The sequence below is a fragment of the Chlorocebus sabaeus genome, chromosome 23 (assembly GCF_047675955.1).
Source record: "Chlorocebus sabaeus isolate Y175 chromosome 23, mChlSab1.0.hap1, whole genome shotgun sequence".
Lineage (NCBI taxonomy): Eukaryota > Metazoa > Chordata > Mammalia > Primates > Cercopithecidae > Chlorocebus > Chlorocebus sabaeus.
This window is the reverse complement of record NC_132926.1, coordinates 20,619,608-21,196,323: the sequence shown is the minus strand read 5'-3', so window position 1 is coordinate 21,196,323 and position 576,716 is coordinate 20,619,608. Positions and strand designations below refer to the sequence as shown.

The 576,716-nt window shown below is 36.2% G+C and overlaps 2 protein-coding genes across 4 annotated transcripts; one reads left to right on the top strand and one right to left on the bottom strand.

The window, feature by feature from the left end:
* Nucleotides 1-91,655: 91,655 nt before the first annotated feature.
* GABRB2 (gamma-aminobutyric acid type A receptor subunit beta2) lies at nucleotides 91,656-352,719 on the bottom strand. 3 transcript variants are annotated; one of them, XM_008015212.3, is made up of 11 exons: nucleotides 352,223-352,719; nucleotides 350,891-351,119; nucleotides 350,648-350,739; nucleotides 349,545-349,612; nucleotides 263,132-263,352; nucleotides 213,383-213,465; nucleotides 137,678-137,815; nucleotides 135,802-135,954; nucleotides 132,250-132,494; nucleotides 127,695-127,808; nucleotides 91,656-95,365 (listed from the first exon to the last, which is right to left on the bottom strand). In XM_008015212.3, exons 2-11 carry the CDS (start codon nucleotides 350,965-350,967, stop codon nucleotides 95,018-95,020), a joined length of 1,539 nt encoding a protein of 512 aa, XP_008013403.1. In that variant the 5' UTR covers nucleotides 350,968-351,119; nucleotides 352,223-352,719; the 3' UTR covers nucleotides 91,656-95,017. The 3 variants fall into 3 exon arrangements, with proteins under 3 accessions (XP_008013403.1, XP_008013400.1, XP_072866644.1); XM_008015209.3 differs by lacking the exon at nucleotides 127,695-127,808; XM_073010543.1 differs by lacking the exons at nucleotides 127,695-127,808; nucleotides 352,223-352,719 and having other exon boundaries at nucleotides 350,891-351,317.
* A 126,918-nt stretch (nucleotides 352,720-479,637) lies between these two features.
* On the top strand, nucleotides 479,638-497,652 carry GABRA6 (gamma-aminobutyric acid type A receptor subunit alpha6). Its single transcript, XM_008015219.3, has 9 exons — nucleotides 479,638-479,666; nucleotides 481,160-481,278; nucleotides 481,864-481,931; nucleotides 483,877-484,097; nucleotides 484,182-484,264; nucleotides 484,564-484,707; nucleotides 485,124-485,276; nucleotides 486,852-487,111; nucleotides 496,489-497,652. Exons 1-9 carry the CDS (start codon nucleotides 479,638-479,640, stop codon nucleotides 496,762-496,764), a joined length of 1,353 nt encoding a protein of 450 aa, XP_008013410.3. The 3' UTR covers nucleotides 496,765-497,652.
* The last annotated feature ends 79,064 nt before the right edge of the window (nucleotides 497,653-576,716 follow it).

Below are 576,716 nucleotides of genomic sequence, written 5' to 3'. Positions count from 1 at the left end.
CCCAGTGACCACTTTACTAGATATAAAATTTTCCTCTAAAGTAAGTCCCCTTCATTTCAGGTATTTTTAACTCACACTATCCTTGCTTTGTTCCAGGACAATCTCATTCAGGCAAAATGCCACCTTTGACTGCACTTGGGGTGAATGAGAGGAAATCTTTAAATGAAAATACTCCTCACTACCACATACTCTCTAATATGCCTGAATTCAGAACACCACAATACAGGCCTACATAGTCCATTCATAAGGCCTTGTCTTGCTGTTAAGGTATCCCAGGGAGGCACTTACCACCATTTGAACAACATTAGTTTGGAGGAATGAGTTTTAGAGCCTATGAAACCCACTGCTGTCTCATCCTTCCCAGCTAGCCCAGGGCAGGAGTGGCAGCCCACTCTGTGTCAGTTCCCACTAAACCGTGATGACCAGTCAGTTTGCTCTGGTGAGGAAAGCACAGCAGGTGCCTTAGCTAAGTCAAAGAAAGCCTGAGACCCAAGGGATGCAATTGTGACTCCTAAGGCTAGAAAGCAGAGGCGAATGAGAACCTTTATTTGGTTCTTATAGTTTCTATTTCTCTGCTAGGCTTTCACATTATTTCTCATTATAAGCATATTTCCCCTTAAGTCCTTGAATGTATTTAGGATAAGCCTCAAAATCCAAATTCTGTCTTCCTTGTGTTGGGCAGCACAGCAATTATTCAACTCTCAATCTTCCATCTATTGCTTTACACTGAGAATTTCAGAGCCTCCCTGATTCAGGAGCAGCTCAGGAATTGCCAAATAACTTAGGCAGAATTTATTTGTAGACCTTGATAGGCGGAGGTTCCTTCATTTCCACAATTGCCACCTTAATTTTCCAGGCTCTTTGCCTGCACTGAATTTCATTGCCTGATTCTCTAAACTAGTGAGAGTGAGGCCATGCCCGAAGTGTTCAATTATATGAAGTAATAAATCTCAAGCTAGTTTGATTTTTTTAAATCTGTTGCAACTGAAGAATGCCTGACTAATATAAAGTCTGTTGCTAATTAGCAAGCCCTCTGGCAAAAAAATGATTCTTGTTTAGTGGGGAGTCATGGATTCCAATCCTCTTGTTTGTGTTAAATTTGACTGAGGTGGAAACTGTGCTTCACCTGTGCCTTCCCTGGTAACGTCACAGCTGTAATTGGTTATTTGTTTAATTTCTATATTTCTTGCTAGAATGCGAGATCCTACCAGAGACATCATCTTCTTTGCTACTGTATTTCCAGTGCCTAGCAGGGAATGATCAACAAATATTTGTTTAGAGAGTAAAATATGGCATTTGAATTTATTGGATTACAAGTTACTATTTATTCAAGCAGTTATCAAGTCGGGGATTTACTGTCAATCTATTCTCTATGTGATAGCCAAAGTAATCTATTAAAGAATCAAAATGAGTCATGTCACAAATGACTAAAATTATCTAATAGTTTCCAATGCATTCAAGATAAAACGTAATCTCATTTCCTAAGTATAGAAAGTGCTCTACGTTCTGGTACTTTTCTCTCTCTCTAATCTCATGTCTTACCACTTCCCCTCTTTTTCATTATGCTCCGCTCCTTGGTCTTCTTTCTGCTTCAAGAACTTACTCTCACCAAGCTTATTTCTGACCTAGAGCCTTTTCATTGCAGTTCATTCTATTTACAGTGTTCTGCCCACAGCTTTCCACATGGCTGGTTCCTTATTCAGATGTCAGAAGCTCACTTCTTCAGAGCGCTTTCCCCTTATCTCCCTACCTCTTATAGCATATATGCATGAGTACTTTCTTACCACAAATATACTCTCGTCAATGCATTACTTTATTCGTGCTACTTATAGAATTATTACTTTAAGAAGCCATCATGATTATTTGTTTCCTTCTTTATGGTTTATCTCACGTCATAAAAGATAATCTGCATGGGAACAGACACTTCATCTGCCTTGTTCATCTCTATATCATGCATGGAGTGCCCCCAACAGTGATTGCTGGATGCATAAAAAAGAATATAAAGTATATGATGAATAAGCCAGGTGTGGTGGCTCATGCCTGTAATCCCAGCACTTTAGGAGGCTGAGGTGGGTGGATCACCTGAGGTCAGGAGTTCAACACCAGCCTGGCCAACATAGTGAAACACCATCTCTACTAAAAATACAAAAAAAAAAAAAAAAAAAAAAATAGCTGAGCATAGTAGCACACACCTGTAGTCCCAGGTACTAGGGAGGCTGAGGCAGGAGAATCGCTTCAACCCTGGAGGCGGTGGTTGCAGTGAGCTGAGATCGCACCATTGCACTCAAGCCTGGGCAACAAGAGCAACACTCCATCAGAAAACAAAATAAAAAATAATAGGAAAAAAAGAATAAATAAATTTAATCTTAACAATAAAACCAAGGGTGATTGCAAATAATCCAGTTGTTAAAATGGTCAATTCACTCCAAACATAAGTGAAACCAGTTATTTGGAATAATGAGGTGAAACTGTCACTCCTCTGCTACTGTACGGTGAGGAATTAGGTTGGACCACAGAAGCACAGCATCCTTACAAGGAAAAGAATAAAGGACTAGCCCACGTTGTTTTATTGTTCTGCTCTTTTTGAAGTAGAATTTATACATACAAATGAGAACCATTAAAGTTAATACTCTCATACAGCCGGACCACATCGATTTTTCTCCACAATTGATCTTATTCATTCTGAGCATTTACTATGTACTCGCTATTCATTTAGGGGCAGGCATTGACCTCTATATTCATATGATCGTTTTTGTTATTCATTCTTTTATATTTGTTGCTCTAATCACATCCATATGAGTATATCTGGTAATTTTTACTGTAAGAGCTGCCATTGATTTAAATGTAGATCTCTTCTCAGCACATTTCTTTATAAACAGAATAGCCATGTACAGCACTACTTCACTGTTTATGCTATTTGTCCTGCAATTGTTTCTGGAGGTGGCATGGAGAAAATGACTTCACCATCAAGTCTTCAGTAGTGTTAAGCAGGAATAAAGACAAGTATAGTTTTCTGGCTCTTTCTTTTACATGTTTTTCAGGCTTGCCAGTCTCTGGAGAGTTCTATTCCTTCCTGAAGATCCCCATAAACCATGGAAGTGACTTGAGAATAAGTCTTGTCAGTAATCACAAACAGAGCACTGTTTTCTTCCCTTTTTCTGGCTCTCTTTTAGGGAATGTCATATCTCTGCACATTCAGATTTGGGCACCACAACTATTTCTTTCTATGTGATTCACTACTTACTTTCCCTGGGTACCACCGTGTGCTATTACTGCCTCCATTGGTATGGGACTCTGGTGCTCTGGTGTCTGGAAGAACTTAACTACCAATAGTTGGTATGTGGGGGCCCTGAGTGCCAAAGCCATGCTATTTTAGGAAGAACAGAGGTTTGATTTTCCATTTTTTGTTGCGTACTTCTCCAGATGGCCTTCAACAAAGAGGCAATGCTTCCTGGTGGGTTAGCTGCTTCTGATTCAGGGTTCTTTATCATCACCTCTATTAAGACTTTTGCACAAATCCATAGTAGGGATATAGGCAAGAAACAAATCTGCAATAATTGCACACCCACTCTGATGACTTAAGTCCTTGTTACTGAACCATGCGTGTCTGCCTGGATCATCAAAACTACTAATATTTATAGAGCCTTAGTCACGTGCTTGGCACTATACTAAGTGCATTATGTCTTTAAAGCTCAATAAATCCTATAATTTAGTATATTAGTCAGAGTTCTCCCTAGAAACAGAACCAATAATATGTGTGTGAGTGTGTGTGTGTGTGTGTGTGTGTGTGTGTGTGTGTGTGCGTTTCCAGTCTGAAGGCCAGCAGGCTTGAAACCTAGGAAGAGCTGAAGTTTCAGGTTGATTCTGAGAGCAGAAAACAATTACAACCACAACATTTGTTCCACCTTGAAGGCGGTCAGGCATGAGGAGTTCCCTCTTATTTGAGGAAGGGTCAGCATTTTTGTTCCAGTCTAGAGGTCAGCAGCCTTGAGAACCAGGAAGAGCTGATGTTTCAGTACAAGGATCATACCAGCAAAATCTTAACCACCCTGGTGAAAAGTTAGTTTTCTCTTCTGAGTGAACTTACTCATGGCATAACCAAGGCTATTGTTAAGCTATTCAATAAATGGCAGCCGTTTATATTAATCATCTCAAATTGTGCAGACTGTATTAGTTTTTTTGTCAATTGCATGCTATTTTGAATATTTTTTTTGTGCACATGTCCTGTCTTCAGCTAGATCTCAAGAACTTTGAGGACAGAGTCCATGTTCTTTTTTGTTTTACTATACACAATGGGGAGGCTATTGTTAGATACTAACCATTTGCTAGTGACTGGAATTGATTGGCAGAAATGGTGATTACAATTGTGTAGGCTCTTGGCAAAGAATACTGCTCTTTGGCATCACTGTGCTTTCTTTAAGCTCTACTGTGTTGAACCTCACAGTCAACATAATTCAGAACCAGAGTGTAAAATTCCCAACTAGAGAGTGTTGCATGGTAATGGTTGTATTCACTTGAGATTTTAATTTTTGATGGAAAGTTCAGTTGCTCAATTGTTGGAAGGCATTCTAAAGTACCTAAGCAGTTCATAAGTGATTGTGGTTACACTTTCTGGAGTAGAGAAAGTATGTAGTCAGAGCATTTATCCAGGGAAATTGATACTATTTTCTATCCCTGATGAGGATTTGGCCTTGCTCAGCCGATCATGGCTCAAAAATCAGAAGAGTCTAGAATGTGTCAAATATTACCTTAAATGAAATTACAGTACACAGAGAGTTAATTTAAGTTCTTCCTGAATGGTGATATGTCACCACAAATTGGATTTTTCTCAAGTCCAACATCACCTTACTCTGCAAGAAGTGCCACTAGCACCTAAGCCTTCCACTAGGGACCCGAATGTCGAGTAAAACCTAAGATGAAATATGCTGCATCTTCATGTGCTACAAAGTTTCTATGCCCTTGATTGGACTAAACATAAATTATAGTATTTATGGGTTTCTGTAAACCTTTCCAATCAATCATGATCATGTCTGAAGTGCTCAGAGGTGTCACCTATCTGTCTAACACTGAAAAGGAAGGATTATCTGTTAACTCTTTGCAATTGTGTGCTTCATTTAAATAAGTCTATTCTCTCTCCAATATTTTCAATATGAGTATAGAGTTATTTGGCCCTGGTATTTCTGGGTAATTATGCTTTCTCTCTCAAGTGTTTTCTTGTTTGACCATAGTCAAAAATGAGAAAAAGATATCCTTCCAAATGTCTACAAGGTATGACTTTAACTAGGACTTTGTATCTGTGAAGACATTTTGAAGCTGTAACTCTTGACTGCTAACACAAACCTTAATCTCAAATTGCATCACCTCAAAACATCTTTAAAATCTGTCATTTCATCAATGACAGTTTTGAAATGATAGACTTAGAGGAAGATGAAATCATGTTATCCCAAGCAGATCACTTTGGACAGGACCCAGAAGAAGAAACAAAGATTAGAAAAGGCACCTCTTCAGGTCTCAGCAGAAGGACACCGGATACTCAGATTTCTAGGCATACAATCCATGGCTACTTTGTTGAATACAATGCATGGAGCTTACAACCTGTCTTAAACCTCATGCATTTGCTGAAATGTACTATAACTTCCAAGTATCTTTTATATGTGCTCTATATTTATTTATTTATTTATTTATTTATTTATTTTATTTATTTTTTGAGATGGAGTCTCGCTCTGTCGCCCAGGCTAGAGTGCAGTGGCGCGATCTTGGTTCACTGCAAGCTCCGCCTCCTGGGTTCCCGCCATTCTCCTGGCTCAGCCTCCCGAGTAGCTGGGACTACAGGCGCCCACAACTGCGCCCAGCTAATTTTTTGTATTTTTAGTAGAGACGGGGTTTCACCGTGGTCTCCATCTCCTGACCTTGTGATCCGCCCGCCTCGGCCTCCCAAAGTGCTGGGATTACAGGCGTGAGCCACCGCGCCCAGCTTATTTATTTTTATTTACTTATTTTGAAACAGAGTCTCACTTTGTTGCCCAAGCTGGAGTGTAGTGGTGCAATCTTGGCTCACTGCAACCTCTGCCTCCAGGGTTCAAGCGATTCTCCAGCCTCAGCCTCTCAAGTAGCTAGGACCACAGGCATGCACTACCATGCTCAACCACTTTTTCTTTGTATTTTTTGTAGAGATGGGGTTTTGCCGTGTTGCCCAGGCTGGTCTTGAACTCCTGAGCTCAAAGTGATCCACTCACCTAGGCCACCCAAAGTGCTAGAATCCCACCACTCGCCTTGGCCACCCGAAGTGCTGGATTACTGGTGTGAGCCAATATGCCTGGCCTATATATGCTATTTAATTTGATCTTCTCAACTAACTTATAAAACTGGCAGGACTACATCTGTATCAAAATATGGAAATTGAAACATGGAAAGCCGATGATGACATTGAGAACCTTGTTTGAGTTTTGGCTCTACCAGAAACCCTTCGTAGCTATTAAGTCAAGTCAAGTAATATAATCTCATTGATCTATAGCTTCTTTACTAAATTAGGACAAATAATACCTATCCAACTTCTATGAGGAGTACATGAGGCAAAGTGTGTAAGATGCTTACATAGCACAATGTCTGGCACATAGTTTGTGATTTGTTATTGGCTTTTTCAAGGTTACTAAGTTAATAAATCACTGAGCCAGGCTCAATACATCAATTTTTATTAAGAAGTAAATAGTCTAAATATTGAAACTCAGTATACTATTATCTGTCCATTTACCCTCGACAACTTTTGAAATTTGTGTCAGTGATGTCAAATACTAGGACAATGTTATAGCTGGCACCTTGCATTTCCATTACATTTGGTATTTTCATAAAGGCTCCCAAAGGAGATTCTTTTTCCTCCTCACAATAATCCTATGTAATCAAAGTAGATCATATACCTACTTTACGGACAGATCAGGAAATTAAAATGTAGGCCCATCTGGTTCTCTGTCCATTGCACTCATTGCTCAGTAATGAAATTGGATGATATCCCAAGATGGCAAGGCTTTTCCTCAATGCCTCTTCAAATTGGAAATTGTGGTTGACTGGATTCACTTATCCATATCTTTCCCCTTCCTTGTGAATAAATATTTTGGATTGTACTTTAAAAAGAATTTCAAATCCATCCACTTTTCTTCACCTAGGTCAGAACCCTGGACCAAGCCACTGTTCTCTTGGAGTCCTACCGTACCCATCTAAATGGACTTTGTTTTCACTCTTGTTCCCCTCTAATCCATACCCCATGCTTCAGTCACAGAGACCACCTTAAAGCTTGGTCACATCATGTCTCCATCCTCCAATGACTTCCCATGCTTATAGGACAGAGTTACAAATTCTCATTGTGACCTTGAAGGCCCAGTGTGACCTGGCCTTTATCTCAGGCCACTGTCCCTCTTGATCATCTAGTATGAGACACATTGGCTGACTTTTGCTTTCTTTCTGTTTTGTTTTGTTTGTTTTTGAGACAGAATTTCACTCTTGTTGCCCAGGCTGGAGTGCAATGGGGAGATCTCAGCTCATTGCAACCTTTGCCTCCCAAGTTCAAGCAATTCTCCTGCCTCAACCTCCCAAGTAGCTGAGATTACAGGCATGCACTACTATACCCAGCTAATTTTGTATTTTTAGTAGAGACGGGTTTCACCATGTTGGTCAGGCTGGTCTCAAACTCCTGACTTCCAGTGATCCACCTGCCTCGGCCTCCCAAAGTACCAGGATTACAGGCCTATGCCACTGCACCCACCCATGACTTTTACTTTCTTGAACTCAGGAAGCTCTTTTCCATCTCACTGTCTTTGCAAATGCTGTTCCTTCTCTTGAAATTCATGTTATCCCAACACCACCCACACATCCAACAAGGATATGGCTGGTTCTTCCCAAACTTTCTACCTTCGCATAAATGTCCCCTTCACACAGCTACTATCTTTGGCCTCCTTGACTAAAGTCACCTCGCATGGTTATTCTTCACACTCCTTCCCTAATATTTATCATAATTTGTAGTATTTTATCTGTGTGTATTATTCATTATTGTGCCTCCTCTTTTAGACTGAAAATTTCTTGACAGCAAAGACTAGGCTTGTTTTGTTTATTGTCGTATCTTCAGCACCTAGAATAAAACGTTTCACTGTAGATCACCAAAGCATATTTATTGAGCGAATGAATCAATCAACCCATTTGTTGTTTACTGGGCCATTCTCTGAGCCCAAAGCGGGCTCAGGGACCACCTAGTGGTTTTTGAACTGCTCTTAGGAGTTTTTAGTTCTATGTTTGTGTCTTAAAGAAGAGCTGATTTCCAACTAGCATGCCACAGATTGGCCTAGGTGTGCCCAATTCATCACTCCCTCAGCTCTGAAGTGACCTTAGACCCCCTCAAGTCTAAGCTAAACCCCTAAGTCATTCACTTGCACCCAGTCCTGCCATCAGTCCATCCATCTGCCTAGGTGAGCTACACAAACATTATCAGTCCCTGTGTGTGTCCGAAGTGAAAAGTGCCTTAACCTTGGCTCAGTTTGAAGTGGGAGAGTGCAGGTGAATAGAATGTTTTGGGACTGAAGTCATCCTCCTTTCTTTCCACTTGCTGCCCTATCCCCCCTGCAACTTGAGGATCAGAGCAGCTATAAACTTATCAGCTTTAACAGGTGAAGGTTCTGGTTAAATTTTACTTCTTAATTTTTTTTTTTTTCCTGCAAAGGACTCTGTTCATGAAAAGATAATTGCAAAATATTATTTAAAAGGCCTCATTTTACTAAATAAAGAAATTGAGGCAAATGATCCTCTGTGATGCTCTGTTCTTTACTTCCTCTCAAAAAGACATTATAAGGCAGTGGTTCTCAACTTCTAAAGCTACAAGATAGAATCTGCTAGACACTTAAAAATTTTTCTAATACCCAGTCTATACCTCAGACCAGGTAAATCGAAATCTCTGGAAATGGTTCCCAGCCTTGAGGATATGATTAAAAATAACAAACACTTGTCAAGATTCATTATAATGAAAAATAAACTAAATCTGTGACCCTTCATCTCCCTAGTGACTTGTGGCTTCAGATGTCTCTGAAAAATGGCAATAAAACTAAGAAATAATATTAACTTAGCTTTAAATTAACTGGCTTAAAGGCATTTATTCAGTAAAAGTTTTTTTTAAATTGGAAAAGTGATCATTTTCTTTAAACAGTGAAAGAGCTCTGTAATGAAGAATTGATTTCTGCAAAAAGACAGGTACTTGCTAAATTTAGCAATTTGTTACCTAATTGGAGATAGCTATTAACCTCTTTTTTTGAAGGCAACATAAATTATTTTTCATATTTATAGTAGAGTATTGGCATACTATACAAGCTAGAGTACCTAATGCCAGTTTCAGATTTATGGGGAATAGCACTTAATCCTATAGACGACCAACGATATGTGGCCGTTTTTAGCCTGGGGACTGCGATTCTCAGTGATGCTCCACCGAGGGCACGTCTGTTACATAAAGAGTGGTGATTAGGCATACTGCAGTTTCCTCCTGGAACTGTCCACCTCTACTCTGGGGAAAAGAGTGGTCACTTGCGGGTTTTCTGTGAGATTCAAACGTGAAAAATTTATATCAAGCAGTTAGCATGATGCTTGGCAAGTGACATATGCTCACTAAATGTTGTAGGCCATTGTCATTCTTATGATTGTGTTATTTTGATGATTCTTTTGTTACTACAAATAATTTCAAAACCAAGAGGGTTGAAAATACCCTTTCAGCACACTCCATATTCTTTTAGCTCTTTCTCAGCACCCAGCATTGTGTTTGGTGTACTCTTTTCTTACATATAAACTGTTAATGTACACTTAGATATTTAATAAGTGAATGACTTCAAGGAAGAAAACCAAATCCAGAAGTTCTCCTAACTTGTAAATTAGTTGAGATCTTGACTGGTTCATCAATTTTTCAGGTTCTTATGAAGAAAAGATTAATATTAGAAATTGTATACACATTATTCCTCTTTCTGTCAGCACTGAAAAATTCTCATTGATTCCCCTTTATGAAGCCAGATTCCATGGAATTCAAAGAATAAGAATGAGGAATGCTTTCCTCTTAGTAGAGATAATATAAAGAAGGACAATACAAGCCCATTGTAAAATTACAGATCATAAGGCACTGCTATTACCCTGCAGGTCTTGGTGTTAGATGGAAAACACAAGAAGGGGAGGGAACATTGGTTAAGTTGTTTAACAACATTTAACTATCCTCACTTCCTGGAAGCATATATAGAAAGGCATACATTTAAGTGTCTACATAATAAGAGAAAGTATATCGCACCAACACATCAACACCAGAGCAACAATTACATTATGTCACTCCACAGTGGTGAGTCATTAGGAAGCCACACTCAGAATCAGTGAAAGAATGTTTCCTTGAAATTGGATTGTTTAGGTTACAGGATGTGCATTTGGATACTAAATTCACCATGCTGGGTTTTAAATAAGAAACTTGAGTTACAAGTCATGTGGAGACCTGACTTCCATCCCCTTGCTTCTAAGCAAGAACAGGTCTCCCTCACACACTTGCTCTCTTGCACCCTAATCTTTTGCTCTTTTCTCCTTTCCAAAGGATCACCAGGTTGTGGGCAGGAAAATACCATCAACAGCTTTTTAAGCAACAGTTGGGTTCTCTGCCAGCTACAAAGATTTTCTTAACTGCTCCTTCATTTAAGCAGGCTTCCCTGATAGTCATGTAACACTCCTGGATTGGAAGTGGACATATCCTTTTGAGGAGCCCATAGTCTTGTTCAGTCTTGTTCATAGGAACTTGGGATGAAGTGAAGGGAAGAGGAGAGAAGGAAAGGTGGGGGAAGAGAAACAAAAAGCACAGTGGCTCCTTCTTATCTTTGAGTTGCTACTCAAATGTCTTTCCTTAGTCTCCACTCAAATGCCACCTTCCTTGTAAAAGCCTTTCCTAACCACCCACGCCAAACAGTGCTCTTCAGTCACCACCCCCCTGTTTTACCTGTTTTACCTCCTTTGTGCCATGTATTCCGTGGAATACTATTGTTCTTGTTTGTTTATCCCATTTCCTATCTCTATTCTCAGATGATGACTGTGCAGTCAGTGACCTTGTTTTCCTTGGTCACTATGGCTTTGAAGTCTAGAACAGTGGCTGGCACACACAGACATTCAATTTGTGAATGAGCTTTTGAAAAAAATCAGAAGCATATATTTTTTTCAGAGACTCAGAAGCTATAGCTCAATATTTCTTTGTCCATACAGGGTACGTTTTTCTGATGTCTTAGTGATAATTCATTTAAAAGTATCAAAAGCTAAATTCTTCCAAAGGCCTTCTTCCCTCAAATCATGCTTCCCTTTTATATTTACTTTCTCAGTGAAGGATACTCGTCAAGATGAATGAAGCACCTTCTAGAATTATTTAACTCAAATCTATATGACTGTAAGCATTTCTCCTTCATTTTCCTTCCCAAATCTCATAGCGAAGAGGAAAGTTGGTTTGATTCCCCAGTTCGGGGAAAAAAAAAAAAAAAAAGCCTAAAGAAGAAAAGAAAATCACTAACCTCATTTGAAATTTTCAAATGCTTGACTTACCTTACTAAGTGACTCTGAGCTTAAAATAGTTAAATGCTCTCCTGTACAATAGGAACTATCCACAGGGCAGAGGATTCATTCGCTCATCATTTAAGTTAACTTTATTTGAGACCTATCATGGGCAGGGAATAGGCTATACAAAACAAACACATGACTTTCCTCCAAGAGTTGATAATCTAATCGAACATTCTTAATGAGCACAAAACATAGTAAAAAATAAAAAATAAAAACTAGGGTTAAGTGAATAACTACACAGCACATAAAGGGAAAAATTCATAGGTACAAGAGCTCATTTTTAGAGGTAGGGTAGCATTAATATTTGGCCAACTATTATTTGTTTACGAGCGATGATTAGGCATTAGGCCCTGGGTGGGTAGGAAAGAATTGGTCTCTTTATTTACAAGAGGAGAATGAGAATTAAAGAGATAAATAAGTACGAATTATGATAAGTGCTATTACAGGAAAGATCAGGGTAGTATGAGAAAATTATCTTAGGAGACCTGCGTTAGGTGGTAGGCAGGAGAAAAGTAGTCTTGAAACCTTTCTGAGAAGATAGAAGTTGGACTTAGACCTACAGCAATGGAATGGCATAGTCAAGAAGGAGGAGGATGCAGGCAGAGGAGGCACATGTTTGAAGGACCTAAGGAAGGAATTGCTCAGGGATGTTAAAGGAAATGAAAGAAAGTCACATGGCTGGAATAAGGAGAGCAGAATGGCCGGAGATGAGCTTGGAGAAGTGGGCTCATCACGCCAAGCCTTCCAGGACATTGTAAAAGTGTTTGGTTGGGGAAGATTGAAAATTAACCAGGTATGTCATAGCTCCTCATTTATCTGGATATCAGTCAATTAATAATTACTGACTGAGCATAGTGCTAGGCACTGCTTCATGGCAGGTTGAAATAAACAGATCTCAGCTGAATATTGCTGAAATGGATTGTTGATATCTATTGATAAAGGTGCTTGTGTAAGAATATGATGCTTTCCCTCTCAAGTCCAATGCTCACCTTCAGTCTCATTAAAAGCATTCAGAGATATAAATAGCCTCATCTATTCTCTGCTCATTATTAGTAAGAGGAAATTACAAAAGGGGAAAATGCCTTCATCAGAAGAAACTTCTTTAATCTAATTATAACTAGGTAACGTTTTACCTCTGCTTCTGTGGCATCCCAAAGGGAGGCCTTTTATTATTAGCATCACCAATGTTGTGCTAAGTCTGCTGTATGCCAAGTGCCTTGGAAAAAATCCCACTGACAGCCATGGCTGTTGTGATGCTCGAAAATTATAAGTGGTGATATGATGTCAGGAGTCCCACCTGCTCCAACGAGTTGGAAGAGGCTAAAATAGTACTTTGAAGGTAATAAGTGTGAAGAAGAATGTGACACTTTTTCTTGTTTCTGGGAGAGTGGACAGAGAAAATTCCAAACATTTCTATAGCCAGTTATTTCCTCATTGATCTGGAATATTTTAATAGTTTGGGAGAGCAAAATGGGATTCAGACCAACCTGCAGAATCTTTGCACAGCTTTTCCAACTTTAACATGCTGGTGATTCATCTGGAAAGCTTGTTAAGATACAGATTCTGCCTCAGGAGTTACGATGAGGCTTGACATTATGTATTTCCAATAAACTTTTAGAGATGCAGGAGGTGCTGGTCCACAAGCCACAATTTAAAAGAAGCTAAACAAATTACTTTAGAAGTAGAGAGATGCAGAGCTGTTGAGGGATATTAAAAAGATACTTTTGTCCCTGAATATTTTCCTACTTAGAATTCTTTGTATCTGGAATGTTCCCAATAAGTTGTTTCCTCCCATGTTTTCCTGTCTTAATTTCTAGTTCAAAATGCAAATACTTTATGGCTGAAAAACATCAAAGCTCACCAAATTCTGTTGTGTTTACTTCCTAATGTCTCCTCCACAGCCTCTTAATTTTTCATGCCATTTTTTCATGCCTTTATCATTTTTCCCCTAAACTGCTCCAGCAGCATGTTAACTAAACATCCTCCCTTTTGCATCCTCATTTTTCATACAGAAGGCAGAGCTATTTTTCTAAAATGCAAATCCTACATCATTCCCCATCCTAAGATCCTTCCATGGTGTCTTACTGCCATGAGGATAAAATTTAACTGTATCATGAGAGGGATTTTTCCTGTTATTCTGAAATTAAGTTAAGGCCCAAAGTTGAAGGTAAAAGGCCCTAAGTTTTTTTGTTTGTTTGGTTGGTTTTTTTTAAATACAAATTCAGCAATTGCTGAGAGAGATTAGCGAGAGATAGAGAGAGAGAGATAGAGATAGAATGATAGATAGATAGATAAAAAGTTTTGAACAAGGAATTGGCCTGCAACATTTGTGAAAGCCGGAGAAGCCATCTCTGTGAGCTGTTTTCTTTGTGCCTTGTGGGTAGAGAAGATGGATATAAAATGGGGAGAACTGGAGTAAGCTGGAGTCCCATAAGACTGGCTGAAACCCTGCCAGGTTTTCTTGTCTCTGACTTTGGTGACAAAGCTGCCCTGTAGAAGCCAGTGTCCTTCAGCTAGAAACTAAACACATAGACTTTGCCCAGAAGTCAAAGAAGCTAAAAAATGATCCAGAATAAAGTACAGCAGTTTCAGATCTGGCTTCTGCTTTACGAAAACAGTGTCATCAGATCCGCAAATATGTGTGTGAGCCAAATAATGGCTACTGCTTCCCTTTCTTTCTCCAAATTTTCCAAGAATCTTCCCTTAGCACACCCTAACTGGAGAGACACACAAAACAAATACTGGAAAATGTAGTCAACCAAATCAAGATGACACATTATAAAGTCATCACAGTTGAGTTCATTTTTAAAAATAGGCTCCTAGGACTGTGCTTTATTTTTTTTCTCCAGGATAATTATCTTAGAACTTGGGAATATATTTTTCTTTAATTAGGCAAGGAACTCTATCAAAGCAGGAAATTTACTTGGTTTTGCCCCCAGATTATATTCAAAATGACTAGCAAAGGCTTCACAATAATAGACGCTCATATACTTGTTAAATAATACATGGATGACTGCACAAATATATAAAAGCCAAGAAAACTGTAGGAATAAAATATGTTAGTTTGTATCAAGTTTCTGATATATGGAGACCCTAAGCCCATGGGACATTTGAAGTAATTAAAGTTAATAGGACACAGTACTGGAGAGGAGAGAACTCAGAGAAATAGCCACAGAGGGTCTTCATAAAGTATACAATAGAGTACTGCATGAGTAGTACATGAATGTTAGAAAATTACCTAAAATGAGAGACAGAACCATCCAAAAGGATTAAAGACTTAAGTGCTTGGCATTCACACAGGCTAGAAACAGTGACACAGAACTGACATAGATATTAGAATTAGCAGATGAATATTTTAAAGTGGTAATTATAGCCAGGCATGGTGCCTCACATCTGTAATCCCAGCACTTTGGGAGGCTGAGGCGGGCGGATCACCTGAGATCAGGAGTTTGAGACTAGCCTGGCCAACATGGTGAAACCCGTCTCTACTAAAAATACAAAAATTAGCCAGATATGGTGGCAGGTGCCTGAAATCCTAGCTACTTAGGAGCCTGAGGCAGGAGAATTGCTTGAAACTGGGAGGCAGAGGTTGCGGTGAGCCAAGGTCATGCCATTGCACTCCAGCCTAGGCTACAGAGTGAGACTATCTCAAAATAATAATAAAGTGGTAATTATACATTCAAAAATTAAGTAAAGACATGAAAGATGTAATAAACCAATCAGTTTGAACTTCTAGTCATGAAAACAATGATATCTAAGGAGAAAAATACGCTGGATCTACTTAATGACAGATTAGGCATTAATTATATATTTCAGCATAGATTAGGGAATTTGAAGATATATCAATAGAACATATTCAAAAGAAAACACAGTAAAAATCAATGAAAAGAACATCAGTGTGCCCAGGGACGACTTCCAACAGCCTAGTATATGTGAGAGTAGCATCTACCAAAGAGAGAAGTCCAGATCCAGAAAAAATTTATCAAGAAACATTGGCCAAAAACTTCTGAGATTTGATGGAAACTATAAACCTACAGATGCAAGAAGCAAAAAAAAAAAATTTAATCTTAAGAATTATAATTTTAAAAGCTATGCAAAACACATCATAATCAAATAGCTCAAAACCAGTAATAAAGAATATTATGCATGAATTAGCAAATTTAAGAATAACAGTAAACTTTTCACCAGAAACAATGCAGTCATGTGTGAGAAGACATCGTTAAAGTACTGAAAGTAAAATATGTCAGCTGAGAAATCTATACCCAGCAAAACTATCTTTTGAATAAGTGAAATAAAAAGGATTAAAAGGGAATACTGTGAATGACTATATGTCGACCAATTATATAACTTAGAGAAAGACAAATATTTAGAAAGATGCAAACTACTGAAATAAACTGAAGAAGAAAATGAAAATCTGAATAGATCTGCAGCAGAATATATTGAATTAGTAATCAAGAAATTTTTCCCAAAGAAAAGCCCATGACCAAATGGCTTTACTGATACATTCTAAAAAAAACTGAAGGAACTAACATCAGTTTTTCAAAAACTTCCAGAAACATAGAATATGGAGAATACTTCCTACCTTATTCTATGAGGACAATACTACCCTCACACAAAAAGTAGACAAAGACATCATAAGAAGAGAAAACTACAGATCAGAGTCCATTTTTCATGGAGACTCAAAGCTCTTCAACAAATAGTAGAAAACGTAATTTATTGACATGAAGAAATGATCATAGCACCACCAATTGTGATGTATCCCAGACATGTAAGATTGGTTCAACATATGAAAATCAGTAAATGTCATTACACCATGTTAGTAGAAATAGAGACAAAATCCCTGTGATCATCTCATTTGATGCACAAAAAGCATTAGAAAAAAAATCAGCCCCCTTTCATCTTAAAAACACTAAACCAACTAGGAATACAAGTGAACTCACTTAACCTGATAAAGAGCGTCTATTAAAAAAACCCATAGCTAATGTCATGCTTAATGATCTAAGACTGAATGCTTTCCCCCTGAGATCAGAAACAAGATAAACATGCTCACCCTTGCCTCTTCTACTTGGCATTGTACTGGAGGTTCTAGTCAGGGTAATTAAGCAAGAAAAAGAAAGAAAAAGCTTTCAGATTGGAAACAAAGAAGTAGAACTATCTCCATTTGCACATGATTTTATACATATAAAATTTTAAGGAATACACATAAAAATCTATTGGAGCCAATAAACAAGTTCAGCAAGTTTACAGAATAGAAAATCAATATATAATAATCAATTGTATAATACAAACAATAAAAAGATCTGAAAATAAAAATAGTAAAATCAATTTATAATTGAATTAGAAAGAATAAAATATTGAGAAATAGGTTTACCTAAAAATGTTCAAGGCTTGTACACTGAAAACTGCAAAACATTATTAAAAGGAATTAAAGAAATCCTAAACAAATGGAAAGACAACACATGGTCATGGATTGATCCCTGCTCATGCCAGCCTTCACAAATAAGGGCTATGTTATTCTTCTACAGAGTTTTTGTGCATAGCTAGGATTAGGACTCTCTTTTCTACTCAACTTGAGCATCTTGGATTGGTCCAGAACATGCTGAAGACTTGTGGGAATCTCCTTTTATAAGAGCTGAGGGACTGGGCAACTCAATCAGCTCTGCTTCTAGTCAGCACTGTTCTTTTGCATTGAAACCTAGACTAAGCATTGACTCTTTCATTTTCTTTAGCACACATCTCTTGGTTTTCTCCTTGTTTCTCCACTCGTTTCCCACAAATGAGGTGAGAGTATGGTGCTGAAGAGATTATTGTGGCCTGGTTGTTTTCTCATATTTGTTCTCATCACTTGAATATGGGCAACTGTTGGTCACCCAAACAAAATTGTCCACCTTACATGCGAATATTTTGTTGCCAATATTAGAACACTGAAAATATTTCAAATCAATGACCTCAATGTCTATCCTATGAAACTAGAAAAAAAGGGGCAATTAAATCAAATGTAAGAAGAAAGAACAGAATCAAAATTAAGACCAAAATAAATCAAATAGAAAGCAGAAAATCAACTGAGAAAATTAAAGAAATCAAAGGGTCTTTTTGAGATCAATAAAATTATTAACCTTTAGCCACACTAATAAAAAATTGAATATACAAATTGCCAATATTAGCGATAAAAAGCTATATTATTACAGATGCTATAGATATTAGTAACATAATGAGAAAATATTATAAATGACTTTTTTCTGTAAACTTCCTAAAATACACAAACTATGAGCAAAGAGATATTAGCCTTGTATCTACTAAAGAAGTTGAAATTATAGTCAAATTTTTTTCCATAAAGAAAACAACAACCCAAGATGACTTTACTGGTTAATTCTACCAAGTATTTAAGGGGAAATATCAACTCTACACAAAATTATCTAGAAAACTGAAGAAAAGGGAATACTTTTGAACTCATTCTATGAGACTAGCTACCAAAACCAAAGACCTTACAACTAAATAAATCTACAGACAATTAACACTCATAAACATACATGCAAACATTCTAAACAACATTTTAGCAAATTGAATCCAATACTGGGAAAGTACAATACATCATGACTAACTGGGGTTTATTTCAGGAATGCAAGTTTTGTTAAACATACAAAAATTAATTACTATTTTCACTATATTACCTATTTAAAAAGAATAATCATCTCAATAGACAGAGAAAAAGCATTTAACAGCATCCAGTATTTATTCCTGATAGAAGCTCTCAGCAAAAGTAGAAGCCCAATGGAACAGAATAGAGACCAGAAATAAAGTTGCACACCTACAACCATCTGGTCTTCAACAAAGTCCACAAGAATGACCAATGGGGAAAAGACTCCCTATTCAATACATAGTGATAGGATAACTGGCTAACCATATGCAAAAGATTGAAACTGGACCCACTTCTTAAATACCAAAATCAACTCAAGATGGATTAAAGACTTAAATGTAAAACCTACAACTATAAAAACCCTGGAAGATAACCTGGGAAATACCATTCTAGACATAGTCTCAGAAAAAGATTTCATGACAACGTTGCCAAAAGCAATTGCAATAAAACAAAAAAATTGACAAATGGGACCAATTAAACTAAAGCATTTCTGCACAGTAAAAGAAACTGTCCATAAAGCAAACAGATAGCCTACAGAATGAGAGAAAACATTTGCAAACTATGCATATGACAAGGGTCTAATATTCAGTATCTACAAGGAACTTAAAGAAATTAACAAGCAGAAAACAGACAACCTTATTAAAAAGTGGGTAAAGGACATGAACAGATGCTTCTCAAAAGAAGACATCCATGCAAGCAACAAACACATGAAAAGAAGTTCAACGTCACTAGTCACCAGAGAAATGCAAATGAAAATCACAATGAGATATCATCTCACGGCAGTCATAGTGGCTATTATTAAAAAGAAAAGAAATTACAAATGCTGGCAAGGTCGAGGAGAGAAGGGAATGCTTTTATATGTTTTCCACAATGGTTAGTTCAGCCATTGTGGAAAGCAGTTTGGAAGTTTATCAAAAAAATCAAAACGGCACTACCATTCGACCCAGCAATCCAATTACTGGATATATTCCCAAAGGAATACAAAGTGTTCTACGACAAAGACACATGCAGTACCTTTCACAATAGCAAAGACAGAGAATCAATCTAAATGTCCATCAATGTCAACTGGATAAAGAAAATGTGGTACATACACACCATGGAATACTATGCACCCATAAAAAAGAATGAGACCGCATCCTTTGCAGCAACATGGATGGAGCTGGAGGCTATTATCCCAAGTGTACTCTCTTTTTCTTTCCATGACTACACTGGATAGAATCTTCAGTACAATGTCTAATACATGTAGCAACCACGTGCAATGGCTAATGCTTATAATCCAAGCACTTTGGGAAGACTGAAGTGGGAGTGTCACTTGCAGCCAGAAGGTGAGACAAGCCTAGGAAACAAAGTGAGACGCTCATCTCTCCTAAAAATAAATAAACAAAAGTTAGTCAGGCACAGTGGTACACACCTGTGATTCTAGCTACTTAGGAGAATATGGGGACAGAAAACCAAATACCACATGTTCTCATTTATAAGTGGGAGTAAAATATTGAGCACACATTGACACAAAGAAGGGAACCACATATACCGGGGACTACTTGAGGGTGGAGGGTGGGAGAAAGGTGAGGATCAAAAAACTATAAATTGGGTACTAGCTACTATGCCTATTACCTGGGTGATGAAAGAATCTGTGTATCAAACCCCTGTGACATGTAATTTATCAATATAACAAACTTGCACATGTACCCTTGAACCTAAAATAAAAGTTTTTCTACAAAAAAAGTAGGAATAGAAAAAGAATTTGCTCCTACTAATTGTTTGTTCATTTTTGAGACAATCTCACTGTGTCACCCAGGCTGGAGTGCAGTGGCATGATCATGGCTCACTGCAGCCTGGAACTCTTGGGTTCAAGCTATCCTCCTTCATCAGCCTCCCAAGTAGCTAGAACCACAGATATGCCCCACCATGCCTGGATAATTTTTATTTATTTACTTTTAGTAAAATAGGGATCTTACTTTGTCTCTTAGGTTTGTCTCAAGCTCCTGGCTGCAAATGATCCTTCCAGTCCAGTCTTCCCAAAGTGCTTGGATTATAAGCGTTAGCCACTGTGCCTGGCCACCACACATACTAGACATGGTGCTGAAGATTCTATCTAGTGCAGTCAGGGAAAGAAAAAGAGAGAGAAGGAGTGAGGAAGCAAGGGAGAAATGAAGTAAAGAAGGGAGGAAAAGAAGGAAGGAAATAAGAGAGGGAGGATGGAAAAAAAGGAGGTAGGAAGGGAAGAAAGGAGAGAGAGAAGAAGGAGAAGGGAGGAAGGGAGGGAGTGAGGAGAGAAGGAAAAAGAAAGGAAGAAAAAAATAAAGAGACATTCAGATTGGAAAGGAGAAATAAAACTATGTTGGAAATGAGAGTCAGCTGATGCTATTAGATGAAATTTACAAAAATCTACTAGAACTAATAAAGGAGTTTAGCAAGTGTGTAATATAAAAGTTTGACACAAAAAGATCAATTGCATTTCTGTATATAATCAATGAACAATCAGAAATTGAAATTAAGAAAGCATAACTATTTATAATATCATAAGAATTTTAAATACTCAGAGATGCATTTTACTAATGATGTGAAAGCCCTATGATACTGAAAAGTATAACACATTTATGGGAAAAATGAAAGCCTTGAAAAAACAGGGAGTTATCAAAAGACTCAATACTGTTCAGGTGTCAGATTGATCTATAGATTCAGCACAATCCCAATAGCATCAAAGGTTTTCCCAGAAATCAAAAAACTGATTTTAAAATCATTATGGAAATAAAATGGACCTAGACTAGACAAAGCTACTTTAAAAATTTAAAAAAAGCTAAATATTGGAGAATTGATACTATCTGATTTTAAGACTTCGTATAAAGCTACAGTAATTAAGAGGATGTGATTTTGGCACAAATATAGACAAACAGATCAACATAACAAAATAAAGACTCCAAAAGTAAACCTACACAGTAAGGAACAACTAAATTTTGACAGTGGTGCAAAAGAAATTCAGGAGAAAAATAAGAGTTTTTGACAAATTGTACTTGAACCATTGAATATTCATATGCAAAACATCAACTTTGTTTTATATCATATGAAGAAATTTAACTAAAAATGAAACACGGAACTAAATGTAAAACCTAGCATGCTAAAAGTTTAGAAGACTATATGGGAGAAAACTTTTGTAACCTTGAATTATGCAAAGAGTTTTTAGACATAACATCACAAGCACAATCCGTAAGAGACCAAATTTTAAAATGTAAGCATCAAAATTAAAATCTTTTGCTCTTCAAAGAAGCTTGTTAAAAGAATGACAACAAAAGCCACTGAGATAAAATATTTGTTTATATCTCTATTATCTATCTATCTATCTATCTATCTATCTATCTATCTATCTATCATAAAGACTTGTATCCCGAATATATGTAGACTGCTTAATAATTCAAGAAGAAAACAAACAATCCATTTTTTAAATGGTCAGAAAATCTTAATCAACAAACACATGTAAAGATTCTCATGTCAGTAGTCATTAGGGAAATGCAAATTAAAATCACAATGGGTAACAACTACACACCTGTTAGAATGGCTAAGATTTAAAAGATCAACCCTACCAATGTTGGTAAGGATGTGAAAATCTGGAACTCATATGTACTGCTGAGATTGTAAAATGATACAATCACTTTGGAAAACAGTTTGTAATTTCTTACAAAGTTAAACATACTACTAATATGTGATGTAGCCATTCCACTTGTAAGTACATACCCTACCAAAAGGAAAACAAATGTCCTACAAAGTTGTACAATAATGCTCATAGCAGCTTATTTGTCATAACCAAAAATTGGGAACTCCCAAACATTCATTAATAGATAAATTGATAGACAAATTGAGGAATATCCATATAATGAATTCTACTAAGCAAAAAAGGGAATGAAACATTAATACATGCAACCACATGAATGAATCTCAAAATAGTTGTATTTAATAAGACAGGCAAAAAAGAACATGCATTGCATTTTTCTATTTATGTAAACATTTTGAATATGCAAACCAATGTATAGTGACAGGAAACACATTAGTGATTGCCTGAGGGAGCAGTACAGGAATGGTGGGAATAAATGGTTGCAGGAGACCAGGATGTAACTTCTGTGGGTGATGGACGTGTTCATTATTTTGATTTCAATGATGGTTTCATGGGTGTATAGATACGTCAAAATTTATCAAATTGTACACTTAAAATTTGTGTAGTGTATTGTATGACAATTATACCTCTGTAAAACTGTTCCTTTTCTAAAAGATCAATTTTAACCTTCCAGGTATCACAAAGTTGGAATGATTGCAACTCTGTTATTTGATTGTCATAAAACGTTTACATCAGCGTTAGGACAGATACTAAAGGGCACAGAAGAGCTCAGAATGTTTGTGACGTCTTGTTATCTGCTGCCTACAGAATCCAATAAAGCAGCAGCTCCCTACAAGTACAGTCATATCCTCTTAGAATTTTTTCTTATTTAGTTGAATGACTTTTCTTTTTTTTTTTACTGAAATGAGGAGTAAAACTCGGCAGGGATTTAAATGTTGTCAAATGTATTTCTAAAACTCCATTTTCAGTCTTCATGTCTATTCAAAGTTCTTTCCCAATTTAAATTCAAATCCCAAATTTTCAACGTTAAATTTTGCACAATGCCTATTAATTTCTAATTTGCTATTATTTAAATGATTGGTGCATGACAAATGTCATTAAAATAATGGAAAAAGTTATTGCAGTGTCACTGCATGATATTTGTATTTATATGTATTTCAAACTTGGGTTTCTCATATTTCCATGCCAGTGTTAAACTGTTGTGATTTAAAAAGCAATCATAATAAGATAACAACAATAATAAAAATAAGCCAGAATGATTCCGTTTTCTACTATGGCACTCATTCAGCAAAAAGATGAACTGGTCTCTCCCCATAGAAATAGCCATGATATTGCCATTAGTCAATGTGCTAGACTTTTAGTTGATCTATGTTTATTACCTCCATACCTGGTCAAAATGATTTATTATATAACTCTCACTTTTTATTATCTTGTCTCATACATTTTTCAATAAGGGGATGACAATAATTCTTTACAGTTGTACTAACAATAAAAGAAGGCTATTAGGATAGTTTTCTCTGGAGACCATTTAAAGTCCATAATACCTGGGATAACTTAAGTGATTTGTGGACTGCAAGTTACAGATGACACCCTGCAGAAAAGTTCCCTGCTGGAAATTTCAGTTTGCAGTGAGGTTGGTTGTTATTGTACTATACCATCAGCCAATTCACTGACATATTGAAGCAGAGATTGAAAATACTTTTGAAACATAGCAAGAAGAGTCCATTTTGGAGTGGGACCTGGGTTTTTTCTACTGTTTTATCTACTGGGCTTTATCTACTGTATATAACTTCATATGATTTAAATTTTTAAAGGTCAGTAATTCCTTTGCTGGTATAATTTTATAGCATATATTCATTAATTCATTTAGCAAAGATTTACCAAGAGCCTACATTATCGTAAGTGTTAGAGATGCAGCAATGGACATATCAGATACAGTCCCTGTCAAGAGGTGACCAGTATACTGGAGAGTAAGACTGCTTAGATAATTTTACCTTTGGAAACAACTTTGGAGAGTGTTACAGAATAGTATTATTTTTAATAACTATCTATGTATCCATCTATCTATTCATCTATCTATTCATCAAGACAAATAGGGATCTCTCTTCAGCTTACATTCCCAATTAGATGCTACGCTGTCTCCAATAAATAGCAGAATTTAACCTTTTCTATGAGCATCACAACACAGTTACCAGTTCAAATCTGCAGGACAAAGCTGCAAGGTCACCAAGGAAAGTCATTCCTGGTTAAGGAGAAATTAACACTCAGAGACACTGGAGAATAGAAGGATGGAGAAAAACAAATAAAGAACCTTTCCTTCCTATATATGTGACAGAGACTGTTACCTAAAGTAATTTTGAGTAATGTCATGAACGCATGAGGTTGGAGTAACATAGAATTGGATTGCAGTACTGGTTATGGATCACCCACCCCATCCCATCCCACCCATTGCTTTCATCCCACTACCCGCTGCAGGACAATGGACAATTACTTAATATTTTAGAGATTCGATTTCCTTCCTCTAATTTTATATTAGGTTAGTGCAAAAGTGATCCCACTTTCAGACCATGAATTTTAAATCATTATAAGTAGGCTCAAACACATCTTTATTAATCAAAACAGGAACCATTAGAATCAACACATTTTTTGCCAATGAGAAATAAGTTTGTTCATTCCTGTGGTGTAAAAATCCCTGCTTTGGGATTTAGTGAACTCTTGAAAAGCATTTTCTACACCCTGCTGGTTGTGGAAGCATTTTCCCTGCAAAAAGTTGTCGTGATGCTTGAAGAAGGGGTAGCTGGTTGGCGAGAGGTCAGGTGAATATGGTGGATGAGGCAAAACATTGTAGCCTGATTTGTTCAACTTTTGAAGTGTTGGTTGTGGAATGTGCAGTAGGGCATTGTCATGGAGAAGAATTGGGCGCTTTCTGTGGACCAATGCCGCCTGCAGGCATTGCAGTTTTCAGTGCATCTCATAGATTTGCTGAGCATATTTCTCAGATGCAAAGGTTTTGCCTGAGTCAAAAAGCTGTAATGTGTCAGATAAGCAGCAGACCACTAAACTGTGACCATGACCTTTTTTTTTTTGGTGCAAGTTTGGCTTTGGGAAGTGCTTCAGAGCTTCTTCTCTGCCTAACCACTGAGCTAGTCATTGTTGTATAAAATCCACTTTTTGTCACACGTCACAATCCTGTCGAGAAGTGGTTTGTTGTTGCATAGAAGAGAAGATGACACTTCAAACTGATGATTTTTTTGATTTTTGCTTAGCTCAGGAGGCACTCACTTATCGAGGCTTTTCTCCATTCCAATTTGCTTCAAATGCCAAATGACCTAGAATGGTCGACCTTGAGTTCTTCAGCAACTTCTTGTGTAGTTGTAAGAGATCAGCTTTGATGACTGGTCTCAACTGCTCGTTGACAGCTTCCGATGTCCTGCCACTAAGCTCCTTATCTTCAAGGCTCTGTCTTCTTTGCAAAACGTCTTGAACCACCACTGCAATGTACGTTCACTAGCAGCTCCTGGGCCAAATGCATTGTTGATGTTGCAAGTTATCTCCCCTGCGTTACGACCCATTTCAAACTCAAATAAGAAAATAGTTCAAATTTACTTTTTGTCTAACATCTTTTCCATAGTCTAAAATAAACATAATATAAGCAGAAAGTAATGTCATTAGCAAAAAAAAATAAAGCAAGAAATGCCCATTAAAATGATGTATAAAATAACCACATTTATTTAAGAATGTATTCCAGTATCAGATGGCAAGCTCCAGCAATGCAAAAATCACAATTACATTTGCACCAACCTAATAGAATTGTTGTGTGTATTGAATCAGATGATCCATGGAATAGTGTAATACTAACTAATACTTATCAAGATTCAATAAGTATTTATTTGAATAAATAGTCAGAATTTGGTTGGACAGTCATACAAAACTGAGTAATAATATATAAGATTTGAACATCACCACAATTGATTTATTCTTTCTTTCTACATAAATATAGATACAGAGTTAAGTAGACCTCATATATCTTATATGTATGTAAATATCTATATCTATATTAAAACAATGCATCTAATATGCAAGATATACATTCTTTTCAAGCACTCATGGGACATTTACAAAAATTAACCCTGTAGTTTTAAGGATAATATGTTACATTTTAAAAAGTTAAAATCATTGTGATGAATGCAATAAATTATGCTGGATAACTATAGAACATTGCTCGAAAGAATATATATATATATATATATATATATTTGGAATTCAAGAAACACATATCTAAAACAACCTATGTATCAAATACAAAATTTTAATATAATTATAATAATTATATATACTTTATAATTATAATAGTTACATAGATGTTTACATATGTATAAGATATATGAGGTCTACTTAACTTTATATCTATATTTATGTAGAAAGAATAAATCAATTGTGTTATGTTCAAATCTTATATATTATTACTCAGTTTTGTATGATTGTTCATATATACTATATATAATAGATATATATAACATATCCCACACATTTGGATATACATTACATATATATTATATATCCAAATATATAAATATATATTATATGTTCAATATATATAATATATATCCAAATGTGTGGGATATGTTTTATATATATCTATTATATACATTATATATTGTAATCATTCATGTATACTTATATATATTCATTTATATATATAATATATCAAATGATATATATTCATTTTATATAATACATGGCAAAACATGTGGGATACAGCTAACACTGTCCTTAAAAGGAAATTTGAAGTTTTAAATTCCTATAGATCAAAAGAAGAGAGGATTACAATTAATAAGCTAAGTATTCATTTTAGGAATTTAGAAAAGTAACACCTAAAGGACATGGTAAGAAAAATAGTCTAAAGATATGAGAAGAAATTAAAGGGAAAAGAAACCATGCAACAGAAGAACCAGCAAAGTCAAAAGTTTCCTTGAAAAGATTATGAAATTGGTAAGCCGTTAGGTGGGACCCATTCTCTCACACACACACACACACATACACATACACACACACACAAAACACACACACATACACACACACATATACACACACACTCACATACACACACGTGCACACACACATACACACACTCACATGCATACACACATACACACACTCACATACACACACACGCGCACACACACACACACGTGTGCACACACACGCACACACATATACACATGTGCACACACACGCACACACATACACACATGCACACACATACACACGCACATATACACACACACGCACACATACACACATACACACATATACACATACACATACACACACACACACACACTGAAAAGAGGGTCCTCACGACAGATTTTACAGACATTGAAAACAAAGAAACAAAAATCTAAACTAAATATCATAAAGAAGGCATGAGATTCTTTATATCTTATTAGTCCAATGGGCAAGTGCTTTTTTTTTTGAGACAGAGTCTCACACTGTTGCTCAGGCTGGAAGTGATACTATCTAAGCTGGCTGCAACCTCCACCTCCTGAGCTCAAGCAATTCTCCCACCTCAGCCTCCCAAGTAAATGGAACTAAAAGTGGGCATCACCATGCCCAGCTACTTTTTCTATTTTTTGTAGAGACAGGGTTTCACCATGTTGCCCAGGCTGATCTCGAACGCCTAGTCTCAAGCGATCTGCCTGCCTTGGCCTCCCAAAGTGCTGGAATTACAGGCGTGATCCAGCACGCCAAGCCAGAGAGTGCTTTTAAAAGACTGAAGATAATTGATGTGTATGTCACAAAGGCAATTTATAATGGCCCTATTTGTGGGACAAACTTAAAAATAAATGGTGCTGCACAAGCCCTCTGTTCCTCAGGTAGGAGATTCATAAACACAAAGGTCAAACGACTGAGAAGATGCTTTGGACCATATATTATGCACCATGTGGCAATAAATAACATAACGTCTTTCTTCAGTAGCAATTTCGTGTTTCTGTCTTGTAATTCAATGTTTATGAGAACTGAGGCTCAGAAAGTCCAGGAGCCTTGCCCAAGGTCACCAACCTGTATCAGATGACTTCACCTCAAATAGGTTTGTCTGCTGGTAAATCTAATATTCTTCTTTGTTGTAGTTTAAAATCCATTCACCTCATTAATATGTAATTATCTTTTTATGTTGGTTTTAGACTAAGGAATTGAATGGAAATTAACTTGAATTTTTGAAATTAATTTGTTTTAATATTTTGCTTTAAGTTTCACATTTTCAATAATAGGTGGGCTTATGTATGAGACCTGTTCAAGGCTAATTTTGCTCAGTTCTGCTTCAGCTTTCAGACTTTTTCAGTTCTTCAATAGGGCCCCCCCAGAAAATCATCTCTAGGTAAGAAAGTTGGAAGGGGTACCAGTCTTACTCTCATTCTTTCTTGCTAGTACAAGAATGAAAACAAGTTAATAGGTATAACTGTTTTTCTCTTACTGCTAGGTCGAATGGCCCAAGGGTATTTTCTTTCTCTTTTTTTTTTTTTTTTTTTTTTTTTAAAGAGAAGTCGATCTACTTATATCTAAATATGGTTCTTAAAAGCAATTTTTAAAATACAAGGCATCGTGTTTACTGAAATTCAAAGTGATTTATGGGGAAGGCCAGAAATCCCAGCACAGGGTCAAGGAGCACAAGAAAGAATAACTGAATTCAAACATAACATGATAAGAAATAGAATGAGTGAGTGCCCGTATGGAACAGTAAAAGACTAAAAATGACCAATAGGGCTGAACCCTTCTAGTCACAGAAAAGACGGTGATTTCTCAAAAAGACAAGAGGGAACAACTCAGCTAGGAGTTCAGCAGTGGGCTTACATGAGCTCAAATTAACTTATTTTACTCAGTACGTATTCACTGACCAGTAACTATGTGTTCAGCACTGATTTAATTACTGGAAAATCAGTAGTAACCAAATCAGAACAGGACATGATTTTGAAACTTGTATTTTTAGCATTTTAAGTGGGACAATCGAACAATAATTACATACACACACATACATACACACACACATATACACATATATATACACACACAGATACACATACTAGGTCAAATATAAGGGCAATGAAGAAGCATAAATCACGGTGGTGAGGAGAACTGAATGAGTGTGGAATAATGCTAATTTACACGGGATCGGTGATAAACCCACTACAGCTATGATATTTGCATAGAGTCATCAAGTCAGGTAAGGGAACCAAATATATGAATATCAGGGGGAATATTATTGAAGGCAGAGGAAGGAGAAAGTACAAAGGCCCTGAGGCAGAAGTCTGCTTGACATATTCAAGGAACATTGAGAAAGCCAGTGTGGCTGAAATGGGGCAAACTAGGTGGAAAGTTACAGGAACCGGAGTAGGAGAGGCACCAGGGAGAGGAGGCAAGCTGACTTCAGGGGTCTGAGCTTGTTACGACTACAAGGATTTGAATGCAAGACTGCCAAATGATATTTAAATAAGGTGATATATTTAATAAATAATAGAAAATGCATAATGCTAATAAAAAGAATCGAAGTGAAATTATTCCAGTTCACATAGAAATTTTAAGTTATTTGCATTTTTGCATGAGCATAAAACAGTGCTGCCATGAACCTAACCCTGTAGATATATTTTTTCCTATTTTACAATTTAATATTCCATTTTATTCGTTTGGAAGGGTTTGCATTTTAGCCTCATGTAGTATTTTTCAATGAGGACAAAGTGAATGGGGTGATTTTCAGAGAAGTCAGACTTTTACATGTTGCAAATGGGAGAAAACTATAGTTATCAACAGCATGCTATCTTTGAGGTTAGGAGATATGATATCACATGATTCCATTTATCACCCCACCAAATATTTAATAAAAGCCTATTAAAATTGGAGATTTGGGAGGAACACAAACTTAACTGAAACACAACATAGCCTTTGATTTTTCAATATCATGTAGTGTGGTTACTGTTATTGAAGTAGTCTCTGTACTCGAAATTGGAGTACAATTATTTGAGAATTTTGCAAGTGTAATAAAATTCTAATCACATTTAGAGTCAAAAGATCGGGGTTTAACCTCAGTCTTTAATATCGACTAGCTGCAACCTTGAGCAATGTAGTTATTTTCTGTTTTCTAATTTGCAAAAGAAGGCTGATGAAATATTATTATAGTAATAGGATAACCTAAGGTAAGATGATTAGAAATAATACAGTTTGTTAAAGGAAGTTCAATAATAACATCAATGATACTACTAATAAGGCAAACAGTTCAATGTGGAGATTAAGTGTGCTTGAGTTTAAATCTCAGCTTTTGTGCTGGGATTAATTTTGGTAAAATTCCTTAACTTTTTCAAGCCTCTGTTTTTCAAAAGTAAAATAAGGATAATTATGAAAATTGCTTGTCAGAATTGTGAAGAGACCATTTTTTGCTAAAGACGTTTTTGTATGTCCATCAAGTGTTAAACAGAGTGTCTAGCACACCTTCAATGTTCAGTAAATTTTAGCTATTAAGGGTGATGAAGATGATAATTATGATGATGATTATACTACTCATGAGCCATAACTGTAATCAAAAGAAAACACTTCTGGCTGATTTAAGGTGAGAGGAGTAGAAGCAATGTTGGCAGCTCATAAAGTACAGGGTGAAAGACTAGAAAATCGGGTCCTGAAAACAGGCAAGAGCAACTAGAACCTAGGTTACCCACATCACAGGCAAAGTCATTACAGAACCAGGTGGTGAGTACAGCAATGAACATGTGACGTCATGCTTTGTGCTGCAGTCACTAGAGGCACAAAGCAGCGATAGTGCCGGTTTTGCCACCAACACCACTGGAAATCTGTTTGCTACTCCTCACTTGTCTCTCTTTCTTTGAGTCACTAGTTTCCATCTGAAAGTTCCTGGTTATTGCTTTTGGTAAGCAAAACCTAGTTCATAAGTTTGTGTCTAACCTCTTAGAGGCATAAGAAAATCCTCATTTAGACCTTGCTTCTCCCTTAAGAGCTCAGAAGATAAGAAAAATGTTATTCAACACAGGAAAAAACTTCTAATTCTGGGAAGCCAGAAAAAAAATCCACTAAAATTTTGAGGATTATAAATAGTGAAGATGACATACCCTCATAACATTTAGAGATAACCCTGAATGGCAACAGAAATGAGCCACTTGCCTGAACTTTGCTTATTCTTGCTTTTGTCACTACATAGCTGATGCTTTTTGCTCTCTGCTTTTCTCGGGACCATGTTGTAAATATTAGCAAGCATCTTTTGGATGCCCTGTGAACCCTACAATTTCCTTCTGGTAGCAGATGGCATAGACAGGCCTTCTTTGTATAAATCACCATTTTTATAAGAGCATTATCCTTTGACAGGATGCAGGAATGATAGACCAAGTAGCACACCTTTGTTTTATAGCTAATATTGATAATAAATCATTTTAAATCCATTATTTACAAAGTTAAGTAATCAGTATTTACCTGATACTGCTGTAGTATAATCTAGAATAATAATTTAAAGTTTTGGGTAAATTCCACAGAATTCTTCTCTGGATTCCAACATGTAAGCACTCCTTTTTGGTTGCCACGCCTTCAGTTTTCAACTCCCACGAGAGCAATATGCACTGCGTTCCTCATCATTACCCTTCTGGAGTGACTCTGGAGACCTCCTAGTTTCTGAATGAGTAGCATCCACTGTAGTACATCACTCAGTTTTAAAAATCCTGATATTCTACAATATATCACTTGTCTGAAAAGAAAAAGATTTTTCCTAAAAATATATCCTGTAAACAAATACTCCGCAAATCCTGCATGTCTATGGTTTAAGTGATTTTAAAAATGATAAAGTTATTTCAATCAGGTTGCACTCTTCGCTGCTCCCATGTTTCCCTTGTTAATCAGTCCAGTGTTTGGGGTCATTATTTTCTGGATTTTCTTGTTTGTGTTATGTTGTTTTGTTTTGTTTGCTTTCCTGATTCCAGAGGTACCACTGAGAGGCTGAGAAATCCTTTTGACAGTCTAATGGGATAGGAGAAAAGGATTTGGAGTCCAAAGACTCCCAATTGTGGGTAAGTCTGGTGTAACCCCTCTCTTTGAGTAGTGTTCCCAGATGAATGCAGAATTGTACAGCCTTTATAGATATTTCAGCTCAGAATAGAATACTCCCAATCCCTGAAATTAGATTGAGGTGATCACAGAGTGCCAATGCTTCAAGGCATTCTATAGTATTAGTCCTCATCGGCCAAATGTAAGTCTTTCTTAAAAAAAGATAAATCTTCCTAGAGTTCAAATCATTTGTAAAATATTTTTCAGACAAAATGTCTAGCACACATCATAAAATAACAAGGTACATAGCAGACCTTGCAACATGGATGACATTGGACAATATAAACAGACACGGAGTCTTCAGTCATGAGTGTCTTAAAATACATACATTTAAATAACATTTATATTTAAAGAAACTTATGCAAAAAAGATTTAAAATGGACAGTTTTGACTGAGAACTAGAAACTGTAAAAAAAATTCAAGAACCAGAAAATAAATAATGTGAAATAAAAGACTGAAAGGATAAAAGCATAAGTAAAAAACAGAAAAAAAATCAATATAACAGAAGGCAGGTAAAAATAAATAAAATAGCCAGAATAAAACACAGAAAGACAAAAATTAGTAAAATTTAAAAGAATAAGTGGTGGCCAATGGTCAGGTACATGTGTAATAAATATTCCAGGAGAGGAGAAAGATAAGAACAATATCTGCAAAGACACTGGCTGAAAATGTTCAAAACTTACAGACATTAAGTCACAGGGCAGGATATACAGTTTTAAGCACTTCGAGCAAGATAAACATTGAGAAACCTATCTCTACACACATTATAGTAAAAATCTTCCAAACCAAGAAAACAGATAATTATAGATGTAGCCAGAAAAAAACCTTTAAAGTAGAAACCAAAGAACTGACAGCTGACATTTCAACAAATATAGTGTAAGGTCAAAGTCAATAGAAGGAAATTATCTTTTAAAATTGTGTACCCACAATTCGATATTCAGCAAAAAATAGTACTCAAGAATAAAATCAGAATTAAGACACTTTCAGACATAAAAACATCAAAGGAATTGGTCACTATCAGGTCTGTACTAACATAAACACAAAAAGATCTTCTTTGGGCAGAAGGAAATGGATCTCATAAGAATGGTCAAAGATGAAAAAAATAAAGAGCAGTGAAGAGGTAAAAATTGTGGGCAATTATAAATAAACATTGATAGTGCAACATAATGTTAATAACATTTTGTTGAGATTAAAATACATGTAGAATTGAAATGTTAAAATTATATAAATTTAGAACAAGGTACACCAAATAAAAACATTCTAAGATCCTTAAGAAGATAAATAGTTATTAGTGTTAGACTTTAATAAGTTAAAATACATGCAAATCTTTAGAGACAACACTATATATACACAGTGAAAGACTACTTATCCTTCAAGATAAGAGAGGAAGTAAAATCTTAAACAGATCAATAATGAATAACAAAATTGAATCTATAATTAAAAATAAAAAACTACCAATCCAAAAAAAGTCCTAGACCAGATGAATTTACAGCTGAATTCTATCAAACATATAATGAAGAGCTGGTACCAATCATACTGAAACTCTTCCAAAAAATAAGGAAGGAGTTACCTCTTCCTAGCTCATTCTAGTAAACCGCTATCATTCTGATACCAAAGTCTTGCAAAAATACAACAAAAAAAGAAAACTACAGGCCAATATCCCTGATGAACATAAAAACAAAAGTCTTCAACAAAATACCAGTAAACCAAATCCAGCAGCACATCAATTCACCACAATCAAGTGGGGTTTACTCCTGGGATGGAAGGATAGTTCAACATATGCAAATCAATAAATGTGATTCACCACATGAGCAGAATTAAAAACAAAACCATAGAATCATCTCAATAGATGCAGTAAAACATTCAATATATCAACTTCCTTTATGATAAAAATCCTCAATGAAATAGGCAACAAAGGAAAATACCTCAAAATAACAAGAGTCATCTATGATGTCCACTCTCACCATTCCTATTCAATATAGTACTGGAAGTCCTGGGCAGAGCAATCAGGCAAGAGAAAGAAATAAGCATCCAAACAGAAAAAGAGAAAATCAAATTACCTCTCTTCATTTAGGATATGATTCTATACCTAGAAATCTCTAACGATTTTGGCCAAAGACTTTTAGACCTGATAAACGACTTTAGCAAAGTCTCAACATACAAAGTCGATGTATGAAAATCAGTAACATCTCTATAAAACAATAATGCTACAGCTAAGAGCCAAATCGACAATACAATCCCATTTACAATAGCCACAAAAAAATAAAATACCTAGGAATACAACACAAGAAGGTGAAAGATGTCTACAAGGAGAGCTACAAAACACTGCTGAAAAAAATCACAGATGACACAAACAGATGGAAAGGCATTCCATGCTCATGTATTGGAAGAACTGATGTTCATACTGCTCAAAGCAATCTACAGATTCAACGTTATTCCTATCAAACTACGGATATCATTTTTCACAGTATTAGAAAAAAAACTATTCTAAAGCTCACATTGAACAACAAAAAAAGAAACCCAAATAGCAAAGGAAATCCTAAGGAAAAAAAAAAAAACCTGAAAACATCCCATTAGCTGAATTCAAACTATGATACAGGGATATGGGAACCAAAACAGCATGGTACTAATAAAGAAATAGACACGTAGACTAATGGAACAGAACGGAGAACACAGAAATAGAGCCATACACCTACAACCAACTCATTTTCAACAATTGACAAAAATAAACAATGGGGAAAAGATATTCTGTTCAGTAAATGGTGCCAGAAAAATTGACTAACCATACGCAGAAGAATGAACCTGGACTCCTACCTCTCATTATATACAAAAATTACCTCAAGATGACTTAAAGACTTTAATGTAATACCTCAAACTATAAAAATTCTGGAAAAAAAATCTAGGAAATACTCTTCTAGACACTGGCCTAGGCAAATAATTTGTAATGAAGACCTGAAAAGCAAATGCAACAATATAAAAAAATAGACGAATGGGACTTAATTAAACTAAAGAGTGTCTGCATAGCAAAAGAAACTCTCAACAGAATAAACAGACAATCTGCAGAATGAGAGAAAATATTCTCGAATTTTGCATCCGACAAAAGATTAATATACAGAATCTATAAGGAACTTAAACAAATTAATAAGAAAAAATTAAACAACCTCATTAAAAACTGGGCAAAGGACTTGAACAGACACTTCTCAAAAGAAGACATAAAAGCAACCAACAAACAGGACAAAATATTTAACATCACTAACCATCAGAGAAATGCTAATCAACACCACACTGAGATACTATCTCACAGCAGTCAGAATGGTTATTATTAAAAAGTCACAAAATAACTGATTTTGGCAGGGTTGTGGAAGAAAATGGAACACATACTTATACAATATTCGTGGAAATGCAAATTAGTTCAGCCCCTATGGAAAGCAGTTAGGAGACTTCTGAAAGAACTAAAAATAGACCTACCATTTGACCCAGCAATCCCATTATTATATATATATATAAAATATTTATTTTCCTATAAATAGTTGTACCAAAAAGACACATGCTATTCAAACAACAGCAAAGACATGGAATCAACATAGGTGCCCATCAACAGTGTACTGGATTTGTTTTTTTTTTTTTTTTTTTAGGTGGAATCTGTCTCTGTCTCCCAGGCTGGAGGAGTGAAGTGGGGTGATCTTGGCTCACTGCAACCTCCGCCTCCCAGGTTCAAGAGATTCTCCTGCCTCAGCCTCTTGAGCAGCTGGGATTATAGGTGTACACTACCACACTCAGCTAACTTTTGTATTTTTAGTAGAGATGGGATTTTGCCATGTTGTCCAGGCTGGTCATGGACTCCTGACCTCTGGTGATCTGCCCGCCTCATGAATTTTTTTTTTTTTTAATGTGATACATACACACCACAAAATACTACACAGCCATAAAAAAGAACCGGAGTGATGGGAGTCAGAATCTTTGTCCTATTCCATTTCTCAAGGGGAATGCTTCCAGTTTTAGCCATTCAGTATGCTACAATTGGGTGCAAATCCATCTATTATGGGCTTTTTTGGTTGGTAACCTGAGGTGACAAAGACAAGGTCCTCTATATTTTTAGTGACAGTTTCATCACTTGAACTGTCTTGGATTGATGGGTATGTTCAAGTAAACTATTATCAGTTTGTTTTTCCTATTTCTTTTCTTAAATTTGTTTTAAGTTCTGGGGTACATGTGCAGGGTGTGCAGGTTTGTTACGTAGGTAAACGTGCACCATGGTGGTTTGCTTCACCTGTCAGCCCAACACCTAGGTATTAAGCCCAGCAGGCATTAGCTCTTTTCCTTAATGCTCTCCCCCAAAACCTACCCTTCCCTGACAGGCCCCAGTGTGTGTTTCTCCCCATCCTGTGTCCATGTTTTTCCTATTTCTATTAGCATTACCTGTGGTTTCTTCTCACTGAAACTTGCAGCTGTAGTATTTTGGTGCATAGTTACTAATAATTGATATATCTTCTTTGTGGACTGTGGTTTTCATTTCTGTAAAATATCCTTGTCTGCTTGATTTTATTTTTGGCCTGATGTTTTTCTTGTTTGATAGCACGACAATGACCCTTGATTTTTTTGTGTATCGATTTTTCTAGTATATCTTTTCTGTCCTTTTTTTATTCATCTTGAGATTCCCTTTGTTAAAGTTATGCATTTTATACCCAATATCAAATTGTATTTTGCTTTGCTAGTAAATTTGAAAATATTTTTATTTAGAAAAGGGAACTCTATTAACTGTATTGGCATGACATAATGTCTGTTCTTGTTTCTGATTTTTTTAATGATTTACTTAAAGTCTTTTACTGATCTATTTTCCTTTTGTGAAAACAATTTTAATAGAATAATTTGCATTTTTATTCTCTTCGTTCCTTTGTTTTCTATTTAATTTTAATACTTTCTATAATTTTCTACAATGAGGCATAATGAATTAATTAATAACCATTTCTTTTCGTCTACTGGCTAAAAATGGGATAACTTGAGCATTAAAAAGAATGATGATGAAAATTCTTTTCTGTAACTATTTAACAGTTATCAAGTCAGCAGGCCCCAAGCTATGGGAAAATATACAAGACTTAAAAGTTAGTTTATGCAATAGAAAATAGTGAAAAAAGAAAAAAGATGGAGGTACCCAAAAATTAAAAGATAATTAGGAGACATAACCATTTAAAGTGCATACCTCTATTTGGATCCCAATTCAAACAAAATGTAAATGCACATACACACATTTATAAGAATTTGTGAAATAGAAAACTGACTTGTTATCTGATGATTTTGAAAAATTATTTTTAACATTGATTAGTTGCCATAATGTTAATGTAGACGTGATTTTATTTTTAGATGGGTCTCTTTTTTGTAAACCATACATATAAATACTACAGAAAGATAGAAAACATGAGTTTGCTTATAAATCATATGGTTTGGGGGATGTAGAATGTGGACCTATAGGAAAAATGTATTGGCTATAAATTATAAATTGCTTAAGCTGGAAGATAAACACATGGATTTATGATTTACTGTTCTCTCAATAATTGTATACATTTGCAGTTTTCAATATTAACAGTTACAAAAAAGAAAAAAAGAGTAATTACTGCAATTTGGTAGAAGCCATTAGTTATACTTTAAAAGCTACAGGTTCATAAGACATATCTCCTACTCACCAAAATAAGGAGATACAGGGACAAAATATATGTCATTGGGAACCACAGAAGATTGCTAGGATTTCAGCCATTAGATATAACGCTGGTAATTAAAGGGAAATAAATAAGTATTTATCATGCTTTTGTCTTTGACCTTGACCCCCAGGGGATTAAATAGCCCCAGTGAATCAAGGCCATTTCTTTTTATAAAGAATTCCAGTCTCAAACTTCTGGGCTCTAGCAATCCTCCTGCCTTGGCCTCTCAAAGGGCTGGGATTACAGGCATGAGCCATGGTGCCTAGCTAATAAAAAAAGAAAAGAAAAGAAAAAAGAAAAGAATATGTAAAACCTATGTAATGCCTTTGCAAGATCAACGTTACTTTTCACTGAAGTCATGAGAAATCTGAGTAATCACTTGACAAGATCTTTTTATTTCTTTTTATTTTTTTGAGTAGTCAAAGCTTTTATTTTTCTATTATCCAAATCAAATCTTATGAGACAAAGTATAAAGTGGAGAGAGACCTTAGACTATGGAGTCAGAAATCAAGAGTTTGATAAGCCTTTTTGCCTCTTATTAGCTGGGTAAGCCTTGCATGCTAAATCCATATGATGAGTATAATAACAATCGCTTCATTCATTAGTGAGGATTAAATAATAAGCATAGAATAAATTAAGTGCAGTACCTGACACTTTGGAAGTCTTTCAATGACAGGGAGTGCTTAAACAGGGATAGCTGTTTATGATGTCTGTAGCAGACATTGTTTTGATTTTGCTTGCCTGGAATGAATTTTTCCTTTCTCAGGCTGTGACATTTTTATTTTCCTTTGGAAACATTTCTTCTGTACTTCTCATCCTTGGTTACTCTTCTCTCATTCCAGGTATAGGCATGAGTTCCAGGTATGACCAACCGCATTTTTCCCATACATTGGCTATAGCAAGTTTTCCCAACGTTGGCACTATTGAATTTGGTGCTGGATAATTCTTTGTTGTGAGGGGCTGACCTGTGCACTGTAGAATGTTGAGCAGAAACCCTATCTTCTAACCTACTAGATACTGGTAACACTCCCAAGTTCTGAAAACCAAAACTGTCTCCAGGCATTGCTACATGTGTGAAATTGCTCCCAGTTGAGATCCCTCCACAACAGTGCTTGACTCTGGGATGCAGGATGTAACTCAAGTCGATCCAACTAGAGTCAATTATTACAATTACTGTATAGGAGATGCACTGCTTCTGCTAGGTTTGCTCAGCCAAGGGATTGTAAAATTGGAACTACAATGGATTTCTTTTCACTGTGTGGCAAGACCTTTCCTAAAACTAAAAGAGTATAGTCCAGAGATGGAGAAAGAGGAAAAAAAAATAGTTTTGGTGACCTTGTTTAAAAGCTTGTGTGGCCGGGCGCGGTGGCTCAAGCCTGTAATCCCAGCACTTTGGGAGGCCGAGACGGGCGGATCACGAGGTCAGGAGATCAAGACCATCCTGGCTAACACGGTGAAACCCCCTCTCTACTAAAAAAATACAAAAAACTAGCTGGGCGAGGTGGCAGGCGCCTGTAGTCCCAGCTACTCGGGAGGCTGAGGCAGGAGAATGGCGTGAACCCGGGAGGCGGAGCTTGCAGTGAGCGGAGATCCGGTCACTGCACTCCAGCCTGGGTGACACAGCGAGACTCCGTCTCAAAAAAAAAAAAAAAAAAAAAAGCTTGTGTGTAGCCATTTCTGAAACAAGATATTGCTGGACTTCTTCTAATAACAAGAATTAACACATCCCATTTAATTCCTAAGTCAGTTTGAACTGGGTTTGAGGCACTTGCAAACTAGAGACTAGCTGTATTGCAGCTGCAGGTCTGGAATGCGAACTCAGATTCAGTATTCCGTGAGGCAAGCTAAGATTAGCAGTTTTTAACATTTTCATGACAGGGAACCTTATTAAAATATGAAAAAATGTTGAAGTCTTTCTCTTACAACATGTGGATAAAACATAATTTTATATCAATTTCAGGAGACTCAGGGACAGTTCCCCAAAGCCCTTAATATAGTGAATTTCAGGTGTGAGTTTGAGAGCTACAAGTTCTGAAACATGTTCTGATGCCAGGACGTAGACTAATAGATTCAGACACGTTGAATTATTCAATTGGTGCAAAAGTAATTGCAGTTTTTGATAGTTACGTTTAATGGCAAAAACCGCAATAACTGTTGTACCAACCTAGTATGTTTCTATTACAATTTTTTTTTCTTAAAGACACAGACTGAGAATACAAAGACATGTTTCATTGTCCCCAGAGCCTCCATTCTCAGTGTCAAAGCCAGAAGACGATCAGGATGAACAAGAGACTGTTCGTTTCCCTTGTATTAAGAAAAAGAGAGAGATAGTCTTATGCCTTACAATGCTAATTACTGCCTGCCACACTAAAAAAAAACTTCAACAATCAGTAGGAACTTCATTGAGCATTCTCTGGGTTACTGACAGTAAGACTGCACCGCGTGACCCCGTGCAGTTGGGAACAGCACAGGAGAGTAAATACAGCTGCCTGTGAGTCGTCCTATTTCAACTCACCTTGAGCAATGACGAAGCCGGGAGATACTTTTTTCTTTCACCTAGGAATTGGAGCATCAAATAGGAGGCCTTCTCAGCTTTCCACTTTGGGAAGAGCCTGGGGATTTACCAAGCAGCTTGAAGTAACCTTCTGCTTTACTGTTGAAACAGGTCTTTTTCCCCATGGCCTGCTAGCTCCAGCAGACACTCCTACCCTTTGGTTTTGGTGAGGGGGTGGGGGGAAAGGTGTCGGTAGTTTCAGGCACAAATCGTATGGTGGACGTTTCAGAAACAGGTCCGAGGGCTGGGCTTCTGAAATCCTTACTGCCACTATACACATTTCTGCTATGTAGCTCATGTGACTTCTTTGTGATGTAAGGTTCAAACAAATAGCCTTGTTTAATCTCTACCTTACTCATAATAGCCTCAATTGTTTCTACACCTCAGTTTTTCCATCTTTACAAGGGGAAATGATTTGATTAGAAAACCTCCCTATGTTCTTAATATCACAGTCATCAGGGCAGAGTGGGGGCTTGGTCATTGAGTTCTAACTCTGTGTAAGTAACTCCATAAGTGTTCCTTATGTATTATCTCATTTAACCTTTACCACAACCCTTTGGTAGGTAATCCTGTTATCCCATTTGAGAGGAAAGTGAAGCACAACGATGGTAGATTATTTTCTTGCAGCTACGTAAGTATATAATGGAAAAACAAGCTTCTAACCAGGTCTTAGACTACTTTCTCACCCTCTTGTCAATGTCACCTGCTTGACTTTAGATCCTGTCCTTCCAGATGTTCCTGACAACTACTTTTAAGGTTTGACGTGAAAATCAATGTTCTATTATGTAGCATCTTTAACTAAGCACCGCAAAGGGATGTTGTTGGCACTGTGTACCAATAATCCTAGTGTTAGGCACCTGGAGGAGCAAGGCCTTTCAGCCTGCTGAAATTATCTTGATCCTTGGCTTTTGACATAGAGCTGGAGTCCCAAGTATTGTATGGTGAAAAATTCAGTGTCTTCCTCACTATCTTTTTGGTTTCTTGTGAGGGTCATGTTTCTCCTGGTTATCTTATTTGGAATCTCTGCTTCCATTAATCTGTATCTTTCTCATGTCTCTTCTTGTGGCTATTTCCTTTTCTATGCTCTTCATTAAACAACATAGAACATTAAAGAAAAGGGCTATTTAATTTAATTTTTTAAATTTCTCCCTGTACCACTTAAATACTTTATGTAATAGATTTTATTGTTTGAGATTCAGGAAAAATGGAGGGGAAGTTGTATTATCTTAAAAATTTTTCAGTCCTTTAGTTTTAAGTGGCAATGATTTGGCAGGAAATGGCACAATTTTCAAATTCCCATCCATGAAGACTGACATCAGTAACCTGCTATACTGGTACCTTGTTCTTTACTGCTTTGTCAAACACCAAAACAAATTAATGCAATAATGACAAATCTAGATAAATTCATACCTGTCCAGTGGAAAAGGAGAAAAACAAACTTTTTCTACTTACCTAAACCATGATTATTCTCTTCAATCTTATAGCTAAGAGATTTGGGAGTATTATTTGGTTATAAAATGCGACTAAATGAAATCTACAAAGGCTACTGATTTTCTCTGTGATAACAATGAACTTGGGAGTATGACTGCTTTCTAGAAATCCAGCTGGTAGAAATCCAAGGCAACAATCTATATATAGAATTTATTATTTATTTCTTGAACTTTCAAACCTGCTAAAAGTATAATACCCCTTTTATCCGTTGCTTTGTCAAATTCGAATCTTATCAGTGCAACCAGTACTACTTTCATTTATTTATGTAAACTGTAAGACGTGAATGTGGCATCCTATGGGTTGTTGTGGGGTAGGAGGTAGCTATTAGATGGTATTTTAGTCAAGAGATCCTGGAATAAAATATTCCTGACCCAAGTTACGTCCTTCCTTCCTCTCTGTGAGTTTTCCAGTAAAACTACAAGCTGGAACAAAACAAAAACAAACAAACAAACAAAAATAATTCAAGCATCCCTTTAAGATGGGCTTAAACTCTAAGCCCATCTTAAATGGAACTTTCCATTTAAGCATAACTTTGCCTTACAGTAAAGGCACAAGGGGGCACTCCTTTTTCCTAATCCCAAACCTTCATCTTCAGCCTCTAGTTTTCTGCCTCCTATTGTCATAGCAGAAGAGATCAGAGAGAGGAAAGGAGAAGAAGGTAACTGATCTACGTACTGCTCTTCTGATATAGTGACCCTATGTTCTAGGGAACCCTGTGCCACAAACATTCCAAAATCTGACAAAATTCTCTACTCTTCTTGGTTTATAAAGGATAGGTATAAGAAAGAGGAGAGGAAGGTAACTGTTCTATGTGCTGCTCTTCTGATATAGTGATCCTGTATCCTAGGAAACTATATGCAATGAATATTCCAGAATCTGACCAATCCTCTTCTCTTCTTGGTTTATAAAGGATAGGTGTGAGAAAGGCTTCCCTTGAAGAGAAAAAAAGCTTCTTCCTGTTCCACTACCCACCTGTGCTATTGCCTTCACTGTAGTCCCTCAAAAATGAGGAATATGAAACACTTACGTGACCTAAGATAAATGCACCTTAATTTATTTTCATTATCTTTTCAGTCACTTCTTTTTCCAGTGAAAAGGGAATTAGGTTGATATGAACACAGCTAGTGCAAAACACGTCAGTCAGTAAGATACCAATTTTGAAATATGTTACATAGGTGAACATGGAGGAATAATTTCTCATGCTGTATTTTAATAATTAGTGTACTTTGGGAAGCTGTGAAAAAGCCATTCTCTGGGAGGCATGGTTATTTTGAGGCTCCATTGCTAATATTCGATGTGATTAATAAGCACAGTGAAATTTAATTCAAAGTATTTTGCATATTCAAAACAAGACCTACACATATACCATGAAAATGGGATTTAAAGGAGACAGTTACCACCAGATACATTTGTAAATGAATTATTCCTACCAATTTGAAGCTTTTTAAAAGCTTTTATAGTTAGATTCTTTGGCTCTAAGAAGTATATTAGGGATTTGAAAATATGTTTATGGAACATAGCCATGACCAAAAGATGCTATTGAATTTTCCTTCTGCTTTATGCATACATTCATCTAGATAAAATTTGATTACCAAACTGGCTCATGGCAGAGTAAAGTGGGAGAAAATTAATTTTGAGAGAGCGCTCCACTTCTTCTTTCTGAACTTTTTGCTCTTTTTGTGACAGTGAACTATCGCCCTTCTTCTTGCTGATCACAATCTGCTCTAGAGAAAATCTAGAATACAGATCATTTTCAAGTAGCTTAAATTTTAGTTCCTGTATTTCCCACCCAAATGGGATTTTTATGTCTTGAGATTTTGACGTTATAGCTTATTGAAAAGCTTCAAACACCAAAAAGCAGATGGAGAAGATTTTCTTAGATAGAAGGATCTTCTTTCTTCCCACTGTATTTAAACAAAAGTTAGAGACTATTTACCTAGCTTTAGTTCAGTTGAAATAATCAAAGAATTTTCACACTGCAGTTTAAAACAGCACATTACCTTAGAGTGACAAGATATTCTCTTCTCATTTAATACATAGCTTAAACCCTAACAAAATGGCTCTATCAATGGCCTTGTAAATACAGCTTTTATTCCTGAACCCCTTGGCAGATTACTTTACTCGGAGTTCAGGGGGATTGAGTGGTTGAAAGGCACTAACTGTGATATCAGAATACATCAGTTCCACCAACCACAACTCATTTTTGTGATGCTGACAAGATGGATTTCCACAAAGTCTTTCAGACCAAAGTGTTAGAAAAAATGAGTTTGATCATTTCATCTTGATGATAATTTTTATCATCTTCAATAATCATGAATGCATCCAGAGATAGAAATTTATTTCCCCTTTATTTTGTCGAATTCCAACACATATTTCATTTCCTAAGTTCCATAGCGCTAGATGATAAATAATTGCTTGTGTTCAGTCAGCGATGTGCAAATAATTTGTATTTTTAGGGGGCAGTTATTAAAAATGATCTTAATGAAATCACTAAATCAGCAAGCACATTTTCATAAACAAGCAGGCAGCCATTAGGTAATTATCATTACTCCATTTTGTAATGCATTAAGCATGTGATATAACAGAATACCAAAGACTGGATGATTGATAAAGACAAGAGGTTAATTAAGCACACGGTTCTGTAGGCTGGGGAGTTCAAGATTGGGCAATTGCATCCGGTGGCTTCTGGTGAGGATCTCATGCTGTGTCATAATATGGCAGGCAAGCAGAAGCAGAAGTAGGCATGTGAAAGGGACAAAACAGAAGGCACAATGTTTCTAACAAAATTCTAACAAAAAGTAACTTAGTCTAGCAGGAACTAATCTAGTCTCACAAGAAAGACATTAATCCATCTTATCAACCTAATCACATCTTAAAGACTCTGCCTCTCAACAGCATTACTCTGGCAATTAAATTTCAACCTGAGTTTTGTTGGGGACAAACCACATTCAAATGATAGCACCTAGAGAGAGAGAGAATTAAAAAATAAATAAATAAATAAAACCTTCTGGATGGAACTAGCATTGAGCCTGAGGCTTGGGAAATATTTTGCAAATGCTTCAAGGAATCAGTTTCCAGCATAATGTCTATTTATAACAACCCCAGAAGCAGCACATTGGAGGTATTATATCATCTGATAGCTGAGAAGTGGCTAAGAGTATATGCTTTGGGAAGGCATACCTTAATTCAAATTCTGTCTCTTCTAGTTACTAGTTCTATGTATTAGTTAGGATGACCCTAGCTGCTGTGATAAATAAACCCCTAAATCTCAGTGGTTTCTAAAATAGATATCTCTGTGTTTTTATGAAAAGACCTGAATAAAAGTACTCTGATTGGTTAGTGGCACTTCAGGAACTCAGGCTCCGTCTGCCTTGTGGTTTTGCCATTCTCAAACATAGCTTTCAAAGTTTATGGTAGACAGAGGAAGAAGCATAGAGAATTGTCCATTGGGACATTATTATGAGTTAAGCCTGGAAGTGGGACTCCTCAATCCTCAAGAGTGACTTTTGGTTGGAACTCAGTAACATGGCCACAATCAACTGAAAAGGAAAGCTGGGAAATCTCCTCTGAGTGTTTTTCCAGAAAGAAGACAGAATAGATTGGGTTATGAGGTAACCAAGTTCTGACATTCTGTGTGACCTGAGAAATACTTAATCTCTCTACACAATTTCCTCATTCATAAGTGGAGTTAAAATGACTCTGCCAACTGGATTGTTGTGAGGAATTTATCACAGTGTTCTCCAAATAGCAGCATGGCTATTGTAACTAATAATAACATTTCACTGAACATTTTCTCTATGTTGATAAAGGCTTTATTAATCCCTATTTTTTGGCTATTCAATGTTAAACATTTATGCACAATTCAAAATGTATTGTTACAATAAATGACTCTTCCACCCTTACCCTAGCTGTGTTTAAGAAAAGCAAGAAACATGAAAATGGTAAAGTGACAAATGACATATAATTTATGCATATTCAAATCAAATGCAGCAGAGGGGAAGACTTTTAAGACTTACTGAAGTAGTATACCCTTTCTATAATTGTAAGAATGGAGAAGGCTTGAATAATATTGCTGAAATTTTCCATCACCTACTTACAATGGGAATTATAAAAATGCCATTCAGAGAAAATCATAATGCTTTTATCAGACCTTCTTTCTTTTCTTCTAACTTGCTTCCCATCCTTTGGATAAAATATAAAGAATTTACCTTCCTAATTGCTGATTTCAAGAAAACGAAAATGATAGTTAGACCTAGCCTAATTAATTGAGCCCTTCAGGTAATATCTTCATACACAAAATTTTATAAGAATTTTGATTGGTCTAAAACCATCTTATGATATCATATTTTTAATGCAAAAGAAAGTTTTCAAATGCTACCAGTCGAAATTGGTTTATAAATCATAAGGAGGTATAACTGTTCTTCTCTACTAGGGCGGGATTTTATACCCTGATGGTTACTGAATCTGTTGCATTTTCTTTATGGTACCTTTTGTTTTAGCTTATATCAGAAAAGTGTCCATTCTTGGCTTGTTTTTAATGAATGATTTCCACCAGCCATTGGGAAAAATCTTTAGTGACATTGATACATTCATGAACTAGTGATATTTTACCACCCTAAAATGACTATGACACAACCAAGGAAGACTTGATTACCCCAATGGATCAAGAATGGACAACACTGGAAATAAAACCACTTTGGCAAGCTTGAAACAGTTGGGTGCCAACTATAGGATACAGAGGTGCTAAGTCAAACACGTGGCAAGGTGAATTTGATAGCATGGCTCTAGGCAAGATATGAGAATGGCTTTGTAAAATATATCTGCCACCTAAAGACATAGCTAAAATTACCCAGAAAGGGACTAAGGGGCAGAGACTCGAGAGTACAGAATAAAGTAGGTGAGCCTAATCTTAAATATCTTCATAGGGCACATGAAGTGCTTTATGATATGGTTGTTACTCATCTCTTCTGCCTTGGCTCTGTGCTCTCACTTTATTAAACTCAGCTCTTGCTAGATGGAAGTACTTGTAGCTTCACATTTTTCTCTGATTTTTATTGCATTTTATATTGTTTTAAGCACAAAGTCATGCCTCCCTTCTTGTTCTGGCAACTCCTACTCACCCCTTAGGTCTTGGCTTAACTGATGCTCTTTACAAGTGGCCATTCCTGACGTTCTAAGACTGAATGGCATGTTCTTTTTTATGTGATTCTACTTTGATCCAGTGATTAACTATTATGGCAATTATGAATTGCCTGTATCTTTTATTAGCTTTTATATTCCTTGAGTTTAGAAAATAGGTAAGTTGTTATTGTGTTCTTCTAGTGTCTTATAAAGTGCTACACACGTATTAGGTCTTCAATAATTTTACTGAGTGAACAAATGACTGAAGAATGTTATCTGTCCTACCATTTCCCTTAGAAGGGTTATACCAGTTTTTATATATTGGTGAGGCTATGCTATTAGATGTATGCTAAAGATCTATTGCCTTTGTTAAAGTCTAGCTTAATTCAAATAACTTGAACTCTGTTGAGATCTCCTTAGAGGTGGCAGATAAATAATCAATAACACCAACTGGCAAGGCACAGTGGCTCAAATCTGTAATCCCGGTGCTTTAGGATGCAAAGGCAAGAGGTTCATTTAAACCCAGGAGTTTGAGACCAACCTGGGCAATGTAGTGAAACCTCCATCTCTACAAATTTTTTTGTTGTTTAATTAGCCGGACATGGTGCCGTGAGCTATGATCGCACCCCTGCACTCCAGCATGGGCAAAGGAGTGAGACCCTGTCTCTGAAAACAAAACAAATAAAAGCAAAACAAAAAACCACCAAGACCTATCTAATAGTTTGGTGGTTATTTGATCTGAGAAAAATCGTAACTCCTTCCCCTGTTCCTTCCTTGGAAGAGTACTTACATCTTTTTACATTTAAAAAGACATATTTCACATTTCTCAAAAGCTATTTCTTCTTGTCCAAGTCATTCAGAGCAAAATAAATTATGTTTATAAAAACCATTGTAATCTAGAGAAGAGCACGGCTATGTAAAGAGAAGATGCTGCATTGTTATCTCCAGTCACCTTTGGAAGTTTTGCATCTGAAAAGCATCAGTTTCAAAATTAAATTATGCTCCATTTCATATTTCTAATTCATGATTAAAACAGTGTTTGGACCAACAGGTTTTCTACTAACACATACTTGTATACAAGATGCTGCTCTGCCTTGCTGTCTAAATAATTCTTTGCAGAGATGAAAGGTTAATTACCAGCTGTTCTAATGATTTGTTGTTATTGATTTAAATGCTCCATTTATTTCAATCACATTAGTACAATTTTATATTACATAAGTTTCCATTAACCCTCTAAAGAAAGTGCAGTTTCCCTATCAAATAATGCTTTCTGAAGGTCTAAGGCAAGGGTGGCAAGTTGAGTGTGGGGAGGTGGCACAGGGAAAAAACACTTTGGAAATCCTCTCAATAGAAATTTCCAGTGGTTTGTGAATGATCCTCACTCCATGTGGGGAAAAAATATCAAGATTAAGTATATAATATCAGTACTTCGCATTTTGATTCTTAAAACAAGACTATGCACATTCAAATTTCAAGTTTGCAACTGAGAGAAATGGGGAAATAGAAGTAATGTGATTGTTCAGGTATACCTACTAAATTAAAGCCAAATGCAAGTGTATTAGTCGGTTTTCACACTGCTGTAAAGATACTATCCAAGACTGGGCAATTTACAAACAACGGAGGTTTAATTGATTTACAGTTCCTCATGGCTGGGGAGGCCTCAGGAAATATGCAATCATGGCGGAAGGGAAATCAGACACCTTCTTCACAAGGCAGCAGGAGAGAGAGAGCATGTGAAGGAGAAACTGTTAAACACTTATAAAACCGTCAGATCTTGTGAGAACTCACTATCAGGAGAACAGCATGGGGCAAACTGCTGTCATGATCCAATCACCTCCCGCCTTTGGCACATGGGATTACACATCCCTCCCTTGACACCTGGGGATTATAATTTGAGATGAGATTTGGGTGCGGACACAGGGCTAAACCATATCAGCAAGACTATAATTTAGGTATCTTTTTCCATCTAGAACCCCATCCCCACACACACACTAGTGGACACCCTTGTAAATATTGAGAGAGATAAACATTATAAGTACCTTATATATGAATGCTATGTTTTTGCTTATTACCAAAGTCAATAAAGTTATGACTCTGAGGAACTCCTTCAATAGCAAAATTTCTCTTCCTTTTTTATCTATTTGGAATAAAAATAAAATCAGCTTTGAAAAACTCCACAAAATACTCAATATTAGACCTTTTCAAAAAGGAGACTGAAACTCTAGGAGACCCTGAAAAGTCACTAGTTTTATTACCTGGAAGTGAAGTTTTATGCTTTGAAATCTCCATTTTTTTCTGACAATTCCTGCAAGATTTGCCATCAGGGTAGCTAACCAAAACTTGTTTAAATGGATCGAGTGCTATCATAATTTCTCGTCTTGTATCCATTTTACATAATGTAGTAGTTTGTTAAGAATGAAGGCTAGTGGAGATCCACATAATAAATGCTCACTTCTCTTAACTATACACTGTTTTTTTTAACCTTATGTTTCTAAAACCTTCAAAGGTTGTTGAAAGGTTTGAGTGAGCTAACTATGAAGCCCTTTGCACATAACCCAGCACACAGTATACTCTCCACTAACAGCAGTCACTATTGGTGCCATTACCAGCGTTAACTACTTACAAGTGGGGCTAACAGAACATCATAAGGAAATGTCTGCATTACAAGGTTAACTATGAAGTATTGCAAGTATATTATATCTTCATTAAATTTACTGCATGGATACATTTTAAGTATAACTCTTTTTAAAAAATAGTTACCCTAGTTTAACGCTTATGCCAATTATGTTGTTATTCACTCAAAATGTTAGAACACAGTACTGAGACCAGAACATAGAACCAGTTACTATACCAAGTGAAGCACACAGATTTACCACTTTACAATTACGCCTTTTGTATCCACATGACATTAGGGTTTATTTCTGAGAGTACAAGTATCTTCACACCTCATTTACTGCAAACCTTTGTGTCCTTAATCGACTTTAGAGCCTAAAACAAAAATCCCTTGTGAATGAAAAATAGTGAAGATTAGCCAGGAAAACGAAGTATTTGGGCCTGAAAGACAAGTACTTCTCTTAGTAATTTAACCAATAAATAAAGAATAAATAATTTGATTTTTCTACACAATTTGAAGCACTGCTTTCAAGTCACCTGCTGACATCTCTGTGACAATTTGGAGAAACAAATAGCAAGTCAGGCAGTCTGTGCACTTTACTCTTTAATTTTTTAGGAGAGATGAAGGTCTCACTATGTTGCACAGGCTAGACTGAAACTCTGGGCTCAAGCAATCTTTTCACCTCAGTGTCCCCCAGAGTAGCTAGGACTACAGGTGCAAGCCACTGTGCCTGGCTAGCTTGTGCATATCAGTTGTCTTTCTAGGCTAGAGAAGAATAGTAGGTTCCCATGTCAGTTTTGCTGAACAAAAGATCACCTCCTGTCAACCCAATGTATCCTGTCCTTTACATTCCTATAGATGTCTGTTCTATTTTTTTCTTTGACATCTTTTAAAGTCACTTTTCAATGCCTTGAGACTCAGCATTACTACAGAATCCTTGCCTAGGTAAGTACTTTTGATTTCAAGTAAGGAAAATCTGCTCAAACTATATTAAGTCAAGAAAGCACCTTAGAAGAAAGCAGGAATCTATCGCAGAAGCATGAGCAGTCTAGTCTTAAACAGGGTGGAAATAAGTAAACAGATAACGTGTTTCGAGGCAGCCAGGGCCCTTTCTCTTCTGTGGACCTGTCACTGCCTCTCTGCAACTATATCATCTTTCATCACTGCTGCTGTCTTTTATCTCACTCTTTCCCTTGGCTGACTGGCTTTTCCTTCTTTCCCCGCCCATGATGTCAAATGGTTGCCCTGTAACCCCCTCAACTTATATCTCCTCAACTCAAACAAAATAAAAAAACGACCAGCATTTTGAAATGAAAATTCCAAACTCCTGGGAGAGACATTAGCATTAATCCACTGGGGTCGGTCTAGCAGCTTCTTTCTGGGAGAGAGGATTTATATAACACAAATGCCACATCAGCACCAGCCTCCACTTGCCCACCCCCCGCCTCCATTCCCAGGATAGAACACACAATCTTCAGAGAATGTGGTATGGACTGAGAACACGTTTTCATTTTGAAAACATCATTTCTGATCACATTCTTCCTTAAAAAGGTTTTTCTGTTTTTATTACTTCAGGAGAATGTGAAAAGGATGCCTCCTGCCAAGCACTTCCAAAGCTATTCACATATTCAAAAGCAAATGAAGACACCACAGCTAATCTCTGGGAGACATCCTGCACAGCTAGGTGATGCCCAATAAATGGATCAATTTGGTTGAAACAGAACCACACAGACTATCTTCTTCCTGTAAACATGCTGAGCAACCTCTTCCCTGCTTTTGCTTTGTAGTAGACATTGGTGCTGATCCCATGGAAAATGTCCAGTACACGTTCCAGTCAATACGAGCTTTCTTCTGACACAAATATAAACATACTTACTGCCACATGCACAGATGCATTTTTTAAGAAGTAAAACTTACTTTTTTTTTTTTTTTTTTGAGATGGAGTCTTGCTCTGTCGCCCAGGCTGGAGTGCAGTGGCGTGATCTCTGCTCACTGCAACCTCCGCCTCCCGGGTTCACGCAATTCTCCTACCTCAGCCTCCTGAATAGCTGAGATTACAGCCACCTACCACCACACCTGGCTAATTTTTGTATTTTTAGTGGAAACGGGGTTTCACCATGTTGATCAGGCTGGTCTCGAACTCCTGACCTTGGGTGATCCGCCCACCTCGACCTCCCCAAGTGCTGGGATTATGGGTGTGAGCCACCGTGCCCAGCCTTAGGCACTTTTTAAAAACAACTGGCATCCCAGTTCATAATCACCAGACAGCACTGTACTCTATAGCTCAATCATTTGTGTCTAAATAATTTTTGAGGCTTTGCTAGTGCCAGATGAACTCAACTCAGTCTGATGATACAGCAGTGCACAAACCATGATCCATACCTTTAGAGGGATTTCAGTTTAGTAGGAGGGAGGGTTGAGCATACAGGTTATTAAGATGCAGAACATGAGTTTTAAGATGGGTGAAGGACAGAATGCTTTGGAAGAATACTTTCTGAGATAAGACCTGAAGGGAGTTTGAGGGAAGAAGGAGACACACGCAAGAGGCCAGTGTGGGTGGAGGAGGGAACTCCAGGAAACATGGTGCGAGATGAAATGGAAATGAAGGTAAAACCCAATTGTGCAGAGTCCTATGAATCAAAGGTTAAAGACCTTGGCTCAAACTTAAGCCTAATAAGTTTCTACTGAGGGTTAGACAGAGAAGTGATGTGATTGCATTTCATTTTAAAAGATTACACTGACTGCTGTGGAGAACAGATCAGTGGTCAGGAGTGGGGAAGGCAAGAGTATGAAGTATGGGAACTAGAAATAATTCAGGCTGATTGAAAATTCAAGAATAATGTGGATGGAGGGTGATAAGATATGAGGTTATAGAGGAGAATTGCGGGTGGGGCATCATAGAGTATATTGTAATGATATGGAGAGATGCGTAGCCTGTGATCCAACAATGTACACAGGACATTCATTTCTTCTACATCCTCCAAGTATTTTTTGTTTATAAGACCAGCCATTTGACTACATTTAATGCCTCCTTTCCAGCAAATCAATTTGTTCAAACAACCACTTTTTTAAAAGGTAGAGTCTAAAAAGAATATGTTTGATAAATGTCATGATATATCTAATGCCAAGTGAGTTAGTTAGATCCTATCAAAATAGAAAGAAAGAAAAAGAAAGAAAGGAAGGAAGGAAGGAAGGAAGGAAGGAAGGAAGGAAGGAACAAAGAAAGAAAGAAAGAAAGAAAGAAAGAAAGAAAGAAAGAAAGAAAGAAAGAAAGAAAGACTTTTTATCCTTTTCTTTTAATGTCAAGCCTTGCCATTGCAATTATGATTCATTTCATAAGATAAACGTTTCCAGAAACTAATATCACATTTGCACTTGCATTAATTTTTCTGATTATATGTCATGTTGAAAATATTCCACGAAAATTTTTGAGTCTTTTCTCCCCTTTATTTCAGCTTGTCAGGAGCCCAGAGACAGTGCCAAATGAATAGCATTTCTCAAATAAAAAAAAAATTAGCCATTATATTCTCTATGATTTACAGAGTTGAGCTCAATGCAAGAAGTTTCCAAACATGATGAGTTCCTCATTTCTGAACACATTTAAGCAGAGACTGGAAGATTACTTGAGGGCAAGAAGGTGAAGTAGATGCATGAGAAAAAAATGACCTTAAAAAATCCTCCCAGCTATTCCCTCCAATAATTTATTGTTGGACCACTCCACATAAAGATCGAACTGCATTTTAGCTCTTAAGCTTCATAACTCTCAAGAAACTAAATTTTTTTTTATACTTACACTTATTTATCTCAAATTGCAGAATCTTACCAAGGCTATTGGGCTTATCTTATTCATCCTGTTTATTGCATAGGAGTTTAATTCACTGAGAATTAAATGAGGTTACTTTTGAGTTATTATGATGTGTGCTTTGCCAAAGCAGATGTTAGAAGATGTTAAGTTTCTGTTTGATCAAAATCATGCTTCCAAATGTGACTAAAATCTCTTTATTGTATAGAGGAGGAAACTGAGTAATTTGAGTTTTGAATATAGGCGTTAGCTGATGTAAATATTCTCAGCTTTCTATATCCTTCCATAGCCATACCCCAGCATAGCATGTAAAAAGTGCATAGATTTTAAAGATAGATAGACATGACTTTATCTCTCAGCTCCAATATTTACTGTTTACCCTTGGATAATTTACTTAACCTCTCTGATGTAGTATTTAACTTGCTATAAGTATTAGAACAACTTATGAACAATACTTGGCACATGGTAGACACTGGAAATGGAAGCTACTATTATTATTAATAATGACCTCCCACTCCCAAGATACCAATCTCTGTCACATTTTGATTTTTTTATCCTCTCCTTTGTCTTGTGTAGTCTGGAGTCAACTTTTTTCCACTTTATCTCTGCTTGCTACCTCATTCCCACCTATTCAAAGCCAGATCTGCAGGGCCAGAACTGGAAGTGGTAATAGGAGAGAGAAAGGTCTTCTGTTGGTTTACCCATGGAGCTGTGACGGTTCCAGCCACCTCTTACTTTTTCGGCTCTTTTTCTGGAAATCTGAGCCTCAGCCCAGGAATCCTGAGAACCATATCTTCCAGTGGACATGGATGAGTCCACTTTCATCCTTTTCATTCTTTGTGTATAAACACTCTCTATTAAGTGGTGACTCCTCCAGGAACTAAAAACAAAAAAAGCAAAATAAAATTATTACAAAGACAGTGCCTGCAGGAAAGGCAACATATAAGCCTCCTGGCCACCTTTCCACTGCCAACTGTCTGATCCACCCCCTCCCCAGCTATACATACACTCTCTTTGCACCAGAAGCGAAACTGTGGCCATTCAACATAGCATAGTGAAGAGCTGGCTGGACTAGAACCATGTTTTATAAAATCTTAGTCTGTGGCTCTTTTTACCAAGCCCTCACTCTCTAAATGATATTCTCATGTAGAATTTGAATCAACTCTTCTTTCTAACTTAAACACAGTCAACACCCAATTTCCTGCACCGATGAAGAAAATAATTTATGGTTGATGCTAGAATACATTGTATAATGAGTGTTAGTTTTCTAGAGATATACTTTTCTAATTACATTCAGCTGAAGGCAGCAGAGTGGAAAGGAATGGGTAAGAGCTTAGGTGTCAGAGTGTCTGAGTTATTATTTATTTTGTAGACACTGTCTATATCATCTGTCATTTGACCGTAGGATGACAATTCATCTCTCTAGGATCCTTGGCATTTTTTTCCTTTGGGAATATTCATGAATATTTAGGGAGATAGGCCATACCAGAATTATCCATTTTAATAAAAGGTCGCATTGTGCAAATTAATCTGTGTCCGCGGCATGTACTGCAGAGCCTAGCACATAGTAAGTGTTCAGGTAATGCTTGTACAAAGAAATGTCTGCTTTGTTTTGACCTCTGCAGTGCACTAGTTGTATAATTTGAGGCAAGACCTCCCTTCTGGTTCTCAGTTTCTTCCTCTACCAAATGAGGATTAAAAACCTTCCCTAATAAGTTATGATGATAATAATAATCATATCTAAAGCTTATTTAGATACGATAATTTGCATTGGATACATCTGTGCACTTTTCCTGCTTCGTTTCTTTTGTTCCATATGACAGCTTTATGCAGTAGGCATTATACCAGTTCCATTTAGCAGATGAGAAAATAGAGATCAAAAGTGCTTAAATAAATTGACTTATCTAGAGAACGATTGTTTGAGAAAGAATTCAAACAATGACTTTCGCTTTTCAAATTTAAGATCTACTAAAGTGGATTTTCATACCCTGAGCACATCAGACTGGTTAAAGATGGAAGAGGATCAGAAGGTGGCTGAGTGTCACCCAGAAGCCCTGCAGAGAGAAAGTTGCAGCAGGATAGAGTACATTCAGATGTAGATAATAAGGAGTACTGTCCTCTGCCTCAGTCACTTGGGGTAGGCTAGGATATTTAAAAACTGGAGACTTCTGAGATGAGTAAGGCTCATGCTACGAGAGAGTAAGACGGGCAGCAAAGGGAGAGAAAAATCACAGGTAGGAAAAGAAACCATGAGAGGAGATGGTGAGAAAGCATGAGAGGTGAAGTTATGGCTGTCAGTAGTGTAGCCTGTGTACAAATCTCTGTTCTTTACCATATGATTTGTGACCTTGAACAAGTTTCTGAACCTCTTTGTATCTCAGTTTGCTCATTTAAAATGCGGATAATAATAGCACCAACTTCCCTTGGTGGTCGTCGGTGGAGGATGAGATGATGTAGGTAAGTCCCCAAGACTGGGCACTTAGTAAATGCTCAGTAAATATTAGCTAACTGTTAGAGATGGAACAATCTAGACCATTTCCTGTATGTAAATTGGTGAGTATGCTTAGATGTGTAAAGAGGAGGCATACTTCCTTGTGCCCATTTGTGACTGTCCTACTTTGCCTGACAGTGCCTATTTTTTGGGAGTGACATTTTAAATCAGTCCCCTCTGGTTTCTGGATAATGATGCTGCCTAATACAAAGGTTATCTCTCAGGATCACATCACTGTCCTGTGGCAGTTTGGTGGCAATGGGTTAGACTAGATGTCAGCAATCGCTTAACTCCAGAAGATACTAAGCAAATCAGTGCTGCATAGCTTAGCCTAAGCAGTAGTTCAACCTACCACACTTTCCTCCAACTCCCCGTGGTCTTCTCTCTCTGTCTTTAGTTTTCTTTATTTTCTCCCTCCCCTCCGCCTTCCCCTTTTCTCCTTTGAATTTGTCCCTGAGGGATTTGACTGTATTTTAATCCAAACATGCATTAGAGAAACACAGAAACAGATAAAATTCTGCTTGGAGTTGAGACTGTGAGAGAGTAAAGCAGATATTCAAAGTTATCAGAAGAGTAATGTATCTCCAAATATCAAATCTCTAAGAGTAAAGATCGGAGAAAGGAACCCACTGCCTTACAAACAAAAGATTTTGTGTGTACAATTTGAATGCCCTCACTTCTCCAACACTGTGTCATTTTTTTAAGTCGAGGAACACAATCTGAGTTCCCATCCTCCACGACTGCAGGAAATCTGTCAGTTTCTCTCCTTGACCCCTGCAAGTCATTGTGCAAATCCTCTGGGAATGGCAACATATTGTGAAGATTCATTCTAATTGCTTCTTGCTTTCTCTTACTCTGTTTACTCTTCCTCTGATGATCTTTTCCTCCTATGGACACCCTTCCAGACTACTTCACCCCCACTCTGGAAAAAACATACGTCATCCCCCCACCACCATGGCTGACACCAGTGATGGTACTTAACCAAGCTGAACTAAAGGCTTACGTGTAACATATAGAAATTTAAATGCAGAAATAGTACACTTCCACCTCTACAACTGGCTCTCAAATACCACTGTCCCCGGGGACCATGACTTCAGCTATTCTTGGGGGATCACGAGGACTCTCTTCCCTTCTTTCTCCTCTGCCCTGACCTACCACACTTTTGCAGATATGTAGGTACTGCCCTCTTCTGACCCTTGCCCCTGCCAATGCTTCCCTGTGGACACAGGAAGCAAAATTAAAAGTCAAAGTAATCCGTGTGGAGTCACACTCTGCCACTGATGAAGATAAAACTTTCAGCTCCCCATATCTGTACCCCTTCATTCCAGTATAGGCACTCAGCTCGACTTTGCAAGGCTGAGATGTTTTCAGTGGTATATTTTTTCCCAAAACAAGAGAAATGTGACTCTTAATACCAAGTTTAAGACTCTATGAAATCACAGAAGTACTTAATAACACTTGGCATTTAATTTCTCTACTTAAGGCTTCATTCTGAGATCCATTTCTTAGGTTGGGCTCAAGGTCAATGTCACTGGCATTCCTTCCCGGTCCAGACTCAGCCTGTGGGAAGCTTTTTCCAAATCTATGGCAGTGGTGGTGGGCAGCATTCAGACCAGGACTGAAGAGATCTTTCTATCCCTTTCAGAACAAAACTTGGGAGTCTCAGATTTATTTTCCTGAAAAATAGTATAATACCACATCTTTGTCCCTTTCTTTTTGAGAGAGAATAATGCATCCATAATAAGAAATTATTAATATATTTTAGACAAGAACCTCAATTATACTTTCTTGCCATTCATTAGTTTCTTCATAAGGATTTGAGGAAAAAACAGGGAGATCTGAAGAAGCTGGCACTTCAACTTTCCCACATATGTTCCATGAGCTAAATGTCACTGTACCATTCATGTAGACGCCATTCAACTTATTTTTATCTGGTGTCTCTTACACAAAGGGTTTCAAATGTTTTGCAATGAGAAAGATAAGAAGTAAGATGAAGGTGTTTGACAAATTGGAAGGAGTTATTGCTGGGGAAACAGAATAAAAATGGCAAAGCAATTTATAGAGAGGGAGAGAAAACTGAACTGTGAGTAATGAGCAAGTTTGGAATGCTTTCCTAATATGAACTTTGTTTATATAATATTTAGGAGACAGAAAGAGGAAAATGTCCAGAAATGTAATACAAAATACTTACAATAACTGTTTGTTTTGGGTAGGCTTGAAGGTGATCAGAATATAACACTGCAAAATAAAACAAAGAGTAGAAGGTGCTCTGAGAAAGGTAATAGGAGGCTGAGGAGTAAAGATTCCTTGAGCCTAAGAGTTTGAGATCAGCCTGGTCAATATAGTGAGACCTTGTCTCAACTAAAAATCAGAAAAGACAATTATCTGGGTGTGGTGGCATGCACCTGCAGTCCCCCTGCTTAGAAGGTTGAGGTGGGAAGATTGCTTGAGTCCTGGAGGTCAAGGTTGCAGTGAGCAGTGATTGCACCACGGCTCTCCAGCCTGGGCAGCAGAGTGATAATCGGTCTCAAAACAAACAAACAAACAAATAAATGTAATAATTTATTCGAAATAAAAATATGTTTGTAAAAGTGACTTTATTAGAGAATAGAGTTGGTGAAAAGGTAGTGAAGGGTTTGTGTGGGGGAGGAGTGGAGTCCCCACTTTGTCCTTTTGGATGGAAATGTATCTGGGACACAAAAAATGACACCAAAGTCAGGCCGTGTGTAACAAGCAAATGCAAAACCAAGAATTTCTGTTGTTTACCAAGCCAAGGCTCAATAATGGAGGAGCTGTGAGCAGAAACATAGAAGATAAAATCCTAAAGGTAAGACAATTCTGGAGACTGGAGGTATAAAACCCACAAAGCCCACTCACTAGGCAGAGAGGCTGCCCTTTCTGAAGGCCTTAACCGCTGTACTGCTCTGCTGGTCAATCTGTAACCTGTGAAATTTGAGGGAAGCAGAGCAGGAGGAGGATACTATTGAATCGATCTCTCTGTGGCTTTGTTTGCCTAGAAAGTGCAGTATTATATTGTAATGGGAGTGTATCGGGTACAACTTTGCTGGATGCCAGGCACTGTGCTGGGTTCTTTTCATTCATCATCTTTCATATCTACCTCCACACTGCATGCATTTTACAAATGAAGACTGAGATACAGATTCATATATGGTAGTGACTGGTGAAGCTGGGAACAATTAGGGCATTGTTGGAGGACTTGGCTCACAATTCTGATTAATAATATACCAGGAACTTCTTTTATCAAACTGGGATTGGGTCCCAGGGCTTATCTTCTGCACCTTAACAGAATATGCTGTGGAAGGTGCAGGAGTGTGGAAGTCTGAAGACTCCAGTATATTTCTGTTTCTGTCACATATGATTTATGCGGCTATTTAACCTTTCCATGCCTCCTTATTCTTATCTATAAAATGAGTTTTGCTTATATAGAATGGTATGGCAGTTAAATTTTGCAGTGACTGTGAAAGCCCTTTGGCAATGATTGCCAGTTCTGTGAGTAGTTATTTTGAATGACAGTGCCCTGATTTGGCCATGAGTATATTTTTGTTCTTCTTCTGTTCTAATGAATCTTCAGTTACTATCCATTTGTCTTATTCAAGGTGAAGAAATAGGAAATTCTCAAGCTAATAATAGCAAGAAATAGAAACTGACTCATGGTTACTTACTAAAGCGAGGTGTATTCTAAGAGTTCTGGATATTTTGTAAAACTTGATAAGTAGAGCCCCATACTTCACGAGGACAACTGCCAAGAACTCAAGCAATTTCTCTCCACTTCCTTTTTTTCTTTTGACATTGGTATCTTGTAGACATTGGCTTAATCTTTTTCTTTTTAATGTCAGCTTCCTTGCCCATTTATCTACATGCATATGGCCATTTCTTGGGACAATGGAAACCCCCGTAGTCTACATGATCCTTCATTCTGGCAGCCTTGCATCAGTTTCTGTGTTTCAATTCTAAATTCCCAAAGCAGAGCATGTGAAAGACTCAGGTCAGGTCAGGTATATACCTCTGTCTTCAAACAGAGAGAGAGGTTCTGGGGCTGAGATTAAGTTCATCTTTTCTAGGCTACAATAGGACATTTGTTACAAGAGAGAAGCTGGGCTGAGGAAGAGGGCATTGGACGAGGGTATTCTCTCTTCTCTAGGTGGTCCCATTATATGTCTTATGACAAACTCAAAATGTTTTACATGTAGTACCTTTCTACATTAAAAAGATCCTTTGATATACCAGAAATAAAAAGTAAGGAAAGATAAGTCACTTTTCCCAATATTAGTCAGGCATACTTGGATCGAATTATGTCACTGAGAAGAGATCAAATGTCACTACAGGCCATGATAAGACATTTAGGATAATACACACTATCCTTTTACTGTACAGCATATGCACCCTCTGTGCTTTACAAATATACCCTACCAGGTAACTTTCATAGCTATAACCTTCTCTGATGCTGAAAATGTTCCTCTAGGGTTACTGGAACCCCATAGACAGTGAATTCAAAAGGCAGAAATGTGGTTTTACTATTTCTTCAGACACCTGTAGAGAAATCATTGTCCTGTGTTTGATTTAATCAGCCAAGAGCATTAAACGCTAAATATTTAAAATAGATAATTGAACGATGCTTTAAGGATCATAAAGTTTCTTTGTATCCATTGGCAAATCCATTATTTAAAACAGAACAATCACTCCAGTGTTTAAAAGTTGAGTTCCGCTCCAGGACATGGGCTTCTTGCCAGGAATGAGCAAAGTGCAATAACTTAGAAAAGGCTAATAACTGTGAAACGTTATTACATTATTTGGACACTGCTCTGAGACAGACTCATAGCAGTGACTTTAATGTGTGAACTGCTGGGCTACAGAAGCAAACAGAACTGGTTTTCTGTCCATCGACAACTCCAAGGGATAGCAGATCTCATTCAGTTGCCCTGTGTGTGAGCCTCATCAGAACCTGCAGGCTCTTGGATTGCCCCAAAAAACTGCCACAGGCTCTTTCCCATCTCACCACTTTTCTTGGCTGAAGTACTGATTCTTTTTCTGCTTGAAAAAAAATGAGACTGATGGAATTCGTTTTTGAATTGCTTAGGGAAGAAAAGTGTGGCAACTTTTTGAAAAAGAAAGGTAAGGTGAGAAACAGTCACAGTGTGTCATAATAGCCACTTTTGGGGCAAAAATTCAACCCCATTCTCTCTGTCAGTTACTGGAAGTGGCTCTCTGGACAACTTTATCTGGACCAGGAGAGAAAGCTGAGCAATCTGGACTCATTGCATTCTCTTCTGAGACTTTGGAATTCAGTTTCAAAGAACTTAAAAGGTTATTTTAGTATTTGAACTTAAAGGGTATTTAAACTTGGGAGCTGTGGGTATGGTCTTTTAAAATTACGTTCAAAGAGCAGCACAAAATGAGTGAAAGAGAAAAGAATGAGGCAGAAGAATAGTACAAAAAGTAAAGAAGTGAGTTTACAAGTTTCCATAGAAAGAGAGAGTAAGAGTAGTCACCCTGCTGGCTGATGGCTTTCCCTCTGCTGAGTCATTGTGAAGCATCTCCTGCCTTTGGTTTCTGGGAGATAATTCTGAAATCTTAACGAAAACAATAAATACTAAAGTATTCATATGTGAGGTAGTAGGAACAGGTTTCTGTTGCCTGTAACCAAAGGAGCTTTGAGATAATTGACAGCAAGTTGATAAGTCAATGAGAATGGAGAAAGGATGAGATAATAAGGAGATGAGTTGAAGAGCCCTTTTACAAAGTTTCAAGATTTTGGTACTTATATTTATTTTGTTTGGGGTTTTAAAGTTGTTTTTGAAGGATAAGTCTTACAAATTCCTCTTTTAGAAAATAGAAAATTGAGCAAAATAATTCTTTGTATTTTATTTTACTTATATAAAAATAGTCAAGATATTAATTTGGGGGAACAAAAAATGAAGCCAGCTTACAAATTTCTCAAATGAAATATTTGATTAAAGCAGATCTCTTCCTTGACAATCAAACTCAAAATGTGAGAACTTTCTCAAAACAGAGCCCACAATCTTAACCAAAGAAACCATGGCTCAAAGAAATTATTTATTTACCATAGTGTGGCCACTTTTAATAGATTATGGGTGTAACTGGTCATTTTTCTTTAACAAGTATGAAGAGATAACAATGACAAATCCACTATGTGGTAGAGAAAAGACTGAATCAAGAGTACACTTTGAAACAGAGGTATTGAAGATGGAGCCATTGCTCCTAAGACAAAAAATAGAAGGAGCATTGATGGCTGCTGTCATTTCTCATGCACAATCAGACAATTCTCAGGGGGGCTGATAAAGAGCCAACAGCTTCTCAGTACCAAAATTGAGGAGAGAAGTGATTGGGCAATACTGTCATTTCTAGGGGGAGCAGCTAACAAGAATGTAAAAGATGAAAAAAACACATTTATTTGATATAGAATTGAACTACGTTATTAATGGAGAAAAATCAATGTTTGTCTTCATGACAGGTGACTAGCAAAGGGAACCAGCCTGACTAAGGTGGAGTGTTGAAAAATCTGATCCGTAATACTGGAATGTACATTCACCCTTGTTAATAGAAACTTCCCACCATACTGAAGAAACAGATAAGACCATCAAGAACATCCTGCTTATGCCCGAAGCACTTGTTATACTTTGGAAGACAGAATAAATAACCAAGAGGAAAACCTCCTAAGGAGAGAAGTTGGATTGCCAGCTGCATGAGGCAGTAAAAGTGGGGTGATGAACTGCAAAAGACAACTACAGTGAAGAAAGTTACAGTAATAGCATTCTGAGATTTTCTTATCCCATAAGATGTGTAGCTATGTTGTAGTCTAAGTGAAATAAAGTGACAGGGAAATGCATGGTTCAATAAATACTATTTCCTTTAAATTAGTAATTCTTGAATTTTAATGGGCCCATAAATTACCTCGAAATCTAGGCAAAATGCAGATTATGATTCAACAGATCTGGGAAACGGCCCCAAATTCTGTTGCCAGGTGATTACAGTACTGCAGGTTTGGGAACCACACTTTGAAAAGCAAATCTTTCCACTCTATGGAGAAGTGACTGGCAGGATGTCACTGTCAACAGGGAGGTTTTGAGGCAGAATCATCTTTGTTTACCCTCAGTGCCAAGACTTCCTTCCTTCCTTCCTTCCTTCCTTCCTTCCTTCCTTCCTTCCCTCCCTCCCTCCCCCTCCCCTCCCCTCCCCTCCCCTCCCCTCCCCTTCCCTTCCCTTCCCTTCCCTTCCCTTCCCTTCTTCCCTTCCCTTCCCTTCCCTTCCCTTCCCTTCTTTCCCTTTCCCTTTCCCTTTCCCTTTCCCTTTCCCTTTCCCTTTCCCTTTCCCTTTCCCTTTCCCTTTCCCTTTCCCTTTCCCTTCCTTTCCTTTCCTTTCCTTTCCTTTCCTTTCCTTTCCTTCTTGGAGTCTGGCTCCGACCATCCTGGCTTACACGGTGAAACCTCGGTTCTACCAGAAAAAATTACAAAACACTAGCCGGGCATGGTGGCAGGCGCCTGTAGTCCCAGCTACTCGGGAGGCTGAGGCAGGAGAAGGGCATAAACCCGGGAGGTGGAGCTTGCAGTGAGCTGAGATCCGGCCACTGCGCTCCACCTTGGGCGACAGAGTGAGACTCCGTCTCAAAAAAAAAAAAAAAAAAAAGTGAAAAGATCGACTTAGTAATCAAAATCTTCCTATAAGGAAAGCCCAGGATCAATGGCTTCACTGGTATATTCTACCAAATATTTAAAGAATAATTAATATCAGTCCTCACAAAGTCTTCCAAAAAACAGAAGAGGAAGAAATACTTTCTACTTCCTCATTCTATGGGAATAGTGCTACCTTAGTACCAAGGCAGACAAAGATTTCACAAGAAAACTACAACCAACATTACTAATGTACATAGATGCAAAAATTCTCAAGAAAACACTAACAAATCAACTATGTCCACTCACATGTAAATAGGATTATACACTATGACCAAACGGGCCCTAACCCAGGAATGCGATATTGGTTTAACACAGAAAAATCAGTGTAATATACCATTTATTACTAGAATAAAGGAAAAAGAAAATAACACGATTATATTAGTAGATACCAAGAAAAGCATTTGATAAAATCCAACAAATTTTCAAAAAACATTCAATAATTTAGGCATAGAAGAGAACCTATTAACCTCATAAACAGCATTACAGAAAACTTACCTATAGCTAACAATATCAGACTTAATGGTGAAAGACTGAGTGTTTTTCTATGAGATCAATAATAAGACAAAGATATCTGTGCTTGCTATGTATATTTAACATTGTATGGGAGTTCCTAGCCAGGGCAACTTGTCGAGAAAAATAAATAAAAGACATCTAGTTTCTAAAGGAAGAGGTAAAACTATCTTTATTCACAAATGGCATATTTTGTGTATAGAGAATTCTAGGAAATCTAGAAAAAGTCCTTAGAACTAATAAACACATTCAACAAGGTTTAGTATGCAATATTAAAAATAAATCTACAAAATTAATTTCCATGTACTTACAGTGAACAATCTGAAATGGAAATTATGAAAAAATGTATTTGTAATAGCATCAAAAAGAATGAAATACTTTAGAATAAATTTAGCAAAAGAAGTGCAAGATTTGCACACTGACAACTACTAAATATCATTGAAAGACATTCAAAATAAATAAATGGAATAACATTTCATGTTTATTAAATGGAACACTTTATATTGTTAAGGTGGCAATAATCCCCAAACTGATAGCACAGATTCAATACAATCTGTATCAAAATCCTACCTGGCTCTTTTGAAAAATATTGACAAGCTTATCCTAAAATTTATATTGGAATGCACGGGACACAGAATAATCAAAACAATCCTGTAAAAGAACAAAGTTGGGTAAATCACCTTTTTCATTTCAAAACTTACTAAAAAGCCACAGTACTTTGTGGTACTAAACTAAAGCTAGTCATAAATCAATGGAGTAGAATTGAGCATCTAGAAATAAACTTTATATGTATGGTCAATTGATTTTTAACAAGAGTTTCAAAACAATTCAATAGATAAAGACAAATTTTTTCAACAAGTGGTGACAGGGAACAACTGAATATCTGCATGCAAATGAATGAAGTTAGATCTGTATCTAACACCATATACAAAAACTAAGTAAAACTAGATTGGAGATCAAAACATTTTAAGAGTTAAACTTTAAACTCTTACAAGAAAATGTGGGAATGAAACTTCATGATTTTGGTTTAGGCCACAGTTCTTAGATATAGCCCCAGAAGCACACATGACAAAATGAAAATGGGTAAATCGAACTTCACCAAAATGAAAAACTTTCATGATTCGAAGGACACCATCAGGAATGAAGAAAACACTTTCAAATTATATCTAATAAGATACTTACAATCAGAATATATAAAAATTGTTACAACTCAACAATAAAAAGGCAAATAACCCAATTAGAAAATGGGTAAAGAATTTGACTAAACTTTTTTTCAAAAAAGATACAAATAGCCAATAAGCACCAGACAAGATATTCAATGTCATTAGTCGTTAGGCAAATGAAGACCAAAACTACAACAAAGTACCATTTCGAGGGAAATCATTTGGCCATTACTAAATATATTAAACATAGGTACATACTAAACAGAACTACAACCTATGCTTATATAAAAGCATGTACATGAATATTCATACCACTATTATTTATAAAAGCCAAAACATGGAAACAATCAAAATATCCATTAACTGTTAAGTGAATAAATGAAATGTGACATATCAATACAATGGAATAGTACTCAATAAAAGACAGATGAACCAAAAAAGAGCCAAAGTAGCCAAAGCTATCCTAAGCAAAAAGAACAAGTCTGGAGGCATCATATCACCTGACTTCAAATTATACTATAAGAATATAGTAACCAAAACAGCACGGTGCTGGTATAAAAGTAGACACATAGAACAATACAACAATAGAGAACCCATAAATAAAGCCAAATACCTACAACCACTTAATCTTTAACAAAGCAGACAAAAACATACACAAGCGAAAGGACACTCTATTCAATAAATGATCCTGGGAAAATTGGATAGCCACATGTAGAATAATTAAATTTGATCCTTCTTTCTCATCAGATGAAAAAACGAACTCAAGATAGGTTAACGACTTAAATATTAGACCTGAAACCATAAACATTCTAGAAGAAAACCTAGGAAAAACTCTTCCGGATATTAACCTAGGTGAAGAATTTATGACTAAGACCCCAACACTAAATGCAACAATAAAAGGAAAATAAATGAATGGGACTTAATTAAACTAAAAAGCTTTTGCACAGTAAAAGAAATAATCAACAGAGTAAATATATAACATATAGAGTGAAAGAAAATATTTGCCAACTACAGATCTAATATACAGAATCTACAAGGAACTCAAAGAAATCAGCAAGAAAAAAACCCATTAAAAAGTGGGCAAATGATGTGAACATTTTTCAAAAGAAGACATACAAGCAGCCAACAAACATATGAAAACATGCTTGACATCACTAATCAGAGAAATGCAAATTAAAGCAACAATGAGAGATCAGATTACCCCAGTGAGAATAACCATTATTAAAAAATCGAAAAACAATAGTTATTGGCACAGATAAGTGAAAAGGAAATGCTTATACCTTGCTGGCAGGAATGTAAATTAGTTCAACGTCTATGGAAAACAGTATGGAGATTTCTGAAAGAGCTAAAAGTACATCTACCATTTGATCCAGCAATCCCACTACTCAGTATTTACCCAAAGGAAAACAAGTCATTATATCAAAAAGACATCTGCACTCATGTGCTTATCACAGCACAATTCACAATATGGAATCAACTGAAGTGCCCATTACTTGGTGAGTGGATCAAGAAAATTTATGGAATTTTCTGTGGAATTCTACTGTGGAATACTACTCAGCCACAAAAAAAGAATGAAATAATGACTTTTGCAGCAACTTGGATGGAATTGGAGACCATTATACCAAGTGAAGTAACTCAGAAACAGAAAGTCAAATACTGCATGTTTTCACCTACAAGTGAGAACTAAGCATTGAGTATGCAGGGGCATACCGTGTAGTATAGTGGACATCGGAGACACAGAAGTGAGGAGGATGGGAGAGGGGTAAGGGATTAAATATTGTCTATTGAGTACAATGTACTCAATTATTTGGGTGACAGGTACACACTAAAAGCCTAGACTTCACCACTGTACAATTCATCCTTGTAACAAAAACCCTTGTAATCCTAAATCTATTGAAATAAAAAAAAAAATCTGAAAAAATTTGTTTAAAAACCCAATTTAGAGTTTGTGAGGACATAGAGTCCTTTCTGTAATTTCAGTAATTCCTCAAGCCTTATTTGTTCATATTCCTTGCTTGCTAGGGCTTCTCCATCTCACAGATGTTCTGTTCACTTTGTCCTGCATCCATGTGGAAGAGAAACAGGCCCCTCTTTAGTTTCCTCTAAATTCTTTTACACTGACTATTTTGTAAATATAGGAATTAAGCTTTTAGTATACTTTCCAAAACCTGTGAAAGTTTCTTGAGAAACTTTTCCATTCCAAGTCCAGAGTAATACTTTTTATGTGTTTATTTATTTTCCTTGAATTGACAAATAAAAATTGTATATATTTGTGGCGGACCACCTGATGTCTTGATATAGGTATACATTGTAGAATGACTCAATCAAGCTAACTAACACATCCATTATCTCACATACCTATTTTTTGTGTGTGATGAAAACATTTAAAATATACTCTCTTAGCAATTTTCACAGATATAGTATGTTATTTCACGGTAATCACCATGTCGTATAATAGATCTCCTAAACTTATTTCTCCTGTAATTGGAATTTTACTTTTCATTTACAAATAATAATTGTACATATTTGGGGGTATATAGTGAAGTTGTGATACATATAAGGCATAGTGATCAGACCAGGGTAATTAGCATATCTATCATCTGAAACATATATCATTTTTTGTGTGTTGAGGACATTCAATATCCTCCTTCTAGCTATTTGAAACTATATATTAATTATTGTTAACTATAGTCATCCTATAGTGCTATAGAATGCTAGAGTGCATTTGTTCTACCGAGATGTAATTTCATATCCTTTGACACATTTCTTCCTATTGCCCCCTTCCCCCTACCCTCTCCAGCCTCTAGTATCCTCTGTTCTACTCTTCACTTCTATGAGATTAACTTTTTTTTTTTTTAAGCACCCACACATTAGTGAGAACATGTGGTTTTTAACTTTCGATTCCTGTTTTATTTCACTTAACATAATGTCCTCCAATTCCATCCATGTTGCAAATGACAGGATTTCATTCTTGTTGATGGCTGAATAGTATTCCATTGTGTATATATACACACCACATTGTCTTCATCCATTCATTTCTCACCTGTAAGTGAAATTTTGTTTTCTCTGACAAACATCTTCCCAATTCCCCATTTAACCCCTACCGCCACTCCCAGCTCCTAGTAACCACTGTCCTACTGTGTGCTTCTATGAGTTTAACTTTTTAGATCTACATATAAGTGATATCATGTGGTATTTGTCCTTCTGTACTTGACTTGTTTCTCTTAGTTTAATGTCCTCCAGCTGCATCCCTGTTGTTGCAAATGATAGGATTTACTTCTCTCTGAAGGTTGAGAAGTATTAATATTTTATTGTGCATGTATACCATGTTCTCCTTATCCATTCATCCACTAGTGAACACCTGGATCTACCTTACATCTTGGTTGTTGTGAATAGTGTTGAAATAAACTTGGAAGTGCAAATATCTTGTCAATGTACTGATTTCATTGATATCCACAACTAATACTTTTGAAAGCTGCTTGTTCTTCATCTCATTTTTGCATTTTGTATGCCACGTACACCATAGCTGCCCCGACAAGCTCTCTCCTCCCACACAAATCTTCCCCAAACAGCCACCCCCATCTCAATCTAGGAAGGGCCTGTTTTCTCTTTTGTTTTTAATTCCTGAGTCAGTTATGTATTATACTAGATTCCTTCATTTCATTTTTCTCTCACCTGTTTCCTGGAATTGGTGTAAAGAAGGAGGATCGTGAGGTTGAGTTTTGAAGGCAAGATTCGTTCTTCTTTGGACCTAGAGATGGAGAAGGTAAGAATATTCTGCAGATGGTTAAGGTGCTAGGAAACAGAAGGCATAGTCTTAAATTGAAATATTAAAAATACAAACATAACCTTTTTTTTTTTTTTTTTTTTTTTTTGAGATGGAGTCTCGCTCTGTCGCCAGGCTGGAGTGCAGTGGCTCAATCTCGGCTTACTGCAACCTCTGCCTCCCGGGTTCAAGCAATTCTTCTGCCTCAGCCTCCCAAGTAGCTGGGACTACAGGCATGCACCACCACACCCAGCTAATTTTTGTATTTTTAGTAGAGATGGGGTTTCACCATGTTGGCCAGGATGATCTCTATCTCTTGACCTCATGATCCACACGCCTTGGCCTCCCAAAGTGCTGGGATTACAGGCATGAGCCATCACGTTCAGCCAAAAATACACATGTAACTTTCTATTATTATTTTAAGGCAATAATTACTGTACTTCATAGATGGGATGACTGAGCTTTTCGAAGGGTGATATCTTTCCCATGATGCACAGTCAGAAAAGTCTTTGGTTTATACTAAGAGGCTGACTGAGATCGAACTCTCTCACTCTGGAAAGACCCTCACTGTCTTGTTGCTCATCAGTACTGTAGAAGCATACAGGCCCATGAAAAGATTTAAATATTCCCCAGAGCTCATAATAATATAATAACCAGAAAAAATAGCTACTATGTGCTGGGATCTTTACTGAAAGGTGTTTAGTATATCTCTTGGTTACAGAAAATAAAACAGAGCCTCAAAGATCTTCAGTGATTTATTCAAGTTTTCCCACCTAATATGTGGAAGATATTGAATCTGTGATACTACATTCAAAAGTCTATGCTCATTTTACCTTATCTCTCACAAACTGGTGATTATAATTGAAAATGAAATGCTAATGTTGAACCCTGCCTACAGAGGCCATTTTCAATGGCAAATTTAGCATCCCAGAGAGGGTAAATAGCTTGTCAATGGTCGTATGAAAAGTCAATAGCAGACCTGGAAGAATTATCATCTAATTTCCATCCAAATATTTTATAGTGGGGTATGAGGAGATGTCTTTATTTTGTTCTAGAAATTATTTTCTTGTGTGAGTCTTATTTCCTCAACAAGACTTCAAGATCTTTGAAGGAAGTATTAATTCTTAGACTTTGCTAGCTGCTCACTTTGTGTGTTCCCTCTTCTCTGTGTTTGATTGCACACATCCAAGCCTACTTGGAATAACAATGCATTTCCATAGTGTTTTTCAGTAGAGGTTATCAACTTTTGATACTTTTGACATTTTGGTCATCATGATTCTTTAGTATGCATGAAGAGAGGGGGCCAGGCTGTCCTCTGCATTGTAGGACGTTTCACAGTATCCATGACCTTTAACCATTAGATGCAAGTAGTAGCACTCTCCCCCATCAGATGTGACAACCAAAAGCCTCTTTAGGTACTGCTAAATGTCCCTGAATGGTGGTGGGGTGAATGGGAGGAATTATCTCCAGTTGAGAACCATGGCTTTCAATTTGCAAAGGGTACTTAAAATGTTTCTGTTTATATATTTTCAACTAACTCCTAATTCTTAGACAGTCATTGTGAGGAGGTGGACTGTTACCATTTTACAGAACAGACTTCAGGAGACTAAGAACAGATGAGGTCAATCGGCCCATAGGTTCATCGTTTTTCTCCTACTTACCTCCTACTACCACAAAGTTAAACGCATAGAGGTTTCTGGGTAATACATGCTAACTTTAACAATCTTTTTGAAAAATGTGCTATTTTCATTCTCAAATCCTTTGTCTTTTATGTTCCAAGTTCTCTCATACCTGACGCCTTCTTCAGTTAGGCAAGGTAGGCGTTATATCCCTTATTTTACACATGAGGACTCTGAGACTAAGACAGATGAAATTTGCTGGCCCAAGCAAGAAACTGTTGAAGGTGTTCAATGATTGAATGTCCTTCTGTTTTTAAATGGAGCAGAGTTTATTTCTACATCCTAGTATCTAGTACATTGTCTGGCACATTATAGGTGTTTCATGAATGATGAAGGAAAGAACAGAGAAAGGAAGAAGGAAAATCAAGATGTAAACCTGAGTCTGTCTGGTTTGTCTCCTTTGCTATCCTGCCTTATGATCCCCTCGAGGACTGTTGACTAAGTCCCAGTGACCTAGGAGGTCACTTCTTACAGGAAAAATTTTAAGAATGGAGTGGGTGGAGGCAGGAGGAAAGTCATAACCTGAAAGTCCTCCACTTAGCCTGGCATCCAAGGAGGTTGCACAGCCTGTTCAATGGAGGAGGTCCAAATAAGAGTGAGTCATCATTTGAGTTTGAAATGAGATGAATTCCACTCAAATTGGAGATGGGCTTTACAGCAGATCAAACTGCATTCCCATGTCTAGATGAGCTGGGGGTCCTTTCATTAGGATTCCATCAAAAAGGCAAGTAGGGATATATGCAAAGGTTTTGCCTTCAGGACTCCCTTGATCCCAGACTGTTGCTTGAAAATCTATTTCTCCATCTTCTTTACTGGTAGATTCTCACTACTGCTGAGGCCAGCTGCTCACACAATATGCTTGTAGCAGCATTCCTGGCAGGGTCTTTCTCAGAAAGCTAGTCTGCTTTATGGCCTTTCCAGCTAACTGCATGCTCTAACACTCACCTAGGCTTCAGAATCAGGAGAGCACAAATGCTTGTAGGTATGGATGTCTAGGGTCAGGTCAAAATTAGTGGGATAGAAATCATAGTTATGATACTTATAGCTTCATATTAATGCACCAACAATAACAATGGCAGTAGCAACATCCGGGAACACTTTTGTAAAATGCTCAAGAATAGCCAATCATTGCTGAAGACCACTGAGTCACTTGACAGAATCAAGGGATGTGGGAGAACAAACTTGGTTCCGGTTCTTTCTAACCTAGTATCTCAGACCAATGAAATTAAACTCTTAATGGATCAAATCTACTTAACTCAAGAATAAAAAAGGATTTTATTTACTCATGTAACTAAAGATTCCTGGGCTTTTGTGATATTTGGATAAAGGAACTAAATAATTCCATCAGGCATCTCTCTCTGTCCTCTGCCCAAGAAAGGAAAGATCTTTCTCCCAAATTCCATTATCGGTCTCCCCAGAAGAACTCCAGGTGGTCTGTGGGTGACATGTCCACTCCATAGCAAACTACTGAGGTGAGAGGTATTGGTTGATTGCCTCACAAATCACTCTGGAGGTGGAGAATGTGGGGGACCTTGATTGACAGTCCCACTTGCACACATGGGATAGGGCCCCTGATAGGCTCTACTCCATTGCTTACTCTGAGTGTGGAAAGTCAAGGAGTTGAGTTGGGCCTCATACTTTCATGTGAATTGGATGTGCACTGCAGCACATCCATACAGAACTAATCCTTTCACAATCTTTTCGTATACTTTTGTCATCAAAGGCAGGGGTTTTCCCTGGTCATTCTCCACCATTTTTACATCGGAGGTAGAGGCTTATTTCTTATTCATTTTTCTGCTCCTATAGCCTACTCATTAGGAATAGTGACTTTCTTTTTATTGGATCAACCGGTTTGTCTTTGCCAGGGAAAGAAAATTTCAGTAACAACAACCAAAAAAATTAAACAATTTTGAAGCTAGGAACTTGCTTCTAGCAATTCAATATATTCATCTCAGATTATATGATAACTCACTTATTATATAATAATTGATAACTCATAACTCAATTATATAGTTGATAACTTGTAACTCAATTATTATATAATCTGAGAATTATGATATAATCTGAGATGAGAGGAAAAAACCTTGATGCCTGTTCTTGTTTCTCATCTTCGGAGTCAGCAAAATAGACCCATCAGATACTCCTATATTAAATATGTAAAATCTACCAATTATAAGATCCTGCAACTTGATGTCATATATTCTTTGACCTTGGACATAGTACATATTTTGATGAACCACTTCCTATCTTGGGCTTTACTAAGTATCTGTCAAAGACTAGGAAATTTACAAATATTTATAAACTTACAAAGAAGAATAAGTTTCAGCCACATTTTACAGATAATGAAGTAGATCGGAAAGGCCACTGAGCTAATGAGAGAATCTGGGATTCATATCCAGATCTGTCCTGGCTCTAAGCCTATCCAGCTTGATTCTCAGGACACAACATTTTTTACACATGAAACACTGTTCTTTGTCATTTGTGCAAAGATGTTTTTCAGTTGACTAGGTCTTATTAAAATAGCTAAGTGAAGGCACTATTAAATAAGAAACGCTGTGGGTTTTTTGTTTTGTTTTATTTTTTGGCAAGACTGGGGAATATTGTTCATCCAAGTCTTCTGGATCATTAATAGTTAATTTTTTTCTGCAAATTGAGTCTCTCACATCATTGTTTTCCCCTTTTTCTCACTCTACTTGAGTTAATGAGGAAATTAACATGATCAGTGCATAAATACCACAGCAAAATCTATGAGAGGCTGACATCACAGTTGAGTCACTCAAATGCTTGCCTGCATCCCCAAAGAAAAAGGGGTAATAATTAAATATCTTAGAGGACAATATGTAACAAAATAACCCCTGACTTGTTTAAAAAATGAAGCTTCTTTAAGTTTTAATTCCAGAAACCATGATTTGATATATAAGAAATGGGAAAGCCCAGGTGATTGAGATGCAAGTGACTCACCAGCACATAAATTTTGAAAAAGTCTTGTCTAGGGATTCAGGTGTTAACTTGATTCTCATTAGTGTGGTCTCCATGACTGAATAGAAGATTGGTAATTATAGTCTATAATTGCTAGCTTATATTAGAAAGGAAGTAGTGGGGTGATAGCAGACTGGATTAAATACCAAGTATCAACAGAATTCTTTTATGACTGTGGAATTTCTTCTAAAATATTTTTGACAAGAATCTGAATCTATTTCTCCAGCCTCTTCATTATTCCAAGACCTAAGATGGAAATTTCAGTGTCTCCAGATACATACCCATAACATGTACCTAAAAATCACTGGGAAAATAACAATAAAATACACTGGACAAAGATAGGCATGTTGCTGTTTTTGATCACTCATTAGTAAGAGAAGAAAAGCAAAGGACTTTGCCAGAAGTAATCAAAAATAAAACTTTTTAAAAAAATATCCTTCAAGAAAGATCATTTGGAGATATTGGTTCAATTATAAGCTGGTTGTCATTTTGCTGAGCTCAACTCTGTTTAAACTGGTAGCCCAGAAGTGTATCTATTTTCAAATTTGCACCTTCTGAGCAGCTCACAAAAGAAGAAATAAAAATGGGCAATAAAAAAAAATTTAATCTCACTAACAAATAAATGCAAAAGAAAATGGTTGTTTTTCCATGAATAACAAATTGGAAAATGCTTTAAGATGAGCAAAGTTGTAACAGTGTTTGAGATAATTAGGTAAGCAGGTACTATCATTTACAGAACAGAAGAGAAAAAGCATGGTGCAGTGAAATGTGTGAAATTTTCAAAAACATTCATATAGTTTGTCTTAGCAATTCCCTTTAGTAAAGTACTGCAAATAAGAGTAAACATTAACTTGTCCCAGACTGATCTTCCAAAGCTAAAGTGCCACTCACTTAAGGAGTTTGTCACGATGGAAAGCTCTATGGAAAGCCTCCACCTCCAGGAAAAGCCACTCAGGTCCAGTGATTAATCAGTCCTGAGTGAATATAAGGCCTGGGCTCTTGTCCTGATCATGTCAGAAGAGAGGTGTCGTTTCCCCATTCACAAACACTAATGTGATAAACTATGTCAAATTAGTTGCTACATCACACAGTTGCAAAACATGAAATTCTAAGATGCAAATTTTAGAGGAGGGCCTTTAATAGGAATATCACCAGTTAAGGATCTTACTCTAGAACATAAGCTCCTCAAGAGCTGGGGAAAGATCTGAGGCTATTCTCCTTTCAATTTACGGTCCCTACCAGGTTACTGGCAAATAATGCTGGTGATGATAATAATGCTGGCACAAATCAATGTTGATTGATTGTTTACCAATATCAGAAATTTCACATTCACTATCAGGAGTAAATTCTGAGCCTTTTTTTAAGGGAGAAGATGGACTGCAGCTGCTCTTGTCTAACTGAACTCTTTCTTACTTTTACTTAAATGTATTGTCATTTAGTTTGGCCTCTCAGGCAATCGATTAACATTCTCAGAACAATAAATTATATTCTATACAACGGATGTATTTTTTTCTACTCTAGGACCCATTCATTAGGAATAGTGGCATCCTTTTTATTGGATCAATTGGTTTGTCTTTGGCAGTAAAATAAAATTTTGATAATAGGGTGTATCCTATCCCTTCATAACACACGGAATCTGACATATCACTCTTGTAAGAAATACGCATCCCACTGTATATGGAGTGACCCTGTATACAGCGCGGCTGTGCAGTCACTTTAGGATACCAGCAAACAAGGCCTTTTATGATTTCACAATCTGGGCAATTAGTTTAGCACTTCTGTCTCTCTTGAGCAAATGGAAGGTGAGTTAAAAACAGGGTAGACAGAGAAAAGGGACCAAAGCAATTTCTCCCCGTTACCTATATAAGCAAATGAATTTCTATTTTGGCTTAAGTAAATTTGAGTTGAGTTTCTGTGACTTGAACCTTAAAGATCCCTAAATCATAGAAAGATTATAGAAAGCTCTAAGATGAATGACTGAGAAAACAAACTCTGAGATGAATGATTAAGAAAGCATTCAGTGTCATAAAGAATGTGCTAGCTAGGAGAATGAAAAAGGAATGAAATCTGCTTTAGCAGGCTAGGGCTGCTGTAGCAAAATATCATGGACTAGATTGCTTGAAAAAGAGAAATCTGTATTCTCACAGTTCTGGAGACTGGAATTTCCAAGATCAAGATGCCAGCTGATTCAGTTCCTGGTGAGAGCTTTCTTGCAAGCTTATAGATGGCTGCCTTCTCAACAATGTCCTCATACAGCTTTTTATCCATCTGTGCATGGGGAGAGAGAGAAGTAGAACTCTCTTTTCCCTTTTATAAAGCCACCTATGCAACCATGAAAGCCCCACCTTCATGACCTAAACTAACTCTGATTACCTCCCAAAGACTCAATATCCAAATAGCATCACACTGAGGGGTATTCAATGCCTGAATTTCAGGGAGATACAAGTATTCAGTGATAACATGATCTGAACTATAATAAAACAGTAAGTAACAACAGCAATAATACTGGCTAGCATTTATTTAGTGAGCACTTTGTGTGCTGAATATTCAATGTTAATTAAATCATATAATCCTCAGAAAGAAATTTATGAAATTGGTATTGATATTTATCATCACCTGTTTACAGATGAGGAGCAGAAATTAAGGACTGGTTCTGTACTTTGCCCAGGGACTCATATCATAAGGAGTAAGACTTCAGTTCTAGAGACTGTGATGCTAAAGCCCTTGCTGTTAACCATGACCCTTTACTTCTGTTGTAAATATTTTATATCCCCTACCTCCCTTGGCCACTGAAGTTGTGGAAATTCTATAAAGTGCATACACTGCCATTTGAACAACCAAACTCCTCTTCAATGTTTAAAATCTATTTTTCAAAACGGACACCTTGGATATGTTAATGTATTTTCTGCCTTAAAATAAAAGCAACCATGGTCATTCAATCACTCATATACTTATCTGCTTGATACCGGTTGAGTTCCTGCCTGCACAAGCCATACTGCTGGGCACAATGATGCACAGACAACCAGAGCCTTTTTCATTGTTACTATAGTTACTTCTGCCAAAGTTCTAACTTCAGGAGAAATGCTTTAAATGAACAAAAATAATAAACTGTACGGGGCTTTATCTCAGAAATCATGTTGCCATACAGCTTCAGGAAAATTTTTTTCCATTCTAGTGTGTGGAAGTGAGGGGTTTTGAACTATTTAAATATCTACGATAGGATGTTGAATCACCAGGTATGGAAAAAAAGTTGACTATCAAATAAAACTGCTGCTTCAGAAAAGTCAGAGAAACCTGAAAGTAGATAATTGCAGTGAGAAAAGAAGATAAAAGCCAAGGGAAAAGTACCTAGGTCAACGTAATAGCTTGTTTTTTTAAATGAAATAATGTGATATAGCAAACAATTCCCATCTTTGTAGCTTAAACCAGCTAGTATTTGTTCTTGGCTCATGGATCTGCTGGTCAGCTGAGAAAACTCTGCTACAGGCAGAATGCAGAATTTAGATCTACTCTCTTTGCCCCTCTTTTTGGAATCAGTAGCTTCCAGGGACATCCCTTTCCCATGGTGGGTGGTAGGGCCAGACGCTGTAGGATTTTGGGGGAGGATGTTTCTGTGTTGCTTCCTAGCTTCTAGTGTTTGCCAGCAATCTTTGGGATTCTTAGTTTGTGGTAGCACAACTCCAATCTCTGTCTTCATCTTAACAGAGCCATCTTCCTTTTGTGTCTGTGTCCAAATTTCCTCTTCTTATGAGAACAACAATCCTTGGATTAGGGCGCACCCTATCCCAGTACGATCTCATCTTAACTTGGTTACATTTGCAGATTTAATATCTCTTCTTCCATCTCCCAGACTTTATAGTCACTTAGGCAATTTCTCTTGCATGATATGTGCTGCCCTTTCTCTGCTTGTCTACTGATTCCTTAAGGCCTAATTCATCCATTTGTATCCTCCATTACATTCTAAATTGATTGTGGGCAGGTTTGGGAGACTTACTCACTTCTCAACTTCTATACTACTTAGCATTTGGTAAGGAGTCAAAAACAGTTTGTTGAATTTATTTTAATCAAGAAAAAATTCAGTGGTAAGGATTTTACCCTCTGCCATCACATGCAGGAAACTGTCCTTCCCAAGGAAAATAGACTAAAGCGAAATGGCATTGAAATAAAGGGCTTCTATTTGGAATTCTGATAACTGATACTATTAGTCATGATTTTTTAAAGATATCTCTAATTGGAGCCATGCCTCATTCAGGAGTGATTAAAGGTGTCACTTAGGTGAAAAATCAAACCTCTCTTTTTGATTACATCTGTAATTATAATGCATTAACAGAATGAATGTAAATACAGAAGACTCATGTGCTTTTGACATCAAAATGTAGTTGTAATGGCAAAAAATGAGATGCTGTGGCAGCCAGTCATGTTAATTACCTCAGGATTTCCATATAGTCAATCCAGTGTCATAATGCATTATAGAAATTATGGTTTGCGTGTTTAATTGATATGTTTTGGCAGGTGATTCACGGTCCGTCTTCTATTTTCAAAGCTAGAACAGTTTCCAGAATTTCCCTCATGTACCAAGTTATGCCTGAGATAGGCTTGGAAACTTTTGGAGTTTGAAGAAAAGTTTGAATCATCCTTCAATCAGCTATTCTACTTTTCCCTCCCTCTCTCACTCTGTAGGTGGTGAAACTGTGGCTCAGAAGTGAGATGAACTAGAACTCAGGATTATTTCATTGGGCCACATGGCACACTTTACTTCTGACATGAACTAACCTTTCACCAGCATGCCTCCCAATTAAACCAAACTCCTTTTAACAAAGACTTTTGTCTCAGTTATATTCAGAGTGCAAGTGGTAAACATACGAAAATAAAACTAGTTTTGAACTTTCATATTCTCAAAAGTACAGGCACAGGTGTCTCCATGTGATCCAATGAAACCATCTGGACACGGTCTTACTCTTTCCATTTCTTGTCTCTGCTCTCATTTGTGTTGGCTCAGTCCCCAGGCAGACACTCTCCTTGTGCTGGCAGATAGCTGCCAGGAGTGTCGCTCTTATGTGCTGCCACATCCTCAAATCCAGCTGCAATAAAGACATGTCTCACCCACACACAGAAGTCCCAGGATTACAGGCCATGGATGGGACTGACTTGGTCTCTTATCTTTCTACAAATCCCTGTGGCCAGGTGAGATAGATTAGATTAATTGGTCAGACCTGAATCATGTGGCAGCTCTGAAGCCCTAGTCATCACAAGGGTTATGAGTGGAGAAAGGTGGTTCCCCAAGGTGTGGGTGGGATAATGAAGAAGTATGACTCAGTGGGGGAAGTGGTATTTTACCTCTGAAATTGTTGACCATTGAGGGATTATGATGATAAGGCTAACTTTCAGTCAATTTTATTATTGTTTTGCAATTATTTTCAGACAAAACATCTCCTTATTGTCTATATCAGGGAGAACTCCTGTCATGTCTAATGGTAAGCCATTATCCTCAGTACAGTATAGACAGGACAATGTAAGAAATGTGCATTACATAATAAGAACACTTGGACACAGGGCGGGGAACATTACACACCAGGGCCTGTCATGGGGTGGGGATGGGGGAAGGGATAACATTAGGAGATATACCTAATGTAAATGTTGAGTTAACGGGTGCAGCACACCAACATGGCACATGTATACATATGTAACAAACCTGCACATTATGCACATGTACCCTAGAACTTGAAATATAATAAAAACGTAAAAATAAAAAAAGTTCATTATAAATGTAGATCAGAAAATGAAGATGACTACTTAATTATGTTGATATTAGCAGCATATACAGCATATACATTTGGCATTTATAGCAGCATATATACTGTACACATATAACCATATATATAGCATATACACTTTGCAGAATTTTTTCACATAAGTACCAAAAGATTATTCCTTCTACTTTATATATGAGAAAGCTGAACTTCAGAGGGTTGAAATGAAGTTCCTGAGCTCATATAGCAAGTTAAGGCCTGTAGCTAGTTTTGTGACTAAGTTGTGGACTTTTCTATTTATACCCTAGATAAAATATCTAGGTCTTATTTTCATTGTCATTCTCCTTTTCTCTAATAGGTGTCAGGGTCAAGAGAAAAGAAAATCATGAGTTGCAAATAAATAAGATACATGGAAACATGAAGCAGAAGGTCAATAGTACCTGGATAAAAGTTCCCATAATAGAAGAGTCTCCATTTTTGGAGAGAAATTAGGAACATCTCTAATCTTGAAACTGCATATTAATTTTAAAAAATATTTTCCATTAAGCTCTGTACATTCCCAAGTGTATTAGTTGTTTTCATGCGGCTGATAAACGCATGCCGGGACTGGGAAGAAAAAGAGATTTAATGGACTTACAGTTTCATGTGGCTGGGGAGGCCTCACAATCATGGCAAAAGGCAAGGGGAAGCAAGTCATGTCTTACATGGATGGTGGCAGGCAAAGAGAGAAAACTTGTGCAGGGGAACTCCTCTTTAGAAAACCATCAGATCTCATGAGACTTATTCACTATCAAGAGAACAGCACAGGAAAGACTTGCCCTATGATTCAATTACCTCCCACCGAGTCCCTCTCACAACATGTGGGAGTTCATAATGAGATTTGGGAGGGGACACAACCAAACCATATCATTCTGCCCCTGACCCCTCCCAAATCTCGTGTTCTCACTTTCAAAACCAATCATGCCTTTCCAACCATCCCCCAAAGTTTTAACTTATTTCAGCATTAACTCAAAGGCCCACAGTCCAAAGTCTCATCTGAGATAAGGCAAGTCCCTTCTGCCTATGAGCCTGTAAAATCAAAATCAAGTTGGTTACTTCTTAGATACAATGGGGCTACAAGCATTGGGTAAACATAGCCATTCCAAATGAGATAAACTGGCCAAAACAAAGGGGAGCTACAGGCCCCATGCAAGTCCAAAATCCAGTGAGGCAATCAAATCTTAAAGCTCCAAAATGATCTCCTTTGACTTCATGTCTCAAATCCAGGTCACACTGATGCAAGAGGTGGGTTTCTATGGTTTTGGGAAGCTCCACTCCTATGGCTTTGCAGAGTACAGCCTCCGTCCCAGCTGCTTTCACAGGCTGGCATTAAGTGTCTGCGACTTTTCCAGGTTCATGGCACAGTGCAAGCTGTCAGTGGATCTACCATTCTGGGATCTGGAGGATGATGGCCATCTTCACATAGCTCCACTAGGCAGTACCCCAGTAGGGACTCTTTGTGGGGGCTCTGACCCCACATTTCCCTTCCACACTGCCCTAGCAGAGGTTCTTCATGAGGGCCCTGACCCTGTGGTAAACTTCGGCCTGGGCATCCAGATGTTTCCTTACATCTTCCAAAATCTAGGCTGAGGTCCTCAAACCCCAGTTCTTAACTTCTGTGCACTTGTAGGCTCAACACTAAATGGAAGCTGCCAAGGCTTGGGGCTTGCACTCTCTGAAGCCATGGCCCAAGCTCTACATTGGCCTCTTTCAGCCACAGCTGGAGTGGCTGGAACAGCTGGGATGCAGGGCACCAAGTTGCTAGGCTGCACACAGCTCAAGGACTCTGGGCTCAGCTCAGGAAGTCACTTTTTTCTCCTAAGCCTCTGGGCCTGTGATGGGAGGGGCTGCCACGAACAGCCCCTCCCATCACAGGCCCAGAGGCTTAGGAGAAAAAATGTCTGACGTGCCCTGTAGACATTTTCCCCATTGTCTGGGAGATTAGCATTTGGTTCCTCATTACTTATGCAAATTTCTGCAGCTGGCTTAAATGTCTCCTCAGAAAATGGAATTTTCTTTTCTATTGCATTGTCAGGCTGCAAATTTTCCATACTTTTATGCTCCACTTCCCTTATAAAACTGAATGCCCTTAACACCACCCAAGTCACCTCTTAAATATTTGCTGCTTAGAAATTCATTTTGCCAGATTCCCTAAGTCATCTCTCTCAAGTTGGAAGTTCCACAAATCTCCAGGGCAGAGGCAAAATGCCACCAATCTCTTTGCTAAAACATAACAAGAATCACCTTTGATCTAGTTCCCAAGAAATTTCTCATCTCCTTCTGAGACCACCTCGGCCTTGATTTCATTGTCCATATCATTATCAGCATTTTGATCAAAGGCATTCAACAAGTCTCTATGGAGTTCCAAACTTTCCCACATTTTCCTTTTTTCTTCTGAGCCCTCCAAACTGTTCCAACCTCTGCCTGTTACCCATTTCCAAAGTTGCTTTGACATTTTCAGGTATCTTTTCAGTAGCACCCACTCCTGGTATGAATTTACTGTATTCATCTGTTTTCACACTGCTAACAAAAACATACCTGATACTGGAAAGAAAGAGGTGTAATGGACTTACAGTTCCACGTGGTTAGGGAGGCCTCGCGATCATGGCGGAAGGCAAGGGGGAGTAAGTCACATCTTACATGGATTGCAGCAGGCAAAGAAAGAGAACTTGTGCAGCGGAACTCCTCTTTATAAAACCATCAGATCTCTTGAGACTTGTTCACTATCATGAGAACAGCATAGGAAAGTCTTGCCCCATAATTCAATTACCTCCCCCCAGGTCCCTCCCACAATATGTGGGAATTCAAGATGAGATTTTGGAGGGGACACAGCAAAACTATATCATCAAGCCCAACTTTTATTATCATTTAAGAAAAAAATGGGTCAGCAAACTTTTTTTTTCTCTGTTCAGGACACTCTCTGGGTCATCTGCTGATTTATAGATAGAATAAAATCTTTAACCGGAGCCCTGCTGTGGCAACTCAGGAAGCTTAAGAGGCACTTACATTGTCAGGGTAAATCAGGTCCTTGAGGGATCTTCAGCAGTGTTCTCAAACTTTATGACAATGTCTAGATTGCTTGTAAAAAATACAGGCCAGTGAGTCCACCCCCAAACTTACTAAATTAGAAACTTTGGTTGTTGCCAAGGCAATATTCATTTAGTAAGTGACCCAATTTATGCCTTGGATAGGTATTTGGGTGTTACAATTGTTTATTTATTCATTCATTCATTCAATAAAAATTTATAAAATATCTACTGTATATATTTTTCTACATTAGAATAAATCAGTGAAAAATGCAAATAGGACACATACCCTTAAGGATCTATATTCCAGCAGGGGAGACAGGTGACAAAGAGCATAATGAATAAGTTGACTATGCAATAGCCTAGGTAAAGAAAATATCAAGTAGAGCAGAGAAGGAGGCAAATACTGAGAGTGGTGTAGTTAGGGAGTAGAGGGTTGGTAACAAAACCAAATAAGGTGGTAAGGATGGGGCTCTTTGAAAGTTTTGAAGAGGGTGAGGGAACTAAGCAGATTCTGGGGAGATGGGTCCAAACAGAGGGAGCAGAGTGAAAGCCCTGGTAGGAGCATGTCTGGCTTGTTGAGCTAAACAATGAGGCCAGGGTGACTGGAGCTCAGAGTCGGGGGAGTCAGCATCAGGGGGCCAGTGAGGGGAACCAGGCCGCCTATGGACTTTCAGAACGTTGTAAGAAAGTTGTCTTTTACTCTGATTGAAATGAGGAGCCATTACAGTGTTTTGAGCAGAGCCATTATGTGATCTGACTTGCTTTTCAAAGGGATTACTCTGCTGTTATGTTGAAAACATTCCGTAGGGAGGCAAGAACAGAAGCGGGGAGACTAACTAGGAGGCTATTGAAATAATCTGGGGAAAGATAGTGGTGACTCAAACAGGGAGGCAATAGAGAAGGGAGTGAGAAGTGGTCAGATTTTGGTTATATTTTGAAGGAATGGCCACTAAGATTTTCTGATTAGATGCAAGTTGAGAGGAAAAGAGGAATAAAATAGGACTACAAGGTTCTTGGCAGGAGAAATAAAGTTGCCATCAAGTTTGGAAGAAAGATCAGGTTTAAATATTTTGTGTCTGGGATGTCCACTATATGGTTAAAGTAGAATCTCAAGAAGGTGCTTTGAGTTTAGGAGGGAGATGTGGAATGAAAATGTAAATTTGAGGCATTCTAACATGAAGAGGTTGAGGAGCAGATGAGGAACCAGTCAAGGACCCTGAAAAGGGGCAACCAATGAAGTAGGAGCAAGACTCGGAAATTGCTAACAAGATTGATTCTATGAGCAAAAGCACCCATTATTAAATAGCATATTATTTTGTTTTTGTTTTTGTTTTTTTTTAGTATTACATAGATATGTGGCAAAATATTATTTTGAATGTCTCTGTAAGGGTGTTTTTTTGGGTGAGTTTACATTTAAATTGGTGGACTTTGAGCAAGGTAGATTGCCGTCCATAATGTAAGTGGGCCACATCCAATCAGTTGAAGGCCTGAATAGAATAAGAGATTGCCTTAGAGCAAGAAGAAACTCTGCCAGCAGATGGCTTTCAAACTGGGATGATGACTTTTTCCTGAGTCCCTAGCCTGCTGGTCTACCCTGAAGATTTTGGACTTGCCATCTTCCATAATCACGTAAGTAAATTCTTTATAATAAGTGTATCTCTAAATATACACACATCCTGCTGGTTCTATTTCTCTGGAGAACCCTGACTAATACATCCTGGAAAGAGACATTGAAAGCCAGAGAGCCCACATGTGCTCTGCATGTGCTGTATGGGCTTGGAAAACTCCTCTAGAATTTGCTTTTCCCTCTCCACTGCAAACCAGGAATTTCAAAGTGACTGTCCCAGTGCTCCAAGACTGCTCCTGGAACAAGAACTGTACCCAGGAGCCAACGTCCCTAGTATCTGCCAAAGTCGGAATGCAAAAAGCTCCCTTCAAATTGGCAAGATCCCCCATATAATTTAATTTTAGATGAAGCTTCTTAAACATTTAAAAGTTTTTTTTTTTTTATTTACTAATCATTTTGTACTTTGTATGCATGGATAGTTTTGTTTTATATATAGTGAGAGATTCTCTAAATGTTCAAATGAATTCCTGGCAAGTGGAATGAGAAATTAAAATGAATAAATAAATATTTGGCAAGCCACTTCAGAAAGGTCGCCAACCTTGAATGGAGCTTTGATCCCTCCGAGGGTGTTCTTAAGCTTGTAAAGAGAATGAGGCATGGGGAGAACCCTTCCTTTTTTTTTTTTTTTTTTCAGTCCGGTTTGGTTTACTCAGAGAACGGGAACTGTGACCTCTACCCTGGGCCTCTCCTGTGTCAGTGTACCCAGAACTGTGACATGTCCCTGACAGAGATCTCACACAACTTTTGGGAGGGATTTATTAACCTGCAAGTTCGCAAAAGCACTTGCTTCCTTGGGAAACTTCAGCTTCCTCATGTCTAGTTGTCCAGATGATGGGAGAAGCATGCTTTCTCTCTCTGTGTTGTCTTAAGTATATTCAAGGCTTAGTTTGGGGGTGTAGAAATAAAACATAATCTTCCACATTGAGAAGTATTGCATTTATAAATTCAAAATTGATTTAAATGAGGACATAGCAATAGTCATATGCAAAAAGAGATAAAGCAAGCATTAAAGTTGGCTTTCAAAAATTTGTAGAAGATATATTTCAGTTAATCACTTGGTTTATTTCAACGACCCTCTCCTGTCACCCAAATAAATTAAGGGAAGCACCAACATATCTAGACTTTGGCAGTTCTCAGCTTTTCAGAATAACTTAAAAAATCTAAAACCGTAAACATAAAATAGCAGTTTGGAAATAAACACTTCTCTCTTTTTTTTCTCTCTTAAAGATTTAGCCTTATTTCTAATTTTACTCTCACAGGTGCCGTATCCCCAGAAGCTAAACAGAAGTGAGTAATCTGTTGGGTAGCAGTCAAGTAAAGGGGTGAAGTGCCTGAGACTTAGAGCTAGCCCTCTGGGGCATGCAATGCCTGTGGTTGGCATTTTGTGTCCTCTGCAGTAGAGATATGGCAATAATTCACACCTTGCTCTAGCGTGTGAATTAAATTCACAGCTCACGCTGGGGGGTGGTCAGGCGCTGAAAATGTTTGCAAATTTCATCTTTTCCTCTTCCTTTTCTTTCTTTCTTCCCTACTTCGCTTTCTTTCTCCTTCTTTCCCTGGTCTTCTCCAGGGACACCAGTGGGGGAGATCAGGTTCCTCAGCCAGTCACCGCAGACTAGCAATTTTCAAACTGTTTTCTTTATCAGCTGTACACATATATTATCATAATTAGAGTCAATTTCTTCTTCATATTTGTACATGCCTTCCTTCCCTCACTGCTGATGTATCCCAAAATTTCTGGATGACCTTCTATTAGTTCTGCACTTCAGGTTCATGACTAAACTCCAATCTACACTGAGTCTCAGGGTGGTGGAAATGCGTTAGCAGCTTCTATTGCTCATTTCATTTTTGTCCCATTCTCCATCACCGGAGTTGTTGATGTAGTGAAGACAGGGCTCCCCGAGTCTCCTCTGAGTTCTGAATCCCTGCCCACCCCTTATCTCTCTCCAAGGCTCTTCCAACCATTCCTTACCCCTTTGTAACCCTTAGCTTCTCACTAAAATCCCTCTTCTGAGGGCTTTGTCTGTTAGTCTCAGTCAGGCCCACCTCAATGCAGGGTGAGTCCAGGAAACGTTGGGAGGGTAAGGGGCTGCCGATGCAGAGGACAGAGACACTCTGTTGATGCAGAGTGAGTCTTCTAAAAGCCAAACATACTTTTTTAACAGTTCACAGTGCTAAAATGTATGCTTGCAATTTTCTGTACCCATTTATACTAACATGTTTCTATCACTTTCTTGTATTTCAAGAACACACAAAAAAGCCCTGTTTTACTTTTTTACATTTGCAAGATGTCAACCACCAGGAAAGGGACATTGCTCCAGTTAAAATTGTATAAAAGTTTGTTCAGTCGACATAAACTCTCAGGGAGTTCCTAACATACTCCCTCCTCAACTTCAGCTTGAGGCTGACAGCTATAGAAACATCCACGTAGAACTCTGGGCATGGGAAAACTTGATTTGCCAGCATCTCTCTGACCATTCTGTACCTGTCTGGAAAGTGTTTTCAATGTTTTGGGGTTTTTTTTTTTTTTTTTTTTTTTTTGTATTTGAAGATGAATCTGACAACACTGAGCTTGCAATTCCTCAAGGCAACAATCAGCTAGGGCTCAACAGTGGCTGGGTCTTTAGAGCATGTCATGCCAGTTCTCTATGGTTCCCCCCACGCCCTATTGTATGACATCAGACCTTTATTACTTGATTACAATTCCTACTAAGCCCCCTGTATGCATTTGGGGTTGCAAGACATAGGATAATGGGCTATGTTAATCCTCTACTCAAATTTTGGGTCTCATTAGCCTTCTATCTTTCAGAACTGGAGCCATTACCTCTACACTCTTGGATATCTATTTCTAGGAATAGCATATTAAATTCTGATATCGAATTCATCTTGTTGTTTCTCATATCACTTCCTGGGGTGGAAAGACCAGGGACCCACAAGGTCCCAGATGGAAGTGTAGTGATGAGCCTCGCTTCAGCTGTGTAGGAAATGCCAGATTTCCTTTCTGCTGAGGTGTCCCAGCCTGTTTGATTCTTGCCCTGTATTCCCAGGACTCTGCTGCTTTAGCAGTATGCCTGGGGCAGTGCCCAGGGCCTGGCGTACTAAATGTCACTGTGCCATCTGCTCTGAGGCCTGCCATTCCCCAGGTCTCTACCATTGAAGAGATTGCATGTCACTACTGCTATGGAGCCCTGCTGTCCTTCTTCCCCGTCCCAGTCTCTGAGAAACTGCTCCCCTTCTCCTTTCACTCTTACCCTTATCCTTTCACTTTCCTGAGTACTAAGCTTCATCTGCCTGTCTCAGCAGCTTCTCTTTTCTTTCCCATTAAAATTTCTGAAGTGCAAAAACAAATACATAATCAATACTAATGACCTAGCTAGCTTATTTGAAACAAAAGAGAAAAGACCAGAACACACACAAATCAATACATTGATAAAAGGATCAATTGTTTTGGGACTTGTTATCCCAAGATTATTCTTGGTTCTAATCCACGTAGTGGGATGGCGGTGCTATGGTGTAGAGGATGAGAGAGGATTTGAACATTGGCTATTGCTCTGCCACAGAGATTTTAGGGAACATTCATGAATTTATGAAAATTTTCTCCATTAAACTGGTATTATTCTGGGAGGTGAGTTTCATGGCTCCAAGAAATATTCTGCATGACAAATGGCATGTAACATTTCAGAATTAGAACAAGTTTCAGAACAGAGCAAGGGTATCTAAAGGGTCCACCTTAAGAAAGTATAGCTTTTGGATATGGAGGGGGAAATTATCCCAACACCAACTGGCCAGTTTTTTGGGGAGACAGTATCTGGAGACTTTCCCTTTCTGAGGTAAATTGTAAACTGTGAACCCCATCACTGGTAACATTTCCTACTGGCCCTCCCACCTTCCCCTGCCTACATGGGCTCATAGGCACGCTCACATGCAAACACACTAACACCCCAACACACCACCACCAGTTACGTGAGCACATGCATGTATGTGAGCTTACATGTATTCTCTCTGCTGAAAGGAAATACTGAAACTTACCATGTGGGATGTCAAGCACAGATGTAGGAATTTAATATTCCTAGGTTTTACCATTTACAACATAACCTGAGAACTGAGTCTTACCCATTTTAGAGGTGGGTCTTTTATGTAGCTTATACTACTCCTCGACCATAACGCTTCTTAGTCTGTGACTTTATTGAACAATTGTGTTCTGATAGGGCTCTCTCTCAAGTTACAGAGACTACCAACGTGCTGTTTGGGCATTCCAAAGTCACTAGGAGTGAAAAACACTAGGTTTGTCTCCAAATGATTCACTGGAGTCAGGAGAGTTTCCCTGCCTTTGAGAGGTACCACATAATTCAAGAGAGCAGGGACTTTTGTGTTCGCCCCCGGTTTTCCAGTATTAGCGCACACTCTGGCAGATGGCAGCCTCTTGGCACATATCTTTTGGGAAATGTTTCTCCTAAAAGAATGAGAATTGGATAAACCTGTTCCCCAGTTTTAATGATGAGGTAGAAAGAACTTTCAAGGATGTGGGGGTGAGTCCAGCCTAGGTAGAAATTCAGGCTCCTTCTCTCTTGTGGGAAAGGGACTTATTCTTCCCGAGCTCATGTTTCTTGTATTTTCAGGAATATGGTAAGAATTAAATGACAATTTTTAAGAAGTCATTACCTAATGTCTTCAGCAAATATATGTTGAATGTTAAATAAATGAACACCTCATGTTTATCCTTTGCTTTCATGATTAAAACCAAATTTTTAACGAGTTATCCTTAACGTAAAATATCTAAACTTAGGGAATATTTACTAAGTTTGGTGAAGTTTTAGATCTGGTAATAGCATTTGTGAGATATATGCAGAATATTCTGGAATGATGATAATAAAATACAATAGCATCTACTCTTTGTAGACCACTCACCACATAGCTAGTACTGTGCTAAGGTCTTCTTTGGGGTTATTTCATTTCATCTTCACAACTACCCTGTGAAAAAGATAAAATCATGTCTTTGCTTTATGGATAAGAAAACTGAGAGGCAGGTTGTCACTACACAGTTATGCCTTGGAACTGGCAAATCAATGCTCAAATTCAAGTTTGCCTGACAGTAGGTCCCAAGTTCCCAGGCTTCTTATTGCATTTCACAAAAGCCATCATTCTACAATATAACTCATACTAACAGTTCAAACAAGAAATATTCTGAACACAATGAAACCACACACATACTCTTTTTATTTTTATTTATATTTCTTAGTTCAAGAATTACACACTAGCCAACATTATTATATATTTACATGCTGAAACTGGCTGCAATAAGTTTAAATTCAAGAAAATAATTCTTATGTGCTATTCATTTATAATCCTCATTTTTTAACTATCTCATGTATCCCAGAGATTTTAGTAGTCTTGTTTTTAGAAAGACATGAAAATAGATGCAATGATATCCACTGTGTTTTGCATTTTTCTAGCCATTGGAAAATGTGCATTATGTGCATATTAAGAAAGGCTACAAGGTAATTAGTAAGGCTGATAATCACTACATTGTGAAGAAACTAGAATACCACTTTTTTTTTTTTTTTTATAAAAGGACAATTTAGAACTGTGCAGGGACAATACTCATAACAGAACTATTTAAACACCCATGCAAAATAAATGAAAAATGTTGTGAGATTTAAATTAAACTATAGGCAACTTTGTTTAATTATGTTTAAAATGACCATGGTTGAACTTAAATTACACAACCAAAAAAAAAAAAAGGAAAAAAACAAACTGATGGAACTGTCAACTTGCTTCAAATGGCGCAAGGACACACACGGGCATCAGATTAGAGGATGTGACAGGGCAGTGACATTTGGTTTGGGAACTCAAAGGACATACAGTTTTGTTTTTCATCATTTGAATCAATTGATCTTCATCACAAATAAAACTTATTTAAGCAAATTAAAATTTGATATCAGAATTTTGAATATATCTACAGAAATATTGTACTTAAACTTCGAAAAACTTAATAGCTTAAGAGTCCTGCTCTTTCTTTCTTTCTTTCTTTCTCTTTCTTTCTTTCTTTTCTTTCTCTTTCTTTCTTTCTTTCTTTCTTTCTTTCTTTCTTTCTTTCTTTCTTTTCTTTCTTTCTTTCTTTTTCTTTCTCTTTCTTTCTTTTTCTTTCTTTCCTTCCTTCCTTCCTTCCTTCCTTCCTTCCTTCCTTCCTTCCTTCCTTCCTTCCTTCCTTCCTTTCTTTCTTTTTTGAATGGATTTCTTTAGGGCAGGATCTTCATTAGCATTCTGTTCACTCCTTTCTGTTTTTTACAATGTTCCTAGTGCATTTGGAAAATACATTTTTTAAACCTTTGGTGTGAAGCAGTGTCCTTTTTTCCCCCATTATCTCATATTTTTTCTTTCTTTTTTTTGTTTTTCAATAATTCTGGAGTCTTTGGTTGAAACGAACAACACTACCTAAGGACAAAATACTATTATTAAAAAAAAAGTCTTCTAGTATGTATTGTCTGTAACACATTTCTGGAGCTGGTGTGAATAAACTTTTTTACTTTCTGTAGTGCCATCTATACAAACTTCTACTCTTTGAAAACTGAGATTTAAGTTGCAAACTTTGGTTTCTTGAACTCTGACATATAAAAACTCTATTAAGTAATCAATGATCATTTTTGCTTTTCCCAATTGCCATTTCAAAGGCTATCTCTTGTTTGTTACATTGACTACATAAACAGTAGAGTGTTTCCCATAGACGGGGAGAGAGACAGAGTGCATAAGGAAAAGATTATGTGTGTTTGAGTGTGTGTGTGTGACTGTGTGTGACTGTGTGTGTGATAGTAAATTGAAACCCTTCTGTCTGGGATTCCCAAACCATTATGCAAAAAGGTGTTTAAATTACTCTGCTGGGGGCACTGCAGTAACCGTACTTAGTAAAAAATAAATAAAAATTAAGAAAAAAACTAAACAATTGTTTGTATCTATTGACTATTCATTTACAGCATGTTTAATTATTTACATATTATAACACATCAACTTAAGCCATAAACAGAATTAGCACATTGCCTTACCATAAAATACAAATTAGAAGTTAAAAATATTTAAGAAATCTGTTTTAATATTTACATATGCTCAGTGAAAGTTATGGTTGCTCACATTACATGTACTCTGTACATTTAGCCAAATGGCATGATTGCTACAGTTGTGAATACTTAGTATTTTGCCCTAACCAACATGGTGGGGTTTAGTTTTTTTTTCTTCCTCTTTGGAGGAATTTTTATCATTTTTCACTTTCTTAAGACATGTTTGTTTTTGAATCACCAATGGACAATGTTATTTGTTTCCTTGAAAAAGAGAGCAATTGGATAAGCAATGTGACAACTACTTAACTTCTGATGTTCTGGGGTACAGTACTATCGTGGAGTTAAACTGTGCAATGGTTCATAAAAACTGTAGGCATTGATTTGCTGATAGAGAAATGCTTAGTACCCTGTGTTACTTATTTCAATATTTCGATTTTTGTTTGCCAAATTAAAAATACTCATATACTGGTTTAATGAAGGAAATAAAACATATTAGCTTATTCCTTGTGTTTTCCAACATATGAATGCATATATATGTATGTATGTTTATATGGATCTATATATACACATATATACACGTAGATATGTTGTAAGACCTGTTTTGTTGATGTTGCTTTGCCATTTTTCTTGTTGAGTATGAAGGTAATCATTAAACTGGAACACAGTTACCTATAGAAGATGGAAATTATCTTAGTTGCCAATTTAATGCAGGTCTTGCTTTAAATAAACATGATTCATTTCCCCATTACGCATTCCACTGCTCGCTCTTTATGTGTTGTGCTTTTGTAAGCTGACGGATTTTTTGTGTGTGTTCCTAATGCTAGAATGTAAAGTCTTTTGGTTCATAAACCATTTTTATTATTATTATTTTACTTAGCACTGCTTTTGAAGAAATGAGAAGAGGAAAGGTCTAGATGGCACTGCTTGAATCTTTTCCCCTGTTAATAAATTGCAGTAGAAAGAATTTTAACATTCCTTATGCAAACACATGATTATGTTGCATGAGTTTTCAATTCTGAAATGCATTTCATACCTACTAGCAGTCATGTACAATATATATATATACAGATTGTGATCAAAGATTTCATGTAGACTGTGCATTTTAGAGTCAGAATTTGTCCATGAATTTCACAAAGATGAAAAAACACCTTAATTGCTGGCTATCTGGCTGTTTATAATTAAAAGAAAATCTATACATATGTATAAACTGATAGTAATCCCGTATCAGAACTACTAAACACACCTTTGTGGTCCTTTAGCTTAACAAGTGGCTATCAAGCTGACTGGTCTTCCTAGATTTATCAGGTCTAGCACCCCTCCTCGCATTTGATGACTGCATTTCAATTCAACGAAACATATATTGAAGAATAAATTCTACATCTACTGTTATTTCTGGAGAGGATGAGTCAGTTGTTTCTATCTCTGTGGTTACTGAGTGCCAATGTACGTTTTTTACTCTAGGGCATTGCTTCTAAGGTCCCATCTTTTTTCCTTTGCCTCATTTCTTGTATCACTGAGAGCAGAAATGAATTCCTGTTTTTATGCTTTTGAGGCTCAAGCTGCAAAGATGCACTTTGATCTGGATTGTTCTGTTGACTTCCTTGGACATCTAAAATTTTGTTGTAATCATAAATGGCAATATCAAAGATTTTTATGGCTTGTATAGTGATTGCACACAAGAGCCCACTTGTACACTTGGGCTCTGAGTTGACTCTAGAAGAGCCTTTTCAGAATGGCATTTTGGAGTTGTGCCCCTGAGTTATCAATATGTTCCTTCCTGATGTTTTTTAGTCAAACTTTACCCCCTGTTGACAAGGGGTAGGCACTTTACTTAGTATGATGCCCCAAAATGATTGCCTAGGAGAAAGTGTGTCCCTGGAGAAACACGAGGAATCGCTACTCTGAGCCTATACGAAGAATATTGGTCAGATTCTGCCCAGAGATGATATTCAGAGGTGTTCAAGATTCTGTAATCAAAACATAAGGGCCAAGGTTTCCTACATGGGTGGAAAAAAATACCCTCTCATTTTGGGGCAAATTCAGAAATCTGAAGGATAAAGGTTTGTTGTTGTTCTTGGACAGCTGGAATGCAAGGGCAATAGTACTCCATCATATTCCAAGTTGCTGAATCATGAAGGAAACAAGAAACCAAGAAAACATACATTATCTACAGGAGGATACTGGCTGCTATGCACAATTAGGGATGTTACTCTAAAAAGAAGAGGTTTCTTTGTTTTAAAAATAGAAATAGCAAAGTCATCCTCCAATAAAAAGTTCAATCAAATTAAACTTTAAGGAAAATTTAGCAATTCACTATTTTCTATATGAAAAGCAAAACATGAGCCTCATATTGACAGAAGGAAGACATGTTAGCTTATTCCCTTTCTTGTCTAACATATGAATGCATATGTCCAATTACTGTAGAAAGAAGCACAATGGCATAATTTAAAAATAGAAAAAAAAATACATCATGCCTGCCTGATTAACAGTTATATATTTTTCTGCAATATCACCTGAGGCTCATATCATTTATCATGTTTGTGTGGCTTTGTTGTTATTTTCCACTAGTTTTCATATTTTCCTTGATCAAGCAGATTGCAACACATACAATGAAAGCACTCTTAAGAAAATCAAGCCCAAAACAAATGAACCCACAAATTAACTCTCTGTGTGTTCATACTCTTTGAAATATTATTTGCGCTGAAAAATACAATGGTGAATTTCATTGCACATAAGAAAATATAGTTCACTCAATCTCTCTAAAGCCTTACTTTGCCAGTCTCCTAAGAATATAATCAGAATTTTGGAAGCAAAAAAAAAAAAAAAAAAAAAAAGAAAGAAAGCTGGAGAGGATCATGAATCCTTTAAAGCAATGAACAAATCCTTCTCTTGAAATACCCTATTAAATTCAGAAATAAAATTTCAGGGACAAAAATTGCAGGGACAGCCAACTTCGTCTGAGAATAACAATCTGTTTGCTAGTTTGTGCTCTGTTTTTGTGTATTTGAATGACTCTGAATCTAACCTGAGTATCTAAGACTATTCTCATTTCTCTAACTTTTGTATTTCATGGTTATCTTTGATTAAACTATGAAAACCTCTTTAGGTATGCTGTCAAAAGCTTGTGATGTTGGAAAAACAATCTCTCTTACTCACCCTTTGCCACTAGACACAGTACGTATAGACCAGATGCTGTGTGGAACTGATAAGGGTCATGCTTGCTTGCTTGCTTGATTTTTGTTACAACCGTCATTTCTGATTTTCTACTCTGCTCGTGTTAACTCTTACTTTAACCACCTAGGAAATAGCTGTTTAGCAAAAATTTCGTTGGCCACCATGCACAATAATGTTCAGAAGTCTCCTCATCTCTAAATGCCAAAATGAAAGACATCATAGTTGATCCTCTGTGCTCAAGCTAAGAGACTGGCCAAATCAGTTTCCTGAGTCTCTGTCTTGATTCCGCTAGCCTGCTCCAATCACAAGAGAATCTTTTAGAAACCAGTGGGAATAACCTTCCCATGACACCATTATCATCTTAGTAAGAAAAGCATAGATCATCTTCAAGTAATGTGTTTGCATGGCATTACAGATAATGTTTCATAAGCACAATGCCATCTCAACAGCATGCCAACCTTAAAAAGGAAGATGAGGAGTATCTGGTTATGACCAATGACTGACAATGCTATTGAGTCTTCTAAGAATATCTTCCAAATTATTCCCCTCTGAGTAGGCTGCATACTAAACAGACAACATGGAGCACTCAGGCTGTCTTGCCACCATGTGTACAAATCACTTGCGTTTTAACTGGAAAACCACAAGGACCTTAGTGTTTTCGTTACTTAGCAGAAGCAACCCAAATGGTATGAAATGGACCACAGGATAGGCCAGCAACTAAGGTATTTTAGCATCACTTTTGTCCTGGATTGATGTGTTTTCCAAGTCCTACATCAGGCTGTACAACTGGTTTGAGGAGGAATCTAGTCCTTGCTTCCAGTGGGAGGCCATGTTTTAGTTCACATAATAAAGCCAATAGACGATGTTGAAGAAGGAAAAAACCACTGGGAAGAATATGCGGGACCACCGATCTATGGCATTGACATCAGTCAAGTCAGGGATGGTGATTTTCAGTTGGGAGGCGCGTCTCCTCAGGCGACTTTTCTTTTGTGCCACATGTCGTTCCAGAGCATTTCGGCCAAAACTATGTCTGGGCAACCCGGCTTTCCGGTACTGAATGCTGGAGGCATCATAGGCTAGCATTGTGCTTCTGGGGTCTCCAAGTCCCATCACAGCCTCAGATGTGGCCATTTCATTTTTTATCTCGAGAGTGCTCAGTAAGATGTTCTCATGGGGGTCCATCTGCAAGGGAGAAGAATCAAAAAGACAATCAGAACAAAGAAGCTTTACAGGTGCTTACTAGGCAAGGCACTATGATCGGCACTTAAGGGATTTATAATAGTGGCAAAGAGAGCTTCCTTTGCGATTACATTACCAGAGTCTGAATTGAGACTCTACCACTAAAGCTATTTGAGGTTCAGTTTCTCCATTTATTAAATGATATAATAATCCAACCCTAGAGGATTGCTGTAATGATGTAATTATATAACAGACTGTTGCTAGTATCATTTTCATTAGCTCTTCTTAGGGTGTGCAGAGAAATCGAAGACATGGCACCTTTTGAAGAATTTATAGTCTTGATATGAACACATACAAATTAAACTGTGCTAGGCATGCAACAGTGTTAGGAAACTAATTACTGAATTGTGCTCACAAAAGTAGCCTAATTATAGATGAATTAATAATAAAACTAGAACTAAAAATAGTGGGTAACTATCAAGTACTTGCCATTTATGTCAGGCATTTTTTTGGGTACAATTTCATCTAATTGATGTTTCTTAAAACTCCCCGTTATGAGATGTCACCTTAAATTTGTGATGTCCGTATAAACAGGGTAAAGAAATAGTGTTGAAGAATACAAATGCAGGACCTATGTGACTCATCAAAGTAACCACAGTATTCAAAATAAGAAGGAATTCAAAAATAGGAGCATAACAGCCAGATCCACTGTTGGTGGGGAGGACTGAGAAGAGGAAAGGGAAGAGGATAGGATTAGAGAGGAAGCAACAAGCCTGCAGCTGACTGTGCTCAATTAAATTCTGGGCCTCAGGAGTACAATTAGTTGGCTATGCAGATAGTGAACTCATCTCTCTTGGATAATTTCTTCTTGCAAAGCTAGAAGCAAAGGATAAATAGATATCATGATTTCCAAACACTAAATTATTACATAACGTTCTTTCTTGTGTTAAGAAGGGAAGATTTGTATGCCTTATTTTTAAGAGGCCTCAAATGCTACAGATAATAAAACCTAGACGGAACAAGTTTTTATTAACAAGAGAGTATATTTATTTTGGTGGATAATCAAGATATACCAATTACAAGTAAAGTTTCTGAAATTATAAGGAAAAAAATGGCCAGTGGTAGGCTCTGATGATACATGGAAACAAGGCATATAACCAAACACTTAATTGGAAGATACAATGCTCTAAGCTTCATGAATTATGCAGAAGGTAAAAAAGAATGTTGCTAAGATTATATATTAACAATTAACTTTCAACTGTGGTTTAACGGCCATGTATTATAAATTCAACTCTAAAATCTTTTGAGAAATAAAAGCTATAAAATATGCTGGAACATAATAATTGACCAATTAATCTCTGCCTACTGATCAGACATTCTGCATGTTTACTTTATGGTATCATTTTGCTTAGAGGAAATACTAAACAAATATATTATTAAAATGCATTGTAAAAGTTTATATGATTTGGAAACAAAGCTGAATACATGTTATAAAAGATCTGCCAAGGAAGGGTCAGGTAATGGCTTTAATGAGGACTTCCTTGACCTACAGAAGGAAGCAACATTTAAAGGTTCCTGTTAAGTACCAGCACTTTGCAGCAACTGATTCACTGAATGCTCACAACATACCTTGGAAACGGCATTTTTTCCCAGAGGTTATAGGTGATAGCCTTCACCAAATTTCTCAAAGCCACCTAGTTACTAAATGGTGGAGCTGGAAGTGAATTGTTGACCGTTACCGTCGAAATGCTAGGAGTGGGGAGTCCTTTCCAACACTTAAGGAAAGTAAACCTGATGAAAACGGGACACCCATCCTTCACTGTTATTTCAACAGTATGCTTGTTTTCTCTTCTTCTCTGGGTTGTTAACTGTTCCTTTAGTGACTTGGAAAATAACTTAATTTGCACAATTTCTTTGGCCACTATGCATGATGTTGTTCAGAAATTTCCCTTCTTTAACCACTGGGATATTTGCTTCTCTATTGAGCAATTATAATAAGGAGAGTTATGAGTTGACACCAGACCTGGCTGAGTTCAAACTATAAAATAGCAATAACGATCATAATAAAAACTATTGGCAGCTATGGATTACTATTAAGGGAAACTTGCTTAAAGCTTAAAACAAATTATTTTTGAGTTATTGATTTAATCTTAGTGGGTTTCTGCTTCACTATCCAAATTTAAGAGTTGAATTAGGTAATCCATAAAGTTCTATTAGTTATGTATTTTTTTTATTCACGAATTTAAAAAAATTGATTGAACATCCAATATGTGTTTGGTCCTATGCCAAGTATCACAGATACAGTGGTGAGAAAGACGGAATTGCTGCTGCATCCTAGTGTGAATAACAGTCTCCAAAAAGAATACTGGGGTTGGAGTCAGAGTCAAAAGACTGTAGTTGTGACTCTTCCATTTGTCATTTTTGACCTGGAAAAAAATTACCTAATCCTTTGAATCTAGTTTCTTCCATGGACTAAGAATAGGATTCGGGAAGACTAACTGAAATAATATATGTGAAGAAAAACTTGGAAAAACTAAAGCACCAGGCAAAGTTGATTATTATGACATGCCATAGATGAAGTTTATTTACTTACTAGTTCCACTGACATGACAAAAAAACCACAAATAATTATACCTAAAAGAAAATTAAGTATGTTTGCTCTTGTGGTGTATATGTATGAGTGATGAACTTTCTGTAGGTAAAAATCATCTCAGACTTACTGGAGATCTTAACAGACTGAAGTGGGAGGGTGGTGGGGTAGGGAAGGTGGAGTGTATTAAACACCTGTATCAATTTATGAAGTGCAGCTACTCCTTAGTGTCTTTCATATCATTAGAATACTTCAACTTAAAATAGACTGCTTATTTTAATTTTTATTATTATACATTAAGTTCTGGGATACATGTGCCGAATGTGCAGGTTTGTTACATGGGTATACATGTGCCATAGTGGTTTGCTGTACTCATCAACCCGTCATCTACATTAGGTATTTCCCCTAATGCTGTCCCTTCCCTACTCCTCAACCCCCTGACAGGCCTTGGTGTGTGATGTTCCCTTCCCTGTGTTCTCATTGTTCAACTCCCACTTACGAGTGAGAACATGCAGTGTTTGGTTTTCTATTCCTATGTTAGTTTGCTGAGAATAATGGTTTCCAGCTTCATCCATATCCTTGCAAGGGACATGATGAACTCATCCTTTTTTACGGCTGTATAGTATTCCATGGTATATATGTGTCACATTTTCTTTATCAAGTCTATCATTGATTGGCATTTGGGTTGGTTCCAATTCTTTACTATTGTGAATAGTGCAGCAATAAACATACGTGTGCATGTGTCTTTACAGTAGAATGATTTATATTTTTTGGGTATATACCAGGTAATGGGATTGTTGGGTCAAATGGTATTTCTGGCTCTAGATCCTTGAGGAATCATCACACTGTCTTCCACAGTGGTTGAACTAATTTACACTCCCACCAACAGTGTAAAAGTGTTCCTATTTCTCTGCATCCTCTCCAGCATCTGTTGTTCCCTGACTTTTTAATGATTGCCATTCTAACTGGCATGAGATGGTGTCTCATTGTGGTTTTGATTCGCATTTCTCTAATGACCAGTGATGATGAGCTTTTTTTCATGTTTGTTGGCTGTATAAATGTCTTCTTTTGAGAATTGTCTGTTCATACCCTTTATCCACCTTTTGATGGAGTTGTTTTTTTCCTTTAAATTTGTTTAAGTTCCTTATAGATTCTGGATATTAGCCATTTGTCAGATGAATAGATTACAAACATTTTCTCCCATTCTGTAGGTTGCCTCTTCACTCTGATGAAAGTTTCTTTTGCTGTGTAGAAGCTCTTTCGTTTAATTAGATCCCATTTGTCGATTTTGGTTTTTGTTGCCATTGCTTTTGGTGTTTTAGTGATGAAGTCTCTGCCCGTGCCTATATCATTTACTTTATTTCTGTCTTCCCCACCATACTATACTTCTTGATGAAGAGAGACACCAAATCTGCCTCACTTATTATTGTATCCCCAAACATCTGGCATGGCACCTGGCACATAGCAGATGCCCAATAAGTAAATACTGATTAATGGAATTAATTTTGTGAACTCTCAGTAACTCACTTCACCTCTTTGTGAGTCATCAATAAGATGGGTTTAACTTTGCAACACCAGCCTAAAGACTGGAACTTCTGGGACCACCTCTTGAGTTTCTTCCCTGCTCTAAGGCTTCTGCCTTTATTTATACAGGTCTCTTGCTACAGCAGCATGCTCAGGTACCTGAGATCTGTAAACTGTATTTCCCACAGTGCTACTTCCATGTCGTATGCTCTTTTCTAACCCTAGAGAAGGGAACTTGGTGAGTACAACTAGAAGCCATAACTAACCATTTTACATATTGACCTCTTTCAGTTATCCCAGTATCTCTGTGGGGCAGGCACTGATCTCGTGTGTGGAACATAAGACACAGAGAGGTTAAGAAACTTAGTACAAGTTTGCGTACTGAATAGGTGGCAGAGCAAGAAGGAGAATTGGCTATTTGTACACTTTTTCATGCTGAGGCATAGCAGGGGCCCAGATAATCCCTGTAGCATTCCATAGCTCATAAAATAAGGCATTCTCAGTGCATGGTAGGGACAGTCAACTGGAGGGGCATGGCATGCTTACAAAAATTTCCTTAATGAGGGATGGATAAGAGTGTCTAGAGTTAAATATGTCACTAAATTTCAGAGTCCTGCTAACTGCAGCACTTGCAAGTAAAGAGAATAGACATCTGTGCTTTGCCTGTTCATCAAGCACCAGGCACTCCCCTTTCCGTCTGGGAAACCACCACTTCCCCTTTCTCAGTTTCTGGGTGTCTGCTGTGGGTGTAGGCCAATCAGAGCCATTCTGACACCATAATTGGCTCAGTGGTGGGCACATGACCTTTTCTGAGCCAATGGCATGCCGTGAGCCTTCAGATGGGAATAGCAGAGTAAAAGCTCTCAAATATTCCCCCTGGATCTGCACCTAGAAGTGAGTGGCCTCAAATCAACAGAATCTGCTGAGAGATGGTTCAACTGTAAGAGCAGATCCTAATTTGGAAAGAAGCCAACACTAAAATAAAGAGCCCATGACCTATTGGTGCTTTGTGTCTATATCTGGATACCTGACTTGCTGATACTAAGCAAGAGAGTATATTATCTTCCTTCCTTTCCCTGTCCCTTCCTCTTTTTCTCTCTCCCTCCCTCCCTCTTCCTCCTCTTCCTCTTCATTCTTATTTATCATTCTCACCTGCTCCCTTCTCTCTTTCTTTCTTAAGCCAGTATTACTTAGTTTTTCTGTTATTTGCATTCCAAAGAATCCTAACAGATATAATTCATCTCATTTAAATATCTCAACAACTCTATAACACAGTATAGGTAGGGCAGGACAGAAATTAGAGGCATTTAATATAATAAAAAATTTGTAAAATTCAAATTATCTTTTAACTAGGAAAATCTATTACAATAATACCATCTTCAGTATGCAGAACAGTGTTGGGTTTCAGTGTTTTAGGCTAGGACCTAAAGAACCTAGCTGCCGCTGAATTTTAGTGACTGACTGCTAAACTGGCTTCATGTCCCTTTCTTTCCCTTGTCTTGTTTATTGTTCTTCTTTTCACTTCAAAAGGTGTGAGCTGTGTTGGGTGCAAAATTACAAGGTCAAGAGCAAAGGTACAGGAGATTGACAGGATTTTTGACATTTTTGACATGTGTTTTAAAGGGTAAAAGTGGAGAAAGCCTGCAGGGAAACTACCCATAAGTTTATTGAATTATAATCTCTTTTACTGTTTATATAAAAGAAAAAAAATGACTTTACAAATCTGGATGTGAAATTCAATAGCAATGATCATTCCTTTTTCCCCTTTGAAATATCTGTTTTCATAAGGTACTTTCTATTTTCAATTTTTACTTTTTTGGAGGCCTACGATACACAGCAGAACAGCAGCAGAACAGCATAGAGTCCCATTTGACAGGGCAGGAAACTGAAGTTCAGAAAAATCAACTGAATTACCTAAAATCTTATGACAAATAAGTCGTAGAACATTGTAACAATTCTGGGTCGTTGATGCTTACCTTAATACAATAATATTCCATGCTGCCTCCAGCGTATCTTAAAATCAATCAGGGAAGCCTGACTCAGGTACTGGTTTGGTGAGGGATGGTCTATTTCAGTGCTTCCCACACTTGAATACATATCAGACTACTCTGGAGGCCTTGTTAAAACAGGTCTGGTCTCGACTCCCAGGACTCCTGAGTGAGTAAATCTGGAATGAATCTCAGTAATCTGCATTTCTAACAAGTTCCCAGGTGATGCTGGGATGCTTGCTTGGTGTCCATGCTTGGAAAACTGCTAGTCTATTGGACAGAATGACTTCAAATAAAGGAGGAGCAGAAGCCAGAAAAGTAATACACAAGCTGGAGACTGACCACAGTCCACACCACCAAGCTGAAAAGCAGCTTTCATAGACAGAGAACAAATTATGCAGCTTCCATTAATTGAGTATTTACTGGAGGCAGGCATTGTATTAAAGGTTCTAAACAACTATCCTATTTAATGCTGATCTTGAAAATCCTATAAACAGGATTATTAATACTCCAATTCTAAAAATGAGAAGGTTGAGAATTAGGGATAGTTAGCAATTTGCCCGGAGTTACACAGTAAGTAATGGAGTTGGCATTTAACCTGTTTGTTCCAAGGTTTCTGTTCCCAATTACCAAACTATACAACTGCATTCTCGAGACTTTCCTCAATTATGAGTTCTGTCTTGGTGTGCCTTCTCTGTACCAGGCTATATTTAGGGGATTCAATTTTAGCAAATGGAAGGCATAGTAATGGTCACATGAATTTAGCTAATCCTTAAAATCGAGTTTTCACACCAGCCTTTTTAGACTTGCCCAAATGGATTTCCTAATTATTTTTCTCTTCACTTGAGCAGTGGAGACACAAGAGAAATCAGTAAACTTTCCTCTTTCTTCTTCTTCTTTTTTTTTTTTTTCCCCATTAGGACATTAACGAAAGACAATTTCCCTTTAACCAATCAGAAGGACTATGTAGCAATCTCTGTTGCCCTGGAAAATGTAGAAAAATATTTATCAAATTATTCTGTCTGGGCATTTTTGCCTATTCAAGGGGCTATGGGAATTTTGTTGTTAGTAGTTGAAACAAGAGAGAGGAGGAAGCAAAAGTAAATGAAAGGCGGGAGAGGGAAGAGGTAGACTGGTGAATAAGCTGCCATTCTCTGCAGATAAATTGCCTTTACAAGGAGCTATGCTGCAGGCCTTGCTTCAGTAGGAGGCTCCCTACCATCTGCTTTCTAGTCTAGCTTTAACTCCCAAGTCCATTCCTGACAAAGTTTTTTGAAGAGGCTCTGTTAAGCAGGCCAATGCCAACAATGCTTCCAATTCAACTGTCTACTCTGGAAATCATGCTTTATCTGGAGTTATTGTGCTTATCAATCAAGAAACAAGTGCTGACATTTTGAGATGGATTTATTTGCACTAACATCCCAGAGCCTTCTCCAGATGATTCTGTGAATGAGGGCAGTTTGTACACCAACTGAATCAGCTGTTCTGTTGGTTGAAAAATGGACTTCCCTGCTGTCTTGAATTATTTTCTAGACTGACCCATGTGATGATGGTTCTAACAACCATCGTGTTAAATATTTTAGATTAAGAAGTTTGCTTTCCCCTCTTCCTATGTCTATCCTAACATTTTTCATGACAAGGAAAGAAACGTGCTTCGTTAACAGAGTTCCATTTTGCTTAAAATATATTGTGTTAAACCCTGAAGAGGGGGCCTTATTTTTATATAATAATCAGTTAATTCCAAGTTTGGTTTAGGCTTGCTGCTTCCCTTCCTGCAACCTTCTTCACAGTAGGAATATACTCTGGAGAGATGACCTTGTGATAGTCTATAGTCATATACAGAAAAACAACTCAAAGCCCTCAATAACTTAACAATATCACATGCTTACCTTGCGAAGGTGAAATGGGACTATCAGAAATCCATGTTCACCAGTCATATCATCAAGAGAAGAGCGAGAAATTGTAAAACTCCAAGAAATCCTAACTGAAATTTCCGGTTACTGTGACTTGTGTGTGGGTAGAGGAGACAGTGTTTTATCTTCCGTGATATGGCACCGTGACCCAAGTGACTTGAAATGCTTAAGCAATGGACTGTTAATCCCCTGGGAATATCCAAAGCAGTCTTTCCAAAAATAACACTCTGAGACTACCTACCATGCACTTAGTGTTTTAAGAGGTCAAAGAAAGTTCACTCAATCAGAATATGAAATGCAAATTCTATGAGAGCAAGGGAAGGCCAACATCTTTGACTCTTCAAATCTCTGTGCCAATGAAAATGGAGAAATATCAACAAAAATTGGGAGTTTGGAACTGGAAAGTAAACAGGAAATACTGCTAAAATACCCAGGTAGTTTCATTACAGTAATTTTTAATAAAAAATGGTGGAAATGAGTGAGGATTCTTTCTACTCTGCCTTTTTAACTTCTATTATGCAATGATAAAGTTAAATTTTACAACCAGACTATGAGAATGGAGTTAGTACTACCAGCATTTTATAACAGCCCTTCCCATCAAAACACAGAAATTTACGGCTTGTTCAAAGCTAGTTAAGTTGTCAAACAATAATTTAAACTTATGTTTATGGATTCAAACCTATGCTTTTTCCACTGTTTTCAATATATGATGAAAAGATACTTATGAAGTGGACACTGTTGGCTCTGAGATATGATGCTATCTAGTTGTTGTTGTTTTGATTCTTAAATTTTAAATTCTAATGAGTAAGCCACCTGAATGCCTATCTTCAAGTTTCCTTAGTAAACAAAACCTTTGTTAAAGAATCATGTTAATGAATTCAGTCTTTATGGATCGGGGACCTATGTCATCTTCTACTTCCAACACAAAATAATTAATCTGATCAAGTGAGTAAATCAAGTGAACATGTGTAGCTTTACACTGCTGTTTCAAGTGATGATGGTTTTAGAGGAAGTAAGAGGCAGACATGTGGAGCATAAAGAGAAGAATAAGATTTTACTCTTCAAAAAGATCCCAGAAGATACAGATAATTAATTAATCTGCATTAATTGTAAGGTGAGAAGACCTTCGAAAGCATGAGCTGCCAAGAGAACTGATACCCTTTTGCTTTTTGGTCTTTCTCAAAGGGGTTCCTGCCCCTGTCAAAGTCCACAATGGAGTGAAAATAACACTAACCTCAGAGATGAGTGCAGGTTCTAATCCCATGTTACTGTCTCTGGGTCTCAGTGTTCTTTACCTAAGTGGGCTTGGGGAATCCTTTGCTAACTCCCTCCCCCAGTTTCAATCCTCTAAGTTCAACAAATACGTGTTTCCTTTATGATGGGAAACACGTGGGCAGGGACTGTGTCTTGTTGTTTAAGTATCCCTAAAGCTGACCAGTACAGTTGGTACAAAGTAAGTGTTCAAAACAAAACTTGCTAAATTGAATTACTGAGAGGGTTAGAATAAGTCTGGGATCACACATTCAAATAAGGCTAGGGAGGTCATACAAGAATGTGAAGCAGGTGTAGTGGAGATTTGGGAAAAGTTCACCCTGCAGTGAACTGGACTAAAGAAACAAAAGCCCTTCTGAAGGACAATTAAATTCCAAACTTTAAATATTATCGTGGCCAAAATCACATCTTGGTCTAAGGGTTTAGCCCACAGGCTGCTGCATCAAATTCCTTTTCAATTAATTTATTAAAAATTTGCCTTCCACTTCCATTTAATATACAATTACCAACTGCCTTTAAAACATGTATGGCATAATAGAAGAATGAAGGTTAAGAAAAATTTGCCTGGCAAAAATCTTGTAGTCTTGTAGCTTCCTTGCTGTGATCTTGATCCAGTGCTAGTATTTCTTTTCCCCACTGTGTAGGCCTTGCTGTGGCAACTTCTGTAGTAACCCTTTGAATTAGAAATTCTTGAGGAGCCTGCCTAATTTTTTACAGCTTGGTATCTTCCATTTCTTTTACTCTCACAGCATCAAATTCATTTCTTTTGGAAAATGGTTCCTTTCTACGTATCTGTTAATTTATGTGGAATGCATTAAAAATGGAAAATAAACTATAGATTACTGATTTTTTTTTTAAAGAATAATATTCAGGTTGAGATAGGAGGATGAATGTTAAATTTTGGGGCGAGAAGAGTACATTCAAATTATTACATTTAATATTATTAAAGCACACTTAATAAAATGAATGATGAATTGAGTAATTTCTTTTAGAAGGCTAGAATTATTTCTGGGTGCCTCTTATTATAAAGTATAGGCTACTAGTTTCAATTAAGGTTCAAAGTAGGGATTCATCTTCATTGTATGGGGAAAAAGATTGGGATCAGATTGAAAACATCTGAAGAAGGAAAAAGGGAAGAAAACTATATTTATGATATATCAATTTTCATAGACATTTCTTTCATTCAAAGAAGGCATTGGCTTCAAATTATTATGAATCCTCAGAAAGTGCAGAATGAAGTTAAGTTTTGCAATGAGCTTACATAAGCTCCAAATCTTATTTTTGACAAGTTTCAGGGAGGTAGGAATGAGAATCTGCCTACCCAATCCTGATAACTCAAAGAAGTTTTACACCTGTGAGCTTACATCCTGACAGGTGAAGGCTTGCTCTAGTTTAATTTTCATCTAGCTTATTGACTCAACTCCCAACCTGGAGAGAGACAATTGATCTAATCTTTTCATTAGCTGGTTCACACAACTCAAAAGCATTATGGATGATGACTTGCTAAAGATTTTTGTACACACCATCTACCTAGTAATACATAGTATCCCAATCCATTTTTAAATAACACCATAGAGAACATTTGTTTTGGTTTCTTTCCACAAGACTGGAGACAGTCCAGTCCGTCAACCATTTCTAATACACAGGAATAAAGGCAGTGGGGAGAACAGTCAAACATGAGGAGAAAAGGAGCTATGTTTTTTTTTCCCTGGGATTATACATATTGTCAATGATGATGACAGTGCACATCACTAAGAGGTAAAAGGGGTGGCTGACAGCCATACTCCTTTCCCCTTTATATCTTCCAAAATCTCTGACAGTGAGTAGTAAAAGTGAAAGTGGATCATGTTAAATTTCAAGATTTACTGACAGGTCATGACTGACTTAAAGGTTGTCATCCAAATCTTCCCAGGTCGTTGGAGGACTCATGGTTCTCTCTCGTTCATGAGTTTTGAAACTGACGTCAATCTTGTCTCAAAAAGTAATGAGGATGGGCTTGGACATACAAAACCAGTCACTGCCTCAGTTCTGGGCATGAGGGAAATCATAACCTGCCTCTAGTTTTCTGTTGGAAGTAGAGAAGCCAAGGTTTGATTTCTATCCCCCTGAGGCAAGGCACTAATGTTTGAATCCTTTTAAAAATCTGACAACTCTTTCTCCCTGGAAGATATTGACCAAAAAAGAGAATTTCTAAGCTCAGAGACTTCACAAACCCCATCTAGACTATAAGAAGCTCTACTCAGATGTATCAGAGACATTTTTTCCATATATTCCTACTCCTACCTCCTCTTGTTTTTTGTTTATTTAGCCAAGAAGCCAGAAAGCTGACCTAATGCAAACCTTATGGCAGGACTCCCAGTGAACACAGAACAAAAGGTTAACAGAGAAGCAGCAGCCTTCTTTTTCATAGGTGTGTGGGGAACACAGCCAGTGGACTTTGCTTCTACAGATTCCGAGTTACATTTGGTTCTTGAATAGCAGGGGGCACAAGTGTAGTGCCAAAATAGATCTTGAACAGAGATGAGTTGGATGGGGAGGATACATGGAATCTCATGGATTACTGAATCCTGTGAGAAAAAGTTTTGATACACGTTTAATGCTCAACTAGCATTGGATCTAGTAGCTGTGCTTAAAAAAATCAGAAGCACTGAGGGGAACTGACTCAGCACTAATTAATAAAACATGATGTCATCAAAATAACTCAGTGTATGCTGGTAAGCCTGTGCTCACTGTGTACAGCAAAAGCCACATAACTAATGCTAAGGTGAGTGTGATTATGGAACAAATGTCTTTATAACAAATATGTATGGCAAATAACCAATTGAAAAAGCATTTATAAGCTACAGTCAAATTCTTACTAGCGTATGGTTGATGCTAAATAATATGAATCTGTTTGAATAGAACCAAGGGATTTCTAATATTTGCTGCATCATATAATTGAGAGGAGGATGATCCTTCCTCTTCCTTCTTCACCACTACACAGCTCCCATCTTTCAGACTTCAGTTCAAATTCTTTTTTTTCATGAGGGAGTCTTTCCTGATCTTCCCTTATCTGATCAGATGCCCCATTATAGCAATGTAGGTACTTCCTTCACTGCTCTTATTTCCATTTATAATTATATATTACTTCTAAAGGAATTTGTCTAAGCTGTGTCTTCACATTAGAATGTGGTCACTGCGAGAGCAAGGCACATATTTGGTAAGGACTCAATAAATATCTGCTGAAATAAAAGGTAATAATACCATTAGCCAGTATTTAGTGGCCATGTACACACTATATTCCAGGCACCTGTTAATAGCACTCTACATGTACCTATATTCCTCATCACAATCCTATGCAGTAGGTACACGAACTAACTCTCATAGCATAGATGAACAAACAGATTCTGAAAGATTAAATCACTTGCTAAAAGTAGCACAAGGAGTAGAGATCTAACATTTGTACCTAGACAGTAATTTTGAGAACTCATCCTTGAGACTGATGCTACGCTGCCTCCGTGGACTTTTTATATGTCCTCTTAAAACAATGAAACTTCCTATTATTTTGATGTGAAGACATTTAGGAAATAGGAACATCCACTATGTAGCTGTAGGAACAGTGACAAGCACAGAGGACAGGAGCAGTGGACAAAACAGACAGAGATTATGGCCTGAGCACAGAAAGGTGGAGGCTAAAGGTGGCCTTGGGCCTTCATAAGGGTAGGGTCAGAGGGAACACAGAGCGGTCGGGCCTATGGATAGTAAGGGGTAGTTAGAGGAAGCCCCTATGTCTGCATCCGCACAACAACTCAAGGCATCTTATCTTTTCCCTCTGGACACATTCTGTTAACTTTACAATTTTCTGATTACACATTTTAGGAAGAGCTACTGAAACAAGAGGGTCCCATGTTAGAATAATCTTACCTCTGGACTGCACAAACTCTTAAGATGACCCTGTAAAAATTCACATTTTTGAGGGGGCAGTAAAGCAGTCATATCATATTTAAGAATATGAGCACTGAAGCTGGGCTATCAGGCTAAAAGCTGACTGGGTGAAAGTCAACATCACAGAACTGTGATCTATGTGAGATCCTTAACCTTTCTAAGCCTCAGTTTCTTCAGGCAAAGTACTATCGTTTTATTACACTATTGTGAGAATTAAATGAGATAACTCACATAAAGTGATGAATCTGATAAACTGAAGGAACAGTAACTTTTATTATTATAGAAGGAAGGCAGGGAGGAATTGTGCTTGTGTTATGCAATAATCAGGAGAGGTTTGGAATGGTAAACCAGTTCTTCACTCAAACAGCTATGTTGTGACAGAGGGCAACAGAGCAGCTGCTCAACTTCTCTTTACAAAGCAAATGAATGTGTCAATACAGATGTGCTTCTCTTTGTTACAGCCCTCTGGCAGGGAGCTTCCTTTAGGTCTGTGGTTGTATAATCATCTAGTTTCGGTGTCAAGAAATTATCTAAAGTTGAGACCTTATATTCACAAGCCTAAGGAAAGAGATTGAATAATGATGTTTCTTTCTGATGCTTAATTTGGAGACCTTGTTTGATTTTGTATCCTTATAGTGGGCAGAGGCAAGAGATAACTGAAAACACGTCATTTTGTTATCTTCCACCAGGGTCAGTCAGAGTTTGGGAAGGGAGTGCTTGTAGTCATCAGCAGAACTAAGCTTTCAGGTTTATTTCAGGCTTCACTTACTGCTGAGAAGTAAGTCTCTTTTCCTCCCAATTAAAAGCATCTATAAAGAGAGTTTCATTAAGACGATAATGTTAATATAAAATCACATTTTGTAGATGGTCTTTTGAAAGTAGCATCCTGAATTCCCGTGTAGATAAGACGATTTATACAGTTTCTAAAGTCTCGAAGACATGAGGTTTGGAATCGACTTTGAATGCTAGCTCCTCTGCTGATTAGCTATGTGACCTTGGGCATGTTCCATTGCTTAGTTGAGCCTTTGTCTCTTCATCTTTCAAATGAAGTTCTATGACCTAATCTTAAAATGAGCAAATGTTATTTGTAGGGATGTTTTAAGACTGAGAAAAAAATCACATTCTTTTTGGTGAGATAAGATAGTTAAGGAGCCTACTCTCATGTCTGACACACATGGGGGTAGGTGTTAGAAGTTTTTTTTAGATGTGTAACAAAAGGTACCCATTGCTATTGATACTTGCAACTTTAAACTTCTCTACCTGAGAGAGAATTTATAAATTCATTGATTTATATAAACAGGTAAGACTAATTCTTTATATTTTCTCTCTAGCTTCTCACAGTGTATGTTGTAGTTGAATCAATCCCATTCGTGGCAACAATAGTTGAGACTGACCCCGTGTTTAGGTGCAGGCCTGATTGTTTTAAGTCAGTCTTGGTACCTCCCCTCCCTTGCCAAAGATTGGTTCAGGAATGGGAAGGACTATATCAACTAAGCCAATGAAATGAAAAGAGAAAAACATTCCATGCTAATGGATAGGAAGAATCAATATCATTAAAATAGCCAATACTGCCCATAAGCAACTTATAGATTCAATGGTATGCATATTTAAGTACCATGGATATTCTTCATAGAACTAGAAAAAACTATTCATATAGAACCAGATTCCTAAAGTACCGAAAAAGAGCCCAAATAGCCAAGGCAATCCTAAGCAAAAAGAACAAAGCTGGAGGTATCACTCTACCCAACTTCAAATTATGCTAAAAGGCTACAGTAACCAAAACAGCATGGTACTGGTACAAGAACGGACACATATACCAATGGAATAGAGGACCCAGAAATAAGAACACACACCTACAACTATCTGATCTTCTACAAACCTGACAAAAACAAGAAATGGGGAAAGGAATCCTATTCAATAAATGTTGCTAGGATAACTGGCTAGCCATATGCAGATGATTGAAACTGAACACCTTCCTTACACTACATACAAAAATTAACTCAAGATGGATTAAAGACTTAAATGTAAAACCTAAAACGATAAAAACCTGGAAAACAACCTAGGCAATACAATTCAGGACATAGGCACAGGCAAAGACTTCATGACGAAGACACCAAAAGCAGTAACAACAGCAGCAAAGATTGACAAATGAGGTGTGATTAAACTAAAGAGCTCCTGCACGACAAACAAAACTATCAACAGAGTAAACAACCTATAGAATGAGAGAACATTTTTTTAAACAATGTATCTGGCAAGGGTTTAATATCCAGCATCTATAAGAAATTTAGGAAAATTTACAAGACAAAAATAAGCAACTCTATCAAAAAGTGGGCAAAGTACATGAACAGACACTTTTCAAAAGAAGACACACATATGGCCAAAGATCATATGGAAAAAAGCTTAACATCACTGATCATTGGAGAAATGCAAATCAAAACCATGATGAGATACCATCTCACACCAGTCAGAATGATTATTATTAAAAAGTCAAAAAAACAACAAATGCTGATGAAGTTGTGGAGAAAAAGGAATGCTTATACGCTATTGAAGGGAGTATAAATTAGTTCAACCATTGTGGAAGACAGTGTGGCAATTTCCCAAAGACCTCAAGACAGAAATATCACTTGACCCAGCAATCCTATTACTAGGTATATACCCACATTAATAAAATTTTTTCTATTATAAAGACATATGTACATGCATATTCATTGCAGCACTATTCACAACAGCAAAGACATAAAATCAACCTAAATGCTCATCAGTGATAGACTAAATTTTTTTTTAAAAGTGGTACATATATGCTCTAGAATATTATGCAGCCATAAAAAAGAAAAAGATTATATCCTTTGCAGGGACATGAATGGAGCTGGAGGCCATTATCCTTAGCAAACTAATGCAGGAACAGAAAATCAAATGCTATATGTTCTCATTTATAAGTGGGAGCTAAATAATGAGAACACATGGACACATTGAGGGGAACAACACACACTAGGGCCTTCTAGAGGATGGAGGGTGGGAGAAGAGAGAGGATCAGGAAAAATAACTAATGGGTACTAGGCTTAATACCTAGGTGATCAAATAATCTGTAGGACAAACCCCCATGACACAAGCTTACCTATGTAACAAACGTGCACATGTACCCCAGAACTTAAAATAAAAGCTAAGTAATAGAGAAATGAAAGGAAAGGTTTCTTGAAGGCTTCGTATAAAAATAAATCTCCATCTCTCTTAGATATGAATGGAGAAACATGAAGCCTTATTGCTACTGGAAGCCACCTTATCTCAGAACAAGAAATCATTAACAAGATTTCTGGCTAGCTTGTTTGTTTCTCTCTCTCTCTTTCTTCACATGCCTATGCATGATTTTTCATAGGCCAGATACAATAAAGGTGAGTGGAAAATCAGAAGAGCCTCATTATCACAAATTCAAAATTGCAATCATTTTAGTTAAAATTCAACCTAGGACAATGGCGCGCGCACACACACACACACACACATTTTTAATATCTTTTTCAAAAAATAACCTTCAAAGAAAGTTTAAAGTTATTCTACAGCATTTTTAACAAAAATGCCCTCATGTAAGTCCCTTATGTTTTGTCTAACTGCTTTCATACCTTTGATCTCCTTGCCATCTACACCATTAGAATATATTTGATATACCAGACATGGAGTTCCTCATCTCATGGATAATAAAACTAAAGATCCAGATAAAATTTTTTTTTTTCCACAAAGGTGCAGAGCTTTTCAGAGACTTAGCTAGGCTGAGTAACCCTGGCTTCTTGAATTCAAATTGGATTCTATGGCTGCCAATAATAGAACTGAAGAAAGATATTTTAAAACAGCTTCACACGCAATCTGTGATTCAAATGTGCAACTCAGAAAGAGAAATCTAGATTTATATTCCAGCTTTATTTAGTCCTAGTTCTACCACTAACTTGCTTATGTGACCCTGAGCAAGTCACTGAAATTTCTGGGTTTCAGTTTCTGTACGTGAAAGTGAAAGAGCATCTTCAGGTAGGTTTCCTGCTCTTAAACCGGTGGTAGGCACTGCTAATTGACCAGTTGGTCTCAGATTCAACTACTGAATCCTCAGTGTAGTTCTCAAGGCAGCAACCAAGAGTCATTCTGAGTTGGTACTTCAGGTGTAACTCATTTACATTTCCTAGGATGGATCTTTGCTATTTAATTTAGTCCACAGATCAGTCGCTTTGGCATCTCTGGGAAGTTTGTTAAAAATGCAGAATCTCAAGCCTTACCCTAGACCTACTGAGTAAGAATCTGTATTACCATAAGACCCCTAGGTCGTTTTTATGCATGTTAAAGATGAAAAAGCACTGGACTAGATAATATCTTAGATCCTTTAAAGTTATAAAAGTCAATGACTATAGGATTTATAAAACAGGTGTTACGGGGAGGAATTTTCCAAGAACTTTGAAGTGTTACGGGGAGGAATTTTCCAAGAACTTTGAATAGCTCTCCAAGTCTGCTAAATGGTCTTCATCTATTTGGTGTAGCGTAGAAGAGTTAATCTGTAATATGTGTGTGTGTGTGTGTGCTCCCCTTTCAGAATGCTAAATCAATCTCAACCAAGGTACTGACTATACCCTCAGGGGAGTCTAAGATGCAGAGGGAACTATGAGTTCACCTCAGCCAGGGATGCCTCATACAGCTGCAGTCTGACGGTTTCTGTGAGTTTGGCCAATTACATGGTGAATTACCCCAGTGAGTATTTGTCAAATGCACCATCCGCTCTCACTCCCCAACTCTCTTGTTAGAATTGCTGTTAATTTGACACAGCCCTGTCAAATATCTCTCTCTCTCATTCTAATACCAAATTACTCTTGGCTCTGAAATCTGAAGATGATGGCAGACAGTGAAAGTTGCTAACTTTATAAAACATAAGCTGCAAGTTGAGTTGGGAAATTACAAAAATTTTAAATTTAGAAAGATAAGAAGGAAGATCAACCCCAGCTGACAATCCGATGCTTTGCCAAAGACTAAAATCTCAGCTAGACTCTGGGTCAAACATTGAAAACTATCAAAACAAAACAAAACAAAACAAAACAAAACAAAAACCTGGGTTCAAATCCCAGGTTTGCCACTAACTAGCAGTGTGAATGAATACGTTACTTTTCCCTGGGCCTCAGCTTCGTCACGTCAGTTAAATTAGAGCACATCAGTAACATTGAGAGTATATCACCTAGTGAACCGACAAGATTTAAAGTTTTGTGAGCATCGAGTTATTTTGGAAATTTGCCGAAATTTGTATTATTAGGCAATCAGAAATTCTGATTCAGCAAATCCAGGGATGAGGGACTTTACATTCATAGATTGTTGATTCTGATGTTACAGTCTGAGAGTGACCCTCTCTATAAAGTGCTGTTATGGGGCAGTGGACAGTAAGAGATAACCAGAGCACCTGGCCAGCTCCTGGCTTTATGTAAGCTCTTGGTAAACGCTAGCTTCTGGAAGACATCATTAGCAGTCCAGATAGTGGAAGTGGCTTGCTCAATTTTACACTGTGGGTAGGAGAAGGGATAGAACCTTTTCTACTGCACCAGAATGGTTTCCTGTGTGCTAGTATTTTTCAGATCAGCTTTGTTGGAACAATGCCAGGGACTGAGGAACGATACAGGTCAAGCTGTTATGTCCTGTCAAGTCAAGGAATGAGAAGCAGTGCTGCAGAATGAGCAGGCTGTACTGGAGGCCTGGAATAGAGTCTAGTGTTTGTTACATAACTGCTCTGTGACCTTAGATTAGTAACTCCCTCCTCTGGGTATCAGTCTTTTCATTTACAAAATGATAGAACCCTTTAAACGTCTTTCCAGGGTTAAATTACTGTAATTCCGCGGAAGACACATACATCCTGGTTGGACTGAGCAGCTCTTTGCGCCCCTCCCCACTACGTTTTTCTTGACATGGAATGTACCTTTTACTGTGTGAATCTTTCCCTCAACATGCGTCTGAAGAAAACACCTCCGTCCTCTGAAACTCAGCAGCACGTATTATCTGTACCATAGATTATTCATTCTGATTACTGATTCAAAAAACACCACCGAGACAGTGGACTGACTGTGCCGTTAGACTGAGAGCCAATGCTACTGAATTTAGAAACAGATGTTAGGAAATGGGAGAAGTCAGAGTTCTGCCCTTGTGAACACTTTCCTGGTAGGTATCAACTTCAAAGTTTCCACCTCCCAAATGGCAGCTGCTGTTCCAAGCACTTCCCCTGTGCTTCTTCATGTGATCCTTAAGAAATCTTTCCGGGGTGGAACTGTAAGCCCCCTTTTACAAATGAGGGAACTGGGGCTCTGAGAGCTTCCCTATCCTCACATAGTGATTAATGGGCATTCTTGGGGCTTAGATTCTGGGCTGTCTCCAATCCATAATCAAATAGGTTTGATTATGTTTAAGATTGCCTGTACTCTTAACTGTTGGCTTGGTCTCCAGGAGCCTTTGTTTAATAAATATTTGCTGATCAACACATTTGTGATATGCCTCCCAAATTTTTCTTTGTGAGAAATGCTTTGTGTTATACTGCAGCTGGCTATGTCAGGGGAGCAACGTGCAGTTGAAAGGCTCTCACGGGAATGCAGCCCACGTCTGTGGCTTCAGAGACCAACATTCTCCACTAAACAACTGAAGTCAACAATCCCGGATCCCGGGCTAAGGAAATCTGAAATCCTCTGTCACATGTGAGGACTCAGTATTACAGTGTGTTTTCAAGGTGACAGCTGGGGTTAGCAGGCTTGCCCTCTCATGACTCATCGATGCTTAATCTGAACCCTCTTTAGGGAGCCACAGTAGGTACCCTCAGACTCAAGGTAGGATGCCTGCTTCAGTGCCCTTGAAACCAGTCCAACTTCCAGACATTCTCTGCAGTAGAAGCTACCAGAAGTGTTGAGAGGCAAACAGACAGCTTGTTTATTGCTCAGGGAGATTTCAGGATTATGTCAGGTCCATTTTTGTTATGTCTTTCTAGGTGTCCTTTGCCAAAACTAAATAAGCATCAAGTAATCTTGCAAACTTCCTCTCAGCAGAGGGCATACGAAGTTCCTAATTTCTATAGGAGAACAACACTTGCTGGAGGTATTGTACTTGTTTTGACAAAATGATTGAATATTAATAATAAAATGTTAATCGAGAATTAATGCCAGCCCTTGATTCCCAAAGCTGTCCATGGAAAAGTTTCTCTCTCCCCCGTTTTCTTGCCTTCTTGCTTCCTTCCTCCCTTTGTTCTTTACCTCCCTCCTTCCTTCCTCTTCTTTCAATAAGTAGTCCATAATCTTTGCAGAATTTTCTCAGTGAGAACTACTTTCATGATACCAGAATTTCCTAGGATTTGCTATCAATATATTGACAGATAAAAAAGGAAAGAAGGAAATAAATTAAATGTTAATAATATATGTAAGCCTCATCCTAACTTTGGGGGCTTTAAAAAGGTAATCTTTGTCTTAAGATGGAGAACTACTGCACATTTTTCCTTAAAGGCTATGTTAATAATCTACTAGAGGTGGGTTTGGCTTCTGGAAGTGATCTAGTAATATGGTAGAAGTATGTTAGTGTTATTGTGTTTCAAATTCTAGAATAAAAATTGGGCATAATGATAGGCAAAATATTACTGCATGCTTTGAAAAAAAACACACAGCATTACATATAAACTTTTGTGATTTATTATATTTGGTTTAGTGCTGAGCTAGGTATTATGACAGTATAAATATATTTACAAAATTTAACTCATTGATTGTGATTCTCATGCTTGGAAGAAACCCAGTTGAAAGAAAATTAGTCATAGTTAAGTCTTTCACTCTTTGCAGGGCAGGAGATGTCCAGGTTCACTGAATCAGGTGGGATTTAGAGAGAAACTGACTGCATTAATAAAATACATGGCAGGAAGATTCAAGGCCTTTGGTCCTGGGAGCCTGTTTCATCAATGACTTCCTAGGTGTTTGTTTTCATTTTCTCATCTATAAAATGGGGATTATATCTACCTTCTGTGTATCTAGTGATAATTGAGATAAATGAAAACTGTATCAGGACACATTATTATTATAATCGAATGTTCCTGAGTGCTTGGTTATTTATTACTTTACAACTTACGAAATATATAATTTTCATTCTAATTTATCCAGGGTAAGAAGCATCCTTTTATGGATTTTTAAATTATCATTTGTTTTAGATACATAGTAATTATACATATTTATGGTGTACATGTGATATCTTGATACTTACAATGTGTAATTATCAAATCATAGAAATTAGTGTATCAACCACCTCAAACATGTATCGTTTCTTTGTGTCGAGAACATTTTAGGTCTTCTTGCTATTTCGAAATATACAATAAATCTTTATAGCTGAGTCATTTTTAGGGCAGAAATCACGTCCAAAGTACTTTAAATTGTAGCTAACACAAGGGATTATTTTATAATATTGTTTTCTATAGACATTTTTCATATTTCCAAAAGGAAACTTGTTAAAGAAAATAGGTTTCAAGTAACAGTAAGATGTATACTCTGTGTAAGTGTATATAAATTGCACATTAATTAACACTCATTTGTAGTAGAAATAAATGAAAGTAGGTTTAATTGAAAGGAGGTAATGAGACTGATGAAATTCAGGCAAGGAAACAATGAGTATTTTAGAGCTACGTAATTTTGAGGTTACTCGATGAGATCTTGGTGATCACATCCTTATTTTTTGACAGAGGTTGATGTTTCCAATATCACATATACAGCTCCTCAGAGTTGAGACCTGAAGCCTGAGACTCCTGAACCTCAGTCTGCTGCACTGAGGTAGATGATTAATTTGTCTTCATGAGGACCCATGTCTGCAGAGCCATGAGCAACGTTGCTACAGGTACATCCAAGATTGGAAACAAAATATTAGAGGTGCCTTTGGCTAAACATGTCACTGGAATCTTGACTCTCTGGTGACAGCATTTCAAGAAAGGCAGTCAGCACGGGTTTGCCTACACCAGGGTAGGGCAGTTACTGTTCAGGCTTAACTATTCTTTCTTTTTGTTTATTTTTACTTTCCTTCCTCCTTTACTTCTTTCCTCTTTTTCTATTCCTTGCCTTTTTTCCTTTCTTTCTTTGTTTCTCTCTCTCATTTATTTATTCATTCATTCTTTCTTTTTTGACATAGAGTCTCACTCTGTCACCCAGGCTGGAGTGCAGTGGTGCAATCTTGGCTCACTGCAAACAACCTCCACCTCCCGGGTTCAAGCAATTCTCCTGCCTCAGCCTCCTGAGAAGCTAGGATTACAGGTGCCTGCCACCACACCTGGCTAATTTTTGTATTTTTAGCAGAGATGGGATTTCACCATGTTGTCCAGGCTGGTCTTGAATTCCTAACTTCAGTTGATCCACCTGCCTCGGCCTCCCAAAGTGCTGGGATTACAAGTGTGACCCCTTTCATTCTTACTTGACAGCAATAATCATTAGAAATCACTAGAAACATTTAATGTGCTATTTATACGGTGTTGCAATTATCTTGTGTTATTCCAGTTAAAGGCTATACAAATTGGAAAAAGTAGGAATTTTGTTTTTACGTGGTTTGTATGTGTGTGGCAGGTGAGTGTGCGTGTGTGCATGAGATAGAAAAAAACAACAACGTAATGAAAAGATCATACTGGCAAGTCAGGCGAGAATATGCACACAGACACACGCTCACACACTTTTGTATTTTAAAAGTGATATATACTAGTTGTAACAATTACTTAATGAGTACAGTGTATGTTATTTGGGTGATGGATAACTCCAAAGCCCTGGCTTGACCATTATTAAAATTATGCATGTAGCAAAATTGCATCTGTGCTCCACAAATTTATACAAATGAAACAAAAACAAACACTTTAGAAAGATATAAAGAGAAAAACAGAAGTGCCCCTCCCATCCCAACCTACGTTCCAAATGTAACCACTGGGGAAAAGATTCTAAAATAAGTAAATGATGCTTGTGTTACTTGTTTTACTTCTGGAAAAATATAAAGTTGATCATTCTTGTGCTAACAGTAACTCATCATTCAAGATGCATTAAATGCAAAACATGAAACAATAAATTAGCTATTTTAAAAGTCTCAGAAAAATTTAGAAGACCATATGCTTAACCTAGCATTCCAAGAGGAATTTAGCTATTCCAGAAAACTTACAGATTATAATAGAATAAGTACATGGACAATTTAAAAATTAAAAACTTTTCATAGCATGAATGAGAGCTTGGGGAAAAATATCTGAAATACATATATTAATAAATGTTAATATTTTATTATACCTAAAACTCTTGAAACTGAAAACAAAAAAGCCCTTAACAAAAATGGGTAAGAATAAGAATAGGCAATTTACAGGGAAGCCAATTCAAACTGCATATGAATGTATGAAAAAATGCTCAATATTTTAAGAAATATGATAAATACAAGTTAAAATAACAAGATTATGCCCATTATAAACTGCAAAGAGCAATCAATAATCAGTGCTGCTGAAGGGAAAGTGAGAAAGAAGGGTCTTAGAGATGTGTAAATCATTTTAATATATATGTGAAAAACTGTTGCAAAGTACTGCTGGTGTTTTTTCTCAGGAAGATTGGGATTCAGAGAGTTTTACTTTCTTACATTTTTAACTATTATGTAAATGAAAACAACCATGTGCTTTAAAAAATGTAAGTGGAAAGAAAAAAATATGATCACTGTAAAAGGAAAAGATTTATCTGATAAGATTGGTAAGAGAGAGAGAAAATATATATAGAGAGAAATTAATTATTTTTGCAAGGTTAAGAATACTATCATTCTTTATTTATGGAGTCTGAATTTTCTGCCATGTTTTATCTAATCCATGTTTATTAAAACATTTATACATGATTTTTTACCTTTTATGTATTTTTTCCTATTTTTAGAAAAAACATTTCAATCTTTGACTTATCTAAAATTTAATTTGGAGAAAGGGGTAGGTTAGATATATGGTATTGCATTTAAATACTCCCAAATCGTCACTCACTGTTTATTGCATAATTCAAAGATTTCCAATGATGTGAAATTATATTTTTATTAAGAACTTAAATTTGTTATGCTTCTAAGTTAATTTATGTTTCCTTCACATAGAGAACATTGGGCCAGTGCTATATTGCATTCACTGCTGTGATTTTATCAGTCATTGAAACTTCTAGTGCAAAAATTCTTCTCTAAAATTTTTCACTTTCTGGATTCCTCACATACATACTTTTCTTTCAAATAAACTTTAGAATTCTTGGGTCAAATTTCTAAAATAAACCACCAAGGAAATAACATCAAAATGACATTCACAAAGTTCATAGAATACTTTAGAAAAAACTGATCTCTTATAAATTTTACCTTTAAAAATACTTTAAGAAACACAAAGTTTTCTTGTATTAAAATTTTATTACTGGGAAAATGGCTCTTTTCTTCCCTTCCAATGACATTACACAAAGTTCATAGGATACTTTAGAAAAAACTGATCTCTTATAAATTTTACCTTTTAAAAATACTTAAAACACCAAGTTTTCTTTTATTAAAACCTTATTACTGGGAAAAGGGCTCTTTTCTTCCCTTCCATTATATTTTTATTATTGTTTATATATTCTCCATATAGGAAAAAGCTGTGGGAACTTCCCAACTTCTCATGTTGTTTCTAAGTCTTTCCCAGTTAATTCCCTTAAATTTTGTTTGAATAAATTGTTGTTCTTGTTTGAGAGTAAAATTATTTCTTATCCTTTTCCAATATTCCTTACTTTCCCTAAGGTAATTTTATTAGCTAGTTTTTTTTTTTTTTTTTTTTTTAATTAAACAATAGTGGTGATGGCAGGCATCCGTTTCTCATTCTGGCCTGAACTGTTCCATCCTAAGCCAAGAGGCAAGAGTCAGAGTTTTTCATAAGACAGGTAGATAAAGAGAAATAAAGAGAGAGACCCAGGCAAGGAAGCATTCTTCACTTTCTAATTTCCTAAGAGATTTTAAATTTATAACCAAGAAAGAATACTAAATTTTTGTCAATTTTTGTTAATGTCCTTTTCGGTATCTATGGAAATGGTTTAATATAAAAATAGATTAAATATATTTTATATACATATATATAAAGTTTTTCACCCTTTCAACTCATCTATATGGAAAATATTACCCTTATCATCTGAAATAGCACTCTGTGGTTATGATGTAGTTTGCTTTCTGTGTTTTGTGGATTTTAGTTGAAAAATTAATTTCAAAAAATTTTCCCCACTAATGTTCACCAGTGAAGTGGATCCATTGTTTCCTTCACATACTTTTGTTTTTGAAATATAGTTTTGGTACCTTATTTATAGTGTGTGACCATCTAAATCATTTGGAAGTTTTTCTTTCTCTTTGCTATTATTTACGAGATTTTAAATACCACTAGAGGTATTTGCATTTTCATGTTTGATAGAATTCATTGTTGAAATCTTCTGACCTAGATGCTCTTTTTGAGCGGGAGTTATATTTTTCTGTCAATTTTGTTAAGTTCATCTTTGGTTAATTGGTCTGTTTTTCTTTTCTATTTCACCTAGGCTAATTTTATTCTAATTCATATTTTCTAAGGGTATCATGAATTATATATTCACATTTTCTAAGATCTTTGCATAGTTTTCTTTTAATTTCCCCTCAATGTTTAATTATTATGCTTTTAAAAATTACTGCTTTGGTATATTCATATTGTCTTCCTCTTTGCTTCCTTAATAACCTTTTCCTTTATCGATTATGTCTTTATTTTACTTGTGGGTTATTTTATTTTGATTTTCTACTTTGCTAATTTATAATTGATCTTGATTTTTCCTTCTGCTTTATTTAGGTATTTTGTTGCTCGACTTTTTCTAACTTCTTAAATTGTATGTGTAATTCAGTTTTGAAAACTACTTGCTAGAGAGATGTTTTAAGCTATGGCCATCTCATTGTTAACTAATTTAACCACACAACTGAGGATTAATTATGTAGTATTTAAAATTAATATTATTTTCTAAATGTTCTTCAATTTAATTTTTATTTTTATTGTATCTTTGACACGTGACTTGTACATAAAAGAGTTTATACAAATAGTAAACTTTATAATTATACCACTTAACATTTATGTCATTTCCTCCTTTGATTTCCTATCACTTCAATTTATTTGGATGTATTTTTATTTGAATTATATGATTTATAATGATCATATCTTTATTTGGGATGGTAATTATGATTATAAAACTATCTCTTGGTTGTGATACTTTTACCTTAAATTCATCTTTATGTAGTAATAATGATCAATTCTCAGCTTTCTTCAGATTTGTAATTGCCTCATTTGTTTTTTCCCATGACTTTATTTAGAACAGTTTCTAATACCTTTACTTTAGAAATATCTCTATTAAAAAGCATTTTGTTGGGTTGGTTGCTAGATTCAATCTGAGAATGTATTCTTTCCATAGATGAGTTGATATATGCTCTACACAAAGAATTTGGCCTTAATTTTGTCATCTGAATTTGTGCTCTAAATTAGCATTGCAGTCATCCTTATTTCTATTTCTGACATCAAGATTTAGCTACATCATCTGCATCTTTCTTCATTTCCTTCAGGTTATGAAGGGTTTCTGTAAGATTTATTATCAGTTATTACATCTTCTACTATAATGGTCCTCAGGCTGTCATGCTGTAGTGTATACCACTGAAACCTGGGGCATAGAGAAATGTAGATTACTAAGCTTTCCCCACTAAAGATTTTGATCTATACTGTCTCAGCTAGAATCTACTTTTAGGCAGATGTCCCAAGTGACTGTCATGTTGGCAATCTGCGACAGATCCCTTGAGAAACACTGTCATAATGGGAATCTATGTTATCTATGCTAATTTTATTATTAATCTTTAACTTCTGGATTCATAAGCTCTAAAAATAAAAGAGTAAATACTAAGTTCTTGTCATAAATTAGCAAACAAACATCTCCTCTCTCCTCAAAAATACCACTGCATAATTTTAATTTATATTATAAGATTATTTTCCTGTTTCACTGTTTTTACACATATTTAGTATCTAGTTTTTAAAATATTTCAATTCGCTTTTATTTGGAAACCTTAACTCCTGGACGTGTATAGCTTTAGTTCTACACATTATCTTTTTATTATTATTATTATTATTATTATTATTATACTTTAAGTTCTAGGGTACATGTGCATAACGTGCAGGTTCTACACATTATCTTTAGTTCTAAATGCTAGCATACCGGTCTTTCCTGTTCCAAAGTTCCTAATTTTGACTACCTTTTACTTGAGTCTAGATTGTTATATTACAATATTATTTCCCACAAATAAGGACTCATAGATGCTATTCCTTAATGCCTTGCAAATTGAGGATAAAGTATCTTTCATTTGTCATTATGAATCAATAGTAATAACTTAGGTTATACTTTCTCCCCTTCAGAAACTTATAAGAAATTTTCCATTGTCTAACAATATTTAATATTACTGTGGAGTATATTAAAAGCTAACTTTCTTTTCTCCTTGTAGGGCATCCACTTTTTCTTACTGGAAGTTCAGTAATTTCAGAGGAATATAATAAGTAGTTAAATACGTTGTATAATTTTTAATCTTGGAACCCATTACATCCTTTTAAACTTGTTATACATACCTGTAAATAAATTAATTAATGCAATTATTAATTAATTTCAAATGGTGCTAATAGGTACAGCAAAATTTTTCCAGGGAACAACCTGGTAATTAGGGGGATTAATTACTTTCATGACATATATGTACAAATACAGAATGTACAGCATAGTAGTTAAGTATGTAGGTTCTGTAGTCATATTTTCTGTTCAACTACTGCTTAGCTACTTAATACTAAGAAAGTTAATCATGTTCTGCGGGTCTCAGCTCACTACTCATAAGAATATAATGATAACAATATGGCGTAATGATAAAGACTGACGTAATATATGTAAATTGTCTAAGCACGTAGTAGGTATTCAAGAAAAGTTTATTATTGTTATTATTATTAATATTTTGAGATAGAGTCTCCCTCTTTCACCCAGGCTGGAGAGCAATGGTGCAGTCTTGGCTCACTGCAACCTCCACCTTCGAGACTCAAACAATTCTCCTGCCTCTGCCTCCCTTGTAGCTGGGACTACAGGCATGTGCCACCATACCCAGATAATTTCTGTATTTTTTCTAGACAAGATTTTACCATGTTGCCCAGGCTGGTCTTGAACTCCTAGGATCAAGTGATCTGCCTGCCTCAGTCTCCCAAAGTGCTGGGAACTCAAGGTATGAATCACTGTGCCTGGTGAAGAACTGTTTATTATTATCACCATTTTTATAATTAGATTCTGACATTAGACTTAAATATTTTTTTCTATTCCATGTTTTCCATTCTTTGCTAACACTAAGGTTCTGCATGGTTGATCCACAGTACCTGTTCTGTATATTTATTATGCTTCTTCTAAGAGATTTTTATCTATAAAACTTTTTCCTCTGCATTTGGCATGATTTACTACAACCTGAACTTTGTGTTACTGCCTTGATTTTTTGGCCCAACTGATTATCTTTCTTACTGTTTTAGATTGATTTGTTAGTTTCTATAAGGATTGCTTTGCTTTCGTTTTCCCTCTTTTAATCTCTTCTTGTTTATTATTTTATTTTTGATTTTTGTTTCACATATTCTTTCAATTTTGGTGAGAGAATATTTTGTTACAGGAAGTTTTAATTTATCTTGAAATACACTTTTTAAATATACTTTTGAGATACTTTTAAACACACTTTTAGTATCTTGAAATACACTCTTTTTTTTTTTTTTTTTTTTTTTTTTTTGAGATGTTATCTTGCTCTGTTGTCCAGGTTGGAGTGCAGTGGCGTGATCTCAGCTCACTGCAACCTCCAGCCCCCGGGTTCAAGCATTCTTCTGCCTCAGCCTCCCTAGTAGCTGGGATTACAAGTGCCCACCATCACACCCAGCTAATTTTTTGTATCATAAGCAGAGATGTATTTTCACCATGTTGGCCAGCCTGGTCTAGAACTCCTGACCTCAAGTGATCTGCCCTCCTCAGCCTCCCAAAGTGATGGGATTACAGGCATGAGCCCACTGCACCCGGCCACAATATACTTTTTAAAAATATAAAGGTCATTATCTGTCTTTTGCATACTGAGGTCTTCTCCTTGCCTTCCCCATGTGGTAGTTTTCTCGCATAGTTGTCACACTTTTTCTTTGTTTAGATGCTTCATCTTGATGGAGACATTGCTTCTGGGTTTTCTCATATGTTCAATTATAATTTAGGTAGATTTCTTTTGATTCTGCTTGCACTAATTACTGGACCTGCTTATGCATCTCTGCATCTTTGCACAGCCTCAGTTTGAGCTGGGTGTTGATAGTTCTTATTTTCTTTTTCTATTGCCATTTTATTATTTGTGGCTTTTGGAAAGAGAGGATAGCGACTACACACGGGATTTTGGATTCTTCTCTCTCTCCTCTTTTCCAGCATTTATCACAATTGGACCGAGTTAAACATGTTTTCTGTTTCTTCCTCATTTGTGGGAGTGCGAGGTAATTGAGTGTATATACACTGTGTGTATGTGTTTGTGTGTGTGTGTGTGTACTACCACACTCTCAGATGGCTATTAGGTATGTAAACTACTATAGAACCTTCCTAGGGAACAACCAGACAATATATATCACCACTTTAGAGTCATATAACTTTGAACGTAGCAAATCAATTTTAAGAAATATATCCGGAACAATGGTGTATAAACCTGTCAGCAATGTGATTTTGATTTTATAGTTGTTTATAATGGAAAACCACTTAGAAACAATGCAAACATCAAACAATAGGTGCTCACTGAATATATGTTAAATAAATTATGGCACACACATTCAATTACATATCTTATAGCTATTAGAAATGGTGTATACTTATACTTAAATATATGAAAAGGTAATTAGGAAATAACTGTATATAGAGGAGTAGAATATGATTTTTATATAAAAATATGTCATTAAATGTGAATAAAAGGCAATGCTGATAATGATTATATCTGTGTGGGAGTGTGCAGGTGATTTTCATTATCTTTTGTGTAAATTTAAGAACTACCATGAATTTGTTTTGTAATCAGAAAATTAGCTATAGAACTAAATAAAATCTAAGAAAGATACACAATCCCTGCCACCATCTCCAGAATAATTACAATTATTATTTGAATGTCCTTTGCCTGGTACTACATAAGCCCGTTAGTATAATTATTTCACTTAGTCTTCTCAGCAGCTCTATAAGACAGAAATTAGATTTTTAGTTTTCAATTGAGGAATGAAAGCTTGGAAAGGTTAAACATGTCTAATGTCACACAGCTTATCAATGATAATGCCTGAATATGAACCCAGTTCATATAACTATAAAATCCACTATTCTTCCCAGTACCTTTTGCAATTGTGACATATATCTTGATGCTCTTACAGGTTACAAGTTTACTAGAAAGCTCGTTATTTGCACTTTCAAATACTAGACCTTATTTTATAGTGTGAACTTAAAAGAGGACTCAAAGGACAGCGGAAAGACATACCCAACATAGAAAAGTATAAAAACAAAAGACATTAGAATTCATATTTCAATGTATAAAATTCATTTTCATTGAACATTTTTGTTAATATGACACTTTATGAGATAATGGAAGAGGTCTTAACAAATTAGTGTTCAAATCATAGGATAAGAGAGTATTAACTCTTTCAAGCCATCAACTGAACAATTTAATGCGCCAATGAGCAAATTTTCAAAATATCCTCATCATCTGAGGATATCCTGAATTTTCATGTGGTTTTATGCAGTCTTTACAACAATCATGTAGTGTGTTTGATTTTGGTTTTCAGAAATACAGCCTTCTTCAATCATTTTCATCATAAATCCAACTTTCATACATATTTTCTTCTACATAATTAACAATCGACCCAGAATAATGCCCAATCAAATCAGTCTACTTTAATTTCAACAAGAGTAACTAAAGTTAAAAACTAAGGACAGCAGCAACAACATAATGAGATAGTCTGAGAGCACAGACATAGTAGGTGATGGAATGTTTAGGGGATTGGAACAAAAAATAGTGATTAACAAAATTTCAAACATCTCTTCTGTAATGTAATTATTACTATTTACTAGACTTTGCTACTATATAACACAAGTAATGAAATCAAAAAGTGACAAAATCCAGAACAAAGAAGCAATTCAGTAGCTTATCCATTCTGTCCCTTACCCCAAAGGCAACAACAATGATGTATTAAAGATTCTGGAGTCACAGCCACAAAATTAAGGGAGAGCCTTATACTTAGAATATATAATAATGGAAGCACTTCTGGCATCAAGTCCTCATAGAACAGATTCACGAATATCCAATATCATTTGCTAAACACTGGAGTTGAACAAGTAGTAGATGATAGGGTGGAATGGTGACAATTATCTTTTTCCTCCTTCAATTTGGAAAGCAATATGAATGACAACTTGCCAATTAAGATCACCAACACATGAGGATTCAGAAACTAAATGATGAGTCAAAAACAGGCTTTCTTTAGAGTTCATTTAAGTCAAGAGTTTTGGTAAGCAACAATGTCAATTATTGGCTTTTATCTGTCATTATAGTAATGAGGAGCCTGCCAGTACAATACCTATTTGTAAAATAAATAACAAGAAATCAACAAGGACTTGATGCAAGCGTAACATTCTTAGACACAAGTTAGCAATGTAGACAAATTTCTGAATTCTGAGCTAACCAACAAAAGAAATTATTAATTCTCCACCTACTCAATCCAAAGCATCTGAAAAAACCAAGCACAACAACAAAACTAAGAAATAATGATACTCTTGTCCTCTCAGGACAAATGAAAAGAATTCTCAAAATACGATCCATTTAATTTCTTTCCCTAACACAACAATAATTCCTGAGCGAAACACCAAAGCTTAGGTTCACCAAAGCTATACTGAAAAACTAAACCTAGGAAAGCCCCACAAAGGTCTCCTGAAAAAATTTTAACTTATCCCCAAGACTCTGTGGATACACGTTCATAGGTTATCCGCAAAGACCCCACACATTTTTTTAAGGGAACAGCTAAACAAATTGGCCCCAACAGAAATACAAATAAATGGATTAAAAACTGGCTATCTAACCGTATACAGAGAGAAATCGTAATTGGTAGTCCGTCTAGTTGGGGAGAGGTTTCCAGTAGGGTCCCACAAGGATCGATATTGGGTCCCATTTTGTTTAATATCTTTATAAAAAATCTGGAAGACAAAGTAGAGAATGTGCTAATTAAGTCGATTGATGCTACTAGATTAGGCCTGATGGTTAAAGTAAATTGGATATAGATAAATGCTACTGGTCTTTAGAAATCCTTTAGATTAAGGCTAACAGAGAATGGGAATCTGAATAAGTTTTTAAAAAATGTTTTGTTTTTTAAAAAAACATCAAATTCCAAGCAGTAGAAGTAAATTGATTGAAAGTATCTTAGTGGCTTTGCATTAGAAAAGATTACACACAATGGATAAAGACAACACAAAGAGTCACAGCACCCACGAATGCAGAATAAAGAACACCCTTAAATGGAGATCTCTGTGGCGCAGCTTTAGTTAGAAAACTGTTGGCTGCAGGTGCATTTGATATGTGCAAGTACCATGGTGGTAAAAAGGTAAGAATAACTTGATTCTCAAATATACATGTTTTTAGTATTTGGCAGAAAAATAAACAAGGAAACAATATAAAGCTTAAAAGAAAAGTAAGGGGAGTTGAAACCTGAAGCTATGGGCAGGAACAGTGGGTGAAATCAATCAAAAGCAAATTCCACTAGGACACACACACACACACACACACGTACACACACACCACTAGAAGAATGCAAGAGAACATAGGAAAGACTCTCCTAGCATTAGAATAAAGATCATGTTTAAACTACTTCAAAGGACACTTTGGAAAAAATATTCAGTAGACCTCATGTTGGTTTAAATTTTATTTTTAAAATCTTAGGACTGTACTACTTGTCGAATGAAGACAACTGTGAAAGTGACACTTGCTTATAAACTTTCATGTGCAGGTAGCTGCGATTTTTCAAGTGAAATCAACCGAGCTGGAATACATAAACTAACATGGAATTAACTTTTCAGTTTTTGTTTGTTTGCTTTTTATTTATTTATTTTTTATTTGCCAGCACACTTGTACGTACACTGGAGAAGGATAGAAAAATCCAGATCAGAACTTTTTTTTTTTTTTTTTTTTTGAGATGGAGTCTCACTCCAGATCAGAACTTTTAAATGCTTGCTATGCGACCTTGGCTATTTCACCTTCTTTAGGCACATAGGCTTTTACGTCGATGAAATGACAGAATGGAAATTATTTTAAGAGCTGCAAATTCACTTATTAAAACAAAAACTTAAGGGAAGCTAATACAGAAAAGAGGCTGAAAAAAATGCGGCAGTATCTGCTGAATCAACACCGGGCTCCCACTTAGGCAGGCTTCCCGTTTTCAACCCTGTCTGACCTCAGGACAAAGCATGTGTTCAAAAATCACTTTCAAAAATCTGACATACTCCTTCCATCTTTAGGAAATCACCAGAGGAAGGTGAAAAATTTAATCCCACTCCTGATTTTCCCAGAGCAGCCAACAACACTTAGCTGATTATAAGTGCTTGATCTTGGAAAAAAAATAACTATAGAATTACAGTTGAAAAGAAGGGACATTCTTGATAAGAAATGGGGTGCTGACACAAAAGACAGCACCACATAATCAGGAGCAACGTGGACCTCCTCTAACATTGCATGCTGGGTGAACAAAGAAACAGTGAGAGTCTGGAAAGCTTGATGGTCAGCGTTTTGTTTTAATCTAATCAAAATGGGTTGTAGGTTTTCTGCTCTGAGAAATAATTAATAAAGTTTGATGCAGTTGATTTGCTATAGATTTTACAGCTAATACCCTTTGAAAAATGATTTTCTTGATTTGACTTTGAAACTTCTAACACAAAACTTTCGCCTCTAAACAATACTCTGTTTTAGGGAGGTTACTGCATTCCACACGGTAGAGCATGTAGAACACATACACAAGCATCACCAATAAGTACGGGGACTGCACATTTTATTTTAAAAAGTAATAATGCTTACCACTTACTATATTTTAATATTTTATTAATATTTATCACTTACTGAGTGCCTACCATGTACTGAGGACTATATTATCCTCTTTCCACATTATCACAATTATGTTCATAAATAACTTTATGAGAGGAATTAACCCCATTTTACAGATGAGAAAACTAAAGGGCCAGAGAGGCCAAATTTTTTGTCTACTGTCACACAGTCGTTAAATGGGAAGGTAAATATTGAACTTGAAAGACTCTAAAATATTTGTTCAGAACTATTGCTCTAAATCATGACTCCTGATGTCTTGATTCTCACACATGCTGCTCAAAGAAAATGGAGAAACAACTTTGCTAAAGAATATTTAGATGACAAGGATATTATTTTTTTCAGTACCTCAGTTTCTTATGTCTGAAAACAAGAAGTTATGGGGAAGCTATCCCGTGTACTGCAAAATGTATAGCAGCAACCTGGGCCTCTACACACTAGATACCAGTAGTAAACCTCATCCCCTAGTTTTTACAACTAAAGATGTCTCCAGACAATGCCTAATATCCTGTGGGAGAAAAAAATGCCCCTGTTTTGAGAACCATTGAAAAATACTGAATAATCTCTGGTATCTTTTTCGCTCTCTCCTATTCCATCACTTGAATTGTAGGGTCCACCTTCAGCCAAGAGGATAGGCTTTTCACCACTATGGGGTAACTGCCTGGTGAACTTTTCTCTATTTCCATTTTAGAACTATCTGAAGCTCTGCAGGTTCAGTTCGTATCAAACCTTCTCTCTCTAGGTCTTAACTTTATCGTTTAAATGCAAATTGGTATAAAAAATACGGTAGATGAAAGTGAAGAGATCAGATGTTATCTTATTAAGTTAGACTTGCATTATGCAATTGATTTAGACTCATTTCAAACTGAAGTTCTATGAGATAGTGTTATTTATTTATTTATTTATTCTCTTTTCTTCTCTAAGACAACCGTGTCAGGAAAATCAGAAAATAGGTTTAGAAAATACTCTTTCATTTGACAACCAGAGAGAACCACAATGGTAAGTTGGAATCTATTGGCAGATTCCAGTAAGTCAAACCTTGGGTATGGGAAAGAATTTGACAATTTCCTAGACCCTTATGGTGTTTTTGTTTCCAAGGGCCATACTTAAAATTTGCAATGTTGCAAATATCATCTTCTAAGCAAGAAATGCCTTGGATTAGACAATAGTCTAAAACCAAATATTGGACCTATGGATATGTGAAAAACATTACTGAGTTAGAAGCTTCCATATGGTTTGCTCCAAATACAACTTAATGGTAGAGATTATTTATGCCTTGCTATCCTTGGAATTAAATTGAAGTTAGAAATATCAAAACATCAAAGAAATAATCAGTTTTTGTTATAATTACTAATTCCAGATATTTTAAAAGGATTAATGTTTTCCTAGTCCCATCATGATGAACAATTTATTGGTCCAATATTACACACTACTTTATAAACAGTATTTAGGACAGATATGAAAATCAGACTTTTCTTTGGCTTTTGCTAAAGGTCTAAATGTGGTTTCTGGGAAAAGACATATAAAAGTATTCTGTTAGGGCAGAAAGTGCTATAACAGGAAGCCAGGTGAAGTTTAATATAGAGAGTAAAGAGAGCTGGCTCTACTGGGACTCCCATCAAAAACCTTAAAGTGGTGATTTTCAAATTTGGATGCAGATTAGAATAACCTAGGGGACTTTTAAAAATTATGATGCCCATGGTTTCTCCAAGAAAATCAAAACAGAATTTCTGGGGAAGGGACCAAGGCTTCAGGATTTTTTTTTCAATCTGTGCAGGTCATTCCACTGGCACCCATGATTGAAAACTACGGACTTAACAAATAAACAGAGTTTACAGTTTTGTGGGAATTATTTAACCATGTCTGACTTAAGCAAAATGGTGGCCTCAAATAGTCAAATGCTGGAATGATAAGTATGTGCAAGGCATTACTATTTAAGGAGAAAATTATTTGTCTTTTCCTCCCTACTCTTCTTATATTCTTCTGATTACTTCAAAGAAAGAGTCTCGGTTTGTTGCTTGGTTGGTCTGTAACACATCTCTATACTTGTTTATCTTTCCTTAAGTCAAAGAGAATGCAGATTTCAGGACCAGAGACTTCATCTAGTATAAACTAGAACTTAATGATATAGTTTTTTAAATTTGTTACATATATATGTATATATATGTAACAATATATATATAAAGCTATTGTCTAGTAAGTAATACTGACTGAAGTGACATTAAGTTTCCTTTTTAAATAAATTAGGTGAATAAATTTGAAAAAAGCATAAATAATTACAGGTACTATACTCATATGTGGGAAAAAATCATAAAGGTCTTCTCATCTTTGAGCCCTCCTCCTGTTAATGAAAAGGGCATCCCAATCTTGTGTCATGAGTTTGGTCTGTAATTGTGCTTCCATCATTCATTGTTCGTGTGATTTGGGGAAAATTACCCATTCTCTTCCCTGGGCTTGGTTTCCTTATTTGCTCAACATGGTCATCAACCTGTATTGCTAGCATTCTTCCATGAGTTTAAGAAGCAAGGAGGGCTTGCCCTTTGAATTTACCTTGTTGACGTCCAGGCGCATCTTCTCATTGTTGGCACTGGCAGCCTTCTCAGCTGCTTTCTTTTGGCGTTGGGGCCCCCTCCCAAAGAAGATGTAGTTGACTAAAGCATATTCCAGAAGGGCCATGAAAACGAAAACAAAGCACCCCATCAGGTACATGTCAATGGCCTTCACATAGGGGATTTTAGGGAGAGTTTCCCGGAGGTGGGTGTTGATTGTGGTCATTGTGAGGACAGTTGTGATTCCTGAAAAAAAATGGGAGAGTTAGAGTAATAATGTTCCTATCTCCTTTCTTCTTTCATAATAGCTGGAAAGGTGATCTATATTCATTTTCTCATTCATATATGCCACAGCCTATTTATTAGGCCCTTATTATTTTATGCCAGCCCTATGATAGGGTATAGAGATAGGAACAAATTAACTTACAGTGCTCACTGAGCATTTTGATCACTTCTTTTAATTAAATTGTTGTATTCATAGTTATATATCTAGTGGGGGTTTAAAATGTGAATTAAATGCTATGATGGGCACATGTGTGAGGTGAGAGTTGAGAATATGGAGAGGACTCTAGGTCAACTTTCTGATGTGGCAGGGACGAGGTTAGGAAATAGAGACTTTTAAGTTGATTTCTGAAGAATGAGTGAAAGTCACTCAGGCAACCCAGAACTGGGGGTCAAAAGTCATGTTTGACTTACGGGGACTGCTGGTAGAGAGAGCTTTTATATCAAGGTTGGATTTCGGGGAGAGTACACAGCCCATTACCATGATCTCAGGAAAATCACTGTGGGTACATTGCAGGACAGGATGGGAAGAATCGTGAGAACAGTGGAGGTTATGAGCCATACAGAGAGCCTAATGGGGGAGTTTGAACTTACAATTAAAGGCAATGTGGAGCAGGGGCCAGCTTCAAGCAAGGGGGCAATTTGCTTTTAGAACAATCACTGTGGTGGCAGTGTGGAGGATGGGGAGAAGCAGGCACGGCAGGAGTAAAGAATGCCAGTTAAGAGGTTTTCAGAGTAATCCAACTGAATGATGAAAGTGAAGTCAATTAAAATAACAAGGGTATTGAAATTAAAGAATACATTATACAGGCAATATAAATAAATGATTATAAACATTCGGGAATTAGAAGTGGAGGGTAACAGAGAAGCAGGAATCATAGTCCTCAGGTATATGGACTGAACAATTAGGTATATAATGCCCAGATAAATAACACAGATGCATTCTAGGACTCCTTATGGAAAATGTGACACTGGGTCAGACTGTAATTGTTCGTCCTGTTGAGTTGGTATCTCTGACAGTGGGAAGTAGTTTCCCTCTAAGCTGTAACTGGAAGGTAAATGCACTGAAAGTCCAAGGTCCTGAGTATGATAAAGTCCAGCTTTGTAGCAAAATAGTGACGTGAAAATAGACAAAGATCAGAGGTCAAGCTCACACAGATGGAAAGTCGTAGAGCTGCCATTGGAATGAGAATCTTTCTGACTCAGGAATCCAGGCCCTTAAACACTATCCAATAACACGTGCGAAAGTTAAATTTCATTCCTATGATTTTTAGGGGACATAGTTTTCTGATTTAATTTTATCTCACTAGTAATAATGTCATAATTTCCATTTTGTTTTTATACTCCACCAAGAAACAGCTACAGAAAAAATAAATCTGAGCATTTGATTCAGAGCACACCCATAAAACCTTGGTCTTGCTTTAGATACAGGTATCTTACATTTCTCATGTCTTCTGTATAGCCATCATTTTGAGACATTTTCCAGTTTCAATTTTCTCTTCATCATTTCAACTATGGATGATCGTGTATCATACGTATATAATAAAACTGACATTGCTGATTTTACTATTTATCTAAATCTCATTTTTAAAGTATTTCTGAACCTAGTAAAAAATTGCTCACATAAAGACATTTTAAAAATGTCTTCTGAAAACTTAATAAATTATTTATTCTTCCTGTAATAGATACAAAAAAGACATGTTTCAACTTTGGAAAAATGGGATATTTGCAAATGTTATTCATTCTTTCATTCCGCAACTGTTTACTGAGCACCATTCCCCATGCAAGACACTGCAGATATAAAGCTAGATATGGACCTTTCTTCCATGGATCTTTCATTGCTGAAGGGGAAAAGGACGTCACACAACTAAGTAAACATAAGTTATAACTGTGGTTAGTCTCAACACGGGGAAGGTCTATGGTACTGCAAGTGTATATATCACAGATGCTTGACTCAGCCTGAGAGGTCATTCTTTCTCCTTCCTTCCATCGTTGAGTCACATAATTTAATTTTAAGCCCGTAGCTGAAGTGATCCCTTTAAAACAGAAATCAAATCATGCCACTTTTATGCTCATTCAATGGCTATTTCATTCAAAATAAAAGCAAAACTTTGCCGTGGCCTACCATCCCTATGTGACAGCCCTTTTGTGATCTTTTAGGCCCCTTTCACTAACATTGTCTTTGCTACTTCCCCTGAACTCACCTGGCCTCATTAGCCTCCTGCTGACACTCTTGGATTGCTCCCACCCAGGGCCTTTGCAGTCATCTGGAATATCATCACCCAGATATCCACATTGCTCTTAATCTTCAAGTCTTAGTTCCAATGACAACTTCTGAGTGAAGTCGGCCCTAATTATTCTAAACTGAACTCCTAGCAAACCCATGCCCCCTTGCTTTATATCCTTCCATAGATTTACCATATTGTATAATTTATGTGGTTATTAAATTTATTGTATATCTTTTACTGCTAGATATAACTTTCAGAAGACTGCTCTATCTCCAGTGCTTAGTACAATTAGTATATGTTAGGTATTTAACAATTATTTGTTGAATAATAAATGAGTGGCTCTTCTAAGAAAGTAATGATTGAATTGAGGTCTCATGGTAAAAGTGAACAATTCAACATTTTAAAGGGAATAGTCAGAATCCACAATAAACAAGATTGTGTAAAAGGCCATTAATTTACTTTATCTGAAGTTAATAACAAAAATGTTTATGAAATGTAATTTATTCTCCTCTTGTATTTGTTGGAAAAAAAAAATCAAGCATAAGATGAGAGATGCCACAGATTACTTCTCAATATTCTTACTTTGTTGTCTCCTGCCTTAGCCATGCTACTCTGAAATGTTAATAAGACTTTAGAATTCTTTCTGTTTATCCATTTGCTACACACCACATTGTCTCGTCTTTCATGCAGGAAAAAAAGGTAGAAGGGAACTCTTCTTAGGTAAAGAAGCACAGACACAAATTGAACAATTATGCAAGCAACGTTACATGAAATATGTTTCAATAAAAATATCAAACTGATGGGACTAATCTCATTATCAACAGCTATACGGTTAACTAATAATGACCTGAAAGAGCTTTACTTCATGTTTAATTGATTTAATGCTGAATCAGATCACCCAAAGTCTCATAGCTAAACTCTTGCAGTGTGAGAGGTTCAGTTCATCATGCATCACAAATTTCAGGATAAGGAAAACGCGTGCATGCGAACGCAGACATGTACACACAGAGTCAAAGTCCACAAACAGTAATAAAATGACCTACCTAATGCCACCCTTGCAGCTGAAGCATCGTAGTTAATCCAGAAGGAGACCCAGGAGAGGATGGTAATCAGGATGGAAGGCATGTATGTTTGCAGGATAAAGTAGCCAATGTTTCTCTTAAGCTTAAAGCTGAGGGATAACCTGGGATAGGAACCTAGAAAGGCAATTTTAGAACATCATCATTATCAATCAATATTTATAGGATACTTTTCTTTAACGGTCCATAAACAGTACATCATCTCTCAATTCAGATTTAGCTCTTGGTGAAGGACACTTTCTTCTGCAAAAGTAGTCTGAGAGCCCTGAGTTTCTAATTACCAGGAGTTACTCAGTGTGGAAAGCATCCTGTACTCATCAGTAATTAAAAGAATTCCAGCTCTTCCCTACTCAGCCTCATAGAGTGAATCAAACATGGTCTTCCTCTGTAATTGTTAGGACAATTTGAGACAGTCCTTTTTTTCACTCTTTCAATTGTTCCTTAGTAAGTTCATCCTTTAAGTTAGTCTTACATGAGAGTGAGGCTGCATGTTCTGGTCATAGTAAAAGAAAACTCTTCTCAAGCCACAGATTGCTGTTTAAGTCTGTGATCAGTGGTGATGTTTCAGGGAATGTGGGTTTTTGTAGGTTTTCACGTATATGCATTCTTTTCTAATAGTTTCATTGCTTCCATTGGAGCTCTAAAAGTACACCTGACCCACCAAAAGGTGGAGAATCATTGCTTTTGAACAATATTTATGGGAGATACAACTAAAGAATCAGCTTCCTAAATCTGGGTCCTTTGATGGTGATGACCTGGGGAATTACCCTTTAATAAAACAAGATAACTAACAGAGCACAGTCTTAGACTATAGGAAGTTCACATGATAAGTAGCCAGGCAGAGGATATTCTCCTTGTTTGGAATAAAGCCTTGTTTAGTTTTTGGAGGGCTAGGCTAAGTGTCTGAATATGATAGTAAGAATATTCTAAGTAGGAACTCATTTTCATAGATTTTTAGGAATTCAGCAGACCTCAAACTTAGGAAAAGTTTCTGTTTGTTGTCATTGTTTTAAAGTTAAAGGCAACTTTGTATTTTTATTAAGTCACACAGCTTTTGCCTGAAGTGGTTTGCAGGCACAAAAAGTATCTGACTTCTTAGCAGAAGAGCAATTACAGTATTAGTTATTTCTGTGCCTGTGGGGTTTATTTCAGTAAGAAAAATATAAAGAAGCATACCTCTGTGGGTTTAATATTTTTGCCTAAAGGAGTGTCTACCAAATGATTACTTTCCTCAGCTTTATTGCTACAAAAATGCAAAAATTTTGCTGATGAAATCAAGTATGACCATCTAAAATCTCCATACTGGAAGGATAAAGATGGCAAAGGCCTCGGGACAATCTTAACACCTGAAACAGCTTTCCATTCACAAAGGAGGTAAAACTGTGTAAAGAAATTCTTATCCTTTGAAGAAAATATGAATTCCTCCCATTGTCTTTGGAGAATTTCACGTGATCAGACTTGAATGAACCGCAACTTGGCTCTCCCAGTGATTCAAGGGATTATGATCAATTCTGTGGGAAGCATAATGTTATAATGTTGGGGAAGAGCTCTAAGTCAGGTCTTCCTCTTTCTCTTCCTGTACTCTTTCTAAAAATTAGTTGCTTCTCTAGCAAATGAGATACACTGAGATGATCCTCTCAGCTCTGCTGGGTTGGCTTCTGGAAAGTAATAGTATGGGTCCCTAATGGAGCAATACGCTTCATGGGAAACTGAGGGTTTTCAGTGGATTTGTCTTCTAAAGTCGTTGTGCTTCCCTGGGACATAACTCTAATATAAGTGAACACGTTTAACAAAACATGGTGAAGATTATTTTCCCTTAACACTTTTCCATGATACAAACCTGTGGAAAAAACAACCTTCTTGGTGATAAGTTTGTAATCTACAATAGAGAACTGTGGAAGTTCAATTTTCGTTACTCCTGTTACTGCATTATCATCGCCACGCCAGTAAAATTCAATGTCATCAGTTGTGTATCCATCTGTGAAAGGAAACATACACACACACACACAAATACAGAAAACAAAACGAAACAAAAAAACAGACAAAACAGAAAAAAGAAACCTGTTTAGAAGATGAACTATATAAATAATATAAAGATATAGCTAAAGGCTGTTATGCGGTATCATACAAAACATTTCAAGTCTATTACTGTATTTTATCCTCATGACGATCTCATTAGGATAGTATAATGAGGCCTACATTAGACTTACAAAAGCTTAGAGAAATTAACAGTATAGACTCTCTTGCAACTAGGAAGTGGTATAGTTGGGACTTAAACCCAGGTTTATCTGATTATGAATCCCATTCTATCAAACATTACCACATTATCATATAACATCATCACATAACCCTAGTTTTACTTTATGAGAAGATAAAATAAGAGAATAATTTAAACTATTAGTATAATGCTGAATATTAACAAATTCTCCCCAATATAAAGCATATGAATTACAATACATTTGAATTTCAAGCCAGAAGTGATTACGAAGAATCATCTGTTCAATATTCATGTAGTTGATTTTCAAATTTGACTTTGTAACATATTTAGTTTCAAAGAAAATCTTCCACAGAAAAGTTCAAAACAACATTAACTTCAATCGCTTTGAGGAGTAGATATAAATGCATAGTGTACATTGGATATGCACAGTGCATTTTGGAGGCATGCTTCTATTCATTCCACAACTATTTATTAAACACCTACTATGCATATGAGGGCACAGTTGCTGGAGATGAGATTCTGTATAACAAAGACATATTCTCTGTTATTAATGATACTCTCAATTCACAGGGTGGAGTACAATCTTAAGAAATGAGCATACATATAATCCTAGCTAGTAAGCAAACATGTAAGAGCAATGAATAAGCACATATTAGATTGTAAACAGTGCTATACAGGGATGTATGCCACAAAATCCAGTGAATATTAATAATATCTTATAAATTCACCCACCCTCCAAAAAAACCCCAAATAAAAAGCATATACCACATTTCATGTGAAGAGATATCACATTCATCTTTTCAAAGAACTTTTGCATCTGGATAGTTGATTTTTACAAGTCTGGGAGACAGGCAAGATGGATATTACTCTGCCATTTCCAAAAACAACCCAACAAATTTAAAAGACTGTTTAAATTCTTTGCCTTTTGACATGTGACTAGTCAGTGTGACAGGGACGACAAGAATACGAATCCTTGACTCTTAGCCCTAGATGATTTTCAACAAAGCACCTCTCTTTCCTTCAAAGAGTGGGAGTTCAATCTTTAAAATAAGGTAGAAAAAAATGTTTTTTTTTTCCAAAGAACTAGGATACCTTCAATTGGAGAATCTACATCAAACAGCACAGCTCAAGCTGTATGGTTTAGCTCTTCTAGAAATCTACAGTTCCCTTTTTTTCATAAGAGTAGTCACTTTATCTGATGCAGAACTACAGTTTTTTGGAAGAGGTATGGAGCATTTGAAATTCTAATACCACAACCGAAGGCCTCTGGATATAGTTAACGATTTTCAAAAGGCTTCTTTACTTGCAAACACCACAAACTATATTGAAATCAAAATTGTAGAGTTTTAATTGATTATACACCAGCAATATTTTATTAGTATGATCTAATGAAGAGCCATTTGCTTTGGTAGAAAGTCTTTTTTATGTAATTTTCATTTAAAAGTAAATTTCAGGGCAAGGCACAGTGGCTCATGCCTGTAATCCCAGCACTTTGGGAGGCCAGCGTAGTAGGATCACTTGAGACCAGGAGTTCAAACCATCCTGGGCAACATAGTGAGACCCTGTTTCTATGAAAAAATGATAAAAAATTGGCCAGGCATAGTAGTACATGTCTATAGTCCTACCTACTTGGGAGACTGAGGTGGGAGGATTAAGTTCAGGCATTTGAGGTTGCAGTGAGCTATGATGGCACCACTGCACTCCGGCCTGGGTGACAGAGTGAGACTCTGTCTCTAAAAATATATATAAATAAATACATAAAAGTAAATTTCAGACTTATGATTTCAACATACATTCCAGTTATTAAGTGAATTGAATAGTAGGCAAATTCTCAAAAAAGAGCTCCTCACTTCCCTCTAAAATTCTCTACCCAATCCTGAGAAGTGAGATGCCTATCCCATAGGATAACTGTACTTTTCCTATGATTTCAAGTTTCCTAATGTGGTGACAAAATACTCAGTCTGAGGCTCCATGTCAAATGTAATCCAAATTTCTTATCAGTTCTTTATCCACACCTCTCAGTTATGAAATAGTTCAGAGACAATGACAATCCTACCTTTGATAAACCAGTTTAAAATAACAAAAGGACTACAGCTCCTAAAATCAAACCAAGTCTCAGAAATGCACTGTAAATTTTTTTATTATATAAACATGGAAAAAGGTATTTATGAAAAAAGATGGTAATCATGTCCCATGAAGTTACGCCTAACCAAGATTCTCCTTGGTTTTCCAAGATAGTAACTGGCAGCATGTTGCAAAATAGCAACTGCCATTTATCGCGTTAGTTGGTGGTATATGCTAGGCACTTTGTTAACTAAACACCATCCCTTTCTACAGAGAGCTAAAGCCTCTACTTCAAGGACACTGGGTTTAAGATGCCCAAGAAACCAGCAGAGATTCTTATTTAGCTAATCAGGAATTGGCTTGGGTATCTGATCTTCTTTTTGATAAGCATTCCAGATAATTCTATTGTAGATGACACATAAAAACACTGAGAACCACTTTTCTAGCAAATGAAAAAGATAATGTTAGCAATGAAAATAAATGCAGTTATTTATTGAGTGTTGTTATTCATTTTACTAGGAAGTCTATTAAGCACTTCACTTTCATTATCTCATTTAATCTTCACAACAATCATTTTATAGGTGAACAGTATTTATATACATTATTTGAAATAATGAGCCCTGATCCTGCAAGTTAGTTACTTTTGTCATTAACTCATCATTGAGAAAACTGAGCTTCAGAGAGATTAAGGACCTTGCTAAAAATCACACATCTGGCAAGTGATAGAGTAAAGACTTGATGTCATATCTATGTGACCTCAAGGAAAGCATTTTTTCCACTGCATTCCTTGCCCCACCAATAGGCCATAAAAAATACATGCTATGTTCAAGGAATGTCCATTTTTGTACAAACAAATGCAGCCATCTTCCAAAGAAGAGAAAAGAAAAATGAAACACTCAGTATTTCTTACATAAAGAACTAGGTCTAAACCAATAGAGTATATGTGGTCCTCCAGGTTTCTTTCCTCCTAATCTTCCTCAGTATTTACCTTCTTTTATCCATTGCTATAAATATTATAACAGAAGCTTATCCGTAGGCAGAGGAATGCGAATGTCTATAGCATTTCAACCAGGTTATATAAGAGACGCTGATTAGTTTTCCAACAGCAGAAACATTATTAAGAACTGCAAACTTTTGGCAAAATGACAGTGTTTGCTAGGCAATACCTTGTGTGGAGTAGGCACTCAGTAAACATTATTAAATTAATAAAGCAATTATTTAATGCACACGTGAATTTGAATTTCTGTTGCTTTATGTAAATGCTTTCTCTAGATGTTTATATATTGTAGAGGATGATGCATTGCATTTTTATTTCTGCCTCTTGCTCTTAGCATAGTGTCGGCACACAGTTGGCACTAAATAAACATTTTCTGAGTGAGTAAAGAAACACCTAATAAAGAGAACTCTTAAGAATAATTCAAGGTTCTTCATTATATATTTCTCCCTATGTATTAGTTCTTCCTAAGTTACTGCACATCTCTTTGTCTTCTGTTTCCTAACCTGTAAATTGTGACACCTAATATAATAATAATAGTCACTTCACAGAGCTGTCAGGAAGAAAAAAAAAGAAAAAGATGTAAAATGCTTAGAACAGCACCAGCAGATAATAACGAATATTTCAGTTGATAGTTATTCAAATTAGAATTATTAAAAATGAATGCAAAACATATTTTGTGTCCCATTTTGTGGTTATTAAATGAATACACACAATTTGCACAATGGAAAACATAGCTGTTCAACCTCACTTATAGAACCCTCCAATGTTTTGGAAATTGCTAATAAGAAGTTTCAAAGTTATTTTGATGTTTTGGGTTTTGGAATCTGACACAATAAGCAGCCCACTGTATTTACTTCTGGCTATTGCTAGTCTTAGAAAATCCAATCCTCTTGACTTCATTTTAGGCTAACCGAGAATAGAAGATTGCAAATGGAAAGCAAATGTTGCTATTGCATCATTGGCTTCTGAAGATGAAAGAGCAATGAGCTCCATGACAGTTCCAAGATGGTCAAGTTAAAAGACAACTCGATATACTACATAGGATTCGTTTAAAGCAGACCTCGTTTTCTTCTTTTCTTTGGATATTCTCTGGAGGAATATTTAGCAGTCTCTCAAAGTGATTAAAAACTAAAAGAAAACATATGCAAATATATCTGACCTGACTTTTACAGGTTTCATTATAATGATGGGTAAAAAAAAAAAAAAAAATTAGATTTCTTTAAAAAGATATCAGAAGGAAATGCACTGAAGTACTTCATTACTGTACTGCAAATTAAACTCATCATTTATATTTTATTAATGGGATTCCAGAAACTGAGCCATTAAATAAGTTTGTATTATCGTCAAAAACATAAGACACATAATAATTCAGAGGGCTTATAAATAAACTAAAATACAAATTCACTGGCATTCACCTGAAGAAATTCAAGTTATATGAAATGTTACAAGCCTCTGATCAGGAAGGACAAATATAAAAATCTATAAAATATATATACATATGATACGAATGATAGATATGTTCTCTTTCAAACATTGATGAAAAATATGTATTATATAGGATCTAAGAAATAGAAATACCATTTTAAAGCATTTACATAATAACTAAATATGATCTCACAATTGTGACATTACCTGATCATATAACAGAGCATTTTAAAAAGATTTTTCTCTGTTTACTGTCAATCTACATAACTATTTTGTTATCTACTAAGTCAATATTTCATTTTAGAATTGTTTTACTGTGCAAAAAATATGAACCTGTGCCAAGATATTAAACAGCAGGAACTAATGAGAACATTTAGAAGAGGTGAATTAATGCCACTATTTATTTTTTCTAGTGGGAAATTAAGGTGACTTATTGTTCTCTCATTACTTATTTAAACTTTGTTTCTCATTTGGATTGGTAAATATTCTAGGATTGTATCCAGTATAGCAATTGTCACATAGCAGTTGCTTTAATCTGGTAATTTTGTCATCATAACCAATTGGCAATCAATGAGAACTATGGGTCAATGTTATTGCGATAGTTCACACTAATCATGGTGGTTTCAATCTTTTAAGAACCATCTTAAAAGGTGCATAAATTTAATGTGTACATCACAGCATTTTATGTGTACATCACAGCACTTTTTGAATAAAATACTTCATCATAAAATAATTTAGCCTATACCTTCCATTTGTATCTAAAATTTTGTATAGTTACTATTATTATTCTGTAAATAACTGTTAGTATAACTTTATTTCTGTTCTCAGAAACACTAACCTGTAATGTGCTTCATGGAAAAGGGTTACACAATCAATATATTTGGGAGTAACTACCCATTTTGGCTCCCTATTATAAAGTCATAAAACATTTAAAACAGTAGTTCAGGAAAACCTGCAATAAGTAATCTGCTTAATTTTACTTACTCCTGGAATATCCCAAATTTATTTAATCATATACATTTTTTAGCATATGAAAATACCCTCCCTGGTATAATCATTCCATAAAATACTGGACTGCAATTATTCACACATTTTAGGGAAGTCATACACAGTGCTCTTTATTTGTGTCCCCTCGAAAGCCAGGTAAGCACTGGAGAAGACCCACAGTCCCTCAGAGACAGATTCTGATTTTTAGTGGGTTAACCATTTTTCCCTCCAAAAATGTTTCCAGGAGAGAAAAAAGTGGCCATAACATAGAGATAGAATTATCTTTTTATGAAGCAAGAGAGACAAATATTTCAGGGAAGCAGGATGATCGAATGTTCAGCCAGAAGGCAAGCATTCTTCTCATGACTAGCTTGAGTGACCATAATTAGAAGTCTGTCAGTCCACCATTAGAATGAAATCCACTCCATGCAAAGGCCTGTGTGCTCTGCAGAGGTACAGGACTGAGCGCAGTCAATGCCAATTAGAGTCACTGGGATATTTCGAGAGGCAGAGACCGACACACACTTGTCAGCCAGAACTCTTTCAACTCAACATCTAAAGTGTTCCGAAGACACTCTGAGTGATTGCTCTGACTCCTTAATTGCATCTTATTCTTCACTCTGCTCTTTAGATGAACTGCTAGACACACATTTTTTGCTGTCAAATCATTTCTAGACCTCAAGTAGCTCAAAATTATCAGCATAGGGTAGGTCAGGCTTGATTATTTAGTGGCATCTTAGTAAGGACACCATCAAGTAAGTCATGGCCCAGCATTCAACCTTCATCAAAGATGACCTATTGTTTTTTTGTGTAAGTACAATTTTTTAAATTCAAGTCTTATGATATAGGAGAATGGGAAATCGTTAATAAACAAGTAAAATGTCAGATTGTGGACTTTAAAGACCATATCTTCATTCAGATTCCAATGCAAAACTGTGTATTTGCTGTCTTTGTATGGGAGCAGGGTGATGGGAGCTGTTTCTACAAATTTGGCTCCATAATGTATTTCTTACATTTTCTTACTTATGTTTAGAGAGACTAAGCCATTAATCTACTGACCCAGGTAAGAGAAACCAGTTGATAATAATAAACAAAACAACCACAACAGTGATAATATATAGCAGCTACCAACTATAGAGCCCTATGTACCTGGCACTGCCTTAAGCTCTTTATAAGGTTCCATCTCTACAGAGAACTGAAGCGTTATCGCTCTCAGGATTCTTCCCCTTCATCTAACCTTGATTTATCCATATGCATGAACTCTAAGTCCTGAAGTAACACTGACAAGCCAGAAAACCTTTGGCATGAAGAGTAGGCCAATGCTTCTTAAGCTGATGTGCACAGAAATCACTTGAAAATCCTGTGAAAATGCAGATTCTGATGTAATAAGTGAAACCCCAGATAGTGAAATTCTAATAAACTCCCAGGTGATGCTGATGCTATTTGTCCATGGACCATCCTTAGCGTAGCAGGAGATTTGGAGATTTTTACCGAGTGTAAGTCATTTGCCATGTGGTAAGTGTCAGGCAAGAAAAATCTTGGATCTAGCCATATCCAAAGAAGAACAAGGATTTTTTCTGAACAAAAGTTTTCATAAACTCCAACATTAAAATATTTTTTTCTAGTTCGATCTCCTTTACAAGGAATAGAAGGAAATGTTGCTGATGCTGTCTCTATTCAGGGGCATGGTTTCCTTAGTCTATGACCCACACTCATCAATAGCAGAAAATACAGAGATGGGGCTAGGTCCAAAATTTTTCTGCAAATTTGTATTCACGCCAGTTTTATTTAAATATTTTGCCTCATTAGGCTAAGAATACTACATTCTGGCATTGGATTTCTGCATCTTTTATTCATATTCTTCAATAGACTTGTCAGCAACCTTTTAGGGTTTCTGCCTTCCTCCAATATTTATACTACATATGCTGCTACTATTTTTTTTTTTTAAGTTGATGGGAAATAACAGATGCTGGTGAGGCTGTAGAGAAACAGGAATGCTTTTACACTGTTGGTGGGAGTGTAAATTGGATCAACCATTGTGGGAGAGTGTGACTATTCTTCAAGGATCTAGAAACAGAAATACCATTTCCAGCAATCCCATTACTGGGTATATACCCAAAAGATTATCAATCATTCTACTATAAAGACACATGCACACATATGCTTACTGCAGCACTGTGCACAATAGCAAAGACTTGGAACCAATCCAAATGTCCATCAATGGATAGACTGGATAAGGAAAATGCGGCACATATACACCATGGAATACTATGCAGCCATAAAAGATGAGTTCATGTTCTTTGCAGGGACATGCATGAAGCTGGAAACCATCATTCTCAGCAAACTAACACAGGAACAGAAAACCAAACACCACATGTTCTCATTCATAAGTGGGAGTTGAACTATGAGAACACATGGACTCAGGGAAGGGAACATCACACATGGGGGCCTGTCGGGGGATTGGGGGCTAAGAGAGGGATAGCATTATGAGAAATACCTAACGTAGATGATAGGTTGGTGGGTGCAGCAAACCACCATGGCATGTGTATACCTATGTAACAAACCTGCATGTTCTGCACATGTATCACAGAACGTAAAATATAATTTTAAAAAAAGAAAAAAAAGTTGATCAGTATACTTAATATTTGTGCACTTTGTATCTTACAGCTCAATAAAAATTTTAAAAGATGAAAAAAATGTTTATGATAAATTTCTGTAGTTTAAAAACTAAAACAGAATTTAAAAAAAAAAAAAAAACAAAAACAAAAACATAGAAAACTCCTTGTTGGATATCCCAGTTGGGGAAGTGAGAATTTCCCACTTCAATTCAACTTCTTCAGGCATTCAAAACTCCATCACTGTAGCTTCTACCTGCAGCCTCATTTTCTATTATTCTTATTCTTTTTCCAAATCTCTCATCTTTTGCTCATACTCTTCAGCAATCCTCAGAAATCCTTTGACCTCAAGTTACTGGTTCAAGTTATTTCAGTTACTTAAAACATTTTCCCCTTTCACATCAACTGTCTGCACCCTTTAAAGACACATTTCAACTTCCAACTTTCCCAAGACACTATCTTTTTGTTTTTTTTTTTTTTGTTTTTTTTTTGAGATGGAGTCTCGCTCTGACGCCCAGGCTGGAGTGCAGTGGCCACATCTCAGCTCACTGCAAGCTCCACCTCCCGGGTTTACGCCATTCTCCTGCCTCAGCCTCCCGAGTAGCTGGGACTACAGGCGCCCGCCACTTCGCCCGGCTAGTTTTTTGGGTTTTTTTTGTATTTTTTAGTAGAGACGGGGTTTCACCAGATTAGCCAGGATGGTCTCGATCTCCTGACCTTGTGATCCGCCCGTCTTGGCCTCCCAAAGTGCTGGGATTACAGGCTTGAGCCACCGCGCCCGGCCCCAAGACACTATCTTGTTTTCCTTAAGTTGCAAGTGTTCTATCTTTACTCCTCTGATATTTCCACAGCACTCTAGTGGAATTTCTATGAGTGTGGTTCTCACAGGCAGTTTTGCATTAGAGGATTTGTGGATGTTTGTTGGATAGTCTTCCCCCTCTAGACTATCTTTCAAGAAGGTGAAGAACCATGTCCAGTCCTTCTCTGTAGCTCTTTTCCTTCTTAATACAGGTCTTAATTCAGAGTGGCACTCACCCAAGTTTGCTGAACTGAACTGTCAACATGCTAATCCATTTACTTGTGGCTCCTCAGATCCCCCTCTGAGAATGCAGTGATGAGCAGATGTCATTCGCTGAATTGCAAGGTAGTCGGATTGCAATCCTAAGCATCATTAGTGGCTTGGGATATGGAATTCCCATGTATTTGTCTTAGAGTATCAGAGTCATTAAAAGAAAGGCAATGCTGCCAGTACCCGTTTATAAAAAGTAGCTACCAAGTTGGAATAAAGGCCTCTGTGTTGAGGGAAACTTCTTGATGTTGCTGACTTTTAATTCGTATTTTCATTCCTAAGTTGAACAAAAGCTTCGTTTGAATGGCCATGACCCTCTGATAATGATTTTCTCTGGCCTGATAGATTTTGGAAACCACTCTGCCACAATTGTCTCCAGAGGGAGCTGATACCTACAGCTCAAATGGAATAATGTTCCCTGGTGAAAATAGTCACACAGAAGAGTTGGTTAACTCAAAAGTGATAATGGAAGATGATTAAATTAACCAGGCCAATTGAATGGTCCAGGTGATATGCACAAATGTGCAATAAAGTGTCATCAACTGTTACACCAACATATCTGCTTTCTAATAAGAGGTAACAGAGAAAGTAAAGTCCTATCTGAATGATGTAGGAACTGGTCTGCGTCTCTCCATCTTAACCCATTCTTTTGCACATCTTCACTGGGATAGGGGTCAGCTGAAGACTTGCTTATCTAAGGAATTGCAGGCAGAATGCTCCTGAAGATAAATTTTGGGTCTAAAAGAGTTATTAGTCTGTAATATGGACTGTTAGCATGTATCCTGAATAATAAGACAAATTTTCATACTGTCCCTAAACTCTAGATGTGAACCCTTATCTGTGCTATCCTCTATTAGCACTCAGTACATTTAATTGAAATTATCTGGTAAGGATTTTATCTTTTTTACTCAACTATGAGTTCTTATTTAAACAAGGAGCATATATTCTTAAAATTTGTAACCATGGCTTGGAGCAGAAAGGAGACAAATATCACATATTCAGTACATATTTACTGAGATAGACTGAACTTGTGTTAGGAGAAAGGGCTTATGTAAATAGCAGGAGAGAGTCCTTGGAGGTGGACAGCTGCTCAAGCAGACATATATGCACAGTTAAACATGGCATTGCTATTTTGTCTAGGAGAGTCAGTTCAATGAATTGATCTAAAGCATGAGCTTTTTAAATGGCCACTAGCTAATATTTCTAAAGCATTTCTTGTGTGAAGCAAAGTACTTTACATGCATTGCCTCATCTAATCGTTAATAGAATCCTTTAACGGATAAACTATTTTTCTTATTGTACAGATGAAGAATGTGCAAGTTAAAAAGGTTAAGTGACTTGTCCAAATGCCAGAAATGAGGATTGAACTCAATCTGCTTTAACACTGAAATCCAGTCCCATAGTTGCTACATTTAACACTTGACACTATTATTCGAAGTCATACTTTTGAATTATTTTGTAAAATTACAAAAAATTCTGTAATTATGTGCACTCTACTTTGTAATGCGACTTTGCAGCTCCCCGCATGCAGAGGTAGAGTATTTCCCCATGCCTTGAATGTGAGCTGCCCTTGCTACTTGCTTTAATCAAAAATAGTATCCTTGGGCCAGGTTTAAGCTTATACTGCAAACAGGCCTTGGATAGCCTGCTGTATGATTAGGGCCATGTGACGCAGTTACCTTCATCATGGCAGCCAGCCAGACAGTCTTCAGCCCACCTCTGTGAGGACCACAGATGCATATGTGAGCCCAGCTAAAATCAGCTGGGCCTGGCTTGGATTGGCAGAACCTCCCAGTCGACCTGACTTCTGAGTGACAATACATGTTTTTTGTTTTAATCTACTAGGTTTTGGGTTAGATTAAAAAGTAGCAAAATCTAATAGAGAATGCTAGGTTCTGTAGAAAACAGAAAACAACCCATTTTTTCCCCATTCATTGGGTGATTTATACATCTTTACCTCCAGGATGACATTCATAATCACAGCTGGACATTGCTAAAGGGAATCTCCAACTGGTTTTATGAATACTATAGGTTAAGCCATATGACACAACACAAATCAGAAGACCTACCTAGGTTCCTGTCCCCACCCTGCTATACATGAGCTGTAGAATTTTGAGCAAATCATACAGTCTTTATAGAGTTCAGTTTCTATATCTGAAAAAAATTGTTAATCTAAAACAGCAATTCTCAACTTTTTGGTCTTAGAACCCCTTTATACTGCAACATTATTAAGGATTACAAAATAATTTTGTTTATGTGGGGTTATATTTACCATGTTAGGAATTAAAACACAAATTTAAAAATATTTATCATTAATTAATTGAAACCAACAAAAATGATCCTATTATCTGATGAATATAAATAATATTTTATGAAGAATAACTATATTTTCCAAAACAGAAGAAAATTAAGAAGACTGTATTGTTATAAATTTCTGTAAATCTCCTTAATGTTAATGATTAACAGAAGATAGATGGATTCTCAGATTCTCATATTAGTGTCTACATTTACTTTTGAAATAGCTTATTTCATTTAGGCCCTGGGAAAAAAACATGACTGTACATAGTGAAAAAATGAAAGTGAATAAGGCAAGTAAAGTCTTGGTTTTGTTACAAAAAAGTGTTGACCTCAAGGACATATCAAAAGGGTCTCAGAAACCCCCAAGTGTCTCTGGACCACACTTTGAGAATCACAGTTCCAAAGGATCTGTAATCTAAAATCCTGTGATTTAATTAAAATTATAAATAATTCATTAAAATTTTAATTATTAAAAATTACCAAAAACTACCCAACTTGTCTTCCTCTGTAGTAGAAGCAAACATAATACACTTTTGAATAGCTAGGGATTTAAAGATCATTTTTACATTTTAGACTAAATTTATATATATATATATTTGAAAACTTTTAAATTTAATTTAACTCATTTGGTTATCCTTTGATGAAGTGGAGCTTGCAAATTTTGAAAAGGAAACTAATGCGTTTATATATAATTGAAGGTATTATTCATTCGTATCAGACTATCAACTCACTGAAAGGCGTACATATGTGAATAAGTGAATTGCCAACTCTCTTCATATGCCCCTTAAATACCTATGCAGATTAATTCACACAAACAAGACTCTGAAAGTGACTTCATTAGCGCAGGCCAAGGAGTTACCATTTGGGGCTTCTTGCATAGAATAAAAAATTTTCATCTCAAAAAACAGTTATGCAGAAAATAGCTCAAGTAATACAAAAAGCCTTGACCAATATTTATGCAAATCTGTTCTTTTCTAAACTACTAATTACATTCTTGGCTTCAGGAAAAAAAATTCCTTAAATAAACTTAAAAAAAAAAACAAAACAAAATACAGGACGTATGAGAGATATTAAATGATTATTAAGATATTAAAAATTAAATAATTGCTATTTATTAAAGAATCATCAAGACCCAAACTCAGCCAAGATAAATGCAACATCCTTAGATATTTATAGTTCTTATATTCAAGTTGAATATGGAATTAGTATGCTGTGGTGATTTGAAAGATATGTACACAAATTCTTTGATAGTCCACAAATGGTGGAACTTAATTCCCCTCTCCTGGAGTGTAGGCTGTATTTATTGATGCACTTCTGAAAAAAAGAATACAAGAGAGGTGGTGAGATGTTCCTTCTGAAATTAGTTTATAAAAAGATGGAAGGTTCTGTCCAGGATTTCCTTGCAGCCTTTTTCTGTCATTCTGATTTCTTGCTCTTTTATGTTTTGCCCCATGGAGAGACTCCCGTGGTGGGAAACTGAGGGAGCTCTCCAGATAACAGTCAGAAGAACTGATGCCCTTTTACAACAGCCTGCAGGAAACTTAAGCTTGCCACAACTGCTTAAGTGGGCTTGAAAGAAGAGCCTTTCCTGTTTGGGCTTTCGAATGAGACCATAGCCCCAGAAAACAGCTTGATGGCAACTTCATGAGAGACCTTGAGCTGGAATCCCCTAGCTAAGCCAATCCTTATTTTTGATCCTCAAAAGTTATAAAATAAGAAAGTTCTGTTTTAAGCTATTAAGCTTTAGGGCAATTTGATAATCACAAGTAAATAAATAACAAACCTTTTCATAATAAAAAACTCTTAGCAAATTAGGTATAGAAGGAATGTAGTCAGAACGATAACGGCTGTCAATGACAAACCCACAGCTAACATTCTACTTAATGGAGAAAAGTTTAAAGCTTTTATGCTAGATAGGGAATAAGACAAGGATGTCTGATAGGGAATAAGACAAGGATGTCCACTCTTGCCCCTTCTATTCAACTGGAAGTCATAGAGCAATTAGGCAAGAGAACATAAAAGGCATCCACACTGGAAAGGAAGAAGTTAAATTGTCCCAGTTGGCAGATGACATGATATATACAGAAAATCCAAAAGGTGCCACCAAAAATTTTTTAGAGCTAATAAACAAATTCAATAAAGACTCAGGAGATAAAATCAGCATAAAAATCAATAAAGTTTCTGTACACTAACAACAAAGTAACCAAAAAAGAAATCGATAAAACAATCCAATTTACAACAGCTAAAAAATAAAATTAAGAATAAATTAAACCAAAGAGGTTAAAGACCTGTACACAGAAAGCTATAAAACACTTATAAATACATTGAAGATGATACAAAGAAATGAAAAGATAGCACATTTTTATGGTTGAGTGTCAACCTGACTGGATTGAAGGATGTTCCTGAATGTGTCTGTGAGGGTGTTGCCAATGGAGATTAACATTTGAGTCAGTAGACTGGGAGAAGCAGACCCACCCTCAATCTGGGTGGGCAACATCTAATTAGCTGCCAGTGCGGTCAGGATAAAAGCAGGCAAAGGAACACGGGTAAGGACTAGACTGACTAAGTCTTCTGGTCTCCATCTTTCTCCCATGCTCCATGCTTCCCGTCCTCAAACATCAGACTCCAAATTCTTCAGCTCCTGGACTCTTGGACTTACACCAGTGAATTTCCAGGGGGTCTCAGGCCTTTGGCCACAGGTTGCACTATTGGCTTCCCTACTTTTGAAATTTGGGGACTGGCTTCCTGGCTTCTCAGCTTGCAGATGGCCTATTGTGGGACTTCCCCTTGTGATCATGTGAGTCAATTCTCCTAATAAAGTCCCCTTCATATATTCATCTATCCTATTAATTCTGTCCCTTTAGAGAATACACACATGTTCATGAGTTGGAAGAATTCAAATTATTAAAATGTTCATACTACACATTAAATGCATTCCTTATCAAAATTCCAATGATTTTTTCCAGAAATAGAAGTAACAATCCTAAAGTTCATAGGAAATTGCAAAAGACATTGAATAAACAAATCAATTTTGAAGAAAAAAGAGCAAAGCTGGAGGCATTATACTATCTGACTTCAAAATATATTACAAAGCTATAGTAATGAAAATAGCATGGTACTGGCATAAAAACAAACACATAGACAAGTGGAACAGAATAAGGAGCCCAGAAATAAATCCATATATTTATAGCCAATTTATTTTTAACAATGATGCCAAGAACACATAATGGGGAAGGACAATCTCTTCAATAAATAGCATTGGAACAACCAGCCATGCATATGCAGAAGAATGAAATTAAAACCCTTGTTTCATGCCAGATACAAAAATCAACTCAAAATGGACTAAAGACTTAAAGTAAGACCTAAAAATGTAAAACTACTAGAAGAAAACATAGGGTTTTCAGAAAAGCTCCATGACATTGGTCTGGGCAATAATTTTTGGAGCTATTACCCAGACAAGCAAAAACATACAAATGGGAATATATCAAAGTAAAAGGCTTCTGCATAGCAAAAGAAACAATCAACAGATTGAAGAGATAACCTACAGAATAAGAGAATGTATTTGCACACCATACTTCTAATAAGGGGTTAATGTCCAAAATACAAAAGGAACTCAAACAACTCAATAGCAAGAAAACAAATAATCTGATTAAAAAATGGGCAAGTAACCTAAATAGACATTTCTTAAAAGAAAACATACAAACGACAAACAGGTATATAAAAATATGCTCAATCTCAGTAATCATCAGAGAAATGCAAATTAAAACCACAGTGAGATATCACTTCATGCTTGTTAAGATGGCTATTATCAATAAGACAAAAGATAAGTATTGGTGAGGATGTGGAGAAAACAGGACACTTGTATACCACTGGTGAGAACATAAATTTATTACAGCCTATGGCAAACAGTATAGAAGTTCCTCAAAAACTTAAAAATAGAACTACCATATATATAATCCAGCAATTGCACTACTGGGTATATATCCAAAGGAACTGAAATTAGTATGACAATGAAATACCTGTACTCCCATGTTCACTGAAATACTATTTATAGTAGCCAAGATATAAAATGAACCTGTGTCCATCAATGGATAAGTGGATAAAGAAAATGTGGTATATATACCCAATGAAATACTATTCATGATTAAAAAGACAAAAAAAAAAAAAAAATCCTGTCATTTGCGACAATATGAATGAACCTAGAGGACATTATGTTAAGTGAAATAAGCCAGGAACAGAAAGACAAATATTGCATAATTTCACTTATATGTGGAATCTAAAAAGTTGAATTCATTTAAGTAGAGAGTAGAATAGTGGTTACCATAGGTTGGCAGGAGTGGGACTGGGGAGATGGTAGTCAAAGATTACAAAATTTCAGTTAGATAGGAGGGATAAATTCAAAAGATCTATTGTCCCACATTGTGGCTATATTTAATAACAACATATTTTATTCTTGAAAATTGCTGAGAATTGTGACTATAGTTAATAACAACGTATTCTATTCTTGAAAATTGCTGAGAATAGATTTTATGTGTTCTCATTACAAAAAATAAGTATGTGGGGTAATGTGTATGTTAATTAGCTTGAGTTTGTTTATTCTACTATGTGTACATATTTCAAAACTTCATGCTGTACATAATAATTTTACATATATACCATTTTGTCAATTAAAAATTAATAAATAAAAAACTAATAAACCTGTTATCTTGGAAATGGCCACATGGCCTTAGTACAAACGCTAAGAACAAATGCAATTTTCAGAAAATCAGGTAGATTTCCATTCAAATTCTGCCTACTTTCTAGTAAGTCACTAAAGCCTAACTATTGTAAAAAAGCCAATGATACTGCTTATATTTTCCATGTTGTTCTGAGAACTATAGAAAATACCTGCAAAGCAGTTAGAACACTGTCTTAATGATTACTGGCTATTATTATTCTGATTACTTATATTTATAGCTAAGGCAAAATATTTATTTTTAATTTTAGATAGTTTAACAATTAAGCTTCCAATACAACTTTTGGCTTCAGTTCAAATTAGAAAATAGTTGTTTATTTCTTATGCACAAGCTACTAAGTGCTCACTCAGGGATTTGGAATTGGGCAAATCACTTAATCTGCATTGTCAGTGAATACTAAGCACATTAACAATATCTGATAGAGTAATATACCTCCTCTTGCAGGGCTGGACAGAATAGTAAAGGAAGGAGTACCTTGACCACTACCTTGCCAAACTCGGTAAACCAGTTAAGAATGGGGAAGCCCCTTCCTTCCACATTGGTTATTGACAGCTACAGGAACTTTGCTCATATCCTAACCGAAAAGTAATTAGGTCAGTGATTTCAAACTGATAAATATCAGAAGCAAGCTCAAAATTTCAAGATGACGAGGTGTTTAGGTGAGGTGTGGAAGCTGTTACTGGCCTCCTGAATCGCAGCTCTAGTCCTTACAACTTGAATCTGTAATCCAGTTTGTCTAAGACAAGTTGCCTAAATGTCTAAAAATAATCAAGGCAGTATATTTGATTTGGTAGCAGATAAGTCCAATGTACATGGTGTCTTTGTGCTGACCCTACCAATCTAAATCAACTGTTTTTATTAGTCGTTTTCTATATAAAACTTGGATATTCTTTAGGATCCAACATTAAAGCAAACTAGCGACAACGATTTAATAAAGCAAAACAAAAAACCTAAAGTACTAAGAGGTATTTCTTTAGTCCCCAAGGATTGTGCGATTGCAGATAATAGTGTAATTTTTTGACAGGAGCAAAACTCCGTTGATTTTTCAGATCCAAGGGGCAGTTTTCTCCAAACTACATTATCTTTATAGAGCTACAGTTTAACACACAAATGGTTTCTACGATGAGAGAGAAAAGTAAAAGACTAATATTACCAACACAGCAAATCGGTATTTCAGACAGTAGCACTAAGGCTTAGAGGATGATCTGCCTCTACAGTCTCCTAAGATTTTGTTGGGCCACCAAGTCACCTATAGAACCTACAGAACCTGCTAAATATGGCTAGTCCTGGGTCAAACTGTGTAGACCTGAGGTTGAGCCTAGGAGGCTACATATTTAATGAACATATCACATCTCTATACATAGAGTGAAACTCTGCTCTAAAGTTTGAAACATTTCCTAAAATATATCAAGAATGTCCTATTTATATATACATGCATATATTTATATATTCTTAGATATGGGGTATCCTGGGACTATGCGACTCTCTAATATTTAAATCTGTATCTAAGAGAATGAATAACAGATATATCTGCAAATGTGACACAACCGCATCCCAAAAGGAAAGTCTAGCAACTTCTATAGGCTCTACCTCCAAAATATATTCACCAAATTCTCCTTGTCTCCCCCAGCTGATATCATAGACCATGACTACATCATCTCATGCTGCAGAAACTGATATAGATGCCTAACTGGTTTGCCTGCTTTCACTTTTATCCCCTTACAATCTGTAGTGCGAAATGAGCTTAAAAAACAGCAATGAGCAAACAAAACACTAACTATGGCACCTAGCTCAAAAGCTTCGAAAAGCTTCTCATTTTACCATATAAATAAAACAAACCTTTTTACATGATCTGACTTCGTTCCTGCCCACCTCTTTGAAGTCATCTATTAAGACTAATTGAAAAAAATTATTACTTTTGTAATTTAAAGTAATTAATTACTTTTTGCAATTGCTTTTAGTTGCAAAAACTGCAATTACTTTTGTACCATCCTAATATTACTACTTTTTCCCCTGCTCTTTAAGTCAAACTATACTGGTCCTCTTTTCTCTTTAAGCACAAAGAGCTCATTCTTGTCTCTTAGCACTTGCCTGGTATTCCCTTTGTGAAGATCTCTACATGGATGCTTCTTATTCCTCATTCAGGCTTTAGTTTCAATGAACTCCTCATAAAGCCTGACTTCTCTGTCTTATACTAAGATGTCACCCAGGTCCCCTATAATAATTGCTTTTTATAATATTTCCTTGGTTGATTTTCTTTATAGTTGATCATTCAGAAATAATATTCTCTACTAATTAATTCCATTATCTGCCTCCCTGAACTAGAATATAAATTCCTAGAGGGCAAAAATGTGTCTATTCTGTTCACTGTGACATATATATAATATATGGAAAATATATAAAATATGTTATATAAAAATACATTAAATATATAACATATGGTATATATGATATAATATATACATATAACAATATATAACAATGTCATAATTGTCACAGTTGTGTATACATAACATATATACATACACATGTATATAACACACACATATATAACACCTATACACATACATATATGTATGCACATTGTATATACATATCAAATGGCATAGTCATTGCGCATATATATACACATATATATATAAATAACATCTGTGACATTGTTTGGAGCACAGTAGGTGCCACATAACTGTTTTTGAATAAATAAGTTCTACTGATTAACATTTACACAATAGAAAAAATTGATTTCTTTATCTGCTATGTGTTCAAAGTAAACCATAAACATCTTCAGTAGGTATGTAGTAAAAATCTATCAGATTTGTAACTGATTAAAAAAAAGGATCTGACTCAAACCATGTCAAACATATATACACAGATAGAAAGTTATTCTGATGGTTCCTTATTTAGATGGAAGCTTTGCCATTTTGCAATATGTATAGGAGTGTTTGAAGGTTTATTTAGTATCCAACCTACAGAAGAATAGGTCTTCTCAGTTTATTCTTCATGCAAAAGGTATTTATTTATACCAGAAAAAATATCTTACTCAAGAACTGACTTTAGTTATTAATTTGCTGACATACCAACTTCAGTTCTCATTCCTTATTCTGCTCTCAACCTCAAGTTTCTCCAACATTAGAGGGCACATGGCTGGATATGTGGTTTTAGGAAATAAAAAGAGCAAGGATGAGGCAATTTAAATTTGAACACAGAATTTACAGCCAATGACATACACACGAATAGGATCAGGTGAAGGCAACAGCAGACTAATATTTTGTGACTTTTTCAGATGTGCAAACTTACCCAAATTTAAGCAAATAGTAACTTGAATAGGCTAACGAGACAATGTGTTTCAAGATGTAGTAAGAAATCACCAGAATAATTCTATGTATTTTTTAAGTAGCAACATTACCTACAAGGCCCTATGTGATTTGAATCTGCCTTCTGTCTTTGTAATTTATTCTAGAAATACAGCACATTAAAAAGGATGACTATAGTGGATAAATTCAGGTTTCTCTGCCCATCCAGAGCCAACCTTATTGGGCACTGCTCCTCTCCATAGCCCCTGATGAACCAAGGACTATGTACTCATATTTAGCATGGCTAATTGTCCTTGGGTGGACATCTGCTTTAGGCTGTATCAATCATATTCTTTTCTTAAAAATGTGGACTCACAAAGAGTGAGTCAGTTCATTCATCAGCGGAATATGAAAAGGTCATGGTTTGGAAAGGGCAAAGAGGATAGCAACAGAGAGACCATAACTGCCTATGAGAAACTGGAGGAAGTCAATACACAGTGGCAGAACAATGAATCGCAGGTGTCATGGAAAACGTGCACAGGGATCCTGAGCAAACCAGAGACGCAGAGAGAGAAACACAGAGAGGCACTCTTTGTTCCCGAAGCTTGCTTTGAGTCCTAGTGCTCAAAGAACCTTGGATATTTTTGGAATACTGGATTTTCGCAAAGAATCTTGGGCATCCTATTCTGGGATGTGTCTGAGATCGCCTGTTGTGTTCTTATTCAATAAATATTTATTTAGTGCATCCTATGTGCCAGGCAGTGCTCTTGGCACTTATGCACATTGGTCAAAACAAAAACAAAAACCACAGATTAAAAATATCGGCCCTCACTGAAAATACATTTTAGCAGGGGGAGACGGGCTATGGATAACAGGAGTAACAAATAGGTGAATTACGTACTATGTTTGAAAGTAATATGAGTCACAGGTGCCTTGGACAAATGAAAAAGTAGAGCAAGCTACCTGTCATCTTGGGAGGACACTGAGGTTGCAATTTTAAGCAGGACAGTCAGTGAGGGCCTCATTGGAAAACTGACATATATGAACAAAGACATAAAATGGATGAAGGCCTCAGTCATAATCCTATACATGGAAGAGCATCCCAGGTAGAGAGGGCAGTCAGTGTAAAGGACCAAAGCCAGGAACATGTGTGGTATATTGGAGAGGCAATGAGAAATCCAGTATGGCTGGAACAGAATGTGCAAGGGGAATGAGTAGAAAATGAGGTCAGAGAAGTGCAAGGGTGGGGGTCATATAATACTTAATCTTATGGGCTACCGTTCGGAATTTGAGTGAAGATTTTCACTATTCTGAGTGAGAGTTTTGAGCAAAAAAAGACACGATCTGGCATGTGCGTTAACATAATTATTCTAAGTTTCTTTGTTGGGAATTTTCTACATTGGGTTGGTAAAAACCGAAGAAGGGAAACCAGTTAGAAGGCTCTTGTAGTAACCCAAGTAAGAGATAATGGTAGCTTAGTGCAAGGTGGAAACTAAAGAAATGATGAGAAGTGATGGAGTTTTACAAATATTTTGAAGATCCAGCTAACAGGATCTTCAAAATATTACATGTGGGATATACAAAAGAGAGAGTGGACAATTATGACCTCAAGGTTCCTGATCTAAGCTAATGAAAGGTTGGAGTTGGCATCAAGAAAGATAGGGAAGACTACATGCATGACAGGTTTCAGAGAGGACATAAGAGTGAAGTTTTGTACATACAAATTTGAATACACAAAGCTTGGCATTTAAGAGAGAAGCCTGATTGGAGACAAATATTTCAGTGCAATCAGCATACTGATGATATTTAAAGCCATGCAACTTATGAGAAATTCCAAAGAAATGAATGCAGATTAAGAAGACCAAGAATAAAGTCCTGATGTCTTGTATTAAGAATTCAGGTTGATGAGAAGGAAACCACAAAGACACCACTGAGAAAAAATTATAAGTAAGGTAAGAAGCAAACCTAGTAAGAGTATGGTCAATAAAATCAAAAGAGGAAAATGTATTAAGGAGTAGAGGCTAAGGAACAGTGTCAAATGCTTCTGCTAAAACAGATCTTGCAAGATAGACCTGGAAGTGTCCATTTGAGTTAGCAATGTGGAGGTCACTGGCAACCATGACGAACATAATTTGGTATCATGGTGGAAGGGAAAGGCATACTGGAAGAGTTTTATGTTAAAATAGAGAGTAGGTGACTGAAGTAATTTTGCTTAAAAAAAGGGAACCATAAGTGGCATGATAGCTAGCAGGGTTCATTGGGGAAAATTAATCTTTTTGAAGTTAGAAGAAATAACAGCATGTTTCTAATATTGTCAGTAGAGAAGTAAAAAAATGGTGTGGAAAAGAGAGGGTGAATGGCTGGCGCCATCCCCCTGAGTGGGCAAGATGGAGGGATTATATTTAGATGGAAGCATGAGAACAGCAGGGACAAGGCAGAGCATGTGGATGTGGATTCTGGTAGGTGGGTAGAAGTAGTGGTGGGAGTATTCAATGCTCTTATATGATGATTCAGTTTTCTTAGTGAGGTGGGAAGCAAGGTCATTAGCTGAGAGTGAGAATGCAGAAGGAGGTGTTGAGAAAGAGAGAGGGGAGAAGGTATGAAGTAGTTGTTAAGGACAGAGGGAGAATGAATGGGCGAGGCAGGTAAAATGTTAATTTCCAGCAGTGTCAAAGGCCTAGGTGGTGTGTGGTCATGAATTTAAAGTGTGAGCAGTCACTGTCCTTTACATTAGTGAGTTTAAGTGGGCTTTTTCTTCGTATCCAAAAAGTCTTGACCAGAATATAAAATTGCATGGAAACAGCTTTGCCTCCTTGAAAATCTGTGGGTGGCAACTTTTTATTTTGATGTCTTAGTGATGAAAATCTAGGGCACCATTATGTGTGACTGTCTTTTTTTTTGCATTGGCAGAGAGGGGGAAAAAATTAAAAAAAAAAACAAAAAACCCTACCTCATCCAAGTACATCTAAGCACACTTAGTCCAAACCGATAAGGTTTCATGGGTAAGATGTACTAGAAAAAAAACATGTATTCAAAACTCAAAAAATGATTATTTGCTATTTTTTCTCACCTATATCATTTTCTTGTCCTTCACTATTATGTAGAGTTGACATAGTTTTAAGACTTCCATAAAACAACACTGATAAACTTCTATAAACCTAAACATTTTTTCCATTGTTTAAATAGCATTTTTAGCTAAGTTTGAAATGTAATACCTTTCAAGAGCACAAGGTTGCATCCTACACACACACACACACACACACACACACACACACACACACAGAGCTCATGAAGGCATAGGATTTCTTTCCCTCAGGGTATAAGGATGGCAGCAGGATAGCTACACTTTTACTGCAATATTGGTGATAATAATACCTGATAATAAGAAGACTATTTTAAAAACTTTACCATTTGCCAAACACTATAAAATGTTCTAACTTATATCTTAATACAATGAAACTACAAATGAATTATTTTTATCTCCTCTCTGGTTTACAAACTGTTGATAACTGGGATTTTTATTATGCTGGAAAAGCACTACAGATGAAAGATCAATGAGTAAGTAACTAACTCATGTTATATTTTGTCTTTAAAAAATGGAGGACTGGCGCAGTGGCTCATGCCTGTAATCCCAGTACTTTGGGAGGCTGAGGCAGGTGGATCACGAGGTCAAGAGATCAAGACCATCCTGGCCAACATGGTGAAACCTCATCTCTACTAAAAGTACAAAAGTTAGCCGGCATGGTGGCGGGCACCTGTAGTCCCAGTTACTCGGGAAGCTGAGGCAGAAGAATCACTTGAACCCCGGAGGCGGTGGTTGTGCAGTGAGCCAAGATTGTGCCACTGCACTACAGTCTGGTGACACAGTGAGACTCTGTCTCAAAAAAAACCAAAACCTAAAAAGATTATGTATTTCATAGAGCAGGCTACTGAAAAGACCTTACAAATGACCAATCCTGTAGCAATGGACACTCCTGTTACCTAGGTTGTAATCTGTAACTTATTTTCACTAAAAGCAACAATGGCTCTTTAGAGAAAAATGGCTGATTCCCAGTCTGGGATAGGAAGAGTATAGGATGAGCTTAGGCTATTTTATCACATTAGAAAGCAAGGAAGAAAACAAAGAATACTTTGTTTGTCTAAGAAGGTTCAGATGTTGATGTAAAGAGGTTCTCAAGAGGCAAAAATTAGGGGATAATTTGGATGTCAACAAAAATGGCATCTGCATGGATCAAAATACTTGTAATATGTTTAAACCTACAAGTTGTTCTCTTTTTCTCTCTCTTCAATGATCAACACTAGATGATACCAGAGAACCAATTCATTATTTTAAAAACTGGCAAATAGTGAGCATAAAGCCTTGTCCAAAATGTTTGAAATAAGGGAAATTGTTTTTATGTAGAAATATTCCAGCTGATAAATTAAGAAAGAACAATAGAATGAGAATATGACCATTCTCTGAGGTGTAATGAATAAACAAATTGAGGCTGTTAACACCACAAAAAGAGAGGCAACCAAATGTTATATATTTCCTGATGCAAATACCTTTCTCATTTTGAATTATTTTGGTCAAAAAATACAGTAACCTGAGTATAAATTTTTAAAACCTAAAACAAACCAGAAACAAAACACTATGGGAAACAGAAGAAAAAAAGAACATAGACAACATGTTAAAAGATATCGCGGCCTGGCGTGGTGGCTCAAGCCTGTAATCCCAGCACTTCGGGAGGCCGAGACGGGCGGATCACGAGGTCAGGAGATCGAGACCATCCTGGCTAACACGGTGAAACCCCGTCTCTACTAAAAAATACAAAAAAACTAGCCGGGCGAGGTGGCAGGCGCCTGTAGTCCCAGCTACTCGAGAGGCTGAGGCAGGAGAATGGCATGAACCCGGGAGGCAGAGCTTGCAGTGAGCTGAGATCCGGCCACTCCCTCCAGCCTGGGCCACAGAGCGAGACTCCATCTCAAAAAAAAAAAAAAAAAAATATTGCACCCTCACTTGAGCCCAAGAGTTAGAGGCTGCAGGGAACTGTGACTGCAGCAATGCACTCCAGCCTGGGCAGCAGAGTGAGACCCTGTCTCTAATAAAAAAAAGAAAAAGGAAAAGAAGATACTGAACTACAATAATACCATCAGCATTCTTTCAGACCGTGAGAAACTAAAAAAAAACCTCATTTTTTCTAACATAAAAACTGTAAAAGAAAAATAGAAAGAGAAGGAGGCCAGAAATGAGAGACAATTACAATTGTATGGGCTTCATTTTGATCCTAATTTGAACAATCAAATTGTTAAAAAAATAATATATCTAAATATACAGGAACACTGAATTTTCAAAGATGCTAAGAAATTATTTTATTATGTTTTTATTTTTTAAACTTTTATTTTAGGGAAGGAATTATTTTAAATTGTTAAGTGTAACAACGGTATTTATCTATGCTTTAGAAATAATCCTTATCTTTTGGTGTTACAAGAGAAATACTTATGAATATAATTGCATGATATCTATTATTTGATCCAGACATACCTGGATCACATTGGGGTATAATAAGAGTATAGACTAAATGGGACTGTTGAAGCTGGATTGTGAGTTCATGAGAGTTAAATATACTATATTTTCTATTTCTGCATATGGTTGAAATTTTTGATTATAAAAAATAAAAAAGAAATAAGGAAAAAAGACAAGAGAATTTGAGTTTTTTTGCCTGTGGACATAGCACTGGTAGAAAACAGAGGTGAAATTTAAATTCAGGTCCATGGTTTGTGTTTTTACTTTTTCATTTTTTAAGCTACATCTTTCTGTTTCTGCAGCATATGAAACATCAGATTTGGGAGGCTGCAGCTGAAGGAACACTTGAAGCCAGGAACTCAAGTTCATCCTGGGCAACACAGAAAGACCTTGCCTTTATAAAAAATTTAAAAATTCTTTGCCCATACCTACATCCTGAATGGTATTGCCTAGGTTTTCTAGTAGGGTTTAATGGTTTTAGGTTTTACATTTAAGTCTTTAATCCATCTTAAGTTAATTTTTGTATAAGGTGTAAGGAAGGTGTCCAGTTTCAGTTTTCTGCATATGGCTAGCCAGTTTTCCCAGCACCATTTATTAAATAGGGAATCCTTTTCCTGTTGCTTGTTTTTGTCAGGTTTGTCAAAGATCAGATGGTTGTAGATGAGTGGTTTTATTTCTGAGGGCTCTGTTCTCTTCCATTGATCTATATATCTGTTTTGGTACCAGTACCATGCTGTTTTGGTTGCTGTAGCCATGTAGTATAGTTTGAAGTCAGGTAGCGTGATGCCTCCAGCTTTGTTCTTTTTGCTTAGGATTGTCTTGGCTATATGGGCTTTTTTTTGGTTCCATAAAATTTAAAGTAGTTTTTTCTAATTCTGTGAAGAAAGCCAATGGTAGCTTGATGGGAATCTACAAATTACTTTGGGCAGTATGGTAATTTATTCCTATCCATGAGCATGGAATGGTTTTCCTTTTTTTTTTTTTTTTGGTTTCCTCTCTTAATTCCTTGAGCAGTAGGCATGGGTAAAGACTTCATGACTAAAACACCAAAAGCAATGGCAACAAAAGCCAAAATTGGCAAATGGGATCAAATTAAACTAAAAAGCTTCTGCACAGCAAAATAAACTACCATCAGAGTGAACAGGCAACCTACAGAATGGGAGAAAATTTTTGCAATCTATCCATCTGACAAAGCGCTAATATCCAGAATCTACAAGGAACTTAAACAAATTTACCAGAAAAAAACAAAGAACCCCATCAAAAAGTAGGCAAAGGATATGAACAGACACTTCTCAAAAGAAGACACTTATGCAGCCAACAAACATATGAAAAAAAGTTCACAATCACTGGTCATTAGAGGAATGTAACTCAAAACTACAATGAGATACCATCTCATGACAACCAGAATGGCCACCATTAATAAGTCAGGAAACAAGAGATGCTGGAGAGGATGGTGGAGGAATAGGAACGCTTTTACACTGTTCATGGGAGTGTAAATTAGTTCAAACATTGTGGAAGACAGTGTGGCGATTCCCCAAGGATCTGAAACCAGAAATATCATTTGATCCAGCAATCCCATTGCTGGATATATACCCAAAGGATTATAAATCATTCTACTATAAAGACACATGAACACATATGTTAGTTGCGGCACTGTTCACAATAGCAAAGACTTGGAACCAACCCAAATGCCCATCAGTGATAGAATGGGTAAAGAAAATGTGGCACATATACACCATTTAATACTATGCAGTCATAAAAAATGATGAGTTCATGTCCTTTGGAGGGACATGGATGAAGCTGGAAACCATCATTTTCAGCAAATTAACACAAGAACAGAAAACCAAACAACACATGTTCTCACTCATAAATGGGAGGTGAACAATGAGGACACATGGAAATAGGGAGGGGAACATCACACACCGGTGCCTGTTCAGGGCTGGAGGGCTGGGGGAGGGTTAGCATTAGGAGAAATACCTAATGTAGATGACGGGTTGATGGGTGCAGCAAACCACCATGGCATGTGTATACCTATGTAACAAACCTGCACATTCTGCACATGTATCCCAGAACTTAAAGTATAATATATTTTTTTAATTAGCTGGGCATGGTGGCCCATGCCTGTAGTCCCAGCTACTAAGGAGGCTGAGGCAGGAGGATCGCTTGAGCCCAGAAGTTCTAGGCTTCAGTGAGCTATGATGGTGCCACTGCACTCCAGCCTGTGCCACAGAGCACTGCCCTGTCTCAAACAAATAAAAAGAAACATTAGAGTTAGAAAGCAATCTTTCTTTAGCTGCAGAAACACCAACTATATTTACAAATAAGGCTGGATAGAACATTAGGAACAGTTAGTTTCTTGGAAACATAAATAGCTGGTGTTTTCTGAATAACCAGAGAGGCTAGAATCACTGTAGTTGTAATTATAAAGAAGATTCTAAAAGAAGTAGATTTTAAATATTCAATGTTTTGTTTATAATTTTAACAAGTTACAGGGGAAAAATGTTATATGTTTTAGTAAGATTCATTTTCCTGTTTCACATTTTATCCAGGGTGCTCAAGTGATAACAATCACATAGTGTTTTCAAAATATAATACATTAAACTTTCATTATGTAAATGTGTAATCCAGGGGTAACACGTGCAAGCTATACTATTTATTCTATATTCCACACTATGTCACTTCTAATGTGTATATACTGAATGGGAAATACACAAAAATAGTATTATTTATGATTACATACACACACATATAAATCTATATAGGACAATATATTTATTTCTATAACAATAATTATATTATTTCGTAGTCACTTCATCTTTTATTCTTTGAAAGATTTTTCCTCAAGTCTCCTGTTTTAAACTCATCTAGACACTGTGATAGCTAGGAAGAGTATATGATATGGCTTTGGGTTTTTTCCGTTTTGTTCACAGTATTATTTCCATTCCCTGGAACTGTGCCTAGCATATAGAAGTTCTTGATAAAGGCAGAATGAATGAATACTGAATTCTCGATGCTGAATTTCAAAATGGTAACATTCCAAAACATTCACATGTAGGATGATCACTTAAATATAAAATGTTGGAAATGTTGTATTTAAAGGGATCTTAAAATGTGTCTACTCCAACTACCCATTTCATATTTGGTTGTACTTCCCACTGTATACATAGGTGTACACCCACAGCATACCTTAAAGGGAGAAATAAAAAGTAACTTTTGATACTTCTTTGACTCAAATATTTACATTAGATCCTTCTGGCTGACTGATAATAAGGCACTTAAACTAAAGAAGTACCATTCTAGTCACTATAATTATTGCATACCATAAGCCAGGTTTCTTACAAATTCATTTTAAATTATTGAATAATTTTTATATTACTTTAAAAGCTCTTCAACTATATAATAAAGAGACTTGTCCAGAAGAGCCATTCTGTAAGTATTTTTTAAAATGCTTTAATTAAGCAAATCTTTCTGGCTTTTGTTATAAAATACTTCCCCCACCAAATCTCACTCCCATGAATTTTCCTGTGGTCCTTAATCATGATCACACATGCATGCTTCTTCAGATGAAAAACGTTTTTCATCTTAACGTTTTTCATGTTAAGACAAATTAGCAGTACTAAGAAAGGCTCAAGCTACATCGAAGGAGAAACTGTGTTTTGCGCAGAATTAATAGGAAGTACAGACCAATGCTCTTCATCATAGACTTACCATTCTTTAGCCTAGGTTTATGATCCTAGCTTTGTGGGGCTCTAACATACATTCCATTTGTGCAGAAAAGAAAACAAGTTGTCAGTGTCAATAAATGTCTTTCAAGCAGGAGGCCCAGGAAGAACTTATATCTTTAGTCTATATTAAGTTCTCTCTATCTTGAATAACTTTAAAGCAAAATTTGTCATGCCTATAAAGTATTTCAATTTATTAGTTAATTACACCTGCCTCTTTGCCTTATTTTGTAATATACATTTCAATGTAATATTGTTATGTTTTTATATTGACACATAATTGCACATATTTTTGGGGTACATAGTGATATTTTAATATAGATAATGTATGGTGATTAGAGTAATTATCACGTCTGACTTCTTAAACACTTATCAATTTTTTGTGTTGGGAACATTCAATTTTTTAATGCACATTAAGTAACCCTATAAGAAAAATATAATTCTTATGCGGGTTTGCAGATGAAGAATTAGAAACATGGAGAGGTTAAGGTATCTGCTCCAATCAACTAGTAAGCAGCAGAGCCATGATTCTTTCCTTTGCCTGTTTATCTCCAAAGCAGGTTTAAATTAATTGTGCTTTGGAACTTCTCTCGCTGACTGCCTCATTCAAGTAAGATGCACAGGGGCCTCTTAGATAGCAGTGTAATGAAGACATTGCTAGTTACTAATGTTGCTATTTTATTTTTATTCTTCTATTCACTAGGATTTGGGAATGGCTATTTCTTTCTCTGAAATCTGACTATATCACACAACTTGTGACATTCCATGTGGCGGGGGTTATATTTAGGTGAGCCTTTCACCTGCACCTGGCAGGTACTATTTACTTCATCGTTCAATGAATTCCCATGAAAAGTTCCCAAGTTATCTAGTATGAATTCTGTAAAGCCAGCTAAGTTGGCACTTTTATGTCAGGGAGCATTTTGTTCTGGCCAATTCCACAGAGATTCGATGTTATAAAAAGTAACCTAGATTCTAGAGAATACAATAAACCATTGCGAAAGAAAATGACAGTCATAGAATGGAAACCTCTTTCAAAACTGCATCTAAAATGAAAAGTATGACTGGCACGACTAGCTGCAAGGCAGAATGCTGCTGATGAAGCAATGACCAAAGAATACCTATTATCTTTCCATCATCTAAGGGTTTCTATGTTTCCATTGCTCTTAGCCATGAAATAGACAAGAGATTGTTCTCCACATTTGGATACTTGAATCTCATTCAAGTAAATGTGCACAAAGGACTATAAATTTAGAACCAATCATTTGACATTATCTGAACAAAATCAGCAGAGATCTAATTTAACCAAAATTTTTTTTCTATCAAAATGCCAGTCAATCTGGATACCTGGGAGCAAAAATAACACTCACCATTGTACTTCTAGCACATGGTAAGTGCTCAATTAACTCTTAACTGAGAGAATCCGTGAAAGAATGCATGAATGGTACTCTATTTTTAATAGAAAAGGAACAACAAGGCCAGGTGCAGTGGCTCACGCCTGTAATCCCAGCACTTTGGCAGGCCGAGGCGGGTGTATCTCCTGAGGTCAGGAGTTTGAGACCAGCCTGGTCAACATGACAAAACCCCGTCTCTACCAAAAAATACAAAAATTAACCAGGTGTGGTGGCAGGTGCCTGTTAATCACAGCTACTCAGGAAGCTGAGGCTGGAGAATTGCTTGAACCTGGGAGGCAGAGGTTGCAGTGATCTGAGATCGCACCAAAGCACTCCAGCCTGGGTGACACAGAGAGACTCCGTCTCCAAAAAAAAAAAAAAAAAAGAAAAGAAAAGAAAGAAAGAAAAAGAAAAAAAAAAGTAAAGACAAATCAGTCAGTATCTACTCTATTGTTGATAAAGATCACTAAAATATTGTTTAAAGAAAAATCAATGTTTTTAGAAATTCATATACTGCTCTAAGAACATATTCCATGGATAAGGAAAAAAAATCTGTGAGAGACAATAACATATTTTCTAAGTTATTAATCTTTCATGGTCTTGTTTAGGAATCTCTTGATACCTGTGATCCATAAAAGTTCCAAATTCCATTCTTTGAATTTCTTCAAATTACCATTTTGCATTTTTAAAACTATTTCAAATTGTAGTCATGAAGGAAATGTTCTGCATATGATTTAAAAATCATTAAAATACTACAACTTAATTCAAACATATGGTGCTGTTGTGAAGATAAATGAGATAATCCACATGTAAATGCTTAGCATGAGACCTGGCATATACTCTGAACTTAATCAATGTTCGTTATTATTATTGTTATTATTGTAGAAAATTTAAATAAAAATTGAAAAACAAACAACCATATATTTTTCATTAGTTTAACTATTCTGAGTTAACATATTTTTTATCTCTAAAAGCTAAGACTAACAATTAGCATCTATTTCCAGTCTTTTCCAATTTGCACTTTAGAATTTCTACTTTGTTTTATTTAACTCCATTTCCCCTCCAAATTTTCTAACCACACAATTCACATGCACATACACATTTATTGTATGTTGCATCTTCCTCAGTTGCATTAGATAAAGCCTGATTGTTTGTGTGTCTCTAAAACATGGCAAAAAAGTGTCACTTTGAGTGTCAAAAAATGTTACCACATGTTCCAAAGTCAGTGGGAATCATATACACATTCAAAGACTACGTTTAGCTTCAAAACACTAACACCAGGAAATAGTCAACAGAATTTCACAACATTAAATGTCTCTTCCAAAGATAAATAGGCGTTCTAATGGGAGATTTTCAAGATGCACCTGGAATAAAAAAATAAAACTTCCGAAGTTCATCTGCAGTCAGGCAACTTATCAGAGATTCAATTCACTGTGCATGGCATATCTGACGTAGGTAGAAATCTTAACACTATTGCCCAATGTGCACAGGTTGGTCTACATGCCCCCCAAAATTGGGATCTTGTTTTACAAGAATATCCTATTTATTTTATAATCCAATTCTCTCTCTTTGTGTTGGGAAATTTATGGTATGCCACTGTACATGGCCTACCTGATAGGAAGAAATCTTAACACTGTTGTCCAATGTGCACAGGTTGGTCTATGGCCCCCTAAAATTGGAATCTTGTTTTACAAGAATATCCTATTTAATTTATAATCCAATTCTCTCTCTTTGTGTTGGATATTTATTTATTATCTATTTAATTTATAACCCAATTCTCTCTCTCTGACACACACACACACACACACACACACACACACACACATAATCTTCCATCTCCCAAAATATTTTGAAAAACTAAGTATGGAGAAAAAAATATATTAGGAAAGGTGGAAAAATTGGAGCTCTGTCAGCCGAAGACAAAAATACACACAAGGAAGCAATATTTTTTCAGAAATTAACTGCTGAAAAGTCTATTCAATTAACAGCGAATGATCAATTATAGGCTAGAGATTTGATGAGAGACCTCTGTGTCACTTTGTTAGATTATTACAGCTTAGGGGATAGAATAACACATTCAGCAAGGGTCTATGATGCCCAAAGGTGTATGATGCCCTTATCTTCAAAGAATTGTTTCTCAAATCCTAGTCTAGCAGAAATGTCACTTTGCCAATTCTGTAAAAAAATTCTACTAGATTAGGATTTGGGGGATTTCTAACTTCTCTTGGAAAAAAAATTAGACCTGACAGAAATAATTCCCTGGAGTTGAGTAGAGGCTGACTGCTCGAGATGTCGCATACTCTGCCCACCTGGACAAACTGATGTATACAACCTACCTGACACTTGAGGGCATTTCGTTTTTCAGTGCCAGTCTAAGAAATGATAGTCGTCCAAACAAGACATGATAAAGACTTAGACTGCAGAAGTGTTTGTGGGGTTAGACAAGGGAAGAAGCTGAGACATTTTGAAGCAGGATTTGTAGAGCATGTTGGAGATTAGATGGAAAGTGAGGTGCAATTTTAGTTAATTGTCTTCCAAGTTTCTGGATTGACAGACTGCTGGTTACTCAATCTTTACTTGAGGTAAAGGCTTCACATTTAGCTAAATGTTTGATGGTATAATGTAGGGCCCTGCATAGCAAATTGTGTTTATGACAGAATCAGTTTTATTAGATCTTATTTTTAAAAAAGAGAAGGCAGAAATCGATCCAATTATACACGTTGACAACTAAGTAATGCCTATGGGCCCCATCGGATTTACATTTGGCAACTTCTAACCCTGGAGCTTCTCATCTTTGAATTCTTTAGATCTTATTATTAGCACAACTTGCTTTAGAAATTCTGATAAAGTTCCCGGTTTCTCTCATGTGGCTGTGAACAGATTAGTATGCCCAAATCTATGCTGTGAAATAGATTTCCTGCAGGGAAACTGGCAGTTCCTGCTGTGAGATCATTGAATTGTTCTCAATCAAGGAGTTTTAAGAGCAATACACTTTTTCTAAAAATAATATTTTAAATGACAGTTCTATTTTTGACTCTGTAGATAAGAATTATGCATTAAGATAGGCATAGAGTGCAGATTTCTCATACATATGAGTGAATAGCCTCTTTTCTTTTACAAAGACGAAATTTGTATGAGATGGATTTAAACTTGTCCTTTAATTTAGAAAGAACGAATGCTTTCTCAGAGAAAGAGAGAGAGAGACAGAGAGAGAGGAGGAGGAGGAGGAGAGAGAGAGATAGAGAGAGAGAGAGAGAGAGAGAGACTGCCTCCCCCTATCAGAAATTAGAATTTATTTGCACATTGTTATGTTGTTTAAATGATCAAACTTAATTGAGAAAGAGAGAGAGAGATGCTTAGGAAGAATGTTTCTTTTTACCCTTGGGAATAGATGGGCCAAACTTCATACGGAATTTTCATAATAGGTTTGCTATACTTACATAAACACAGTAATTAGAACTTAACCATGTTAATATTGATCCGAAACCTTTCACACAATACTCTTTAGTATATTTGCCTGTCCTCTTATTTGTCTTTCTTAAGTGTTTAATATGAAATGATGAAGTTCTTATTGTGCATCTTACTTGTGAAGGCAATTTTAATAATATTAAGGAAGTTTCCCTGACTGATCTCTTCAGAACTTTTATTTCAAAATAAATTAAATTGTTTCTGCTTGCCAGGCTCCTCCTTTCAGCCTGCTGAAGACCAATTCTGACCAGAATCTTTGGGTAAGATCTGAGTTATCATCTCAGTGATGGCTAAAGTTCAGTATGACGAAGTCTTCAGCATGGCTAAAAATCTTAACACCAAATTATGAAGAAGAAAAAAAGCAAGGTAAGACTTAGTTCAGTGTTGCATGGCATTGGGATATGACCTTGTCAAGAAGATATTTCCTTTCAAAAATGAAATGGCAAAAAAGTCTAGATTGCTTGCAGGAAGACAAAGGATGGACTTGCTACAAAGGAGGATTATAGTGAGTTAAAGCAAGTGTTATTTGGTGTCCTGTGCTTTTGTTAAGCAGTAGGTAAGCTTAGCTCAGTCTACCCATCACAGTGCTGATAAATCTGAATTTAGCTCCTGTTTTGAAAGGCTGAATTCTGCAGAAGTGGAGATGGAAATAATTTTAGGAGAGCTACGTGACTTGGGATGGCCTACATGGGAAGAGAAAAGTGAACAGATCTACCACCTCTATTTGTTAAAATGTGCCAGCGGCTTTGTGGTCAAACTCTGTAGATCTGTCATTTCACCTAGAGAAAACTGCTCTATGACTTCCTATGAGCTCTGGATCATCCAAAAAATCTTCTCTCCTTTCGTCTCTCCCAGCATTCAATTAGACTTTTTGGCAAGACTGGGTACTCAGTGTCTTCCAGCAGGAGAATGAAGTCTTGTGCAGCTTGTAAATAAAGTTAACAATTTAGTAGTCTAGACACTTCAGAAATCCTCCTGCCATGTAGGTGGCAATAAAACCTGAAGTTAACAGGTAGAGGCCACCTTTATTACTCATTGGAAAATTTAACCTGGACGAGTAGCCAAGTGGCCATTAAAAAATGTCCTCTTAATTAGTAGGTTGGTGGAAAGAGCCATCCATGTGAACAAGTAACCCCAGACTTTAGCTTTTGGAAAAGTCAGCACCTACTTTGCTATAAATTTCCCGGAGAGCAAGAAATTACGTTCTTAGCCTGTTTTTCAAAAAATCATGTAGCAGTATGTTGGTATTATTTAAGAGTTCTAAGGTTAGAATAATTCCTACACTTTTTCTCACTTCTTCCTCCTCTTAGCTCTGACAGCTGGTCAGACTGGGCAGTAAGAGAGTGTTACGACATATTCTTGCCTCCAAACCCCCTCTCTGACAAGAATCAATCTCCAGAATATAGCAGGGTGGATTACAAGACTGTTATTACAAGACAATTCTTTGTCTCTGATCCATGATTGGGACAAAAACTCTCTTGAAAATATACTTTTAGAAAGACCTCAAAGTTAGAAGACAGGAAAAATAATGACTAATTGTTTAAATATATATTTAAACCATAAAGGACTGTCCTATAAAAATAATCTACATGTATGTATATCTCTATGTATGTATCCATTTTAGGCCATTTCTAAAATATGTATCTAAGGAGAAGATAAGATACAGTTCAATCTCTTTTAATAGCCTTCAATGCATCTTTGCACCAGAAATAAAAAAGCTTATTGGTTTGAATTTCTATGAAAAGAAAGTGCTGATGGGATGATATAGCATAGCACCCCAATCAGCCTATGCAACAGAGCCTTATTCTAGAGCTGGTTGTCAGAGACAAGGGTAAGATCAGGTAACAAATTTTTATGAGATATTGAAGGAGATAAATTTTAATTTTAATGCTAAAAGTCTGAGGATAAAGAGGAGCAAAGTCCTGATAATAGAACCAAGGGAGAACCAAATATATGGTTCATAAAAATGTTGGGGTTTTTTGTTTGTTTTTGAGACAGGGTCTCTCTCTGTAGCCCAGGCTGGAGTGTACTGGTGCAATCACAGCTCACTGCAGCCACGACCTCCCAAGCTGTAACGATCCTCCCTCCTCAACCTCCTGAGTAGCTAGAATCACAGGCGTGCACCACTATGCATGGCTAATTATTTTTATTTTTGTAGAGACAGGGTCTCCTTATGTTGCCCAGTCTGGTCTTGAACTCCTAGATTCAAGTAATCCTCCCCTCTCAACCTCCCAAAGTGTTGGGATTACAGACATGTATCACTGAACCTGTCCATAAAAATGTTTTATAATGAGATAAATTCAGTGACTAGCTAGTCGATTAAGTCCTTTTTCATTTGTTTTACCTGGAATCGGCAAACAGGTCAAATCAGATCTGCAGATGTGTTGCTCTGGACCATCTACAGTATTTTATTTTTTAAAAAAATTGCTTGTAAAATTTTCAGGTCCTCATTTTACACAATTGAACTTGCAACTTCTCTTTGAAAAATTAGGAAGTGTGGGCCCACTGGGACTGCATCCCTCAACAGGATGCTCCTGCATGGCCACGGGCATCTGCAGCTGATGGTGCCTGCCCTCTTTAGGAGGAGGAACGGACGTTATGTCTTTTAGTTATGCCTAGTCCCCATCACCCCCTTTTGTTGTATACGTGGTCAGGCTTACTTTTTTTCTTAACTCCCTAGTTGCAATAGGTGTTTGACATGATAGCTCCTATTTTGGGCTGTTTCTAAAATATGGCTTTAAGTCTGGAAAACTTACTCATTTACATCTTCCCTAAAACCCAGAATAACTTAGCATCCACTGAGGTATGGCTCCCCCTTTTCTTATGCCGTTCTCCCCTCAAAGGGAAGCATTCATGTCCCTGTCTTCCTCTATCAACATTATTTAGATAATATTAACAATCATAAAAGCAGTTAGTATTTACTCAGTGCTTACTCTGTTCCAGTACTGTTCTAAGCATGCTACAGAATTCATTCACTCATTTAAAATTCACATCAATTCTAGCTGGGTATTGAAATTCCCGTTTTTACGGATAAAGCAATGAAAGGACCAGTTATGAAAGCAGAGGCAGAGTCAGGCTGTGTACCCAGCAGTGTGACTTTACAGCCTGCATTCCCCCCTGCTGTGCTGCATGCACTAAGCTCTCCTGCCTTAAAATCACGGGAACAGTGTTTCTCCATTCAGGGAATAAGTAGCTCCCAGCATGTTTAGGTAGAAAGCACTAACATAGGACATTTATTTATAGAAAAATTCAACACAGTGAAGTGCTAAGAGTATCAAGTATTCCAAATCAACACACTTGCTGTTATGTATATTGATGCTTTTTTTTTCTTCTTCTTAGAAATTCCTAAACGTATGCAAATGTGTGTTACATAAAGACATCCCTTGTGCATCCAAATGCAATCAATATGGGTAAATAGTCATTAAAAGAAAACCAAAAGACCCAAGTAAAAGTCCCTTCACATCTCATACACAAGATGAATTAGTCACAGACATGCGAGTTTTCTGCCTTTCTGGTCTAAATGTCCCCACACATTCCCACTGATTCTGTGACTTACAGAAGCATTTCAAACAGACAACGTATTTCAAGGGAATCCAATTCAGTACACTCATAACATTAAGAAAAAAACTAAACAATATATAATATGCCCAACAGCACTGGTATTATCAATTCCAGAACCATGCTCTTTTGGGGCTCACATCTGAAAAGAACCTCACCTAAAAAAAAAAAAAACCCACCTCCCACCTAATGTTCCACTGATTGAACCCATTTTATTAACCATGGTGAACTAACCCTTTCTACTTTCATTCTGCAACATTTTTCTCACTGTCTCTTGATAATAGACCTTTTTTTGGAATAGATTCCTAAGTGTCAGAAGTATTGCAGACTGTTCTAAACAAAGAAGATGGGAAACTAAAGTATTTTGATTATTTCTCAGTTATTATATATTCCCAGCTCTAGCCTCTATGCATGCCAGGGATTTGCTGCCTCTGAGTTTATTCTACAGCTTTTCCTCCTCTATGGTCCAACTCATCAGTAAGCAACTTCCAGCCTTTTCAGATCATAGCAAAGTCTGTATTGTCTAAACCACAGTACTTCAAGTCTGTCTTTAAACCACAGTACTTCAAGCCACTTCAAGTCTACGCCACTTGAGTTTCTTCTTTACCATCTCCTTCACATTATTGTCTTCAGTTCAGTCTTCTTGCTTTTTTTTTTTTTTTTTTTTTTTTTGAGACCGAGTTTCACTCATGTTGCCCAGGCTGTAGTGCAGTGGCGCGATCTCGGCTCACCACAACCTCCGCCTCCCAGGTTAAAGCGATTGTCCTGCCTCAGCTTTCCTGAGTAGCTAGGATTACAGGCATGCACCACCATGCCTGTCTAATTTTGTATTTCTAGTAGAGACAGAGTTTCTTCATGTTGGTCAGGCTGGTCTCGAACTCCCCACCTCAGATAATCCGCCCGCCTCGGCATCCCAAAGTGCTGGGATTACAGGCATGAGCCACCATGCCCAGCCCCAGTCTTCCCTTTTGAGCTCTATGCTATTGAATCCAAGTGCCTTCTTGATATTTCATCTAGTATCACCTCATACTTAACATGCTCAAAATGGAAATCTTGATTCCTAGGACAGACTATTAATAGTTCCTCACATAATGGTCCCCACTTGTAAATGAAACATCCTTTCAATTATTCATCCATAACTCCTCATTTCTCTCAAGCTGTTCATTGAACCCATCAGCATACTACATTGGCACTGTCTTCTAAATATACCTAAGATCCAATCATTTCTTACAAACTCCACCCTGTCAAAGCTATCAGATCTCTAGGCAATTAGCAAAAGCCTTCAAACTGGTTACTGTTGAGCCTTTGCATTTAATTTAGTTTCTCCCTAGGCATGCTCTTTACTCACTAAACACATGACTCAATACCTAACTTCCTTCTAGTCTCTGTTCAAATCCTACCCTATTGGAATGACCTTCCATGACCACTACATATTGCTTACAGTTTTTTCTTCATTACTCTAAGTTTCCCTACATGGCCTTACTGATCTTCATAGCTACACATAACTACACTCCATATTATACATTTATTAGTTTGTTATCTGCTTCCTCTCCTCCAGTATTATCTCCTTAAGCCCAATAATTTTTCAATTGCTTATATTCAGCTTATTGTTGAGGACACAGCTCATGCTACATAGTAGACATCCAATAAAGATTTGCTGAATAGATAAATAAATATTCCCCCTAGACAAAAAGTCATTTTTTGCAAGTTTTACTAGTGCTAACGATGTGTAGTTCAGTGTGAGACACAAAAGGATATTTAGAAACTGATTATTTGTTTTTTACATGCTTCATTATTCAGGAAGCTATTTGTGTGCATAAGCTGAGTCCTAGTCATCTTCCAGGGCTCAGACACTAACATACATCACAGCTCACAGTAAACATTCAATTACTATTTACCACATGAATGACTTGAAAGCACCAAGGGGAAAGATAGCAAGTTTAAACCTTCATGATACGGGTTACAAAGAATTGGCCAGGGGACTAAATCTTATAACAGTGAGTGTTGCTTAAATATAATTTCACATAAAAATTTAGGTATCTAGTTTCCCTTGAAAAATCAGAAGATCTAGCAACAGCGGGTTGGTGTTCCCTTCAAGGAGTTATCAGGGGAGTGGAAGAATGGCTCATTGTTTCAGAAATGGTATGTGACTGTGATACTGTCCCTGCATTTCCTACTTATCTCCGGGATGTAGGTCCCCGAAGCCTTATAGTGGTTTGTCTTTGTGATTCTTCCTTCGCACAAATAACAATCCCCATCATCCCATAATTAAATAGCTTCTGAATAAACAGTATTATAGCAAGAGTAAGAACGAGGTTTTTGGAGTCAAACAGGCTTTGTTTTCAGTATCAGCACTATCCTTCTAGCTGTGGGTTTACAATAACTACTACTTCAGTTCTGTCAACCTCAGTTTTCTCATACTTAAGACAGGGGTAACACAATGACATCATACGGTTTAAATGAGATGCTTTTAAACAGCCCAGCATTTAAAAGTACTCAATGGGTATTAGCTATGATGTCAATAATGATAAGAAGATTATTATTATAATGACTAGGATGATGATTCTTGACCAACCAGGAAAGAAAGTACTACTATCTTTGGCTAATCATTAGGAAATGTAATCATTGTTTTAGGTTCTGTCATTAACCTTAACCTTCTGTTGCTTATTCTATTTAATCCATAGTCAAGATGAAACATTTCCTTGGATAAAAGTCTGCATCTTGATCCTTTTAAAAATTATTTATCCCATAATACCCTCAGGATTTAGCCACATACACTAAAATCTATTAAGTAAAAAAATTTAAATGGTTCTGCATTCATCATTGAAATAATCAAATCTAAAACCTGAAATCATGCATTGGGGATCACAAAGGCACAGCTTCATTCATCTTTTAAGCAGAAATAGAAAATAAAAGGGGGGGAAAGGAGAATTCCTCTCTTAAAGACATGTGATGAGTTGATGGACAGATAATTAATTAAACTTAGTTTATGCTAGCAATGGAGCAAGCATTCCATACATGAAAATGGTTGAATTAGAATCAACCATGGTGTCAAGAGAATTCTAGGATATAGAGAATTTAAACTTTATAAGACCTGATCAAATGCATAGGTAACAAGGTCCATCAGAGGTAAAGTGGGAAATGAAACCCATATGTGAAAAGATGAGAAAAAAATGCCTTTTTCCTAAGTTGAGGAAAGAGAATAAAAAAAGATATTCAAGAGATCTTGTGGAGTGAGGTTGCAGAAACCCTAAAACTTTTGGTTTCATGTGCTGTTTATGTAAGGATATTAATGTGCTGCTGGATTTTGTAGGAAATTAGCTAATAGGTTAATCGAATATAAATTTATAACTAAAGATATCTTATCTGCAGTAAAACATAATAATCCCAGCCCAACATTAACCAATACACTGAATGTTCATAAAAAAACAATATAAACTGCCATATACCCTACTTCCTGCAATGCATTTTAATTACTGCTGTAATCATGGTAAATTCCGCTGCAGGTGCAAGGCAAATGGGCCATGTGATAGAAGTAGGGAGAAAATAAATATGTACCCTGCATTTTAAAATGTTTAAAAAGGTAGCTTGGGTATATATAACAAAAAGAATTTACATAGAAACATCAAAAATGAGCAGGGAGGAAAAGAAGGAAAAGACAAAGGAGGAATAAAAAGTAGGAATGCACCCTAGGGCAGTTTGGACAGGTTATTAAATATAACCATGTAGTAATATTCAAAGCTTTATCTAAATTAAGAAAAACGACTTTAACTATTTCTGCTCTGTATATGAAACATAACGTTTAAAAAAATTTAAGTCATAATTTTTAGCAAGCTTTAAAAAAACTTCTGTAAATGATCTTTTTAAAATATATATGGGCATACACATCACTTAATGAGTTTTGAGTGTCTGTGGAATCACTGTGTTTGCAGGCTGACACTCGTGTGGAATCAGCTTCTGTAGCCCACTAGTATTTTGTGAAACCCTAATGGAGGAACAGGCCCTCTGTATCGTGGATCTGCCTCCCTCGAGGTAATAACCGTCCCTTATCTTCAGGAATTAGTCATAAGTCTTTGAAGTAAGCTTTTCATTTTTATAGAGAATGTTTACTGATGGAGAAATACAACACATGATGCTGTTACTGAGAGATTAAACCCATATCACTGAGAAAAGAGCATCCTCAGCAATAAATGTAATTAAAAACTATTCTACCTGACAAGATTTTTTTCTCTATTTAGTGACTTGAAGTTTTTATAAAAAGAAAACAAAACAAAGTTGCTAATGCCTGCTGATCAGAAATGAATAAGAATTGTTTTAGATTGCAACTTCTTTGATGGAAGGGGTTACTTTAAACTGGAAAGCAATTTACAAAATATTCCACAGTAAGTGTTCAATATATTATTAAATTACTTATTTTCACTAACTTATATGTGGCATAGGATCCTAGAGATTTCAACATTAATTTTTCCCCTTACAAATAGCCCTTTGTTAAATTTATAAACCAGTAACTTGTTATGTAAATCTTACTTTCCTATAGAAAACATAGTGTCTACATTTGCAGATCAACTTATAAATATTTTATACATATTTTGTGTAAAATATGTATGTAACACATATTTGTATTTTTATTACATACGAATACATACTTTGTCTAAACATATTATTTAAATTACTACAAATATTTAACCAACATGCATAATGCCATTTAGATTGAAAATCTAGTCAGAGTTTCTTACTTGGAATTCTAGTTTTCATTTTTATTACCTATTTAGTTGAGGCTGTGAACTCTGGGAACTCTCAAACTAAACATTTGAGACAATAGGCTTACTACCTTTGTGTCTTAACACAATTTATTTACCTTTTGGAAAATCTGTTTCATTATCTGTAAATTGGAAGGATAATCACAGCTAATGGGTGATTGTAGTGAGACGTAAGAAGGCTAAATTATGTAACTGGCTAGTACATAGTAAATGTTCAACAAGAGTTGCTCCTAATCATGAGAAGAAAAATATTCAGTCTTAAGTTTACTGAAATATGAACTTCTAGATGAATTAAGCCATTGTTTCTATGTCAATTTTATTTTCCTACAATACCTGTAAATAAAAGTATTCCCAATACACTTATTCTAGCTCTTAAAATGAGCTAATTGTCACACAGGTTTGACTTGAGGTTATGTGTTTTTTTGTTTCTTACTTGTTTACTGTGGTTCTAGGGGCAACACATGTTTTCATCAACTGGTCATTTCTGGGTTCAAGGTGATAATGGCCTTGGTGATGTATTTACCATGATGCTCAAATGAAAGTGCAGTTATAGGAATTTCTAAGATTAGATAAAGGGCATTCCCCTAACCTATTCCTATTATGCTAACAATAACATTTAATATATGTAGATTTCAATTACTCTGGTTTGAAAGTTATAGCTACTAGTAGTGAAATGTCACAAAATGTCTCAATAACACAATAAAGAGTGTATTTGAAAAGTTGCATCTTAAAAATGTTGAAGCAAAAGTGACAGCTATTAAAATGGAATCAGTTCCAGTGGAATTCCAGCTGGAGTGCCTCATGGAAGCCTGAACATATGTTGCAAAGGAGCACCTGCACACAAGGCCCAGGAGAGCTAGGTAAGCCATCTCATTTTAAGGCAATCCAGAGAAGTGGCTGTCTAAAGTGATTCAACTAGATTAGAAATTGGATCTCCTCATATTCACCGCTCTTCACTAAACTGCCTTCTCTTACTTTTTGGTTTAAAGTACCTTAGAAATGATGTTAGTTATCATTTTAAATGAAACATCTAAAATATACTTTCAGTCTTTCAGTGAATCTGGCCCCTTAAAAACAAGAGATCTTCAGGAGCTGGTGCTCAGTGAAAGACAGAACTGTTTAAAACATAAACTCACTGTAGTTATCTAAGCAATGTGAGACATATATGTTAAATGCCAACAAAAGTAAAAGCAGAAACAAATTGTGGACATTGATACTCATTTCCATGATGTGGAGTTTATAATAAGATGCAAACACACCTTCTTAATATTCCAAGAATTACTACTGCAGGATGTGTGCAAGTGTATGTGTGCTCACACATGTTTGTGTGTGTATGCGAATTTCCTGAGTTTTAAGAATTTACCCCTTTCCTGAGAGGTATGCTTAGATTTATAAACATTTTAAATATTTAAGCAAAATTTTAAAAAACAATTCCACAGCAATCACAGAACAAGACACTTACTAGATTATCTGTATTAAGATATTTCAAATAACACATTCTCAAATTTCATTCCATTTTGATAATGTTGATTCTCCCCTTCCAGGTGCTGCAATATTCTGGATGATGGAGTCCACACCCTCTGGCTATAAAGCAGACTTTCATATATTAATTCTAGCTTCCATTAAAAGAAGCCTTCACTGCCTGCCATTTCCAATTACCCCCTTTCTGAGTCAACTCAAGTTGTACTACTAGAGCTTCATTCCTTGGTTGAAATGAAGCTTAGGGTTTAACACATGTTAAAATGTAAACGCAGCTTCCAGAAAGGGGAACATTTGAAGCCACTATCATTTACCGGTGCCACAGTGTGAAAGGGCTGACTGAACTCTTTCTGGATAGAAAATGTGGGAAAATATGGAGGAAAATCCTGAAGAAGAAAAAGGACAAGGTGCAAAAAGAGAGGCAAAGAACACAATTAACTACAGCAATAAACTGAGCATCCTGCCAACTTTACAGAGTTTATCTCATTCAATTCCCTTATAAAAAACTTATCTATGTGTCCCTCATTTTTCTTTTTTATTGCTTGGTCCCCTACTTCTATAGAATCTAACTCATTAAGCTTGAAATACGGCCCAGAAGTCTACATCTTAAGCAAATATCTCGGCTATTGATATAAGAGGTATAAAGACTACACATTAACAGACAAATAGATTTTGAAATAGAACCTACTGTTTTGGAATCAGGTATGCCTTACCCCACAACTCTATAATAATACAATTTCTTTCTATAAAATTTTACCTCTTTAGGAATTTAATTTACTACTGAGGGTGTGAATTGTTACCTAGGCCCTGGAAAGCAACCTTATTATTTTATGAAAAGTCAGGTAGGTCACTTTCACTGCAGCCTACAAAAATGATGGACTTTACAATTTTCTTTCTCTTTCTTAATGAAATGCCCAAATCTCTATTTAAAACCCAATTGTAGTAACTTTGCACCCAATTGCATTTGCAGGTAACAACTACTGCCTTGAGGCATTGAGAGTTGAGCTGCATTGTAACAGCTGAGGGGCACGAGCTTCCTGGGCAGAGTTTCAGGATAAATACTAAGTTGCTAACTTTTCTGTTTGGAACATGCAATGATCTTGTAGGGGGTAAAAAAATCTGACTTTTTAAAATCAAAGAGCCAAGAGTTTCCAGAGCTGAGTTCAATCAAGTTTTAAGTAATGCAGAAACTTTTGAAAAATATAAATGCTGCAAAGACCAGGGTGAAAACACACTTACACGGAGCCAGAATGAGAGACTGTACAGTGAGGTGGAAATAAAATGGTTGCGTATTGGTACAATACAATCTTGAGGTAAATTTTTCTCAAGATTTTACAATGGTAAAAAGAAATGGCCTTTACTGAATGTGGGGTGAGTAGGAGAGGTTTAAAGGAAAGGCATAAAAATGTCATGGGCTCTAAAATAAACAGATTTTTTTTTTTTTTCTTTTTTTTTTTCTTTTTTTTTTTTTGAGACGGAGTCTCGCTCTGTCGCCCAAACTGGAGTGCAGTGGCCGGATCTCTGCTCACTGCAAGCTCCGCCTCCCGGGTTCATGCCATTCTCCTGCCTCAGCCTCCCGAGTAGCTGGGACTACAGGCGCCCGCCACCTCGCCTGGCTAGTTTTTGTGTGTGTGTGTGTTTTTCAGTAGAGACGGGGTTTCACCTTGTTAGCCAGGATGGTCTCGATCTCCTGACCTCGTGATCCACCCGTCTCCGCCTCCCAAAGAGCTGGGATTACAGGCTTGAGCCACCGTGCCCGGCCAATAAACAGATCTTTCTGTGATTTCATAGACCCTATCATGAAGCTTCAGAACAGAAAAGATGCAGAGACACAGAGGCTTGTCCACAAATGACAGAATTAAGAGACCTCTCAATCTTCCCCGTACATATACTTATTTCTCTTTTAATCTTTTTCGGTAGAGAAAATATGAGCTTTGGAATCACACAGTACTGGGTTAAAGTTCTAGCATTTGCATTTACCAGCTTGAGTGACCATGGATAAGTCACTTCAACTTTTTGAGCCTGAGTTTCTACATCTGTAAAATGAAGATCATAATATCTACTGTTGGGACTACTGGCAATGTGTAACACACTGAGTATAGCTCCTTAGATATACTAGATATTCAGTGAATGGAATCCATCACTCTCAGCAGCACTACCATCACATCCTTATAATGATAGTGGTATTATAAGGATTTATTTAGAATGACGAAAAGTGTATGAAATCAACTTGTGCCCTCCTTGTCACATAAGGCAAGAGAGGGACTCAGGTGAAGGGAAATCCTGCAGGTGGTTTGCATAGATAATTCATCTATTCCATGTAGAGATGTACTCTGACATGGTTGATGCACTGGGACAACATCCTAGAAAAGGAGATGGGCTTTATTCTGAAGGGGGTGAGTGGATATTCAGGGTACACTTTACAAAAGGAAAAATGTCTCTGCCACTTGGAGGCAGGTCAGGAGCCAAGCAGGGTGACACCATCCATGGATCTCCATGCTGAAGATGAAATAATAAGGTATACTGAAAAGGTTACGAGCATGAGCTTTGGAGTGGGCAAACTCAGATTCAAATCCAGTCTCTGCTATCTTTTAGCTCTGCAGTTTACACCAAAAGATAAACTTTTCTGAGCCATTTTCTCATCTATTAAATAATGATATATATTTCATAAGTCTGGTGTGCAGATCAGGTAAAATGATATTTATATACACAGTATAGTAAGGGATATGCAGTATAATTCCAACACATATAACCCATTAATATTATGAACCAGTTATATTATCTAGCTGCATGTTCAGCATCCTGTTCATTTCCATTTTGGTATAATTACACCTTTAGTGAAGTGCTCTTGAAATAGTCAATCTAATCTCAGCCTTGCTGTGCAAATGAAGAAAATATTTGGTTTTTGTCCATACTTGGTCCAATACGTTGAAGGCAAAGAAGGAAAGAAGGGGGAAGAACAGGGAGAGGAACCTCTAAGTGGCAGAGGAAAGCAAATATCAGGGCTATGTGGTTCCCTCCAGTCCCAGGAAGAGCGCAATCCTCTACAGTCAACCAGAAAGTCTGGAGAGCATGTCGTTATGGACCAAGAAAGTACTTAATCAGAAACTTTCCCAAAGTTACTGAGATACTCATCAGACTGAGGGGGTACAGAATTGAAGCTCCTCCCTGTTTCCTAGTGTAGCACAAATCCATTCATCCTCAGATGCTTTCACAGATCATAGCTTGAACTTCTGCAGTCCTTTATCTGGATCAGCCTTTAATCACATAAGCGAATGACACCATATCAATAACATTTCTGTTAAGAAAAAAAAGCCTGTTTATTCCAAGCCCTTTTCTTTGCTCACTGGGTAAATAACATTGGGATATCTCCCTGATTCCCTGTGTCATGCTTTATATTTTACCCTGGGCCTTCCTCCTTCCCAACCATACTCATTGTCCCACGACTTGGCTCCTAAGGACCTAAAATCTACTCACTGGTTTAGAATCTTCTGGCTTATGTGACATGTTATGTGTCTATCCTTTATATGTTATCGGAATGGCAGCATATGCCTCAATTCTAAAGCACCGTTCATGCTCACACTGCAATCTAGTCTTACAGGCCTATTCTTCACTTTGACAGATCAAGCTTCCATTTTCCTCTCCAGCAACTCTGTGGCTACTCAGAGCTGTCATGAGTTCCCCTGAGCCAGTCTCTTGGCAACCTCCTCTGAGGAAAGGCTGCCAAAAATCCAAAGAGCCTCTGCTCATCCTGCAAAGGGAGCCTTGGATAGACATCAAAAGAATAGGGCTTTAGGCCGGGCGTGGTGGCTCATGCCTATAATCCCAGCACTTTGGGAGGCCGAAGCAGGCGGATCACAAAGTCAGGAGATCGAGACCATCCTGGCTAACATGGTGAAATCCTGTCTCTACTGAAAATACAAAAAATTAGCCGGGCGCGGTGGCGGGTGCCTGAAATCCCAGCTACTCGGGAGGCTGAGGCAGGAGAATGGCATGAACCCGGGAGGTGGACCTTGTAGTAAGCAGAGATAGCACCACTGCACTCCAGCCTGGGTGACAGAGCGAGACTCCGTCTCCAAAAAAAAAACAAAAAAAACAAAAAACTTAGGCTTCATTTTTTTTTCTCCTCTACTTTTGTCTACTCAATGTTTTGGTTTCCTTTTTTTCTTACTTTTAAAATATGTAATTGACAAATAAAGATTGCATATATTCAAGTTTTACAACATCATGAGTTGATATACGAATACAATGGTTAATAATTATCATAATCAAATGAATTAACACATTTATCACTAACCATGCTGTACATTAGATCCCCAAAACTTTTCCATCTCATATCTGAACGTTTGTACCCTTTGATCAACATGTCTCCATTTCCTTCTCTCTCTAGGCCTGGGAATCGCCATTCTACTCTGCGTTTCTATGAATTCAACTTTTTATGATTCTACATATTAATAAAATCATGTGGCATTTGACTTTTTTTTTCAATTTTTCTAAATTTTTGTTACGGACTATTCCAAACATATAATCAAGAAAATAACTTAAGTCCTGTTCTCATTACCCAGCTTGAAGTATTATCACCTCATGTCAATTACATTTATCTGTTTCTGTGCTGTTGGCACAGTAGCCCTTCACCACTTGTTAATTAAAATTAATTGATTAAAATTAAATGCTATCAAAAATTCAGTTCCTTGACTGCACCAGCCATATTTCAAGTGCTCAATAGCCACAGGTGGTGAGTGACTACCATTTTGAATAGTGAAGCTCTACAAAACAGTTGAACATTTCCATCACTGCAGAACAATTCATTAGATAGTGCTAATCTACATCCAACCCTCTTCCCCCACTTAGATTATTTTGTACCAAATCCTAAGCAATATCACGTCATCTAAACTTAACACTAAGAAATTAACAATACTTGTTGAATGACACAGAACAAGTAGTTGACAAGGTTACAAGCAAAAATTTCTTAAAGTGTGTGTGTATAGACAGATGTATGCATAAAATGTATACATGTGTGTGTATATACACACATATACACGTACATTGGAGTGCAGTGGTGCGATCCCAGCTCATTGCAACCTCCACTTCCTGAGTTCAAGTGATTCTCCCACCTTGGCCTTCCAAAGTGCTGGGATTACAGGCATGAGCCACTACACCTGGGCTATACAGACTATTTCTAAGGTCCAATGTGTATATACACACACATATATGCATTTTATGGGAAGATGATTTATGTTGGTTCTCAATTTCTGATAAAGGTCATCTCCAAATTCAAGAGTTACTCCCTTAAAAGTACATGTGGTCAATTAATTATTAAAAAGATGAGACACTTTAATTGCAAAGGCCATTGTAAAATTACCTTACTAAATATGGAATAAGGAATTTATTCACAGAGATAAATGTCTTGTACATATCTTATCTCTTTAACTTGTTAGAATGTAGATGAGTGCCTGGATTTTTCATTGGTTATATGGTGGTGTATAACTGAGGAGAGGGTGGAGTGAGGTGAGACATGCTAATCAGTTTGTCTTTGTATGGATTAGGTTAAGACAGAAAAGTGGAGATTGCCTCAGGCTTCTTTCATGGTAACAGTGTTCAACTTCATTCCTTTATCCAGCCATTCAGCCATTCAGCCATTCATTCATCCAACACCTACTTACTAATAGCATCAGCTATGTGCCAGGAGCATAAGTTCTTGGTTTTAATAGGAATAAGAGATGGTCTCAGCTTTTGGTGAAACTTCCACCTGAAATGCAAATTTGGCTCTTGGGACAGTTAGTATTACTGAGGATAATTGTGTCAAAGCCCAGAGACAACATAAGAGAGTTTTCTTAATTTAACGACAAATATGAGTATTTATCCAATACTTACTCTAAGGCAGGGCTTTGTACTAGGTGAACCCAACAGATGAAATTCTTTCTTCATACAGATATATGCTTCCTTTCTATCCTGCTCTCATCCCCATTCTTAGAGTTGGGGGAAGAATTGTCTCTTGATATATGGTAGAAATGATGTAAGAATGAGAAGGTGGGATTATACTACACACATATGCTGTGACTGCTCTTCTTTCATCCTCTGCCATCCTCTCAAAATGGAAGTTTGTCTATTCCCCTTTACATACGCTTATCCAGGACCACAGTCCAGGCACCTATGATGTCGACTACAGAAGGAGCAATTCCCAGCTGCAGCTGGAATCTCCCTCACTGAGTATCCCTGACCTATTCCAGAGTGCCGGGTCTCTGATTTCCTCTGGTCTCTCTTAAACTAAGAAGCTCCATCACAAGAGCTGGGATGAATATTCCCTTGCACTCCAGATGCAAATATTTGACAAGTGTATCTGCATCTCTACATACTCAGCACATATTCCCCACTGAATTCTAGCACATCAATCATTTTTGAAGTGTTTACTGCAAAATCTCTCATAAACATTTCACCGTGAAACTTTTTGCAGCAAACTTCTCTCTCCTTGTTCTTTCTCATCTGTGGTAATACGTAGAACCTCTCTCATTTTGGAACAAATAGAAACAGTCTTGGTAACTGATGCTGGAAACTGTCATTTCACATTATCCTTAGTATTTCAAGATTTTTTTTTTCTTTTTGGGTGGGGACAAAAGACTCTGGGTAGAGAAATGAGAGCTAGGGAAATTGCCCTTAGCTGGTTAGCCTTTGGTCATTTAAGAATCACTGTACTCACAAAATCTGAAAACAAAATTATTTTATGAAGTCAACAAATATTAGTTGATCATATAGCCTGTGCCATGCCCTGTGTTAACTACTAGGTATAAAATATTGGGTGACACAAACATGATCCCTGCTATAGTGGTGCTTATACTTGAATGAATACCAGAGTAAATACATAAGCTTAGTCTTTCAATGGTGTATTCCAGTAAAACGGTAGGGGAATTAATAAGACAGCAGGTAAGTCTAAAGAGACTTTGTGTGGAAGACAGATTATAAGAAAAAAGTGAGATAAGTCAAGTAAAACATGTAAAAGATTTAGGACAGTGCTTGGCAGATAATTAACTTTTAGTAACTGTTACCTATTGTCTGGTGTGTGTGTGTGTGTTACTTGAGAATTCCTAATTCAAATTATTTCTTTTCTACTGTTCTCCCTTAATGTCCAAGTTATTCAGCCAAATTGACCACTAGACAGTCTCCACAAATTTGTGGGTTGATGCAATGAACCCAGTCATCATTTTCACCCATCTGAGGTTTGTATTTATCCTAAGTGGCCCTCATAGGTTTATTTAAACCAGCAATATCTGCCAACATTTTAAATAGTGACATGATTTCTCCCATAAAATCTCCTAGCCTAAGTGACCCTTATTGCGATTTAATGGCACAAGAACCACTTAAATAATTTTTGATGTTATTCAATTATCTCCACAGTAAAGACAGTCCAGAAGCTAAAAAATGAAATTAGCTTGGTGCCCTGATATGCTATAAATGTAGACTGCGAACTCTTCACATTCCTTTAGGAGCATACAGACCTTATTCCTTATACATTCCGGGAAGCTGAATGGTATTTAGAATGCTGCCAAATAACTTATGGAGCTCAACTTGTTATGGAAATATTGAGTTATACCAATATATTGGAAAAACATAAAATTTCATACTTTTTTTTTTTTTTTTATTTTTTGAGATAAGGTCTCTCTCTGTTGCCCCAGGTGGATGCAGTGGCTCTACTTCTGCCTCCCAGGTTCAAGTGATTAACTGATTCTACCCATCCCCGCCCCAATGCTCCCGTGTGTGGGACTATAGGCGCGCCACCATGCCCAGCTAATTTTTGTATTTTTGGTAGAGTTAGGGTTTCACCATGTTGCCGAGACTGGTCTCCAACCCCTGAGCTCAAACCTCCCAAAGTGTTGGTATTACAGGCGTGAGCCACTATGCCCAGCGCCCTCCCGAAAAAAAATTATTATCGTTTAGTAGTAAAACATCATAAGAGAAACACAAAACTTAGAAGTCAGAAGGCAAGAAGACTAGCTGACTTGACCACATAAAAATATATCGTGTACTTGGTATGGAGGAGGAGGTACAGAAGAATGTGCATAGAATACGGTTCTAAAGGGCACATAATCTATTAACACTGGCTACCTCTGGGAAACGGGGGGGAGGAATGATAAAGAAATTTTATATTTGAGTTTTTATATGTATATATCATGAACACATAGAAATGCAATATTTTGTAATTACAATAAATGTAATTACTTTCTCGTCACGTCTATTTCCTGATCCTGTGGCAGGGGTGCTGACTGGGTGTGCTGTGCTCCCTAGGTCCGAAGCCCTTGTGAATGACTGACTTCACACTTCTGCACACTGATCTTCCTAACAAGGTAAGTTAAATACGTTGGAATTGTTGGTATAATGTGGGGCTTCCTGTGTCCTGGCAGGCTGTCACCCAAGAGAAGCAAAATACCAATATCGCCAAAACCTCCCTGTGGAACCGAGAGGCTGTGCTCACTGAAGCATTCTGCAGCCTGGTATCCTCTAGTCTTCTCTGCTGAGAATATATCCTCTGAGGCTGTCACAGTAACCTGAAGCTTCTCTGAGGTTTACGTGTGATATTTTAACTTTTTGTCAAATCCAGCCCTCTGCGTTTTACAGAATCAAAGAGCATGTCCATTAAAATCACTGGTGCCAATATAAATAGTGTCAGGTATATATGCCACACAGAATCCATCCACTACCTAGTAACTGCTCATACTTTTCTGTTTTTATGCTGAAATGGGTAATAAATCCCATGTAATAGATCTGAGAGATCCCATCTTTGATGTCAAACTGTTTTCTTTAGGAAAGAATTACATAGTTAAAACTTTATACTTAAAGGCTTCTCTAAAATCAAATGCAGTATTATAATAAAAACTTAGCTTAAGTAAAAGTTAAACTATAATAGACTAGCATATCTAGAAATTTTTTAAATGGCATGAGGTTTGAAAATTAACCAAACATAATTAAATCTGGGGATATAGTAATATACAAATCCTAACAGTTTTAAGGATTTAATTTCAAAACTAAACCTTATAAAACTGGCACACAAAGCCAACAGCAAGTTTTGAAAGACAAAGCAAAAAAACAAGTAGGTTGGTCACAATACAGACAATAAAACAATTATGTGGGCTCATAAACTAAGAACATGTATCTTCAATTCAAAGTTGCTCTTAGTTCACTTGAAGTAAATTTGCTGACTATAATTCCAACAATCCATGGAAGATTTGAGAGTAGAAAATGCTGTTTCAATACATAGTCCTCTAAAGTGACTTTATGAGGTGCAAAAAGTACCTATGGATGTCACATACATGAGTTGCTGTCTCCTGAATTCTAACTTGTAAAAACATTTCTGAAAGATTCAGCAGAAAAGATACTCAAAACAGCATTCATCAAAGCTGTCAATAGAAGATTTTACAAATTAGTCTGTTAATATATTAAAAAGAGCCATTTAAAGATGTATTATTCCACAAATTTATTATCTATAGCCTATCGAAATTTTTCAAACTGAGAGGTATAATTTACTTTTGATGCTAAGTTTTTATTATACAAACCACATATTGCTAGGACAAGTGTTGTCTTATAAAGATACATACATTCTTGACTAATGTTAACTCTAGAAGATGGATAATATATTTTGGCATTAATAATTTAATAATTCGTAATATCTTTGATAGTTAAAGAATAATTTAAGAATAATTTAAGAATAATGATATAAGATATAATAATTCTTAATGCAGTTAATAATTCTTATGCCACACAACCTCTTCCATAAAATTAGATGTTTTAGGGCTTTGTGTCTTTTTTTTAGCTATTTACTACCAATAAGTAGCGTAACATTTACTACATCACCCAATCTTTAGGCATCCTCATACTCTAATTTGTCTTCAACAGCAACATGTTGCTTAATTACTCTATTTCAGAGTACAATAAGTATGCTTTACTTTTGGTAAAAATGGAAATAAAATCACATACAATATCCATATAGTGTGCCATAAGCCTGGAATAATTCTTTTTTATAACAAAATGTGAGAAATAAATATAATTAGAAAGCTTTATTTAACCAATACCTAACTCATTTATTTTCCAGAACCACAGACTATCAAGTAAGAAGAGACTTATAACCCATGTGTTCTAGCCCTGATTCTGTCATTAACCAGATCAGTGACCTTGAAAATATTGATTACTTATCTGTAAAATTGAATTGTTAAGCTAGACAATGTGTAATTTTCAGTTCAGTGAACTTTCTTATAACAACAGACAATGGGAACAATTCCAGAATTTGATGCATCCAAGTTGAGGCTTAAACCATTAGAAGCTATAGTTTTAATAGTTTGTAATCATCCAAATGGTTCAGTTTAGTAGGTGTACCTGATTTGATCTTAGCTTATTTACCATGTGAAAACTGTAGATAATAAAGCTTCTAATATATATTCCCAAAATTATTTCTTCTACTGACTCATGTTAACAGTGAAAAACACTGGGCTTCTACTAATATCATCTTGGTACTAAAGCATAAGCAATTTCAACAATTAGGGAGGTTTGTTTTAATAGTATAATCCTTAATATATCTCATATTTGTTAAATCTGTTGATAGATTTATAGATATATACAAACACATATAATGTGTATGTGGCCTGTGGGATCATGTGTATGTTTCTGCAGTGTGTGTGTGTGTGTGTGTGTGTGTGTGTAGAGAGAGAGAGAAACAGAGAAAAAGAGAAGAATATGAGGGATTAAGGAATTGTTTGGGAGTATGTGTTTAGCAATGTCGAGGAAATAAATCTTTTTTCTAAAACGTTTTCACCAATATAATATCAGTATCTGAATAACTCTAAAACCTCTAGGATATATCTCAATGGTAATATTTTACATGGGTTTCTCTCAGAGGAGGAACAAATTACACAAAACCTGAAGTTTTATTTCTTAATGAGTAAACAGGATGGCCTTTGGAGTCAGAAATTATGAGCTATGCAACTGTGAACTTACCTAAATTTTTCATGAGTTTAAATTTCCTCAATTACAAAATAAAGATAATAATAATAATGATAGTATTAATAATAATAGTAATACCTATTTCATAGGGCTGTTTGCCAACAACATCAGGCAATGTATAATTAGGTAACACATATTACTTGGTGTTAGTTTTCTTTCAAGAAAGTGTGAAACCAATTTGCATATGACAAACTTACAACCCATGTGTAAACTCATAAATAATTAGGCCAGTTTAATCATGCTGACCTTTATGTGGCCAAATGTAAATATCTCAGTGTAGCCCTGCTACTCCCTTGCACTCAAGTCAGCTCTGCTGAATTTTGTGTACTTTCTTAAATAAGTAAATTAAACATTTGGGTAAACCAGTCCAATGATGAGAAAATACCAGACAGAACGAAATTGAATGACATTCTAAAGAATACTTTTGCCCTTTGGAAGAGCCAGTACTATTCCAAAGTGCAAGGTCATGAAACTCAAAGACTGAGAAACTCACATGCTAGAGGAGACTAACTAGGCATGATAACTAAATGCAACACCCTAGGTTGGATTCATGAACAGAAAAAGACTGGATTCCATTAGTGGAAAACCCGCTGAAATCTGAGTAAAGACTAGTTTAGTTAATAAGATTTTATCAATGTCAATTTCATAGTTTTGATGACTGCACCATGGTTATGTAAAATATTAACATTAGGCGAAGTTGGGTAAAGAGCATGAAGGAATCTCTGTACTATCTTTGCAACTTTTCTGTAAACCTCAAGTTATTTCAAATTAAAAAAAAATTGGGTGAAATCTGAGAGCTAACACTTCTTATAAGTTCTCTGGCCCTTGTTAGTAGTCTCCATATCCTTTCTCCCAAATCTTTGCATCTAGTCTCCTCCCACAACATAAAACTTTCAGCACCATCTCAAACTTGCCTATATTCTAGCTTCCAAACCAGTAAGCCAAGTAAAATGGTTAAACATATTATACCTACACTTAACCATGTGCATCTTCTTAGGTTTCAAATAAGTGCCAAAAATAGAAAATTTATGGTTCAGGGACTGTCAGTGTTGTTGGACAGAATGCATTCCAGTTAAGCTCTAAGAACACAACATCTTTTATTACTCTAATAAATTAACCAGAAATGACAGTTTCGTGGCAATTAGGTTATATAAACTTTTTCCCATAAAGACACATCATTAGGTTATATTTTTAAACCTCCATATGTCACCCAAACTTAGGCAGAAAGAAACATGCAATGCAATCTTTATGACAGATTTTCTTAAATTCACCAGTTTTCCCATTTCTCCTGACATTTTGCTGAAATTTTAATACTCTACACTTTGGCATTTGACAGGTTTGCTTCAACTAGCTTTGTTAAGCAGGAGCATATGTTTTAAAAGGGCAAACTGTACCCCCCTCTTTTTTATGTGAGAACTGTGGGTCAATATAATGAGACAGATTTTTAAACAAGCTGTGATATCAAAGGAGGGTTAGTAGGCTATGCTCTTTGCAAAGCAACTTAAGCTTTTAACTTCTTTAATCACTGAGATGTTCTCCTGGGTGGTGAGAGCAGATGAGAGTTGGATGTGAAATATTTCACGGTGGAATAAGGCCTTGTTCTATTTGAAATACAAATTCTGAATTCTCATATGGATTAGAAAACATAACATCATCGCCAAAAAAAGAGCATATAATATTAGCATTAGGAATCATGCCCAGAGAGAAAATGGGGACAACAAATTAAGAAATGTCTTTATCTTTCTTTCTGTATGCAAAATGTAAGTAAACACGTTTCATTATTTCTCCAATTAAAACGATAATAGGTACTGACCCACAGAAGTTGGCTGCAGATATCAACAAGATGTAATGGAAAATTCTGCTTTTCTAGAATGTAAAAGGCAAGAAATGAAAACAGACCACCAAACCAGGAGACTCAGCATTCACTGATCTAAGAAGGGACTGACTCTAAGAAGGGACTGACTGCTATTATGTTCCCACACCAGGGAGCATTTTCTAGCCCTGTAACATACACCTAAGCCTTTTGCTATCTGTGCAGCACCTCAAGACTACAGCAGAAAAATTGACAGCAGGATTGGTGACAAATTTTGTGGGTGCAAAATTAAAATATGCAGTCCCTTGCTCATACGTTATTAGGAATTTCAGAACCATGACAGCAGAGTATTGATGTGAGCCCCTTCTCATCATGGCCCCTACGTTCCAGGCCCCTTCTCATCATGGCCCCTGTGTTCCAGGCCCCTTCTCATCATGGCCCCTGTGTTCCAGGTCTCATGACCATGGAGTCAACGCTGCTAAAATCTAATTCTAAGGGAAGACAGAGCTGTGCCCAAAACTCATTCCTGTAAGGCACAAAATGTTTATCTAGGACCTTGACAGAAGCACTATGTGATAGTATTTATTATCATCTTTGCCTCTTCTTCATATGGAAATGATCAAATAGGTAAGTAAACAAAAATAATCATAATATTTTGAGTTAAAGAATACCTAATGACTTTCTGGTATAACGCCTCCATTCTTTGAAGAACTTAATTGAAATCTGGTACTTGTCAGTGGCTCAGACTCAGGTCTCATGATCCCAAATCAATGCTCTTTCAGTAACAAAATGGTGCAAGAGAGGTTGTTAATGACTCAGGCTTTGGGAACAAACAGCCTGGGACCAAATTCGGACTCCACCACTCTGTGTAACCTTGGGCATGTTGTTTAACTTCTCTATGCTTCACTTTCCAAATCTGGAAATGTGATTACTGATAGTACTTTACAGGATTAAATTAACTACTTCATTTAAGCAATTCAAAACACTGACTGGCACATACAAAGTGTTTAAGAGATATTAGCTATTCATAGTTCATGTTTCACTTATAGAAACAACTGTTTTTGAATGTCTATGGATAATCATTTTGATTAGTAGGTGAAATGAAAGCTAAATTAGAGAGTTAAGTAAATCTACAGCTAGTTAAGTAAATTCATAAAAAATGTATTAATGGGTTGACATTTATGTGACAGAGTGCATTATTCTAGTATATTATTCAAACGTTTTATTCACAATTCGGATAAAATGTATGTAATATGGTTATAAAATGTGTTAACAGTACAATTCTGGGAGGAAATTCTTTTAATTGGGATGCAGAAATGAGTGCCAAAAGGACCAAAGTAAACAAGATTAAATTTCTTACAGATATCTTTTTTTAAAAAAAATAAAAACAAGAACGGTATCTGGTTGAAAATTTGACTGAAATTTCCATTTGAAATCACAGGATATCTGATTTCCCAGAAATAAGTATAACAATCAAGATGCATTAATAATGTATACAGTGAAGGAAAGGGTGATGGAGTCAAAAGGAACTGCTAAGGTATAAGATTTCTCTCTATACTCCTTTTAATAACTCTTCAAAAATGTAAAAGAAAAAAAAAAAGAAAAGAAAAAAAAAGCCACACACCCATTTTTAAAATGTGGGCAGTACAAAAAGGCCATGGGCTGGATTTGGCTTATGACTCATAGTTTGCCAACTATGGTCTTAACATTCTCATCCAACTAAAAAGCAGGCGGAATCCTCAAAGCATATAAAAAGCAAGACTCTACTATGTGAGGCCTGAAAGAACCACTTTAAATACAAAGATACAGATAAAATCAAAATAAACAAAGATAAAAATATTCATTATGTGAAAAGTGTGGATAACGTCAGAAAGGTTATTTTAATATCCTATAAAATGCACTTTGAGACTAAGAATATTGCCAGAGATAAAAAAAGGACATTTCATTATGATAAATGAGAAAATTCATCAGGAAGACCTAATAATTCTCAGTGTATACGCCACAAATAATGATCTTAAGATAAATAAAGCAAACATTTACAGAATCAAAGGAAATATAAATTACAAAAACATAGTAGGAATTTTTATACTTCTCTCAGCATTTGATAGAGCTAGAAAATAAGCTAATATAAACATAGAAAGTATGAACAACCACATTAACCATTTTGATCTAATTGTCACATTTAGAACAGTATTAATAACCTTCAACTACACAATACACATTTTTAATGCATGATATATTTACCCAAGATGGACAATTCTCCATAAATTTTAAAAGGATAGAATCTACAAAACAAACTACAAAAGTATTGAGTTAAAAATTATTAAGAATACTATATATAGGAAAACACCAACTAACTGCAAGTAAAACAATACAATTCCAAATAAATTATAAGACAAAAATGAAATCACTAAACCAACTGGAAAATATTTTTAAAACAGCATGAAAATACATTAACATTTGGGAAAGCGAATAAAGCAGGGTATATAAGAGGGAAACATGTTTCTTTAAGCCCTTATAGTAGAATTCAAGCAAGATTTCAAATCGGTGGCTCAAAGTATCACCTTAAAAAAAATCTAGAAAATAATGAGCAAAATAAATACAAAGGAAGTGTAGGAAGAAAATAATAAAGAGCGGTAATCAATGAAATAAAAAATACTGAGAAAATAGAGAAAACTAACAGAGTCAGAAGATGATTCTTTGAAAATACAAACAAAATTGATAAATATCTAGCAAAACTGATCAATGATAAAGAGAATACAAATCACCATATTAAGAAAGAAAGGGGATTATTGCCACAGACACTATAGACATTAAAAGAATAATAGGTGAATACTATGAATAACTTTATGGCAAATTCCAACATCTTAGAATAAATGGAAAAAAATTATTGGGAACTAAAATGTACTGAACTAAATATGACACATGAAGAAACAGAAAGTCTGATCTGTTTAAAGTCCCATATCTGTTAAAGATACTGGATTTGTCTAGAACTTACTCAAAAGAAAACTTCAGGTCCAGATGACTTTAGTTGGAAATCTATCAAACATTCAAAAAGAGAAGAAAATGCCAAGTTTACAAATTTTCAGAAAATAGAGAAGGAAGATGGATCACTGTCCCCACTCATATTTTGAGGCCAACATAACTCTAATATCAGTCCTAACAAGGGCATTTCCAAAAAAAAAATAGGAATTACAATCCAATATCCTTCATGATGCAAAAATCTTCAACAAAATATTAGAATATCACATCTAACTTCATGTAAAACGACAATCTATTATGGTTAAGTAATATTTATCCTAGGAATGCAAGGTTGCGATAGGTTTATCATTAGAAATCAAATAATATAACCCACCATATTAGCACAACGAACAAGAAAAGATACGATCATTCACTGAAGGGGCTACTTATCCTTCATCTTTGGTTAGATTAGGAAGGATGCCAGCTGATAGCCGGAGCGCAATTTTTTTATGAAGGGATGGATATACTTTATATTCTGAGAGTTTCTAGCCTTATAAAACACAATAGTCCCATTTTTCCCCTTTTATCTTTCCATAGTTTGAAGAGCTAGTGATGACCTGAGTTTGAAGGCAAAAAGGAAAGGGGGCTCCTTGAAGATAGCAAATGATTAACAAACATGTTTGTGACTGTCTTCCTTATTCATCCAACTATTCATCTATCCACTCATTATTCAACAAATAGTTCTGAGATTTACAATGCTTTGCCCTCAACACTTTGGGCATAATGATTAAGAAAATAATCATCATACTCACCCAATGGAGCTCACAGTCAGGAAAAAAAAGGCAGACATTTATTATGAAATAACACATATAAGTATTGGAATTGTGCAAACTCCTATGAAGAAACGTTACAGGTACTTTGAGAGAGGGAAATTAACAAAGGCTTTGCTAAGAAATAAAATCTGATTTTAGATTTGAAGGTGTGTAGGAGTTAGCCAAGCAAAGAAGGGAAGAAAATATGCTGTAGGCAAAGAGAAGAGCAAGTAAAAAAATCCTTTAGGCCATTCAAAAAATTTTTTTTCTGGTACAATGACTTCTGTCTCTGGATCTTAAAGGATAATTGCGCTGAAGAGCCAAGACTGCCCACTCCAGCCTGTATGCCTTCTACCTTGCGGTCATCAAAAGGTAATTCTCTCCAACTCAATGTGATTTGCAAGAATACAATAAGTACATGATCTTTGGAGAATCTGTGATTAAGACTTTAAGTGGAAGGGCCAGGAAATAATGTCAAGGAGAAGTTTCTATTTTCTGATCCTCTCTTCCTCCATTCCATAGCCAAAAAAAAGAGAGAAAAACTTACTTTCTTTGAGTGGAAGTTTTAGACAATTGTCTTCTATGTGGCATATTGTGCTTCAGAAATTGTTCTGATATTTTGGGCTTTTATAGCCGCATACAATGGCTAACCAAAAAGCTTAAAATACCAGAAACCAGGCCTAGAAAAATAACAGCTCCATCAGGAAGTGGAAAACATACTGAGCCCAAGTAAACCCCATCTATTCCTCGCAGGGAGGAGTTAGGTCCTGGTCTGCTTGGACTTTAGTATGTTAGAGTGCTATGATTAGAGGGACTGAAGATTTCTCCTGGCTTCAGGACTGTCATTCACCTCCTATTTGGCAATGGAGAATTGGGCAGATCATTTGTCTTTTTCTTTCTGGAAAAACGGATACAGCATTCTCCTCATCTGTGGTTTCCCAGAAGAGAGAGGTTGTTAAAATGAGAATAACAAACCCACTTTTGTTAATAACGAATCCCTTCTTTGGCTTTTGAAAGAGTCTTTTTACATATTTTCTCTGAATTCTTTCCACGGTTTTCCAAGTCTAGTAAAGTATCAGTAAGTATATGTTAAATTAATTATCAACTACAGGATGCCTGTTTTTTGAGCCTATACTGTTTTATTAACTAAACGAAAAGTATCACCAGCATAGTTTGAATTATCAAACTCTGTGTTTGTGGTAGTCATTTCACAAAGTATTCACATATCAAAATATCACATTGTACATAGTAAATATACTCAATTTTATTTGTCAATGACATCTTAATAAAGTTATAAAAAATAGCTTAACACAATATCAGATTGTAACTAGACTTTCGGGAGTAAATTAATTTCAATCTCAACATGTCCAAATGTGAGTTTTAAATTCTTTAACCCTCGGTTTCCTCATCTGTAAAATAAGAATGACATTATGCCTGCCCAAGGGGCTGCTGTGAAGATTAAATTAGATGATAAATGTAAAGAGCTCACCTAGAATGTGTAGCACAAAATGACATTCCAAATAGTAGCTATTGCTCATCTTACATTGAAGATATTTCTTCAAAACTTAAAAGAACCTTTTTGTTAAACCTTAAAGTACATTTTTTCAATGTATCTTCACAATCATAAAATTGTATCCCATTAGCATGACCTTCACTTAAAGCGCTGATAAGAAAACAGTGGAATTAGAAAGACACAGTCACATAACTTTTCTGCATCTATAAGTAATCTAGAATTCTTTCTGTCTTCTTCTCACATATTAAAATGATTTTGATATAATTATAATTCAAAGTAGCCACAATTATACAACTCAAGGCCAGCACATCTGTAATAGATTTTTCCCATTTCTGTCCACCAACCTTTACCATTTGGCAGTATATTTAATTAAATTTATGCTCAATAGTACTTTATGTAAGAGTTTTAAGTATAAACAAAATTCCTCAATGTATAGCCAAAATAAATATTTATTTCTAAAGATAGTGAAAGTGGCATGTGAAATCAATCAATATAACAATGAGAGTGGCTTTGTGTCTTAATTAAAAATATATTTTTTTAAAGTCCTGTTTATCAGAAACAAATTTAAGAAACAAAGTAAGTAGCAGTGATCTAAAATATTCTTGACCGATTTATGGATATTATACTAAAATGCTCATTCTGTCAATGTATAAACACTTCTCTTAATAACAACGACTGAAAGGAACACAAGAATCACTTCCTATATTAAAACAGTTTAACACCTTAACGCCCAGTTCTGACATTAGTGCTCATATGACTTAAGCATCATTTTTCCTCAGTATATTTTAAATGTAGTTGTAGCTTGGTGTTAATGCTGATTGAGAGCATGACACCTGAGGATAGACTGTCTGGGACTGAATCCTGACTTGATATCTCACTAGCTGTGTGACCTTACTTAATCTCTTCGTGCCTCATTTTATTCTCATACGGTAAATACACCACAATGAGAAAATGAACATAAGGCATTTAGTACACAGTAAGTTTTCAATAATTGATAGCCAGAGGTAGATAGATAATTGATAGATAGATAGATAGATAGATAGATAGATAGATAGATAGATAGAGACAGATAAATAAATACGGCCATAGGATAATTTACGTAAAGTACCTATTTATTTAAGTAGCCAGAAATCACTTATCAAATGGTTTGTGGCCAGGAAGGGTTATAAATTCCAGCAGAGGGTCATACATATATATTAGGGGATTCCTAATTTCACTATTTTGTATTTTCTCTTGAGAGGACCTATATCTAGAGTAAACTTAAGTGAAATTAGTTAAATTGATAAATTTCCTGACTGCCTGTCATATACAAAGCAGAACAAGAGATAAAAGATAATACAGGTCATAACCCTTCCTTCGATAAGCATAGCGGTCAAAGTACTTAGTTGCAAACAACAAAAACTGACTTTGGCTAAATTAAACTGACAATGAACAGATCATAGAAGGCAGAGGATCCACTGTGGAAACTATGCAGTCAGCAACAATGCCCAAATGTACAGGGCAGAAATGGTCCTGTGAAGTTATCGGTGCTGCCTCCACTGAGCATCAGTTTCCACCGCAGATATCATCAGCATGTGCCACTAAACACTGCTTGCCATCCACTGCCACAGCTGCCATCCTTCTTAGGCTGGACTTTTCCATAGACACTGTTTTTTTGTTTGTTTGTTTGTCTGTTTTTTGGGGGTTTTTTTGTTTGTTTTGTTTTCTTTTGTTTTGAGACAGTCTCGCTCTGTTGCCAGGCTGGACTTCAGTGGTGTGATCTCGGCTCACTGCAACCTCTGCCTCCTGGGTTCAAGCGATTCTCCTGCTTCAGCCTCCCGAGTAGCTGGGACTACAGGCATGCACCACCATGTCCAGCTAATTTTTGTATTTCTAGTAGAGACGAGGTTTCACTACTTTGGCCAGGATGGTATCGATCTCTTTACTGTTTTATTTTTTACCACCCATTTCCAACTCAAAGTTATGTGATTGGCGGTGCCTTGGTTTTGCACCTGCCTTCTAGTTTTAAGGGAGGCTGAGAAGATGATTCTCTGACTTTTTAAACTACTGTTATGGAGGTGGGTCTGTCTCATAAAGTAAGGAATTCTACACATACAGTGTTTGGGTATGGGCCAGGCAAAGAAATGTCCACTGAAAGCATACACTTCAGTAGGTAGGATTTGATGAAATTATCATACAAAGAGGAATGCGTTAATCATATGTTAGATGCGTAAACAAGGAAACAATATATACAGTGATTAAAGACATGGGTTCTAAAATCAGAATGACCTCAGTTTAAATCCCAGCTTAGCCACTCTGCTTGATACTGGGTTCTGACTTACCACAAACTACACTTCCCAGGATCATTGTTTTCTATGGTTCTAAACGTGATCCAGACTCTGCCAGTCAGATGTACTTGCGGGGGACTTGAATTCAGGACTGCATTGAATGGAGAGAAAAGGATGGCACAGAACATCTGCTGTGCTAATACAGACTACATGAGAAGCACTGTGGTTTCCGTTTAGCAGCTAGAGCAGTGACTTCTTTATTCAGCAGGTGCTCCCAATATACCAGCAGGAATAGTGGCTGCCTTGGCAATACATGACTGGGCTGTAATTTTGGGAGTCATCTCTAAAAGCACACAGCCTCACATCTTTCTTCAATCCACCCGATAATTCCTTAACCCATATAATCCCATTCTGTTGAAACTAGCTTTATTGGATTCAATTTTCTTCAACTAAACCTTAATCAACACATTCACTTGCTAACATGGGCGGCCTTATGTAAGTTATACAACTTCTCCAAGACCCCATGTCCTCATCTGTAAAGAGGAGATAATATAAGTAGCTGCCCCATAAGAGGGTTGGGTGAGATCTTGTTTGTAAGTGCACAGCACAAGATCTGGCACAAAGCAATCATTAAATACAGGGTAGTTACTACTGACGGTGATGGTGACAATGTAATTTTCATGGGGCTGGCGGCAGTGGAGGTGTGAGCAGGGGTAGATGATAGACTCTGGAGGCTACCATGAAGAAAGAGGTATTTGATTTGCAAAAACTAGCACACGTTATTGAAAATCTATGGAAAGAAAAATATCTTCAAGCAGTAACACAGGAAGCCAAGTCTAGGATCTGAGAAAAGTCAGTCGGTGTTGCAGTTCAATGGGCTGCAACTATCAAACAAAAACAACAGGAGGTTTCTGGAAATGCTTCAGGGAAGGTTTGTGGGTGTATTTACGCCTCTGGCTGAGGATGTTCACATCAGGTTTCACAAAGTGCTCTCCAGCATTCACTGAAAATGCTAAGAAATCTGCAAATGTGGCATTTTCACCTAATTAGGATCAAGTATAAAATGAATCCCAGCCAAGAGGAGAGTTTTTGCAGAATGATGGCATTGTTGGCACCTTTCCTGAGCCTAAAAGAAAACTGAGTAAACACGTTTGCACTCCCACCACCCTCCCGCTATGAAATTTGCCCACAGAGAGATTTACAATATGTTGTGAAGACCTAAACTGCCTTTTTTAGATCTAATGGGCAATTTGAAGGCAGGGGAAAAATTAGCATTAGAAATTTAAAAGAAGGTGTCCATCACCTTCAGAAAAGTAAATAGACACAATGTGGGTTTTTGAGCAAAGCCTTATCAAACACTCAGTGTCCTGAGAGACACTGGAAATCATTTAGTCGTTAAGAAAATGCTTCCCTTTTGAGAACCCATAATGGGAATCAGTATCCTTATAATTGCTCCTTGCTGTTCTTTGAGTTGAAAGCTGAGCCTTGTGCCAGCACGAACCTAAGCTTGACAGCTGTGCTTACCACCTGGTCAAAGGGGTGCGTTGTTCTCAGGCTCTGGGCTCATTTAGTTACCAGTCGGCTTGTTACAAATGAGGGATTGGAAGCCAGTGGATTCAACTTACCCGGGTTTTACACAGAATGTGTATTGATTTTTTCAACGTTACAGGGTAAAAACATAATAGGGGGTGGCGTCTACTGCTAAAAGACTTCCCCTCCATCTCTCTCTTTGTATCTAAAATTCTAGGTTCCAAAAGGTATCTACTGATTCATGTGAAAGTCTTGACCACTGCCAGGATGATATAGGTAGTCTACCCACAATCTGCCCTTTGGGCCAGCAGTTATTACGGTATACACATGCCCTTCATTAACTGTTCCATTTTGCGTGCTATCTCAGAAAGAGTCTAATGGTGTCTTGAGGGAAATGAAACCAGAAGGTGGGTTTTCACTTGTGAGAGTGGGAGATAGTTAATTTGATAACATTATGAATTATGTTTCTCTCTGGTTTTTCCACATAGAAATAATAAAATAATAATTTGTAAATACAAAAATAACTATATTTCAATTCTAAATGTACTTGGGGTCCCCTTTACATTTTATCATACACAGAGGAATGCGTAGAATATATCTACCAAGAGATGAACACTTTCAGGGCAGGTTTTCATTATTCGTCTTAATGTAATAGTGAAACTTACAACGGATAGTATTTAAGGGTAGAAAATAGTTATTTGCCTTAGTGATACCTTATAAAATAGATACCCCGCACTGCTATAAGATCTGTTCAAGGCTTACCTTGTACAATAATTGCAATGCCTCTTAAGTATTCAATTATATCTTCCTTTAACCCATTAATTTTACATTAGAAAAATGTTGCCCATGTAACATGTAAGTCTTATCAAATATCACGAATGTAAACCAAGTCTAAAGAAGTGATACTATAAAAGATTCATCCTGAAGGTTTAAGTAGAAAATTTCCTATGGAACAATATCCAATTGTATATTCTCTATGACGTGCGAACTGGGTATTTCAATTACACATTCTCTATGATGTGAAAATTCAACTTCTATGCATTCATCTTATATATTAGTGTATTCAACAGACTTTCCTGAGATGATGGAAATGTTCTATTTGTCTCCACTGTCCAGTACGGCAGCCACTTGTTACATGTGGCTATTGAGCACATGAAAATATGCCTTTTATAAATGGAAAAATAAATTTTTAGTATTTCTTAAGTTAAATTTATATTTAATTTTACATACCATATAAAACAGCATAGCTATATATATTATGCAAAAATATATGTTTATATACACATATATATACATTCATATACATAAAATCATGGTTGTATTTGATGATACAGCCTCAATCATATACAAATTATAACACTTAAAATAGCAACACAGCAGAAATAATTTATGTTTTAAAATAGGCAACTGGTTACAGAAATTATGGTTCATTTAAATGTAGATACTAGGGAGGAACTGCAAATTATATTCTAAAGAATATTTCATAAAATAAGATATATGTGATAACGCTCTTAAATTTTTAAAATGAGATTAAATATTGCACATGCAGTTAAATATTAATGTGTATTAAAAAAGGTGAGTTCCAGTTTATGACAGCATATTTACCTTTCCCGCCCTACTCCAATCTTACAAGAATAACTCTAAAAGGAAGGAACAGTAATAAATCCATACTAGCATGATAAAATGGGAAAGTATGCCATCATTCAGCCAAAAATATTGAAAAATTTAGAAAAGTTCGAATGTAAATGAAGTTACATAGATTCAAAAATTAAAAAGAGAAACCTCAACCTAAAAAAGGATTTGGATGAAGCAGGGCTAAGGAGAGAGCCAATCTTCCCGCTAAAGACCAGAGTGGTGACTTTCAAGCTATGGTCCCTGCACCAGCAGTATCTGTATGGCCTGGAAATTTGTTAGAAATGCACATTCTCAGACCTCACCCAGGCCCACTGAGTCAGAAAACCTGGAGATGGGTTTTAATAAACCCTCCAGGAGATTCTCCTGCCCATTCACATGTGGGAATCACGCTCCAGAACAGTCATTCCCAGTGCTGGTTGTTCACTGCAGTCACCTGAAGAACTTCTAAAATTGCTAATTTAATAGGCCTGTGGTGTGGCCTCATCATTTGAATTAAAAAAAAAAAAAATCCCCAATGATTTTATAATATACAGCAAGGTTGAGAACGTATGCCCTAGAGAATTTCCAAACTCAGTCAGCAAGTTCAACGTGAGAGCGTGTCCATGGATCTGCCAGACTGGTTTTCTTTCTCTCCTACAACTGTTTGTGGTGATTTCACCCAAGATTACAACGTAAGAAAGCCCCTTAAACAAAGTGGGGGCTGCCTAGTTCCTAATTTAGATATTGGACTGAAGAGAATCAGGACAGAGTTTCAGATAGCTCTGGGCACTTCTATAAATAGAGGGAAAAAAAGGAATCCCATTTCCTTCTAGGAGTGAGAGTGAAATAATCTGAAGTGCAGGAGGCTCAGATGAAAGTCGTGGTTATCTGTGAAAGGTCCTAGTACACTCTCTCAAAGAGGGAGACTGGTGAGCATGGCCAGATCTCCTCCTGTACCATCCTCTTCAGCAAAGAGACTGACTATGGAAACCATCATGTAAAAGTGCTGAGGAAATGCACATAGGTTTTAAAAACCCATATGAGAGACTTGATCTGGTCAAATTAGTCTTTTATTTACAAACATGAACTGAATTCCAAGATTAGCAGACATCTGAAGAAAATCATCAGCATGAAAAAAGAAAGACCAAGATAAGCCAACATACATCATCAGAAAAGAAAGAGGAACAGAGCAGAAAACTTGTAAAATAAATTAAATTTTGATGTTTAAAACCAAAAGGACATTCCATGAGAACAAGTGAGTATGGAAAATGAGTAACCACATCATAAAGAAGAGTTCTTAGAAACTGAAAACGTGACTGCCAAAACAAAATATTTACCAATAATAATATCTTTAGAATAAAATAAATATTAGCAATCTGGAAGATACGAATTAAAAATTTCAGTTCAGATCCATGGCACATTTATGCAAGAGACCAACGATCTATTTAGTGCAAACCTCAGAGGGAGAAAACAGAGACATTAAAAGAGGACATTAAACAAATAAGATTTCTCTTTACTAGGGGAAAGAACACTTTAGATGGAAAGGGTTTCCTTGTGTTATTTTTAATATTCAATATTAAGACATACCCTTTATACCCAAGTCACTAGTTTACTTTCTAATAATGGAAAATTGAAAAGGCAGAGTCTTCGAGTCCAGATATACATCAAGGTCAGAAATATCCATAGGAAATGCCAGAGGTTCAACATGCATATTCAAGCACTTGTCTATGGTCATGGGGGATCAATTGTTAAACCAAGATCACATTCCAACAAAGTATCTTCACACAGCGAGAATGGAATATAAATTCCTCACTTCCACAACACTGGACACAATTCAAGAAAATATCAAAATAGAACAGTGATGCAAATTAAATTTGTATGTAGTGACACCATGGAGCATTTGCAATGCTCTTTGCTTTTTTCTCAATAAATAATTATAACGAAGACTCACTGGAGTTTTACAGGAGTATTTTTCTAATTTAAAATAACTCAAGGATCACCTAAAATATTTATTAGTTTCATTATGTGACACCTCCACTTTACACCCTCATTTCACACACATACATGCACAGACACATGCACACATACCTTCTCTTCTGTTGAGCCTTAAGAAGATCAAAATATTCAAGGTTTAGATTATTCAGAAAGAGAGAAAAATATTAGGATTTTAGCCTTATTCCTCATAGGCACAAGTGTGAGATATATTCCTATGAGGAAAATCTGAGAGAAGAAAGATTGCTAGCTAAACAACAACAGACCAACAGCAAAACACATAGGTTGTTCTACTTTAAATTTTAGCAGGGATGTGATTTTCATCTTTTCCTAAATAGCATTGCTCTCAGAGGTATATGCATATGGGATCTGCATCCTCACATAAACCAGGGCTTGCCTAGTTGTCCTTTAACTGAAGTCCTATATATTTTTGCTTGTGCCAAGTAACCCCTAACCTACAGCTACTTAGAGACAATGTAATCCCATCGCTTGCTCAGTGAAAGAATTCCTTTACTCCCAGAAAATGACTTTACAGAATACAGCAGCCCATCTGATTTTTCACCAGCTGTAACTGCTATGAACTTTTCTTTTTTTAACTTTCAGCTGAAAATTGCCTTTTGGCATCTTTTACCATTAGTTAATTTTGTCTTTAGAGTACACAGAGTCTACTCTCTTTCCTTAAGAGGAAATTCTGCATTTATTTGAAAATAGCTATCCTGTTCAACCACTGCCATCCTTCCTAGCCTAAGTGTTCCTTCCTCAGGGTAAATGTTCCCTCCGTCACTCCAGTTCCTTCTACTGGCTTTCCAGACTCCATAGTTTATATGTCATTCATATTTTGGTTGTTCTGCTTGCTAAATATCCCTCTTAAAATGTAACTCTAACTGAGCACAGTATTCCAGCAGTTATTTGATAATGATAATGATGATGCTATAATGATAACAGCTGCTACTTATGGAAATATCGGTACCAAGCCTTGAGCAAAGATCTCTATCTTGATTATCTTATTACCTTTAAGGGTCACAATATCGTACAAATGAGAAACTGCAGCTCGAAGAAGCTAAGTGACCTGTTTAGTTAGCTTGAGGAAACCATACTAGACAAGTCTATCTCTATTCAAACAATACCCTCTTATTCACTATACCACATTTGCAAAGAGCCCCACCAGCTCACTACTTCCTCTGTTACAGATGTTTTGAGACTACTGTTATACTCTAAGGTGCTATCGATGTTTACCCGGGGGTGGAGAAACATAATGCACTTTTCACTTTTTAAGTTATTAAAAATACCGTATTTATGTTTACTGAAATATTAGTGAATATATAGCATAACCCAATACAGAATATATTAACTCATTACTATAGTAAATTTGGATGCAATATCTCAAATGCTTCAATGTATCAATCTATACTGACCTCTTTGACAAGGATGATTCAGAATAAAATTGTTGAATAAAGAAAACACAGCCTTTATTCCATCAATGAGCCAACAACATGTTGTCTTTATATAGTATACAAATTGGAAATCAGTAATACAACAGGCACATTTCTGTCTTCTGCCTTCCTAAAGCATGGTGCATACTCTAAGAAGAGATGCTTATACCAAAACACTCTCACACACTCACAAGTACCTTTTGCTATATCAATCAAATAGGCTTTAGATAACCACCAGGTTTGTTTGCCTTCTTTGGCCAATTGAAATGTTAATAAAACCATGAAGGGATTATATTTATAAATGAACTGTTCTTTCACTTAATCCAAATCCAGAGGTCAAAATGTTTTTAAATATCCGTCCTTGTATTTTGAAGCTAGCTATTAATTCTTTCCCTACAGTCAAAATAAAACAAATGAATTTGCATCTTATACTGTAGGCACAGCTGGCTGAAACATTCTATGAGGAAGTAGATAGCACTACAGAAAATGAGACTTACTTGGAATGTCAAAGCAAGGGCCAGAATAAAATCTACGAAGGTTTAGAAGGGTGATGCTGGGCTCTGGGTCTCCTCGGCTAGACTTACTAATCTCATAATTAGTGCAATCCATGGCAGTATGGGATTTTTAAAATATAACAACCAAAGCTGGGATTATTATAGTAATAGTTATTATTAATTACTGAAGTTGCTATTTATTTGATGTCTACCATGGACCAAAGCAATGTGTTAGATTCTTTGTCTAAAGGACTCCATGTGAGCTTCATAACAATCTCCTATGTTAGGTATTATTATTTCCATTTTACCCCTGAAGAAAGAGGGTCCACAAAGTGAGTGACTTTGGCAGCGACTTAATCAGCGACTCTGAGAGGCCAGCAACAATTGGTTTCTGATGCTGTCACAAAGTGTGTAGGACTTTTTTCTTTATCTAAATCTCAAAAGGAGACGCCTGACGGACTGTTTCAGTAACACTTTGTGTATCCCTGTGAAGGTGCCTGTGAAAGAGCTGCTGAGAAAGTTTTATGTCTTCTAGTTCTTCGTAGATCCCACTATGGCTGAGATTGACTGAAAATCCACATTGTTGAAAATGAGAACACTAAATGTCTTCTCTGCGACACTGACGCTGGCCAGTCCAATTCACTCAGAGATAAGATGAGACGAAAACACATAATGAATGAACAAAGAATTGTCCTTTGGATTTTTAGTAATCTGAGCAGCTTATCAATGGGTTTAGTTTAGAGAATTCCTTAATCCTTTTCAGACAAGCAGTTCACATGCCCTAAGTGGAAAACCTGGAACCAGAGTGAAGACTAGATAAGGCAGCTTTTCTCCCGAGGGAGGGAACAGGGGGGCATAATGAGGCCACATAACTGACATTGGTATTGTGTAGTTGAGCTGGCACAGAATACAGCTAAGTATCCCCCTGACTATTCCCATTTCAAAGAGATATAATACTTCCACCACCTCCTTTTCACTATTTTTTATATCTGGATGAGACATATTAAGTGGCCTCGCAGTGTAATGACTTTCAATGTCCTCTTGACAATGTGATTAAAACTTATTTTTTTTAAAGAGAGAAATCTTTGATTTGTACTAACAGTTCTAAATTATACTTGGCAGCATCAGATTCCAAAAGCATTGGCACACCTGGGGAGAGTCACTATTTCTGTACCAGAACTCATTCCTAAACAGCAAGTGCATTCAAAAGAATTTTGTTTATGTAGGCTTGGGTATAACTTTGTTGTTGTTTGGTGCTTTTTGGGTGACACTTCCCTAGAAAAAGAGGCAGTATTCCAGTGTCCCTTTCCCAGCCTGTACTGAAAGTTTCAGAGAGAGACAGAAACATAATGCATGCTATGTAGACAAAATATGGTAGAGTTGCCTCTGACCACACAGGTAACAGGAACATGTAGGTAAAAGGTGGCTTTAGGAGACAGAATTGGAAATGCCTAGGAATGGATTTCTCTTTTCAATTTTAGCAGTTAAGTTTCATGGCCTTCATGGTGATAAATATCATCAAGACCCATCTAATTCTACAAATCTCATGAATTCTTTGAAACATCTTCCATCCCTCTATATTTAAGAAAAGTCATGAAGTTGGTGTGGTCCATATTAACCTTTTAGAGCCCTCAGTACTTTATTTCAAGGCTTGCTTTAAACAGCCTTTTTAAAAGATGTATAGAACTAAATACTTCATCTTGGCAGCAATTTTTAGTAATGCAATTTTATATTCATACATGTATTGACTTAAATTAGACATTGAGTATCCTTAACCCAAAAATCTGAAACATGAAAGGCTCCAAAATCCAAATCAATTTGAGTGCTGGCATGACACTCAAATAAAATGCTCACTGGAGCACTTCAAATTTTGGATTAGGGAGGCTCAACTGCTAAGTATGTAATATACTACTTACAAATATATTGCAAATATTCTAAAATCTGAAACAATCTGAAATTCAAAACATTTCTGGTCTAAAGCATGTCAGATTTGGGATACACAACCTATATATCTATCTCCCTCACCTTAATAAAGGAGACCAGGGATATTGTATATTGTTATTCACTATTAGATCTTTAGCGCTTATTACGATACCTGGTAAATGGTTAGTGTTCAATAAACATTTAATAAACAAATACATTCCTGAGTGAATGAATGAATGAACGATTAGCTCAATCCTAATGTCCCCCGACTCCAAGCTGCCAAGAGTCAGGTTATGTTATCCTCTCCTGAACTGATCCAATATACTGACTGTTGATATGTTGACAAGGTACTAATAATTTAGTAATGCCACAGTTAGGTTAATTTTCATTTGCCAGAGGGAGGGAGGAAAAGAGGAGAGCAGAGAAAGAAGGGAGGGAAAAACAGAGGGAAGGAGGAGGGGGAAGGACAGAGAGAAAGACAAAAAGAGAGATGAGGGGAGAGATGGGATGGGCAATATGAGAGAAGAAGAAGGATGTGAGAAAGAGAAAGAGAATGAGTGAATGCCCAGAGAACTCGTAGTTTAAGGAATGGGATCCTAAATTCATTTCAATACGTTTAGTTAGTAAACAACCTGTTTACAACAATAAAGCCTGGATACCATGTATATCATTAATATACCACCATATCTAATTCTCTGTAGCAATGATTTGCTAACAGTCTAAATATGAATAAGCCCAAATTTTCCATAAGGCCAGCTTATTTCCTACTTTTTAGATTAAGTGGTTTTAGAAGAAGGGTCTGTTAATCTGGTCTCTCCAAAATCAGTGTCTTTTCTAAGCAAGTCAGCTATCTTTCAAATCAGCACAGAGCCACTGTACCACTAAGTGGCTGAATGATCTTAGACAAATCACCTTACCTCCTTGATTTTGACTCCCTGTGGTTGTAAAGACAGAAATATTAATATCGACCTTATTGAACAAGGTGATTGTGAAATGAAGTGAGATATGTAAAGCCTAAAGAATCATCATGGTAATTTTTAAATATTCGAGTCAAAATTGTAATTTAATAACAGAAAACTCTTAGGTGTTGCCTGCATCCTTAGGCATCCATTCTTTAAAATAAAGAGGTCTTGTTTACTTATCTGAGAGGGTTGTAGAAGGCTCAAATGAAGTAATATCCACGAAAGTCCTTCACCTACCTAAACTATGATTATTTGATATCACAGAATAATTTTCCCGCAAAAAATGCTCTTATGCTGTCTCTGACAGAACATATACCAAAATTGGAACAAAACATGCTTTCACCACAGAAATTCATGAGTGGTACATAGCAACGTGCTTATTTCAGCATATTCTTATATCAACAAAAAATTACAAAAGAATTTGAACTTTGTAGAACATTATTATGCTTTCTAAATTGTAGCCATAAATTTAGAAAATGCAACATGCAATGCTATCCTAAAAATATTTACATAAAGTTAATCATTGAAATCCTATGAACCAATGTCATTAACTAGTTCTATAAGGCAAAAATATAATTCGAAAATAATGATGATTTGAAATACAAGTATGCAATCAGTTTCTTCAAAAATACATGTAATTTAATTACCCTGGAAGCTATCTTTTAAATCGAGCAAAAATATCCACAATGTGTCATAAATGCCATATTTCTGCTCAGAGCAATGATTTAGTCATGCTACTTGCCAGAGCTAAAACTCCTCACAAAGGCTAAGAGTACCCTCACAGCAGTCTGGTTACTCATTATTTAGAATTCTGGATATAAAATTGTCAGCTTCCAATTATTTAGTGGGATAAAGATTTCGTGAGATAAAGTATGGAAACATTGCAAAGAAGTGACAGAGACTCAAAATGTTCTTCTACCTCAAACCATCTCCCTGTGTGACCTCCAAAATGGAGATGTGTTATAAAATCACCATTTTAGCCCACCCAATAGGGCAGCTGACTGAATCATCAATGTGGAAGCTAAAATCATGGCCTAGAAAAGCAAGCACATTGCAAAACAGGTCAGCACAGTAAACAGAATTCACATACACACGCACACACACACACACTCACAATCTTGCTCATCAGATGGCCTTCAGCAAAAAATATACTTTAGAGACTGAAAATAGTCCCTTGAAATAACAACAGAAAACATTCTATAAAACCTTACTCTATGAATGTTTTAACTAATCTGAAAGACCACATTTATTTTGCAATTACAAAGATAGAAAGTTTATGAGAGACAAAGACAGGACAACTTGTGACACTCTGCCACCTCCACCTATTTTCCAAAGCCTGTTGTAACTGTTTGCACCAATTCCATATTTTAAATGCCTGAAATAGCCCTTGGTCCCCTTCCCGGCTGTTAGCATATTCCTTTTATTGTCAGATTATTTTGTCCCTAAATATCTCTACCGAAGATTTAGGGATGAGACTAAGAGGGTGGCAGCATAACTGAGAAAAGATGCTGTCAATGCCTCCCTCAACCAAATTTAGTGAGCTGGCAGATCCTAGCCCTAGCTCAGGGCCTGTGGTCTGGACATGAGCCAGCACCGGAGTCCTCTGCAAAAGAACCTTAAAGCAGAGTCCAGTCTAGCTGGATTCTCAGAACGACTTACAGCTCTCAATTTCCAAGGTGCAGTTTTGTTCATCCAGTGGGTACCTCCTTAGGTCCATCATGCAGGCAGCTGTGGTTGTGATTCTAGAAGATAAATAGCAATGATGAGTGTTGTTAGCAGGTCTAAGGCTGGAGCTGGGAATTTAAATCTAAGTATCAAAGAAGAGACTGTGACTTAGCCTTAGTATTAATGAAAATGACTGATGCAACTTTAATAACCATATTTCTTTATGAATCTCACACTGATTCAGAAGATAGAGACTGGACTAAATCCGTATTTCCCAAAGTATGGTCCATTATCTACTTGTATCAAAATAATCTGAGAGAGTTTCTTCAAAAGGCACTTCTCATGCCCCGAGAGTGTGTTGGGGAGAGGTGGAGTGGTGCCAAAACTCTATTTTACAAGCATCACTGCTGACTGAGAATGTGGGCAAAGAATATTCCCATTTCTACCACATTTATTTTCTCCTCCTTTCCTCAAGATCAGAAAAACGTAAGTTTTGGTCCATCATTTTTCACCCTTCTATACACAGCATAGTATTTTGCCAGTGCTTTAATATAACACACAATCAGCCTTTTATCTATACCTGATTTCGGTATTTTATCTATACCTGATTTCCGTCCTGAGTAATCTGATGTTTTCATGATCCCCTAGACAGTATACTCCTATGGGATGGCACAGTTATTTATTTAGAACACTTAGTACCTTCATTATTTTATCAGGAAAAAATAAATACGTTCCTTCAATTTGTCTTTATATTTCTGTCATTATTTTTTACTAATCTTTCTGTTGACCTTCTAGAAGCCAAAAAACATATACATTAGAGTTTTATATATTGTTTTATATATTATTATATATAACTACATATAACTATATATAATTATTACATACAAATATATATAACTATATATAATTATATATATATAACTATATATATTTATATATATAAAAAAAACTCTAAAAGAGTTATCAAGGTATGTTTTCTGATTAATGAGGCATCATAGGATCATGAAAGTACACAAGTTTTAAAACATACCAAATGTAGGTATGAGTTCCATTTTTTAGTAAAAACTCCAACAGAGTACTTGGCACATAGTAGACCCTTTGAAAATTTACATCTGCTGAGGGAAACTAAAAGTAGAAATTAATGTTGAATTTGATCAACTTTAGCTTACTCTAGTGTGAGGGGTACTATACTATGTGTTGGGAACAGAGAAGAAAGATATAGCTCCAGCTTGGGAGAAGTGATCTATAGCTAGACATTTTTATTTTAAAAGTTTTGGACAAAATCTAAACCAGTAACCCAGGTGGACTGAGCCGATGGAATTCCTGAGACAGGTATGAGAGTCTCACTCCTCAGATGCAGAATGGAAACGTGATTAACTTGAAGTAAGTCATTCTCGGCTCTTTGGTTTGATTTCTGTTTCATTAAGGTTTGTGCTCTGTTAATTTCGTAAGTCTCCTAGAGCTGATATTTATCCCAATTCCTTCATTTCTTTCACCAAGTCCTGTTGGCTCTGCTGCCTCGATTCCTTACCATCCCCACTGCCTCCCCTCTGAGTCTACATCCCCAATACCTTACATCCAAGGCCCTGCAGGAGCTTGGTCTCCCAGTCTCCCTATTCACTGCTCCACTATGCATTATCCACACAACCGTCAGATCTTTTAAAAACATAAATTAGATCTTTCCACTCCTCTGCTTAACATTTTCAATGGCTCTTCCAAGATGAGCCAGAGCCCTGTCTATGGCCTGTTGTATCTGGAATACTCTGGTCCTTTCCTTCCTTCTCAGTATCATCTGACTCCATGTCCTCAATCAATATCATTCGGCCTTCTTACTTGCTCACTCTGCCTAGAACATGTGTCTCCCTGATCTTTACAGATTCCTCGCTCCTGATCCTTCAGTTGAAAATGATCTTTTCTGACAGTCCGTTTCCAAGCAGCCCACCTAAAGTGGTTGCCTTAACTAACGCTCCATCTTATCTTTCTGTTTATTTCCTTCAAGCAATCATCAAAATCTGAAATTATTTTGCTTATTTATGGCCTGTTTGTGTTTAGAGACAGGTTCTTGCTCTGTTGTCCAGGCTGGAATGCAGTGGCACCATCTCAGCTCACTGCGGTCTCAACCTCCCGGTCTCAAACGATCCTCCAGCATCCTCCCAGGGTGCTGGGATTACAGGCATGAGCCACTGCACCCAGCCTTCTTTATGTTTTTTTTGTAAGAACCTGTCTTCTAATAAAGTTAATAAAGTTTAGGCTGCTTAAGGGCACAGACTTTGTTCTATTTGCTGTTAAGGAACTCAATAAGTATCTGATGGATGAATAAGTGCATGAATTTATAAAGATGCCAGGAGCTGGTTTTGCTCATTGTAAGTCTTTCTATTAATATTTGGAGGATTATTTTATTACATTATTTCTCTTTTTTTTAGTTTAAAACTAGAATGTGTCTAGAATGTTGTAGAGGTTCTTTTTATATTTTAACAATAGATACATTTTAATTCATTTAAGATTACATAAGTAGTACCAGAGTTTATCTTATCAACTTGATTGTTTCTGTTTTCAATGGGATTTACCAAATTCTTATATTCTATAAATTCTATTAAAAGTTATATTTACATTTTATTGTTCACTCAAGGTTAAAAAACTACAATTTATTTTGGCTCTGTGACACTTGGCTAAATTTCTCACTGGTCCACTGATGTTTTTTTGTTTTTTAGTTTGGTATTACATGTACATTCATTCTGAATTGCCAATAACATACAGAGATCTTTACCATACAGAACAGACATTTTCAACAGAAATAAAATTAGGTACATGATGGGCATATTAAACACCAATGCTATTTATGTAACATGGCAGAAATAATCCTGTCTTGAGAAACTAGGGAAAATTAACCTCATCTGATAGAATGGATACAAAAGATATGAAAGTTACAAGAGCATATATACAATTACAAAAAAGAGAGAGAGCCAAGTTTAGAAGGCTCGATTGGGTTAATGAGTGAAGTTTGCAATTGCTACTATAGATTGTGGTTCCCACTTTCTGCTGATACATGTTCATGGCAACTAGCATCCCTGAACTGGTGCTGGAAACACCAAGAAAAATATACTGGCTAATACTACTGCAAGAGCAATGAGTTCTACTCATGGTTTAAAAATAAATTAGAAGAAAGCGTTTTCCTCACAAACACATTCCTATTTAGTCCAGCATTTTACTGTTGGTTTCATGGTATAATACACTTCATAAAGCTAAAAGACATTTATAATGTCTTCTAGTCAATATTTACAAAGCATTTGTCAGTGTCTTCTGTTGGATTAGAACAGAAACGTTGCAGCCAAAATAGTCCATTTGGAGTCCGGATCACGTAGTCGATGATGAGTAACAGACAAGTCATTTGTATTCTCTGACACTTAGTTGCCTCATCCTGAAAATTTCAATGAAAACTTGCCACCCTACTTTGCTGTGATATAACAAAAGTAGGAATATTTTTAACTCATAAAATGTTCTGCAACTTTTGTTATAGTTATTACTACCTGCTAATGTGTAGATAGTGATAACTCATTTTACTAGAAGTTATTTGGCAGTGTGAGTACATCTTTATATACATAAAGACATGTAGAATACCCACACACTTACATTATAAGCAAGGCAGAGATATCAAGATGGATGTAAATAGCTTCCCAACACATAAATTTGCAAAATAAATAATTACTCCCTACATATATATGGAATTCTAGGAAACAAAATATAGATGTACAACAAGCTTGCATCTTTCCAGGTGTGTTATGAGATCGGGAGCCACATCTGTTCTGTCATACTTATATCTCAAGCCCTTTGATAAGTACCTGGCACATGCCACCAACCCTAAATAAAAAATAACAATAATAATAATAATAATAATAATAAAACCAATATAACAATAAATAAAACTAAGGGAGGGATCAATAAACATAAGCATTCCAAAACTAAATATTTTGATGCAATTCTCTATATTTAGTAAGTGCCTTATTTAACTCATGTAAAAACTCTCAAATATATTTGGAAGTTAAAATATAGAAGAAGCTATCCTGGAATTAATCTATTCCAAAAAGCTTGGGAATAAGCACCTAAATCTGTTCTTTGGGACTTTTTGATTTATAACAGAGCTGTTTCTATAGGAAGAAGTCAATATAATAAACACAGTTAATGAGCTTTTCACAAACATGTCTTTCTGAGTGATGACAAACATCCTTAATGGATCTTAAATAAATCAACCACACTACTAGGAGTCTTTGAAGTGAGGCTAGTACACCATTATGCAGGTATCCTGATTAATTTTTAAGACCATTGTGAAACAGTTCTGTCTTCAATCAAAGGCAAGAGTCAATGATGCCTCGAGAATGTGTCTTATTTACCCGCAGTAAATCGTCTATAGTTAAAAGTGGAAAAGGTTCTTCCATGGGGTAAATTCTATTGCATAATGAAGACCACCCTTGGGAAATGCTAATATTCTGACTGGACTAAGAGATGTTTGGATAAACTCTTTACTACTTAGCCAATGGAAAATATTATCCAAAAATTACTTGTGTCATAAAATATTAACATAGAGCAAGAAAACAAATATACAGCACAGCCTAAACAGTCACTCAAGGCATCTATAAAATCAAGAAGTACAACTAAGCCAGTATTTTGTACCACAGCCATAGTAAATATTTTATAAAATCAAGAAATACAACTAAGCCAGTATTTTGTACCAAAGCCATAGTAAATATTTTATAGTGTCATTACCTGAGATTTATTGATGCTACCATAGTATTCCAAGTTTTTTGTTTGTTTGTTAGTTTTGTTTTGTTTTGTTTTGTTTTGACAGAGTTTCACTCTTTCGCCCAGGCTGTAGTGAAGCGGTGCGATTTCGTCTCACAGTAACCTCCACCCGCCAGGTTCAAGCAATTCTCCTGCCTCAGCCTCCCGAGTAGCTGAGATTATAGGCAACCGCCACCACACCCAGCTAATTTTTGTACTTGGAGTAGAGATGGAGTTTCGCTATGTTGGCCAGCCTGGTCTTGAACTCCTGACCTCAGGTGATCCACCCGCCTCGGCCTCCCAAAGTGCTAGGATTACAGGCATGATCCACCGCACCCGGTCCCAAGGTTGTTTTTGTTTTGTTTTGAGACAGGGTCTCACTCTGTCACCCAGACTGGAGTGCAATGGTGTGATCTTAGCTCCCTGCAACCTCCACTCCCCCAGGCTCAAGCAATCCTTGTACCTGAGCCTTCTAAGTAGCTGGAACTACAGGTGTGCACCACCATACTTGGCTAACTTTTTAAAATTTTTGTAGAGACAAGGTCTCACTATATTATCCAAGCAGGTCTTGAATTCCTGTGCTCAAGCAATCCTCTCATCTCGGCCTCCCTAAGTGTTGAGATTGCAGAAATAAGCCACCATGCCCAGCCAGCATTCCAAATTCAGATATGACATCTGGATCCAAGTTTGAATATGACCAAAGATAGCTTTTAAGTAATAACAAATGCCTTTGCCAGCCAATATGAAAACCTCAGAATCATAATCAAGGTGACGTAACTTGGGCCTTTCAGTAGCTTCCTTAAGAGGGGCTTCAGGACTAGAATATGTGGTCAAACATGTGAGACTCTTGTTTAAGAGTTTAAGGATTTTAACCAGAAATTATAAGAACGTGACTTTGGACCTTATTTGATTTCTTTATATAAGCAACCATCCAATTATTCCACAAGAAAAAATACATCTTTGTATGTTTAAAAAAATTAGATGCCTTAACCCTAACTATATTCAAAACATATTGTTGTAATACACAGCATGTTTTTACTTTGTTCAAAATGTGTATTTACATAAAAACACAATTTATTCTAATGACAAAGAATAAAGAAATTCTCCAGCATTAGTGGGCATCAATTACTACAGAAAAATTAACATGTTAAAAATGCCAATTATAAAAAATATATTGATATATATTTTTGCAAACTACAAAGCAAACTAATATAAAAACTTCAGCTAGTGGGGGAAAAGATCTAATTGCTGAATTTAAGCCTTAGAGTATGAACTAAACTTCTGAAAATTCTAAAGAGCTCACCTGAGTCTTTTCCTCCAATGTTACTTTAAAAAATTTTTACTTTCAAATTCTCCAAGAAGACTTGAGGTTATTCTGTGTCTCACAACCACCTTAGTTAGAAAATGGAATTAATATCTTACTTATATTTCCTTAAAATATGCTCTTATTTTTGTAGAACAGATAAAACATTGCTTGTAGGAGTTAGGTGACTTTCACTTTGGCACTCTCACTAATAACTAACATATTAATTGATCACTTACTAGGTTCCAGACACTATCTAGTGTCACTGACATATATCATCTCATTTAATGTGAGTTAAGTCCTATTGTTATTCCCATTTTATACATGAGAAAATTGAGGCACAGAAAAGCAGAGTGATTTTCCCCAAGAGTCACACAGTGAGTGGTAGAGCTGGAATATGAATTTTGGATGTTTGACTCCAGAGACCACGTTTTTAACTAAAATGTGGTAACTAACTTCCTAGTTGACCTTGTTAAAGTCATTTAGCTTCTCTGGAGGATTGATCAATTTCTTATATACCAAAGGAGCTTAGAAATTCTGTAATCCCATGAAAATACATTACATGTTCTGTGACCTTGTATATTTTGTAATTTTGTTTTACCCACACATTCAAATGCTGCATTTCACAGCTGTTCATTCTGTTTTAGTCAATTATGTAGATTAGCCCACCCCAGACAAGCAAATACAGGCCTCTCCCCAAGGAGTCCCACTTAATATTTCTCCCTGATTGAAGGTCTCCCTCAGCATTCCTCGCCATTCTATCCTCTTGATTTACCTCCACAGAGGCCTTGTGCTTAGATTAAAATCTCCTAGACTCATGCATAATTGTTTTTAAAAGCTCTTTAAAAGTCCTCATATAGAGTCACATGCACTACTATGCTCAACTTTGTAATCACCAAAAAAAGTAAGATTGCTAGCAATCATGTTCCCATTTGATAAATCATGCATTTCAGATTAGAGCTATTTGTACTCTTCTGCAGCTGTTTGGCCTTCTGTGACTCTTTCATTTTCTGGAATCTTATCCTCTGCAAAGAAACTGTGACCATGAAAGGGCTACACAGGTTTCTGCCACAAATGCAGGCACTATTATGAAGACATTCCCTTAAATAGCATGCTGTGGAATCAAAGCAACACTATGCAACAAAAAACTCATTTTTGTGAGCATATAAATACTACTCAATCGAAAATATTAATAGATATAGCTATATCAACCTCAGCCATTATTCTTCTTCTATTGCTAGTTCTTTGATGACCACCCTTTCTCATATTACATTCCTGGCGGTCTAATCTATAGGTACTTTGTTTATCTCAGAGGTGAGAACATACTATCTTTTAAGTTTTGTCTTAGAGGAAGTCTGCATCCCTGAAAAAGAGTAATCATTCTCTTTGTTAAATTGTAACCATGAAATCTCTGGACTCCTGTCTCCCACCATATACAAAAATTAACTCAAGATGGGTTAGATAGTTAAGTATAAGACTCAAAGCTATAAAAAATCCCAGAAGTAAACATAAGAAAAACTCTTCTTGACCCTCGATCTAGGCAAATAATTCATGACTAAGACTTCAAAAGCAAATGCAACATAAACAAAAATAGACAAACGGGACTTAATTAAACCAAAGGGCAAGACAACCTACAGAATGGGAGAAAATGTTTGCAAACTAGGTATCTGACAAAGACTACTATCCAGAATCTACAAGGAATTCAAACAATGGAACAAGTAAAAAAACAACATCATTAAAAAGTGGGCAAAAGACATTCACAGACATTTCTGGCCAAGTGCTATGGCTCATACCTATAATCTCAGTGCTTTGGTATGCCAAGGAGGGCAGATCACTTGAGCTCAGGTGTTCAAGACCAGCGCGGGAAGCATGGCAAAATCCTGTCTCTACAAAAAATACAAAAATTAGCTAGGCATGGTGGCACACGCCTGTGGTCCCAGCTACTTGGAAGGGTGAGATGGAAAGATTATCTGAGCCTTGGAGGTCAAGACTGCAAAGAGCCTTGGTTGAGACACTGCACTCTAGCCTGGGTGACAGAGCGAGACCGTGTCGAAAACAAACAAACTAATTAACAAACTAACTAACAAAAAAGATATTTCTCAAAATAAGCCACACAAATTGTCCACAACCATATGAAAAAAAATGTTCAACATCACTAATCATCAGAGAAATGCATGTTAAAACCATAATAAGATACCATCTCACCCCAGTCGGAATGACTATTATGAAAAAGTAAAAAATAGCAGATGTTGGCAAGGATATGGTGAAAAGGGAACACTTATACACTGTTGGTGGGAATGAAAATTAGTATAACCTTTATGAAAAACAGTATGGCGATTTCTCAAAGAACTAAAAATAGAGCTACCATCCAACCAAGCAATCCAACTACTGGGTCTCTAACCAAAGGAAAATAAACTGTTATGCCAAAAAGATAACTGCTCTTATACGTTTATCTCAGCACTATTCACAATAGCAAAGTCATGGAATCAACCTATGTGTCCATCAACAAATGACTGGACAAGGAAAATGTGGTATATATACACTGTAGAATTCTATGCATCAATGAAAAAGAATGAAATCTTGTCTTTGCAGCAACACGGATGGTGCTGGAGGCCATTATCCTAAGCGAAACTAACTCAGAAACAGAAAGGCATGTTCGTCACTTGCAAGTGGGAGCTAAACAATGTGTACACATGTACCTACAAAGGAAAACAACACACACTGGGGACTGCAAAAGGCAGGGAGGTAGGAGGGCAGTGAGGGTTGACAAATTACCTACAAGGTTCAGTGTTCACTATTTGAGTAGTGAACACTACCCTAGAAGCCCAAGCCTCACCATCATGCAATCTATCCGCATAACAAAACTGACCATGTAACCTCTGAATCTATAAAAATAAAAAGCAAATAAAAATTTTTAAAGACCATGATAAGCAATATAGTTGAACCAGAGTCTCTTACAGACTAGAAAGCCACTCTCTATTTCAAAAGTGATTGTTTCTCAATTTAAAACAAATGCCTCAATATGCCAGATACTTTGTATTGCATTCATTAAAATAGTTCTCTAATATTTTATTTTGATTTGTGACACATCAAAGTCATACCATTTCAGAACAAGTTTATCAGTTTTATCCAAGTCTTTTAATTTTTTTAACAAATGCAAAAAAAAAAAATGTGGCTTGAAGATGCTGATATACAGCTAGCCAGTGACAGACCAAATTACAGCCTCAGCTGGGTCTCTTTTCACTTATTCCAAGTATTATTTGAAAATGTGAACTACACATGTTGGGTGTCTTCCCTTCCTTTTCAGTTCCACAATCTACCTTTAACCACCAAGTTGTGTGTCCCTAAAGAGTAGACAGTTTGGACTACTGAAACTGGCTCCCTGGGCTTCAGGGCAGATGTGGCCGATGGGGAGCGGGGCAGGAGTCTGGGGTTGGAGGAGAGGGAGGTCAGGGAAATTGTCTCCCTCTGCAAAATGTGTGGCCAGGTTCCCCTGTATTGCTTCTTTAAAACCTGTGGCCAGGTTCCCTTGTCTGTTCCCTCCTTTTCCTCTTCAGAACTGGAAGGTTGCAGAGCTGGTGGCAACCTGGGGATTCTATCTCTGGGAGGGAGGGAGTGCTGCTCTTCTCTTTGTAAATAGTCTTTTCATTGCAGTCTCCTCAAATTACCCCATTTTCAGTGTGCCATCTGCTGCCTGTCAGGTCTCTGACTGATAGAATACATTGTAGAAGTGTATTTAAAATCTGAGGTTCTTCTAGCTAGGCTGTCCATCAAAAAATTAGAACTCTTCCATTCTTGGGTCCTTTGTGTTGGGATTTTGGGGTTAAGGGAATGAAGGTTCCTACCACCTTAAATGAACTTCCCCCTTCCTATCATTTTGATGTCAGCTCATCATAACCCACCTACGGAGCCTTCTCCCACCACCCAACTAAAGCAGCCCTTCTTCCCTCACCATTGGCCACGGCCTCATCCCCAGGTTCTTCATGCCTCATCCCCAAATATCTTCATGATATTTGTCACCATCTGAAACTATGCTGTGTGTGTATTTGCTTAATTGCCACTTTCTGGGCCCTTTAGAGGATTCAGTTCTGTCTAGTGTGGGGTTTTCCAGAAGCAGACCCTGAAGGACGTTTATTAAGGACCACCACCTGTGAAAGAAAGGCAACTGTAGGGTTGAACAAAGAGGGCAAACTGTGATGCATGAGGCAAAGCTCCATGGAGCCTCAGCAATGCAGCAGGAGAGATCTGGCAGGAGTCTTGCCATTAGAGCGACCCCCAGATAAATAAAACAGCCTTTATATCCTCTCTTTCCCACCACCACATATTTACACACCTTCCTGGGACATGCAGCGTCAGTGGACGGAAGAAAACAATATGTGCAATTAATTTTTTTCTCTTTTGTGGTAGGGCACTTGCTGAAAGTTCAGTGGGCAACATATTCCGTGGCTGACCCAGTCTCAAATATGCCCCCACACATATTTTCACTGCAGTACATGGCTGCAACTGCACGGAAAATATGTGTGAGGGCTTGTTACAGGGTCCTTTGGTGTCGGCTTCAGGAGAACCCAACATCAGACAGACCCTCAATCCACTACGGGGCCCAGAAAATAGCAATTAAGCAAATACAAACACAGGATATTTTCAGATGGTGACAAATATCGTGAAGAAAATAAAACGAGTCAGTGACCAATGGTCAGGGAGGAAAGGCTGCTTTAACTGGGTGGTGGAGTAGGCTTCTTAGGTGGGCTATGATGAACTGAAATTTTCTATAACAGAAACTAAAATAAACATTTTCTTTTACATAAAATAGAAAGTAAATATGTGGAAAAATGCTGAACAGCATTAGAAACCACAAATATGTATTAGAAATACAAATTAAGCCATGACAATTATTGCTTATCTAATCAGCAAAAATTAAAGGAATTATAATATCTGGTACTACAAATTCTGCAGGGAAATAGATCCTCTTGCACATACTGGCAGGAGGACTGTAAATTGCCACAAACTTTCTGAAGGGTGATTAGACAACATTAATCAAAATCCACTGAATGTGCAAACATGTGTTCCTAAAAATTCCACTTTAATAAACTAATGTGAATTTATACAAAACTATATGCCAGGATGTTAAACACAACTTCATTTATACTTGGGCAAAAAAATCTCAGAAACAGTCTAGGTAAGTACTATATAGGTATATACGTGTCTATAGCTAATATATAAGGAGATTTAAATGAAGTTTGATTCCATATACATACTACATAGATGTATATGTATATATAGCTAATATATAAGGATGTTTAAATGAATTTTGATCCAGTCACATGATATAATAAAAAACACCTTAAGAAGAGTGAGGACATAGGAAACTTTTATTAATAAGTGAAGATTAAAAGAGCATACAGGAAATCACGTTGTATAGTATGATTTCACATTTATTTAAAAAGGTTTATTAACTGTAAAAATGACTAAAAATATACTAAAATAAGCAGTGGAAATATAGTTGGTTTTTGTTTTCTTATATTTTCTATAGTTTCACTGTTTCTGTGGTGAATATGCATTTTTCCCTCTAAAAAACGTTATGAAGAGAATTTACCCTAAGTTTGCACTAAGGCTATCGCTTGTCAGTAACTTACTCTATTTGCAATAGCCTGTGTTCTCTACATGAGATACGGGATACACATGGGATATTAGCATTCCATGGGTTGTAAATGATCAGCATAACTATGTCAAATGTAGGCGCTTCCATAAACTGCATGTGCCATCTAAATGTTGGTGGAAATATCATCATTTAATTACAGGTTTTCAAAGTAGAAAAGATGATAAAATGATGTCTATACAAATATCTTTCTAATGATTGAATTCCATCCATAAGATCTCTATAATTATTGTTCTAATAAATCTCTTCAGTGATTTGGAACTCATTCTCTCTGAAAGGAAACTGTTCCATCTTTGAAAAGCTATGATTACCAGGAAGTTTTTCCATATTTAACAGTTTCAATTCAATTCTTTAATTGTAAATTATTTATTCATGTACTTGCAGGTTTTTTTTTTTTTGGCTGAGGGGCGTTTTTCTTTTGCTTAGTGATGCATTCGAGTTTTTGATATTTTGTTGTGATAAAAGCTATCAATCATTTACACTTTTATTTCTTAAACTTTGTGTTGGGAAAATCCCTCTTCATCCTGAGAGAAGATAAAGATTTCAAGATAGGCATACTTCCTTTTATTGTGCTTTGCTTTATTGCACCTTGCAGACATTGTGTTTTTACAAATTGAAGTTTTGTGGTAACCATGTGTCAAGCAAGTCTACTTGTTCCCATTTTCTTCCAAATCATGTGCTCACTGCCCGTCTCTGTGTCAAATTTTGGTAATTATCACAATATTTCAAACTTTTCAACTTTTATTATACCTGTCACAGTCATCTGTGATCAGTGATTTCTGACATTACTACTATAATTGTTTTGGGGAGCCATGAAGCATGTCCATATAAGACAGTGAACTTAGCTTACGACCAGCCATACCCATCTCTCTCTCTCCTCAGGCCTTCCTATTCCCTGAGATACAACAATATTGAAATTAGGTCAATTAATAATTCTACAATGGCCTGGAGGTATTCTAGTGAAGGAAAGGTTTCCATGTGTCTCACTTTAAAGTAGAAGCTAGAAATGATTAAACTTAGTAAGAAAGGCATATGATAGCCAAAACAGGCTGAAAGCTAGGCCTCTTGTGCCAAATAGCCATGTTATGAATGCAAAACAAAAGTTCCTGAAGAAAATTTAAAGTTCTATGCCAGGGAACACATGAATGATAAGAAAGCAAAACAACATTATTGCTGATACGGAGAAAGCTCTGGATGGAAAATCAAATCATCAACAACATTCCCTTAAGCTGAAGCCTAATCCAGAAAAAAGCTCTAAATCTCTTTAATTCCATGAAGGCTATGAGAGGTGAGGAAGCTGCAGAAGACAAGTTGGAAGCTAGCAGAGGTTGGTTCATGAAGTATAAGGAAAGAAGGCATCTCCATAACATAAAAGTGCAAGGTGAAGTTCAAGTGCTGATGGAGAAAACTGTAGAAAATTATCCAGAAGATCTAGCTAAGGTAATCAATGAAGGTGGCTACTCCACACAACAGAGTTTAAATGTAGACAAAACAGCCTTTCATTGGAAGAAGATGCTATCTAGGACTTGCATAACTAGAGAGGAGAAGTCAATTCCTCGATTCAAAGTTTGAAAGGACAGGCTGACCTTCTTATTAAGGGCTGGTGACTCTTGTTAATGCAGGTGGTGACTTTAAGTTGAACATAGGGCTCACTGACCATTCCCAAAATCATAAGGCCCTTAAGAGTTATGCTAAATCTGCTTTTCCTGTGCTCTGTAAACGGAAGGACAAAGTCAGGATAATAGCACATCTGTTTACAGCATGATTTACTATTTTAAGCCTACTGTTGAGACCTACTACTCAGAAAACACGTTCCTTTCAAAATGTTACTCTTCATCGACAATGGCCCTGGTTATCCAAGAGCTCTTATGGAGATATACAAGGAAATTAATATTTTTATGCCTGCTACCACGACATCCATTTTGCTGCCCATGGATCAAGGACTAATTTTGACTTCTGAGTCTCATTATTTAAGAAATACGTTTCATAAGGTTATTGCTGTCATGTATAGTGATTCCTTTGATGGATCTAGGCAAAGTAAATTGAAAACCTGTAAATAATTCACTATTCTTTTTTTTTTTTTTTTTTTTTTTTTTGATGGAGTCTCACTCTGTCACCCAGGCTGGAGTGCACTGGTACGATCTCGGCTCACTGCAAGTTCTGCTTCCCGGGTTCATGTTATTCTCCTGCCTCAGCCTCCTCAGTAGCTGGGACTACAGGTGTCCGCCACTAGCCCAGCTAATTTTTTGCATTTTTAGTAGAGATAGGGTTTCACCATGTTAGCCAGGACAGTCTTGATCTCCTGACCCTGTGATCTGCCTGCCTTGGCCTCCTAAAGCGGTGGGATTACAGGCGTGAGCCATGGTGCCTGGCCAGAATTCACCATTCTTGATGCCGTTAAGACCATTAGTGATTCATGGAAGGAAGTCAAGATACCAACATTAATAACAGTTTAGAATAAGTTGATTCTACCCTCATCGATGACTTTAAGGAGTTTATGACTACAGTGGAGGAAGTCACTACAAATGTAGTAGAAATAGTAAGAGAGCTAGAATTAGAAGTGAAACTTGAAGATGTGACTGAATTTATGCAATCTTATGATGAAAATTTAATGATTGAGTATTTTCTTCTTATGGATAGACAAAGAAAGTGATTTCTTGAGATAAAACCTATTCCAGGTGAAAATGCTATGAATATCGTTGAAATGACAATGAAGAACTTACAATATTACATGAACTTAGTTGATAAAGCAGCAGCATGGTTTGAAGGATTGACTCCAATTTTGAAAGAAGTTCTATGGGTAAAATGCTATCAAGCAGAAGAGCACGCCACAGAGAAATCATTTGTGAAATGAAGACTCAATCAATATGACAACTTCATTGTTGTCTTATTTTAATAAATTATTCCAGACACCCCAAATCAGCAATCACCACCCTGATCAGTCAGTAGCCATAAACATCAAGGCAAGGCTCCCCACCTCCAAAAAGATTATGACTCACTAAAGGCTCAGATAATCATTAGTACATTTTTTTAGCAATGAAGTATTTTTTAAATAAGGAATGTACATTATTTTTATTAAATATAATGTTACTGCACACAATACACTACAGTACAGTGTAAACATAACTTTTTTTTGCATTGGGAAACAAAAAGTTGTGATTGACTTTATTGTGATATTTGCTTTACTGCAGTGGTCTAGGAAAAAACCTGCAATATCTCTGAGGTATGCCTCATATTTCTGTCTTATGGTCTCAATGTTTATAGTTAATTATTAAATCTATCAGAAGTTAATATTGACATATGGTGTGCATGAGGACATAGCCTACATTTTTCATAGAAATACCATCTTTCTCCTAGCAAATTGTCTTTTGTTTTTTCATATGTAATATGTGATGAGGATGTGCATAAACTGACATTCTCATAATTGCTTGTAGAATATAAATTGGTTCAACCTTTATAAAGGATAACTTGGATATCAAGAATCTCTCACATGTTGACCCAGTAGTATTACTTACAGGATTTTATCCAATGGAAGCAATTAGAGAAGATAAGAAAAGCGTACACAAGGATCTGCATCACTACATGAGTCGTAACGGTGAGGAGTGGGAGCACAGTGTTTGGTAAAGGAACATAAGTTTGCCATGCACACAGGCACCGAGGGCAAGAATGAGATAATAGAAATCAAGCAGTGCTGGACTTGGGTCTTGATTTTACCTCTTGCTATGTAGAGGAGCTGCTAATATTCAAAAGGTCCTTTTGAACTTTGGACAAAAATTTATTCCGAATTGAGTGGAAGCAGAACCCTGCGACTCTCCCCAAAACGCAATAAGCATAATTTTCTTCTAACTTGTGGAAATCATTTCATTCCTTCAGAAGCTTTTAATTACTTAGAGGAGTTCTAAAGGGTCGACTGGGGGAGGGTGGTACATGCAAATCAGGGCAACCAAAACTGAAACTGAGAGAACCTTTTATAATTGAAGAGAGATTAAAACAAAAATCATCTAGAAGACAAATCAGGAAAAAAAATGCACTTGACTGAAAACTCCCTCTCAAAACACACATCTGTAATGCAGGGTTGTTTAAAAACACGAGATAAAACGAAGAAAAACATCCCCTTGTACCCAAATGATGGCATATTTAGTAAGAAGCTCAGTTGACTAAATAAAGAATTAAAGCAGAATGAAATGAATCATAATAAAAAGAAACTGGGGCTCATTTTAGAGAAGGATTTCAAAGAAACAAAAAGACTCAGAAGAAAAGGGTATAAATGCTCATGTTGGAAATTACACACAATTTATAATAAAAAGCACTAACAATATTATAGCATATTGGCAAGAAGGCAAGGATGAAAGAGATTACACTTGACCCCTGGATGAAAAAAAGAAGTGACAACAGGAGCCATTAGAAAAGAAGATGTGTATGACACCATTGTCATATAGACAATTTCATTTCACATAAGCTGGAAGATGGGAACAGGGTTGAAAGATTGAGAGAATGGTCAACCAAGATAAAGAACAGCTGCGTCGTGACTATTTCCCAGTAATTCCCCAACCTGGTCTTTGACTTTTTCCTGTCTCTTCTTCTCTTTCTCTTAAAAAATAAAGAGCAAAAAATATGGCACAAGGGCTTCATAATTCAGTAAAATGATACTGGAGATTAAAATCTGAAAATGAATTGTTTAATAGCTGAATGAACTCTGCCTCACTGGAGAAGGAGAAGACTAATAGATGTAATAACAGTCTCCATTTACATGGAGGGCTTTAGGGAGTGAGGATCAGCTGTTCACATTTTCTGCAACGGACCAAACAGGAAGCTTTGACTATAAATTATAACATAAATGACTTGGAGGATTTAGGTTAAATAGAAAGATTCCTTGGCAGATAGCGAGGGATGTAAAATAATGAAATGTCTCTACTGAGTTGATGGTAGATTTTCCTTTCTGGAGATGACGCGTAAAGAATAGGTTCACCTGTCAAGGTGATGGAGGCAGGGCCTACCAATGACTCAGAATAGTCTCAGTGGGGTTCCCTACGTTCAGGTTCACCAAAGCAGCCTCTATCTTTAATTTCTAGTAACCGAAGCAAATGCCTAAATCCTTTGCAGCCTCAGCACACCTTTGTTAATTTGGCTTGTAATGAATTTTAGCTTAAAAAAACAGACAAAAACTTTAGGAATTGCTAAATGTAATTACATAACTAAAGAGTGCTAATACAGCCTAGAAATATTAAAGTATCTCAAAGCATGCTTAATGACAACAAGGGCTAGGTAAAGATATATTTCTGTCAGGTAATTATTAACAAAATGGTTTAGGAGTATTCTCAGAGCACTGGGATGCAACATTATAAGCTGGTTGCAATTTTCATGCTCAGTGTTCACAGTAGTTAAGGCATTTGTGGTGGTGTAACATACAACATTGCTAATGAGTAATTATTTCTAGAGCAATTATTTTTAAGTGATTGAGATGTATTGTACTGCTGTGACACAACTGATTTTACATTTACTTTCTCAATAGCCTCCTTGCCTTTCCCACTCCACCCCCTCTCCCCCTGCCCCATTCAAAAGCATATTAGACTCTGTTTTCCTGAGAGGAAGAAAAAATTGACTAATAATTACCAAATGCATGCCATCTCTTGAGAGAAATACAGTGCAATAAGCTAGTGGCTCCTAAATCCTTTGTTTTGTTCTGTTTTATGTAGTTGCAACTTTGAGGTTTACAGCTACATATAGGCAGTAAATATAGACAGGATACATATAGACAGTAAAATGGTTACTACAGTGAAGCAAATTAACATATCTATCATCTCAGAGAGTTACGTAGGGGTGTGTGAGTGTGTGTGTGTGCCTGTGTGTGTGTATGTGTGTGTGTGATAAGAGCAGCTGAAGTTCACCTGACAAAAATTAGTAACACAATTTTATTATCTATAGTCTTCACATAGAGCATTAGCTTTCCAGACTGCTTCTTCCTGCATACTTGCTACTTTGTATCCTTTGACCTATATCTCCTCATTTCATCCCCTACACCCTTGGGAACTACTGCTTTATTCTTCACCATCAGGGAGTTAAGGCAAGTATAAGGATTTTGAATTGGATAATATATAAATTTAAAACCTAAATGTGCAAATTTATTATAATTTGGTCAATAATTTTCAAAAAGTCATTAAAGTACAGAGTTGTAATACACCTGAATGACAGTAAATGAATTAATCATCATTAATCTATTCATAGCCTTCATTCAGCATGGTGCTTGCTAAACCCTGTAGAAGGCATTGTACAAAATTGTTATGATGTCATGGTCTTTGACCTTAAGGACCTTAAAATCAAAGCTCAGATGCAAGATAAACTAATCTAGGAAGCTATTGCCTCAGCAACTTTGGATGCATTATTTAACCTACTTGAGACTCAATAATAACAATAGCACAAAAACAATTAGGGCACCTACCTCTGAACATAGATATAAAGACTAAAACAATGCATAGAAATTGTTTGGCATGGCAAAAGCATTTCCACAAATTTTACCTATAAATGTAAAATGACTATATTTATTTTTATTTATGAGTATTATTAGGCGGCATCACATGGTAAGTACCAATAATGTATAAGACCTGAAATTGGCCAGGCACGGTGGCTCACTCCTGTAATCTCAGCACTTTGGGAGACCAAGGCGGGCAGATCACCTGAGGTCAGGAGTTCAACACCAGTCTGGCCAGCATGGTGAAACCCCGTCTCTATTAAAAAATACAAAAATTAGCTGGGCATGGTTATGTGCACCTGTAATTCCATCTACTTGGGAGGCTGAGGCAGGATAATCACTTGAACCAGGAGGCAGAAGTTGCAGTGAGCTGAGTTCACACCACTGCACTCCAGCCTGGGCAACACAGCAAGACTCCGTCTCAAAAAAAAAAAAAAAAAAAAATCCTGAAATAAGGAAAATGATTGGAAGCTGAGGCAGCCATTGCAGAGAAAATGAGCTAATGAGCTACAAGTTAGGTGATGAAAGATATACAAGATTTTGCCAGATACAGTGTTTAGCCTGGAGGGATAGTCAGGATGGAGTAGTGTGAGCACATGACCAGAACCAGGACATGTTGGTAAGATGAATAGAGCAACTTGACTGGTAAGCAAATGTGTTGAGATTTAAACCCGGAGAAGGATGGATGAAAGTAAACAATAGTTGACTTTAAATTTCAGGCTTACTAGTTTGTATTTTATCTACTGAAAACTTCAGAGCAAAATTATGACATAAAACACACAAAATGCTAAAATTATAAGGGTTTTAAGTCTAATCAAGGAGTCACAAACTCAGATGCATAGAGGGCAGGCTTATGACCTCTGTAGTATGAGGAGTAGGTTCGACATAAGACAAAAGGGAATGGTGGGGCATGTGGTGAACTACAGAAAACACTCCGTCTAGATACGGTATCAATTTCCCAGCTTTAGCTTATTGTTACCATGGGAAAGAAGACCCAGTGTTCATGCTCTTTAGAGTTTTAAAAAGATAATTAGGAAGTCTACATTTTAAAATGAAATGCCCTAATTTTTAAAGTACTGTGTTGGTCGAATAAATATTTATATGAATTTGCCTGTCCTGAGGGCTAATGTTAAGCAGCCCTTGATATAATCTGTAGTTTGTAAATGTGGTATAAAAGCCTCCGATAAACTAAGTGATTCGCCCTAATTGAAACACAGAGTGAGTTAGAGGTTTGCAAGGGCAACTCAACCCAACACCAAACTAAAACTCACTGAAGGTTAAGGATTTATTCCAGTCAGCATGGAACTGTATGAGTACTTGGCCACAGCCAGGATATCTATGAGGTTTCAGTGCAACTTTCCTTTTACTAATACAGTACATTTCTTTGAATTTTAAATTATTTTTTCATCACAGCCTTAAACAATGTAGCAGATGAACACAGGGCAGAAAAAAATGTTGTGAGTGTTAGCCCTCTTTTCTTTGGTATCAGTTCAGTAGAGAGGAAAGAACATGCTTCGGGTAGCCACCCAGTCCAGTCACTTAGACTCAGGGACAAACACACCAGAGTTTACCATTTTCTAGTCACGTAACCCAAAGAGGTCAGTTTGCTTGTCTTTAAAATGGAAATAATGATGCCTGGCGTATAGAGTTGCTGCGAGGATAACATGGAATTTGATAGCTTGATAACATGCTATCACTACCATTTGAGTGACAGGGTCATGAAACTCGGCTTAAAAACATTGATTTAAGAAAGAAAGAAAAATATTGAGTTAAGGATCAGGAAAGGATGTTCTGATGCGAGTACTTATGTTCAAGCTCCCTGGGAAGTGTAATTTAAAGCTCAAACATGATAAAAGCCAATTAAATTACTATTAAACTACTCTCCCATTCACCTAATATAGGGAGGTGAAAATTTCATACTATGGTGAAGCAGAAGTAAGAATAGGTTATGCATGGTATTGTTAAGACAAATTGCTTTTATAATTCATTACCAGATAGAAGACTTGTGAGTTTAAGTCAATTTTCACAGTTAAAGGAAATGAGCTGAGTTACTGTAAATTTTCAGGAAAACTGATGATTTGGGGAAGTAAGCAACATTTGTAATAGAACAGGGAAGTTCTCCTGGATTTACAATTTTGTCTCCAAAAACACAGAATTACCATTTTGAAAAAGAGATGGGATGACATTTGGAACCAGGCTTGGAAATAAATCTGGACCTGGCATTTCCAGCTCTGTGACACTAGTATTTTATTAATTCCTCTAACTCTGTTTCCTTTTCTATAAAACTTAGATTAAAATGCCTGTTTTATTTCAGTGCCTGTGATAATTCAAACAAGAGGATGTATATGAAGTGCTTAGAACAATCACTTGCAAATTATTGTTCAATATATGCTAACCACTCTTACCATCATTATTACAATCTATTTTAATACTCTGAGTAAGGTCGGGGAAACATGGTAGAATATTTTTTAAAGAAAGACAAGAAAGAATGAAGCAAAAAAATCATTGCAAAAAATAGCAATTAATGCTTTATAGACATATATGCATGTATAATGATGTTTTATATTAAAAGCATACAACTTATATCAGGGCTAGAATAGCAAATTCATGTTTATGTCTTCGTTTTACAAAACTGGCAAGAATGCTCTGCCAAACAGTAGCCTCTAAAACAATAAGTAACACATTAAGTATACTTTTTGCCTCATCACAAGAATTAGTATTCTACAAAAAGCAGGTAAAGCATCCAACAATATAGTTTCTAGATTTCTCCTGCACAGTCTTTATACTTGTTTCTCTAAAACTTTTCTTTTTCTTTAAAGAAGAGATGCAAACCACACAGACAGATATACACTTACATCCTTAGATTTCATTTGAAAATAAATATCTAAGATTAGTACTTTCCTAAGGTAGGCATTAATCAATTTTCTTAATTCTGGATAACATGGTTTTATATTCAAAGCATAATTACTGCAAGATTTAAGTAGATATTGAACTGGTAGCATTTATAAGACTAGTGTTCATATGAAATGTTCAATAAAAGTTTTCAGAGTACTTTGAAGAACTAGGCCATGTGCAACAAGTTATATACAGCAGAGTTATATACAGAATAGTTATACAGGCAATAATACAATGTACAGGAAAAATTACTGGACCACAGGGTGCATTTAATCAACAACTTACTCCAATTGGTTAACACATTGCTTTAAAAATGTGAGCCCAAATGCCTTTCAGAAGAATGTGGTTTCTCCTGTATCTCTCAGTCTCCATCCCTTGCATCACAACAGATTCTCCTTACTTTTTATTATAACAAGCCTCAGTGGGTGTCTGAGTTTGCATCCTGCTCACAAGACATTTGGTCTGCCTCATAGCAGGTATCAGCAGTCCAAGGGCAGAACCATAACAAGGTTTTGAATGTATTAGTCTGATTCTTGCTTTTTATATGAACGTAAAAGAGTGTTTTGGAATTCGGCTAGCACAATTTATACTGTGAGCTCACTCAATTTTTGAGGGAAATAAACTCATTTCCAAGTCAAATGGATGGACTTATGAGTTATCAGTGCAAAGGACAATCAAATTAGGTAAACAGCAGTGTCTTTAAGAGTGCAAAGAGATCGTGAGCAGGTACTCTAAAGTTCTGGGAGTCATGCACATGCTCTCCAGAGTCCAACTTGGCAATCTGTCAATGAATTATAAAAAGGTGCATGCTTTTTAACTTTTATTGAAATATAACAGTTTAAAACTTTTTATTGAAACATATGTCTGGAAAAGGGCTCAACGTATAAGCACATAACTAGATGAGTGTAGGGCCCAGAATTGAGTGACAGCACCCAGATGAAGATGAGTTATGATTTCCAGTACCCCAGAGTATTCCCCATGGGCTCCCCAGAAACTGCTGTTCCCCAAGAGTCACCACACTGCTGGCTGCCATAAACTTAGACTGGCTTTGTCTGTTTTTGTACTTCATATAAAAGGAATATTAATAAATGCTCCATTTTGTGTCTGGCTGTTTTCGTTTAATGTAACCTTTGAGATTCATCTTGTACTTTATGGGGATGAGGAGATCACGTGATTACATAGCAGAGTCATATTACATTATGTGCCAAGGGCTTTGACAGTGTGCTCACAGGAATGCATACCAATATGTATGCTCTTCAATGTGTGAGCAATTTGGAGGGATGAAGAACAGTAGATACCAAAGAAACTCATAGATATAAGCTGCAACAGGTACTATGTGTTAACAAGCACTCCAGAAAAAAATCCAATGTTTCTTTATCTATAGATATATACATTGAGAAACATGTATATATCTACAGATAAACATCCAAGGTGTTAAACAAAATCACTTTTACTAATTTATACAGTAATTCCAGTAATTCTTTCACAGTAATTTCTTTGACCTCTGGCCATACAAAAAGAGAATTATAGCCAGGTATGATGCCTCATGCCTGTAATCCCAGCACTTTTTGAGACTGAGGCGGGCAGACTGCTTGAGCCCAGGAGTTTGAGACAAGCCTGGGCAATATGGCAAAACCCCGTCTCTACTAAAAATACCAAAAAAAAAAAAAAAAATTAGTCAGGCAAGGTGGTGCTTGCCTGTAGTCCCAGCTACCCAAGAGACTTAGGTGGGAGGATTCTTTGGGCTGGGGAGGTTGAGGCTGCAGTGTACTGTGATCCTGTCACTGCACTCCAGCCTGGGCAATGGAGTGATACCCTGTCTCCAAAAAGATAAAAAGAAAAAAAGAAAAAGAAATATAAAACAGAATTATGCTTATTATTTTTATGAATTACCCTCTTGTCATCAATTCTTGATTACTTACCAAACAAACATTCATTCAACTTTATTAAAATCAGCCCTAAAAATACCTTATTAATATATTTACAGATTCTTTCCTATTGGAAGAACCCTGCAGGATGATTCTCTGTTAATATTCAAATATTGAAAAATAATTTATAAAGCAATTATCTTCCTGTATATTTCTATGAAAGTATCATTCATCTATTTGTCAATGCTTTACAAAAAAGAGTTAAACTTCTTCAAAAATGTTATAGATTTCCTTAAAACATGCTAAATCTCTGTCTCGATGCTTGATATTTATTTATCATGATGAAAATGTTACTGAGATGTCTCATGATCTTTTCCTGTGTATTCAAATTTTAGTGTAATATTTTCAAAGAAAAAGCACCATGGAAGGACTTCTAAATATTAAAATAATGTATTGTGGATTTAGACAAAATGTGCACCCAGGTCTCACTCTGATGGAAACCTCAGGGCTAAATTCAGCTCGTGAACTGAGAAAATTTTAATATTATACTGTTTACATTTATTATTCTATCAACTGACACTTTGTAACCAACAGTTCAGAAAAATTTCATTGCAATAATAAGTGCTATGTATTCGTAGTCAAGACCTAAGAACTCAAAAATTCTAAATTGATTTCTAAGTTATCAAAAGGACAACTAAACGCAAATTTGATCATGTACTCTATGATTAAAATTATCAGTGATGTCCCTTCCCCTAAAGTCCAAGCTCTTAAAAATTACTAACAAAAGACTCTTCTTCCCTCTCTAACTTAATCTCATTTCTCAAAGTTCCCCACTTCAGAGCCCATGTTCCAGCCTTTCTCAAATTCTTTTACTTATCTTTCTTCCTTTATGTTCATTCATCACATGTCCTGTTCCCTCTACCTGGAATCCCCTTCCCTTTGCTCTTCCTCACAGTCTACTTTATCTGGGTAACCCTAAGTCTTTAAGTTGTCCCCTATGTCTCAGTGTACTTGTCACCCCCCCTCCCAATCACCCCATAAGCAAACACCAAACGGATTATTTAGAAAACTTATTTATTTATTTTTTACAGTTCCTCACCTGATGGGACCTAGGTGCCCTAGGTAGCTAGGTATCCTGGAGGCAAATAAGCTACTATAACTATTTTACAAATGAGGCCACAGTGGCCAATGAAATCAGATGATTTTGCCGGAGGGAACTAGAAATCTGGATATCAGCCCACTATATCCAGAGTAGTGCAACGTTCTCTCTGTATCGCGACTCTGGTTTGATGAACAAGCATGTCCCATTCCCCGGCTGGGTCAGAAGTCAGGTTACTATCATTACCACAGTGCAGTGTTACATAGAGATGTCTGTGTTTCAAAAGCCTTAAGATATTCATACACGTTAATCCGGGAATATGGGTCTAGTTATTATTACAGAATTTTTCTCTCTTCTTAAAAATAGCACTTCATTTTCCTCATGAAAATTATACAAGTTTTGAAAAATCTAGTCAATACTAAAAATTATCATCAAAAAATGGAAAATCAACAAGAAGGTATCAATGACAGCATTAAAATAGTAAAATGTTGGAACGCACTTAAATATTACAAAGCAGATTTTTGGCCAAATATGGCATTACACACAAATATGGTAGATTATGTAGCCTTCAAGACAATACTGCATAAAAAGGAATAAATATTCACTACATCATAAGTAAATAAAGCAAATTATTAAATGGACATACAATCACAATTTTCTGTGAAAATAAAAAACATTTATTCAAAGAATACAGAAGGAAATTCTGCCTAACCTGCTAGTGATGAATATCTCTAAAGGTATAATTATAGGGTATTTTTTCTAACATTTAACATTTTAAAATTATTTACATTCCAAATTTTCTAGGATGAACATGTGTTATTTAGGTAACCAGAAAAGAAACTCTTACTGTTATTAAAAGGAGGTGAGAGGGAAGAGGGAGGGAAAGAGAAAAATACAGTTTTTTGAATAAGTTAGTACAGGATGGTGGGCAGAGGGCCCAATAAATTTTCAGGCACCCATTGCCTCATATTTTTACAAGCACATAATTTTACACAAATGTCAACAATTATGTTGCAAACCTTACCAGCCATCTAGCCTATAGATATGGTAGACGTGGAACAGTAATATCCTAAGTTGAATAAACATATTAGCAAAACATCTTGCCTACAATATTTATGGCTTGAATTTAAATTTGTAGATTTTATTTTCTTTAACATAGGAGCTATAACTAATAAAGCTAATCATTCACGCATTATGTATCTTCCAATATAAAGAGGATCTTTTTGTCAATTATAATAGCATGTTTTCATAGAAAGATAAAGGTTAGCGGGGCAATACAGGGTAATTGTTATAATTTCAGAAGTCAAAGGGACTTGGATCCAATATTTAGCTCTACCCTTGCCCTCTGTGAGACTTTAGGAACATTGCTTAATCTTTCTGAGCTTCACTTCCCTCATGTGTAAAAATAGCCACCTCTTGGATTCAAAAGCTTATGAAATATTTAGTATAGTGCCTGGCAGAAGATAACTACTCAATAAACATGAATTAAAACAAAGGATTGGAGACCGAGCACAGTGGCTCACACTTGCAATCCCAGCACTTTGGGAGGCCAAGGCGAGTGGATTACGATGTCAGTAGGTTGAGACCAGCCTGGTCAGCACAGTGAAACCCCATCTCTACTAAAAATACAAAAAAATTAGCTGGGCGTGGTGGCGCACACCTGTCATCCCAGCTACTAGGGAGGCTGAGGCAGGAGAATTGCTTGAACTTGGGAGGCGGAGGTTGCAGTGAGCTGGCATCTCAGCACTGCACTCCAGCCTGGGTGACAGAGCAAGACTCTGTTAAAAAAAAAAAAAAAAAAAAAAAAAAAAAGAGAATGACTGGGAGAGGTGGATCAAGAGCAAGATGGCAGAATAGAAAGCTCCCCTGATTGATCCCCTCACAAGGACACCAAGTTAACAACTATCTACACAGAAAAATACACTTTCCTAAGAAGCAAATATCAAGTGAGCATTCCTAGCACCCGTGTTTAACTTCATATTGCTGAAAGAGGCACTGAGGAGATGGAACAAAAAGTTCAAATGGCCAGCGCCACCCCCTCCCCACCCCTGGCAGTCTTACAGTAGTGCTGAGAGCATCTCTGGTTGCTGGGGGAAGGAGAACACAGCAATTTTGAGGCACTGAATTCAGTGCTGTCCTGTTAGAATAGAAAGGAACACCAGACCAAACTCAGCTGATACCTGCCCACAGAGAAAGCATTTAAACCAGCCCTAGTGAGAGAGGAATCACGGATCCAAACTTGAATTCCCACAAACCTTGCTCTCAAGGGCTACAGTACTCTGAGTCTCCAAGTAAACTTGAAAGGCAGTCTAGGCCATAAGGACTGCAACTATTTTGTGATTCTTAGGGCGAATTTAGGCCCAGAGACAGTGTACTGAGAGAGGGTATGTGACATATAGAGATGGCAGCTGGGACAGTCAGTGGAGTGTTGGCATCACCAACCCTCCACCCAAGCCCAGGCTGCACAGCTTGTGGCTCCAAAAGAGACGCCTTCCTTTCGCTTGAGGAGAGGAGAGGAGAGGAAGGAGGTGGGAGAGCTTTGTCTTGCATTTGAATACCAGTCCAGCCACAGCAGGATAGGCCACTGGTTAGAGTTATGAGTCGCCCATTTCAAGTCCTAGCTCTCAGACATTTCTAGACATACCCTGGCCAGAAGGGAATGCCCTGCCATGAAGGAAAGGACCCAGTCCTGGCAGCATTCATCACTTGCTAACTGAAGAGCCCTTGGGCCCTGACTAACCAGCAGTGATACCCAGGTACTACACTGAGGACCTTGGGTTATCCTTTGAATCTTGCTGGTTTCAGGTAACAGCACAGCCACAGGGGAGAAGAGCACCAAGTGGGCTCTTGGGGTCCCCTATTCCAGGACAGCATTTCTGGACCTGCCCTGGGCCAGAGGGGAGTCCACTATCCTGAAAGTTAAGTCCCAGGTCAGGCAGAATTCACCACAAGCTGACTTAAGAGACCTTGGACCTTAGGAGAACAACGACAATAGTCTGGCAGTACTCCTCATAGCCTGGGATGGTGTGGGTAAGGGTGAGGCTATTCTGCGTTGGATAAGGGGAGGGAAGGGTAGAAAAGACTGTGTCTTATGGTATGAGTGATAGCTCAGCTGCAACACAATAGAACACCAGGTAGACTTCTAAGGTTTTTTACTCTAGTCCCTGAGCACTGCAAGGTGCTTCTGGACCCACCTAGGGCCTGGGGGCCTCGCTGCCCTGAAGGGAAAGACACAGGCCTGGATGGCTTTGCCACCTGCTGATTGTAGAGTGTTAGGGCCTTGAATGAATATAGACAGTAGCCAGGGAGTGGCTACAGCAGGCCTTGGCCAAGACCTAGCATTGTCCTGGCTTTAGGTTTGACCTAACATAGTCATAGTGGTTGTGGCAACAGGGGTGTTTGTATCACTCCACGCCCAGCTTGAGGTGGCTAAGAACAGAGAAAGAGACTTTGTATGTTTGGGAGAAAGTCAGGTTAGAGAACAAGACTATCTGCCTGGTAATCCAGAGAATTCTCCTGAATCTGGTCTAAGGCGAGCAAGGTGATACCTTTACGAGTCTGCAAGAACGACATCATTACTGGACTTGGGGTGCTCCTTCAAGCACATACAGCTTGGATCACAACACGCAAATCATTTCAAATATCTGGAAAGCCTCCCCAAGAGAGACAGCTACAAAAAAGTCCAGACACTGAAGACCACAATACATAGCTAACTCCTCAATGTCCAGATGCTGAAGAACATCTATCGGCATGAACGCCATCCAGGAAATGGCATCCTCACCAAACGAATGAAATAAGGCACCAGACACCAATCATGGAGAAGGAGAGATGTGTGACCTTTCAAACAGAGAATTCAAAATAGCTGTGTTGAGGAAACTCAAAGAAATTCAAGATAACAGAGAGAAGGAATTCAGAATTCTATCAGATATATTTAACAAAGAGCAAAACAATGAAAAAAGCATCAAGCAAAAACTGAGTGGAAGAATGCAATCAGCATACCAAAGAATGCATCAGAGTCCCCTAGTAACAGAATGGATCAAGCAGAGGAAGAGATCAGTGAGCTTGAAAACAGGCTCTTTGAAAATACATACTCAGAGAAGACAAAAGAAAAAAGAATGGAAAACACTGACGTATGCCTACAGGATCTCGAAAACAGCCTAAAAAGGGCAAATCTAAGAGTTGTTGGCCTTAAAGAGGAGGTAGAGAGATAGGAAGGGCAAGTTTATTCAAAGTGATAATAACAGAACTTCCCAAACTTAGAGAAAGACAACATCCAAGTCCAAGAAGGTTAAGAACACTAAGCAGATTTAACCCAAAAAAGGCTAATTCAAGGCATTTAATAATCAAATTCTCAAAGGTCAAGGATAAATAAATGATCTTAAAAGCATCAAGAGAAAAATAAACAAATAACAATGAAGCTCCAGTATGTCTGGTAGCAGACTTCTCAGTGGAAACCTTACAGGCCAAGAGACAGTGGCATGACGTATTTAAACTTCTAAAACAAAATAACTTTTACCCTAAAATAGTGTATCCAACAACAATGTCTCTTAAACATGAAGTAGAAATAAAGACTTTCCCAGATGAACAAAAGCTGAGGGACCCTGTCTTACAAGAAATGTTATAAGGAGTACTTCAGTCAGAAGAAAGGCCAATAACGAGCAATAAATAATCACCTGAAGGTAAAAAACTCACTGATAATAGGAAGTACAAAGAAATGCACAGAATATTATAACAATGTAACTGGGGTGTGTAAAATTCTCTTTTCCTAAGTAGAAAGGCTAAATGATGACTCAATAAACAGTAATAACTACAACAACTTTTCAAGACATAGTCAATACAATAAGATAAAAACAGAAAAAGCAAAAAGTTTAAAAGTAGGGGGACGAAGTTAAAGAGTAGAATTTTTATTAGTTTTATTTTTGCTTGTCTGCTTGTATGCTTATACAAATGGTGTTAAGTTGTTATCAGGTTAAAATAATGGGTTATATGATGAGAATACATGGACACGTGGTGGGGAACAACACACACAAGGGCCTGCCATTGATGGGGGTAGGGGGAGGGAGGGCATAAGAAATAATAGCTAATGGATGCTGGGCTTAATACCTAGATGACGGGTTGATCTGTACAGCAAACCACAATAGCACATGTTTACCTATATAACAAACCTGCACATCTAGCACATGAACTCCAGAAATTAAAAGTTGTAGAGAAAAAACAAAATAAAGACAATCACATAAAAGTATGGGTTATAAAATATTATTTGCAAGCCTCATGGTAACCTCAAACCAAAAACAACATACAATGTATACACAAAAAAATAAAAAGCAAGAAACTAAATCATATCCAGAGAAAATCACCTTCACAAGAGGAAGACAGGAAGAAAATAAAGAAGAGAATACCATAAACAACCAGAAAATAAATAACAATATGGTAGGAGTAAGTCTTTATTTATTAATAATGACATGAATGTAAATGGACTAAACTCTCCAATCAAAAAACATTACTGGCTGAATGGATGAAAAAATAAGACTCATTGATCTGTTGCCTACAAGAAATACACTTCAACTATAAAGACACACATAGACTGAAAATAAATAAATGAAAGAAGTTATTCCATGCCAATGGAAACCAAAACAGAGTAGCAGTAGCTATACTTATACCCAACAAAATATATTTCAACATCAAAACTACAGGAGACAAAGAAGGTTATTATATAATGATAAAGGGGTCAATTTAGCAAGAGGATATAGTAATTGTAAATACATATGCACCCTATACTGGAGCACCCAGATACATAAGGCAAATATTATTAGAAGCAAACAGAGAGATAGACCCCAATACAACAAAGGACCCAGAATAGTCAAAGTTATTCTAAGGTATTCTAAGCAAAAATAACAAAACTGAAGGAATCACATTACTTGACTTGCAAATATACTACAGTAGTCTAGTAACCAAACAGCATGGTACTGGCAAAGAAACAGACACATGGACAAATGGGGCAGAAAAGAGGCCCCTGAAACAAACCCACACACCTACAGTGAACCCGTTTTTGACAAAGGTGCCTATAACACACACTGGTGAAAAGATAGTCTCTTCAATAACTGGTGCTGGTAAAACTGTACATGCATATGCAAAAGACTAAACGAGACCCCTATGTATCACCACATACAAAAATAAAATCAAAGTGGATTAAAGACTTTAAGACTTCAAACTATGAAATTTCTACAAGAAAACATTGGGGAAAATCTCCAAGATATTGGTCTGGGCAAAGATTTCTTGAGCAACACCTACAAGCACAGGCAACCAAAGCAAAAACAGACAAACAGGATCACATCAAGTTAAAAAGCATCTGCACAGTAAAGGGTACATTCAACAGAGTAAAGAGACAATCCAAAGAATGAGAGAAAATATTTGCAAATTGCCTATCTGAAAAGGAATCAATAACCAGAATATACAAAGAGCTCAAACAATTCTATAGGAAAAAGTCTGATAAAAATTGGCAAAATATTTGAATAGACATTTCTCATAAGAAGACATACAAATCACAAACAGGAATATAAAAAGATTCTCAACATCACTCATCATCAGAGAAATGAAATTCAAAACTACAATAAGATATCATCTCACACTTGTTAAAATGGCTTATATCCAAAAGACAAGCAATAACAAACGGTGATGAGGATGTGAAGAAATAGGAACCCTTGTACATGGCTAGTGGGAATGTAAATTAGTATAACCACTATGGAGAACAGTTTGGTGGTTCCTCAAAAAACTAAAAATAAAACCATATGATCAGCTGTCTCACTGCTGGGTATATACCCAAAAGAGAGGACATTCATATATCAAATAGATTTCTGTACTCCCATGTTGGTTGCAGCACTGTTTACAATGGCTAAGATTTGGAAGCAACCTAAGTGTCCATCAACAGATGAATGAATAAAGAAAATGTGATAGCTATAAACAATAGAGTCCTATGCAGCCATGAAAAGGAGTAAGATCCATTCATTTGCAACAACATGAATGGAACTGGAGATCATTATGTTAAGTGAATTAAGCTATGCAGAGAAAGACATACATCTCATGTTCTCACTTACTTGGGTAATCTAAAAATCAAAATGATTGAACTCATAGACATAGAGTGTATGAGATTGATTACCAGAGGCTGAGAATGGTAATGGGGGCTACCTGGGGTAGGGGGAGGGAGATGGGGATGGTTATTGAGTACAAAAAAATAGAAAGAATGAATAAGACCTATATTTGAGAGCACAATAGGGTGACTATAGTCAATGGTGACTTAATTGTACATTTTAAAATAACTTAAAGAATATAATTGGATTGCTTGTAAGTCAAAGGATAAATATTTGAGATGATGGAAAACCCATTCCCCATAATGTGCTTACTTCACATTTCATGCCTCTATCAAAACATCTCATGTGTTCCATAAATACATAGACCTACTATATACCCATACACACTTACTTTTTTAAATAAATAAAATAAAAATTGAATGATTGAATGATCATATGAACAAATGAAAAAAAAAATAAAGAAACATGTAAGTAAGTAAAGTATCATGAGCAAAAGCATATGCTTTTTGTCAACTTGGGGGAAATTATTGATGATGAGGTCCCCACTCTTGTGCAGAATCTTCCACCAGGACACTGAGGCAGCCCTTTTGCTGGCCTGTAGCCACATGGAAAACTTAATGGAAACCAAACCATGCTGTCCTCCCTGCGGAGTTGTAACTGACAGCATCAGGGATCTCCTCTTGTCAGCACAGAGAAACAGAGGTATGTGCCCATTCCTACTGCTGAGCAATATGCCTGCTGTAATGCTGGGCAGCACTATCCCGGGGACCGCTGGACTCCATAGATGGCAGCCATTCAGTGACCACTACCCGGGTCAGTTTGCAAAGAATTCCCAGCCACTGACACTCAATCTGCTTTACCCTGCCATTGCATTCCCTCATTCCCTTTTCATTTCTCTCTCTCTCTCTCTCTTTTTTTTTTTTTTTATCTCGGAGTCCCCCTCTAGCCCTGTGACATGTTTCCCCATCTGTTCATGCAGATGGTGCTACCCAAAGATGTCAAAAAGTCTAGTGTCCCCAAATCTCTCTTGATTCCGTTGCTTCCCTTTACCACAGAGCACTGGGAAAAATAAGAAAATGAAAGCCACATTTTGAAGCACAGAGATGTCATGGCTCAGAGAAGGAATACATTCACGTTCAGTACCTGGTCTGAAGTAAATGCTATCTACAGAGGGAAGCCCTTACCCTGATGTTCTCCTGAACATAAAATTGTGTCTGCAGTAACTGGATGGCACCTAGAATACAGAATTACACCCTCCCCTCCCTGCTTCCTATTCTTCTCCCCTACCAAATCTTTGTTGTCAGCAACTACAATAATGATCTATTTTAAATTTAGTAATATGTATATTTCACGCTCTGTTCTATTCACGCCTACAGAAACTGAAAACTTGCAAAGATAAAATAGCTTTTTGTAATTAAGGAAAATTGTCACTGAACAATAATAATTTCAATAACAATAACAATTTTTCATAATTTTAAAATACTACAAATAACAAAGGTGAGCCAAGGATCCCATTTATGATAGAACAAACACAAGCCTGATCAGGACACTGAAAAATCAAAATCACAAGAAAGGACAGTGGCCCAGAGATATAGCCTCTTCCTTGTCTAAGATGTCTGAGATTTTTCACGATAAAATAAATATTAGACCTAAAACCCATTTAGTGACACAGATTTAATTCAGCTCCATAAGTGAGTCCAGAGTTTGAGGTTCCCCAAATCAGAATGTCTGATAATCCATATTATTTGGAACTTGGTCTTTCAGGTTAAAACCTGTTTTTCTCCTGCTTAGAATTTAGGCAAAGTTCATTTTCACACCTGTGTCGTTGTTCTCATCTGTTTTTTCAATGCATAGCTCTGCCAAGCACCTGGCCACCCATGCAGTGGACACAGCATTTTTCTCCTCCTCAGTAACTTCATCTGCCATCAAATAAGGACCAGACATGTGGTTTGTCTCATCTCATCATCAGGGGAGATGACCAATGAGTAGAACAGTAATTTAGGGAGGCTCCATAAATTAACCCTTAATGAATCATATTGGTGTTGCAGTAAGAAATATAATTTATTCACACACTAAATTAGCTAAGAGGAGCCGATTTGGGTGGGAAAAATGTTTCTCATTATCATATCATAATCCTTGTTTACACTGGCATATGACTGATCCCCATGTCACATCTAACTTACCAAAGGGAAAATCAACCTATAGTTCCAGTCAAATGGGCTTACATACTTAATATTTGGGAAAAAATACTGTTCTGAGCAAATGTGTTTTTTCTCCCCCACATAGTATTCTCCTTTCATTCCTTACACACATGTGCATGCACACTCACAGAAACACATATTCCCTCTGAAGGACAGGCAAGATACTCCAAATTACATAAAGACATACCCTATGCCAGTGAAACAATATGATACCACTGCTCTGCAATCAATAAAAAGTTATATGACATTTTAGTCATATAACATTTGATTATCATGAATAAAAGAGAACATCCCTTTGAACTTAGCTGTAATGAAGTTTCTGAGACATGTTTCTGAAAAGCCCTGGCTCTCACTAGAAAGTGTTTTCTCATCGACTCATTCTATGCTAGGAGGCTAATATGGGTCACCTAAATTCTACCACAGTACAATTCCCTCACTTTGACATTTCTCTATATCTTTGAGAATATCGCAGTGATTGCAAATGATCACATAACATAAGAAAATGCCATGCCAATGGAAATTTTAACAGGGTCAACTCATATTTGCATTTAATTTATAATTTGGGAAACTGAATTCATGACAATTGCTGATCCTATCTTTAAAATGTCTTCTTATCAGTTGTTGAAATTGACATCACCTGAAGCACAGTCTCACTACTAATGTAGTTTCTTACCAATACAGTGAAATACCACATATTGTCTACTAGATAGGACAATCAGATTTTTCACCTCATTTAAATATAATAGTCTTTGATAATTGGATTTTAAATAATATCAGTTTGATTTAATGTTTCTCTTTTTACTCCTCTTAATTTACTTCAGTATGCAAATCCATTGTTTGACCCTATTTTGCATGAATTGCATTCACTGACAGATAGAGTAATAAATCAATTTGAGATTAAACTCTGCAGAAACCTCAGATCCCACAAACTGATAAACAGAGTCAGGAGTCAGACTGATAAACTAGAAAAGTGCTGTGGAGAAATGGCAATTACTCATTCATGCATACATACATCCATTCAGTCAATTTTTTTAAATTGTGTCTTTTAGGGTGTACACTCCTCAAGATACTGGGGTACAAACAGCTGGGAAAAAAACAGGTTTCTACTGTCAGTGGTGACAGGCCTTTAAGTAGTAAACAAATGCATAATGCATGTAGTTATAAAGAATAAAAAAGGCAGTGATATGAAAGAGAGGGAACATAAAGTTCTGGGTAAAGTAGTTGGTTTCTCTTCTTGCAAGCACATGAGTCTGTTCTGCCCTTAGGACTACTGTACTTTCATTCTTTCTAATTGGAACACTTATTCCTCAGATCTGTGCTTTTTGAATGTAAACCAAAAATAAAATTCTAAGCCCCCCTAAACCCCGCCACCATCTGAATGGACCCTGCCTCTCAGCAAGGGCATTCCAAAGTTAATCTGAAAAATTAGTTCAGGCCATGATGGGAATGGGGAGTTGGCCATGTCTCATTACAGCCTCCTCCCTTTTGCAATTACAAATAGAACAGACTCTTTAAGTCTGATAAGAAACATTTACAATTTTCTCTCTGAAAGGTGCTATCTGGAGGCTTCATCTGCATGATAAAACCTTGGTCTTGAAAACACCTTATCACAACCCAGACATTCTTTCTACTGCTAATAACTCTTTCAACCAGTTGCCAATCAGAAAATATTTGAATCCATTATCAGAAAGCCTCCTGCTGCCCGACCTTTCTGGGTCAAACCAATGTCCATCTTACATGTTATTAATTGATTCCTTGTATTTCCCTAAAATGTATCAAACCAAGTAGTGGTTTGCCCACCTTGGGCATGTCTTCTCAAAATTTCCTAGGGGATGTGTCATAGGCCACTGATAACTCATATTTGGTGCAGAATAAATCTCTTCAAATATTTCACAGAGTTTGACAAAATCATCAATACCAAACTTTAGTGATAACATTTCAATTCACATGTCACCTCCTAAAGTAGGATTCCACTTTCTCCTCCAGTCACTCTTGATCATATTATTATGTTAAACTTCCACAATTAAATTCATCACAATTTGTAAACCTTATAGCTATCATTAAATATCTCTTTTGCTGGTAGTTTATATCTTTCCTTCTCCAAGTACAAGCTTATAGAGTAAGGATTATGTGTAGCTTATTCACTCCTGTACCTTCTATCCTCCACCTAGAGTGACAAGAGGTGCTCACTCAGGACTTGATTGGATGGATTGATGGATAAATGAATTAAAGCTTCAATGATTCACTTACCTGGAGTGTGCCTGTTTTATTAAACATAAATTAGAGTTTATTATTACTTTTTCTGGCTTCTTTCTGGAACACTGTACAGACATTCCTAACATTTAGGTAATCACAGTGAGTAACTGCATTCAGCTATTCCTCTTAAGAGAATTCTGAGTATGTCCCTGTCTGCTCTGCCACTTCCAACTGCATGCATGGGGTCATTTCTTCACATTCAACCCATTAAATTATCATGAAAGGCACAGACTTTGGAGTCAGACTTGGAACCTATCCCCATCTTTGACGTGTATACTAGTACACCTTTGAACAAGTTACTGAATTTGTCTAAGCTTCAGTTCGCTTTTCTTTAAAAATGCAATGATTTATTATTTACTTTTGACCAAATTCCTGTAAGTTAAATGGTAATATTATTTTGGATTGAGAGTTGTTAGTTGACTTACAAAAGACACGTGGCCAGTAAAACAACCCGTGTGTCTTTGACTCCAGATTTTGGCTCTTACTTAGCCTATCCTACCTCTCATCATCTGTTACATATTTTCTTCTCCCACCAGCCTCCAAGTTTTTGAGTCACAGAGACTGGATGTGTCATTTATCTTCCTGTATCTCCAAAGCCTGGCACAGTATTGATACATAATAAGAATTTACCACCACCATTTTCTCTTGCAAAAAAAAAAAAAGTCATCTCCCACTCATCATGATGAAAAATACAGAAAAGGTCAAGGCTGGTACCAGCAGTGATGCTAGTAATAGCCACTAATCTTTACAAACAACTTATGTGCCAGGCACTTTAGTAAATTCTTTATCAGCATTTTTTGTAGCTTAATCCCCTGAGTAATCCCACAAGACATGAACAATTAAGCCCTATTTTACTGATGAGGAAACTGAAGCTTAGAAAGATAGAGCACAGCTAAAGGTATTGAAACAAGGCAGTCAGGTCCCCAACCCGTACTCTTAACACATTGCAATACTGCTATTCTAAGTTTTGTGTTGTTTGGTCTCATTATGCAATGATGTAAAATGCACAGATGCCTCCTAGTATTTTTATGCCAGAAGATTTGGTCTTTATCCTGGTCTTTTCAATAGTTTCTCTTAGTTGTCAGCCTGTTACAGCTGCTAAAATATAAAGTCCTAATTATTTTCTCCATTATGGCTAGTGGGAACAATTCAACATGGAATTAGCATCTTTCTCTAGGGATTTATGGCCATTTAGCATTGTGTTGCCTTTTTTCTGTCCATAAGAGTGCAGATAATGAGCTACTTCTGAGAAGTAAAATAGCTTGAGCATTTTGTAATGTGGTGAATGTGATTTGAGTCATTAACCTATTATACTGGTTTGGTTTTTCAAGGAAAAGCTTGCTTTATATGTGACCTCCAAAATAAAGAGATAGGAATGAGGTAGAAATCTTCCTTTAACATCCATTAGCAAAGCACGTGATTAAAACATTTACCAAAAGTCTTTTAACAAACATTTTTGGTAGTAACTTCCGTAAGTTGTGCAATTTTTAAAGCTTCTACCTACTTTTTTCTCCCCATGGGAAATAAGTCTGAAACTCCTGGTACTTATTCTAGAAAATAAGTATAGATTTTCTTCATGTACTTTGGGATCTTTCCCAATATTCTGGTAGCCAGATGTACTTTTCTAGTTGCTTGACAGTTAGAGAATAGCTATTGGTTTAGTACTCTCTGATTTCCCCTTTAGAATGATTATTGATGCTCAAGGTAGAATCAAGAAACTCAAAGGGATAATGATGTTTGTGCAGCCTTGAAATTAAAGTGTAGAGGTTATTTGGGTAATTTCTTCCTGAGTTACAAAGTAAGAATTAAATTTCTTGGACAGAGGAATAGTCGCTCACGCCTGTAATCCCAGCACTTTGGGAGGCTGAGACAGGAAGATCGCTTGCAAACAGGAGTTCAAGACCAGCCTGGGAACATAGTGAGACCCTGTCTGTATTAAAAGTTTAAAAATTAGCCAGATGTAGTGGTGTGCACCTGTAGTCTCAGCTACTTGGGAGGCTGAGGAGGGATGTTTGCTAGAGCCCAGGAGTTCGAAGCTGCCCTGAACTATGAGAACACCAGACCAGAGTGAGACCCTGTATCTTCAATCCAGCAGAAAACCTGTGGGCAGGATGATTCTCTGGTGGTCTTCAGAGTCACTGGGAGCCTTAAAAGTCATGCAGAGATATTTCCCTGCAGACCACTTTGCGTGGCCTCCTAACTTCCAATAAAGTTTTGTGTCTTTGGCTAATTAAACTGAGGCGTAATCTAATCTTTCAATAGTCAGTTTTCCCTAATCTGGAGTTTTTTTGAAACTTAACAAATAGCTGTATAACTGTGAAATAGAACAGATTTTCAAAACCTCTATACCTCAAATTACAAACTATGTTGCATGTAGCTTTTACTTGGACTTGGTCGTTTAGAAAAGTGTAACAAAATGACCTTATATGTGTAAGTAGTTGCATAAGGGAAACCTTTTTAAGAATAATAGATAAAAGGAATGATCATATTAAGTTACACCTGATGCAACGGTCCACATTGTGGAGTGTTGTTTAAAACTAATTGAGTCATATTCATCCATTCCTGAATGATGACTAAGACATCTCTCTAGAGGGGAGATGAATGACTACTCACTCTTTTCAAGGGACCTTGGAAATCTAGACTCTTGAGTCTTCTCTATCCATCAACACTTTCAGCACCTGCTTTCTCAAGAGTCTTGCATTCACTTACTTGGACGAAGATTGTGAAAAAAATGAAAGAAATCAGGCACATTCCTCAGCCCCGGGCTCAACTTCCCGAGCCCAGTACAAACACATCCCCCCATATATCACTCAACTTCCCAAACCCAGTACAAACACATCCCCCCATATATCTCTCAACTTCCCGAGCCCAGTACAAACACATCCCCCCATATATCTCTCAACTTCCCGAGCCCAGTACAAACACCACCTGAAAAGTCTCCGATAAAGACACAGCCATTCGTAAATTTACTGAAAATGCGGGAACCAATAGAAAACTGCTAAATGTATAACTTAAAATGTTAACCAATTGTAGTGCTGTAACCAAAAGAATTCCTTTGTTCCTCTGTAACTTTACGTATCCTATTTACCTCGGGCTATAAAAGGCAAGCACTTGCATTATTCGGGGCCCTCCTGTATGCTGTGGAATGGAGGGACCAAGTTCGAACTTGTAGTAAAAGATCCTTGCCGCTTGGCTTTGACTCTGGACTCTGGTGGTCTTCTTTGAGAAACAAACGGTCTGGGCATAACAATTGTATTCTTTTAGACTTTGAGGAAGTGACTGAGATTATGGGCTTTGAATTCAATCTGAGCCCTGAAACTCATTAGCAAGTTACTTATTCCCCCAAAATCTCAGTTTCCTCAACTGTAAAATGGACATAACAGTCGCTTGCTTCACAAACTTCTTTGATGTAAATGAGATAATTCAGGGCTCGACATATAAAAGTACCCAGTAAAGGTTACTACTACTACAACCACTGATTCAAGTATTCATTTGCATTTACTTTGAATGTCTTTATCTAATTAAAACTCTGCTTTAAGTGAACTCATTATACTAGTCTAACTCTGTATTTTTCCCCTTTGCCAAGTAAGGTGCCAGCAAAAGCTGCCAACAAAATTTACTGATTTCATGAAATCAAAGTGATGCAAAAGTTACTCCAAATGTAATCAGAGAAAACTTAATCATTAAACCAATGCTGAGAACAATCTGCATTACTTCAAGAATTGAAACAATGGAAGTCTCTTCTGTTGTTGTTGTTTTTTTTTGTTTTGTTTTGTTTTTGAGACAGAGTCTTGCTCTGTCGCCCAGGCTGGAGTGCAGTGGCCGGATCTCAGCTCACTGCAAGCTCCGCCTCCCGGGTTTACGCCATTCTCCTGCCTCAGACTCCGAGTAGCTGGGACTACCGGCACCCGCCACCTTGCCCGGCTAGTTTTTTGTATTTTTTAGTAGAGACGGGGTTTCACCGTGTTAGCCAGGATGGTCTCGATCTCCTGACCTCGGGATCCGCCCGTTTCAGCCTCCCAAAGTGCTGGGATTACAGGCTTGAGCCACCGTGCCTGGCCGATTATTGTTTTTCAGTCTAAATGTTAGACAAATGATAAAACCGTGCCCTTATGGGTGTGTATACTACAAATACACATATACACACACATATATACAAACATATCTGCAGACATATAGATATATATACACCTATACCTACAGATGAAGATACACACACACACACACACACACACACAAGCAACAATTTTAAACATTTACTGGGAAATACTTTGCTCAAAAAAAAAAAAAAAAAAAAGGATAAAATGAAGACCTGGCTTCTTTCCATGTTAACAGTATTCTGGTGACTCAGAGGGTTCACTCCTAATGAAATCAGGAATATGCAAGTATTACCTTTGAATGTACTATGTATAACAATGCTATATATAGATATTTTCAAAAGCCCATTAATAAAATGTCCTCAATGGATTTCAATAATTCTCCTCTTTGCAGACAAGGTCTACTTCAATAACACTACTGTACATTCTTCAGGCCTGCAATATAAAATCCCTACCTTTCTTGGAAGCGCAGCTGACTTCTTCCCTACTTCAAAACCTCTGGAGTCTCCAACCATTGCTCTTTCCTGCAGCAATCCCCTCCACAACTTTGGTTTCAGTGCTGCCACAGCCGACTTTCATTCCACTGAAATCAACGGACGTGAGAACAACTAGGGACCCATGTAACCAACAGTCAAGGAGATCCACTGGCTACCAGAACATGATGGGTCAGAAATATTTTAGAAAAAAAAGAAAAGAGACAAACTTGCTTTTCCTCTTTAAGTGTTTTTTATTTAAAAATCTAGTAAAAGATTGCAACAAAATGAGCCCTGGATTATGTCCTAGGGTTGCTGAATACAAGTCTCTCCATTTCTAAGGCTGAAGAATGATGCATTTCTCATCCTGCTATTGTTGACTTGGATTTAAATGATTATCTAACATCACTCAGGCAAGGATGATTCCAAGTAACTGAATAACTCCATCAGTAGCAGTAGCAACAATAATAACAAGCCCTGGGCTAAGAGTTAGGAGTTTGGGATTCTACTCTGTGGTTTGCCTTTGTCTCTAGGATGTTAGGCACAATTACTTCCCACTCTGAACCTCCCTTTTCCTTGCTGTAAAAAAAAAAAAGGAGGTGAACTTGAACATATCAGAAATTAATTCTAAATATATTTGTTTTTAATCTTACAGGACAATTATGGAGAAGATCTTTTTTAAAAAAGTAATTGCAACTCGTTAAAGAGGTTGCATTCTGTAACAGTTCATCATACGCATTTTTTTCACATACAGGTAGAGACAGGTGCTTTGAAGACTGGGAAAATTTAGACAATAGGTTCTCACATTCTGGCCAGAAGGACTTATATTCTTAATGAAATCTCTTTTGTTCTGCTTGACAAAATATAGTCACTCAATATCTCTATGAAAATGAATTAGGAAATCCAAGTTAAAAATTGATATATTAAAGTTTGATAAAATATATTTCAGTGTGAGATGACTACTCAGTCATCCTGTGGTAAAACTTTCAGAGTAGAGGAAGACGATAACATTAATAAAATCCTGCCTGGATAAATTCATTACAGACTAACATTATCCTTTGCCATTTCCCAATGACAGAACATACAAAGCAGGAGGTGGTTGAATTACCTTCTGCTTCCTGCTGAATCTTTCTTTAAGAATGTGAACATTTAATCAGAAGTGATAAGTTTCTGATCTAATGTTCCACATGGGAGGTGTGTACTCATGTGAAGTTAAGGCCTCCTCCCTTATGCAAAAAGACAAACAATGATTTTTAGATGGGTCAGCTACAGCTGAGAACATAAGAAAGGCATTCCTTCCATAAGAGCTGTCCTAACAAAATTAGTAGGAGTACATACCCTGAGCCACTTCATCAACTAATGAGACTACAAATTACAGCAGCACAACTATAAGATTATAAATTGTGTCACAAATAATTTTGCCTATTTCTCATTTAAATATGAAGTAAATTTTAAATAATAGTCCTGCATTTGGTAGCCACAACTAAATATTTCAGCTTATATCAAAACCATAAGCCGTATCCTATATTGGATCAAGAAATATATTTTAAATGTTCTATCATGGTTGAAGAATGATGGTGAGGAGGGTTTTATTGACGTGACAAACATGCTTACTACACATTCATTGTTAATTTAAAAAGATACAGCATTGTATATATAAGATGAATGTTTTCATAATAAACTATATATATACTTTTTTAAAAGAAAAATACTTTAAAGGCATATACAGCAAGACCAAGGTGGTGGTTATCTCTGTGTGGTAGGATTGGGGTAATTTTATTTTCATAAGAACTATAGTTTCTAAATAGTCAATAAGAAACATGTATTATTTCATAATTCAACAAGTATTTTACTGTGTTTGTTGAAGAGTTTTCAATGTGATAAAGTATGATGTAATATTAATGACGGCATAAATAAATAGAGCCAATTTAGATTTAGATTCTAAGTTTAAATGAAAATGCGCACTGTTATGCTCACAAAAAGATGACATCAATTGATAATTCAAGTTGACTGCTCTTTTTGTGTACCTGAATGTTATGATGTTTTCGATTGCTTAATAAATCAGGGTTTTCTTCAAGGAGATAAATAGTTTCTTCAGCAATTGAAATATTTTAAATACCGTTTTATGCATAATGAGATGGAAGTGCTAAAAGGATATATGTCATACATTAGCAAAGTCACAGAATTAATGGGCTTTGAGGAGCTAGAATAAACATTTAGCAATCATTTAAATGAGTGATCAGAAGAATCATTAATTTTGGACAAGAATGCAGGTCTTCTGATTTCTTGTCCATTGTAATTATTCATTAGTTTTTGAAACCCAACAAATATCCTATTTTAAGTGAATAATAGTCTGAATTATATCTATGTGACCTTCTTTACGATGAGCATGTCAACACCAGATTAAATCTGATTTTTACCTGCTTGCACTTCAGCTGAGTTCATTGATAGAATTCTGCTTCCTATTTAATATTTGAGTGATGGGCTCAACAGAAGCCCAAATCCCAGCATTATGCAAAATACCTCAAGTTTACAAACCTGCAGTTGTACCTCCTGAACCTAAAATAATTGTTTTTAAAAAATTCCAGGCCAAGCACAGAGGCTCAGACCTGCAATCCTAGCACTTTGGGAGGCCGAGGCAGGTGGATGGCTTGAGCCCAGGAGTCCAAGAACAGCCTGAGCAACAAGGCGAAATCCCACCTCTACAAAAATGATACAAGAAATACCCAGGTGTGATGGCACATGCCTGTAGATCCAGCTGCTCCAGAAGCTGAGGTGGGAGAATTACTTGGACCCAGGAAGCAGAGGTTGCTGCAAGTCGAGATTGCATTACTGCACTTTAGCCTGGATGACAGAGTGAGACACTGTCTCACACTCACACAAAAATTCTATATTTTCTATATCATTTTTCTTTAAACTATTCTGAAAATGATCTAATTGGGCCAATGTTATTTTGGAATAGACTATATTACAGTCTGTTTTAAATATCTGCTTTTTAAATTGATAGGATTTTTTTCTGCCTAGTCAACTGGAACGTCTTTTGTTGTCACGTCTACAGTTAACCTACTCCCAAGAAAACATTCTTCTCCACATCTAGCCATATCTCTTGATGGAAATCTCTAAATAGTTTGGTAAATTACAGGAAGTATTTAATTTTATAATCAGATTGTCCTGAGTTATCAACAGTGACCAAGAGTGAAGGTGAGTGGTATCTTGTGAATGTCTGTGTCCCACAAATTCATGAACTTAATTTCCAATGTAATGGTGGTGGGAGGTAGAGCCTTTGGGGAAATGATTAGGTCCTGAGGGCAGGCTCTAACAGGATTGGTGCCCATAGTTTGTTCTGCCGCTTTCACCTGGTGAGGACACAGTGAGAACGTATCATCTATGAATAAGGAAACAGGCCCTCATCAGACACCAAATCTGCTAGTGACTTCATTTTGGACTTCCCAGGCTGCAGAACTGTGAGAAATAAGTTTCTGCTGTTTACAAAGCCTCCCAGTTTATAGTATTTTATTATAGCAGCCCAAACCAACTAAGGCAGTGAGAATTTTGTATTCAAGTCTTTCAATATTCTTTGATCACAAACTGCCATTTTAAGTCTTTTTTTAGAAAAAAGCACTTGGCCAAGCATAGTGGCTCATGCCTATAATCCTAGCACATTGGGAGGTCGAGATGGGCAGATCATTTGATGTTAGGAGTTGAAGACCTGCCTGGCCAACATGTTGAAACCCCGTCTCTCCTAAAAATACAAATAATTAGCCAGATGTGGTAGCAAGCACCTGTAATCCTAGTTACTCAGGAGGCTGGGGCAGGAAAATTGCTTGAACACGGGAGGCAGAGGTTGCACTGAGCCAAGATTGCACCACTGCTCTCCAGCCTTGGAGACAGAGTGAGAGTCACAAAAAAAAAAAAAAAAAAAAAAAAAGCACTATTTATAACTTATTTATTCCTGAAGCTCTTCAAGTAAAGTTGAGAAAATGGAAGAGTGATAAGACGTGATGAGAAGAAAAGGAGAGACTGGGTTTAGGGAGAACCATACAACACGTTATTAAATGAAAATTATTGAAGGCATGCTACAACTGAGGCACCTGGCTTGGGGATTGGGGGTCTTATTTAAGAGTTGTCATGATCACCTGGGTCCCATGCCAGGCATCTAATTTCCTTACTCGTGATCTCAAGCTGTCAAATGCAATGGCTGGAGGTACCTGGCTCCACTATAAGTTTGTGTCCTCAACACTGTTTGACAGTCCTTTGAATTTTCTTTAGCAGTTTTCTTTTGCATTCTAGACACGCCTGGCCTAGGCCTTTCCCATTCCTTTCAATGTGCTTGCTCAGTCCCACTTTTGTTCTACACAAAGAAACTAGTGTCTTACTTCACAGAACAATGAAAAGATAACTAGGGTAAAATTCTATAATTTCCCATCCATGCTTCCATTTATTTATTAAATATTAAGAGGTACTGAGCACTTACTATCCACCAGTTACTGTGCTACTCCAACTATATGATTTCATTTTTTATTCTCATAGATTATACATTAATTTACATTGATTAATCATTGACTCAAAGAATGACTGGGTAGTGAAAATATTGATAGCATCTAATTCACCCGTCTTCCTATGAATGACGACAATAAAACCTGGAAATATGCTTAAGGTTCAATGAGAAGCCACTGACAAAAGTCCAAATTAAAACCCAACTTCCATTATCATTATTCTTTGTTAAGGAAATTGGTTGGATTGCCCATTTGGGTCCGTTTATCTATCTGCATAGCATTAGAAATCTGTTCTCAGAGCCCCTGGAATGATTTTCATACTGAAAAGCGATGGAATAACTAAGGGTATGCTGCAATCCTGTGCTTTTAGAGATGGGAAAACAGAGATCCAATCAGGATGAAAACGGTTAGAACTTAGTCCATAAAAAAGGGTCCATATTTCTAAATCTTCATCTCATCTCCTGAAATCCCCAAGACCACTGTACCTTAATGCAAGTTTGTTGAGCAGCTGGTGTGCATGCTTAAATTTCTTGCTCACCAAGCACAAAATATAAGCATGAGCAGATTTAGAGTTCATGTTGTGTGCCATCAGAAGCAGTGGGCATGCTTCTGCAGAAAGAAAATTTGACAAGAGTGGTAGCAAGGTTCTGGTTGACGAGCTTTGAGCATCGCTCTCTGGATAATGGCTTAGCCTGGCTATCCGTGATCATGGATCTCACCCACTGAGCCACACATCCTCTGAGATGAGACAACCACCTCTTCTGACACAGGTACTAAAAGGATGTGTTCATAGAAGATTCGCTACATATGAGGGATGGGAACTATCATCCCATGGCTGCAGACCTTGTAAATGTTGAGTGGTATTTCCCAGATAATAGAACCAAAGGTCCCTAGGCCTCTGAAACATGAAATTTTGTTCTCCATTTTTTTTTGTTTTGAGACAGGGTATGGCTCTGTCATCCAGGCTGGAGTGCAGTGGCATAAATACGATCATTGCAACATCTGCCTCCTGGGCTCAAGCCATCCTCCCACCTCAGCCTCCTACAAAGAGGTGGGCACTACAGGCACACGCCACCATGCCCAGCTAATTTTTATATGTTTTGTAGGGACAGAGTTTTGCTATTTTGCCCAGGCTGGTCCTGAACTCCTGAGGTCAAGCAATCTGCCCACCTCAGCCTCCCAAAGTGCTGAGATTGCAGGCATGGGCCACCATGCCCGGCCCCAAATTTTATTATGAAAACATTCAAACAGACAAGTTGAAAAAACAACACAATGAACACTTACATACCTACCATTAAATTCAATAAGCATTGATATTTTGCAATACTGCTTTCTCTATCTTTATTATGTTTTAATACCTGAAGATTTCACTGAAGAAAATCCTATGAAAGAAGCTTACTCAGATGCTGTAAATGACTGTCCCTCCTTTAACCTTCCCCACCAATCTTCATTTATCTTAATGGGAAAGAAGTTTAAGCCCTTAAATTTTGCCTTAAACTCACAAGACATTTAGCTTACAGGCTTAGTTCTACCCAATTTCTTGGTCACTGCCTTGATATTTAAAGTTTTTCCTGTGCCAGCTTCCCATATCCAGGTCTTCATGGTTGCCCTTCAATACGTCTTACCCAGACTAGTAAACTTTACCAGTGCCAAATTCTTTACAAAGATCTTGCCTGTACCTCAGAAATCCTAACAGCCAAATTCCCTACTAAACTGGAACCGGTGTGAACCACAGGACTGAATAATGCATGTTTCACAGAAGACTCAGGCAGGTTGTTCATTAGGGCCTTATTTTTATCAATCCAGAATAAAGCCGGTACTTATGGACTAATAAAAGTTGTTTCCATCTAAACACTTTTTTATCTTTTTTGTTCCCTGCCTGCGCTCAGGTGATTCCTACTATCTTTTATTTCCATCTTGCCAGTACATAAGAAGCAGGACAGAAGAGTGAAGACCAACGTCTTTGCCTTCAGATAACTAAGCTCTTCTGCATAGCAGCTGTGTAATTTTGTCCGCAAGTTCCTTCATTTCTTCATGTAAGATGGAGAAAATGATGGTACCCATTTTTCAGGGCTAAAGTTAATATTAATAAGATAATATATGCAAAGTTCTGTGTAACTTTTTTACAAAGTTCTGTGTAACAGTGACAAGTACATGCTAAGTCTCTTAATGAGTCCTAGCTACCGATACTAATATTATTACTATTTTAAGTGTCGTTTCAATGCAGCCCTATGGAATACAGACACAAAATAAACTTCTTACTACATTATCAGCAATAGAAAATTGCTGGCTGGGGGTGGGTAAGTAGCAGGAGGGGCTAAGTATTGTAGAATCAACTGTAACAATAGAATAATATATTTTAGCATTATATAAAATAGAGCTAGAAATTAAATAGAAAAATAGCTGACTTTAACTGAATTCCTTTTACTTATCTATTGCAAATGAACCTCCTTGAGTTGAGAAAGAGCTGATATGCATTAAATTTCTCTCTAAGGAACAAATTGTTCTACTATTTGCCCATTAAAACTGGAATTGGACATCTATATATTTCTGATGAATGTTCTTATTAATCTCCCCTTCACAATTAACAATACAGCTGAGAGAACAATCACCATTCATGAGTCCTCTCCGTGGGGAAGCGTTAATTCGATGCATGTTAGATGTGTTCAGGAGCCTGCATATTTTTTTATAGCCCTTGATGGAAGTGGGAATGGGAGAATGATGATTTCCCAATGTCATGAGTTAAAGGTACAGCAATAGTGTCCAGGTGATCTTAATGATGAGAATAACTTGTCATCAGTTTTGTTTGATTAATGGCTTAATGATGTAAAGAAGCCAAATCATCATCTATAATATTGATTTACCCTTTTTCCCTCTCGATTCTTTTTTTTTTTTTTAAGACAGAGTCTCACTCTGTCGCCCAGACTGGAGTGCAGTGGCGCGATCTCGGCTCACTGCAAGCTCCTCCTCCCGGGTTCACGCCATTCTCCTGCTTCAGCCTCTCAAGTAGCTGGTACTACAGACCCCTGCCACCACGCCTGGCTAATTTTTTTGTATTTTTAGTAGAGACGGGGTTTCACCATGTTAATCAGGATGGTCTCAATCTCCTGACCTTGTGATCCGCCCGCTTCAGCCTGCTAAAGTTCTGGGAAATACAGGCATGAGCCACCGCGCCTGGCTCCCTTTTCCTCTCGATTCTAAAGGCATTCTGATTGTTGATTTTCCTGTCCACTCAACTTTGCCTACATGCATTTATGAATTCATCCTCAACCTTTACTGCATTGCTATTTACAGTGTAGGTGCTTAGTGCTTAGTCAGTATTGGGTATACAAAGGGGAATATGACACGTCCTGTGCCCTAAAAATAGGTATTCTGGAGAAACAGGAAGAGCCCAGGGTGATTTCTGCATTATTCTTGTGAAGATGAAGTGATCTGATGGACAAAATGCATCCAGCTCTGGGTCTGCTCTGGGTAACTTATCATTTCTAAGTCTCCTGCCTTCTTCTAGATTCTTACCTCCCTCCATGCTTAACTTTTTAAAAATGTTAAACTACAACCGTTTTTCATTCCTTGTTCTCCACTGCACACATGGTCACCCTCTCATCAAGGCCTCCCTGATACCGTATGTTTTGTAGTTGATTCCAAGTAATAATTTTAGTATCATGTATCTGCTGAACACAATTCTTTCCATTAGTACTTTCGAAGTCCACCACTTCAGTAGAATCTTTTCAAACTTTACCAGTCAACTTATATTCTCTCTCTTCTATTTCCTTCTTTGCTGAGGCATGTATGTGAGCAGTGCCTGGATCTAACTCATTTCTCTACCACCAGTGCTTGCCACGGAGTACAAATGTGCTCTCATTCTGCCTTTCTCATCCCTCCTTCCCTTGAAGGCCAAATGCCTTTTTCTCTACAAATGTCATAAACAAAAGAGCTGAATCTAAGGATCTGAGATGACGTATCAGTCAGGAGTACTGAATATAGCAGAAAATAAAAATGAGATAGAATAGACAAGAAATATGTGGGATTGGAGGCATCCCGTTGAGGGCTCTGGCTCTGAACTTGGAACAGGGTTCATGTACCCTCTCCAGAGATTACTTTCTTTGCAATCTTTGGCAAATTGCATCAGCCTCTGTTTCTTCATTTGAAAATAAAGACAACAGCAGCTCCTAATGTATGAGGTTGTTGTAAGGGTTTACTATAATAACTCATGAAAGCATTTAGCTCAATGTCTGACCCATAGCAAGGGTTCAATAAATGAATATTAATGTTATTATTATCACCATTTTGAGAAGGTAACCACATATTCATGTAACACAGAACAAATTACGCAACTGAAAATCTGAGTTTAGAATTTCTTCCACTCTAATGAAGAGAAATTCTTTATATTATAGTGTTTTCAGAAAAAGATCTATTTTTTCTTTTTTTCTAGAAAACCATCTTTTAATATGAAAACATGCTTTTAGTACAGAATAAACTTTAAAAGAAAAACGGTCTTATTTTACAAATTATCCTCACCCAAATATCAGAGTATCACAAGTATCTCCTGACATAGAGGGATATTTGAGTATAAATTTCCTATTAATAAACATGAGCTGACTACTTTATTTGCAAGTCTGATTGCTCCTTGGAAGGTAAGAGGTCACAATAAGCTTTCTCATCATCAGAGGGGCATGATCCCCTTCAGGCAGCTCAGAAGCAATTTCTAAAACACAGCATCTCCCACATTCAAACAATTATTTGGCATTCACCATGTTTTTTGCATTTTAAAGAAGCCCTGTGTCTCAGCTATTTTGATATTGTTTATCCCTACTCCTTAAAGAAAGCAGCTTTAGGATCAGCAGCTGATATTGGAAGATAATTCAGAAAAGCGCAGTCTTAGTTGGAGATAAGTCCCTTTGTAAGCACGCTACCTTAAGCTCTTGAATGTCTAGTGGATAGGAGGCTTAGCTGTTTCTTAGTAGAACTGAAGAAAGAGTAAGGAAAATAGCACAATACTTCCATCCAGTGAAAAGTAACAGCTATTTTGTTCAGGAAAAGTTATATTTGAATTGGGGACAACAGACCTGAGTCCATAAAGGACGGTGCCATCAGGATGCAGGCGGATCATGCGGTTCTTAACAGTCACTCCGTGCACAAATGACTTCTTATCGTTCAGGAAATAGGTATCAGGCACCCAGAGCTGGTCTGCCACTCTGTTGTCCAGAGTCAAGTTTAAAGGTATTACATTATAGGACAACCTCTTATCTCTCCAGGCTTGTTGAAAGTACATTGTCAAGGTATAATCCTGTAAATATGAGAAAAAAACATGGTTAGTTTACACCCATACAGATCTGGGGGATAAGCAAACATCTCCGTATTAATAAGAAAATAAATTTATTTTTAATTTTGTTTTATTTTTTTGATACAGGGTCTCACTCTGTCACCCAGGCTGGAGTGTACTGGTGTGATCTTGGCTTAATGCAGCCTCCCTCTCCTGGGTTCAAGCAATTCTCCTGCCTCAGCCTCCCAAGTAGCTGAGATTACAGGTGTGTGCCACCACGCCCAGCTATTTTTTTGTGTTTTTAGTACAGACAGGATTTCACCATGTTGGACAGGCTGGTCTCGAACTCTTGACCTCAGGTCATCTGGCCACCCCAGCCTCCCAAAATGCTGGGATTATAGGCATAAGCCACCACATCTGGCCAAGAAAACAAATTTATATATGTATGTATGTGTATGTATGTGTGTGTGTGTGTGTGTGTGTGTGTGTATGGCCACACAGTACAAACATATACTATTCACATATATAGGCAAATACTAATTTATTAAACCCATTCTTACCCAGTACCTGGCATGGGCCAGGCACAGTGGTGGGCACTATGAATACAGAAGTGAAGAGAATATATTCACATGAAATTTATGATATATTTCCAAGGAAGAAAGATATTAAGGAATAATTACCTAATGATTAATTCGTGCTTTCCAAAGTGGAGTACACAGGACTCTTTTAGGTGAGATATAAACACAATTTTAAAAATAGTTATGTATTTGTTTCTACGTGTACTAACAAAATCAACTAGCACATCCAAACCTAAGAATTCATCAATTCATTCTTCCATTCATTCATTCATTAAATATATAATTTGTATACAGTAGTTGACAGGAACCATTGAGGTGCTGAGATGAAAGTGGTAAACAAGACAGATTAAATGCCTGCTCTCAGGGAATTTAAAAACAAAGCATAGATAGATCAACAGAATCATGTCAAATAATGCTACATTTTATGAAGCACATAAATCAAGGTGCGAAATATCTAACTAGAATGGTGACAAAAAGCTTTTCTTGGGAGTTGGTATTGTGCAGAGAGCAGAGAAGGAGCCCAAACCACTGGCTCTTAGGAAAAGAACATGCCAAGCAGAGGGGAATCTGTAGAGGCCCTACGATAAATAGACAGGCCTGGCATGTTTGAAGAATCAGTAAGACCTGCTCATTTGAGCCAGTGATACACAGGGAGAGTAGAAACACAGCAGTCAAGACAATTAGTCCCATGAAATTTTAGAAGGGTATGTTTATTTAAAATAGATTGTTACAAAGTGGGTAACTTATTATGGTAATAATTGCAAGAGTTTGTAAGTGAGAATCCTAATCAGTCTAGTCTAATTAAGGTGGGCTTTCCAGAAAAGGTGACATGTACACTGAGGCTAATGTAAGCTTCTCAGCTATCTAAACAAAATTAATTCAGTCAGTTTATCACGAGAATTTTAATCCCAACATTATGGACAAATAGGCTGGGCTACAACTTTTAGACACAGTGGGCCAGCTGCTGTAATGTGACCAGTGCTCTTGGAGTTCCAGTTCTACCGTTTCTCAATTCTGTGTCTAGGAGGTAAATATACACAGCTTCTTTTTGTTTCAGTTCCATTAAATATAAATGGGGTTTTTAACACATGCCTGATCTAATCAGAAGGTTATTAGGAAAATTAAACGTACAACTCAAATGCAATTTGTAAACTACAAAAAGCTATATTCTATGAATGAAGCATTTATAAGTGACATATTTTATCCATTAGAAGCCTATGGGTACAATGTAATTGCTCTCTCACCCTCATCTGAATGACTAAGTGAAGGTCCAAATATTCATTTGAAAAGCATAATTACAATTCTATTTTAAAATCAGTTCACAATGCCCTACTTGAGGGTTTTTAAAAAACTAGAATCATGTATTAATTATCTCTGCAACCTGAGAGGCTAGAGCAGTGCCAAGGGCTCAAATAATGAATGAATGAAACAATATATGTCCAGTAAGCTATGCCTAGTGGATTTCTGTCCAAATCTGCATAGTTTTGTGTATAAGACACATACTTAAAATTCAGTAAAATCTTGCATTTTTCTAACGTTTGTTGAGATTTATACATCTTAATTTGGTTATATCATTTTGAAATATGACTCATATTATCTGCTCTAACACCAAACAGTTTTCATAGGAACAACGTAACTCATTGTAAAAAACGTTTAAATATTTTCTGTGGCTTAGAAAACACACACATTTTGACCTTACTCAGAAATCAGGGTAGGACCTTCCAATTTTACAAACAAACTTCTATCCTAACAAAAGACATATTAATATCCTAAATGTGTATCAAATAGTTGTTGGTGAAATTTGCTTTAGTGGATTACTTTAGTTAGCATTCTGGACTGTTCTGCAGCACCGTGCTTTAGTGAAGAATTAGTTTGAGGATCTCTAGAGGCGCATGTTAGTTTATAATAAAAGCAAGATGAAGATTCATGGATTATATAACTAGAAAACAGAAAAAGGATCAGATACATATTTTTGTGTGTTCCTATGTTACAAATAACCTAAAAATAGGACATAAAAAATAAACCATGCAATTAAGACTGTGCTGGAAAGAATACATTTACTGATTTCCAATTCTTGAAATGGAAAAATAGACTATTATCACTACAAGAAGAGAAAGCTACTTACACTTCTTTCATAAGCCTTCTTGCAAGTTAGGAGAAATAATACTGTTTGGAAAGTGCTGAAGTTTATCAACCAGCTGAGATGTGTTTGGACACAGGACATTATCTTATCTTTTGAACTAAATAAATGGTAAGATTGTGAGACTCTGCATTACATGCTCACTTCTGTTATTTGTCAGCAAGGCAATGCCTGCTAAAAAATGCTCCCAAACAGGCCCTGGTGATTCTGCAAACTGTCACATCAATTTTGATTTCATTTATTTTCAAATACACATCATGACACTGTCAAGAAAGGAAGAAGCTCCTGATTCTAACTCAGTGTTAGTGCACATAAAGAGAAAGCGTGATCCTGTCTTCTACCCTTTCCCCTAGGCTCCTAGCCACCCGAGGTAAATCCTTTGTACTTTAATATTGCAAGGCTATCCTTCACATTTGACAACTCCACCTTTGGGAGCTTGTCTCACAGTTGGTTTATTCACACTGAAAACTCCCAAATAAACCACTTCTGGGTGCTCCTTGATCCATGTCATCACCACCCGAGAAGGATTGATATAATTAAAACTAAAGCCAATTGATTTTCAATACCAAACAAGATAAAGTAAACCCATTGCAGGTAATTTCTCTGACGAATTACAACTAAAAATTCTGGAAGAAATAAAATCGCAACTACCTGATGACTATGCAAAGTGGAAAGACTAAGGAAATAATCAAAATGTGAGAAATACTACTATAAGAGTGAGTTTCTTGATTATTTTTCTTCTTCCTTTTGTACTCCTTAAAGTAGCATACAAGTACACACACGTACACACACACACACACACACACACACCTGCAGCTAAAAGTATAAAGACCTCAATAAACAGAGAGAGATGTTTCTGGACTCACACGTTGAATATTGTTAAGATGTCAATACTCCCTAAATTGGCCGACAGATAAAATGCTATTTCGTTTCATCTTAAATGCGATTCATTTCATTTCAAATCCTATCAGGATTTTTTTATAGGTGTTGGCAAGGTGATTCCAAAAATTTATACATATATATTTTATATAAAAAATACATTTATATTTTTATATATATGAAAGAGAATAGCCAAGACAATTTTGAAAGGGAAAAGCAATGCTGGAAGACTCACGCAATCTGATATCAGGACTTACTATACTGATTTAAATACTTACTAATATTACAACAGTGTGGTAGCATTGATAGAAACATAGGGTCTACAACAGAAGAGTCTAGAAATAAACCCATGCACCAATATGTTCAATTGATTTCTGACAAAGGTTCAAAGACAGTAGACTGGAGAAAGCATAATCTTATCATATAACAAATGGTTTGGATCAAATGGAACATCCACATACAAGTCGATAAATGGGTATGTGGATTAAACATTTTGGCCCATACTTCACATTGTATACAAAATCTAATTCCAGATGTGTCATCGATTTAAGTGTAAAGTGTAATACTATAAAACCTTAAGAGAAAAATGGAAGAAATTTTCTGACTTTCAGCAAAGACTTCTTAGATACAAACCTAAAAGTATAAGCAATAAAACAAAAAATGATAAATTGGACCTCAGCAGAATTTAAACTTTTCTTTTTCTTTAGGAATGACACTATTAAGGGAGTGAAAACGTAAACTACAGATTGGAAGAACATATTTGCAAATCACATATCTGACAAACGACTTATATCCATAAATATAAGCATATAATAATTCTTAAAATTCAAACAATCCAACAAAGATAAGCAAAAGATGTGAACAGACACTTAACCAAAGATACAAATATAGTAAATAAGCATATAAAATGATGTTCATCATCACTAGTCATTCTGGAAACAAATTAAAAAACACAATGAGATCCTACCACACACTCATTAAAGAAGTGCAAATAAAAACATCAAAAAACAACTGACAGTTCCGAGTGCTGGTGAGAAGGTACACCCAAAGTCTCATGCATTGCAAGCAGAACTACAAAACTATCAGCCACATGGGAAGCAGTTTGACAATTTATTATAATGTTAACATACATTTGACATAAAACCTAGCAATCCCACTCCTGTGTGCAATTGTTTACATCAGATTCATTTTAATTGCCAGAAGTGGAAGCCATCTGAAAGCTCTTCAGCAGATAGAGGGATAGACAAATTGCAATGCATCCCTGAAACAGAATACTACTCAGCGAAAAAATGGAGCCAACTTACTGATATAAGCAATGTCATTAATGGTTTTCAAATACAGAAAGCTAAGTGAAAGAAGCCAGATTCAAAGGGATACATATTGTATCACTCCATTTGTATGACATGAAAAAGGTGAAACTATAGGGATGAAGAACAGATGAACTGTCCCCTGGGATTCAAGATGGGGGAGCAGTAGACCTCAAAGGGCAAGCATGAGAGAATAATTTTGGGTAACAGAACTGTTCTGCTTCTTAATAGCAGTGGTGGTATTAGGACTTTAGGCATTTGTCAAAACTCAGAACTGTATAACAAAGTGAGTGCATTTTTCTGTATATAAATAAAAAATAAATGTTTAAACTGCTTTCAAAAAAGCATAGTCTCTGGGATCAGACACACCTAGGTCCATATCCCGGTATGTTTATGTTCCTCTGATGTGACCTTGAAGGAAGCCTTTCAAATCTCTGAGCCTGTTTCCAAGCCAAAAGAACAACTATAGCTAATTAACACAGGAACTGGGGGAAACAAAAGCTGTCTGACATCTGGAGGGAATAAAAAAGGTAGAGTTATGCTGTAAGTTAAGTCTCCTTCATGAATACACAGGGACACAGGGCTTTACCAGGACAGGTTGGCAGGGCCACCCAAAATGGTTATAGGCTCTCAATTCCCAAATTGTACAACAATGCACTTAGAGTAGGTGGTTTCCAAGGCCATTTCTACGGATGAAATAATTCCATTCTAGAAAATCCTCTGCTGACCTTATATTTAAACTCATGTTGTCATTTAAAAATCTTCTATATGTCTAAACACTTTTTGGTTTTGCTTTTATTGTTTTTATAATTTGTTTTCTATTGCTAAGATTTAAACCTTTCCTGTCTTCTGGCTCAGTGTCTAAAAAATACAGACTGTAAAAACACGTGTCTGTGTTTCTTATCTTTTTTAAGTTTATTGTTTTGTACATTGAACATTTTTTTATTTGGACATTTACTTCTTGTTATAGGATATTTGAATACGCACACACATACATGTATATCATATGTTACTGCCTTTTAAATTTCTTTTAACTTTATAGTTTGAAACAAAAATTATATATAGAGTTTCTGCATAGTTTTTACATAGCTTTCTCTAAAACTAACATTTTTCAAAGCCATAAAGTAATATAAAACCAGGAAATTAACCTATATAATAATATTAACTACAGGCCTTATTAGACTATCTATCATATCAATAATGCCCTTTTTCTGTTCAAGGATCCAACCCAAGAATCACCTTACACTTAATACTTATGGTTCTTAACCTTCAATCTGTGACAGTTCCTCAATGTTTCCATGTCTTTGATGAGGTTAACGCTTTTGAAAAGTAGCGGTCAGTTTTTTTGTTGCTGTTGTTGAATGTCTTTCAGTTTGGATTTGTTTGATGTGTGCTTATGATTAGATTGAGATTTTACCATTTGGGTCAGTGTATCACCTAAGCAATGTTGTATCCATCATATGAAGTGTACGCATAAAGTGTACATAATGTCAAAATGACATTCCGGAAAATTCCTGGTCATCTTAATCTTGAATAGTTGGTTAAGGTAGCATCTGCTGGGCTTCTGCATCGTGAAGCACTATTATCCTTTGTAATCAACAAATATCTTGGGTAGATATTTTAGGATTATGGAAAGTAATAACATATTTACGCTGATATCTATAATCACTGCAGTTTTGTGTGGTATTTTTGAATGCTTTCTAAATTTCTCTTCATTAATCTAAACCTGAATCAACATATTCATTCAATGACAATTTTTAGGTACTAATAAGACAAACCAAAAAAAAGGAAACACCAACATTAGCCACTGAAAGAGTTTTATCATTAGAAAATGTGAAATATCTCCTTGAGAATCACTTTCCATTTACCCTTATTTTCCAGACTAATGGCATTGTTCTGGCCACTTGAAGCTATACAACTTCATTCTGGATGTGTGGTGCAACATCTTCCCCTGTCTCAAGTCTGCAGGTTGCATGTGAGTGGCTTCTATCCCTACCTGGACCTGAATGATTATTCAACCATGAGCTTCAGCCCTCCCCTTCCCCTTCATTTATCTTCATTTATATGGTTTCCAACATGCATTCATTTTTCTGTAGAGACTTCAGTATTTATTATCTATGGAGTTTTTCCTCTTTTCTTTTAAAGCATGGCTATGTATGAGAGGAAATTCTCAATTTAATTATGTCTTTTTCCGTACCATTTCTCTATTTGACAATAAGATAGCAGGGTAAAGGGGTTGGTTTCACATGTATTTTGTCTGCCATTTAAAGACATAAAGACACCTAATAGCTTATTTTTTAAGGATCAGAGTTTAAAGTTTATTTTCATCAGTGATAAGGTGTGGTTTGTTTAATTTGCTTTGTCCATTAGAATTATACTTTATAAGCTTTGAAAATTACCATTATTGAACTAAAATCTTGTGCTTTGGTGATTAAACTTGCTTGTTGAGTTCTTCTAGATAATGGCTTTGTCTCCAAAATTAGATGGTTTCAGAGAAATCGCTCTCTCTGCTATCAGGCTTTCATAATTTTAAAAGACAAAATATTTAACTTCATCTTAATTACTCCTTGTTGAAAGAACAACTGTGTCTAATATACCATCATTTATTATTTCCCTTCACTTATGCTATATCAAAGTTGAGGTTTTGAGCTGAGAATCTGACCTTCTGTCTTTCATAAGATAAGGTTAATATTTTCAAGGTAGTAAAAATCTGTGATTTAGAAACTGTGAGAGCAAGTGTTATTTAATTTAAATGTAATACAAGTTTCATGTGAATAAAACTCCAGAATTGTGCAGCACAGCATATCTGTAGCTTTTACTACCATTCTGGGTAGAACATTTTAACATTAGGCATTTTAGAAAAGTTTTTCAGTTTTTTTGTCAGGTATTTCCATTTTCAAAAATATGACACAATAGGACTGATTTCCAAAGAGTAGAATGTCAAACTATTTTCACAATTAAAAACTTATTTTTTCCACTTCATGGGAGAAAATACATCTGATGTGTAAATTATTACCTGAATAATACCAAAATGAGGCCTAAGTTATATAGTACGTATATTCTCAACATCATAGGCTGCGAGAGTAAAGATTACATCTTAGTCATGTGTATAAAGTCAGTATTTCTGGTAAATGGTAGAAACTACAATTGCCTCTTACATGGTATAAATTCCTGTTACATATATTGGAGTATGTACAGAGATTTCTAAAATGTGCATGTTCTTTGCTCTGATGTTTGTATTTGCATGCTTTGGAATATTTATAGAAAATAATTAAGCAGCAAATTTTGACAGCTTTACTTCCAAATATTGTCACAAGTCTATTACATCTGTCTCCAATACAAACAATCTAGTTTAAGGCACTAATATTTATGAGTTACCATAATGCCATTGTTACTATCTCCTTGAGGCTAACCCTTGCTCCTACAGTGTAGTAGAAATGTAAAGCAAATCATGTCTTTTTCTTGCTTAAGATGGTCTAAAAGCATTTTATTGCACTTAGAATAAAATCCAAGCTTATTACGATGACCTTTAAGGCCTATATAACCTGGATTCTACCTACCTCCTTGATCTCACCACCTATTCCCTCTTCCTTTCCCTCAACTCCACTCACTAAGCCCATCCACATTGGCCTTTCCTCTGTTTGGCAAATACTTCAAGTTCCTTCAGACTTTACAAACTTCTTAACAAATGACTGAAAACCTAACTGACAGGCTATGTCCCCAAGCGGGACTGGTTCCTTCCTGGGACTCAGAGCTCAACTCAAAGCTCAAACCTCCTCGGTGAGGTTTCCCTTCCTCTCAGTCCTAGCAATCCCTGTCGCATCCCTCATTTTTATAACGTTCACAGTACTTACCATATTTTTTCAGTTAATAATATTCATTTATTTGTCTCCTCATGTATTTTCACGTCACCCAACTGGAAGGTAAGTTCCATGAAAATAAGAAGCTTTCTTAGCTTATTCACTGATGTACCCCTATGCCTAAAACAGAGCTTAGAACATAGTAGCAATAAAAAAAACCCCAAATTATAAAAGATATGAAAGCATGAATGAAAGATACCACATAGGCCTTAATACTCCCAAAATACTTGTTGTTATATTAGCAATAAAATAAAAATTAGTAAAATCCTAACTATTCATCAATATAAAATTGTGTATATGAAACATAGTACAAGCATATAATAAAATACATACAGGCATAAATATAATATTATAAAAATATTTATGACATGAATAGATGTTATTACTATATTACTAATACACATTATTAGCTCTTATCTTTTTGAGAAGACTACAAAACAATATGCATAATATGACCCAATTTGGGAAACATACATATAAAGAAAATGTGTCTAAAAATATTTCTAATATTAACAGTAGTATCTCTGTGTGATGATATGTCAAGTGATTTTCAATTATTTTTGTTAATCTGTGTTTTGTTAGATGTATCATTTCTATAACAAAGCTAAACAAATAATTATTTGTTGAGTTAAATTATAAAACTAGTGTCTAATATTACAAACATATCTTTATATATATTTCAGAGGTTGGTATGAAGAGAAAGAAAATTTACTCATAGTCACAAATAAATGAGAAGTCTCTACCTTTAGGCTTACTATTTACAAAGTATAAATTTCTTCTATATTGAAAAGGAGTTCATTTAGAATCACACAGAGAGTAAGAGCACTAATTGTTACACCATTTTTCCTTTTCCAGGGAAGCTAACACTTAAGCCGTCATCGATCAGTGAAATCACTACTATGTTTCCTCTGAAACACCAAAAAACAACAACAACAAAAAGGCAACCTCAAAATCTTTGTCTGGCACTAACTTCAGTCTTCTTCACCTCACCTTCAGGAAATGTTGTTTCATTTTTAAGGTAAAGACTTCATATCTGCTTCTTGTTCAATACTCAGAGGAGATGTAAACATTATTCTCACATACACATACACATACACACAGAGCTGTTCACTTAAGTCTAATAGCACCCTCTGTACTGCAATGGAAGTTCAAGTCAAAGAATTCTTCTGCAAAAGCTTTCAAAGAAACCCTATGGTCATGAACTACAAGCTCCTTACAAAGCTCTTCACAATCTGTTCTACTCAGTTCATCTTTCTTCATCTCTGTTTTCTCATCCAAGGTGAACAATCTGAGATAGAAAGGATGATCCCTGTTTAAGAGTCTCAGACATCGTATGCATCTCTGACACTACACTTACCTTCAACCAATCACTTTCCTGACCTTTTGCTTGAATTAAACTTTTCTATCTCTCTTGATACATATTTTCTTTCATGTTTTTTTTTTTTTATCATGGAGAATTGCTGCCCCTCTTTTCTGTCTATCCAAACCCTACCTATCTTTCAAACATTCATGAGGATTCTTCCACTTCCCCTAGACATCAACATTCATCCTCTGAGCCTTCTAATGCTGTGTGTAATTGTTCTGTGGTAAGTAAAACACTACTGAATTGAACAGTTATTTAGATGAGGGGAATAATCTCCCCAACTAAACTGGAAAATAGCCCCCACCTTATCCATGGGGGACACATATCAAGACCCCCAGTGGATGTGTGAAGCCACAGATAGTGCAGAACTCTATGTACACTATGATTTTCCTATGTAAACACACCCATAAGTTTAAATTATAAATCTGGCACAGTAAGGGATTAACAACAATAATAAAACGGAACAACTATAACGATATGCCAGAAGCTGTACTCTTGAGCTTTAGGGCTATCATTAAGTAAAATAAGGGTCACCTGAACACAAGTAATGTGATATTGTGACAGCTGATCTGCTAACCAAGAATGCTACTGAGTGATGAACAGGCAGATAACCCAGACAGCGCGGAGCTGCCGGACAAAGGGATGACTCACTTTCTAGGTGGGACAGAGTGGGATGGCGAGACACTTCATCGCACTACTCTAAACGGCACTCAATTTAAAATTTATGAATTGTTTATTTCTATAATTTTCCATTTAATATTTTTGGACAGTGGTTGACCACTGGTAACTGAGACCATGGAAATAGAAACCCGAGATAAAGGGAAACTACTGTACGATACTCCCAAAGTCAGAAACCATGTCATCATTTCTTTGTTAAGTGATCCAGGTATCTTATCTTTAACATAGGTGACCCTTCATGAGTATTTGTTCATGGATACACTAAAGCTTGTTTTTGCTTCCTGAATGGGTTTTAAATGTTGATTTTAAAATCCTCTTTAGTAATCATTATTCCTGAATCCCCCAAGGAATTTGTTATTTCCACGCACTGGCATTTGAGAGCTAGGTTTCACTTTTTCTCTTTCTTACCTGTTTCAAACACCCTCAGAGCTACTGGTGATCTCTCAGTGTTTCGTAGATGCTCTAATTCTACCAACTAAGGTCCCAGAGCTGGGAATAAGGATTTCTGAAGGACATAGTTTATCTATCAAAAGCAAATGAAACTCAGAGAGGATTGCAAGTATTCCCACGAAGCTGTTTCCACATTCCTAGTTCTCTAAAACACTCTGTCTTCCACATCTGAGCCCACAGATTGCTGATCCAATTATAGGTCATGGTAATATTTCCTCATTCTCAACCTCCTCAACTAGAATGTAATGGAGTAAAACTCAGCTCCTCCTTAATAGAAGCCATCACACCAGATGTTCAATTGCAGCATTTTGGAAGAAGCACAAGGTAGCAGCCCTGACTAATTGCTAGAGACACATTCAGGACATGGAAGCTGCACCTAAGATCACTCATAAGGGAAATCCAAGTTCAGAAGTGACTAATTATTTTCTTGTATGTGAAACAAAAATGCACATGGTCCAGATAATCAGTTTTTCCACTATGTTGCTTAGCTCATTTTGCATCTTATCATAGACCTACCTTCTCAGTGATAATGGGACTGGTTCTAAGGACTGCTAAAAGAATCCAGCCCTATAACTGACTATCTCTGACCCTTATCTTAGTATGTAAAATTCCTAGCAGAGGACTCGGTTCACCTTGAGATAATCAACATTTAAAGTGTACTTTGTATATATGATTTATTTGCTATCAATTTATGCTTTTTATTGCCCTATAAATTTATCTCAAATTGCTTTAGAGTATTTTATCTTCTAACTAGTCTGCACCCACATTAATACTTAACATTGTCTCTAGGTTCTTGCTTTTTGCATGCATTATTTCATTAATCATCACAATAGCACTACAAGTTACACATTGGATTAACCACTTAACTAGCTGCTGTGAGACCTTGGGCACGCTACTTAACCTCCCTGAGACACCATGTTTCATAAAACAAGGGAGATCATAGTTCCTATGAGTAAATAAATTCACCCAAAGAAAATGATTAGTAGAATGCCTGACTCAGATTAATTCTACACATGTTTGTTATTATTATTGTTCGTTATTATTATTAATCTCATTATTTCCATTTTCCAGGTGACACATCTGAGACACATTGAGGCAAGTGATAATTCCAATATCACTCAGTCAATAATTTTCTAAGACCTGGTTTGGTTGTGGGATTCTCGGACCATTAGCCCATGTTCTTAGTACTATACCAAGCTGCCTCTGGAACACCCATTCACTGCCAGTTTTGATTCTGACCCATCCTTTGCCAACATTGCTTCTATTCCCCTCCACCTTCCCTCCAAAATGCACACACACACACGCACATACATACATGCACACACACACATACAGTCATATACTAGAACTATTTGGGACATACATAAAATAAATTGTTTCTCGGGTGGGGGTGGGGAAATGAACGTCAGTCCCTGAGAATTCTCTGTGATTTGGACACTGAAGTTGTACAGACATATACATGCTCCTAAACACACATGATTTTAAGCAAAAGGTAGTTACATAAACTAACTTTGTGTTAAATAATTAAAACATCCCTAGTTTTGGCAGAGGGTATACTTTAGCACCGAAGGGCCTAAAGTAACTGGAAGGATGTACGGTGCTACCTGCAACGATATGCTCATGCAGAAATAATTCAACTGGAGAAATATGTCCAACAAGCTAAAACATGCTCAGCTTAAATTCACACCATCAGGAAGATTCTTTTCAGCAGAATGGTGACAATCATTACTTAACACTTGGGTTGAACAATTAAAAATTAACATTTTTTTTCAGTTAAAAAATGTGTGACTTTTACCAATTTCATGTGATCCAACATGGACGTGGTAGAGAGTATAAGGGTAAGCTTACTAAGTTTATTTGACTATGATTAAGAATTTCAGATTCTAAATAATTAGCAACACTCACACAGCCTAATTTATCAAGTTATCAAGCCTAATTTTGAAAAATGAAAAGCTTATTATTTTTATATTGAGTTTTTTAAATGGCTCTGTAATTTGTGTTTAGATTAAGAGGGAAATTCAGATTATATCCTAATGTTTAGGGGATTTTCCAAACTCTCTATTAAACATTTTGCCTTGTTAAAGCAATGTTACCAAAGCTATGTAGATTGTATCCCTTTGAATGCAACCATCCCATAGAGAACTCAGCAGATTTTTCTAAATATACAATGATAGCCATTTATATAACTAACTTATTATAAAATGCTGAAGTTAGGCAATAGGCCATGACCCAAGATGAGGAAAAAGTGTAAGTATGGTGGCAGGTTCCATGAATATAAAGCATTAAAGACAACAACATTGTACTTACCTCGAGGAGGAAAAAAATATAAGAACAAACTTCCTACCAGGAGCATAGAAACACAAATTGACAATTTCGTTTGTTTCATGTGTAAGACACCAAGTGGGAGTAATTTTGATTAAAGGAGACAGAACATTAGAATAAGGGTTTGATCTCACTTACAAATCAAACTGAATTTTGCTGTTTGATTTGGTGGATTCATAGAAAAAAAAAATAGCATCCTCTGCCTCTCTCCTGTTGCTCTTACCCAGATTGTATGAATACATTTTTATCACTAATAGAAAAATCCTATTTGAATATCATCAGCCTCTGTTAGACCCAACAAGCTCTCCAGCCATGTTAAAGGTGCTAAGTGGCACCTCAGTATTTGCTGACTTTTTAAGATGTAGAGTCAAGTAAAATTTGCTGCGTCTCCATTACAGACTAGGAAATCTGCTAAGGGCTGAATGGATATTGGTCTTAGACAACCAGAACCCCTGCTTTCACCAGAAGAGAAAAAGTATTAACAAGGAAACAAATGTCAGAAAACAGAAAGGGTAGATGAAGTAGTAACCTCTGAGGAGGTGGATATTTGAGCAGAGAGGTGAATGTGCAGAAAAACCCAGCCACGCAAAGCTATGAAAAAAGTCCCAAGCCCAGGAAACAGCCAATGCCAAGGCCCTAAAGCAGGGATGGATTGGGAAGAGACCAGCTCTAAGCACCTTATAATGTATTTTTGGTATACTGACTTTTCCTTGTCAGAGCTTGGGGAAGATCTAAAGATTGGTCTATAGCTTTTGAGAGGCAAACCTTCCAAAGATCATCAGCAGTCCTTTCATTCCTCCCTGCTTTCTTGCAGATGAACTCAATCTTGCATGACATTCATTTAGTCAGGATGTTTTGCTCAGTTTCCCTCAGAAATTGACTCATTACAAAATCCTAAATGGGTGTTCTCCCTTTCCTATGTTTCCTTTCTATACCTCCATACAGTGAGGGGCCTAATTTTATCAACTAGAGAATTTTCTTTGTTACATTTTAATTTAAGAAAATGTCATAATTTAGCTTTTCTAATGCTTCAGAATTATGATTTTCAGAAATACAACGTTGTATATATACAAGAGGTAACACAGTAATTTATTTTTTATTATCATCAGTCTAGAAGAAACACATTTTCAGAAGAATAGGTGTAAATGTGTTCTGCTACTCCCCTTTTGCTTTTTTGCTCTGTCTTAGAAGCATTTGGTGATTGTTGGGAAATCATCCATTTTCAGCGAAACTCATAACTAAAAGGAAATTACATTACGTCAGATATAATACCAGAGTCTTTAACACATTTGTCTTTTTCCCTAACTACATGCAAAATAAATTGTTTTTAAATCTGCTCATAACTTCGTGATATAATTAATTACATACCGCAAAATCCTTTTTGATCAGCAGTTAATTTTATATTCCTAGTCCAGTACTATAAAAGCAATCTCCTAAGTGTGCACCTCACTATAATGTCTCTGAGAGCTGGCTGTTCTAGACTAAACGTGACCACTGAAATTCATGTTGACTTTTCATATGCATTCAGAGAAGGCAAAAATGTCAACACACCAGTTGGAGAGAGGGAGAGGGTGCAATGAAAAGAATAGTTAATTGGCAAGTTGGAGGGATGCTTGAGGACTACCTACACCAATTAACACCTGATGGTTTTAGAGAGAAATAGCTTAATATCTCTAAGTTTCATGTTTTGCTTCTGTGAAACAGAATTACTACTACCTCTGCAACATGTCCCAAGATACACAATTACACATGACATGTGAACTTTGCCTCAAGACACACAATTACATATGATATGTAAAAGTCTAAGTCTATACGTGGGAAGGCAGTGTAACCTAATGTTATTCCTCACTTTATTATTATTATTCCTCACCTATTATTCCTCACCTTATAGTTGAAACCCAAGACAAGATAACTTCACTAGTGAATTCTGCTAAACATTTATAAAATAATTAGAATCAATCCTCTCCAATCTCATAAAAAAATGGGAAACACTTCCAAACTCATTTTATGTGGCCAGCATTACACTAATCCCAAAGTCAAAGACACTATGGGGAAAGAAAACTAGAGACCAATATTGAATATTGATGCAAAAATCCTCAACTAAATACTAGCAAACCAAGCTCAATAGCATATGAGAAGGAATATACATAACAAGAAGAATTTATTCCTGGAATGCAAAGATGGTTCAACATATGAAAATTAATCAGTGTAATACACCACATTAACAAAATTAAGAAAAAAATCATATGACCATTTCAATCGATACAGAAAAAGCATTTGACAAAATTTAGCAGTCTTTCATTATGAAAACACTCAATAAACTAAAGAGGAAACTACCTCAACATAATAAAGACCATATACAAAATGTCCATAGCTAACATCATACTCCATAGTGGAAGACTGAAAGCTTTTCTTCTGAGATCAGAACAAGACAAAGATGTCCACTTTCACCACTTCTATTTAGCACAGCCCTAGAAAGTCGAGTCAGAGCAAATAGACAAGAAAAGGAATGAAAAGACACCCTAATTGGAAAGGAAAAAGTAAAATAATCTCTACTTGCAGATAACATAATCCAATATGTAGAAAATTCTAAATATTCCACATAAAGCTGTTAGAATTATTAAATAAATTTGGCCAAGTTGCAAAACACAAAATCAGCATTCAAAAATCAGTTGCATTTCTATACACTAACAATGAGAAATACAAAAAAGGAAATTAAGAAAACAACTTCATTTACAATAGTATCAAAAAGAATAAAATACTTAGGAATAAACTTAAACAAGGTAACAAAAGACTTGTATTCTGCAAACTGTAATATGATCATAAAGAAATTAAAGACACAAATGAATGAAAATAAATACTGCCTTCAAGGTTTGGAAGGCTTAATATTGTTGAGAGGTCAATACTACCCACAGTAAACTACAGTTTTAATGCAATCCTTATCAAAATCTGAATAGCACTATGGTATTTTTTTCAAAAGAGAAAACTGTATCCTAAAATTTATAGAAAACCTCAATATACCCCAAATAAACAAAATAATATTGAAAAAGAACAAAGTTGGAAGTCTCACTCCTCCTGACTTCAAAACTTATGACTAAGCTGTAGTAATCAAAACAGTGTGGTAGGGTCATAAACACAAATATATGACCGATGGAATAGAATAGAAAGCCAGAAATAAACCCTCAAATGTATGAATAAATGCTCTTAAGCAAGGGTGCCAAAAATACCCAATAAAGATGAGATAGTGTCTTCAACAAATGGTATTGGAATAACTGGATAACTCTAGGCAAAAGAATGAAGTTGGGCTCTTATTTTATACCATATACAAAAATTAACTCAAAATGGATTAAAGGCCTAAATGTTAGACCTAAAGTTATAAAACTCCTAGAAGAAAGCACACAGAAAAGTTTCAAGACATTGGATTTTGCAATAATTTCTTGGATGTAACTAATAGCTTTAGCAAAAATAGACAATGGGATTACATCAAATTTAAAGACTTATGCATATCAAATGAAACAATCAGCAGAGCTAAAAGGCAACCTAAGGAATAGGAGAAAATACTTGTAAATCATACATCTGACAAGGTGTTAACATCCAGGATATATTTTTAAAAACTCCTGTAACTCATAATAAAGAAACAAACAACCTGATTTAAAAATTGGTCAAGGACTTTAATACATTTCTCCAAAAGATAATATATAAATGACCAACAAGCATATGTATATATTCTGAAAATCACTAATCATTATAAAAATGCAAATCAAAACTACAATGAGATATCTATTACTTCATGTATATTATTGTAACTACTATAAACAAACAAAAAGCAAAAATAAAGAACAGTAAGTGTTGATGAAGATGTGGAGAAACTGGAACCAGTATACTCTTGGTAGGAAAGTAAAATGGTGCAGCTGCTTTGGAAAACAGTATGGCTGTTCCCAAAAACATAAAAATAGAATTATTACACGATCCAGCAAGCCAAGTTCTGGCTATATATATCCAAAAGAATTGAAAGTAGGATCTCAAAGAGATAGTTGCATACCCATGTTCATAGCAGTATTAATCACAATAGTCAAGAGTTGGAAGCAACTCAAATGTCCATCAGTGGATGACAGGATAAACAAAATGGGGTCGAAACATACAACAAAATGTTTTTTCAGCCTTAAAAAGATAGATATTCTGACACATGATACAACATGGATGAACCTTGACAACATTATGCTAAGTAAAATAAGTCAGTCACAGAATGCCAAATACGATATGAGTTCACTTGTATGATGTATCTAGAGTAGTCAAGTTCATAGAGACATAAAGTAGCATAGTGGTTTCCAGGAGCTGGTGACTAGAAAAATTGAGAGTTGTTGTTTAAAGGGTATAGAGTTTCAGTTTCCCAAAAGAAAAAGAGTTCTCAAGATTGGTGGCAACTATGTGTATGTCATAACACCACTGTAAACTGTTCACTTTTAAAAAGTATATTAGGGACGTTTGTTAATTACAGCTTTGTGTATGGCAAACACAAAATCATTTTGCAAAGAAACCTTCACTTGCTTGTAAATTTGGATTTCTATGTAGTTATTTAGCAAACTTTCCTATGTTTTTTAAAAACATAAGAATAACTGGAGCTATTCTTTCACTCCCCTTTTGAACAATAACACTGAGCAAATAAACCATAATAATCACAAAGTCTCTGTTGCTACAGAGTGCACAGAGATTGGTTTGTTCAAAGGGATCAGGAAAATAATTAAATTGGAATACATATATTCTGTACAAAGGGAAGACATGTAAGGGAAACTGCATTGATGAGTCTCTGACATAACACCATTAAGTTATTTTTAAACCTCACCTTGAATTACAAAGGTTGCATACATATTACCATTCTATTTTCAAACCAAATAAACTCACTGACATAAATTGCTACTTTGAGCAGATGTGGTAAATCTGATGGTGGTCTTGAAAATGATGTTAGAAATCTGTGTCATCAAGTTTTAAGAATTAATTTTCTGCCTATAACACATTGGCCAAAAGTCCATATTATTATTAAGCATATCAAAACAAAAATTATTTACAATATGCTTCTTGTGTTTTCTGACCTTTATGGAGTTTTCTTCAAAGGTTGTTAGTTTGCTGGTTACAAAAGAATAACCTTGAAAGAGACATTAGGAGAGGATTGGGAAGACAAACTGATATCCCACATAGATTTCCATGAATACCTTTCATGGTTGAGTACAATGCATACTACATCATACTATGTGCAAATCTGCCTTATTTATACATACTTGTGATGAGCAGAGTTCATCTCATCTTAACTGACTATTTTATTTTTTCCTTCAATTTTAAGCAGTGAAAAAGTGTGAGGAAACTGGCAAAGAGAGACAAAAAGTGCTATGTAGATCCTTTTCAATATTTTAAGTGCTTATTTTCATTCTGCTCAGCATGGGTTAGGCTCATTCTTTCTGAAGTAGCAGGCTCTGAAGAGATCTGACAGTAGTAAAAAGAAAGGACATTTTAAAATAAGTATATATCCCTGCTTTCATGCTTTTGACAAGCTTGTAGAAGCTGAGAAGGAGGCCAATTTGCAGAACTGGCCTGGAAGAACAACAAAAAATTCGCTTAGTCAAGAGAATTCTCATGCTTCCAAGAGAATACCTGATGGACCAAGATGAAACATAAATGCATATGACTACTTTTAGACACAACGACAATGTTTATAAAAAAATTGAGACCAAAGTAGCATTGGTCACAAAGTTTTATCACTCTCTCTGTCTACATCAGATATGCTTTATGTACACTGAATGCACAAACAAGCCAGAATTGTCAGCGTTGAAGTGGCATACCCTCCTTTGGTGACCATGACCTCCCAAACACCACATAGCTTACCTTCTGCAAGTGCAGAGTCAGCATTTACACAACACTTTTTACATTGTACAACCTAATCAATTCACTCTAGTCCTGCCTGCATGATATATAGACATGAATTTCAGTAGTTTCTAAAATTATGGCTATCAATTTTCATTATAATAAAATCACCAAAAATTTGAAGACTATGAAAAATTATAATGAAGAAAATTTAAGTAGCTCAAAATAGCAGAGTAACGATGAACACATTGAACCTTTTTTTTTTTTTTTTTTGAGACAGAGTCTCACTCTGTCACCCAGGCTGGAGTGAATGCAGTGGCACAATCTCAGATCACAGCAACCTCCGCCTCCCAGGTTCAAGCAATTCTTCTGCCTCAGCCCCCTGAGTAGCTGGGAGTACAGATGCATGCCCCCACAACTGGCTAATTTTGGGGGTTTTAGTAGAGACGGGCTTTTCCATGTTGGTCAGGCTGGTCTCCAATTCCTGACCTTGTGATCCACCCGCCTCAGCCTCCCAAAGTACTGGGATTACAGGCGTGAGTCACCACACCCAACTGAAACTTCTTTATTAAGTACCTTTTTCAATGCAGTGTTCTAAGTATTGCAAATTTAGTATCTTATACGACATGAGTATATGTATGCATGTGTACATACACCATACACACAGAGACTTCATAATCCCTTTATTCTGTGAGACTGCTACACCTGGGTCTATTTTTACTTGGCTTTCCCCACCGCCACCATCACTACCTCACTGTTATCATTTTGAGGCCATCAAATGCCAGTCAGTACAATGGTAGTCCTCTCTCTTCCTCTCCATGACCCTGAAGAATGACACAGCCCCCAAAATGGAAATGGATGAGTTCCTGAGTAACAGTATAGGGGAAAGCTGTTTGCTCACTCTCAATGAGTGAGAAACAAACTTTTATTGTGTTAAGTCACTGAAATTTGGGGGTTGATTACAGAAGCTTGTAATATATATGTAGACAATAATAATAACAGAGAGAGGATGTTTTACACACAAAAATACATAAATATATTAATGAGCTATTTATATATTAAACTCATGGGTCATAATAGGTATTCCTTGACTACTTTCCTGTGTGGCTGCCAACAAGGGACTCCTGCAGTCTCCTCTGCAAACTGGAGATAATGTTTACAACAGTGAGATTATTATAAGAATTAAAGAGCAGATGTGCCTGGTACAGCACTTCTGTGTCTGATACAAAGAAAGTGTTTGGGATTGGTGGTAATTATTTAAACAAACACAGGAAACAAATAACAGCCATTAAGGAAACATATTAGCATTCCTTTACTACTTTATATTTTGTACCGCACCTAATTCTCAGGATGATTTGAGTCAGTTCATTTAAAACATGTTTACCAGGAATTAGTGTCGAAGCAGATCATTTATCACTAAAATAGTAAACCTGGCCAAGTTAGGGCCATTAGTGCACTTAATAAAATTTAAAAGGTGCTACTTTTATCCATTAAGAAATGCATAAAAGTTTAATTTGAGGGTGAATGTGGCAATGCTTCTTATTTTAGCATATCTAAAGGAAAATGATGGGAAAACATTCCCATTATCAATTAAGATAAAGGGTCATAGATTTGGGATTTTAAATCAATAGTAAATGTATGCTGTCATTAACAGGTATACCATAGATGAAAAACTCATATGAACATTATATAAATATTAATGACATAAATATACATCTATTTAAACAACAAAAGCATTTAACCAAATATGTGGTTATCTGGTACATATCAAGTGCCTTGCCAAGTGTGATACATGGGCCCAGTTTTCGAGTACAGCATTTTATATACTAAATCCAGTTTTCCCTGAAAGCATTGATTAAAGATAACTAGATGAATGGAATCTATTTTAGATGTGGCCACATAAGTGAAGAAGTCAACTGGCAGAATCTTTGTAACTCTGAGAAGTGAAATATATAAAGGTCTGGCACACATAGGAAATCAATATGTGATCACTACTGTCATTTTCAGTACTTTCTCTTTAATAGGCCTCCTTCTAATTATTAGTCATACTTACCGCTGAAAACAAATTGCCATAGACAAAGGAACCAGGACCGTATAGTAAATGAAGTTGTTCCTTACACCAAAATAAATTTCTGACTTCCCCAAAGTGAAGCTGTAAAGGACAGCTTAAAAATATGTTACCTACTTCCATACATGGCACAAATATCACTTAGAATAGTCCTATTCTGTGAATAATTTTTCTGCAAAGAGTAACAGTATCTAGCCTCATCCAGAGCAGAAGGATGCTAATAGTATACAGTTCATTCCATCAAAAATATGGTACTAACCATGGTTAGCTTTAATCCATTCAAGAAAAATTAACAATAAAAGTATGGCAATACTCTTATAAAAAGTTCATATGCATCTTGACCCGCAAGCTTTGAAGGCAGAGTGGTTAATGTGCTTTCAGGGCTTAATAAAAATGGAAAATTCTTAGTCTAGAACTAGAATGACTTGGCTAAAGGAAAAATTCATTTTTCCCAGGCTCTAGATTAAATGATCCAGAAAGGAGTCAATGGTCACAAATCTCTCAGTCATCACAAGGAATCCAATACTTAGAAATGGGAGGCCTTTATTCCACTGAGACCCCAATTTAAAGAAGATAAAACTGAAACCCTGAAACTTGTCATTTTGCCTTACACAGCCACTTCAAGGCTGGCTGAGGACAGACCCCAGTGAATGGGATTCCCCAGTCTCAAACTCCCTCCTCACGCTCAGCTTTACCATAAATAGTAAGCTTTGCTGCCTTCAAACTTCCCCATTCAACATTAAAATACTCTCTAGGGATGTGGGCTGCAAACATCCCTCACTAGGTGTGCATGTGTTTCTTGGTTTCAGCGATTTAGAAGATGAACCTATGTGCTTTCTACAAAGGAGACCTACAAGAGGAGTCCGCTAAGTCTATCCAGCTATTGTTTCTGTTCTTTTTGGTTTCATGTAGTAGGGGTGATTCTTGTTTGAAAGAATTCAGATAACATTGTGGCAAAGTGGCTACCTGTGACAATTTTCAAAGTCAAATATCATTTCTTCTCACTTTAACTCTTCTTCCTCAATATTGTCTCAGAGGCTGCCTCGTGGCAGAAAGGAGCATCTTTAATGTCTTTTAATACTGTAGCTCCCTTCTCTATGGTGGCCATTCAAATCTAGTTAGAGCACTGTAACTCTGCCCAGTATAGTGCTAAATCCACAACTTCTAGTCTAAAAACGTGATACCTCAAAGGAAAGGGCATAACTATGGAATTTATTTAAAAAATAAATACTTTATATGTCATAGTTATCCAAAGATGCCCCCTATGGCGTACAAGTCCACAGATGAAGTCTGCTTTATATAACGCAGAAGTTTGATAAGACTAATAAAATATTATCAAAATTGTTATTATTATCATTTTGAGATGGAATTTCACTGTTGTTGCCCAGGCTGGAGTACAATGGCGCAATCTAGGCTCACTGCAACCTCCGCCTCCCGAGTTCAAGCGATTCTCCTGCCTCAGCCTCTCGAGTAGCTGGGATTACAGGTGACTGCCACCACGCCCGGCTAATTTTTTTTTGTATTTCTAGTAGAGACGGGTTTCACCATGTTGGCCTGGCTGGTCTTGAACTCCTGACCTCAGGTGATCCACCCGCCTCGGCCTCCCAAAGTGTTGGGATTACAGGCCCCAGCCACTGTGCCTGGCCCAAAATTATTTTAAGTTTGGTATTTTGTTCCATATTTAATTGTTACTTATAAAAAGTTTTGAAAACTAGGCAGCAACTGTTCTGTTTGATTTCGGAGTCATTAGACTTTCACAGAATATTTCCTACCTGCCTGTGCTAGGATTTTACATGTCATCAGCCTAGACAAAATGTGCTCCACACAATGATAGTTCCACTAAGATGTTTTTCAAAACATATATGCCATGATCAAATGTGTCAGGAGAACATTACATGCATTCTGTATGTTTCTTAGAAATTTGCTATGCACATTAATTTCGTGGCTACAATAAGTCCGATACTAAAGAAATTTCTTAATCTTGTGTAACCCAGCATTTCTCAAACTCATTTGACTATGTAATGAGTAGGAACTAGGGGGAAATTAGAATACTTTAAAACACACCTTGAGCCATGATAACACATTGCATCAAACACCATTCCCAACCTTCTATAATTTATAATTGATGTCTGTGTGTTATGCATCCTCCTCCATTTGTTCTAATTTCTTCTTAGCCTGCAAGCTATACCAAAACAAGACTCCTCGATGTTTGCTTCTGCATATTTCCAGGGATGAACAGAGAACTTAGCACGTGATTGCCTCTCAAAAAATAATTCTGAATGAATAAAGAAAAGGATTTGTTATTTAAAAATTAAGATGAAACCAGGGGCAGGGGGGTGGTAGGGGAGGACAAAAGACAAATCAGTAGATGAAATACTGTGTAAAACTCCTGGCCTGATCTCCTTATTGAAACAGTGTTATAAAAGAGACAAATTAAAACAGACTTAACATGAGTAACTCTCAGGTGCATGTTGTAATCCTGGATTCAGCATTCTGGTTCAGAAAAACCTACTGTTAAAACTTTGGAAAAAATTTAATGTGGTATGGGGTAAGAACAAACACATTGTAACAGAAATATAGAAATCATTGCTAGTTTAAAATACAGCATAAAATAAATATATTTATGGTTTTGACTAGAGAATACAGTAAAATGTTAAAAGTGGTGGGATTCTCATGATTTTATTTTCTTTTTCCAACCTTCCTCTTTAATGAAAAAAGTCTTTCTCCCAAATCCCTGACAGATGGTAACCCAAATTCTGCTTGGATACTTCCAGTAACAAAAATCTCTACCTGGCAAGGTTAGTATGGCACTTTTGGATGGTTACAATTGTAATAAATATGCTTCCTTGTGATTTTCACCCATTGGTGTACTAAAGAGGATTCTATCTTTACAAATCTAACTGTTGTGGCTTGAGAAAATTGCCATAAATTGAAGCTCAAAAACAAAGAAAAAGGAAAAAAAAAAAAAAAGCAGAGCTTTATTTTATCTGAATATGTTCTATGCCCACCCGGATTGAGACTATGCCTAACTTAATTGGTTCATTCCGTCAATTTGTTAAAAGGGATGGCTTCAGTGATTATCACATGTACTTCATAAGCACTCCCAGATTTAAAACATCAGCACGAAAATATTTAGAGAGAGAGATTTATTTTCTGGAGACATCCACAGGTATTTACCATTCACTCTAAAGTTAAAAAGAAGTCATCAACTTGTGTTCATTTCTTTTCCTTCAGGAACTCTTTCTTACTAACTTCCCTTCTCCAGGTGCCCCAGACACCCCACCATGTGGTTAAGTGTAACTGCACACTTCTCCACTGAGAAATGACCCACCTTTCAAGTACAAAAACAGAGCAAAGATGAGACAGTCTCAGAGCAGACCGGCTAGGGAGAAAGGCCTTCAACAGTGTTGGTCCATAAATTCATCCTCCCACCCTATTCCTCTCAAAGGAAACTGAAAGTAATGCTCAGTACTTTCATTGTTACTTTTACAGAACTACTAGTCTGTGTATACAACTGAAAACCTAAAGGGCCATCCAAGGTTCACAGCAAAGAGCTTTGTGTTTTGTAAACACCGCATATACAATGAATTCACTTGTCTCTATCTCACAGCCTCCACTGTATTTAGGCCCCTATCATGTCTCACCTGGATTATTACAACTGGTCTTACTTCATCTGGCCTTGTTACCTCTAAAGCATTTTCCACACTTTTGCTAAAGACAGCTTCCCAAAATGGGGTTTTGGCCATTGCATCACCCTGCTTACAATTCCTTCAGTAGTGCTCCAGAGCCTTCAGCGTAGGGTTCAAACTTCTTAGTGTGGCTTATGAGGACCTGCCCCGGCTCACAGTTTATGCTTCTGAATATTGAACTTCCTTAATTTGCTTGATCTGCTAGGCTCCCAAAGAGCTAGATCTTTGCATAAGTTGTTTCTTCTGTCTGACCGTTCTCTTCTCCTCTTCATTTGAGCAACTCCTTTTCATTCTCTACTAGGTCCTAAAATATATGCCACTTCCTACAGGAAGCCCTGTCTAAGGACAGACTCCTCATCTTCACTGCCATCCTCTACCCCTGCATCCTAATCTGGGTTAGATGCCTTCCAATATACTGTCACAACAATTCCTATTTCTCCTGGAACAGTGTTTATAATAGGCCATTTAATAAGCCAGTTAATAAGGCCATTTAATAAGCCATTATAATAGGCCGGCTAATAAGGTTGGTTAGGGACTCACCAATGTAAGAGAAAATGGAGGTCACTACCTTTGCTTTCGTTGAGCCGAGCATCATTCTTTTTAAGGCATACATAGCTTTCTTCTCATAGAAACTCGGCTCTGACCTCTACTGAATAAACAGGTCTTCCAGTTATACAATGTCAGAACCCCTTGTAAGTTCATTTTATAGTACCCGTCCAAAAGCATCCATTTGTAGTCACAGCAAACCAGTAATCCCCTTTGAAAATCAGCCCTCTCCCACACCATGTTCATGTCATTCAGATGGTACTGACTTACCCCTTCTGAAGTGTTCATGTGAGATAACAACTGCTTAGATTATTTCATCCTACTAGTTCATAGATTGTCAAGTGATTTAAGCTAGGTCAATGGTCAATGAGACTCAATTCTGCAACTGCTATTGTAGCAATTTGGGAAAAAAAAAATCTGTTTTCCTTTACACCCTGGAACTTTCTAGGGCAGAGTGATTGGTGGGGTGTTGCAGTGGGGGCGGGGGTGCATTTGGAAAGCACCTGCCTGGGAATAAAGGCAACAAAAAGGAAAGTACAGCCAAAAGATGGGAAATGGCTGGTTCTTGACGGTATTGTTTGAGCACCTAGACTCAGTCATACTCTAGACCAAAATAACCCCTCATTATTTTAATTACTGGGAAAATACATTCCCTCTTTGCTTATGCCTATTTATGTTCTGTTTCTGCCATTGGCCATTTAAGTAAACTGTAGTACATGGAATGTGTACTTAGGGTTAGGGTAGTCACAGACAGATGGGTCCACACCGAACTTTGAAGAATAGAAAGGATTAGCAGAGAAATAAAAAAAGGCAAAGGGTCTTCCTTTTCAGCTACACAAATATTTATTAAACATCCACCCTGTACAAGATGACTTGCTTGGAAATAGGCATCATAAAATTAATAAGCCACCATTTCTGCCCCTAGAATTATCAGAGTTTGGTCTGTACATTTCATCTACCACAAATGAGCAGCCTCTGGAAGTAAATACTTGCCCATTGACTCTAAATTCCTGGAAAATGCACACTGTAAGGCATGTTGTCAACAATGATGGATTGCATTTTAATCTCCTACATATATCATTGAAAAATATTCTGATCCCATCTATGATATGCCCCAGCCTGGTTTTTCCAGGCATACCACAATATCTCAGCCTGGGCACACAACACGTTAGTCTGGAAGGACGGCACATCGATTTGAAGGGCATCAGTGTGTGGCATGTGAAGTGAGCCATGTAATGCATAAATTTATTCATCATCTCGGTGACTTTCTTTGTGCCATTCTGAAAAAGACAGATATGCTTTTCCCTCCCATTCAGTTCTATCCTCCTAGGTCTCCTTCTCCACCGCTGCAGATAATAAATATTCATTTTAAAGAGGCTTCAGCTTAACACTGGCACTCTTCTGTTTTCCAAATGCCAGAAAGGTCATTGTGATGAACTACCTCACACAAATAATTTTGGACATCATTGAACATAGCTCATGTGCCACTAGCTTTTTGATATCCTCTGAAGTCAGGTAGAGAAAGAATCTTTACCAAATCTAACAGGAGAAAGACTGAAACTAAGTCTTCAGTTTAGCAATAAGACTAGCTCGTTCCTAAGCAAATTTCAAGTAAATTACAAGTTCCTTGTTCCATGGCTTGTATTCATGCTGCCCAGAAGAACAAAGAATTGATATTCTTTCTAGGTCTGCCTGCCTTTGTGGTATCACAGATACTGAAAATGTTCTTTTCCCAGTATTTTCTGGTAAAAACTACTCATCTTTTGTCCCTTGCTCTTCTGTGGGGTGACAAGCCAATCAGGAAAATCCTTCCAGGTTTGGTGTTTTTTAGCTCATTATAGCACTTTCATTGATATATATATAAAATAATCCTAGACAAATGATCACAGAGACCTTCAATACTTTTCCCAAAGTGGTAAAATGATACAGATTGAACTGTAGCAGGTAATAAGAGAGATTTGGGGGAGAGTCATTGTCCTTCCCATTGCCCACACTCTTATTGATTGCTTCCAAGAAAAATGCCATGCGTGATCAACTGTGAACATACTGCTATTTGGGTTGAAAACTAGGGAACTTGAATGAAAGTGAAACACTCAAATTCATTTTTGGCATATGGAGTCAAATAGAAAAGGTTTTAGAAAGGTTGTTAAATGTGAGGACAGTACTTCCTATCAAGCCCATGCATGGGTTTGGAACCCAGTCCTGGTTCTGCTCCTGTTTCATTTGTATGAATTTGAACTGCTTTTTATTTATCCTTTCTGTCAGTTTTCTCATCTGTAAAATGGTAACATTAACGTCCAATTCCCAGAGTAGTTGTGAAGATTAAACAAAATAACATGTAAAAAGCACTTTTTCTAGGACCTAATATATAGTAAACACTAGATAAAGGGTAGCTGGAGTTATAGGAATTACAAATGGTTAAAGAGAACTCCTCCACTGCTGCGCTCCTAAATTCTTACCGTATGTACTTTTACTACCCAAGAGTTCAAAGAAGAGTTTGGCAATTCCTAACACTGAAAAGCTATTGACTGTTCCCAGAAGATTCAGTATCATGGGCTAAACATCCCTTAAGAACTACAAGAGAAGAGAGTTTGCCCGTCTCTATTAAAATACAGATGAACACTTTTTTATATACCTTCCTTCACAGAATAATTGATCAGGTGAATGGGATGAACAAATTAATCATTATTCCTCCTCTATGGCTTTGTCTTTTAGTAGGATTACTGCTTCAAGGGTCAAAATGATTTGGATGAAAAGTGGAGGACCCTAGAGAGAATGGAACAGAAAAATTTGGCTTGACACAAGTGGTTTGGAGTTATGCTTTTTGCTTTTTTTTTTTTCCCCCACTTCCTTCTAAAAGGAACTTAAGACTCTAATCACTTCAAGAGGCCCTACCAGTCACATACTGATATGGACATTTAGGTTCAGTCCTAGGAGTATGTTTTGGGGCCAGTAAACCTTGTTCCTTAGCCTCTGGAGGAAGGATATACTATTTCTCTCACCGTTATCTTTAGTCTTCTTTACTCATGGATCATTACCTCTCTTTAACAATGCAGTTTTGGTGAGATATGATTGTATAAATATGTTTTTACAGCTAGAAAGATACTTATGAAACCTCTAGGGTGGGAAAAAAAGTTATTGCTGCTAACTACTTTATGATTATTGGCTTTTGATTACAGAATGTTTTAAAGAAATCTCCCAGTTCTAAAAATGGCTGATTTTTGCACATCGCAGTTATATTTTTATTATGCCCAGTGCTAAAATTAATTTCTCTTCTAAATTCTTGTATAATCCATTCAATAGTCACCGCACCAAGAAAGAGCCTTTCCAGACTAAAGCAAAATATGTTTATCTGTTTCTTTGTTACTAATTTTATGTGGTTCCTTTCTGAGAAAAAAAATATTTACAAAAGGTATACACTAATGTCATGGCTGTAGAGCAAGCAATTGGAGTCATTCCTAGCCAGGAAAAAATAGTAAGCTCATGAACCAAAAATGTGTTCATGGTTATGTTGCAAAGATCAGATTTTTTACATTATGTTAAGTGTCTATATTTTGACTTTGTGTCAAGAGATAAACATATTATTAGAGATGAGAGATGCTTTCTAAAGAAATGCAAGACATACTGAAATTTAAAGCTGATCATCACCTGATGGCTGAAACTATGAAATCTAATGAAACAGCTACCACTCTTCAAACAAATAGACTATTAGTGCTGAGAATGGATGGCTTGTGAGTAACAAAGCCATAAGTAATAGATTTTCTAATAAGCTTCTTCCCTACAGAGAAGATCAGCCTAGTTTTTGCTTAAACTATTTATTTTGTAGTAACATGAGCACAGTAGAAGATAGAATGACCCTTATATTGATGTATACAGCTTTTTCTTAGCAGCCCATGAAAAAAGGCAGGCAACATAAACGAGGCAGATAATAATGGGTAACATTGATTTAGCTCGCAATCTGTGCCAAGCAATTTACATAAATTATATCACTTAATTTAATTTTCACTAATAATGTTATCAGGTAGATATTACCATCATCTTTCTTCCTTATAAATGAGGAAAACAAAAGACAAACAGAGTAAATAAATTTGTTAAGGTCACACAGGCAAGAAACGAGAGGATCTAAACTCAAACTCAGGTGGTTTGACTAAGGAGCTGAATTCTTCACTAGCCTGGCATCTCCGTGAAATTACTGAGACCGGCTACACTGAGAAAGGTATACCAGCTCATATGCTCAAGCAATATCTCAGCTGCCATGTAGGTCTTCTTATGCATAGCAAGTTAAACGAACTGCATTGATGGAATATTTAGTCAAGAAGCTGTCCTTTGAGAGGCAAAGAAAAAATGCTACCCAAAAATGTTTAGCCTTAGGCTTACCAAAAGTCACTACTTACATTAAGCCTAATAGCTTTAGGCTTACTTTAGTCACCACTTGAATATACGAATACAAGCTCCTTCTCTTTATAAGATTGCACTGTTTTATAAACTTAAATCCAAAGTTAAATCAAATGTTTCCCTAAAGCATACCAATGAGTTTCAAATTATCAATTGTGGGTCAGGGGATAGGGAAAATGGTTTTTGTAGTTAGGTCAGAAAATCCAGTGTTTTTGCTGTAAGCATAGAAGCTGATCACTAAACTGTAGAGGAAAAAACAAAAAACAAAAAAACAAAAAAAACCCTGCCCTACATATAAATGTTTTCAGGAAAAAAATATTGTCTCAGCTGTAAATGTGGTTAGTTATAAACCATTTATGCCACTTACCTATACTTACTGTCTCTGGCTAGGAGTCTTAACAATTTCACAAATTAATTACCTCATTTTGTCTTGTATTACACATGCCATGTCTAAGAACAATTTTCAAAAATATAAACTGTATGTCCAGCATTTTGAGAGAGAGAATAAACATAAATCTCCAAAAAGAAAAAGAAAAAAAAAATGTCCAAAGAAGTCATAAACATTTGAGAGTACCAGTTGAGAATTTAGGTTTAGAGCCAGACACACATGGTTCACAAGGTGGTTTACATCACTAATGTGAACTTAAGTCACACAGGCACCTCCTAAACCCTGTTTATCAATTATAAAACAGGGAGGAAAACTCTGCCAGACTGAACCCTTACGAGGCTTAACTGAGACATTATAAGTCACTAAGCATTTAGTGTACTGCCCAGCACAGCATAAGTGCTCATAAGCATCCCGAATCATTACTGTCTGCCCAGCCCATAAACTCTAAGACTGTTAAACTTATCTCAGTTTTACAGAAGAGAAAACGTGGGTCTAAAATTAATGAGTAACTTGATACAAATTTCAAAGCCTTATATGGTATTTGTCACACAGTAAGTTCACATTAAATTTTGATAAGGAGTTAATAAAAACACGTAACTGCCTCCTGGTGAACATTTTCTTCAAAATATTCTCAAACTATGCTTCTAGAGCAAGATATCATTTCTCACATGCTTATTGTTCCTAAGTTGTTTCTATAAAGTTCTTTCCTCTGGGTCTCCAAATAGCAGTCAGGTTAATGCCAATTCAGAGATTTGCTTCCTCACTCTAGTATCTGATTACTGTTCTGGGAGGGTTCTTAATGCTATCACAATGCCATGGGTCCCTCCCTCGTTTGCAAAACTTTCTGCATAAAAGGGAAGTGCTTTTTGGGAGTAGATAAAGCCAGCACTGTAAAATGAAACTAATACTTACCAAATATGCCCATGACATCAAAATTGATTTTGAAAATGACATAACTGTTGGTCTTGTAATTCACAAAAAGATCAGAAAAATAGTAATAATAAAAGAAAACAAATTTCCCATGTATGATGCAAGAGTTGCAGCAAATTATTTATAGTAAAAAAGTGTTGCTATATATATAATAAAGGTAAAAACTGAATGAAGAGTTGGAAGACCAAAGTTTGATCCTATGAGATTGAAGTCAATGGTTCATGACTTAATGGCACTTATCATTAGTTAGCATCCCTTAAGAAAGAAATATGTTTATTTATATTTCATGTTCTCCGTAAAACTTCTCAGATGCAAATACAATTTATGGGAATTATGCAAATTAAACTATTAAAATAATTACAGAAAAGCAATTATTTGTGCATCTGATAAGAATGGTACTGGTTCCAAACCAGAAGAAAGGCTTGTGGAGACGTCATTTAGAATCCTTTTTAAGGCCCCATCAATACTGCAATGATTTTTTTATTCATTTGGGGAGGTGCCTGCCTGAGGGCATAGTGGGCAGCACCCCATTCAGAACCTTCAAAACCAAGAAGGGTGACTGGTCTTCCAACTCTTAATTATAAAGATAAGAGAGGTACACCTAGGAAATTCTGAGCTTGAGAACTCTATTCCATATTTTACTGGAGATTATGTCTTAGAGCAAATTAAGTAAAATGGCATTCTAAATTGCAAACACACTGCCTTCTGTCTATAAAGGAGCATCTGTTTTATCTTTCGATATGCATTCAGCTTCATGAACAGAACCAAAATGAGTAACAAGAGGCAGTGACATACCTGTCAAGTCTTGATAACCTTAATAGCATCATGTGAACTGCTGAATAATGAGGGTGACTCCCCACAACTCAGATGCAAAAACAGATTAATAACTAAGTTAATGTACCCAGTACTGAAAAAAGTATAGTAGGTTTGTGAATTCTATCTGATTAAAGTCCATATTTCAATCTTGCTTTTTAAATAAGAACATATGCCTTTACTATAAGATCTCAGAAAGTAAATATCATTAGGATTCCAGAACTTTTCTTAAAATTGACTCATAAAATACCTTTCATCATACCTATTATCTAGGTAGAGGGTCTTAATGTGGTAATTAAAAAATAATCCTCCATATTTTATCATTGGACATTATTGTTTGTGCTTCTTCATCTCTTCTCTTTATCTAATCATGTTGAATCTGCCCTCTAAATAACTTTAGAATCTAGTCTCTTCTCATTATTCTATTCCCTACTTAATAAGTGGTCATCTATGCCCCAATTGGTGCAGGCATTAAAAGTTCTTCATGCTAATCATCCCATTTCCTTGAAACCCAAGCACACATCACATGGCTACCACGGTCTATGACTTTGCATTTCTTTATTTTTTTCTTTGAAATTTCTTTGTTGTAATTTGTGCGTGTGTGCGTGTGTGTGCGCACTTTTTACCCACACTACACAGATGTATGTTAGTTGTAATTTAAATAGTAACAAAGACATATTTTATCATAAATTCTAATAATGAAGTATACAATGTAAAAAGGAAATGCTATTTTGTTACCAGTTTTACATCTACACCCCAAAAGGTACCCACTGCAAAACAGTTTGATGTGAGTCAAACCGGACCGTCCTGTACATGTTTAGCTCCATGGGCATTTTCACTTTATGATATATCTCAGACATCTTTCAAATGAGTACATGTGAGTTTACTTTACTCTTTTTATTTCTACCTCGTATTCTATTTTACTGGTTTACAAAAGTATATACATTTATTCTCCCATTGACAGATTTTATGTTGTTTTCAATCTTCTTGTTACAAACAATGCTAGAACAAATATCATTGCAAATATATATTTTTGCACTAATGCTAGCATTTCTGAATGATAGATTGCTAAAAGTAAGATTGTGTTAAGTGAAAGTAAGCTGCATCAAGTGATATAAGAAGTTTTAATTTTGATGGATACTATTAAATGGCAAACAAAAAGTTTTGAATTGTTTAGAATATTATTATTTCAATGTCTTTGAAAAATAAGGTGGTACCTCTTTGTTATTCTAATTCATAATACCTTTAATTTTGACTGAAGCTGAGGAACATTTCACAATGCCTCTTCTCATTTTTCCATTTTTTCCTTATTGATACAAATGAGATGCTTAGGTATTATAGATAATTACACTTTGTTCTATGTGTCCCCATCCCCCACCCCCCACAACAATTCTGGAAAACAAGTATGAGAGAAAAATCTTCTAATTTATTAATTATAAGTTTTGCCATGTAGCTACTAATCATTATAGTTATTTCATTATTTCCTCATTGATTTGAAATGTCATCTTTTTATATGCTAGGTTTCACTGAGTTAATTTACAAATTTACTCTTCGAGATGAAAGATTCTGCTTAAAAAAAAATTCTCATTGAAATTTTGATGAAAATTCCAATGTGTTTTCAGATCAATCTGGAAGAACCGATATCTTTATACCATTGGTTCCAACAAAATAAGAAAGTATATATTTTAAAAATTATGCAGGTTGAGTTTTGCTCTTCCTTCCACAAATAACTATGCATATTTCAGGCTATGTTTCCACCACATTGTAATGGACTTTTGCTGGTACAGAGGAAAACTACCAATTTGATAAAAGTATCTGACCAACTTCATGGACTATCTTTTTAGAATCTAGGGAAATTATAATATATTTTTGCCTTTAATCTATTAATACAGTGAATTATCCTAATGCATTTGCTAATGTTGAAGCATTCTAGGTTTACAAAATTCTTACTTGATGTGAGGTAATTACATATGCTAATTAGCTTGATTTAGTAATTCCACAATGTATACATATTCCACAATGTATACATATTTCACAACAAATACATACAATTTTTATTTATCAATTAAAAAGCAAAATTTAAAAATCCTATTTAACATAGTACATCTTTCTCAAAACACACTGCTAAATAGATATCTATAGTTACCATAAAATATAATCTCTAAAAATATCACCAACTTAAATGCTTATAAGAGCCAAGCATTGCAGGTATTATAGTAGTGACAAGACTGGATAAACATTTCTTTCTTTCAACTAGATTATTAGAGCTTGTAATCTAATCAGAAAGATACCCCAAAACACTATATGAGTTACTAGATTATACTACGCTATTGACTGTCTACACTTGATGACACAAAAAGAATTTAAGAATGCTTATTGGATTATGTAATAGATGAGAAGAGACCATGAGAGCTGACTTTATTTTTCTTCTACTGCCCTAGCTCCAATATGTAAATCATGGTTGTTTTAATATATACTATCTAAGTAAGTTGACTTATGGTTAGAAACACATTTACATTCACAATTCAAAAGGCAGTGGGAATATATTTACTGTTATGTGTGCATGTGTGTGTGTATGTGTGAGTGTGTGGTGTACGATTACTGAAAACTGAAAACATTTCCAGAATCTTCCAAAATATAATAAGTAAATTTACTTTTATACGTGGAGAAGTATTAAATGTGAAGGGTTTTCTTAAGTGAGGCCATATTTTGCACTATAAAATCTACTTGATGTTTCCCCAGGCAGCAAATAATGTTCACAAGGGAAGACTGAACATTATCAAACTTTAAATGCCACTTGGTGTCTTTGCTGTTTTTAATTCTATTTAAAGAAAGTTCAGATCAGTAAGGAAGCATTTTATCAACACTTGTCATAATGTTTCCTCCACGACAGTATATGCTATTACTCAGAAATTCTCTCTAAGTAGTCAAAATTTAAAATATAAGCCTACATAAAGTATTTTAATTGTTTACAGCCTTTTAACTCATGTTTCCTAGTACTTTGACATTTGAAATTCTAATTGAATTACAAAAGATTCCTTGTTTAAAGTGGTTGCTGTTGTGATTGTTTTTAGTTAATACCAAAGATCACACGACGCTTAGTCACAAATTAACATCCAGCTATTCCCAGTTATAATCTTCATATTTTGAACACTGTAAAGTTTCTTCACAAGTATTATTCCATTTTTATATGGTTAAATGTCAGATCATTTGAACACTCTTATTGTAAAGAAACTTTCCTTGAATAAGCCCTACCTTAATGCTCATGAGAGCTATCTATTATTTATAATATTTAGTTATTTGTATCCTAAAAGTTTGTTCGAAAATAAATATAACAATAATATCAAAAAAAATCAATGATTATTCTACAGCAAAATACTATAGAAGAAAGAAAAAACTGATTGACATAGCAAAATAATTTGAAAACAAGTGAATGGTTTAATGTCATCAGACCTTATGAAAAAAATCCTTCTATTTCACTGATTTTAATGAATTGTTTAATGATTTTTTTCTAATAAAGAAATTTGAAAATGTTTGCCCCGAATTATCCTGATAGTTCACTATATCAAGGTATCCTTGAGAAATTAAATGTTAACAACTCAAAATTGTGTATTCTATACTCCAGAAGGTGAATGGCATTCAAGGCTCAATAATTAAAATTGTGGCCATAAATGGAAGATTTCTATGCTAGTATTTGTAGGTTTTCAAGCATGCTATTAGCTGAACCAGAAATAAGGTCAGGGGCAACTCCAAAAGGAGATGTGCTACTCTAAAATAGAGGATGTGTGAGACTTTCTCATGAGTTGGCAGCACACAAGAAAGGGATTTCGTAGTTCCCTATCTTTATGTCTTCTATAATGAGTTGGAAAAGTAAAATAAACGGAAGCAGATAAGCTGGTGTACTTCCTTTGATCCACTACTGCAAACCTTCATATTACACATTCTGTAATCAAGTAGAACTGCACATTTCCATCCCTACGGGACTTATGAGAAGTCAGGAATATTGCTATAACCCACACAGGGAGGTGGAGGTGTTAAGGAGGTCTACTAGCAATGGTGACAAGAACATACCATCTCCTCTTTGTGAAGCTGTTAAGCCACTGGGATCAGGCCACCAAACTGCAATGTGGCACAGGAAGAAAACTCAGAGAAACCTGGGAGCGATCCCTGATTCTATTCCTTACTAGTTGAATGATTTGACTTTGATCTAATTATGCAACCTCCCCAGTTCTTTTTTCCTACCCGTAAAATGTGATCATAATACTTCCTTAGACGATTATTAAGAGGATTAAGTAAATCAATCATTCAAAATTTCTAAACTAGTAGATAGTAGCTACTCATTATTGATTCAATTTTTAATTTATTTAGTCTCCAGTTAAGATTGTTTCCTCAAAATTAAAATGAGCTTTACTGATTCTTAGAAAAATAATCAACTAGATATTCAACAATGTATATGTACCTTAAAATATTATGTTACACATGATAAATATATAGTGTTATCTGTACAATTAAAAAAGAGAAAAAAAGAAAAAACAATCCATAGTAATTGTAGAAAAACTGGAAATCAGAAAAAAAAGAAAATAATTAAGCATAATCTACCACCTAGAAACATCCACTGTTAGTGGCTGTCATATATCCATAGAGAAAACCAATATGAGCATTTTGTGACCATAGTAAATGTGATATTTTATTTTTAAAATTTAAAATATATCTTAGGTATATTCAACATCATAATTTTAACATCTGCCGAGTAGTCACCTCAGTTTTAGACACCACCAATACTCTTGCACTGCATAATGTGATATTTTTCTTCACAACATTTTTTCTACTAATATTGAAAACTCTGCAAAGTGCATCCTTAAATATTACATCTTTGTGCCCTTGGCAAAATATTTTATCTAAGAATAGTTTAATCATATATATGTATACACCTATATCAAATTTACTAAAACTGCTTATCATAAGGCTTTATTTCCCATCAAACTCATGACCTTCAGATGTCTTTGTGTATTTTTCCATTCAAAAAGTACAGAATTCAATAACACCCAACATTTAAGGAGAGACACCCCTCATCCTCATGTTAGAAGTGTTGTATTTTAGTTATGAAATGTTTAAAAACTGAGTTCAAAGTTATTGAACCTCCCAAGATAAGTTCTCAGTGAGCTCTTGCATTATACTTTAGATCAAGAATACGTTGTTGAAACTCACAGGTGATCTCAACATGATTGCATCACTTCTTTAAGTACATAAGGCAGCAGTGTCCCTTAGAAATAGTTCTCTTAACATCTGGCAAACCTCTCCCAAACCCTGATCTTTGAGGCTTGCTACAGGACTGAATCTGAAGGACACAATCCCAGGTGTGGTGATGGACATTAGCACTTCTCAGGAAGAAAGCACCACTGAGCCTATGGCATGAGGATTGCTAAAGTGTTCTATCTCACAGCTAGAAACTAATCTGAACTCGGGAGAGTATAATCATGAGATCCCATGGGGACGCAAGTTTTAAATGCATTGCCATTTTGGACTTTGTGTGTATGAGAGTGTGTGTGTGTGTGTGTGTGTATGTGTGTGTGTGTTTTATTTAGTAACAAACACTAGAATCTCCCAGGGCTGAGTTCAGTCAGTCTGTGATGCTGATGAACACCTATAAAGCCTAGAATATGAGATAGCATAATCAAGATAATAATATCAACATCATTCTCTTCACAGGATCCCTCAGCCCCTTGTCAACTCCACCCTCTAGAACATTCATTACACAAGCTAAGTTCTATTACAGCCTTTCAACGTGACTGGTAAAGGAGACAGAGAGGCCTTGGGACATTCATTTCACCTTCAGCTAGGATGCTGGCCTGTCCTCAAACCCAACTGAACTCAAGAAGCCTCTGGTGACTCTGACTTTGCTCTTGGAGTGCAGCTGTCACTTGTCTATCTCTTTGAGTAAAAATTTCCCTTATTTGGGGTTTTTAATTCAAAGACAAAATTATTATAAATTATAAGATAGTGAAATGTTTCTTTGAGAAACATTTTGAAATACTCAACATTAAGAAATAGAGTAAACATAGCTTCACCCATATTTTTTGTTGAAAAGCTAACACATAATACAGTCATAAAAATAATACTTTATTGTATGAAATTTAGAAGGCTTTCCATGGATCTTTAAGTCATGTTTCAAACCTATGTGAAACAAATATAAAAAGAGAAAGGGAACTGACATGGATGTCTTAAAATAGATCATATTGGGTCCTTATAAGGATTCAGATAACAAACAGTGTATGTGTCATGCAGCTCTTCACATTAATTTTGATGGATAATTTTGGATAATTTTGATGAACCACCACTCTTTCTTTAATGAAAAGTTGACACAGTGTCAAAATATTTAATTTTAATTTTTCTAGCTGTACTTAAAATGGCATAATGCATTTCTAAATTAATTATGGACCAAAAATATCATATTTCTGTATCTACTGGCTTTGAGATGCTGGATCTGAAATGACCCCGTATTTTGGTTGAACAACTGTCCATGAAATTGCACTCACCAAATCAAGAATGATAACCTACTAAATTCTTCTTGCAGATACCCTTTTTCAAAACCTAAACATTCATCATTTTCTTCAATACTATCTTATCAATCACTGTATTTTAAAAATATTGGTTGAAGAGTTGAGGCAGGACTGGCTTGTCTGTCATAATGTAAAAGAGTCTTGGAACATGTCCTGGGTCCAGGGTCCAAACCCCCTCGTGACCTTTGGAACACCTGGCTCTGTGCCAAAGGGTGGAAGGCGGCCCTGCCACACCACAATCTAAGCCCAGGCATAAAACCCCTTGTGACTTGAATGGAATCCAAGGCTCAGGGCATAAAACCCCTGGTGGCCTCTGGAATGTGCACAGACTTATTAGTTCCTTGCTTCTTGCTCTCCCAGGCTCATAAACATGTTCTCCATTATCTCAAGCAGCAGAGCATATTACATATTCATAAAATAAAATGCTAAACCATTACAGCTACACTTGATGCACTACTACCTTTCTACCCCCACGTCTTCACATCTTCACCTGTTTAGCCCCACATCCACACATCCTTACCACCCGCTTCTTTGTTTGATCACCAATAAATAGTGTGGGCTTCCAGAGCTCAGACTTTTGCAGCCTCCATACTAGCATTGGCCCCCTGGACCCACTTTATGCACTCTTAACATGTCTTGTCTCATTCCTTTGACTCCACCAGACTTCTTAGCCCCCACGGCCTGGTGTGGAGGCTGATCGCTCCAACAAAAAAATAATTCAAAATAGAAAACTAAGCATTATTTATCTCTCTTATTTGAGAGGGAAAACATGCCCCACTTATTGTGGCTCAAATTATGAACAATAATAAGTAGCAAACATGGGAACAGCAAACTGGGAGTCGAAATGACTTTAAGCAAATAATTCTCCTTATTGGGGTCCATTTCTTCATCTGTAAAATAAAGACTAGCTAACTTCCATAGGCCCATGTCAGCTGTGAAAGTTCATAGACTTCTTCCTAAACACCCAAGGGTTTAAGATTTCAATGGGCAGTTGAAATTAGTCAAGTGTATGCAGTGTAGCTATCTCTAGATGATAGAATTTCAGAACCTCTCTGGATATCACCAATATCATACTTGTTAATGGCCATGCAGCATTTTTGAAACAACCAACTAAACGAAACTTAAATACAACAAAAATAATTGTTCTTCTAATATGAGAACCATCCAGGGAAACATTTTCAAGTAATTTATCACAATCCCCACTGGATAGACTGGATAAAATAATAGCATGGAAAGGTAAAGTGTTCTGTCATCATTCTAGGAGGATGCAGAAGGTAGCAGTGGCAGGGGACAGTGCAAAGCATGGTGAACATGAATGCTTCCCAAATTGCCTTGCTTGTCTCTATTAATAATTTTTTTTTTTTAGAAAAAGTACTATATCCTGTAGCCCTTCACATTCTAAGATGAGGAGAACTGATTTCATGGTTCAAATATCAAGCCCACTGGCTAGGAGAGCAACAAAAAAAAGAAGTCATTCAAAAACAAGACAACAAGCCAAGTGGTTCAAAGTCCTCAAGATGTAAGTTCTATGAGTTCTGTAAGTGCAGAATTTTAGCTTTAAAAATAATTGAATATGTTGGTTGTCTCTGAGTTCATTTACTAAGATATTTTTTATCACTCTGAGGATAATGTTTCTGACTTCACTACAGAGAATATCACTGAGGATATGGATATCCAAGAATATTCAGACTGCTGCTTACTGTGGGTCCTTAATTAAGTAAACTAAGTACCTCCATCTTTCTGAGACTCAGGTTTGGTTTTTTGAGTTTGGTTGGTTGGTTGGTTGGCTTTTTTTCTCGTTTTTTCTTCTTTCCTTTTTTTTTTCCACCCACATACAAAACAGACGGCTGGAGTGGATGACCCTGAAGTCAACATAGAGTAATGAAAAGAACATAGTCTTTCTTAGGGATCTGGTAAATGGGCCTCCATTTCATTGTTACCAGGATAAAATGTATATTAAGTGCCTATTATTTTGTGTAATCTATAACAGGGAATTGGTTAATAGATTTTTTGGCTTGCATGTTTCTCATTTCTGTTGTCCTTGTTGTGTTTTCCTTTCCCTTCTCTCACTTTATAATCCCTTTCCAAGTAATGTTTAAACTACTAGCATAAATCTCTCTTATGCCTGCAATGATTATAGACCCATATGTATAATATTTACTCATTGTGAAAGTAAAAATCCATTTCACTACAGGGAGATTATTGATAAGTGAATTTCATTTCAGATTTTATGCCACTGAAAGATGTTTCCAAACATATCAGGCAATGTCAAAATTTCCCCCAAATGTTTTAAACTCAAATTATTAACTTAATCAAGTGTTTCTTGATTTTTTTTAAAAGGGCATGTGTCATCTAGTTAATAGAATGTTTTAAATAATAAACTTTCAGCACTAGTGAAACATCTGAAAAGGTCCTGAATAAGTGGCCCTGTAAAAACATTCATTATAAACTCACCGAATAAATTATAAAACTATCTAGAAATCAAGAAAAAATCACAAGGAGCTATGCGCATGTATAAGATTTGCCTTCTAAAAGAAGTCTGAACTTCTTTTTTTAAAATCTGCTTTGTGACAAGTCTTTGTTAAAAAAAAAAAGTGCTTTAGGTAGTATTCAAAGGGTGAGAAAATAATTTGCCTTTAGCAAGGTGGAATTAATTACCTTTCAACAGACAGTTGTGATTTTTCCATTATCTATTTTATATTGCAGTATTCTTTTGAGTGCTTTATTTTTGACGTTGTTAACTATGCTATTTTCCTTTTGACAGTTTAAAAGATAGTGACCTAATTATGCTTTCATTTTTCAATGTTATTGGCACAGATTCAGAGACCCACTAACTTAAGTGCTTAGGCTTAGCTTATTACCACAGTTTTTCAGCATTACACAGATATTCCTAATATATTTTCCAAGGATAATTTGGCAAAATTTGTTTGACATTGAACCCGATTATCTTTTAGGTATATTGTGTTTGTGTCTGCATTTACATATAGATTTTCTCTTGTTACTCTTATCTACAAGCAAAAGAAAATTGGATAAGTTAAATAACCTAAAATATAAGTTAAATAACCTAAAAATAAGTTAAATAACCTAAAAATATAAAATATAACCTAATATAAAATATAACCTAGCCTAAAATATTAGTTAAATAACTTAAAAATATAAAATATCTTAACAATAAACATTTCATTATTAAAATTATTTTATATATATACATATAAAATAAATATAAAATATGTATAGTAAATATAGATGATTTTACATATTTTAAATTATAATTACTTCATGAATTTAGTTTATATTTATTTTGATATGGTATATAAATATTTTATACATGTAAGGCAAAACTGTTATATAATCTTACATAAAATATACATTATATAATTTATAATAATTTTTCTACATTTTCATAATATTAGGGAAACCTAAATGTACCTTCATTATATTGATGGGGAAATCATGATCTAAATTAAAATATAAAACAGAGTGAAAAAATAAAGTTGTTTTAATACAATGAACTTCACTATACTATAAACTTAGCTATATTCCAGTATAAATTATGATAAAAATACATAGATTAATTAAAATATCAATACTTTCATTATTTAATATAATCATAAAAGAAATGCATTATTTATTAGAATAGATACAAAACACATATATTTGTGTGCAAGAATTGGGTTAAATAATCTACAAATCTAATATTATCTTGGATGAGCAATACGAGATGAAAGCATATTTCTAACTTCTCGTTCTGACTATGAGGAGTATGAGCATTAGACATGTTGCCACACCTCATGTTTCTTCTCCCTCTACTGCCTACTTTAAACAATCAATCAAACTGTATGAAATATATGAATCAATTATGTTTAAGTATTGAACATCAGACAGCACGGGGCTGTGATCTTTAGAGGAAAGAAACACGGGAAAGTGAGGTTCATAAACACCACAACTTCCTGCCTGGGATCACAGGCTAAAGCACAGCAAAGGAAATTATACCTTCCACCGGGAGCAATACTTTGACTAGGGAGAAAAAAGATTAAGATTTGGAGGCTGCTGAGGTAGCTGAAATTTGTAAAGCAAGCTACTGGGAAGGATACTGGAGAGGAGGGAGTTGCACAGAGAAGAAACTACAGAAAACCCCATACGGTTTTTTCATTGAGACATGGCCAAAGACTAAGAGGTGGCTAAACAGGTCAAAACTTTGTAAGGCCTTGCAGAAAACAATTTCTGGAGATGTGTGAGTTGACTGGGAATTACACAGGTCGTACAGTATTTGCAGACATGGGACTTCCAACAAGACAGAGGATGAAAAACATTAAAGGAACTCCTAGACTAGAAGCAGCAAGAAAATGTGACTGACAAATGGGAAAGAAAATAGCTGGTGAAAGGAGATCAAGAGATGATTGTTGTTATTTTTTTTTTTTCAGAAATTTTGGTATTCTTAGATAAAGACTTTAAAAGAGTTTTTACACAAACTTTTATGGATTCAAGGGAAAAGGATGTGTATAATAAGATAACAGATGGGAAATCTCAGCAGAGATATAGAAACTATTTTTAAAAATCAAGTAGAAATCCTAGAATTGAAAAAGAGCAGAAAAATGGTAACTAAAAGATCTTCAATAAGCATGGCAGAAAAGAATAAAAAAGAGGAACAAAAAACATTCAGGACAAATGGAAAAGAAATAGCAATAAGGTGGATTTATACTTCTAAATAGATAACTAATTACATTAAAAGTAAAATGTATTGGGAGGTCAAGGCGGGCAGATGTCCTGAGGTCAGGAGTTCGAGAACAGCCTGACCAACAGTGAGAAACCCCATCTCTACTAAAAATACAAAGTTACCCAGGCACGGTGGCGCATGACTGTAATTCCAGGTACTTAGGAGACTGAGGGCAGGAGAATCCCTTTCTTGCGCCATTGCACCTCCACCTGGGCAACAAGAGTGAAATTCCATCTCAAAAAAAAAAGAGTAAAATGTAATCAAATAGATATTCCATTTATCAGACAGAGATTGTCAAACTGGACAAGAAAGGAACACTCATATATTTTCCCTTCACAAGAGAGTCATTTTAAATATAATGATACAGGGAGGTATAAAAGAATGAAAAAAAATTCTAATACTAAAAAGACGAAAACTAGAGTAATTACATTAAAAACTGACAAATTAGACTTCTACATAAAGAACATCTCTAAATATAAAGATGGACTGTCACAATGACAAAAACATCAATACATCAAAAAGTCATAGGATGAAATGTATATGCAACTAATTACAGACTTTTAAAATAAATGAAGCAAAAGTTGACCTATCCAAAGGTAAAAACAGAAAATCCACAATGTACGTTGGAAATTTTAACAACTATCTCTCAGCAGTTGATGAATCAAGTAGACCAAAAAAAACTCAAGAATGGTGTTGAAGATGTGAATAACCTACAAACAAAATAACCTAATGAATATTTATAGAACACCACACCCAGAAACAGCAGAATATAATACACATAGAATATTACCAAAATAATCTAATAAAGCATGTGCAAGGATATTCAATGAGTCTTAATAATTTATAAAAACTAATGTCATTTACTGCATGTTCTCTGACAACAACAGAATCACATTAGATTCTCATATTAATGAAAAAAAAAAACCCTTGGGAAATCACACAACATTTTCAAATTAAAACACTTTAAAAAATTCATGGATTTCATAATAAATCATGAGATATTAAAATATTTTGAATTAAATAACAAAATCATAATATTTCAAAATTATTGAAGCACAGCCAAAAAAGTTTTTTGAGGGAAATTTATAGCTTTGTATGCCCATATTTGAAAAGAAGAAAGGCTTAAAATTAATGATCTAGGACTAATCTTAAGAAATTATAAAAAGAAATGCAAATTAAGCACAAACTGGAAAGAAGGAAATAATAAATATGAGTAAAAAACAATAAAATGAATAACAGTTAAGTAAATCAATGAGACTAATATCTGGAATTAAAAAAAAAAAGGAATATCACTGAGAACCTAATGGAATTTAAAAGAAAATAAGGAAATATTATGAACAATGTTGCATGAATACATTTTATGTATTAGTTGAAGGGGAACAAGTTCATTCAGAGAGACAATTCACAAAACTGACACAAAGAAGAAACAGTAAATATGAATTGACCAATAACTATGAAATAAATATGATTCCAAATGAAAAATTTTGCACATAAAAAACCCCTCACAATTGCAGATGACTCTGCTGGTGAGTTCTATCACATTTAAACAAGAAATGTTGTAAATTCTACACGAACAACTTCAAAAAATAGATGAAGAGTCCAACATTCCTAAGTATTTACTTTTTCTTTTCTTTTCTCTCTCTCTCTCTCTCTTTGAGACTGAGTCTCGCTTTGTTGCCCAGGCTAGAGTCCAATGGCATGATCTTGGCTCACTGCAACCTCTGCCTCCTGGGTTCAAGCGGTACTCCCGCCTCAGCCTCCCGAGTAGCTGGGATTACAGGCACATGCCAGCACACCTGGCTGATTTTTGTATTTTTAGTAGAGACACGGTTTCGCCATGTTAGCCAGGCTGGTCTTGAACTCCGCCTCATAAAGTGCTGGGATTATAGGTGTGAGCCACTGCGCCCGGACTTTTTTTTTTTTTTCTCCCCAGCAGCAGTTTTGCTCTTGTTGCCCAGGCTGGAGTGCAATGGTGCAATCTGGCCTCATTAAAAACTCCGCTTCCCTGATTCAAGCAATTCTCCTGCCTCAGTCTCCCAAATAGATGGGATTATAGGTGCGCGCCACCATGCCCGGCTAATTTTGTATTTTTAGTAGAGAGGGGGTTTCACCATGTTGGTCAGGCTGGTCTCAAACTCCTCACCTCACGTGATCCCCTTTGGCCTCAGCCTCCCAAAGTGCCGAGATTACATGCGTGAGCCACTGCGCCTGGCCAAGTCTTTTCTTGAGACCAGCAAAAACCATAATCCCAAAATCAGGAAAGGATATTATAAGGACACAAAACTGTGCAACTATTTTTCACAGAAGCATAGACACAGAAATCCCTACTAAAATATTTGCCAAAAAAATTTAGTAATATGTCAAAAAGGTAATAGAGCATGATAAAATAGAGTTTAGCACAGAAATATCAACACACTTTAACATTTTAAAATCAATTAATACATTTCCATGACTCATTAACTGAACAGAAAAGAAAAATAAATGATCACATCACTAAGTTCAGAGAAAGCATGTGGCAAAACTCATTACTGATTCATGATCTAAAAAGAAAATCTGCAGTAATTATAAATAGGATGGAATTTTCTTTCTCCAGTAAAGGACATCTATAAAAACTTCTGCAAATAATATCAGACTTAATATTTAGAAACTTATTTCCTTCCAACACTAGAAATCAAGCTAGCATGCCTGCTATCATCATTTCTACTTCTATTCAATATTGTATTAGAAGTTAAAGCCAATGTGATAAATAAGTAAAGCAAGTAAAATCACAAAGATTAGAAAAGAAGATGTAACACTGTCTTGTTTCATAAATGATATGATTTTGTATATTATATATATATAAAAAAAACTAACGAATCTACATACAAAAGCACTAAGATTAATGAAGGATGTTAGAAAGCTCATAGACTGCAAGGTCAGCAATTATACAACTGGAAAATAAATTGTCATAAACTTTAGAAAAACATTGAAAATTCAACATATTAAGGAAAAGTTTTAACAAATGGGCAAAACATTTATACAAACATTCAGGAGATTAAAAAAGACCCACATCAATGAAGACGTATGGTTTGAAAAATAAAATATTGTTAAAATGTCAAATTTCCCCAACTGATAAATTCAATGCAAATAAAATAAAACTCTCATTAGGCATTTTGTAGAAACTGTTAAGCTTTTTCCATCATTTACATGAGCCTGTGTAGGAACTAGCCTAACCAAAACAATTATGAAAAACAAGAATCAAGTTGAAGGACTTACATTATCTGATTTCCAGTTTTACTCTAAATAAATAGCAAATAATTCCCCACACACTGTTTTTGTAAATTAAGTTTCAGTGGATCATAGCTACAGCCATTCACTTATATATTATCTATGGCTGTTGTCATTCTATAATGACAGACCTGAATAATTGTGAGAAAGACTCGATGACGTGCAATTCTAAAATAGTTATTATTTGCCTCTTTTGGAAGAAGTTTACCAACCACTACTTCAACATGGCATTCATCGAGGTAGTGGTATTGGAAAAAGAGACAAATAGAGTAATGGAGCTGACTAGAATCCAGAAATAGATCCATACTTAGTTTATTTTATATTTTTGAAAAAGACACCAAAGCAATACAATGAGAAAAGGTCAGTCTTTGTAAACAAATAATGTTGGAAAACTAGTTATCCATGTAGGAAAAAAAAAGATTTTCTACCTCAAATCCATAGATAAAAATTAATTCAAACTGCATCGTAGATGTACACATAAAAGCAACTAAAAATCTTCTTGAAGGAGCCACATAGGAGAATGTCTCCATAACCTTTGTATAGTGACAGATTTTTTTAATAGGACATAGAAACCATTAATTGGGTAAGAAAACACTGGTGAATTAAACTTTGTAAGAATTTTAAAGCTCTGATCATCAAAATGCCCAAATTAAGGGACATTCTGAAAATACCTAAGTGGAACTCTGAAAAATTGTCATGAAAGAAAGACAAGGGAAACCTGAGAAACTGTCATAGAATGGAGGGGAATGGGAGTCATATAAAACAAATGCAATGTGGTATCCTGGATTGGATACTGGATTGGATCCTGGAACAGAAAAAGAATCTTAATATAAAAATTGGAAAAGTATAAACAAAGTCTGGTATTTAATGGTGAATAATAAACTAGACCATTTAGTAGTATTGTACCAACATTAATTTCTTAATCTTGATAAATATACCATGGTTATATAAGATGTTAACATCAGAGGAAGCTAAGTGAAGGTTACTTGGGAACTTTCTGTATCATCTTTGCAACTCTTCTGTAAGTCTAAAATTATTTTGAAATAAAAGTACTGAAGGATAAAAGGCGTTATGAAAGTGAGTGGGCAAGTCAAAGACACGGAGAGAATGTATCTATATGTAAAAATGTATGTGTGTACACACACACATGCACACACAGGCATATGCATCTTGTAACGGACAATACCCAGAATGCACACACAACTGCTACAACTCAATAACAACGTGACACACAACTCAATTAAAAATGAGCAAAAGACTAAAACAGACCCTTCACAAAAGAAGATATGCAAAGTGGCCAATAGGCATATGAAAAATTGCTCAACAGCATTAGTCATCAGAGAAAATGCAAATTAAAACCACAATGAGATACCACTACACCCCCACTAGAAAGGCTAAATTTATAAAGAACAACACCAACTGTTGTCAAGGATGTAGAGCAACCCAAATTTCCATACACCATTGGTGACAGTGAAAATGAAGGGACCATTTTGAAGAACAGTTGGCAGGATCTTATAAAGTTAAACATACATCTACACCAAGACCCAGTAATCCCACTTGTAGGTATTTACCCAAGAGGAATGGAAACATATGCATGCAAAAAGACTTGAACAAAAAATATTCAAGTACTGTTTAAATATAAATACTGTTTTGAGTCCTAGTTATTAAATAAAAATATTTTATATCACTAAATGCCTACTCTGCTGTAGGTACTATACTAAGAGACTTCTGGATATAAACCTATTTATGCTTCACTAAATCCCTACCTAGCTACATGTCCTGTGTATTAGTTCATCTATTCCACAGCACTTTATTAAGAGCTCATGTGTGCCCAACAATATTTTAGGCAATAGAGACATAGCAAAGTAGATACCAGTTTCCCTGACCTCACAAACTGGCATGCTAGATGGAGAGACAAGTGATAAGTATATTAAGACCACATTGACATGAATAGCAATGTTGTCCCAATTTTAGAGATGAGGCTTGAGAGGTGGAGAATGGGATTTGCATGCAATTGCTTTGATCCAAGACCCAGAACTCCTGACTACTATACTACACTCTCATGCCAAAATGAGTAACTTACTTCTTGTCTCCCAAAATGAGGTTCCTCCTCTCAAGTTGTTGTCACTTTAACAAGTAGATAGACATTAAAATACACTTGCGTAAGTAATTGTAGTTACATTCATAATAAGGAAAATAAACTGTCCAGTTTTCTAAAGGGAAAAAAGACTGAGCCTGTGGTTTCCATGAGGAAGAGACAGGCACAGATCTGAAGGCTGAAGTCGTCTAGATAAGAGGATGAATGCATAGCATTTTGCCTGACACCAATTCAGAATAGTGTAGGCCAAATTATTTCCCCTCTGTATTCTTAATTGGTTGCATACGTCACACAGATACTCATCTTCGTTCACATCCTAGGAATCATAAAGTGTTCTGCTAATATGAAAATATGGCATGAAAATCTGTAAACCTCTATTGTATAAGTAAGATAGAGTAATTAATTTGCCAGAACAACCCAATTTCCTCTAAACTATTCTGTCTTTGGAGAGGCTTTGTGGCTCCTTTTATAACTAGCAATATGAAATTTCATTATAGATAGCTATATAAAGAAATGAGGCAACACTACATAAATGGAGTGCTAGATTTCTCTTATTTCATTCATTCTGAATTAGCCTCAAAATAAGAGACATAAAACACTGCATGGGAAATTCACCCTTTGATTAAAGCATCCCAACAACCAGTACAGAATTATATACTGATACAAAGCATATATTAAATATCATTAGCTGAGTAAACTTTAATAATTTCCATCTATGACAATATTTTGTAAGATAAAAAGGCTTTCCATTAATATTTCTACCATTTCTTCATAGTTTGTAAATACAATCCAGCAGTATTAATTAATGTGTAGATCCCTGGATATCACATTCAGTTTTAGCACTTCCCACATTGGGAGCATGCAGTTTCTTTTGCCTGAAAAGCACTTATCCCATTTTCTGCATGAGGAAAATCAGTTAAGGCATTGCATTCTTTGAAAAGTCTTTTCTGACATCCTCAGAGAAAGAGTCACTCACACTTCTCTTGGAGTCAGCTTCATACTTTAAACATATTCACGTCAATTTCTGCACTCACGGCACTCTATCACATCATTTATTTACACATCTCTGCTTTTGACTCTGTCTCCTAAATATTTCTCAATCCTCTCTTCACATCACAACCTTCAAGGAGTAAAACTCAAGATATTTTACACTCAGAATGAGATGCAAACTAATCAATCAGAACAGTGGCTCCATATAACCTGCACAGCTTTATTGAGTGACTAGAAATCCTTCTTCCACACTCTATTGCTACTTTCTTGGGAAAGGTCACTATCATCTCTGCTTTGCCTCTTGAAATAGTTCCTTACGGCCTCCCTACTTCATAACCTGCATGATCTTTCTATAACATTAATCTATAACTACTCTAAGATTAGGATGGAGCTTCACCTTCCCAGAAAATTATTTTTGTTTTGTTTTGTTTTTGTTTTATTTTCATTTTTTTTAGTCTTAATTTTTGTGGATACATAGTAGGAGTATACATTTATGGGGTGCATGAGATGCTTTGATACAGGCATGCAATGTAAAATAATCAAATCATGGAGACTGCGGTATCCCCTCAAGCATTTATCTTTTGTGTTACAAACAATCTAATTATACTCTTTTAGTCATTTAAAAAATGTACAACTTATTATTGACTACCGTCACTCATTGTGCTATTAAATAGTATGTCTTATTCATTATGTACCCATTCACCTTTCCACCTCTCCCTCAGCTCCCCCACTAACCTCCCCAGCCTCTGGTAAGTGTCCTTCTACTCTCTATGTCCATGAGTTCAATTGCTTTGATTTTTAGACCCCACTAATAAGTGGGAACATGCAACATTTGTTTTTCTATGCCTGGCTCATTTCACTTAACATAATACTCTCCACTTTGATCCACGTTGGTGCAAATGACAGCATCTCATTGTTTTTTATGGTCGAATAGTACTACATTGTGTACACGTTCCATATTTTCAAAAAATCCTTTTTGAACATAAAAGAACAAAGTTCTCTCAGTAACCATATTTAAAAGCATATCTTTTATTACATAGCATTTGTGAGTTTTAATTATTGAAGCCTAGACTTTCACTATGGCCTTGAGGATAATAAATGTTTTGTTTTGTTTGAGATGGAGTCTCGTTCTTGTTGCCCAGGCTGTAGTGCAATGGCACGATCTTGGTTCACTGCAACCTCCAACTCATAAATTGGTATTTTATTTGCATATCTATGAGTGTAAATGCCGACCCTTATGTCTGGCATTTAGGTGTCACTTAAAAAATCATTATGGGAAGAAGACAAAGGGGAAGAAAAAATTCATTTCCCATGAGGATTTGTATATCTCCAAGATTTTACACCTTCTGCTTTCATCCCTAGAAGTAACATCTATAGTTGCTCAAAGGCTCATAATCACATTCTTTCTATATGGTAACCAAATTAATGATGATCACATTACAGTAACAATCGTAACACCAACAGTATTTTGATTGTTTGTATACATACTAATAATTGATCACAGTATAGTTTTAAAGAAGAAGAAAAATACTTGTCTATAATAATTGAGAAAGAGGCAACATCACAAATGTACTAAATGCATCATTATACGGGTACTTTTTCATAAACAGATTTAATTTGATAGCAAAACTGATGGTTCTGTCCTACATCAAAAGAGAGAAGGGGAGGTTAAAAAGACAGATCAAAGTGCTTAAATAATCTTGCTCTTTTCTTTTCTAAACTGCATAAAACTCCTTTATGCTTACACCCAAAAGTTGACCTTTAAATTGTTCTTTTCAGTCTGTAAAATATGTAATCTTTGGGAAAAATTGATAAATATCAAGAATTACACACAAACTTGTGTAATCACTGTTTCCCAGTTCTATCTCACATAAACTGTTCTTATTAAGCTACTAGGTAAGACAAAACCAAACAAGTCTTGCTCATCACTCGAACTGAAAATGTGAGATAATATTCTGGAAAAATATATATATCTAAGTACTATTTTTAACATATGTATATTATGTATCTTTTTGTTTTCATAATTAATGGTTATACTTGCTTGCTAGAGCTGATATAACAAAGTACTACAAACTAGGTGACTTAGGCAAAAGAGATTTATTGTCTCACAGTTCTGGAAGCAAGAAGCTCAAAATTAAGGTGCCTGCAAGACTGGTTTCTTCTGAGGGCTGTGAGGGAAGGATCTGTTCCAGACCCCTCTCCTAGGCCTATGGACCTTCATCTTCTCCCTCTGTCTCTTCATGTTGTCTTCCCACTATGAAAGTCTCTGTGCCACTCCCTTTTTATGAGCACACTTGTCATACTGGATTAGGAGCTACCTTCTTAACCTCACTGTAACTTGATTTCCTCCACAAAGACCCTATTTCTAAATAAGGTCTCATTCAGAGGAACTGGAAATTTTGAGACACACAATTCAACCCATGGTTAATATCGACAACACAGACGAATTCAATTTCAAACAGCATATTATAACAACATACTTGGGTTTTGGTAAAGCTCTACGTCTCGAATCTCCTGTAAGAAAGTATCTATAAAAGTCAATTAAAAGTGACTGTTGCATGCTCAAGAGTTGGAAAAATCAATTGAGGTAAAATGACCACACTGCCCAAAGCAATCTGCAGATTCAACATTTTTCCTATCAAACTACCGAAGTCATTTGTTCACAAAATTATTTTTAAAACTCTAAAATTCATATAGAATGAAAAAAGAGCCTGAATAGCCAAAGCAATAATAAGCAAAAAGAACAAAGCTGGAGGCATCACATTACTCAACTTCAAACAATACCATAAAGCTACAGTAACCAAAACAGCATGGTACTGATACAAAAATAGACAGGTAGATCCCAAAACAAAGACACACACATCCAGTCATCTGATTTTGACAAAGTCAACGAAAACAAGCAATGGGGAAGGGACTCTCTACTCAACAAATGGTGCTGAGATAGCTGGCTAGCCATATGCAGAAGAATGAAATGGATCACCTACCTTTCCCACATACAAAAACTAACTCAGGATGGATTAAATATTTAAATGTAAGACCTCAAACTATAAGAATCTTAGAAGAGCCGGGCGCGGTGGCTCAAGCCTGTAATCCCAGCACTTTGGGAGGCCAAGACGGGCAGATCACGAGGTCAGGAGATCGAGACCATCCTGGCTAACACGGTGAAACCCCGTCTCTACTAAAAAATACAAAAAACTAGCCGGGCGAGGTGGCGGGCGCCTGTAGTCCCAGCTACTCGGGAGGCTGAGGCAGGGGAATGGCGTAAACCCAGGAGGCAGAGCTTCTTGCAGTGAGCTGAGATCCGGCCACTGCACTCCAGCCTGGGCGACAGAGCGAGACTCCGTCTCAAAAAAAAAAAAAAAGAATCTTAGAAGAATACCTAGAAAATATCATTCTGGACATTAGCCTTGGGAAAGAATTTATGACTAAGTTCCCAAAAGTAATTGTAACAAAAATAAAAATTGACAGGTGGGACCTAATTGAACTAAAAAGCTTCTGCACAACAAAAGGATCGACAGAGTAAATAGATGACCTACGGACTGGGAGAAAATATTAGCAAAGAATGCATCCAACAAAGGTCTAGTATCCAGAATCTATAAGGAATTTATATGATTAAACATGCAAAACAAATTTAAAAGTAGGCAAAAATTAAGGCAGACACTTCTCAGAAGAAGACATGAAAGAGCCAACAAAAACATGAAAAAATGTTCAACATCCCTAATCACCAGAGGAATACAAATCAATACCACAATGAGATACCATCTCACACCAGTCAGAACAGCCATTATTAAAAAGACCAAAAAATAAATAAATAAATAAAACAAGAGATGCTGGTTTGTAGAGAGGACTTAAAATATTAAGAACTACTTAAATTACTTAACTAACTGAACTACTAAAATGTTAAAATAATAGTAGAACCACCATTCTATCCAGCAATCCCATTACTGGATATATATTCAATAGAAAATAAATCATTCTACCATGAAGACACATGTACTAACATGTTCACTGCAGCACTATTCACAATAGCAAGAGACATGGAATAACCTAAGTGCCCGTCAACCGTGGATTGGATAAAGAAAATGTGGTATATATACACAATGGAATGCTATGCAGCCACTAAAAAAGAACAAAATCATGGCAGTTGCTGCAACATGGATGCAGCTGGAGACCATTATCCTAAGTGAATTAATGCAAGAATGAAAAACCAAATACTGTATATTCTCATTTATAACTGGGAGCTAAACACTGGGTACTCATGGACATATGGATGGCAGCAATAGACACTGGGGCTAATCAGTGGGGGAAGGAGGACGATGGTTGGCAAGGGTTGAAAAACTAACTGTTGGGTACTGTGCTCACTATCTGGGTGATGGGCTCATTTGTATCCGAGGCCTCAGCAATCATATAGTATACCTATGTAATGAACCTGCATGTGTACCTCCTGAATCTAAAATAAAAGTTGAAATTATTTTAAAAATTAAAAATAAAACACAAATGAATTTTCTTTCCAAAAATCCCCACAATTGACAGTTAATAGAAATTGCAACAAAAATCACACACACTGGAAATGCTAACTACAATGAAGCTGGAGATGAGCTATAATATTACTAAAATTTAGCTTCCTCATCATTCTGTTGCTTTTTCAAAAACAAATTCATTTCAGTCAGTCATTTTTGGCCACATTTCATTTGAAGCAAGAAAGCAGATGTTTTTCGTATAGTTGTACTCTTCCCATGCCAAAAATATCAGCTAAGTGTGATTTCATTCCAGAACTTCATGATCGCAGCTCCAGGGAGCACAGTGATGTGCTCATCACCTGACACTTTTGCTTAAATGGTTACAAATGTGTTTGCTGATTATATGACCAGAGTGCAGACACTCTTCTCCCACCTCTTCCCAAGGCTTGCCCTCCCATTCTTCACAGCCCAGCTTAAATAAAACCTCCTTGAAACGCCAACCTCTTGTTCTAAAACAGTCTCTCCATCCATAAGCTACTCTCTCATACATCCACCTGCTTCGTTTTTGCACAGAATACTGTGTAATTTTCTTAATTGCATGTTGACTTGATTATTGTTTGTCTCCTGCACTAGAATAAGCATCATAAGAGAAAACATCTGGTCTGTCTTGTTCATCTTTTTATCTCCCAGATATAATGTCTGCCCTAGAGCAAATGCTTAATGAGTATTTGTTGAATAAATAAAATGAAAACAAGAGATTTGCCTCTTCTCTAGCCCTAAAAGTATATATACCTGTGTGTGTGTGTGTGTGCGCGCGTGTGTGTGTGTGTGTAAATGGGGTCACCCATATAAGGTGTACTGCCTCCAAATGATCCTTAACGTGCATGTAAAATGATGTGCACTAATTATAAAACATGTACAGTGGCTCCATAATCACTTAGATTCGTGGCTATGAGGTCTCCCAGATGTCTCAGCCAAGATTAATGTCTACATACCACTCCAAATTCTAGTCATCTCGAACCTTCGCTTGAATTTTGAATCAAACCAATCTCTTTCTTTTATATGTGAGAGTTTAGGAAATTGATTAATCTTTCAAATCTCTACTTTATTCACACTAAATATACGTTACTCTCATAATTGTTAATGACTTTAAGATGAGAAAATGTATGTGAACCCAAGGCCTTACAGTGAACATGCTCATTAGGGAGTAGCTGTAATCCCATTTATCCATATTTGTCAGTGCTGCCATGCATAATAATGCATGATAAATTTAGGTCAGTTAATGTCAACTGCTACTGAGTTCACTTGAACATGGCTTAGATAGGTAGAAAAAAATGACCATATTAAGCAAATAAACCCTGTTTCTAAAGTTAATCTCTTCTTTGGGTGACATTATTTTTTCATTAAAATATCCCTTCTGATCATTCCCACATTAAAATCTTCAACAAGTTTTTCTGAAGTTATATTTAACATTTTGGGTAAACAAAAGTAAAAGGGGAATTAGAATTTTTTTAAAAAACTCAGAAGTAAAAGGCACTGTTTTGTTTTCAGCCATATTGGGTCTATTATTATAAAATATCTTCTTTTCTATTCGGGGGATACTTTGCAAAATGGATCTTTTTACTTTGGAAAATGAATGAGTGTATTATTGCATACAACTGTAGCTATGAGAAACTCAATTTTGCTAGAGATTTTTCTGTTTTTAAATTTCCTAAGCACATTAATTAGCTAAAAAGAAAAACAAAAGGATGTTTACAGTCTGGTATGCTTCGCATATCCCATTAATTCCACAGTAGATTTAATTTCCTTTAAACATCACTAAATTTTAATTACCATGCAAACGTATTAACTAAACTTGTTAGAATTAAAGGTTACAAGCACATGTAGAAGAACTCATAAAGGAATTTACCTCTTTCATGTTAGTAACAAAAATAATTTATAAATTGCTACTCTGTGGCTGAAAGTTTTTAAGATTATTTCCAATACACAAAGAATGTAATTCTCAAATAACTTCATTTGATAGGTAAGAAAACATGGTCAATTTCAGTCTATGGACTAATCAACAGGTATCAAAAACAGACATAGTAACACAGGTAGAACAAAAAGTAGCATGCAGTACTAGAAATACATGTGAAGAAGTCAGAGGCACTATTAACCTGACATGCAAAACTCAGCCAGATTCCATGGCAGCTTTTCTGCCTGCTGCTTCATGGAGGTTTGTCAAGAGGCAGTTGCTATAGAAAATAAGCCTGGACTTTGTAGTGTCACTCATAAGCCTTGGAGTGTTCACTCTGACATTTACTACTTGAGTTGCCATGAGTATTTTACTTTCTCTCACTTTCATCTTCCTCAAATGCAAAATAGTACCTATTAGTGAGTCTGCATATAGTAGAACTTAAACAAACTAAAGATTTTTTTTTTTTACTGTTGTTAAAATTTAACTCCTTTGGAGATATATATATATATATACTGACCATCAATATTTTAGCTAATATCAATTGGTTATATAGTATATACCTGAAAAAAACTATGCTAAGGGCTTTATATGGATTCTTTCATTTAATGTTCATAACAACCCCATGAGGTAGGCATTATTGCCATCCCTGCTTTGCAGATGAGGAAATTATGTGAGTTCACCTTGCCTTCACTCAGGATGGGTGAGTGAGTGGCTACCAACAATGTAATTTGCATGTAAGCAGGTTATTGCTTCTATGCCCATATTACAGAAGATGGAAGTGAAGGTAAGAAAGGCAATGAAACTTCTCCAAAGATAAGTAATAAGAGAGCAAACAAACTTGAACTTGGCATTTCATAACTTTGAGAGCAATGTTGTTTTTGATATGCCACACTCTCCCTATATATTTGCTGTAGGGTTTGCAAAGAAATTAAAGATTTGTTTTATTGAAAAAGCTTATAAATCAATGGATTTTATTATTCTAAATTTAACTGTCTAGCACATTTCACCAAATGCTCATACTGAGAAGCTGAAGAAATTGTTTTGCTCAATCCATGTTTGAACAATCCAACAACAAGGCAGTGTGGACTGCTATCAGTATCCCAGGTGACAAAGACAAAGATGAAAATAAAGTTCTGACCCAAGGAACTGGAAAACATTGGTACCCATGTCTATTAGTTCCCAACCATCCAGATGTCTCCACTTTTGTTTCTAGTAACAACTTATACTTTACTTAAGAGAGTTAGTAAACATCTCACTTCTTCCATGTCTTTAGGGCACTACCAATTTGTCAGAGAGGCTCCTATGCCCTGTTCTGCTCTGTGACTAAGTTTCGATGGCTCAGGGATTTCCTATGGTTTGAATATGCGAATTACCAAGACAGAAAGTGATACAATGAAGGTTATTCTACATAATATTCATTAGGTGTTTGGGACTCAAACCTTTCATAAAGATAGTTATGTTGAAGGGGTTATATTAGTCACCTGAGAAATTATCTTACATAATTCTGGGAGAAGTAAAATCGTCCTACCTGCCAAAGTCAACATGGAAAACTCTTGATCTAATAGGATATACAGGCTTCTCAGGGGTAGGGTTAACTCAGATTTGAGTTTTTCTCCAAAAATAAATTTGTGTAGCAAAGGGTGATATCCTTATTTTTAAAATGTGAGCTAGATTATAAGGGTTAGCTTTCATCTCAGTTTATAAGTAATGATAAATAACTATGTTTTTTTTCCCAGTGACTTAGGTTGAAGTCAATTGAGGAAGTATATAGATCATATACTTCTCTTTTTTAATGTATGTGCATTCTCATTGTTGCCTGGAAAAACACTTGAGGGGGGATTGGTGTAAACACTCTCTCCAGGTACCCAGGGTAAATTAGCTAGGCACTGTCACTATTGCAGCGGCCCACTGCCTGCATTACGGTATCATGTGCCCAAAAGGTGTCACAGTAATTCCCAGAACTGTGACTACAGTGCCATAAAAGTCAGTTTAAAGGGCCAAATCTAATCAACACATTTTATCTAAATTCTGGCATGAAGGAAGGAAGTGCAACTAAAATAACTCACAGATGATAAAATGAAACTGAAAATGTCTGATTTTTTCATGAGAGAATACTGAGGTACATTTGAAGAAAAGAATTTTAGCCAATCACTTCCTCCACTGAATGGAGGAAGATTATATTCTTAACATTCTATACAAAATAAAAAGTATGAACAATAAGAATTCCTTTGAGAACAGGGAAACGCAGTCATTTTTCAGAAAGCCTGAGCTAGAAAAATTCCAATGGTTTAAAAAATGAATTATTTACAGTTTCAATCCATCTCCCAAGTGGAGGCCTCGTACAGACCTTCGTAGTTGTGGACATTACTACCCCTGTTGACATAACTTAACTGAGAAACAGGTAGTCAGGATTGCCTTCTAATGTTTCTAATAGTAAATTAAAATTCTCTGAATGTCCTTGACTTTTGTGATGGTTCATAGTAAAAAATCACATTTGACTGTGAGAACTGAAATTATATCTGTTACTATCTATGACCCCATCATAAAGCAGGTTTTTTATAGGTGATGCTACTTGACTATAAAATTATTCTTGATTATTGAGAGCCCAACAGTCATAAACATTGCATCCTGCATAAGTCAAAGACTTCCAGGAGTTGCTCTAAATATACCCACATCACGGAGATATTTTGATTCATGCAGCGTAACAGAAAAGAGATGCTGATAAAGTCACTGGGTACGTTGAGAGGTCACCTTAAAGCATGCTCATTATTTTCGAATGTAGAAAAAGACATATGACAAACTGCAATTTATAAATTAATATCAGAACTCTTTGTGTCATACCTACAAATTATTGAGTTATGCTTAGATATTACGTTTTAGTTAAAAGTGGAATTTATTAGCTTTTAAAACAAATCACTGTAGACAGCGGTAGTGACGGTTTCTTAGGCACCAACCTCACAACAACCACCTTTTGAGTTTTATAAAGTTAACAAAGAACAGTAAGTAGCTTCAGGACAGAGTTTATGAAGTGGTAATGAACATATTCAGATGGCCATTTCAGAGGCTGTAAAGAAAGGTTAAGTTTCATGTCACTATTTTGAAAATCGCTATGCCCTTTAGCACAAACTAGAAAAGAGATGAATAGGCAGGTCACAGGGTCTCTTTTGGAGACCATAAGCCACAATTGAACTGATAATATTTTGGACAGTGAATAGAAATTGATCCATGGCCACATATAGACTCATGGCGTTAATTATGTTCATCTCAATTATCTTGCAATTGAAAACTACTTTGTTTGGTATTACAGTAATCATGTTGGGCCTACACTAAGGCATTACCCCTTGTTTAAACAAGAATATATTTTCCAGATACACACTCATGACTTTATGAAGAAGGCTTTATGAAGCTCTCCTCTAGATGCCTGCCCTTCTGAGAATCATTCTACCAATAAAGGTGGCCACACAATCTTTCAATGAAGGCAAAAATCAATGAAGCCTCACATTGAACCCTTCAGGATTTAAGTATTTACTATTTTCAAATTAGAGAAATTCATTAAAGAACCTTGTTACTTGTAAATCTCATCAAAAATTGAGGTATTAAAGCATAAAGACTATCAATAAATGGTTTATAATTACTAAAAAATGAAAATTAAAGGAATGGGACTAGATTGAGAAAAATATTTCACATTTTTATGGGAAACTAAAAAGAATCAATATCATCCCAATTTAAGAAGACAAAAAATTTGATTTTAAAAGGTTAAGGTGAGGAAAGATGAAATTTTACAAGTCATTCTGCTATGAGTCTTGTGACGTAAAATGTAAATCTAAGAAATCATTTCAACAAGCCAAGCAAGGTCAAAGAGGAATAAACTATATTTGGTATTTTAAATCACATATCTAACATCATGATCACATTTTCTTTTTATAGTTCTTTTTTCCAATGTTGGTTTTTCTCCCTTATCCAATGTTGATACTATATTAGATTTTGCATGAAAATGGAGCATAAAATGGGCCATAGCTACTTGCTTTTAGGATAACTTAATACCAAGTGAAATATAAGGACATTAAAGATAAGAAAAAAGTTCAGAGCAACCTTAAAAAATATAACCACACCTTCCAGCTGGTCATGAGATTATGTGAGTTGTATAATTAGGAAGTATGTCTGCACCTGCCCCTGGTAGTAGGTTAAGCACTGTAGCTTATAATAGTTTGATGTCAGATTACTTGTGTTGTGTCATCTACAACCTTGAACACTCACTTAACTGATACTGAGCTCTTCCAACATCAAATAAAGGGATTTGAACTTGGTGAAATGTAAAATGTTTTTTGCTTTGCTAATTTTTATTTGTATGCTTTAATTTAACAAAGAACAAATCTTCATGAAACCATGTAGTTACAAAATAAAATGATCCTATTTTTTATTTTAGTCTGTTCAATTTCTTAATATTCAGTTACTGGCTGCCCATTATTTCATCCCTTTTTTCTGCAGTTTATTTGGGAAGAGCATCCCTTTTGACATGAGGTGATAACAATGTGCAAAATGAAGGCTTTCTGTACACAGGAAATATCCTAAAAATGATAGGTAGTATTATATTTCATCTTCCCCCAACTTCAAGAGATTTATTTACCTCATTTTACAGTTGAAGAGATTGGGGCTCAGAGATTAAGTAACTTGCCTAAGTTGGCAAGTATTTGTGTTATAATTGCCAGCTCTCTCGATTCAGACCCTTCAGTACTGTGAAACTGGTTCACAAAAGTGCATATATCCTATGCTAGTTGGTACTGTAGCTAATCCCAGAGAAGAAGCTTTGTTGCTTTGGTGTGGGCTCCAGGACTATGGATAAAGGATATTTACCTTAGTGAAATGAATGAAAAAGGAGCGCTGCTAAATTCCTCATCATAGCTTGCCATATTAGACCTTAATGATCAACACATCTTGCCAACAATCAATAGTTGCTGCAATACATTGACTCACAAAACAGGTATAAAATAATACTTATTGATTTGTACCCTGTCTGCAGGAGGTCTATGTCTTGTTGGCTGTGACTGAGAACATCTTCACAACACTTAATTAAATGTGTCAATTCTTCAGACTGAGACAATTTCCTATGGACAGGAAAGCTGGAGGACTATTGGTTTTACTGGTTTTCTGAGGTTACCCAAAGCATTAAAATGAAATAATGCTTAGCAAGTCCTAGCTGCCCCTTTAGGATTTACTGTTACATTTATAGGCTCTTTGAAGGAATATATTTGGTGCTTGCTCCAAGTACCTTATCCATAATCACTAAAACCTCCATCACTCTTTATTCATATCTTTATTTTTTGTTACCTTGATTATACTTCCAATAACTTGCTTCCTGAATCAGTAAATAGAGCAGTGAACGTGAGTCTGTAGAATCAGAATTCTAGTTGAAATTCTATTTAGGAACCATATAACTTTAGATGATAACCAGATGTTTAAATTTCTGGAGTTTATTTTCGAAAAAAAGGAAGCAAAGAAGGAAGGAGAGTAGTAGGAAAGGAAGTAATGAAGAAAGGAAGGGATGAGAAAAGGAAGAAGAAACACAAACACTTATGTTCACCTCACAGAAATGGTGAGAAAATCAAATGATGTGGATCATATTAAGGCGCTTTTAAAATCCCAGAATGTGGTAAAAATGTTAGTGTTCATATTATCATTGTTGTAAGTATTTATACTCAATTAGGAAATACCACTGCTAAAACAGAGTAAAATTCAGAATGTGATAGTTCTTAATGCATGGTAAAAAACGATATCTAAACTAACTTATGGAGGTTGATACCTGAACAAGTTTGTAATGTCAAAGTCATAAATCTCTGCCTCAACAAAGCAGGTAAACCAAACTTTGAAGGTAGAATGGGCCATGCCTTCTGAATATTTGTATTTTATTTTACAATTTTTTAATACTCTGAGAAAGACCTTGACAAATATTTCCAAATGAATCAGAGAAGACTGAGTTGCCTTTCTGGCATTACTAAGCTGCACAACCAGTTCCTTAATTTTTCCTCTATCACAGAAGTCAAATAGAAGTTATAAAGTTAGTAGGACATCTGCATTTCCCTAGGTGCAATCCTATGCTATTTTCAGTAAGAAGGGTGTCATTTTCTGTACATGAATCTTGGATCTTTGTCATTTGAAGATAGAGCTCTTGTTAGCCTCATGTACATTTAATAGGCCCCTAAGTGTTATCACACATTTAAGATTAGACACCTTTGATTCAGAAATAAAACAACCTCTGGAAAGAGTATCCTGTTTTGCATTTAGCTTTTCAATAAAATTCTTCTCAGCCTTATGAACTGGCATTACCATATAAAAATACAGCATCCAAGAACACTACTGCAGACTCCTGCAGGCACGCTACCTTGAGAGGATTATACCTCTAAAGCTCTACAGAGTTAGCAAAGCACTTATTCTGAAAAAAATTGCAAACTATTCCATTGGAAAAAAGCAGACTCTCTGATAAACAAAATAACCACCGTTTGTCGGCTCTTTTCCTAGCCTAATAAGCAATGCTTGTTTTTTTCTACTTCTTTCCAACTTTGGTTGCAAATTTTAAAATAAAGATCTAGTGCTTTTTTTCTTTTTGTAACTCAAAGATTTTCAGGATTTCAGGACTAAAAGGATATATCAATCCTGTCCTTTCTTCTCCCCAGAGAAATGGAACTAAGTCCCAGAAAAACAACAACAAAAAGAGACATACTCAAGGTCACACACGAGTGAGTAGGTGTGTCAGGTTTAAAATCTAGGTCTCCTGAATCCTAGCCCGGTGTCCTAGGATTCTCCTTTAACACACAGCTGTTTTGACCTTAAATTTTAATATGCTTTTCAGGATATCATCACTCTTGACTTGGTGTTAATTCTATATAAACACAGGTCATGAGTGTTTTGGGGATTTTGTGACATCATGCAAAATTAAATTTGTGTGTGTGTATAATATTATGAATAGATATAATTTGTTGAGTTTTAGTATGTGCAGGGAATTTTAATAAGCCTTATATATATAGTAAATCATTTAATTTTGGAATAATCTTTTGTGTTTGATACTATTATTATTTATATTCATACCCAAATTATTCATATGGAGGAGAAAAGTGATGATTTAATAAATTAAGTAATTTGGATCACATAACATAGCTAGTAAGTGGCAGAGTCAAGATTACTTAACCCAGATCTTTAACTACTATGAACTGCTACCAGTGTTTATAAAAACATCAAGGGAAAATACATGCATCCTACACATTTTCACAAGTAATCCTGCCTTTATTAGTTTTAAGAAAAAATTCCTGCATTTCTACCGGTTGGAGAAATAACCAAAAGCATTTAGTTTCTAATCAAACTAGAAAAACTGACTGTGTTGCATCTGTTCTTTAAATACATTTCAACCAATTTCAAAGACATTCAATATTAAAAGATATTCAAGAATTGCAGTTAAAATTTGACTCTGACATGCCATATTAGTTCATTGCTGACTTTCCTGTTTTTCTTACATCTGAAATATTTACTAACTGTTAAGTTACAACAATTAAATCTCATTTATGTACAATCTGGTACTTCTGCTTGGCTCTGCTCTTTGGTTTAGTTTTTAACCCTAGCCATAATTTCAGTGTACACATTTCCGAAATGAATGTTGTCTGCCTAACGATGTCAAGTTGCATCTGCTGGCCAATAAATAAGAACTATACTTTGAAGAGTTCTGAATATTCTATTGTCACCTCCATTGATATGCAAAATCTTATATAACTGTAAGACTACTATGATCATGCAGTATAAAGGCTTCCAGAGAAAATTCCAAAAATCAGTGGAAATATCCTGAGTACATACTGCAAGTCGAATGCAAGCAAGGATTTCAATTTCTGAAGGAAACAATAATTTTGTTGTTCTATAACTTCTTAGTAGCAAGAAACACTAATAAAAGGGATTGGAGGTTATTCTGACATTAATTTCAGTAGTTTCTTATGTAACCACCATTAGTCAGATTCCTGTTGAGCTAGACGTGCCTTTGGTTAGAATAGTCAGAAAAACAGACATGGCTCTGACTTCATGAAGCATAGTCTAACGGGCTCTGAGATTATTTCTTCAGTAGAACAAAACTTTTAAGAACCAAGAGTAGAAAATATTTTATTAATTCTTCTTACATTAAGATAAATATTAATGTTCTCAAAAGCATCCATATGGTATTTGGCCATACAACTTCATAATTTACTACAAAGCAAACTTGAACATAAGGTGCAATCATTCTCCTCATTTTATAGTAGAAATGTGAAAGTAAAATATGTAGAACTCTTTAAACAATGATTCTTATTTGCTGGCCAGCAGATGCAACTTGACACCTATAGACAGACAACATCAATTTCTGGAGTTTGTATCCTGAAATTATGGGTATAAGAGAAAAAACTAAACCAAAGAGCAGACCTGAGCAGGAGCACCATATTGTACACAAAGTGAGTTTCAATTGTTGTGACTTAATAGTTTGTAAACAGTAAATATACCATAATACGTCACATGTAAGAAAACAGAAAAGTTAGCAATGAACTGATTTAGCCAATCAGATCAAGAAAGCCAAGTTTTAACTGCAATCCTAGTGAGCATCTTTATTAATACTGAAAAAATTCGTTAAAATATATTAAAAGAATAGAATACAACGTGATCTGTTTTTAATGCAAACCTCAGACTAAGATGAGGCAGAGACCCTCATATTATATTCTGTAATTCTTTCAATTTTACTACTAAAGATATTTTGCTTCTTACGCTTTCCATAACATGAATTTTTTTCATAAAATGTATTTAGCTGTGAAATCCCACACTTTCAACACAATTCTTATCTAATTTGAACCATTGCTCATTAAAGTCAAGTCTTAGCAAATATATAAGCATGAAAAATAATAATATGCAAGTAAATAGGCTATGGCTTTCATTTCTGGTTTATATACAAAGTACATTCTATTTTATGTTGTAGTTAATGTTCTCAAACAGAATCAGAAAAAAAATTTTCTATACCAACCAGGCAGTAACTATTTTGGACTTTGCAGGCCACATAGTCTCTCTTCTAGCTACTCAATTCTGTGTTGAGAGTGCAAAAGCAGGCATAGACAGTGGGTAACCTAATGGGCACAAGTGTGCTCCAATAAAAATGTATTCATCAAACAGGCACCTGGTCAGATCTGGCTGACCCCTGATCTAAAACATCAATAATATTTTGGCCAACACGAGTTAAATAGAGATAAGCATGATCATCAAGATCATGGTTCCCTGAACTAATGTATATATTTGAAGATAAAACTTAATAATTTTTAGATGGGGAAATAAATCTATAGACCATTAAGAGTAAAAAAGGTCTTTCAATTGTAATTCAGTCAGCATTCTATTTATGGAAGTATTTTCTCTATGTTTTTTACTAAAATATACAGAACCAAAACACATTCATCAAAAGACCACGCTTCTCTTGATATATCAAATCAGAAGCCTGAAATTATAGAAATTAGTGCATTATATATTTCAATATGAAAACAACCATTTAGTATAGATATTTCATTTTGCATTTAAAATGTATATTTGGTAAAATAATGCATAATAGCATGGAATACCAGCTTTGTTTTAATTTGCTTAGATTGAATTACAAGAAGCACATTTTCTTATCCATAGTTCTTTCAAGCTGACACAAGTGGCATTGTTATTTATTTTACCTTATATCCCATTCGACTAATGCATCTCTAACTTAAGTTTCCCAGTATTAAATAAATCAACCTGGAGATGATAAGTTCTTATTTAAACAGAAAAAATAAAAATTTCATACCCAAATTTATATATATGTGTATATATATATGTGTGTGTGTGTGTGTGTATGCGTGTAGAGATGAGTGTACACATGAACATGTCTACATGTATGATAACCAAATATTGCATGCTGTTGATTAGGCTGGCATAGTTTATATCAATTCTTTTCTCCTACAATTTCTGAGCTTTTGCCTTTTTCTCAAAGATACATTTGATCTAACCAACACAAAAGTTACAATTCAATGAAAGACGTTCTAAATTCTCTAAAATGTATATGGTATATGTATTCTAAAAGACAGTAACATATTTTGAGATAATTTCTAGAAATCTTGAACTTTGTGCACAACTAAACCATTCTTAGCTGAGTGGATCAACATGATAATAAAAACTGTTCAGAAAAGCAGACTGAAAACTCAACCTGTTCAAAATGGTCAAACTAATTGTGAACTTAGACTACCATAGTGGGAAAGCTTTTGGTGACCCTCAGTCTTTAGGTGACCAAGCCTCTGAATGTAAGTCATGTCCTGATTTAGTATTGAATGGAGCCAAGTTACCACTCTGAAACAGGTGTATAAGGCAATATCACACACAGTGTGTCAGTTAAGCTGTTCTGTTCTGAGTGTAGATGCTCTTATTATGGAAGATCTCTTATTTGTGACGATATCATTTATACTTCAAGTAAGAGACAACAGAGTTTAGACACAGCATGAGCTGATGATTTGGCTTACTATATTCAAAGAATTTTTTTTTAATTTCCATAAGATATCCAAAGCACCTCATGTATACATTGAAATGGATATGGTAGCCTAAGTTGTAAAGTTAAAAGACAACCATCTTCAGATAATTGTATTGTCTTTGTTCATTTGGCCAAGAATCAAAAATAATCATTGAATATAAAAATTCCATTGATAATAACCATAAAAACTATAAAGTACTGAAGTATAAATTTAACAAGAATTATGTAGGACTTATAGGCATACATTTAATAAGAAATATGCAAGACCTACATGGAGAAAACTGTAAAATTTTACCAAAGAACATAACACAATATGTATAAAATGGGAAACATATCCTGTCCTTCAATAGAAAGAAGGAATCCTGTTGAGAAGTAAATTTCTTTCCATATTCCTCACTAAATTTTAAAGCAATTACAACAAAAATAGTAGCAGCATTTTTAAATTGCCAAAACTTAAAGATTGTATGGAAGCATAACTATTTCATAATGGTCAAATATAATTAAATAGAAATGTAATAAGAGATCTGTCTTACATTTTACGTTAGAGTAATTAAAACCACATGGTGTTAGCACAAAAATAGGGAGAAATATTAATGAAGCAAATTACAGAGTAGAAACACAGACATAAGGACAAGAAGGATTTCCTGTGTGGTAAAGAACATTTCAAATTAGTGAAAGGACAGATTATATTCATTAAATTTTAGTATCACAACTATCTGTCACTCAATCTACCTACCTGTCTACCTATCAATATTTCTGCTTCAGAAATTACCCCAAAATATATTTCAAGTGAACTCAAATTTTATGTGAAAATTTTCATAAAATACTGGAATAATATCTGAATATTTATTTTTAAAAAATATTGGTGTGTACTTTTCAAAGTCTGAAAACCAGGATCAAAAATCACTATTTTGGTGTGCATAAATAAAAACCTTATGGACAATCAAATATATTATTCATAAAGTTATTATACAAGGAAATATGTCTGCAATATGTGATATAGGCTCAATAGCCTTAATATGTAAAAAGTTACAACAAATCAATAAAAAAATAAATTGTCCAATAGAAAATAAATTAATAAATGACATAAAAAGGCAATTCAGGGAGAAGAAATACAAATGACCTAAACCCAGAAGAGTGTCTGAGATAATTAACTGGCAATAAAATGTAGTTAATCAGGCAAATTAACTATTTTACAGATTAGCAAAGATGAAAAGAATGTATATACTGACAGAGATGCCCAGAACTGAGAGGTGTGTGTGCGAATGGAATTCTCACACACAGGTGGTGTGAATATAAGCTAGAATATTTTTAAGGCCCCAAGTATCAATGCCTAAAATATACATGTTCTGGGGTCCAGTAATCCAACTCCTAAGAATTTACCAAAGAAAATAATTTTCCAAATGCATCAAATATGAATACACAGGAGTGGTTAATATAACTTAGTTCACAATAGCAAAAGTACCCAAATAATCATAATGCCCATCAACAGAGGACTGATTTAACAAGTATGATGCATTCACACAAGAGAATTGTATGCAACTGTTAAAAAAATTATAGATTGCATCAAAAGATGTTCACAAAACATTAAGAGCAAAAATCATATTTGAAACACAATATATGACACTATCTTATTTTATTTCATGTGCGTGTATGTGAGTTTCTATGAAGTCTGAAGATATTGTGATTGTTTTGCTAGCAGCAGTTGTATCTGGGTGATGACACTGAGATCTTCGTTTATTATATTTACTGATTTTTCTATAGTGGACATAAATAAGTAACAAAAATAATTCTGATAAAAATATGCCAGAATATTAATAAAATTATATAACAAGGAAATTTACCTGCTTTACAAAGTAAACATGATAGCTTTCAATTTTCATAATTTCTAAATATAGAAATAGTTTTCTAATGGCCAAAACCACAATGAGATACCATCTCACACCAGTTAGAATGGCGATCATTAAAAAGTCAGGAAACAACAGGTGCTGGAGAGGATGTGGAGAAATAGGAACACTTTTACACTGTTGGTGGGATTGTAAACTAGTTCAACCATTATGGAAAACAGTATGGCGATTCCTCAAGGACCTAGAACTAGATGTACCATATGACCCAGCCATCCCATTACTGGGTATATACCCAAAGGATTATAAATTATGCTGCTATAAAGACACATGCACACGTATGTTTATCGCAGCACTATTCACAATAGCAAAGACTTGGAATCAACCCAAATGTCCATCAGTGACAGATTGGATTAAGAAAATGTGGCACATATACACCATGGAATACTATGCAGCCATAAAAAAGGATGAGTTTGTGTCCTTTGTAGGGACATGGATGCAGCTGGAAACCATCATTCTTAGCAAACTATCACAAGAACAGAAAACCAAACACTGCATGTTCTCACTCATAGGTGGGAACTGAACAATGAGATCACTTGGACTCGGGAAGGGGAACATCACACACTGGGGCCTATCATGGGGAGGGGGGAGGGGGGAGGGATTGCACTGGGAGTTATACCTGATGTAAATGACGAGTTGATGGGTGCAGCACACCAACATGGCACAAGTATACATATGTAACAAACCTGCACGTTATGCACATGTACCCTACAACTTAAAGTATAATCATAATAAATAAATTTAAAAAAAAAAAAAAGAAATAGTTTTCTAGAAGTTAAGAAATTTGTACAGGTTTAAATATCATCAGTGACAAATTCAGGACAAATCCAGGACTGCCAAATCTCCTGTCTTTGATATAAATATTGACTTTTTCAGAATAATTATAGAAATAATTTATCAAAAAATACAATAGCATCTTTAAACCTAAGGATTGTCTGCTTTCCAAAGAAATACAGAACTTGGTTATTATTTTAAAATATTATGCATATATATAGTATTATACATATCATGCATCTAAAATGATTTTATTATTAATTTTCATTAATCCAGTTGAATATTTGATAAAGCAGAAAAAAATAGATTAGAAATGTTTTGTTTGAACAGATTATTCCCAATCTTAAAAATCACAAGTGAATTCAAACTAAAGTTTTTTGAATTGATCTTGAAATACAACGCAATTGTTATTTCACAAAAAGTTTAACATCAATTTACTATGTATTCTGAGATGGGTATGCCACCTCATTAAAATAACATGTATGACATGAAGGGCTGATATTTTTCTTCATCTAAAAGTCTCTTATAAAATTTAATCAAAATATAATTTTGCTCTTAATTCTTAGGATCAGCATACACTTTTTTTCAGAACGGATTTTTGGGGCAAGAATTGCATTGATTCTCCAGTAATGACAGATGATTTACAACAACCAAGAAAAAAGTAAATTATAATTTTTCAATGTATACACAAATTTAAATGATGCTGAAACAGTGATAATTACTAGTTGAATTAATTTCAAAATAACTTAGACTGTGTATTTCTGCAATAGTACAGATTTTATTATTTATGTTCTATTTGTTTGATTTGTGTGGGTTTCCCAAAAGTCATTTTGGGAGCTGGCATGCTGACTATTAACTATCAACCTGGGAGACTATGGTGGAGGCTCTTCCATTTGAATTTTCAAATTTTCTTTCCTTTAACATCAGAAGAACACAAAATAAATGAGATAGGAGAGAAATCGGGCCCAAATCCCAGCTCCAGCACTTTCTAGCTGTAGCATTGTTTTGGTTCTCACAGGTTCTAGTTTCACAAAAATCAAAACGTCAATTTCCTCATTTGTAAAATGTGATAATACTTCATAGCTTTTAAGAATGAAATAGGGAATTATTTTAAAATTACATTTCATTCCATAGAAGTTTACCATCAATAAATGGTAGTAATTTTTAGTAGTGTTACTAGTCATAATCAACTATATCCCAATTGTATGTCAAAGTTCTAATGCAATTTTATCAAATCGCATTTTTAATTGACCCCTCTAAATTAAAATTTTGGTTTGTAAACTATTAAATGGTTAAAAGAATAGGGAGAATTTACATGTATTTTGATATTTTTATTCCATATTATTTAAATCCAAAACAACAATTCCTGATTATAAACACATTCTTACTTGGTAAGTCTTTACTGCATACTTCTAATATTCTTTTATAGCAAAACACACACACACACACACACACACACACACACACACACACAGCTACAATGTAAAACAGGCCTTCTGCTATTTCTCAAATACTGAATACATATTCCTCAAGGAAAGTAACCACATATGTCTTTCCCTCTCTCCATCTCCCTCTCTGGATCCCTCTGTCTCTGTATCTCTTTAAAGTCCAACAGCATAGGTAGCGTTTGATTGAATTGGGTTTTAGTCTCACCTCGAGTGCACTATGCACTAAAACAACAACAAAACAGGGAACCCAGAGCTCCAGCATTGTGGCTGTTTTTCAAATGAGAACGTGAACAATCAAGAGGTATTTTGTCCAAATCTGGGAATTTTAACATCTGGGCATATTTATAACATTTTCCTAAAGCTATATTTGACTAAAGCAGCCTATTTAAAAATGTCCCACTAAACAACAAATTACTATCTAACTGGACTACCTGGCGATAATGATCAGAGCTGGTGGTAAAATAACAAGATAAAGCCATTTTAAAACATGGTTTTCAAGCTGGCCCATTAAATAGACAGGAAGAGGTTTATGGTCTCCTAGGAAATGTACAATTATGATCTTAAAACAATAGTTGATCTTTGTAAATAACCAGAGGGATATATTTGCCAGGAAATCTTACTCTGTAGTGTTACAAAGCAATTGGAAAATGTATCTCTTCCAATTTTTTATAGAAGAGAAATTTGTCTCAAAATTGCAGTCTAAGATAAAGCATTCCCCCAAATCTGAAAGAAATGCAAAGAAATTCTTTGCTTTTTCTTTCTTGTGGTCTATAATTCTACAGCTCTTTCCTCTGAAAACGTGGCAAGGACTTAAAATATTATGACTTTTAAAATAACAAAGGTGCCATTTTTCAGTGAACTCTGTTTAAAAAAGAATGGTTTGCTACATACGCATACTAATAGGATTCAAGTAAACACTTGTGTGCATTCTCTCAAGGCATACACCAGAGGCAGATGTGCACAGCCTCCCAGATCCGTCCTATCCACGTCAAAAGCGCACTGGCTTAACGGTGCTTGAAAGAGGAATGGTGCACCCAACTGATCAAAGAACACTTCAAGAGATCTTCAGTCTATTAACTCAAATATTCATTTGGCAAAAGAAATAGAAATATGAATTACAGAATAAGTCCTGAAGTTTCTTTGTCTGTCAAGGAAAATAATAAACAAAAGTATCTAAATTTTATTTTTTTGGAGTATGGTGGCTTGAACAATGAAAGGCATACAGAAATGGTGATTAGATTTTACAACCTGGTAACTGGTACCTGTTCACTCATATTTAAAACTATTTTAACATCTCTGCTTCTTAATTTATGGCATTTTTAAAAATAATTCACAAACCATTTCATTCAGGATTAATGTTAAAAGTATTTCTAGAAAAAATCTACAGTTGACGAAAATTCTATACCCTCACAAAAACCTGACAATTTTTTAAAGATTCTCTTTATATACTTGCTTAAAAGCCAGCTGTTCAATTATTTAGCCCTTTGTCAATTCAGTTAACTTGTAGTTCAAAGAAACAAGAAAATTCAATACTGATTTCAAAACAAACACTCCCTCTTGAGAGGAATGAAAAGCACAGTCTCCAAAACATTATTTTTTCCATGTTAATGCTTTAGACTCTAAAGAGGTTTAGACTCTAGAGGTTGTAAGGTAAGAATAAATGTGACTATATTCATAGAAAACAGTCATCACTTTTGAATGATCCATACTACATACCTATGATCCAGTATCTCCCAGTAGCAGACTAATATGCACAACAAACCTAACTGTAACCTTCCGGTATTAATCACTATATTCTTATTTACATGAGAAATTTTTTTAAAAACTCAAAACTGGTGTCAAGGTGAATATGAGCTGAAAATATTATAGCTTGCTTATAAAATTATCAGATCCTCTTTAAATTTCGATTTTGGATATGTTTGATAACATACATTGCATATGAATACATAAATAAATAAATATTTATTTATTGAGGCTCTATTCTCAACAATGCTGCTTACCAGTATGTGACCTTGGACAAGCTCACGACTCAAACTGTAGTTTGCTCATCTTTAAAATCAGCACAGTAATAGTCCTTAAGTTATGAAGTTGATGTGAGGTTTAAGTTACCTAAAACTTAATATACATCTTCACACAGGATACTTAGCACATGGTAAGAGCTCAACAGCCATGAGCTGTTACTAGAGACACATACAGGGATGAATGTTTGGGTGGTCAAAAGTTTGAATTATTTTTCACACTTTTGTTTCAATTATCACAAACTTGTACGTAACACACCTTAGGTAAATAAGCATTCATATGTATGTATATATGTGTATATCTATGTATACATGTAGCATATCTGTGTGTATATGTAGGTATGTGTCTGTATTACCTACTCACTCCTTCAATTATTGTCACAAAAGCCCATATTACAACTAGAGACTGGTTAGTTGCTGTCCAATTACTTTATACGTGATAATGTTAGCTTCCAATTTCACTATAAAACTAGTACTCCTAAAACAGAGATCCTCCCAGAGAGTACCTGAACACCGTCTCAGAACTACTGACTCAGATTCTGGTGTAGGCCCAGAAAATATGAATATTCACACTAGACTCAGATGATTATTGCAAAGAAAAGTTTGAGAATCACTGTAAAAATGTATTCTCAACATTTTATTTTGAGTCTTCTACCTGTGGGTTACACCCCTTTCCTGTCCCACTGTCTGAGACACTCTTCTCTCCCTCATCTCTTCACTTCCCTCATAGGGCAGTTAAGATGATTCCTTCTAGATTCCAGAGAGAGCCATACCTGTATGTAAGAACTATCTTATATCTTTCTTCTACACAGCTTAATTGGTGTAGAACCAATTAAGTTAGTAGTTGATAAATATTTCCTGGCCACCTGATATGACAGCCCTTCAACTACTCCTCCAACAAATTCATTCCATATTTCTTGAGCTTCTAAACTGATAAGCATGTGAGAAGTACTGGGGATGCATGCAAACATTGTCCATATATTTGTGCACCTGGACATCTCCTGTCTCTCTCTGTGGCTTACTCATGTATTGCTTTTCTAAGACACGTGCAGATTCACCTTAAAAACTTCATTAATTTAATGGTTGCCTTTGTGTTAGGAGGGAAGTCATTTCATCTTCAATTGTCCAGACAATTACTTCTAGGTTAAGACCTCTTGGCAGGTAAGTAGGCAGTAGATGCCAAATTGTATAGCAAGAAAATGAAACTTGGCAATAGGAATGCCAACAGAATGTGAACAAAGAGAATACCAGCAAGAGCCAATGGGTTAAACGTACCCCCTCTATTTTTCTACATAAATCATGACAAGATATTACAAGCCGATTTCTCTCCTTGTATAATAAAATATATATTTTTCAAATAAAATGCATAAATGGAAGCAACATAAATCCTTCATTTGTATCTTTTAAAACTCACAGACATCTAATTACTTCATTCTCTTTTAACAGTCTGTTTCAAAGTATCTTTATGCCATCCAAAAATGTAATTGATTTTGGAAAAACTAAGTAATATTAAGATGAAAACAGAGTAAAATATAGCTGTATAAATATGAGTTAGAGTCATATAAAACTTAAAAAATAGATTTACATTTAGATGCTATTTAAATTCAGTTGTTTATTTTGCATATAATTTGCATGTTACTGTTATTGTTGCCTAAGTAGATAATGGGTTCCTTTATTTTCAAATAATCTATAGCAAAAATCTTGGCCAGTAATCTATAAAGTATATTACTAAAACTCCTTTCTTTGAAAATAAAAATTTAATAAATTAAAAAGTAATTATCAATGTGCTTATATGTTTGCATATGTTGTAAGCTCACAGAACATGGAAAAACATAAAATAGTTTACATTGGTGGTAGTAGTGGTATGTATATTTTTAAGAAAACTGTAAAACTATTTATGGTCTGTTAATTGCAAATGTAGACTATAATACTGCATAAAATAAGTGAATGCAATGTGTAAGATATGAATAGAAAAATAGACTAAAACTGGAAGGTAACATAGGCAAATGAAAACACAATTTTAATGAAGTGATAGGGATATAGATAATATTTACCTGTGATGTTTGTTGGTATTTTAAAATTGTTTTTCCCACAATGTGCTACTAACCACAAATAAAAATGGTAATTAGGCACAAAAACCACACTCGAAAAGAAAATCTCCTTTCCTCTACTTTCTAGGAGACAAAAGCACAGCACAATTTTTTACAATAGTGGCTCTCAACCTGAAACAATTTTGCCCTGCCCCAGGGCGCATTTGATAATTTTTGAAGACATTTTTGGTTTTCACCATTTCAGGGATGCCAGTGGCATCCATTAGGCAGAAACAAGGGATTCAGTTAAATGTCTTACAATGCGCAAGATAGCCCCGACAAGAGAGAGTTATCTGGCTCCAAATTCCAATATAGCTAAGGTGAAGAAAACCTGATATAGAATGATTATAAAATAAGTCATTGCCGTTCCCCCTGATCACAACTAAGCCCTCCTTCCCAGGAAAAATACTTTCCCTGACTTACATTCTTGTAGGAATTTCCATGAATATTTAATCCTCTCGGGAAGAGAGAAAGCTAAAACACACATGATGCGCTTCTGAAATATGAAATTCAAGACACTTCCCTTGCCTGCTTTCACTTGCAGGGTAAACACACAGTCAGATGCTTACTTCACACTAGAGTCAAGTCAGAGGATTGTTGAAGGAAAAAAGCAACAGTGAAGGATGTGCTGTAAGAATTAACCAAGAGAAATAGAGACTGGCACTGTCAAATGGGTACTGCCTAAAAATAGATGAATTCAGTATTCTAGAGACGTAAACTTTATGATGAACTGCGTTTGTTTTATGTGGGATAGAGGGAGGAAAGACTGGAAAAAAGAAGAAAAAAACCCAGAGAAGAAAAATACTCAACCACCTTTAAGAGAATTATATGCAGGAGCAATTTCTTGGTAAGCACGAAAATTCATTCTCATTATTGAAAATTCAACTGAAAATTAGGTCTTGATAATAAAAGAAAAAAAGAAAAAGATGTAGAATATTCATATAGTGCTCACACATATCCTAAAACTATTGAGACAGCTTACAGTTCTTGAACATATACCAGGCAACATTTCCTGACAAATATTTACCATAAATTTTTGACATTAATGGTTACCTGACAGATTTTGCTGAAGCAATAGGAAAATTATAGACAAGTTAACAAATGGTACCCATTCACAATGAAAGAAATTATGACACAATCAACATCTTCACCTCCTCAATGTTTTATATAAATCTTCATTTATTGCTTGGTTTCAATTGTGCTCAAGAGATGTAATATAAAATATAAGTTTATCAAGAAGAGTTGTATTATTCACACTGTGAATATTATATAATGCACTGTGTATTACATTTAACACACTGTGAACAAAGTACCTACTTTAAAAAATTATTTAAATTAAATTAAGGTTTTTTTTCAAAGTGGAGTAGAGAGCAGAAACAGTAATATTTGAGGAAGGATTAGTTTATTTAGTCCACCAACTGTTTCCAAAAAATAAGAGTAAAAGCAACAACTATAACGAAACAAGGTCCTCATGGAATGCAAATGATCAAAAAACATGGCTTTGCTACATTTTAAAATGCAATGTAACAAGATGGCTAAGATTGAGAGATGTGAAGGCAGTCATTTGCTAGCTATGTAACCTTGAACAAATCATTTAACGTCTCTGGGCCTCAGTTTCCCCTTTTTAAATAGGCTAATAGTGGCTATCTCAGTTTTTATAAGAGGACTGGTTAACTTGTTGTGCATTAACACAATACTTGTACAAGTTAAAACCTCAATACAAGGTAGTGCCCTGGTTTGGATGTTTGTCCTCTCCAAACCCCATGTTGAAATTTGATCCCCAATGTGGCTCTGTTGGGAGTTTGAGCCTGATGGGAGGTGCTAGGGTCATGGGGGCAGAGGTCTCATGAGTAGTTCATGCCTTATCTGGGGAGTAAGTTCTCATTCTATTAGTTCCACTGAGAGCTAATATTAAAAAGAGCCTGGTACCTTCCCCTACTGGCTTCCTCTTGTGCCAGGTGGTCTCTGCACAGGAAGCTGGTTCCCTGTCTGCTTCTGCCTTTAGCTGAAGCAGCCTGATGAGGACCTCACCAGATGCAGATGTCCAATCTTGAAATTTCCAGCCACCGGAATGGTGAACCAAATAAACTTCTTTTCTTTATTGACTATACAGTCTCAGGTATTCTGTTGTAGCAACACTAAATGGACTAAGACAGGTAGCTATAATTATTTCCTTATATTTGTGTTATGATGAGGTGGAGAAGGTTGAGCACTGTACAAAAGTTCAGGAGAGGGTGAGAGGAGAAACAGAAGGAGGAAAAGAGGAAGGAGAAAACAACAGCTTGCCAAAATTGTGCCCAAAACTGTGTGGGCGTAATTTGTTTAGAATTAAGGTTGTCTGTGGTCACGGAGGATTCACACCTCCTTTACTCTATGCTTCCTGAGTGAACTAACTTACCTATTTTCACAGCAGCCAATTTCAATATAAAGTGTCTAGTATGTTCACAGAGAATATATAAGTCTTCAGGCAAGCCTTGGGTTCCCAGTCCTGCTACCCACTTTGTATCTTCAACCTACTCCTTTCTAAAGATTGTTTCTCCATCAAACTATATATAACTCTCACTCTGTTGCCCAGGCTGGAGTGCAGTGGCGTGATCTTGGCTCACTACAACCTCCGCCTCCCAGGTTCAACATTTCTCCCTGCCTCAGACTCCTGAGTAGCTGGGATTATAGACGTGCACCACCACACCCAGCCAATTTTTGTATTTTTAGTAGAGACGGTGTTTTGTAATGTTGGCCAGGCTGGTCTTGAACTCCTGACCTCAGGTGATTCACCCACCTTAGCCTCCCGAAGTGCTGGGATTACAGAAGCGAGCCACCATGCCTGGGTATATATGACTTTTTAAAAGTAATTTCCCTCTCCCTATGTCCCTTCAGAACCAAACTTCTCAAAAGTGTAGTCTTCAACCACGGACACTCCTCTTGCTACATTTCACCAGTGCACTCCTGTTACTCTATCTGGGAGAAATTTTTTACAATTTATTTCAATTGATCCCTGTGGCATCTGACACAGCTGACTATTTGCTTCTCAAACTCTCAGGTTTTAAGACATGATTATCTGGAGTATCTCACACTAACTCTCTGACTGCTACTTATTTATCTCTTCTGTGGGTTCCTTTTCTGTCTTCCACTGTCTAAAATACAGGGCTCACCAGACTTCCATTTTTAGCTGTCTTTGCATTTTTCCATTTAAATTTTATCTATTCACATCGTTAGAAGCACTACTTATATGCTGACAATGCTCAGTTTGTCTCTCTATATGACTGCTTCCTGATCTATATACCGATATTTTCCAGTCACCTTCTGGTTGTATCCATTTGGAGATTCCATGTGTATGGAAAAAAAATCAACATTTCCCAAAGTGAACTCACTATCTGCCCATAGGCCTCATCCCCCTGATCTCCACTGCCCTTCTTGTCATCCCTATATCAGTAAAGGATACTGTCAAAAACATGGGATTCAGCAAGTCCTGTCACTTTCATCTTATAAACACAATAATTTTATATCTTTTTTTTCCTGCATTCCTGTCTTAGTTCATCAAATCTTCCTGAAATTTTGCAGTAGGTTTTCAACTCATCTTCCAACCTTAAGTTTTGCTCCACTTCAATCCACCTCTACACTTCAGAATCATCTTCCATAGGTTTGAATTTGTTCATGCAATTCTACTGACATCATTTCATAGGCCCCTACAGCCTTTGGACAAATATTCAATTATTGAGCAAGACACAAAAATGGTCTTCATCATTTGATCCCCACCTATGGCTTCAGCATCAACTCTATCCTTTCCTCACTCCCACTCCAGCTTTTAAAATGACTTCCAAATCCCTAATACCATTTATTTATCCTGTGTCACACCCTCCTCTATGTTATTCTTTGTGCTTGGAACATCTATTCACACACTTCTAACCCCCTTCTTCACCTGACTCATTTCCGTGTAATACATTAGTAAATTCCCACTATGCCCTGTGTATTTCCTCTTTCAAAGCACTCACGACCCCACATTGTGATTCTTTCTACACTTGTTGTCCCAAATGGTGAATATCTGACTTTGTGGGCTATGATTATATGCTCTATTTCCCCACAAAGACAGTACAGCATGTAGCAAATAATAATAAATTACTACTATAAAAGTGAATTTTTTCACTGAATACTTGTGGCATTCACCAGGGGTCAAATATCCAAACAACCATTTGTATATAAAACAAAACCACACAGAGAGAGACACCAAAACCTTGTCATGATGTAATTTGTAAACGTGATGCAGGAAGACAGAATAAATATGCAAAATACAAACCATTTGAAATACCAAATACCCAGAAAAATGATAAAATCAACAAGTGACGAAGGAACTTATAGGAGACAAAGACCATGAGGCACTTACTTGGCTGCTAAGAAAAAGTCTTACAGAAAAGGAAAGACGTAAGCTCGGCATAAATACAGCAAGAATCTGATGCAACTATAAGAATAGTAAACACCTACCTGGGCAGAGTGACTCATGCCTGTAATCCCAGCACTCTGGGAGGCTGAGGGTGGGGAGATCGCTTGAGCTCAGGAGTTTGAAACCAGCCTGGGCAACATGGTGAAACCTCATCTCTACTAAAACTACAAAAATCAGCTGGGCATGGTGGCATGTGCCTGTAGTCCCAGCTGCTCAGGAGACTGAGATGAGAGGATTGTTTGAGCCCAAGAGGTGAAGATTGCAGTGAGCCAAGATTGCACCACTGCACTACCTGGGCAACAAAGCAAGACAACTGTCTAAAAAAAAAAGTAAACACCTAGATAATATATTTCATGAGGTCAAGGGATGGATTGGTCTTGTTCACTACTCTGTCCATAAGGCCTAACATAGGCCTGGATCATAGTAGCTGCTAAATAAGTTTGTTGAATGAAATTTTAAACTGTGCAGCTGGTGATGCAAGAAAACATCTGTTTAAAAAACAGCAGCACTTTTCTCCATTTGCCATTCCATAAAAAGGTAATTTGTGTATGTGTTTACTAGAACTCTTTCCTCAAAAGTGAAATCTTGCTTCACTCTTTGGTTGGCAAATGTGTTGTTTTAAGATGGAGAAGAATCTGCTTTAAATGAAGAGGAAGCTATTTCAGTCCATAATCCTCAGAGCCAAATTTGAATCTTAAAATGCACTTTTCATCAAAGAATCTTAACAAAAAGATTCCTGCCAATTTAACATGACATCTAAAAATATTTCATTCCAAGGCCAAGCTTTCTGCTCAGGAGCATTCTAATTGAGACCACATTCTTCCAAAGATCTATTGAGCTGAGCTGACAGTCACCTAAGTCACATGGTTGTGACACCACCACTAGCTTGCCAGTAAGAACTCACAACTGCACGCCATTTAGGAGTTCTGCATTTTCATCATGATTTTCTAGATTTTCAAGCTTTCCTGGAACTTCTTTATATCCAATAGAGAAACATGGAACTTTGAGCTGGAAGCCAAGTTAATATGTCCCTTCTCAATTAAAACATAGAAAAACTGAGACTTAGTAAATTATATTGTCAACTCAAGCACACTTAAGACAGTAGCTGGAGTGGACATTTGGTCTTTTGAGTTGTCTTCATTAAGTATGTTCAAAGACCACCAATAAATTTACACGAAGTCATACCTCAGAAAGATATTGCTGGCTCAGTTCCGGACCACCACAACAAAGTGAATACCCCAGTAAAGTGAGTCCCACAATTTTTTCGGTTTCTTAGTGCATACAAAAGTTATGTTTACACTATGCTGTATCTAATAAGTGTGAAATAGCATCACGTTAAAAATGTACATACCTTAATTTTAAAATACTTTATTGCGGGAAAATACTAACAATCATCTGAGCTTTCACGGAGTAGTAATCTTCCTGCTGATAGAATGTCTTGGCTCCATGTTGATGGCTGCTGACTGAGCAGGGTTGTGGTTGCTAAATGCTGGGATGGCTGAGACAATTTCTTAAAATGAGACAACAATGAAGTTTGCTATATCAATGGACTCTTCCTTTCACAAAAGATTTCTCTGTGGCATGCTATCCTGTGTGAGAGTATTTTATCCACAGCAGAAATTCTTTCAAAATTGAAGTCAAACCTCTCAAACGCGGCTGCCACTTTATCAATTGAGTTTATGTAATATCCTAAGTCCTTTGTTGCTTCAACAATGTTCACAGTGTCTTCACCAAAAGTAGATTCCATCTCAAGAAACCACATTCTTTGCTCATCCATAAGAAGCAACTTGTGTATTGAAGTTTGATCATGAGATTGCAGCAATTCAATCACATCTCCAGGTTCCACTTCTAATTCTAGTTATTTTGCTATTTCCACCACATCTGCAGTGACTTCCTCCACTCAAGTCTTGAACACCTCAAAGTCATTCATGAGAGTTGGAATCAATTTCTTCCAAACTCCTGTTAATGTTGCTATTTGAACCTCCTCTCATGAACCATGAATGTTCTTAATGGTATCTAGAATGGTGAATCCTTTCCAGAAGGTTTTCAATACTTTGCCCAGATTCATCAGAGGAATCACTGTCTATGGCAGCTATAGCCTTACAAATTGTACTTCTTAAATAAGACTTGAAAGTCAAAAATGCTCCTTGATTTACGGGCTACAGAATGGACATTGTGTTAGCAAGCATGAAAACAACATTAATCTCTTTGTACATCTCCATCAGAGCTCATGTGTGAATAAGTGCATTGTCAATGAGCAGCCATTATTTTGGTTGTTGCTTTTTTTTCTAATTTTAATCTTATAATAATAATTATTATTATTATTATTTTGAGACAAGTTCTCACTCTGTCACCCAGGTTGCAGTGCAGTGGTGTGATCTCAGTTCATTGCAACCTTTGCCACCCAGGCTCAAGTGATCCTCCACCTCAGCCTCCTGAGTAGCTGGGACTACAGACACATGCCAACATGACTAGCTAATTTTTGTATTTTTTGTAGAAACAGGGTTTCACGATGTTGCCTAGGCTGGTCTTGAATGTCTGGGCCCAGGTATTTGCCAGCCTCAGCCTCCCCAAGTGTTGGAATTACAGGCATCAGCCATTGCACCTGATTGAGCAGTAAGTCAGTAAGCATCTTTTTTTTTTTTTTTTCCTGAGCAGTAAGTCTCAACAGTGGTCTTAAAATGTTCAATAAATCACACTGCAAACAGATATGCTGTCATCTGGGCTGTGTTTTTCCATTTCTAGAGCACAAGCCGAGTAGATTTAGCATCATTCTTAAGGGACCAAGGATGTGGGAAATGGTCAGTGAACAGTGGCTTTAACTTAAGGCAACCAGCTGCATTAACACCTAACAGAAGTCAACCTGTGCCTCGAAGCTTTGAAGCCAGGCACTGACCTCTCCTCTTTAGCTATGACAGTCTTAGATGTCATCTTCTTCTGATAGAAGACTCTCTTATCTAATAAAGTCTGTCGTGCAGAATAGCCAGCCATCTTCATCGATTATCTTAGATCTTCGGCATAAATTGTTGTACCTTCTCCATCAGCATTTGCTGATACACCTTGCACTTTTATGTTATGAAGACAGCTTGTTTCCATAAACATCCTAAAGCAGGCTCTGCTAGCTTCCAACTTTTCTTCTGCATCTCCTAAGCCTTCACAGAATCAAATACAGTTAGGGCCTTGTTCTGGTAATCTGACTTTGTCTCTAAGGGAATGTTGTGACTAATTTGATCTTCTATCAAGAGCACTAAAACTTTCTCCATATCATCAATAAGCCTGTTCCATTTTCTTATTTTTCATGTGTTCACTGGACTACCACTTTCAATTTCCTTCATGGACTCCTCCTTTGCATTCAAAACTTGGCTGTTTGGAGCAAGAGACCTAGCTATCTGCCTGTCCCAGCTTTTGACACACTTTCCTCACTGATCTTAATCATTTCTAGCTTTTGATTTAAAGTGAGCGATGTGCAACTCTCATTGTACAGTGGTTAGTTGGTCCAATTTCCATATGGATGTGTCTCAGGGAATAGGAAGGCTCACAGAGAGGGAGACAGACAGGGGGATGACCCATTGGTGGAACTGTCAGAACACACACAACATTTATCCATTAAGTTTGCTGCCTTACATCAGTGCAGTACATGATGCCCCCAAACAATTGCAATAGTAACATCAGAGATCACTGATCACCACAACAGATATAATAATAATGAAACAATTTGAAATATTGTGAGAATTACCAAAATGTGACACAGAGACACAAAGTGAACACATGCTACTAGAGAAACAGGCTCCTTATAGACTTGCTCATTTCAAGGTTGCCACAAGCCTTCAATTTACAAAAATGCAATGTTTGCAAGGCACAATAAAGCAAAGTAGAATAAAACAAGGTATATCTATACTCTGGTATTCACCCAAGATAGGTAAAATGGGACTATTACTCCCCTTTAATGAGTGAGTCAAGTGAGCCCAGTCTATCTGTGAATATCCTCAGGATGACTAAGCATCAGAAGTAGAACTCACATCTGAGACTCCTGATTCACTTTCGGGTCTTTCTATCATTGTGATTTACAAGGAGCATCACACTGACATGGACATTTATTTGTACAGTACAAATGAGTCAATGACAATTTAAATGGTCTGGTTCCCTACCATTCTTCAAAGGAAGACATGCTATAAAAAGAGAAAGTTACAATTATCAGAGATTGCAGTCCACAAAGGATAATGAGGAATAAATGTGTCTGTTAAATCAATTTTGAAGTATCACTTAAGGAACCAATCAACCATTCTTTCAGACCTGAAGCTAATCAAAAGGCACTAACACTCAGACCTACATACAGGGGACAACACACCATAAGCATCTGTTATTTAGATACCAGTGATGGAATTTCCCATCTGTTGCTTCAAAACAAATAATCATCTTTAAAAAATAACAACAAACATCACAACACATTTTTCTTTGAAGATAATTTTAGGTTATTAAGATTGCCAGCTGAAATAACTGTTAATTTTTCAACAAGTCACAATCTAGCCGGACAAATCCATGGATGTAGCATAAAGCTAAGTAAGGAAACTGGCTTGGAATTTTCAACACTTGGTTCTAATCATTAATGTTGCAGTGTTGTCCCATTTACAACCTGACATTTGTTTTTGCACTTTCAACATCTCATGATTTTTCAGCAACAGTAAATAGCTTTAAGTGACGACACCTTGCCTTAGCTGGATCTATATTTTGACTAGCAGGTCTTGGCATTGTTTCCACCTCAGATATCTCTCCAAAATGTTGCATGTAGACAAAAAAATGAATAGAACTTAAAGGAAAGAAAAACAAAAATTCTATCACTCTAAACAGTGTTAGGATATAATATCTCTAAGTTATTAGCTAACCTATTGCAGCAACCTCTAGTCATCTCATGATTATCTCTTTGGGTTCTAAATTTTTCTTGATACGTTTCACAAAATCTCATTTGGTGATGCTCTAAAGAAGGAGGTGGTGGTAAAATAAGACTTGGGACTGAGAGAAGAGCATAAAAAAAGCAAAATGCAAAAGAGAGGAGTCTGAATCAATCACGTGTAGGATGCACAGAATCACACCTGATTTCTATATTACTTTGTTTTAAACAGCATAATTTAGATTCAAATTGCTGAGACATAGGAAGGTACCCACATTAGGACATCTTTTATTTTTATGCTGAACCTCAAAACGTAAACTGATGAAAGACCTTTCAAATTCACCAAAAGTGAATATTCATATATCTGAGAAATTAAATACTATCTCAAGAAACATTCTGTAACCACACAGATTTTCATAATGTGAGGGAAATCTATGATTCTGAAACATCCAATATTGTCTTTAGTCTGCGTTTATATTGCATGCGATAAAAACTTTCCCCAAATTAGAACGTGAGAAGATTCATGTCATTAAAGCATTTCAGAAATAGCTGAATTCCCTTGCGTACTCATAAGGTATAAGCATAGTATTCATTTGCTTCAGAATCTTGTGAAATCTCAGGTTTATCTCTTATCATTGGACAGTGTGTAAGGATTATGCTGATTACTGAGCTTCTTCTTGTTTGAATTCTGGGAATACGGAAATTTGTATTATGTTGAGAACTAATTTCCAAGTCCTGAGGGGTAGCTTAGAAATGTTTTGCATGAAAGCTTATATACTATACCCCCTTCTTTAATAATTCGTCCAATTTCTAGACAGAGCTATGTCAAAACTCAACCTTCTGAAATGTGCTGGGTGCTATCAGGACTGAAAGTAACACTGGAATTTTACATTAAAATGTGGCCTATTTAGAGGGACTTTTCCAAAGCATGGGATTTTAAAAACACAGAGTAGAAAAGTCACTGGAGGAATGCCCCCAAGTATGTGGGGGCGTCTGGGACACTTGTCATTTTATTGCATGTCTGCAGTGTTCTAATATGGGCAGCAGGGGGAGCTCCTGATTGAAGCAAACCCCCCCAACACGTGTTTCCTAGTTGGGAACACAGGCTTTTTCCTCTTAGCACTTGCCCCAAGTCCAAGGAGGCAGTCACTGAGGAGTACTGCTGTCAATTAACTGTACAAGCTTAAGACATATGGTGAATGAATTGCTGAAGTGAACAGGGATGACACATGGGTCCGAGCCTACCTTTTAGAAACAGGGTGGCCAATCTTTATTTTGGTGGACAGGAAGGGTTAAAGGAAGCAGCAAGCAAAGGAGCTGGGGCAGGAATGGGGGATGGGGGCTTGCCACTAACTGTAAACAGTGATCTCTGAAAGCAACAAGTGGGCGTCAGTATTCCAGGGCCTTTATTACAGTTTTGTTTGTAAGCTATATTCTCCATTAAATGTCAAATCAAAACTCTCCCCTCTTCCCATGAGCCCACATCAAATCCAGAAAATCACTTGATGAACTGTGTTTATTTCTGAGCCTTAGGAGATGGGGCTTCTGTAGGGGCTCTCCTGCACGTGACTGTGTTTTACACATGAATGTGTGATGTGTTTTACTCCAAGTATCTGAACCAGGTTAAAAAAATCGTTAGGGACCAGAAAGAGCCAACTCTCTAACCTCAACAGAGGGGATTCTAGGGTGAAATTCCACACCCTCACCCCCCCATACACATACCCAGGCACACCCCCACCCCCAATAGCTGGCTCATTTCTCCTTCCTGTCCCCAAACAAAAGTCTGCAAAGAAGTAGTCATAAACATCAACACTTACCATATTGACTTCAGAAACCATATCGATGCTGGCAATATCAATGTTCATTCCCACAGCCACCGGGGGACCTGCAAAGCAAGATGGCCAGCCACGTGATTTCTTTGAACTTCATTCATTCTCAGCAAGAGTTATCCCTGGGCATAAGATACTCTACTCCAAACCCCTCTGCACTACTCACTCTCAAATTTTTCAATTCTCTGCTTTTTTGTTTAAAAAAAATTTTTTTTTTAAGTAGCAGGCACACACTTGTCTAAGAAATGCTGTATTGAATATGCACGCACGTATGTTGTGAACAAGGGATTCCAGCTCTGTCTACATATGCATATGTCTCAGCAAGTGAATGCACACAACTCACAGAAACACAAGAATCCTTCTAGCCTAAGGGATTTTTATATTTTGCGCTGAAACCCCCTACTCCTCAGTCTTTCCCACCCCCTTCTGTGCACAGGTTTTAACTCTTTGAGCTTCATAAGAGTCTGAAGCAATATTAAATAAGTCTATCAGCATATCTAGGGCTGCAGGCAGAGAGAGGTTCTTCTTTCCCCTACCCTCTCTAACCCTCCCATTTTCTCCCTACCCTCCCATCCCCCAGTCCTCCCCACTTCTGTGAGGCTGGGAGGAGTGGATTATATCCAGACATGAGCCACGGTAACCATGGCCAGAAGAACTCTTCCAAAGTAGGCAGGCACAGGGGGTTAATGCCACCTCTCAACCAACTGCCTGCACATATTGTCCTAAAAAATGTTCTTCGGTGGCCTTCTGTAAGCCTGGTTCTCTCGGCACACCGTTTACTAAACTTAAGAGGTTTATATCTCAACAAAGCAAAGACAGGGAAGCAAAGGATTCATAACAGTGAAGCTGAAAGATAACAGTCACCAAATTTGAGTACACACTAAGAGGGTCTCATTGAAAGACCACGCTAATGCTGGGTAGCAACAATCCAGCTTAAGTTTTGATCAGTTTCTCAATATGGTAAAATAGAGACACATTCAGTACACCACATGCACCCACAACTAGGGAGAGGGAAGAGAGCGCGCACAAAGCTCAAAAGACAGCTTCGGCTGTGGCTGGACTCTTTCTTATTTGCAAGGCAACCCCATTACCTCCAAAATCTGGTCTCAGACGAATGTCATAGCCTTTCAGGAGTCTATCCACCGTCTCTTTAACCAGCGACATATTACTAGGGTCATTGACACTAAAGAAAGAAATGACAATAAGCAGGCATCAATAAGGAAGCAGGCACAGCGTTTTCAGCATCCGATCCCTACTACATTTCCCTGCTCAGAGGTATGCAGACAGAACCCTTCAAAGTGAGAACGGAGAAAAGAAACGCTGGGCACACTTACCTCTGCGCACAGACAGCGGCGATTATTAAAGGGAAGGACCAAATCCCAAAGTAGCCCCTTTTCCGGACTCTCCACATCCCTTTAGTTTTTGATGGAATTGAGGGTTTCACTGAAGAGAGGAGATCCAACTTAGTCTGCCCAGTGCAGTAATTCTAATGTGAGGCGCATGCGCACGGCGTACCAAAACATCAAAGGGGAAGCGGCGGCTGCCGGGGATCGAGCAGATTTCCTTGTTTAAAAAAAAAAAATTAAAAGGAAAAAAGGAAAAGCTCATATATGTATAATACATACATATTTGAATAATACAGAAAAGTCACCCCACAGCAGCATCCAGAATAAAATTTTTGTTGTTATCCTTTCGTTAATACAAAATAACTACAGCGTCTGGTAAGTTTCGGTAGTTGCAGGAGGCAGTTTTGCACCTAGCGGGTTGTGGGTTTTTTTTTTTTTGGGGGGGGGGGGGTGTTCTTTTAAATATGAAAAACCAGATTAGAAAATTAGAGGAGAGCAGGTGTGGGGTGCCAGCGGAAGATGAGTGCCGGTAAGCCCATTTCTGGTCTCAGCCGGACACAGGGGCAAAGGAGTATGAACTTTATTTCCTTGGCAAATAGCATGCCCTGCCTGGGGCCAGACAGGGATGGTGGGGGGGCGGGGGATGTTCGGCGGGTGGGAGGAGGGGGGAGGGGGCGTTGGGAGTTGAAGCGGGAGGGAGGGAAAAAACCAATGGGAGGAATGCTGTGCAACCCGTTGGATTTGGGGCGGGGGGTTGGGGAGGCGGGTACAGAATAAGAAAGGCACGGAAAAATAAAAAAAAAGGAAGAAAGGGAGAGAAAAGAAGAATAAAATAATGGCTGGTCTCTTCTAGTAGTCAAAGAGCAAGCTTTTCTTCACTACTCACGAGCGATTTCTTTCTCCTCTCCTCACCCTTTGCCCCCTATTGCCAGAGAAGAAAACCTCGGGGTCCTGTTTTCTTGCCGTGTGACGTTCCTGACCCGATAGTCGGAGTTATTTATAGCAGGAGGGGAGGGGGGCGAGGGGAGCAGAAAGGCAACGCTGTCTCTCCAGGTTTCGGTCTGATTCTGCAGTGGGAATTATTAGTGGGCAGGGTGGGGTTTGGATGAGGGGGAGATGGGACGTGGAGGCGTGAGAGATGCGGGTGACGAGCGCCCTAGCGCAGGTGCGGGGGACTGGAGGGCGTGGGCGACGGCACAGCGCAGGAAGGGCAGGTGGCCGGGTGGGACGCGCCCCGGCCGGGACCCCGCGGCCCCTCCGCTGCGCGCACCCGCGCGCACACACGTGCAGGCGCACTCCCCTCCCGCCATCCCTCCTTACCTCGCGGGCCCGCGCTCGCCGCCCACTCCGGCCGCGTGCGGAGCTGGTGCCCCCTGCCCCTCGGCCGGGGCAGGGGACGGGTACTCCCGACCGTTCAGGGGCTGTACCTCTGGATACAAGAAGCCCGAGCGGTCCCTAGAAGGCAGGCAAAATGAGGAAGAGCCCCCCACCTCCGGAGGCACTGTGTTCTCCCGCGGTCTCCGCGCCACCTCGTCCTCTTCTTCCCTTCCACGGGCCCAGGGGACTCGCACACCCAGAGGCTGCCTCTTCCCTTCCTCCCGAAGCTCAGGCCGCCTCGCCGTGGCCGCCGGGACCCGGAGGAGGCAGCAAGCTTGGGGTGGGGAATTGGGGGAGGGAGATACTCAATTCACAAAAGAAGTCTTCCCTCCGCTCTCGGGTGAGGAGCCACGGGCAGCATGAGGTGCTACGAGTCTGGGGACACAGGGCCGTCCGAAGGAACCCGAGTCCTAACCAGTGGCTCTCCGGGTACTCCTGAGTTTATCTTGGAACGGGGGAAGAGGCGGGTAGAGTAGTTGCTCCCGCTACCCCTCCCCCAACCCCACCCTGGGTGAAGAACTGGAAAGGCCGGAGCTCAGATCTCTATTCTGGACCCCAATGCTTAGCCTGTCAATGCTGCTGCCAGTCATGGTCACTATTAAGTGAGTGCCTACTGCGTGCTATAGCGTTGCATTCATTAATTCTGGCAACAGTTCTAGCGTTTAGCTATCACTTCAGTGTCCCCATTTTATAGATTTAGAAATTGGCGCACTGAAGCCAAGGAGAATGCCCAAGGTCACTCAGATGGCATGAGGTGAAACCAGGGTTGGATTTCAGAGTCAGCGTTCCTAACCAGTGAACTAGACAGCCGAGATTCCGGAGTCTCCTGAGTCAGCGACCTTGCCCGCTGCCAGTGCTTTGCTGCGGCGGGTCAAGCTCCCGGCGCCCGCGGAGCTCGCGGCGGCTGCGGGTGGAGTTGCGCGCGGACCGCACCAGCTAGCCCCGGTCACTGCCTGCGGAGAGGAGGGGTCGCCGGCCCGCAGAGTTGGCGGCAGGTGGCGGGTGTAGCTCCACAGGTTTGCGGTCCCCGCAGCTCTGGGGGCTTCTCAGGGTCCAGTTCCGTGCTGCACTCTTGACCCACTTACCTTCTGATAACCTTTCCCCTCCCCCACATTGGTCAGAGGGTCATTTGGGGGCAGCTTGTGGGGATGACTCCTGGGGAAGTGTGGAGGCGGGAGGGCTGTGAAAGGGGGGAATCCGACAGTTCCTCTAGGTTGGATGATAAACAGGAAGAGAAAGCTGAGTTCCTTCACCGACCAGAGGAGTTTCTAGGTTAGGAAAAGGTAAAGCCCAGCACGGTGAACACAGTGCTGATAACGCCGCGCGGCGCTCTACTAGACTCCCAGGCTCATAGGAGTCCATCCAAAGACACACGAGCGCGTACTCACACACACATACACACGAGGGTGGAGGCAGGAAGGTCTGTAAGTCTCCCATCTGTAGTTACTTGGGTTTAGCGTTACCTCAGAATGTAGAACTATGGCCAAGGAAAACTGCTGATTTTCCTTTCTCTACTCCTATACACAGTGAGAATCCTTCGCACCAGCTGAGTAGAATGATGGGGCGGGGGGGTGTGGAGCGACGGGTGGGGGGGTGCTTAGGATATTATCAGCATGATGTCCAGAAGATTCCCAAAGCAGTCCCAAGTAACCAAATGATGAAGCCCTAAAATGTTCCCCTTCCCGTCGAACCTCTAACACATCTCAAAATAGGGTTTTCCTTCTGACCTTTAGTTACCCATGTTGTTCTTTCTGCATCATCAGCCCCTTCTACCTAGGCTAGCTTCAGTTTGAGTTGAAAGAACAAAATTCAGTAGCCAGAACAAACCACAAATACTGTCACCCATCTATAATGATGATGATAATAATAATGGCCCAGGGAGTGATGAAACAAGTTTGTATTAAAGTTCTACTATATACAGAAAATTAAGGAAGAGAGGGACAAAGAGTTAAAACGAAAGTAGCTTGCATCTCAGCAAGTAAAACAGTGTAGTGTAAACTGAGAGCATAAAAGAACTGGAGGTAAATCTTTGGGTTCAAAACCCAGGTCAAATACTTAGTAACTTTGTAACTTAGGAAAGTCATTTAACCTCTAAGTCTCAGGTTCCACTTCTGGAAAACTGAGAAGGAAAAGAATACCCTCTCCATTAGATTGTTCTAGAATGAAGTAAATACATGTGTAGTATATTTGGCTGTGATTAATAAATATTAGTAGTGTTTTAATGAATAAGCCATAATGAATGAATAGGAAAACAAACAAGGTTTAGTGGCACTCAGGTATAAAGACTGAATAGATATAGATTTGGTGCCATTATTATTATTGTTATTATTTTAGATGTACTTTAAGTTCTAGGATACATGTGCAGAATGTGTAGGTTTGTTACAAAGGTATATACCTGCCACGGTGGTTTGCTGTACCCATCAACCCGTCATCTATTTTAGGTATTTCTCCTAATGCTATCCCTCCCCCAGCCCCTCAGCCCCTGACAGGCTCTGGTGTGTGATGTTCCCCTCCCTGTGTCCATGTGTTCTCATTGTTGAACATCCACTTACGAGTGAGAATTTGCAGTGTTTGGTTTTCTGTTCCTGTGTTAGTTTGCTGAGAATGATGGTTTCCAGCTTCATCCATGTCCCTGCAAAGGACATGAACTCATACTTTTTTATGGCTGCATAGTTTTCCATGGTGTATATGTGCCACATTTATTGATGGGCATTTGAGTGGGTTCCAAGTTTTTGCTATTGTGAATAGTGCTGCAATAAACATATGTGTGCATGTGTCTTTATAGTAGAATGATTTATAATCCTTTGGGTAGATACCCAGTAATGGGATTGCTGGGTCAAATGGTATTTCTGGTTCTAGATTATTCTAGAATCTAGAATCGCCACACTGTCTTCCAGAATGGTTGAACTAATTTACACTCCCACCAACAGAATAAAAGCATTCCTATTCCTCCATATCCTCTCCAGCATCTGTTGTTTCCTGACTTTTTAATGATCGCCATTCTAATTGGCGTGAAATGGTGTCTCATTGTGGTTTTGATTTGCACTTCTCTAATGACCAGTGATGACGAGCTTTTTTTCATATGTTTGTTGGCTACATAAATGTCTTCTTTTGAGAAGTGTCTGTTCATATCCCTTGCCTACTTTTTGATGGAGTTGTTTGTATTTTTCTGGTGAATTTGTTTAAGTTCCTTGTAGATTGTGGATATTAGTCTTTTGTCAGATGTACAGATTGCAAAAATTTTCTTCCATTCTGTAGGTTGCCTATTCACTCTGATGATAGTTTCTTTTACTGTGCAGAAGCTCTTTAGTTTAATTGGATACCATTTGTCATTTTTTGCTTTTGTTGCTGTTGCTTTTAGTATTTCAGTCATGAAGTCTTTACCCACGCCTGTGTCCTGAATGGTATTGCCTAGGTTTTCTTCTAGGGTTTTTATGGTCTTAAGTCTTACATGTAAGTCGTTAATCCATCTTGAGTTAATTTTTGAGTAAGGTGTAAGGAAGGGGTCCAGTTTCAGTTTTCTGCATTTGGCTAGCCAGTTTTCCCAACACCATTTATTAAATAGGGAATCCTTCCCTCATTGCTTGTTTTTGTCACGTTTGTCAAAGATCAGATGGTTGTAGATGTGTGGCATTATTTCTGAGGCCTCTGTTCTGTTCCATTTGTCTATATGTCTATTTTGGTACCAGTACCATGCTGTTTTGGTTACTGTAGCCTTGTAGAATAGTTTGAAGTCACGTAGCGTGATGCTGCCAGCTTTGTCCATTTTGTTTAGGGTTGTCTTGGTTATACAGGCTCTTTTTGGGTTCCATATGAAATTTAAAGTAGTTTTTTGTAATTGTGTGAAGAAAGTCAATGGTAGCTTGGTGGGGATAATATTGGATCTATAAATTACTTTGGGTAGTATGGCCATTTTCACCATATTGATTCATCCTATCCATGAGCATGGAATGTTTTTCCATTTGTTTGTGTCCTCTCTTATTTCCTTTAGTAGTGGTTTGTAGTTCTCCTCGAAGAGGTCCTTCACATCCCTTATAAGTTGTATTTCTAGGTATTTTATTCTCTTTGCAGCAATTGTGAATGGGAGTTCACTCATGATTTGGCTCTCTGTTTGTCTATTATTGTTGTATAGGAATGCTTGTGATTTTTGCACATCGATTTTGTATCCTGAGACTTTGCTGAAGTTGCTTATCAGCCTAAGTAGATTTAGGGCCAAGATGATGGGGTTTTCTAAATAGACAATCATGTCATCTGCAAACAGAGACAATTTGACTTCCTCTCTTCCTATTTGAATACCCTTTATTTATTTCTCTTGCTTGATTGGTGCCATTATTATAAGTTAGCCTGATAATAAAGGAGCAGACATTTCATGGGAGTTAAGGAAGGGTAAAGAAGAAGATGTATTAAAAATCCAAGCAGCAATTAAACAGAGAAAAGATGAAGGAATATGTTTTCTCTATGCAATAACATCTCAGGGATATCCTTTACCAACAACAGTAAGTAATTTAATTAAAAATACATTTGTGGCTGGGCACAGTGGCTCATGCCTATAATCGCAACGCTTTGGGAGGCCAAGGTGGGCGGATCACAAGGTCAGGAGAACAGACCATCCTGGCTAACACGGTGAAACCCTGTCTCTACTTAAAAAAAAAAAAAAAAATTAGCCAGGCGTGGTGGCACGCGACTGTAGTCCCAGCTAGTCCGCAGGCTGAGGCAGGAGAATTGCTTGAACCCAGGAGGCAGAGGTTGTAGTCAGCCAAGGTCGTGCCATTGCACTCCAGCCTGGCGAGAGTGAGACTCCGTCTCAAAAACAAACAAACAAACAAACAAATAACATTTCTACTAGTTACAAAACTAAGGTCAACTTACACCTAAAGTGAGTCTCAGTCATACAACAGGAGCAACACTGGCCAGCTATCTGGACGACTTTGCCGACAATACTGCCTCAGAAGATGCAAAATGAGAACAATAACGTGCAATCTGGAGATGTGTTAGTTGCTGAAGAGTATCCTCCATGATCCCAAATGAGTGAGAAGGCAAAATGTAAGTACTCTTAACAGGTCATGTTGCGAAATCATCTCAGTATGAAACATATAAATACAAATTTAAAAAGTCACCAACCATCTTCCATTAGCCTTTAACATAATATGGAAACATTATTCAGTAAATATGTAACAGTCTCCTAATCTTTTTCAAAATTACTTGACAAGTACTGGGGGATGTGGTGTGGAAAAAGCAAACATGTGATCCTTATCCTCTTGGATTTTACACTGTAGTGTAGGAAGGAGCCAAGAGCCATCATAGAATTTATTATATGTATAACACAAAAATTGGGAAAGATAGGAGATTATGGAATTCATAATTGGTGCAGATAACTCAATTTGAGGATTTGGGAAAAGCTTTTTTTCTGATGAAGTCATGCTTCAGTGGAAATTTCAAACCTATGCTAGCCTGATGAAGGATTGTGGGAAGAAAGTTCCAGACCAAGGAAACAGTATGTATAAATATCCTGAGTCAAGAGAGGATGGCATGAATGAAGAATGAAGGAAGAACAGTCAGACTAGAGGACAAGGGCAAGAATGGCTGTTGACACTGTTGAAAATTACAGACCATTGATAGGTTGAAGCAGAGGGGTGACAGGATGAGTTTTAATCACAATGGAGGAAGATGATAATGGCTGTCGGGGATCTGTTAGGAAGCTATTGCAAGAATCCAGGTGAGAGGTGATGTTGGTCTGAAATATAATAGTGACAGTGAAGATGAAGAGAAGTGACCACAGCCATGTGGAGAAAGTGGCTAAACTTTGTGACAGATGTAATGTGGAGAATGAGGGAAAAGAAGGATTCAGGCATGACTCATACATTTCTGGCTTGAGTAACTCGTTGGTGGTGGCAGAAGAAAGTTGATGAGGGTGATACATTTTGTTTGGGTCGTGTTGAGTTCAGGGTACCTGCTAGCCATCCAAGATACACTAGACATTTTGGTAAATGCACCTGAAGCTCAGAACCAAGGGCTGGGCTGGGGCCAGTGGAAAATCTCCATGTTCCTCTTGATAGTGTATTTCCCTTTCTTTATTTACTTTTTCTCTGTATAATTCATAACTGTGTAATTATAACTATATTTTACCCATTTTATATCCATCTTCCTTCATGCAAAGAAAGTTTTTAAAAATTGTGATTTTTGTTGGCTTGGTCATTGTTGTATCCCAGTAACTAGTTCCCATAGTAGACATCTAACACATATGTTTTGAATGAATGAGTATATATTTGATGATCCTGAAGATATAATCCACTTATATTACAAAAGTATATGAAGAATGAACACAGTGGGAAGACTGGAAGGTCGAGAAGAGAAACTTCTGGTAAAGGACAGTTGCAGCCACCAGAAGGGTCAAATTAACATTGACACTGAAAGTAGAAAGAAAATGAGTGCGGTGTGATCACAGCCAAGGAAACAGAATATTCTGATAAAGGAAGGACTAGTTCACTGTATTAAATCGTTCACAAAGATTTTGCATTTTAGAACAGGTATTACAGTTTATAGTACACAGTTCAAAAGTAAGTCACTCTGTCCTTCTGTCAGCATGATCCTTTTTCTAAAAACCAAAACAATTCATTTTCTGGGGGGAATAGTAATGAGACAGTTCATATCATAGCCTTTCATCTGTTAACAAACAGGTATGAAATATGTCCACAGGTGCCAGGTAGCCCTCCCTGCCTTCATTCTGCTGCTGGTGAAGCAGCAGAATGATGATTTTGAAGAAGGTTCTAATGGACTGTGTATTACCTGTTTTGCCTAATCATTTAAACTTTTGAATTCATAATTCTTTAAATAAATGAATAAAAAATCTCATAGCTCTGAATATGGATTGGGGTCTTTTGAAACACTGTGCAGAAATTTCAGTAATATTAAAGGGTAGGAAGAAAGAAATAACATGTAGAAAGATAATATATGCCTAGTACTGTCAGCATATACAATAGCACAGACTTTCCAATTAGTAACAAATTGTCAAATATATGACTTTCTGAGCCTACTGTAATATACATATAAGAACTCTTTTAAATAACTTTTTCATGTATCATATATAAATGTCATTTTATTTATTTTATGTATGAAATGATATGTCTATAGTAGTTTAAATTTTATTAAATACTTTCCCCTATGCTTATTAAAAATGCCCTTTATTTATTTGTCTGGCAAACCTTGCCTTCATAGGTACTAGAAAAGAAATTTCTCCTAAATTACCATAAATTCCATGTTATGGGTTTATGACTTAATGAGGTTTTATTGGGCAGAATTAGAAGTACAAATTACATGTCCACTGAGTCCACTTTCTCCTTCAGCAAGTATAACTCATTCTATACATAAGTTTCTGTAAAAGTATCAGCCACATTAACCCTTATGATACAGAAATCAATTTAGATTATTTAACTGAAAATGTAATATTAATAATAAAATAAGACCAATGTGTCACTCTTCCAAATCCTTTCTCTATTGCAACTTATTTAATCCTCGAAATATACCTGTAAAAATGTTAATCACTTTTATCCCCATTTTATATGTGAGGAAACAGCAGCAAAAATTAACAGCCCTGAGATCACACAGTTTATTTTTTAAAAAGCTAAAGGGCTCAGGCCCTTCCTGACAACTATGTGACTTTGTAAATGAAACTCCAGTATATTTGTCTACTGTACATTCTCAGCTTGTCTTATTCACTGAGTTAATATAATAGAAATGAAACCTCAGCCCATTCAGAGGATCTCTGCACTTTAACAATCAAATGACTAATAGGAAGTTTTGAGAATTGAGTTACTGGGCATCTTTTAAAGGAGCACTACCTCAGATTAATCGATCTTCGAGAGCATAGAAAGAAAAGTATGCCTCAGAGTACAAAATGAAATTAGTGATGCTTCCAATGGAGGTAAAATTGTTATATGAGGAAATTACCTAAGCTCTGACACTGTGGGGATGCTAATTATATTCATATGCTGTTTCGGCAGAAATAAAGCACCACATCCTTTATGCTAGAAAAGGATAAAATGGGAAGGAATTTCTTTTTACCAACAGCTATTCAAAGCCCAAAGCGGGGAGAAGAGGTATACCTTATCAATGAGCAAAACTGATGTACAAACAAGAACATTACAAAGTCTGAGCAATAATTTCTCAAAATCCCTATCAGGTTGATTTCTTAGGGATGGCCATTGACAGATGGCCAAAGATAGCTAATCCAATGTGTAAAATGGAGTTTTCCGGAATGTGGGTCACGTATCTCAAAGGCCTTTCCCAATGCTCCTTTACCAGAACTGTGTATCCACTTATACACCACAGTTAGGGATTCTAGGGTTAAGAAGTCTTTTGAGGCTCTACCAACACTCTTGAAATTCTAAAAAATGTACATATTGACTCTAAATTAAAAAAAAAAACTTTAATGTTGAAATTAGTGTTAAATTAAATGTCTATAATATGTAATACCATCCCTATAATTATACATGATGAAATTCAATATAGGAAATATAAACTTTAATCTGCTTTGTGTTATGTATCAAGGGGTCTCCAAAACTTGAAGGACTTGGACATATGATGGTTTTTCAAAGCTTCAGGTATCTACCACCTCAGGCAGAGTTAATCACTTTCAAATTAGATACACCTAAAGCCAATTGCAGTGTTCTGTTCTCTTTTATTTCCCCCCCCTTAAATCCTTTTTCAAAACATTCCATTGCTAATTCTACAAGAAACAAAACCATATTTCACTTTTGTTTTTATTATCCAATGTATTATACTCAGTGTACTTACTTAACTTATATTAGCACTTGTAAGTTATAATTACAATTAGTATTTTAGTTAATACTAAATAGTGCTGACTTACTAGCTTGTTTGCTCTTTGATGAACAACAATAATTCATTATTCATTTAATTCTTTCAAGCTTATGTGTAGTGCTTTGGGGTTGTAAGTGATAGAAACCAAGTGCAAACTATCTCAGGCAAGTGAATTTTAGGTCACGTAACTGAAACCGTCAAGGATGAGCAGCTTTGAGGACCGGTGGATTCAGGGGCTTAAGCTATTTTATTTCTCAATTCCGTTTTATGAAAATTGGCCATATTCTTAGGTGGAGTCTCATGTCAAAATGATGAGCAAGCAGCTACTCCACTTTAGCAACCCTGAGATTAGCAATTTGGTGGCACCAAAATTACAAGATAAAATACTGTTGGATCATAGTCCTATATTCAACCAATCATTTGCTCTGATCAATGGTCTTGTGCCCACCTCAGGTCCAGAAGCTGGAGTAAACCATAGTTAAACCATGTGGACCACGGGTGGTTGAGGGATGGGAACCCAAAGAAGGATCCTTAACATATTGTCTCTACAAAGAAGAGGAATGGATCCCAAACAGGCAAAAGTCAAAGACGTCTACTATGGGCAGAATAGGTGTCATTACTAACCACATCTTTTTGATAAATCAATTGTAGCATAGGGTCTTGATTATGGTTAAAAGAGAGACCCAAATTTGCCACATCCATCTGACATGAATGTCCTTGTAAGTGTCCTGTAAAGACGAATGAATGAATGAATGAATGAATACATAAATCTAGGACATCAGGGATCTCATATTCATGTCAATTGTAGTTGATTGCTACTTACATTTTAGCAATTCACATAGTCAAATGTGAAACAATCACCTCAAAATTATTTGAAAATAGTCATGGTGTAATTGGATGAATATAAGTAAATACATGCAGGAATTGATACAAAAATGTAATAAAATTATAAGCAAGAATGGCTAGGGATAGAAGGTCCTACAAATTCAATATTGGGTAACTGAGAACTACTAGTAAAAATATTATAATGTTAGTGTTAAATAATTGCATTAACTTCACTTCTACATAGTAAAACTTGATTAATATTTGTTGAATAAATAACATTTGAATGAATAAATTCCTCAAAAACGTTTTTGGCTGCCTGATGTGGTTTGGCTGTGGCCTCACCGAAAATCTCATCTTGAATTGTAATTTGCATAATCTGCATAATCTCCATGTGTCAAGGGAGGGACCAGGTAGAGGTAATTGAATTATGGGGTCGGTTTCACCCCTGCTGTTCTGGTGGTAGTGCGTGAGTTCTCACGAGATCTGATTGGTTTATAAGTGTTTGTGTTCGTTTCTCCTTCCTACTGCCTTGTGAAGTGGGGGCCTTGTTTCCCCTTAACCTTCCCCCATGATTCTAAGTTTCCTGGGGCCTCCTCAGCCATGCTGAACTGTGAGTCAATTAAACTTCTTTCTTTTATAAATTACCAAATATCAAGGAGTTCTTTATAGCAGTGTGAAAATGAACTAAAATATTACCTAAGCATTTAAATATGTCCCATACTAATAATCATAAGATAGTTTCTAAATTTTCGTTAACATATGATTTATCTTAATAATAAAAATATATTATTGTTTATAGTATTTAAAATATATGTCATTGTGAATAGAAAATGACCTTCTCACCTGGGCGGGGTGGCTCACACCTGTAATCCCAGCATTTTGGGAGGCAGAGTTGGGCGGATCACGAGGTCAGGAGTTCAAGACCAGCCTGACCTACATGGTGAAAACCTGTCTCTACTGAAAATACAAAAATTAGCCAGGCATGGTGGTGGTTGCCTGTAGTGTAAGTTACTCAGGAGGCTGAGGCAGGAGAATTGCTTGAACCCAGGACGTGGAGGTTGCAGTGAGCTGAGATCCGAGATCACTCCACTGCGCTCCAGCATGGGCAACAGAGCGAGACACTGTCTTGACAAGAAAAAGAAAAAAGAAAGAAAATGACCTTCCCTGGTACTTATATTCTAACCTCTCTACACTTTTTTAAATTCTCACAAAACACTATGAGGTATATTCTAATATTATCTTCGTTTCACAATATTCTGAAAATGTCAAAGGTTTTGTGATTAAGAAAAGCTTCTTTTCAGAAACAGAAGAATGAGAATAACTAGTCAAAGTCTGTCAGAGTGAAGATTTTCTTTAATTGGAAACCTAATGAGTAGGTGATAATAACCACTGTTTTCTTTCATTTGTTTTAGCATAGTTATCTCATAATAGAAACGGCATGAAGACATGTTTTGTTTCTAGTTCCTGAGAAGATTAATTTGGTTCTAGCTTCAAATAAAATGATTAAGGGCTGTGACCTACTGAGGGTGTGGTGGTATATGGTGGCATAGAGCAAAGTCATAGCTCTGTAAGATAAAGTATTTTGCAGGAAAGAAAGTCCAACAACCAATTCTACTGATGTTTATTTCTTAAAATATAATTTCTTTTAATGTGAGCTCAGAATTAAGTGATTGGCTCTTGGAACAAGTGATGCATCAGCAAGAACCAATGAGTACTTTGGGGATTTGGTACGTTCCAACCATGCATTTTATCCAGAATTGGGCATGTGGATTGTTCAGGAGATGATTTTGTGTATTACATGGACATGTGTTGTAAATTTAAGGAAAATAGATAAAGTAGTAACGCGGTTGGTACTTGGGTGTGACAAAAATAGTGTAGGTGGTATGCCAACATTTGGGAATCGTCGACTAAACAAATTAGGCAGGAACTATCTGCCAAAATTCTATAAGAGAAATTCTCATACTTTAAGCTGAAGTGAGGCCCTTCCAACTCTTAAGTGTCCGTGGTTATTAGAAGTCCCTAGTGTGGGTGATCAGCAGCCATGAGATGTGAGGTGTATCTGATTGTCATCAGACAACAAGGCCACCTTTTTGACACAGAGATCAAAATCTAATTCAGGAATTCAGTGAATATACTGACTCTCTATGTATGTGGACATGTTCTGCAAGAAACAAACACATGAATTATTATTCCCCTCAAGAAGCTTACAGGAGGAGGGGGAGGAAGAATGGCAAAAATGATTACAATTATTCTAAGCAGCAGAATATTCATGTCACAAGAAAGATAAGTAAGAAGAGAATAATCCAAGGAGATTGAAGGAAAAGAGACATCAGAATTGGCTGGGAGTAAATGGGAAAGACTTTACTGAAAACATGCTACTTGAAATGGACCTCAAAGGATGGCCAAGATATTATTGTAGTTTTTAGGGGATGATAGGAGGTTTGAAATAAATTTTTGCATAAATGTAGCATCTAGCTAAAGTAAAGAGATATATGGCTACAAAATCAGCCAAGTTGTGAAGATCCCTGATAACAGGATGAGGATTTCAAATGATGTAGACAGATGTAGGGTACTCTGGGGTGTAGTCCTCCTTCCATCCTTCATCAGCAATGTTATAGTTGCTACCTCATTTTTATCAGAGATTAGCTGACTTGTTATGATAACAAGTATCAGGCTTTGCAGGATACTCTGATCTCTGATCCGCAGTAGTATTATGAAAGCAGCCGTAGAAAAACAATAAAGGTGAGTCATGATTTAATAAGCGTAATAGAAAAAGTAAAAATAAAAAAGGGAAAACACAGTAAGATTTTTGTCAATAAAGAAACAAACAACCAAACTAGCAGTTTACCACGTTATGCAAATAGGCACTAGTAATTTGAGAGGGTCTTTTATGTCACCTCCAGTTTTAAAGGGGTATGAGAGTATTTGAAAAGAATGGCATGACATCGTAGATCATTTTAATCTTAGTGTGAGTTGAGCTGACTACAGGAAAAAAACTTAGATCTCAGATTCTTTTAAAATTATACTGGAAGCATACTTAAGAATTTACTGTAAAAATTATAAAATGGATGCTTATCTAATTGTTCTATTTATTTTCTTGGAAGCTGGGGTACGTGGTACCCATAGAGAAGATGGCTGTCCCCTTCCATTTTTCTGTAAGGAAGGGAAGAATAAATGAGATGGGAGAAAAGAAAACCATTAAGATGTTATTTTAACTAAAAGTTCTGGTAGAGTAATTTTTTTAAAAAAAGCTAAAATGTAAAGATTAAATAAAACAGATATCAGAGAAAACAACTTCTGAAGATAGCAAATCAAACTTAAGATTTGGAAAGACCCTGAAGCAATCGTTGATATAGTACAGAAAATAGGCAGTTCAATTGAAAATTCATAGATAAAACAAGAAACTTCAAAGAGGTATTTAGCCTGCCGCTGGCATCTTTGATCTATACCTTTAAACAGGTTATGTATTTTTCTCTGTTATTAAAGGCACACAAAAGATGGTTATGTTAGTGCAGCCTCTCAGGATGCCCATCACCAATGATTATGAGGTGAGGAATTGAACAATTCTTAAGAAACTTACACTCCAGAGCTTCCTTGTAAGATCAGACTCAGGCCTGCCCTCTAAATGTTTCTTGCTTGAAACCTCCCTTGTCTTACTTTTCCTCTTTCCCTGCCTTACTTTTTCCTCTTTCTCATCATCTGCACAGAAATCCTTCTCTCAAGGTCAGCTTTTAGGAATTGAACCTAACACAATTGGGTAGTTTTGGATGTATTCTGGAGGATAATTGTTTCTGGAAAATAACACATCGTTACTAGAACTCTGCAGATGAGAATGACACCATGAGTCGTGGAAGAACAATAACTAGCTGCTGTGTTGTTGCTTAACACTACTTGTATGATTTTTTGAGAGATGGGATGTCACCTAAGTTACATTCTCTTCCTGACTTTTAGTTGTATCAAATGTAAAACGAGGGTGTAAAACTAGGTGATCGCTAAAGTTCATTCCAGCTGGAAAAATTCTATGATGTAAATCAGGAGTTGGCAAATTACGGACCTCTGGCCAAGTCCAGTCCTACCTACTTTTTTTTTGAGTAAAGTTTTACTGGAACGCGGCACTGCTCATGTGTTTAGGTATTGTTTATGCCTGCTTCATACTGCAGAATTGAGCACCCTCGGCTACTCTGAAACTCCATGAGACTCATAATGATTATTATCCTCAACATTTTAAAAAACAGGTGAGAAAATTGAGGCAAAGCAAATTTAAGTTGCCCAAGTTTACAGGATGAGTCATGTCAGAGCTGAGATTCATATTCAGCCAATATGCCTCCAGAGAGTTGGTGCTTTTTTTTTTTTTTTTTTTTTTGAGATGGTGTCTCGCTCCTCGCTCCGTAGCCCAGGCTGGAGTGCAGTGGCCGGATCTCAACTCACTGCAAGCTCCACCTCCTGGGTCCACGCCATTCTCCTGCCTCAGTCTCCCGAGTAGCTGGGACTACAGGCGCCCACCACTTCGCCCGGCTAGTTTTCTTTTTTGTTTTTTGGGGGTTTTTTTTGGTATTTTTTAGTAGAGATGGGGTTTCACCGTGTTAGCCAGGATGGTCTCAATCTCCTGACCTCGTGATCCACCCGTCTTGGCCTCCCAAAGTGCTGGGGTTACAGGCTTGAGCCACTGCGCCCGGCCCCAGAGTTGGTGCTTTTAACTACGGTGCTAAACTGCCCCGATTTAAGAAGCCCACAATGAAAGTGAATGTTAAAACCTTTTGACTTATAGTAGTTTAGATGTGCTTGCTTTGTTTTTAGTGTTGGGGTTAACATTAACAGGAACACATATGGAAGCATGAATGGAGTGGGGAGAAATTCTGCAAGCTCAACAAAGTTAGAAAATAATATCAAAAATACAATATAGCCTGCTTATTTTTTTTCTACCATCACATGCAATCCTAAAATGTGGTTTCATGTTCCCTTCATTTTTTCTCATGGTGCAAATCACAGACACATTTACAAAAATATTCACAACTAAGATGCTTAACTTGGTCCTCAGCACACCAGCATCCTGTGTCTGTGGAGCAGAACTAATCATTTTATGTCACTTCTCACTTTTCCTCCCCTCCCATTTCCTTTGAGATTGCAATTCTGCTTAGGCGATGTGATGAATGACAATGTCAAGGGTAGATAATTTTGCTTTTGACAATTTACACTTTCACAGTGCATCAGCACATTGTTTTGTAATGTTTTTGGGTTTTAGATCACATTGGCATTAATCCTCTTAAAATATATTTGTGTATCCTTTTCCACTGTGGTGAAGGCTCATTTGAATGGAACAAGTTTAAACACTAACTTAAATTGAAGAAGGAAGTATCTTAAAGGGGAAAGGATGGAGAGGCATTTTCCAATTTATCTTTCTTAAATCACAACTAGAATTCAAGTCATAGAGGAGTAGGAGTTGCTAATATAAATTCTTGCTTCCTTTTCTATTTTTTTTTTCTTTGAGATGGAGTATTGCTCTTGTTGTCCAGGCTGGAGTGCAGTGGTGTGATCTCCGCTCACTGCAACCTCCACCTCAGGGGTTCAAGCAATTCTCCTGCCTCAGCCTCCTGAGTAGCTGGGATTACAGGCATGTGCCACCATGCCCAGGTAATTTTTGTATTTTTAGTAGAGAGAGGTTTCACCATGTTGGCCAGACTGGTCTCGAACTCCTGACCTCAGGTGATCTGCCTGCCTAGGCTTCCCAAAGTGCTGAGATTACAGGTGTGAGCCAACATTCCCCGCTTCTATTTCTTTTTTTTTGGTAAATATTTTGTCACAGTGCTTTAACAATAACCCACAATGTGAACTCATCTCAGAGAATTTGGTTTTGGCCATTATAGCTGTAATTTAACTTCTTTCCTAATGCATATAAAGTGGCTGATAAATTTCTTATTCTGCCCAAGTCAGCACTTCCTAACCTTACTATTTCGGGCAGTGTTTGGGACTGTAATAAGATTAAACCAATCTTGTCCTGTTCCTCTCTGTCTTTCTGTCTCTGTCAGTCTCTCTTTCTGTCCTTCTCTGTCTCTGCCCTTCTGTTTGTTTTATATTTCCATTATTGCCTGATTGCCTGAGTACTTACTTGTGCTAGCCACTGTGCTATTTAACATGCTGTACTTCATTTATTCTTCACACTAACCTCTGAGCTTGGGACTGCCATTGAGAATTTTTCAGATGAGGCAACTAAGGATGCACAAAGTTAAATGTTACACAACTGTAATAATAATAATAGTGTAATTTAATAATAAGTTGTTATATTAATGCAATAATAATAAGTAATGATATACTTAAGATTCCAACTTGGAATGGTCTCCCTCCAGGTAGTAACCTTAAACACTGTACAAGAACACAAAAGTTTCAGAAATCCTCAAATATTAATGTGAATCAAGAAAGTTACAGGCTTCCATGCAGGAACCAGATAGTCATGATCCTAGACCAGCAGATTGAAGGTAAAGAACAGACTGGTGGTTAGAGAAATGATGCAAGAAATGATGCAATCATGCAAGTGGTTAGAGAAATGAACATTTAACTTGACCAGAACTTGAGAGAGATCAGAGCTTTGATGACAGGTATCTGACATCCAAAACAGCACCTGGGCTAAGAACCAGGATCGTAGGACCTGTTAACTAAGTTAACAGTTAAAGGTTAACTCCAGCACCTTTTCTTTGCGCAGAAAAGATGAAAGAACCAGATTCTGTAGCAGAAATTTTCTGAACTTGCAAAAGAGGATCAGCACTTACTAAGTACTGATTTACGTAGTTTAATAATAAGTTGTTATATTAATGATACACTCGGCCGGGCGCGGTGGCTCAAGCCTGTAATCCCAGCACTTTGGGAGGCTGAGACAGGCGGATCACGAGGTCAGGAGATCGAGACCATCCTGGCTAACACGTGAAACCCCGTCTCTACTAAAAAAAATACAAAAATTAGCCGGGAGCGGTGGTGGGCACCTATAGTCCCAGCTACTTAGGAGGCTGAGGCAGGAGAATCGCGTGAACCCGGGAGGTGGAGCTTGCAGTGAGCTGAGATCCGGCCACTGCACTCCAGCCTGGGGGACAGAGCGAGACTCCGTCTCAAAAAAAAAAAAAAAAAAAAAAAAAAAGATACACTCAAAATTCCAACTCGAATTGGTCTGCCTCCAGGTAGTAACCTTAAAATTCTACAAGAACATAAAAGGTTCGGAAATCTTCAAATATTAATGTGAATCAAGAAAGATACAGGCTTCCATATAAGACAATTTTCTCTTTTTGAGTACTGTGCATAGACTAGTATATGTCAGCTTATTTAATACTCTTCACAAACATACAGGAAGCAGCTATACTGTCTATAGCTACACAAGTAGTAAGACTGCATATAGATATGAGTAGCATTGGGAAGCTTGCTGGCACTCAACTGAATTTAAAAAAATATGTGCCTAATAGAGTGATGCTACTATAAGCTTGTAAAAGACAAAGAGCTTTGATAGCTTAGAAAACTATGAGTTTTGTTTTTTCTTATAAATTGAAAGAGAGCGAGGAAACAGAGTATCATGATTTGGGGGAAAAAACCCTTCCATGTATTATTTAAATAACATCTACTAGCTTTGAAGTGTATACCATTCTTCATCTACATTTGAATGCTATGTATGTTGTTGAATCTAGATATATAAACCACCAATCTGCCTGCGACTGGAAAAGTATCAGGAAAATCAATAATGGGAAAGACCTCTAATATCTTTTGATGAGTAATATAAAAAGTTAAAAACAGGCTATTTAAAAGTATAAATTGTGCCTCCCTAACACTTTAATTTTAGGAGGATTCTCCGTAAAGAACATAGTGCATTTAGAATCTAAATTGATTTGTCAAAAGTTTTTTCTCAAGATTTTGACCAAGAAGAAAACTGAACTCTTCCTCAAATGTTTGCTAGGACTAAAACAGAAACAAAAACAACAAACAAACAAAAAACAAAACTGAATCCAAAATGATGAAACTAGCCCCGGAGTATATTAGAATTGGTGATGAACTTCTGTTGACAGCCCACAGACGACTTTTAAGAAAAACTGGTAACTGTGGCATCCAATTCCCTTTACTTGAATCTAAAGCACTACTTTGAGAACTTATACAAATAATACCTTTTCATTTCAGCCAGGCTCACTTTTGCATGTCTATGTTCAATGTTTTTTGTCACCCAGGTTGGAATGCAGTAGCGTGATCACAGCTCACTGCAGCCTTGACCTCCTCAGGCCCAGGGGCTCAGGTGATCCTCCCACCTCAGCCACCTGAGTAGTTGGGACTACAAGCACACACTACCATGCCCGATTCAGTTTTGTATTTTTTGTCGAGATGAGGTTTCATCATGTTACCCAGACTGGCCTTGAACTCCTAAACTCAAGCAATCCTCCCACCTCGACTTCCCAAAGTGCTGGGATTACAGGCATGAGCCACCGCATCTGACCCTTGTCTCATTTATTAGGCTAAGGTTTCCTTCTTCTACAGTGGTGGTTTTACTTGTGCTGTTTTCTTGCACAACTTTAGTGGGTGCAGCAGGTCCATCTAATCAAATCCTTTTGCTCCTTGGCCCTCCACATGTTCTATGTTACTTCTGGAATCTCACCTGGATCACTTTTTTCCTCCTTCACTACACTCCACCTACGCTAACCATCCATAGCAAGCAGGCTTCTGTCCCTGAGCTGTCTCAGTGTTGCTTCTCTGCCTGGAAAGCTCCTCTCCTAGATCTTCCTCTGGCTAGCTGCATATTCAGGTCTCATTTCACATGTGACCTGCTCAGAGTGACCAACCACATGCCTCCCCAGCACAAGTCAGTATCACTCTATTATATTACAGTCTTTCAGTGTCTTTTCATCTGAACTGTACTTTTTAACTTGTTTATTGTCTTCTCCCATTAAAATGTAGATTACAACAAATTGTGTCTATCTTCTTCAATGCAGTATAATCTGCATTTTATTTTAGCCCTATTATGTGTCAGATTATATCCAAATAATCTGACACATAATAGGGCTAAAATAAAATGTACATTGAATGGGAGGCTGACTTTCAAATCTCTCTGCGAATATTTCTTCTTTAACTCGATATTGCTACTTTCCTCCTCTAATCAGTTCAAGAGTTGCACGTTTTTTGAGAATGAGTACATGAGACACTTTACTTACATTATATATTTTAATCCTTGCAACAGCTCAGTAAAGTGACTATGAATATGCCCATGGAAACTGACAAAGCTAATCAACAACCAGAATTGAAACAAAGGCCACATGACTTCCAAGCTGATCTTCTTGTCATTAAGTCAGTCACTGTTTGCTATCTGAACAGTAAAGTGAGGCTTTTGATTGTACTCAGAAGCTCACTTTATCACAGGCTGTCTCGTTGGTTTTTCTACCCCATCCTCTCCCTTACCTAAGCATGGGTTAAATTCTTGTAACATGCATATGGTTAGGAGTTATTTGGATACTTTGTCATGGATTTCTTTTGCATTCCCCATAGCAACAGGGATTGTGTAAGGCCATTTTAGACATGTTATCAATATTTGTTGAGGTGAGTTGATTAAACAGACAGATAACACAAATAAGGAAATCTAGGAAGCCCTTGAGAGGACTTGCTGGTTATGGATTGAATGGTGACATGGTTTGGCTCTGTGTCCCCATCCAAATCTCATCTGGAATTGGAATCCCCACGTTTCATGGGAGGGACCTGGTGGGAGGTGTTTGGATTATGGGAGCGGTTTCTCCCATGCTGTTCTCATGATATAGAGTTCTCATGAGAACTGATGATTTTATCGTGTGGCACTTGCCCTTTGCTTGCACTCTCTTGCCTGCCACCGGGTAAGACGTTCCTTGCTTCACCTTCTGTCATGATTGGAAGTTTCCTCAGGCCTCCCCAGCCATGTGGAACTGTGAGTCAATTAAACCTCCTTTCTGTATGGATTGCCCATTGTCAGATAGTATCTTTATAGCAGTGTGAGAATGGACTAATACAAATGGAGTCTACTGGTGAAACAAATGTGGAGTTGGAGTCATCACCATATATTCCTTATGAGGAAATACTTGAAGGGAATAGTATAGTTACATGTAAAATTTAACCAGCCAACTCAAAATTTACTCAAGGAAATTTCTGGAAATTGACTTGTGGTAAAATATTTCCTTATTAGATTACCAAGTCCTATCAAAAACTCTCCTATTGAAATAAAATCTTATCCTCAGGTTACTTGCTGCTTCTGAGCATTTTTGTGAATTTGCATTGATTCTCACTGACTTCCTACATGTAAATCACTTTCAAAAAAACTAGCCGACTATTGAGTGGGAAAACCATATATTGAGTTGGTAATTCATTTCTAAACATCAGTTAAGAACACTAAAATGAGGGAAAACAACTATATGTAAGTTACATCACTTAATAAGACTGTAAATGAAGAAAACCAACTCTATTTTTAGGAATTAAATCAGTTTATACTTATAAATATTTAATATTCAATGCTTTTACTGAGCAACTACTGTATAGCCAGGTATTTTTTAGGCACTAGAAATACAGTGGTTAAAACAAACAAACAAACAAACAAAGACACTATTCCATTGTCCAATAAAGATACATCGACTGCAAGTAAATATATAAGAACAAATTGTGACACAATGGTTTTTTTAAAAGGAAGAAATTATGAGGGGAGAAGCTAGAGGTCAGGGTATGCTACATGAATAAATTATGTTTAAATTTGAATCTAAAGGTGTTACCCAAGCATAGCATGGTAATTATGAGGTTCTAGTGGAAGGAGGATAGGGGAGTAGGGGAAGACAAGTCTAGTGGAGGGAAGAGCAAAGGTGAAATTTCCCTCCCATTCTAAGGTAGAAGAAAGACTGACCCGAATGAGGAACTCCAGGATGGCTGCAGTAAAGTGAGCATTCGAGGCCCCAAATAAAGAGAGTAATCCACGTTTGGTAGGCAAACCAAATAAGGTAGAGTGAGTGACAGTGGCTATTGAACATACATTATGATGTGTGGTTTTTTTTGGGGGGTTTTGTTCGTTTGATTTTAGGTGATAGACCTGATTTGATTAGCTATCTCTGTTTTCTTTTACAAAGTCCTAATGAGTTCATTTATTTCATCATTTAAAAATAAGGTTTGAGTTTCTGGGCCATGAGACAGGTGGCTTGCAAGATGCATCCTGGTCTGGTTTGGTTTTCATATAGCCTAAGACATTCAAAAAAATGTTGCTGGATTTCTTGGGGAAAAGGAAATGGTCTGGCTCTTTGAGGACCAGACGGCAGTGAGGAGAATCCTCTGGCCCAGAAAGGGATGGAGGTTTGAAGAGGCCACTCTTCTGAGGGATGACTGTGTGTTATACACACACAGGTTACTGGAACCTTAAGAACACAGCTCCAAAGCTTGCCAGAGAAGTAAGTACCCCAAGCTTGACAAGTAAACTAGAGAATCTTGTACATTAAAGGAGAGAAACTGCTTTGTCACCATTTGAGAGCAAACTTAGAACCTCTGCAAAAATAGGGCTGGGGGTGGAGTAAAAAATGACTGATAAATTAGATGCCCCACATGTTGGGGAATTGGAAAAGGTTTTAGGTAGAAAATAAATTGATATTCCTTTTAAGGCTCAATGTTTGAATCAAAATTCGTATGTGCTGACCTTATTTCAGATCCACTATCCTCCTGAAACCTGCTTTGGTGTACACAAGGGCATCATGACTGAGGGAAGCAGACCTGACTCTGGGATCAAATGAGCCCAGTTTGAAATTTTAATTTGATACATATGTGGATGTCAGAGTTTTTATGTGCAAAAATGTGGCTAATGATATTTATTTCACTGGACTGTTGAGCGGGTTAGAAATAATAAATATACCCATGTTGTGTGCAGTGTATAGTCAGTAAATGCTGTTATTATACCTATTACTTCTTTACTACTACCTGTAACACTTCTACTATGATCCAAGCAGCATTTGAGGATGCCAAATGCATCCAAAAAAATTCCTAAAACCGTGTTGTCTACATAATTAATTTGAATATTATTGATAATCTTTGATAGTAACCAGACACTAATAACTTTCAATCATAATGATGCTCGTTAATTTATTAGCTACTCTTAACAGTTATTTCTCAAGTGTCTCAGTGTTGTACCTGTAACATAAACTCTGAAGCAGGAGATTATAATTTGTACTTCTTGGTAATTCATTGATGATTAGTCTAGTGTCTCATGTATAGTACATACTCAGCAAAGCCTTGGCACCTGGTGTTGCAAAACTATGGTTCCTCCCAATTTAGTAGAATATTAGGGGACAAATATTTTCAATAAAATTTTGGCAATCTGGAATTAGGAAAAGTACTGCATTTTAATCTACATTACTTCCTTATTTCTTGAAGAACTATAATATACTCCCAGTCTGAAACAAGTGAGTTTCATGCTTCATCACATCCAAATCTGCGTGTGTTTTGTTTCTTACCAAGTAGGCTGAATATTAAGGTAGATGCAACTATGGAAACCAGAGTGGGGGCAAGCAGACCAATGAAGAGAATCACTGTTCCTTCATCTGTTGTATAAATATTTTTTCAGAGCTTTTGAACCCAGAGTATCAAGGCAGAAGTCATTATGCTCTTTAATGTAATTAAATAGGATTTAATACTTTTCAAGTAATATCCTGATATATATTTCAGGAAAATATAACAAAGAATCAGTTTTGTAGAACTCAGTTAGCTAGGGGTTAAATTCTACCCTAGCAACAGAAACTTTACAGCTGCTGTCAGAAACAGTAATTACTCTGGTCAACATTCTCTAAGAAACTCCAGCTGTCTTATCAAGCTTGCCTTGTCAGAAAGACTCCTTTCCTGTTAGGGGCATCAGTTGTAGAATAACCATGATGGTGCCAATGAAAGAGTTGAAAAAAATGTTTTAGAAGCCATAGTGTGGCATACATATATATATATATACACACACACACACCACATATATATATAGCTTAAATTTAAAATTCTGATAATATCCACTGTGTTTTTAGACAGCACTGAATTTTTTAAAAATTATTATTATACTTTAAGTTCTAGGGTACATGTGCACAACGTGCAGGTTTGTTACATATGTATACATGTGCCATGTTGGTGTGCTGCACCCATTAACTTGTCATTTACATTAGGTATATCTGACAGCACTGAATTTTAAAGAAAGTACAAAAATGAGAATTTTTCTCTTTGAAACAAACTCCTAAGAAATTAATACTAATGATGGCCTTCAATGTACATCTCAACCCACCTGACAAACAAAGCTGAAGATAGTAGCAACTTATATCCTGGAGGCTCCAAGATGTTATCACCTCAATGTGACATCCTATGAATAGGACCTTAGCTTTGGCCTAGTCAGAGGTCACAAATCATTCATATTTTTAGTGTAAATATTCATGGGATTTCTCATCATTCTTAGAGATATAGTTCTTCAGAGACGGCTTTTAACTCATACAATAACTTACCATGGTATTTCCGCTTTTCTACTGGTGGGAAAAATGTAGGAAGGAGGAACTAGGGACTAATGAGCCTATACTCATAACAAAAAGGGATATATGAGGAAATGAATGAGTGGTTGGTGTTACCGGAACTTATTAGAGTACAATTAGAATTGAAACCCTATGCTATAGCACTTAGTAGTGGAAAGTTTCAGTAGAAAATTAGAGCTAATCATTACCATCCCCATTTTACCTAAAATAAAACTTCAACTTTTTAACCTGAGTTAATTTCCATGATTGGTGCTTAAACACTTTTTTAGCATCATCCCATGCCATGCTTAGACACTGAAACCTTTTCTAATTCTCAAACTTACCAAGCCTGTTCTTAACTTAGGCATTTTGAGCTAGCTGTTTTGGGGGTTTTCTTTCTCACATTGCTGTTTCCTTTGTCCATGTTGCCATCTCCTGATCTTTGTATAGCTGGCTCCTGCTTACAATTACAATTTCATCTTAAATGCCTCATCTCCCAATGGGTCTCACTTGATCATCATACATAAGGTTGTCATCCACTAGCTTTCTATCTGCCTTAATTATCTCTATGACGCTTCCTCCTTTTAAATGGACTTGATTATCATCTTCCTCCACTTGAAGATAAGCTCCACAGAAGCAAGGATCTGGTTAGTTTTATTCACTTTGATATCAGAAATTACAATGATGCCAATTATCAGTAGACACTTACTAAATTTGTCTTTGAAGGGGGGAATGAATTTAAGAACACAAGTTACCTTAGAGATTTTCAGTCATGGCATCCTTAAATTGAAATCCATAGGTTATATAAACATTTTCATATGAATAATGCTTTATTTTCTCTGAAGATGAACCATGGTTTTCAACAGAGTCTCAAAGGGGTCTCAGACCTATTGTTTCTCTCAAGTTGGGTTTCCCAGAAGTGGTTCTGAGATGAGAAATCATGTAAAAGTGGTGTGTTAAGAAATGTTTCTAGGAAAAACAGGTTGTCAAGTAGGAAGCAAGGCTGGGAAGGGAAGGAGAGCAAGCAAGGGTGTGGCATCAAACCAAGTCCCACTGCGGAGATTTAAAGACAAGTGGTCTCATTCAGAGCTGTATCAAGGGCCTAAGGAGTTTATACCTCCACATCCTTAGTCATTGGCTCATGGTTTCCCTGGGAAAGGGGAGGGTGTAATTCTGGCTCTTTCAGTTTGCACGTAAAGCAGTATCAGGAAGCCTGTGAGTGGCCCTGCAATGAAGGGAGGTGAGTTCGAGCCATTAGCAGTAAAATTTCCGGAGATCTCATGTTCATGTTTCTGAGATCTCGTAATCATGGACTCATGATCTTCCATGCTTCCGAGGCTGTGAGTGGAACACTCACAGTATATGCTACAGCTCCTTCAAAAGAAAAACAAGTAGTTTAATAATTATCACTCAATCTATTCTAATTCTCTCATTCTATAAACTGGGAAAATAAATTCTACTGAAGAAGTGAGGTGGTTTTCTAATAATTCATTGGTAAAATTTTTTTGGATCAGATCCAAGGTTAAAAGACTATCAACCTATTTATTCATTATTGAAAATTCAATAAATAATTATATATATATACACACACATAGATTTTTATTAAATGTAACATTTCTTCCTAGAAGTTATAGAAAATACAGTATCAATAAATTACTACCTTGTCCTCAGTGATTCTGTAGTACAATAAAAGACAAAAGATGTATATTAACAAGGAGCACTATAAAATGTGATCACATAAGAAGGAATACATTTTTACCAAGATACAGAACAGACAGTAATCACATCCAGCTTAGGGACTCAAGGAAGGGTTCACTGAAGTTGAGACCCTTAACCTCAACGTATCCTTCTTGTTAAAAGAAAATATGTTCATTCAGAGATATTTAAACGAGTGTCAGCTATATTCTAGACAGAGTAAAGGGCACTGAGAATATGGTACAAATGAAAAAGGGAAAGTTCCTACTCTCATCTAGTTTATATGTATTTGAATAAAGAACAATGATGACTAGGAAGAATGACAAACGAGAATGTCAAATACTGACAAGAACTATAAAGCAAGGATAAATGAAGAGAAGTGAAGAGAGGAAACTTGACACTGGTTTAGGTGTAGTGATTAGGGAAGATTCTTCTGACACTAAAAATTTGAATTGAGACCTGAAGAATGGAAGGAACCAGAAGCAGGGAGGAATATGCATAGGAGAAAAGAAATCCACATATAAATGGCAAGTTCAAAGGCTCTGAGGCATGAACATGCTTGGAATACTCAAGAAATAAAAAGACAGTGAGTTTGGATTTCAGTAGTCAAAGAGGAACCCAGTATAAGATTATTTTAGAGAGACTGGCAGGGTCTTGTAGCCCAGAGTGAGGAGTTTGCCTTTTAAGTGCAGTGGTTAAACATGACATTGCTCATGTTTTAAAACCTTTGTGTACCAACTATAGGAATTTAAAATTAAAAAACATGCTATTTAATTAGCATCAAAAATTTATTAATTAGTTATGCATGTAATAAAATATGTTCAAGAGCTGTAGGAGGAAAAGTATAAAAAAAAAAAAAAACCACTGATGAGAAAATCAAAGATCTTGATAAATCTAGAGGTATTCCATTTTTATAGACCGGAAGACTCTATGTTGTTAAGATATTAGTTCTTCCCAGCTTGATCTATGAATTCTGTGGTATCCTCATTAAAATTCTAGCAAGCTATTTTTTTTAGATAACAACAAACTGACTCTATTATTTATGTACAAATATAAAGGAAATAGAATGACCAACACAATGCTGAAGATGTAAAACAAAATTAGGAAACTGACGCTATCCTACTTTAGGACTTACTATAAAGCTGCAGTAATCACAATACCTTGTTATTGGTGAAAGAATAGACACATAGATCAATGTAATAAAATAGGGACCTCAGAAATAGACTCATACAAATTTGTTTAACTTATTTTTAACAAAGCCAAAAGGCAATTTGATGGAGAAAGGATAATCTTTTTAACCAATGTTACTGGAACAATTGAATGTCAATATAAAAAATTTGTACCTAATCATAGGTATTACATGTTACACAAAAAACAATTTTAAATGACCTAGAAATTTAAATGTAAAATAAAAAATATAAAACTTCTAGAAGAAACCATAGGGGAAAAAATCTATGTGAACTTGGGTTTGGTGATGACTTCTAGATACAAGTCCAAAAACGTAATTCATAAAAGAAAAAATATGATAAATTGAACTGTATTAAAATTAAAAACTTTAACTCTACAGATGACACAGAAGATCTCTCGGTTTCTAATACTATTCTCCAATAAAAGAATACAGATATCTTTGAATAAAAGCCTCTTCCAGGGCTAGGGCAAGGTATACACAAACTGAGCCTAAAAGCATATTGTAGTGCCAGAAATTAAGGAAGTGCTGAACACACACACACAAATGAAATCAAACTCCTACACAATGATGGAGTATGCCAAAAGGCATAGAACCCAACTGACAGAGCTCCCAATGGCCACAGCTGGAACAATTTGAGGGGGAAAATAAATAATATACTGTCAGATTATAACACAAAGTATAAAATAAAAATCATTTCATCTGTACTTATATAAATGATTAAATGAATGAATGGGAAATGAGAGACATAGTTCCTTTGCAGATGAATTCCAAATACTTTTTGTAGATACTCCACCCTTAAGTCAGGGGTGGTTGGAGTATAATTTTCCACCCTTCATGTTGGCTGCTCGTGGTGACTTCCTTTCAAATAGTGCAGTATACGAAGGAGGAAACAGAGTACAATGATAGTGTATAAACATGACAGACACTACCTCAGCAGTAATCACAATTTAGACCCAAAGTGATATCATGGACCTTTGCTATGATATGATGACAGTGGAACCTGACCTCTGTAGCTTTTCCCCCAAAACCCTAGTTTAATCATAAGAAGAAAAAAATAACTCCACCAATTCAGGGCTATTCTACAAAATATCTATCCTCTCAAAACTCTCAAAGTCATCAAAACAAACCAACAGAAAACTTAGATAAATGTATCAACTAAGTGTAATGAGATATCCTGGAATCAAAAAGGAAATAAACTGTAAAGAAATTTGAATAAAATGTGAACTTTTGGTAATAATGTATCAACATTGGTTTAGTAGTTATGACAGATGTACCATACTAACATAAGATGCTAATGATAGGGGAAACTGGGTGTGGGGTGTGGGGGAACTCTTTTTACTATCTGCATAACTCTCCTATAAACCCAAAACTCTTCTAGGACAATGTTTACTAAAAATTCTGTGGCGTTATAACCAAAAATAGGAAATAAAAGTCCATTCAAAGTAAAATGGGTATGCAAATTTAGGTCCACACTCATGATGGAATACTACACTGCATTAAAAATAACACACTTCTGATGCATGCAACAATACAGATACATTTCAAAATATTTTGTTGAGGATAGAAGCCAGAGAATCCAGAATCAAAAGAGTGCATACACCATGATTTCATTTATATAAAATTCGAGAATAGGCAAAGCTAATTCATGTAAAAGTAATCAAAACGACGATTGCCTCTGAGGAGTAGGGATTGAAAGAAGGCATGAGAGAAATTTCTAGAGTGTTGGAAATGTCTTGTATCTCACTTTTGGTAGCAGTTGATGAAGTATATATTTATCAAAACTCATTGAATTGTAATTTTACAATCTGTTCCTTTCATGGCATGCAAATTTTACTTCAAAAATGCCTACATTTAAATTTTATAAAAACACTTGGGCTACAGGGAAGAGAATGAGTTTCAAGGAGCAAGGATACTACCCAAGAGATCATTTAGGAAGCTACTTCAGAAGCTAAAGGAGAAATGATGGTGACTTTTCATTGTGATATAATAAAGAATGAGATAAATGTATGTTTTCAGATATATTTTGGAGCTGGAGGCAACCAGGATATGCTGTTTTAGTAGATACAAAAAGAAGAAATTCTTATAGAAAGAACACTGAGCTCAATTGACAGACCCAAATATGAGTTTCAGCTTTGCTATCTTTTCAATTTTGTGATCATCCACAAACAGCTTAATCTATCTGTGCCTTTAATATCTCATTTTTAAGTGAGCTGATTAGACTCATTCTACATAGCTCATAGGTTATAGAATGTGTATGTGGAAATAGTTTGTATATTATAATACATCGCATATATTAAACTTACTAAATACATTATGTAAGGAATATACAAGGAAAACATATCATAGATTACTTAATCATCAACCACAAACAGATAAACTATTCTGACTTAAACAGCTCTATTTCTTTGCACTAATACTTTATTTATTTGACTTACCACACAGCTCAATTTCTTTTTAGTTGGGATAGCCCAACTAAAAATCTCAACTATGGACATTAAGAATCTGAGACTACAGATCAGAAAAAAAATGTTGTGTACATAGTAAGAAATCAAAGTTTCAGTACTGAGGACATTTTGTTATACAGTGTCTAAAAGTTCAAAATTCCATGGACAGATTTTCCTGAGACATGATGACACCTCAAACAAACTTAGTTTAGTTTACATTTTGCAAGTAAACATGGAAAGCATTGTTACATCTTCAGAACGACTTAACCAAGGCTATGCCACTCTAAATCTATGCTCAAAACTCTCATGATAAATCCAAGAGAACATCCAATCAAATGTTAGTCTACTACGGTTTCCTAGGCAACTTACACACAGTTAGAGAAATGGATTGTACACAGTTCAGAAAAAGAAATCCTGTAGCAATTTCACCTTACTGAAACTTTCACTTTCTAAAAAGATTACACACACACACATACACACACACACATAACTAATTATTTGGAAAATAAAAAAGGACCATCACAGCAATGAGGCAAAGGACCTGAGCACTCATTAGAATCTGTGAGTACCATTGTCTTCTAAACTATGGTTGCAGATGATAATACAGCAAATAGTGATGTGATCTGAAAAAAATGTGTTTAACTTCCTAGGAATGCTCCTTGGGATAGCATCCTTGTTCTGTTCTCGTTCTAAACTGAGAATTGTTAAATTATATTTGTACAAAAACCTGATTGGGTGGGTATTCAAAAATGTGTATTTATTTATTTATTTGCAGAATGTAGAACATGCTCAAGTCAGAGAAGGTGTTAAATAAACCTGGTTGCATTAACTGAGAAATAGCACTGAAGTTCCTGATTTTATGTCCTATTCTATCCTCAACTCAAGGCACACTTATGATTAGCTCACTGGGTGACCAATAAGCAGCAATATTCTTGGCCATTTCCCCTTTTCTAATTTGACTCCACTGTGTCTATATCTAGAATACAATCAATTTGTCTAGTTAAGCTTAAGTAGATGAAATGAATCCCTTCCTCTCGCCATTATATTCCAATATGTGGATTTGGCACTTTGAGAAAAGGTGAAACTGGGTGGTTAATTCATTTAATACATATTTATTTAGTATTTAGTAAGAGCTAGGTAATGGAAATGTTGATTGGTATGCTAACTAATTTTGTACAAATACTTAACATCTAAAATTCATTGTAAATTGTGCCTAGCCAAATCTAACAGACTTCTTAGATTTGGAAGTCTGGAAAGAACTCTGCTGGTATGTGGCAAGATTCAGGATTTCTAAATCCTTGAATGCTGTCTCATCAGCAATCACCATGATAGATTAGAAACCGAATGATGCACAGAATACTAGCCAGTCAAATGCATTTTCTTCATTACTACCTAGGATTTAACTCTCAGTCCTACCTATTTGATCTCTTGCCCTCATATACCACACGTGTGCCTCTAGAATTTCTAAAGGCAGGTTGAATTATCAAATCTAGCCTAGAAGATGGTTGAAGTATTAGAATATAAAAGTTGTTAGATGGAGTTCATATCTGCTTATTTACCCCTGTATTCTGAGTGCCCAGCGCTGAAGCTGAGTTTAAGTTTTGTTGGGTGAAGACATGAAGGTAAGCTGCTTCATGCCTCTTTTCCTTAGAATCTCATTTTAGTTGGCCAGGAGAGTGTGGACACTGATTAGGGATCTGAGAGGAAGCCCTCATCTCCATGGAAGGATTAGATGAAGTCACTGCTATTCAAGAGTCATTTACTGTAATTCCTTCATTGAATAGATACAAACAATTATTCCAGGAAGGGCCACGTTTGCTCAAGGTCATTGTATTAGTCTGTTTTCACGCTACTAATAAAGACATACCCAAGACTGGGTAATTTATAAAAGAAATAGGTTTAATTGACTCACAGTTCAGTATGGCTGGGAGACCTCAGGAAACTTATAATTGTGGTGGAAATGAAGCCAACATGCTCTTCTTCAAATGATGGTAGGAAACAAGAACGAATGCCCAGCGAAGGGGAAAGCACCTTAGAAAATCATCAGATCTCGTGAGAACTAACTCACTATCATGAGAACAGGATGGAGGAAACCTCTCCCACGGCTCAATTATCTCCCCTTGGTCCCTCCCATGACACATGGGGATTATGGGATCTACAATTCAAGATGAGATTTGGGTGGGGACACAGTCAAACCATATCAGTCATATGTCTAATTTGTGGGATATTTTCAAAACTTGTTCCATTTTCCTAGGCCACAGTGTGATTGAAAGGAATTAACAGACTGATTGTTGGATGATGAAATTTAGTGCAGCCTCTTTACAAGGAAATATGCCTGATTGTTCAGAGGATGGAATCTGGACTACTGAGAGTAAATATCTGCATATTAATGATAACAAAAAGGTAATAAAACTGAAATACATTCATTCTTATGATTTTTAAACCATACTACATTTCCAAATGTTCTGTGGATCTTATTTTTGAAAGTTTTATATGTAAGAATATGTAAAGAGAAATATCTAGAGTGATCTACAATGAAATATTTTCAGAGCTCTCTGGGCAGTAAAATTTTTGGTCATCACCTACTTACTGAACAATAATATTGATTCTAAGACCATTTTTCAGCAACATGTTTATTACCTGTATTAGGTCTAAGATAAATATATGAATATACAATCTCATGCATATAGACATATGAGTTTGTGTATAATACAGTGCCTGGAATATGGTAGGTGTTTAATGTACATTAGAATGGTTTATATGTAATTATGCAAATATGCAAATATTCTTGCATATATACAAACACACTATATAGAATTGATTGTACTGCTTTCAGAGTTTTGGATTTTATGAAAATCTTAAATATTTTATTTGGCTTTATGCATACACCAAAAGATATATCAAAATGAATGATTTTAAAAGGAAAACAAGGCTGCAAATGAAAAGTAAGGCAGGACTGCTGCTCTTCCAAGTATAGCTCACCAAAGCAAAAATCACTAAAGTAATCACAGCCTTGATTATGGTCTTTAAACTGTCAAAATATTCAATTCCAAATACTCTCTATTTTCTCCTGTTTGTGGATTGCCAAAGATAGAGGGAAAAGGATAGAAATATATACTGCCCAATATAGCTATTCTTAGATGATTCTCTCAGGTGGTTAATCACTGGGATTAATTAGCAAGCAGCTACTGTGAGAACTTGATCTTTTTCCTTCATTCTTAGTCTTACATCACCAGGTATTTTCTAAAATCAGCCTGAGCTCATCCATAAATTAAGTATCAAAGCTTGTCACTGAGGAAAGAATACCCACAGGTATCCATCCTGACAGTAGGAGTCGCGCTTTGTGTGCTAAGTGAGGCAGTGACTCGAAAAATACATTTGTTTCCACCCACACCTTCTCCCACTGACAAATGCTGTGCCTCTCAGGGCCAAAATTCTAGAATTATATTCCAACAAATAGATTTACTAAAAAAAATTAAAGAAAAAAAATAAGAAAAAATTGAAAGTAAAAAAAAAAAAAAAAAACCTGTTAGAATTATAGCACCTGCCTAAAATTGATTATCTAGTTGTTCCCCTATCCCCAAAACAGTACTTTCTAAAGCAATCTAGTGTTGCTGTCTCAAACAAGGGCATATGTCTAAATGGGCCCATAGTTAAACACATCTGGTCATAGGGCTGGTAGACTTGCTGGAACTATATAAAAAATATATTCTTTTATAACTCCAAATGCTCAGCTGGTTAAGAATGCCACCTACTTTCTGCCACCCCAATCTGGAGCACCATATCGAGAAGCTTCCCTAGGCTTTCAACACATAACCAACTAGATGCAGGTATCTGTGTTTTTTAGAGACAGGGTCTCACTATGTTGCCCTGGCTGATGTGGAGTGGCTATTCACAGGTACCTGCAACTCTTGGGCTCAAGCAATCCTCCTTCCTCAGCCTCCTGAGAATCTGGAACTACAGGAAGGCCCCACTGTGCCCAGCTTAACATTCATTTTTTAATAAACATTTTTAAGCCTGTGATGGAGCCGTGGGGAGGTGGTAAGAGAACGAGGGGTAGGGACAGGTACTAACAAATAAATATGACTCATTTCTTCTTCCCGTATGTACCTTATTGTTGAATAAGTGTATGATTTGTCAATCATATTATTAATTTATATATCCATGATTTTGTATAGAACACCTTTACATTGTACATAAAAATACAGAACCTGAATATTCATTAGTACATGATTGAAAGAAGGCTGAATAATTGATATCAGGTTTCAAAGAAAAATGGATAACTGGAAGACTAAGAGGTAATACTGAAATCATCTAACTAAAAAGAAATAGTCACTGAGTGCATATGTATGAGGAATTATGCAAGTCACTTTCTGAGAGCTTTTGTTTTCTCTATTATTTCCTCCTCTTACTTGCTTATCTGTATGGGTATCTGGATTGGAAGGTTGAATATTGTTGAGATCACAGAGAGTCAACCTGAATCACAGTCTTCAGAATGGAAGAAGAGTTGGAGGGCTTCCAGGGAAAGAACCACAAAGTCATTTAAAAAGCAAGATCTATTTGCAAGTCTTTTTTCTTTTTTGAAGCATCAGGAATGATAGCTCTGGGATAGCTCTCAATAAAGTAGATTCAATATGTGGTAGATATGTACTTAGAAACTCAAAGTGCTTTGCAATATCATAAAATATTCTCACATAATCACAGTATTTGTGTTTGCAATTATTTTTTAAGGAAGCAAAACAAGTATTTAAGGGGGAGAGAAATTATTTCATATCACAGAATAAACTAGGCACTCAAGTGTCTGTTTTGATTGTCCAGGTTTCTGCTTCACTGGGCAAGGCATTGTAAGTGTGATTATGAAAACCTCAAAGTCATTTCTGTGTGTAAAACACAACTTAACCGAAACAATAATAATACAACATAATAAGACATTGTTGAGTCTTTAATATATGTGCCAGGCATGTATGAAAAGAATTTCATGTTTATGTAATTTTACAACTAGTTTGTGCCAATGATTAGGGCTGCCCTTCAAATATTTCCAAATCTCCTCCAAGGCATATGTAGGATTATACATTTCTGCCCCCTTCAAGTTGAGTGAGGCCATATGGCTTTCACTAGTCCCCAAAATATAAGCAGTTAAAACCAAGTCAGGGCACGATTAGCTACTCACACTTTCCCTCTGCCCTGGTGATCAACAAAATCTTATGTGGTAGCTACTCTATCAGCAAAAATTCCTGAGTGAGAAGGAATGGTGTTAAACCCACAACTGACCCACTAAGGACATGTAGCATAAGTGAGGAGGAAAAACAAACAATACTGTGTTGTGTCAGACTGTAAAATTTTGGAATTTTTTTGTCACTGCAGCATAACCTGTACTAGCTTATCCTAATTGATAAGTTATCAAGTAGATATTATCTATATTTACTGACGAGAAGTTGAAAACAAAAAAAACTTCTAATATGGCCTAGGCCAAAGAGTTAATAAAAGAGAGAACTGTGATTTGAACTCAATTCTTTCTGACTTTAGAGTCCAACTCATCACCACTAATCTTATTTCACTAAGTTTATTGCTTGCAATAAGTTTACTTTTATGTGATCTTCCTTAGACTTAGTGGTTCTAGGAAAGACTTGTTTCTGACACTGTTTCTTTGGAATATATTTTTAAAGCTAAATTGAAATAATAACACATATCTTCTATAGCACTTTATGATTTACAAAACATTTTCACATATATTGTTAACTCATTTTTTACCTCACAGTAAACCTGTGACTTAGGCAGGGCAGGTATATTATCCCGTTGTCACAGCTGAAGAAAATCTAGGTACCGAAAAATCAATAGCTAATTGATATTCCAAGGTCATATAGCTAGGCAATGACAAACTCTGGAATCAGAACCCCATTCTCGAGAATTCCACTTTAGTAATAGCAGCAGGAGGGATGTCTGTAGAGGCCGATTCCTGGCACAATAGAGAGAAGCTGGTTGTTAAACTCAGCTCTGCAATTTGCAATTTTATTTTGCCATCAGGATCATTGATAACATTTTCAAATCACTCTTCATCATAATCAGTGGTAAAAATAGCATGGATTAATATTGCCCTAAAATAGTAGAGAAATTCAAGTTTAGATTGTAAAATGATAGCAAGAAAGTAACCCAAACCACATCCTAAACCTATAGGGACATACTTTACAAATACAGCTTATTTCTGATCCCTTAACTATCACTGTGGCCGGGCACAGTGGCTCGTGTCTGTAATCTCAGCACTTTGCCAGGCCAAGGTGGGAGGATTGCTTGAGCCCAGGAGTTCGAGACCAGCCTAGGCAACATAGTGAAACCCCATGTAGAAAAGAAAAAATAGCTGGGTATGGCGGCATGCACCTGTGATCTTAGTTATTTGGGAGGCTGAGGTGGGAGGATCACCTGCGCCCAAGGAGGTCAAGACTGCAATGAGCCATGATCACACTACTGCACTCCATCCTAGGCAACAGAGCAAGACTGTCTCAAAAACAAACAAACAAACAAACAAACAAACATCACTTGAAAATTTCTAAAAGACATAGATTATCAATAACAAAAATCTTTATATTGTCCAGAAAATTTGCTGGATTTTTGTGTAAAAGCAAACATTCTAAAAACGTGATGGTGCTACTATTTTTTTAACTTAAAAAAAAGCAATTTGTCCCCATTGATAATTTTAAACGTTTATTTCAATGAAGGGTTATTCATTACTATTAAGAATATGCTTGATTAAATGTTTTCATAACTTCATTTTATTTTTATGTGACTTAAACTATTTTTTCAGCCTGTAGTTATTAAATGTGGTGTAATAAAAAATTCTGAAAGTGCCACAAGAATATAGGTCAATTTCAGCCTAATGGTGCTTACACGTTTATAGAATGTTGACAAAATCGTTTTTGTAAATGTTATCTGGAAGGGAAATGAGAGGGCTTTGGGATTTTAGGGGAGCTGCCCCCTTTCAATTTCAAACAAAAGATATTGTTTCGCTAGGCTAACTTCACAGCAAGTAGCTGAGTCAGGGCTAGAACCCAGAATTCAAAAATATTTGTCTCTCTGTCATTGAATCACGCTGTGCTCAAATGGTTTGCTCTCTCTTATGTTAGTATAACATGGCTTACCAGACCATCTAGGGTTGTCAACATTTAGTCTTACATCATAGACGAAGAAGGCTGGAGTATTTTATGTAACAAACTCCATTTGGAGCACCACTGAAATTTCTAATGTCGTCTGAAGCCACCATCAGATTAGCTTCAGAGATAGCAAAAGCTTAGGACTGAGGCACACATTTTGCAATTCTCTTGAATAAGAAAGTTTGTATCTACATTTTAAGTGTCAGACACATTGCTAATTCTGATTTTAGCATATCTCTGATGAAGGGAGTAAAATAATTCTGATAACTGCATTGAACTCATATGTTGCATGATTTTCCTTGATATCTTTAGATTTGCAAAAGTATTAGTGTGCAGGGCTTTTGACCTTCTTGTTGACCTATTTTTAAATGACATTTATAATTCTCATGTATTTTCTTAAATGATTATGTTTGTATCTATATCTATATATAGACATATATAATTTGTATAGATAACTACATCTGTATCTATATATAGCCCTATATACATCTTTTATATACAGGTATACGTAGATACGTACATATATACATAATTGTGTACATAAATACATACATATATAGACATATAGATGTATATATAGACACATACATATAGATATCTAGATGTAGACCATATCTTTACATATACAGACATAGATACACACAAGTGGATACTTATATGCTTATAGAGATGTAGAAGGATGTAATATGTATATGTGAAACACTGCAAGCAAATATCTTGAATTAAATAACTTCCATCCCTCAAGGCCTACCTCAAATGTTAAATTCCCCTGAAGAGTCTCTTCTTCAAATGGAAATTGTTGCTGCCTCCTTTGAGCCTCTTAACAGTACTCTTCTCAGGAAACTTTTTTTCAATCAACCTTGGAATAATATTAATGAGAGCTCACAAGTGTTGATGTGCCAACATATCTAATTCACTCAGTCTCCAATGGAAATCTGAGAAGTAGCTATGTTATTCTCTTCATTTGAAGGAAGAGAAAATCTAACACAAAGAGGTTGAGTGACTTACCCAGTATCAATATAAAAAAAAATGCAGAGGAGGAATCTGAACTAAGGTCTGTCTGATGTATTGCTTCATGTATTGTTTAGTCTCATAAATTAATTAATTAATTCACAATATTTATTGAGGCTTACTAAAGGCTGTACTAAGTTCTAGGCAGTGTGGTAGGCTGAAGCTTCAGTGTTAAGAGTACATACATGCAGCAGGCAGTCTAACAGGAAGCCAACACCAAGGGCATCTGACAGGCAGAAACTGACAGTTATTAATTAAAGGATTATTAAGCCTATTTTAAGGCAACTTCAGCAGCTAAAAAGTGAAACAGGAAATGTTAGAAAGAGGAGTTACAGAGGACGTGTCCTCAAATCTTCATATAAACTTCAACCAACTGTCTGGCTAACCATGAACTATCCATGTGTGGAACAGAACCCAAGATTACTGACTAGGGCAAATGAACTGAACAGAGCTCTCAGAGATAGGAAACAGTGTACAGTGCTTGAGTTCAGTGGCCTGTTTTTATAAATTAAACATTCTTGAGAAGACCAGAATAGTATCTGCAGTATCTGTAACAAAGTATTGACAATATTTGGGATGTAATCCAAAGTACAATGTATAAAGAAACTGAAAAACACTTTCCATACTCAGTACAAAAGACAATCATTGGAGACCAACCCAAGATGAGCCAGACTTTGGAATTGTCAAACATTTTAAAGTAACCATTGTAACCATAGATGCAAATGAAAGTAAGATCATAAACAATAAAAAGCCTCCAGAAACTGAGGTGGGAAGATTGCCCGAGCTCAGGAGGTTGAGACTGCAGTGAACCATGATTGCACCATTGTACTCCAGCCTAGCCAGCAGAAAAATAAAACCTATAGAAAGAATCAAGTGGAAATTAGAGGACCAAAACACACAATGTCTGAAGTATAAAATTCACTTGATATATTTAACGGAAGATTTGAGATGACAAAAGGGGACCGTTAAGATAGAGTCATATATATATATCTCCAACCTGAAAAATGGAGGGAAAAAGATTGAAAAATGATGACCAGGAACTCAGAGATTTGTGGAGAGATACCAAATTGTCTAACATGTAGTTGAAGGCCTAGAGGGAGATCAGAAACAAAATGGGGCAGAAAAAATATTTCTTAAATTTGATGAAAGGAAATAATTAAATGTTTCAGAAAACTCAGCAAAATCTATGAAGTATAAATGCAAAGAAAATGACATTTGGTTTATCATAGTTACCTTACTGAAGAACAAAGATGAGAAAAATCTTTAAAGTAGCAAGAGAAATATGACACATTATGTAAAAGAGAATCAATTCTCTCTCAATCGAAAAGATATCAATTATTACTGAAGAATTATCAGAAACAATGGTGGTAATAAGATAGAGGAACAATATATTTGAAGTTCTGAGAGAAGGTTAAATCTTATCGACTGGGTGCGGTGGCTTACGCCAGTAATCTCAGCACTTTGGGAGGCCGAGACTGGCGGATGACCTGAGGTCAGGAGTTGGAGACCAGCCTGGGCAATATGGCAAAACTCCATCTCTACTAAAAATACAAAACTTAGCAGGGGATGGTGGTGGGCACCTGTAATCCCAGCTGCTGGGGAGGCTGAGGCAGGAGAATTGCTTGAACCTGGGAGCCAGAGGTTGCAGTCAACTGAGATCACGTCACTGCACTCCAGCCTGGGCGACACAGCCAGACTGTCAAAAAAACAAAAGAAGAAAGAAAAGAAAATAAAATTACATATGTAAAAATATCACTACACAATGAACATTAAATACAAACGTTTTCATAGAAATGAAATCTTATGTGTTACTTGCAAACATGCACATGAAAGAAAAGCCACGGGAAGTTCTGACTGAAGGCAAATGATCCTAGATGAAATTTGAATCTTCAGAAAAGATCACTAGACATCATAAATATGTAAGTATAAACACGAGAAAACGCGGTATTTGGTTTTCTCTTTCTGCATCAGTTTGCTTAGGTAACGGCCTCCAGCTGCATCCATGTGGCTGCAAAGGACAAATTATTTACGTGTAGAAATAATTATTTTTGCTGTGTAGATTTCATGGTGCATATGTATCACATTTTTAAAAAATCAAATCCACTGTTGATGGGCATCTAGATTGATTCCATGTCTTTGCTACTGTGAACAGTGCTGCAATAAATGTATAATGTGTCTTTTTGCTAGAAACATTATTTTCCTTTGGATACATACCCAGTAATGAGATTGCTGGGCTGAATGGTAGTTATATTTTTAATTCTTTAAAAATCTCCCAACTGCTTTCCAAAGAGGCTGAACCAATTTGCATTCCCACCAGCATTGTACAAATAAGTATTCTCTTTTCTCCACACTTTCCCCAAATGTTTTATTTTTTTATTTTTAATAGTAGCCTTTCTGATTGCTGTGAGATAACATCTCAAGGTGGCTTTGATTTGCATTTCCCTGAACTTTAGTGATGCTGAACATTTTTTCATGTTTGTTAGCTGTTTGTCTTCTTTTGAGAAGTGTCTGTTCCTGTTCTTTGCCCACTTTTTAGTAGGGTTGTTTGCTTTTTCCCTAAATGACTTTTAAGTTCCTTATAAATAAATTCTGGATATTCATCTTTTGTCAGATGCATAGTTTGCAGATATTTTCTCCCATTCTGTAGGTTTTCCATTTGCTATGTTGAGAGGTTTTTTTTTTTTGTTTTTTTTTTTCATGCTGTACAGAAGCTCTCTAGTTTAATTGAGTTTCAATTGTCTATTTTGATTTTGCTGTGTTTGCTTTTGAGGTCTTCATCATAAATTCTTTGCCTAAGCCATTGTCTAGAATACTATTTTCTATTTTCCTCTAGAATATTTATACTTTGAAGTCATTCATTTAAGTCTTTAATTCATCTTGAGTTGATATTTGTATATGGTGAGAAGTAGGGCTACAATTTCATTCTTCTTCATACAGTTGGCCAGTTTTCCCAGCACCATTTGTTGAATAGGGTGTCCTTTCCCCATTGTTTATTTGTGTTGACTTTGTTGTAGGTGTGTGGCTTTATCTTAGGGGACTCTGTTATGTTCCAGTGGTCTCTCTGCTTATTTTTGTGGGGAAAAGAAAGACCAGACTGTTACTGTGTCTACATAGAAAGAAGCAGACGTAAGAGACTCCATTTTGTTCTGTATTTGAGATGTTGTTAATCTGTGACCCTATCTCCAACTTTGTCCTTGCAAGAGACTTGTGCTGTGGTGACTCACGGTTTAAAAGATTTTGGGCTGTGCAGGGTATGCTTTGTTAAACAAGTGCCTGAAGGCAGCTTGCTGGTTAAAAGTCATCACCATTCTCTTAATCTCAAGTACCCAGGGACAGGTACACTGCCAAAGGTCGCAGGGATCTCTGCCTAGGAAAGCTAGGTATTGTACAAAGTTTCTTCCCACGTGACAGTCTGAAATATGGCCTCGTGGGAAGAGAAAGACCTGATCGTCCTCCAGCCTGACACCCGTGAAGGGTCTGTGCTGAGGAGGACTAGCATAAGGGGAAAGAAGGCCTCTTGGCAGTTGAGATAGAGAAAAGCATCTGTCTCCTGCCTGTCCCTGGGCAATGGAACATCTTGGTGTAAAACCCGATTGTTTGTTCTGTTTACTGAGAAAGGAGAAAACCGCCTTAGGGCGAAAGGTGGGACTTGCTAGCGCAGTGCTGCTCTTTATGCACTAAAAAGGCTTATGGAGATGTTTGTATATGCATATCAAGGCACCGCACTTTTCCTTAAACTTATGTCACAGAGATCTTTATTCATATGTCTTACTGCTGACCTTCTCCCTACAATGATCCTATTATCCTGTCACTTCCATTATTATGGTAAAGATAATGACTGATAAATACTGAGGGAACTCAGAGACCCGTGCCAGCGTGGGTCCTCTGTTTGCTGAGCACTGGTCCCCTGGGCCCACCTTTTCTTTCTCTATACTTTGTCTCTGTGTCTCATTTCTTTTCTCAAGTCTCTCGTTCCACCTAACGAGAAACGCCCACAGGTGTGGAGGGGCAAGCCACCCCTTCATATTTTTGCATCAGTACCAGGCTGTTGTGGTTCTGTTAGCCTTATAGTATAACCTTATAGTATAAAGTGCGATGCCTCTAGTTTTGTTCTTTTTTTTTAGGATTGCCTTGGCCGTTGGGACTGTTGTTTTGTTTGTTTGTTTCATATGAATATGAGAATAGTATTTTCTAATTCTGTAAAAAATGATGTTAGTTTCATAAAAATAGCATTGAATCTGTAGATTTATTTGGGCAATATAGACATGTTAACAATGTTGTTTCTTCCAACCTATGAGCATAGAATTCTTTTCCATTTATTTGTGTTGTCTATGATGTCTTTCAGTAGTGTTTTATAGTTCTCTTTGTAGAAGTCTCACCTCCTTGGTTAGGTGCATTCCTAGGTAATTTTTTTTTGTAGCTATTATATTGTAAAAGGGACTGTGTTGATTTATTTGTTAGCCTGAATATTATTGGTGTATAGAAATGCTACTACTGATTTTGTGTGTGATTTTGTATCCTGGGATTTTGACGAAGTCATTTATCAGGTCTAAGAATCCTTCGGTGGAATCTTTAGTGTTTTCTAGTTATAGAATCTCATTGTCAGGGAAGATAGATAATTTGACTTCCCCTTTTTCCATTTGGATGCCTTTTCATTTCTTTCTCTTGCCTCACAGTTCTGACTAGGACTTCTGCTACTATTTTGAATAGGTGTGGTGACAATGGGCATCCTTGTCTTGTTTCAGTTCTCAAGTGAAATGCTTCCAGCTTTTGACTGTCCAGTATTATGTTGGCTGTGGATTTGTCATAGATGGCCTTATTATTTTGAGGTATGTTCCTTCAGTGCTTAGTTTGAGGAAGATTTTTATCTTGCAATGATGTAGAATTTTATTGAATGCCTTTTCTGCATCTATTGAGATGATAATATGGTTTTTGTTTTTAATATTATTTATCTGATGAATCACATTTATTGATTTGCGTAAGGTGAACCATCCTTACATCCCAGGTACAAAGTATACATGATTGTAGTGAATTAACTTTTTGAAGAGCTGCTGGATTTGGTTTGCTAGTATTTTGTTAAGGATTTTTGTGTCTGTGTTCATCAGGGACATTAGTCTATAGTTTCTTTTTTGTTGTTGTGTCTTTGCCAGATTTTGCGTCTGGGTGATACTGGTTTTGTAGAATGATTTAGGGAGGAGTCCCCCCTCCTCAATTTTTGGAATAGTTTCAGTAGGATTGGTAACAGCTCTTCTTTGTACATCTGGTAGAATTTTGCTGTTAATTGATCTGGTCCTGGGCTTTTTTTGGTTGGTAGGTTTTTATTATTTATTTAATTTCACTACCCATTATTTGTCTGTTCAGGGTTTCTCTTTGTTCCTGGTTCAATCTTGCGAGGTAGTGTGCTTCCAGTAATTTATCCATGTACTCTAGATTTTCTAATTTTTATGCATAGAGATGTTCATAGTAGTCTCCAGGATCTTTTGTATTTCTGTGGGATTGGTTGTAATGTCACCTTTGTTATTTCCGATTGTACTTATTTGATCTTCTCTTTGTTTATCTTTCTTAATCTAGCTAGCAGTCTGTCAACCTTGCTTATCCTTTAAAAAAACAAACTTTTTGTTTTAATGATCTTTTGTATGGCTTTTGGAGTCTCAATTTCACTTAGTTCTGCTCTGACTTTATTATTATTATTATTATTATTTTCTAGCTTTGGGTTAAGTTTGTTCTTGTTTTTCTAGTTCCTTTAGGTGTGATGTTAGATTATTAATTTGAGATATTTTTATCTTCTTTATGTTGCCATTTAGTGCTATAAACTTTCCTCATAATACTGTTTCTGCTGCATCCCAGAGGTTTTGGTGTGCTGTGTCTCTATTTTCATTGTTTCAAATGACATTTGATTTTGGTCTTAATTCTGTTGTCTATCCAAAAGTCATTCAGGAGTTTTTGTTTGTTTGTTTTTATTGTTGTTTGTTTTTAGTTTACTTGTATTTTTGTGTATTTGAGTGTCCCTCTGAATATTGATTTTTATTTTTATTTCCTTGTTTTCTGAGAAGATGCTTGATATAATTTCATTTTTAAAAAAATTTATTGAGACTTGCTTTCTGACCAAGTATGTGGTCCATCTTTGAGTATGTTCCACATGTAGATGAGCAGAATGTATATTCTGTGGTAGTTGGGTGCCATATCTATGAATGGTTATTAGGTCCAATTGCTCAAGTGTCAAATTTAAGTTCATTATTAGTTAGTATTATGCCTTGATGATCTGTCTAATGCTGTTAGTGGGATATTGAAGCTTACCACTATTATTGTGTGGCTGTCAACGTCTTTTATTAGGTCTAACAGTAATTGTTTTACAAATCTGGGTGCACTGATATTGAGTGCATTTATATTTACTAGAGCAAGAACCTTAACTAATGCCATCTGCAGTTAGGTCCCATGAATTTTCTTTAGATTACTTCCAGGATTTTTGGACTAATCTTCAGTGTTCTGGTCTTCCCAATTGTTTCCACATCTCAGCATCCTTCCTACAGATCTCCCAGTAGCTGCAGGTCACAGAGCCACAGAGGCTGCAGCACAACCACCTGGGGCCTCTAGGAGTGGCAGAGACACAGCAGTAGAGACGGGACCCAGGGCTGGCAGTTTGATGCATGTATATTAAAATAGTCAAATCTTCTTGTTAAAATGAACTCTTTATCATGCTGTAATGCTCTCTGTCCTTTTTTACTGTTGCTAGCTTAAAGTCTATTTCATCTTACACAAAAATAGTGAACCCTCCTTTTTTTTTTGTTTTCCACTGAAGCAAGACATTTTAGAATGCTCTAAGTGTCAATTCCTTGGTAGGCCATAACAATTATGTTTTGTAGGCACATAGTAACAGAGCTTCAAAATGCATAAAGCTCCTTTTGACAGAATTGAGGGAAGAAATATATAAATACACTTGGAGTTTTAACACTTCCATTCAGTAATTGAGAAAACAGTGAGACACAAATGTTAGTAAAGGCATAGAAGATCTGAACAACACTATGGACCACATTGACTTAATTGATGTGTATGGAATACTACCCCCAAGAACTTCAGAATACATATTCTTTTCAAGTGCACATAGCACATTCACTGAAATTCTAATATAAATTAAGTTCTAAGTATAATGCCTACCACCATGAAATTAAATTAGAAATCAATATAAATATTTTGAAAATCCCCAAATATTTGAAAATTCATCAATATGAGATGCTGTTAAGAAAATAAGCAAGCTGGCCGGCACGGTGGCTCACACTTGTAATCCCAGTACTTTGGGAGACCAAGGCAGGAAGGTCACCTGAGGTCAGGAACTTGAGACCAGCCTGGCCAACGTGGTGAGACCCCATCTCTACTAAAACTATAAAAATTAGCTGGGAGTGGTGGTGCACATCTGTAATCCCAGCTACTTGGGAGGTTGAGGGGAGCAAATTGCTTGGGCCCTGAGCCTGGGGGGCGGAGGTTGCAGTGAGCTGACATCACACCACTGCATTCCAGCCTGGGCAACAGAGAGAACAGAGCGAGACTCAGTCTCAAAGGAAAAAAAAAAAAAAAAGCAATGGGCTGGAAAATACTGGCCACACATATATCTGGCAAAACACATATCCTGAATATGTAAGAAAGAAATTGTAAATATCAGCAATTAGAAGATAAACAATCTAATTAAATAGGAAAAAGATATGAACATAAGAATTGCCAAAAGCATAAAAACAAGTGCTGAACATTATTAGTTATCAGAGAAATGTAAATTAAACTGCAGTGAGATACTACTACATACCCACCAGAATGGCTAAAGTTAAAAAGTTTGACAACTTCAAATGTTGATGACAATGTGAATTAAGTAAAACTCTCACACATTTTTGGTGTGAGAATAAAATATGAAAACCGCTTTGGAAAAATGTTGGATAGTTTCATATAAAACTGAACAATCACCCATCAATTCTGTTTCTAGATATTTACTCAAGATAAATTATAATATTTTTTCACAAAAAGACTTATACAAGAATATTTACAGCATCTTTTTCCACAATAGGCAAAGACTGTAAACAATCTAGGTATCCATGAATAAGAGAATGACTTAAACACACACACACACATTGTATGCATGTACATATAATGGAATACTATTTAACACTGAAAAGAGAAGAACTAATAGCATGCACAAAAACATGGATGAATGTCAAAAATAATATGCTACATAAAAAAAACTTTACCCAGAAGAGTACATACTGAATGATTTCATGTATATGAAATTTTAAAACAGGCAAAATTAATCACGATGAAATGTAATCAGAAAGGGGACTGCCTCTGGGGGTGGCAGGAATGGGATTGATTAAGAAGGAGCCTAAAGAACTTTTCTGAACTGATGGAAATGCTTTATGTTTTGTTAGGATTTGGATTCCATGGGTGTATTTATGCTGAATGGTACAGTTAAGATGAGTGTTATTTTAGGAGGGTGTCTTCTCCATTATCACAGAAGGGAAGGAGAAAATTGAGCTATTTTCCTTATATACAACAATGTTCAGAGACTTGAGTTTCATTATCTTTGATTCCTTATCATCACCAGCAAACTGCTCTCAGAAATATTCTTCTTAGCAAATGTTAGATAAATACATATGCTTCTGTTATCTTCTTTTCCTGTTTTGTTCTGTGTTCAACATTTTTATAAACTACAGCAATAGTGAGCTCATGGATGCCATTGTCAAGTATTTTAATGGGTACATATTAGTTTTAGTTCTCACCAAGTTTATGTAGTTCTTGTGATACATGGTAACAAATATATAGCTTTAAAAAAGTAAGGTCAATAGCTTACACTTCCTACCTGCTCATATTAAGAGTTGTGCTGCTGAGTCACATGGTTTAAATGATTGAGAATGTCATTGATGTAATTTTCAACTGTTAATTAACACCATTTAAGTCTGGTCTGCAAGTCATCAGTTTTAGTGGCTATATAAACCCTAGTGGTTTTGTGAAATAATTTGGATTTGTTATTTCTTGAAGCAACTTTGTTAAAGTCAGCAAATCAGAGGTGGAAATACTTATTAGAAAAAAAGTAACAAATATTGGCAAAGGTGTGGGGAAAAAGGAATCCTACTACACAGTTGGTGTAAATGTAAATTGGTACAGCCATTACAGAAAACAGTATGGAGGTTCATAAAATAAACAGAGCTACCATATCACGCAGCAGTCCCTCTTCTGAGTATATATCCAAATAAATACAAGTCACCACTGTGTAAAGATACCTGCACTCCTGTGTTCATTACAGCATTTTTCACAATAGCCAATATATGGAAATAACCTAAGTCCCCATTTATGAGCATATGGGTAAAGAAAAGGACACACACACACACACACACACGTGTGTTAAAGTTAGTAAAATTGTATTGTAATAGGACTTTTTATTAAATAAGTAGATTTCAGCTGTTCTTGTCACAAAAAGTAATTATGTGAGATGTAAAATGTATTAACGTATTTCACTATAGTAATCATTTACTATTTATATGTATCCTATAACTTCATATCATCATGTTGTAAACTTCAAATATACACAATATTTATCCACTTTTGTAAAAGCCTAGTCACTGTAACAGAAGTCAACAGAGGTAGGAGATATCCGCTGACCAAGCTCCTTGCTTTCAATTCCCTGACTGACGCCCTCTATCTTGGGAAGTTGTCCAGGAAAGATGATAAGTCATTCAGGCCTCATCAGGAAAGCTGTTTGGGTTGGAAGATGATTTTTCTTGTTTCATCAAACTCTCTCAAAAATGATGTGTGTAAGTGTGTGTGTGTGTGTATATATATATGTGTGTGTGTGTGTGTGTATATATATATATATATAAAGAAGCTGCAAACCTTCACTCTAAATATTAATTTACTCTTACATTCAAAACAACAATAATTCCGGCTGTAGGATCTAATTTGTGGACCTACTCTAAATGACAAATTTTGTCCTGATGTTCTTCATCTATAAAATGTAAAGCTTTTCTTTTGTGTATGACCGTTCTGGGCTCCCTACATTTTATTCCTTCAGCTTTATTTCCACTCCTATTTTCAGAAATCGTGCTTGAGGGTCACTCTTGTTACAGTTTTACTTATAAATAGGGAGAAAAGGCATTCTTCATACCTCAAATTTAGCACATTCAAAGGGCAAATTAAAATCAAATTAGGGCTAGAAAATCTCCACAGGTGAAACAAATTCATCCAGTGTTAGCTGAGACATTATCTTCTCATTCTGAGGTTTCTGAAACTGCATGTATGTGTGTGTTTGTATATGTGTCTGTCAGGTGTCTAAGTGTTTTCTTATAAGGTTGACTGAGCTATAACTTTCATAATGCTTTGTCACTGGGCCCATTTAGCTTTTCTCTTTAACATTTTTTTTTTTAACAATGTTTCAGGCCTAGATTACTAGACTAGTTTTAATAAAAATCTTATAGTTTAGCATTATTTCAGTAAATACAGTGCTCCATAAATGTATGCCTTAAAGATGAGGGCATTGCTAAGGCCAGTGTCATAGAGTAAATTGTGGCCCCCTACTGTTGATGAGTTACAGTGCAAAGCCCCAGTACCTCAGCATGTGACTTTATTTGGAAATAGTCATTGCATATATAATCGGTTAAGATGTAAGTCATCCTACAGTAAGGTGACTCTCAATCTAATGTGAATGGTATCCATATAAAAGGGAAAATTTGAACACAGACACACATATACAGGGATAATTGCCTGTGAACATGATGAAAAATACTAGTCAAGCCTAAGATCGCCAGGAAACCCCTAGAAACTGAGAGACAGGTGTGGAAGATATTTTCCCACACAGTCCTCACACAGAACCAATCCTGACAACACCTTGATTTGGGATCTCTAGCTTCCATAACTGTGAGATAATAAGTTTTTCTGGTTTTAAGTCATCAGTTCGTATCACTTCGTTCAGGAACCCTAAGAAATACAAAAGAAAAAGAAAAGGGTCAGTTATAAAGTGGCCAAGAAGAGGGGGAAGAGAAGTTATACCCAAAGAGGGGTGAGATGTTCTTGTTGAATCTGTCCCCAGTCTTGCTGACAAGCCACTTTATTCATGAGAAATGCCACGTGAACATGTCTGTGTGGGTGGTCTCTACTTTACAGACTCCTGGGTCTCTCTCTCAGCTGGTACTCTACATGCCACCACTAAACCTGGTTGTTAGAAATTTAAAATGGTAGCAGCGGGAGGATTGCCACCACTGTGAAGCCACTGGAGAATAATGAAGGATTATGATTGTTAGTGACTGAAGTCTCTAGGGTAAGGAATTTGGGAGCTTTTTCCACCTCATCAAAGCTCTTCTATTTTATGGCCCTTTCTCTCCCTTATCTATTTCTTAACATTGAACTTGGATTCCTAGAATTTTTTTTTTTTTTTTAAGAGACAGGGTTGTGTTGTGTCACCCAGGCTAGAGTGCAGTGGTATGATAACAGTTTACTGTAGCCTCCATCTCCTGTGCTAAAGCAGTCCTCCTTTCTCAGCCTCCCGAGTAGCTGGGACTACAGGTGCACACTGCTTACTGAACCTGGCTAATTTTTTCATTTTTTATAGAAATGGGGGTCTCACGTTGTTGGTCAGGCTGGTCCTGAACTCCTGGGCCCAAGAGATCTTCCCACCTCAGCCTTCCAAAGTTCTGGGATTACAGGCATGAGCCGCCATGCCTGGCCTGAGTCCTAGCATTAAGACTTTATGTCTCCTGTTTCTCTTGTCCTATTTATTGACCATCATGACCGTCAAATATTCTGAATAAATTGTGTTTGGATTTAGTTTTTGTTTGTTTATTTGTTTCAGAAGTGGTTTTAAAAAAAGAACTGCAAGTTAAATAAACTTTTATTTTAAAATTTAAAATAGCGAGGGTTGTCATGATAGAGTCAGAAATAACTGACCAAAAATTTAAGTAAGATTGATAGAGGACTGTTTCCTTTTATTTCTCATATCTGCTTTCTTCAGATATGAAGAAGGGAATTTTAAAGCAATTGGGAGCCATATTGAAAACCCCTTCCTCCTCATGGTGGCTCCTTAGAAAGTCCTGACATTCAGTCTGATTGGACCAACTTGGATCATGTGTCCATTTACGAGCCAGTCGCTGTGAACATTCTTCAGATTGACTTGGGCTTAGATTGCATACATTTATCTGAAGTTCTGTCAGAGCATGGGTTAAAGCCACGGAGAGATGTTTTACCAAGAAAATTAAGGGGTTGTAATCAGAATAAATCAGAATAGTGGGGAAATGATTGTGGTTATTAAATATAAAAGAATTCTGCTTAACTCATCTTAAAATAGGTTAATACGAACTCTGTAGAAGGTACTGTGCAAGGTACTGAGTATTCAGAGTTGAATTAGACATGGTCCTACTTTTGAGAGGTTTATAGTCTACTGAGGAGACAACTGTATAGGACAATAAATATACTAGTGTGTTATGTGTTTTCTAAAAGAAGTGCAGGTTAAGTGCTATATGAAGAGAGGGGAGGTAAAAGTTACTATTATTCACTCCATCTGGGGCATAGCAGGTCTTGGAGTTGGTGGAGATGTTTGAAAACACTCCACATAATGAGTTTTTTGAACTGGATTTGACAGATAAATGAGGGTGAAAGAGTTGGGGATGGGGAAGGAAACATTAAAGCAGAGGAACAATATATTTCTACCAGTTATAAGCAGGAGATACAGTTACTGTGAGGATGGCCTATCATCACTAAACTATTAAAACGATTAAACTTAAAACATTCATGTCTGGCTGTTTATGTGCCTGTCCAATCCAGAGCTTATGTTTTATTTCGTTTGTTTGTTTCTTTTTTTTGTAGAATTATAATCATATATAATTATGGCATATACTATATTTATTGTGTGGAGGTGATCAAGAGTAGAGTCTGACCGGCAAATGTATTTAAGTGATAAAGAATTAACTCATCTAACCCTTATAACAGAGCTATCTTATAAACATAAGAACAATCATTAATTTCATGCCAATGCCCTTTGTGTTTCCATATTATTCTACTTATTTTATGTGGAGACGTCAATTTTTTGTGGTTAAACACTCAAATTCACTGGATTGTTAAAATGTTAAATTCAGAGTCCTATTGACATTTTCTTAATAATAGTTAATGGTAGTGCCTTTAACCCAAATAAGTTTGTGTTTGAACCTTGGATTCCAACACTAGCTGTGTGATCTTGTAAAATTACTTAGTCTCTCTGGGTCTCTATTCTATCATTAAAGTGATTATAATAGTATAATCCCTTAGGATTTTTATGATGATTAAAGAGGATAATATATGCAACGTGCTTAGTAGAATCTTTGGGACAAAATAAGCGTTTATTAAATGTGACTGCTAGAATGACAATAAAAGCCATTTGATGGTTTAATAACCAAATCACTGTTGAAAAGGATTGCCATAGACCCATTTTTGTCCAGAAAGCTGATCTTCGTTATTCTAATTAAAGATGATTCTATCATAGAGCCCCATTTTAAAAAAATGATTCTTTTCATAGAGCATCGTTCACAGGGTTGGGTGTGACAGTGACCCAATCTTAGTTCTTTCGCAGTTAGGTTGAGTTTAGTTATGAACCCAAAGCTTCCTCTTAAGACTTTAGTTTTTGCATTCATAAAATGACATTAATGACCTCTATTGCCTATCAAATAAAAAATTATATATTTTTAATATTGTAAGAAGCCCTTTACAATAGCCCTTCTTGCTCACTAGCCTGTGGTTTTATCAAAAACATTTTGTTGTATACAGTATATTCAGGCATTACATCAAAATACGAAAGTGCTGATTCAGCAAATGCGTTAAAGTCTCATTTTATGGTGTTGCGTTTTATGAGGGTATATGCATTAAACATCAAGTACAGAAAGTGCATACCCGTTTAAGTGTAAATATATGTATATGTGGCATTTATACTCCTATAAATAAGCCTGTGGATATACGAGAAAAGCAAAATATGATAAATATTTATTTCCTAAGCCTAGCTCTAAAAGATTTCACTTCCAAGCACTGTGAGCCCACCAGACAAATACTGGCCTGAACTGAAAACCTTGAAATGTGCCTTAGGAGACAGGAGATTTTGATTTTGTAGCAAAGATGCAGAGGGCCAATGTCAACGTAGTTCTCCTTCCAAGCATTTTGACTCAATAGCGAGGTCCATTTTCACGTATGATTCTGATGACATTACCTAAGTAGAAAAAGATACTCTTCCTATAATACCAGATCAATCCAAATGCTTTTGATAGTCTTCAGAAAAGAAGAGTCAAGTACATTAAACAAAGTGAAGTCCTAGGGACTCAAGAAAGCCTTCTAGTCTAAATGTATTAAGAGACTGTCTGAAGCAACAATTTCACTATCCTGGCAGATGTGTTTATTTGGTTTTGATGCTGATACATATCCTCTTTTATTAGCCATCAATGGGCAAAGGATTGGACACCACTAATGTACACTACGATCGAAAAATAAATACAATAGGACAATAACAAAAAAGAAAAACCAATTTTCTTGGAAGGTTATCTGAACTTAGAATACATTATTTATTTATTTATTTATTTATTATTTATTTATTTATTTTAGAGAGGTCTTACTCTTTTGCCCAGGCTGAGCAAAGTGGTTGTGATCACAGCTCTTTGTAACCTTGAACTCCTGGGCTTAAGTGATCCTCTGCCTCAGCCTTTCTTATAGCTGGGGGCTACAGGTGGGGGCCACCATGCCCAGCTAATGGAGATCAGATTTTGCTGTGTTGCTCAAGCTGGTTTTGAACTTCTGTCCGTAAGTGATCCTCCCTCCTCAGTCTCCAAAAGCACTGAGATTACACATGTGAGTCACTGTGCCCAGCCCTTAACAGCGTGTTTTAAAGAAAGGACACAGAAACACAGAAATCCCCAGACAAACTTTCTACAGTATGGCATGGGAGTTCGGAGGGTGTTCTGCCATGTTTGGTAAAGGACTGCACAGATGGATACAGAATACATATTAGAAAAATTCTGATTACATGATGTACTCAAACAAAATGGGAGTAGAATATAAACCAGCAGAGCTTTTAGAAAAAAGTACTGAACAATGAACTGGCTGTCCCAGGATGAAGCACTGAATCCTCCACTAATAATGTCAGAGATATTGGCAAATTCATAAACTCTCTGAACTTCTTGTGTAAAATGGAATCCTTTGCATTTGTTTAGTCAAATTCATGTTATTGTGACACAAACTGTATAACACGTTTAAGTGATTTATAAATTTTATTTGTTAATTCAAAATTTAAATCTTGCACATTTATGAAGACCTACCTAAAACACTACAGGGAATGGCCAGATAAAAGACAAGTCATCTTACATAAAACTCTTCCTGTGTAGTTTACAGACAAGTCACATGCGTGAATGAAGTAGAGAATGAGAGACAGTGAATTATGATGTCTCTTCAACTGTGTATAAACACAGCAGCTAGAAGCATTAAGTATGTATATAGTGTTTTATTTTCTCCTCTTCCAGTAACTAGACTTTTATTGGGCTCCACTTCTAATGGCTTTTTATATACATGTTCTCCACAGCTTTCTCTCAACCATTTTTGCTGTATTCTTTCTCACAAGATGAACTTAATTACTCTTCCGTCAGTGCAAGGTGGATCTTCCTGTGTTCTTCATTGATACAACTACACTAGCTACTATAGCCAGCAAATGTTCTGATTGCCCAGATTCCATGCCCTATTGCTGATGACTGGTACCATGCTAGTTATTAACTGTTGGCTTTACGTGGATAACTCTTGTCCACATTTCCATCCTCCTTTCCACACACTGCACCTGGAAATCTTGCAACTTGCTAATCCTTAACATATTGTCTGCTCTCCTCAAATTGACTTTCTTTCCTCTAGTGCTTATTTTGGTACAGGGTTTATTGTTTTAGTGTCACCCTTTCTCCATACTTATTAAGTGCTTTGTCTTTTCCATTTTGAAATAACTCTTGTACACTTTTTTGTTCAGAATCATGGTACTTTTTTTTTTTTTTTTGCTCCTAGTTCATTTTCCCTCTACTTTAATTTCACAACCAATGTTTACAGATTAACCTTAAGTCATTTTTTATTTTTAAAAACTTCAATGCTATATCTCTAGTTAATAAAATCACCATTCAACAGGCTTCACATTAATACTTTGGGTCCAACATACCTTCCCTTTCATATTTTCATTCACACACTGTATGCTGTGTTCAAGTGCACTGAGATTATATTCCATTATTATATTCTAATCAGAAAAGACTTCATGGAAGAAGTAGTATCTGATAAGTGTCAGGAACTCTGCTTTATGCTTGTATGAAACCCTGAATAAATCCTTTATAATACTAATTTTCTCACTAGATCAAGTTTCCAAACCCACCCACCTCAATGGTGACTTCCCTGATTTTCGCACAGTAAAATTTCTCCCTATTTGAAAACTTCACAGTAGTTTGTTCTTGTTTAAAAATGACTTACCACTTTCTGCCATTCATTATAATGATTTTTTTATACTTGTAATTCTCCCTCATTAGAGTTCAAGCTCCTTGAGAGAAGGAACTTTATCTTATATTCTTTGCAGTATCTTTGACTGTATTTATATTTGATTTTTTTGCAGTATCAATGGCCACTGAATTGAAAGATTCCAACAGACATACCAATGCTTGTTTTGACTCTTATTTACAGGACTGCAACTAAACAAAATATAAAACTTACACACACATACACACTACATTCACACACAGATGTGCACACACACACACACACACACATATATATATACACATATATACTAAAATTCATCATTAGTGGTGCGCTGGTGTATCAGGTAATCAGAGTCTTCCTAGCACATAACGTGTGTCCATCTTTATTGTCCTCTACTGAATGTGGCAGAACATCCTCTCAAACCCCATACCATACTGTAGCTAGTTCTTTCAGAAAATTTATTTCATTCAACAATCTGAATACATTTTTCCTCTTATAAATAAATTTAGAAGCTGCAATTGCGACTAGTGGTATTTTCTTTTCTAACATATTTTAATATAATATCTTATTCCATTGGCAAATAAAATCAGTGCTTCCAGGGAAATAAAAATTGGCTAACCTATTTATTTATTTATTTTAAATTCACTCTAGTTGAAAGAGACTTAAAGTGCTGTCAATTCACAAACTTCTGTCTCTGAAAATAATACGGCAATTTTCCCAGGTGTTGGTGTTTCTGTAGCTGTTTAAACCCATTTAAAATTTCCCAAACAATAATGGGTTCTATTAATCTTTTAGAAGACAGTCACTTTAAAAGATAACAGTTAAATGACATGAAGAGTGATGATGCCTCATCAGTATATAGAGTGAAGCTGAGAGTCTTTTAAATATATCATCTACTGAGGTCACTATCATAAAGACAAACTATCTTCTTATCCCACAAGATGGCCCTTGGTGACACTTTCTGAACCAGGATTTGATAATGGATGGACCTCAGATGTAAATCATTATGAATGTACATGCAATTTTAATTACCATTTATTCTTTCTGCAGAATTGTATTAAGTGGCCACAGTATCCTGGGAATTGTATGAGAGGCTAAACCTATAAAAAAGACTTTGTTCTAAACGTATTCTTTAATATATATACTGTAATAGATGCTCCTTGGAGAAAAAAATCCTCTTGTCAAATAATGTTGGGAAATGCCTCTGTCTCCCTTTTAGAAATGTACATGCATATTAGCATATGATAATTTCAGATAATTCTGGCACTAAAAAACACCCTGCTTGACTTTGTTTACTACAGTTTCTCCCACACATTTTTGACAAGAAAATGTTTGTTTTTATGTCCCCTCTTGCCTGGTCACAATTATCGCCAATAGATAATACTCTGGATAAGGCTCTGGGACTTACCATCATCTCGGTATAGCTTATAAAGTCTTGATTACACACTGACATACACATATTGAGGAAGACACACATCTCATAGGAAATTTGTCCCTTGTATGGAAGATGAATAAGATTTCAATTTTTATGCTCACTCTCAATCTGTTTAACTTCAAGAAAATCACTTCACCTCTCTGGACCAAATTATTTCCATTGCATAAAAGTAAAAATAACAATGAATGTGTACTCTAAAGACAAGGAGGAGATCTTATGATGGCTGTTAGCATTATGATGATAACATAACCTTATGATGATATTACCTCTAACTTTGAGAATGAGAATATATGCTTATAATACTATTAGGATGAAATATAAACTATAGTGCACCTAACAAGTTATGAACACAAGTGAACAACATGTTGGGTGTGGCTCACATCCAGGTGATATAGCTTATTTAAAGATACATGGCTCTCCCAAAGAGACATCTGGAGATTTTGGGTGATTTTCCCCCAGTTTTCTAGAATATAGCACTAAAAGGTTTTTAGTGTTCACTTATACATGATTAGATTTGGCTATGCATGTCCCTGAAATAGTTGATAAAGAAAATATGATTGACTTGAGCAATTGAAAGGATGTAAAATTTCATAATAAATAAAAGCAATTATTAAGAATTTTTAAGGAGCCAGTGTACCAAGAGATAATTGAATGCTGTGATGATATTTAATATAAATTCAATCGAAAGCAGCCATTTTATGGAAACCCAATGAGTTAATCAACACTATTTCAGAGGTTAAATAGACACGGGCAAGAGATTTATACTATTTTACTATTAAATAATCTTTGTTATACTTTCTTTTAAATGTAAGAAATTTTAAAATTTCAAAGAGAGGTAAATGTATTACCTGAACAAAGAGAAGTGTGTGTTTGAACCATGGAAATAATAACATAGATACATTTTAATCACTTTCTAGTAGCAAGGAATAAATGCAATGTATAAAGATCACAGGACACATTGCCTATCTTTAAACTCTAGAACTGAAACTCCTGGGGCAATTCTTTCAGTTATGTGCTTTAGGGAAGGAACTCTCATTCTCTATGGTTCAGTTTTCTCATCTGAAAAACAGGAATAATAATAGTAAGTATCTTCCAAAACGTGGTTTGGTAATTAAATTAACAATGCATGCAAAATATAGTAGCTGGCTCTTATACAAAGTGCTTTATTAATGTAAGCAATTTTTAAGATTAATATTCAAAAACTGTGGCTTCAATAAAGGTAGAGTAGTTTGATTTATACTAATTATTCTGCTAATAACAATAACAAGCAATTATTAAAACAACTGCTATAAAACAATTGCCTAAAGCACTGGAAACTAGAAGAGAAACAATTCTTTTTAAAAAAGGAAGCAAATTCTGACAGTTTTGGAATTCAACAGCTTTTCTCCAAAGGAATTCCTAATATACCTTGGATCCTTCTGGGTGCAAGGCCTACAAAAACACAGAAGCAAGTTGCATCTGGGAGAATAAAGACTTGGGCAGAAATTAAAGCAGCTCTGTGTTTGAGAAACATTTGGGGTTCAAGTCTCAACAAGTTAGAGGGGTTCAGTAAGAACCTTGGGATTTTCATGGAAATGCCAGAAGCACCATGCCTTACAAGTAAAGATAAATGGCTACATCCTAGTTCTAAGAGCAAAATCAGTATTCTTAACAGCCCCACTTAAAACTTAGCTTAAATAAGATCAAGTCAAACTTCCCATTTTCTAATTCCCTACTGAAACAAAACACATTTTTTTTAAAAGGATGGCATAATTCAGATTTTCTACAACATGGTATGCATAATGTCTGGTGTGCAGCTAAAATTTAAAATATGTAGGAATAAAGAGGAAAATTGAACACAAAACTTAAAAAAAAAAAAAAAAAAACAGAAATAGACCTACAGATGACCCAGATACTGGAATTAGCAATAAAACTCTTTAAAGCAGTTTTAATATACATTAAAATGGGTTTATACATATGTGAGAGGAATCAGGAAAATACGATGAAAATAGGTAAATAGATGGAGAGCCAAAGCAGAGATAGAAAAACCTAAAAAGGAACCACATGGAATTATTACAAGAGAATAATATATAATCTACAGTATAAAAGATCTTTGGATGGACTAGACATAGCAGAAAACTGAATCAACACGTGAAAACAAATAAAATATCAAAGATACTAGAACCCCCCAAACACTTTAAGCCTTGAGAAAGATGTGACTGCGATCTGAGTCACATAGGGTTACAGCTTCTGTTCTTAGATTATAGATTAAATCGCTTTCTTATTTTGCTTTTATTCTGTACAACGACTGGAGAGAATTAAATGATATAAGGGACAAAAAAATTCTGCTTTTCCTAATTAATGACCCTTATTATAGATTAACTTCTCTTTGTTGTCCTGCTTTGCTTAGACGAGATGACAGAAAACCCATGTTTATTACCTCCTGTGTAAAACATGTTAAATGTTCATTTCCTAAAAAGAAACACTGCCTATAACCAGTCAAATGGCTGTAACTATGTGCCAAACTTGTGTGAATGATGTTGTAATCTTGCTAAAAACTCCTTTGTCTCTGCCTGTAGAATGAAACCTTAACTTCTCTGCTTCAGAATGCCAACTCCATTGCTCTGCAGTTGGAGTTTCCAGGTAGTCCATTCTCACACGTTGTGCTAGAATACGCTTTTTAAATTTGATTCTGACCCTTTTAGTTAATTTAAGTTGGCAAACAGATATAAGGACACATCACTAGAAATTATTTGAACTGAAACACAGAATATGTGGAAATGAAAAATCATAATAGAGCCTATAAGTTTTGTATCATGGCCAGGTGCAGTGGCTCACATCTGTAATCCCAGCACTTTTGGAGGATGAGGTGAGAGGATCACTTGAGCCCAGTATAAGATCAGCCCGGGCAATACAGCAAAATCCCATCTCAAAATAAGGGCCAGGATTATAATAACAAATGATAATATGTAATTATCAAGCAGAGGAGTGAATAGAGAAGAAAATAAATATTTGAAGATATAATCGTGAAAATATTTCTAAAAATGATACAGTGTACTTAGCTACAGACCTAGAATCCACACAACTCTAAGCAAAAACAAAAGCAAAAAAGAAAAACACACCTGTGGGCATTATAGTCATACTATTAAAAACAAAAGTAAAGAACAAAAGTGGTAACAGCTGTCAAATATAATGGTACAATAATAAGGATTTAACAACAATAAGGATGATAACTCACTTATTATCAGAAAAAAATGAAAGCCATGAAATTAAAAAGTATCTTCTAAGTATAGGGGTGGTAGTGAAAGGAGCTATGAACATAGTATTCTCCAAATATCTTTAATAGAAGAAGAATAAATCCTTTTGGAGGGAAGAAATAAAAACTAAAATAATCTGTCATGAAAAAAGTGAAGACAATTGGAAAAAAAAAGTTAAGACAATTGGAAATATTAAATATGTGGGAATATAAAACAGGGTTTTTCTTATTTAAAATGTCTAACTGTTTAGGGCTATAAATACTGAAGTAAAATATTAGCAGATTTGGCAAAAAAAATTATACATGTTAAGGTATAATATTAACTTGAGTAGCAACCGTTGAGAAATAAAACAAAGAAATAAAGCTAATAGATTACAAGGGGAGATCAAATGAAATAACACGAAGTACTCAACTAGGACAAAAAAGAAGGAATAAAAAAGGATGAGTTTGTGTCCTTTGTAGGGACATGGATGCAACTGGAAACCATCATTCTTAGCAAACTATCACAAGAACAGAAAACCAAACACGGCATGTTCTCACTCATAGGTGGGAACTGAACAATGAGATCACTTGGACTCGGGAAGGGGGACATCACACACCGGGGCCTATCATGGGGAGGGGGGAGGGGGGAGGGATTGCACTGGGAGTTATACCTGATGTAAATGACGAGTTGATGGGTGCTGACGAGTTGATGGGTGCAGCACAGCAACATGGCACAAGTATACATATGTAACCAACTTGCACGTTATGCACATGTACCCTAGAACTTAAAGTAAAATAATAATAAATAAATAAATAAATAAATAAATAGATACAATTCAGAGAAATAAAGAAAAAAAAAAGGAATAATGGAGAAAAGTACAAGACAGAACTTTTAGGAAACACATAGCCAGATGATTGACTTAAACTCAATATAACTTTAATGTTACTTGATATATATGAACTACACACTCCAATTAAAAGCAGCATATTGTCAGACTAGTTTTAGTGATGAGTCACACTACAAGCATATATGAAGACATAGCCAGGTTGAAAATGATAGATTGGGAAAAGATAGGCAAAGCAACCACAAATCATAAGAAAGCCATATTAAGAGCAAACAAAGTAGGTTTCAGGAAAGTGAGTATTATCAGAGGTAAAGAAGGATACTTTACAAATGTAAATGATTTTTTTCAAAAATTAATAGAACATAAAGACAGAAATCCATAAGGATATATAAAAATTGGGCAACAAGAGAACCAATGTGATGAAATTGACATTTACAATACACCACCTGGAACACCTTCAGAATACATATTCATCTCAGGTACGTATAAAACATTTACTAACAAATAGACCATATGCTGTAAATCAAGTACTAATTGATTCAAGATTAAAAATATACAATATGTATTCTTAGCTCATAATAAAATTAAAAATACATGACAAAAAATTAGAACAGTTTCAAATATTTGAAATCAAGCAATACACTTGTAGTCAGTGGACTGAACAAGAAATCACACAAGACATTAGACTAGGCCAGGTATGGTGGCTCACACACGTAATTCCAGTCTTTGGGAGGTTGAGGTGGAAGGATCTCTTGAGGTCAGGAGTTTGAGACCAACCCAAGCAACATAGTGAGACCCCACTCCATACACACACATACACACACACACACACACACACACACACACATTTTAAAAATTAGCCAAGTATAGTGGCATGCCTCTGTATTCCTATTTAGGAGACTGAGGCAGGAGGATCACTTGAGCCCAAGTATGTGAGGCTGCAGTGAGCCATGCTTCAGCCACTGCACTCCAGCCTGGACAACAGGGTGAGATCCTGTCTCAAAAAAAAAAAAAAAAGAAAAAAAGAAAAAAAAAGAAAAGAAATTTGAAAATGTTTTGACATGATAATATATAGAAAATATATAGAAAAATTTAAAAAATTGAGAGGGAAATATTTATGGTCTCAAATTTATATATTAGAAAACATGAGAGTTTTGAAATAAGATAATAACTCAAGGAGATTTTTAAAAAGATGAGCAATTAAACCCAAACAGACAAGAGTAAAGCAAATATAAATAAGAATAAGATGGTACTGGCATAAAAAGACACATAGACACATGGAACAGAATAGAGAATCGATAAGTAAATGAATGTATTTAAAGCCAACTGATTTTTTACAAAGATACCAAGAACACACACTGGGAAAAGAACATTGTCTTCAATAAGTGGTGCTGAGAAAACTGGATATACATTTGCAGAAGAATGATATTAGATCCATATTTCTCACTATATATATATATACACACACACACAAACAAATCCTAAATGAATTGAAGATTTAAACGTAAGACCCAAAACTGTGAAACAACTAGAGTAAAACATAGGACAAATGCTTGATAAAATTGGACTGAACGAAGATTTTTTTTAAAAAGACCTCAAAATCACAGGCAACAAAAACAAAAATAGACATACATTATTATGTCAAACTTAAGAGCTTCTGCACAGCAAAGAAAGAACTAGTGTGAACAGATATCTATAGAATGGAAGAAAATGTTTGAAAATTATGCATCTAACAAAAGATTTGAATAGGCGTTTGTCCAAAGAAGACATATAAATGGCAATCAGTTATAATTTTTTATAAAACATTTCAATAGCACTAATCATCAGGGAAATGCAAATCAAAATCACAAGAGACCTTAGCGGTTAGAATGGTTACAATCAAAAACATAAAAAATAACAAATGCTAGTAAGGATGTGGAGAAAGAGGAACGCTTACGTAATCTTGGTGGGAATGTAAACAGTCATTATAGAAAAGAGTATGCGCCAGGTGCGGTGGCTCACACCAGTAATCCCGGCACTTTGGGAGGCCAAGATGGGCGGAACACCAGAGGTCAGGAGTTGGAGGCCAGCCTGGCCAATATGGTGAAACCCCCTCTCTACTAAAATACAAAAATTATTCGGGCATGGTGTCAGACGCCTGTAGTCCCAGCTACTCAGGAGGCAGAGGCAAGAGAATCGCTTGAACCCGGGAGGTGGAGACTGCAGTGAGTCGAGATCACGCCACTGCGCTCCAGCCTGGGCAACAGAAACAGACTGTCTGAAAGACAGGGAAGGGAAGGGCAAGGGGAAGGGGAAGGGGAGGGAAGGGAAAAAAAAGAGTATGAAGGTTCCTCAAAAAAGTAAACATAGAACTACCATCTAATCCAAATCCCATTATTTGGTATATATCCGAAGTAAATGAAATTAGTATGTTGAAGAGATAATTGAACTCCTGTTTATTGCAGTGCTATTCACAATAACCAAGATGAAGGTGCCACTTAAATGCCCAACTACAGATAAATGAATAAAGAAAATGTGAATACTATTCTTCCATTAAAAAGAATAAAACCTTATCACTTTTTGGCAGCAGGTGTGAACCTGGAGGACATTACATTAAGTGAAATAAGCAAAGCACAGAAAGTCAAAGACCACATGATCACACTCACATGTGGGATCTGAAATTGTGATTTTTATAGAAGTAGAGAGTAGAATAGTGGTTATTAGAGGCTGTGGAGGATAAGGAAGATGGGAGGAATAGGAGATGTTGGGCAACCAATACAAAGATACAGTTAGGAATAATTAGTTCTGGTGTTCTGTTAGAGAGTAGGGTGACTATATCTTATAACAATGTATTGTATATTTCAAGGATAGAAAATACTTAAGTCAAGAAAAAACAATAGAAAATAATTAACAAAAGAAAGGTTTTTTTTAATTAAAAATTGACAGGATCAATAGCAAGACTTTTCAAGAAAAAAGAAGGAACGAACACAAATATCTAGAAATAAATAGGAAACATCACTATATAGCTTACAGATATGAAAAGGATAATGAAGGGATATCATACAAAACTTTAGCCTAAAAATATAATAATTCATATGACGAGGACAATCTCCTTGAAAACCCATAACTCTTTAAAACGAATACAAAAAGAAGCAGTTAAACTAGACAACTTCTCACGAAGAAAACTCCAGGGCCAAATGGCTTCACTGATGAATCATATCAAATATTTAAGAAATAATGCCAAATTACGTTAATTCTTTCAAAAATAGGAGATGAGGGAATGTGTGTCAATGTTTTTAAATGGTGCCAGTAAAAATCAGATGTGAAAATCTGACAATAAACATACAAGAAAAGAAAAATTTAGATAGTGTTCCTTATTAACACAAATGAAGACACGTCACTGAAATCTTAACAAACACAATGATATATATATATAATATCATCCCAGAATTAAATTATCGGAACACAAAATTGACATACCTTTGAAATCAATTATTGTTATTTTTTACAGAAGAATAGAGAAGAAAAAAATCACAACATTATCTTAATAAACAAAAAACTCTTTTGATAAAATTCAATAATCTTGAAACTCATAGTAAATAGAAATTAAGAGATATCTTAAAATCTAAAATTAGTTATTTATAAAATGAAACTACAGCTAATATCATACTTAATGGAGAAGTGTTGACATTTCTATAATTAGGAGCAAAGTAAGGATGCCACTTTCACATTTTCTCTTCAACATTATTCTGGGTTAGCATCATAGCAGTAAGACTAGAAAGAATAGCATAAAAATCAGAGAACAAAAAGAAAATGGACATTTTTTAACAGATTGCACAACTATATAACATTTAAAATAATCTACAGATAAATTAATAATTATATTTTTTAAAGTAGAAGATACAAGGTCAATATAAAATAATCAACTGTATTTCATATTCTAGTAAAAAGAGTTAGAAAATATATTAGATTTCTCTAGGCGGACAGGACTAATAGGATAGATGTATATATGAAAGGGAGTTTATTAAGTATTGACTCACACAATCACAAGGCGAAGCCCCACAATAGGCCATCTGTAAGCTAAGGAGCAAGGAAGTCAGTTTGAACCCCAAAACCTCAAAAGTAGGGAAGCCAACAGTGCAGCCTTCACTCTGTGGTCGAAGGCCTGAGAGCCCCTGGCAAACCACTGGTATGAACCAAGAGTTCAAAAGCTGAAGAACTTGGAGTCTGATGTTCCAAGGCAGAAAGCATCCGGCACAAGAGAAAGACGAAGGCCAGGAGCCTCAGCCAGTGTAGTGCTTCCACGTTCCTCTGCCTGCCTTTATCCTAACCACGCTAGCAGCTGTTTAGATGGTGCCCACCCAGATTGATGGTAGGCCTGCGTCTTCCCAGTCCATTGACTCAAACGTTAATCTCCTTTGGCAACACCCTAAAAAACTCACCCAGGAACAATACTTTGGATCCTTCAATGCAATCAAATTGACACTCAGTATTAACCATCACAGAAAAGAAATGTTAAAAACAGTATATTTATGAAAGCATGAGAAAACATAAAAATCTAAGAATAAATTAATCAAAACATATGTAAAAAATGTACACTGAAATCTTTACACCTTGATGATAGAAGTTAAAGAAGACCTGCATAAGTAGAATCATTGAAAAAGTAAATATTGTTAAGAGATACTGATACTCTCTAAATGTGTCTACAGACTTTGCCGCCCCAATTAATATCCAGTAGCCTTTTAAAAAACGGACTAACTGAATCTAAAATTTGTGTGGGAATGCATAGTATCTAGTGTATGCAACACAATCTTGAAGCAGAAGCACAAATTTGAATGACTTACACTACTCTCACACATGCTATAAAATATTTAATTAAGTATTTATGTGACCACAGGTAATTATTAGAATAAAACCTGGAGTTCAGAAATAGATCCACATATATAGAGTTAAATAATTTTCAACAAATACAGCCATATAATTCTGGGTGAAAAAAATAATACTTTTTTCTCCAACAAATTTTGCTGATAATTGAGTATCTACATAAAATATAAATTTTCACTCCTACCTAATACATTAAAATATATAACTATATATTATGCTTGTAAGTTTTATATAAGAAAGCAAAAGAAAATACATTCATGAGGCAACAATTTTTCTGAAAGAATACAAAAACAACAACAATAAAATTCAAAATTGAAAATTGGACTTCGCCCAAATAAAAATATTCTGCTAATCAAAAGACAAAACACACATACATATATGTGTGTGTTATATATATGTAACATATATATACACATATATATCACATATAACAAGACACAAGGATATAACATTCTTCATATATTTACCTGAAAGAATTCCTATCCATAAAATATATAGAACTTCTACTGATTCCTAATGAAAAGACAAGTAGCAGAAAAAGTATGGGCCAGGCATGATGGCTCACATCTGTAATATCCTAGCGCTTTAGGAGGCTTAGGTGGGGGGATTGCTTGAGCCCAGGAAATGGAGGCTGCAGTGAGCCATGATCGGGCCACTGTGCCACGGCACTCCAGCCTGGGTGACAGTGAGGCCTTGTCTAAAAAAACAATAAGATAGATGGATAGATAGACAGACAGACAGATAGATAGATAGATAGATAGATAGATAGATAGATAGATAGATAGACGGATGGATGTATTACATATATGCAAAATACTTTAAGCAACAATTTATATAGGAAGGTATAAAAGTGTTTGATGATCATATGAAAAAGTTCTGTTACCAGTTATCATGGAAGAGCAAAGTAAAGCCATCACATACTCACTGGGATGGCTAAAATTAAGATATCTCTGTTCCTGTGTTAGTTTGCTGAGAATGAACAGAAAACCAAACACCACATGTTCTCACTCATAAGTGGGAGTTGAACTATAGGAACACATGGACACAGGAAGGGGAACATCACACACCAGGGCCTGTCGGAGAGTGGGGAGCGATAGCGTTAGGAGAAATACCCTAATGTGGATGACCGGTTGATGGGTGCAGCAAACCACCGTGGCATGTGTATACCTATATAACCAACCCGCACGTTCTGCACATGTGTCCCAGAACTTAAAGTATAATAATAACAATAAAAATAATAATAATAAAAGATCTCTCACAACACCAAGCAAGTATTGACAAGAATATGGAGAAACTAGAAGTACATTGTTGGTAGAGGTGTGAAATAGTAAAATCATTTTGCAAAAGTACTGCATGGTTTCCATTAATTTCAAAGATATATGTACCCTACAATCCAGAAATTCCATCATTAGTTATCTACTCAGGAAAAATAAAAACATATGTCTTCAGTTATAAATAATGTTTACAGCAGCTTTATGCGTAATAGTCAAGCACTGGAAACAACCCAAATGTTCATCAACAATGAGGGAATAAGCAAATTTTAGTATATAACAATAGTGTAATATAACATAATAAAAATGATACACACAACATAGATCATTCTCAAAAATATATTTCATAATCCTTTTATATCAAATCTAAAACAGGCAAAAGTAATCAATAGTAACAGACAGCACATCAGCTATTGTTTCTAAAGACAACTGACTGTAAAGGCGCATGAGGGATCATTGTGGGGTGATGGTAATAGTCTATATTTGTTTGTGTGATTGTTACATTTATGCATTTATTTGTCAAAACTTATAAAACTGTAAACTTAAGTTTCATTCTTTCCACTATATATAACATTTTTCTCAATGAAAAAGAAAAAGAGAGAAAGCAATAGTCCAAGGTCACAGAATTAATTGTTATAACACATGAGTTAGAATGTCAATGGACTCATTTCTTTTCTAGGACATTTAGGATTTCAATAATTCTAATGTGAGCTGAAAAATTCCTAACAGTAATAATACTAGTCATTTTGGATTAGTGTGAGACATTGAATTTAGCTTAATATCTGTGCCAAGACGTTGAACTTAGATTCTCATCTATGCCAAGGAAATCTTTTTGGTATTAAAAGTTTACAGCACGTTGTTAAAGAATAGTGGAACTCGATATCACAGGGAAGTACCTAAGAAACAAGCAATGAAATGTTATTTTTACCTACAGAGGCAGCTAAGAAAAATACATATAAGAGAAAGGGTGCCGGGCGTCGTGGCTCACACCTGTAATCCCAGCACTTTGGGAGGCCGAGGCGGGAGGATCACGAGGTTAGCAGCTCGAGATCATCCTGGCTAACACAGCGAAACCCCGTCTCTACTAAAAATACAAAAAAATTAGCCAGGCGAGGTGGCGGCGCCTGTAGTCCCAGCTGCTCGGGAGGCTGAGGCAGGAGAATGGCGTAAACCCGGGAGGTGGAGCTTGCAGTGAGCTGAGATGGCGCCACTGCACTCCAGCCTGGGCAACACAGCGAGACTCCGTCTCAAAAAAAAAAAAAAAAAAAAAAAAGAGAGAGAAAGGTAAGATATCAAGTTTTATAGTACAAGCAAGACTGAAGAGGCAAAAGTTTCAAATAATTTGGGCTAAAAATAATCAATGATGTAGAAATGCTTCCATACCAGAAGAGACTAAAAGCTTTCTTTTATTCTATCAAGACAGAAAATAGCAAGGACGTGAGTAAAGAGCTTTAAATGGATGGGGGAGATAATTGAATTCACTTAGAAGGAAACTTTGGTAAACTCTTGTAATCACTAATTTATTGAGGAGTTTCTTCTATATCCTCAATAAATGGCAACAATATTTCAGCTAAAATACTGGTTATTTCATTAGTAATGGTTGCCCAAAATCCTATGTTAAGATATATTCTGGAGTCTATCTAGGTTAAGTGTAAAGAACACCATAATTGACCAATGATGTGTTCTCTAGTCATGGATGAAGAAAAGTGGAGTGCTCTCTAGCACTCTTGACTAAGGATTATAAAGCATATTCCCTGAATAGCTATAGTCTCCAGAGGGCAAGTGTCAATATTGGATAGTATATTGTGAGCTAGAATTGCCTTCACTTGGTGTTACCTCTGGTCTGTTGAGTTACATGACGTTTAATCTTCCTTCAACATCTCAGCATCTTAGATATTTGGAAAAATCTATCATATTCTTATTATTTTCTTATTTAAGTCAAATATCTATTTCATTTAGTTATTGCTCATAATCCCAATTACCGTTACTGCTTAAAAATGCCAAATGGCACCTTATTCCAGGACGGCTGGAACCATATCCTACTTATCTTTGTATCTTAAGCACTTCCCACAAACTGGATAATGAAAACTTGTTGAGTGAATAGGACACTTTACTTTTTTCAGTCTTGTACTTAAATTTTGATGTTACGATTCTAGATTTCATTGTAATGCTCTCTCCATAATGTAGAAGTATCTGCTATATACCTAGTAACAAATTTACAAGGTTTTCAAAATAATACTTCAGGTGTTAGAGCAAACTGATATTTACGTACAAAATGAAATCAGAACAGTGTATGCTTCCAATGTATGGTCCTGACATTTTGTGTCTATTAGTCTGAGTTACAAAAGCGGATATATTCATCATAGCACAGTTGTAACCATTATTTTGTTTTTCCATTACCTATACTATGCTCAGCATTGGGTTAGGTGAGTTCACATATTTGCTCTCATTTGGTTTAAGAGAGATTTGCAGAGTACTTCAGTTGTGACTATTACTCAGCGGTTATTTTCTTGTCTTGTATTTTTCCACTAACATGGTATATAAGCTTGAATAGGCCTTTTATTCTGGTCTAATTATTAGTTTCCCCATTGCTAAACTATAGGTAGGTATAGTGTCTCTCACCATGGCACCTCCATTATATAGGGCAATGTATGGCCTATGGTAGATGATCAATAAAACTTTGGTGATTACGGATGATAGAATGAATTCAAACAGCCATCTCTGCCTTGAAGTTTTTGTTGTAGTTCAACATTGATATTTTCCTGTTTGAATCAGCAATGGCAAAATCATAGGTTTTGAACAGCGACTTTGTTCTAAGAATTTCACTATATACTTTACATATATTATTTGTTCCTCAGTACAATTTATTAGGGTCAAAATTTCATTATATGCACGACTCTCTATCTTCTATTACTGCCAAAAAATATACATTAGAAAATAATTTCTTTAAATTTGTGGATCATAAGATGAATGCTGTGTTACATATAAATGACAATTTTGCACACCCAATTAAACAAAAGTGCTGTGTAAATAGAAAATTCTGTGTTAATGCAGATAATATCTATGTTTCTGGTGAATATTTTTGAAAAATTATGAATTGATTTTATGCTACTGTTAATTATGATTTTATGGCACCATTAAATTTAAGACAGTTTCTTTTATGATACAAATATAATTATTTGGGGTGAATAGAGGTAAAATAAATTATTAAGACTGCTGTATACTACAATTAACTCCCAAGACAAATAATTTCATTTATAATTCTGTGTCAAAACTACAGTGCTTTCAACATTCATTATACAAATTATTTTTTACATCTTTTCATAATTTAATTTACTCACCTAAATGACTATAAAATACATCAAAATAATTAGGAATAACTGATTATGTCATTCTTATATATCCATAAATATATTTAAGATGTTATGCTGCATATATTATATTAATCTCTAATGAAATAAACTTCTATAAAATCAAATTTATTTTATATTAGTATAATTTTCCTGGGATACATTTTTTAAAATAATAATACAATTATCATATTCTTTCAAGATAATTAGCAGATCTTGACTAAAAGATTAATAATATTTTAATAACCCAAGATTATTGTTTGTTTGTTTGTTTTTAATCGGCTCCCAGGGTGTCATTTCTACTATTTTGTGATGTTGTTCTTTCCATGAATACACTTCTTTTTCAATAGAAAAACTCCGATTTTGTGCACATCACCCCCCACAAGATTTTAAAGCAATTTCAATCCCATAAGCAGTAATTATAGTGCAATTTATAAATAGGGAGTTACAAAATAATAGAGTATGGTGTTACAATACCATCCCACTTCCCACTCTACCATCTCTTCGAATAAAGATGTTAAGATAAGTTAATTTCTTCTAATGAAGTCAGAGTGTATGGTTCTCCCAAGAACTGAGTATGAGTCACTTTTTACAGTATCTCAGATCTTAGAAGGGAAGGAATTGCTGGTGGTGATATGTTACAGTGGTCTCTAAAAGGTAAGATATTTTGATTTGTACATGATAGAGGTTGCATGTGAGGCCCAGAGAAGTTGTCGCATGCTGGAATTAACAATACAACTAGTAAGGTCCTAATACCTCAAGTCCTGGATTTAGGTCTAGGTTTAGTTGTTGTGTTACGTAAATTTATTAGAAGAAATTTCTTGTTCTCTTCCATTTGTGTTTTTAGAGAGAGGAAGAGACTTCCGATTCTAAGGGATGATTATTTGGATGCACGTTTCCAGCTCCTTCCTTCGGCTCCTTATTTTTTCCTTTCCACTGTGACATCCATCAATCTAAGGAAATTTACCAATAGGTCTCAAATGCATGCTAGATAGAATTTGCCAAGGTTTTTTTGTGTTACATTATCTATTTTACAGTAATGTTGAGAACTCTTTTTTATTTGCCTAATAGAGGCTATTTATCAATGTGTTAGCCATCTAGGAAAGGAGGGGTGAATTACCTAGTGGCCCCACATCTCCAAAAATTGGGAAAAAATTACCCCACCAATTAAGATTCTAGGGTGCTTCCCAGTCCTTGTCACATCAAGACACACATATGAAATTCCATTCTTTAGCACATTAGGGTAAAGAGAGGAGGCTCTCTGGAAATAGCCAGAAAAGGAATCCCACTGTCTTAGACCCAGACCATTCCCTCCCAGATGCAAAGGCAATCTCTTTCTGAGTGTTTACTAAATTCTCCTTCCATCCTCATTCCCTTCCTCCATCCTTCTCTCTCTTTTTCTCTCTTCTTTTCTCTCTTTTCCGTTCCTTTTCTCATAGCTGTTAAAGAGTGGTAATCTTAAGGAAAAAGCACCCTCTTTGCATGAAACCCAAGGGCAGTCAAGGAGAGCTAGAATCCAGGCAATTATAACATTAATACTAGTAGAAGCCAGATATACCTAACTGGTAGTTTGATATGCCAGTTACAACTATTCTTATATATTCCTTAAAAGTCCAACAAACTTTTATACTAGGCAACCTTAGAGAATGGTATAGTGTTGCAATTACTTGTCTACTTTTCTGATAAATAACAGTCTACATTTTAAAGCATTCGTTTCTCAAATGTATCCTAATTAGACTAAACCATAACAGAGAACAGGACTATGTTCTGTTTGATAAAATCTTTTGTCATTTACCAAGAAAGAAACATTTCCCTTTTTTTTTTTTTTTTTGCTTTGATTCTATCCTCCTCTTCCAATTAAATGATCAAGTAGTGTTTGGTTCAGTTGAAAATGTATTATTAATTATCTATGATGCTCTATAATTCAGTGCATGCCCTGGACAACTTAGCTTCGTGATCTGTTGGTTTATTGGCCTGGAAGAACATGAATAGTGAGGCTTTGGAACTACAGAAACTCAAGGCAGAAAGTTCTAAGTAAGCATATAAACAGAGATAAGCATCTAAGCCATCTAAACTGCAAAGTGTCAAATGGTGTCTTTTCAGCATTGGTGACTAGACAGGTTGCCCTAGGGACTACTTAACCCTGCTGTTGTAGGGCAGCCAGGCAGCCATAGATAATACCTAAATGAATGAATGTGACCGACTCTGGCCCATGGACTGTGATTTTTCCAACCTCTGATCTAAATGTGCCATTTGTAGATACACGATGTGCTATCTCAAGATGATATAACTTCTGTATAGTTTCAGATGCCTGGCAGGAAGCCAGGTCTCCTACCTCCCAGATGTTCACTCTTTACATACTATCGGATTGCTTCCACTTGTGGCTCAATATTAGGGCAGAAGATGACGCTAAAATAATCAGGGGTGTTTTATTTGTTATGTAAATATAAAAATTAAACAGACAAATACCACTAGCTAATATTTATTTATACAATACTATGCATTATGTAATATGCTAAATTTTTACACGTACTTATTTAACCAGCTCCCAACCCTGTGAGAGTAGATACATTTATTATGTATAGTTTGTGCTTAAGAAACTGAGGCTTAGAGATTTTAGGTTAAGTTGCCGAGGCTACAAAGTCAGTAAGAGGCACAGCTAAGACTCCATCCTGGTTACCAAATCTGATAGGGATACTCATATCATATTGCTTCCATTTGCAAATATGTTGAGTGTGTGGGGCATCCATTGTTTAGGGCCACTAGGCTCCCATTTCATGTTGTTTGGTATAATGCCAGGATAACGCCAGCCTAAGCAGTTGGAATTTGTATTTTGACAGTTTTTTTTTTTTTTCTTTAATCTCTTTATCCACAGGCCTGGCTACTTAATGAACTCCAAAGAGCTTGGGATGCCCCAAGAGATTTATGATCCTTTGCCAAATACCAGAGGGAAATAAGAACCATGCCAGATGGGTTCAACCAAGAACTGGTGCCCTGTCTCCCTCCATTTACCTTTAAATCATTAACATATAATTATAAAGCTAAAGTCTCCACCCATAGGAGAAAATCACCATGATTTTCTAAACATACATCATATGAAGAGGGATATGTATGATCTGCGCCTTCACTCTGGAGTTCCTGCCTGCACTTGTTTACATACCTCCTCACCCCACATCTCAATTCTGAAAATTCCCCAGCTTCACACAGCTCAGGTCCTGGAGGTAGGAAGAGGTTCTTTAGAGTGAGAGCTCACTCCATCTCCATTCCTGGCCAGGAATAAAACCTGCTTACCTTTTTCCCAATTGGGTGTTCTTTCTTTGTGATCAGAATAAAGTAGGGAAAGAACCCGGTTTACTGGTGACACAAAGACAGCACGTCCTAATCCTTAAAACTTTTGTAAATTTTATCATATTTGGAAAAAGAACCTGTGCAGATATAACTAAAGATTTTGAGCTGAAGAGATTACTCTGTATTATATGGCTGGAACATAAATCAACTTACAGATCTAATAAGAGAAAGGCAAAGGGAGTTTTGAGAGGAACAGAGGAGGCAATGTGATGGTGAAATCAAGGCTGACAATGGAGTGATACAGCCACAAGCCAAGGAGTGCCTGAGGCCATTAGAACCTGAGACAGGCCTGGATCTCGTTCGTCAAAGTCCCTGGAGGCAGATGGTTCCTGCAAAATTTTGAGTTTCTTGCCAACAAAGCTGTGGAAGAATGAATTTGTATTGATTAAGCCATCCAGTTTGTAGTAACTTGTTACAACAGTCTCAGGATACTGATCCAGAAACCATGTCCTGATTTCCCTCTGGACCATCTCCCCTTCCCCACCCTCTACCCATGTGCCTCGTGTTGGAAGTGGCTGCTCCCTTGTCTCTAGGAGTGTTCCATTTGACCCCATCCTAAGCCAATTCAACTTGACATTTCTCTGGCCTCAAGATTAGCTCAGGAATGAACACATAACCTAGACATCAAATGGAAGTGAGTATATGATGTTCATAGCTACTATAAATACTGTATCTTTCCTGCTGGATTGGAAAAAAAAAAAAAAAAAGGCGAGGGGGGCTTATAGTTGGTTAACCTGAATGGTATCCTGCAACCATGAGGGAAGAAGTTACTTAGTAATGGAAGCAACTAGATGAAATCAATCTGGAGATTGGTAGATTTGAGTTTGAGTGGTTTCTTTTGAGCCCATGTCTAAAGTTTGCAGTAGGACAAGCCCTGCTATTGGAATTCCCGACTACAGGAGCCAAACATTTCCTTTTATAGATAAGGATAGATAATAATGAGTTTTCTGTCCTCTCATCATAGTGGTTCCTAATTATGGTGGGCTGAGCTTTTTAGAAACTTTATATAAAGCAAAATTTATGTCAGCTTGTGAAATCCTATTTTATGAACATTTTAAAAATCTCAGTGATAATGTAGAATCTGCCAGAAAAATATTTGCACATCAAAGTGTGTTGTGTCAAGACTAGTTGATATTTTACCCTAGTGACACGGGAGAGTTCCCTTATCCCCCTCGCAGGGTGTGCGACAGGGGTTTCCTCTCTTCTTCATGCCCTGCTGCTCAAACCCCTAGGGGGAGCATGCGGGCCGGTGGTGGGGAGCGTTTGGGGCTCCGATCCCACAGCAGCATCTTGGAGTGAGTGTTTACAACTCCTGAAACCCCAGTGGGCATGTGTTAGTGTGTTCTTTCAGCTTTGCCGTCTGCAAGTGACTTGTGTTAATCAACTCAGTTAGACGCTCTGCCTTATCAAAAGGACAGAGGACTTTCTGTATCCGGGGTTCTTGCCCTTGTGTACTGGAAAAATTGGATCACACATGGGCTTGGAGGATGAGTGCAAGATTGCATTGAGTGGTGGAGGTAGCACTCAGTGAGATGGATGGGGGCCAGAAGGGGATGGAGTGGGAAGGTGGTCTTCCCCTGGAGTCAGGCTGCCCAGCGCCGAACTCTCCTCCCATCGCCCCAGGGCATTCCCCTGGCCTCCACCTTCTTCCACCTTCTGTGGCCTGTCCGTGTCTGTTGGTGTCTGCCAGTGTGTTCTTCTGCTTCTCTTGATGTCCAACTGCTTGTGTCTGTGCCTGCTAGGGTCTCCGGTTTTTATAGGAACAAGATGGGGGGCGTGGCAGACCAAAAGGCAACTTTTTGGGCAGAACACAGAAATGTCTGTCCTCATTTAGATCTGTGGGCACAGGCCACAGGGACCACACCCCTTTCTACCCAACACTTTCCTGATCCCCTGCCTTATCAATAGTGCTTTGAGGGGAGGAAAACAATCCCCTTTTCAGTCTTCATTCTTTATCTAACAGCTGAAATGGTATCACAACGGTAAAATTATTTTATCACTTCTTTCATATTGTTCTCTAAACTTACTTCTTGCTTCCAAAAATGTTCAGCAGCTGTACAATTCTTGTGAATTTGACACTGTTTCTCATTGCTGCATTAATCTCTTACTCTCTTCCTCAGTCTTTTTTTTTTTTTTTTTTTTGAGACAGGGCCTTACTCTGTCACTCAGGCTGGATCGAGTGCGGTGGCATGATCATTACTGCAGCCTTGACCTTCCCGGCTCTGATGATCCTCTCACCTCAGCCACCTGAGCAGCTGGGACCACAGGTATGTGCCACCATGCCCTGCCGATTTTTGTTTGTTTTTATAGAGATGAGGTTTGGCCATGTTGCCCAGACTGGTCTCAAACTCCTGGGCTCAAATGATCTGTCTGCTTTGGCCTTCCCAAAGTGTTGGAATTACTGGCGTGAACCACCACACTCAACCTCATTCTTAACTCGTACATTTAAGTATTAGTTTTATTTTCTAATAAAAGGAATCAGAGGAAGAGAATTTTTCCATATTTTTGGGGCAGGTGCTTTTGTATTTTACCTCAAAACAAATGGTTTCACCATAGTTATCTGTAGTCAAAATGATCTCTTTTCACAGTTTGGTTAAAATTAAAAACTTAAAACCAACTAAAATTCTAAGTGTTCATTCTAGAAGTTTTTTTTTTTAGACAAAGCTTATGCCACAGCACATTCAAGAGGACTTTTCTTAATTTAATAAATATCAATCAGTGATATATAACTAAAACAACACAGTTTAATTAATTATCCATAATTTCAATGTTCCCTACTTTGTTTAAAAACATTTTTCTTTGGGAGGCCAAGGCAGGCGGATCACGAGGTCAGGAGATCGAGACCACACTGGCTAACACCGTGAAACTCCATCTCTACTAAAAATACAAAAACAAAATCAGCCGGGCCTGGTGGTCGGTTGCCTGTAGTCCCAGGCGGGAGAAGGGCATGAATCTGGGAGGCGGAGCTTGCAGTGAGCCGAGATTGCGCCACTGCACTCCAGCCTGGGCGACAGAGCAAGACTCCGTATCAAAAAAAAAAAAAAAAAAAAAAAAAAAAAAAAAAAAAATTTTTGTCAACCCCTAAATAGAAAAGGTAGCTGAAAAAATGACATAAACTTTAAAAAAAGAAATGAAATAATACAGGCATTGAATACGCACATATGACAATCATTACAGCATAGCACTTCCTTCAATTGAATGGGTGTTTGAATTTTTTGCTAAGAAAATTACTGAATATAGGAAGTTTCTGGTAAAGACAGAAAGAAACCAGTGACTAAGTTAACAACACTTTGTAATACTTGGCATACCCATATTTTCATGCAGAATAAAATTGTTTCATAATATAGCATGCATGGTTTTCCTTACATCTAAGAAATGTTGTCATCACAGCTATTGCCAATACACAGAAGAAGTAAAAAAAATACATGGAGCAAGTTGCCTATACTATATGAATTATAAGAAGTTGAACACTTTGCTTAATGATCTTTTGAACTATTGGTCCCTGATGCATTTCCTAGGTTATGTGCATGGTGGTTGAGCTATGTGGGTCACAATGCTCATTAATTTATATATAGATGATTAAATTAATACCATGCTTAGTCTTGCTTGGTTGTTTTAATCTTCAAATCACCATATCCCAAATTTTTCTGAAGTTCAGGTTTCTTCTATCTAACATTCAAAACATAGCTAGAAATATAGTCTTCATATCATAGACACGGTGCTCTTTTGTGCAAATTTGGGCAGTGCTGTGGACACCCAACTGGGAAGATTTTTGTTTGGCCTGTTCCTCTGGGAATAGATAGACATAACTGAAATTAATTTTTTTGCATGGATCATCCTTCCTATCACTGGGACCAGTATCCTGCCTCTAGAAGCTGTGTCTTATTTTCTTTATTCCTTTATGTTCTGAATCAGTAGATATGTCGAATATTGAAATTCCAAAAATCCTCATATTATATAGAAGAAAGGAGAAGACGAAATATTTTGAGATGAAAGGCTTTAGATTCGTCTCCTGTGGTTAAATTTAAGAAATGAAGAGGGCTGGGTGCAGTGGCTCGCGCCTGTAATCCCAGCACTTTGAGAGGCGGAGGTGGGTGGATCACGAGGTTAGGAGATCCAGACCTTCCTGGCCAACACGGTGAAACCCCATCTCTACTAAAAATACAAAAAATTAGCTGGGCGTGGTGGCGGGCGCCTGTTGTCCCAGTTACTCGGGAGGCTGAGGCGAGAGAATGGTGTGAACCCGGGAGGTGGAGGTTGCAGTGAGCTGAGATCCTGCCACTGCACTCCAGCCTGGGCAACAGAGTGAGACTCCATCTCAAAAAAACAACAACAACAAAAACAAACAAACAAACAAAAAAACAAAAACGAAGAAGAAGAAGAAGAAATGAGGAAATATAGAGTGATAGAAAGAGGACTAAACCATAAGCTAATAGCACATGATCCAGAATGGTTGTGATACCAGTTAATCAGGAAGTCTTAATATAATTCTTCATTCCAACTGCAGTCATTCTCAGCATGTGCTAGTAGGTATGGAGGCAGATAGTATTTCAAAAGGAAAAGAACAAATATTCATGAGTGTCTGCTCTGTGCCAGTCACTTTGCCCAGTAGTCTTCATGCAACATCATGTGTGATGCTCATGACCTCATCATAATTAAATAATTAATCATATATGTTAAGTAAATACTAGATAGAAAATAAAAGGAGACTTAGAGTTCAACTGCTGAGAAGATGGATTATTCAGTATTTATTTTGGTAATAGGAGAAACAATTTAGAAAAAAATAAATTATGCATCGAAATAGATTTTGAATGCAATAACAAGTTGAATGTAATAAATAAAACATTAATAATACAACTTAGAAGAATCATAATTAAATAAACCAGCAATTTTTTATTGAGTGCCTACTACATATCCTGAATTAGATTTTATGATCAATATAAAAGTTATATGCTTTTTGGTTTTTCTAAGTATCATAAAGTTACTTGGAAACAATTGGTTCTCAAAGTGGTTTCTCTAGAGAAGGTAGAAGTAGAGTGTATTGAACGCCTCTTATACTCTGCTTCAAAATCTTTTGGTCCCACTTATCATTCCAGTACTGCTTCTATGACCAATTCAGAACAGGTTTTTAACTGTTTCATCCAAACAGAACCTCCTAGTATTTGCATCCAACTCTAGAGCTTTTTATTAGGTACTCCAAAAAGTGCAACCTGAAAATGATCTTGAATTAATTTCCTGGAGGTCACTCCTGGTCAGTGGAGGATGAGTCTCTGTAAATAAATAACATCCCCTTTCATCACCAGGTGGAGTTTTGAGGACATATTTTATAAGGTTCCTTAGGATATCCCTCAGGATGCAGAATCAATAGTACATTAGGGGTGGGAACCTGTCTAACATGTTTGCATTAACTTATTTCCTGTTTTACAACTTTTGTCTTGAAAATCTGGCTGTCTACAAGTAAGCATAGGAATCAGAAGTACTGTGTTTTGAATATAGACTCCACTCATTCTAGCAAAGTAAATTTCACGCTGCCAAATTAATAGATCTAGGCCTCAGGTTCCTTATCTTCAAAGGGTTAATGATATAATTTTTGTGAATGTAATGAGATAATGTTTGGTAAATAGTAAGCATAAAATTTAAAAAATGGCAATTTTCTCAATGAAGATGGCAGTTAAAAATTAGGAAGAGAAGAATTTTTATACTATTTAAATATTCAGTAGGGTATATTTGGATTATACTCAAAATGCTGCTATCTGGGGCATCACATACATAAAGAAGCTGTTAAAGACCATAATTGTGTATTATCATTCCTCACTATTGGATTTGTTTGCCATATAGATAAAACAAATCCAATGCAAATCAAAAAATCAAATCACCACTGATCATTTTCATTTCTTATCTACTTTATCAGAGAGTAAAATGACACCAATGAACAGGAACGTTGTCTTCTCTATGTTTGTTCGGCAAATTCATTTTTTAAGATTCCTTACCCCATGGACATCCCTAGCATGCTTAAGGCCAAGTTCAAGACCTAAAAATTGAAAGATTGATAATATTTTAGTAGACAGTAGAGAAATATGTGATTGATACCCACTAAATTATTTGTTATGAGCTCTTTCAATTTTACTTGTTTAGGAGAACCATTATCATATCATTTTCTTAAAATTGATTGTTGGTTACTTGTTAAGTGATCTTTGTTAAAGCAAAAAAAAGGTAAAGTTTCATTTTTGAGGTACACAGTATTTTCTAAGGACCTCTCTAAACTAAACTAAGGCTTCCAGCTCTTTGTCATATTTTATATACATTTTTCTATTTGCTATAACATTTCTTTTCTCTGCTCTCAAGTCTCGATAGCAAAGAGAAATAGCAAAATTCTATTTGTCATAGCAAATAAAAATAGTAGTGCTACATTACATAAGAATCAGAAGATATGTCAAAAAAAGCAATTTTGTAGATTTGGTTGCCCAACTTATTCCTCTATATCCATTCATGTGTCTCATGTATATGTTCAATTGCTAACTTTTCTGTGACTAAATTGTATTTTTGTTAACATATCTTAACTTCCACATTAATCATTTGCTGCTGTTTTTATTTTTGCTTATTTAGATATGTTTAAAATGACTTATAGTGCTTTTACAATGGAGGAGACTATTTAAAAGATTGTTGAATTTACTTAACTTCGAGTTTGTATGTGTGTAGCCTGTAACCACAATAACTTTAGACCCAACATTAAGTACAGAACAATAATTTTGTGCCAACTTCATGCTTGTCTACTGAATTTTCTTTGCATTTTTTCTTTGAAAGCTGAACATTTTTATAATTCTGTTGGTAAATAATAGAATTTTCAATTTTTCTTTTATCATTGTTTATGAAGTTTTTGATCAGTTATCTAGATGCATTGAGTAAAGTAGACTTATAATCTAGAATTTGATGTACTTTGTATATTCATTATTAAAAAATTGATTACATTTTATCTTTCTTTAGCTATATATCAATTTCTTTTTCTGTAATTTCCTTTTCTATGAGTTCAACAAATATTTGGATGTTATAAAATTCCAACCATTATTAAAATATTTTCATTTTATACAATTTAACTGAAGTCATCAATTCATATAGGAATTAAGGAGTAATGACTTTATTAAAGTATCATGAACAGTGTCCAGACTGAGCATCATTGTCATAATCCCCATATAGGAATCACTATTTTAATAAAACAAAGGTTTAATTTTGTTTTGTCAGTTCATTTTCATAAAAAATTTTAACAGGAAATTACACACTTCCAAAATTCACTTTTTTCTTTCTTTCAATAATAATCAGCCCACTGATATCAAAGTGCATGTGGTCAAACAAAAAAGAGCCATCAACTGCTGAACCTGTCCACTCCTACCTTCAAAGGCACAAAAAGCTCACAGGAAGTCAATATAAAGCGGATAATCTGATGTGGTGCTTTTTAAGAGGTTATGTGGACATTACTAATGAGTATATGTGCAGAATTAAAGCTGTTAAAGCTACATCTTAAGAAATTGCTGAACCATAAATTTAATCTTTGTCTTGGCTTCCAAAGGACTTACATAAAAGAAATACTCTTTTTTAGAACCTCACTTGGCCATTTTACTGTCAAACAATAGTCATTGACAAGCCAGAGGCAGAACATGAGGTGTGAAAATAGAATGATAGCTATGAAGGAAAGTACTCCTAAAAATTTATGTAGGTGTTAACTCAGTAGTATCCAAAGTGAGAGGAATGCTAGTCTCCTTTCACACTTTGGTGATACATCCTTTGAACATATGTCCAGCATCAAAGACTCTTCCCTGAAACATCTTTGGATCAGACAGAAGTTAGGTGACATGTTTCAGGCTGAGCATATCTGTTAAGATGGCATTTTCAGGAACAGGAAGATCACAGGGAATTGAGGATCTGAGAAGCAAATCTCTGTTTTCCTGCTCTCAATACTCAAAGGACACAGATTGTACTGAAATACTCTGTGTCATCACTTCCTGGGGAGACTGGCACATATTTAAGTGATTCTAGACTCTCTACTAACACTCTTGATGGAATTATGTTGGTGAAATTAACTGAGAAGCTAGTTTTTCTCATTTAAAAATCTCATTTGTCTTTTAAAAACCCATGTCTTTTCTGAAGTGCAAAAGAAAGAAATTTTCTAGCCAAAACACATCCAAAAGTAGATCGAGGCCAAATCAAGTAAAGGAGTACAGAAATGCCTGCTTTTCCCTCTTTTACACTCTCCCCTTTTCACACAACTTTTCTTTCCTATGTCTCCCTTCTAAGGCAAGCGGCTTCCTTGAGATATTGGCAAGAATTCTCCCCAAAACTACTGTGAACTTGAAAAGAAAATGGGATCTGTAGATATTTCAAAAGTATCACTCACCTCCCTGCCAGACCAAATGTGTCTCTTTCCTTCCAATTTGCTTTCCATCCAAGTAGAATGAACAACTATATGCCAGAAAACTCCAGGCTGGTTTACCTGAGGTATTTTATTGTAATCAATTCCCCGAAGCCTTTTCAATGTCAAGGGCACAAGCTCTTTAATTGCTACCCAGTTAAAAAAAAAAAAAAAAAAAAGTTGTATTTGGTGTTAAGATAAGCAAGAAGAGTACTGAATAAGACGAAAATATTTTTTTACAGGAGTTTGGGAAAGAGATGTATTTGAATGCAATTTTACGTACGTGGGTTCCATAATGATGCTTATCATAAAACTCTGAAAGAACCACATTATAATACATTTTGTAAATAAAACAGAAAAAAATGTATTCAATCATTGGGAAGGAAATGTCTTGATACTGCATTCTCACAGCTGAAACACTCAATTTATGAGGACTTATATACCTCTTGTATGTACAGAAAAACGTCTTTTTTCTCTGTTTTCCAGAATCTATAACATGTAGCCTATAGGCAAGCAGAAGAACTACTCACAGACTGCCTTTTCCTCTCCCTTTCTTCCCCCCAAGTATCAGTGATGTGACTGAAATTAAGTTCCAGAAAATTTGCATCTCTGCTTTTTGAGTTTGAAACCACAAATTCAAAACACCACAACTCAATTTATTTTTCTTGTTAGGTTTTGCCCTAATAATTTATTTGTCATTATTGGATAAGACAGAGAGCTAATACTTGTTTTTATTATGGAGTATAATTTAATACAACAAACCGCATAAGAGTTAAACAAGCACTGTAGAGTATAAAGTAAAGAATTGCAGAATTGCCAATAGTTTTATTAGACTTTCAAAGACTCAAGAGTCATAGGTTGTGAGAAAGTAGTAGCAAAAAAACTTATCTTAATTTGACAGTCTATTATACTACATAATCTCTTTTCATACTATCAACATTTATATGTCAGGAAGTTACAAACATAATTGAATGGGATGGAGGTGGGAGGAGGGCCAGCCAAGGAGGGTGAAACAAATGCCTTTAATATAAAAGGGATCAAAAAGATTTCCAGTACAGTGAGAGGAAACATGTTAATATGCAAAAACAACAAAGATCTGAATAGATAAGTACTCAAATACAGTTGGATATGGAATACAACTGATAAGTCACGAATCAGGTAAGATGCGCCTATGCTAAGAATATAACAGGAATTCTCATCTGGACTAGATTAAATGATCTTTCTAGCTAAGGGAGGACAAATTCATGTCCATAATAGAAACTTGTTCCTGTCGTGTTGTATTGCTATATAGATGTATAGATGTTAAAAACAATAAAGTTTGAACTTCAGTTATGCAAAATACTATGTCAAAGAACTCACTTCTATCAGGCTGAGTGCCTTCCAAGGATTGGAGGACACCTAAGTAATTGGAGAAATTTTCTTATGTTTTCCCATATCTAGATGTCCTATCTGCAGAATGCTTAATCAGATGATAAGTGAGAAGTGGGAAGAATTCACAATCCTTTTTTCTAGTAAGAAGAATTTTCGACAATAACTTTTAAAAAACATTTTCCTCACAATTTTCCCCCTGTCATTTTTTTCTATTTTCTTGTTAACTAAAGAGATAATAAAATGAACTTATAAAAATAAAATTGATGGTCAAAACCCCACCACTCAATTATCCAGTGATGAACAGTTTTGCTGTTTTAAATGATTTTATAAGTAGTTATGATTATATTGAAAAATACATATATCGTATAGAAAAACTTTATCATTACTTCCTCATTTGTTTTTTATCATCAAATTTTATGTCAGTAGTATTCAATTACTTCTCACTAATTTATATAGTCATTATTTACTTATCTTTGTTCTACATCAATGCAGAAAGAGCATTCTTGATTTAAAAGGTTGATTAAAAATATAGCCATTGTTTAATGTTTTTCTCAGTCAAATTTCTTTTAAATTCTTGCTTTAATAGACCAGATAAATTTATTTATTTGACAATTCACTCTTCCTTACAGCTGTTACTATAAATGAACATATATTTTTGTTGCTATGGAAAATTTAATTGTAAATGTATTCTCCTTTGCTAAAAAGAATCTCGATTTTACAAATAGAACTCAGATTAACTCATATTTTATTAACATTTTACACTTTTTTACAAAATTTTACAAGTTGCAATCTTGCAAAATTCAAATATTACCCACTACAAGCTCTCATTTTGAAGACAAAATAAAGAACAAAATGACAAAACTTTCTCTCAAGATCATTTTGGAACTTTAAGTTTAAGTGATTGCCCTATTGGATTTTGAACTTGCATGGGGCCTATAAGCCCCTTTGTTTTGATCAATTTCTCTCAGTTGGAATGGGTGTATTTGCCCATTGCCTGTATCCCTATTGCATCTAGAAAGTAACTAACTTGCTTTTGATTTTATAGGCTCATAAGTGGAAGGGACTTGCCTTGTCTCAGATGAGACTTCAGATTGGACTTTTGGGTTAATGCTGTAATGAGGTAAGAATTTGGGGGACTATTGGAAGGGCATGATTGTGTTTTGATGTGTGAGGACATGAGATTTTGGAGGGACCGGGGCAGAATAATATGGTTTGGCTGTGTCCCCACTCAAATCTCACCTTGATTTGCAATCATTCTCATGTGTCAAGGGCAGGACCAGATGGAGATAATTGAATCATGAGGATGGTTTCCTCCATACTGTTCTTGTGATAGTTAATTCTCACAAGATCTGATGGTTTTATAAGGGGCTTCCACCTTTGCTTGGTACTCATTATCTCTCCTGCCGCCCTGTGAAAAGGTGCCATTTGCCATGATCGTAAGTTTCCTGAGACCTTCCTAGCCATCCAGAACTGGAGTCAATTAAACCTCTTTTCTTTATAAGTTACCCAGTCTCGGATATTTCTTCATAGCAGCATGAGAATGGCCTAATACAGTAAATACATTTCCCAATTCAGTTCTCTTCTCATATCATTGCACCATTTTGTGGCAAACTTTTCAACTCTTTGTTTGCTTTTACTGCTTCTTCACATTTTCTTCTTCTACCTCAATCAATCAGGTTTTTGTCTCCGCCACTACTTAGAAACTGTTTTTGTCAAAGTCAACAGTAACCCTCAAATGTACTGAAGTTATTTCTGAATATATCTTCTTATTTATTCAGTGTTAACTCAGTGGAACTTTTATTTTTTTCTGAAGAATAAGCCTCTCAAATTAACATAGTCAACACTGACCTCTTAATTTCTTATCAAGTACCTCCTCTCCTCCCAGTTGTACCTCCCTGTGTCCCCTCTCAGTTAATTATGTATCATTCACCTAATTATCCAGGTCAAAGACCTAAGAGTTTGGTCCTATCCCTTTTTCCTCTTCTTGATAGTCAGTTAATCAGCAAATTCTCCTAGCTTTTCCTTCAAAGTACAGCCTGAAAATAACTACATCTCATCAACTTTTCTGCCTCTGACTTGGCCCAAGTAAGCAGCTCCCTGTTGTATAATGTAACTGTTCTCTTAACCAGGCATCTTGCCTCATTCCTTGCTACACACCTTTTTTTGTATATTCCCAAGAAAATAGTTTTGTCATTTAAAACTGTGTAACAGATAATATGGTTTCCCTGAGTAAAACTGCAGTAGCTTCACACAATACAAGTTTTAAATTGTACAATGTTCTACACCAAGAATTAATTCTAAACTCCTTTCTGTGACCCATGTGGCCCTCTCTAAATGTTGTTTCCTCCATGAACTTTCCTCCTACTCATATGTCACCATCACCAATCACTCTACAGATACATAGTTTCGATTTGGCCATAGAACACCCTGGGGTTTTCCCTGTTTTGTCGACTTTGGGACTCTGTACTTGATCTTTCTTTGTCGAGGGTGACAATGTGGAAGATGTAAGTAGGTGTGGTAGACACTTTTTATTATATTATCCAGGCTTCTTCCCATTCTTATTTCATGTAGTGTTGATGTATCTGTAAACCAAGGTAATATTTTTTCTCCTGGCCAAGAGCGGGCATGTTACTTAAGCTTAGTCAATAAGCTTCTGTCTCACAGAATTGTGTACTTTGATTCTGTAAGGATGGACAGAATTCACACTTTATCAGTGCAAAGACTGCAGTTCTGAAGTATGTATTAGTTTTTACGACAATTCCTGGATATAACTATATTTTCATCCTTTCTGAGACTTGATTCTTCAGGAATGTATCTGTTTGCTAGGGCTATCGTAAGAAAGTACCACAGAATGAATGATTTAACAACAGAAATTTATTTCCTCACATTTCTGGAAGATAGAAGATTGAGGTAGGCCTTTCTCTTTGCCTTGGAGATGACTGTTTTCTTCCCGTGTTTACACATAATCTTCTTTCTGCGTATGACTGTGTCCTAATTTTCTCTTCTTATAAAGGCATCAATCATATTAGGTTAGGGTCCACCTACACGACCTTGTTTTACTCTAATTGCCTCTTTAAAAGGTCTGTCCCAAATACTGTCACATTCTGAGGTACTTGGGGTTAGGACTTCAATATGAATTTTGGGAGGATACAGTGTAGTCCATACCAAATAATCTCTTTGATTTTATGACTGACCCTATAACCTTCCCCTATACATACATATTTTATTTTGCATATCCTCAGTCAGTCTCCGTTGTGTACAAAGAACCCATATGACTAAAATGGACTACTTGTTTTTACTCAGTATGTGTGTATCTCAGATACAAGACTCGTTGAACTATTATGCCATTTTATGGCCTGTTGACAGACAACATAAAAAGACATGGCCATTCAGTTGTGTGAGAGACTTTATGAGGCCTGACTGAGCTGGGACACTTTTGCTATCTTCACTTAGGGTCAACTGAATTCTTTGAAATTTGGTATTCATAGTATTTTTGTTTTTCATTCTGGCAACAATGAGAATATTTTGCTTGATCAAGGGGAAGTAAATCCATTTAAGGCACTAGCATAAATAGCAGTCAAACTTTATTAAGCTTATACTAACCTAGAATCAGATTATTAAATTTGTACATATGTTTTACAATCAGACTTTATTTTGCTATGGAAAGTCTTCATTACCTAATAAATTGCAAAGTGATTTGAGACATTATTTCAATCTTTATTAAAGCCTCATCATTTATTTATTTAAGTTTAAAGAATAACAAAATAACATATTATACTTATCCTTCTTCAGAAAGCTGCATCACATAATCAAATGTCCAGTCTTCTGTACACAAGAACGCTGGTAGTAGGTTTTTAAAAGACACTTACGGCCAAGTGCAATGGCTCACACCTGTAATCTCAGCACTTTGGGAGGCCAAGGCGGGCGGATCACAAGGTCAGGAGATGGAGAACATCGTGGTCAACATGGTAAAACCTCATCTCTACTAAAAATACAAAAATTAGCTGGGCATGGTGGTGCATGTCTGTAATCCCAGCTACTCAGGAGACGGAGGCAGGAGAATCACTTGAACCTGGGAGGCAGATGTTGCAGTGAGCTGAGATCACAACTTTGCATTACAGCCCGAGTGACAAAAGCAAAACTCTGTCTCAAAAAAAAAAAAAAAAAAAAAAAAAAAAAAAAAAAAAAAAAAATGCTATATTGACACAATATTCAAAAGTGAAAAAAATAAAATATAGCATATAAATAAAGTTTTTTATTTTTCTACATTTATTCACTTGTCTTTCAACCTGCATTTATCATGAGACAATATTAATTGATTGTCTCAGTGATATCCGAAAACTGGATATGATATACTATTCTTGCTTCAGAGGTACTCCTATTTCTATTTTTACATTTATTGACTTTTTCTGTTTTTACATATATTCAGTAACCAAGCCAAAGACTTGAAATCATGCTTATTGTTTTTTTTTTTTTAATTTGGACTTGTTTTATCACCAAGAACCATTTCTCTTGAGTTGCCACTTCACTGTCAGTCCATAGGGATTAGGTAGAGATGATTGTATCATTCGGTTCTGAGGCATTCCACTGTACTTTATTGTAGTGGTAAGTGATGACCCGAATTAGCTTGTCCAATTAGACTCAATCTTGGATTTTTTTAGGGGAACGATTAGGAAGGAGTGGCCATATTTTCTAGAGATGCCACTGAGCTGGAAAAATATAAACCTGGAGCTGCGACTAGTCACCCTGTCATGAGGTGGAAGCCTTTCAAGAATAAAACCAGCCAGAATAAACCAGTGACTAACTATAGAGAGATACACATATTCAATGACACTTTTGAACTCCTAGTTCCGTTCATTTTTCATGTCAGCAGATATCTTTGAGCTTTTTAATTCCCTGAACAAGTAAATTTTTCTTTGTTGCTTCAGTTTCAATGGAGTTCTGTCAATTACAGTGGAAAGAATCCAGAATATTGCAACTCAACAAATGAATAACTGTTATTTTAGCATTTTGAAAAGTCATTTTCCAAATGTACTAACACTCATGGTATTCTCTGCTTTCATGGACTCCACTTGCTTCCTTTATGTCATTATTTAGATGGTTGTTATAACTTCTTTTTTTTTTTTTTTTTTTTTTTTTTTTTGAGATGGAGTCTCACTCTGTCACCTAGGACAGAGTGCAATGGCGCAATCTTGGCTCACTGCAACCTCTGCCTCCTGGGTTCAGGTGATTCTCCTGCCTTGGCCTCCTGACTAGCTGGGATTACTGCTGCCTGCTGCTATGCCCGGCTAAGTTTTGTATTTTTCATAGAGACGAGGTTTCACCATGTTTGCCAGGCTGGTCTCAAACTCCTGACCCCAGGTGATCCACCTGCCTTGTCCTCCCAAAGTACTAGTTATTATAACTTCTGTTCCTTTCATCCTTCGACACAGTTTACAGAAGAAGTACACATTTGGATCTTAGCTGTTCTGTAATTGTTAAAATTGCTGAAGATCTCTGTGAGGGTGTGTGTAAAGAGTGGGGAGTTATGCTCCATTTCCTCGAAGTTGAAGTACTGACAAAAGTTGCTTTGAATTCTTCTACCTGGTAGATATGTCTATTTCCCCCATTTATTTATTTCTTTAAGATTTTTTTTTTGTATTAGCATAGACTCGTGGATATTTATTTTATTCTTCGTGTTATATTCCAAAACTAAATTATTTATTTCGTTGCTCAAGGAGCTCTTGATTTTTTGTTGTTGCTGTTGTTGTTGTGAATAGTATGAGCAAACGAGATCTGGGCATTAGGTGTGCTCACTGCTACTGGGGAATCATGCTTCTAGGCCCTCTCAGATGACAGAGGAAGAAAACATATATATGTATACTATACCACGTATAAACTCTTACTGTAAATATTTTAATATGTATATTCAGGTAGACATGAGATAATACTGATGTATCCAACTCTAAACCATTACCGTATGAATTATCCCAGACTTCTTTCCTTCATTGTCTGTAACCTCCCAGTTCAACAGTGAGAATACTGGCTTCCACAATTCACCATTGACTTGTTTAATTATTTAATTGCTTATACATGGATAATCGTTTCCAAATTGTTAATCACAGTCTTGTGGGGAAAATATTTTATGAACTAGAGTATAGTGTACGTATACAGGTCCTTTTGCTTCAGTCTTGAGGATTCCACTTATTTCCAAAGCTGCTTAGATCAGCAATATTTTCCCCAGCCCCTTCAGTGAGATGGTTTCAGATATTTGTAATACAATTTGATTTTTTTCATTCTTAATTTTATTTCTAGTTCTGCCAAATTCCTAAATAATTTAATTTAATTTGTGTATACTAAAGTTCACCCTTTCTTTTTTAATTTTTTAAATTAAAAAAAAAGTTTTATTTATTTTTATTTTTTAATTCAATAGTTTTTGGGGTACAGGTGTTTTTTTTAATACATGGATAGGTTCTTTAGTGTTGATTTCTAAGATTTTGCTGCACCCACCACCCAGGCAGTGTACACTGTAACATTGTATAGTCTTTTATCCCTTGCCCCCTTCCCACCATTCTGTCCAAGTCCCCAAAGTCCATGCCTTTGTGTTCTCATAGTTTAGCTCCCACTTATAAGTGAGAACATAAGATGTTTGGTTTTCCATTCCTGAATTACTTCACTTAGAATAATGGTCTCCAGCCGGGCGTGGTGGCTCACGCCTATAATCCCAGCACTTCAGGAGGCCTAGGCGGGTGGATCATCTGAGTTCTGGAGTTTGAGACCAGTCTGACCAACATGGAGAAACCCCGTCTCTACTAAACAAATATTTACAAAAATAGCCGGGCGTGATGGCGAATGACTGTAATCCCAGCTACTTGGAAGGCTGAGGCAGGAGAATCGCTTGAACCCTGGAGGCAGAAGTTGCGGTGAGCTGAGATCATGCCATTGCACTCCAGCCTGGGCAGCAAGAGTGAGACTCCATCTCAAAGTAATAATTATAATAATGGTCTCTAACTCCAGCCAGGTTGTAGCGAATGTCATTATATCATTCCTTTTTATGGCTTCGTATTTCATGGTATGTGTATGTATATATACACATATATACACACTTTTTAATATATGCATTTATATATTTATATATACATTTGTATATATGTGTGTCACATACATATATGTGACGTGTGTGTGTATATATATATTCCACTCGGTTGATGGGCATTTGGGCTGGTTCCATAATTTTGCAATTGCGAATTGTGCGGCTATAAACATGCGTGTGCAAGTGTCTTTTTCATATGATGACTTATTTTCCTCTGGGTAGATACCCAGTAGTAAGATTGCTGGATTAAATTGCAGTCCTACTCTTAGTTCTTTAAGGAATCTCCATACCGTTTTCCATAGTGGTTGTACTACTTTCCATTCCTATCAGCAGTGTAAAAGTGTACTCTTATCACTACATCCATACCAACATCTATTTTTTTTTAATTTTTTAACTATAATCATTCTTGCAGGAGTAAGATGTTATATCATTGTGGTTTTAATTTTCACCTCCCGGATAATTAGTAATGTTGAGCATATTTTCATATGTTGTTGGACATTCATTTATTTTCCTTTGAGAATTGTCTATTCATGTCATTTGTCCACTTTTTGATGGGATTATTTGCCTTTTTCTTGTTGATTGTTTGAGTTTCTTGTAGATTCTGTATATTATTCCTTTGTTGCGAATATTTTCTCCCACTTTGTTGGTTGTCTCTTTAATCTGCTGTTTATTTCTTTTCCTGTGCAGATGCTGTTTAGTTTCTATTATAAATTTCTATGGGTTTGATAAACACATAGTGTCATGATCTATGATTACAGTATCATACAAAATCTTTTCACTATCCTACAGTAATCTCCTGTACTTTACCTCCACAATCCATATAACCTATTTTTTGAAAGGCATTGTTTTCTTTTTCAAATAACTTTCTAAATTTACAGTAGTTTTACATTTACAAAAAATGTGCAAAGATAGTACAGAGAGTTCCCATATATCCCAAGCCAGTTTATTCGTGGTGGAGATACTTTCCTTTTTACCTTGGTAGTTTTGAGGGATAGTGGCCAGGTATTTTTGTAGGATTTCTCTCATTGAGATCTATCTGCTGTTTTTGTCGTGATTAAACTGAGATGATATATTTAGGGGAAGCAGATCACAGAGTTAAAGTGCCATTCTTGTCACATCATATCAAAGTTGCCAAAAAACCCTGGCAATCACTGATTTGTTTACCATCTCTATAGTAATACTCTTTACAGAATATCTTATGAATGAAATCATACAGTATGTAGCCTTTTTATAGACTTTTAAGAAAAGAGTAGTTTTAGGTTCACAGAAAAATTAAGAGGAAGGTACAGAAATTTCCCATGTACTATTTGCTCAAAGCATGCACAACCACCTACACCATCAACATACCCCTTCAGAGTGATTCATTTGTTACAAATGATGAAACTCCATTGACATATCATCAACACCCAAAATCTCTGGTTTAGGGTTCACTCTTGGTGTTGTAAATTCCATGGTTTTGAACGAGTGTGCAATGATATGTATTCATTAAGACAGTATACAGAGTAGTTTCACTGCTCTCAATTTTTTCCGTGCTCTGCCAACACATCCCTTCCTTCCCACTCCAACTGCTAACAATCACTAATCACTTACTGTCTCCATAGATTTGCCTTTCCTAGGATGTCAAATAGTTGGAATCATGCAGTGTGTAGCCTTTTTATGTTGGCTTATTTTACTGAGTAGTATTTTACTCAAGGTGCTTCCATATCTTTTCAGGACTTCTTGGCTGTTTTTTTTTTTTTTTTTTAAATCACTGAATAATATTTCGTTGTCTGGATGTACCACAGTTTATCCACTTACCTTCTTATGGACATCTTGGCTGCTTCTAAGTATTCATGGTTATAAATAAAGTCATATAAACATCCTTGTGCGGGTTTTTGTGTACACATGTATTTTCAATTCCTTTGGGCAAATATCAAGGAGCGTGATGACTGGATCATATGGAAAGAATATGTTTAGTTTTGTAAGAAGCTGCAAAGCTGTCTTCCAAAGTGGCTGTAGCATTTTTCATTTCCACCCGCAATGAATGAATTATTGTTGCTCCACATTTTCTCCAGAATTTGGTTTTGCCAGTGTTCCAAATTTTGACTATTTTAGTAGATGTGTAGAGATATCTCATTGTTGTTTTAATATGTATTTTCTAGATAATGTATAATGGGGTGTGATATGGTTAGGCTGTGTGTCCCCACCCATATCTCATCTTGAATTGTAATCCCCATAATCCCCAGGTGTCAAGGGCAGGACCTGGTGGGAGGTGATTGGATCATGGGGGTGGTTCCCCCATGCTGTTTGCATAATAGTGAGTGAGTTCTCATGAGATCTGATGCTTTTGTAAGTGTTTGACAGTTCATCCTATGCATGCATTCTATCTCTCCCATGCCACCATGTAAGACATGCCTCTTTCCCTTCTGCCATGATTGTATAAGTTTTCTGTTTATTGGATAACAGTCCTTATCAAATGTATTTTTCCAAATATTTTCTCCCAATCCATGGCTTGTTTTATTCTCTTGATATTGTCTTTCACATGGCAGAATTTTTTTTTTTTTTTTTTAATGAAGTCCAACTTATTCCTTTTGTAAAAATAGATCATACCCTTGGTGTTACTTCTAAAATGTCATTTCAGTACCCAAGGTCATCTAGGTTTTCTCCTATGTAATTTTCAGGGAGTTTTATAGTTTTGCAATTGACATTTAGCTCTTTAATCCAGTCTCGTAATCTCGTCTTTTAAGACTGGCTTCTTTCACTGAGCAATGTGCACTTAAAATTCATTAATATTTTCAGGGTCTTGGTTCCCTTTAGTTCCTGAATAGTGTTCTATTACATGAATGCACTACATCTTATTAGTATGTTCACTTTTTTTTGGCAATTATGAAACCTTTTGGCTACCATAAGCACTTACATGCAAATTTTTGTGTAGACATAACTTTTCAGATCAGTTGGGTTGTATGTTTTGCTGTGTAAGAAACTGCCAAATGTCTTCTAAAGTTGCTCCTCCACTTTGCATTCTTAGTAGCAGTGGATGAAAATTCCTGTTACTCCACATCCTTGCCAGCAATTAATATCAGATTTTTTGGACTTTAGACATTCCTTTATATGTGTAGTTGTTTCTCATTGTTGTTTTAATTTGTACTTCCCTAATGATGAATTATGCTGTACTTTTTATCATATGCTTATTTAGCATTCACATGTATTGTTTGATATTCAAATCTTTTGCTTATTTTTTAATTAGGTTGTTAGTTTTAACAGGCCTTTGTACATTTTGGATGCAAGTCTTTGATGAAATATATGTTTTGCAAATATTTTTTCCAGTCTGTGTCTCGTCTTTCCATTCTTTTAATGGTGTCTTTCTCAGAGCACACATTTATAATCTTAAGGAAATAAAGAATATCTAGGAATGATTTACATGTTAGTAATTTATTTACAGGTTGCCAGTAGACAAAAACATTGTTGGAATGATGTTGAGAGCCTGATCCCATTTTCTTGCTGTCCCTGAAGTCTAGCTTGCCCTCATCAGGAAACAGGCTCAGTGAACCGATGTCATCTTTAAGAAGCTTTATTTTCATGTTTAGACATGTGATTCATTTGGAATTGATTCTGTGTATGGTTTGAGGTACAGACCAAGGTTTTTCATGTAAATTTCCTGTTTATTTAACATTTATCCAAAAGTCATCTTTTCTGCACTGCAGTGGTACCTTAATGATAGATAATTCAGTTGTATGCAGTCATCATGGATCTAAATGTGAATTCACTATTCTGTTTCTGGTATAATTATTTTTGTAGCCCTATGCACGTACACATCTTTTAAATTACAATAGATATTTAAATATATTTGAATATCTAGTAATATGAACTTTGTTATTTAGGGTCTTTTGCTTGCATTTCTACATAAATTTTAGAATTAGCTTGTTTGCTTCCATAAAAGAAAATGCTTTGCTTTTGATTTATAATGGGTAAATCTATAGATTATTTGAGGGATAAGACCTTTATCATATTACATTTTGCCATCCAGAAACTCAATATAGTTCTCCATTTGTTTATCTTCTGTAATTCTTACATAAATGTTTTAAATCTGTGTAGATATCTTTCACATATTTTTATATTTATTTCTATATATTTAATTTTGATACTTTTATAAATAGATTGCTTTGAAAATTTTCACTATTATCAACTTGTTACAATATTAAAATACAGAAATACAGTTGATTTTATATATTAACTTATATTCAGAAGCCTTCCTAAAATAATTTATTGATTTTTAGAGTTTATCAGTGAATCCTTTTGGATTTTTCAGTATAAATATTTATGTCATATGGGAATGATAACAATTTTATTTCTTAGTTCTTTTACTTTTTGATAGAGGGTAGTGGTGAGGAATATCCACTAGCTTTGACTTTCTAATACAGCATTGAATAGGGTTCATGACAGTTGACATTATTGCTCACTTTTTATCTCAGGAATAAGTTTTTAATATTTCACAGCTAAATAAAATATGATATTTCATGGAAATGTTATAAGCTTAAGAAAGTTTCATTTTTTCCCCTAGGTATTTGAGAAGGCATTTAAAATTATAAATGGGTAATTATCATTATCAGATGTCTTTTTTGTGTATATATTAAATGATATTGTGATTTTCCTATTTTATTTCATTAATATGGTGACTGACATTGATTGATTATTTTATGTTTGGAAAACTTCGCATTGCTGGAATAAGTACCAATTCGTCATAATGTTTTATCCTTTTTACATATTGCTAACATTTATTTGCTAATGTTTTGTTCAGGATTTCGGCGCTTAAATTCATGAGACATGTGTCCTCTGATCTTACTAACTTGCAATATTTTGGTCAAGTTGTGAAATCAATGCTTATCTCATAAAAGGCATGATCACTTTTGTAAAAATGGTTGCAGCAGTGACTTTATTTTTCATTCTTTCCAAATCCACAAATAAAAATATGTAGAGCAACTATAAGGAAAAAAACAAAATCCTTGGACAACACTGACAACAAAACTAGATGAAAAATTACTCCTATGGATGCTAAAATAAAAGTGGGTACACATATGCCATCAAGACACCTGAATAGTATTGGCATTGGTGCTGGAGAAATAAGAAAAACAAATTTGAAGGGGCATCTGACAATGACATGAGAAAAGGACATGAGAAAAGGATAATACCCAAATAGCCAGTTGGTATTCACTGTAGCGTAAGGAGTTTGGTTTTAAGGCAGCAGCTGAAGTGGGCAGGGGTTTTGTTCACTGTGAGTGAGTGCAAAGGATTCCCAGAAAGGGATAAATGAACTGCCCCAGAGGCAGTCTTGCGCTCACGATTTATCCAATTGACTCAACAAATTTTCCTTCAAAATATAGCCTGTGAAAATAAACTGCTGAGAGTGGAATCAAAATTGATCAGGATAGGGACAAGAATAAAGAAGGGAAGAGAGTCTGCAGATCAAAGATTGTGAGGGAAGAGCCAGAAAATCTCAAAAAGCAAGCATCTATAGTGTTAAACTTTACACAAAAACAATAGAAGAGTAAGTTCTTGAGGCTGGAAATTGTTTAGTGAACCCCACTTCAATTCTAAGAGTTTAAGGATACTAATTTTACATGAGGAAGAGCAACAGAAAAATATCATGATAAGACCCAGTACAAAGATGTAGAATAAGGAGCAGAATAACCTCCCTGAAGACGACAAAAGCACATCAGAAGGCTAGGTGCCCAACCGAGATCAAAAGTATAACTCATCATTTTAAAATGAGTTAACATATACTTGGAAAATTATGAAAAACATGAAAGAATAATGCAAATCAGAATTATAAAAAAATCAGAAATGTGATGAAGGAATTCAGGAGAGTTTTGATGTCTTATCAATGGCTTTAGAAATTTTACTATGATATGCCAGGAAATTATTTGTTTTCTTTGTTTTGTATCTGTACTTGGTATTTATAAGTTTTTGTACATCTGTGCATTGATGTTTCCCCTGTTTTGGAAAAATTATAGCAGATATTTCTTCAAATATTGCTTCTATCTAAGTATCTTTCTTTCTCCTCCCCTTCTGAGACTTCAACTATACATACCTCAGATTTTTCACTATGACACACACACACACACTTTGATATGCAAATATGATGTCCATTTCTGCATTTTAAAATATGTGGGTATTTTCTACCAATTTACTTTCCGGGTTACTTATTCTTTCTCTGCCATGTCAAATCTACTATTAAATCCATGCTTTCAATTCTAAATTTAAATTTAAATATTTAATTCTTGGTAGTGACTCTTCTCTTAAATATTAAGGTTATTTAGTGAACATTTCCAATTTTTCTAATATTTATGAAAATTATTAGTCATAGGTTTGATAATATTTCTTTCTGGTGACTAAAATATCTGAATCAGTATGGGTCTACTTTGATTATTTACTTTTTCTCTTGGATTTTGGTTATTTGCTCCCTGATGAATATCAGTGCAAAAATCTTCAATAAATTACTGACAAACCAAAAAGCTTATCCACCACGATAAAGTTGGCTTCATCTCCAGGATGCAATGCTGGTTCGACATCTGCAAATGAATAAATGTAATTCATCACATAAACAGAACTAAAGACAAAAAACATGTGATTATCTCAATAGATGAAGAAAAGCCTTCAATAATATTCAACATCCTTTCATGTTAAAAACTCTCAATAAACTAGGTAATGAACGAATATATCTCGAACTAATAAGAGCCATTTATGACAAACCCAAAGTCAATATAATACTGAATGGGCAAAAGCTGAAAGCATTCCCCTTGAAAACTGGCACAAAACAAGGATGCCCTCTCTCGCAACTTCTATTCAACATAGTATTGAAAGTTCTGGACAGGGCAATCAGGCAAGAGAAAGAAATAAAGGTATTCAGATGGGAAGAGAGGAAGTTAAATTGTCTTTGTTTGCAGATGACATGATCCTATATCTAGAAATCTCCATCATCTCAGTCCAAAAGCTCCTTAAGCTTATAAGTAACTTCAGGAAACTCTCAGGACACAAAATCGATGTGCAAAAATCATAAGCATTCCTATACACCAACAACAGACAAGCAGAGAGCCAAATCATGAATGAACTCCCATTCACAATTGCTACAAAGAGAATAAAATACGTAGGTATTAAACTAACAAGGAAAGTGAAGGGTCTCTTCAAGGAGAACTACAAACCACTGCTCAGGGTAATCAGAGAGGACACAAACAAATGAAAAAGCATGTCATGCTCATGGATAGGAAAAATCAATATCATGAAAATGGCTATACTGCTCAAAGTAATTTATAGATTCAATGCTATTCCCATTAAACTGTCACTGACATTTTTCACAGAATTAGAAAATACTGTTTTAAAATTCACATGGAACAAAAAAAAAAAAAAAAAAAAAGAGCTTGTATAGTCAAGACAATTCTAAGCAAAAATAACAACACCAGAGGTATCATGCTACCCGACTTCAAACTATATACTACAAGGCTACAGTAACCAAAAGAGCATGGTACTGGTACAAAAGCAGACACATAGACCAAGGGATCAGATAAAGACCTCAAATATAAGACCTCATATCTACAACCATCTGAACTTCAACAAATCTGACAACAAGAAGCAATAAGGAAAGGATTCCTTATTTAATAAATGATGCTGGGAGAACTGGCTAGCCATATGCAGAAATATGAAACTGGACCCCTTTCTTACATGTTATAAAAAATTAACTCAAAGATGAATTAAACAATTTAATGTAAAACCCAAAACTATAAAAACGCTAGAAGAAAATCTAGGTAATACCATTCAGGACATAGGCACAGGCAAAGGTTTCATGACGAAATAGCCCAAAGCAATTGCAACAAAGGCAAGAATTTATAAATGGTATTTAATTAAACTAAAGAGCTTCTGCACAGCAAAATAAAATTTCATCAGAACAAACAGACAACCTCCTGAGTGGGGGAAAATTTTTGCAATCTATCCATCTGACAAAGGTCTAATGCCCAGGGTCTACAAGGAACTTTAACAAATTGACAACAACAAAAAGAAACCATTAAAATGTGGGCAAAAGACATGAATAGACACTCCTCAAAAGAAGACATTCATGTGGGCAACAAACATATGAAAACAAGTTCAATATCACTGATTGTAGAGAAATGCAAATCAAAGTCACAATGAGATACCATCTCACACCAGTTAGAATAGTGATTTTTAAAAAGTCAAGAAACAACAGATGCTGCCTAGGTTCCAGAGAAATAGGAATGCTTTTACACTGTTGGTCGGAATGTAAATTAGTTCAACCATTGTGGAAGATGGTGTGGAGATTTCTCAGAGATTTAGTACCAGAAATACCATTTGACCCAGCAATCTCATTACTGAGTATATACACAGAGGAATATAAATTATTCTATTATAAAGATACATGCACACATATGTTCTTTGCAGCACTATTCACAATAGCAAAGACATAAAATCAACCCAAATGCCCATCAATAATAGACTGGATAAAGAAAATGTCAACATATACACTATGGAATACTATGAAGCCATAAAAAAGAACAAGATCATGTCCTTTGCAGGGACATGGATGGAGCTGGAAGCCATTATCCTCTGCAAACTAACACAGGAACAGAAAACCAAACACCATGTATTCTCACTTATAAGTGGGAACTGAACAATGAGAACACATGAACATAGGGAGGGGAACAACACACACTGGGTCCTGTCAGGGGTCAAGGGGAAGGGAGAGCATTAGGGAAAATAGCTAATGCATGCTGGGCTTAATACATAGGTGATGGGTTGATAGGTGCAGCAAACCACCATGGCACACATTTACCTATGTAAAAAACCTGTACCTACTGCACATGTACCCCGAAACTTAAAATAAAAATAAAATATATTTTTTAAAAATTATAAAACAATAATGGAATAGATTATGGAGTTTAAAAATATAATAATTCAAATACAAATTTATTAAAGAGAGTCACAGCAGATGACAGCTAGAAGAATAAATAATCAATAAACTTGGACAAAATTCAATTGATATTTTTTCAGTGTGAGAAACAGAAATAAAAAAGAATGACTAAAAACAACCCATAGGATACCATCAAACATACATATGTATGTGTGTGTGTGCATATTTATATTGTGAAAGTTTCTGAAGGAGAATGAGAGAAAATAGGCAGAGTATTTTAATAAACAACAGTTTGAAATGTTCTAATTTTAATGAAAAATAATAATTCACACATCAAAGAAATGCAACAACCTCCAAATACAATAAGTATACAAGATCTACACTTTGAAACATCATAATAAAACTGTGGAACAATATAAACATTTCATCAGTAAAAATAAATCCATAATTTTATTAACAGGTGATTTCTGATCTGATTTCTAGTATTCAGAAAATATAAAGATCCCATATTTAATGTATTGATAGTAAAATACTATCAAAAAAGAGTTCTATATATGGAAAAAAGACTATCCTTCAAGTATGAAGGAGAAATTTAAAATTTTCCAGGTACACAAAAACTTAGAGAATAAATCTCTAGCAGTTATATCCTGCATAAAATTCTAAAAGGAGAGCTTTAGGGTGAAAGGAAAGGATACTAGATAGTAAATTGAATCTACAGGAAGAAATAAAGAATACTGATAAATGTGCTTAAATACAAAAGGGGTATGAATGCATTCTTGCTTGTAATTATTTTTCCTATCTGATTTAAAGAGAAAAGCACTCAGGAATCATAAATTAGTATTAATGAACTCATAAAATATAAAAATAAAATTTGCATAACAATTGTAGCTCAAGGTCAGGAGAAAAAATGGAAATGTATAGGAGCAAAAATGTTGCATATTCCTGAAACTAAGTTCATTTCATCCAATCTAGATGGTTATAAATTAAGATGTTAATTGTACCTCGAGGGAAGTGACAAAGAAAACAAATACAAGTATGGTAAATAAGTGAATTAGAATGATATACTAGGTAATATCAATTTAACACAAAAGGAGGTAGTAAAGGAGGGAAAGGGTTTCAAAAGGAATATAGAAAGATACTAAATTGAAAAATGTAAATCTAACCATATCAATAGTTAAATTAAATGTAAATGTATTTGAAACTCCAATTGAAATGCAGTCTAAAAGAATGAATCAAAAGCACATGCATTTTGAATTACTTACTGCTTACAAGAGGTATTATACATTTAAAAACAAATAATTTCAATCTCAGTCAAATGGAAAAACATATACTACAAATGACAATGATATGACAAAGTGGGTATTCTAATATAACCCAAAATAAACTTTGAGACAAAGATTATTATTAGACACAAATAATACTTTATACAAATAAAAGAACCAATCCAACAGAAAGACATAGCAATTACAAATGTGTATGCAACTAACAGCAAAGCTTAAAAATACATGACACAGCAAGTGGTAGAATGAAAAAGAGCCTTTGAAAAATCAACAGTAATAGCTGAAGATGACACCATCCTATCTTTAATAATGGATAGATTAGGCAAAAAATCAGCAAACAATTACGAGACATAAGCAACACTATAAATGAAATAGACCTAAAGAAATATCTACAGACTGTTTCCAAAACATCAAAATACACATTATTCTCAAGTACATATGAAATATTCTCTAAAACAGATGATGTATTAGGCCATGGAACAAGAATAGGTAAATTTAGGAAGATTAAAATCATATGTATATATTATTAAACCACAAGGAAATGAAATTTTATATCATCAAAGATAGAAATTTGAGAAATTAACAAATACATGAAAATTCAATACACTTCTAAATGACCAGAGTCGAGTCAAAGAATAAATCAGACAAATATTCTAAAAATGCTTAGAAATAAGCCAAAGCAAAAGTACAGTATACCAAAATTTATAAGATGCAGTTAATGCTGTGCTTAGAAGATTATTTCTGGATATTTGCATACAGTTTGAAGGAAGAAGTGCTAATATTCTATAGTAGAGTAGGGGGACTGTAGTTAGCAACAATCTGTTGCATATTTCAAAATAGTAGAAGAGAGGACTCGGAATGTTCCCAACACATAGAAATGATAAATGCTCAAGATGGCAGATATTCTAAATACTGACTTGGTTATTACATATTCTATGTGTGTAACAAAATGTCATTGTACCCCATAACTATGGACCAATATATATTAATAAAAATGAAAGAATATATCAAATCAATGATTTCACTTTCTACCTGAAGAAACTATATAAAGAACGACATGCCAAATTCCAAACAAGCAGAAGGAAGAAAATAAGAAATGTTAGAGCAAAAATAAACTAGTTAATGGAAAAAATTGAGAAAATCAATGAGACCAAAAAGTTTGTTATTTGAAAACATCAATAAAATGAACAAATATTTAGCTTGATTGACCAAGAACCAAAATCAAGAATGATGTTGCTAACATTAGGAATAAAGTAAATTACATTACTAATGACCTTTTAAAAATATAAAAAGAATTAGAATATTATGAACAATTGTATTCCAACAGATTAGATAAATCAGGTGGATTGACCATATTTCTAGGAAAAAAAAAAAAATTCAAAACTGACTCAAAAACAAATACCAAATCAGAATAGACCTAAAAAATAAGTAAAGAATTCGAATTAGTAATCTAAATAATTCTCATAGAGAAAAACTCTGGCCCATATCTCTTTACTGGTATGTTCTACCTTACTTGTAAAGAATAATTAACACTAGTTCTTTACAAAGTCTTTCAAGAAATAGAAGAGGGCACTTTTCAATTTCTTCTATAAAGTGATATCAAAGCCAAAAATATCATAAGAAAAGAAAGCTAGAAGCCAATATTTCTTATGAATAAAAAGGCAACTCTTACACATTCTCAAACCAAATCCATCAAAACCTAAAAAGCCTATTGTGCACTATAACCAATGGGATTTATCCCAGGAAGTCAACATTAGTTCAACCTACAAAAATCAGTGAATGCAATGTACTATATTAATACAATGAAGGACAAAAACCGTGTGACCATTTCAGTTGACATAGAACACACATTTGACAACTTCCAACATACTTCCATGATAAAAGTGCAACAAAATAGAATCAGAAAGGAACTGTCTAAAGTGATAAAAGGCACCCACAAAACCCCATAGGTAAACATCATAGTTAATGCTGAAAGACAGAATGCTCTCGCTGAAGATCAGCAAGAAACAAGACAAAGGTATCTGATCTTGATACTTCTATTTAGTATTGTGATGGAAGTTTTAGTCAGAGCAATTAAGCAAGAAAAAATATTAAAATATATCAACACTGGAAAGGAAGAAGTAAAACTGTTTATTTGAAAATGATATCTTGTACACAGAAAATCCTAAGGATATGATAAAAAGGCCATTAGAAATAAATACATAAATAAACAAGTTCAGGAATGTATCCGGATAGAAGATAAATGTACAATCTATTGTGTTTCTACAAACCGGCGATAGGCTACATATAATTGTAATTAAGAAAATAATTTCATTTACAATAGCAACAAAAGAATAAAATGCTTTCTGATAAATGTAACAATGCAAGACTTGTACACTGAAAACTACAAAATATTGTTGAAAGAAACTAAAGAAACCCTAAATAAACAAAAAGAAATCTCATGTTTATGGATAGGGAGAGTTAACGTTAAAATGGCAATAGTCCTCAAGTTTCTCTTCAGATTCTATTCAATACCTATCAAAATTTATGCTACTCTTTTGAGTAAATTGACAAGGTGGTTATAACATTCATATAAAGATGCAAGGGACTTGGAATAGCCAGAACAATTTTAAAAAGAGCAAAGTTGTTGTGGTTACACTTCTTGATTTCATATCTTACTACAGAGCTGCAGTAATCAGCGTGGTATGGTAACAGCGTAAGATTAGGCATGCAGCTCAATGGAAAATAATTGAGTAAAGAATTATACAAGAAGGAGGGAAAAGAGAAAGAAGAGCTGCAGGCCGTTGGGGAGCCCAGACCTAGCAGGTCCCTTGAGCCAGGGCTGTGACACCCTCTTTGGGGCTCTGCAATTCCTGGCATCTCCAAGCCTCTGAGAGTCACTGTGTTCCCCAGTGCCAGCTGGGGAAGCCACCGGTGGTATGCCTGGTCCAGCTGCAGCCTCGCAGGCAGCCGGCACCCATGCTGCCGCCTGGGAGTGCCCACCCCACTGCAGGCAGCGTATCTGGCTATGCACAGTGGCTAGACCCCACACTCACTTGCTCACACCCCCCTTGCTGTTCCACTTGCCCTTGGCAGGCATGGGATCCAGGCTGATAGCTCAAGTCAAGCACAGCCTGCCAGGTCAAGTGGGCTCAGTGGTCCCGAACAAACCTGGGCCAAAGGCACCACTGGCCACAGAGGTTTCCTGCTGGTGAAGTGACACCCCAAGGATCCCGTAACACAATGATCTTTAAACTTCTTTGATTACATATTCCAGCAATGAAAAATATTTGTGTCCAGATTAACAGTAAATGTACACTTAGTTATTTATATATATTCTGGTACTAATACATTAAATAAGTTTAACAATATAACCAGAAAAGAAATCAATAAAAAGTCAGCAAAACCTGAAAAAAAAAAAAAAAAAGAATTAAACTCTTACATTTACGGTGAATTGATTTTTCACAGAGTGCCAAGACCATTCAACAGGGAAAAGATAGACTTCTTGACAAAAGGTGTTGGAAGTACTGGATGTCTGCATGCAAAAGAAAGCAATTGGACACCTACCCCACACAATAGATGAAAAGTAATCAATACGAATCATAGACCTGAACATAAAAATAAAATCTATAAAACTCTTAGTAGAAACCATTGAAATACATTCTCATGATCTTGAATGAGGAAATTTTTTTAGATATGACACCAAAATCACATGGGGGGAAAAAATAGGTAAACTGGACTTTATCATTTAATTGAAGTTTATAATTAAAGTCTTTTGTACATTAAAAGACACCATTGAGAAAGTGAAAAAGCAAGCAACAGAATGGGAAAAAAATGTTTTAATAAGGAACTTGAATACAGAATAAAGAATTCATATTCTCAGCAATAAAAAGACAACCCAAGAAAAAACGGTAAAAAGGATTTGAGTAGACATTTTTCTACAGGTAATATATAAATGGCAAATAAGCTCAACAAGATAATCAAAATCATTACTTATTTAACAAATAAGGATCAAAAGCAAGGTGAATTGCCACTTCACATACACTAAGATGACTAAAATAAAAAAGACAGAAAATAACAAATGTTGACAAGGATGAAGACTAATTGACACCCCTGTATACTGCTGGGGGAGGAATTATAAAATGCTGCAGCCACTGAGAAAACGAGTTTGACAGTTCCTTAAGATATTAAACATTGATTTACCATGTGACCCAGAAATTCAACTCCTAGGTATAATCCCAAGGGAATTGAAAACCCATATCCTCACAATAACATCTATAGAAATATTCATAGCAGTATTATTTATAATGGCCCCAAATGGAAACAATACTTTTAATGATGAATAGATAAACTCTGTGAAGTATATTTATATAATGGAACATTATTCAGGAATAAAATCAATTAATTCCCGGTATAAATTAATGATTGAGTAAATAATGGGGAGAAAGGCAATTCTTCCATGCACAAGAATTACAAATAATTTATTTAGATACTCGTCACCCAAGGAAGTGATGCATAAATCCCTACTCCTTATGTGTGGCTTAGATATAGTGATTTCTTTCCACAGAGCACAGTAACTTTACAGTAAAGATATCTGATGAGGCCGGGCGCGGTGGCTCAAGCCTGTAATCCCAGCACTTTGGGAGGCCGAGACGGGCGGATCACGAGGTCAGGAGATGGAGACCATCCTGGCTAACCCGGTGAAACCCTGTCTCTACTAAAAAATACAAAAAACTAGCCGGGCGAGGTGGCGGGCGCCTGTAGTCCCAGCTACTCGGGAGGCTGAGGCAGGAGAATGGCGTAAACCCTGGAGGCGGAGCTTGTAGTGAGCCGAGTTCGTGCCACTGCACTCCAGCCTGGGCGACAGAGCAAAGACTCCGTCTCAAAAAAAAAAAAAAAAAAAAAAAAAGATATCTGATAAATGCTATTTCAGCCAGGTTTTCAAAGCCAATATCAACAATAATAAATCACATTGACATTAAGTACCTTTAATGTCAGTGATGAAAATGACGCTTTCCCCCCAGGCTCTTCCTCCCCCAAATCTATAACCCCAGTTTAATCATGAGAAAAACATCAGACATATCCCAGTTGAGAGACATACTGCAAAATATTTGACAGGCCCTCTTTAAAGCTGTTCAGGTCATTGAAAACAAGGTAAATCTGGGAAGCTGTCATAGCCAAGAAAAGCCTAACGAGACTTGGAGAAGAAATATAACGTGAAATCCTACATGAGATGCTGGAACAGAAAAATTTTATTATGCAAAAACAAAGGAAATCTGAAAAAGGTATAGACTTATAGTTAATAATAATAATGTATCAATATTGATTAGAATTACTGTAAACATACTAAACTAATATAAGAGGTTAATGATAAGAACGCTTGTTATGAAGTATATGGTAACACTTCTCCTATCTTCACAATTTTTCTGTAACCTAAAACTGCTCTAAGAATAAATAAAAAAGAATGAAGTATTGATACATGCTATCACATGGATGAACGTTGAAGACATGCTGTGAAAGAAGCCGGTACAATAGGCCCCAAATGGTATGATTTCTTTTCTATCAAACGTTCAGATAGGCAAATCTATAGAAGCAGAAAGTAGATTAGTAGTTACGAAGTTCAAGAAATGGGGTTTAGGCCAGGCGCGGTGGCTCACGCCTGCAATCCTAGTACTTTGGGAGGCGGAGGCGGGCGGATCACGAGGTCAGGAGATGGAGACCATCCTGGATAACAAGGTGAAACCCTGTCTCTACTAAAAACACAAAAATAAATTAGCCGGGCATGCTGGCGGGCGCCTGTAGTCCCAGCTACTCGGGAGGCTGAGGCGGGAGAATGGGGTGAACCCAGGAGGTGGACCTTGCAGTGAGCCGAGATTGCGCCACTGCACCACTGCACCACTGCACAGGAGCCTGGGCGACAGAACGAGACTCCGTTTCAAAAAAAAAAAAAAGAAAGAAAGAAAGAAAGGGGGGTTAGGGGCGAGAGTAGATGAGGATTGTACTCTGTAGTGGGTGCAACGTTTCAATTTAGTATAAAACATGTCTTCTGGATTTAGTAACGGTGGTTGCATAACCTTGTAAATATACTAAAAATTACTGAATCATGTAATTTTAAGGGTGAATTTTATGACCTGTGAATTAAATATCAATAAGCATGTTATTTAAAAAAACACATGGAAATAAAACATTAAAGTAAAATTGAAAATAATAATCGCAAAATTGTAAAATCTGCCAACATCCACCACATTTTTGATGAATCTGTTTGATATGGGTAACTTTCAATGGACTAACTTTTAAATAATTGCTTCTTTTTAGAGCTAATTGGTTTAAGCATTTCTATTAAACAAACAAGTTTCATATTTTGGACACATTTACTGCTGTCTGTGAAGAAGAGTGAAGGTGAGAAAGGTGTAAAATGTCTACATTGTTCCATTTCCTGACCTGATAAAACTATCCAAATTTGGAGTTTTGAGGTGCAGCATGAGGTGTTAGAAAGCTGTTCATAAGTTATTTATATTAAGAAATGGGAAAATTTTCTTAGTACGAAATTAGCGTTGCAAAATTTTCCTTTTTTTTTTTTTTTTTTTTTTTTTACATTCTTCTCCCTTTTTTTTAATGTGGCTGTTTATGGTATTAGGTTCTGTATTACCCAACAGGCAATCTAACCATGTGCATAGATTCCATCATAATAAAAACACCGAAGTAGTAAAAGTAATTGAATGAATTTGATATATAATATTTTTAAAACTCCATGAACTACCATGAACTAAAAACGAATAACATTTATTGGCTTTCCTTACTCATATTTTGTCGTTTGGGTTATATAATTTGAAATCCCTATGCAGAAATATGACATTAGTTCAATAATGCTTTTAAAATGTTCCTGAATATTTTGCACTAGAAAGGAATTGGCAAATAATTGTAATATTGAAATTTATACATTCTCCTCGAATATCCTTTTTTGTTTGTTTTCATCATCTAGTCTTGGAGGATATTATGTATTCAACAAAATCTCCTGAGTCTTTACTAACCAAGTACTTTCTGTGGAATCCTGTAGCAGGGAGAATGGGCCTTATTAATTGACTCAGGGGAAGATTTTTAACAGGCATTAGAGAGCACGGAGGAGTAAGGAGATAAGGAATAAGTCAAAGGAGTGATAATTATACACATAAGCCTGATAATCTTGGACAATATGGATTTAAGTGTGTTTTTAATACAGATGGTTTGAGTTTTTGTTTTTGTTTTCCAACAGTAAATAGCAATCTGAGAAGGTGGTGCTCAGAATTGGGTTGTTTGCTTGGCAGGTATGTTAGTGATACAAACGTAACAAATGTGGCAGCACATGAGGGCTACTGGATAAGAAAGAAGTTGAGACAGTGGAGCCTGTGATTCCATTACAGTAGGGAAGAGCTACTGAGAAGAGGTTTATAGACTGAGGGAATTAGAAATATCGAAAGATTATACATCTGTATAACAGCAAAGAGTAGAAGCAATGAGAATGAGGTGATCAGAAATGGGCTGACAAGGCTTCATGCTCAGAGAGTAAATATTGTTCTGTATGACTTTTTGAGTGGGACCTTTCTAGGTCCTGAAGATTTTAGGATATATATCTGGAAATAGGTGGATAAAGTACAATCAAAGAGAACATTGTTGAAGTAAAATAAACCCAGGATGAGACAGTTACATGGACAGTTAAATATCTCATAATTATGATTGAAGTTTTAGTGGAGATAAAAGCTGAGCAACATACTTCTAAATGAATAAGGCTAAGTGACTCAAAGGAGAACAGCTGACTTTAGATTCCCTGTCATTTCTTTATGAAAATATTTGAACTAATCCACAAGACTCCCTCTCTGTGGCAGTCACTCATGCTATTTGTCTAATATTCTGACTTTTTGCCCAACAAATATATAATAGAATTGTACATCATAGCCCTCTTGAAAACCAAGATGGTAGATTTTAGGTACACTCAAACCTTTATTAGTTCTATTAATCTAATTTAAGTAATGGTAATAGCAGTTAATATTTATTGAGTTATTTCTTTTGGTTCTGCCCTGTGCTGAGCAATTGAAATATATTATCTCATTTAAACTTTACCACCACCCTAGGAAGTTACAGCTGCTATTATCTCTTGGAAACAGATGAAATGAAGGCACAGAATATTTGTAACTTGAAAGTAATGTAGCTATTTTCAACCAAGGCATTCTGACAATGAAAGAATAAAAATGGGTTCTAATAGTTAATTTTATGTGTTAATTGAATTGAGCCTTAGGGTGCCCAGATATTTGGCTAAACATTTTTTTCTAGGTATGTCTGTGAAGTGTTTGTGGATGAGATTAGCATTTGAGTTGATTTATTTTGGCCAAATAAAGTAGATTGCCCTCCCCAATGTGAGACATCATCCAATCCAGGGGCTAACTAGGCCAAAAAGATGTAGTAAAGCCCAATTTCCTCCTTCTCTCTCTCTGCCTGATTGTCTTTCAGCTCAGCTGTGATGTTTGTCTTCTCCTGCACTTGGATGGGAATCCACACCTTTAGCTCTCCTGGTTCGATGGTCTTTGGACTTGGATTGGAATTACACCACCAGTTCTCCAGGGTCTCCAGCTTGCCAACTACAGACTGTAGGATTTCTCAGCCACAACCATTCATGACTATGCTTTATGAGAAAAATGTCTATACACCTATCTATCTATCTTATTGTTTTGGTTTTTCTGAAGAACACTACTTAATACAAGGTAACAGAATTTGGGTAGGTCTTTTTGCTGCTATTGTAGATTTCTACCATTTTGTCTTCTACTACTCCCTCCCTTTCTACCTTCATGCAGATTGTAAGAACATCATTATTTCCTCTATTGAGTTTTTGTTCTATTTATCAACAGATACTTAGTGAGCATCAGTCAAATAAGACTGTGATTCAATTAGGATGCTTGAGGTTTTATTCTTTTTCAGCTTTAATATAGCATTGCCTGTACATTTCTGGGCAGTTTCTCAGATTAAACAAGAACCTCATATGGCTAATCCATTTACACTTTTACCTAAGAACAAAAATCCACACTAAAGAAAAAGCACATTTTTGGAAATTCAATATTGTAACATCTGTTGGGAAGATGTCCTTATAAATAATCTCAAGTAAAGAGCATCAGAAATAGGTATACATTTACATACACCTTTCTACTACAGAAAAAATTAGAAGTAAAAGTAATGCTAAAATACCTAGTTTTGTGTTAATATTCATATCTGCTTGTATTCTAAACACTCACATATTGACACTTGTTAGTGGGTATGAATTACATTAGTTGTTACCATATAAACATTTTCATAGCCCATTAAATATATTTTTAGTTAAATACTCACATTAAGCACTACAATTATGCTATTCCACAGATGTAAGCAGTACATAAAAGTAAATTTTAAAGAAACTGTATCAAACCATGAGACAAAATGAGTGCCTTTTAAAAATTATTTCCTAATCTTGTGCATCAAGAGTAGGAATACAACTGAAATAATAAAAGTTATCTAAACGTTTATTTTATATTTATTAAAACAACATGCTGAGTATGTGTTTATGGCATTTCTGATCGAAGTCACCTAAAACAGAAATGCACTGCCTGTTACTGGGTTTTACCTCCTGTGTAATTTTTTTTTATTACCACTCTTAAACAATAAGATATTGTACACTAATGGGAGATCATATTTTATCTGTCACAAATCTTCAGACACTTGTGTTCTTAGGACCTTCAAATGTAACTGATTGATGTGATTGATGTGATGTGACAAATTGCAAGTAATTTTTAATGGCTTAGTTTGGTCACTTTGGGAGTTGCATTTTATTTTGCCGTTTTCATTTTTTTTCTTGACAGTGTTCTTTGACATTAAGATTCTGCTATCCATCCAACACACTGTGGGTTGGAGGTATGTAATTACATTTTTTCTTAATGATTTTTTTTTTCATAAAAAAAAACTAATCTGGAGCCCCATAAATCTCTCAGATGTGCAAATACATGAAGAGTACTCCAGGAGAGACATATAACTGAATAACAAACTTGAATTGCTCATCACATCATGGCTCTCATTTAGGCACTTAGATATCCTTGAGTATGGTTTTTTGGAGTATTACACAAGCTTGGTGCAACAGCAAAGGTTACAGAAAGGAATGCAACTAAATATTTAATTCAACTTTCATGTTTCAATCTACTTATTCTCATAAGAAATGTTAGCACCTGAGATATTTCTTACCCTTTGCAAAATGACAGTCATTTAAAATACTGTCCTTCAAATAGCTAGTGCATGTGGGGCTTACTACCTAGGTGATCGGTTGATAGGTGCAACAAATCACCACGGCACATATTTACTTATGTAACAAATCTCCACATTCTGTACATGTATCCTGGAACTTAAAGTAAAATAAAAATGATTTTTAAATAATGCTTATTATATCTATATGTCTATATCTATCTATTTATGTATATATATATTTAACTTACCAGTAACTTAAGGAGAAGATAGAACATATTCTACAAGTAGAATCAAAACACTACCTCAAGAATCAAAACACCTGCCTCAAGTCCTCTAGGAGTGAGGTCATATGCAAATAAATGAAATCAACATAATTTATTTTTGTAAATGTCTCTAATGTTTTTCCATCAGCTCTCAATCATCACGTAAAAGCTCCTGCCCCTCTGAGTTCATGCTAAGCTCTGCTCCACTCACTCCATCCCCAAGTCCATTTCCATTACTTTCTGATGTATAGGCATTCCCTTTATGGATAAAGACTCTGGTACCTCATTTGGGGTCTTCATCATAGGAAAAAAATGAAAAATAAAATGTCTTTTCATAGAATATATGCATATACATACGCATACACGTATATATACACATGTGTGTACATATATATAATTGAGAAGAATTGAAACAGTAAACTGAAGTTTATTCAGTCACATACTCCCTCTCTGTGGCAGTCAGAAATATTTATTAAATAGTTATTGTACATCAAACGTTGTGGTAAGTGCTATGGAAGTAACTCATCAACTTTCATTCTAATTGGAAAGGGGCCTGAAACAAAGAATTACACACAGAAAAGATTTTACTATGATTGAAAGTGCACAGTAGAAGTATTATGTGCTGTGAGAATAGATAATTGAAGAATCAAAACTTGTTATTTTTGGAAGTTGGGAATAGGTAGATTTAGCTGTGGAATTGACATTTAAACTGCGACTTGGAGTATGAGCTGAAAGATAATGAGGAATAGCAAGTGATATCCATCACAATAGATTCATTCCTTAGATAATAAATTCATACATTTCTCAGGGATATGCCTCAGTGGGAACGACCTTAGGTAATGAATAAAAGCTTAGGCATCAAGTATGTGAATATTTAGCAACACCCTCTACCACCATTATAAATGAGATTTTGCAACCAGGTTAAAAAGTGTTTCTGAGAAGAAAAACTAGTTCATTGCTTTCATTCCTCTGTTCTAAGTATTGTTTTCTGCATAAATTGTTTTCTCATTTTGACCCCCAACAGTCCTAAAGGTGGATTATGAAATAATGAATGAAGCAGTATTTGAAGAAAAAGCAAATAATAAACAAGAGACTAAAACATTACACTTTTCTTGCAGACATAGATCTCGGTTGACAAATCCTGGCACACAAGAAATGAAACTTTCTCCTTCCTGATACTACAGCAATAGGATCTTATTCAGTGCCAAGGCATGAATTGAGGACAGGGCATCTGTTCTTAAGCATCAGTTCACTGAGTTGACAGTGAAATATCGTTGTCTCTGTCTAGATGGACTTGTGAGATCTAGCAGTTTTCTGTGGCTTCAGAGCTATTCCCGGGGACAGACATCTGCTTGTAGTCCCATGTGCCTAACCTCCCGTGCCACTGTTTCTACTCTGGTACCATGTGCCCAGGTGGTGTAGCTAGGATGCATAGCACAGTTCTTTTGTGCTTTCCAGACCTACATATATTTCTATGTTTTTCTACTCCTCTAGCCTGGGGGAATCTCTTTGTAGTCTGTGTGAAATGTTTCTCTTTTTATTTTTCTCCAAGCAACCTTGTTTATGCCTACACCTTTAGGTCTTTCTGAAAACAAACCTAGAAACTAGTGATTATCTGCTTTCTGCCTTGCCACAAACACTCCTGAGGCAAGAAAAGACAGAATCTGCCACTGCTTGAAGGGGAAAAAATACACAGTTAAAGGGGAAAAAATAAAGCATAAATTATTATTTCAAAATATTTTTCAAAAAAAATATGGAATAATTGTCCACAAGAAATAATTAAAAATTGGCCAAAGACAAATAATTCATTAATAACTGGAATAAAATAAAGCCTTCAAGTGAGATCTCATTAATACGAATTCTCACTGCATTCTGTACTTTTGCATCATGCTGATAATAACCTGTTTGCATCATGTTATTTCATACATCATGTTATTGTCATTCCTTGAGATAGGTATAGTTTATTGCTTTTCTTTTAACAAAAAACACTTCAATATTTGGTTCATAATAACTACCCACTGAATATTCACTAAGCAAATTAATATGAAAGAGGAATATTTGAATCACAGCATTTCAAATAGGTAGTCAAATAGAAATATTGGCATAGTCATTAAAAGAAGGCCAATAGATGGACAAGATACTTCATGATGATGGTCCCACCTCCCTCCCTTTTTTTAATCTCTGGAGTCATGTGTAAGGTCTAGTACAAAATAAATATAAATGCTGATTGAATTTTTTTAGGGAAAAAGCATAGGGTTTACATTTTCATAATATGATCTTTCAAAACACTCTTTAGTGATACTTTTGAAATTACATATATGATATAACTGTTATTTTGACATAGTGGTAGATCTTAAGCACAGGTAGCAGTCAACCTAAAAAGACAGGAGAGGCCGGGCGCAATGGCTCTCATGTGTAATACCAGCACTTTGAGTGGCCTAGGCGGGAGGATTACCTGAGGTTGGGAGTGCGAGACCAGACTGACCAATGTGGAGAAACCCTGTCTATACTAAAAATACAAAATTATAGCCGGGCATGGTGGCGCATGCCTGTAATTCCAGCTACTCAGGAGGCTGAGACAGGAGAATCGCTTGAAACTGGGAGGCAGGGTTGTGGTGAGCTGAGATCGCACCATAGCACTCCAGCCTAGGCAACAAGAGTGAAACTCCGTCTAAAAAAAAAAAAAAAAAAAGAAAAAGAAAGATAGGAGATAAAAATTAATACATATTTAAAACTGTGCTGGAGGTCACAAACTGGCAGATTGTCAATAAAATCTGATTTGAGTCAGAAACTACATTCTTTAGAAAGCAGATTCTGAGACAGATGTTAGCCTGCAGGTGGTTCAGTAGTGAGTTACTACCTGTGGAAAGGAAGAGATTGGGCTGGAAAACTTGCAGTCTCAAAAATTGTATTCTCAAATTTGCCTCTGCCAACCCCATGGAGCTCTGAAGATGAGATGATCCTAGACATATGTTTCCAGTCTTGTGGAGAGGGCTATATGTATATATGTCACTGAATCTTGTCTGCCCAAATAAAGGTTCAACAAATATTTTCAACTGAGGGAATTTATAAGAGGACTTGCGGCAGCTAGAGAAATAAATCATTTGGTCTCAAAAGGGAATTTGTGAGAAGAGGAACACCAAAACATCTACTACACATTTAATTAAGGGAAAAAAAGTGAAACAAACAGGTGCTCATATAAGTTAAAAACTCAATGAAACAGAATCGAGAGTCCGAAATACATTCTCCAGCAAAAATGGAAAATAATTATATTATAGAGTGGCTATTACAAATGTGTCTTAGTCCAGTTTCTGCTGTTATAGCAAAAGGCCACATACTAGGTAATTTAAAAAGAAAACAAGTTTCTTTGGCTTATGATTCTGCAGGCTGTGAAGTCCAAGAACATAGTGCTAGCATCCAGCAAAGGTCTTCATGCTATGCCATCTCTTGGTGAAAGGACAAGTGAACGTGCAAGACAGAGAGAGGAAATTGGGCCAAACTCATCCTTTTATCAGGAGCCCCTCACATGGTAACTAACCCACTGCCATGATAAATGTATTAATCTGTTCATAAGGGCAGATCTCTCATGATCTAATTTTCGTTTAATGATTCCACCACTTAATACAATGTATTTGTTACAATGGCAATTGAGTTTTCAACACATGAACTTTAGAGAGATGCTTCAAACCATAGCAAAACCAGTGGGGAAAAAAATAGACAATCCTCCACTTGCTCTTAGAAAAATTGCATTATAATTAGAAATATAAAATAAAGTCTTACTACTCCTCATTCATAAAAGTATATTCCAGATAATTAAGAATTTAAATGGTAAAATTTAAGTGTAATAATTCTCTACCAGCTAACTAAGGATTTCAATAGAGTACTGCTAAACTATCAGAAGAAAATGTGTAAGATATTTGAACTTACAGAAGGAAACACTTTATTTGATAAGCCCTGAGATCACTTGTTAATAAATAAAACAAAATACACTTTATCACATTAATTATTTTTAAATCTGTGTGATAAAATATACAATAAACAAAGCAACACATTGGGGAAAAAAAGCACCAGGTGAACATCTAAAAGCAAAGTATTGAATAAATATATGAATAACTGAGTAACAAATTGGATAAAGGCTATATAATGGATAAAGGCAATTCAAATATGAAGAAATCCAAATAACCATTAAACATTAAAATAAGGTTCAAGCTTAATAGTAAAGAGATACAAATTAAAGTAACAATGAAATATCAACTTCCTCAGATTAGCAAAACAACTTGAATGTCAAGTGTCTCAGATTAGCAAACTTGCTAGAACAGACTACAGCTTTATATGGAATGTTCTATAAGAAAAGGCATGTTAAGACTGGGCTCGGTGACTTATGCCTGTAATCCCAGCACTTTGGGAGGCTGAGGTGGGAAGATCACCTGAGATCAGGAGTTCAAGACCAGCCTGGCCAATGTGGTGAAACCCTGTCTCTACTAAAAATACAAAAATGAGCTGGGCGTGGTGGTGCATGCCTGTAATCCCAGCTACTTGGGAGGCCGAGGCAGGAGAATCACTTCAACCTGGGAGGCAGAGGTTGCAGTGAGCTGAGATCGCGCCATTGCACTTCAGCCTGGGCTACAGGAGTGAAACTCTGTCTCAAAAAAAAAAAAAAGAAAGAAAGAAAGAAAGAAAGTAAATGAAGTAAAGGAAAAGCATGTTTATGTTTGTAATTCTGTTGCTGTGTACTGTTAACTGTTCTCTCAACACTTCTGTATTTAAAAAAAAAAACTCATCAAATAAAATGATAATAAAAAGAAACTATTTTTTCACCACTCTTTATAAGAATCACAGTTAGCATTCTGTAAAACAAATTCCAATTGAAAAAATATTGAAGAAAACATAGGAGAAAATCTTGAGTTAGGCAGTTTTTAAAAATTTTTCTTTCAGGTGTTTATTGTATTTATAGACTGTATTTGCCATAGTTGTAATCAAAATACAAATACAATTTTGTATTCTGAATTTTGTTTCATGTAACTCTATAAGTATGTCCCATGTTGCTACGAATTCTTTGTAAAAAAAAAATTGTAATAGTTTTGTGGTATTTCACCACATTTGATTATTTATTTTTCTAGATATGAACACTTAGTTTTAAAATTATATCTAGTATCTTCAATCATTTTCCCCACAGTATTTTTAGTTTCTTGTTTAGGATCCATTTTAGGCAGGGAAATATCTAGGTAAAGGGTGTGAACATTTTTTAACTCTTATTTTAAATTCAGGGGCACAAGTGTAGGTATATTACATAGGTAAACTGTGTCATGGGGATTTGTTGTACCAATTATTTCATCACCCAGATATTAAGCCTAGAACCCATTAGTTGTTTTTTCTCTCCCTCCTCACACCTTCCACTTTCCAAAAGGCCCCAGTGTGTGTTGTTCCCTGCTATGTGTCCATGTGTTCTCATCATTTAGTTCCCACTTATAAGTGAGAATATGTGGTATTTGGTTGTCTGTTTCCATGTTAGTTTGCTAAGGATAATGACCTCCAGCTCCATCTATGTCCCTGCAAAGGATATAATTTCGTTCTTTTTTATGGCTGCATAGTATTCCATGGTGTATATGTGCTGGCCACATTTTCTTTATTCGGTCCATTATTGATGGGCATATAGGTTGATTCCATGTATTTGCACTTTTGAATAGTGCTACAATGAACATATGTGTACATGTGTCTTTATAATAGAATTATTTCATATTCCTTTGAGTATATACCCCATAATGGAATTGCTGGGTTGAATGATATTTCTGCTTCTAGGTCTTTGAGAAATTGCCACATTGTCTTCTACCATGACTGAATTAATTTAAACTCCTACCAACAGTGTGTAAACATTCCTTTTTCTCCACAACCTCACCAGCATCTGTTATTTTTGACATTTTAATAATAGCCATTCTGACTGTCATTAGATTGTATCTCATTGTGGTTTAAATGTTACCACCAAATCACACCTTATTATAGAAAACATTGACATATTGGACTTCCTCAAAATTAAATATCCTTGTTTTGCAAAAGACACTGTTAAATAATGAAAAGTCAAGTTACTGACTGGGAGCAAATTACCTATTTGAAAAGGTGTTTATTTAGAAAATGGTAAGAAGCCTTAAAGCTTAAAAATAATAAACAATCAAATATTTTCAAAATATGCCAAAAGTTTGAACCAAGATATATACATAGCAAATAAGTAATTACGCTTATCGGTCATTAGGAAAAGGAGATTAAAATAATGCCACTGTGTACCTATTAGAATGATAAACAATTACACCAAGAACTGGTATAAATTTGGAGCAACTGAAACTCTCATAAATTGCTGATAGGTGTATAAAATAATATATTTTATTATTAATAAACTATTTTATTATTAATAAAATTATTTTTAATTTTAATAATAATAAAATATATTTTATTATTAATAAAATTATTTTATTAATAATAACATATATTATTTTATACATATATTATGAAAGATATTTTGGTAGTTTTTAAATAAGATTAGTCATGAATTTACAAAACAACCTAGCAATCTTACTCCTAGATATTTAATCTAAGGAACTGAAAACTTGCATTTACACAAAATCTAAGGAACTGATTTTGCAATCTAAGGAACTGAAAACTTATATTCACACAAAAATCTCTGTATGAATGTTTATAGCAGCATTATTCATAATCACTAAAAATTGGAAACAACCTAGTTGTCCTTTAATCGATGAATGGATAAACAAATTGTGGTACCTTTTTACAATAAAATACTACTTTTCTTTAAAAAGTTGAACAAATTATTAATGCAGTCAACGACATGGATACATCTCTAACGAATTATGCTAAGTGGAAAAACATAACCATTAGATTATGTGCTGTGTGTATGACATTCTGAAGAAGACAAAAGTATAACTGTGAAAAACACCATTGGTGGATGACAAAGATCAGGGATTTTTGGAAGGTTTGGCTACAAAACAGCAGCATAAGGGAAATTTGGGGGAGTAAATTTTTGGGTTTATAATTATTCAAAGAGCTATACACCAAAATAAGTAAATATTAATGTATGTAAAAACCAAATTTAAAAAAATTTAACGTTAAAAATGGCAGGTTCACATAAAGAAAAATATCTTCTTTAAAGACTGGAAGATAGGTAATATTTTACTCAAGTAGTTTCAAATATAAGTTGGCTGAAGGTGAACAGTAACTGTCTCCTTTCTGTAAAACATATAATCTACAGTTTAGTGTCTGATTTTCCTAGAACCTTCTGGTTCTAAGTCTCCTTTAAGAGTTAATGTCTTCTCCATTTTGGATTCATCCATGTTGTTATTGGTTTTAGTTTAAACACTACTCCAGATAAAGTAATCAACAGGTAATTTGAATATAATTGATTCGATTAACTTGGTGGCCCAAGAAAATCATCAATTACTATTTCATTCACTACTATTTATTTGCATCCCACTCCTTCCTGCAGAATTTCAAGGAACCTCTCTAAACCAAGACAAGTACAAAGTACGAATAATAGAAGACCAACATCAACAAAAGTCAGCTGTACTTCATTTTTGACTTTGAGTTCCCTGGCAGCAAGGCTGCAAGGAGAAACACCCTCACTTATGCATTTGTAGAAAGAAGAAAGCATGTCAAATCCTCATGAAGGCAAAAATTTTTCTATCACTTAATTTTATATGAAATTTCTCAGGTGGGATTTAATAAGATGAATATTAATTAATGGAATAGCTATAATTTGTAAAAATCATTTCCTGTAGGAAACTTTAAAAACTGCCAGTATATAACTTAGAAATACAATACAGAAAGGGAAATTCTGGGAAGTGCTAAACTAATGTGTTTCATGAATTTTAGGCCTTTGGAAGGCCTGGGTTCTTTTTTTTTTTTTTTGAGACGGAGTCTCGCTCTGTCGCCCAGGCTGGAGTGCAGTGGCCGGATCTCAGCTCACTGCAAGCTCTGCCTCCCTGGTTTATGCCATTCTTCTGCCTCAGCCTCCCGAGTAGCTGGGACTACAGGCACCGCCACCGCAACCGGCTAATTTTTTGTATTTTTTAGTAGAGACGGGGTTTCACCGTGTTAGCCAAGATGGTCTCGACCTCCTGACCTCATGATCCGCCCATCTCGGCCTCCCAAAGTGCTGGGATTACAGGCTTGAGCCACTGCGCCCAGGCCTGGGTTCTTTAACTAAATATCAGGTCTCTCTTACCATCAGCTCTTGGAAAGTAGCTGCATTACCCATATTGAATGGCAATGGAATTATTCAGAATATCTTAAAAATACTAATGACTTTTAGGAAAGGACTACTCATAGTTCTCATTAGAATGGGCCGTTCACTAATTCACTAGGCTTCTGTACATATGTGTGCAGACTGAGCATGGCCTAAAAGCTGAGTGTGCAGTGGCAACAGAAGTACAGGCTGCACTCTACTCCCTAAGTATTCATCCCAGAGTCAAGGATGCCTGGAGGGAGTTCTCTGACTGTGACAAATCTTTCAGATGGCCAATTTAATAATGATTTCCAACTCTCATCTTTCTCTGCCACCTACAATTTAAAGAATGAAAAACTTAATAAGACTATCCCTTGCTATTGAAATATGTTCATTTTCCTAGGTTTCAGTAGTAACAAAAGATATTTTGTAGAATTCATCTGAACATTTATCTGTATATATTAATTTTCTAATTTTCTAATTCAGAAATCAAGGGGCAGCTTACAATTTCCCTAGCCACACTGTAGCTAGAAGTGGCCATGCTACTCAATTTTTTACTTCTTCTGTTGAATGCCGATATGAAACTGAGGCAACCACAAGATAAGGCAACATGAAATGCAGAGAAGTCAGCTCTGGTATCTCTTAGCTGCCAAAGCCAAGAGTTGCCTACCTCCACCTTTTTTCTAGTGTAAGAAATGTAAGTCATTTTGTTTTACCACTACAAGTTAGATCTTTCTGTTTTTATATCTAACATGTTCCTTAATTACCAAAAGGACAACAACAACAGTAAACACACAGCAAGTCTACAGTTATATAGCTCTTTTAATTCTGACAGTACCAAATACTCTACTCCTAGCACATTCTCTCCAAAGCCGGTTTGTTAAAAATCTGTTTTTCAATAACTCATTTATTTCTTGGAGAGTCAGCATTTGCTAGAGAGAACCTTTACCAATTTTTTTTGTTGGTGCGATGTTATCAATCACCAATGAGTCAGTAGCTCCAAATTGTGCATCAAACACCTCTTAGCTTAATCTCTGTGTCCCCCGAACCCACGGTTATTTATATTTGTCTTCTCTCACATTGAATCACTCATATAAAAATGGCAATTCTTTTACATTTAATCCTAATACAAAACACCATCATTTAAGATAATAATATAAAGAACACCTTAATATTCTTCATATAATAACATGAAGAATCTTCATTCTCATGAAGCCCTCTGACCTTTCCAAGGCACTTTCAACATTTTATTTGTACTCTTGCTCTGAGAATGTCCCTGTGCATGACAGTAGCTTTGGAGTTTACATCTTGTCCAAGTCCAACAGAATCCATGTTTAATTGACTTCCATTCTGCTTGTGCTTCTATAAGATTTCCCCAGAGCACATCACTGGGCTTGAACCCAAAATTCTGTCCTCTCTTTTCTATACTCCAAGCATTTGATAAATAGGCAGATTCCAGGGCATTAGTAGCACTGCCAGAAGACGATGCTCAGTAGTCCCCTAGTGGCCTGAAAGGGTTCACGCAGTTTACCAGCGTGCTTATTCTGTTCCATGGAGGTGTGAGACATTCATTAAGCAGCAGTTCGTTAAGTAACTGCCAATTAGCTTGATCCTTCTGGAATGGTCAGGAAGCAAGTTCAAGATTCCACATTTTCTAGGTTTGCTCTCTCATGGGTCACACGACCTATCTGAGTGTCATACTGTATTGTCACAGTCTGAAATTCTGCTTTCATATTTGGAATACAGCCTTCTGAGTTAAAGCTCTTTTGAGAACCCAGTGACAGGAAACATTGAATTTGCCTTGAACAAAAAAGAAGAATTTATAATAAAGACACAACGCTTTCTTGGGGGAAACCAAAGGTAGAAATGACACCTAGATTATGAAGGAATAAAATCAGGGAGGCTGTCAGAAATCCAGGCAGCTGCTCTCAGATTTTGGGGTTGCAGTGACTCTTGCCTATGCTTCCTTCCATGGGGCTGCTGCAGTTCTGTTTCTTTCTGTCTCTGTTGCTGCCTTAACTCAGTCAAACATGCCCGCCCCCAAAACCTACAGCCTCAGGAAATGATACTGAGCAAATGCTAATTTCTCAGCCCCATTTCTAAATGCTGGAGAGAAAGGTTTGATATGGCTAACAATGATGATGACAATGATGATTATGGTAATGATGGTGGCAATGATGTTGATAGATATTTTTGTTTATTGTTTACTATGGACATGCCCCATGATAATTACTTCCATGCACATCTCATTTCATCCTTGTCATGAACCTATTATCCCATTTCAGAGGTAATGACAATGATGCCTAGAGACGGTAAATAATTTTCTAAGTAACTTGCCAGCTGGTGACTTCAAGTTTCCTGATTCCAAAGGCATCTAATCAATACATGGTTAAGCCTGTAGCACAAACGTTGCAAGGCCCTATTTCATGCCTGAATTTCTAACAGCCTCCCTGATTTTATTCCTGAGGGCTATTCTCAGAGAATACAATTCTCAGAGAAAACAATGTTAAAAATTGTTTAGGCAGTCCTGTTCTGGTCTGCTACAGAAGTCCATGCCTTTTCTCAATCCTCCAGTGGGGAGCACACTCCTCTATAGGACTCTGTCTTCTCCTCCATTCTTTTCATCTATCGCATTTCTCTTTGCTTCCTATATTTTCTCGGTTTGTTGTTTACAGACAAAACATGCACTGTGTCACCTCTGAGCTCATAATGCAGCCTGAAATGGCCATTTCTAATGTGCTAAGAGTTTATTCAATCTCAGAATTTTAGCCTAAATATCATTTCTTTGATTAAATAATCCCTGATCCCATTGTCTACCATTGGTGTCTCCTCATTCAGTGTCTCCATGGCACATGGCTAACATTTCTACTTTTTAGCATCTGACATCTTGTCAGTACTATTATGTTGCAGAGGAATACCTAGACTGTGAGCTTTCTGAAGGTGATCTTTCTCAAAATATAAAAAGCACTTGATAAATAAAAGTTAGATTGAATGAATACCGGTTGAGCAAATATAAATCATACATTCATATAAATGTGCTCTTTAAGGAGTGTTTTTTCATTCTTTGGTATTTGTGTTTGGAAGTTTGAAACAGCTATTCCCTGCCTATACTTTTTGGGAGTCCCAGAGTGTCCTATAATGGACTCAACTTTCTACTCCCAACCAAGCCAGAGCATTTTAAAGCTGCAGTCCAGAGAAGAGTCGCTTTATTGTCCTTTGCTTCCCAGAGCAATTATGTCCTTATTGCACCGGATCCTCCAAAGGGATCACATGGGGATTTTGTCACAGTGTCCACTGAGATGGTGGGTATTACTTAACAACAATATAAAAACTATTATTGGTCCAGAGAGTTTAACAGCCCTAACTTTAGAGAAAGGATCAGATCTGATATAATACATAAAGCACAATGTATAAAAGAATGTATTTTGGCATCAGAAGTAATAATAGCTCTGAGTCCTCAGGTAATAACGTATTTTTGTGAGTCTCATTCTCCTCTTTTATAAAATGAGCATAAAAAGGCTGATTTGTAAGGTAGTTGCACAGATTAGAGACAGTATCATTGCATATGCTTGAAATATGTTGTCTTCAATAAATGTTATTATGCAATCCATTACTTTTGTTCCCTCCTTTAGTATAACTTAGTAAGCCCTCTTCTTTTTTCTCCTTAACAGTACATTTTACCACCATGAATCTCTTTAAATCTTCTTTCTCACATCACTGCAAAGAAACTCTGTAATAGTTTTCATTAATGCAAATATTCACTTGAGATCTCTATCAATTGGGTCTTCCTTAGAATACCCGCAGGTAGCCTCAGTGTCCTGCTGAATGTTCATGGGGACCATGTAATTTCCTCATAAAACACACATCCCCAGCCAGGCGTGGTGGCTTACGCCTGTAATCCTAGCACTTTGGGAGGCTGAGGTGGGCGGATCATGAGGTCAAGAGATTGAGACCATCCTGGCCAACATGGTGAAACTCCATCTCTACTAAAAATACAGAAATTAGCCGGCCATGGTGATGCATGCCTGAAGTCCCAACTACTCAGGAATCTGAGACAGGAGAATCACTTGAATCCGGGAGGTGGAGGTTGCAGTGAGCCGAGATCACGCCACTGCACTCCAGCCTGGTGACAGAGGGAGACTCTATCAAAAAAAAAAAAAAAAAAAAAAAAAAAGAAAAGAAAGAAAAGAAAGAAAAAAAGAAAAAAAAATCCCCCATACACACTGTACTCCATACTATAGTTGAATGCTGTTGTTAATGGGAAACTCATTTTTTATTATGATAGCCCATTCCACCCTTCAATAGATAATGACAGTCAGAACTTTTTCCTTTAATAGAACTGAAACTTACTTTTCACTGACTTCTGGCCATTGGCCTTGGCTTCTACCTAGTTACTTTTGAGTTAGAATAATCTAGTTTTGAATCTGGATTCTGCCACTTATTAGCAATGCGAGATTGAGCAAGTTACGTATCCTGCCGATCTATCACATTGGCACAATTACAGGCAACTCATAGACGTTTGTGTTAGCAGTGAATGAGTTAGAGTCTGTAGAGTTGTTGGCATAATTCTATCTTCTCTCCTTCATTTGCTATCATTAATGTTATATTAATTTGTTATTATTAATGTTATATTAATTTCTTCCTACACAGTCCTCAATTGTATTTATTGTTTTGTGACTGATTCGATCTTCATTATAAGTTCTAAGACAGTTAAGGAAAAAAGTTCCAAGTATTGTGGTACTGGATGGGAAGTAGTTACACAAATACTGAAATCCTTTGGTTCCAGACCCTCACGTCATTGAGAAAACTAATACTCAGAGAGAAGTAACTTGAGTTGTTAATAGACAAAGCAAGGGCTTCTGTTTTTGAAGCTCAGTTTCATTCTCTCCTGTCATTAAATGATGACTGAAAATTGTTTTAGTCAAAATCAACTTAATGGCAATAAGAGCCTAGCATATTGGTTCATCTGGCTTACTTAAGAATTATTTGACTATGAATCTACAGACTTGTGTTCAGCTCCACCCTTTAATAGCTTTGCACTCGTGGAGAAATTATTTGACCTCTCCAGTTCTTATATGTATCCAAGTAATGAGAATATTAACACCATTCTGCTCAATTTGTTTGGAGAGTGAGATAAAAATGATATATTGTACTTGTATATGATTTATGCACCTGAATATGCTACACAATGAAAGCAAATTATATCATATGTTTATGTAGTATCAAACTTACATGTTACCAATAATTTCACCTATGACAAATATCTCAGAAGAAACTTTTACATCCAATTTCCTCTTAGGACTTCTGGAAATTACTTTAAAAATTCCTTTTCTGCTTACATTTTTGGCTCAATATCATTAATATTATTCTTTCTACCAATCTCCAAATAGACTTCAGAGTATTTGGGCATCATTTTTAAGCCACATATGTTTAAAGAGGAGCAAATTACAAAATGCAGGATGTACAGCACATAACTGGTGAGATTTGTTCCCGTAGGTAATGCAAAGATTATTGGAACACATCCTTCATTGTGCAGATTTAGATGCCATTTAATAATGCTAGAATAAAGGAGCCTGTTCAAGACAATTGCATTTGAAGGAGAGAAGAAATTGCTGTTCAGCCTTGCTCTAACTCCTTCTGTGACAGGTTGAACAAACAATGCAGCTTCCAATTGCTATATGTCCTCAACATCTTTTTTGGAGGTAGGCCTCTTCTTGCATGGTCAGGTAGCTACATGGGGTGATGAATGTTTCCGCCCTTCCACCTGCCTTTATGTTCCTTTATACAAAGCCATGTGAGCCACTAGAATCCACTTGTGCACTCTTGAAATTCTTCCAGGACCTGGAATGGAGAGGGTTACTTTCCTCTTTTCTTAATTATACTACTTCACACTGTGTTCAAGCCCCACTAACATTTGCTATTTTGGAAGGACTCCTGTGTATAAATTGGAAGGTAGACCAGTCTATGCATTTATATATGTATGCCTATGCTTCAGGAGAACACCAAACTCCCTGTGTCTCTCTCTGGGGCCTCCGTGTGGGCCTTCTGCTTTTCTCAGCGCAAATGTGTTGCCAAGAAAGAGGATGTCAGTAGGTTCTTCTTCTAGACATTTTCAATTTTTAGGAGCGAATAACTTATCAATTTATCATCTCTTTTACTTGTCAGAGAGGGGACTGGCTCTTCCTTCCTACAGAAGGTGATAGAAAACTCTAATCCAGTGACTTCTCCCAGATATCTATATCCATTTTCTTCTTCCCAATTATGTACTTAATTTGGGAAGGAATAGGTTAATGAGATTAGTTTTGCTAATCTACTGTAAACTAATCTGAGTTTTTGGATGCAGAAAGATGGCTAATCCAAAGAGCAGGCATTTCTTTGAACTTAACCTGCAGAGCCTTTAGCACATTTTAGTTTTAACTATGAACTCTAGTCTAATGATTGCATGTTGCACTCATAATGTTCTCAACTGGGAAAAATAACTCCCTGCTATCAAGAATTTTAAAATATGAGAATATTTGGTTGTTAGCATGCATAGAGAACACTAGAGACACTTGGTAAGTAAAAGCAGGAGATCCGAAGTATCCTGAAATGTGTGGGACAGTCTTGCCTGATGAGGAATTGCTCTTCTTCAAATATAAAGAGCATATCCCATTGCAGACACTGCACTGAACATCAGTCAGTATGAATTCTTAATACTTTATGACCATGAGATAAATTTACAAAATTTTTGTTTCATTAGCATTGATTTCTCTTAATAATGACCACCTTTTATGTTTCTTGACTATTTTCATTGTGAATTGTAAACTTTTATATATATATCCATATATCAATTGAAACTTTCTGCCTGCTTTTAACTTATTGTATATTTACATAGGAATCCTTTTGTACATTTACAAATATAATCTTTATATTTGTGTTGCTTCCTTTAACTCCCTTAGTAGTGTGCTCATTAAACATCCTTATTTGTCTCAGAAACATAGGTATGTTTGTATGTTTGGGCAAGTGGCTATCCTCAATATATCATAAGGGGGAAGTAAAGACTTACAAGAACACTATGCTGTGGAGATACTGTGAAATTGTGAAAGTGGACTTGAGAGGCTAAATCATTCATCTAGGAACATTTTACTAAAGTTTGAGTGGTTTTATTCTAGGGCAAGTTTTCTCAGCATTGGTACTACTGATGTGTTTTGGCAAGATCATTATTTTTTGAGGCGACTGTCCTATGCATTGTAGGATAACAGCATTCCTGGCCTCCCCACAATGGCTGCCAGGGTGTATAATCTCCCACTTATGGAGGAACACAATTTCTGTAGAAAGCACCCTTCCAATGCTATTTTTGAAAAGATCAATGGAGATTTTTAGTGAGAAAGTGCAAGTAAATGTTATCCAAGAGGCAATTCTGTAGCTATCTTGAATATCTGGTTTGTTTATATATGCATGCATGGACATACTGATTTTTTTGTATTATGAAAAGTGCCATTTAGTGTCTGGTGCCAAGTTTGCTCTTTCTGTGCAATAATTTTCTCTAATTATCGCTACATCTTTAATAAGTCATTTTATATAAAGCTGTGTTGGTGTGGGTGGTATATGAAATTAAAGTACAGGACACAAAAGGAATGATTACACATTATTCTTTTGCAAAATCCAGCAAGTTAATAGCAGTATTGTTGAGGAGGATGGTAGTTCTAGGCTTCCCAGTACAAACAAACAACAGAGCATGCAAGTGTTTGTCTAAGGTGATTCATAAAAGAGAACATATTTTGGAGAAACAGCTATGAAATATGCAGGTATGAGACAGATATTCTCAAATTTGCCAAACGGAAATAATTCTCTAAATGAGAGAGCTCTGATAACTGGTTTACATAGTCAAAACGCTACATAAATATGACCATACATCCCCAAAGTCGTAGCCATTGTCATATTCTTAAACTTTTTTTTTTTTTTTTTTACTAATTCCACAGGAAAATGATAATTGCAATCTAATTAACAGTGTTGCTAATAGATCTTGTCTGTCCTAATTCTGACAGAGATGTGTGAACAAGGGAGTTCATTACACACAGACATTAACACATAATACAAATTCTCAGATTACAGAGCTTGAGTATCTTGGATGTCGCTAGGTCTATCGCATTCTTTTAAAGGTAAGCTCAGCAGAGGGAAAATGACTAAGATTACGTAGCTTATTATCCCTTCTAGCTCTAGTATTATTTTTTCCTATTGAGAGTAGAAAAAGTCTTCCTTCTCTTACATTAATTTCTTATTAATTGAAACCTATGAAAAAATAAAATCAGGTGTGTTAATCTTTTGTTTAGACACAACTGTAACTTAACTATTATGTGTTTCTTGTTAAAAAAATCATTTTAATGAGAAAATCATGCCTATTCTATAGGAATATCTGTAAAAATGTACAATATCATCCATGATTTTTTTTTACATGTGAAAATATTTCTGTCTGACAGTCTGCAGAATGGGAGACAACTTTTGCAGTCTGTACATATGACAAAGGTCTAATATCGAAATCTACAAGGAACTTAAACAAATTTACAGGAAAAAAAAACATTAAAAAGTGGGTAAAGAAAATGAACAGACATTTCTCAAAAGAAGAGATTTATGTAGCCAACAAACATGGAAAAAAGTTCAACATCACTGATCATTAGAGACATGCAAATCAAAACAATGACATACCATCTCAGACCAGTCAGAATGGCGACTATTAAAAATTCAAGAAACAGGCCTGGGCGCGGTGGCTCAAGCCTGTAATCCCAGCACTTTGGGAGGCCCAGGCGGGCGGATCACGAGGTCAGGAGATCGAGACCATCCTGGCTAACACGGTGAAACCCCTTCTCTACTAAAAAAAATACAAAAAACTAGTCGGGCGAGGTGGCGAGCGCCTGTAGTCCCAGCTACTCCGGAGGCTGAGGCAGGAGAATGGTGTGAACCCGGGAGGCGGAGCTTGCAGTGAGCGGAGATAGCGCCACTGCACTCCAGCCTGGGCGACAGAGCAAGACTCTGTCTCAAAAAAAAACCAAAAATAATTTAAGAAACAACAGATGCTGGTAAGGCTGTGGAGAAATAGGAACTTTCCTCACTATTGATGAGAATATAAATTAGTTCAACCATTGTGGAAGACAGAGTGACAATTCCTCAAAGACTTAGAACCAGAAATGCCATTTGACCCAGCAATCCCATTATTGGGTATAAAGGAATAAAAATCATTCTATTATAAAGATACTGGCATGTGTATGTTCATTTCAGCACTAGTCACAATAGCAAGACATGGAATCAACCCAAATGCCCATCAGTGATACACAGGATAAAGAAAATGTGGTACATATACACCATGGAGTACTATGCAGCCATAAAAAGGAATGGGATCATGTCCTTTGCAGGGACATGGATGGAGCTGGAAGCCATCATCCTCAGCAAAATAACACAGGAACAGGAAACTAAACAAAACACCTCACGTTCTCATAAGTGGGCGGTGAACAATGAGAACACATGGACACAGGAAGGGGAACAACAACACAGGTCTTGGCCTGTTGGGGATGTGGGGAAAGGGAGAGCATCAGGTTAAGTAGTTAATGCATGCAGGGCCCTTAATACTTAGGTGAAGAGTTAATAGGTACAGCAAAACACGATGGCACACGTTTACCTATGTTACAAACCTGCACGTTTTGCACATGTATCCTGGAATTTAAAATTAAATTAAATTTAAAAAAGAAAAGACAAAAACATTCAGTCTGAAAACCCTCACAAAACTTTCTCTCTGATGACACAAATCAGAGATGAAAGGCAAACATTTTGATACGAAAAATAAAAACAGTCACATATCTAAATAAATATAGGGTTCTCTGGCTGAAAAAAAGTTGTGATTAATCTGAAGAGAATTATTTCATAGCATCATATATACCAGATATTTAGGGGATTTAGGTAATAGCACAATTAATGTGAGTTCAAAATACATTATGGTCACCAGTGGGAGTAGGTTTAAAGGAGAATAAAAAGAATGAGTACAGATGTGAAAACTGGATCCCATAATGAACACATAAAGGTTTTAGGAGTGTTTCCCTTACATTAGAGAAAACATTGTAGGTATCTTCATTTAAATGGCTGCCATGTGTCTTTCCCTGACAATAATATATTCAAATGTTCCTCAAATGATTTATGTCATGTTCTCAAGTGTGACTCTTAAGGCTGTGCTGTATGTCTGCAATAGTTACCATGGCCTTTGTAGAATTTGGATTTCAAAGGTACAGACTGTGAACTGGGTGAGTAAGGAATGAAATTGGCAGAAGGATGGTGAATTGAGACTTTTGATCCTTGATCTTATGTTCCTGAATTGAAATATCTGTGTGTGTGTGTGTATGTATAATATATATTATAATTTTATTATATATTCTATATAATAGATGTACACACAGACATGTATATTCACAATGCTTTTTAAAATTTTTATTTAAAGAAAAGATTAAAATTTTAAGGCTTAAATGAACTTTTCTTGACTACAACTTCCTTCTACCAGAACTGAGAATAGAATGCTGTTTCTTGGATTCAGACATTTTCCTTTCGACCTGTGGCAAGCCTAATAAAATAGTGCCAGAATTGTCAACATTAACCACGTGTGTAGATGCTTTATTTTTGTAACATTTCTGCATGAGGAGTCTTAACCTGCTATTTCTTAGGCTTTGTCTCCTATAGGTGGCATTCAAGAAACTGACCAGGTCTCTAATGATAGCAGTAGATCCCATTTCTGTCTTTGCTTGAGATGACGTACCTTTGACAATAAGGGTCAGCAAAGTACCTTGAAAAAAATATTTACTCAACGGCAAGATGGCTGGGAGTTGTTCTGTTGTGTTACAAGTGCTGGTAAATAAATCATGAGGAATAATTTTTAAATACAGACGGGTGCGGCTGTAGCTAGTAATGCTGATGAAAATCAGAAAGGGAATCCAAGAGGGTCCCAATAGTGTTAGACTTTTTAAACAGTAAAAGCTGTGTAGGAATCCTTCTGTGAACCATAAAAATAATAAACGCTGAGCCCATTGGAACATAATCTCAATCAGCAAGATGCCACTGCTTTCCAGATTTCCTCACAGGGCCCTGCTAATTCCATGCCAAAACTGGCAGTGGATTTCTTCCTTCTAATCTCCCCTAATGCCTTATTCGATTATTGTCACTGCTCTCCGACCATGCACTGTCCCTTCAGACTCTCACTTCCCAACTGAGTCAGTCAGAGGAGCCTGGGTGTCTGCAGGACATAATCTAAGACCACAAACCACCTTGTTCCATGTGAGAAGAAGGAAACAAGAAAGAAGGGAGTCAGGGGAATCCTGCAAATTTTTTGGCAACCTCTTTATCTGTTGGATTACTGACTTGAGGCAAACAAGGAATAGAGATATGAAGGGTTTGAAAGATTTCTCCAGTTGATTGGCAAAGCAGAGCTGGCTAGTAGGGAGGACGACGCCAGGAGGAGGGTGAATTTTGCATTTCAGTGCACTGCAGGATGGCATCGCGTCTGCCCTGGCTGTGCATTATTCTGTGGTGAGTAAGATTCTTTTTCCTGAGTTTTCTTTTTATCTCAGAGGAAAGGAAACGTGTACATCCATTGGGTGACTCCTATATCGAATCATGAAAGAGGCCAGAAGTGGTGTAGAATGTATTTGTAACAGGGTGGAATAGAGTAGATTAGATAAAACATGTTCTCTGAGTCTGGGAGTAAGGGTCATTGACTCTCTACTCACAGGCTAGAAAGTGCCCTAGGGAAACTCGAAGATGAAGGCAACTTCTACTCAGAAAACGTCAGTCGGATCCTGGACAACTTGCTTGAAGGCTATGACAATCGGCTGCGGCCGGGATTTGGAGGTAAGAAGCTGCATCTTTGCTACACAAACACCTGTAGTCTCCTTCCTCTGTTTCTGCCCCTTGAAGACCCAGGAGAGTCAGAAACGAGGTAGAGGGTAGGGGCAGGGGCAGGGGCACGGGAGAGAGACCATGTGTATGTTCCCATCCAGTCTCTGCCTCATCCACCATTAGTAGCCTTGTTCAAGTTATTTGAACTCTCTATACCTCATATCCTGAATTGTTGTGTGGGTATATGATCAATGTTTGCCTCATAGAGTTGTATGAGTGCAAAATGAGATTATTCGTGTAAAACAGTTTTCTTAGCATTTTCTCATTAAAGCCATCAATATACATTAATTACTATCATTTTCATTAGAACAAATCTAGCTTCTTTCATTCCTTAATGTTCTCCCAATTGACTAGAATACATTCAAAATAAGGCCACTGACATGAATTTTCAGAGTTGAGAGACTGAAGGATCTACTGGAATGCAATAGGATGCATTGCAGATACTAGCTATGATAAGGGGTTTGGCAGTAGAATGCTGAGATCAATCCCTTTAACAGCAGTAGTAATCATTGTTTCATCCCTCTGGGCTAATTTCAGGTGCTGTCACTGAAGTCAAAACAGACATTTATGTGACCAGTTTTGGGCCAGTGTCAGATGTGGAGATGGTGAGTGAGTTCTAAGTGAGTTGGGTATTTTCATTTCGGGGAGGATAGTGGAGTCCCAAAACTAATGATAATGGGCATTGCCGCCAAGCTTGGCTCCAGATTCATGACACAATATGTGTATTCATGCTGGGAGGGCATGACCATTAGAGCAGATTCCTGGCTTAATCTTCACATTTCACTAAGGGCTTGAACATTTTAAGCTGAGGGACTTTTTAAAATTATGTCCTCTCTTCCATCCACATACTATGCACTAATTCTTCCCTCCAAAGAGACGAGTTTTTCCCCCTTCTTTGTGAAGCTCTAGAAAATTTATTAGAGGAGGAAAAAAAACCACACAGATCCTATTCCACATAAAAGTTTATTGAGTATGTCTATGAAACCTAAAACATAATTGTCTTTTGTGGAAACATCATTATCAGTATGTTTTATTAAAACAGTAAAGAGGTCATTTGGAAAGGCTAATGCTCTCCACCTTTTACGTTGAGGGTGGACCAGTGGGTGTTCTGGGGACTCTGTTCCAGGTACAGATGGCTGTAGCATTCGTAAGAGGGTATTTATAGTAAGTGGCAATGAAAACTTGAACTCATCTTTTAGAACAAAGTGTATCATGGTATTCTTGTACGGTTCTCAGGTGGCATTTCTCTCTAAAACTGAAATGTAAATACAAATGCTGAAGTAAACATAACTGTCTTTAAAGAGGTTCATCATTAGGTTTTATTAGGGAAATGTAATTCTAAAGAAACAGTTATTGGAGACTTTTTCATTTCCTGCTTTTTTAAGTTGGCAAGAAAAGATGATGTATAGAAAGAATAAAGGAAGGAGTAAAGGAAGAAGAGAAAGGAATATGGAGGAAAAGGAGAAAGAAATAACATAAGAAAGAAAGGGAAAGTGGGAGAAAGGGTTTTATTCAAGAGATAAATATCTTACTATAAAAGGAGAAAGAGTCAGCATTATTCAGAATCCTGGATTATTTTAGTATCATATTTTCCATTCGTGTTCTAAGCCACTCCAAGTATAAACAACCACAACAATTTGCCATTGTGTTGTTGAAGTCTGGGTATTCTTAATATTCTATCTTACGTTTGTGTCTGTTTTTACAGTTTATTTGTACAATAGATCCCTATTACATCCTGGGTCATTATTGGATGGGCATATTGCTTGTCAAATTATATTTTTAAAATGTGATCACTACTTGTCACAGTAAGTTTCATAAAGGAACTTATATAGTAGGCAAAGCAATTATTGGCAATACTTTGATGTAATTGCAAGTTGTTATTTGTTATTGACTTTTGCAATAGCTCTTATTATAATTATTAAACATTTTAATGTTATTCATAAATGCCACAAATTAACTCATAATTTTGATTATACATACTTAAATGATACTCTCTTTAGAATAATCATGGTAACACTTGTTTTTATGTTCCCTGAGAACCATATAAAATAATTTTGACGTGCAGCTATAGTGTGTTTATCAACTAAGGTTGATCTATGTGTGGAATTTTACTGAATGTTACTCTGATGCTCTGAGATCCGTTTGAGGGTGAACGAGGTACAAAGGGGAATAGTTAGACTAACTAACGGTATAAAGGCCAGCCAGCACAAAGGCTAACCTAAATATTTCCATAATCTATTTTCTAGATTAAGGAGGACATATTGATAGATGGAAATATGGATGACTGGATAGATAAAGAGGAAGAATATTAAGGAAAGTCAAGGTGGAGGAGGGAGGTGTAAACATCACAGCACTATCTTTTATAACAATACAAACTTTAAGTTTGAGAACAATAATAATTACTCGCTAAAATTATAATTTTTGTGAGAATTATTGCCATAAAAATTTGCTTTATTGCTTAAGTTTAGAGATTGGGTGTATAGGCTAGTGAATAAACTATTCTTAGCGAACTGTCTTTCCAGCTTGCGTGAATATTTTATTTTCTCTTAGGAGTATACAATGGATGTTTTTTTCCGCCAGACTTGGACAGATGAGAGGTTGAAGTTTGGGGGGCCAACTGAGATTCTGAGTTTGAATAACTTGATGGTCAGTAAAATCTGGACACCTGACACTTTTTTCAGAAATGGTAAAAAGTCAATTGCACACAACATGACAACTCCCAATAAACTCTTCAGAATAATGCAGAATGGAACCATTTTATACACCATGAGGTGAGGTTTCTCCAATTCTATTTCCCCCGCCTAAATGATATGTCCATAATACTAACTCAGAAACACTGATTTCAATGTTCCTAGGCTTACCATCAATGCTGATTGTCCCATGAGGCTGGTTAACTTTCCTATGGATGGGCACGCTTGTCCACTCAAGTTTGGGAGCTGTAAGTTATAACAGGCTTCTGAGAGTCAAATAATACATCCAAAATATGTAATTACTTGGTTTTAGCTGATACTGGAAATCAAGGAAGAAATATAATCATGACACTATCAGTGTGGTTCTAGGAATATACTTAATCATTCTGTCAATCTCATGAATCGAGGGTTTAGTCATGAAGATTAAAGAAAACATTTAATACAATTTATGTTTGTATTTCCTTTTTTATAGACAATGTGCACTTTGAAGGAAAAAAAGACAACTCATCAAATTCACTGCTATATTTAATTTGTTTCAAATATGTAGATGCTTATCCCAAAAGTGAAATCATATATACATGGAAAAAAGGACCACTTTACTCAGTTGAAGTCCCAGAAGAATCTTCAAGCCTTCTCCAGTATGATCTGATTGGACAAACAGTATCTAGTGAGACAATTAAATCTAACACAGGTAAGAATTTGACCAAAGGATGGAAATAATTCTGCAAGATGACTCCAGTGCACATTTTCAAAACATCTTCTTTTTCCTTTGCCTTAGCCATTCTCAGCTAAGCATGCTGTTTTGAAGTGATGAGTAGCTTTCCTTAAAGTTGATTTTGCAACCAGGTGCATGTAAAGATTTGTGTGATCTTGGAATAAGTAGTTTTTTATGTATATGATATAAGGAACCCTACTGAAAACAATGAGCTGATGTGTCTTTTTGCTCTGTCATCTGCTGATCAAGTAGCTTTCTTATATACTGAAACGTACCTTTGCTTGTTTTCTTCCAGGCAATGTTAATTTAAAAACTGTCAAGATTTATATTCAACTGCATGCTTTTTGCAGACTGTCAGCAGTAATAATACTGATGTATGTGTCTTCCACCAGGTGAATACGTTATAATGACAGTTTACTTCCACTTGCGAAGGAAGATGGGCTACTTCATGATACAGATATACACTCCTTGCATTATGACAGTCATTCTTTCCCAGGTGTCTTTCTGGATTAATAAGGAGTCCGTCCCAGCAAGAACTGTTTTTGGTATGTCTCACATTTTGTACTTCACGTACGTTCATCTTCCACTTTTCATTGCTTGTGTATTTTGAGTAAATATTCACACCGGTGCACTTTTTCAATCCATAAAGTAGGTTCCTGTTTCATCCAGACATATGTAACATGCAAAATCACTGTCATTATATCACAAGTTGTGTGGTGAATCAATAAAACATTTGTCTCAGCGAGAATTGTGACTGGTTTCCTATGACTTTCATGTGTCCTATTTGCAGTGCTTTATCTTGATTTTCTTTGTCATAACTGAAGAAAAGCAGAAAGGTAAAAGCTGCATGTAAATCCGTGAAAGCAAAAGATTAAGATATTGAACACAGGAATACATAAGGTGTATACCCCTTTTATTAGGTTGAACCATATACAATTGTCATCTCATCAATTTTTTATGATTCAACCTACATATTTAGTTCCACTTATATATAGAATCACTACTAATTGTGATAAAACAAAATTAAATAATAAGAAAAAGAGCTTTAACTGGAAACATCAGTGACAAACTCCAGTGTTTTTCCTGGGTTTAATGATTATAAATTTAGTAGTCTGAAGATAGACTTGAATTAAATAGAAATCATAAATCTTGATTTTTTAAATGTACTGTTAAAATAGATCTTTTTGAAAATTACTAAAGAATACCAACATAATGATGTCGACCATCAATATTATACATCTCCTAATTGTATAAATTCCCCAGGTCATAGTTCAAGAAGGAAAACTGCCAGCAAGTGAGTGATACATTTTATCTTCTAATGAGTAAATATTATACCTTAAAATCTAGCTAGAAATAGAATCAAATTAGGTAACCTAATTTTATGCTAATATTTATACCATATTTATTTATTAACTATTATTTAATATGTTAGCTGGTAAAACTGATCTGAAATTCAAGTTTTTTTTTCTTTTTTCTTTTTATTTTTTTTGAGACGGAGTCTCGCTCTGTCACCCAGGCTGGAGTGCAGTGGTCGGATCTCGCTCACTGCAAGCTCCGCCTCCCGGGTTCACGCCATTCTCCTGCCTCAGTCTCCGGAGTAGCTGGGACTACAGGCACCCGCCAGCACGCCTGGTTTATTTTTTGTATTTTTAGTAGAGACAGGGTTTCACCGTATTAGCCAGGATGGTCTCAATCTCCTGACCTTGTGATCCGCCCGCCTCGGCCTCCCAAAGTGCTGGGATTACAGGCGTGAGCCACCGCGCCCGGCCTCAAGTTTTTTTTTCTTAAGTGGTAATAATTTGTTACAAGTTCTCTCAAGCCCTAAACAACTAGAAGTATTTACGACTTAAATTTTACAATAAACTAGTTCAATTCAGCACACTCAAAATTTTTAAAGCAATTATAATGTATAAGTCACTTCACTAAATATTGAAAGATACAGAAATGATAATACTTATGATAATAATTATGAACAATTATAATACAAAAGATATTCGAAATATTAAAAACTTACTTTGCCTTGCTAGAGTGTTTTATCTTCTCTACTGACACATTCTCACTTGATTTTGCCATAGAATTCCCAGTACTAATATTACATTTCCTTTTCTTTTTTATTTTAGGGATCACCACTGTTTTAACTATGACCACTTTGAGCATTAGTGCCCGGCACTCTTTGCCAAAAGTGTCATATGCCACTGCCATGGATTGGTTTATAGCTGTTTGCTTTGCTTTCGTCTTCTCTGCTCTTATCGAGTTTGCAGCGGTCAACTACTTTACCAATCTTCAGACACAGAAGGCCAAAAGGAAGACACAGATTGCAGCCCCACCCACAGTGACAATATCAAAAGCTACTGAACCTTTGGAAGCTGAGATTGTTTTGGTAATTGTTTATCTTTTCTACCGTTACCTACTGTAGGAAAAAGCAGCCTAAATAGTGTTGAGAGACAACTAAGTGTCCAAAAGTAATGTGAGTTGAGCACAGTTTATATAACTGTAGTTTCAAGAGCAAGGCCAGTTTCTGTTCCAACTTCACAGAGAAAAGCTAAGGAACAATCCTTCATTTATCTTTGCTCTAAACTTTGGGCATTCTTCTTTCATCATGCTCACTTATACCGGCAGATTCCAGGCTCTCAGAGGAGACTAGAAAATTCTAAGCCTTTAGATGTTTCTGTTGAACAGAATCACTTATACCAACTAGGGGGAAAAAAGTAAAAAGAAAAAAAAATGTTTTTTCTAATGAGGTTTCAGAGTCTGCAGGAAAGAAACAGGGACTTCTATGGAATGGACAATTTTTGTTATAAATCTGCTTGCTGCTTTATTTCAAGAGGGCAAGGCATCTGTGAATAATGAATAATAGATTCTCTGAATGTTGAATCATAACCCAAGAATTTGATTCATATTAAAACATTTTCATATTCACATTTGTATGTTAAATATATGTATATCAATGAGCTTATATTCAATGGCTTATATTCAGTGAGAAATAGTGATAAATTTATGTTAAATTTGCTGTGGCTAAGCTCTGGTACCCAGAGGTTTTTGAATAAGAAACAAATGGTAACATTAATATTTTAAGGACCATTAATATGCCCCCAGATTTCAATTTTGCATAAAAGTAAATTATAACAACAATTAAGCTGCACATTCTTATTTTAGTGGATAATAAAACTGATTGACACGCATAAATTTTTATTTTAATACAAATCTTAAAGAGTAGCTCTAAGAACAGGAATATTTTGCTCTGTGAATTCAAGTAAGGCAGACACTTTGAACTGAAGTTTTTTTACAACTAATCAATTCTAGTAAGCACTTTCATATCTGAAAACTACATGCAGCCCAGTAATCCTCAGTTTAACTTTATGCTGAAAGTTTTAAAGCTATTTGTTTTTTACTTTTCAGAATCTGAGGCACTTGTTGACTAAAAAGGTGATCATTTTCTTACTGAAATTTTTGTCTTTGATAAACTAAGAAACTTGTTTGAGAATTTATATTTTCTCCAAGAAATGAGAGGCCATCCCCATAATATGTAGAAATATATAATTTAAGGATTTGTTTTTATTAGCCCCCATTTAAAAAATAAAGATAAAAGAAAAAAAATTCCATTCAGTGATCCAGTTTAATTACCTTGTTTCATAAGTGGAAAACACAGTCTAGAAGAGGGAAAATACAAGTTTCTAGTTGGTAGAAAATCTAGGAATTGATTTAAAAACTTTGTATAAGCCGAGTGCAGTGGCTCACACCTGTCATCCCAGCATTTTGGGAAGCTGACGGGGGAGGATCACTTGAAGTCAGAAGTTAAAAATCAGAATGGACAACATAGCAGGCTGACCCCCATATCTGTAAAAAATTTTTAAAAAATTACTCGGTGGTGGTGGCATATGCCTGCAGTTCTAGCAACCAGGAAACTGAGGCAAGAAGATGGCTAGAATTCAGGATTTTGAAGTTACAGTGAGCCATGATCACACCACTAAACTCCATCCTGGGCGACACATTTAGATCCTGTCTCTGCAATAATAATAATAATAATAATCCGAAGAAGAAGAACCTCTGAAATCCAGAACATTACAGAGGCTGAGGCCACCCTCCCCAATAATTCCTTAAAAATTGAAATATATGAGGGTGCATACCACAGGATAAAATATTTTAAGAATGTAGTTGAGTCCCAAAATTCTTCCTTTGACTTAATAATATATTCTTTATGTATATGTAGTTTGAAAGGTCACCAAATATATATTTTTTTACAAAATATCCTAGTCTGCAGACTTGCTTCACAATGTTAAAACCATTTTTTGTCATGATAAATTCCAAATGTTTCTGAGAATTTTTTCATGTTTGTAGAAATAAGTGATTCTGTTACAAGATATCTGTATGCATATAAGTATGTAATCTATATATTGTCCATAGGTCATATACATATTAATACATATCTATAAATGAAAAAAGTGCTTATCAGAATTCAGCTTACCAGTTTCTTATTTGTGTAATGTAGTAAAAGTAAAAAAAAAAAAAAAAGATGGTCAGAAACTGAAAAAAAATGGATTGATTTTGAATATGCTCATAGGCCAGATATTGAAATAAAAAGAAAGACCAATATTTTTACTTTACCTTTTTTGAAACATGCAGTACTGAGAAGAGGATGATTTCAAATCCTTGGAGAAAACATAATCACCCTCTCAGGCTATTATTTTAAAGGTGTAAGTTATTAATTTAAGATGGAATTTAAGATCTCAGGTTTTGATATAAACTGCCTCCCGTAAACCTAAAATAGTAACATATAATGAGTAGGTCCTCTGGGAAGCTAGATTTTTTTAAATGGCATATAAATAATCTCCAAGTACTTTTTTCCTGCAGGTAACATTTATTTTTTCTTATGAGAAGTTATATTTCTGAACCTGGTTTCACTTAAAATATTTTAAAGCAATACATAGGAAAATTTTAATTCTAAAAGGCTGAAGTATAAAAATAAACATAAAAACAAAATGACCAAATCAAACAATGTAAACCTTGAAGGTATCAAAACTAAATATAGGTGATTACATAGGACATTTGCATTACATTTGTTCATGTCAAACTTTGGCAAGTTGTCTTATATGATGTAGAGGAACAAACATAAATTACACATTTACAATTTATACTACACAATGGTATATTTTGATTGCAAGACATTTTCTTCCAAATACCATGACATTTAAAAATACCTATTCAGTTGTAATCAAAACAACATTATTCGAGTAAGTTTGACATTGAAATAGCACACTAATATGGTAAAGTTGAAGTGAAATTAAGTGCTTGGATATTTCATGTGATTCTATGTTGTATATTTTAGTATGTTCATTGCTTTTCACAGGAAACTACTTACAGTGAATGTAGGTAAAAGTTTATTCATTTTATCACTTTGATTCTGACCTTAAAACATAATAATAACAGAGAAACTCAAGCATTTGAAATCTAGATCTCAAACCCAAAAAGACACCTTAAAGCTAAATCTTCAGAAATGCTCCGTAGACTATCTTTCTGTTTTTAAGACATATGGAATTGGATATTTTATTTTTTATTAACTATTTTTGGAAAAGAAATTGTTAACAGTGTTTTTCCCACTTATAGGTGATTATTTTCTTAATGTTTTTATCTGGTATGCTACCTTAACATTAGAGAGTTATTTATATCTTCATGAGTTTCAGAGCCTATTGACATGTCTGGAATATACCTGTACCTATATTGTGTGTAAGATCAACTTTGGTCCTTGATTTCTTTTGGCATAGTTTGCTAGTTTCCTTGTTATTTTAAAGGTCTATGCCCTCATCACTACGTTCCTGACAGTCAATCACTCACCCATCCCCTCTGCAATCCTTTGAGCAGTGTCATTACTCTCAATGTAGCTTCTCTTCTTTACATGGGTGTGATGCCTTTTGTAAATTATATAATACAAAATTGACCAAAATTTCATTAGTCAGGACAATTACTCTATTTATGTTGATTGCATTATTTATTTATTTCTTTTTTTTTTCTTTTCATCTGGCACCTATTTATTGACTACTTAGGCATTCATTGAATTATTCATACCATATATATTTGATAAGTGCCTTTATGTGCCAGGCCTTTTGTAGAGTGTTGAGGATACATTAGTGAGTGATATTGGAGGGCCTCTTCCCTCATGGAGTTTCTTGTACAGCAGGAAGTGAGAGAGAGCAATGAGCCTTAATAATACCTTGGAATAAAGCCTGTCGTTAGAGATGTATAGTGAGCTACAGAAGAGCCATGCAAAAGTGTCTTACTCAGTCTGGAGGGGTTTTCGTTTTTAGCAGAGTGATGTCTAAGCTAAGAACAGAGAAGAAATTAGCCTGGCTCTGTGCTGGAAGCTCTAAGCCAGTTGCTACAAACTTGGGCATAGAGAGGACAATAAGGTATATCCTCTTCCTGTGCTCCTTTTTAAGGTAGTAGGGTGCACTGGGCCATTACCATGCTGCTTTTATCTGTGTAGAGAGATGTGAAGAATAGAATACTGAAAGGTTTACCTTTTCTACTCCAAATATTGCACAAATAAACGGAGTCTCGCTCTGTCGCCCAGGCTGGAGCAGATTTTTTTTTGAGTACTGTCATTACTCCCTACAATTAAGGACTGAATTAAGACTATTAAAGACTCTATGTACCAGAAAGATCACAGTGCCCTTCTTGGTTGTGCCATTGTATGATTTATGGGGCAGGCAGGATGGATTAGATGAGGGTTGTAAGTGGTTAGTCCCTTCCCCATACCTTCTATCAAATCCCCACCCAATACTTCATTATGAATCCTCCAAACATTCTGATATGTTTTCTAGACATGTTTCCTAGTACCATGAATCAACTATTCAATATATTGCTGCCAATAAGCTGCGTGTCTGTAGAAATTCTGGAGTCGTGTCTGTTTTCAACTCTACCAGCTGAACACAAACACAGGAAAACCCAACAGAGTTCTAATTTTCCCCATAATGATTAATATGATGACTTGTGCAAACTATCAATACTAAGTGTTTTCAAAAAATATTTTCTCTTATTTGTGTTGTCCCTCTTTGCTTTTTCTAAAAACAAATGCTTGGTTTATCCCTTAGTAAGGCAGTCCTGGTTAGAGTATCTTTTTAAATGGTGGGAGCAATAGGTTACCTCTCAGACCTACTGAGACTCATTGAATTACATATAAAAATTTGTCTAAATACTTCCTAAACACTTCTTCCCTCTATCACATAGTTGATGGTCATAAAGTCCAGTTTGACTTAAAGTACCTTTGCAATATGGCATTACTTGAAACAAAGCAGTGCTCTATAAATACCTAAAGCAGGATGGCACTCAGCAGCAGGGGAGCCCTGCAAAAATTCAAAACCACAGGCGTTCCACTCAAAACAGTGACAGCCTCAAGCTGAGCCCTCATCTGGACTCTGACAAAAGCCTATTTTACCATCAACGGAAGCTGCTATGCTTACAATACAGCAGGCAGGACTGATGCAAACCTGTAGCTTAAACGGCTCACAAAATTGGCTTTCTTTTCATTTCAGAAATTCAGCGTATTCCTTCTAAACTAATGTCCAATCCACTTGTGCTGTCAATTGCCAGTTATTTAGCAACTGATTATCCAGATGCAGGGTAGCCAGGCCTCTTGCATTTCCCTTAGCCTATCATATTTGCTGCCTATTAGAAATTCCCCCAATCACTCCTGGGCAGTGGGACACTTGTGAATCTAAGCCAGTGATTTCCCTTGGGGAGCTATTTCCCCCCAAAGACATTTGGCAGTGTCTGGAGATACAACTTGAGGTGGAGGTGGCTAATGGTATCATGTTGGTAGAGGCCAGGGATGCCGCTCCACATCCCAAGACACAGAGGAGGGTCCTCCATAACAAAGAGTGATTGGCCCCAAAAAGTCAGTGGTTCTGAGCTTGAGACACTGTGCCCAAAACGCTAAAGTTGATAGGAAGTATAGCATAATAATTGTTGAAAGTGTGGTCTGTGGCATCAGAGGGAAATTGAATTCAGATCCTGCCACTCATTACCTTTGTGAGCTTCCTGCTTAAGCCTCCATTTGCTCTTCTATGAAATGAAGATAACATGACATTGTGGATTTTTTGAAGAAATTCATGAAATAATATTTGAAAATTGCCTTGTAATGCTAGTCAACAATAAGCATTTAGAACTGGTACTTATAATGTAATATAAAACCATATTGAAATACAATGTAACATAATCATAGAACTTTTCACCCTTTGCCTACCTCCTCCAACAAATCTTGGGAAATGTTTAGATTTTTTTTCATTTGTTGATTCAGCATTTGTTTATTAAACAAATACCGTGTTTTAAATATTTGCTAGACACTGTGGAATGCTCATACATATGAATAATGTGTCTTCCACCATTGAGGAGATTCCATGCTAGTAAAGGAGATAAGCCACAACAAAAATAATTATACCTACAAGAAAGAAAATAATAATATCTACAAGAGTCATAATAACTAGGCAGAAAAATGCATAAAGGCTGGAGTAATCAGTGATGGTAGGTGTTAATGAGTTTGGTATCAAAAGATGTATGGGAAAGATAAAAATGGGTGACAGGTGGATGTTATTTCAGACAAAGAAGAAATAAAGATATGTGAGTGGTGAGAATGAGAAGCAGACGTATTTTGAAAATGATTTAAAAAATAGATATAGCTAAGATTCCTGAGCAAAAATTATATGTACATATGTATATGTGTGTATATATACACATATATATGTTTGTGTATATATCTTTATATCAGGCATTTTTCTTAAATTCTTAGAAACATAGGAAAAAACGTATGTGTTAAGTAATATTTGTCCTTGCCTTCACAGATAGAAACTTGAAGCTTAGAGAGAATTAGAGTCTCTGGCACCTAGGAGGTGTTTAAATCATATTGCACGCAATTAGTAGCTATGAGACTGTAATCTAGGGATTTCTGACTCTCCTTGTTCTCTTAACTCCTAGGAAACCCTCCACAGAGATTGTTTGGGGAAGTAGATGAGGACAAGGGGAATGCTAATGTAGGAAACCTTTAATTTCAATATAATTTAATTTTAATTTTTTAATTTAAGTAAAATTACAGTATCCATTTTACTACAAATTTTTCATGGTGTTTGGTTCTGAATGGTACTTCTGACCTCTGGACCATGATTATTTGGGAATCCCCATTAAGTCTTTTATGACACTGTGACAATGCACAGATTCACAAATAACTGGCCCTACCACATCTCTAAAAAACAGGGGGAGAATAAGCAAGGCTTTACATTTTTATGGTACTTAATGTTTTATAGTCACTGCTTTATTCCAATGAACTAGGCATGTCTTCCCTCTTTCTACCTAAAATAGAAAAACATGTTTCAGACAGATAATGCATGCTGTTAAAAGTCAAAATGAGTGTAGAAAGAAAATCTGCTCTGAAGGCTGGCTTCTTTCTACTCTATCATGATTCTTAGAAATGTTTGCTAGAGGAAAGTATTTTAGTGTTCCATATGTGGGAGGAGGATGGCTCTTTTTGGAGGATGAAACAGTGACACCTTTTGCTCTTTCAGGTAAAGAATATTTTAATACTATATTTAATAGGTGAAAATTTAGAGTCTGAGAAATATGATAAAAAATTCTTGAAAAATGGTTCTGTGTTCTCTAGGAGAGGCAGCATGCACTGAGACAGTTACTCTGCTTCTATCCCCACACAGCCTGGTGATTCTGGGCACAGTAGTCCTCAGCTATCATCTATTTTTTTTTTTTTTTTTTAGATGGAGTCTTGATCCGTCCCCAGGCTGGAGCGCAGTGGTGCCATTTTGGCTCACTGCAATCTCTGCCTCCCGGGTTCAAGTGATCCTCCTGCCTCAGCCTCCTGAGTAACTGGGATTACAGGCACCCGCCACCAAACCGGCTAATTTTTTGTATTTCTGAGATGGGGTTTCACCATGTTGGCCAGGCTGGTCTTGAACTCCTGACCTTCTGATCCACCCACCTCGGCCTACCAAAGCTGGGATTACAAGAGTCAGCTACTACGTCTGGCCCATCTGTTTTTAATAGAAAGTTTCCCTCGTCTCCTCTTCAAGAGCAGCATACTAGCCCTCCTAATATTTTAAACTCTCTTCTACCTCTAAGACCTATGACTAATTTAATTCTGTACCACAGAATTAAGTACCACAGTTCTGGGCCAATAGATAAGAAAGATAGCCCTTGGTTGGAATTTACTGTGGTTTTTTTTCAAATCAAATCTTGACTACACCATTTGTTTTTGCTCTTGTTAAAGAAACAGATTTCTCCATGGCCCCTAAAAACAATGAACTTAAGCTCTCTATGAGAACTATTATTATTTAGATACCCATAAGTTTCATGGCAAACCAAATAACAAAATCAAGAAGGGAATACAGAAAAGAAGTTTTGGAGGTTGTTGTCCCTGTAGTCCAAATGTCACCACATCGGCGGGTCATTTTGGTCCTGTGGTTCAACCAGCAAAGGGGAGGCAGCTGTCTTATCCTGTTGCCGCAGTGTTGCTGGCTAAAGCCACGGGAGTTTGCCCACGTGGGTCACATACCCTGCCAGGCAGCAAAGTGGTGATTTTGCTGCCAGTGAGGAAACAAGGCCATTTTACAAGATCAGGGGTAATGCACAGCAAGTGTTTGAAGGCAGAGGCCCAGCAAGGACAAGCTAGTCACAAGGAGGGTGATCGTTACAGGATGTAGACAAGAAAAGATAGGAATCAGAGGAGGGCCCCCTAGACACCAACAGCATGAAAGGCATCTAAATCAAACAGAATGAGAGTCTCTGAACTAGGCCCAATACTTTAGAATAAAGATGAGAAAAATGTTGGAATGAAACAGGCACTGAAACTGACCAGTGGAGTTTATTGCTAGCGCTGCTGCCATCATGGACAAAGCATTTCCCCTATCTGGACCCTAACCTCACTTGCCAGTTATTGTGTTAAACATCCCGTTCAAGACTGTAGTTGATTGTCTTATGATTTCAGTGAAACAGGAGGTTTAGTGATAGAAAGAAGCATATAACAAATCTGAGTTCAGTAAATGAATCATTTTTAGTGACTGAGGATAGAGAAAGACCAGTTAGAAAGTTCTGAATGGGAAGTAAAAAGTGTACAATATAGAAATTCTGAGCTAAGAGGCAGGCATATTTCAAGGTATGAACAGTCATCCTACTCAATTTAAGGATATTTATTCTTTGTCACTGGCCTTTGGCATACATAGGCTAATTTTATTTATTTTTTAAATCTTAGCTGATTCAGGCTTATGACTGTGCAAAGATAAGAATGTAGGCTGGGAATGTGTGTAGAAGAATGGTTTTAATAAACCAGGCTGTAATTTTTTTGTACTAATTGTCTACATATTCCAAATTGGAATTCACCCCTCCTCCCAATACACGCCATTGCCCAAACCCATTGCCCTACAGACTACTGCACAACCAGGGGTGCACTGCAACCTGGCTCGTCTCTCCCTAAGGATACAATGCTTACCATAGTTATATGACATGAAATATGCTTTGTGTTATTTGCTGATGTATTGAGTAATACAATGTCAGATGGAAGCAAGTAAATTATTTTACAATGTATTTTAAGCCTTACTTGGAAAAGTAACACCATCAAATACTATTAAGAAGTCATTGATGTTTGACCTTACATAGAAAGTAAATCGTCAATAAATATTTGTCAATGGTGAAAGAATGAATAAATAAGCAATTAAGCAACATCTATTCTTTCATTTGGGCTTAATATTTGTCTTTTTTCCACAGCATCCTGACTCCAAATATCATCTGAAGAAAAGAATCACTTCTCTGTCCTTGCCAATAGTTTCATCTTCTGAGGCCAATAAAGTGCTCACTAGAGCGCCCATTCTACAATCAACACCTGTCACGCCCCCACCACTCTCTCCAGCCTTTGGAGGCACCAGTAAAATAGACCAGTATTCTCGAATTCTCTTTCCAGTTGCATTTGCAGGATTCAACCTTGTATACTGGATAGTTTATCTTTCCAAAGATACAATGGAAATGAGTAGCAGTGCTGAATAGCTTGCAGCCAGGACAACCTGAATTCCCTAAGTTCTTGTTTCCTGTTTCCTATATTTTCTTAAAAAATAGTATTGAGACTTGTGTAGATGCTTTTCAGAACACGAAAACAAATTGGAAATCTGTAACGCAGCTTCAGTAAGCATGTGTGGGCAAAAAAGCAATAATCCTACTCCTCGAAATAGGAAGTTGAAGGTTGCTGAAAAATATGACTTTTCTGTATGTCAGAAAAAAATGTTATGAGGATAAGATGGGTTCAAGATGAATCTGTCAGCCTTTGTCTTTCATTGTTCAATATTTTTAATTGTCACTGTGAGTAACATTTACCACAAGGCAGATAAAATAAGAAATGCTGACACTTCCAAAGGTTGCCTTAAAATATGTTTATTTTGGCTTAGTTCCCAAGAGAGAAAAATATAAATACAGTCTAAATATTTATCAGTAGGTTAATACCAGCATGTTGGAGGCCTTTATGCTAGTAAAATGGCTTTCAGTGGCGTTGTAAAGCCTATGTTGAGCTTGGCCATTTGTTTTTAACCTCGCTGTGCTCTTTTACCTCAATAAAATGTGGTGTTTGTATACATATAAATTATACATAGCTCATAAATTATGTATGCATATGTACATAGCTGTAGTTGGACTAAAATTCAGTGTATTTTATCCTACCAAATTCTCCTTTTAAGATAATACACTTACTATAATTCTATGAGGTTGTAGAAAAAAGTAGTCATTATAAGGAAGCCTTATATATTATGACTATGGTTATCTCTTGTGTTTTCCACATTTCTAATTATAACACTAAATAAAACAACAATTAACACGGTTCTCTGGATCTGTTTCATGCACCTAGAGAGACTTTCTTTAGGTGTGGAGAAGCGAAGTGGTTACCTCTACCCCAATGTTATTGCCCCTGGTGAGAGGTAGGAGAAATGGGACAACCAGGCTCAGTTACGTAGTGCTGATAAAAGATTTGAATTTATATTCAAATAGTTCATCTTTCCTCTTTTCCTGCTCAATCAATCCCATTCCTTCCTGATGCTTCGCTCTAACAGTATTTCTCCCACATAGAACTGTTATAGGGAAGTAGGAACTAAGAGTAGGAGAAAGCATGTGGTATGATTTGTCTAAATGGACAAACCCCTCATTGGATGTTCCTGGGTCTTAAACATCACAGAGATCACCTTGAGGCCAGAATCCAGAAAAAAAATCTTTTTAATACTACTACTCTTACTTTTACCCAGAAAAATGCAAACATACTACAGCTAAACAACTTTAGGTTTAATTGAAACAGCATTCGACTAAGTGTGAGGAGACTGAGGTGTCTGTGCAACTTCTGTATCATTTAGCTCCTTGGCCCAATATCTTTGTTTTTGTGAGACTCAGCTGTATTCTCATCTATAGAATGATGTTCTTCAAAGACCCTTTCATTTTGAACCATGTATGTTTGTTTCATTATTATTATTTTCTATCTAAATAAAATTGGTATAATTATACAAGGTATATTAAATAATTAAATGTCAGGTGAGTGTTAATCATCTTATATGCTAGGTCACATTTAATCTACCTCACAAACCTGTAAAGAATATACTGCTATTATCTCCATTTAAAGATGAAGAAACTAAGGCTCAAAGAAGATGAATAATTTTGTTCAAAATCAAAGAGCACTCAAGTGCTGTAGCTGATAATCAAACCCAAGCAGTGTGAATCCATAACTTGTTCATTTAACCATACCTATACATGTCCTCATCTAATATGATATGATCCCTGTTCTTTTTTCCCCGTATTCTCTAGTATTGTCTCAATTGTATGTCACTTTTTATAATAATTTTCCTGGGGTTCTGACATCACTTGTGCCCCTTGTCAGCCTTCATTCTATATCTCACTACTCTCAGTCAGCATTTATGCTTAGAGCTAGAACAGATAGATAAAATCAAGTAAAAAATTATAGACCTTATGTTCCTCCCCTATGAAGGGATATTTCAAGAAAAAACTTTATACAACTATAAAACTTTCAAATTCTCAAGATTCCAGAGAATGATGTTTCTCAGTGTATGCCATGGGATGGTACTAGTGGTTAAGTGATAATAAAACAGTTTCCTTAGTGAAAAAACTGGAGGAGAGATGTTGAGGCAAAGTGAAGCAAATGTCTTTTCTGCTGGTCTTCTCACAGCCATGATGATACTTATGTGCACTATAAATCTCTAATACTGTAACATTTCCCAAATTCATATAACTCTAAGTATCATTTTGCATGGAGGAAATCCTGGGAGTGGCATTTTCCAGAAAACAATTTAGAAAACACTACAGAAGTTTCTATTTATTCTATTCCCTCTGAGGAGGGGTTCATCAGAGCCAGGTCTCAGATCTCTATCGTTTGTACATGGCTGCTAAAATCTCAAAGCCTGAAGGAGAACACTTGCATATTTGGGCTCAGGTTCTTGAGGAAGAGCTACTACTAACTGTGGGAGGACACAATGAGACTGGTTCTGGGAATGCAAAAAACTGAAGACTGAAACCAACTGTTGTCACAAGGTGAAAGGTAACATCAAGAGAAAAAGTAAGTCAATGAAAGAGACAAAATTCCTTTCATTTTCCTCCTGTCTTCCTGTCTCACTCCTCTGCTATCAGCAGAACCTCACAGAAATCCTTGTGTCAGAGAAGAAATGAAAATCACAGAGTTCTAGTCCAGGCATCAAGAAATAAAGTATAGAGGTTGGATATAAAGCTGACAGATAATTGCTTACTAACTAGCATAGCTTGTGCCTTTGGTTATTCAGTACCATTGACACACTTTTGTATATATTAATATTTATACTGTTTCACAACAATAAGATGCAAGTATTCTTCATACAAACAAATATGCTGACATCATTTGTCCAAAAAGGAGGTACACAAAAATCCCAACAGCTACAGTATCCATCACAGTATCTATTTCTAAGTGATGCTATTTACTCTTTCCCAATCACAGTCCCAGTGGAATATTCTGTTTCCTAAAGACTCAATTACAAAATATTGTATTAGACTGTCCACATGCTGCTAATAAGGGCATATCATAGACTGAGTAATTTATAAGGGAAAGAGATTTAATTGACTCACAGTACCACATGGCTGGGGAGGCTTCCCAATCATGGTGGAAGAGCAAGGGAGATCTTCCATGGCAGCAGCAAGAGAGAGCTTGTGTAGGGGAACTCTCCTTTATAAGACTATCAGATCTCATGAGACTTTATCATTATCACAAGAACAGCATGGGAAAGATCTGCCCCCATGATTCAATTACCTCCCACCAAGTCCCTCCCACAACACGCGGGAATTATGGGAGTTACAATTCAAGATGAGATTTGGGAGCGGACATAGACAAACTGTTTCAAATATATAGGATGATAAATATTTATATAAAATAGTAAGGTGACAGCAAAAGGGAGGTAAAGAATGAGACCTTTTATTATATGCAAATGCAAATATATCTAAATATCCATTTGACTTATATATATATATAACTATATCCATATCTATATATTCCTTCTTCCACTAGCCTTTTCTCTTAGACAGCATCTTGACTGGTTGATTTGGAGTTCTTTACCCGGCAGAGTTACTGAAGGGTCTTAATCCATAGTCTTGTCAGATCCTAGAAGATGGATTCCTTTCACTAGCAAGAAAATCTCAGAGATTCTTTTTTTTGAGACGGAGTCTCGCTCTGTCGCCCAGGCTGGAGTGCAGTGGCGCTATCTCCGCTCACTGCAAGCTCCGCCTCCCGGGTTCACGCCATTCTCCTGCCTCAGCCTCCCGGGTAGCTGGCACTACAGACACCTGCCACCACGCCCCACTAATTTTTTGTATTTTTAGTAGAGACAGGGTTTCATTGTGTTAGCCAGGATGGTCTTGATCTCCTGACCTCGTGATCCGCCCGCCTCGGCCTCCCAAAGTGCTGGGATTACAGGCGTGAGCCACCGCACCTGGCCAGAAATTCTTGAATTGTAAGATTCTCAGTATTAACTGAGTCCAATCAGATGTCATCATACAAGTTTCGGCCTCATTGTTCTTCACAATTCATGTCCTGAATTTTTCCTAAGTGGCATAGCAAGTGCTAGATTTCAATTTATATTGAAATTCTACAATTAGCACAAATAAAATATGCATCTGCTTTTTAAAGAGAAGACAGTCCTGCAGCTACAAAAACTAAGAAATTATTTTGGCTGCCATAGGAGTGCTTTTGTTCTTTTTTCATTCAAACTGAGAATTAAAAGTGCCAAACTTATACTTTTCTGTCTGTAGATTCTCCAGTCAGAAGAGGACATCCCACCCACAGCTTTTGTAGTCATCATAACTACCATAATAATTAAGTGTAGAAGACTTAGTGTCTTTTACTGCATTGTAATAAACTAGAAGTGATTATTTTAGTTAACTGATGTGACTTGATGTCATGAATTTTTAGTACCTCATTTCCCGTTTGCAAGGGAGTTAGTATTTCATTAAAAGCCATAGACATGACCAAATATATACCAGACTCTCTTGGTATCAAGTGCATTCCAGATAGAAAAATAGCTACCATTCTTAAGGCTAGGGGCACAAGAGAAGAAAGGGGTTGGGATTTTCTTCTTGGTAGAAGATCCCCAAGAAGCTGGGGCCCAAACTTTTAAGAAAGAAGTAATATCTGTATTAGCCCAATGAGGCTAATCCTGGAAATATAATAAGAATTTAGTCTGAAACAACTGCTGCTGCTGGGCTGGAGGACCATTAACAGGATGGTCCTCATGCAGGAACAGCAATAGGATGAATCGAAGAAGTCTTTTCTTTCCTTTTTCTCCTGCCTTTTTATCTCCCTATCCTGCCTTCTATTCTCAGAACTGAGTAGGAAGCATCTTAAAAGGAGAAATGAAAGCAGTGCAGATCAGCACCAGCATTACAAAGCAAACTATAGAAGGGCGGATTTGCAACTAAAAGAGACAATACCTTAAACACAAATACACCCTGAGACCTGAACTATTTGGGCATCCAGTGTAAATCTTTTAAAACGCTTCCTCAATGGTTGAATTTCAGGAGCCATAATCTGTTGCAAGAGCCATACAGGAGGAGACACACTTTTTGTCATAAAGTAGTTGTTAGTTAAAAATTCATTTCCATATGCTACATCAAATGAGTTTATATATGTAAATTCTTTAGAACAGTGTTTGTTATATGTAATAATTATTGACAATATCATCATCATATCATCTTATATCCTAGCATTAAACATTAATATACAATTGATACAATAAAGGTTAGAAGCATTTCATGTCTGATTTGTGAAACATGCAATCATGAATGAACTTGCTTATAATAAAAATGAGCTAATACAAAAATAAGACACCTGCTATTATATCGGAAACAAAACAAAGCAAAAATCCAAATCACTGCTGAAATGTTTGAGTTGTGTGCAGTGCTAGTAACCAAATGGGTACATTTTAAAGAGCTTCCCACAAAATGTCACTATTTATGTTTCATTGTTTAATAATGTCTTAGCACACAATTTTGGCAGTGTAATGCTTTCTGTTCCAGAAAAATCGATGACAATTATTGCTTTAAATCTTCCAGAACCTGGGTTTCATTCATCTTTCTGACTGCATGTGTTAGTGAGCACTTGAGTAAATACTGAGGGAAAACCTGAGAGTATTTCTTCAACTACATAATGCTTGCTTGAATGGGATTCTTCTAAACTAGACTCTTTACATACAGAGTCAGAGAGATAATATGCACATATCTATTCTTAGCATTTCTAAAATTAGATTGTTTGCTTTTCAGTGATTACAAAATAAATTGACAAGACTACGTTCTTATAGAACTTCTACATTTTTGTTCTAATTGCACACATTAAAATCCCATAATTTTGCTACTATTCTGGGATTATTTCTTCCTCTTGTTTTGGTAGTGGTTTACTAACTTGTTTTCAATGTCTAACTTAAACATTTATCCATATGTTTATGTAGCAATGCCTCGCTTTCATTTGCAGTTCACTTTTCTTAATTTTTCAGAAAACCAATTACGTTATACTCAGACCAGCATCTTCCCAACTCTTGCCACCATCTCCAACTGTAGAACATAGTCAAAATAAACCCAAATGAAAGAATTGAAAGACAAGCATTTTATTCACAGTAGTCACTACATCCTCATTCAAAGATTACTCACTCATATATTAAATCTAGTTCAGATTTGTTTCTTAGCCCAAATTGGATAAGAGGAATAAAATATAAAGAAATAGGGGGGCTTTAGAATCAGAGCAGAAGTAGAAATGACAGCTTACAAGAAGTAGTAAGACAAAAGAATGTAAACATCAGGTTCAAAATTATGGACTCATTTTGCATTGGGGGCATACAGCCCTCCATTATAAGAGAAAAATGGTGCAGTCTTAATGGCCTGATGCCATCAGTGCACTGTAATAGATCCTCAGTCTGGATCAGTAAATCCACAGGGAATCACTTATCTTGGAGCCTTCCTCCCTATATCTTTATACTTTGGGAGTTTGATTTCTTGACTTCCAAAGTCCTTTTAAAATCTAAATTTATATTATTTTATAATAATTTTATAAAGAGCTTTCAGTGACATTTAAAATGTCAGAAGAGTTTGACACCTTTAAAAATATTTCTACTAAAATTATTAAAGTAAATAAAAGTAGTTTATTCCTAATGTTAATAAATTAACTTGTGACTTAGTATGTGTCTGAAATTTTCCAGCCAAGCCATCGCATCCCCTGTCAGGCCTCTGAGCCCAAGCCAAGCCATCTCATCCCCTGTGACTTGCACGTATATGCCCAGATGGCCTGAAGTAACTGAACAATCACAAAAGAAGCGAAAATGCCCTGCCCCTGCCTTAACTGATGACATTCCACCACAAAAGAAGTGAAAATGGCCGGTCCTTGCCTTAAGTGATGACATTACCTTGTGAAAGTCCTTTTCCTGGCTCAAAAAGCTCCCCCACTGAGCACCTTGTGACTCCCATTCCTACCCGCCAGAGAATAAATCACTTTGACTCTAATTTTCCTTTATCGACCCAAATCCTATAAAACGGCCCCACCCTTATCTCCCTTCCCTGACTCTCTTTTTGGACCCAGCCAACCTGCACCCAGGTGATTAAAAAGCTTTATTGTTCACACAAAGCCTGTTTGGTGGTCTCTTCACACGGACCCGCAGGACATAAGGCACTTGTTTATGTTAGCGAATTTGTAGCAGTACTCTCTTAAGAGCAAATTCCCCTCATTGAATCATGCACCCTCTTTCTGCTTGTGAGTCTACTTTAGGTATTGAGAAGCAATATGTAGGGGAGAGTAGATGAAGGTCGAGTGTTCTTGCTATTGCCCCACAGACAATCCAAACGGGTCTATTATCCAAGTATGTGCAGTATTCATACTATTTCATGTATTAATTGTACTGGCTCTTACCTCATTATTATTATCAAAAACAGATTTAGATCAGACCATTAGGAAATTCATTAGCAGGTCACATTGGAGGAAAAAACCCACTAACACATTCGTGAAATTATCTATGAATTAAGTATTGCCCTTTATCACCAGAATGCTTCCATGTACTAGGTTGAAAATAAAGATACCAAAACTCCTTTATTATAATTGTAAGGAATAAAATGTAAAATACAGAGATTCTTTTACAGTGCCTGACATATATTAAGAGCTCAATAAACTATAGCACATTGGGAATAGCAATTGAGATGAAGTATGCAGTTTTTTTAAACCAAAGTACCCATAGATAAATCAATGTCAAAGAAAGTGTCACATTCTTCATATATTAAGCAAATATTTATATTCATATCAAGTGTAATCATTACATTTAAAGGAGAGTCCTCATAGACAGGGGCATGCTAAACACATGCAAACTTATCAAGTATGATGACCATAAATTATGTATGTCAAGCTCTCACAGCTTCTTGATTTACAATTCAGTACATATCACATGCAAGGCTTTCTGTATTTCCCCTTTACAAACATATTTTCCATTATTAATCTGAAATGTAAACTTCATCCATTCATCATGAGCACTTATCATGTCCCAAATCTATACTGAAATTCAAAAGAAAAAAATATATATATATATATAAATATATATATACCATATGCCTTCAAGGAACTCAGTCTAGTGAAAAGAAACATCAGCAGATAATTAGAATCCAGGAAAAGAAGTGCTAACAGAGATATTTACAACACAGTACGGCACTAATGAAGAAGACATGAGTAGTTGATTGCCATACTCTTTAAGCAACACAGGAAGAGACAGTGATCTTTATCAAATTGGCTCACTCCCCAAACTTGTTCATTTTGTAGTTCTCAATGGAAACTACTGCAATCGAAGTTAACAGATACAGAGGCAAAGTAGACATATCCACATGTCAGTGCCTATGCATGCCTTATCCATGGCCCAGTCCAGAAGAGGAGAAAGAGAACAGCAATGGAAAATTGAATCAAAGAACATTAGTAGTTAAAAAAAGAAAGAAAGAAAGAAAAAAAAATCTCCTGGTAGGTCTGTGGAAAAAGAAGCACACCACTCCATTTCTTTTAAAATCTCCTATTCCTCCCTCTTTTATTCTCCATACAAGTATTTTGAATGCATTGCTTTATTTATCACCAATGGTTTGACAAATTAGAAATAAATAACTCAATTATAAAACTTAAAAGGATCAAGGTCTAGGTTTTGGTCAAGTCTATAGAGATCTTCAGCGGTAGAGTCAGCATTCAAACTCAGGTCTATCTGTCTCCAGATACTTTTGCTTAATCACTATCCCACACAGCTTAATGTATAGAAAAATGAGAGAGCAGGACCACGTTATTACTAGGGTCATTTCCAGCTCTAGCACTCTATGAATCTATATATACCTAAAACTTCTAAAGAAAGTTTCAAACTCTATTTCTGCCCTATCTATAATTCTCTTCTTCAATAGAAAACAAAATAATCAGGAAGTGACACCTATTGAGATGTATGCTTTGCACAGACATTTCTGAAAACTTAACGAAGTGTTAGAACATTGGAGTATAAAACATCTAGCCATTGTTTCCACTGACACTTTTCCTTTTAACTGATAAAGACTGATATTAGGGATAATGACAATAAAATTATTTCAAATTTGTACAGTGCATCTAAGAAATTAAAATATTAACGGAGTCATTTAATTATCAACTTTTATAAAGGAAAAAATAAGGAACAAAAAACTAAAAGAACTTGGGCAGCAACACACAGTAAATTAATGGAAAAGCTGATAAGCTCCTGAAGGCTGGTAAAGTCAATTTAGTTATTAAATTCTTATTTATTTGGAAAACTAAGAAGAGCTTGAAAGCACTAAACTGTAGTAGAGAGCTACATTTCTTGGTGTATCAAATACATAAAATAAACCTGAAGACGATATATTTTTGACTACATGAAGGGAGGAGACTGCCCCTCATATCGTCTTATGCCCAATTTCTGCCTCCAAAGAAAGAAGAAGTAAAAACTAAAAGGCAGAAATGAAATCCATAGGCAGACAGCCCGGCGCCACACCCTGGGCCTGGTAGTTAAAGATCGACCCCTGACTAATCGGTTATGTCACCTATAGATTACACACATTGTATAGAAATGCACTCTGAAAATCCCTATCTTGTTTTGTTCTGATGTAATTACCGGTGCACGCAGCCCCCAGTCACGTACCTCCTGCTTGCTCAATCAACCGCGACCCTTTCACACGTACCCGCTTAGAGTTGTGAACCCTTTAAAGGGACAGGAATTGCCCACTCGGGGAGCTCGGCTCTTAAGACAGGAGTCTTGCCAATGCCTCCGGCTGAATAAACCCCTTCCTTCTTTAACTGGGTGTCTGAGGAGTTTTGTCTGGGCTCTTCCTGCTACATTTCTTGGGTCCCTGACTGAGAAGCGAGGTGATTGGCGGATGGTCGAGGCAGCGCCTTAGGCGGCTTAAGCCTGCCCTGTGGAACATACCTTCAGAGGACTCCGACTAGCCCCAGCTACGCGGATCCTGAGAGCGCTCCTGGGTAGGCATTTGCCCGGGTGGAAAGCCTGGCCAGAACAGTGTGTGGCAGGCCCCCGTGAAGGATCAATGCCGTGGCTGAACACCGGGAGGGAATGGGCACTTGAAGTCCGGACATCTAAAACTTGGTAAGACTAGTCTTTAAAATTTGCCCACTCCGTTTTAGTGGAAGCGTGGCCTGATCACCCATGGCATGCCTTTATAGGCACTTTGGTTTGGTTTTGGTTTTGACTTGCTTTGAATTGCTTGATAGGACCAGTCTTAGGAACTTGCCTACTCCATTTGAGTGGAAGCCTGGCCTAATCACCCACGGTGTGCCTGTGCCAGCACTTTGGTTTTTGTTTTGGACCTGACTTGGATTGCTTCATACTTTGGTTTTGGCTTTGACCTGGCTTAGATTTCTGGATACTCTGATTTTGGTTTTGATTTTGGTTTGGTGCAAACAGTAAAAGTGTGTGTGTGCCTGTTTTGTTTCATTTAATTTAATGTAACTTAATTTAGGAGAGCTAAGTAATTAAACATGAGGCCAAAGTACGTAAGAAAGTGGCAGCCTTTTATTTGCAAATATGCATACACTCTCGGAGGAGGTTCTCTGGTCCTCAGGTGTCGGGGGGGGGGGGGGGGGGGGGGGGGGGGGGGGGGGCCAGGGAAGTCGCGCCGGCGCTCTCGGGTGATGTTCTCCGGTCCACGAATGTGGGGGGCTGAAGAAGTCACACTGGCTCCTGCCAGTGGCAGACTTTTATGCATTGGTATTGGAAGGGGGAGGGCAGTGGGCGGGATAAGGGCGTGATAGGGGCATCTCCATAGGCGTAGCTGGGTAAGTTTCGATCTCTTCGGATTGAGATCACCTGGCGCATGCTCGGTTGATCTGCATCTTCCCAGGGCGGGGCTGCATTTTCCCGCGCGCGGGAAAGTTGGTGAGGAAGAACCCGGAAGCAACATGGATTATGCCTTCTTGTTCACCTTCCTCCATCTTGTCCCTTCTCCCTCACCCAAACAGTGCCCATTTTACCCGTTCTTTGTTTTGTGGTGTTCGTGTGGTGTGAGCGTGGTGTTTTGTCTCAAAGAAGCATAGGTCAAGCACAAATAAGCCCACCCTACTAGGAACTATGTTGAAAATTTCAAAAAAGAATTTAAAGGAAACAATGGAGTACTATGACACTAGGAAAACTTAAAACTTTGTATAAGATAGACTGGCCAGCATTAGAGGTAGGTTGGCCATTAGAAGGAAGCCTGGACCAGAGGTGGTGGTTCACACCTGTAATCCCAGCACTTTGGGAGGCCCAGGGTGGCAGATCACTAGGTCAGGAGATCGAGACCATCCTGGCTAACACGGTGAAACCCTGTCTCTACTAAAAATTCAAAAAAATTAGCTGGGCACAGTGGCGGGCTCCTGTGGTCCCAGCTACTCGGGAGGCTGAGGCAGGAGAAAGGCATGAACCTGGGAGGTGGAGCTTGCAGTGAGCTGAGATCACGCCACTGCACTCCAACCTGGGCAACAGAGAGAGATGCTGCCTCAAAAAAAAAACAAAAACAAAAACAAAAAAACAAAAAAAGAAGGAACCCTGAACAAGTCCCTTGTTTCAAAGATATGGCACAAGGTAACGTGTAAGCCAAGGAACCCAGACCAGTTCCCCTACATAGACACTTGGTTACAGCTGGTTTTAGACCCCCGCCCCCAACACACAGTGATTGAGAGAACAGCAGCATAAGCGGCTGGCACAGGCAAGGAAAGACCAGCAGAGAGAGAGAAAGGAAAGAGACAAAGAGGAAAAGAGACAATGAGAGAGAGGAAGAAACAGACAAAGAAGGAGTCAAGGGGAGAGAGAGAGAGGGAAAAAGAGGCAGAGAGAGAGAAGAGACAGAGACAAAAGGAAAGTCAAAGAGAGAGAGACAAAAAGAGAGAAAGAAAGAGATATACAAGTAGTTAAAAAAAAAGTGTACCCTATTCCTTTAAAAGCCAAGGTAAATTTAAAACCTATAATTGATAACTGAAGGTATTCTCCGTAACCCTGTAACACTCCAATACCACTTTGTTGTCAGTGTAAACAAGGGCGTATCCCCAAAGCACTGAGGCCTTCCTATCAAAAAACCTTAACCCAGTAACCCACAGATGGCCCAAATGCATTCAATCTGTAGCGGCAACTGCTTTGCTAACAAAAAAAAAAAGTAAAAAAAATAACTTTTAGAGGAAACCTCATTGTAAGCACACCTCACCAGTTCAGAAGTATCCTAAGGGGGGGAAAAAGGGGGGGAGGGGAAAGGAGGGGCGAAATTTATACAAAAAAAGAGTATTATGTTGTAAATTCTTTTCCTGAAATAAATTAACTGGTTGTTTAAAGAAATAGATATTTGTAATAAGTCAGAAAGTTAAGGTATGTTGAAGAATTGTCTGCAAAAGTCGTGAAACAGGAAAATGTTTTAAAAAAGAATTTATGCAAAAACTATTGTATGATTTAAAAGTAATTAGGCCTCCTGAATGTAAAATTATAGAAAAAAAAAAACAGTTTATGTGCAAGGTGTATAAGAAAAGTAAAATATACCTGTGGTAAAGGGATTATAAGCAGACATAAGAATGTACATTTTTATCTACATTAAAAAGTTTTAAAAAATTATTGTTTTGAAGGTTTAAGCAAGTTTTAAAACATTAATTGTAAAGAAAATTCTGTGTGTAAGTATATTAGCTAAAGTTAAAGAAGTATCATCCAGTTTTTCTGTGAACTGGACATTAAAGTAAACGCAGAACAGGTTTTTCTTAAAGCACCAACTTGCTCTTCAGCAAAGATTATAAAAGGTTAAAAAGAGTCTATAAAATTTTACCTCATGGTCAAACATTAAAAATTAAATAAATATGTCCACAAGGTTTTAATAAAATTAGGTTTAACATTAATAACACATTAATATAAAGACAAAATTTAGCTTATCTGATATAAAAATCATATGAGAAGCATTGTTAAATGTAAAATGGTATTTGACTTTCTTTGGTTTAAAACTACTAAAAATAGGTGCTAAAGGAAATTTCTCAGTAAAAAGTCATTAAGGACTATAAAGTCCACTGTCAAGGTCCCCACATTTAAAACAAAAGGTCAGTTTCTTAAAAATTATATACTTGGTTTATTTTCCACTTTCCTTTCTCACCAACAACAACAACAAAAAATAAACTAGAAGTCTTTTAGCCCATGTACCACCCCCTAGAATTTCTGGTAAACCAGCACCAGCCTGAAGATCACGTTCTCATCGAAAGGTGGAAAGAAGAAAACCTCCAGCCAGCCTGGGAAGCACCCTATCTTGTGCTGCTAACCACCAAGACTGTTGTTCGTACAGCAAAAAAAAGGGATGGACTCATCACACCGAGTCAAGAAAGCACCACCCCCTCCAGAGTCGTGGACCATAGTCCCAGGGGAAAACCCTACCAAATTAAAGCTAAGAAAAATTTAACTCTTTTCATCTATTCTATTACTCCTTCTTCTTTCCTCATTCTATTGTTGACCATCTGGTTATTAATATAACCATGTCAATGTTGCCTCAAATTATTGCATTTAATGCTTGCCTTGTTATACCCTGTGAGGACTTGCCAAGTCAAAGACAGCATTCTACTTCAGACAGGTACTTCTGTCCTTCCTGACTCTCCTCAGACTGGGCATTAGTAAACCAGGACCATTTAATCCGGGGAGATTTTGATAAAGACCCCAGTGCCAACCAGGAGTCTTGCCCCTCGATGTAGAGCTTTTATGCCATAGTTGGTCCAATGTTCTGTGGACCACTAAAGAGCAAGGATGGACTACCCTAACTGGTTTTTGTAATTTCCTAAAACCATACATTCATTTCACTAGAGGATCATAGAAGTTAAAGACTTAAAACAAACTTTAGCAATTAAGACAGGATACCAAGATGCAAATGCCTGGTTAAAATGGATCAAATATTCCATCTGCATGTTAAACAAAAGCAATTGTTATGCTTGTGCACATGGCAGGCCAGAGGCCCAGATTGTCCCCTTTCCACTAAGGTGGTCTTCCAGTCGACCAGGCATGGGCTGCATGGTAGCTCTTTACCAGGATTCTACAGCCTGGAGTAATAAGTTGTGCCAAGCTCTCTCTGTTATATCCCAAAGTCTGGCACCCTGCGGGTCAGCCCCTGAGGGCCATCCAGCCTCCGACTCCCAACACTAAGTTCACTTCGTGTCTCTCATGACAGGGAGGAAACTTAGCGTCCCTTGGAGACCTGAAGGGATGCAGTGAGTTTAAGAATTTTCAAGAGCTTATCAATCAGTCAGCCCTTGTTCATCCCTGAGCGGATGTGTGGTAGTATTGTGGTGGACTTTTACTGGGCACTCTGCCGAATAACTGGAGTGGCACTTGTACTTTTAGTCCAATTGGGTATCCCTTTCACGCTGGCATTTCATCAACCAGAAGGAAAAAAATAAGACATCGTAAAATGAGAGAAGCCCCTTATGAGTCTTTGGCTCTCTTGTCTATTTAGACGCAATTGGAGTCCCATCAGGAATACCAGATGAATTTAAAAGGTTGAAATCAAATAGCTGCAGGATTTGATTCAATATTTTGGTGGGTGACAGTGAATAAAAGTGTAGATGAGTTAAACTACATTGATTACAATCAACAGGAACGAGCTTTTCGTGAGTTAAAAGAAAAACTCATGTCAGCCCTGGCCCTGAGGCTACCTGACCTGACAAAACTCTTTACACTCTATATGCCAGAAAGAGAAAAAATGGCAGTTGGAGTTTTAACCCAGACTGTGGGGCCCTGGCCAAGGCCTATCTCTGAAAACAACTAGACAGGGTTTCCAAAGGGTAGCCCCCAGGTCTAAGGGCCCTAGTAGTGATGACCCTGTTAGCACAAGAAGCAGATAAACTAACCCTTAGGCAAAACCTGAATATAAAGGCCCCCTATGCTGTGGTAACTTTGATAAATACCAAAGGACATCATTGGTTAACAAATGCTAGATTAACCAAGTATCAAAGATCGCTACATGAAAATCCCCACATAACCATTGAAGTTTGCAACATCCTAAACCCCACCACCTTGCTCCCAGTATCAGAGAGCCCAGTTGAACAAAAAACTGTGTAGAGGTGTTGGACTCAGTTTATTCTAGCAGGCCCAACCTCCGAGACTATCCTTAAACATCAGTAGACTGTGAGCAGTACATGGATGGGAGCTGCTTCGTCAACTCCTGCAAAGTGACTCTGAAGAAGATGACAAGCCCTGCTCCAGCCACACCCGGAAGCTGACTGGTCTACGCACGTCCAAAGCATGAGAAAACTCATCGCGGGACTCATTTTCCTTAAAATTTGGACTTGTACAGTAAGGACTTCAACTGACCTTGCTCAGACTGAGAGCTGTTTCCAGTGTATACATCAAGTCACTGAGGTAGGACAAAAGGTTGCTACGGTCCTATTATTTTATGGTTATTATAAGTGTACTGGAACTCTAAAAAGAGCTTGTTTGTATAATGTTATTCTATACAAGGTATGTAGCCCAGGAAATGACCAACTTGATGTGTGCTGTGAACCATCTGAGCCTCCCATGACCAAAGTTTTTAAAATAAGATTAAGAACTGAAGACTGGTAGGGGCTCATAAATGGTACAAGTAAAGTGTTAGCCAAAACAGAAAAAAAAAAAAAGGGTGCCCAAACAAGTCACCTTAAAATTTGATGCCTGTGCTGTCATTAATAGTAATAAGTTAGGAATAAGGTGTAGTTCTCTTTAGAAAGGAGACTATATGGCAGAAAATAAGTACATCTGTCATAAATTACGACTGTGTGGAAATAAATGTAAATACTGATCTTGTGTCATTTAGGCCACTTGAATTAAAGAAAAAATATGAAAAAGATCCAGTCCACCTTCAGAAAGGAAAAAAAGGCCCTCCCTGTACTAAGGGACAATGTAATCCCTTAGATCTAGTAATAACCAATCCTCTTGATCCTCGCTGGAAAAAAAGGGGAACGTGTAACCCTAAAAATTGATGGAGTTAGATTGGATCTTCAAGTAAATGTCGTGGTTTGAGAAAAAGTTTATAACACTCTCCTGAGACAGTATTTCAAAACTTCTGTGATAAACTAAAAGTGGCAGTACCAGAAATTCCAGGAAAACCAAGAAATTTGTTTTTGCAATTAGCCGAGCATGTAGCCCAGTCTCTCAATGTCACTTCATGTTATGTATGTGGAGGAACTGTAATGAGAGATCAATGACCATGGGAAGCCTGATAATTAGTACCTACAGACCGAGTTCCTGATGAATTCCCAGCTCAAAAGAGTCACGCTGATAATTTTTGGGTCCTAAAAGCCTCAATTATTGGACAATATTGCATAGCTAGAGAAGGAAAAGAATTCACTCACCCCGTAGGATGACTTAGTTGTTTGAGACAGAAACTGTATAATGGTACCACAAAGACAGTCACTTGGTAGAGTTCAAATCACACACAGAGAAATCCATTTAGTAAATTCCCAAAGTTGCAAACCATGCGGACCCACTCAGAGTCCCACTGGGACTGGACAGTCCCCACTGGATTATACTGGATATGTGGTCACAGAGCTTACGTCAAATTACCTGACCAGCGGGCAGATAGTTGTGTTATTGGCACTATTAAACCATCTTTCTTTCTACTGCCCATAAAAACAGGTGAACTCCTGGGCTTCCCTGTCTATGCTTCCTGTGAAAAGGGAAGCATAGCTATAAGAAATTGAAAAAATGATAAATGGCCCCCTGAGAGAATCATACAATATTATAGGCCTGCCACTTAGGCACAAGATGGCTCGTGGGGATACTGGATCCCCATTTACATGATCAACCGAATCATACGGTTACAAGAGGTCTTAAAAGTAATCACTAATAAAACCGGCAGAGCCTTAACTATTCTGGCCAGGCAAGAAACTCAGATGAGAAATGCTGTCTATCAAAATAGATTAGCTCTCGACTATTTGCTAGCAGCTGAAGGAGAAGTCTGTAGGAAATTTAACCTTACTAATTGCTGCCTACACATAGATAATCAAGGGCAAGTAGTTGAAGACATAGTTAGAGATATGACAAAACTGGCATATGTGCCCTTGCAAGTGTGGCATGGGTTTGATCCTGGGGCCATGTTTGGAAAATGGTTCCCAGCGCTAGGAGAATTTAAAACTCTTATAATAAGAGTTATAATAGTAATAGGAACCTGCTTACGGCTCCCTTGTTTGCTACCCGTACTTCTTCAAATAATAAAAAGCCTCATCGCTACCTTAGTTCACCAAAATGCTTCAGCACAAGTGTACTATATGAATCCCTATTGATCCATCTTGCAAGAACACATGGGTAGTGAAAATGAAAGTGAGATCTCCCACTAATAAAATGAGTGAGAGTCTCAACAGGGGGGAATAAGGGAGGATACTACCCCTCATATCATCTTATGCCCAATTTCTGCCTCCAAAGAAAGAAGAAGTAAACACTAAAAGGCAGAAATGAAATTCACAGGCAGATAGCCACAGCGCCACATCCTGGGCCTGGTAGGTAAAGATCGACCCCTGACCTAATCGGTTATGTTATTTATAGATTACATACATTGTATAGAAATGCACTGTGGAAATCCTTATCCTGTTTTGTTCCGCCCTAATTACCGGTGCATGCAGCCCCCAGTCACATACCCCCTGCTTGCTCAATCAATCATGACCCTCTCACATGCACCCACTTAGAGTTGTGAGCCCTTAAAAGGGACAGGAATTGCCCACTCGGGGAGCTCGGCCCTTGAGACAGGAGTCTTGCCGAAGACCCCGGCCAAATAAACCCCTTCCTTCTTTAACTTGGTGTCTGAGGAGTTTTGTGTGTGGCTTCTCCTGCTACAACATGAAAAGAATATATGTGGTGTTATTGCAATACTTGATCATATTCTAGGCAAAGGACAATTAATGTTAAAAATAAAGCTGGGAGAGGTACGTCTCAGAGTAAAATATAGCATCTTTATTCATCAAAAAATGCCAGCAGCTTACCTTCCTCAAGGGAACATTATGATAATTAATTGAATCATGGCTAGAGAGTTGTTTATTTAAAAAATAAAAATAAAAACTGAGTACCTTAAATTATTATCATGATTTCACCACAATTATCTCCAATTTTTCCCTGTCTTGATTTAAATTTCAATAGCATTTATTGCTTCTTTGAGAAAAACAGAAAATCACTGATTGCTAGAGCACAATCTCTTTTAAGAGGTTATGAGAAGGGGCCTGGCACAGTGCCTCACACCTGTAATCCCAGCACTTTGGGAGGCCAAGTTGGGTGGCGGATCACTTGAGTTCAGGAGTTTAAGACCAGCCTGAGCGACATGGTGAAATCCCATGTCTACTAAAAATATAATTAGCCAGGCATGGTGACATGTGCCTGTAGTCCCAGCTCCTTGGGAGGATGAGGCAGGAGAATTGCTTAAACCTGGGAGGCAGAGGTTGCAGTGAGCTGAGATCGTGCCACTGCACACCAGAGTGCACACCAGTCTGAGACAAAGCAAGACTTTGTCCAAAAAAAAAAAAAAAAAATGTTATGAGGAGGTTAAAAAGATGCAAACTTTAATGAATACCTAATTTTGTTCAACTTTATTTCGCAGAATAAGTGTACTTCCACTGTTTGGCAGCTGTACCTCAAAGGATTCAGCAGAAACCAACACTTCTATTTTATATTAAAAAAACGTGGCCAGGTGCGGTGGCTCACGCCTGTAATCCCAGCACTTTGGGAGGCCAAGGTAGGTGGATCATGAGGTCAGGAGATCGAGACCATCCTGGCTAACACAGTGAAACCCTGTCTCTACTAAAAATACAAAAAAATTTGATGGGCATGGTGGCAGGTGCCTGTAGTTCCAGCTACTTGGGAGGCTGAGGCAGGAGAATGGCATGAACCCATGAACCTGGGAGGCAGAGTTTGCAGTGAGCCGAGACCACACCATGGCACTCTAGCCTGGGTGACAGAGTGAGACTCTGTCTCCAACAACAACAACAAAATCATGAAAACCAGAATATTAAATTGAGTTATCCCAAGTTACACTCTTGCTTGGTGCACCCTTGACTTCTAGTCCTCTCATTCTATTAGATTGTTCAATGTTTCTCTCTCCAGTCTGTGATCATTTTGGGTTTAAGTGCTCATGGAAGCGTAAGGATATATTTTACTTTCCATATATACGACAAATGCCCTCTGGAACAGATGTTGTTTCTGATACATGAAACAAACAAACAAACGGAATACGAAAAACATTTAGATTAACAGTTGACATGTGCAGGAGCTCACTAACTTCAGGGCTTGTATATAGCATGAAAATTGTTCAGCTGATAAATCTTGATCAGAATATGTCCATAATTAGAATTACCACAGGAGAATGCCAGTCATGAATCCACTCACAGAAATGTAAAAAACACTCTAGACTCTGGTAGAAAAAGAGAAAACATACTTACTCGATAAAGTAAAAGTTATTAGGGCATAACCTATATAGCTAACCAGTTGTTTTGAACCCAAATAAATGATATCAATTATTTCTTTCTAAATTAGATTAAAAAATAAAGTTCACATTGGATATTTCCTGTGATGCCACAACTAAAAAAATTAATGTTTAAACTGACTTTAAAAGTATTAAATCAATAGGTATAAATGTTCTTCCATTTTTAACTTATTTAGCTCAGGTAATCATAACGGTATACCATAGACTAGCTGACTTAAACCACAGAAATGTGTTTCTTATGGTTCTGGAGGCTGGGAAGTCCAAGATCAAGGCACAGGCAGATTTGGTGTCTGGTGTGGGCACTCTTTGTTGTTTGCAAACAGGCTTCTTCTCATTTTGTCCTCACATGCAGTGGAGAGAGGGATTAAAATCATCTCTCTCAGTTCTCTTCTTACAAGTACACTAATCCCGTGATTAGCACTGCACCTTTGTGACCTAAGTGCTTCTCAAAGACCCCACTTCCAAACTGCACTGCATTAGGGATTTAGGCTTCATCATATGAATTTAGGGGGAACACACACATTCAGCCCATACCAGCCCATCTGTTAAGTTGCAAAATTCTTTCCTTTTTTGTTTTAGCATAAATTCTAGGCTCCTGTGAAGCACTGTAATTGTACCTTCTTGATTTCCTCTTGGAACCAATCATGCATTTATCTGTGGAGTCAATTACTCAGAAGTTCAATAACATTCAAATAATTTAAAAAATCTGTTTTATAAATTAACATTTTTAAACTAATGACCCAACAAATCTAAATAATGCTATAAGTGACATTTCATTCAAGCAGTCATGTCTATAAGATCATATTTACCTGATTCAATTTAGTTGCTTCCATAGGAAAGGGAGCGAATAATGAAACATCTTTTCCTGCAAGATTTCTTAAATGTTTCTTTTAATTTTTATTTTTAAAAATCAATGCAATTCTCACATTGTTTGGAATAAGCTTTGTAATGTAATATCAATAATTTATAATAGTGAATTATTTATTAATTTTAGTGAGGTAGAGTAAATCCACAGTACATCTTTTAGTGTATCTGTGTGTGTTTGTGTGTGCACTGTAGTTTTATTTTAAACAATTTTTTTTTTGAGTTGGAGTCTCACTCTGTCACCCAGGCTGGAGTGCAATGGCATGATCTTTGGCTCACAGGCGTGTGATATATTTTACTTTCAATATATAAGAGGAATGCCCTCTGGAACGGATGTTGTTTCTGATACATGAAACAAACAAACAAACGGAATACGAAAAACATTTAGATTAACAGTTGGATTACAGGCATGAGCCACTGCACCCAGGTTATTTCAAACCAATTTAAATGTCACCTTCTCATATAAATCTTAATGTGCAAGAACAAATAAATATTTCTAAGTTTAATGAGAGAAAAATATTTGTATACTTATTCATAAGCATAATATTTGTATACTTATTTATTCTATAAAGTTTCACTTACCCTTATCATTTCATTGATAATATTTGACTGCTGTCTTCATGTTTTATATATTTCAAGGCACTTGAAATCCATTTTCCAAGTCGATCATCTTAGAATCTCAGTGAAATCCAAATAAAGAGGTGCCATAATTCCCCTTTTGGGAATAAGAATATAGGGAGATGGGTGGTCAAATGATTTTCTGAAGTTTTGACAGTAAGTCAATTGTTATGCTTTGTCTAGAAGTGTTGTAATTCTCAAAGGTTAGTAATTTTATAGCATTCTAACCCATAATGTTATAATTTATGCCAAACCTAAACATAACTCACATAAAACATAGTAATATGGTTCAAAACTACTATAACATTAGCTTAGAGTTGTATTTCACAGCTTTTTTTTGGATTTTCATAGACGATGTTGTTTTTTTGAATTTTTTACCATGATAAAACACACGCAACATAAACTTTACCATTTTATCCACTTTAAAGTATACAGTTCTGTGTTATTAAATACATTCATAATGTTATACAAACATCACCATCATCCATTTCCATAGCTTTTTCTTTTAAGCTGAAACTCTAAACCCATTGGGTGTTTATTAATAAGAGTGTGTTGTTACATTTCCCCAATTTTGTGAATATTTCAGCTTTACTTCTGTTATTGATTACTACTTCATCTCATTATGATGAGAGAAGATACCTGACAATATTCATATTCATATACCCATTTTTTTTTTTTTTTTTTTTTTGAGACAGAGTCTCGCTCTGTTGCCCAGGCTCCTGAGCAGGAGTGCAGTGGTGCTATCTCGGCTCACTGCAAGCTCCGCCTCCCTGGTTCATGCCTTTCTCCTGCCTCAGCCTCCTGAGTAGCTGGGTCTACAGGCGCCGCCACCACACCCAGCTAATTTTTTTTTTTTGTATTTTTAGTAGAGACGGGGTTTCACCGTGTTAGCCAGGATGGTCTCGATCTCCTTACCTCGTGATCCGCCCGCCTCGGCCTCCCAAAGTGCTGGGATTACAGGTATGAGCCACCGCGCCTGGCCTCATATACTCATTTAAAAAAATCTATTAAATGTTCATGTGTGGCCCAACATGTGGTCTATCCTGGAAAATGTCTCATGTCTCTTTGAGAAAAATGAGTGTTCTGTTGTTGGGCAGTTCTGTATCTGTCCGTTAGATTGAGTTGGTTTATTGTATTATTTAAATCCTCTGTTTCCTTACTTGTCTGTCTAGTTGTTGAGAGTGAGGTATAGAAGTTTCCAACTATTATTGTAGACCTGTTGATTTTTCCCGTCAATTCTGTCAGTTTTTGCTTCATACATTTGGATGGTCTGCCATTAATTGTGTAAATGTTCATAATTGTTACATCTTCCTGCTGTATTGAACCTTTTATTAATATATAATCTTTCTTTGTCTCTTGTAATTTTTTTTTTCTCATTTAAAGTCTATTTTGTCCAACATTTGTACAGCCACTTTTGCTCTGTTTTAGTTATTTGCATGGAACAGTTTTTTCAGACCTTTCACTTTCAACCTACTTGAGTTTTTGGATATAAATGAATCTCTAGTATCTCTCTTTTTGTCTATTCTGCCAATATTTTAGAGTAACTACTAACAAAGGAAGACGTCTATAATTTTTTGGAGATTTAAAAAAAATATGCTTTACAGCTCTTTTGTCCCTTACTTTCTATGTTACGGTATTCTTTCATGTTCAGTCGATTTCCTATAGTTAAGTGTTTAAGTTAAATCTTTCTCATTTCCTTTTATATTTATTCTACAGCTGTTTTATTTGTGCTTACATGGAGGTTGCATTTAATATGCTGAAGTTATAATATTTTAATTTGAATTTGTAGCAGCTTAACTTTAAAGGACTGGGCTACTATTATTTTATATATTTATTTATTTTTTGAGATGGAGTATTGCTCTTGTTGTCCATGCTGGAGTCCAATGGCATGATCTCGGCTCACTGCAACCTCCGCCTCCCGAGTTCAAGCTATTCTCCTGCCTCAGCCTCCCGAGTAGTTGGGATTACAGGCATGCACCACCACACCTGGCTAATTTTTGTATTTTTAGTAGAGATGGAGTTTCACCATATTGGTGAGGCTGATCTCGAACTCCTGACCTCAGGAGATCCACCTGCCTTGGCCTCCCAAAGTATGGTGATTACAGGCGTGAGCCACCCTGCCCAGCCTGGGCTATTGTTTTTTAAGTTCAGATGAAAGACCTATTCTGAATTTTTTTTCTTGAATAGCAAGAAACTTTTACTTTTCTACCTATATTTTACTGACAACATGAAGCGTGCTAGAAAGGCAAAGATTTCAGAAACTTTTCTTTATTTAAGTATTTTTCTTAGTGCTCAAGTACTACAAAATTGTTCAAAGTCTCTTTGAAAAAGGAAAGAGGGACAGATATTATTTCCTCATTTCTTTACATTTTAAATACATTTTTGGAGTATTTCTTCAAAGCTAAATGTACGATGTAGTTACAGTTTCTCTATGTCTTCCATAAACCGTAAGAGAGGGAATAATTTTACATCAAACTCTGATTACAGTGCTATGACACAGATTTAAAGCTGTTGTTCAAAGCTTTTCTTGATGTGTTTCTTGAACGACTGTGGAACATTAGGAAGGAAAAAACCCTCTAAAATGGTTTATACTGTGTTAACTTACATATTTTTGAGATTATATGCTGTGAGATTGGAGAAACATTTAAAATTGGTGCAAGTAACTGAAGAAATGCTGAAACATTTTAATGGAGACTGAAAATGGGAGGATTAGAGAAAAAAATAATTAGGTTATTTATAACATATTGTTGTAGTTTTCCTCTTCTGTTTATCTTGTAGAAATATTCAAAATTTTAATTCTCTTTTTCAAAGAGGCAAAGGACTTACAATATTTTGATATGACTTTACATAAAAGAACTTTATAGAACTAGTCTCATAATACATCACTGATAATAAAAGTTCTTTAATTGCAATCTATTATTTCAAAATAACGGCTTAAGTTAACCCACTATTTAGTCTTATAGATAATGTAATTCATTGGATGATATTTTTAAGTGTCTAGAGCTTATTCTAAAACAGTAGAATTAATTTTTTTCACATTTCCTAGTAGAATTGATCTTAATACTTGAGTGAACATTTTTCTCTATTGATCAAATTTATAAGTAAATGCACAAAGGTAGTAAAAAGGAATACTCAGAATGTCTATAATGTCATGTCTCTTAAAGGCAGCTTAATTGTTAATATTCAGGTAATGGCATTCTGGTAAATGTAACATATAAGCATGCTTTACTTGACAAGTTGGAAAACTAATAAAATTAAAAGCTTTATAATCACCAAGATGTTAGTCTGGAAATAGCTGCATTTCATTAATATCTGAAATGGTGATTTTACCTTCATCATAATTGTTTTCTCATTTTTCTCTTTATTGTTATTATCAAAGTGGTAAATTCAGAGATACACACACACACTCGCACACACACACTTATGCATACATTTTATACATAACTATCTACATATATACATATATTTGCGTGTGTGTGTGTGTGTGTGTGTGTATGTGTACTGAGTGCCCTGATGGTTTAAAAAATTTCGGTTTTGGATCCATCCTGGCAGAAATAATTTTACTGTAATTTGGATTCTGGAGTTTTCTTGAGTATAGGAATATTTGTACCTCAGATAATTTAAAGTGTCTATTCCTACCACAAAATGTCTCCATACAAAGGAGGCAATTTGACTATTTAATTTCTATCTTTAAAGATACAAAGATATTATAATTTTTGTTTATTTATTTATTTTAGATTCAGGGTGTACATGTACGTGTTTGTTACATGAGTAATATTGTGTAATGATGGGGATCACATATGTTTTTGAAAAGATATATTATATATCTTAATGTATACTGGACTAAATGGTAAAGAACCATTACTTTTAGAGATCAGTATTTATTTTACCCTAAAAGACAGTTACGATATCTTAGTTACTACTCTTGAAAAGTACCAGTTTTTCAAGACAATACTGTGTCCTGTGCGACTATATCAACACTTTAATTTACATTTTCCTGTTTCTATGATACAAAATGTTACACATTTAACTTTTCTGAAATTTGGATGTATGTAATGAAGAAACATTGTATGTGGGATTTACTTTCAAAGTCAGTATGTAAAGTAAGAATTATATGGTATCAAAAATAGGCTTTAATTTTTTTAATGTTCATGGATAACAAAATGTATGTAGGATTTATAGTATGCTAATTATGTTTAGTACATGCAAAACAGGGTCATGTGGTCAAAATTATATATCTGTAAACCCTAAAATCTCATGTCATTAGGGATACTCTGAGTACTTGAGAATGAATGAGAAAAACAGGAAATACCCTTCTGCCAGTTCAAGCTCACTCTGGCTCTATAATCATGGTGGCCGTATAGTCTATTTTCACACTGCTATGAAGAAAAATCCGACTGGGTACTTTACAAATGAAAGAGGTTTAATTAACTCACAGTTCCATATGTCTGGGTACCATCAGAACACTTACAATCATGGCAGAAGGCACCGATTCACAGAGGTGAAGCAGGAGAGAGAATAAGTGCTAGCAGCGGTAATGCCAGATGTTTACAAAACCATCAGATCTTGTGAGACTCACTCTTGTCATGAGAATAGGTTGGGGGAAACCAACCCTATGATCCAATTACCTGTACCTGGTCCTGCCCTTAACACATGGGAACTATGAGGATTACAATTCAAAGTGAGATTTGGATATGGACAGAGAGCCAAGCCATATCAATGGGGAATGACCAATCCAATGAAATCCTTGGTTTCTTTCTCTCTCTCTCTTTCTCTCCCTCCCTTCCTCCTCTTCTCTGCTCACCCCCATTCTTTTTTCTTTCCTTGGCTGAAAAAAATAGGGTTGAATTTGTGTGATTATAATATGATCATTAAAAAAGTCTAAAGATATAGTAATAAAGAATTAAGACAGTAATGTATTTTCAGCACAGTAGTTGTGCATTAAATCTCTAGATTTAGAGTCATCAACAGAAATACCTTAGAGTAGGGGTTACTAAAGTATTAGATTTCTAACAGTTGCATAAAAACATTCTGGAAACTGGATGTTATAAAAAAGTGATCAAAGAGGAATAAAAGTCAGGAGTATATATTTATGCCAATTCTTCAATTTTGGTCAATTACTAGATGAAATTATGAAAAAACAGAATTTATCGAAACACATGATTGAAGTAGTAAATCTAATGAAATCATTGCAGGTAGTGTTGGAATCAATTGTAATTATTAAAATGTTGGGAATACTGCGATACTTAGCACCTACTTTTATGAAAAATAGCATTGGAATATTGATAAGAATTTCATTGAATTTGTGGATTGCTTTGAGTAGTATGCATATTTTAAAAACATGAAACACAGAAAACCTTTCTATTTGTGTCTTCTTGAATTTTTTATCAATATTTTATAATTTTTGGTGCATAGCTCTTTTGCTCCTTAATTATTAATTAATAATTAAAAATACTCGTTTTAGCTATTATAAAAGATTGTTTTTTTGATTTCTTTTTCAGCAAGCTTATTGTTAGTGTATAGAAACTACTGATTTTTGTTTGTTGATTTTGTATTCTATAACTTTACTTAATTTCTTTATTAGTTCTAACAGTTTTTGGGTGTAATCTTTAGCAAACCAAATCTAACAGCGCAGTAATAGCACCATTCACAATGCTTGGGATGCAAGGATAGTTTAACGTATGCAAATCAATAAATGTGGTACATCACATTAACATAATAAAGGACAAAACCCATTTCAATATATGCAGAAAAGGTATTTGACAAAATTCACCATTCTTTCATCATAAAAACTCTCAGCAGATTAAAGAAGACAGGTACTTCAACACAATAAAAACTATATATGACAAGGAGGCAAATTCCTGACATCTCATTTCATATACAATTTTTACTCCTTGAGAAGCACTGAAGAACAATTTCTGTGAATAAAATATTTATTTATTCTAATTTGTACACATTTAAAATATAGTAGGCATGAACATTGTTGAGAATAAGAACTTATCCTGAAGATTCTGAGAATGGAGGGCCTGGGTTGATAGAAAAATAGTGTGGTACTTCAGATTGATTTGGCTTCTGTCCTTAGAAAGAAGCCAAGAAAAATATGATGAGTGATGAGGTAAAAGATAAAACATCTAGAATTATTAAAATATAAAAAAGATAAATTATATATCTTGGAAACTTTATTATAATAACATAATAACAATCATTAACTAATTATCATAACCCTAATAACAATCATTAACTAATTATACATGTGACTATATATGGTTTGCTTCACAATTTCACGTTTTCTCTTCCAATCAATCTTTTGTAAAATATATTATTAGTACCCCTATTTTACCGAAAAAGAAATTGAGGCTTTATTATTGAGAGATTCAATAATCTGCCCAAGGGTTTGCGGACAGTAAGAGGGTGGCAGGACTGGAGCCAAGACTGAACTGGTCTAACTTCAAATCTGGTGCCTATCACCACCTTGTTGAAGCTTGTAAGAAACTTGAAGAGTTAATGCCTGAATTCCATTTGTCCATTCATATTAAGTGGTTCCTTTGTCATTTCTTGAGCTCCTCGAGATAGAACTCTCCATCAACCCATTTTTGAAACCTTGTCTAATGAATTTTATTTATTGAGTTGAAATCAGTCTCCCTATAGGTTGAATGCATTGGTCATATATTTTTGCTTTGTTCGTAAACACAGAATATTTTTTACATGAGTTATTTTGTGTGTACCTTCCTCTTATTCATTGGAAAATATGATTTGAGTGCCTACTATTATTCCCAGAGCCAGAAATATAGCAGTAAACAAAATAGATCAATTTCCTGCCCTTTTAAGGTTTTAGATGGTGTGAAGAGGTAGGTAATAAAATAAATGAATGCAGTGTGTAATAGGGAAGGAAGCTAGGCAATGTGGGCAGTGACAGGAATGAAAATTTTAAGCGAGGAATTTGGGAAGGGCTCACTGAGAACTTAGCCTTCTGAGAAAAATGATTTGTAAGGAGAGCAGGTATAGTACAAGCCTTTTCAGGAAGAAACAGTATAAGAAAGAGCAAGGGAGCCACTATGATGGGAGTTCAACAAGTATATGGAAAATTGGAGGAGATGGGAAAGGAGAAGTGACTGGAGTCTGCTAGTGAAGGGCCTCAGGCCACTGTAGAGCAGTTTCTCAGGCTCAGCACTATGGATATGTTGGGCTGGATGACTCTTTGTGGTGGGGGACTGTCCTGTGCTCTGTAAGATGTTTGACAGCATCCCTTACTTCTGCCTACTAGATTCCAGTAGCATACACAGCCAATATTACGGTAACCTCAAACATCTTCTGGTATTGCTAAATGTCTTCAGAGGAGGTAAAACCCACCTCTCTCCAACCGTTGAGAAGCACTGTTTTAGAGGCTTCAACTTTCAATGCAATGAGAAGCCACTGTACTCTTTTAAGCAGAATAAAATGATCTGACTCATATTTTAAAAGCATTATTTAAGGCTAGGCACGGTGACTTATGCCTGTAATCCTAGCACTTTGGGAGTCTGAGGGGATAGATCACTTGAGGTCAGGAGTTCGAGACCAGCCTGGCTAACATGGTGAAACCATGTCTCTACTAAAAATACAAAAATCAGCTTAACATGGTGGTGGGTGCCTGTAATCCCAGCTACTCAGGAGACTGAGGCAGAAGAATCGCTTGAACCCAGGAGGTAGAGGTTGCAGTGAGCCGAGATTGCACCACTGCACTCCAGCCTGGGTGACAGAGTGAGATCCTGTCTGAGAAAATAAAATAAAATAAAAGTGTTCCTTATTTTTAGGCCTTATTTTCTTATATTAAAAACTTTCTCACCTCCTTTCAATGAACGTCCTTGTATAATGTGCCTTTAATCTCCCTCACTATGTTTGACTTTCATCTGTTTTCCACACTGCAATTAAAAGTGTGTTTTTCACACTTCAATTAATAATTAAGATATATCTTTATTAAGTCATATTATTCATTTCCTCCCATGTGATGGAGTACTTAGATGGAGTGAAAAGATATGGAGACATGGGGGAAAGTATCATTCCTTCAAATTTTCTGTAAAAGATCGAGATTGTATTGAGTTTTATATGTACAGTTCCCCAAGAAGAGCACATTAAAGCAGTAGCTAGTAGAAAATCCATACTAAAGAGATGATCTTTAAATAGCTTAGCTACATAGCAGCCTGGCAAAATTATCAATCAACAAGTATGAATGAAGCTTCTACCATATACGAAGTATCATGTTAGACATAATAATCAATGATATTTATTGCTTTGCTTTTAAACATAGCCTAGTATATCTACTATGTAAAGCTCTTTTCTGTTTTATTATCAACAGTGTTTCTCATATAATTTGAATTATAAACTCCATAGGAAATGTGTCACTGCTATAGTCACCAGTACCCACAGTCACTAAACTGTCATTTTCCTCCATGTCTTTCTCTTTCTGAGTGTGTGTATATGCCACTGTGTGCAAATGATATTCATACAGTCTGGTAATGCAGCCATGTTTTACTATTCTGTTTCTGAATTTAAGATACACAATTTCACTTGCTGTTCTGTATTATGTATTCTGGATTTGTCTGCGAAATCTTGAACATGGGAAATTATGTGCAGGCAGGATGCAACCCATATAGATAGATAGATATACCTGTTTAGTGAGATATAGATAAATAGGTATAGCTGTATCTCAAGGCTGAAATTTGTTAGAAAATATAAATTTTCTTATATGCCATGCAAGGAATCAGTATAACTAATTATTTTTAAGAATCCCACATTAATATTCTCATGTCTGAAAAACAATTTCCAAAATTTAAAAAAGAGACTAAAAAATGAAACTTTAGTAGAAGTTAATGGGATTTGAATAACGGTTTATTCTTCAGAAATTATTGGGAAATTGTATACACCACCATGTGACTTTTATTTATTTTTAAAAACAAATTCATGTTAGCTTTCAGATAAATATCTTTCTAAAATGCATCTCATACATTTCTATCAACACCATTTAGGATTTTCTTGAGGTTTCATTGACCTTACTATGAATATTGATTTTTTATTGCATTGTAATATATGGGGGTTCTTAAAGACTATTGAGATGCATTTGTAGGTCTATTTTCCTTATATCGAGAACTTCCAGATTAATTTATTTTGGAGTAATGTGATCATTCATTTTCTAAACTTTTCTATTCAATAATGAAACATTTATTTAACTTCCCTAGACCAAGAATGGTGCTATGCACTGAAGATACAAATATTTTTAAAAGCTCTATATCCTTTTCTTAAATATAAAAAAATCATTTTCCTCAAATACGAGTTCTATTCTGAAGAATATAAATAGGCAACTATGGAGGCCCTGGGAGGGAAACAAAGTTCAACTGGAGGAAGGTGGGTAGGACAATAAAGCAAAAAAGATGGGTGAAAGACTTCCTCCGTGAAGGAACAAAGTGACTTCTAAAAATCTTGAAGTTTAAGAAGAATTTAGCCTGATTTGGGAATAGTTGGTTGTGTTGGTCTATTTTGCATTGGTATAAAGGAATACTGGAGGCTGAGTACTTTATAAAGAAATGTTTATTTGGCTCTTGGTTCTGCAAACTGTACAAGAAGCATGGCATGGGCGTCTGCTTCTCGGGAGTCCTCAGGAAGATTTCGGTCATGGTTAAAGGCAAAGTGGGGGCAGGTGCATCACATGGAGAAAGAGGAAGTAAGAGAGATAGGAGGCGGTGACTTGCTCTTTATAGCAACCAGAGTTCCTGTGAACTAATAGTGTGAGAACTCACTCATTACCTCAGAGAAGGCACCAAGCCATTCATGAATTCTGCCCGCCGGACCCAAACCTCTCTCACTAAGTCACGTCTCTAATATTGAGGATCGCATTTCAACATGAGATTTTTTGGTAGAGTGGGCAAATATTCAAATCATATCAGTGGTATAACAAAAGCAGAAGGAGTTATAAGTGGAGGACATGGAAAGTGCTCAGTCTTGAGACATTGATCCATTCATGCTGTACAAGGAGCTCGTTTAGTGGAATCACCAAGTCAAAAGAGTGGGAATAATGAAAATAGTTTAGATTAAGGTATGGAATGGTGAGCAGGGGAATATTTCTAGTAGGGGACTTATATGCATGTTGAAATTTTTGATCCGTTCCTAGAGGTATTGGGATGACATTGAAGGGGCTTAGGCAGGGATGTAAGATTTGTGTTAAAGAAAGATTACAGTAATGGCAAGTACAAAGATGTGATTAGAGAGAAGCAAATATTATAGAATTAGGAAGATCAGTTATATATCTGTTGTATACAATAGAAAACCATTCCCTGAGTTCAAGGGTACAGAATCTAGAAATATTGTAGAAATCATATTAAAAGTTGATGAATGAATATGAAGGAAAATACAGGAGTATTCTAAGATGAAGTCTTTATTGTCTAGGTCACACAATTGAGAGATTCGAATTGAGCTTCCTTTCACTGAGATAGAAACAATAAGAACAAGAATTAAATTTGGTGTGGAAAATTAATTGTTTCATACAGATATTGTAAGTATAAGATATTTGGATAATTCCCAGGTTTGGTTATTTCATAGACTGTGTGTATATTCAAGAGCTCAACAGAGAATTCTAGGTTCAAGATTTAATAGTGTCTACAAAGTTATAAACCAATAGTGAATGTCACTAAGGGAGAATGAGCGAGGCTACAAAGTAGGAAAAATGAGAATTGAGCTGTGGCAAGAATGAATTGGAATAGGAGGAATAGCTTTCCGATAATACTAATATGTTATTGAGTAATAGGAAGACAATTACAATGTTAGTGTGTTCAAAATTCAAGAGAAGAATTTCAAGAACAGAAGAATATTAATACTGAATGAGGCAGGGGTTAAAAATAAGTAATTTTTTCTAGGCAGAAAGGGTGATTAAGCAAAAGAAGAGTTACTAATATCCTGATAGAAACTTTTTTCAATGGAAGATAAGAAGTGGATCTCTAGATGTAGTGAATGAGTGATTAGGATATGAATAAACAGAGCAGTGGTAAACATCTCTCTATCAAAGCCTTGGTTGTAGACAACTAGTGAGGAAGAGTGTCAGTATAACACTTCTGAGCTGAGGACTACTACTAAGCCCAATTATTACACTGGCGTTTCCTCAGATTTGTCTTTGCCATGCAGCAGATCTAGATTTAATGCTCCCAATTCAATGATTCAAAATTTAATAAAAATTAAAGTCTTCAAACCCATGTTACATATGCCATTGTATTAGGCCAGACTTGCATTGCTATAAAAAAAAATGAGACTGTAATTTATAAAGAAAAAAGTTTAATTGGTTCACAGTTCTGCAGGCTGTACAGAAAGCACAATCTGGGATCTGCTCTGCTTCTGGGGACGCCTCAGGAAACTTACAATAATGGCAGAAGCTGAAGCAGGAGTAGGCACATCTTATATAGCAGGATCAGGAGCAAGAGACAGAGTCAGTGTGGAGGTGGGCTACACATTTTTAAACAACCAGATCTTATGAAAAGTCACTCACTCTCACAAGAATAGCACCAGTGGAATGATCCTAAGCCATTCATGAGAACCCATCCCTAGGAGCCAATTACCTCCTACCAGGCCCCATATCCAACATTGGGGATTATAATTTGACATGAGATTTGGGTGGGGACAGAGTTCCAAACCATATCACCATATACATATATTCTTTTAAAAAAAGGAAACATAAAACAAAGAAAGGCACATGGAAAAGTAGAAATTAGAATAAGAAGTCCATAAGAAAACATAATAGTTCAAGCAAGTGTGTATCCATATTGTCAGATATTTTTTTTTAAAAAAGATGACATTGGAACAAAAATCTCAAAGAAGAGAGACATAGAAGAAAAGACAGAGGATTCAAAACAAACAAGAAGATGTTGAAAATAAACTAACTATAATTAGGAACACAAAATACTTTCTGAAATATGTAAGCCAGATGAGAAATGGCAAAGAGGAGGGAAAACATTACTACTGAAATGTTAGTGATATAGGAAGAAAAAAAAAAAACAGGGAAAATTCAGCAAAACCAAATGGAAAAAGAATGGACACAATAGCCTAGAGAGGAAGCTATAGATATAGAAGAGGGACAAATGACATTGAACTATGCATATGTGATGTTATTAAGGGTTGAGGGTGGAGAAACAAAAACAGCAAAAAAGACAATAAATAAATTGTTTTTGATGATAAAGGAAGATCTGAATCTGAAGATCAATAACAACAATAAAAACAATAAAAAAAGTGCGGGGTGGTGAAAACAGAGACATTTACTGATAAGTTTCTTAATATAAAAAGATTCTAAAATTCTATGAATATTCAGGACAAAAATTTAAAAAGAAGAAAAAGAGTTTAATAACCATAGCAAAAATTTCAATATAACAAAGACATTAAGAAGGCATTTAAAGGAGAAGAGAGACTAAAATAACAGAACTAAATAAATCACATTTATATGAATAAATATAAACGTTATAAATTGATTATCAAAAGCAAACATTTTCCAGTGAAAAAAATGAAAGTAAATAAGGGGTGCACGGGTCTTCATCCTGAAGGATCCTGTGATTCACATTAAAGAAATTTGTATGCCTTTTCTCCTATTAGTCTGTCTTTTGTGAGTTGGATCTTCAGTGAACCTTCAGAGGGCCAAGGGGAAATGTCTCCCTTGGCCCCCACAGTTATGGCGTAGTCTGAAGGATCCCCAAAGCTACTCTCCTCTTCTGGAAGCCACCATGAAGAGAACCCAGAAAACTGAAAAGCCGGCAGAAGAGTAAGAACTTCTCTCCAGTCAGGCTCCCAATCTTCTCTCTGTGCAATCTGGCTGGGTGGATGGTAAAACTCACTGTTCTGTCTCAAGGTTTTGATTAACGGGGAAAAAGGATTTGTGTGACTAGGCTTGATATAGTGACTCTGGTGTACTTTTCATACTTCACGGTATGAATATTTATATTGCTTGATCTCTTTCTGCTCAGAAATAGATTTGGTTTTGCTGCCATTTTCCTTTGTCTTTGTTTTTTTGTGTTGTTCTGTCATAAACAAGATCACCATAGACAAGGAACCCCTATTAGCCTGCTGTTCAAGACGACCCTGCAGACTGGTCAGTGTTATGGTGCTGACTTGACCAGTGTCCATTAACACAAACTTTTCTGCGGTTCTCTAAAATAAAAAACAGGTGATATTTTGCTCTCATCTTATTTTACGTCCTCCAGAGCTTGATTTCTCACCACATGGGAAAACTTTCTCTTGGTGTCTGCCATCGAGAGGGAGTAATTTCTCGGGTCACTTAGGCGGCCAATCTGAAAAGATTGTGAGCCCGAAACATGTAAGACTTTAAACAGTACACTTTTTGTTGTGAAAGTGCAAAGCTTTTAGGTGAGTTTTGTCTTAAAAGTTCTCATCTCTACGGGGCTTTTGTTATTTGAAGTCTATATCTAAGCTTGAATGTTTGGGGATCACGGGGACTGCCCCTTCTGTGCCCTCTCCAGGAGCACCTCTTGCTTATACGGTAAAAACTTGGGCAATTACCACCTAGACTTTACATGAAGACACTTTGTGGTTTAGTCACTGTTGGAATTAAGTACACCCTTGAAAATTCTAATTGCAATAGCCAAAAGATAGATCCTTCACATTGGACTAAAATTCCTAAATTTAAAATAAAAGATTTTAGAGATCTCTTATTATAAACAATTGATGAGAAGACCAAATTAAACGAAGGACACGTAATAGTGTCATAACTAGATTTAAAATTCTCTTGACTAAATTAAAGAGCCAAAATCTGACCTAAAACAGTTAAACCTAAACTGCCCACATGGCTTGCATGCAGAATTAATGATGGAGCCTGCTCCCATTAGTAGTCTGGTACTTAAAATTTCCGCTGCAGCATGGGTTCACCTCCTGATAAGTGAATAACAGTGGCCACTCTCCCTTGTGGTTTAAAAGTTAAAACTCTGCACTTTCACCTCCATAGCATGGGTTTAATTCCAGGTCAGAGAACCAGTTCTTCTTGTTTTGATACTTGTGTGACATTGGGAGTGCTAATTTATTATTGATACTTTTCTCTTTTGGGGATTGCTTTTAATTTTCTGTCATCTTCCCTTATTGGGGTACATGGAGCTTTTGGGTTTTCGTGGGTGAATGGTCAACTGAGAAACTAAGACTCCAGAAAATATGACAAAAAAGAAATGCAGGTTATACTCTATTTATGGATAGCAAAATTTGCCCGTCTTGGGGCTGTGTTCGATGGTTCTGGAGCTCATAAAAACAAGTGGCCACCACTTTGGAGAAATTTTATACATCCTTGGTGAAGTCATAACCTTTCTTAAGGGACTTAGGAGGATACCTTTGGTAAAGAAGTTCAAAAGCCTGAACTATCAGCTGTTTGTCCCAGCCAAAATCTGGTAATAACAGATTTGGAAGAATGTTTTCTATGAGTTCTATGTTTAAAAGTCAGCTTAATTAAAAACTAATCCAAACTATATGTAAATGGCTTTCTGCTTTTTCTCTTTAGATCCTGTTTTGGAATTTTTTTTCAGTTGACTAAAATATTTTTTTTTAGAATTATGTGCTTGATTTCTGTTTGCCTCCTTTCTTAAGAATTGTTCTCCTGTTTACTTTTCCCTACATTTTCTTTCTCTTTGCCCTCTTAGATACCACACGGAAAAATCTAAAGAAGACTTCTAATGACTGAGATCTCTTAAGAAAATCAGAAAAGGCACATTCACTTCTTTTGCGAGGGGAGGGATCATCTGTTTTCTTTGTGGATTTTCAAGAGTAACAGGCATATTCTTCTCAGGGCGAAAGCCTGGATGTCTACAGCATTGTGTTATCTGATCTCTTTTGAGTATGGCAGAAATACTTTGTATTGTGAGAAAACTTGACCTTGATATGTATGATGAATAGGTAAGAGATAGAGTTTTAGAGGTTCGTGGTAGCAGTTGGTTAGAGTAAATGGTTATTACTACAGCGGGTTGCTTGTCTATTTGCATGTCTGAGTAGGAAAAGCACGGTTTGGAACACCTACAGGTTATGGAAATACTCCTCTACTAAAGGAAAAGCCTACTCATAAGGGATGGAGTGATAACAGAGTGGGCAGTCCTTGCAGGGGGGTGCACTGTGGAAACATTTCACTATCTTGCCCCATGGCATTGTCCTGTTTTTGAAGACCTAGGATTTAATGTAAAAATGAAATCCAGCCTGGCACGGTGGCTCACGCCTGTAATCCCAGCACTTTGGGAGGCTGAGGCGGGCGGATCACGAGGTCAGGAGATCGAGACCATCCTGGCTAACATGGCGAAACTCTGTCTCTACTAAAAACACACACTCTCAAAATTAGCCAGGTGTCAGGCGAACGAGATCCGGCCACTGCACTCCAGCCCGGGCGACAGAGCGAGACTCCGTCTCAAAAAAAAGAAAAAAAAAAAAAAAATTAGCCAGGTGTGGTGGCAGGCACCTGTAGTCCCAGCTACTCGGGAGGCTGAGGCAGGAGAATGGCGTGAACCCTGGAGGTGGAGCTTACAGTGAGCTGAGATGCGCCACTGCACTCTAACCTGGGCAGCAGAGTGAGACTCCATCTCAAAAAAAAAAAAAAAAAAAGAAAGAAAGAAAAAAAAGAAATCCTTGATTTGGAGGTATCTGGTTTGGCTTTTCATCTGTGCCTGCTTCTCATATATTTAAATATGCGAGCCAAAAAACTCTATATTTTCTTTCCTCTACTCACTAAAGGGCTTCACCCTAAAGCCAGTAATCTAATTAAGAAACAAAGTAGCTAATAGGCCAAAATACAACTTTCTGAAAAGAATTCTTCATTTGTAAGGGCATCTCCTTCCCTGCACCTAAGCCTCCATTAACTTTTAGATTGGGGAAGATTGGGAAAGAAATTGTTCGTATAACAAATCTTGCCTTTGTTTGGATCTAAGTTCTTCACCTTTGAGATGTATATTTTCTACTTGGCTCCACCTAAGACTCATGGGCTTTGGAGCTCCAAATTTAGAGTTGCCTGGTTAACAATTGTTTATGACATGAAACAGATAGTCAAGAGGTTAGTAGTCTAAAGTCAGGGAGAAAAATATTTGAAAACTGGCAAATGAAAAATCTTATAAATCTATAAAATTTGCTCTGTGTGTTTGCATGTCTACATGTTTATATGAGTCATGTGTTTGTTATATTTTCTACCAAATTTTATGAAATACTTCTAATTAACTGACTTAAGGAAAAAGTAAATGCTTTAATCAAATATTTTATCAGGAAAACATTGAAATGCCTTATAATTCACATGACTTCAGTAATCTTTGGTAAGTAAGAGTAGTTTCGAATTTTTTATAGTAATTTAAAATCTTAAAGTCATATTACATTAAATTAAGTAATCCTAGGTGTTTCACCAACAATTAGACCTACTAAGAGTTAGTACAGTGGTTAATCTATGAAATAAATACTATTAGGTAAAGAGAAACAATTCTATACACAGAATGTATAAAGAAAGATGTCTTTTTAGTAAAAACATTTTCAAAAAGGTATAAAAATGTAGTTTTTGTTAAGGGAAAGGTAATTTTTGGCTAGTTTAATGGTTTTCAAGTTTTTTTTTTAATTGACAGAATAAATGGAATGACAGATAAAACTGCATGAATGTAGAAATTTAGTAAAGAAAGAAATTATCAAAATTTATAAAGGGTTTAATACACTAATGCAAAGGTAAAATTTGGTTTTCTATTTTGAACAAAATGTTCATGTACTATTAATAAGGTATAGTAAAAGAGTTTTGTTTACATTTTGAGTGAACTGCAAAAAAAAGAAGGGAAGAGAGAGATCTAATTTGCCTCTTTTTCAGTTTGTCTTTCATTTTCTCATTATTAGGCCTTCTTAATTGTCTGGAAACTGAGTCTCTTCATTGCCAAAGAGTAAAAAAGGTTTTCACCTTTTGAAATCTTTCAATTATCACTTCAACTAAATGAATGACTTATTTTACAGTCACCCTATTTTATATCTTTAAATATCTGATATTTGACAGACTTTCCACAATCAAATTCTAACTTCAGTATTGTCAACATCATTGCACAATATTATCTTGGAAGCACCATCTAATGCAACTAAGTAAAGGGAAGGTGTGAAGTATAAATAATTGAGTACAAAAATTGACAATTTATTTGTATGTACAACTCAAAAAATGATCTTAAAAGCAATGAGAACTACACAATTCCTAGAAGCTAACACAGGAGAAACTCTATGTTTTGATGACCTTTTAGAACACCAAAGACATGATCTATGTCAGAAAAAAAAATAAGCTGCATTTTATTAAAATTATAAATTTATGCTCTGCACAAATTGTTATCGATAGCATAAAAGTACAAGCTATAGACTGGATCACATCTTTGTAAGAAATGTACCTTATAGAAGACTGTTATCCAAAATGTAAGAAGAATTCCTAAATCTCAACACTTAAGAAAACAAATAACCAAATTAAAACAAACCAAAAAAACACAAAAAACAACAACAGCAACAACAACAAAAAAAACATGGATCAAAGACCTGAATGGATAATTCTCCAAAGAAGATATACAAATGGCAAATAAGTATATGAAAAAGTGCTTCCCATTATAGGTCATCAGGGAAATACAAATTAAAACAATAATTAGGTACCACTACATGCCTATTAGAATGACGGAAGTCCAGAACACTGACAATATCAAATTCTTGTGAGGATGTGGAGCAATAGGAACTCTTATTCATGGTTAGTAGGAATGCAAAATGGTACAGTCACTTTGAAAGACAGTTTGTCAGTTTCTTATAAAATTAAACATACTTTCACTATATGGTCCAGCAATCATGCTGCTCCTCAGAATTTACCCAAAGGAACTGAAAACTTATGTCCACACAAAAACCTTCACAAGGATGTTTATAGCAGCTTTATTCATGATTGCCAAAACTTGGAAACAACCAACATGACCTTCAATAGGTGAATGTATAAATACACCGTGATATATTCAGACAATGAAACATTGTTCAGTGCTAAAAAGAACTGAGCTTTCAAGCTGTGAAAAGACAGGTAAGGACCTTAAAAGCAATATACTAAGTGAAAGAAGTTAATCTGAAAAATCTACATACTGTATGATTCCGACTATGTGACATTCTGGAAAAGGCAAAACTCTGAAAACAATAAAAAGGTCAGTGGTGGCCAAGGGTAGGAGTGGGACAAGGTACAAATAGGGAGAGCACAGAAGATTTTGGGGGCAATGAAACTACTCTGCATGATACTGTAATTGTGGGTATATGTCATCATTCATTTGCTCAAACCAACCCATAGGATGTGCTAATACCAAGAATGAACTCTTACGTAAACTATCGACTTTGGGTGACAATCATGTGTCAGTGTAGGTTCATCAGTTGTTAACAAATGCTTACTCTGATGAGAGTGTTGAGAATGGGGAGGTTGTGCATGTATGGACAGAGGTGGTTTGTGAGAACTCTCTACCTTTTCCTCAATTTTGCTGTGAACCTGTGAATTCTGTTCCTATAACTTGTTGTTTCCCTGATGACACATGATGGGGAACACATTTTCACACACTTATTTGCCATTTGTGTATCTTCTCTGGTGAGATGTCTCTTCAGGACTCCTGCCCATTTTGCAATTGGGTTGTTTTCTTATTGTTGCGTTTTATGATTTTTTAAAATAAGGGTAACAACAAATTTTATTTACTGATGGAAATAATCTAATAGAGTGTAAAAAATGATATAGGAGAGAGAGAAATCCTGGAGCAAACTTTTAGGATACAAGAATGATTGTGTAGTATCCAAGTCTCTTAATTATCCCATCACTGAATTTTTATTATATTATCTTTCCCCTTTACTCCTTTCTGCTGTATCCTCTCTAACCTAATGCATAGGCTTGGATGTCGGTTATTATAAGTAGGCTAAGTGAGCCCATTTTAGATGCATTTGTGTTTTTTTAATCCTCTTTTTTCTTTTCTGTAATGTTAATTTTCCTACTCTTTCACATTCTTCTTTTGCCATGTTCTTTAGTCTTTTGCTCTATTTTTATATCCTTTATGACACTGACTTTAGTTTTAAAAGGATATTGTTGAGCATTCTTCGATATTTTGGCTTATTATATATATACATCTCGAAAGTCAAGAATTTTTGTATTTTTTTTTATTCTATCTCAGAATAAGAAGGCCAGAATAATTGGTCTGAGATTTTTAAAATTATATGTGAATTATAAATTTGGCAAATAGAAGACTTTTTCATGATTAAACACTTACACTTTACAATAAATTTTAATATATTTTTCAAAGATGGTAACATCTTAGAATAATTTCATTAAGCCAAAATATCGAAGAATGCTCAACAATATCCTTTTATAACTAAATTCAGTGTGATAAAGGACATAAAAATAGAGCAAAAGACTAAAGAACATGGCAAAAGAAAAATGTATATGTATATTTTAGTCATATTCATTTAGCTGACATCTACCAACATTGCTTCTGCCCTTAAGGTGCTTAGTCTTGTTGAAAACAGTAAATAAATAATTACCATGAAATATAAGAAAATTTAAGATCCAAAGAATAAATAATTCATAACAGTTTCATTTGTCATGAGATAGTAGCCTCTCACTGAGTGCTCTTCTTAGGGTCGAATGAGATAATGCATAAAAATTGCTTAATTTAGTACCTGTTGCAAAGTAAGTGCTCATTAAATGATAGTGCCAGTAACTGTTAGTTCATTGCTCTTTATTTCGGTTTCAAATATTCAGAAGCAGATACTAAAACAAGGATTTGAGTGTAATTGTACTACTTAGTAGATGATTCTAGAGATTCTAGAGTACCAACACCGTGCATTAATACTATCAAACTAGTTATCACTTTGAGTAAATGGATCTTGGTCCTGCTGGAGAACTCAGGGAGATGGTGTAGATCATAAGAACACAATTCAGAATCATCTTCCACCCCAACTCCATGGATTGTGGACACTAACAATACTTCTCCAATGCATTGACCACCATTGGATAAACAGGGATTGCTAGGACATTAATTCCCTTACACTTCTGACTTGTACTTAGTGTGGATTCATTATGCCTGTCATCACCCACAAAAGTTGTCAGGTGGAGAATTATTCATGTTAATCACAGGTGGCCCTTTGTTGTTGAGGTGAGTGCCAAGCACCCACAGTGTGTGCTACCTTCCATTATGGTTATAACTGTCAATACTAGAGTAATTTAGGACAACAAGCAAGAGTAAATCAATTCAGTTTATGAAAATAAAGACCTTCCAAAGAAAGGATAATCAGTTCTAAATGTAATATTTGAAAAACACAAGTGTGGAAGTCAAAGTTTGCCAGAAATGAAGAAGAAGGAATAAGTTGTAGAAAGGTCTACAGGCTCTGGAGAGCATATGGGAACTGAAAATAGTGTAGTCTGCCTGCAGTGCAAGTTGAGGGTTGGCCCTCAGAGGAATAAAGACAAAGAGCTCAGAAAGGGCCAGATCACAACTGATGCCACATGCAACTTGACAGTATTTGAATTTTAAGAGCAATGGTGACCCACAGAAGTATTGCCTGATTTGCGTTTTAGACAGATTGATTTCGCTACTATAAGATGATAAAAAAGAACATACAAATCAAGAATGAATAAAAAAGTTTGGTGTCGACTCCAAGGAGATTATAAGCAGTGTTAAATTAAGCGAAAACTGCTTTTTACATAATTTTAGTTTGATCTAAAGTTTCTCCATACACAGTGAACTAACAACCTAACTGGATGTATCAACAGACTGTAACCTTCTCTTTTACCAACCACAGAGTTTTGGTCAATCACAGGTGGTCAACTGTTTAAACTATGTTCGAGTGGGCAGACTCTAAGTAGTAACCAATGCAGTTGTTGTACCTCACTTTCATTTTCTGAACATCACTTTTCTTTTTCTGTCCATAAATATTATCCAAAAACATGGCAGCCTCAGAGTCGCTCTGAATCTATTCTGGTTCTGGGGTCTGCCTCATTCACTAATCTTTCTCTGCTCCATTAATCTCTCTTAAATTTAATTTGTCCAAGGTTTTTCTTTTAACAGCGTAGTCTTGGACCATGAGGCTAAAACTGTGCCACAGGTCCCTTCTAGGAATGTGGTGTACTAGGTAGTCAACCCAGTCTCCTGGAATATGAGGATTTCTGAGGTCATGAAATAAAATTTGTTCCCGCAGGGAACCATTTTGATATCTACAGTTATAAATATCCTAAGTTGTCACACCAGTATCTGCTTTCTTAGAGGAAAGACAAAAATTGTAAGGATTGAATCTCACATTGAGAAAAAAAAAATCATTAAAATGCCTTGAGAATGAATCATGTTAATCTGTTGAAGTTCAACATAAAGAAATCTTGTTTACCTGGGTGGCGTAAAATTTGAAAATACAAAAAAATAGTCCAACCAAAGCATTTTTAAGAAAAAATTAGCACTGCATAGAGAACTAAGAAAAAAAATTCTACAAGTATTAATAGTAGCTATCTTTGGGTATGAAATTTGTGCTGGTTATTGCTCTTTATGCTTGCCTGAGAGTTCTCATTCTTGTTATTATTTTTTAAATCCACATCTCTACTTCATATGAAAACAGGATTGTCCTAAAACAATTACAGCATTCTATAGAATTATCCTATTTGAGGATTATTAGCAGCATTAGAAGCATAAGAAATCTGGCTGCTGATTGGTAAATAGATTGTGTCTTATTTGCCAGCTTCAGTTGATTCACAGTTGCCTAGTACAATATGCTAAGAATGATTCAGAAGTTGCACTTGACTTAAGTAGAAAATAGGGCTGTGATTGACTAGTTATGTCTGCCATGGGTGCAGAATGTGAAAATTGTGATTCTCTCTCAGGTGTTTATGGTTGTCTCTCAGGCGCTTGTCATTTGTTATCTAAATTAATTCCCTCATCTGATATATGGCAAAACTGAAGCCCTTTGAAGGAGTTTATTGCCTAAGATCATACAGAATTCTAATTACAGATCAATTATATACACTTCTAATTCAATAGCAAAAGATGTATGCCTTGAAAATTTTCACTCATGTACTAAATGCTTCTTGTGGTGAATCTGCAAATAATCTGAAGATCCTTTAAAAAGAAAATTAAAGAACAAATATAAATAGTTCCCCTAAGTTGTCCTAGTCCCTGAATCATTTTCTCTATTCAGAATTCCACAGTCTGAGCTAGCTAATTCCACCTGACTCTGAGATCTCACATTTATTTTTAAAACCACAAACTAGCATGCCCAGACATGAGGTAGCATTTTCTCATATTGAAAAACATTCAGGACTCTGTCATTTTCCTAATGAGGACTCGTGCATAGCACCAAGCTTTCTGAAGTATATCCAGGTGAGGACGTGTGATTTTAACATCTAGACTTGCTGAGGGACTTACTTAATGACAAAGTATTCTTACAGGAGCTCTTGAGATTCAACACATGATTAAACATGGAAAAGCTGGCAGAAATCTGTACTTTTCTCAAAGGAGAGCAGAAATACAAGGTTATCCCTTTTAGAATGAGACATACTACTGACTTATTTAACAATGACTACAGCAATTTTGATGAAGGTGCAAAGTAGCGATGTTGAGGAGTAATTGTGACTGCGTATTTGTGGACCAGAGTTCAGATTGCTTTTCCTCTCATGATTCAGAGCTAATCTTATACATAAGTCTCCTAATATCAATCTGTGCTTGCATAACTTAAGTGAAGAGGTGCCTTCTATTTGTTTTTAGATTTTAGCTGAGTTTCCACTTTGGTCAGGAAGTTGTTCTTTTATTCCTCTAACTGGGTCTTGATGCCCTTCCTGTAGATTTGCTTACTGTGCTTTATTTTGGGGAGCCACAGCACATATTGGTGTATTATCTTGACCATTTACTTGCGTCTTTCTTCTACTTCACTATAAGCTTTGTAAGAGCAGGGAGTTTCTTTCATCAACAATGAGAATTTTCAGTTCTATAACGGTGTCTATTCTAAGTGATTACTAAATACCTATGAAGAAAAGAACAGATGAATGAATTAAAGACTTACCTATTGTATTTTTAGAGAAGTATAAGGAACAGAAATGGCTAGACCCATCTCACCATGGATTCTAAGTCTGCCATGCCATTTACATGGGACTTGTGGGAAAGTGGGCATGGGAGTGGGACTGGCTTACATGTACATTACTCCTTGTAGTCATTAAAGAGGTTCTGAAGGGAAGGGATAAACTCCTTTCATCCTTACTTGTCCTCGAGATCTAAAGTACCACTTAGGCTAAAAAATGATACAGCAAAACCTAACCTATTTCTCTCATCAGATCAAAGGGATATTACATTGATCTTGCATGCCAAAATTCACAACAGCCAGGACAGGTAAAAGTATGAAAATTGTTGGCATACAAATCTCATTAACTTGCACATTTTGAAGTTGATAAAAACAAGTAAAATTGGCTTTGCTCCATTTCAGAGTAATTACTGTACTCGAAACTTAGAAAGTCAATAAATGCATTTCAATGTATATGATACAATAATCACGCATTATGGTCCATTTTCAAACAAATCATAATTACTGCTCTGAATATGACTCAAATCACCAAGGAACTTTCATAAATGCTAAATTACTTGCAATTTGAACATGCTAAAAATGCCATGCCATTTACAACACAGAACAGATGAGCAATGGGCCAAACTTAGAAAATGCAATTCACTCAAAGTGATGTTACTAAAATGTGTAACAGATGGTGTGGTCACTGAGGTTACAAAAGGCCGGTTTATGTAAAAAAAAAAAAAAAAAAAAAAAAAAAAAAAAAGAAAGAAAAAAAATTAGATATTTCTAAGTATTTCTAAATAAGATGTTCTTAAATAGCTTGGACATTCTCTATTCTGAGAATATTAATCAATCCCCAAAGCTTTTTTTTTTTTCAAATATCTCTCCTCTGGCAATGTAAGCAGGTAAGCAGTTTGGGTCCTATTAACGTTTCCCCTTTGGGTACAGGTAATTACACACACACACATACACATTCTAAATAAGATTCCACTAAATGCCAGGTTTTTTGCTAGGGAATGATTAAAAAGAGATGAAAGATACCTTCCTTCCTCTAAGAGATTCATGGTTTAGCACAAGCTGATCAGTGGTGACTAAACAGTGAAATTATCAGTCCTTCGTCTCATTGACTGCAGGAGAATCTTTGAGCTTTAGCTCGAAGAGTGAGTGAGGACTGAGAGTAGATTGGATGAAAGAAAACACAGAATAGTCAGTAACACTTTAGAGGACTGGCAATAGACAACTCAAGAGAAATAGGCAAAGAGATGCCTAATTATAGTGGACCTTGAGTGCCATGCTAAACTGCTGATTTTATCCTATTGGTAAAGATAATCTATTGAAGGTCTTTAACAAGGGAAGCAATCTTTCAGATTTATACATTAGAGGGACTCATCTGGCAATGTGGAGGACTGGTGAAAGAGAAGCAAGACCAAGGAAGGATTCCAAAGTAAATGTTAATACACTCATCCAAGTAAGATATAAAAGCACTTAAATAAAACTCTTTCAAAATATGAGAAGGAGCTTATTCCTCACTGGTAGTACCACTATCTGAATGACCAGTAATTTAGTACTTCCATATCTTGTTGGCTGGGTGGAGTAATGTAAATCTTTCATATAGCTAAATTTAAGCTGGTCCTATATATGTAATTCCTAATCTCCACAAACAGACATCACAAACATATTTAAACAAATTTTATAAATAATATTTTATGCACTCCATCTGACTTTATTATTTATTTAACCATGCAGATATTTGTTGAGTACTCCTTATGTGTGCAGCACAGTGGGAGACATATAAGGAATGGTACAGGCATAATCTAAATCCTGAAATATCTAGAGTTTCTGTTAGTAAAATACAAATTACAAAGAGAAATTTATTTTAAAGTAGGTGAAGGCGAAATTTAATAAAATGGCCTAAAGGTTCATTCATATATACATACATATATATATGAATAGATATTTTTAAACTAGGAAAACCAGAGTAATTTATCTAGACTGCAGTGGTATAGGATGATTTTCTTGTTTAAATGGTCCTGCAGGCAGGCTTCATTGTTTTTTTATTCTTTTGTCTCCTCTAGACTGTGTGTTTTCAAATACCTGTCCTCAGGCTCACTAATTCTTTATTCTCCTTGATCAGTTCTGCTGTTAAAAGATTCTGATTCAGTCTTTAGTATGCCAATTGCATTTTTCAGCTCCGTAATTTCTGCTTGATTCTTTTAAATTACTTCAATCTCTTTGTTAAGTTTGTCTGATAGAATTCTGAATCCTGTCTCTGTGTTATCTTGAATGTCTTTGAGTTTTCTCAAAAGAGTTATTTTGAATTCTCTGTCTGAAGGGTCACATATCTCTGTTTCTCCAAGATTGGTCCCTGGTGACTTATTTAGCTCATTTGGTGACATTATGTTTTTCTGGATGGTCTTGATACTTGTATATGTTTGTCTGTGTCAGGGCACTGAAGAATGAGGTATTTATTGTAATCTTCTCAATCTGGGCTTGTTTGTACCTATTCTTCTTGGAAAGGCTGCCACATATTTGAAAGGGCTTGGGTGTTGTGTTCTAAGTTGTATCAGCTTTAGGGGGCACTGCAAGCCCAGTAATGCTGTGGTTCTCACAGACTTGTAGAGGTACCACCATAATGGTCTTGGATAAGATCTGGGAGAATTCTCTGGATTACCAGGCAGAGCTATTCAATCTCTTCTCTTACTTTGTCCCAAACAAATGGAGTCTCTCTTTCTCTTTTAAGTTACCTGGAGCTGGGGGTGGAGTGACATGAGCACACCTGTGGCCACTACCACTAGGATTGCACTGGGTCCAACCAGAAGCCTGTACAGCACTAGGTCTCCCTCAAGGCCTGCTATAACTACTCCTGGGCTACCACCTATGTTTCATCAAGGCCCCGGGGCTCTACAATCAGCAGGCAGCAAAGCCAACCAGGCCTGTGTCCTTCCCTTCAGGGTGATGAGTTTCCTCAGTCCCAAAGCAGATCCAGGGGTGCTGTCCAGGAGCCAAGGACTAGAGTCAAAAAGGTTCAAAGTTTACCTAGTGTCCTGTTGTACTGCAGCTGAGCTGGGAGTCAAACCACAAGATGCAGTCCTTCCTGCTCTTTCCTCCCCATTCCAAAGTCAGAAGGATCTCACCTCATGACCACCACTACTGCAGGCCCATGAAGAGTACTGCCAGACTACTGCAATGTTCCCTTAAGACCCAAGGGTTCTTCAGTCAGCTTGTGGTGAATGCTGCCTGGCCTGGAACTCATCCTTTAGGACAGTGAACCCTCTGGCCCAGGGAATGTCCAGAAATGCTATCTAAGAGCCAAGTCCTAGAATAAGGAACCCAAGAACCTGTTTGGTACTCCACATTTCTGTGGCTGTGCTGGCACCTAAGGTGCAAGACAAAGTTGCTCTTACTTTTTCCCATTACTTTTCTCAAGTTCAAGGAGTCTTGTCCCATAGCCACCACAGCTGGGAATGTGCTGAGTCTAACCTAAAGTCAGCAAATTTCAGAGTCTCACCCAAAACCCTCAACATAGTACTTGGGTATTGCTGCTGGTTATTCAGGGACCAAGGGGTCTTGAGTTGGCAGGTGACAAATCCTGCTAGGACTGGGTTCTTCCTGTCAAGGCAGTGGGGTCCCTTCAGCCCAGGGTGAGTACAGAAATGTTGCCTGGGTACTAGGGACTGGAAGGGAAGCCTCGTGACTCTGACTGGTGCCCTGCTGTGGCTGAGCTGATATCCAAGATGTAAGACAAGGTCCTTCCCACACTTCTCCCTCCTCTCCTCAAGCAGAGGGAAGGGGTCTCATTTGGAGCCAAGAGATGTGAGGAGGTTAGGGGAGAGGTGATGCTAGCACTTCTTCAGCTGCCCTGTCTGGTGTCTCAGTAGGTCATGTGCTCCCCCAGCTCACTGGCTCTGGTCCCAGTTGAGCACTAGGATTCACCTAGGAGTTGCAGTTCTTGTGGCCTAGACTGCCTTTCAAGTATATTTAGGGCCCCCATATCACTTTAGCTCTGGGTAGCGAGGCTTGCAGGAAGTCAAACTTGGACCACTGGGATCGGCAATTCCCCTCTGTCTAGGGATGGTTTAACTGATCCCTCCACGGGTGGGCATCAGCCGTGTTTGGTCTCGTTTTGTTTTCCGCTACATTGCCCCAAAATTGCTGTGCTCTCCCTCCCCAAGAACACAGAAATGCTCTCTGGACCATGCTGCCTCTGTCAGGGGATGCAGGAGCAGTGGTGTTAGTGATTCAGGACTGCTTTCCCTACCTCTTTATTGCCTCTTGCAGTGATATGAAATTAAAAGCAGGTGCTGTGAGTACTCATTTGATTTTCACTTCTTATTCAGGTGTGTCTTGTGTAGATAGTTGTTAAATTGGTGTCCTTGTGGGTGTGGAGGATAATCAGTGGAGCCTTCTATTCCTCCATCCTGCTTCCTCAGTTCTCTAGTATGTATGGGATTCAAATTGAGCTTTAAAAAAATGATGGAAAAAGACTAGAGGCTATTCTTGATTACACAACACAAATAAAAGTGTAGCAAGGAGAATGAGTTTTGGGTATATGCTGGGACAGCATGGTATAAATAGATATCAAAGTGAGCTTGGGAACTTGGTTGTTCCGCATCTCCCCCATTTATCTATATTTACAAGGAAAGTTCAGCCATGTGGCCTGAGAAGCTGAAAGAAAGGGTTAGTTAGAAAAAAACAGGGCAGAAATGTGGAGATGACTCATGGTAGGAGAGTCCTCTCAGATGTCAGTATCATATTTTGGTTTCTCCCTGAGGCTATAATAACCTTGCCTTTGGTTTCTTTGACACACCTTGTTAGCATCATAGTTAATTCTCATTTTGACTTGAGGCACTTGAATTTAGTTTTAGTATTTATTTAGTATTGTAATAAAAACCAGTCACACAGGTAATGTACTTTACTAAGGACAAAAATTTAAAATTCTTAACATGGCCTCAATGATTCCTGGCTTTTCTGTGCCAGCTTCCCAACATGAGGCAAGGTGCTCACATTGCCTTTTATCAGTTCACTGGGCACAACAAACTTGTATCCTTTTGAAGGCCCTTTTAGATAATGGTTCCATTTCCTTCCATTTATTCTCCTCTTCTCTCTTGCCTACTCCTACTTCAAAGCTTAAATGTTACTTTTTTAGACAGAACTTTCCTCGCAATAATTCTGTTTTCTCTGTTATGTTTGTTACCATGTATGACTTTATATTTGTATGATGTATATATACAACTATATATATTTGTTTTGTATATATGTATTTGTATGTTTGTATTTGCATATGTTTGTTTCTGTATGTATGCATATACAAATATCTATATTTGCATACATATCTACATCTGTATGTGTATGTATGTGTATATATGTGTGTATGTAAGCATATATATATACAGAGAGAGAGAGAGAGAGAGAGAGAGCGACATGGTCTTCCTATGTCACCCAGGCTGGAGTGCAGTGGCACAATGACGGCCCACTGTAGCCTCGCCCTCAAGGGCTCAAGCGATCCTCCCACCGCAGCTTCTTGAGTAGCTGAGATTGCAGGTGCATGCCACCATGCCCAGCTATTGTATGATATTTTAAAACCTGTCTTCCTATAAACTTATGAACAGTATATTTTTCATTAATTTTTATTTATAGAGTGCCTATAACATTGTGAATGTGCTTATACATATTTTTAATGGATAGATGAATGGATAGAGAAGTGAATAAATGTATGAGGAAAAGAAAGATACATTTTGCTATATTGATATGTAAGTATTATTTTTCAAGGCTATTACGAATGCATTGTTTTCTTTTAACATTCAATTTTCAACTGTTTATAGTTGATATATAAAAAAGCAATTGACTTTTTATATATGGACCTTGTTTCCTGAGACTTTGCTTTACTTACATATTAACTAAAGAAGTTCTTTTTTTCTTTTTTGGGAAACGCAAGGTCGTTTACATTTTCTACATAAACAATACTGTAATTTCCAAATCAAAAACAGTTTTATTTCTTCTTTCCAATTTGTACACTTTTCATTTTTTTTTCTTGTTTTATTGTGCTATCTAGAGTTTCTAATACAATGTCAAATAGTATTGCTGAAAGAGGACATTCTCACCTAGTTTCCCATTTTATGTAAAAACCATCCAGTCTATCATGAGTAAGTATGATGTTAACTGTACATTTTTCATAAATGTTCTTTATCAAGTTAGGGAAGTTCTCTTCCATTCCACTTTATTGAGAGTTGTTATGTTGAATGGGTGCTGAGTGTTTCCCATTTTTTCACTGTTAATTGATTGTATTGTATGATTTTGCATATTTAGCCTGTTGATTTGGTAGATTACCTTGATTAATTTTTTAATGTAAAGTCATCTTGCATACCCGAATTAAATTCCACTTGTTCATGGTTTATACTGTTATAATACATTGTTAGATTTGATTGGCTAATTTTTTTTGTTGAGGGTGTTTGCATGACAGTTCATGACAGATACTGATCTGTGCTTTTTCTTTCTTGTGATATCATTATCTGGTTTCAATATTGTAATGTTTTCAATCTATGACCTCATCAAATGGGTTAAGAGGGTTTTTTTTTTTTTTCTGCTTCTATTTCCTGGAAAAGCTTATGGAAAATTGGTATTATTTCATTTTATTTTTTCTTTATTTTTTCTTAAAAAAAAAAAAAACAAGGGATACATGTGCAGAACTTGCAGGTTTGCTACACAGGTATATGTGTACCATGGTGGTTTGCTGCACCTATTGACCCATTCTCTAAGTTCCCTCCTCTCATCCCCCATCCTCCTACAGGCCCTGGCATGTGTTGATCCCCTCACTGTGTCCGTGTGTTCTCAATGTTCAGCTCCCACTTATGAATAAGAACACGTGGTGTTTGGTTTTCTGTTCCTGTGTTAGTTTACTGAGGATGTTGGCTTTCAGCTTCAACCGTGTCCCTGCAAAGGACATGATCTAATTCCTTTTTATGACTGCATAGTATTCTGTGGCATATATGTACCACATTTTCTTTATCCAGTCTATCATTGGTGGGCATTTGGGTTGGTTCCATTCCTCTATCTATACATACATGCACACACATATGTATATATGTATGCAAATATATATTTGTATTTGTATATATATACACAAATACATATATAAATATAAATACATATGTATAACATATACAAATATATATACTGTTGTATACATATGTACATCATACAAATATTAAGTCATACATGGTAATAAATATAACAGACAAAATAAACTTAGAGGTACTGTGAGGAAAGTTCTGTCTAAGAAAATAACACTTAAGCTTTGAAGTATGAGTACGCAAGATAGAAGAAGGGAATAAATGTAAGGAAATGGAACCATTATCTAAAAGGACTCTCAAAAGGATACAAGTTTGTTGTGCCCAGTGAACTGATAAAAGGCAATGTGAGCACCTTGCCTCACACTGGGAAGCTGGCACAGAAAAGCTGGGAATCACTGAGGCCATGTTAAGAATTTTAAATTTGCTAGAATTCAACAGTGTAACAATTTGGCTTTGTTTTCTTTTCAGAGGTTATTTTAGTTGATTCAACGTATATAGTGGATATGGGGTTTTGCATGTTATATAATTATCTCTTGTGAGTTTTGGCATTTTGTGCCTTTTAAGAAATTTGTCTATTTAATTCATCATGTTTTTAAATTTTTGGGCATGCAGTTGTTCAGAATATCTTATCTTCCTCTTAATACTCTGAACAACCGTATTCCCACAAATTTAAAAATATGATCAGCAGTGATTATTCTTTTTTCATTTGTCTGATTTCTTATTTTCTTGTTTAGCCTGGCTACAAGTTTATTAATTTAATGACTTTTTTTGTTTCATTTATTTTCTCTATAGCTTTCCTGTTTTCAATTCCATTGATTTTTGTTGTGTTATATATTTCTTGACTTCTACTTACTTTTGGTTTATATCTCTGTCATTCCTCTAGCTTCTTAAAGTGAAAGTTTAGAATCTTAATTTTTAAATGTTTCTTCTTTTCTAAAGTACACATTCATTGCTATAAAATTCCCTCTCACTACTGCTATTGTATCATCCAAAAAGTTTGGTAGGTTACATTTTCATTCTTACTTAGTTCAAAATATTTTTTTTTCATTCATCTTGAAACTTCTTGTATCTGTGTGAAATTCAGAAGTATACAAATTAATATCCAAATATTTGGCAATTTTCCAGTTCTATTCCTACTTTCCTATTCCTTGATTTCTAGTTTAATTCCATGTGGTATTAGAACATACTTTGTGATATTCTTTCCCTAATACAATATTAATCTATGGCTTTACTGTACAAAATATAGTCCATCCTATTGAATTTTTCTTTGAGCTTAAAAGAAACTCTATTCTGCTTCTGTTGATGGAGTATTCTAGAAATGTCAATTAGAACAAATTGACTGATAGTTCTCTTCATTTTGTCTATATCCTTACTGACTTTCTGCCCACATAATCTGTCAGTTACTGGCAGATGAGCCTTGACGTTTCAAAATGTAATAGTAAATTTATCAATTTTCAGTTTTAGCAGTTTTTCCTCATGTAGTTTGATCTTCTTTTGTTAGGTGATGTTATGTTATCTTGGAGATTCAATCCTTTATAATTATTTTATGCTCCTCTTTATGCTAGATCTATTTTTGTTGTTCTAGAGTCTGCTGTGTCTGAAATAAATACAACTACTACACTTAAAATATAATTAGTGTTTGCTAATTGCTATAACTTTCTTCTGTTGCTAAATGGTATAACTTTCTCTATTCCTTTGCTTTTAATCGATCTGTATCTTTATTTTTCAAGAGGGCTTCCTGTAGACGACATATAATTGGGTTCTGGGTGTTTTTTAATCCATTCTGATAATTTAATTTATGTAATTAGATAATTGTTATGTAAACTGATGAGTGAAATAGATTAATATCAACATATGTATAACTTCAATTACGCTTCTGTTTTTGTCTCCCAACCCCATTTATTTTCTTTGTCTAGTCTAAATTGAGTGCTTTATATGATTCAATTTTGCCTCATCCGTTAGCCTATTGTTATTATTATTATTATTTTACTTTTTGAGTGGCTGCCCTGATCATTTATAATATATATTTTCTACTCATCTCAGTTTTCAAATAATACTGTCCCACTTCATGGGTAGTGCAAGTACCCAATAACAAAGAATTCCCATTTTCTCCCTCCTATCTTTGTGACAATGTTGTTGGCTATACTCACCCAATACATTTTTATGATAATTACTTTAAATAGTTATTTTTAAAATGAATTTTAAAAAATAAAAGATTTCACCTTCACTTATTCTTTCTCAGATGCTTTTTTTTTCTTTATGTAGATACTCGTTTCTGACATCTATTGATTTTCATTTCCTGAAGAACTCCTTTTATTTTTCTTGCGGGGTAGATCTGATGGCTGTGAATTCCCTCACTTTCTGTTAGTCTCAGAAAGCCTTTATTTTTCCTCCATGTATGAAAAATACTTTCACTGAATATAGAATTCTAGGTAGGCAGGGATTTTCTTTCAATACTTTTAATTATATCACTCCACTTTCTCAACATTTACACACTTTCTGACGAGTAGTCTTTTGTGATGTTTATCCTTGTTCTTCCATTTGTAAGGTGTTTCTTTTCTCTAGATAACTTTCAAGATTCTGTCTTTAGTTTTCTGCAGTTGGAATATGACATGCTTAGGTGTGGTGGTGGTGGTGGTGTGTGTGTGTGTATGTGCATGCATTTTTCTGCTTGGTATTCTCTGAAATTCCTGAACTTGTTGTTTGGTCTGCTATTAATTTGAGGACACGCTCAGTCATGATTGCATTAACTTCTTTAGTTGTATTATTTCTTTCCTTTTTTTCTGCTACTCTAATTACTTGTATGTTTTACTTTTGAAGTTGTCCCTCAGTTCTTAGGTGTTTTGTTATGTTTTATTCATTCATATTTCCTATGCATTTAGTTTGGGAAGTTTTTATTGGCCTATTGTCAAGCTCACTGATTCTTTCCTCTGCTTTTTGCATGTACCAATGATTCCATCACAGGCATTTCTCATTTCTGTTATATTTCCTTTTGATTTTTAGAGTTTCCATCTTGCTGTTCCTTTTACACATCTATGCCTATATGTTGTCTACTCTTTCTATTAAAGAATAAAGATTCTCGTATGCTCATAATAGTTATTTTAAAGTCTTTCTCTGATAACTCCAATGCCTGTATCATATCTGCATCTTTTTCTGATGATTTAATTGTCTCTTCATATTGTGTTTTTCTTGTCTTTTGGCAGGCCTTATAATTTTTGTTGTTGTTGTTTAAAACCAGGTATATTGTATCAGCTTATTGAAACTGAGTTACATAGGCCTCTTGTGTGAGGGTTTGTGGTCATCAAGTTAGGAGTTAGGCTGTGCTTAATGTGTGCTGTAGCCATAGGTGTCAGAATTCACATTCCGCTTGTGTCCTAGTTTTCTTTTCCTCTTGACTTTGGGCTTTTCTAAGCACTTCTTCTTAGAGAGAATATGAGCTCTTTCAGCTCAGGTTCATGATTATACTGGAGCCCTGTTGGTGTGATAGGAAGTTTTGGGGGAGGGAAAGTATTCTATAATCTTCTGATTAAATCTCGCTATTGTAATGTAGTGTAGTGTGTTGATGGAGTATAATATGCACAGATATATTTCTGGTAATATGACTATTTTTTCTCTCCAGGGACTTTTTCTCTGCCCCAGCTGCAGCAATGCCAATGTGGGTTTTGAAATCCTGGCCCCAGTTTAGTGTGTTTTCCCTTCCTTAGATGACACAGGAAGGATAAAGGGGGCTGGAGAGCGAGACATGCCCTTAAGAGTCTTTTCTTCTGGAGGATACATCTTTTCTATGGAGGGGTCTCAGGGCTTATTTCAAAATGATTACACTTCCTTTCCTGTTATTAAAACCATGACTAGATATTTCTCCAATCTACAATCTGGGAATCCTGTGGTGTTCCTGTACGTAAAACCCACAAAAATGTGGGGCCCTTCCCTCAGACTGCAGCTTCAGGGATTTCTTACCCACATACTAGTCCATATTTAACCTCCATCAGTTTGTCAAAATTGTCATTTACATGTTCCTATCAGTTTATGTTTCCTGAAGTTACTGCCTCAAGTAAGCAGATCTCAGCTGCATATCACTAAATGATCCTTTCTTCCCAAATTTTGGGATGGTGGTTTGTCATGCAGTCTTTGTCTTCTAATGGGTCAAAGAAAAAACATTGATTTTCAATTTGTTCAGCTCTATCTTATGGTAATGATGGGAAATACAACTTTCAAGTCATCTGCATGTCAGAGCTGAAATTTGAAGTTCATTACTTTATTTTAAATGAAGTTATTATTTTGAGATATTTGTAAACACACATGCAGTCTTAAGAAAAGAGGGCTAAGAATCTCTCACTGATAACATTTTGCAAAACATTTTTGCATGACATCACAGCCAGGATATGATGATGATATAAGCCACTTATTTTATTCAGATATGTCCAGTTTTACTTCTACTCATTTGTGTTTGTATGTGTTCGTGTATGTATGTGTGTGTGTGTGTGTATGTGTGTGTAGTAAATTCTATGCAGTAGTCTCCCCTTATCCCTTGTCCGTGGTTTTGCTTTCTGTGGTTTCAGTTACTGTGGCCAACACTGATTTGAAAACATTAAATGGAAAATTCCAGAAATAAACAATTTCATAAGTTTTTTAAACTTTATTTTAGGTTCAGGGATATATGTGCATGTTCGATATCTTGAAAAATTGCATATCACTGGGGGTTTGGAGTACAACTGATTTTGTCACTAAGGTAGTCAGCATAGTATCAAGGCTACTTGATCATGGTAGATTAGCTTTTTATTGTGGGACTGGATTTGATTTGCTAGTATTTTGTTGATTATTTTTGTGTCTACATTTATCAACTTCATCCTGAAGTTTTCTTTTTTTGTTGTGTTTCTGCCAAGTTTTAGTATCAGGATGATGTTGACCTCGTGGAAAGAGTTAGGTAGGAGTCCCTCCTCTTCAAGTTTTTGGAACAGTATCAGTAGGAATGATAACCAGCTCTTCTTTATACTTCTGGTAGATTTCGCTTGTGAAATCATCTGCTCCTGCGCTTTCCCTTGTTGGTAGGCTTTTCATTATAAATTCAATTTCAGTTCAATTTTGAATCACCAGTTCAACTTATTATCATTCTGTTCAGGGATTCAATTTCTTCCTGGTTCAATCTTGGGAGATTGTATGTTTCTGGGAATTTATCGATTTCTTCTAGGTTTTCTAGTTTGTGTGCATAGACATGTTCATAGTAGTCTCTGAGGGTTTTTTGTATTTCTGTGGAGTTGGTGATAATGTCACTTTTGTCATTTCTGATTGTGTCTATTTGAGTATTCTCTCTTTTATTCTTTATTAGTCTAGCTAATGGTCTAGAAATCTTATTTATTCTTTCTAATAAAAAATTTCTGGATTCATTGATCTTTTTTTATGGTGTTTTGTGTCTAAATTTCCTTTCAGTTCAGCTCTTATTTTGGTTATTTCTTGTTTTCTGCTAGCTTTGCAGTTGGTTTGCTCTTGTTTCTCTAGTTCCTCTCGGTGTGATGTTAGGTTGCTAATTTGAGAACTTTCCAACTTTGCAATGTGGGCATTTAGCACTATAAACTTCCCTCTTAATACTGCTTTAACTGTGTCCCAGAGATTCCAGTATGTTTCATCTGTGTTCTCATTAGTTTCAAAGAATTTCTTGATTTCTGCTTTAATTTCATTGTTTACTCAAGTCATTCAGGAGCAGGGTGTTTAATTTCCTTGTAATTATATAGTTTTGAGCAATTTTCTTAGTATTGATTTCTATTTTTAATTGAGCTGTGATCTGAGAGTGTGTTTGGTATGATTCAAGTTTTTCTGAATTTTCTGAGAATTGTTTTATGGCTGTGTGATCGATTTCATAACTTTTAATAGTATGCTGTACTGAGTAGCTCAAGTAGATCTTGCTCCATCCTGCTCCATTTCTGTCCAGCATATCCACACTGTATATATGCTACAGGCCCATTACTTACTTAGTAGCCATCTTGATTATCAGATTGAATGTCAAGGCACTGCAGTACTTGTGTTCAAGACATCCTTATTTTACTTAGTAATGACTCAAAAGAAACAGAAAGGAAAATATTGCATGTTCTCATGTAAAAATGGAAGCTAAATAGTGTGTACACATGGATGTAGAGTTTGGAATGACAGACAATAGAAACTGAAAAGAGTGGGAGGATGAGATGGGGTAGAAGATGAGAAACTACTTAATGGGTAAAATGTACATTACCTCACAGATGGATATGCTGAAAGCCCTCATTTCACCACTTTGCAATATATCCACATAACAAAATTATATTTATATGCCATAAATTTATTAAAAAAATAATTTTTTAAAATTGTCCCAGAGTGCAAAGGTGGTGATGCTGACATGTTGTTATAACTATTCGATTTTGTTATGGGCTCTTATTGTTGATCTCTTACTCTACCTAATTTTAAAATTAGGTAATCTAATTTAAATCTTCCAGGAAAATTTATGTACATTATGTGTTTTGTGTGTGTGTGTGTGTATGTGTGTATGTTTTCATTATTTCTGGGCTACATATTGACAGATACAATTGCTGGGTTTTTGTTAAATGCATGTTTAGTTTTATATGAAACAGATACGGTTTACTAGAGTGGCTGTGCACTTTTACCTTCCCATGGGGATTTTTGGGTGATCATGATCCAGTTTCTTTGCGTCCTTGTCAGAATTTGGTGTTTTCCTTGTTTCTTAATAGGTCTGTGGTGATATATCATTGTAATTTTAGTTTGCATGTTCTAATGGCTAATTAAGATAAATGTATGCTACCTGCTTATCTGCCAATGACATATCCTATTTGATCTGTTTATGTCTTTTGCCCATTTTTGAAGTTTATATATAACTTATTTTATACTTTGTTGGATTTTTTTTAAACTAAGGATATCTTGCTTTTCTCTATATTCCTGAAGAACAATTTCATGGAGTATAGAATTTCTTGGTGACAAGTGTTTGTTTCTAGTGTCTGAAAAACATGTGCTCCTTTCTTTTCTCTTCCAAGGGTTCAAAGGAGAATTTGACCACCATTCAAATTGATGTTCTTCTATAGGTAATGAGTCATTTCTGTATGATTACTCATACAGTTTGTCCTCATTTTTAGATTCCAAAACTTTAATTGTAGTGTGTCATAGTGTGGATTTCTTTGGATTTATTTTACTGAGAATTTTGCCAGCTTCTTGTATTATAGACTTATGCCTTTTCCTAAATCAGGGAAGTTGTAGTCATTATTTCTTTGATTAATATTTTAGCTCCATGTTCATTGTCCTCTTTTCTGGGACTCCAGTGATACATAAATTAGCTCTTTTATTCTTGTCCCAGACATCCCTGAGTCTCTCTTCACTTTTCTCTATTTTCTTTACATTGTTTCAATGAGATAAATTCTATTGATACGTTCTCAAGTTTTCTAATTCTATCTTTCATCATCTCTACTGTATTATGAAGTCCATCTACTTTTCCATTTTGGTTTTTGTATTTTCAGGTCAGTTTCTACCAGGTAAAGTTTTAAAACTTTTCAGTTATTTTATTAGTTTATTTCTATATTTCCCTTTTTTATAATATTTAATTCTTTGTTGAGATTATTTTGTTTCAAAGACATTTATAATTACACTGAAAGCAATATTATGATGAATTTTAAAAATCATAGTTAGGTAATTTAAATATCTGATTAATTTCTGTATTGGTAGAGATTGATTGTCTTTTGTTACTCAAATTTTTGCTTTCCTGACATAGAGTGATTCTACAATAAACTGTATCCTGGGCTTCTTTGATATTATTTTTAAAGACAATTTATCTCATTTAAATAATAGATTTTAACATAATTAAAATAAAGAAGTGACCCTCTTTAGATTCATTGTGTATATTCTGATCTATTTTTGTGGGTTGCAGTTCCAATGGCAGTTTAGTTTTCTGAGCCTTTGTATGCTATTCTGCTCTACTTTGTTCTTCTGTCTGTGTTGAGCTACGGCTGTGTCTTTACTAATGTCTCCTGTACTGTGGAAGGCAATTCTCTGGACCATCTGTTGTTAGTACATGAAGGTAAGGACATGCTTAGCTTATAAGATTATCAGCATTTACCCTGGCTTATTTTTACCCACCTAGTTATGGAAGACTTCCCAGTATTTGCCATACTTGTTGGGATGGAAGTGTGGAGTGACTGTCTGTATTTTCTGCCATCAAGTAGAGAACCAGGATCTGTGGGGACTCAGTGACTTTCTTTCCCTAGGTTGAGGTTTATGTGATTTCAGGGTTGGTTCACCTTCTGCTTTTGTATAAAGGAGCAGGAGATACCTGGATCTAGATCATCTTCTGCTGTTAGGTGGAGAAACAGTAGTCACTGAGATTGGGTGGTTTTCAGTTATTGAAGCTATAAGGCCTAGGTGGTATTCTCTTGCTGGTTTGAGAACTATGAGGCGCCAGAACTATCACCTGGTGTGGGGCAGAGGATGAATCAACCAGTCAAGGTTCCACCATTGCCACTCCAACTCAATAAAGATCATCCCTACGGTTGTCAGCAGGTATGGGTGAGGTATGTGCTGGTGCCTGAACTCTGCTGGTAACATGGCTATAGGAAGATCAGGCCTGCGACTGCTGGCACGTGTCCAGCATGGGATGGCTCAGGTCATCTGGGTTCTACTAGTGCTGTTCTTGCTGGCAGATCAAGCCCACCACAGTTACTGAGTATAGGTGTCCTCATTAAGCAGCTTCTGGGCTTTCCCTTTGCTGATCCTTTAGACAGAGAGAGTGACATTTTCTTTTTTGTTATTTTTATGTCTGTTGGAGTTCTGAGTTGCAGGTCTTTCTTGTGCCTAGTATAAGAAACATGGGAATTAAAACAAAACAAAGCAAAACAAAACAAAACAAAACAAAACAAAACAAAAACTAGGAACTCACTGTGGTGTCATTCTTTAAGCCCTTGGTTCATAGACGATGAATAGCCTAGCTTCTTTCCACCTTTTAGAGTCCTTTTATGAATGACTGTAGAATTATTTTCAGGGTATTCAGTTGTGTTTAGAAGGGAAGATCAGGGAATAGAGAATGTGTGCTATCATGCTCCAGAACTTTTTTTTCTTTTCTCTCTCTTTTTTTTTTTTTTGATGGTCTCTTTACTGTCTATTAGGTTTTTACGTATTAATAGGTGTATTTGCCTTCCCGTTGTCCTTTGGTGTATTTAACCTTTTTCTATCCCAGGACCATAATTATTTTAATGAAAATCGTTTTGAAGTCATATCTCAATATATGTTAGGATAGTATCCATGTTCAGTTAGACTTTGTATTTACTGTGGATAAGGGAAATATACATAAATAATGTAAATCTACATATAGTAAATTATTTTTCCCAGGTAATAAGAGGTCTGAAAGATATCAAACCCTGACATTAATTCAGTAATTCTATAATGTCAATGTCAAGTTCCATGTGATTTTTTGGTTCTTTTCCACCTGGTGTTAAGATGACTGGTCAGTCTCCACCTCTGAAGTCAACAATTCCCAGAAGAGAACAAAGGACAAACCATTTTCCTGAGTGCATTTGTGATTGATTCCAGGAGTGGAATTAGAATTCCTGGATCAAAGTGGTTCTTTTTTGTTAATACTTTAAGTTCTAGGGTACGTGTGTACAACTTGTAGGTTTGTTACATAGGTATACATGTGCCATGTTGGTTTGCTGCACCCATCAACTCGTTATTTATATTAGGTATTTCTCCTAATGCTATCCTTCCCCTTGTCCATCACCCCCCAACAGGCCCCAGTGTGTGATGTTCCCCGTGCTGTGTCCAAGTGTTCTCATTGTTCAATTCCCACCTATGAGTGAGAACATGTGGTGTTTAGTCTTCTGTCCTTGTGATAGTTTGCTGAGAATGATGGTTTCCAGCTTCGTCCATGTTCCTGCAAAGAACATGAACTCATCCTTTTTTATGGCTGCATAGTATTCCATGGTGTGTATGTGCCACATTTTCTTAATCTAGTCTATCACTGATGGACATTTGGGTTAGTTCCAAGTCTTTGCTATTGTGAATAGTGCCACAATAAACATACGTGTGCATGTGGCTTTAATGTAGAATGATTTATAATCCTTTGGGTATATACCCAATAATGGGATGGCTGGGTCAAATAGTATTTCTAGTTCTAGATCCTTGAGGAATCACCACACTGTCTTCTACAATGGTTGAACTAGTTTACAGTCCCACCAACAGCATAAAAGTGTTCCTATTTCTCCACATCCCCTCCAGCACCTGTTGTTTCCTGACTTTTTAATGATTGCCATTCTAACTGGTGTGAGATGGTATCTCATTGTGGTTTTGATTTGCATTTCTCTAATGGCTAGTGACGATGAGCATTTTTCTATGTGTCTGTTGGCTGAATGAATGTCTTCTTTTGAGAACTGTCTGTTCATATCCTTTGCCCACTTTTTGATGGGTTGTTTGTTTTCTTCTTGTAAATTTGTTTGAGTTCTTTGGAGATTCTGGATATTAGTCCTTTGTCAGATGGGTAGAATGCAAAAATTTTCTTCTGTTCCGTAAGTTGCCTGTTCACTCTGGTGGTATTTTCTTTTGCTGTGCAGAAGCTCTTTAGTTTAATTAGATTCCATTTGTCAATTTTGGTTTTCATTGCCATTGTTTTTGGTGTTTCAGTCATGAAGTCCTTGCCCATACCTATGTCCCAAATGGTATTGCCTAGGTTTTCTTCTAGGATTCTTTTTGTGGTTTTAAGTCTACCATTTAAATCTTTAATCCATCTTGAATTAATTTTTGTATAAGGTATGAGGAAGGGATCCAGTTTCAGTTTTCTACATATGACTAGCCAGTTTTCCCAGCACCATTTATTAAATAGGGAATCCTTTCCCCATTGCTTGTTTTTGTCAGGTTTGTCAAAGATCAGATGGTTGTAGATGTGTGGTGTCATTTCTACAGCCTCTGTTCTGTTCCATTGGTCTATGTATCTGTTTTGGTACTGGTACCATGCTATTTTGGTTACTGTAGCCTTGTAGTATAGTTTGAAGCCAGGTAGCATGATGCCTCCAGCTTTGTTCTTTTTGCTTAGGATTGTATTGGCAATGTGGGCTCTTTTTTGGTTCCATATGAACTTTACAGTAGTTTTTTCCAGTTCTGTGAAGAAAGTCATCTGTAGCTTGATGGGGATGGCATTGAATCTATAAATTACTTTGGGCAGTATGGCCATTTTTACGATATTGTTTCTTCCTATCCATGAGCATGGAATGTTCTTCAATTTGTTTGTGTCATCTTTTCTTTTGTTGAGCAGTGGTTTGTAGTTTTCTTTGAAGATGTCCTTCACTTCCCTTGTAAGTTGGATTCCTGGGTATTTTATTCTCTTTGTAGCAACCACGAATGGGTGTTCACTCATGATTTGGCTCTCTATTTGTCTGTTATTGGTGTACGGGAATGCTTATGATTTTTGCACATTGATTTTGTATCCTGAGACTTTGCTGAAGTTGCTTATCAGTTTAAGGAGATTTTGGGCTGAGATGATGGGGTTTTCTAAATATACAATCATGTCATCTGCAAACAGGGACAATTTGACTTTCTCTTTTCCTAACTGAATACTCTTTATTTCTTTTTCTTGCCTGATTGCCCTGGCCAGAACTTCCAAAACTATGTTGAATGGGAGTGGTGAGAGAGAGCATCCTTGTCTTGTATGGATTTTCAAAGGGAATGCTTCCAGTTTTTGCCCATTCAGTGTGATATTGGCTGTGGGTTTGTCATAAATAGCTTTTATTATTTTGAGATACGTTCCATCAATACGTAGTTTATTGAGAGTTTTTAGCATGAAGTGCTGTTAAATTTTGTCAATGGCCTTTTCTGCATCTATTAAGATAAACATGTGGTTTTTGTCTTTGGTTCTGTTTATGTGATGGGTTACATTTATTGATTTGCGTATGTTGAAACAGCCTTGTATTGCAGGGATGAACCCAACTTGATTGTGGTGGGTACACTTTTTGATGTGCAGCTAGATTCAGTTTGCCTGTATTTTATTGAGCATTTTTGCATTGATGTTCATCAAGGATATTGGTCTAAAATTCTCTTTTTCTGTTGTGTCTCTGCCAGGCTTTGGTATCAGGATGATTCTGGCCTCATAAAATGAGTTAGGGAGGATTCCCTCTTTTTCTATTGATTGGAATAGTTTCAGAAGGAATGGTACCAGCTCCTCTTTGTACCTCTGGTAGAATTTGGCTGTGACTTCTTCTGGTCCTGGATTTTTTTTTGGTTGGAAGGCTATTAATTACCACCTCAATGTCAGAGCCTGTTATTGGTCTATTCAGAGATTCAGCTTCTTCCTGGTTTAGTTTTGGGAGGTTGTATGTGTCCAGGAATTTATCCATTTCTTCTAGATTTTCTAATTGATTTGTGTAGAGGTGTTTATAGTTTTCTCTGATGGTAGATTGTATTTCTGTGGGATCGGTGGTGATATCCCCTTTATCATTTTCATTGTGTCTATTTGATTCTTCTCTCTTTTCTTCTTTCTTAGTCTTGCTAGTGGCCTGTCAATTTTGTTGATCTTTTAAAAAAATCAGCTCCTAGGTTCATTGATTTTTTTTGAAGAGTTTTTTGTCTCTTATCTCCTTCAGTTCTGCTCTGATCTTACTTATTTCTTGTCTTCTACTAGCTTATTAAATTTGTTTGCTCTTGCTTCTCTAGTTCTTTTAAGCATAATGTTAGGGTGTCAGTTTTAGACCATTCCTGCTTTCTCTTGTGGGCATTTAGTGCTATAAATTTCCCTCTACACACTGCTTTAAATGTGTCCCATTGGTTTCAAAGAACATCTTTATTTCTGCCTTCATTTTGTTATTTACCCAGTGATCATTCAGGAGAAGGTTGTTTAGTTTCCATGTAGTTGTGTGGTTTTGAGTGAGTTTCTTAATTCTGAGTTTTTATTTGATTGTACTGTGGTCTGAGAGACAGTTTGTTGTGATTTCTGTTCTTTTACATTTGCTGAGGAGTGCTTTACTTTCAATTATGTGGTCAATTTTAGAATAAGTGCAATATGGTGCTAAGAAGAATGTATATTCTGTTGATTTTGGGTGGGGAGTTCTGTAGACGTCTATTAGGTCCCCGTGGTGCAGAGCTGAGTTCAAGTCCTGGATATCCTTGTTAACCTTCTGTCTCATTGATCTGTCTAATGTTGACAGTGGGGTGTTAAAGTCTCCCATTATTATTGTGTGGGCATCTAAGTCTCTTTGTAGGTCTCTAAGGACTTGCTTTATAAATCTGGGTGCTCCTGTATTCGGTGCATATATATTTAGGATAGTTAGCTCTTCTTGTTGAATTGATCCCTTTACCATTATGTAATGGCCTTCTTTATCCTTTTGATCTTTGTTGGTTTAAAGTCTGTTTTATCCAAGACTAGGATTGCAACCCCTGCGGTTTTTTTTTTTTTTTTTTGCTTTCCATTTACTTGGCAGATCTTCCTGCAGCCCTTAATTTTGAGCCTATGTGTGTCTCTGCACAGAAGATGCGTCTCCTGAGTACAGCACACTGATGGGTCTTGACTCTTTATCCAATTTGCCAGTCTGTGTCCTTTAATTGAGGCATTTAGCCTATTTATATTTAAGGTTAATATTGTTATGTGTGAATTTGATCCTGTCATTATGATGTTAGCTCGTTATTTTACCTGTTAATTGATGCAGTTTCTTCATAGCATTGATGGTCTTTACAATTTGGCATGTTTTTGCAATGGCTGGTACCATTTATTCCTTTCCATGTTTAGTGCTTCCTTCAGGAGCTCTTGTAAGGTAGGCCTGGTGGTGACAAAATCTCTCAGCCTTTGCTTGTATGTAAAGGATTTTATTTCTCCTTCACTTATGAAGCTTAGCTTGGGTGGATATGAAATTCTGGGTTGAAAATTATTTTCTTTAAGAATGTTGAATGTTGGCCCCCACTCTCTTCTGGCTTGTAGGTTTTCTGCAAAGAGATCCACTGTTGGTCTGATGGGCTTCCCTTTATGGGTAACCTGACCTTTCTCTCTGGCTGCTCTGAACATTTTTTCCTTCATTTCAACTTTGGTGAATTTGACAATTATGTGCCTTGGAGTTGCTCTTCTCGAGGAGTGTCTTTGTGGTGTTCTCGCTATTTCCTCAATTTGAATGTTAGCCTGTCTTGCTAGGTTGGGGAAGCTCTCCTGGGTAATATCCTGAAGTGTGTTTTCCAACTTGGTTCCATTCTGCCTGTCACTTTCAGGTACACCAATCAAATGTAGATTTGATCTTTTCACATAGTCCCATATTTCTTGGAGGCTTTGTCCATTTCTTTTTATTCTTTTTTCTCTAAACTTGCCTTCTTGCTTTATTTCATTAATTTGATCTTCAATCACTGATAACCCTTTCTTCCACTTGATTGAATCTGCTATTGCAACTTATGCATGCATCACAAAGTTCTCATGTCATGGTTTTCAGCTTCACCAGGTCATATAAGGACTTCTCTACATTGTTTATTCTAGTTAGCCTTTCATCTAACCTTTTTTCAAGATTTTTAGGTTCCTTGTAATGGGTTAGAACATGCTCCTTTAGCTCAGAGACATTTGTTATTACCGACCTTCTGAAGCCTACTTTTCTGTCATCTTGTCAAAGTCATTCTCCGTCCAGTTTTGTTCCATTTCTGGGGAGGAGCTGTGATCCTTTGGAGGAGACAAGACTCTCTGATTTTTAGAATTTTCAGCTTTTCTGCTCTGGTTTCTCCCCATCTTTGTGGTTTTATCTACCTTTGGTCTTTGATGTTGGTGACCTACAGATGGGATTTTGGTGTAGAGGTCCTTTTTGTTGATGTTAATGCTATTCCTTTCTGTTTATTAGTTTTCCTTCTAACAGTCAGGTCCCTCAGCTGCAGGATTGTTGGAGGTGTTGGAGGTTCACTCCAGACCCTGTTTGCCTGGGTATCACCAGCAGAGACTGCAAAACAGGAAATATTGCAGAACAGCAAATATTGCTGCCTGATCCTTCCTGTGGAAGCTTTGTCCCAGAGGGGCACCCGCCTGTAGGAAGTCTGTTGGCCCCTACTGGGAGGTGACTGCCACTTAGGCTACACAGGGGTCAGGGACCCACTTGAGGAGGCAGTCTGTCTGTTCTCAATGCTCAAACGCCATGCTGAGAGAACCACTGTTCTCTTCGGAGTTGTCAGACAGGGACATTTAATTCTGCAGAAGTTTCTGCTCCTTTTTGTTCAGCTATGCTCTGCCCACAGAGGTGGAGTCTACAGAGGCAGTAGACCTTGCTGAGCTGCAGTGGGCTCCACCCAGTTCGAGCTTGCCAGACACTTTGTTTACCTAATCAAGCCTCAGCAATGGCAGATGCCCCTCCCCAAGCCAGGCTGCAGTCTCACAGGTCGATCTCAGGGTGCTGTGCTAGCAGTGAGCAAGGCTCTGTGGGCATGGGACCCATCACGCCAGACACGGGAGATAATCTCCTGGTCTGTCAGTTGCTAAGACTGTGGGAAAAGTGCAGTATTTGGGTGGAAGTGTCTCGTTTTTTTCAGATACAGTCTGTCACAGCTTCCCTTGGCTAGGAAAGGGAAATCCCCTGACCCTTTGTGTTTCCCAGGTGAGGTAACGCCTCACCCTGCTTTGGCTCACTGTCCGTGGGCTGCACCCACTGTCCAACAAGTCCCAGTGAGATGAACCAGGTATCTCAGTTGGAAATGCAGAAATCACCCGTCTTCTGCATTGATCACATTGGGAGTTGCAGACCGGAGCTGTTCCTATTTGGCCATCTTGCAACAGGATCCCCAGGTGGTCTCTGGACTTTCTACTCCCATCACAGAAGATAGCTGGATCAAAGGATTTATATGTTATGTATGTTACCAAGTTGCTTTAGAAAACACCATTTTAAATATTTAATGTATAGGCATTTTCCTCTCTATATTCCTGATAGCAATACATCAATAAGTATGTTTATTTTTACAAGTTTTTCAGTGATAAATGTAATTTTTTTCAGCTTAATTTGCATGTTTTCTGATTATTAGTGATTTTGGCATCAATTCCTCTATTGCTTTTGGTCACTAGATATTCTTTTTCAGAAATTGCCATTTATTAATTTTAAGAATATTTAAATTCATTTCTCTGGATTTTCAAGGTATAAAACAACATCCTCCGAAGAAAAGTTTCTTATTTTTCTATTGTTTGTACTAGTTACTTACTTTCCAGGTGAATTTTTATAATCTCTAACTCAAATTTCAACAATTATTTTGACTATTTATCTGAAACAGTTTTAGAATTTTATTAATATAATAAATAATAAACTTTATTATTAGTTTTAGAATTTTATTTTTTAAGATAATAAATAATAAATTTTATTATTTATTATGTAATGGATTTTTAAAAGTTAGAAATATTTGGTATTTTTAATCAAAGTCCTGCTCAACATCTACCAATGAATTTTTTGCATTGATTTATTAAATATTCATATAATGGATCATTGATTAATTTCCTGATGTGGATTGCCCTTTCATTACTCTAATAAATTCTGTCATCATGGTTTATTATTCTATTGGGGTGGTATTATGCAATTCTATCTACCAAACTTTATATTTGCTTTGTTCACACTAACCATTGAAAAGAAATTAAACTAATTTTGACAAATTTCAATACCAAAGTTTAACTAGATTCAGAATATGAATTGAGGAGTTTTGTATTTATTTTCCACTCTCTCTGTTATTTAATGCCCTACAATATTTTAAAAATCTTTTGATTTCTTTATTTTTCATATAATATATAAAATTCAACTCTAAAGTCATTTTTTCTTGTATCCTTTTTAATCTTAAAATTCTAACCATATTTCTAATCATTATTTAATATACTCTAAGCAAGTTCCTTTTCTTCTTAAGCAATTTTGAGTTTTTTTAAGAAATGGGGGACTTCCTAGAAAAATTAATTTGCTAATGATTTGTAGTGAGCTATGTAATCCTAAGTTTGTCTTTATTTTCTTCTACAGTGGATCTTTTAAAGTGTCTCCATTGTGAGTATTATTATCATCAGTTTACTCAGGCATTCATCTCATTCCTTTTGCAGTTGTTTATTTCCCTGATAATGTGTGTAGTGATTTTTTTTTTTTTTTTCTTGAGACAGGGTCTCACTCTGTTGTTTATGCTGGAGTTCACTGGTATGATCATAGCTCACTGCAAATCATTAGCAAATTAATTTTTCTAGGAGGTCCCCTATTTTTTATAAGACCTCAAATCTGCTAACAAACTATTTCATGTAATGAGTTTTTATAATTAAATGTCCTTTTTTGTTCTTAACTTTACATAATTTTACTTTTTATATTTTGTTTAAATACAAAAAGTAAGTTTTGTTAATTTATCAAAATCTTTGTGTCTTATTTTTATTATTATTATTAAGTATTTTGGGATGTTTTCTGATTATTATTTTAATTTTCTTAGTAATACTTATTTCCTTTATGTGTCTTCTTTCTTTTTAAAAATGAAGAATTTAGAGCTGTGTATTTTTCTTCATGTACTGCTTTCACTGTGTCCCATAAAATTTGGTATAAGGCTGGTAGTGATGCCTCATGCCTGTAATCCCAACACTTTGTGAGGCTGAGGCAGGCAGATAGCTTGAGGCCAGGAGTTCGAGTCCAGCCTGTGAAAAATGGTGAAACCCTGTCTTTACCAAAAATATGAAAACTTAGTCAGGTATGGTGGTGCATGCCTGTAGTCCCAGCTACTTGGGAGGCTGAGGAGGGAAGATCTCTTCAACCTGAGAGGCAGAGGTTGCAGTGAGCTGAGAGATTGCACCATTACTCCTGCCTGGGTGACCCAGTGAGATTCTATCTCCAAAAAAAAAAAAAAAAAAATTAATATAAAGTATTTTCATTTTTATTTATATTTACTTATGTGGTTCAGAATATTCTTTTATTTTTCCCCTTTAATCAAGTATTCTAAATTTGTGATTCTTAGTTTCCAAGTTAAATATTTTCTTGCTTTTTATTATTTATCATTTTATTACCTTGTTATCTTAGACTCATAGAATATAGTTTGTTAATGTCTATTCATTAAAATTTCTCTTGAAATCAAATTTATGATAAAGAATTTAAAATTTTTAATGAATATAAGAAAATATGTTGTACTAATAAAAAAGTTCTGAAAGCTCCCTTATAGCTAGATAGATAGTATTATTTAATTCTTTTGTGTCTGTACTTCTTTTTTTTTTTTTTTTTTTTAATACTTTAAGTTCTAGGGTACATGTGCATAACGTGCAGGTTTGTTACATATGTATACTTGTGCCATGTTGGCATGCTGCACCCATCAACTCATCAGCACCCGTCAACTCGTCATTTACATCAGGTATAACTCCCAATGCAATCCCTCCCCCCTCCCCCCTCCCCATGATAGGCCCCGGTGTATGATGTCCCCCTTCCCAAGTCCAAGTGATCTCATTGTTCAGTTCCCACCTATGAGTGAGAACATGTGGTGTTTGGTTTTCTGTTCTTGCGATAGTTTGCTGAGAATGATGGTTTCCACCTGCATCCATGTCCCTATAAAGGACACAAACTCATCCTTTTTTATGGCTGCATAGTATTCCATGGTGTATATGTGCCACATTTTCTTAATCCAGTCTGTCACTGATGGACATTTGGGTTGACTGCAAGTCTTTGCTATTGTGAATAGTGCCGCAATAATACCATAAAAACCCTAGAAGAAAACCTAGGTAATACCATTCAGGACATAGGCATGGGCAAGGACTTCATGTCTAAAACACCAAAGCAACAGCAACAAAGGCCAAAATTGACAAATGGGATCTCATTAAACTAAAGAGCTTCTGCACAGCAATAGAAACTACCATCAGAGTGAACAGGCAACCTACAGAATGGGAGAAAATTTTTGCAATCTACTCATCTGACAAAGGGCTAATATCCAGAACCTACAAAGAACTCAAACAAATTTACAAGAAAAAAACAAACAACCCCATCAAAAAGTGGGCAAAGGATATGAACAGACAGTTCTCAAAAGAAGACATTCATACAGCCAACAGACACATGAAAAAATGCTCATCGTCACTGGCCATCAGAGAAATGCAAATCAAAACCACAATGAGATACCATCTCACACCAGTTAGAATGGCGATCATTCAAATGTCAGGAAACAACAGGTGCTGGAGAGGATGTGGAGAAATAGGAACACTTTTACGCTGTTGGTGGGATTGTAAAGTAATTCAACCATTATGGAAAACAGTATGGCAATTCCTCAAGGATCTAGAACTAGATGTACCATATGACCCAGCCATCCCATTACTGGGTGTATACCCAAAGGATTATAAATCATGCTGCTATAAAGACACATGCAGACGTATGTTTATTGTGCCTGTACTTCTATGTTTTTTATTAGATCCAATTCTGAGAAAAGTAAAATAAATCCTTGCATCCCAAATATCTACTTTTTTGTTCATACATAGTTTTTAAAGTTTTGCATTTTCATAAATTTTGTTTTAATGATTACAATGGTTTACTTTCTTTTTGGTTGTACTAACTTCAAAATTCATGTTTTCTATATGAATGGTGCCACTTTTGTAATGTTTCTTACATTTGACTGTAATCTCTTTGCACATTCTTTTAATTTGAAACTTTGTATATATCTTCTCTTTTTGCATATACTCCTATCAGCAATTTATAGCTGAAATTAGTTTTTAATCTCTATCTCTTACTGAAAAAATTTAATACTTGTTTTTTAATATAATAACTACAATAATTATGCTTATCCTTTCAATCTTACAATATGGCTATTATTTCTCACCTTGTTTTGTCTTATTCTATTCCATTTTTTGCTGTCTAATGAAGTTATTTCGCCCTTCTTTACTATGTAGATTCTATTATACCTTTCATTTTCTGTAAGGTTTATCTTCTCTTTCTCCTTTCTCCTAATAAGATATGTATAATTTCCCTTTTATTCATGAACTAAATAACGTTTTCCCCACTGAGAATTCTGAGTAAATAATATTTCATCTATTCTAATCTTATTGTCCTCAATAAGATCAATGAGATAAGGGCTTGAGATAGTATACTTTTCATATATTATCTTCTTCTGCCTCTTCTTTCTCCTCCTCATAATCAGACCTTTGGAATGATTTTATCTCTTCCTTTTCCTGTCAATTCTAATACCATTCTATCTTTTAAGACAGTTTAGAAATAAATAGAATTTATCTCACAATGTATATATTCTGGTTTTCAAGAGTTCTTACATTGCAAGTTATATATTTTTATATTATTTTTACTGTACACTTTGAGGGATTTATTTTATTTACATTTGCTCTGCTAAGCCTTTAATGTAGTTCCTAGCTGTAACTGTTATCTCTTTTATTTAATTTTGCTGATTTTTAAAATTTGAAATTGTTTTAAAGCTTCGGGAAATTTTTAAGTCTTTTATTTTCTTCTACAGTAGATCTTTTAAATTGCTTCTATTGTTGTTGTTACGAATTTACTCAGGTATTCATCTCCTTCCTCCATAGTTGTCTATTTCACTAAAGATGTTTGTTGTGATTTTTTTTTTTTTTTTTTTTTTTGAGACAGAGTCTTGCTGTGTTGTCAGTGTTGGACCGGTGTGATCATAGTTCACTGCAACCTCAAACCGCAGGGCTCAAGCATTCCTTTTGCTTCAGCCTCCCAAGCAGCTACGACTACAGATGCAAGCCACCAAGCCATGCTAGTTTATCAAATTTTTTGTTGAGACAAGATATTCTATATTGCCTGGGCTGATCTTGAACTCCTAGCCTCAAGTGATCCTTCCATCTCAGCCCAAAGTATTGAGATTACAGGTGTGAGCTAACATGCCTGGCTATGATTTTCGTTTTTGATCCTGCTCTCTCATTTGCTCGGTACATGTAGCATTCTTCCTAAGTTGGCTCATGAAGGCTCAAGTCTGGTTGTTGTGGTATCTTTAGTGGTGGAAACTGTATATATATATATTTGTGTGTATAATAAATATATACATATATGTATGTATGTATTCTCTGACATAGTGTGTCATTTTGTGGTATCTTTAGTGGTGAAAATCTTGTATATATGTGTATGTGTGCGTGTATAATAAATATATGCATATATATGTATGTATGTATTCTCTGACATAGTGTCTCATGATGTAAAGGTAGGTGGCCATTTCTCTGCTGATGCACCTGGGACAAGTTTTTCCACTCTGTTTTTCTGCATGATCTTAGCCTCAGACCATTGCTTCAGCTACTGATGGCCTTCTTTGGGGAAGTAAGCATGACAGCACATTCGTGTGTGATGACAGGAACCTCTCTCAAACCTCTCTGTGGAGGTTTCTGTATTCAGCAATGCTATGCTCCTCAGGGAGTGTCCACCTTTGGGTAGTGGTGCCTGCATCCTGGTGCTGCTGTGCAGCTGCCGCCCATGGTATGGAGGAGTGGCCCATACATTTTTGTCCCTAATTAATCCCAGGGCTTTAGTCACATATAATTACTCTTAGGCTCAGGCATTAATTTGGCTCAAAGGCAACAAGAGATCTGAATCTAGGCACTATGTTCTCAGGAAATCTCTGAGTTCCTTGTGTTAACAATTACGTGTTTATATCCATTATTCTCTTTCATGCTTCTTTCTGTTTCTGTTAACAAAATTATTTATCTACTTGAGGATACTTTATGCTTGTTTAAATTTATTGATCAGTCAGTTACGTTAATTTTGCCTTCATTAGCATGAGATGTTCAGTTTATTGTCTCTGTTATTACATCTGTCCTCCTCAAATATCATTATTTTTTGCCTGAGTTTTTATTTTCCCCAAGGGTATAAGCTATCTTTCTGGTAAAGTGTGTGGAATAGAAAAACCAAGGCCCGGGCTTTAGTTTGTATAGTATCCTGTGATAGTACTGTGGCCACAATGGAGCAAAGAGCTCAAGGTGTCAAGGTCTGGACTTGGCCATCCCTGCTCTACGTGACCCTTCTCTTCTGGGAAGCTCTCTACTCCTCTGACATTGGCATTACTCTCTTACAGTAGCTTTTCTCCTTAGATTGTGTTGCTTAGTTAGAGCAGTCCAGAGACAGAGGCAGGAAGGAAGAATGTTCATAGAACAGCAGATATAGCTGCACCTGTTGCATCTGTTTCATAGCTAATCTGGACTCCTACAACTTTCTTATGATATAGTGTTGATCCTACTAGCCCTGGCCTGGAGCTGCTGTTTTGCAGTTTTAAAATGGTAAAGAAGCAGGCAATGATCCAATCAGGGGAATATGACAGAGAAGCAGAAGTACAACTCAAAATGCTAAATTCAATGGTTAATGGGAAAATATAGGAAATGGTATAGGCTGACGATACCCAAACCGATCAATCCACCTTAGCATCACTAATGTGACACAACCAGGCCCAATGTGCCTCCTGATACAATGTTGTAAAAGCATATAGCACCACTCAAAATATTTTTTTCTCAAAAGAATTAAACCTATATATGAGTCTCAAAATTTAACTTTTGGTTTATGAGAAAAAATAGGAGTTGAAGAAATAAGTTAAATGACATGTCATCTACCAATCGGACAAATCAAGAACGTGAAACTTTCTATAAGACTTAATATATATTTATAAGAAATATAGGAAATGAAAGAACAAGTTAAATGGCATCACTCCAAGCAGATAAATTGAGAACATGGAACTTTCTATAAGATAAATAACTTGACTTCTTCATCAAATAAATGTAATAATAAAAAGTGAGTAACTCTTACCGGTTTGTTTTTTTTTTTCTTCTTTCTTTTTTTCTTTTCTTTTCTTTTTTTCTTTTCTTTTCTTTTCTTTTCTTTTCTTTTTTTTTTTTTTTTTTTGAGACTGGGTTTCACTCTGACACTCAGGCTGAAGTGCAGTGGTACTTTGTGCTAGGAAAGGTTGAGATGGGAACCTAGATTTCCACCTCACCAAACGGTAATGAGTGAACCAATCTGGGAGGTGTCAGAGAAAGCCAAGTTGGTAGCAGGGTCAGTAACAAGCAGACTTTCTTGTTGTGCCAGTGAGAAGCTTCTACCCTCCAGCCTTCTTCCACTGAAGTGACATTAGAGGGGACCTAGTGAAAACTGCAACTATTATCACTACCCAGTACTAAGTGCAGACAATAGAAAGATGAAAATCTCAAATTAGTAAAATAAATTTTCATTTGAAGAACTTAGAAAAAGAAAAACAAAATAAACCCAAAATAAGCAGAAAGAGCAAATAATAACAACAAGAGCAGAGATTAGTAAAGTTAAAAATGAAAACCCAATGGGGAAAATCAATAAAGAGTCATGTCTTTGGAAAGATCAGTAACTTTAACTAAAATCTAGGAAAACTGACAAAGAATAAGGGAGAAAACACACAAATTATTTGTTACAAAAGAGGGGATATCAAACAGACTCTGCAACCGTCAGAAAGATAACAGAGACTACAAGCAACTCACCTTCATAAATTTTACAACTTAGAAGACATGGACCAATTCCTCCAAAAACACATACTACCATAACTCATTCATTATAAAACAGATAATGTAAGTAGCCCTAGAACCACTAAAGAGTTTAAATTTTTAATAAAAAAATTCCTCCAAAAAGAATCTTTAGGCGGAGTTGCACTGAAGAATTCTACCAAAGAATTGACACCAATTTTACATAATCTTTACCAAAAAATAGAAGATGAATGAAGACTTACTAATTTCTTTCAGCAACCTAGAAGTACCTCATTAACAAAGTCAGAAAAAAGTAATATGAAAGAAAGAAAGAAAGCTACATACAGATCAATATCACTCATGAATATAGATGTAAAAGTCAAAACAAATAATTAGCAAATATAATTTAGCAATACACAAAAAAATCAAGACCATGACCAATTAGGGTTTATTTCAAGGATGAATGTAGGTTCCATATTCAAAAATCAATCTGTGCAATCCACCACACTAATAGGCTGTAGTAGAAAACACACATGATCATATTAACTGATGGAGAAAAAAATAATTTGACAAAATCCAACACTCATTCATGACAAACACCCTTTGAATGTAAAAGTAGACAGGAATTGTCTCAACCAGTGGAGAAGATCTACAAAACACCTCAGCTATCCTTATATTTATTGGATAAAGTTTTCCCCTCAGTTTGGAGACGGAAAGGATATTCACTCTCACCACTCTTATTTAATATGGTGATGAAAATTCTGTTCAGTGCAACAAGGCAAGAAAAGAAAACAGAAGATATATGGATGGGAAAGGAAGATGTGAAACCATGCCTATTTCCAGATGACAGGATAGTCTATGTAAAAAGTCTCAAAGAATCTACAAAAAACCTGAGAATTCATGAGTTAAGCAGTCACAGAACACAAGATTAACATGCAAAAAGCATTGCTTTTTAAAAATACAACAGCATTTAACATTAATACAGATATTAAAATGTAGTATTATTCTTAATTTCTCAAAATTTAAGTACTTAGCACTAAATCTACTAAAAATGTTCAGGACTCATGCTGAAAAGTACACAACTCTGATGAAAGAAATCAAAGATCCAAATAAATGGAGGGACATAGAGTTTTCGAGGATTTGAAGGCTCAACATAAAGAATTAGTTCTCTCTGAACTCACACAGAGATTTAAGAAAAAATCATATAAAATCTTAGCAATAATTTAATAAACATAGACAAGCTTATTGTAAAATTTATATAAAAAACAAATAAACTAGAATAGCTAAAGCAATATTGAAAACAAGAAAATAAAGTGGATATAGTCTACCTAATTTCAAGACCTAATATGTATACAAGTGTAGTAATCATGACTGTATGAAACTGCTGGAGAGAGAGACACATACATCAATGGAACAGACTGGGAAACCTGGAAATAGACCCACAGATACAGCCAACTGATTTTTGAAAAGATGTAAAAAAAATTCAGTGAAGAAAATATAACATTTTCAATAAATGGTGCTGGAGCAATTGGACATCAATAGGGAAAAACTGAAATTTTATCCACAACTCATGTGTTATACAAAAATTAGTTCAAAGTAGAGCACAGATTGAAATGTGAAATGTACAATTGTGGAAGTTAAAAAAATAGGAGAAAATCTTCAAGCATAGGGCTAAACAAATATTTCTTAAACTCGAAACCAAACACTCAATCCACGGGGAAAAAAACACTATATAACTTGAACTTCCTCAAAACTAAAAATGTTTTTGTGTAATAGACTCTGTTAAGAAGATGAATGGACAAGCTAAACACTGGCAGAAAATATTTGCAAACCACATATCAGAAAAAAAGAATACTATCTAAACTATATAAAGAACTCTAAAAAGTCTACAAGAAAAAAACTCAAGCAATCTAATTAGAAAATAGGCAAAAGACCTGAACAGACATTTCCCCAAAGAGGACAGATAGATGGCATGTAAACACGTGAAAAGATGTTCAACATCATTAGCCATTAAGAAAAATTAGATTAAAACTGAGAGGTGAAGCCAGCTGGACTTCTTAGGTCAAGTGGGGACTTGGACGAATTTTGTGTCTAGCTAAAGGATTATAAAAGCACCACTCAGCACTCTGTAAAAACACACCAATCAGCACTCTGTGTCTAGCTAAAGGATTGCAAATGGACCAATCAGCACTTTGTAAAAATGCACCAATCAGTACTCTGGGTCTAGCTAAAAGGTTGTAAACTCACCAATCAGCACTCTGTAAAATGGACCAATCAGCACTCTGTAAAATGGACCAATCAGCAGGATGTGGACACAGCCAGATAAGTCAGCAGAGGCAACCCGCTCAGGTCCTCTTCCACTCTGTGGCAGCTTTATTCTTTCACTCTTCACAATAAATCTTGCTGCTGCTCACTAGCTTTATGAGTTGTAACACTCACCATGAGGTTCTGCGGCTTCACTCCTGAAGTCAGCAAGACCGCAAACCCACCAGGAGGAACAAACAACTCTGGACGTGCCACCTTTAAGAGCTGTAACACGCACTGTGAAGGTCTGTGGCTTCACCCCAGAAGTCAGCGAGACCACGAACCCACCTGAAGGAAGAAACTCTGGACACATCTGAACAGCTGAAGGAAAAAACTCTGGACCCACCATCTTTAAGAACTGTAACACTCACTGCGAGGGTCCGTGGCTTCATTCTTGAAGTCAGCGAGACCAAGAACCCACAGTAAACTATCACTACGCATCTGTCAGAATGGTTAAAAATTAATATTCACAAATAGTGACAACATCAAATATCGGTGAGGATGCAGAATATCTGAACCAGTCATACATTATTGTTAGGAATGTAAAATAGTACAGACTCTCTAGAAAACAGTTTGGTGGTTCCATTAAAAACAGCAACAAGCGTACAGCCCAGCAGTTGCATTCCTGTGGCATTTAACCCAGAGAAATGGAAACTTACGTTCACAAGGAAACCTGCACATGAATGTTTTAGCTGATTTAGTTGTAAAGGCTACAAGTTTGAAGCAACCTCATTGTTCTTCAACTGGCAAATATTTAAACAAGTTGTGATCCTACAAATCTTGCATTACTACTTGGCAATAAGAAGGAAAAAAAAAATATTGATGAACTTAACGACCTGAATAATCTGCAGAAAATTATGCTGAGTGAAAAACAGCCAATCTCAAAAGGCTATATACACTATGGTTTAATTTAGATGACATTCAAGAAATGACAAGATTTTAAAAAACAGAGAACGGATTATTGTTTTCCAGGTGTTAAGGAGGGGTTGGAGAAGGGGAGGGAGCATGCCCTCAAAAGGGCTACACGAGTGATCCTTGTGATGATGGAGATGTTCTGTCTCTTCAATTCATCAATGTCAGTATTCTGGTTGTGATATTGTACAGTAGTGATGCCACACATTCCCATTGGGGGAAACTTGGTAAGGAGCACACAGATCACTCTGTATTATTTCTTATAACTCCATATGAATCTATAGTTATCTCAAAACAAAAAAGTTAATTTTAAAAAAAAGTCAAGCAATATGTCACTCAAATGCAATATATGAATTCTTAGGATGCTGACTTAAAAATTAAAAAGCAAAAAACTTCTCAAAGGGTTTTGTGACAATTAAGTAATTTTAATATAGAGTAGTTATTGGATGTCACCAAAAGAACTAGTGTAATTTTATTAGAAGTGGTAATGGCAGTATGGTTATGAAATGAAGAACAGTCGGGGGTTATGTAGTCAAGAAGCATATTGCAGTACTAGGGTGCAGTGAAAGTTACTGGTTTGAAATACACTCGGGAAAATTATAAAATATACGCAGAGGGTTAGTTAAACAAGATTGAAAATATTTGCAATATAAGATGGTATATAAACTATTTTCTAGTTTTGTGTATCTTTCAAACTTCCATTAAAAAAAAAAAAAAACTAAAAGGAAAGATTGGATTACAGTCAATTCTCCAGTCACCCTGTGTCCCACCTGACCTTTTTCCATAGCAAAGTACAACTTTCTTCTTTCTCTAAAGTGGTTTTGGAGTCTTTATGTAAGTTTTGCAGATGCTCTGCTCCACATTTTTTTTAACCTGCTGTAATAGCTCTAGAATTGGACTGTGGCAGGCAGCCACAAACCTCTATCCTTCTCTTTATTGCTGTACAGGCTCTCCTGTAACACCAGAGTGTATTGAGATTTTTGGGCTTTATTATTCTTAATTTTTCTCTTACCTTTTTGTTTGTTTGTTTAGTAATTTTGTTTCCCTGAAAGAATCCCTGAATTCAATCTTTAAGGTCACTACTTCTTTCCGTAATCAATGAGCTGTAGTCAATCTACTGGGTTTTATTTTAACTAAAATATTTTAAGTTTAGTATTTCTATTTAGCATTTTAAAATAGCAAATTGTAAACAAATAAGCAATAAATGAAATAATGAAACAATACTCTATTTTTATTTTATTGCTGTAGTATCCACTGTTATTTCTCTGAGGTTGGATGTCATGTTAAATTTTCTGTTGTTTTGTTTTAGTAATGTTTTTTTCAAATCTTCATTCTTCTATTTGTTAATTAGGTGACTCTGTTTCTTGGTTTTATTTTTCTACATGAAAATGTGTTTTTATTTCTGCTGGTAGTATCACTTTAGTATTTGAGGTTCCATTTTCCTGTGTCTAGTTTCAATTTCTGTTTACGAAATCCATAATCCTATCTTGTTTCTAATTTCCAATATTTTGTCAAGATTTCTTACTTGCTCATGGAGATTGAGCTGGAGCATATGTGTCCAGACTACTTTGACCTTAATATCTCGATTCCTGTTGTGGAACTCTCTCTCTCTCTTTCATATACACTAACCCCCACCCCTCCCCACCCACACACACACACACTCTTCCTTAGACATAAAACTTAGGCCACAAATTAGGGTGTAGGAAAAGTTCAAACATTTTCTACTACTGCATTTGATTTCCCCTTCAGTTATGCACTTTACCGGGTAAAAAAACCCCAAATGTCATTGAAATCAGTCTCTCCCTATATTTAATGAAATTATATCTGAATTATGAGCGTCTGGGGTAGTACCATGCTGCGAGGAAAGGAATGGGAGGTAAGCTTCTGGCTCTTCTATACAAGTTGACTTCTGCTGCAATGTACTGTGGTTTATCATATCCTTTGTTTTATGCTCCAGTACTGTTTGATAGAAATGTGATGCAAGCCATAACTATGAGCTGCATATGCAATTTTAAATACTGTACTGTCCAAATTAGAAAAATAAAAAGAAACAGGTGAAATTTATTTTAATCGTACACTTTACTTAACCCAATATGTCTAAAATATTATTTCAACAAGTAATCAATATGAAGTTAGGTTATATGTTTGTCATACTAATTCTTTGAGATCTGGTGTGAATTTTATACTTAGAACACTTTGTAATTCGCACAGGACACATTTTAGATGCTCAGTAACCGCTTGTATTTAGTGGCTCCCATGTTGGACAGCACAGGTTCTATTCATACAGACAGGTAAAACCTGCAGTGCATCCTGTTTATTCCAGATCTGTTCTCTATAAGATATATTTCAGTTCTTCT

Bases quoted from the DNA above. Each gene is read 5' to 3' on its own strand.
- GABRB2 (XM_008015212.3), bottom strand. From the start codon at position 350,967: ATGTGGAGAGTCCGGAAAAGGGGCTACTTTGGGATTTGGTCCTTCCCT. The intron at 350,740-350,890 runs GTAAGTGTGCCC...TTCTTTCTTTAG, and splicing joins GCCGCTGTCTGTGCGCAGAG to TGTCAATGACCCTAGTAATA. The intron at 263,353-349,544 runs GTAAGTGTTGAT...TCATATTTACAG, and splicing joins TGGTTTCTGAAGTCAATATG to GATTATACCTTGACAATGTA.
- GABRA6 (XM_008015219.3), top strand. From the start codon at position 479,638: ATGGCCTTTGTAGAATTTGGATTTCAAAG. The intron at 484,265-484,563 runs GTAAGTTATAAC...TCAAATATGTAG, and splicing joins TCCACTCAAGTTTGGGAGCT to ATGCTTATCCCAAAAGTGAA. The intron at 484,708-485,123 runs GTAAGAATTTGA...GTCTTCCACCAG, and splicing joins GACAATTAAATCTAACACAG to GTGAATACGTTATAATGACA.